The sequence below is a fragment of the Rhinatrema bivittatum genome, chromosome 1 (genome assembly GCF_901001135.1).
Source record: "Rhinatrema bivittatum chromosome 1, aRhiBiv1.1, whole genome shotgun sequence".
Classification (NCBI taxonomy): domain Eukaryota; kingdom Metazoa; phylum Chordata; class Amphibia; order Gymnophiona; family Rhinatrematidae; genus Rhinatrema; species Rhinatrema bivittatum.
Window position 1 is genome coordinate 63,491,764 of NC_042615.1, and position 576,716 is coordinate 64,068,479.

At 45.0% G+C, this 576,716-nt stretch overlaps 1 protein-coding gene and 2 long non-coding RNA genes across 6 annotated transcripts; 2 read left to right on the top strand and 1 right to left on the bottom strand.

The window, feature by feature from the left end:
• Window positions 1–39,071: 39,071 nt before the first annotated feature.
• Window positions 39,072–80,886, bottom strand: LOC115079922. The gene is made up of 4 exons (XR_003853445.1): window positions 80,578–80,886; window positions 67,764–67,975; window positions 39,617–39,768; window positions 39,072–39,179 (listed from the first exon to the last, which is right to left on the bottom strand). It is a non-coding gene; the product is annotated as an uncharacterized LOC115079922 (long non-coding RNA).
• Window positions 80,887–81,323: 437 nt separating this feature from the next.
• On the top strand, window positions 81,324–415,759 carry RBM46 (RNA binding motif protein 46). 2 transcript variants are annotated; one of them, XM_029613106.1, is made up of 6 exons: window positions 81,324–81,681; window positions 159,006–159,167; window positions 220,456–220,923; window positions 266,094–266,876; window positions 335,716–336,001; window positions 414,913–414,990. In XM_029613106.1, exons 2-5 carry the CDS (start codon window positions 159,017–159,019, stop codon window positions 335,790–335,792), a joined length of 1,479 nt encoding a protein of 492 aa, XP_029468966.1. In that variant the 5' UTR covers window positions 81,324–81,681; window positions 159,006–159,016; the 3' UTR covers window positions 335,793–336,001; window positions 414,913–414,990. The 2 variants fall into 2 exon arrangements, with proteins under 2 accessions (XP_029468966.1, XP_029468891.1); XM_029613031.1 differs by lacking the exon at window positions 335,716–336,001 and having other exon boundaries at window positions 81,326–81,681; window positions 414,913–415,759.
• A 111,297-nt stretch (window positions 415,760–527,056) lies between these two features.
• LOC115079934 lies at window positions 527,057–555,347 on the top strand. Of its 3 annotated transcripts, none has more exons than XR_003853457.1 (5): window positions 527,057–527,122; window positions 537,405–537,548; window positions 542,512–542,618; window positions 548,775–549,047; window positions 554,872–555,347. It is a non-coding gene; the product is annotated as an uncharacterized LOC115079934 (long non-coding RNA). The 3 variants fall into 3 exon arrangements; XR_003853454.1 differs by having other exon boundaries at window positions 548,778–549,047; XR_003853458.1 differs by lacking the exon at window positions 527,057–527,122 and adding an exon at window positions 528,335–528,620 and having other exon boundaries at window positions 548,778–549,047.
• The last annotated feature ends 21,369 nt before the right edge of the window (window positions 555,348–576,716 follow it).

Genomic DNA, 576,716 nt, shown 5'->3' on the forward strand with positions numbered 1-576,716 from the left:
CCCCCATGGTATACCACACCATACAGAAGGGTCCTCTTGCGTTCCCGCTTAATCAAGTGTTATTATTATCCTCCCCTTTTTATCCCGAGTCTCACCCATGTGAAAAGATACAACTGGACCGGTAGGCAGGGTTGGCCTGGGGGTCCATTGAATCTAAACCGCTGCCCTCTCCCTGGTGCTGCTTCAGCTCCGCTAAGAGGTCTGTGCTAACACTGGGGTCCACGCACACCTGGGGATCTGATTTCCTCCCAGTCTGTTGCTGGGGACCATGCCCTCCTGGAGGGACCTGACTCCATATCCTGGAATGCTGCTATGTCCATGCCCTGCCAGGGGACCGCTCAATCTGCCGCTGGGGTCCATGCCCTCCTGGGGAACCACTCAATCTGCCACTGGGGTCCACGCCTTTTTGGGGACCGCTTGATCTGCTGCTGGGGTCCATGCTCTCCTGGGGGACGACTCAATCTGCCACTGGGGTCCATGCCTTTTTGGGGACTGTTTGATCTGCCGCTGGGGTCCACATCTTCCTGGGAACCTCTCGATATGCTGCTGGGGTTCATACCTTCTTGGGGGACTACTTGATCTGCTGCTGGGGTCCCCTTGTTCAAGGGGGACTATTCCTCCTCCAGATCTGCCACTGGGGTACACACCCTCCTGGGGGACCACTCAAACTCTGGATCTGCTGCTGTCTTTCTGTTCCCCTCACTTGGTAGGATAGCTTTTCCTGACTTGGGTTTACAGCCCTACTAGGCACATGGCTTGTTTAGCATTCAGTGATTCAAGCCCTCTGCTGTCTCAGCTTTTAGTAATGTTAGCTCTATTAAGCTCAAGGCCAGTCATTTGCTGTTACCCAGCCTGGATGGGTCACCTTCTCTCAGCCAAAAGACCAAGACCCAGACAGGACCATAGAAAAATAATGCATGTACACCCTTTCATCCTGCCTGGCTTTTTGTTGTTGTTGCTGCTGTTGTTGCTGCTGCTGCTGCTGCTGCTGCTGCTGCTGCTGCTGCTGTCTGACCCTCGATGGGTCACCTTTTCTCAGCCAAAAAGCCAAGACCCAGACAGGACTATGGAAATAGCATGTGTGCACACCCCTTCATCTTGCCTGGCTTTTTTCCTGTTGTCTGAGAACAGGGTATCTAAGGGTCTGATTCCCCTTGTTAATCAGGGTAAGAATTTGCTTCCTAGGACTGTTATTCAGTACATTTTTCTCACAAATCCCTCTCTCGTTCAGAATTCTCCAATGCAGGACTTTTCCAGTCATAGTTCTGTATGATTTAAAGTGAGGTACCAACCATATTCTAGGGGGCTGTGACATGCAAATTCCCCTACCTGAGTCTCTGACTCATCTATTCAATGATCATTTAAGCAGCTTCACAGTAAGGGATCTAGCAACCTTTTGAATCTCATTCTGTGTTTCCTGGGCTGGTAGCTCATGTTACATAGCTGCACTGTCCCCTTTGTTTTCTCTGCTGCAGTTCACTTAAATGGTAGCATGCTCTTTTACCCTCTCTCCCTGTGGGGGGGGGGGGGATTCATATTATTTTTATGATCCGGCAACTTCTTACTTCTTATTTGCTGCCTTCGAGCTCTAATGTGTAAAAGTGTCAGGAACCTTCATGTGCAGCTTTTCAGGATTTATTTTTTCATCATTGTATTCCTCAACCCTAATCATCCCAGTGGTGATCCATGGCTGACAGAACTTGGGCTATAGCTCCCATTGCAAAATTGTACAAGTGATTTATTTTCTAATGCTGGCCATGGTAGGTGATGACTATGACTTCTTCCTAGGGGGCTATGAACAGTACCTCTGCAGCATCCCCAGTCCTAGACAGCCCCAACAGCAAGAGTCCAGTACAGGCATTGAATCTGTGCCCTCTACATATTGATACTGGGGTCAATCAAACTGGCTCAGCATGTACTCTTTAAAAGTGGCTTTCGAATGGGAAAATTTAGAATGAGATGTTGCTGCTTGCAATCCCTTGGTGGTAGGTGAAGTTTTCTTTTTCTTGACTGGTGGAGCGGTATCTTCTTTGGGTGAAGCCGATTTCCCCGTCCTTTTGAAGGGCGGTAGGAAGGTTGCTTAGTGTCTTCTCCCTGTGTTTATCTGAACGTTCTGGGATGCGAAAGGTTTCAAGATCTGGAGCATTGGAATCTTCTAGATCAGAGATTGTAAACACCTCTTAAGGCTGGTGTAGGTGTCCTGTTGGCAAAGCTTTCGATGCATGTTGTTTCTGCGTTGAATGCATCGATTTTTAGTTTTTAATAGACTTGACTCCTGCGTCGGATGCGTCAGCATTGAGGGCTGAAGCTGACTTCGTTGCATCTTTTGATGCATGTGTCAGTCATCACAGATCGTAGGTTCCTTTGCATCAGTCAGATTCATATGTTGGTCTCGATGGCTCAGCGCTACCCCAATTTTCTCGGGAAGCTTCGGGCAATGCATGCAATGCAATGGCACGTGACCGATTGCACTTTGGTGCAAATGGGCTGGAACGGCTATGCCTATGTTTTGTATGCCCCCCCCCCCACCAGATTTTGACTTACTGGCAGCCGGTTCTAAGGAAGATGCCTGTTCTTGCTTGTGTAATCTGCTGGGTTCTTGCATAAGAATCAGACGGGCCTTCTTCCAGTTTTTTGAGTCCAGCGATTGTTGTGGCTCTCTGCCGCTGGGCCCTTGGAGTCATCCTGCCACAATCCTGGCAGGATGCCTGATTGTGGTCTGGGCCAAGGCATAGATAACATTGCGTATGGCCATCCATGAGGGACATGATTTTGTCGCATTGGCAAAATTTGAATCCAGGAGCCCTGGGAGCCATCAGGGCACTGAAAAGTGCTGTTTGGGGATCAACTTAGTGATTAAAGAGAAGAGAGAAAAAAAGAAATTGAAGAGTGAGAAGAACCCGTGACTGTTACTGCGCGGGAAAGCTAAAAACTGAAGAGAGAGGGACTCAGTTGTGTGGGAAGCCACTGCACAGGAGCAAAGTTTTTCTCAGCATTCTAAGAGAAGTTCCTTCACCGGACCGCCAGGGTGTGCTTCTAGACAGCATGGCTAATTCAGCCTGCTTATCTGCAGGGAGGAAAACTAGGATTTGTTGAATAATTATGAATGTGAAAAATATTTTAATTTACTGTAAAATCAATATTTTAAAATGTAATAAAAGCTTCATGGAAAATCAGACTATGATTTGATAAACAGTATTGTTTATCTCTTGACATATGCTTTCAAGTCAAAGTTTGAATTAAGACTCATTCACCCAGTAATGCCTGCAGTGCTTTAAACTGTTCTGGACTAGGATTTTAAATTTGATGCCTTATTACTGTTAAAAAAAAGCAAAACACTGATCTTAGAGCCGTCATTTCTATATATATCAAGTACTTTAGTATTCTTCAACAGAGGTACTTGCTATATAAAGGGTTGGGCAAAAGTCCCAGAGCACTTTTTCATGTTGTAGTACATGAGCTTTTTGAGCCCCCACAGACTTCTTCGTATGAACAGGTTGTCTACTTCTGCTGTCTTGGCTACATTACATCTCAGGATATTCGTGAGATCCACTTCAATCTGGATTTCTTTCTCTATACTTTATGGAGACAGCACTTACCATGGTTTCCCATGATATCCTCATGACCAAAGCCAAAGGACTTTACTCTGTCCTTATCCTCCTTAATCTATCTGCTGCTTTTGATACTGTTGACCACCATATGAGAGTTTGAGGTTCCAAAATAAGTCAATTTATTTTTAGGACAGAGAATTATTTACAACAGTCCATCCACAAGTAATCATAGGCAGATGTAGGTATTACTTGAGCTAAAGCAAAAAATAGCTTCACTTTAACACCATAAAGCTCTTCTTTCTGGGAATGGCATGATAGTTTAATTTTACAGACTCACAAACACTTCCTGGGCTACTTCAGTTGGCTGCTGAGTCCCTTCTTACATGAGCTGACTGGTAGCAATAAAAGTTGACACAAATTCCAGAACTGGCCAGAAAAATCCTACCTTCAAGGTCATAAGAACTTAAGAAGTTGTCATACTGGGTCAGACCAAGGGTCCATCAAGCCCAGCATCCTGTTTCCAACAGTAGCCAATCTAGGTTAAAAGTACCTGGCAAGTACCCACAACATTAAGTAGATCCCATGCTCCTAATGCCAGTGATAGCAGTGACTAATCCCTAAGTCAACTTGATTAATAGCAGTTATTGGACTTCTCCAAGAACTTATCCAAACCTTTTTTAAACTCAGCTACACTAACTGCCCTAACCACATCCTCTGGCAACAAATTCCAGAGCTTAATTGTGCGTTGAGTGAAAAAGATTTTTCTCCAATTACTTGCTAACTTCATGGAGTGCCCCCTAGTCCTTCTATTATCTGAAAGATTAAATAACCGATTCACATTTACCCATTTTAGACCTCTCATGATTTTATAGACCTCTATCATATCTCTCTTAGCCGTCTCTTCTCCAAGCTGAATAGCCTTAACCTCTTTAGACTTTCCTTATAGGGGAGCCATTCCATCCTCTTTATGATTTTGGTTACTCTTCCCTGTACCTTCTCCAATGCACCTATACTTTTTTTGAGATGCGGCGATCAGAACTGTACACAGTACTCAAGGTGTGGTCCCCTCATGGAACAATATAGAGGCATTATGACATTCTCTGTTTTACTCACCATTCCCTTCCTAATAATTCCTATCATTCTATTTGCTTTTTGACTGCTGTAGCAGATTGTGAATCGATGATTTCAATGTATTATCCACTATGACGCCTATATCTTTTTCCTGGGTGGTAGCTCTTAATATGGAACCTAATACTGTGTAACTACAGCATGGGTAATTTTTCCCTATATGCATCACTTTGCACTTATGCACATTACATTTTAATCTTTCTACCATGTTACTCTCTGTTTCTACCATGTTACTAATGTTTCTACCATGTTACTCTCTGCAGTTATTCACATTGTTAATTGTAAACCGGGTTGATGTGATTCATATCATGAAACTCGGTATAATAAAAATAATAAATAAATAAATAAAATAAAATCTTCTAGACTTGCAAAGTCCTTCTGCAATTTATCACAATCTGCTTGTGATTTAATTAATCTGAATAATTTTGTATCATCTGAAAATTTGATTACCTCACTTTTCCTTTCCAGATTTCCTTTCCAGATTCCTTTCCAGATCATTTAAAAATATAATGAAAAGCACCAGTCCAAGTACAGATCCCTGAGGCACTCCACTGTTTACCTTTTTCCACTGACCCAATGGGAAAAAGAATTACAGTCACCAGATGCACAAAAGCAGAACAAACCCAACAGGCAAGGATATATAAAATGTCTAAATAAATAAAAATAAATAAATATTCTTAAAAACTGTTATGCATCTTTTTCTTACGGGTCATAGCACAGGCTAGCCTAAGAGATAGTTGGGCAACTGAAAACTTCTATTTTGTTACAGGAGATCCCCAGAAAAGATGTTAATTCCTGGGCTCCCTCCTACAGACTCCTTCAGGAAGTTAGAAAAAGAGACCCCTAGAGCAGGTTGTTAGTGTTCGTGATAGTTGTGGGTGGATCCTTGGGCCAGTGGTAGATGACCATGCCCCCGGGGGAAGATCCCGAGAGGGACCACCGGTCAGGCTCAGAGTATGGAGACAGACACACACTAGTTCTTCTATTAAACAGTATATTGAACCACCAGAGGTGGCAGTAGTGAGCTGGAAGTGCCCAGCTGGGCTGTAGTCCCTCAGATACTAGAACAGTGATCCTGGATAACTGAGCTGTAGAGAAACTGAATATAGTGAGTAGGCGGGGTATGCAGAGTTCAGGAACAGAACCTTGATGGTAACACTCACACAATAGTCTCTTAGAATAGCCCAGGAGCTGGAATGAATTAGGCCCTCGAGGAGCGAGTACCTGGTTCCAGGGAAATCTCTGAGAGAGAGATGGTAACTCACTGGTGTTGTAGGCAGCGATGACTTCCTGGCAGAAGTGGTATTCAGTAGTAAGTCAGGGAATGTAGGCCCTCGAGGAGCGAGTACCGGTTCCAGACTGTGATCTGAAAAGCAAAAGAGAAAGCGAGGCCCCTGAGGAGCAGGTACCCCTGGTAAGACTGAGGAGGCAGAGTAGCAAGGTATGCAGAGAGCGAATTCCATTTGCCGATACCTGGAGGCAAGCCCAGTAAGCATAACCTTTGCTAACTTGATTCGTTAGGGTTTTCAGAGACCTTAAATATCTGGTGAAGATGACGTCACCTCAGGGGGATGCCCCTGAGGCTCGCACCATTGCTGGTACTTGAGTCAGGGCCGCGCCGCGCACACGCCCTTAGGCTGCTGGGAAACATAGTGGAGTGCAGCATCTAGCCGATCCGGAACAGAACAATGACACCGCGGCAGCCAAACTTCCAACAGACAAAGAGGGAGTCGCCAAAGAGGTAAGGTGGGCGTAGTGGAGACGTCGGGCTGCGGCGGTCACAATACAGGTCTTCCCAAACCTGTCCTGGGGACCCCACAGTCAATCAGCTTTTCAGGATATTCACAATGAATATGCATGAGATAAATTTGTATAACATTTTACCTATCATGGAGACTCGGTATATGCAAATTTATCTCATGCATATTCATTGTGGATATCCTGAAAACCCGACTGGCGGTGGGATCCCCAGGACAGATTTGGAAAGCTCTGCCCTAGAGGGTTCTGAATACCACCTCAGAGGTTTCTCAGAATAATTTCTTACAGGGGCTTAACGGCACAGATACCTTTTCACAAGGCAGAGTTCCCCATTATTTAGGAGCTCCTGATGATATTGCACCAGTGCTACATTTGTAACAATCAGAATTAAATGTGAGGAGAGTAAGCCCCACTTCTAAGCTGGAACATAGGTTTATTTGTCTATGCATGCTAATGAGGAATGTGGGGTGGAGGAAGGCAGCCAGTAATCCAGCTTTACAAATGGCAGGATCTTTATATGCTCATAAAGTATATGAGAATGCTTACTGAGTCAATAAAAACACAAAGTCCTTTTGTCAATTCATGCCTTTTTCCATCTGGTATAACTCTTTAATAAGAGACACTGTGCCCTCTGTTGGCTTATTCATTTAATGAGAATTATTGTGATAAGTTTAGATGCTCTGTAAATCATATAAACTCTTACGGTGGAAAAGCATGATGATAAATAAACAACAATTATATGTTAATAGAAAGAATCAGATCACCTGTTTAGTTGCTACTTTTTAGGGTTGCATATAGAAGAAACATTTTCTGTTGGGTTTGTTCACTCAGTTTGTTTGGCTTGGAGATTCAGTTTGTTCTGTTTGGGACCAAAAATACTATTTATTTATTCATGTCCTTTGGTCATTTGTTTTACATTACGGTCAGTGGGGGAAGCAATGCACCCTATTTTGTGCTCTAAGGGGCGGATTGTTAAAGGGTTACGTGTGTAATATATGCGCGTAACCCTTTTAAAACCCGCTCCTGTGCGCGCCGAGCCTATTTTGCATAGGCCCAGCAATGTGCGCAAGCCCAGGGACGCGCGTATGTCCCGGGGCTTGAAAAAAGGGGCGGGGAGTGGGCAGGGTGGTCCTGGTGCGGGGTGGGGTGAGATCAAAGCCTCCGGCACAGCAGCCGTGCTGGACGATAGCGTGCCGGCACTTGGCCAGCACGTGCAACCTACGCCTGCCCAGAGGCAGGCGCAACTTATTTTACAAAGGTCGGGGGGGGGGGGGGGGTTAGATAGGGCTGGGAGGCGGGTTAGGGAGGGGAAGGGAGGGGAAGGTGGGGGGGGGGGGGGGCAGAAGGAATGTTCCCTCCGAGGCCGCTCCGATTTCGGAGCAGACTCGGAGGGAACAGAGGAAGGCTACGTGGCTCGGCGCGCGCAAGTTGCACAATTGTGCACCCCCTTTCGCGCGCTGACCCTGGATTTTATAACATGTGTGTGACTGCGTGCGCATGTTATAAAATCGGGCGTACATTTGAGCGCGCCGGGTTGCGTGCACAAATGTACGCCCACGTGTACCTCTTAAAATCCGGTCCTAAAATTAGTTTTCTATCCAAGTAGGCAGATATCAGCAGCAGAGGGAAAAGCAATCCAAGGCAACAAGAGTGGAGCAAGTAGCACCAAGAATGGCCTGAATAGTCCACAGCACTGTGAGAGGGGCAAAGCAGCATCAACAGTGGTAAGAATGCCGCAAGGCCCTAGAAGAGAGGCAAGGCAGAAACAACAGTGGCATGAGTACAGACCAAGGCACTAAAAGAGGGCCAGCAAGCACCAGCAACAGTGGTATGAAAACCCCAAGGTGCCAAAAGATGGACAAGGCCACCAACAATAGTGGCATAAACACAGTCCAAAGCACCAAAAGAGGAAGAAAGAAGCTCACACAGTGGCAGGAACACCCCATGGCATCAAAAAAAGGTGTAAAGGACACCAGCAAAAAATCCTAAAGCTCTGTGAGGGGAAAGTTCAAGTCACTCACAGTGACTTGAAGCCAGAGAAAACTATGAAGAAGGTCCCATAGTTGCCCTGAACATAATACTGTGTCAGACCAAGATCCACTGAGCCCCGCATCCAGTCTCTGCCAGCATCTAGTCCAAGTCACAAACACCCGGCAGATACCAAAATAGATCTATTTCCTGTTACTCAATCCCAGGGATAGCAATAGCTCTCTCTAGTCTACCTGGCTAATAATGTTTTATGGATTTTTCCTCCAGGAACTTGTGCAAAGTTCTTTTAAACAATACTATGCTAGTTTCCTTGAAAACATCCTTTGTCAACAGATTCCACAGCTTGATAAAACAAATCATAGAAAGTACTTTTTCTAACACTGGCAGTTGTTAGTTTCATGACTAGGGGCGGATTGGCCTGTCGGGGTATCGGCATCCCCCGGTGGGCCGATCGCTCCAGTCACGTGATCTGCCATGCGCGGCCGTGACAGAGCCGCGCTCGGCAGACCACATGATGTGTCCTGGGCCGGCCTGGGCAGCGAATACCCGGGCCGGTACGACATCATGAATCCACCGCTGTTCATGATGTATCTATCCCCTTGTTTTAGTATTATTTGAAAGGATAAATAGATAAATGTTCTTTATTTACTTGTTCCTCCTCACTCATGATTTATATACTTACGGCCCAGTTTCTCGCCTGCTCCCACCCCCCTTCCCCTGTTCATTGTAATTTCCTCCTTTTGAGTTACTTGTAAACGGGCGTGATGTGCCATACGAACGTCGGTATATTAAAAAGTTGTTAAATAAATAAATAAATAAATAAATAAATATACTTCTATTATATCCCCTCTCAGCTGTCTCTTTCCCAAGCTGAAGAGCCCTAATCATAGGGGAGTTATTTCATCCCCTTTATCATTTTTGTCACCCTCCTCCACAGCTTTTCTAGTTCCACCTTGTCTTTTTTGAGATGGGGAGAACAGAACTGCATACAGTGTTCAAGTGAAGTTGCATCTTGACTCAATACATAGGCAATATGATATTTTCTGTTTTATTTTCCATTCCTTTTCAGATCATTCATAACATTCTATTTGCTTTTTTGACTATTGCCACATGCCGAGCTGAGAATTTCAGTATATTGTCCACAAAGACTCCAAGGTCCTTTTTCTGGGTGCTGACTCCCAATACAGAACTCTGCATTGGTTACCTTTTCCCCTATGTGCACCACTGCACTTTTTGTACATTAGATTTCATCTGATTAGTCTCCTAATCTACAAAGTCCTTTTGCAGTTCCTTGTAATCCACTGCTGTTTAAATAATTTTGAATAATTTTGTATCATCTGAAAATTTGATCAGCTCACTCATCATTCCTTTTTCCAGGTCCTTTATGAATATGTTAAACAGCACAGGTCCCAGTACTAATCCCTGTGGTACTCAACTAATGATATTTCTCCATTTGGAAACTGACCATTTAGTCCTAACCTCTGCTCCCTGTCTTTTAACCAAGAGCGAAATCATTATTCTTAGTAAATCTGTGTTGTGTAATGTTCTGTCATCATTTGACTTTAACAATCACAGTATTCCAGTTAGTCAGCAAGCACATAATCTGGGAGTGATTTTTGACTCCAGTTTGTCATTAATATTTTTGATTAAAGGTGTTGTTAAATCCTCCTTCTTTAAGCTGCAGCATAATTAGGACATTGCAGCCTTTATTACAGCTGCATGATTTTCATTAGGTTTCACAGGCCTTGATTCTGATGGGATTGGATTTTTGTTATGTGGGCTCCTGGCAATTGCCTTGCTCCCTGTATAACTCGTCCAAAATGCCGAAGCAAGTCTTTTGACGGGTGTTCCACTGTGCAATCATATACCTCCAATATTATGCTCTCTGCATTGGCTACCAATCAAATGGAGAAACCAAGTTAGCATCCATAATTCACAAGATTATGGATGGGGACTCTGACTGTTGGGTTAACACAGCCTTGAGAGCTTATAAACTTTCCTGTTTGAGATTTGAGGGAATTGTTTGCTTGCGGTTCCCTCCATAATGCATGCACATTTAGATGTTACAAAGGACACAGCTTTCTCTGTGGCAGGACCACTGTTCTGGAACTCTCTACCAGACCAGGTTTGGACTATTCGTTTAAGCAAGCATATAGCCAAGCAATGTTTTCCTAAGCAATGTGCTAGTAATCAAGGCTTGAATGCAGCTACTGATTGTGTTTTGATCTAAATAGCAAAAGGCTTTTTGTATTCATGTCTGTATCTCTGATTTTATGTATGTTTATATCTTGTAATCCCCCTTGAACCTTTTTGTGACAAGGTGGGTAATAAATTTTAATAAATTCAAATTCAGTTACTAATCTACAATAAGTCACTGCCATCCATCCCATGACTTTTTTAATTTCCTGAGGATTCTGACATGGGGGACTTTGTCAAATGCCCTCTGAAAATCCAAACACACTGTATCAACTATCTCACCTTTATCTACAGGTTTATTTACACCTTTAAAAAAAGCCAATAGATTTGAAAAGCAAGGTTTCACTCTGCTAAAACCATGTTGACTCTTCCCCATTAAGCCATGTCTATCTATATGTTCAGTAATTTTGTTTTTAAATATAGTTTCTATTATTTTCCCTGGCACTGACATCAGACTCACTAGACTATAGTTTCCTGGATCACCCCAGAAACCTTTTTAAAGAATGGCACTGCACTGGCCACTTTAAGGAATAGCTTACTTGTTTCTTTGGCTGAAGCGTTGTTTTCACCAATCACTGCTCATGCTGCCCCATTTTATGTCAGGGCCCCTGGTCTGAGTGTGTGCGGGTGTGTGTGGTGCCGTCCTGAAGAGCAAGTCCGTACTGCAGATTTCCTGTAACTTCAAGGGGGATAGGAACTTCTCAGATCACGGCCCTCCTAGCCATTATAACTCTGCAGCTCATGAGACATAAAAAAATATGGTCCTCTGCAGGGGCAGATTGTGGGAAAATAGTGGCCCGGAGGATTTTTCTCCATACTGGCCCATGGGTACCCAACTACACATACAATTTGGTGAGTCACCAAATACAGAATAAAGGGACCATAAAATATACATAGAACTGCACAGACAAACTGAACTGGAAATCACAACAAGTTAGACTATATGTAATGCAGCAATGGAAAAATACAGGGGCAGATTTTAAATACTTGCGCAAGCGCGTACTTTTGCTCGCGCAGCAGGCGCGAACAAAAGTACGCTGGATTTTATAAGATACGCGCATAGCCGCGCGTATCTTATAAAATCCGGGGTCAGCGCGCGCAAGGGGGTGCACATTTGTGCAACCTGCACGCGCCGAGCCCAGCGCGGCCTGCCTGTTCCCTCCGAGGCCGCTCCGATTTCGGAGCGGCCTCGGAGGGAACTTTTCTTCGCCCTCCCCCCACCTTCCCCTACCTAAACCCCCCCCCTAACTTTGCGTGCATCGGCCGGCAGCCCCGCTCCGTCCTCCGGTCCCGGGGGCAGGTCCGGAGGCCTCGACCATGCCCCCGGGCCAGCGCCATGCCCCGGGCCTGCCCCCGAAACGCCACAGCACGCCCCCGAAACGCCAAGGCACGCCCCCGAAACGCTGTGTCGTTTCGGGAACGCCCACGGACATGCCCCCTCCCTCCCATTTTTGAAAGCCCCGGGACTTACGCGTGTCCTGGGGCTTTACACGTGCCGGCGGCCTATGCAAAATAGGTGCACCGGCGCGCGCAGGCCTTTTAAAATCCGCCCCAGAAAATACCATCATTCCTCATAAAACATCAAACAATAAAGTCAAGAACTATAAAACATCAATCACAATAGGAAAATCATACTAAAAATATATATTTCAAAACTGCTAATAAATAGAACCTCCAGTAATTTAACTCATATACAAATTTTTGAAAATTTCCCTAACACCAATAAAATACTTCAAAAACAGCAGACATCAAATAATCTATATAAATAAAAATGTTAAATAGTTTGGACAAAATCGCTAATCTCAGAAACCACTGAACCGATTGCTTTCAAATTTGGACACAACCTTCATTTCGCATACAGGAAGGGTCTTCTGTACTTACATTACAGATATGTCATACCTGTGACAGGTAAAATAGGTTTAAAGATTTTTTCCAGAAAACAGTGACATCTGCTGGACGTAAGCGCCATCTGTTACACTTTACACTAACACACGCTACACTAATCATTTCACCAGTCCAGGTCCACGTTTCACTTCCATTTTAACACATTAGCGCACTTTTTTCGCCGGAAGAGTTGCCTAATGAATGAAACCTGCCCCCGCCTCGTGATCCCTCCCCAAGATGTTTGCAATAAATTCATTACCACCCCCCCACCCTCCAGACCACCCGAGACCTGATAAAAATGTCAGTCGGTGGAGCGGGCATTCAGGAGTGGTCCGGGAACGATGTATTGGCGTTGGTCCGTCGGCTGCGAGCACTGAAATGCTCTGACATAGTAAGGGCAAAGGGCCACTGGTTGCCAGTCCTGAAAATGGCGCCGAGGGGCCCTCGCCCTTACTATGTCACATAGGCTACTGCCGCCATTGGTGTCCCCGAGTGGCATAGTAAGGGAAAGGGCAGTCGGCGCCATGTTGATTGCTGGCAGCCGACGGCCGTAGTGCAGGAGATGTGTCCCGGACTGGTCCTGGCCCCCCGCTGGAGCCTCCTGGACTTCTGTCAGGTTTTGTGTGTGTTGTGAGGGCCTGGGAAGTAAATAAATTTGACATGCAGGACTTAATACACAAGTGCAGGAACATAGCAGCACACTTCCACAGAAGTGTGAAGGCAGGTCAGGTTCTCTGACAAAAGCAGACTGATTTGGAGATGCCTCACAAACATCTCATTCAAGACATTGCCACCCAGTGGAATTCCACCTTATGATGCTGCAGAGGTTAGTGGAGCAGCAGACACCCCTTCATGAACTTTCTGCAGCAATGGACATAGGTGTGCATACTCTCCTAGGGCATCATGATTGGTTAGTCATGAGTCAGCTGGTAAAAATCTTGCAGCCCTTCAAGGATGCCACGGAGGAGCTGAGTTCCAGAAGTGCCACCTTGGCTGACATCATCCCTATAGTTAGTTTTCTGGAGGAAAATTTGGAGGGCTTTAAACAGGAAGGGGGCATGACAGCAGAGGTGCTGCATTGTCTGGACGTTTTGCTGAAGCAGATGGAAGAGAGATTAAGACCTTTAACAAAAGACCACACATACATGCTCGCTACAGTCTGTGATCCCCATGTGAAAGGGAAACTCGCCCTACAGTACGATTGTCTCCGATTGGTGAAGGACCTGCTGTTATTAAAAGTCCGTGAAAAGGAGCGCCATAGGCAGATACAGATTAGGCATGAAGCAGAGGAGGAAACAGTGGGCACTTCAGAGAGTAGTGCTAGCCCGAGCAAGAGCAGAACTCCTCCACTTCAGTACACCAAAGCCATGTTGCCCATAAAAAATCATCTATTCTGGAACGGGATAGAGAGAAAGCAGCTGGCATGAGTGACTCTCAGCCTACCCAAGCAAAGGACACACCAGCACAAATGTCAGTTCACAGTATCTCTCAGAGCCCACAGAGGACATGCAGACAGATCCGCTGACATATTGGGCACACAAGTCCACTGTCTGGCCACACCTAGCCAAAGTAGCTCAGCGATATCTGTCAGGTCCACCAACCAGTGTGCCCAGTGAACGTGTATTTTCAATGGCGGGGGATATCATGAGCCCTCACCACTCAAGGCTGGCACCAGAGTTGATGGAAATGCTAGTGTTTTTTAAAATAAACATGCCTTTGCTTGGATTTCCAAATTTTCCCTGTGAATGGCAAGATGAATAAAAGCAATTGAAAGCCTTGCAGCAGCTCCAACTGCTTCCTATGCCTGACCTCAAATGCTGTGCCTGTCCGTCCAGGCCGTACGTCCCTACAAGGGCCTGACCTCAAATGCTGTGCCTGTCTGTCCGGGCCATACATCCCTACAAGGGCCTGACCTCTAATGCTGTGCCTGTCTGTCCACTGTCCAGGCCTTATGTCCCTACAAGGGCCTGACCTCTAATGCTGTGTCTGTCTATCCAGGCCGTACGTCCCTACAAGGGCTTGACCTCTAATGCTGTGCCTGTCCGTCCAGGCCTTATGTCACTACAAGGGGTTGACCTCTAATGCTGTGCCTGTCCGTCCAGGCCGCACATCCCTACAAGGGCTTGACCTCTAACTCTGTGCCTGTCCATCCACTGTCCAGGCCTTACATCCCTACAAGGGCCTGAACTCAAACGCTGTGCCTGTCTGTCCAGCTTGGAGCTTGGATATTCCATATGCTCAATAGTTTTCATGACCTTCATAATATGGGCCATTTTCCCTAAATCTTTCTTAGGTGCCAACATTAATGTTTCTAGTACTATAGAAAACTGGTGGTAGTTGTACTCTAGTTCATCCTCTGTGTTCCCATAGTTTACAGAGGCACTGTGTAAACTATTATTTCTGAGAGCTCTTCAAGTTCCTTTGTCATCAGCTGAAGTGCATAAGTACAGTTAATAGCTTTTGGGCTTTCACTAGACGCCAACAGAACCACCACACTCTAGGGGCCAACCCATTTCAGGGAGCCCTTTCCTATGCAAAGGAAAGGGAACTCTCTCCAGATGTAGCTAGCCTATCTCTTAGTACCCTCTGACCCATGTTGAACCAGAACTGCTGTTCACATGGAAACCTCCTCCATGTCGACTCGCCATGCTTGAAGGCTCGTGCTCCACTCTAGGGGCCAACCCATTTCAGGGTTGCTCTTTCCTCACCAAGCAAGAGGGACAGTCTTCCACTGCTGCCATTGCTGCCCGGGCTATCAGCACGTTCAAGCCTGGATGGGAACGGCAGCAGTGTTAGTGGAGACTGACAACTGCAGCTGGGCCTTTTCTTCTTCCCGCACCTGACCCCCTGCCCCGGAACAGGAAGTGATGTGCAGTGTAGCCAGCCTATCTCTTAGCACCCTCTGACCCATGTTGAACCGCTGTTCACAAGGAAACCTCCTCCGCCTCGGCCTTGAAAATTCTCGTTTGTATATCTGCTATGTCCATCAGATTTTAAAAGACCAGCGAGAGCTCACTAGATGCCAACAGAAACACCCCACTCTAGGGGCAAACCCATTCTAGGGAGCCCTTTCCTGCGCAAAGGAAAGGGAACTCTGTCCGGGGCCAGTCTGTCTTGCCCCTATCAAAACCACAGGGACCTGACTACCTCAGCTCTGCCAGCCTGTCTTGCCCCTATCAAAACCACAGGGATCAGACTACCTCCGCTCTGTCAGCCTGTCTTGCCCCTATCAACTTTCTGCCACTCTGCCTTGCTGCCATACACCAGATGACTCACTCTACTCTTTGTAGTGTTCTTTCCACTATCATGGTTCCTCAGTGTGTTGGTGCTAGTCTTTCTGCTGCTTTGTCCCTTTATCGGTGCCTTGTGGTTTTTTCTGACACTCTTTCTGCTTGTTATGTTCCCCTTCATTGTGCTGTAGGATGTTGATGCCACTTGTCTTGCCACTTTGCCTGTCGTGCTGCCTTCGAGGATTCATGCAACTGTTAACGGTGCTCTCTTTTGAAGCTGTGGTGTGTTTTTGACACTCTCGCTGCTGCTTTGCACCTCTGTTAAAGTACTCTTGCAACTCCTAGTACCCCTTGGCCCCTTTACAGTGCATTACGCTATTCATGTCACTTTGCCACAGTCTAAGTACCTTGGAGCTCTTTTCTCATTCTGATGATTGCTCCACAGAAGTTTCAACAGAATTGATAAGAAACCCCCAATTCTGCAGCCAAAAATAGGCTGCAAATACTTCCCCCATTGACTTTAATGGGAAAACGGGCAATGAATGAAACTAATCAACGAATTGGTTTTCCCCCTATGATACTAATGCAATGAATTTGGGTCCCGGTAAAACGAAAACCGAATCAAAACAAAATTTTTCCTTCTGCACATCCCTAGCTATTATCCTCCCGATGCAGGAAATTGCCGGGCGCCCAATGCACACATTTTAACACAGCAAATTTAACTCCAGCCCTGGAGGTAGAGTAAAGTCAAGACACAAGTCAAGGGCTCATGAGAAATAAAAAACAATGGTCCTCTGTGTGTCCTCCTGCTTAGTATCATTGTGTTACTTAAATTTACTGCTTTCGGTATTGAAAAATAAATGTATATTGGCTTGATCTAAAAAAAAAAAAAAATTCTTATGGACCCACAATTTAGATGCCCATTGCAAGGGGCACTTAGCTATGGGTGTCTTCAGCAACCTCAGCAAGATAAAGAAATCGGCCTGAAGAAGTGGGGTAAAACAGATGCTCATATTGAATGGCCATTTTAATTGTGGGTGCCCAATGCATTTGAGCGCTACATAGGCACAATTCTCCCCTAGCACACCCTTTTTTACATAGCCCCCTCATTTAAATACAGTTTTGGGACACAGGGGATGTGGCTACGTGTGTGTTAGGAAAACAGGCACTCAGTATGAGCGCTTGTTTTCAGCATGGGTCTTATTGCATCAGCCCCACTATCTTTTAAATACTGGGCTGAAAAACTCATATCTCAACAATGAAACAGTTTAAACTCTTTCAAAGCCCACTGCCAAGCAATGCAGGGTTTCTCCCTGAAAAACAGTCAAGCAGCCTTAATTAATTATCAGGTACTGGGTTTAAAGGTTCTGCTCTCACCTGCATTACTACAGCCACTAGATTTATGTTAGGTTTATGTTGCATAATAGTCTGGGTTTAAACATCATATTTCTTAGGTTAACCTGCTTCAATGGACCTTAAACAAACTTAAACATATACCTGTGACAATCCAGTGGGAGCACTGAGAGGAGAGGATCACCTTGTACCTGAAGACTGGAGGATAGCTAATGTAACCCCAATATTTAAAAAGGGCTCCAGGGGCTATCCGGGAAAATACAGACTGGTTAGCCTGACTTCAGTGCCAGGATAAAAATAGTGAAAAGTATTCTAAACATCAAAATTACAGAACATATAGAAAGACATGGTTTAATGGAACGAAATCAGCATGGCTTTACCCAAGGCAAGTCTTGCCTCTCAAATCTGTTTCACTTTTTTGAAGGAGTTAATAAACATGTGGATAAAGGTGAACCAGCAGATGTAGTGTACGCGGATTTTCAGAAGGCGTTTGACAAAGTTCCTCATGAGAGGCTTCTAGGAAAAGTAAAAAGTCATGGGATAGGTGGCGATGTCCTTTCGTGGATTACAAACTGGTTAAAAGACAGGAAACAGAGAGTAGGATTAAATGGACAATTTTCTCAGTGGAAGGAAGTGGGCAGTGGAGTGCCTCAGGGAAGTCTTGCCTAACAAATCTGATTCATTTTTTTGAAGGGGTTAATAAACATGTGGATAAGGTGAACTGGTAGATGTAGTGTATTTGGATTTTCAGAAGGCGTTTGACAAAGTCCCTCATGAGAGGCTTCTACGAAAACTAAAAAGTCATGGGATAGGAGGCGATGTCCTTTCGTGGATTACAAGCTGGTTAAAAGATAGGAAACAGAGCGAAGGATTAAATGGTCAATTTTCTCAGTGGAAAAGGGTAAACAGTGGAGTGCCTCAGGGATCTGTACTTGGACCGGTGCTTTTCAATATATATATAAATGATCTGGAAAGGAATACAACGAGTGAGGTTATCAAATTTGCAGATGATACAAAATTATTCAGAGTAGTTAAATCACAAGCAGACTGTGATACATTGCAGGAGGACCTTGCAAGACTTGAAGATTGGGCATCCAAATGGCAGATGAAATTTAATGTGGACAAGTGCAAGGTGTTGCATATAGGGAAAAATAACCATTGCTGTAGTTACACGATGTTAGGTTCCATATTAGGAGCTACCACCCAGGAAAAAGATCTAGGCATCATAGTGGATAATACTTTAAAATCATCAGCTCAGTGTGCTGCAGCAGTCAAAAAAGCAAATAGAATGTTAGGAATTATTAGGAAGGGAATGGTTAATAGAACGGAAAATGTCATAATGCCTCTATATCGCTCCATGGTGAGACCACACCTTGAATACTGTGTACAATTCTGGTCGCCGCATCTCAAAAAAGATATAGTTGCGATGGAGAAGGTACAGAGAAGGGCAACCAAAATGATAAAGGGGATGGAACAGCTTCCCTATGAGGAAAGGCTGAAGAGGTTAGGGCTGTTCAGCTTGGAGAAGAGATGGCTGAGGGGGGATATGATAGAGGTCTTTAAGATCATGAGAGGTCTTGAACGAGTAGATGTGACTCGGTTATTTTCACTTTCGAATAATAGAAGGACTAGGGGGCATTCCATGAAGTTAGCAAGTATCACATTTAAGACTAATCGGAAAAAATTCTTTTTCACTCAACGCACAACAAAGCTCTGGAATTTGTTGCCAGAGGATGTGGTTAGTGCAGTTAGTGTAGCTGGGTTCAAAAAAGGTTTGGATAAGTTCTTGGAGGAGAAGTCCATTAATGGCTATTAATCAATTTTACTTAGGGAATAGCCACTGCTATTAATTGCATCAGTAGCATGGTATCTTCTTAGTGTTTGGGTAATTGCCAGGTTCTTGTGGCCTGGTTTTGGCCTCTGTTGGAAACAGGATGCTGGGATTGATGGACCCTTGGTCTGACCCAGCATGGCAATTTCTTATGTTCTTATGTTGGGACCCTTACTTTTCAATATATTTATAAATGATCTGGAAAGAAATATGACAAGTGAGGCAATACAATTTGCAGATGATACAAAATTGTTCAGAGTAGTTAAATCACAAGCAGATTGTGATAAATTGCAGGAAGACCTTGTGAGACTGGAAAATTAGGCATCAAAATGGCAGATGAAATTTAATGTGGATAAGTGCAAGGTGATGCATATAGGGAAAAATAACCCATGCTAAAGTTACACAATGTTAGGTTCCATATTAGGTGCTACCACCCAAGAAAGAGATTTAGGTGTCATAGTGGATAACACTTTGAAATTGTCGGTTCATTGTGCTGCGGCAGTCAAAAAAGCAAACAGAATGTTGGGAATTATTAGAAAGGGAATGGTGAATAAAACGGAAAATGTCATAATGCCTCTGTATCGCTCCATGGTGAGACCGCACCTTGAATACTGTGTACAATTATGGTCATCGCATCTCATAAAAGATATTATTGCGATAGAGAAGGTACAGAGAAGGGTGACCAAAATTACTAGGGGAATGGAACACCTCCCCTATGAGGAAAGAGTAAAGACGTTAGGACTTTTCAGCTTGGAGAATAGATGGCTGAGGGGGGATATGATAGAGGTGTTTAATATCATGAGAGGTCTAGAAGGGTAGATGTGAATCAGTTAATTACTCTTACAGATAATAGAAAGACTAGGGGGCACTCCATGAAGTTAGAATGTGGCACATTTAAAACTAATCTGAGAAAGTTCTTTTTCACTCAATGCACAATTAAACTCTGGAATTTGTTGCCAGAGGATGTGGTTAGTGAAGTTAGTATAGCTGTATTTAAAAAAGGATTGGATAAGTTCTTGGAGAAGTCCATTACATACTATTAATTAAGTTGACTTAGGAAATAGCCACTGCTATTACTAGCAACAATAACATGGAATAGACTTAGTTTTTGGGTATTTGCCAGGTTCTTATGGTCTGGCTTGGCCACTGTTGGAAACAGGAGGCTGGGCTTGATGGTCTGACCCAGTATGGTATGTTCTAAATCTAAATCTAGACTGACAACCTGTGCGCTGCTAAGAACTGCCCTCTTATTCACATAACTTACCCTAGTAGTATTTGCAATTCCTTCTAGATAACCTGAGCCCCTAATGCAAATTAAACCACCTACTCTGAACAAAGGGTTTTCTTCTTTTCCCTTCCACAGAATTGCTACCACAGCAACCCACTTTCAGCGGTGCCTGGGCTTTAAACTTTCCCTAATCCATAATCAACTAAATTTTCCCTAGTCCATAATCAAACATCTCCCTTACATATTCCTATTCTTTCATGACTTTGCTTAAAGTTTTCCCAAGGTTTCACTAAATATAGGTAAAGTCTCTCTTTACAGCAACTGTGCACATAAACTTAGTTTACTAAGGGGGGTTGAGAAGATCCTCAGACTCTGCATCTTTCTCAATTGTAGGAAAGACTGGACAGACGGATGGGCTGGCTAGATGCCTTCTCTCCACTCTTCCTCCTTCATGTCTTCCTCTCTTGCTAAAGCCACTTTATTTATTTCATCTGGCAGCCATCTTCTACCTGAGAACTGAACATACCCTGCCTTAGTTAGTCCCTATTGATTCTCCCAGAAACTACTTTGTGGAGGCTTTTGGGAAATGTAGTCCTAGCAGCAGCTTAACCTCACTCTTTTCCAGATCAAAGGAACCCTGACTAGGAAACTGTAATCCTTTACCTTTTTTTTTTTTTTTTACGCAAGAACTTAAGCAAATACCTAGTAACCATCACAGCTATGCTTCAGTCTTCAAGTATTGTGGCTGTTTTAAATGATAGATTACAGATTACTATCAACCCCTACAGAAAAAACAAGAAGCCCTGGTACACTCCTTCCCTCAGAAATCTCAAAACCCAACTCAGAGCCACGGAAAGGTCATGGCGCAAACTCCAATCCCCCGCTACCAAAACTCTCTACTATCAACATATGCATGATTATAGAAATGCTATCCAACATGCCAAACGGGAATACTACGCCAATAAAATAAACGGTCTGCAATACAACCCCAAGGCTCTTTTCACCATGGTTGCTAACTTGACTTCTCCCATACACACACAACAATCAGATATATCCTCCACAAATCGCTGCAACGAATTAGCACAATTTTTTAAAAACAAGGTATCTTCCATCACAGCACAATTTTCGCACAACAATCTCAATATTTCTCTTCCCATCATCAACTCCCCCAACTCCCTTTCATCATTTGAGTCCTCTTCCTCCCTCGAAGTAGAGAACATACTTAAGAAAATGAAACCCTCCACTCACCCCTCTGAAACTATCCCCTCTAAACTCCTACTTTCTATACACAATGTTATCACTAAACCCATTTCAAATATTCTTAATTGTTCCCTAGAGCATGGCATCGTCCCCACTCCTCTGAAACAAGCCATAGTGAAACCCATCCTCAAAAAAGCCAATCTTGAACCCACCACCCTGTCTAATTACAGACCGGTGTCCAACCTACCCCTCCTAGCTAAAGTTCTTGAAAAGCTAGTAAACACACGCCTATCCGATCACCTAGAACAGAATAACATCTTCCCTCCAACACAATATGGTTTCAGGAAGCATTTAAGCACTGAAACATTGCTCCTCTCCCTACACGATACCCTTATCAAAGGAATCGACTCAGGATCATCCTTCCTTATCGCATTACTTGATATCTCAGCCGCGTTTGACACTGTTAATCACGATGTCCTACTCAACATACTCAGAAATATTGGGATTGCTGGCAAGGCCATTGATTGGATTCAATCATATCTCCAAGATCGTACTTTCACTGTCTCTATCGACAACAATGAATCTGATCCCATCAGTCTCCCCCAAGGTGTTCCCCAAGGTTCCTCACTCTCATCTACTTTGTTTAACATATACATGCTGCCCCTCACTACACTACTCTCTAATCTACACATTAAGCATTTTATATATGCTGATGATGTACAAATCATCTTCCCCTTCTCAGACACCATCCAAACTGCTCTACACAGCTGGGAATCCTGTCTCTCCTCTATCAATCAGCTCCTTAAGGACATGCACCTAGCACTTAACACCAACAAAACCGAGCTGTTAGTCATATCGAATAAGCAACCGCTCCCAGACATCCCTCCTGCCTACTCTGCCACCAAATTCCCGTCACACACTCGTAACCTAGGAGTTATTATTGATAATCACCTCTCGTTCAAACCATTCATCAAATCCATCATAAAGGATTGCTACTATAAACTGCAAACAATAAAGAAGCTTAGACCCTTGCTTCATGTCAATGATTTCCGTACGGTCCTTCAAGCTATTATCTTGTCGAAGGTTGACTATTGTAATGCGCTCTTGCTTGGCATTCCTGCAATACACACCAGGCCACTCCAACTCCTTCAAAATGCCGCCGCTCGGATTTTGTCAAACACAAAGAAAAGAGAACACATCACCCCCACACTCATGCAACTACACTGGCTCCCCATACAGTCACGAATTCTTTATAAAACTCTATCGATCATACACAAGTGTCTATTAAATTCCAACCTCAACTGGCTTAACCCTCCCCTTTTACCCCGTACTTCCAAGAGACCTACCCGCCCAGCACTCCAAGGAACACTCCAAGCCCAATCTATCAAATCTTTTAAGCTCACATCCACAATGAACAGAGCCTTCTCCCTTGCCGGCCCCCACGCTATGGAACTCACTTCCCCATGATATTCGCACTGAGACCTACACCCCCGCTTTCAAAAAGAAGCTTAAAACCTGGCTTTTCCAGCAGGCTTACTCCACTACACCCCCCATTACATAATTCCCCACTAGGAATGTTACTCTATGAATGTTACACTGATATCCTGGTATGAACGCCTCTTGCTTATCGATTTTGTACTGCGCACCAACTGTGTATATAGTTATTGTTATAGTTCAAGTACTTATCATATACCCATGGCTTCTAACCGTGGTTGTGTGTTTTATGTAAGGGCTCCTCCCAAACATTTGTTATATGTTATCTAGCTCACTATATTCTGTTTTATGTAAGGGCTCCGCCCAATGGTTTGTGTTTGCTGTAAACCGACGCGATGTGCAAACGGTCATCGGTATAAAAGAAACGTTAAATAAATAAATAAATAAATAAATAAATAAATAACTAGTATCAGATTTGCAATTTCATTTTTGAATTCTTTCAGAACTCTGGGATGGATACTACCCAGTCCAGATGATTTGATACTCTTTAGTTTGTCCATTTGATTATTACATCCCCCATTATCACAGAGCATTAAGAGAAGTGTGAGAAGTCTTTTCAACTGAAAAGGAGAGTTGGAGAGTGTTTTTATTTTCCTATAGACAATCATGAGGTCCATATTCAAAAGCATTTAGCCAGCTAACTCAGAAGTTAGCCAGTTAAATGAATATTTGGGCACTTAGCTGGCTAATAAGATAAGCCGGCTAAGTTAAGGCATTCTGGGGGTGTAACTGGGAGGAATTGAGTTATCCAAATAAGCTCGCCGGCTAACTCTAGTTAGCCAGATAACTTAGCCAGCCAATGTCTGGACTCACTAAGCCACAATTTCTTTTCACAAGAGGGGCCCCAATATAGTGGAGGGGCATACCAGCAATATTGGTCACCCCCCCAAAAAAAATATCTATCACTGCATTGCTCTGTCTCAATTTATTTATTTATTTTATTTATTTATTTAAATTCTTTTAATATACCGATGCTCAAGACAATGTCTTATCATACCGGTTTACAATAGAACTAGGGGAAAACCAATTAACACGGAAGAGAAAGATAAAGTTACAAAGATAAAGTTAAAGTCCACTAATAATAATAATAAGAGTCCACTAGTCAAATCACCACAGCGTGGCCCTTTAACATGCAAAAGCGACCCCTGCTACCTAAAAAAAACAAAATGGCCAAAAGTGTAAAATGTTCCCAGGACTCAAACATAACCCCCCTTCACTCCAGAGCTGCCAATCGAGGTGATCCTGACAACAGAAGTGTAAAAAAAGCTGCCCATGTTCACGTAATGACAGCCATCCCCCCAACCAAGTCAATAATCATAAATTAAAGGCAATACAGTATCCCTTCAATCCCTCATTTCAGTAAAAACATTCCAGGCAGGTCCCCCATCCCCCAAATTTAAAAAAAGCTTTGTTGGAGCATAGTGTCCCCCCTTTCCTCACTGGACTGTCCAAGTCCACAAAAGAATTGGTGGAGTACAGTTGGGCCCCCCCCCACCCACACTACATTGCCACAAATTTCTGAAATTCTTCAAACAGAAGGGCCCAGAATGTCCCTTAGCCCCAGGCCTGGTTGGCACCATTTTCCAAAATGGCACCAATCTGACCTTGCCCCAGTCACCTGAGTGGGGCAAGGTCAGATATTTTTCTGTGTGAAACTCTACCCTACCGCAAAGTGTGGATTCATCAGAGGAGAGTATCAGTACTGAGAGAAGGGGGAAGCAGTGAGAAGGGGGTCACAGAAGGGAAACAGGTGCATTTAGATTTCCTTTTCCATCTTGGTATACATTGTTTTATGGGATCTGCCAGGTACTTGCAACCTGGATTGGCCACTGTCAGATATAGGATGCTGGGATTAATGGACCTTGATCTGACGTAGTGTGGCATTTCTTATATTCTTAGCCTTGCTGGAGATTTTGTAACAAGAGCAGCTGGGCAAAATTACAGTAGACAGTTGAGAAGGATTAGCTAGAACCAAATTCCAACTGGCAGGCAACAGTTTCAGATGTACCAGAGACCTGGGTGCAGAGGACCAGCCCAGCTGCAGCACTCACGTGTCCACAGAGAGAGAGGGGATCCCACAAGATATCAGGTTTGGCAGCACTTTAGGGCTGGGGATGACCAGCATTTTGCAGAATTCATTCACTGTCATAAGGCCATCAATAGAGGAAAGATATTGAGCCATCTTATAAACAATGGCATGCAGAGCCATTTGAATATCCACTAGAATTGTTTTCTAGTCTGCCAAGTGTGGGGACCCTGTCTTCTACTCAAAGAAGCAGCAGCAGCAGGGAAGACAGAGTAATGGGGGAAGCCTACCCCTGGTCTTTTCCCCCAGTGGGTACAGGGAAGCAGTCTACCTATTAATGTCAGTGGCAAGCCACAGAGAGCAAATAGGATGTTCTTACTACATTACTGTCCCAAAGTAAGAGGCAGGCAGCATCAAAGGTGGTGAAATAGTGTATCAGGGCATGGAGAATGTAGGATTTAATTGGCTGCCCTACCTCTTAGCCCCCAATTACAAATTGCCCTCTCAGACAACATTCAGTAGACAGATTATCCTTCCCCCTTTCCCTACCACACACTCAATGCTATACTTGCATGCAGGCACAGCTGGCCAAGGGGGACAGAAGTAGCATCCATTTCCTGAATGACATTTGGACCAACCAGAATGCTACACATGCTGCCTCTCCCTGATGGCATATTGGTGCTAGCTGGATGAGGCAGGAGCAGGTAGTAGATCTAGATCAGCACAGTACAGGTGGGCTTTGATGCATATCCAGATAATAGGCAAGAGTTATATCATGGTCAATATCTTAGCAGCAATAAGAAAGTTGAAGGAGGGCTGGCAGCTAAACCAAAAAGATGACTATTCCTGTTTTTATTTTTCTTATTAGCAGTGGCACTAACATGAAAAAGGCAATGGAAGATGGGGACTATGAGGGGATCTGTTGCTCTGCACACTTACTACATCTGACAACAAAACATATTCTAGGGCTAAGGAGGAATGTGACAGCTTAATCCTGAAGGAACTGATAGATAGTTACAGGAAAATAGTGGGCCATTTTTGTCAGAGTATAAAAGGTGGGCAGCAGATCCACAAGAAGTGGGAATCAGTGGGGGTGCCTCTGCACCAGCTCATTCAAGATGTTCTACCTATCCGATGCTGCAGAGGTTAGTGGAGTAACAGACAGCCAGCCCTTCATGAGCTATTTCTGAAAAATTAGTGTGGCTCACTCCCTGGGGCATTAGGATTAGCCCTACATGACACAGATGGTATGAGTCCTGAAGTCCTTCAAAGATGCCGTGGATCTCTTTTCCAAAAATGTCACCCTGAGCAAAATCATCCCCCATAGTTAATTCCTGGAGGAACAGGGATTGGCACCATAGGGTTGATATTCCTGGACTCCTCACAGCAGCAGGTGCAAGATAGGCTCAAACCCCTCATACAGCTGTTTACTTACATGCTAGCCGACCCACAGGTGAAAGGAAGTATCACACTCTGGTCTAACAATGTAATTTACTGGAATGAGACACTGGTGGCTAGGGGTGTGAATGGGAGTCACAGAAGCAGAAGGGTAATGAGGATGTAGCGCAGGAAAAGGTTGGCAACCCACTCAGTACTGTTAGCCTGAGCAACAACATGTCAATTACCACTTCCTCTCTTACCTTTATCTGCCAGCCCCTCTCCCCCAGTGGCCACCACAGAACAGGCTATTCCTAACAAAAGCCATATGTACAGCAATTATCTAGAGATTATTCCTCCCCCAGTACAGAAAACTCCAGTACAAATTTCTGTCACACTATTAGGCAGAGGCCATCGAGGATATTGCCACAGATCTGTTGGCATACTGGACACAAAAGGCTGTGGTTTGGCAAGTCCTGGCCAAAGTGGTCCGGCCTTTCCTTTTTTATCTACCAAACAGCATACCTAGTGAATGGGTATTCTCAATGGCAGGGGACAATGTGAGTCCATATCATTCACGCCTAGACCAAGGTTGGTAGATTGATTGATTTTCAGTAAATAAACCTCACCCCTTCCCCCCAGTTCAGTTTCTCTGAATTTCTATGTAATTGGCAAAAGGAATGTGTGCACAGCTACAGCGAACCAATGGCCACAGTTTTTGCCCTCAGTGCCATGCTATGTTATTTCCAGTTGCACACTTGCTGCTGCTGCTCGGTCTGCTGCTTGTGTCCTGCTTCTCTCTATTTAAGCTCCTTGCTGTCCAGTTCTACCACTGTTGCTGTCCTGCCTGCTTCTCCCACCTTACTCATTTATCTTTGTAGTTTTATGCCCTCTAGGATTCTATCTTTAAACATTTTTTCAAATTCCCTTATGGTACTTACTGACTGTTGGTCTCATCTGGTATTTAGCATCCAATGGATTATATTAGCCATTCTAGGATGCATACCCAAGCAAATCAACTAAAACAAGGCCTAATCCCTGTGAGTAATGAGCCATTATCACCTAACACCATCCAATGACTGAGCCTCAGTCTAAAGGGCTTGAATATCCAAATGGCATTGGGGAGGTATTCTTCTGTATGCCACATTTTCTCCACCACCAGATGAGAGGGTAATTGGTGATGGGCTGTTATTTTGCACTGGGGTGTTTTTACCTTGGCACAAGAACAGCAAAGAAAAAGTCAATCTCCAAAAAGACCTCTAGACCATTGATGTCATAGAAACATTACATCAGGACTGCCACAGACTTTCTCCAGAGATTTCCTCTGGTTTTGCCCTGCCCAGGGATAATAAAATCACCATCTCCTGGCTTCTAGATGGTTTGATTAGCATTTTGCCCTATACCCAGGTTTGAGGACTGATTTGCATGTCTGGTTGTGAGTCCTGATGGAGTGCTGATAGCAGAAGCTCTATTTGGTGGTAAATTGGAATTGCTGAGAAAGAATGCTTAAATATTAAAAAATAATTTTGTTGGATGGTTAAACTAGTACTGTCCATGTAAATTTGGTGTGCTAGTTTAAGGTTAACATTAAAAAGAAAATTATTCCTTACCTGCTAATTTTCGTTCCTGTAGTACCATGGATCAGTCCAGACGGTGGGTTATGTCCCCCGTCCAGCAGATGGAGTCAGAGCAGAGTTTGAGGGCTTCACCATATAGACCAGTGCACCCTCTGCTGGAGCTCAGTATAACGAATAGCAAAGCCCAAATAGAGCAAGCAACATTTTGGATCAAAAATCCGTAACCATAAAGAAACAGACAAAAATAGAACTAGAAACGGCCAACGAGGCCACAAAACAGCCAACTTGTGAGGAGCTGTGAACATCAATAAGAAAATGGAAAAGACAGGATGACAGCTACACGGAAGAACCCGAGCAGGAACTGAAAAACCCCGAGCGGTGGGCGTCTGGACTGATCCATTGTACTACAGGAACGAAAATTAGCAGGTAAGGAATAATTTTCTTTACCTGTACGTACCAGGATCAGTCCAGACGGTGGGATGTACCCAAGCTTCCCTAATTCGGGTGGGATCCTGAGAGGTCTGCTCGGAGTACCTGATCGCCAAAGTGACCCGTGGTCTGCGGCGCCAGGTGTAGCCGATAATGTCTGGAAAAGGTGTGCAATGACTTCCACGTCGCCGCACGACAAATTTCCTGTGAAGAGACGGAGCGAGTTTCCGCCCAGGACGCCGCTTGTGAGCGCGTGGAGTGAGCTGAAATGCCGCGAGGCGGGTCCCGCCCCGCTCCAATGTAAGCCGATGAAATGGCGTCCTTTATCCAGCACGCAATGGTTGTCTTTGATGCCGGAGATCCTCTTTTCGGGCCTTATCAGAGAACAAACAAATGATCGGATACCCGGAAGTCATTTGTAACCTTCAGGTAGCGGAGCAGGGCACGCTTGACGTCCAATTGATGAAGAGACCTTGGTTCCTCTGGAGCGAACGCTGGGATTTCCACAGTCTGATTCAAATGGAAGGACGACACCACCTTCAGGAGGAAGGAGGGCACCGTACGAAGGGAGACTCCCGAGTCGGAGAATCGAAGATATGGGTCCCTGCAGGACAAGGCTTGTAGCTCCGATATATGGCGAGCAGAACAGATGGCTACAAGAAAGACCGTCTTGAGGGTCAGGTCCTTGATGGTGGACCCGCGAAGTGGTTCAAACGGTGAGCCCGACAGAGTTCGCAGCACCAAGTTGAGGCTCCAGGAAGGGAAAGGGTCCCTGATCGGTGGCCGTAGGTGTTTGGCACCCTTCAGAAAACGTGCGATATCCAGCTGGAGAGGAAGAGAGCAGTCCTTCTGCACCAAGACGTTCAGAGCTGCCACCTGGACGCGGAGCGAATTATAGGCGAGACCCTTATCCAGACCATCCTGTAGGAATTGAAGAATCATCGGGACCGTCGCCTCCGTGGTTCGGGACCCTCGGTCGGAACACCAAGCTTCGAAGACCTTCCAGACTTGAACATAGGAAATGGAGGTGGAAGGCTTACGGGACCGCAGCATAGTTGAGATCACTGTCTCCGGGTAGCCTCTGCGGCAGAGGCGGCGCCGTTCAAAAGCCAAGCCGCAAGACAGAAGAGTTCTGCCTGCTCGAAAAATACCGGCCTTTGGTGTAGGAGACGCGGAAGATGAGCCAGGCAAAGCGGGCCGTCCACCGTCATCTGAAGCAGATCTGCGAACCATGGCCGACGGGGCCACTCCGGGGCAACGAGAATTACGGTCCCTCGATGATGTTCCAGTCTGCGGAGAACCTTTCCTACCAGAGGCCAAGGAGGAAAAACATAGAGCAGTTGATCTGACGGCCACGGAAGGGCTAGGGCATCCACCCCCTCCGCGCCGCGCTCTCTCCTGCGACTGAAAAAGCGTGGAGCCTTGGCGTTGAGGAAGGTCGCCATCAGGTCCAGGCGCGGAGTCCCCCAACGGCGGACGATGAGATGCATTGCCTCGTCGGAGAGAGCCCATTCTCCGGGGTCCAGCTGTTGACAACTCAGGTAGTCTGCCTGAATGTTGTCCACTCCGGCGATGTGAGATGCCGTGATCCGGACGAGATGGCTCTCCGCCCACTCCATCAGGGGCGTTGACTCGAGGGAGACATGTTTGCTTCTTGTCCCCCCTTGCCGATTGATGTAGGCTATGGTGGTGGCGTTGTCCGAGAGAATCCTTACCTCTCTGTGGCGAACCAAGGGGAGAAAACGCTGAAGAGCTAGGCGCACTGCCCTTGTTTCCAGTCGATTGATCGGCCACTTTGCCTCCGCTGGTGTCCAAGTCCCCTGCGTGGCGCTTCGTTCGCAGACGGCGCCCCATCCCACGAGGCTGGCATCGGTGGTCACCACCACCCAATTGGGGACCTCGAGCGAGACTCCGCGAGCCAGATGCGAGGGGACCAGCCACCAATCCAGACTTTTCCTGGCAGATGGGGGGAGAGACAGAATCACCTGATACTCCTGCGAGACTGGTTTCCAACGGGATAGAAGAGACGCCTGCAATGGCCGCAGGTGTGCAAATGCCCAGGGTACCATGTCGATGGTGGAGGCCATCACTTCCAGGAGCTGCAGATAATTCCAGGCGGTGGGTTCCGACAAAGCAGAAAACCGACGCACGTGCTCCCGCAAGGATTGGGCCTTGTCCGGGCGGAGAAACACCATGCCTAGCCGGGTATCGAAGCTCGCTCCCAAGAAGTCCAAGTGTTGCGAGGGCACGAGGGAACTCTTGCAGAGGTTCACCACCCAGCCCAGTGAACGTAGGACTTGTACGACCCTGGCCACTGAGGTCTGACCGTGTGTGAAGGACTTCGCACGAATCAGCCAGTCGTCCAGATAGGGATGCACTAAAATACCCTCCTTGCGGAGGGCCACCGCCACCACCACCATGATCTTTGTGAAGGTCCGAGGGGCGGTCGCCAAGCCGAAGGGTAGAGCCTTGAATTGGAAGTGCTGGCCGAGAATCTTGAAGCGGAGATACCGCCGGTGAGCCGGAAGGATGGGGATGTGCAAGTACGCTTCCAACAGGTCCAGGGAGGCAAGGAACTCTCCCTTGTGCACTGCGGCAATCACGGCCCGAAGGGTTTCCATGCGGAACCGGCTGACCCTCAGGGATTTGTTTACCTCCTTCAAATCTAGGATGGGCCGAAAGGAACCGTCCTTTTTGGGAACGACGAAGTAAATGGAATAATGGCCCAAGCCCACCTCGCTGAAGGGGACGGGGACTATGGCCCCTATTTCCTGCAGCCGGTCTAGCATTTGTTGAACCGCCATCCTCTTGAGATCCGAACCGCAGGGGGAGAAAATGAACCTGTCCCTCGGCGGGCGGACAAACTCCAAGGCGTAACCGTCCCTTATGGTGTCCAGCACCCACTGGTCTGTGGAAATATCTGCCCACTCCTCATAGAATTCCATGAGTCGTCCCCCGATGCGGGGAGGTGAGGAGTGGGCTCCTCTGGCATCATTGAGCTGACTTTGCGGGCGGATTACCCTGCCCTGAACCCTCTCGCGCGGGCCTCCGCCCACGAAAGGAACAAGACCAGGGCTGGGACCTGGCCGGTTGTGACCGAGGACCAGGCTGTCGGTAAGACCTGTAGCGCCGCTGCGCCCTGGCCCTGGTTCTACCTGAAGGAAAGGACCGGAAGGGGCGCTGTCTATCTTCAGGAAGCCGATGTACCGAATTTTCCCCCAATGACTTGATGATCTGATCCAGGTCCTCCCCAAAGAGAAACTTGCCTCGAAAGGGGAGGGAGCCAAGGCTCGACTTGGAGGAAGCATCCGCCGCCCAGTTCCGAAGCCACAAGAGCCGTCGGGCTGCTACCACCGACACCATGGACCTCACCATTACTCGAAAGAGATCATACAAGGCGTCCGCCTCGTACGCTATGGCAGATTCCAGGCGGTCCACCTGGACGGCCTCCTCGGGGGGCAAATCCTGGGATGTGAGGAGTTGTTGAACCCAGAGCAAACTGGCCCTCTGTGCAAGCGAACTGCACATTACGGCACGCATCCCTAGGACGGAGACTTCAAAAACTCGCTTGAGGAAAGTTTCCAGTTTACGATCCTGTGTATCCCGCAGGGCCGTCCCACCCGTGACCGGGATGGTCGTCCTCTTGGTGACCGCCGACACCGCTGAATCCACCTTGGGCACCTTGATGAGATCCAAGAAATCCTCCGGCAGCGGGTACAGTTTTTCCATGGCACGGGTGACCTTCAGGGACGCCTCGGGCATGTCCCACTCCCTGGTGAGGAGCTGAAGGAAAGACTCATGGATGGGGAAAGCCCTCGCCCTAGGTCAAAGCGCGGCAAGAACTGGGTCCCCTTTCCGAGAGGACGTAGTGACGGCCGGAGCCACAGGGACCGGAGGGTCCGGCGGTGGATCGAGGTCTAGCTCCTGAATGATATGGTGGATGAGCTCATCCAGCTCTTCCTTTTGAAAAATACGTAGGGCCCGAAGATCGTCCCCCTCCGTCTGTCCATCCGGGTGCGCTTCCAGGGGGTCCGGGGGGTCGCCTCCTGCTGGCGAAGACGCCCCCGTGGTACGTTGGGGTGGCACAGAGGAGGTTCCCGGGACAGACCCAAGCATATCCGGCAAACTAGTAGGAACACCAGCAATTCTGGGAGCCTTGGGGGGAGGGGGCCCCAAGGGAGACCCCCCCGGCTCTCCCATTCCCTGTAAATAAGCCCTGTGCATCAACAGTATAAATTCAGGGGAGAAGAACGAAGAGCTGACTGGAATCCCTGGGGAGGGACCTTCCTGAGACTCCCGGTCGGGCAGAGCCCCCTCTGGGGGCAAATTCTGGTGAGAGCCATCCCGAAACATCCTTTCCCCATCTGGGAACCTGTCCGCCTCACGCTGCCCATCTAAGATGGCCGCCGTTCCCGCCAATGGCGGCGACGTGGCCGGCCCGCGCCGCCTGGGCTGAGAAGGGAGGTCCGAAAGCATGCCGGAAGACTGCAGGGTGCCTTCCCCCTCGGGGAGGCACCGATCACATAGCCCCTCCCTCGTAAATTGGGTCCCCGGCTCGCCGCAGGCCTCACACCTTGACGGCCGCGGCATGGGAGCTCCAGGTAAGAATGCCTCGGGGGGGGCCTGAGCAACGGGCTGGTGCCGTGGGGGGGCCTGGAATGGCCTACACAACCCGCCGAAGGGGTCCAGAGACGCCGGGGGATTCCCCCGTGCAGCAGCGCAAACACCCGCGGGCAAAGCCTACGGGCCGCAGGACCCACCGACGACACGTGGAGCGGCCGGCACCACTGGCATCCACGGGGCACTGCAAGCAGAAGAAAGAAAATGCCTGTGGAGAGAAAAAGACAAAACCTTCCACTTACCCCAAACGGTAGAGGAGAGAGGCACAGTAGAGAGAAGGCAGAGCAAAAGAAACACGCCTCCTCAAAAATTGAAACTTTTTTTTTTTTTTTAAACTTTACAGATCCAAAATGCCTGAAGAAAAGACAGGGACATACTGAAGAAAGAGAGAGAAGAAATGGGAAACAAAAGCTAAAGCCCTGTCACTCTGGGGGAGCTACTGGTTCCCCCCACTCTCATCTGCTGGAGTCAGAAAGATACTGAGCTCCAGCAGAGGGTGCATTGGTCTATATGGTGATGCCCTCAAACTCTGCTCTGACTCCATCTGCTGGACGGGGGACATAACCCACTGTCTGAACTGATCCTGGTACGTACAGGGAATTCTAAGTTTATAATTTTGTATATGTGTTTGAGGGGGGAAATAGAATTTGAATCTGTGTATTAGTTTTAAGGCAAACATTTAGATCAAAGACCTAGATTTATCAAAATGTGGTAACTATCACATGTGATAGCAAAAGGGGTGTGGTTTATGCAAATATTTATTTTATCACAATTTGCACTAATTACCTATGTGAAGAGCTAAGTTAGTGTGAATTGTGATAGGAGCCAGACCTGTTGTATGTCCCACATATAAAGGGAGAGAGACAGAGAGAGGGAGAGAGACTGGCCATGATGTCATCTCCCTAGATAGGTATTTGTATCCCTATGGTAGGCCCACCTAGTAACTCGAGGTGAGGTTTAGGTATCAGTGTAGGGGGTTATAGGGGCCCCTTTGACATTCAATGTTAGACGTACAAACAGAACAGTGGTCTCTTGTGAACATTTGATGACCCTCGGAGTGAGGAAACTCACTCCAAGATGAGATTTGGGCAATGTTCTCTCAACCTAGCTTGATGGACTACATCAAGGCACTGTGGCCTGTGCCGGGGGATGCCGAGGCAGCGCTCGCAAGTTACGCCTGCCTCAAGGAGGCGTAACTCGCACAACAAAGGTAGGGGGGGATTTAGGTAGGGCTGGGGGGTGGGTTAGATAGGGGAAAGGAGGGGAAGGTGGGGGGGACGTGGAGGGAATGAAGGCAGGTTGCACGGCTTGGCGCGCGCAGGCCGCCGATTTTGTGCAGCCTTGCGCGTGCCAACCCCGGATTTTATAAGATACGCACGGCTACACGTGTATCTTATAAAATCCGGGGTACTTTCTTAAGATCTACCTCAAAGTGTTTTAGCATCATTTTCTCAAAGTATGTACACTTCCTTCCTTAAGCCTTGCTGTCATATCAGAAGAAGGGACTGATGTGGTCTCAAAAGCTCAGATATTGTTTTATTTTTGGGTAATTCACATTTTGGTTTAATAAAAGCTATAGCATAAGAAGTTAAGCAAAATTAGAGCCCATCTAATCTTACTACTGTAACATAATTTAATATGCATGCCCGCCTAAGTTGCAGTTTGTGATGGTGGTGTTGAGGAAGGGAGATGGAACACTATTTTCCAACATGGGAAACTCGATGAATCTCACTGGGATTGCCACAGGTATTTCGTCACCTCTTGTATGAAAGTTGAAAGGAGGCTTCATTAAACTGAGCATCTTCTTTGTGCTACCATGGATTTAGAGCCTATTTTGGCAACTGATCCATTTTTGAAAGGATGAGTGCCACTTAATAAACAATGCCCAAAGCATTTTGATATTCATTTTATCTGGGTGAACAAATACTCTTATTTCCTTGGCTGAACACTTGAAGTCTCAATCTTCAGTTAGATTTATCAGCCCCTACCCTTTCATATCATTTCAAAATCCAATTCTAAACTGTAAAAATAATAAAAGGAATGAATTGCTATGCACCGATGACAGTGTTTGAGGCTATGAAAACCAGTGCAGAAAATTAAACTGGAATGCCAAGAGCCACATTGGCAGTTTGTACCTTTATAATGATTCACCATTTTGTGATCTGACCGAATTCGTCTTATACCTTGGGGCTTCCAGTTGATTCACAACCCGCCCCTTACTCTGCTCACTGCCATTTAAATGCAAAGGTGGGAATAATGCAAAGTTGAGGCATTGGGGGCTTTTATTTGCAGTCACCTGGCTAGTTCATCCAATTTTTAATCCTTGTCCCCTTCCTAATCATCACCACAGAGGTTCTCTGTCTGAGGGCCATAAATCAAGGCTCCCATCAGAAGCCGGCACAGATGCAATCAAGAGTCAGCCAGTAGATGTAGGATGACTGTGAATTTTCTCTCTCTCTCTCTCTCTTTCTTCCCTAGGGAGAGCTATGAAGAACTATGAATGCTGCCATCAACATTAAAGCATCTCCACATTCTACCATCCCGAGGAGCAAGAATCAGGTCAGGAGCACAGGTGCACAGCACTTCCAGTGCGTAATTCTGTTTGCTCAACAGTAATCTTTAATATGACCTCTCTATGTAGCTATTAGAAACCTCTATGCCAGTGCTTCCCATCCTTTTTCGGGTTGCGACCCCCTTTTAGAACAGCCAAGTAACCTGCGACCCCCTGCCACAATTACATAAGAAGGCATTTTTTATACATCCTCACACACAGGTTCCCTCTCTCTAGTGCACATACACCCCTCCCCCCCCCCCCCCACCATACAGGCTCCCTCACTCTCTCACACACACATCCTCATACAGTGTCCCTCTCTTTCATACACACCCTCACAGGCTGCCTTTCTCTCTCACAAATACACCCTCACACAGGCTACCTATGTCTGTCTCTTACACACCCCTTCACACAGGCTCTCTCTCACACATAAACAATCCCTTTACACAGGCTCGCTCTTCACACAAACAAGCAAGCACCCTCACAAACACACAATCTCTTTTTCATACTCACCAGATCCCAATCTCTCACACACATACACATTCCTTCATAATCTCCCCACATAGGCTCCCTCTCTCTGGCACCACATTCAAGCACCCCCCTCTCTCTCCCCCCCCCCCTGCTCTCTCCCCCCCCATACTCTCCCCCCCCCCCCCCTGCTCTCTCTCAGTCCCTCTCTCACCCCCCTCTCTCTCCCCCAAGAAACATTTTCTCCCCTCCCTCTCTCCATCTCCTCACTCACCGATTGTATTGTCCTGGCCTTCATGCTGCTTGCTAACCTTGCCCATACCGTGCTGCCTCTGCCTCCTGCATGAACCTCGCCCATGCTGCGATGCCTCCGGGCAAACCTCACCCATGCTGCAATGCCAGCATGTGATTCCTGTGATTTTCCTCTTCCGGCAGGCGAGTATGCTAGCATAGAAGTCTTGGCGGCGGCAGCATAGCTGAAACTGCTATGTGATTCTCCCACAGGACTAAAGTTTAAATGATTAAAATGAACCCTCCCCCCGGAAAACAGTTTGCGATCCCCAAGGGATTCGCAACCCACAGATTGGGAAACACAGCTCTATACAGTATTATTATTCTTAAAGGACTGTTCTGTCTTATACACTATGGGGCGGATTTTCAGAGCCCTGCTCGCGTAAATCCGCCCAAAACCGGGCGGATTTACGCGAGCAGGGCCCTGCGCGCCGGGAAGCCTATTTTACATAGGCCTCCCGGCGCGCGCAGAGCCCCGGGACTCGCGTAAGTCCCGGGGTTCTCGGAGGGGGGCGTGTCGGGGGGGGGGGGCGTGCCCGGTCGTCGCGGCGTTTCGGGGGCGTGTCGGCAGCGTTTTGGGGGCGGGTACGGGGGCGTGTCCGCGCCCTCCGTACCCGCCCCCAGGTCGCGGCCCGGCGCGTAGGAGGCCCGCTGGCGCGCGGGGATTTACGCCTCCCTCTGGGAGGCGTAAATCCCCCGACAAAGGTAAGGGGGGGGGGTTAGACAGGGCCGGGCGGGTGGGTTAGGTAGGGGAAGGGAGGGGAAGGTGAGGGGAGGGCAAAGGAAAGTTCCCTCCGAGGCTGCTCCGATTTCGGAGCGGCCTTGGAGGGAACGGGGTAGGCTGCGCGGCTCGGCGCGCGCCGGCTATACAAAATTCATAGCCTTGCGCGCGCCGATCCAGGATTTTAGTGGATACGCGCGGCTCCGCGCGTATCTACTAAAATCCAGCGTACTTTTGTTTGCGCCTGGAGCGCAAACAAAAGTAGGCTATTCGCGCGCCTTTTAAAATCCGCCCCATTGAGTTTAGTCTAGTAGTATCACCGACAACTTATGTGCTGACCCTTATTTTTAAATGTTCAAGTCACTTTGATTATAATAGTATTATTTTTTGACAACCCAATAGGCTTTTCTAAACAATAAAAAAATAATATGATGCTAATAAAGCAACATCTCTATCTACACCTTACCATGATTGGAGACGGAGTGATTTGAATGCATAGATGATGATCCCAAGGATGGACAAAAAAGATACTCAGCCATAGATATTTCCAGTAAACTTATCTTACAGTTTATAGTTTGATTATTCATTGCAATATCCATGTTTATAAATTGCGACAATTGTTAATCGTGATCAGCCTACTGAACCTGTTATGGTTTAATGGTGTTTATTTGTAACATGCCTAATAAAAACTTTAATTAAAAAAAAAAAAAGGGAAAGCAAGCATATTGCTGCAGTGAGTCTAGGTTGTGAAGCAGAGCCCAAGAGAGTAGAAGATACAGAGTGTACTTAGTAGTTGGTTTTGATTGCTTTATTTAGTTGTTTTATTATTATTTGTATATTGTTTTTATTTTTACAGTTATATTTCATTTGTAAATTGCCTTGATTTCTGCTAAATGTGATCAAGAAAATTTAATAAATTTAACTAAACTGCAAGATGATATTAATACTTAGTCTTCCTTTATTTTTCTTCATTTTCCTTCTTTTTTTTTTTTTTTACTTTGTCTTTCACTCCCATACCTTTCCTGTTGTGCTAGCCTGCATGTCTCTACTTCTGATCTCACACAGCAAAGCCCAGCAATGTGCAGATCAAATGAATGGTTATACATGAAACATAATCTTTATCACATTGCAACGCATGAAGGAAACAGAAATATCAAAGGTGAAATGAGCATTCATTTGACTTTTAATTGCCAAAAGATTTTAAATTATCTCAGGTCCAAAGAGGTGGGGAATTGCAAACCTTCATCAGCTCATCCCCAAATCCTTCAACTAGAAAAAGCCAGGAAATGGAGGGATCTGTTATTGGGTATTTGTTAAATGCTAATCCGTTATGTAAATGTCTAAATCCCTGGAACAAAGCTCACAAAAGAGCAGCTCTGTCAAGTCAACAAAGCCCCCCATTTTGTGGCTCATAACTTTCAACAGTAGCCAAGCAAATGCTCTCGTAACCCTCAGGGTTCCTATTTCCCAAAGATTGCAAGTGATGATCGATGTGGGGACATCCATCTTACCTGAAAAATGAGAGCCATGGATGGAGTTTCTCTTTATCTAGTTGTATGGCAAGAGCTTTATTTTCCCTCAGCTGCTGCCATAATTGCAATGTCCCGGTCTCTTGCTGGGTTACTTTTGTTCCCTGAACAAGGGATTGCAGACAAATTCAGAGTTTGGTTTCAGTCTGATAAAGAAACCTCCCTCATTCCAGTAAAGATGAAGCCTAGAGATAATGAGAAAATGACAGCTTTTACATCCTTCTGAAGAACATCCTAATGATCTCCTTTCCTAGCGCTATATCAATAAGAACACAAGTAGTGGCATATATACTGTATTGCAAGTATTATTCTTTTCCCTTTTGTTTGTAACCTAAACACTATCATGAAGAAGCAAAACATTAAATCAGTTGAGGTGAAGACAAACTAATATTAACTAATTTCTTGATTTTAAAAAAGAGAGCACAGAGGTATGTATAACTATCTTCATTAAGAGTCTGATTCATATTACATGTTGACCCTTATACAGACACATGCACCCCAGCCTACCCTCTTCATCTCCCAGGCCCTCTCCTCACCCCCCAAATGATCCTCCACTCATCCCTCCTAATCTCCCCCAAATTATCCCTCTTTGCTGTCTGCTCAAAGCTTGCCCCCTCTCCTTCTGCAAGTACCTGTTATCTATTGAGTGAGATTGAGCTCAGCAGAAAGGCAGCAATTCTTCTCACTTGGGCTTTTTTTCACAGCACAGACTCACAGCACCAATACACTTGCTTTCCCATTTTTCTCACTTTGACATAGATAGATAAGATAGATAAGATAGATAGAGATGTTGCTTTATTAGCATTTTTGTTATTGTTTAAGAAAGTCTATTGGGTTGTCAGAAAAATAATACTATTATAACCAAAGTAACCTGAACATTTATAAATAAGGGTCAGCACATAACTTGTAGGTGATACCACTGGACTAAACTCAATACATCTGCCACTAGCTTTCCAGAGCTATATTCTCTTTAAGGAAACCTAATACTATTGTACATTTGTTTCCCTGAAAATGTAATCCAAAATAATAAGAAAACTGTTTGCTGTAAACATAATAAACTAACTTACTAGTTTTCACATTTTCATTGTTTTATCAATATCTATAACTAGGACGTGGATTAATAGTGTATAGGACAGAACAGTCCTTTAAGAATAAACAAACTGTATAGAGGTTCCTAATACCTACATGGAGAGGCTGTATTAAAGATGAATTGTTGAGCCACTCGAATGACCCACTGGTAGTCCTGTGTACCTGTGCTCCTGACCTTATTTGTGCTCCTCAGGATGGGAGAATGTGGAGATAATATGAAGGGAGCATTCATAGTTCTTCAAAGCTCCCTAGGGGAGGAAGAAAGAAAGAGAGAGAATCACAGTCATCCAACATCTACTGGCTGATTCCTGGTTGCATTTGTGCCGGTTTCTTAAGGGAGACTTCATTGACGGCCCTCAGACAGAGGACCTCTGGCATGATAATTAGGAAACAGGCAGGGATTAAAAATTGGATGTACTAGCCAGGTGACCACAAATAAAATCCCCCAATGCCTTAACTTTGCACAATGCCCACCTTTGCATTTAAATGGCAGTGAGCAGGATAAGGGTCAGATTGCGAATCAACTGGAAGCCCCAAGGTGTAAGAGGAATGCTGTCGGATCACAAAATGGTGAATCATCATGGTGTTGTAATGGTACAAACTAGTGACATAGCCAGAACTGATGTTTTAGGAGGGCACAAGGTTAACATGGGTGGGCTGTAGGCATGCAGGTCTGAAACCTAATAGTTGTATTCTTATTGATAAATAAGGCCATATACAGCACCCTACAATGGCTTTCTAAGTAGTCTGCAACAGCCATTATGCATGAAACTTTAAAATATATTATTTCAAGCACTTACAAGCATTAAAAATTTCTTATTAATCCAGTTTTAATTTATTTTATATTTATTGCAGTTTATAAATGCACAAGTATATCATGTAAAAAGCAAAGAAAACAATCAGATCCAATCAATCATGTAATAAAACAAAAATTAATGTATTCTTTCATAAATCCTCTTTGCAGAAACCCAGAAATCTTCATAACTACAATAAAATATCATTAATTGTCAGAACTGGTGCAGAGCAGAGCTAGGAAAATTCACATTACAATATGAAAAAAAAAAAATCAAATTCTGGTGTCACCTCAGCAAAAAATATCCCTTCACTGCTATTTTGTGAAGTTACACAAACTCCTACAAAGAAAGAGACATCTAGAACCTTGCCATACCATACAGTCATAGCCCTGACTCTCAGGATTCAAATAACAGCAACCTTATGAAAAAAACAGCAATGCAAATACTACAGAGGGCCTTAGAACATTTATTTATTTATTTTAAATCTTTTCTATACCGTCGTTAAGATGAATACCGTCACAACGGTTTACAGTAAAGCACATAAAATAATGATGCTAAAGTATATCAATTTACACAGGTGCCATAATGGTTCGGTACATAGTTTTTAAACAATAATAATTGGTTTGTGATAAATAATATCCAAATCTTTGTATCAGTTTTGAATACAATACTAGCTTTATAATTGTAACTTTATCCTATAGTGATGAACGAAAGAAATAAAAATAAAAATACAACTATTTATTTATTTTGAATTCTTATATACCGACATTCCTGTATGATATACAGATCACACCGGTTTACAGTACAACAGAACAGTCGCGGGTGGGTGTTACATTAAAACATTAAGGGGCGGATTTTCAGAGCCCTGCTCGCGTAAATCCGCCCAAAACCGAGCGGATTTACGCGAGCAGGGCCCTGCGCGCCGGGAAGCCTATTTTACATAGGCCTCCCGGCGCGCGCAGAGCCCCGGGACTCGCGTAAGTCCCGGGGTTCTCCGAGGGGGGCGTGCCGGGGGCGGGCCCGGTCGTCGCGGCGTTTCGGGGGCGTGTCGGCAGTGTTTTGGGGGCGGGTACGGGGGCGTGGCCGCGCCCTCCGTACCCGCCCCCAGGTCGCGGCCCGGCGCGCAGGAGGCCCGCTGGTGCGCGGGGATTTACGCCTCCCAGAGGGAGGCGTAAATCCCCCGACAAAGGTAAGGGGGGGGTTTAGACAGGGCCGGGTGGGTGGGTTAGGTAGGGGAAGGGAGGGGAAGGTGAGGGGAGGGCAAAGGAAAGTTCCCTCCGAGGCCGCTCCGATTTCGGAGCGGCCTTGGAGGGAACGGGGGTAGGCTGCGCGGCTCAGCGCGCGCCGGCTATACAAAATCCATAGCCTTGTGCGCGCCGATCCAGGTTTTTAGCAGATACGCGCGGCTCCGCACGTATCTACTAAAATCCAGCGTACTTTTGTTTGCGCCTGGAGCGCAAACAAAAGTAGGCTATTCGCGCGCCTTTTAAAATCCGCCCCTAAGTCTGAGAGAACTACCCACATATTGATTACGGTAGTGTGTATGGGTATTCAGTTGTTCGTACCTTGCACTTAGCAGGGTTTTATTCCCCCTTCTCTATTTGATAAGCTTGTTTAAAGAGCCAGGTTTTTAAGCTTTTTCTAAAGGTTGTGCTGTCTCTTTGTAATTTTAACTCCAAGGACATGGTGTTCCACAGTATGAGTCCTGCCAAGGATAGCGCCCTTTCTCTTGTTAGTCTTGCTGTTTTGATTGATGGAATAGTAAGTAGTGCTTTGTTTGCTGATCTCAGGTTTCTGTTAGGGACGTGTACATGACGGGCTGTGTTCAGCCATTCCGCTTTTTTGTTATGTATTAATTTGTGTATGGTGCATAGTGTTTTGTACTGTATTCTTTGCTTAATGGGTAGCCAGTGTAACTCAGCTAGGGTTTCGGTGATGTGGTCTCTTTTACTTTTACCGGTCAAAATTCTTGCAGCTGTGTTTTGTAAAATTTGTAGTGGTCTGAGTGATGTGTATGGTAGACCTAGTAGAAGGGTATTACAATAATCAGTGCTTGCAATAATCAACGCTTGTAGTACTGATCAAAAGTTGGTCGTTGTTAGAAGTGGTTTGAGTCTTCTGAGAACCATGAGTTTGCACTTAGGGCCTCATTTTCCAAAGCTATCGCAGGCTTGCGCTGTTAGCGCAAGCCTGCGATAGCTAGCGAAAGTAGCGCAGGTCTGCGCTACTGAAATCGGGGCGGAGTCGGCCCCGGAAGAGGAGGAGTCGGGGGCGTCACCGGGGTCGACTCCGTGAGGACAGTGCGCCAAGCGAAAAGGTAAGGCCCTTTTCGCTCTCTATTTCGCGCCCATTAACTACACCTTCTATGGTGTAGTTATTGGGCGCGATGCCGGCAGCGATCGCACCGCGGCGGTGCGATCGCTGCAGGACCGCCCCCCCGCTTCGGCCCCCGCCCCCCCGTTAGCGTGATTTTCTAAAGTATTGCAGGCCTGCGATACTTTAGAAAATGAGGCCCTTAGTGTAGCTGGATTTTAAAAAAGGTTTGGATAAGTTCTTGGAGAAGTCCGTTACCTGCTATTAATCAAGTTGACTTAGAAAATAGCCACTGCTATTACTAGCATGGGATATACTTAGTTTTTGGGTACTTGCCAAGGTACTTGTAGCCTGGATTGGCCACTGTTGGAAATGGAATGCTGGGCATGATGGACCCTTGTTCTGACCCGGTATGGTAATTTCTTATGTTCTTATGTGTGTGCGTATATAAGAAAGAGGAGAAGGTTTGTGCATCCATCTTCCATTAATCCATGACAATCTCAGGGTGAATGGAAATCAAAGTTCCCAGGTATGGAGAGCGTGAAATTTTAAAATCCTATTTAGTTTTATTTTTCAGGGGTTATTTGCTGTGTCTGCTGTTTTGAAATATTTTATTGGTGTTTGGGACATTTAAAAAAACTTGTAAATAAGTTTTTAAATATTTGATCTTTTATTCATCACCTTTTTTTTAAATATTATTAGTATGTTTTTATGATTATGTATTTATTTTATTTCTTGATTTTTTTGTTAGATGTTTGAGGAATGGTGATGGTTCTGTTTTTTTCATTGTCACACTGCTTAGAGTGTTGGGCGTCTTGTGGTTTTCAGTTCAGTTTTTGTCTGCTCATTTGTATTTCTACTTTATGGTTGCTCTATTCTGTATTTGGTGAGGGTCTGTTTATGTACTGCATGTGTGACTGAGGTGAGGCATTTCCCTAATAGGAAATGTATTAGTGTTTTAGCGCTTTCAGAGGGTCAAGTCCACACCCATACACATCACAATAGGCCTAATACTATATGGGTTAGAAGTTTCTTTTTTGCAGGGATTTCTGGTTGGTAGCACAGCAGTGCATGTAAATATAATGTAAGTGATATTCTTACCTCAGAATACTGTACTTTGATATTTTTCATGTAATATATAAATGCATAAATCTTAACTGTGTGTATAGAATGGGGTGGGGGTGTTTTGCAAGGCTGTAAGGTTTGCCTATGGCACCCAATAGCCTTGAACCAGCCATTTATTTATTTATTTATTTATTTATTTAACATTTTTCTATACCGAACTTCATGACAAGCTTCATATCAGGCCGGTTTACATCAAACTTAGGATGAGTTTGGTGGGGAGGATGGGGAGAATGGTGTCACTTTAAAAGTTTGTATCAATGAAGGGAGATGGGCATTTTTTTTGGTGGTCCTGGGGCAGAGAATGAATGGTAGTGTGTGTGTGTGTGTGTGGGGGGGGGGGGGGGGTGGGGGCAGCACAGTAATTGTTCGCATAGGGCATCAAAAAAGCTAGCACTGGCCCTGGATGGGGAGAAGTATCCAGCCAACAATTCAGTACTCAGAAAGGGACTCAATAAAGTGCATTTCACTTACAATAGTCTTGTAAAGTAGACCATTTAGCAGTACTTGCAACTTTGAAGGACCCATGGCTGTAACAGACAACTGATTGTAGTGTACATGCCATCAAATTCATTAGTAGCTGAAATCTTCTTGTTCCCCCCAAAGCCCTGTGCATCAGGGCCTTGCTGTGCCCCCCCCAGCTCCTCCTTCCCTTCCATATGTAATTGGTTCAGCTTATCAGAGGAAAGTGGGGGAAGGGGAAATGAAAGAGTGTACAGACGGAAGATGTGAGAACACATCTTAATTTGCTCAGTTCATTATCTCAATCTAGCAGATAAAATTTATTTATTTATTAGAAAAATTTCTAGACCTCCTTCCCAGCCTTTCTTTTCTGAGATTGTCCTCAGTATGGGTGATCACAGTGAACTGTTAAACCCAGGAAATCTTCTCAAAATGTTTTTTTTTAAACTTGCAAGGCGCTTATTAATTATCAGTCATGTTTATTTACATGTACTCAGGCACTTTGAAATCTCAAGCTGTACTAACCCGCTGTCATTTTGGTGTCAAACTCCGGTCATTTTAATGTGAAACAAGGGCCAGCACATGGAGCCTGCCACTACTAAAATCTTCCCATGTTAGTATATGCTTATTAAACTAAAGCTAATACTATGCAGTATGCATTACTCAATGCTGTGCTCCTTTTTAGAACTGTCAAGATGTCTACAGCAAAACCTACAAAGTCAATTACAGAACAATTTAAATGGGTTTTAAAATTGTGGCACCATTGCAGGAGGTCTGGGACTGTCCTTCACTTGTGATGCAACTCCAACATTGTTCACTGCTTCAACGGCAAGAAGTAAAGGGGAATTGGACTCAGACAGCAACCAACAAGGGCCCTGAATTTGATGGTTTGGGAAACTAAGTATGGGGGTAACTTGTATGGTACGACAGATGCTACCATAAGCTTGCTGGGCAGACTGGATGGACCATTTGGTCCTTTTCTGCCATCATTTCTATGTTTCTAAGTATAGTAATTTGGTATTTGTCTTCGTTAAACAGGGAACCACACGTGCTGGTTCTGGCTTTAGCCTAGAGACAGGAGTGCCACTTTTTCAGACAGTATCAGAAAATTGGGACAACTCCATGATTAGAGTGACCATGGGTTCACTTATATTTTTACTTCTGAAATTCAAAATATTTTAAGGGGATAAAATGTTCCCTATGGGCTAGATTTTAAAAGCCCTGCACGCGTAAATCCTCCTGGATTTACGCGCGCAGGGCACTCGCGCACCGGCGCACCTATTTTGCATAGGCCGCCGGCGCGCAAAGCCCCGGGATGCGCGTAAGTCCCGGGGCTTCGTAAAAGGGGCGGGAGGGGCGGGTCCGGGGCAGGTCCGGGATGGCAGTCCCGAGTCCCCCGGCGCTGCGGCCTGTGCCGGGGGATGCGAGGCGGCACGCGCATGTTACGCCTGCTTCAAGCAGGTAGAGGGGGGGATTTAGGTAGGGCCGGGGGGGTGGGTTAGGTAGGGGAAGGGAGGGGAAGGTGGGGGGACGCGGAAGGAAAGTTCCCTCTGAGGCCGCTCCAATTTCGGAGCGGCCTCGGAGGGAACGGAGGCAGCCTGCGTGGCTCGGCGCGCGCAGGCTGCCGATTTTGGGCAGCCTTGCGCGTGCCGACCCCGGATTTTATAAGATACGCGTGGCTACGCGTGTATCTTATAAACTCCGGCATACTTTTTAAAGATCTACCTCAAAGAGTATATGGGATTCAGAGATAGCACTATGCACTCTGAAAAGAAAAAGATAACTTTTTTATGTTAATGTCTTTATGGCTTTGAGCTTGTTTATGCCAGTCCCCTGAAAAGCTCCACAGGGCCCTGGAGTACTGCAAAGGAAAGAACAAAGGATGCCTTGATAGATGCCAAGGTCTGAATGATACAAAAATTCAAAAACCAAGAAATGGCTGAAACATAGAAACATAGAAATGACGGCAGAAGAAGACCAAACGGCCCATCCAGTCTGCCCAGCAAGCTTCACACATTTTTTCTCTCATACTTATCTGTTTCTCTTAGCTCTTGGTTCTATTTCCCTTCCACCCCCACCATTAATGTAGAGAGCAGTGATGGAGCTGCATCCAAGTGAAATATCTAGCTTGATTAGTTAGGGGTAGTAACCGCCGCAATAAGCAAGCCACACCCATGCCCACCTGCTCTACCCAGACTGTGTTATACAGCCCTTATTGGTTGTTTTTCTTCTCCCCTGCCGTTGAAGCAAGGAGCTATGCTGGATATGCGTGAAGTATCAGTTTTTTTTCTCCCCTGCCGTTGAAGCAGAGAGCTATGCTGGATATGCGTGAAGTATCAGTTTTTTTTTCTCCCCTGCCGTTGAAGCAGAGAGCTATGCTGGATATGTGTGAAGTATCAGTTTTTCTTCTCCCCTGCCATTGAAGCAGAGAGCTATGCTGGATATGCGTGAAGTATCAGTTTTTCTTCTTCTCCCCTGCTGTTGAAGCAGAGAGCTATGCTGGAAATGCATGATGTATCAGTCTTTCTCCCATGCCGTTGAAGGGAATTGCTGAGAATTGCTAAATATCAAAATACAAAGAATCTAGCTCAAAGAGAGAAGGAAAATGTTTGTTGAAGCTCTGGAGAAACCTCATATTGTGCCACTAGGGGCTAAAAGATTATATGTCCTTTTTTAGACACATTGACGTCACATCCGCCTGTCAATCCCCCAAATCAGTGGGATTTATTTCACTTCAATTGTCAGCGTCTTTCAGCGGGTCACTGTCAATGACAGACTCATTGGATGCAGTAGGTCTTCACCGCGCATGTAAAGTCCCTGATGTTAAAGTTTACTATGTTTATAGAACTTTGCAATTTCAACAAATCATGACCGATTAATTTTTACATTTCTTCAGCATGTTTGAAGTCTTTGTCTTACCGAAGCATTGACCGTCCTGCATTAGACCAAGTAGGTGTCCTAATATATCCAATTTCCGCCTATGTTAAACATGTTACACATCTCTGAAATAGTTGTTTGTTATATATTGCCTTAGGTTATCTACCAGTTAAAATTGCCAGCATCTAGCAAATCCTGTTTCCCTGAAGAAGGACCATCTTCCGAAACATTGCAATGTCGGACAGCATACAGACAGCATAAGATATTCTATACATGAAGCCTGGCACGATCTGATTGTGAACTACAAAAGACAAATGGTCCTAAATGGACTTTTTTCACCTATTCATATGATAGCTTCTAAGAAAGAATCATTAACTCTGGGTTACCAATGATTAAAAAGCCCTAGCGCCTTCTAGAGCTGCATATATATAAGCGTTTAGCCCCTAGTGGCACTATATGAGGTTTTCTCAGAGCTTCAACAAACATTTTCCTTCTCTCTTTGAGCTGGATTCTTTGTATTTTGAAGGTCTGAATGATAGCATCATCAGTTTTGTATAAATCTGAAGGTGTGTAGATGGTAAAATAAATGGAGATATCCAGCTTTCAGTAATTTATCTCTTGCTAAAAACAAGATATTCTGATCTGCTTAAAGGATATCCATCTCCAGTACATTAAGATTCACTCCTTCTACATGGTGGGAAATGTCCCAGCAGACACTCCATATATAAGAACATAAGAAATTGCCATGCTGGGTCAGACCAAGGGTCCATCAAGCCCAGCATCGTGTTTCCAACAGAGGCCAAACCAGAGGCCAAACAAGCATTTTTCCTGTCTCAGGAAGAAGTGAATTACCTCAGCTGTCCTTGGAACACACAACAATCTGTAAATCAGTGAATATCCCCCCTAGCAGACCAGTTATTTCTCTATATTTCCCTCTTCTCAAAACAAGTTCTCTCTTCCTTCCTTTTGTCTTTTCTATCTTTTTCCTAAAGTGCAGTTGTAATCTTTTATTTTACTTCTTTCATTAATACCGTTCCCTATGATATATCACCTGAATTGGCCTCCCATCTTCAGGGCCAATGCAAAGATATTAGGCACCCTAGGTGAAACTTCAGCCATGCGCCTGCCCCACCCCTCCCACCCCCACCCCGGCCTCTGCACCAGTGGCGTGGCCAGAACTGATTTTTTGGGTAGGCACAAGGTTAACATAGTTAACAAGGTTAACATATCAAGGTTAACATATCTTTGCAGTCCCCATGCTCCAGTTTCAAGCAGTGTTTCAGAATTTCGTTTGATTTACTAATCTGCAAACTGTGAATATTATAGAGCAGTGGTATAGCCAGAACAGATTTTTTGGGGGGACACAAGTTTAACATGGGTGGGCTGTTGGCATGCAAGTCTGAGATCTACTAGTTGTATTCTTATTGATAAATAATTTCATATACTGCACCCTACAATGGCTTTCTAAACAGTTTGCAACAGCTATTATGCATTATGCATGAAACTTTAAAACATTTTACCTCAATTATTTCAAGTACTTACTAGAATTAAAAATTCCTTATTAATCTGTATTAATTTATTTTATATTTATTGCAGTTTATAAATGTACAAGTATATCACATAAAAAGCAAAGAAACAGATCCAATCAATCATGTAATAAAACAAAAATGTATGTATTCTTTCATGAAATCTCTTCATAGAAAGCCAGAAATCATCATAACTACAATAAAATATTATTAATCATTAGAACAGGTGCAGAGCTGAGCTAGGACAATGAGAAATTACTACTAACCTGATAATTTTATTTTCTTTAGGACAGTCAGATGAATCCAGAACAAGAGGGTTATGCATCTCTACCAGCAGATGGAGACGGAGCAAACTGATGTCATAGTATACATAACCCTGAAGTGACATCAGCCTGCCAGTATTCTCTTCGAAAGCAACTGTGGACTAGAAAAACTTGATTAAATCATTTCAATATTCAGCCAACAGGCAACATTGAACTCAGTCAAGAATGTATTAACACTAGTATAGGGACTAGAGATGTGAATCGTGTCCTCGATCGTCTTAACGATCGATTTCGGCTGGGAGGGGGAGGGAATCGTATTGTTGCCGTTTGGGTGTGTAAACTATCGTGAAAAATCGTTAAAATCGTGAGCCGGCACACTAAACCCCCCTAAAACCCACCCCGACCCTTTAAATTAAATCCCCCACCCTCCCGAACCCCCCCCCCCAAATGCTTTAAATTACCTGGGGATCCGGCGGTGGTCCAGAACGGCGGCGGTCCGGAACGGCCCCTTCAATAGAATCGTGTTGTCTTCAGCCGGCGCCATTTTTCAAAATGGCCGCCGCAAAATGGCGGCGGCCATAGACAAAAACGATTCGACGGAGGAGGTCGTTCCGGACCCCCGCTGGACTTTTGGCAAGTCTTGTGGGGGTCAGGAGGCCCCCCCAAGCTGGCCAAAAGTTTCCTGGGAGTCCAGCGGGGTTCCGGGAGCGATTTCTTGCCGCGAATCGTTTTCGTACGGAAAATGGCGCCGGCAGGAGATCGAGTGCAGGTCGTTCAGCGGCGGTCTGGAACCCCCCGCTGAACGACCTCCTGCAGTTGATCTCCTGCCGGCGCCATTTTCCGTACGAAAACGATTCACGGCAAGAAATCGCTCCCAGAACCCCGCTGGACTCCCAGGAAACTTTTGGCCAGCTTGGGGGGGCCTCCTGACCCCCACAAGACTTGCCAAAAGTCCAGCGGGGGTCCAGAACGACCTCCTCTGTCGAATCGTTTTTGTCTATGGCCGCCGCCATTTTGTGGCGGCCATTTTGAAAAATGGCGCCGGCTGAAGACAACACGATTCTATTGAGGGGGCCGTTCCGGACCGCCGCCGTTCTGGACCACCGCCGGATCCCCAGGTAATTTAAAGCATTGGGGGGGGGGGTTCGGGAGGGTGGGGGATTTAATTTAAAGGGTCGGGGGTGGGTTTTAGGGGGTTTTAGTGTGCTGGTTTTCCTGCCCTCCCCCTTCCCCCGATTTACGATTTTTTAACGATAAATCGGGGGAATTGGTATTGTATCGTGTCCCTAACGATTTTTTGACGATTTAAAATATATCGGACGATATTTTAAATCGTCAAAAAACGATTCACATCCCTAATAGGGACTGGATGAACACTTATCAGTAATCCCTATAACATGTAGCCATAGAGGAGGACTATAATACAATCATTCGGCAGCCAAGGGAGGGAAGCTGGATTCATCTGACTGCCCTAAAGAAAAGGAAATTATCAGGTAAGTAGTAATTTCTCATTTCTTATCGTCCAGACAGATGAATCTAAACAAATGGGATGAAACCAAACTACTCCCAAACAGGGCAGGAGGCTGCCCACGGTCCAGTCAAAACCGCACAAGCAAAGGCTACGTCCTCCCAGGGCTTGCACATCCAGATGATAATACTTGGAAAAAATGTGTAACAAGGACCATGTCACAGCTTGTCATATGTCGACGGGAGACAAGTTTTCTTCCACCCATGACACTGCTTGTCATGGGTGGAAGAAAATGAGCCCTAACCTGAGTAGGTAACGTCTTCCCAGCATCAACATATATAGCTGTGACTACCTCCTTAATCCAGCGAGTATGGTAGCCCATGAGGCCAGCTCTCCCTGCCTAGTACTGCCATTAAGGACAAATAGGTGATCTGTATTCTGTAAATGCTTAGTAATTTCCAGATTCTGGACAATATGTTTCTTGATATCCAAGGGTCGCAACAGACGATACTCCTCTACAACTTTCTCTTTGACCAGAGAGGGCAGGAAGATGGACTGATTCAAGTGAAAGTCAGTGACCACCTTCAGTAGAAAAGAAGGAACAGTATGTAACTGTAACGCCCCTGGAGTCAATCAGAGGAATGGATCCCGGCAAGACAAGCCTGCAGTTCGGAAACCCTATGTGTAGAATAAATTGCCACAAGAAACTTCATTTTCAAGGTCAGTAACCGCAAGTTCATGTTGCGATCCCCCCTGCTGCTGCGCTACAGGAGGTCTCTTACCTTCCTCCAGAGGCCGCTCTGAAGCCAGGGCCTCGCCTACGTTCCATCCGGGACTTGCTCCAGGGCCTGAGAGGCCTAGCTGTGCCTGTGGCTTGCATGCCTCTGCGTTTGGACTTCCTGGTTTCCAGCCACGCCCGTTTCCCTAGGGGCTGGCCCACAGCTCTCTACCCCAGTTATAGGACCAGCAGTGGGCGGTCCTAGCAAGCTCCTCCCAGGGAGTTGCCTTCTACCTCCAGTATTTAAGGACTTTCTGTTCACTTGCAAAGGGCCTGCGGATCAAGCTCTACAGTTGTCTGTAACCTTGCCTGATCCAGGTCTACCGTGGTCTGTCTTGCCTAGATGGTACCTTGTCTCGATGTCTGTTTCTGACCTTGCCTAGATGTCTGTTCCTGTTCCTGCCAGCCGTAAGGGCTTCGGATGTCAGTATCCCAGCATCGGAGTTCCTGTTCGCCTGGGTCTTCCCCGCACCCTCCTTTCCTCAGCGTGGTCCGCGACCAGCCTTTCTGGGCTGAGTAGGGCGCGTCTGGGACGGGGTGGTCCGTGACCAGTCTAGCTGTGCTGGCTGAGTAGGGCGCCCTGATGGACAGTGCCATGTTTCCGTCCAGCCTTGTCTACAGTGTCTTGCTTCAGCCCTTGCCCGGATGTCTTTGTGTCTCTGCCTTGACCTACGTCCTCGTCTGGTTCCTGAGCCTTCTGTCCTGTTGGGCCCTGGAGTGGCCAACAGGAGGGATTCGTCCCACGGGCTCTTGAGCTTCTGCCAGCCGAAGGGGCTTCGGATGTCAGTATCCCAGCATCGGAGTTCCTGCTCGCCTGGATCTTTTCTATGTCTCGCTTCAGCCCTTGCCCTGATGTCTCCAACGTCTTGCTTCAGCCTCTCTTGGATGTCTGCTTCAGCCCTCGTCTCACGTCCTCAGTGTAAGGACTCTGTCTGCCCTCGCCTCTGTCCGGCCTGCTGCCCATTGCCGTTCCCAGCGGCAGGTCCGAAAGGGCCGGGAACAGTCGGAGGACCGTTCATCAGTCAACTTCCCCGTGTTGGCTACCATGGGCATGCAGGTCCGGCTGAGGGTCGGACTCCCTGCTTCTGTTCCTGCCTGCCTGGCTCACCATGCCTGCTCAGCTCACCTCCCACGGTGTGGCTTGGGGCTCCTCCTTGAGTCCTGCCGTGGCCCAAGGGCTCACCACCCGCTTACGACGACCGCGCCCGCGCGCGCTCGTAACAGTTCAGGTTAAGGATTGGTCTAAATGTAGGGCCCGATAAGTAATCCAATACCAAATTAAGACTTCATAAGTGTTACGTAGTGGGTGTTTTAGTGTGCCCTTGGGCCTCAGCCCAACCCCTGATGGATCCAGGGCCGAACCGAAGGTTGACGATGTGTTCCAGACCCTCTGCCAGGTCTGCAAGCTCCCAAGGCCAACAATATGATGTTGGGAGTTGAATGGTCCTCCGATCATTCCGAGCCCTTTCGGACCTGCTTAGATCGGCATGGAGCAGCAGGCCTGGCCTAAGGACGAGGGCAGACGGGCCTTGACATGAAGACATGACACCAAGGTTGATGCAACAGCATCACAGACAAGGGTTGAAGACATGATACCAGGGTTGTTGAAGACATGACGCCAAGGCTGATGCAGACGGCATCAGAGACGAGGGCTGGAACAAGACATGACAGCATGGTAGTTGAAGACATGACACCAAGGCTGATGCGAAGACATCACAGACCAGGGTCAATGCAACGGCATCCCGGACCAGGGTCGATGCTACGACATCAGAGATGAGGAACTTGACGAAGTCCAGACAAGACGAGAAATTGGGCGGAAGGACATTGGCACTGTCTCTCAGGGTGCCCTACACTGCCCACCTTCACGGGCAGGCCCAATGGGCTGGTTGCGGACCACCCTGTCCCACTGCGCGCCCTACACAGCCCGAGGAGGCTGGTCACGGATCACGCTGAGAACGGGATGAGCGCAGGGAAGAATCCAGTCGAGGTGGGACTCCGACGACGGAGCCAGATGTCGTCCGAAGCACCACGAAGGCTGGCAGGACATGACGGATCAGGAGCACAGGAACGAATTCCTCCTGCAGGCCACTCCACACTCAGGAAAGACATCATCCGAGGGAGCCTGGCCTGACAGGACCAGAAGGCTCGGTAGCGCTGAAGACACAGGAGCAAGACACCAAGGAACTTGGGACATCAGGAAGCAGAAGATCAAGACGAGACACCAGGACATCTGGACGGGGACCTCAGGCAATCAAGACATGACATGACATGAAGACGAAATGATGAGGAGCTCCACGAAGAAGACCTGACTGAGCTCTGGTAGGCAGGAGCCTCCAGAGTGAAGTAACACCGATGCAAGGCGAAGACAGCCCTTTTATAGGGCTAGGCAGGAAATGAGTCCAAAGGTCGAGCCAGCAACACTTCCTGTGTCTGGCCCTTTAAATACTGAAGAGAGGCACGGCCGCGTGCCTAGAGGAAGAGGAAACAGGAACTGTGCAGGACTGTGGACAGTGGCCTGCACAGTGTCGTGCGTATCAGCAGGGCTGGGCCTGGAGGGCAGGCCCCGACGACGGCAGCGGCTCCAGTCGCTACTCCAGCCTGGGGCTTGCGGCCTGCAGCCCCGGAGGATGAGATGACGTTGCCGCAAAGGGAGGCAGAAGTCCGCGGTTCCACTGCGATGGAGGGAGATCCGATGGGTGACCTCCAGGCCGCAGGAAAGTACAAGGTCCGCGGCTCCGGCCACGCGGGGGGGGCCGACATCGGTGGCATTGCGCCATGAAGAAAAAAGCAACAAAAGGTGAGCAGTGCCTGCTCGTGGGGGTTAGCTCCGCGGCATTTTCATAACAATAAGGGCACGGGAAACCACAAAGGAGGACAAAGATATTTCACTTCTTTCAGGAAAAGGGCCACCTCAGGATGAGTCGACAAGGATCCACCATTCACCTGACCTCTGAAACAGGTGAGAGCCACTACTTGTACCTTTAAGGAATTGCCAAGCCTTTATTCAAGCCATGCTGCAAAAATTCCAAAATGAGCAGGATCTTTACCAAACAAGGAAGAGTACCTTGATCATCACACCAGGCCTCAAACACTCATCAAACCCTCACATAGGCCAAGGAAGTGGAGAACTTTCTAGCTCTTAGCAAGGTGGAAATCACTGTAGCAGAGTATCTATGTTTCAGCAAGCAAGCCCTTTCAATGGCCATACCGTAAAATTGAGTTGGATCTTCATGAAGAATAGGACCCCGCTGCAACAGATCCCTGTGCGCTGGAAGACGAAGGGGAGATTCCACCAGGAGTCAACGCAGATCTGCATACCATAGTTTCCTGGGCCAATCTGGAGCAACCAAGAGCACCAACCCTCTGTGGTGCTTGATCCTTCAGACTAATCTGCCCAACATGGACCATGGAAGAAAGGCGTACAGCAGCTTGTCTTCTGGCCACTCCTGCACCAAAGCATCTATCCCCAACGACGTCAGATCTCCCCTGTGACTGAAGAATCACGGACCTTTTGCATTGCAAGAATTAGCCAGCAGGTCTAGGAATGGGAGACCCAGCAATCCAGAATCATCTGAAATGTCTCGTATGATAGTGTCCATTCTCCTGGGTCCAGACTTTCCCTGCTGAGAAAGTCTGCTCTTACATTGTCTTTTCCTGCTATATGTGAGGCTGAGATCAATTGGAGATGTAGTTCGGCCCATTCCATAAGTTAATCTATCTCCTGCGACACTTGTTGGCTTTTGGTTCCTCCCTGTTGATTTATGTAAGCCACAGTCGTTGCATTGTCCGACATTATCCCGACTGCTTGACCCTGCAGCTTGTTGCCGAACTGCAAACCTGCCAGCTGGACTGCCCTGGCTTCCAAACGATTGATGTTCCAGAGAAACTCTTCTGCATTCCAGCACCCTTGCACTGTCAGTTCCTGACAGTGAGCTCCCCAACCATGGAGGCTCACATCTGTCATCAGTACTAGCCAGTCCAGTGATGCTAAGGAAATTTCCTTCCTTAGATGATCCAGCTGTAGCCACCATTGCAGTCAGGAGGAGACCTTCATCAGCAGATGGAGCTGAATCGAATAATCCAGAGACTGTGGGTTCCACCGAGCAACAGGGAGCACGGAAGAGGATGCATATGCGCTCTCGCCCACGATACCACTTCCAGGGTTGGCGCCATTAAACCAAGTACCTGCAGATAGGAATATATGATCAGACGCAGCGTGTTCATCAATAGACATAGCTGTGCCATCAACTTCTGAATATGAGTTTCCAGCAGGAAAACTTTTCCCTGCTTCATGTCGAAGTGAACCCCAAGGTATTCCAATGACAGAGCAGACTGAAGACTGCTTTTTGCCAGGTTCACCACCCAACTGAGCTCCAGCAACAAGATCACCACCTTGCGGGTCACCAGGCGGCTCTCTTCCAATGACTTGGTTCGAATCAGCCAGTTGTCCAAATATGGGTGTACTAGGATCCCGTCCTTTCTCAATTCTGCCGCAACTAACACCATTAACTTGGAAAAGGTCCTGGAGAAGTGGCCAGACCAAAAGGCAGTGCCCGAAGCTGATAATGTCGTCCCAGAACTGTGAACTACAGAAGGCATTGATACTCTAGTTGAATGGGAATGAGAAGATACGCTTCGAACAGATCCAAAAAGTCAGAATTTCCCCCAACTGCATGGTCATTATCACCAAGTGGAAGGTCTCTGTTTTGTTGGCCGGCCACGGAATTCGCAACTGGCCTTTCTCACCTGCTATGCCACCGCGGCGGAGGTGGGCCCTGGCTCTCTGGTGGAGTGGAGGGGGCGCCTTCGGTGCGATTCGCCTCTTCGCAACCTGCTGTGCTTTGGGATGCAGCAGAGACGCTGCTGCTGTCTGCTTCCCCTCCCGCTGTTCCCTAGGTGCACACACGTGCCTTCCTTGCCAAATTAAAGGGCCTGTGGCAGGCAAAGGTTGCCAGCCCTTCTGCTGTTGTCAGCGACCTGGGACTTGGCAACAGGTCTCCATGTTTGTCGTGTGCTTAATTGCTACTCCTGTGCCTGTTCGTTCCGGTCCTGCGTTCCTGTTTCCGGTTCCTGAGTTCCAGTACCTGTTACCTGTTCCTGATTACCTTGGATGGACTCCTTTGACCCTTGCTTGCTCCTGACCATACTTTGGACAGATTCCTGGCTTTGACCCTTGCCTGCTTCTGACCTTTTCTCCAGCTGCCTGCCCTGACTTCAGTTTGCTTCTGTCCTTGTCTGCAGCCTGAGGATCAACCATGCGGAGGCCCGCCTAAGATCAGCTGGCTCCGGTACCCAAGGGCTCAACCTGCGGGGAACGAGGGCTGAAATTGGCGAAGCTCCAGTCTGCCTCTGCTTCCTGTTCAGCTCCGCCTCCCGATGGGGGACCCATGGGGGAAGCTACCCATGGGGGAAGCCCCCATGGGTAGCGCCAACTCCACCTCGGGCCAAGGGTCTACCTACGCAACAGTCTCCATGCGAAAATACATCACCAGCAGATGATAGTTGACAACTTTGAGATGGACCCAAAAAACAAAGCAGAAGCCGATCAAAATTTGCTGGTAAGCGAAGAGACAAAAAATGATCGGTGTGAAAGAAGCCTTTATTAGAACTAGCCCAATTCTGGCCAAGTTTCGCTCTCGCAGGAGCTGCCTCAGGGGCTGTTAAGGGCAAAATTAAAAAATTAAAATAAAGACACACATATACACGACACATAAATGTGTGTAAATCAATAAAAATTGGTGACATGCATAAATGATGAAATAAACTTAAATAGTGTATACATATTTTGACAACAAAACCATGAATGTTGATAAATGCATAAAAAATAGTGACATACATATATGGTAAAATGAAATGAACTAAAACAGTGTGCACCTATGAATGAGTGATCAAACCCATTCCGCTTGACCACTTGCAGATATTAAACAGTTTCAGAGCACTATCACTGCGGTTGCGCAACAACCGCATTGAACTGGTTAGTTTTTTGGCGGGCAAAAAAACCCGCTAAGAGCAGGCATTAAATACCCCTGACAGCACTGGTCTCAGTTTTATTTTCGGTATGTGCTGAAAGTAAGATCATTTTGGCAGTTTAAAAATGAGGCTCCTTAGTTTGATCGCTCATTCATGTAAGATACTCATTTAAGTTTTACATTCACAGTCTCCTACCTTTGTTCAGAATGACGATTTAAATACAGGAAAGCAGTTATCCCATAACAGTGAGTTAAGACACGTTTTTGTTGATTTACACCTTATACCATCTAGTAGAGTTGTTCTAATCGTCCACAATACGTTGCCAGTATTTTTTTAATTATATTTTCATTAAATCATACGGGAGGTAGAAAAACTGCTCTGTCTAGCCCCCTTACTGTCATTTATCTCAATAGAAAGGATTTTAGTTTGAATTTTTTTCACAGACAGATACATAATTATGCCTGAGTACCAGCTTGTGGCTCCATACACGCGGGGTTGACTATATCAACAGCACTGAGATAATCACCCATATGATTCATTTTGGGTCTTTTTTAAGGTGGTGAGTTCCTATTACCTTACAAGTAACATTTATATGTTTTCCTGTGATCCTAGGACACTTTTTAAATTATTTTTTTATTTTTTGCATTTTATAATTTTTAATTTTTTCCCTTTTTTTCTTTTAATTTAATTCAAGACTGTTGGCATACTTTGTTTTATCCATCTAATAGATTTCAACACCAAGTTGCTCTATCCAGATTGACAAACTGTGATGACTACCTACAGAATCTCTCACAATTGAAGAAACTCATTAAAAATAGGTATTTTGCTTTTTTCATTGCGACCACGACCTACTTCTAATGTGTATCTGTGTCCTTTGTGCTCAATATGTACAAATAATCAAAACTATTCACCACTTAATTTTCATTATATGTCTTTGTCCTTTGTGCCAAGCAGTACACATATACATACACTACTGCAATTAGATCAGTGAGGAACTTTCTCACATATATATAAAAAAGTCTTTAAAAAAAAAAAGGGTGCAATTGATTGCATTCATTCATACACATTTTATTCATTTTTGCATGGTGTTATAATAGGTGCACACTGTTTTAGTTCATTTAATTTTACTATATATGTATGACACTATTTTTTATGCATTTATCAACATTTATGGTTTTGTTGTCAAAATATGTGTACACTATTTAAGTTTATTTCATTTATGTATGTCACCAATTTTTATTGATTTACACACATTTATGTGTCATGTATACATGTATCTTTATCTTAATTTTTAAATTTTGCCCTTAACAGCCCCTGAGGCAGCTCCTGCGAGAGCGAAACTCGGCCAGAGTCGGGCTAGTTCTAACAAAGGCTTCTTTCGCACCGATCATTTTTTGTCTCTTCGCTTGACAACTTTGAGATCCAGGATGGGAAGAAAGGATCCCGCTTTCTTGGGAACAATGAATAAACTAAATATCGCCCCATATTTTCTTGAGACGTGAGCACTGGAATCACAGCCCTCAAACTGAGGAGCCTTGCCAATGTATCCTCCAATCCCTGCTTCTTCTGCAGGAAGTGGCAGGGAAAGACCATGAACCCATCCAGAGGAATACTGCGAAACTCCACTGTAAATCCTTCTCGTATCACCTCCAGGACCCAGTGATCCGATGTGATCTCGACCCACTTCTGATAGGAGAGAGAGAGAGGCGACCCCCTATCTCCTATTCCCGGGGGTAGGTTGTCAAAAATTCATTGGGGGGCTTGGAAGGATCCAGTACCCAAGCCCGCGCCCCTTCTGGGCTGTCTGGGATGAAAGGTCTGAGACCTACCAAAAGGTTGTCTTCTGAAAGGTCGCTCCTCTATAGGGTCGAAAACGCTTGGATCCCCTAGCTAAAGGAGCATGGCCATCTGCTTCTTATCCTCCGGTAATCGAGGAACTGGTGATTTGCCACACTTACTGGCCAGTTTCTCCAACTCGATCCCAAACAAGATCAAGACTTTAAAGGGCAATTTCATGAGACTAGCCTTGAGGTCACATCAACCAACCAATTTCTCAGCCATAACTGACGCTTGGCTGCCATTATCGAAGCCACCCCTCTGGCTGAGGTGCAGACCAAATCACAGCCTGCATCTGCCAAGAAGGTGGCCGCTGGTTCCATAACTGCCCTGGAATTTAGCCAAGAGTCATCAACCTCTTGAGAGAGAAGTAAACAAGAGCAAGCCACCAGGGAACAACAAGAAGCTATTTGCAAAGTCATTGCCAATGTTTCAAAAGCCTGCTTAAGGATAGTTTCAATCCTCCTATCGTGTACATCTTTCAAGGCCACTCCTCCCTCCATAGGGATAGTCATCCACTTGGAGACTGCACATACAAGTGCATCCACCTTGGGGAAAATGTAAATGCTCTCTCACCACTGGATCTAGAGGGTACAGGCCTTCCAAAACCCTACCTCCTTTAAAATTAGCCTCTGGGAAGTCCACCCAAGATCAATCAATTCTTGAATGGCCTCCATCACAGGAAAAAACAAGACGCTTTACACAGAGAAACCAAAATAGGGTTTTACTTTGGCTCAGACATGGAATCTGCCCCAGGTACTTCCAGCATTGTCAAGGTCTGGGAAATCAGGGCCGGAAGTTCATCTCTATGGACGAACTGTAGTATAGTCCTATATGGTTACAATCCTGGAGGAATTTCACCATCCTGAAGAGAGTCAGGATCAGAGTCATTATCTGTGCCACCTGGATCTGTATTGGGTAGTCCCACTCTAGGAGTACCCAGGTGCTGATCTGGGAACATTGAACGGGGCTGAGGACTGCTCCTGAAGGATTGCAATCCCTGCAAAAATTCTACCCACGAAAATGTAGAAGTATTCAGATCAGGAGGTACTTAAGACGTACTCACTGAGCTACCTTCCTCTGCTGAAGACCCAGTTAGGGAAGTTCCAAAATCAAGTGCCCCACCCGAAAAGTCTTTACCCAGACCTACAACTGGCTGGGAAGAACCAGGCTTAGTGAAATCAGAGGAAGATAATTCTGCCTGAGCCTCCAAACAGTGCTGGCACAAGTCAGCAGGCACTCCTGGTTGAGATGCCCGAATATGACAGGCAGTGCAAAGAGAAAGACGCTTAGGTTTCTTAGATATAGGCGTCATTGGATTGGCAGCTCGCTGATCGGCGGTTAGAAGCGTGCGTGTAACTTTTTTTTTTTTTAGGTGTCCAAAAAGTCTAGGCTTCCAAAAATTAAGCATCCAACACCTAGGAGTCTCACACTTAGGTATCCAAGACTTAGGAATCCCTGGGATAGGCGCCATAAAACTTTTAGCGCACAGCAACGCTCAACTTGTGCGCACAGGTAAGCGGACGGCCACTTAAGGTGCCGCTTAACTTGGATGCACAGACTACTATGTCTACCTAAGCATCCTAAAACTGGATGCACAGCTAGACACACATACCAAACTGACAATCCTGTAGAGGGCAGCCTAAAGAAAGCGCATGAAACACTATTGAGGCCCACCATGCAGCATGCAGCAAAAAAGCCTCAGAGCAGGGCCTAGACTACAGAGGCTGCTCAAACTGCCAGGCTGCCCACTTCCCTTGACTTCCCATGGAGCAGGACAAATGTCGGCACAGCATGCCGAGCATGAAAAGGAGGAAGCCCTACAGCAAAAATCCCTCCTTCTCTGCATCTGTATTTTTTTTTAAACTTACCTGAGCTCAGCCTTACCTGACTGAGTACAGAGTCAGTCTCTGGCTGCGAAGGGAGAGGGCATTTTCCGTCACCACTGTACTCGGCTTCCTGCACACACTGCTTTTCAGCAGCTTAACAGCTAAGTCCATGCCTGCTGAAAAACCAGCTACTAGAACAAGTCACTCATCTGAGGGATCATGGAAATCACCTCAGGAATTCTCAACTGGGGAGCGACCTTTTGGTATCACCACAGGAGAGCGGACCGAATTTATTTTTCTTATTTCTCCTTTTTTTAAATCAAAGCAATCCCCAGTAGGGAAATGCATGTCCACCATCTGCTGGAGAAGGAGAATGCTGTCAGGCTGCTGTCACTGCAGGGGTATATATACTGTGACATCAGTTTACTCCATCTCCATCTGCTGGTAGTTGTGCATAACTCACTTGTTCTGGATTCATTTGACTGGATGCTAAGAAATTCAAATTACAAACACCATGAAAAAAAAAAATTCAAATTCTGGTGTCACCTCAACGAAAAATATCCCTCCACTGTTATTTAACACAAACTCCTGCAAAGAAAGAGCCATCTAGAACCTTGCCATACCTTACAGTCACAGTACTAATTCTCAGGACTCAAATAACAGCAACCTTATGAAAAAGCTACAATGCAAATACTACACCAGGCCTTAGAACATTATTGCATCATCTATTGGAGTAACAGAACAAGCTGGACTGCTACAGAAAAACTACACACTAGCAGAAATACTGCACTTCAGTCACACATAGGCAAAACAGAGACTGAACCTTACCTAATATAGAATTAAGAGACTACAAATTAGAAACCGAAACACGCAAACAAAACTGAAATAGAAAGCCTGAGAAACTAGACTCTGAAGAGCAAAATACAAAAAAAGAAGAAATGAACATTCCCAAAGATGGCATATTCAAATTGCTAAAATCTCAAAATAATTTTTTTTTACCTTTGCTGTCTGATCTTTGTATTTTTCTAATCAGTTGGTCCCAGTCTCTTTTTTCCCATTTTTCCCTTGACGTTCATTTCCTAATTCCTTTTCAGTGTCTCTTTTCTCCTACTGTCTTTTTTCCTTCTTCCCTCACACATACACGCTTTCTCTCACAGACTCCCTCCTCACCCAAACAAGCTCTCCCTGCCCCAGATGGACTGTGTCGTGGGACCTTTCTGTGAGGAGAAGCTTCGCAGTCAAGAATTCAAAAGTGTAGTTTCACCAAGGGACAGAACCGGTGATCCTGGTGTGGTACAGAGGTACCTAGCCAGTTGGAAAGGATAACCTTTTTCCCCACAAGACTTGCTTTTTGAAGAAATTTCAATGTAGTGGGATCTTTGACCATCGAGGCAGATGTTGGAGTTCCAAACAGCCAAAGAGTTGGATCAACAGGTAAAGGTAGATTGAGGATCCGTCTGCAGCTATCACCAAGCTCCCATTCTTATACATACATTCAAGCTCTCATAATCACCCACACACACACATTCATGCTCCCATTCTCACTCACACACACACACACACACACACACACACACACACATTCAAGCTCCCATTCTCACCCACACACATGCAGGGCCTTTTTATTAGGCACAGCCAAAGTCCTACTTCTGCCGCTGCGGGGATGGGATCTCGAGGCGGCATTGCAGCTCTGTCCCTCCTCTTCGTCATCGCAGGGTGGGATGCTGTGGTTGCATCTTCCGAGGCTCTCCTCTGCACCATCACAGTGATGGGATCCCGTGGTGTCCTTGCTTCTTCTGAGGCCCTCCTCTTCACCATTGTGAGGATGGGATCCTGCGACAACCTTGCTTCTTCTAAGGCTCTCCTCTTCGCTGTCGTGGGGATGGGAGCCCGTGACGTCATTGCTCCAACAGGCCTCTTCTGGTTAGGTGGGCCTGACCCCAAAGTGAGTGGGCCATTACCCACCCAGGCTCACCCATGGCTATGCCACTGCTCCGCACACAGTTAACTTTGGAAAATTAACACATGCATTCGTATGAATAAAGAAATCTATATTTATAACAACAAATTTATTTTATATGAAAATGAGAATATAAGAATATAAAATAACAATTACTTTAACTTAATTTCCTACCTATCCGGTCTAGAGTGAGGCAGGATAAATATTCAACAAAACACAGTGAGAGAATGTAAGCCAAGACTATAATTTTTGCTCAATAACAACAAAATATTTATAATACAGAACAGTGAACAAGACAAAATAAAATATAAAATATTCAAACCAAACAATTTGTGCTACACTTTATACAGGATATGTATTAGAAAGTCTGCACATTAGAATTTTACTTTTCTTGCTTTCAGTTTAGCAAATGTAGAAACATCTTCAAGTGAAGGTTTTGTACAATTTCATTTTCTATTGACAAGGTGGCCAGCTCAACAAGTCTTTCTTACATCACTGAGGAAAGAATTTTATAGTCTGTATGTTCTCTCAAATTTTGTGAATGTTACATTTTTAACCTGCCCTGAACTTTGGAGGGCACGGGATAAAAGTAAATGAAATAAATAAACAAATATATGTTTTAAACAACTTTAGCTTGGGAAAGCTTCGCTTACCACTTGCCAAAGAAACAGGGAGGGTCAAGAGGATTCAGAGGGCAATAAATATGTTAGGGACACTATCTATCACTATATGTCTGCATATAAAGTTCAGTACATCTTGTGGTGATGAACTCTTTCAAATTTGTCCTGTGATAACTTGCAATTTATTACACATATCTGAAGCAACAATTTCTTTGGACTCCCCATGAGTAAAGCTTGATCCAATTTCAAGCAGTGTTTCAGAATTTCATCTGATTTGCTAATCTGCAAACTGTGAATATTATAGAGCAGTGGCATAGCCAGAACTGATTTTTTGGGTGGGCACAAGGTTAACATACATGAGCTACAGGCATGCAGGCCTGAGACCAGCTATTTGTATTCTTATTGATAAATAATGCCATATACTGCACCCTACAGTGACTTTCTAAGTAGTTTGCAACAGCATTATGCATCATGTGTGAAACTTTAAAACATTTTACCTCAATTATTTCAAGCACTTACCAGAATTAAAAATTCCTTATTAGTCTGTATAAAAAGCAACGAAAACAGATCCAGGCAATCATGTAATAAAACAAAAATGCATTATTTGATTCTTTCATGAATTCTCTTTGCAGAAAGCCAGAAATCATCATAACTACAATAAAATAGTATTAATCATCAGAACAGGTGCACAGCAGAGCTAAGAATTCACATTACAACCAATATGAAAAAAAAAAATTAAACTTTTGGTGTTACCTCAGCAAAAAATGTCCCTCCCCTGCTATTCTGTGAAGTAACAAACTCCTGCCAAGAAAGAGATGTCTAGAACCTTGCCATACCATACGTCACATCACGGACTCTCAAGACTCAAATAACAGCAACCTTATGAAAAAGCAGTAATGCACATACTACACCAGGCCTTAGAACATTAATACATCACTTACTGGAGTAACAGAACAAGCTGGACTGCTACAAAGAAACTACATGCTAGCAGAAATACTGCATGACAGTCACACACAGGCAAAACAGAGACTGACCACAATTAAAAACAAAAACACACAAACAAAACCGAAATAGAAAGCCAGAGAACCTAGACTGAACAGTGGAATACTGAAGAAAAAGCAAAATACAAAAATATAAAAAATGCACATTCCCAAAGATGGCATATTCAAATTGCTAAAATCTCAAAATTATTTTTTTTAACCTTTGTTGTGTGATCTTTGTATTTTTCTAATCAGTTGGTCCCAGTCTTTTTTTTTCCCATGTTCCCCTTCTTGGTCATTTCCTAATTTCTTTTCAGAGTCTCTCTTCTCCCACTGTCTTCTTCCCTTCCTCCCTCAAACACAGACACACACACAGAGGCTCATAATTTCTCTCAAAGACTCCGTCACACACACTCTCATATGTTCTTTCCCCCCCCCCCCCCACAAGCTCACATTTTCCACACACACACACAAGCTCTCACTATCTCATCCCCCCCTCCCCAGGCTCCCATTCTTATACACACACAGACGCACACCCAGGCTTCTATTCTTACACACTTACGCACTGAGGTTCCCATTCTTACCCACACCAGTTCCCATTCTCACTCACATGCACACACGCCTAGGCTCCAATTCTCACCCCTCCAAACACACCCACAGGCTCGCATTCTCACACCCCTCCACACCTCAAGGTATCCATTTTCACCCCCCAGGCTCCCATTCTAAAGCACACACACATCCAGACTCCCATTCTCACCCATACACACACATTCAAGCTCCCATTCTAATCCACACACACTCCCAGGCTCCCATTCTCACCCACACATACACATTCAAGCTGCCATTCTCACCCACAACCACACATTCAAGTTCCCATTCTGACCCACACACAGGTAGGGCCTTTCCATTAGGCTCAGACAAACTCCTACATCCACCGCCACGGGGATGGGATTCCGCGACAGCATTGCAGCTCTGGCCCTCCTCATCGCCAGCGTGGGGATGGGATCCCGTGATGGCCTTGCTTTTTCTGAGGCCCTCCTCTTTGCTGTCGCAGGGATGGGATCCTGTGATGGCCTTGCTTCTGAGGCCCTCCTTTTCGCCATCATGGGGATGAGATCCTGTGATGGCCTTGCTTCCAAGGCCCTCCTCTTCGCCGTTACGGGGATGGGATCCCACAGCATTACTCCAGCAGGCCTTGTTGGGTGGGCCTGAGCCCAAAGTGGGTGGGTCATGGCCCACCCAGATCCACCCATGGCTACGCCACTGTTATAGAGGAAGCCAAAGACAGAAATAATTTGACAGAATTTTTTTTCAACTGATAGTATTGTTTTTTCAAATAAAAGCTCACTTTGAATTTTTCTTCAGCACTCTGAATAGGCTCATCACTGGCTTCATTTATGAACTGCTTCTTCCTTCTCCTAATACGAACCAGATCTGGTTCAAAGCATGCAGGTATCTCCAAATCCTTAGCCAGTTCAAGTGCATCTACCAGTGTTTTCACAAATCCTTACTCAATCCTGTAGTCTAAAAGAAATGTCTTGGTTCCACTCAGTTGCAAAATGCCATTGTGTATATCAAATTCCTTCACTTTAAGTTGTTTTCTAGTCATATTGATCTAAAAAAGGATGCTATGCCACACAACAAGAGAAACCACAAAATTGAAGCTCAAAATACTTTTTGCAACAGCTTGTGCTTCTACTCGTGAGGTTTTTGGCAGATGATCTGTTAGGGTCGTGTCATCAGCAATTTTAATTAGTGCATCACAGATATTTTCTAGTTCAGGGGTGGGCAATTCCGGTCCTCGAGGGCTGCAAACCAGTCGGGTTTTCAGGATATCCTTAATGAATATGCATGAGAGAGACCTGCATACACACTGCATCAGTTGTATGCAAAACTATTTCATGCATATTCATTAGGGGTATCCTGAAAACCCGACTGGTTTGCAGCCCTCGAGGACCGGACTTGCCCACCCCTGATCTAGTTGATAGTGGTTTCAGTGTATTAATTCGACTTTCCTATCTTTTATCATTCAATGGTTTCACTGTAAGAGTAGGCACATGGCAAATTAGAACTTCCCAATGAAATGCTGAAGCTGAGACATATACATAAACATGTTGTACTAGGTTAAAGAAAGCTGTTGCTTCTAAGCAACACTTAACAGCATCACTAACAACCAAATTCAAAGAATGTGCACTGCAAGGAACAAATAAATTCGTGGATTAACATCCAAAATTCTTCCTTGCACACCATTTTCTTTCCCTTTCATATTGCTTCCATCATCATAGCCTTGACCATGTAAGTTTTCAATGGGCAATGACAAACCTTCCAACTGGCAAAAGATAGTGGGGCCAATGCAATAAATATGCGCAGAAAGCGGGTGCTGAACAGTCAGCACCCACTTTCTTAATGCGCCCCAGGCGCCCCCAAGGGGGGCGCATTAGTAAGGAGGCGCTAGGGTTGCTTGCGCGCACCTAGCACCTCCTTGCTAACGAGAACCCGATCAGTATCGGCGGTCCATTGGCTTTCCTAAGCGCCGCACAGCCGCACATTCAGGGGGGGTTCAGGAAACAGATGCTTGTCATTCGAGCATCTGTATCCTGCACCCGACTGCCAATGTTGTTTTTTCTATTTTTTAACTTTATTTAATTTTGTTTTTCCTCCTACTTAATATCGCAATGATATTAAGTAGGAGGCAGTACAGAAAAGCAGTTTTTTCTGCTTTTCTGTACTGGTTTAAGGAGCGCTCAGCAATTAACACCTGCTCCAGGCAGGCGTTAATTGCTGATCGCTAAATGTGTGTCCTAGACCCATTTTTGGTTTTGCATCTGGAGTGAATACTAATAGCCTCAATCACATGTATTTGCATGTGATTAGTGCTATTAGACTCATTCTGGGTTGGATGTGTGTTGAATAGGCGTTAATCCCCTTATTGCATTAGGGGATTCATTAGCGCCTATTCAACCCGCGTCTGACTGCCGGTTATACAGTGCGCTCGGCTGAGCGCACTGTATTGCATCGGCCCCAGTGTTTGTTATTCCAGCACCAGTTTTCTCCTGGAGTGGCACAAATTCAAAGAAATGTTTCTTTATACATACAGGCTGATCATTATTAGAGACTGAAACAATGTCCACAAAATGAAGGATCATGGTCATTTGTTCAACATGGCCTACATCTGTTGTACAGTCTAAAATGATTAAGAAGCACTTGGCAACATGAGCAGATGTTAGGATTTCCTCTTTGATGGCTTTGCATATAAGTTGAATCAATTTATTTTGTATATCTTTTCTAAGGTAGTGGACATGTGTCTCAGTGTTTCTTAACTCATGAAGATGCTCATCCATAAGTGGCTCAAACAAAGCTAGATATTCTACAAATTTCAGGCAGTTTTCCTTACTAGGAGTGTAAAGTCTTTCATGTGTTCCCCGAAAGGCCAGAGTTTGCTTACCAAGAATTCTCATCAAAGCGATCAGTCGTTCCAAGATTTGCTATCAAAACTTTTCTTGTTGTTTAATAAGGCTCACATTTTCTTCAACAATTGTTTTTTTTTTTCCAATCACAGTTCAGGTTCCTTCCAGTTCTGAAAATTCTCCAAATGTTCACTGCTTCTCTTGTGTGCTGCTAGAATTGCAAATATGTTGTTCTTCTATTCTTTGGAACCTTTATCAGAAAGAGATAATGCACGAATCGTGTTACTGGTAAACAGCAATCAATAGAAGCAAAACGCACAGTCCCTCGACACAGAGTACTGTAGCTACGGATGTTGCATTTCTTCCCAATGTAAAGACTTTTTGAGAATTTTCTTTGATCACTATTTTTAGGGAAATCAAATTGCTGAACTTGTTCTGGTCCATGTTCTACCAAGATTTGTTGCACATGACCATCACCACTGGGTAGCAAATTGAGCCAAGTAGCAGCAGGGGCGGCTCAAGACAATCTGCTGCCTGAGTCCAGGGATGCGACAGCACCCCTCTCCCCCTAAAAGGCACAGCACATTCTAATTACTGGAGAGGGCCAGGAGAGGGTTCCCCTTTAGAGTCTGGCCCTTTCAGCAATTTGATATACTGGGGAAGGCACATTTCCAAAAGTCAAAGAAGTGTACTTAATTTATAAATAGTCCATGAAGTAAAAAAATCCACAATCTTCAAGATTTCAATGCTTCTGTTAAAAAATTGTGAAAGCTCCAATATGTGGATTTTTCGACTCCTTGGAGTATATATTAAGTTAAATATATTTCTTTGTCTTTTTAATGGGAAATATGGGTTGTTAAGAAAAGAACTGCTAAACCTAGAGCTCCATCTTGTGGATTAACAAAAGATTTTTTTCTGTAGTTGATACACTTTCAAGGATGCTGCATTTTTTGGGTCTGTAAAAAATGTTTTCAAATGAATAATTGGTTGGAAGGAGGTTTTTCTGACTTATAATGACCTTTTTCTTGAATGAGAGCTTTGCTTTCCGAAATTGCTGAAGCTTTACCTCCTTATTTTTATAATTTTGAAAACTGTAATGTAATTCCATCCCGGGGAGCTGGCTGACTCCAATGGGGCCATAAAAGATTTTTAGTCTCTTGGGACTCGATACACTTACAAACTAGCTCTCTCAATTACTATCATACCTCCAGGGCTGGATTCTTTGTTGGTGGGAGGGAAAAAAAAACTCCTTTCAAGACCCAGAGAGACAGGAGTGACTTTACTTTTTGTTCCCTGGGAAAGATACATTTTCCCCCAATGCTGTGAATGTTGTAAGTACCAAAAAACAACTCAGAAGACTCTGGGTGTGTCCAAAATCAATCTTTATTGAAAGCGTTCTCTTAATGACAACTGGAAAAATGGCAAATAAACTCTTTTAATCCAAAGTGGCTGGTACAGTTCTTTCTCTCTCTCTCTCTGCCCAAGGGTCTCTTTATCTTGGTCTAGGGGCAAGGGAAACAACCACCATCCAGGGCTTGAATTAATGAGGTTCCCAAGTGGGCAAGGGCATCCTTATTGGGACAGAATACCCTTCCAGCTGGCCAGAAATATCTATTACACAGTCTCTGCATAGAATCCCAATTGTAACTTCCAGGGGTAAAGATTCCAAATGGGGTTCTCAGATATAGCTCAATTTAGTATTACTCACAGTTCTCCTTTGTCCTTTTTGATCTCACTCACTTTTCTTGAATCCTAAGTTAGATAGGGATCCTCTGGAACATGCAGCTCTCAATCGGGCCGATGCAGTAAAGTGCGTTCAGGCTGAGTGCACTGTTAGCTTCCATTTGGCCGTGTGTTTTCGATGCACTATTTTTACCACCCCATTCTCTACTCCCCTCCCAACAATTCCCAACACTCTGCCCGTTCTCCCGACTACCACAGACTGGGCTGACGACCCCAATGCACCATCCACCATGATGCCCAGATCACTCCCCCCCGAGTGGCAACTCCCAAGATAGAACCCAACATTGTGCAACCACAGCAAGGGCCACCCTTCCCCACCTGCACCACCCTGCACCTGTCCACTTCAAATTCCATTTGCCACTTGGAAGCCCAATCCTCCAGCCCCGCAAGATCCCCCTGCAATTCACCATAATCCACCCGAGATTCAACCACTCCACACAATTCCGTGTCAACCGCAAACTCGATCATCCCACTCGCCATACCGCCCTCCAGATCACCTACAAATACACCAAAGAGCACCAGTCCAAGCACAGATCCTTGAGGCACCCCACCGCCCACCCCCTCCACTGTGAGAACTGACTACCCAATCCCACTCTCTGCCTCCTGTCCTTCAACCAACCTGCAATCCACAAAAGGACATCACCCCCCCAACCCATGACCCCTCAATCTTCCTAGAAGCCTCCCACGCAGGACTCCGTCAAATGCCCTCAGAAAATCCAAACACACCACACCTCCCGGTCCACCCCCATCCACATGTCCATCCACCCCTTTAAAGAAATTGTAGGAGATCTGTGAGACAAGACTTCCCCTGGGCAAATCCATACCGGCTGCGTCCCATCAAACCACGTCCATCCAAATGTCCCACAACTCCACTCTTGAAAACAATCTCCACAATCTCTCCCAGCACCGATGTCAGGCCCACCGATCCATAGCCTCCCAGATCAATTCTGGATCCCCCTTCAAACATAGGGGTTACATTGGCCATCCTTCAATCCTCAGGCACATCTGACAATCCCAATGATAGGCCATAAATTTCCACCTATAGGTCTGAAATTTCATCTCTTAGCTCTTCCAGAACCCTAGAGTGTACACCATCAGGTTCAGGTGACCCACCACTCCTCAGCCTGCCAAACAGGCCCACCACATCTTCCAGGCTCACTGCGACCTGGTCCAGTTGACCCGCGCCATCACCCATGAAAACCCCCTCTGGAACGGGCATCTTTCCAACACCCTCCCCAGCAAAACTGAAGCAAAGAAATCACCCAATCCCCCTGTGATGGCCCTATCCTCCCCAGTGTCCCCCCAATCCCTCAATCATCCGGAGCTCTGCCTGCCTCTGGGGAACCCTTGCATGGAACAGGAAGAACACCAGAGAATGCTACCCTGGAGGTCCTGGACCCCAGCCCTCCATCTAAGAGCCCAAACCTGACCCCCCAGAACCTCCCTCTCACACCCTCCCACGTCGTCGGTACCCACATGCACCACATCCATTCCCTTCTCATGTCACTCCACCTAACGGCGTGGAGGTTTTGCGCCGTTAGGTGGAGTGGCATGAGAAGGGGATTGAGGAGGGTTCCGTTCTCTTAGTGAGGAGGCCCGGTTGGTTTCCCAGGGGTCTCAGTGGTTGTACTGAAAGTTGCACAAGATATGCGTACCTTGGTTGTCTCAGCCATACTGGAACTATGAGAATCATTTCTGCTCGATCTTGAATACACTTCTGTATTGTTCGAGTCAAGAGTGGAATTGGAGAAAACGTGTAGAGTAGACCTGTTGATCACAAATTAAGGAACACATCCTGAGCCTCCCGTTCAGGACACTGAAGAAGAGAGGAGTACCTTTGCAGCTTTGTATTGTAATGAGTTGCGAACAAGTCTATGCTGGGAGTGCCCCACTGGCGAAGATCTTGTCTGCTATGGTCTGGTCCAGAGCCCACTTGTGCGGATGAAACACTGCTGAGTCTGTCCGCCTGAATGTTTGCTATTCCCGGCAGGTACTTTGCTTGCAATATTATAGAGCACTGGGCTGCCCATTTCCTTTATCAGATTCGCTTCTGTGCACAGACTAAGAGAATCTGATCCTCCTTGCTTGTTTATGTAAAACATGGCTACCTGGTTGGCTGTGTGAACCATGATTGCCTTCCCTGTCGGGATATGTTCAAACAAAAGTAGGGCGTTTTGAAATGCTCCAAGTTCTAGGAGATTGATCTGACATGTTGCCTCCAAGGTTGACCACCGTCCGTTTTTGGTAATGGAAGAGATGAGCTCCCCACCCTGTGGTGGAGGCATCCATGATTATAATTAACTTGTGCGGAAGAAGTCCTAGGGGGGCCCCTTCTGTTAGCACTTTCAGTTTTAGCCACCAAGTTAAGTCCTTTTTCACTGAATACAGTGAATTCAGTGTATTCACTGAATACAGTTTTTGGTGGAAAGTGGTTGAGACATCTGAGACCATTGTCTCTTCAAGCACCACTTTAACCTGCATATGTGTAGGCAGGTCAGACACACTATATGAATGGCCGCTGCCATATGGCCTAATAGTACTAGTAATTTGCGTGCCATTGTCCTGGATTTGCTTTGTAAATGTAAAGGTAGGAGGTGTAGGTGTTTCATTCTGTTGACGGCCAGGAACGCCCCTTCTTACATAGAGTCTATCCTTACCCCTATGAACTGTAACACTCTTGTTGGTTAGAGGATTGACTTCTTGTAATTTATGAGGAGTGCTAGCCTTTCTAAGGATTGGATCATGATCCAAAGGTCCTTGTGTAGATCTGCGGGATTCAGGGAAACTATCAGCCAATCGTCCAGATAGGGGAAGATTTGTAACCCCTTTTGGTGAAGATGCGTCATTGCTAAGCATTTTGTGAAAACTCTCAGGCAGAGGAGAATCCAAAAGAGAGTACTTTGTACTGATAATGTGTATTGCCCGCTTGGAAGTAAAGGTATCACCAGCAAGAATGGGGAATTGGAATATGGGCATATGCATCTTTCAGATCGAGTGAACACATCTAATTGCCCGGCTGTATGAAGGGCAAAATGGACTTCAGAGTTGTCATCTTGAATTTTTCTCTTTTCAGTGTTTTGTTGAGAAAACAGAGATCTACAATTGGGCAAAGATCTACTGTACATTTGGGAATGAGGAAGTACTGGGAGTAGAATCCCTTGCTACTGTAAGAAGGTGGAATTCATTGAAAGGCTTTTTGCTTTAAAGCTTCTGTGCTTCCATGTTCAAGAAGGGAATCTGATCGAGGTGTTTCGTTGGTGGTGCTGCATCTGGCAACCTCGGTAAATTGGTGAACTGAAGGTGATAATCATGCTAAATTATCTTCAGAACTCATTCATCAGAAGTTATTTGGGCCCAAGCTAAAAAATGATTGGTGACCCTGTCCCCGACCAGAGCCTGTGGCTGAGGCCTGGACTTTTCAAAATCCTTGTTGGTTTTTTAAAGTTTGTCTGCTGTTGAGGTTTCTAGGGTCTAGAGTCCCATGGATGCCCCCTTTGCAAAGGTTGTTGGTAGATCAGCAACCCTATATTGGGTGTACTGTTTGTAGGGCTTACGCTGGTAGTAGGATTTCTTGTATTGTTTAATTGCTTAAATGAGGTAGGTTGGTTTATTTGCAGCGTCAGGGCCTGCACCACCACATTCTGCTCCTTTATCTGTGCCACTGTGTCACAGAGTTTGTCCCCAAACAAGCTGTCCCTTAATCAGGGGAGATCCGCAAGTCTTTCGTGAACATTGCCCCTAACTGCGCTTGCTCGTTACCAAGCGGTCCTAAGTACCGCTATAGAAGAAGCAGATGTCTTTTACTTTGTTTCAAATGCTTCATAAATCAAAAGTAGGAGATATCAAATTCCTTCTTCTTGGTGCTATAATGGCTAAGATGTTATTTGTTCACCAGCTTCAGAGCATACGAAGTGTTTGAGTTGTTGCAAGCACTCAAATACGTAATGCACCATGTAAAACTGATGCTGCTGAGATTAGCATGGAGCTCTGGAAGATTTTTCTCGCAAAGTCATCTAAAATCTTGTTGTCTCTACCTAGAGGGGAGTTCATGTGAAGTTTTGACTTTTTCATTGCCGATTTTACTTGACCAATGCGTGTGGTAGATTAACAGGGCCATAACATTGTGACTTTTTGAGGTAAAACTTCAAGTCTAACTTTCTGGCTACTGGCAGATTGGTCTGTGGGGATTCCCAAGATTTAAAGAGGACCATGTCTAAGCATGCAATGGAAGGGCTGCTGGTTCGGTCGGAATATCCAAAATCTTCAGTATCCCGAAGACTCTTTGCGGGGATCTGGGATTTTCCTAATTTCAACATTTAATCTTGTTCCCATCTTCTTCAACAATCTGGAGTATGTTAAACCCTCCAGGGGAGATGTATGTTCTGGAAGGTCCTCTGGTTTATCTGAAAGGAGACCTGTGGAAGAGGTTGGTGACTTAGGCAGAGAATTATACGAGAGGTGAGTTCTCTCTGTCTGGATCTTTTGCAGGAGAAATCTCTGTTTAATGAGGGCTCATCGGGCTGTCCGCTCTGGGTCGAGTACCCTCTCAATCCCATTCCTCAGTATTTAAGTCTGGTAAGGTATGTTGGAATCTTGGTGGGCTGCTGCTTGGATGCCAGGCTGAGAAAAAGCCCTTCAATATGGCTGAAATTTACTGCACTGCTTCAGCTGAACTCCGCCTCAGAGAAATTGGGGCAGGTTTTCCTTTCTGAAGCTTTCGTATTGGTGAAGAAGACTGCTGCTCTTAAGTGAATGTGACGGTGGTATGGCAGCTAGATATATATCTGAAGTCGGAGAGTGTAGAGGCCTATGGACCGCAGGCTCTTCAAAGTTTGTTTTGTTATGGTAGAATAATTATTCTTGAATTTGAGTATAATCTGTCTTCGTCTGGATGCTGTTGATAATCCAGAGTATACTTAAAGACCATTTTGTGATGAACTCGATGAAATAACTGAAGGAGATCTCACTGGGGACGACCATGGTCTGGGTGTATAAGTTTCTAGGATGGGTTCTACATCGACTGAGTCCTCTAGGTTTGGTGATGGTCTACCTTTCTGTAATTCCCGCAGAGCTGAAACTGTCTCGGAATGGTGGCGATCATGGGACCGAGAAGTGGGCCGTTGTCCCTTCTGCGTCATTTTTTTTCCCTGGCTGGTTTTAGGAACTTCGACTGCTCCGGGTGTAGTGGATCTGCGTTGCGTGTTCTCTTTACCAGTTTTGCTCAGCCTGCATTTGTGTCATGTGTCGACGCATGCTTTGTGAGTGGCTGCTCCGTCATACGGCTTTGCTGGCATTACGCCGTGCGTCAATGGCACCATCTGCGTTGGACAATGCATGTCATGGTGTTGTGCCCTGTGTGCGCCAAGTTGAGGCGCGCCGCATGTGGTTGTATCCACTGCATGGGATTCCAATGCTATTTTTGGGCATCTGCCCGACTCATGTCTCGCTTTCATTTGTGCCAACGCAGATTTATTTTGCGAGGATGTTTTTGGCCTCAAAGCACTACCCTGATCATTCTGGGGTTTGGCTTTGTTAGTCTTGGGGTGCTTGCTGTTTTTGCTTGTGCTGCATTGTTGATTTCAGGCCTTCTGAAGAAACTCTCTTTTGCTGGATTGGATGTTGTGGCTTGGGGCCTGGTAATGAATGAACTGAATGTCGAGGTGAAGGATCCTAGAGAAGATCCTGCCTCAGTCTCCTGCAGCCTTGCAATCTTTTCGGCCCTCTGTTTTCTAGCCAGTGGGTACATGCAGCCACAGTCCTTACATGTAGCCTGATAATGCTCCGGGCCCAGACATAAATAACAATAATTATGTCTGTTGGTTGTGGACATGTTGTGCCCACAAGAACAATATTTAAATCCTGTGGCTCTTTTTGACATTTTCAAGCAGTAAAAGTACTGTTTGGCTCTCAATGACGTGAGATGAGAAGACTGATGACTGAGGTAATCATGTGGGAACTCCGTGCATGAGCACAGCATCAAGCTCTGCTATACTGAGAAGGTTCTGAGCCTCACGGCACCAGATGACATCGAACTCAAGACAGCATGGCTGATTCACTCACTTATCGACGGAAAAACAGCCTTACACAGGGAGTGAAACATGATTTAATTTGCCTAAGAAAAAGAAATTATTTAGACAGAGAAATACAGAGTGACAGGGATAGGGAGCAGAGATAGAGAGTAGAGCCACAGAGAGAGTAGGAACAGGTAGGGACCGAGAGACAGCAACAGACAATAATCCCCTTTTTTTATGAAATTAAGTAACTCATTGCAGATACATAAATGGGACAGGAAATAGGTGTTTCCTGCCTTACTTGTTTAGAAACAAAGAAATAATGTATGTCTTGCCTTCTGATTTGATTTAAAAGATTGAATTAACCTTTTTTTAACGTGAGAATTTGTGTTACAGAAAGAAAGAAAATATATTGTTTCCGTGATTTTCCACAGAAGCTGCAGGACCGGAGAAGTTTATTTTTAATCCTTGTTTAAAGAAAGTATTGTATCCAAACTGGCCCAATAAAGGGTGTTTGAGGTCCTTGGGCAGTTTTTACCTGCCTGAATGTGAGACAAAATTTATTTTATTTATTTATTTAACATGTTTATATACCGAAATTCATGTAGCAAAAGTTACATATCAATTCGGTTTACATTATAACATTAAACAGGCAAGACAGAATGCAATTACATCGAACAGGTGGATAAACTTGGATCAAGTAACTGGGGATTAAAGAACAAAAGATATAATAAATAATGAAGTACTAGAAAGGACCTGGCTAAATATACAGGAGACACAGTACGAGGTGCACATATTTGGAAAGATTGAGTGGAAAATTATTGGTATGGATAGAAGGCTTGTTCGAATAGCCAAGTTTTGAATCTCTTTTTAAAGGCGATAGGGCAAAGTTCTCACACTCAGTAGCTTTGGTAAGCTTTCTTTATTTGGGACAGTTTGCTTGCATGTGCAAGGAGATCAGCAATTCAGACTAATCTGCACCAGCATCACAATCTGGGGTTTTTATAATGACCTGAGAACAAAGATGGCATTATGCCAAGCATAAACATCACGTAGCTTGCAGGTACACAGGGTGTAGCTTGTAGATGCTAAAAATCACTACACAACAGGCAAAGCGAGAGCCAGAGGTGGTGACCACAGGACTAGCTTATGAAGAAACCAAGACCTACATGTGAATGCTGGGTGCAAATACTTTCCCCATCTCTGATGCCTGTTACATGCTTGCTACATAAATAACATGTTCCATCTGTATATAGAGATATCAGCTCACCCAAGTGGAAGAAACCTTAGTGACATTTAGCTAACCACAGCTGCCATTTTCCAAGAAGCAATAGCATTATGGCCTATCAGCTACATCTGTATCTACAGCTACTAGCGGCCTGTCAAACGTATACATTTCCTGAGTTTCGTCTTAAGCTGTTCCAGATACCTGTGACCAATATTTCTCTGTCAGCCAGGTGTAGCATTTCTCTAAAATTCAAATGTCAGCTTGATCTTAAAGATCAAGGGGCAAGCATGGTCTAACACAAACATTATGCTGACTGATTCATGCCTCATTGCAATCACTGTTTTAGCTGAGATTCCTGAAGACTTAAATGTAAATTCCTCAAACAAGTAATATATTTCCCATCACATTTCTCTTAAGTATCTAATATATAGCACAAAGTTATTTTTTAAATTTATTTTGTATTTATATGCTGCTATATCCACGGTTCTATGCAACTTATATAAAAACATTCAACTTAAATAACCAAACAACCATAAATGAATAAAACACTGGTGAGCAGAGCATAATATCACACCGCTGTGACTAGTGTGAATGTCAATACAATCATGATAACTGTTAGTTTGAGTACTACCTGGAAGGTAGTAAATAGGAAAGCCTTCAATGATTTTTTAAAGGTCTTAATGCATGTTTCCTTCCACAGTATATTCAGGAGCTGGTTCCACCATGTTATTCCCATCATGTAAAGGATTCTTTCCAAGCCTGGTGCTACTAAGTGTGCAAACCGTGCAATTGCATGGGGCAGCACACCTGGGAGGGCAACAGCTGTGATGGAAGGGGGCCTAGTACAGGGAGCAGTGAGAGGCCTATGTAGCCGCCGATGGACACCATCTCACCAGCGGCAGAAGAATGAAGAGGCTCCTGCAGTCATCAGTAGCAGCAGAAGAAAACAGGAGCTCATTCTGCGATTCCTTCTTGTGTGCTGCCAGCCCCGCGGTATTCAATACTTGTGGTGCTAGCACTTCCTGTATGGTCATCTCGCGATGTACAAGTTGAACATACAAGTTGAGCTTGTGTTGAGTACCGTGGGCCGGCCAGCACACGAGGAGATGCCGCAGGAATGATGCTTACAGCTCTGCAACAAATCCTGTGCTCTTCCAAGGAACAAGGCACTGGCTGGCAGCGGTAGCAAGAGAGATCTGTACACCCTGCCTGCATAGAAGTTGTGTATGTATGTGAATGAAGCCTGCCTGGGGGGGGGGGGATGGGTGTGTATGTATGTGAATGAAGTTTGCCTGGGGGGGGATGGGTGTATATGTATGTGAATGAAGCCTGCCTGGGGGGGATGGATGTATATGTATGTGAATGAAGCCTGCACACTGAACTTGATAACCCTGAGATGAAGGCATCCTGCTGCCAGAAGGGGGTGCCACTTCCGCTTCCGGAGATGTGTCCTCCCTCTTCACTGTCCCTCCTATTCCCCTCTCCCCTCCCTTCCTCTTCCTCCTCCTGTCCCTGCACTGCAAACTCCCTTTTCCCCTGCCCTCTCTCTCTATCCCTAGCCTGCCATCATCCTTCCTCCGTCATCGCCTGCCTATCTCCTTCCCCCTCCCACCTCCTCCTATCCCTTCCCTTCTGCCTATCTCTACTCCTGTCCCTGGCCCTACTCCTACTCCTAGCACTCGTGCCCTCATCCTTCCACTTCCTCAGGCCTCTCCTCTTCTCTCTCCCCACACCTCTCACACTTCATCCTCCTCACCACAACCACCACTCCTCCACTACCACTCCTCCTCACAAAAAGATAGACAAACTGGACACAATCTCAAAGAGGCAGCTGCAGGAAGCCGGTATATATAAACTGCAAAAATAACATGCCATGCACTAATCAGTGCTAGCTGTGTAAAATGCAGTAGAAAGGAAATTATCCTAACCATGCCCTTTTTTATTGCAGGAACTATTTTCACTACATTAATAGCATTTTGATAAATCTTGGCTTAAGTGACGCTGAATATTGGGTTCCTTGTTTGCAAGCTCGTCCTGTCTAACTCCACAAAAATCAATGTTGTTTTTCTTTTTTTTTTTTTAGAAGAAAACTGTCAACAGAGAAGATGTCTCCAACACAGCCTGCTCTTTGATTTGCCATACTATGGGCATATTGCCAATGAATGGTATGAGAAAATGATATCAGTATTAATCCAGGCATACCATCTCCAGAGTCAGGTTATGGTTGAGAAATAAGAAACTAGTTATGTACTTTAAATGACCTCAATGACACCAGATTCAGAATAGTTAAATCACAAGCAGATTGTGATAAATTGCAGGAGGAACTTGCGAGACTGGAAGATTGGCATCGATATGGCAGATGCAAAATAATGTGGACAATTGCAAGGTGATGCATATAATGAAAAATAACTCATGCTGTAGCTGCACGATGTTAGGTTCCATTTTAGAAGTTACCACCCAGGAAACAGATCTGGGCGTCACAATTGATACTATATTGAAATTATCGGCTCAGTGTGCTGCGGCAGTCAAAAAAGCAAAAAGAATGTTAGCAATTATTAGAAAGGGAATGGCAAATAAATCAAAGGATATCTATGTATCGCTCAATGGTGAGACCATACCTTGATTACTGTGTGTAATTCTGGTTGCCACATCTAAAAAGCATATACTTGCACTGGAGAAAGTACAGAAAAGGGTGAGCAAAATGATAAAGGGCATGGAACGGCTTCCCTGTGAGGAAAGGATAAGGAGGTTAGGACTGTTCAGCTTTGAGAAGAGACGGTTGAGGGGGGATATGATAAAGGTCTACAAAATCATGAAAGGACAAATGGGTAAATGTGAAACGGATATTTACTCTTTTGGATAATACAAAGACTACGGGGAACTCCAAGAAGTTAGCAAGTAGTACATTTAAAACAAATCAGAGTAAATTGTTTTTTCACTCAATGCACAATTAAGCTCTGGTATTCATTGCCAGAGGATGTGGTTAACGCAGCTAATGTAGCTGGGTTTAAAAAAGGTTTGAATAAGTTCCTGGAGAAGAAGTCCATAAACTATTTATCAATAGGGAATAGCCACTGCTTGTTGCCGGCATTAGTAGCATGGGATCTATTTAATGTTTGGGTACTTGCCAGGTACTTGACTTGGATTGGCCACTGATGGAGACAGGATTATGGGCTTTATGGACCCTTGGTGTGACCCAATATGGCATATCTTATGTTCGCCATAGGTTAATCTAGAACAAGTGAACTGGTCATGTGTTTCACAACTCTGTGACTGCCATCATCATGGTTTTCCATGCACTGACATGTGTAACTGTTTTAATGTTGATAATGACAGCTGGAACTGAATGAATCAGGTATTAGAAGACATACAATTCAGATGCTGACAGCAGCAAACAATAAGTAATGCAATACATTTTTAGAAATTACTTATAGACATGTTTCTGTTGAGTTGGATTGTATTCATTTGCTATCCTTGAAGCACATAATGCAGGAGGTAATTTTAAAAGCAGTTATGCATGTAAATGTAACAAACTATTGTAGCAATTTTAAAAAGCCATATATGCAAGTAAAATGCACGTACATGTGAATATCCTATAGACAAGTCATTGGCATATATTGTAGCAATTTTCAAAAGCCCATGTTCACGAGTAAAGTGCATTTACAGGTGTAAAACCCAATTTTAAGCATGTAAATGCTTTTTAAAATCTGGCCCATAATATTTAAGTGCATCAACATATAGGAAAAATGTTTTTTCTTTTATATAGCACCTTAACATATTTCCTAAATCAATTTGCACCCTATGTAACCTTTAATTTGAACTACGAATTATTATTCTATGACCATTAATAGTGGAGATATAGAAAATTACCTGAACAAGCTTGTAGATCATTTTCATTCTCTCCACTTTCCTCCACAGAACTTGTGCACTTGGCATTAATTGAATTCCAACTCTTAGGGCAGAGATCTTCAAAAAAATCATTCCTCGATATTTTGCCACTAATTTTCCATGAAAAACCACTTGCTCCCCAACTTGAAACACTTCTGATTTTGCTAGTGACTAAGCTATGAAAGATATCTCGGGAACTAAAAATGATGTAGACCCCATCACAGTGTATACATATGGAATGAAAATGTTGTATATTCCAACCAAACACTGGAGATCTGATGAGTATGACAATGAAACTATAACACAGTGGTGATGTAAAAGGAGTATATGCAAAGATCAAGTTATAAATGAGGGAATCTTATCTAAGAAATGACCATAAAGTGGAAATTCTGCACCTAGTTCACTACTGAAAAACTGTGTATTGTTTTATCAAGAGACTATTCCTCAACAACTGTTTTGTGCCAGTTTGGAACTTATGCCACAAGAGGTCATGTCATACAGTTCACTGACAGATTAAAAAAAAACCCAAAACATAATTTTTCATTAATATTAGAGGTGACATTCCACATATGGGGCTGCCGAAAGCTGGACCTTTCCCATTCATTTGGAACCTCACTAATATCACAACCAGTTTATCTTAATTTCATTGACAAAAATTCGCAAAGCTCCTCACTCGAAACTGTGGCATTTCTGTGTTTGTGTTGTTAATGGCACATGTCCAGTAAATTTTCCACCCCAGCATTAGAGACAGTCGAAGTTAGCAGGTGTAGTCAGATTGTCTCATAAATTCCTCCCGCCTCCTCCTCTCAGAGGGAGTTTCTGGGTGGCTTGCCCTGTTTGTCTATCAGCTTACGTCAGGCCCGTGAAGAGCGCCTGATTGGTGCCTGTCAATAATCGCGTGCAGTCGAAAGCCTCTTGTCGCGTTTAGTCGTCGACTGTTTTATTGCACGCCGGTTGGAGGAGAACAAAAGGCCTGCGCAGCTCGTGGGACGCAAAGAAGCACGCGGGCACCGCGGGGGAGGGAGGCAACCTAGTGCCTCCTCACGGCTGCGCCCACAGTTTAGCTCACTGCTTCGTCCCCAGCGGGTGAGACGTTTACAAACATTTGTAAAAACATGGGAGGGAAGCGGAGAAGCGCGCGCGAGGCCTGCGAGCGCCGAGTCACCGCAGTGTTAACCGTCAACTGCCGAAAGACGGCCGTTGCTTTTCCCTCGAGATAGATCCCGGGACGAGAAGCGCTCCAAAGTTGAAATACTTTAAGGCGCGCTTCATTATTTTGGCGTTTTTCCCTTAAAATTAAGAAACGTCAGAAGAAGTGGAGCCGGTTTCCCCGCAGACGCTTGCCCTTTAGGTCGAGGTTTCCACCGGCCCAGGGGCCTCGCACAGCTGCGGTGGAAGGGGGTGACGTTGCGCAATATTCAAAATGCCTACAGTGAGCGAAGTGGCCGTCTTAGGCATTTATACCCGCGAAAGCCGTGAGGTCGTCAGACTCTAGGTTTCCGGCGGCTTTCTCACCCGCGTGCTGCACGCGCGAGCAGCGGAGCTCTTGTGTGACGTCACGGGGCCGCATTCGTCGCACCCAGTTTAGCTTTGTTTATTTTTGTTTATACTGTTAACATTGAAATATATGCGCTGCTTTTTGTTCTACTGTTTTGTGTTCACAAACATGGTCGTTGGACTCGGTTTAATAATAACGCACATTTGCCCAGTAACCTCTAAGAGAGAACAAATTAGCTAAAGCATGTATAAGTGCTTTTGAAATAAGCGTGTTTGCATAACGTTATTTCAGTGTAAAACCCAGCGTTTATACGACAGAACGTCGTGTTGTAGCCACTAAGAAAAAACTACATTTGTCAGTAAACATCTTTAAAATCGGAAATTTGGCTGCCATTTGGTTTGTATCAAGCTATGCCAGTTTGGGTCGTCAGAATGTTGATATTTTAGTTGTAAAATTAAATCGACATTACGAAGTTTGGCTAATGAATAAAAATCTCAAAATTTTAGATAGACATGGTTTAATGGGACACAGCCAGCATGGAGTTACCCAAGGGAAGTCTTGCCTCACACATCTACATTTTTTTTAAAGGGGTGAATAAATAAGTTGAGAAAAATGATCCGGTAGAGTATTTGGATTTTCAGAAGGCTTTTGACAAAAGTCCCTCATGAGAAGCTTCTAAGAAAACTAAAAAGTCATGGGAATAGGAGGCATTGTCCTTTTGTGGATTGCAAACTGATTAAAAGGAAACAGAGTAGGATTAAATGGTCTGTTTTCACAATGGACTTGGACCCGTGCTTTTTAATATATTTATGAATGATCTGGAAAGGGATTTGGCAAGTGAGGTGAAAATTTGCAGATGACACAAAATTGTGCAGCGTAGTTACATTTCAAGCTGATTGTGATAATTTCCAGGAGGAACTGCAGGAGAACGTTGTGAGACTGGAAGCTTGGGCATCCAAATGGCAGATGAAATTGAATGTGGTCAAATGGAAAGTGATGCATATAGGGAAAAATAACCCTTGCTGTAGATACACAATGGTAGGTTCTATTTTCGGAGTTACTACCCACAGGAAAAAGATCTAGGTGTCATAGTGGATAATACATTGAAATTGTCAGTTCAATGTGCTGTGGCGGTCAAAAAAGCAAACAGAATGTTAGGAATTATTAGGAAGGGAATGGCAATTAAAATGCTGGATGTCATAATAAGAACATAAGATATGCCATAATGGGTCAGATCAAGGGTCCATCAAGTTTAGCATCCTTTTTCCAACAGTGGCCAATCCAAGTCACAAGTACCTGGCAAGTATCCAAACATTAAATAAATCACAAGCTACTATTGCTTATTAATAGCAGTTTATCGATTTTTCCTCTAGGAACTTATCCAAACCTTTTTTTAAACCCAATTACATTAACTGCTGTAACTACATCCTCTGGCAGTGAATTCCAGAGCTTAACTATGTGTTGAGCGAAAAAGAGTTTTCTTTGATTTATTTTAAATGAGCTACTTGCTAACTTTATGGAGTGCCTCCTGGTCCTTCTATTATCTGAGAGAGTAAATAACTGATTTACATTAACTTGTTCAAGTCCTTTCATGATTTTGTAGACTTCTGTATCGCTCCATGTGAGACCACAGCATGAATGCTGTGTGCAATTCTGGTCACCACATCTCAAAAAAGATAGTGTTGCACTGGAGAACGTGCAGAGAAGGGTGACCAAAATAAGAGGCATGGAATGGCTCCTCTATGAGGAAAGACTAAAGAAGTTAGGGCTTTGTAGTTTGGAGAAGAAATATGATAGAGATTTGCAAAATCATGAAAGGACTTGAATAGTACTAGGAGCACGCCATGAAGTTAGCAAATAGCTCATTTAAAACAAATTGAAGAAAATTCTTTTTCACTCAGCGTATAGTTAAGCTTTGGAATTTATTGCCAGAGGATGTGGTTACGGCAGTTAGTGTAACTGGGTTTAATCAATAAGGAATAGTAACTTGAGATCTATTGAATGTTAGGATTCTTGCTAGGTACTTGTGACTTGGATTGGCTGCTGTTGGAAACAGGATGCTGGGCTTGAAGGACCCTTGCTCTGATCCAGTATGACATATCTTATGTTCTTATGTTATGCTCTTATGGCTTTAGCTGTTTTATTTTGGAAAATGTAAAGTTTAGCAAACTAACCCTACTTAAAGCTGAGATTCAGTGGTTAGATTTGAGTGATCTACTGCTGCTCAGATTATGAGAAATTTATACAATTTTAGTACTTTACTTTAGTATAGTATATATGAATTGATAACTCAGAGAAACACATTTTATTAACAACGTGATAGGTAGTCTAATTAAAATTGCTCGTCTTTTATTCCAATATATTAAAGCAATAATAAAATGCTTCCAGTCAAACAAGAGGAAAATAACAGAGGAAGGATTAGATATAAAATAAGGAAAGTTAATATTTGAGAAATATAGGTATTCTATTTTAAAGGTGATACCATATTGTTAATCTTTTTAAAATCAATGTGCTGATGTGTTTAACTTTTCCTTTAAGATAATTTTAAAAGTGTCAGCTATGTGAGTATACTATGCTTAAAAAAATCCATGAAACTAAGATTAAAGTGGAATGAATGCATTAATTGATACTGAAACTATTTAGTTTTAGCAGTTATCTGGCCACTAGAGCCATTTAAGTTAAAATCCTTCAGTTGGTGGAGTGCATTGTAACCCCCCTATTCCCCAAGAGAATATGCCACCTACTGCTTTAATCGTGCATTTTTAAACACATTTACTATCTGAATACAGTTTTGTTGTCTATCGCTGAAAATTAATCTTTATAGTGTTTTCATTTTTATTTCTCATTTCCAGATATATTTTGTTTAAATTTCAGTTTCTTTCATCTTTGCAACTTTTTAAGCGCAAGCTTTATCAGTAAACTCAGAATATTTAGTTTCTGTTTCTATATTGTAATCTTTCAAAACAGTAACCAAAACACTGCAAGTTAGACATATTGCCTTATCAAATTTATAGATGATGGTAGATAAAGACCAATTGGCCTGTCCAGCCCATGTATTCTGGTAATGCTAAACATATAGACTTGCTACCAGCTGTAGAAGCTTGACCACTTGTACGATATTGCTCCTTATCCGTTAGTGTTTTTTTGTCTTCCTCTTTGAGGAACATACAAGTTCCCATATTTAAATCTTAACAAACAGGTCTCCCTTCCCATATCTTATCATCAAGCTTTACATTAATCTAAATAGCTACCAAAATTAGTGAGGCTGTTGCTCAGACATTTGGCTGCATAAGTTTCTTGGCTTTACTGAATGGGGCCTGGCTACCATCAATCTGCTGGCATCTAGCTGTTTTTATTTATGTTAGTTTCCTTTCGACTACCTGCAAACTGTGGAGTTGCTAGGTTATGCTTCCTTTATTTGCCCCCATTTTCTTCTTATTAACTCTGGTCAAGGCTGGAAAAATTGTGGAGACCAGGTTGCCGAGGTGACTAAAATCTGGGACCTGACGCCTGACAGAAATGCCCCAGTATTTATTGGGTTAGTCCTTCATCAGGATATGCCAGAAGTGCAATTTCTAGGTGCCATAATAATTGCTACATTGATCAGCTGGTCCTAGATCTAGTACTCAGTGGAACACAGGATCTGGTGCAAGGGGTTACTGTGGTGGGGCTACATGGCAGTAGTGATCATAATGCAGTCAGATTTCACATTACTGGAGGGATGACATTAAGTAAAACTCAATTAGACCGACAGCACTGTCCCAGATTAATCTAATAGGGGTGGAAAATAAATTTCATACCTCAATACTGCACCTCACCGACAATATTAGACTATCATAATAGGCATAATCTGTTGAGTGTAATTAAACACATCAATAATGTTCAGCCTTTTATTTAATCATAGGTCTCTGGAAATGTCCCACTACTTTTTTCTTTTGTTATGCAGTCACATAATTATAATGCCATGACTTATCTTATATGAATAACGCCAACTTAGCCACCAATGGTCGATTCTCTCCAGGTTAATTACTCTATTCAAAATATCAGTCTATGAACAAAATATCATACTCCTATCTTTTTAAAGAAATCAACATGAAATTCATTGAAATACAGACCATCATTCAAGACACTCACTGGCATAGTGGCACAAAGTCGGATGTCAGACTTCATCTTCAAAGTAACCACTCATTTTTAAAGGTACAGTCTGTCACTCAAAACATGTCATTAATTACCTATAACATCACAGTAACGAGTACCAGTCGATCTCACTATTAAGGCCATTGGGTGATGCAGTATTAAGGTGGAAGATCCAGAACTGTTCCCTATAATTTAACTGGTATACCAGATTCCCCACCTCGTGGATTTTTTTGTACTTTTCAGTTATTCTCCATTTTAAATGTGAAAATTGCTAGTGAGTGTCTTGATTGATGGTCTGTATTTCAATGATTTTCATGTTGATTTCTTTAATAAGATAGAGTGTGATATTTTGTTCATAGACCGATATTTTGAATAGAGCACCCTGATGAAGAACGGTTGTTCGAAATATGGTCCCTTGTCGGGCTGAGAAGCGATGGGCGTTTCACGCTGAGAAGAACAAGCTGTGAAGAAAATTACCCTGGAGAGAATTGACCATTGGTGGCTAAGTTGGTGTTATTCATATAAGATAAGTCATGGTGTTATTATGTGACTGAACAATTTAACGCTTATTTGATAAAAACTTTTAAGTGCATAACAAAAGAAAAAAGTAGTGGAAAATTTCCAGAGACCTATGATTAAATATAAGGCTGAAGATTATTGATGTGTTTAATTACACTCTACTGATGATGCCTATTATGATGGTCTATATTAGAATATAGTAAAAAATTGTCGGTGAGGTTGAGTATTGAGATATTAAGTAAAACTACTACAGTAGCATATAACTTTAAAAAGAGAGACTGATAGAATGAGGAAATCAGTTAGAAAAAAACTAAAAGGAACAATTGCCAAGGTTAAAAATCTGCATGTGTCATGGACACTGTTTAAAAATACTTTCTTGGAATCCCAGATAATCTGTATTTCATGCAATTAAAAAGGTTGAAGGAAGACCAGATGACTGCCAGCATGGTTTTAATGGTGAGATGACAGAGGCACTTAAGTCCAAAAGAGCATCTTTCAAAAAATGGAAAGCAGACACAAGTGGGGAACATAAGCAAGAGTAGAAGCACAGGCCAGTTAGATGTAAAACAGTAATAAGAAAAGCCAAGAGAGATTTTGAGAAGCATACCAGAGAGTAAAAAGCTAATAGCGTTTTCAAGTGCATTCAAAGCAAAAAGCCTATGAGGGAGTTAGTGGGCTGCAAGATGACCAAGGAGTAAAAGGAGTGTTCAAGGAGGACAAGGAAATAGCATAACTGAATTAATTCTTTGCTTTGGTCTTTACTTAGGAGGATTTTGGGAGCATACGCACACTGGAAACATTCTTTGATGTCAATGATCCTGTGTAACAAAAGCAAATCTCAGCCCTCCGCTTACATACCCCCCACAGAAATCTAAGGTCAGCAAACAAAGCACTGCTAACTATTCCGTCAGTCAAAACAGCCAGATTAACACAAGTAAGGGACAGGGCCCTATCCCTAGCAGGACCGATAATATGGAACACCATGCCGGTAGAAATCAGATTGGAAAGAGACATCAAAACATTCAGAAAAAAATTAAAAACATGGCTGTTTAAGCAAGCATACCACAAAGAGAATCAAGAGTAGAACCCAGGGAACTGTTAGGTGCGGTCAAGCAAACGCCCACACAAACACACTCCTTCCTTCTTAAAGTGTGTCTTCTCTCCTCTCTCCTATATTCTAATTTCTTCCTTTATCTTAAACAACAAAGAACTAAAGATAAATAACACCAAACTTTTAGCAGAGTTAGAAAAACTAGACTTGACTTATAACACTCACCAAATAGTATTTATTATGATATAATGTTACAGTATTTTGGATGGCACCTGTTTAAGAGTTAGAATTCTAGACACTTTACTCAACATAGTTTTTGTGCCTTATTGTGAACCGTTTTGATGGCACCCGCTTAACGACGGTATAGAAAAGATTTTAAATAAATAAAATAAATAATGGAAGATGTGATAGACCAAACTGACAAACTAAAAAGTAATAAATTACCAGTCATAGATGCTAGCTCTATGGGTGCAGTGGGTGCTTGAGTATATCCAATATTAAGTAAACTCCTCTATTTCCATGGAGGGATAATTTGTATTGAGTTTAGTACTCCTGATCATTTTGAAAAGTTGGCTCCCATGTCACCAGGGTCCTAAAAGAGCTCAAACATGAAATTACAACCCTTTTACTAGTAATTTGTAATTTAACAATTAAAACAGCCACCACACCTAAAGACTGGAGAATGGCCAGTTTACTACCAGTTTTTAAAAAAGGCTCTGAGGTGAGCCCAACGTTGGTGCTGGTTGAATTGGTAGAAGATATTCTTAAAAACAAAATTACTGGTCGCATAGATAGATAGATATGGCTTAATGGGGGAGAGTCATCCTGGTTTTAGCAAGCAAGTCTCTTGCCTTACAAATTTATTATCATTTTTTGAAGGTATAAGCAAACATGTACAGTGTTCCCAAACCTGTTCCTGGAGGACCCACAGTCAGTCAGGTTTTCAGGTTATCCACAATGAATATGAATGAGAGAAAATTTGCATGCTATGGAATCAGTGCATGCAAAGTTTTGGAACCAGCGATATAGAAGTAAGGGAGCCAATTGATACAGTGTATTTGGCTTTTCAGAAGGCATTTGAATAAGTCCCCCATGTGAGATTCCTCAGGAATTTACAAAATCAGGCCATTCCTCCCTCTCCCTGATTTACCAATTTGTTTAAGTTGCTCCCAAGTTATCTCCTCCCTTGTTCTATGTAAGACAATTTTTGTTACTGTCAATTTTTTGGTTGCAATATAAACCGGATTGATAATTAACTCTGTTAATTGAACTTTGGTATAAAAAAGTTATAAATAAATAAATAAATAGAAGGCAGAGATTGGCAATTGGTTAAAAGACAGGATAACAGAGGGTAGACTAAATGGTCCTAAATGGAAAAAAGGTCATTAGTGGAGTTCCTCAGGGATTTTTACTGAGATCTTTGCCAACTGAGAGGACAAGCGAGGTTGTCAACTATGAGAGAATGTGCCTTTTCTGTGGCAGCACCTGTAATGTGGAATTCTATTCCTGTACCTTTAAGATTTATGGCGTGCAAAAAAACTTAAAAGCTGCACTAAAAACTTTTCTGGTTAAGCTAGCATTTACCTGAACTATGCATTTTTGAACCTGATTTATTCTGATTGTTGGTTACTGGACCATATATATGTGATATGTCATGTATTGTTTTATTGTTATATTGTGTTTTGTTTTTTTTTTAATCGTTTTGAGCTTTTGCATAAAAGTGATTAAGAAATTTTAATAAATTAAACTAAACTAAATGAGCTGGAAAAGGGAACAAGTGAGGTGATCAGATTTGCATATGGCACAAAATTATTCAAAGTTGTTAAAACAGTATTTATTTATTTATTTGTTGAGTTTTTTATACCGTCATTCGGTAAAGCCATCATAACGGTTTATAAAATGTAAATTGTAACTCTTAATTGTGGAAAAAGTATAACAATGTGCATATTAAACAGAGGTTAAATATTTCAAGTCCAGAAAGTATCATTGTGTGGAAGGAGGAGGGATTGTTTGTTCTGGTTGGAGAGAAGTTAGTTTGAGGTTTTTGGATGAAAATTCGATTGGGAGTTAGGATGTTCAGAAGTATGAAGGTCAGTATAGAATTTGCGAAACAGCAATGTTTTTAGGTCTTTTTGAACGTTTTGAGGCTCTTTCTCTTGTTGTTGTTAGATGCGCATCTCTGATGGGGGGGATGTTTAAGCATCCTGAGTTGTTTGAATGTAGGTTTCTTTGAGGATTCTGGGGGGTTATGTTTAAGCCATTTAGTCCTTGATGATCATTGTTTAGAATTTTATGAATGATGGTCATTGATTTGTGTTCGATGCATGCTTTAATTGGGAACCAATGAAGTGAGATCAATATGGGTGTTATGTGTTCATTTCTTTTTGTTCCTGTCAGAACTCTGGCTGCTGAGTTCTGCAGAATCTGGAGTGGTTTGAGGTTTGAATAAGATATTCCAATTAGTAAGGAGTTGCAGTAGTCGAAGATGGAGAAAATGAGTAGTTGTAAGACCGTTCTGAAATCATAAGGGTTAAGAAACGGTTTTAAGTGTCTTAGGGTTAGAAGTCTGAGATAATATCCTTCTTTAGTTTTATTTGATACGTGGTTCTTAAATGAAAGTTCTTTATCGATGATAATTCCAAGGTTCCTGGTGTGGGTGGTGGGGAGTATAGAGTTCATTTATTTGTCAAGTAAAGGCAGGGGTGGCGGAGTTGGATTGGGTTTTTTGTCCATGAGTATTATTTCAGTTTTGTCGATGTTGATTATGAGCTTCATAGAATTTAGGAGATGTTTAATTGAGATAAGTAGAGTCGAGATTTTCTTGTAGGTGTCTTCGATCAAATTTTGGATGGGAATTAGAAGTTGAATGTCGTCGGCATAGAGGAAGTGGGTGATTCCTTTATCTTTTTGTAATTGGCAGATGGGGAGAAGGTATATGTTAAATAGGGTGGCAGATAACGCTGATCCCTGGGGAACTCCAGTGGTGAGGTTGATTTTTTTGGATGGGTTGTTATTGATTAAAACTTGGTAGGTTCTGTCAGATAAATAGGAAGAGAACCATTGTAGGGTGGTGTCAGTTAAGCCAATTTGAGTCAGTCGTTCTAACAGTATATTGTGGTTTACTGTGTCGAAAGCAGCTGAGAGGTCAAGGAGGATGAGTAGGTATTTTTCACCTTTGTCGAAGCCTCTTAGTATTATGTCATTTAGTGAGAGAAGGAGAGATTCTGTGTTTAGGTTTTTTTTTTAATTCATATTGAGTTGGAGGTAGGATGTTGTTTGTTTCAAGATAGTCGTCAAGTTGGGTGTGTATGACTTTTTCAATGGTTTTGGCTATGAACGATAGGTTTGAGATGGGGCGATAGCGAGGATTTCAGGATCTAAGTTGTTCTTTTTTAGAATAGGTTTGATAACTGCAGATTTGGGGTAATTACCTTCAGTCAGGGATAAATTGACGATTTTGGTGATAGTTTTAGATATGGTGGGTTCAATTGTTTTGAGAGTTGTTATAGGGATTTTGTCTATTGGATGGCTGGCGGGGTTCATTTTATTTATAATAGATTGAATTTCGAGAGTGGAGGCAGTATCAAAATTTGACCATGATGAGGTTATCTTAGTGTTCAGTTTGATGTTTTGGTTGTTGTTGGTTATGTTGGTTTGGATTAGATGAGATATTTTGTTGTTGAAGTCAGCAAAGTCATCACTTCCATGTTTGGTACATGTAGAATCTTGGGTGGTTTTAGTAAGTTTCTGAACTATTGAGAATAACATTCTGAGGTTATGATGAAATTTGGAGATTTTGTTGGAGAAGAATTCCTTCTTTGTATTGTTGATGATATTTTTATATTGTGCCAAGTGATTCCGATAAATATTTAGTGTGGTTGTATTTTTGGTTTTTCTCCATTCTCTTTCTTTTTTCCTGTGTATAAGTTTGGCAGTTCTGATGTTATCATTATACCACTGGTTGTTGTGTTTGTGGATTATGAGGAATTATAGAAGGACCTTATGAGACTAGAAGATTAGGTATATGATTGGCAAATTAAATTTAATATGGAAATGTGCAAAATGACGTACCTAGGGAAAAATAATCCCAATTACAGGTACACAATGCTGGGTTCTCTATTAGGAGTCACCACCAAGGAAGAGGATCTTGTAATCTCTGTGGACAATACATTGACGTCCTCAGCTCAGTGTGCAACAGTGGTCAAGAAAGCAAATTGAATGTTAGGAATGATACGAAAAGGAATGTAGAATAAATTAGAAAAGAGCAAGTTTGCTTACTGTAAACGGTGTTGTCCGTAGATAGCAGATGAATTAGCCATGCTTTCTGGGATGACCTACATGCCACTAGGTGACGGAGCTCTCAAAGATCACTGAACTTTGTCAGTGAGGCATTCCTGCTTGTATCTTCCTGCATTTCCCCAAGTTTCCTCAGTCCATAACTAATCAAGATCAGGAAAGGGGATGCAGGACTTGGCAGAGGATGAGAGGAGAGTGAGAGATGGATGCTGAGCAGAACGAGAGAGGTAGATGTTGTGCTAGGTATGCGTTAAGGATAAGAATGTAAGATAATCCATAAGGGTCAATCAAGCCCAGTATGCTGTTTCCAACAGTGGCCAGTCCAAGTCACAAGTACTTGGCAAGTACCCCAACATTAAATAGATCCCTTGTTAGCAACAAAGAGTGACAATTTGCTATTAATCAAAGGGATTTATGGATATCTCCTCCAGGAACTTATCCAAACCTTTTTTTAACCAGCTACACTAAGTGCCTTAACCACATGCTCTGGAATTCACTGCCAGAGATTAATTGTGTATTGAGTGAAAAACAATTTTCTCTGATTTGTTTTAAATATCCTACTTGCAGACTTCATGGAGTGCCTTCTACTCCTTGTATTACCTGAAAGAGTAAATAACCGATTTCACATTTATCCATTTAAGTTCTTTCATGATTTTGAAGACTTCTATCATGTATGTAAATTTGATGGTTTGCCTAGAGCACCTAATACCCTTGCACTGAACCTGCTGAAGTGTGGTAATGGGCAGCATACAGGGCATGGATTGCTGGGTCCCACTTTGTGCAGCACACACATAGCACAAAGCAGCACTTCATCTTCCTTGTCCTGAGACTTCTTCTTTCAGTCCTTCCACTCTCTTTCTTATTCTTAGACAGAGTAAGATAGGGAGAATGTGCACTGAGCACCAGATGTTGCTCACTTTTGAGTGTTGGGAGCAGTAGCAGTGGAGGAACTCTGGTAAACACCAGCAGTAGCTACAGTAAGTAACAACTGAGCTGACTGTCCACACCACACCAACTTCTCCCTTTTCCTGCACGTATGTATAGAGAGAGTTGGTCCATTGTGACCAACTCAGGTGTTTCTCTGCCCCCTCTCCCTTTGTTTTAAAATTTGGACGAGAGACTGGAGGGGCTTTCACTGCTCACCAGCTTTTTCTTTGGCTGTTCTGTCATTTTCGTGTCCTCACTGCCTGCTCCTCGAAGACTGGTGTGCTACACTTTTTTCTTAATGTAGGTGTACCATGGACTAAAATGTGTAAAACCTCAGACTAGTAAGACCAATAAAGACCAGCTTTAAGAGTCAAAACAGTGAGAAGTTTATTATGGAGAAAGGCGTGGTTTCTCCAGAAGCAGCAGGCATTACAAAGCAAATGGTGCTTGCCCAAAACCTGCTCAGAGCTAATACTGCTAGTGCACAGCTTTAAAAGGGATTACCTACAGCCAATCAACAGGTGTCTATGTTTGCCCGCCCCTTACCTTATGACCAATTACTAAATGTATGCATGTGTATGTGCTTCGTTACTATGGAGAGCTGCATTTGCTGTAGTTTCCAGGAAATGAGTCTGCTGTTAGTTTCATTTTCTGAACTCTGACGTCATTTGTGCTGGCTATTCATACATCCCCCCTTTTGAAGGGTTTCTCCTAGGAATACTTCACACCTATCTGCATCGCACATCGCCTGTCTTAGGTTGTTCCGCCTGACCAAGGCTATTAGTGGCTAGAGACTTACCCGTTCTAGTACCAATGTACTCATTTTTCACAGATAGCTATTATAGGTGGTGGGGAATGGTGCGTTGACACCATTGGAATCCAGAAGCATCAGGTTCAAGGTTTCAGCTTGGTTTAGCATGATCCGGATGCTGGTCTGAGTTACCAATATTTCAGATACTTGATCGCGGCATCTTCGTAGGCAGATACAAAGGCATGGCAAGCAGAGGCAAACAACAAGTCCCAGTAAGGCAATCGTACACATGGAGCCAATTAGAATTTTGAATCCTAAACCTAAGCTAGAGAACCATGATCCAAGGGATCCAAATAGATCACTGACATCAGGCCTTTGTCGTCTTTTTGAAGACAACAATTACTGAGGTTAAACCAATATTGACTGGGTAAATGTATCATTGGGACACGCTAGAGAGATAACGTTCCTGGATAGAATAAATGATAGCTTTATGGAGCAATTGGTTCAGGAACAGACGAGAGAGGGAGCAATTTTAGATCTAATTCTCAGTGGAGCACAGGATTTGGTGAGAGAGGTAACGGTGGTGGGGCCGCTTGGCAATAGTGATCATAATATGATCAAATTTGAATTAATGACTGGAAGAGGAACAGTATGCAAATCCATGGCTCTCGTGCTAAACTTTCAAAAGGGAAACTTTGATAAAATGAGAAAAATTGTTAGAAAAAAACAGAAAGGAGCAGCTACAAAAGTAAAAATGTGCAAGAGGCGTGGTCATGTTAAAAATACCATTCTTGAAGCACAGTCCAGAGGTATTCCACACATTAAGAAAGGTGGAAAGAAGGCAAAATGATTACTGGCATGGTTAAAAGGGGAGGTGAAAGAAGCTATTTTAGCCAAAAGATCTTCATTCAAAAATTGGAAGAAGGATCCAACAGAAGAAAATAGGATAATGCATAAACGTTGGCAAGTTAAATGTAAGATATTGATAAGACAGGTTAAGAGAGAATTTGAAAAGAAGTTTGCCATAGAGGGAAAAACTCACAGTAAAAACTTTTTAAAATATATCCGAAGCAGAAAGCCTGTGAGGGAGTCAGTTGGACCGTTAGATGATCGAGGGGTTAAAGGGGCACTTAGAGAAGATAAGGCCATCGCGGAAAGATTAAATGATTTCTTTGCTTCGGTGTTTACTGAAGAGGATGTTGGGGAGGTACCCGTACTGGAGAAGGTTTTCATGGGTAATGATTCAGATGGACTGAATCAAATCACGGTGAACCTAGAAGATGTGGTAGACCTGATTGACAAACTGAAGAGTAATAAATCACCTGGACTGGATGGTATACACCCCAGAGTTCTGAAGGAACTAAAAAATGAAATTTCAGACCTATTAGTAAAAATTGGTAACCTATCATTAAAATCATCCATTGCACCAGAAGACTGGAGGATAGCAAATATAACCTCCATATTTAAAAAGGGCTCCAGGGGCGATCCGGGAAACTACAGGCCGGTTATCCTGACCTCAGAGCCAGGAAAAATAGTGGAAAGTGTTCTAAACATCAAAATTACAGAACATATAGAAAGACATGGTTTAATGGAACAAAGTCAGCATGGCTTTACCCAAGGCAAGTCTTGCTTCACAAATCTGCTTCACTTTTTTGAAGGAGTTAATAAACATGTGGATAAAGGTGAACCGGTAGATGTAGTATACTTGGATATTCAGAAGGCGTTTGACAAAGTTCCTCATGAGAGGCTTCTAGAAAAAGTAAAATGTCATGGGATAGGTGACGATATCCTTTCGTGGATTGCAAACTGGCTAAAAGACAGGAAACAGAGAGTAGGATTAAATGGACAATTTTCTCAGTGGAAGGGAGTGGGCAGTGGAGTGCCTCAGGGATCTGTATTAGGACCCTTACTTTTCAATATATTTATAAATGATCTGGAAAGAAATACGGGTGAGATAATCAAATTTGCAGATGACACAAAATTGTTCAGAGTAGTTAAATCACAAGCAGATTGTGATAAATTGCAGGAAGACCTTGTGAGACTGGAAAATTGAGCATCAAAATGGCAGATGAAATTTAATGTGGATAAGTGCAAGGTGATGCATATAGGGAAAAATAACCCATGCTATCGTTACAAAATGTTAGGTTCCATATTAGGTGCTACAACCAAAGAAAGAGATCTAGGCGTCATAGTGAATAACACATTGAAATCGTCGGTTCAGTGAGCTGCGGCAGTCAAAAAAGCAAACAGAATGTTGGGAATTATTAGAAAGGGAATGGTGAATAAAACGGAAAATGTCCATAATGCCTCTGTATCGCTCCATGGTGAGACCGCACCTTGAATATTGTGTACAATTCTGGTCGCCGCATCTCAAAAAAGATATAATTGCGATGGAGAAGGTACAGAGAAGGGCTACCAAAATGATAAAGGGAATGGAACAACTCCCCTATGAGGAAAGACTAAAGAGGTTACGACATTTCAGCTTGGAGAAGAGATGGCTGAGGGGGGATATAACAGAGATGTTTAAAATCATGAGAGGTCTAGAATGGGTAGATGTGAATTGGTTATTTACTCTTTCGGATAATAGAAAGACTAGGGGGCACTCCATGAAGTTAGCATGTGGCACATTTAAAACTAATCAGAGAAAGTTCTTTTTTACTCAACGCACAATTAAACTCTGGAATTTGTTGCCAGAGGATGTGGTTAGTGCAGTTAGTATAGCTGTGTTTAAAAAAGGATTGGATAAGTTCTTGGAGGAGAAGTCCATTACCTGCTATTAATTAAGTTGACTTAGAAAATAGCCACTGCTATTACTAGCAACGGTAAGATGGAATAGAATTAGTTTTTGGGTACTTGCCGGGTTCTTATGGCCTGGATTGGTCACTCTTTGAAACAGGATGCTGGGCTTAATGGATCCTTGGTCTGACCCAGTATGGCGTGTTTTATGTTCTTATGTTCTTAACTTTCCACATAGTCCTCCTTCTGAAGCTAGTATGTAATCTAATGCTAGACGGTTCTGGTAAATGGCATTCCGGAAACCCTTTTGCTGTGCAGCTAGTATTCTCAGTACTTTTACAGTTTCATTAGTAACTAGCTGTACCCAGCCACGCGTTGCTGTGGCTCAGTCTGCTTTAATTTTACAATGCGCATTAGCTCTGCTCCGGCCGTCCCAACTCCCTCCCTCCCTTCCCCGGCGGTGGACGGGCTGACTCGGTGACTCTTTTACCCTTTCCTCCTCCTGTGTGTAACTGTCTGGCAGTCCCTACTCCCTCCCCCCTTCCCCAGTGGCGGAGGAACAGGCTGAGCCATTTCTCGGAGCGCGTTGCTGTAGTTCAGTCTGGTTTAATTTCACAATGCGCATTAGCTCTGCTCTGTCTGTCCCAGCTCCCTCCCCCCTTCCCCGGCGGTGGACGGATTGACTCGGCGACTCTTTTACCCTTTCCTCCTCCTTGTGTGTAAGTGTCCGGCAGTCCCTACTCCCTCCCCCCTTCCCCAGCAGCGGAGGAACGGGCTGAGCCGTTTCTTGGAGCGCGTTGCCGTGGCTCAGTCTGGTTTAATTTCACAATGCGCATTAGCTCTGCTCCGGCCGTCCCAACTCCCTCCCCCCATTCCCTGGCGGTGGACGGACTGGCTCGGCGACTCTTCTACCCTTTCCTTCTCCTGTGTGTAACTGTTCGGCAGTCCCTACTCCCTCCCGCCTTCCCCAGCGGCTGTACCCAACCACCTGTTGCTGTGGCTCAGTCTGGTTAAATGGAAAAGAAAGAAAAGAGAAAGTGCACATTTCTGCATTTGCTCTGCTCCGGCCATCCCAACTCCCTCCCCCCTTTCTCCGGCGGTGGACGGACTGGCTCGGCGACTCTTCTACCCTTTCTTCCTCCTGTGTGTAACTGTCTGGCAGTCCCTACTCCCTCCCCCCTTCCCCAGCAGCGGAGGAACGGGCTGAGCTGTTTCTTGGAGCGGCGATTCGTCTGCCCTTTCCTCCTCCCCTCTGTGACACCCAGCACGTAGCGCAGAGCTCTATGGTCCGCACATGCGCGGTAGAGCAGCTCTCTACTGTGCATTTGCGGTCCGTCGGTCAGAGCCCATTTATATTGTAGGTAGCGTGTGTTGCTTTTACGTCCAACAGATGGCGCTGTTTTTGAAAAAAATCATGTTTTTACCTGTCATAGGTGTGACATCTATATAATATAGGTATATAAAAACGCGCAAAATCGAATGCAACGTTGTGTCAAAATTTCAAAGCAATTGGTGAAGAACTTTCGGAGATTTAAGATTTTGAATAAACGAACATTTACATTTTTATTTATATAGATTATTTCAACAACAGCTTGTAATCTTATAATACGATTTAACATGTATATTGGAGTTCTGTAACCCCAAGAGCCATCCTGAGCCCAGGAGGCAGGGTCATAATAGGCCATGATACTGGGCCAATAGGAAATTACCATTTGAGTTTTCGTGGCATAGTTGAGGAAAGATTGTGACAAGCAAGAGGAATTGCCTATAGCTATAGTGTGTAATACCGTGTAGGGTCTATGGATGCACTATGTTGCAACAATGGAGTGGGCCAATATCCACTGTGCTTTCCCACATCTGGGTGGTAACTGAATACTAGAAACATTATGAGGTGATTTCCAGTCCCGTTTTTTGCTTCCTAAGGCCAATTATCTCTCATATTGGTTCCCCCATAAACATGGGCATACACCATTTGCTTTGTAATGCCTGCTGTTTCTGGAGAAACCACGCCATTAGGCTTCAAACTGATCACAGACAAACCAACACACAAAGCTGGCCACTCGTTAGATCTTACATTCATTCACAGTAGCTTCCTAGAAAACATAAAAACCGAATACACACAAATCCCATGGTCCAACCACTTCCTCATTAACTCTCAGATCAAGCACACAAGACCAGTAGAAAAACAAAACTCAGAACCAGCTAAATTCTCATACTGTTCCCCTTTCAACACTGATACACTTAAAGACAGACTAATGGAAGAACTAACATACATCAACTACGATAATAGCCACAACGCAACAACCGACTGGTTAAACAAAACCAATACTTTGGCTAATGAATTAAACCCTCTGCAATTGGCCCGCTTAAAAGAACCAAAGTTAAATAATCCGTTGCATACCGAACAAATCAAAGAAATAAAACAAAGCCTTAGAAAGAAAGAAAAAGAGTGGAAAAATAACAAAACCTCTGAGAATTTAACAAAGTACAGAAAACATCTAGCATACTTCAAAAAAACAATTTTACACACCAAAAGAAAATACTATAGCTCTAAAATAGAAAAATTTTCAAATAACGCCAGAACCCTATTTAACATAGTAAAAAACCTAACTAACTGACAATACAAATAACCACTTAACCCTACAAGAGAACCAATGCAATGAGGTAGCTCAATTATTTAAAGAAAAACTTTAGAACCTGAGGAAAAAAATCCCTACCTCTACAAAACAAGAGATTAAAATGCCCACTAGAGATGTTAATAACTGGACAGAATTTGAAGAGGTATCACATGAGGAAGTCGAGAAAATGATAAATCAAATGAACCCTGCCACCCACATAATTGACAACATTCCCATTACAGAACTAAAAAAACTAGCTAATACAATTTCCCCAACTCTAACTAAGATCATCAACCTCTCACTAAATGAAGGAATAATGCCGGAAATTCTGAAAGGAGCTATAATCAAACCAATAATTAAGAAAAAAAACCTCGACCCCCTAAATCTCAATAACTATAGACCAGTCTCAAACTTACCCCTATTAGCCAAACTAATCGAAAAAACAGTACAAAAACAATTATCAAACCACATTGAAAGTAACAACATATACCCCACACAACATGGGTTTCGCAATCACTACAGTACCGAAACTCTGCTACTGGCCTTATCAGATAATATATTAAGAGGGTTTGATACAGGAACACACTACATTCTGGTTCTATTAGATCTCTCCGCAGCATTTGACACAGTAAACCACAAAATACTACTCAACAGACTTAAAGAAATAGGGCTCATTAATAAAACAATAAAATGGTTTTAGGATTACTTAAACAATAGATGTTTTCAAGTTCAAATAAAAAATACACTCTCAGACAAAGTCACACTGCTAACCAGTGTACCACAGGGATCAGCACTATCGGCAACACTTTTTAACATTTATCTCCTCCCGATATGTCACCTACTAGCAGGACATGGAATAATACATTACATATACGCAGATGATATACAGTTACTGCTACCCATTGTAAATACCATTGAAGAAACAATGAAACTTGCCAATATGTATCTTGAAATAATCAAACAGCTCCTAAATCAGATGGAACTAGTAATAAACATCGACAAAACGGAATTCTTACACCTAGAACGTAAAAACATTCATCACATACAACCAACACCCACACTCAAACATACTCAAGCTACTGTGCTAGCAACAAAAGTACGGAATCTAGGAGTAATAATTGACCCTGAGCTAAACATGAAACAACACATCTCATTGAAAATAGAAGAAGGATATGCGAAACTAATGATCCTGAGGAGACTAAAACCTCTACTAACACTAAACAATTTTCGCACAGTTATTTACTCTCTCAGATAATAGAAGGACCTGGGGGGGGGGCCCACTTCATGAAGTTAGCAAGTAGTTCATTTATGGTAAATCTGTTTTTATTTTGAAATAGAAACGAACAACACCCAAAAAGTGACATATGATACATAATGTGTCCTTTTATATATCATACATTCTTAGACCTTATGAACCAACATTTTTCCCCCAGAATTCCCCCTTCCCCCCTCCCACCCACCCCCATGCACCGAAGGGGACCCTAAAACCAAAAATGGAACAATCCGTCTAGTCCATAACCTCTGAAGTTATAATCATAGAAATCCACCATGAAATCCATAGCTCAAATATCTATACGATTGAGAAAGAGACTTTTCGAATCCTGTGGTAAGGTTAAGATGATCGGCATCAAAATTGCAGTAATAGCCCTTCTGATCCTGATCAACAAATGGCTAGAAGCCAATTCCATCATCAGCAAGTGTATGATCGACGATCGCTAGCTGGACAAAGATGGTCCCTCTGGTTTCCTCCATACCGTAAGAATAGCTTTACAAGCCAACAAGCAGACTTTTGTAATCCACAGACTTTGACTTTTCTTCCCTGGGAAATTACCAGGAAAAATCCCGAAGAGAGCCACCAATGGAGAAGGCTGCATCTTTAATCCCAAAGTATGATTAATAGAATGGAAGACCCTTTTCCAAAAGATTTGTAATTCTCGGCAGCTCCACAGAGCATGATCCAGGTGCACTCCCACTGAGCCACACCTAAGACAGGTGTCCATAGGGGTGAACCCCGCTCAATAGGCTTGATGTGGAGATATATACATTCCGATGTGCCTCAAGTTGATTGCATGGTTGTATAATTTTAAGTCTGGGAGTCCAAATCCTCCCAGGGACGTCGGTCTCAGTATTTGTAGAGCTATCCGTGGCTTCTTCCTGCGCCAAAGGAATTTAGTCACCATTCTGTGGAATGTGGCCAGGGTAGCTTGAGTAAGGAAAAGTGGGAGAACACTAAGAACATACAGCCATCGGGGAAGCACAGTCATTTTCAGTAGATGTATGCGTCCCACAAGGGAGAGAGGAAGATGCATCCATGCTGATACTGATCGCTCCGTGTTCTGCTGTAGCTGCGGCAATTTGAAAGCATACAAATTGTCCAAACAGTTAGGTACCCAAACCCCCAAATATTTAATACGGTCAACCGCCCATTTCAATGGAAACTCTCCATGCCAATCCACAGGCTGATATTTGGGTGTATGGGGAATTCTCATCGGTTTTCACTTTGGAAAGGGGTACTAGACAGGGATACCCTTTATCCCCTCTATTATTTGTACTTTCCTTGAATCCGTTGCTATGAATTCTGGAGGAAACCCAGGGAGTAACTGGGATACAGATGGGATGTGTGGAGTTCAAAGCAGCAGCATTTGCGGATGATCTTTTGCTGTACCTAACGAATCCCACACAGTCACTCCCAGTCACATTACAGATTATTTCAGAGTATGGCTTACACGCTGGCTTTAAATTAAACCTTGATAAATCAGAGGCCCTGGTGATTGGGGGGGGGGAGACGATATTTCATGGCATGGAGGGCGAAGGAAAGTTCCCTCCGAGGCCGCTCCGAAATCGGAGCGGCCTTGGAGGGAACATGCAGCGCGCGCTGGTCTCGGCGCACGCAGGTTGCACAAATGTGCACCCCCTTGCGCGCGCAAACCCCGGATTTTATAAGATACGCGCGGCTACGCACGTATCTTATAAAATCCAGTGTACTTTTGTTCGCGCCTGGTGCGCGAACAAAAGTACGCGATCGCGCAAATTTAGAAAATCTACCCCTCAAAGAGATACTGCATTACATAAAACTGATGGTGTTGTATCTTCGTGGCCAGCATGGAGGAGTGATATACCTTACGGCCAAAATCATCCAGGGATTTATGATCCTTCCCTGGTGGTGAATTTGCATGGAGTTTTGATCTTTTGGCCCGTAACAAAGGGACCTTGAAAACCGTAGTGACCCAGAGTTTTGAAAAGGATGTTCCAATTGACCCTATCAAAAGCCTTTTCGGCATTGAAGCTTACAAGAAGCGAGTCTAATCTCAAGGTTTGTGAAAAGGCTATGGAAGTTAGAACTCGCCGTACATTGGTTACAGCTTGCCGACCCCTGACAAATCCCACCTGAGCTGGGGAGAGCAATTTAGCTAGGAAGGCTGCCAGCCTATCTGCCATAACCTTGGCCAGTAACTTTAGGTCGCAATTGATAAGGGAAATAGGCCTGTAGGAGCCCGGGAGTTCAGGGTTCTGGCCCGGTTTTGGAAGAACCACTATGGTGGCTCTGTTTGCCGCCCAGCCTGGACAGTCCTCCGAGGACAGCCTGTTGTAAACACCCTGACGAGGAGGACTAACCAAATCAGACAGCATTCTGTATAGCTCATTTGTAATACCATCGGGTCCTGGGGATTTGCCTAGAGTAGAGCCCTTAATTGCCAATTCCAATTCTATTTTCCCCATAGGAGCATTAAGTTTAGCTAAATCCTCTGCTGATATCTGGGGTAAGTTGAGTTTATCAAGATAAGTTTGAAAAGCCATGTCATCACTGGGGTCAGCTGTAAAAATCTTTCCTATGTCCTTCGTGTCAAGTTGGAGTTGGCCCTTAGAATCTTTTAGCCCTTTAACATAGGATCTACCTTCCCAGGATTTAACCAGTCCCGCTAATAATTTCCCTGCCTTGTTTCCAAAATGAAAGAGCTTGTGTTTGTAATAGAGGAGACTTCTCTGCGTCCTTTGCTGAATATAATAGTGTAGTGCACTTTGCAGGGCATAAAGTTTGTTGCGATTCTCCAAGTTAGGATTGGAATTTAGATGTGCCTTGGCCTTATGCAGTCGCTTTTCCAATCGAATTATCTCAGCCCCAGCTCTTTATTTTTCCTGGCCGTATAGGCTATAACTTCTCCCCGGAGAACCGCTTTAGCAGCATCCCAATAGAGAATAGGGTTTCCCTGATGTTGTTGATTAAAGTGAGTGTATTCCTTCCACTTTTCCCTAATGAAGGATTTAAACCCTCATCATAGTATAGTTTGGTGGGAAATCTCCAACGTTTTTGCCCACCCGTGCTATGCAAGCCCTTAAAGTCAGCCCAAACAGGCGCATGGTCTGAGATTGCCAGGGGACCTATGTCCGATCCCGTAACCTTAGAGAAGGACAAAGCACTAGCCATCAGGTAGTCTATACGTGATTGTGACCCATGGGCATGGGAAATATGAGTAAAATTCCTGTCTGTGGGATGGAGTAGCCTCCAAACATCCGTAAGGTCTAAAAGTTTACATAAGAGGGGGAGACCCCGCATAGAATCTGCTCGAGGTGAGGGCCTCGACAGCTGCCTGTCCATGGAGGGATCCATGACCGCATTGAAGTCCCCCCCCCCCCCCCCAACTATGAGCGGGAGATGAGAATATTTCTGTAGATTATTGAGCACCTTGTCATAAAAGGCCTGGGAATAAGTGTTAGGTGCATAGACATTCCCCAAAAGCATGCGCGTCCCATCTATCTCTATATCCAAGAACAAATATCTTCCCTCTGGATCGACCACAGAGCTATACAAAGGGAAAGTAAGTGTTTATGTAATAGTATAGCCACCCCTGCCTTGTGAGACCCAGCAGATGCATAAAAGGATTTCCCCACGCATTATTTGGTCAGTTTCTCATGTTCTGAATCAGTAAGTCTGGTCTCCTGCAGCATGGCTATAAGCACTTTGTGTCTTCTGAGAGCCTGTAGGATCTTATAACGCTTTGTCACTGAGCCAATACCACAGACATTCCAAGTACAGTATCGTATATTATTCATCCGTTCACAAAATATGGGCTGACATTAACTGTTAGTATGATATGAAAACTGAGATGAGCAGTGGCCCCCCAGCATAGACCACCCCCCATCAGAATGTTAATCATGGTAACATTAAACATGCCAAGAATTATAAAAACTGCAATATGTAAAAGTCAAAAAGAAAAACAGTTTATAATCCCCAATCCCTCTCGGTGCAAAACCCTCTGCTTATTCCCTTTGTAGGTGTAAAAAGCCACAGTAAACCTCCTGTAGCCCTCAGCATACCTAAGAGTTCTGGATCGCTTGAACTGTGAGGACCCCCCTCTCTCATGAAACGGAGCAATCAAGAAGTCTCACCCAATTGTAATCCGCACTTAGAGCAATAAAGAGATATCATTTGAAATTCTCCACATAGAAACCCAGGCTTCCATTATGAATTCAGTATGAAGCAGCCATTTTAGTCCTTCGAGCCAGATGGTAGGCCTTGAATAAAGGCATTTGCTGCTGAGGCCTCCGTGAATACATGGGTCTTTCCGTTATGCTTAAGATGCAGTTTAGCTGGGAAGAGCAGGGTAGCACGTATTTTTAAGTTTGCTAACTGTGAGCAAGCTGGCGCGAAAGCCTTCCTTTGAGCAGCCACAGAGGCAGAGTAATCCTGAAATATCAGCACTTTTGTCCCTTCACATTGTAAATCTGCCGCCTGACGATAGGCCCTTAGAATATGCACTTTGTGTGCAAAATTGAGAACTTTGAGAATGACCACTCTGGGTCTGTGATTTGAGGATCCCCCTATGGGTGAAGGACGCAGCCTGTGAGCCCTTTCTATGTAGAATGCACCATGCTGGTCCCTCAGCTTAAGTGCCTGAGTTAACCAAGACTCCAGCCTAGTGCCCAGCTCTGAGTCTGGGAGATTTTCAGGTATTCCTATTAGCCTTAAGTTATTGCGGCATGACCTATTTTCTAGATCAGAGCTTTCCAAAGTGTGTGTCGGGACACATTAGTGTGTCGCCTGTAGTGTGGAGCTGTGTCGCCCGGTCCACAGGGCCGTCGGAAGCAGGGAACTATAGCAGGAAGATCGGCGGGCAGTGGTGGAGCTTACATCACCATGGCCCGAAGAAAAGGGTCACGTTCACTCCTCCTCCTTCCTGCCTGTGCAGCCCTGGAAGAAAAACGTTGCCGGAGCCGCGTGGGCAGGAAGGAGGAGGAGCATCTGCTGTGTACAGAAGAAGAGCAGCATTAATGGGCCGTTGCGGATCCCACGTCGTGACGGCCCGAGAAGAGGAGGAAACCCGATAGCAGGGCCGCTGCGGATCCCACGTCGCGGCAGCTCGAGAAGAGGAGAAAACCCGATAGCAGGGCCGCTGCAGATCCCATGTCATGGCCAGGGAAGATCAGGGCCTCTGAAGAGCCCATCCTTCGGCAACCCGTGCAGAGGGACAGCATGTGCCAGTGAGAGCCTGTGCTTGAGCAAGAGAGCATGTAGGAGTGAGAGAGCCTGTGTGTGTAGGAGTGAGAGAGCCTGTGTGTGTGAGAGTGAGACAGCATGTGCACGAGAGAGACAGTATGTATGTATGTATGAGAGAGAGGCATATGAGAGTGAGAGCTGTGGATGTGTGAGATTGCATGTGAGTGAGAGCCTGTGTGTGTGAGAATGCGTGAGATAGCGTGTGAGAATGAGAACCTGATTATGTGTTTGAGGGAAGACAGATGGAGAGAAAAGAAATAGAAAAAAAGACCCTGTAAAAAGAATTGGCAAAAAAACAAGAAAGGAAAGCTGGAAAAAAAAAGCCTGTGACCAACCGATTAGAAAACTAAGATCAGACAGCAAAGGTAAAAAAATAAATTACTTTTTAGTGATTGGCACATGTAATCTTTGGGAATGTGCAAGAGTAGCACTTTCTCTATGCCGATCTCACAATGTACAAGATCAGCATGGAGGACGTGGAAGCCTGCAAATATTTATTATGAGATAGGTTGTGTTGTGAAACATTTTATTTATGTATATATTTAAGGAAACATACATAAATTGTTGAAATACATTTTGTTCGTTTAACCTTTAACTTCTGGTTTGCTGGTAGACTGAATTACTGTGTCACGAAATTATGTTTGTCTAAAAAGTGTGTCACCAACATGAAAAGTTTGGAAAGCTCTGTTCTAGATCCTCCAGCTTACTCTGTAAAGCCTTGTGCGCTGCTGTGAGGCCCTACACCTCCCGATCCTGTGCTGCTAGTTTGTCTTCAGCCTCAGATATTCTGTGCTCTGCGGCTTGCATCTGCGTATGTATCTCAGCAAACTGTGTACTGACCCCAGCGATTTGAGAAGAAAGCTGTGTGAAACGACCCTCTAAGGCAGCAATGACTGTAGCTGCTATATCAGCGCCGGCGGGGTCTGTAAGGTCCGGTACCTGGTGCGGGTCTACCGCGTCGGCCATCTTGGTGTCTGGTCCCTTCAATTTTTCTTTTTCTTTTTTACTCAATTTTGCCGCCATAGCACGAAAGATTCGGCTCCCCAAGAGCCCGGGTAATGCCCAAGGAGGTAAGCCAGTCGGCGTTAGCGAAACTAGATTGATGCGAGACGGTAAAGCGTGTTTTCTGTGGATTTAATCGGAGGGGGGTCCCCGGAGAGCTCAGGCACACGTCCTAACCCTCGCGCAGCATCACGTGACCTCTCGCAAGTAGTTCATTTAAAACAAATCTAAGAAAACTTTTTTCACTTAGCGAATAGTTAAACTCTGGAATTCATTGCCAGGGGATGTGTTTTCAGCAGTTAATGCTACTGGGTTTAAAAAGGTTTGGATAAGTTCCTAGAGGTTAAAACCATAAACTGCTATTACAGTAATTAATAAGCTATAGAAGCTTGTGATCTGTGTAATGTTTGGGTACTTGCCAGGTACTTGTGTCTTGGATTGGCCACTGTTGGAAACAGGATACTGGGCTTGATGGACCCTTGGTCTGACCCAGTATGGCATTTCTTATGTTCTTATGAATTGCACCAGTGGTTCACTACCCACCTTATATGCAATTTTTCCATGATAAAGTGGCTCTCAGAATGCATCCCAAGATTTTGCCAAAAGTGTCTGCATTCCATTTAAATCAGTCAATAGTTCTTACTTTCTTTCCAAAAATCTCATGCTCATTAGGGTGACAAAACATTGCACACATTGGACTGCAAAAGTACTCTGGCTTACTATAAACACTTTGCGCTGTCCCACAGGACAACGTTGCAACTGTTTATCTTGTACGATCCCAAAAGACTTGGCACAGTATGTATTAGGGATGTGAATCGTTTTTTGACGATTTAAAATATCGTCCGATATATTTTAAATCGTCAAAAATCGTTAGGGCCACGATACAATACCAATTCCCCCGATTTATCGTCAAAAAATCGTAAATCGGGGGAAGGGGGAGGGCAGGAAAACCGGCACACTAAAACACCCTAAAACCCACCCCCGACCCTTTAAATTAAATCCCTCACCCTCCCAAACCCCCCCCCCCCAAATGCCTTAAATTACCTGGGGGTCCAGCGGCGGTCCGGAACGGCCTCCTGCAATTGAATCGTGTTGTCTTCAGCCGGCGCCATTCTGTGCCGCCATTTGGCAAAATGGCGGCGGCCATAGACCAACACGATTCGACTGCAGGAGGTCGTTCTGGACCCCCGCTGGACTTTTGGCAAGTCTTGTGGGGATCAGGAGGCCCCCCCAAGCTGGCCAAAAGTCCCTGGGGGTCCAGCGGGGGTCCGGGAGCGATCTCCTGCCGCGAATCGTTTTCCGTACGGAAAATGGCACCGCCATTTTGCAAAATGGCGGCGCAAAATGGCGGCGGCCATAGACCAACACGATTCAATTACAGGAGACCGTTCCGGACCGCTGCTGGACCCCCAGGTAATTTAAGGCATTTGGGGGGGGGTTCGGGAGGGTGGGGGATTTAATTTAAAGGGTCGGGGGTGGGTTTTAGGGTGTTTTAGTGTGCTGGTTTTCCTGCCCTCCCCCTTCCCCCGATTTAGCTACGGACCGCCGCTGGACCCCCATGTAATTTAAGGCATTTGGGGGAGTTCGGGAGGGTGGGGGATTTAATTTAAAGGGTCGGGGGTGGGTTTTAGGGTGTTTTAGTGTGCCGGTTTTCCTGCCCTCCCCCTTCCCCCGATTTAGCTACGGACCGCCGCTGGACCCCCAGGTAATTTAAGGGATTTGGGGGGGTTCGGGAGGGTGGGGGATTTAATTTAAAGGGTCGGGGTTGGGTTTTAGGGGGTTTTAGTGTGCCGGTTCACGATTTTAACGATTTTCACGATACTCTAAACACCCAAACGGCGACGATACGATTCCCTCCCCCTCCCAGCCGAAATCGATCGTTAAGACGATCGAGGACACGATTCACATCTCTAGTATGTATCCAAGGGAATGCTTTCCAGCTGGATTATAAATAGCATTCAACACTGCTATGCAACATCTGGACTTAATCTCATTAATCCAGTCAGAGCTCACCAGATTGGAGCAACAGCTTTCAGGGAGGTTCCCATTAAAGACATTTGACAACAGCTACCTGGTCATCGGTGCATTCATTTACTTCCCACAACTGCTTAAATGCCTTGGCTTCCAAAGATGGTGTGGTAGGACAGGGAGTATTGCAGCACTTGATACTTAAATAGTCTGTTCTCCTTGATGGAGTCTGGGTTGCTAATATGAAATTCTTTGCTGCAGCCCTCAGCTTGGGACTCCCCACAGATCATGGCTAATTTGGCCCTGCTTATCGATGGAAAAAATGCAGGTTTCTTTACCACAGACAGTGTTTTCCATAGAAAGCAGGATGTATTAGCTATAAGATGCCTGCCCTTCTCCCTGTTCAGCAGACTAGCTTGATGGCATACAAATAAATAAATAATAATAATAATAATAGCTTTGAAACAAACTAAGGAGACAGAGACCGTGCCCGTATGGGATCTCCTGCACATGCTCACTAGAGCTCAAAGCTCTACCAGCTTGGAGAGACAGTTCTGTTCAGTGCCGTCTGATGACACCCACAGATCTTGGCTAATTTTATCTACAGAAAACATTTAAGGTAAGCAAACGTGTTTTTTTGTTTTTTTTTTAACCACTGGCTACATTTTTCAGGCCTTTATATAAAATCTGTTAGCTTGGATATTTTTCTTACTATAATAATTCTTTGTTTCTCAATTGCTCGCTTGGGAGTAAGCATGGATGTATTTTAGCTTCTTCACCTTCTAAAATGTATTTGCTTGACGTTTTTTCAGATTGTTGTATTTTATCACTCAGGAGCTGATATTTTTATCATTTTTCTTCTTACTAAATAAGAGCACTCACTCTAAATGTTGCCTAGGAAGAAACTGACAAAGTGATTGTTTTGCAATAAATTCTATAAGTTTAAGCATGGTAAGTTGTATGAGCTTGTTGAGAGGTCATGGCATTCCATCCTTAAATACCACATTTGGATAAAAAAAACATTTAAAGGTAAGTAATTACTCTATAGCCAAATTGCTGTTGTAGCACAAAGAAATGACAAGATTTCATATGAGATATTGTCATGTTTATCTGTGAAAGATTTTTTTTGTTTGCTTGTTTTTATTATTTCCTTTAACATATTAAACTGATGTAAACAATATTTAAGTTGCTGTTAGGTCCTGCATTTATTTTTACATTAGCTGAAATCCAAAGTGAATTCAGGAGGATATGTCAGATTGGAGGTGCTGAGCACTCTCTCTCACCAGGCTGACCCCAGCACTCTCTTCTACCCTCCCCACCTGGTAAATAAAGACTTTGCAGTCGCTCCAGTCTTCTCAATCACATCTCCTGATGAACATTATAGTCCTTTCCACTCCCTCAGAGATACTGTGCTTATCCCATGTTTTCTTGAATTCTGATCCATCCTCTCCACAGGGAGGCTGTTTTATTTGTCCACCACCTCCCCCCCCCCCACATAAAGAAATTTTTCCTTAGATCACTTCTGATTCTATTTCCTTTCACCCTTATCCTGTGACCCCCCCTCCTCATTCTAGAATCTCCTTTCCATTGAAAGAGGTCTTTCTTGTGTACATTCATTTCTTGAAGGTACTTAAATGTCTGTCTTATATCCCTCTCTCTCCTTTCTTCCAGGGTGTACATGTTTAGTTCTTTAAATCTGCGCCCCCAAATGCTTTATGATGATTTTTCATGGCTTTAGTAGCTGCGCTCTGGCCCGATGCTATTCTGTTTCTATTCTTTTGAAGATGTAGTCTCCAGAATTTTACACAGTATGGTGGATCTTTTTTAAAAATAAGCCAGAGTAATACTTCACGTCCCTGGACTGCTTCCAGCAAGAGAACAGCTAATATTTAAAAGTATAAGAAAAGTATTTCACAACAGACTAGGACTACTGCTTTTTCAGTCTTTATTGTGAAAGGCTTTTCTAAAGCTGTTGTGCTTGTCAGACAATTAATCTTTAATATTTGTTTTCATTAAGCATTGAGAGTATACAGCTCCAATAATCAGCTTACATTTTGATTACGCATTTCCTTTGATTCTTTGGAAGATGGGGAAATTCCTCCGGGTTTGGAGCCGTATAGAACTATGTTGCCTTTCTTTCATAGAGATGAGTTACCGGCTCTGATTTCCTAGACATTGAAGATGGTGGGAGTTCGGGGGGCTGAATCTATGACTGAGCCAAAGATAGATCCCATTTTGATTTTTGTGTAAAGCCTCTTATTTCTTCCCTGTTATGGAGGTCATTCAAGAATTGATTGATCTTGAATGGGGCACCCCAGAAGCTAATTCTAAAGGGGGACGAGTCTTGGAAGGACTGTACACCCTGGATCCAGCTGTGAGAAAGCAATTGCACTTTCCGAAGGTAGATGCGCTTCTGCGTACCGTTACCAAGCGGACAACTATCCCTGTAGAAGAGGGAGCAGCCTTGAAGGATGCACAGGATAGGAGAATTGAGGCTATCTTTAAGCAGGCTTTTGAAGCAATAGCTATGAATTTAGCTTACTGTTGTTCCCTGGTGGCTCGCTCTTGTTTACTTCTCTCTCAGGAGGCCGATGTATCTGGTGTGAATTCCAGGGCAGTGATGGAACCAGCAGCCGCCTTTTTGGCAGATGCAGGCTGTGATTTGTCTGCACTTCGGCCAGAGGGGTGTCTTCCATAATAGCGGGAAATTGGTCAGCCAATAGAACCTCGATGTCTAACCTTACAAAGTTACCCTTTAAAGGCTCACTCTTGTTTGGGAGTGAGATGGAGAAAATGGCCAGTAATTGGGTGAGTCCCAGGTTCCTCGATTACCAGAGGATAAGAAACAGGTGCCATGCTCCTTTGGCCTGAGAAGTCATACTAGGAAGTTCAGACGTTTTCAACCCTAAAAGAGGAATGGCTTTTCAGAGGGCTTTTCAGAGGACTCGACCTTTGGGTCTCAGTCTATCATCCCAGGCAGCATAGATGTATTGGAGCACTGTGAGCCTTCCAATGAAGGTGTGCCGACCCACCCCTAGGAAAAGGAGAGAGGTTGCTTTTTTTTTTTTTAAATCTGAGGTGGGTTGAAATCATGTCAGACCAGTGGGTTCTGGAAGTGATAAGAGAATGCTATGTGCTGGAGTTTCGCAGTGTTCTTTGGGACGTATTCATGGTGTCGCTCTGCAACTGTCCGCAGAAGAGATAGGCAGTGGAGTATACGTTAACAAGACTCTTCAGCCTGCGGACTGTGGTTCTAGTGCTCACATCTCAAGAAAATATGGGACTATATTCCATTTATTTTATTGTGCCCAAGAAGAAAGGCTATTTTTGTCCCATCCTGGATCTTGAGGGGATCAACCGTCATTTGCATGTGACTCATTTTTGCATAGAAACTTTGCGCTCAGTGATAATGGCAATACAGTCAGGGGAGTTCCTGACGTCTCCGGATTTGTCAGAGGCGTACCTGCCTATTCCCATCCAGCTAGAACAGCAACAATTTCTGTATTTCACAGTTTTGGGGCATCATTGTCAGTTTTGAGCGGTACCTTTTGGTTTGGCCATCGCGCCCAGAACTTTTTGCAAGGTTATTGTGGTGGTAGAGTTGAGAAAGGATGGGATCCTGGTACTCCCATACTTGGATAACTGGCTGATTCGGGCCAATAGTTTAGAAGAGAGCTTCCGGGTCTTGCGCAAAGTGATCTCCTTGTTGCAGAAGCTAGGTTGGGTGGTGAACCTGGCTAGGAGCAATCTTCAGCCATCACGGTTGCTAGAGTATTTTGGTGTTCAGTTAGACACGAAACAGAGCCTGGTGTTCCTTCCAGAGGGCCGTATTCAGAAGCTGATGGCACAGGTGCATTTTTTGATGAACGCAGTATGCCCGACAGTGTGGTCCTATCTACAAGTGCTTGGATTGATGACGGCGACCCTGAAGGTAGTGCTGTGGGCGAGAGTGCATATGCGACCTCTTCAGTGTTTTCTGTGTCTCGGAGCCCACAATCTCAGGACTTTTCAATTTGGCTTCACCTGCCGCTGAAGCTATGCACGCAGTTGTGGTGGTGGTTAAAAGAGGATCATCTAAGAAAGGGGGTTTCCCTAAGGTTACGGATTGGCTAGTACTCACGACATATGAGCCTCCAGGTTTGGAGAGCTCACTTTCAGGAGCTGACAGTGCAAGGGCACTGGAGTGCAGAAGAGTCTCTTTGGAACATCAATCGGCTGGAAGCCTGTACTGGCTGTTTGGCATGCTTGTGGTTTGGTGACTGATTACAGAGTCGAGTGGTATGCATAATGTCAGACAATGCAACGACAGTGGCTTACATCAATTGGCAAGTAGGAACCAAGAGTTAGCAAATGTCCCAGGAAATAGCCTAACTTATGGAAAGGGCGGAAGTGCATCTTCAGGAGATGTCAGCCTCGTACATTGCAGGAAAAGAATGTAAGACTATTTTCTCAGCAGACAGAATCTGAACCCAGGAGAATGGGAATTGTCAAAGGAGGCATTTCAGCTAATAACGGCTCACTAAGGCCTTCTGTTTCTGGACCTGCTGGTGACTTCTTGCAGTGCGAAGGTTTCTCTTCTTCAGTTGCAGGAGAGATCCAAAGTCAGTGGGCATTGATGCCCTCATGCTGGAGTGGCCGGAGGGCAATCTGCTGTACGCTTTTCTCCCATGGCCCATGTTGGGCAGAATGATTCGGAAGATTGAAAGTCACAGGAGGATGGTGATTCTGGTGGCAGTAGTTTGGCCCAGTAGACTGTGGTATGCAGATTTGCGGAGATTCCCGTTGGATTCTTCCCTCTGGTTTCCGGCGCACAGGGATTTGCTGCGGCAGGAACCTGTTCTTTACAAAGATCTGATTCAATTTTGCCTTACAGTATGGCCCTTGAGAGGGCTCTGTTGCTGAAGCATGGATATTCTACTACGATGATTGCCACCTTGGTACGAGTGAGAAAGTTCTCTACTTCTTTAGCCTATGTGCAGGTTTGGCGTGTGTTTGAGGCTTGGTATGAAGACTGAGGGGGTTCTTCCTCATTTGGTTTTATTTGCAGGATGCATTGAGTAAAGGGTTAGCTCTTAATTTATTAAAGGTACAGGTGGCAGCTCTTGCTTGGCTCCGAGTCAGGTGAATGGTGGAACCTTGTCGGGTCATCCAAATGTAACCCATTTCTTGAAAGGAGTGAAGCATCTTCATCCTCCCTTGTGAAGACTTAATCTAATTTTGGATTTTTTAGTGGGCCCTACTTTTTGGTTGATGTGTAACCTTTACTTGAGGTTACTGACCTTGAAAGCAGTATTTCTTTAACTTTAATTGAATTTATTAATCACGCATATCCTGGGTGATGTACACAAAAAGCGGGCACAGCAATAAACACCAAGTTGAAATCAGCAAGCCAAAAGATCACATAAAAAAAACCCAAAACAAAAACCAGAGACCATCTGTGAACTTAGTAAAAAGCTTGTTTTAAACAGTCAAGTTTTTACCTGGGTCTTAAATGTCTTGACACTGTCTGCTGTGCTTAGGGGTTCTGGGAGAGATCCAGATGATCAGAGCGGCCACAGAGAAAGCACAGCCTCTGGTTATGCTCAGCCTGGCATGCACAGGAGAGGGTACATCTAGTAAGCCTCATAGTGGACAGTAAAGCCATAAAAGAGCATTGCTCCAGGGTGAGGCATCAGAGGAAATAAGACTAAAGGTGATCATTGCAATCTGTATTTAATACGTTCTGTTGGAAGCCAGTGTAAGTCGATGAGTACTGGGGAAATGTGCTTGTGCTTGTTGGTACCAGTAATGAGTCAAGCTGTGGCATTAAGCAGTAATTGGAGAAGTCAAAGTGTGACTGCAGGGAGGCCTAAGAGTGTGGAGTTGCAGTAGTCTATGAATGATAGTATAGAAGTCTGTACCATGGTTCAAAAATCTGCCTTTTCCAACAAATGTTTAAGGCCACAAAGCACCTAACGTTTATAAACACCTGACCTAAGTCTATTTTTTACAAAAGGACGGAAGGATAAAGCGTAATCAAATAGAATACCCAAATTAAGAATACAGGCATTCAAAGAGAAGGGGACTTGGTTAAATAAGATGGAGTCATGAGGAGATTTGGACAGAGAATGATAAATTAGTAAACATTGAGTTTTGGATAGATTTAGTGACAACTTATTCAAAGAACCAGCGTTTAATTTACGAGATCGACTGTATCGGACCATGAGGTGCGCACTCAAACAAAAAACTGAATGTCAACCTCAAATAATTTGTATCCATCGTATAACCCAGCTAACACTTTACACAAAGGGGAAAGATAGATGCTAAATAACAGATGATAGTGCTGAGCCTTGTGGCAGGCCGGTGGTGATTTCGGTCCATGGGGAAGACCGATTGTTGAATTCAACATGCTGGGATTTCTGGGAAACAAATGAGGTGAACCACTGTAGTATGGTTCCAGAAATACCGCAATCGCAAAGGCGATGTAGTAAGATTGAGTGATCTACAGTTTCAAAAGCCGCAGTGAAGTCTAACGATACCAAAATGAGACTATGGTCTGCGTCAAGACCTCTTCTGAATGAGTCAAGGGACAAGATTAATAGTTCTGTACTTAAGGATTTCCTAAATTCAAACTGGTGAGGATCTTAGACTTGATGAGACTCAGTGAAGTCAGTCAATTGATAGAGAATGCTACATTTTATTAATTTGGCCAGAAATGAAAGAAAAGATGGGTCTGAAATTGTTCAGGTTTGTTGGGTCTAAATTGCTCTTTTTCAAGAGTGGCTTGACAGCTGCTTTCTTCAAGGAAACAGGGAGGGAACCTGCAGATAAGGATAGATTGACTAAGATACTTAAAGATGGTAATAGTGTCTTTTATCCCCTTCAGTATCATGGTATTACAGGGATTCAGGGAACAGTGGGATAGATTTAGCTTTGAAATGATCTGTCCTATTTCTAACGAGGAAACAGGATCAAACTCGCTCCATATGGGTTCAGACAAAGACGTATCTGAATGGGGCCGGTCAGAGACAGAAGAGAAAGAAGCAAACAAAGTGGATATCTTGTTAACAAAGTGTCAAGAAAACGGTACAATTAAAAACATACAAAGGAATTGAGGAGGCATAAAGGGCACTGGTAGCTGTGTTAGTAAGGGATTTAGCTATCCTAAGCAATTCCTCGGGGTTGAAACAGATATTGTGAATGCGTTTAGAATAGAAAAAGCGTTTTACGTCCTGGATTGCCGTGCAGTATGAATCTAATAGGGAGTGAAACTTTGTTAGAGAATCAATAGAATGAGTTCTACACCATCAACATTCGCTGCTGCGTCTTAGCTGTGCCTTCAAAGATATAACCTCAGTGTTGAGCCATGGGGAACATTTTTTCTCGATTTGTGTTTCAGAACTAGTGGACCTACCTTACCAAGCTCTGTCCAACTAGACACCTTCCTCAATATTGGAGGGGGAAAAAATACAGAAGTTAGCTTCAATGATGTCATTCAGTTCCATGATGTTGAATCCTCTAGAGGTAAATGGAGCATTGGGAACATTCTCAAATATCGTATGTTCGATGGAACAGCGCACGGTAACGAGAAGTTGATCAAAAGATGGTCAGACCAGGGTACTGGAGTCAGTGTGACCAATTTGCAACAGGTGTCCAATAACGTTGTTAATGAAAACAAGATCTAAGATGTTGCCTGACTTATGGGTTGGGTTGTGGCAATTTGTTCTGTGTGTCGAGTATCCAAACTGCAGGCCTTGTCTAGCCAGGAGCCGTTTCTAGCAGTGACTCTGGGAGCGATACAACTGCGTACTGTTCTTTCCTTTTTGCCAAAAGTGGTCTCGGATTTTCAGTCCATTTCCCTGCCATCTCTGGACAGGGGAAGAGATGCAGAGGAATATCGCCTGTTATGGCTTTGGATGTCAAGAGGCATATCTTGAGGTATTTGGAGGTTTCTAAACCGCTCATGAATATGGATCTCCTGTTAGTCTCCATGGTGGAAATAAACAGAACGAGCCGGCGTTGTGGGCTACAATGGCCCACTGGATTAAGGAGGTAGTCATGGCCGTGAATGTGGATGCTGAGCAGCCGTTACCTAGTCAGGTTAGGGTTCATTCCACTAGGGCTCAGGCAGTGCCATGGACAGAGGTTAGATTGTTGTCTGCAGTCAATGTTTGCCAAGCTGCAATGTGGTCCTCTTTATACACTGTTTTCAGGCATTATTGCCTGGATGTGCAGGCCTGGAAGGACACAGCCTTCGGACTTAACTGCTTCCTTTTCGGGAGTAGCTTTGGTACGTCCCACTTGTTCTGAATCTACCTGTCTCAAAATTAAGAAAGGAGAAATTACTACTTACCTGATAATCTCCTTTTCCTTAGTATAGACAGGTGAATCCACCTTCCCGCCCTTGGCTGCCGAATGATTGGTCTATGGTGCTACTGCATGGCTGCGTGTTCCAGGGAGTACTGGTATGTATCAATCCACTCCCTAGCCTAGTGTTATTGCACTCCTTGTCTGAGCTCAGTGATTTCCTGTTAGCTGAATGCTGGAGTGTTTGTCTATTAATAATCAAGTTTTTGTTAGTTTGTTCACACAGTTGGCTTTTGCAGAGAATACTGGTGGGCTGATGTCACTGCAGGGGTATATATACCCCTGCAGTGACAGCTTTGCTCCATCTTCTGGAAGAGTTACATAATCCACTGGTTCTGTATTCATCTGTTTGTACTAAAGAAAAGGAAATTATCATATAAGTAGTAATTTTTCCTTATAATGCAAAAGCATACCCTCCTATATGCCAGCTTAGCCTAAGTACCCTTTTATATATACCTCCATCTTAGCAAAAACATCCTAACTTGTAAACATGTTTTTCTCCTTTAAAAGAGAAATCTTTGCTGCTTAGCTATTTATAAGAGTCATATGTTAATTAAAAATAACCCTTGATTTCAGACAGTACCCTTGATTTCCCAATCATATCATAACACTTTTAGAAATATGTAGAAAACAATTAAATGCTGAACTAAGCTATATTTGTTCCACTGTCTCACTTCACCTGAGCTGGCCTAAAACAGACGTGCAAGACTACTAAATAGGGCCTAATTCTAACTCATATTCCCCAAGTACTCCAAATAGGGTCTCACCATCGACTTAACAGGAAAAAGGTGGAATTGCCTTGGGTGAATAGAAGAATAGACACACAAAGTATTCTTACAGCTTTTTCTATTGCCTTATCAACCTGTTTGTCTACCTTGAGACCATCAGATATCACTTTTCATGTTTTGTGTACAGAACTTCACCACATAGATTGTGCTGCTCCCTTTGGTTTTTTCAACCCAGATGAATGACTCTGCATTTTTTTTTAGTATTAAATCTTAGTTGGCAGACTGTAGACCAGCGTTGCCACAGCACGCCAGTTGGGAAATCTTTCACTTTCCCCTACAACAGCTGGCCTGCAGGAGGAGTCAGAGCAGCGGTTATGTGCTGCTGCTTCTGCTTTCCTCTTTGCCGGCTCTCCTCTCCTCCACAATTGAAACTGCTCTGGGCTGGGGAGGAGGCATGACCTTCATGTAAGGTGGCTGCTTGACTCTGAGTTCCGGCGAACCCAGAACTAATATCGTTACAATCCCTGTACATCTTTTCAAATTTGGGCAATTTTGGGGACCAGATCGCTTTAGCGTGTGTTGCTTATGGCTGCTAGAAAAAAGACAAGATTTCAGGCAATTTTCTTATGTAAAAGTGACTTTGGAGACGCAGAAACTGATAGGCCCCAACGAGTCCGTGGATTCATGCTCCCTGGCTATGGAGGATCTTACTGATAGTGGCGGCTCGGAGGTACAACTCCCATATCTCCCGACCCGGGATGAATTCCATCAATGGTTCTGTGAACTGCGAAAAGATATATGTGCGATTCTAAATGGGACCTCAAGGCCATGATTTCAGACCTGAAGGAAGAAATGGTGGACATCGATTGCTGGGTGGACAAAAGCGATGTGCGATTGGAGGAACACGTGGATAAACTGAAGAATCTGCAAAATAACTATGAGCATTTAACTATAGATTTTGCAGATCTCCATGCCAAACTGGAAAATCTTGAGAATAGAAATCGCCATTGTAATTTGCAATTTCGTGGTATTCCAGAGTCAGAGGAATACAAAGATTGTTGTGAAGTAGTGCAAAAACTGTGCTTTTTTTCTTGAGCCAGAATAAGGGTTCAGAGTCTTCCATCTCTTTGGCACCAGTGGAAATTGAGAGAGCACATCGGCCCTTGGGTCCAAAAGTGGGGAATAGCCCATGGGATATTGTGGCCTGTTAACACCCTTTGGTTCCCTAATAAAGAACAAATTTTGATGGTGGTCAGGAAACAAAATGGCTGTGGGAATCGCACTCTATTGCGGTATTTGCAGATCTTTCTCCGTTTACTATAAAGAAGAGGATGGAGTTCAGATAAGTGACTTCTGCCTTGCGTAAGGAGGGATTTTGTTATCGGTGGCTGTTTCCTATGGGCTTGGCCATAATGATACATGGAACTACATCTAAAGCTAAGACAGCAGCGGAAGCAGAGTCCATTTTAGCTGCAGCAGGAGTTGTGGTCAGGTCATCGTCTGTGCCAAAAAACATTGGCTACCTCTTCTAAAGATGATCCCCATTGGCAAAGGGGGGGGGGGGGGGGGGAGACGCAGGCTAAGGAGGAATTCTGGTGGCTTTTTATCCTTGAAAGACCGTGGGAAAGGCTGATGAACAGGCCCTAAGTTATGCTGGCCCTTTTCTTTCAGTTGCAGGTTTCACTGATGAAACTGCTCTGGGCCTTGTAGGCCCCATGCAGTTCCTATTACAGAGGAAAACAGGCAAAGGAGAAAGAAGCAGCACCAGGTAAGTACTGCTGGAAGAGGCAGCTGAATTTGCTAGGAAGCTGGGGGTGATGGAGAGGGAAGGTGATGGGGTAGGGGGTAAGAGGGAGGGAAGGAAAGAGAGTGCTGATGCCAAGGAGGGGAGAGGGAAGCTAAGGAAAGGTGATGGAAGGGGGTGGTAGAATGAGAGGGTAGGAGAGAGAATTCCCATGGGGGGATGAAGAAAAGAGGATTTATTGTCAGACAACAACCAACAAGGACTGAATTGCACAGTCTGGGTAAGCAAATAAGCGTGGGAGTAGCTTGCTTAACACGGCGGTTACTACCCCTAACCAATTATTTATTTGTTTGTTTTTATATACAGACGTTCAAAAATATATCACATCAGTTTACATAACAAGATAAATATAAAAAATAAAACAAATGTAATAAAACAGTACAGAGATCAAAACATCAATGTAAGGCAATATAAAATAATAAAACATAATATAATTCTAGTGCAAGCATTAATAACAACATAAGAGGAGGGCCTGCGCGATCGGCGCCACAGACCCATCGGGGTAAAGCCCCGATGGGTCTGTGGCACGATCTGTGGCGCCACAGACCCCGATGGGTCTGTGGCGCGATCGGCGCCACAGACCCATCGGGGTAAGGCCTTAAAAATCTCCTCTTACCCTCGGTGGGGTCCGCGGCCGACCGCGTGGCCTACGGAGCCGTCTTGCCGCTGCCGCCGTGAAACTCCTCCCTTAATCAGCTACTGGGGAACAGCCTAGCACGGCTGCCCCCAGCAACCAATCAGGAAGCGCGGAGAGGCCCTTTAAATCGAACAGACGCGACGGCCTTCCTCCTTTTCGGCAACGCGGCGATCCTACCTTCAAGCGGTCTTCGGCGCGAGGAGGGCCTGCGCGATCGGCGCCACAGACCCATCGGGGTAAGGCCTTACAAATCTCCTCTTACCCTCGGTGGGTCCGCGGCCGACCGCGTGGCCTACGGAGCTGTCTTGCCGCTACCGCCGCTGCCGCCATGAAACTCCTCCCTTAATCAGCTACTGGGGAACAGCCTAGCATGGCTGCCCCCAGCAACCAATCAGGAAGCGCGGAGAGGCCCTTTAAATCGAACAGACACTCCGGCGCCGCGCGCCGTGCGCCAAAGGAGCGCAACAAAGGGGCCCGCCCCTTTGTGCGCCCCTTCGGGCAGCCCCTTCAGACAGCACCGGACTTTCTCCACTACCCTGCTACTCTACGTCCCCTCGCAAAACGCAGATACAACTAAAGAAACCTAAACAACCTGCAGTGGATTATACCTACTCCTTCCTCCCGCGAAGCAACTACAACCTTGGCAACCATAGCAAGGCCAAACGCAAACGGCGCCAACCACCCACCAGGAATATACGTTATAGACTCCAGTTCCAGATCCAAATCCACAAGCAAACTCACGAGCTCGACGGCGTCGCGCAACCTAAGGAGCCAGCCTCTAAGGGCTCCCCGGGGTGACCCCAGGTTTATTAACTCCACATGCACCTGGCATCGCGAGTCCTCACATCCGGGCACCCTCAAGCTTATGGAAGGACCTTTTCAGCGGAAACAACAATCATCCTTCGCAGCATTCATCCCTCCAGCACTCAACCAGCGGAAACAGCCACCATCCTTCGCAGCAGTCATCCCTCCAGCACGCAACTCAACCAGCAGAAGCTGCAATCATCCTCACAGCACTCATCCATCCAGCACTCAACTCAATCAGCAGAAGCAGCAATCATCCTCACAGCGCTCATCCATCCAGCACTCAACTCAATCAGCAGAAGCAGCAATCATATTCACAGCGTTCATCCCTCCAGCACTCAACTCAAGTGCCTCCAGCGCTCACTCAACTAACACCCATCCAGCGCTTATCCAGCACTCAACTCAACAGCAGAAGCAGCAATCATCCTCACAGTGCTCATCCATCCAGCACTCAACTCAAGTGCCTCCAGCGCTCACTCAACTAACACCCATCCAGCGCTTATCCAGCACTCAACTCAACAGCAGAAGCAGCAATCATCCTTCACAGCAATCATCCCTCCAGCACTCAACTCAAGTGCATCCAGCACTCACTCAACCATCACTCATCCAGCGCTTATCCAGCAATCTATCACCCAGCACTCATCCAGTCCTCAGCCCCTAAAACAGTCCAACGTCTATAACTAGAGACTTTCAAAATTCCTCCAGTACAGAAACAATTCCAGCATCCGGACAGACAACCCACTCCACTCTCGCTGAGGTCAGAGCACTCATACAGTTGAACCCAACATCCATACAAACACCTTATAGCAACCATCCAGACCTCTCCTTTTTCGGACAGACAACTCCAACGCCCTCTCAGATATCTCTAGCATTCTCCCAGACCCACACCAGCTGGCACACAGACCCTACCAATCGTCATTCAGACTACACCTCTTCCAGAACACCTATCATCATGCTCACTTACAGTATCCCAATCATTCACAACCAAAGGAGGAACTCCATAACTTACTTCTCCAACGTCATACAAAAAAGAATTATTCCAATCATGACCTCTCCATTGAACCAACTGCTAGGCCTCACGCTACTCTCAGTAAGCCTTTTCAATGCGCAATCCCTAACTAAAAAGACACACATCCTCAACGACTACCTCCTAGACAACAACCCAGACATCTGTGCAATCACAGAAACCTGGTTAAAAAACTCGGACATTGCTCTAATCAACCAACTACCAACTCATATATATGACATCTTCACCTTTCATAGACACAAAAAAAGAGGAGGCGGTCTTCTTGTAGCTACCAAGAAAGAACTCAGGCTAACTGCACATTCAATCAAGACTGAGTCCAAATTGGAATTGGGTCTAGTCAAATCAAAACAACTACAATTATTGTTAGTCTACGCGCCGCCTGGAATTCTTGAAACAGACCCCTCGCCCCTCATAGAATCCATTGTGAAACATATCAACTCAGACATCCCAATTATGATCATGGGTGACTTTAACATCCATACTGATGCTATACCTCGCTCCTCGAATTGTGAAGCCCTCCTCACCACTCTCAATGCAATGGGATTCACTCAGACCATCAACAGCCCTACTCATAAAGCGAGTCACACTCTGGATCTAATATTCATCAATTCTTCCTTCTCGGCAACAATAGAACCCTCTTGTACCCCAATCCTCTGGTCAGACCATTTTCTGATAGAATCCTCCTTCTCCACATACAAACAGACACACACCTCACCTCACCTTTCTAACATTCAATTCAGGAAATCATGCCCATCTGATATACTTAGAGATCAACTCTCCAAGGAACTCAGTAACCTAGACCTATCCAATCCTGACTCAGCCCTTTCCTCCTGGCATAAGATTACGGAAGCAGTTGCAAACAAATTGTGCCCAATTGCCTCCAAAACAATTAATCCCACAAAAATAGGTAACCAAACCTGGTTCACACCTGAACTAAAACAAATGAAACAGGACCTACGTCACAAGGAAAATAGATGGCGCAAAACCCCCAACACAGCTACCCTTTCAGCCTACAAAGGATCTCTCCATCGCTACAGGACTTCTATTCTGCTAACAAAAAGGGAATTCTATTCCAACAAAATACACCATCTCCAATATAATGCCCAAGCACTGTTCTCATACGTAATACAAATCACTAAATCAATCCCTCCGCCTATTCCAGACGAACAAGCTCTATCCAAGGCTAATGAACTTGCTACATTTTTTCAACAGAAGATCTCAAATACGCTTGCCCTCCTACCTCCAACTACGACACCTCTGACTTCAGGCAAGAATCCTCATTCCCCTTTGAGAGCCAAGCTTGTCAATTTCGACTCAATCTCCACCAAAGAGATCGAATCCCTCCTAAAAAGACAGAAACCATCCAGCCACCCAGCAGATAATATCCTGTCAAAACTCTTGCTTCTCATCCCAGACACGATCACAGGACCTCTGACAAGTATCATAAATTGCTTTCTAACTCAAGGGACATATCCAGACAGACTAAAAACCGCTTCTCTCAAACCCCTCCTTAAGAAACACAATCTAGACCCTAATGATCCAGCCAATTTCAGACCCATCTCTAATCTCCCATTCTTAGCCAAACTAATGGAGAAACTGGTAAACACCCAGCTTTCAGAGTATCTAGAAGATCACAATATCCTATACCCTTCGCAATATGGTTTCCGCAAATCACGCAACACGGAAACCCTCCTCATTTCTCTTACAGACCATATTATAATGGGTTTAGACAAGGGCTACTCCTTTTTATTAGTCCTGCTAGACATCTCGGCGGCATTTGACACCGTCAACCATTCCATCCTTCTGGATCGCCTAATGGATATCGGTATCACTGGATCAGCCCACAGTTGGTTCAAGTCCTTCCTCAGCAATAGAACCTTTAAAGTCAAAATCAACAATAAAGAGTCACCTTTAACGAAGTCCACTCTTGGTGTACCACAAGGATCCTCCTTATCCCCAACCCTCTTTAACATCTACCTCCTCCCCCTATGCCAATTACTAACCGATCTCAATCTAATTCATTATCTGTATGCAGACGACGTACAGATTCTAATCCCTATAACAGGTTCTTTCTCAAAAGCTCTCTCTCATTAGAATAACTGCCTCCTATCTATCACGTCTTCTCAACAGTCTAAACTTGGTCCTCAATGCCTCAAAAACAGAGCTCCTCCTCATCTCTTCAAAGGAAGAAAACCTCCCCATTCCATCCCCACACAACGCCTACATCACCAATACGCATGTCAGAGACCTTGGGGTAATTCTGGATAATCGACTAAACCTAAAGAAAATGGTCAACACGACATCCAAAGACTGCTTTTACAGACTACAGATTCTAAAACGTCTCAAACCACTCCTATTCTTCTATGACTTCAGGACAGTCCTCCAAGCGTTGCTATTCGCGAAGATCGACTACTGCAGTGCCCTCTTCCTAGGCCTCCCCAAATCTACCACCAAACCACTGCAGATGATACAAAATGCCGCAGCGAGATTGCTGACCAACACTAGCCGTGGTGAACACATCTCTCCCATTCTTAGAAACCTACATTGGTTACCAGTGTATTATAGAATATTATACAAATCAATCACCTTAATTCACAAAATCATTCACCATCAACTTCAACTCGATCTTGAACTCCCCTTCAATCTTCACTCCTCCAACAGACCAACTAGAGATATTCACAAAGGAACTCTGAAATTTCCCCCGACTAAAGCCACACGCCTCTCATCGACCAAAGACCGAGCGTTTTCGATCGCAGGCCCATCTATCTGGAATAATATCCCTTCAGACCTCAGATTGGAACCCTGCCTTTTAAGTTTCAGAAAAAAGCTTAAGACGTGGCTCTTTCACCAAGCCTTCAGGGATCCTCCAGACAATCACTAGTTGCCCTTCTTTTACTTGGACGATGGCCTCTGATCTTCATGAACGATGGACTATGGCACCTCTAGGCTAAAGCACGTTTAAGCTTTAACCCGTATCCGCTATTGTATTTCTTAATTATTTCTACCTTACTTCCTTCCAGCTACATAAGCTTCCAAGTTCATTATCCTTGTTGAATGTAACTTTGGCTTATTCATTTCTTTTGTTTAATTCTCTTTAGTTACGCTACAGTTATACCCTTGTTAAATGTAAACCGATCCGATATGGTTATGACTATGAAGGTCGGTATAAAAAAGTGTTAAATAAAATAAATAAATAAATAAGAGGATACTTCACTTTGAATGCATATCCAGCCCAGCTCCCTGTTTCAACTGCAGGGGGGAATGAAGAAATAGGATTTACATTCAGACAACAACCAACACGGATTGAATTGCACAGTCGGATTAAACAAATAAACTTGGGAGTAGCTTGCTTGTTGAGGCAGTTACTACCCTAAACCAATCAAGCCTGATACTTCACCTTGAATGCATATCCAGCGTGGCTCTCTGCTTCAGCAGCAGGAGGGGAATGAGGAAAAGAGGATTTACATCCAGACAACTAACAAGGCATTGATCTGAGCAGTATGAGTATACAAACATCGAGATAACTTCTCGTTACGAAGGTTACTACCCTTAAACATTAAGCCTTATACTTCACTTTGATGCAGCTCCAACACTGCTCTCTGCATCAGTGGCGGGGATGGAAGGAAATTGGAATAAAAAAGTTACAAATAAGGGCCCTGAACTTAGCAGTTGGGGTAACAGAAAGGTGTGGGAAAATAAGTGTGAGAGCTTGCTGGGCAGACTGGATGGGCCTGTTGGTCTTCTTCTGCCGTCATTTCTATGTTAGGTGGTAGAGATAATGCCAGGGGTGGAGGGAGAGAGTATGTATTTATTTATTATTTTTTATATACTGACATTTGATCTGAGATATCACATTGGTTTACATTCAGGTACTCTAGGTATTTCCCTGTCCCCAGAGGACTTATAATCTAAGTTTGTACCTGAGACAATGGAGGGTAAAGTGACTTGCCCAACATCACAAGGAGCGACAGTGGGACTTGAACACTGGTCTCCTGATTTGTAGCCCACTGCTCTAACCACTAGGCTATTTCTCCTCCCACGTAGGAAGGTAATGATGCCGGGAGGGGAAGGTGATGATGCGGGGGGGGGGGGGGGGAGAGGGGAAGTGAAAGGGGGGGGGGTGATAATACCAGGGAATGAGGGAAGAGAAGGTGATGATGCAGGGGGTAGATGGGAGGAGAAGGTGATGATACCAGGGGTGGTTGAAGGAGAGGGAAGAGAGAGTAATGATGCCAAGGGTGGTGGAGAGAAGACGAGGACTGCAGTGGAGTGAAAGGAGAGGGAAGAGAGGGGAAAAGATGGTGATTGTGTGAGAGGTGGGAGATGGAGGGAGAGAATAGGTTGTGATGTGGGGGGGGGGGGAGTGAAGGAAAGGCGATGATGCCAGGGGTTGGGGGAGGAAAAGAAAGAAAGAACAATGATGCCAGGGAAACGGGGGATAGAGAAGGTGATGGTGTGCCATGATGAAGTGAGCCCAATGCAGAGTGTGCTACAACACAATAAAAGTTGGGAACCACTGCTCTAGACCATTCTTTAAGCTTCACTAGATCCCTCATATTTTCCATACTTTCTAGGGTGTTGACCTTGTTGCAGATTTTTATATCTATGGAAAGGCAAAACTTCTACCATAATCGCTTATAAAATTGTAACACAGAACTAGACTAAAGACCAAATCTTGCAGCACACCATTGGTAACCCTCCTTTTCTTGGAGTGAACTCCATTTACCACTACTTTGTTGCCTTCTACTCAATCAATTTCTAATCCAGTGTTGCGACCGTTGGTCTCAGACAGCTTCGACCTCTGTGCCTCACCTTTCTTCCTTCTCTCTCCTCAAGCCTTGGGAAGATGGCTGCTGCCGCGTCTTCATGCCGCATTCTCCGGTGTCCCCAGATCGGCAATGGCCATAGTGTTCACCATGATTTTCCTGCGGGCCTCCTAGGGTGCGTGCATGCATGCCACCCACGTCTATTTTAAAATTTTATCTTTATTAATTTAAACACAATTTACAAAGGATAATCACTTTGTACAGAAACAAGAAAAAAATATCAGCTTTATCTCACAACTTTCACAGTTATATTACAAAAGAATAACAATATCAATTAATTTGACCCCAAACATGAAGAGAGGAGGGTTTACTGACAGGACATATGAGGAGATAATCTTTTACAGAAAATTCTAAAAAGAATACTTTAGTGTTTAACAACTATTCTTTTCTTTATGACTCCACAATAGAAGCATCCTGGACTGAAGGATTGGGGAGTAATCTTTTTCTATTTACCAGCAAAAACATTTGTTCAGATACGTAGGTAATATTATCTAGCTTTAGTATACATCGACACGGGTACCTGAATATAAAGCTCGCCCCCACTGCACGGGCTTCCTGTCGCATTGACAGGAATCCCCTCCTTCTTTCCTGAGTAGCTTGGGCCAAATCAGGGAAGAACTGCACAGTTTTACCAATGAATTCTGCTCTCATACTTAAGAAATAATTCCTCATTATTAGACTGAGATCTTGCATTCGCAACACTGGATTAGAAAATAAAAGAAACCAAGAGAGTAGACCTCTCTATTATTTCAGAAGTTGAAGTCTCTAGAAAAGTTGTTAAATTTGCCAGATCAAGTACTGGAGCAGCTTCTTCTCCTCTAGGCCTTGCATGAGGCATGAAATACACTTTATTCAAAGTGGGAATATTCTCAGGAGCTATCTTTAGAATATCCACCATGTATTTCCTCAAAGTTGTTCTCAGTTGTTCGCCCATAACTTTCGGGAAATTTATAAACCTAAGGTTTAAATTCCTTGATTTATTTTCCAGCTGTTCCAGTTTCCTATTAGTGGATATACCATCTTTCTTCAAAACTGCTTGCACATCTTGAGACTACTTGTTCTTCCAATCTCTGAATCTTTTGTTGTTGTTCCAAGTATTTTGTATTATATTCATGTGTAAAACTTCCAGTTTTTGAGAACACATTTGCCTGCTGTTGTGCAAATTTAAATAATGCCATCCCCATTCTGGTCATCAGCTCCCAGAGAGTGTCCATGGACACAACCTCAGGTTTAGGGAATAAGGCATTCCCTGCTTCAGGCTCAAACTTAAAGAAATCTTCGCCATTGAAGGCATTCAAAGTAGAAACAAAGTCCAAGTTTAAATTTGCTGTCGGCAGCCCTGCCATCCCTTCTCTTGTCCCCTCCAGGCCTGCGATTTCTCTCCCATTTCCCGCGGTGGTTCCTGCAGCTGCACCCAACGACCCTGCTGGGACCGATACAGCACTCACCGGACTCGAGGAATCTCTGGTGACCGGCACTGGAGGCATCCTGGAGTCTGGAGGGCTCAAGCTGGTTTCTCAAGGGTCTACCATGGCTCCTCCCATGGTCATCTGCGCGGAGCGCGTCACCTCCACTCTCGAATAGTTTGCAGCCAACTCCGTTATCGTACGCTGACCGGTTGGAAGGGATGGCGCTGCAGGATAAACGCGGACCCAACCTTTCCTTTTTGGGGGCATAATTCAGCGGCTCTCACAGCCTGAAGAAACAATCGCAGTTAGGAAACGGACAGCGTCCGAGCAGTGCTGCTACACTGCCGCCATCTTGGCTCAGCCCTTCCACCACCCATGTCTTTATCCACGTCATGGTGGGAACCTCGGGGGTGTCCCTTCCGAGTGACATCATCACATCCTGGTATTTAGCTTGCCCTTCGTTTGCTAATAAACTGAGTTATCAAGGATTGGATTGCCTCTGGTCTAAGCTGCTCTGCTGGTTCTCAGCTGCCGCAGGCAGCTCTCTCTGCCCTTTGGGGTAATTCTTCTCTAACCTGGGTACCCGCTTCTCGGGGCCCTTCTGCTCTATTTCAGGTACCTATCGTGGGATACCGGGTACTCGCTCCTCGAGGGCCTGCTCTCTCTAATCTGGTGCTTGCCTGCCAGGACCTTCAACTATACAGCTTCTGCTTCAGTGAGTACTAACCTTTTCAGTCTGTCTCAGCTTCAGTGCTCTGTGTCTACATCCGGGACCTGTTCCTCCTACGCCGTGCTGCCTATCGCCTGTTCGAGTGTGAGACTGGTCTCCTCTGCTGAGGACCCCTGGACTACTACTGTGTTACCTTCACTGCTGTCCACTCCCCGGGCAGTACCATCGAGCTGTACAATAAATACAACTTCTCTGTGTCTGCATGTATAGAGTCTAGCCTAGTATTGCGGTTCCTTACGGGGCTCCTCCCTTTGGGAGTGGCCATCACCGCAGTACCCAAGAATCCACTCCAACACCTCATAACCATAACAGATTTCTAAATCCATGGATTCTGGCCCAGAGAATCTCCGAACAACAGAATTCATTAGACAACTTGACTGTTGCCTTTAATCAGCTACACGCACAGATGAATGCACCAGCTGCCGCAGGTAAAGAAGTTACACCACTAGAAGTGACGGTCAAGTCTACAGTGCCTCAATCTGCTCAGAAACACTTTGCAGGTAAAGTTTGGAAGTGTAGAGGATTTATTAATCAATGTTGCATGCACTTCTCTCTGCAACCTAACCATTTCCGTACAGCGTATGCCAAGACCACCTATATCCTTTTGTATCTGGACGGAAGAGCGCTGGCTTCGGCCTCACCACTGTGGGAGCGCAGTGACCCTATCCTGAATAATCTTGCCGGGTTTCTTGAACTGTTTAAGTCAGTATTTGATGACCTTGCCCGGTACTTGATAGCAGGATCAGCTTTGGTTCATCTAAAACAAGGTAACAAACCTTTACCAGACTTCGCCATTGAATTGAAGATGTTGGCTTCTGAATTATTTTGGGACCCTAGGTGCCTGAAAACCCTATTTTTTGAAGGTCTGAACTCCTGGTTGAAAGATGAATTGTGACTCGTGAGATGCCCAAGACCTTAGCGGAACTTATGCAGTTGGCAGCAAAGATTGATCGCCAAATTCACGACAAAATTTAAGAGGTTAAGAGTCCCAGAAGACCACCCCAGGGAGAGATTCATGTCAAGTCTGTACCCAGGCCTACACTCCCAGGGCCTGCTGCTGGTGAAGAAGAACCAATGCAATTGGGCCGTAGTCATTTAACTTCTAAAGAGAGATGAGTCCGAAAGAGGTTGGGACTATGCATGTATTGTGGACAAGCAGGTCATGCTGTACAAACATGCCCTATATGTCTGGGAAACTGGCAGACCTAAGTCCTGTGGGAGGACTCTTCTTAGGTCTAACTGCACCCTCTCCTCCACTCTCTTCCAGTATCTTTAATCTGCGGGCCTTTGTAATATCAGACCCTTGCCTTAGTACACTCTGGGGCAGGGGGAAATTTCATTTTGAAACGTCTAGTGGAACATTTGCGGATCCCTACCACTACTATGACGTCTCCATTACTATTGTCCTCTATTCATGGAGAGCCCTTACCGAGTGAAGTAACTCTGCTCACAGAACCAGTGAGCTTGCGTACCGGTGCTCTTACAGAGACTATTTTTTTCTTTGTGCTAGAGAAGGCCATGCACCCTTTGGTACTTGGGCTACCGTGGCTGCAGAATAGCATGCCACAATTCAACTGGACCATTTTGGAGCTATCACGTTTGGGTCCAGACTGTCATGGCAAATGCTTAATGGAAGTCTCTCCAATACCATGCATTCCAGCTATCCCGTTGTTGCCTGGGTTGCCGCCTCAATATGCATCTTACCAAGATGTATTCTCAAAAGAAGCTGCTGATGTGTTCCCTCCACACAGATCATACAACTGCACAATTTGAAGCCGAATACGGAACCACCCAAAGGAAGGGTCTAACCCCTCTCCGTAGTGGAGAATAAGGCGATGTCTGAGTACATCCAGGAGAATCTCCAGAAAGGCTTCATAAGACCTTCTAAGTCTCCTGCCGGCGCAGGATTTTTCTTCGTGGGGAAAAAGGACGGAACGTTACCTCCGTGCATTGACTACAGAGGTCTGAATGAGATCACCATAAAGGACCGCTACCCTTTACCACTCATCTCGGAGCTATTTGATAGGTTACAGGAGCCAAGATAGTCTCCAAGCTTGACCTCAAAGGAGCATATAATTTAGTTTGCATCCGCTCTGGCGATGAATGGAAGACGGCTTTTAATACCCGGGATGGACACTTTGAATACCTGGTGATGCCCTTTGGCTTGTGCAACGCCCCGGCTGTCTTCCAAAACATGATGAACGATATTCTGCGTGATTTACTCTACCAATGTGTCATTGTCTATTTAGGCGACATCTTGATATTTTCTCAGAACCTGCAATCCCATCAGGAAGATGTCAAAAGAGTTCTGCAGAGACTTTGCGAGAACCGCTTTTACGCCAAATTGTCTAAATGTGAATTTCATAAAAAATACGTGCCCTTCTTAGGTTACATTGTCTCAAACAATGGTTTACAAATCGACCCACAGAAGCTTGAGAGTATTCAAAAATGGCCACAGCTCCCGGGCGTAAAAGGTCTAAGACGATTTTTGGGATTTACCAATTACTACCAAACCTTTATTAAAAATTACTCTTCATTGACTGTTCCATTAATAGTAATGACTAAGAAGGGAGCCAATGCTGCTGCTTGGTCTATGGAAGCTGTGACTGCGTTCCAGAAGTTAAAAGACGCCTTTCAAAGCAAACCATGTCTCCGCCATCCGGACCCTACTCGACCCTTCATTGTGGAAGTCGATGCCTCTGATGTAGGTGTAGGGGCCGTGCTAAGCCAGACCAGTGATTCAAAGATCTTGCACCCCTGTTCATTCTTTTCCCAACGCTTCTCGCCAGCGGAGAAAAACTACGGCATTGGAGATAAAGAACTGTTGGCAATAAAAATGGCATTTAAAGAATGGTGCCCCTGGCTTGAGGGTGCACAACATCAGATTACTGTTTACACTGATCACAAAAATCTGGAGTACCTCCGTCACGCTCAACGCCTCAACCATAGACAGGCGAGGTGGTCCCTGTTCTTCAACAGATTTGACTTTTTGCTGAAATATCGCCCTGGTGACAAGAATGTCAGAGCAGATGCATTATCTCGTTCTTTCCTTTCAGAAGATGTACCTGATGAACTCCAGCATATTATTGACCCGATGAGAGTGGTTCTCACAGCTACACATCCGGTACCCCCGGGCAAGACCATTGTACCCTGCAATCTAAGAAAGAAATTGCTAAGATGGGCTCATGATTCGAAACTGGCCGGACACCCTGGCGAACACTGGCCAATCTGCAAAAGTACTATTGGTGGCCCACCATGAAAGAAGACACTTTAGCTTACATAGCCTCCTGTTCCAATTGTGCGAGACAGAAATCTCCGCCCGGACGACCTTGGGGCCTGCTTCAACCCTTGCCAGCACCGGATGAGCCCTGGACCCATATTGCAACAGATTTTGTGGTGCACCTGCCACTATCCGGAGGTAACAATACCATTTGGGTTACAGTGGACCAATTTTCGAAGATAGCTCACTTTGTGGCTTTCCCTGGCTTGCCATCAGCCATGGAACTTGCTAAGTTATTCATCAGTCACAACTTTCGCCTGCATGGCATGCCTAAACATATTGCTTCTGACAGAGAGCTCAATTTACAGCAAAGTTCTGGAAATCCTTGTGTAAGAAATTCGACATCACACTTAACTTCATCTCTGCGTATCATTCTCAGTCGAATGGCCAAACTGAGAGAATGAATAGAACTCTCAAACAGTTCCTCTGCGACAGAATGACAGGGATGAACTATTGCCCTGGGCTGAATTTGCCATCAATTCGCATCCAGAGTCATCTACTGGATCTACTCCTTTTGAAGTGGTCTACGGATGACAACCTTTACCACTTCCACTTTCTGTGTCGTCCCTGGCAGCTCAATCTACTGCCCAAAATATACAGCAGCTCTGGAGAAAGACTAAAGAGATGCTCCAAAAAGCAGGACAAAGAGTAAAGAAAGGCTATGACGCTCACTGAAGCAAGGCTCCTGAATTCCAGCCTGGAGATAAAGTTTGGCTTTCTACCAAACATCTGAGACTTAAGCTTCCATCTGCTCGATTTGCTCCACGCTTTGTCGGACCCTTTTCTATTCTCCTTCGGTTGGGCTCACTCACCTGTAGTCTGAGACTCCCTCCAGCTATGCGGATTCACAATGCATTCCATGTTTCGTTGTTGAAACCACTTGTTCTTAGTGAGTTTTCTACCAAGACACCTGAACCTACCCCAGCTAATGCAGAAGAAGACCGGCGAACATAACAGCACCCCCTCCTTTAAGCCCCCTTCCTGAGGGTTTAGGTTTCCTGGTGTGATCTGCGTGGAACTGTCTAATTATTCCCTTATCAAGGATGTTGGAGTAGGGTTCCCAGGAATTTTCTTCTGGGCTGAACCCTTCCCAGGACAATAAGTATTCCCATCTCCGACCTTGTCTCCTAACATCTAGAATCTCCTGGACTTGATATGTCGTCTCATCTTCTGCATAGAGTTGTGGAGGCTCAGGTGTTCTCCGGAAGGGCCAGGAGAGTACCAGAGGTTTTAGGAGCAAGGCGTGGAAGGAATTGTGTATCTTCAGAGTGGCTGGAAGGCAGAGCTGTTACGTTACAGACCCCAGTTGCCAGAGTATAGGAAAGGGCCCGATGTAGCGAGGGCCAAGTGCGTGGATGGTTGATGCCATCCTTGATGTAAGGAAGAGAGGCAGAGTTTGGGAATACCTCCTTTCATGGGAGGGATAAGGACTGGAAGAAAACTCTTGGGAACCATTGGCTGATATCATGGACAAAGAGATGCTTCGTTAATTTAATCGATCGCATCCTCAAAAACCTAGACCAGGTAGGGGGTCTGGAGGGGGCCCTTTGGGGGGGTACTGTTGCGTCCGTCGGTCTCAGACGGCTTTGACTTCTGTGACTCACCTTTCTTCCTTCTCTCTCCTCAAGTATTGGGAAGATGGCTGCTGCCGCGTCTTCATGCTGCTCTCTCTGGTGTCCCCGGATTGGCAATGGCGACGGTGTTCGCCATAGTTTTCCTGAGGGCCTCCTAGGGTGTGCGCGTGCACGCCTCCCACATCTTTATCCACGTCATGGTGGCAACCTTGGGGACGTCCCCTCCGAGTTACGTCATCACATCCTGGTATTTAGCCTGCTCTTCGTTTGCTATCAAACTGAGTTAGCAAGGATTGGATTGCCTACGGTCTAAGTTGCTCTGCCGCTTCCCAGCTGCCGCAGGAAGCTCTTTCTGCCGTGCGGGGTAATTCTTCTCTAACCTGGGTACCCGCTCCTCAGGGGCCCTTCTGCTGTATTTCAGGTACCTATCGTGGAATACCGGGTACTCGCTCCTCGAGGGCCTGCTCTCCCTAATCTGGTGCTTGCCACTGAACAACTTCTGCCTGCCAGGACCTTCAGCTATACAGCTTCTGCTTCAGTGAGTACTAACCCTTTCAGTCTGTCTCATCTTCTGCTTCAGCGCTCTGTTTCTACATCTGGGACCTGTTCCTGCTACGCTGCACTGCCTATCGCCTACTCGAGTTTGAGACTGGTCTCCTCTGCTGAGGACCTCTGGACTACTTCTACTGGGTTATCTTCACTGCTGTCCTCTCCCCGGGCAGTACCATCGAGCTGTAGAATAAATACAACTTCTCTGGGTCTGCGTTTATAGATTCTAGCCTAGTTCTGCGGTTCCTCACGGGGCTCCTCCCCTTGGGAGTGGCCATCACTGCAGTACCCAAGAATCCACTCCAACACCTCATAACCATAACATCCAGTTAGTTACTTTAGAGCATTCCTAGGGCGCTCAGTTATAAGTTGCCTGTGTGGAACCTGACCTGCAGGCCGATGCAGAAAAATGCACGGGAGAGGTGGCGAGCGCCCGCTCTCCTGGCGCGCGCACAGTCCACTCTCCTGGGCACACGATTCAGGAGGGTGGCCTATGCAAATGAGGGCCCGGGTAAAAAGAGGTGCTAGGGACACTAGCGCCTCCCTAGCGCCTCATTTTTGACAGGAGTGGCGGCTGTTAGCGGGTTTGACAGCTGACGCTCATTTTTGCCGGCGTCGGTTCTCAAACCAGCTGGCAGCCACAGGTTCAGAAAACGGACGCCGGCATAATTGAGCGTCCGTCTTCCGACCCGCGGGCCACGGGCCGATTTTTAATTTTTTTTAAATTTTAACTTTTTTTTTACTTTTGGGGCCTCCGACTTAATATTGCTATGATATTAAGTCGGAGGGTGTGCAGAAGAGCAGTTTTTTCTACTTTTCTGTACACTTCCCTGGTGCCTGCCGAAATTAAAGCCAGCCTTTGGGCAGGCATTAATTTTTGAAAGTAAAATGTGCGGCTTGGCTGCACATTTTACTTTCTGTATCGCGCGGGAATAACTAATAGGGCCATCAACATGCATTTGCATGTTGCGTGCACTATTAGTTTCAGGGGGGTTGGATGTGCATTTTCGACGCGCTATTAACCCTTACTGAATAAGGGATAAAGCTAGCGTGACAAAAACACGCGTCCAAACTTGGGCTGTATCGGCCTGAAAGGCAAGCCAAAATCCAAATATGCTGCATCTACTGCTTTCCCGTGATTGAACTCTCTGGTCACCCAGTCAAAGAAACTGATTAGATTCATCTGGCAAAACCATATTGCTTTGGATCCTGTAGTCCATTAGATTCCAGAAACTGCATTCCATTAATTTACTCACCGCTGAGGTAAGACTAACTGGCTTGTAGTTATTAAACTCCTTACTTCCATGTTTGGGAAAAGGAACCAAATCTAGTCTCTAATCTTTTGGAACCACTCCTAACTACAACATTCTTGTTCCTCTTCCTAGCCCGACCCCATGCTTTTCTTTTCCCCTTATCAATTCCCAATCGCAAACCCAGCACTCTCAGCTTTCCCTCTCCCCTCCTGCATGACCTGACTTTGTGCAAGTTATCTTGCTTTTTCCCACCTTATTACCCATTTTTGCTTTCCTTTGGTCCTGCAGTCGTTTTTCCACTCTGATTCCCTTTTGTAGCACAGTTATCTGCGTATCTGCAGCTCTACTCATAATCCCCTTTCTGCTGGGGTTAAGCAGTGGAATGTATGTGTATACACTGAGCTACCTATGTAGTTCAGCATAGATGTGCATAGGTTCTGAGCTATGCGCAGAAACTGCTCAGTGGCTGGCATGGTGTGCATCTGCACTGGCACACATATCCACACCTGATCAATAGACACTATTTCTAGAGACTAAGTATAAGCAAGTTTGCTTACCGTAAATAGTGTTTTCTGTAGATAGCAGGATGATTTAGCCATACTGTCTGAGTGATGTCATCCTGGGACGCTGTTTTCTCTCTAAGCTCAAAACGTCTTTTGTCTGCACCTGCCCGGCTCCTTCATACGCATATTGAGCATTCAGTTGATTAAGCACATATGCAACGGTAGTCTATGGCTGTCCAGGAAGGTGGGAGGGGATGCATGGCTAAATCATCCTGCAATATACGGAAAACACAATTTACTGTAAGCAAACTTGCTTTTTCCCACCCATCGATAAGCAGGCTTCTTTTGCCATGCTGTCTTGGAGTCCCAAGCTGAAGATTGCTTGCTATAGTGTAACATTTGTGGATGTTAAGCAACCTAAGGTTTATTTCTGTTGGATGAGATTCAACCCTCTGCACTGTCTGCTGGTGATTGTTGGTTGAGACAGTAATGGGAAATGAACGTATGGACTGATTAGGTCGCTGCTTTGCATATTTCTTGAACTGGAACATTATGTAGATGAGCTAATGAAGTTGCTGTTTCTCTAACTTGATGTCCTTTAATTGGATCCTTGAGCACTAGGGAATGAGAGACATAGCAGAATTGGATGCATTGTGTTATCCAGTTCAACAGCGTACTTTTCTTTACTGCTTTCCCTGGGGCATTTAGGTCGAAAGGGACGAAGAGTTGTGAGGTGTGTCTGGTTGAGTTCTCTGTAATATGCTAGGGCTGTCTTGCAGTCTGACATTTGTAGCTCTTTTCCTTTTACTCGCGTGAGGTTTAGGGAAAAAAGGTTGGTAATGAAATCGTTTGGTTTAAGTGAAAAGTTGAACCATTTCTTTCGGCAAAAGTGACGAGGTGTATGTAGTAGGATCTTGTTGTGATGAAATTGAAGGTATGGATAATTACCAGAGTCTGGTGTTCACTTACTCTCCTGGCCGACATGACTGCTACTAGGAAAAGTACTTTCCAAATGATGTGCTTCAAAGATGAGGACTCTGGGTTCAAAGGGGACCCTCATTAGGCTATCTAGGACAGCATTCACGTCCCATGGAACCAGAGGTTTCTGTATTGGGGGTGAATATGCAGAAATCCTCTCATAAACTGAAATTAATGGATGAGAAGAGATTGAGGAACCTTTATCTGTGAAGTGTGAAGTGATACTGTTGCAGGTCGTGGATCCCTGGGCAGAGGGGGAGTTGGCGCCACCTATGGGGAGGAGCCCCACAGGACCCCTACGTCAGCTGGCGAGGCTGGAAAGGAGCAGAGCCCCCATGGGGCTTCAGCACTGCCAGCCCACGTTCCCCTCAGGTTGAGCCTCTGGCTGGCGGTGAATCTCGTGGTCAGTTGCACCAGCAAGGGTTGTGGTAGGCGGCAAATCTTGTGGTCCATAGTACAGGCTAGGGTTGGGTAGGCGACGAATCTTGTGGTCTGTAGCACAGGCTAGGGTTGTGGCAGGCGGTGAATCTTGTGGTCTGAAGTACATGCTTGGGTCGAAGTCCAGGTGAAGGTCAAGGTCTGAAGAAACGCAGGAACAGGAACCTTCTGGGAAGCAGAAGCAGGAACCAAGAAGCCAAGGCAAGGTCTGCAGGCCAGGCCTTGCCTTAAGTAGGCTGGGACATCACCTTAAGAGGGAGGGGCCACGGTAGTTTCCTGCCGTGGTCCCTTTACATTTCAGGGGACAGTGTGTGAGAGGAGTCCAGGAGAGTGTTCAGCTGCATCCCGACTGGAAGGCAGCATGAATCTGGTGGGGAGCCTGTGTGAAGGAGCCGCGTCTGCAATGGCTCCCCACCGCCACTAGGTTCCCGGGGCTGGCCTGGACCTCTCTGCGGCACGGGTAATTAGAGGGAGCCGGTCATGGGCCTCTGCAACTGGCGAACATAACAGCACCCCCTCCTTTAAGCCCCCTTCCTGAGGGTTTAGGTTCCCTGGTGTGATCTGCGTGGAACTGTCAAATTATTCCCTTATCAAGGATGTTGGAGTAGGGTTCCCAGGAATTTTCTTCTGGGCTGAACCCTTCCCAGGACAATAAGTATTCCCATCTCCGACCTCGTCTCCTAACATCTAGAATCTCCTGGACTTGATATGTCGTCTCATCTTCTGCGTAGAGTTGTGGAGGCTCAGGTGTTCTCCAGAAGGGCCAGGAGAGTACCAGAGGTTTTAGGAGCAAGGCGTGGAAGGAATTGTGTATCTTCAGAGTGGCTGGAAGGCAGAGCTGTTACGTTACAGACCCCAGTTGCCAGAGTATAGGAAAGGGCCCGATGTAGCGAGGGGCCAAGTGCGTGGATGGAACCCTCAGGCGAATGTGGTGGGTACTAAGTCACACCTTTTCTCCCTGCTGGAATCGAGGTGCTGGTCTTCGATGGCAGTCGGCAAATTTCTTAGCCAACAGAGCCGCCTCCCGGATCATTTGTTGGGTGTGGATCCATAGTGTCTTCAACCTCTCGGCCGTTATCTGGGCCGCCGGAGATGGGACGGACAAGGTGAGAGGTAAGGGCGGAAGAGGCCATTTCCTGTAGACAATTTGGAAGGGTGAAGCCCTCGTCGCTGTACAGGGGTGTGAGTTAGGAGAGAACTCAGCCCAGGGAAGCAGGTTAGCCCAATCGTCGTGACGAGCATTGACGTAAGTTCTCAGGAATTGTTTTATTTATTTATTTATTATTTATTTTTTATTTTTATATACCGATGTTCCTGTATAGAATACATATCGCACTGGTTTACACAGAACTGAACTGTCGCCCCAGGAGGCGGATACATGGAACAAGGTTGATACGAACTTAGGTTGATACGAACTTACAGTGAACAAATGGGATGCAATTAAAACACGAATGCTAACATGATTGGTACAATTAAAACATATTTACAATGACATATTTGCAGTGGAAAAAGTGGAAGAACGGCTGTGAAGCACCATTCATCGGACCTTAACCCTCCGGGAATGCCTGGCTGAATAGCCATGTTTTTAGTTTCTTTTTGAAAACCAGAGGGCAGGGTTCTTGGCGGAGGTCCGGTGGTAGCGAGTTCCAAAGGGGAGGACCCGCTGTGGAGAGGGCGCGTTTCCTTAGTGAGGTTTTGGCCGGCTGGGTGTGCAGCATGTCCTTGTACGCTCTTCTGATGGGTCTATTAGAAGTGTGTGGCTGCAGTTGGAAGGTTAGGTTGAGGGGGGAGATGTTGTGTAGAGCCTTGTGGATCATCATGAGGGCTTTAAAAAGTATCCTGAATTTAATTTTAAGGTCCAATTAGTCCAGTCCGCTTGGCCGTTTGCTTGGGGATGATCGGTGGTGGTGAAATCCAGGGCAACATGAAATATTTTGCAGAGGTTCTGCCAGTATTTAGTGGTGAACTGAGGGGCTTCAATCTGTGATGATATATGGTGGCAGCCCATGAAGCTGGAAAACGTGTTGAATGAATAATTGTGGCAGTTGGGACACCGAAGGAATACTGGGCAAGGCCATAAAGTGTGACACTTTAGAAAAGCGGTCAACTACCACCCAAATGACTGTGTTGCCCTCCGAGGCGGGTAGGTCCACAATGAAATCCGTGGATATGTGCATCCAAGGTTCTCTCGGGGCTGGTAGTGGGTACAACAGGCCCCAGGGTTTACCCACTTGGGACTTTTGGTGGGCGCAGATGGGGCAAGAGTCTACATATGCCCGGGCATCTTTGTGCATCTCTGGTCACCAGTAGAACTGTTGGAGTAGGGCCAATGTCTAGGCCCGTCCAGGGTGGCTGGCAACATGGGATTCATGGCCCCATCTGTAGACCTTGTTACGAAGTCTTCAGGGAACGACCGTCTTACCTAGCTGCACGGTCTGGGTGGCAGTGACGATTCGGGCAGGATCTGTGATATGCTGTGTCAGCTCCACGTGGTCTTCCGGAGAGAATGAGCAGGAGAGTGCGTCCGCTCGAAGGTTCCTGTCCTCAGGGCAGTAATGGAGCTCAAAATCATAACGAGTGAAGAAAAGGGCCCAACGGGCTTGGCAGGGGTTGAGATACTGGGCCTGCTGGAGGTGTTCGAGGTTTTTATGGCCTGTGTAGACCGTAATCCGATGTTGCACCTCCTCCAGCAACTGGCACCATTAGAACGCGAGTTTTATGGCCAAGAATTTCTTGTCGCCGATGGTATAGTTTCACTGGGTAGGGGAAAATTTCCTAGAGAAGAAGGAGCAGGGATGCAGGGTTCCTGATGAGTCATGTTGACTGAGCACTGCCCCTACTCCTTCGGAGGAGGCATCCACTTCCACCGTAAATGGGAGGAGTCTGGGATCCGGGTACCGGAGACACGGTTTGTGCAGAAAGGCCTCTTTGAGGGCTTGAAAGGCTTCCACTGCTTCAACAGGCCAGTCTTTGACTTGGCCCCCTTGCGTGTTAGAGCCGTGAGTGGTGTGGCCAGCTTGGAGTAATTCCTGATGAAACTGGATAGTAGTTCGCAAAACCAAGGAATCTTTGAAGGGACCGCAAGCCACTAGGCTGCGGCCAATCCTGGATGCACTTAAGTTTAGCTGGATCCATTTGGAAGCCGCGGTTGGAGAATATGTAACCCAAAAATGGAAGGGAGTCCTTTTCAAATATGCACTTCTCTGGTTTCACATACAGGTGATTCTCCCTTAGATGTTGTAGGACTCTGGCTACATCCTGGCGATGAGCTTGCAAGGTAAGATGTCTTCAAGGTACACGACCACACAATCGTAGAGGAGATCACGGAACACCTCATTCGTGTGGTTTTGGAAGACGGCGAGGGCATTGCTAAGTTTATAGTTTATTCGTTTTTATATACCGACATATCGGGTTGCCATCATATCGGTTTACAATAAATTAAAAATACAGTAAAATCATCTCAAAATACAGCTAAAATGTTAAAATAAAAAACGATAAAACTAACTGTGAGTAAGTACTAAAATTCAATGCTAAAATTACATTAAATACATACTAAAATAATTGCTTACATTAATCTGTACTAAAATCAGCATTAAATAACATATCACCTCATAAGATAAATCAAAGCATTGAAATTCTAGGTACTTTCAGCGTAAGCACATTTGAAAAGCCAGGTTTTTAATTCTGCCTTAAATTTTTTTATATCAGCCTGGTCCGAACGGCATGATCAAATATTCATAATGGCCATCCTGGGTATTGAACACAGTCTTCCATTTGTCACCCTCCCGAATCCGAACTAGATTATAGGCCCCTCGGATATCCAATTTAGAGAAGACCCTTGCCCCTTGTCAAACAGCTTGGCTATGAGAGGAAGCGGGTAACGATCCTTCACTGTGATGGCGTTTAGGCCACAAAATCAGTACATGGGCGAGGGGTCCCTGTTATAGCCAGGATAATCCAAGCACCATTGGGTGGATGGCCTTCTGAATGATGTAGAAGGAAAGGCATTCCAGGTGGTGCGGTTCAATGCGGCATTTCAACAGGATGGTAAGACACTTAATTCTCCCTGGAAGGGGGTCTCCGTGGGTGGAGGGAAGAGTCAGCTGGACTGGAAATGGACACGTGGAAATTAGTTGTTGCTCTACTATGTCATAATTTCCTCCCGCTCCGGAGTCCACTAAGGCTAGTGTCGGAAAATCACGGCCTCCCACAGAGAATGTCACAGGCACGGTTAATGGGGAAGCTGGCATGGTCAGGCTTGGAGTCACCCCCCCCGTGAGACCTAGGCCCGGGAGTTTACCGGGCGGACAGGACACTGGGCTTCACAGTAGAGACAGAGGCCAGCCCGTCGATGCCTCTGGCGTTCTTCAGGAGACAAGGGTCCTCGGCCCAGTTGCATAAGTTCTTCAGTTGAGCCTACTGAAGAGGAGTTGGGCCGCGAAGTGGGCAAGGAAAGTCTGGGGAGGCTGAGAGCAGCTGTATGCCTCCTAGATCCATGTAGCTCAAGCGCCCTCTCCTATAGTCGGCAGTCATTTCTACCCGCCATCTCAATAAGAGTGTCCAGGGATGCGGGGAGCTCACGGGCCACCAATTCATCCGTAATTTTCTGGGATAGCCCATCCAGAAAAATGGACCTAAGGCAGGACTCTTCCCAATGGAGTTTCGTGGCCAGCTTTCTGAACTCAATGGTGTAATCCGTCAGATAGGGTCCTCCCTGACGGATATGCAAAAGCTTGGTGCCTGCAGCTGCTAGTCGTTCAGGATATTCAAATACGGTTCAGAACCGGTCCAGGAACCTGAGGAGATCTTAGAGAATAGGGTCTAAGCGCTCCCACAAGGGGGACACACAGACCAGGGCCTAACCCTCGAGCAAGAACAGGATAAACGTAGTCTTGGTAAGGCTGTCAGGAAACAGTGCGGACTGGAGACAGTCGTGCATATTGCACTGATTAAGGAATCCCCGACACTGCTGGGGGTCGCCTGCATAGCGAGGTGGAGCAGGCAGTGAAATGACCGGGCGAGAAGATGTTGCTGCCATTGGAGGGCTCGATGTAGATTGGGTAGCAATACTTGCTGAGGCCACCGAGTCTTAAGCGAGCGTTGAGGCGTTCCATAGACACCGCCAGTGACTCCAGAACTCTCTGCTGTTCCAAGATCTTCTGTGCCAATTCAGGAATGGCTTGTAGGGCGGAGGCCTCCGCCGGATCCATGGCCTTGGCTTGCTGTTACGGGTCGTGGATCCCTGAACTGAGAGGGAGCTGGCGCCACCTATGGGGAGGAGCCCCACAGGCCCCCTTCGTCGGCTGGAAAGGAGCAGAGACCCCACTGGGGCTTCACCACTACGAAGCCCACGTTCCCCTCAGGTTGAGCCCTTGGGTACTGGGGCCAGCTGGACTAACATGGGGTCTCTGGCACGGGCTGAGGCTGGCGGTGAATCTCATGGTCCAAAGTACAGGCTTGGGTCGTGGCAGGCGGAGAATCTCATGGTCCAAAGTACAGGCTTGGGGCGAAGTCCAGATGAAGGTCAAGATCCGAAGAAACGTGAGACGCAGGAACAGGAACCTCCTGGGAAGCAGAAGCAGGAATCAAGAAGCCAAGGCAAGGTCTGGAGGCCAGGCCTTGCCCTAAGTAGGCTGGGACATTGCCTCAGGAGGGAGGGGCTGCAGCAATTTCCCGCCCTTTAAATTTTGTAGGATGGTGCACGCCTAGGGCGCTGGAGGAGTCCAGGAGAGTGTTCGGCTGCGTCCCGACCGGAAGGAGTGTCGGTGGCGTGAGTCTGGCGGGGAGGCTGCGCGAGGGAGCCGTGTCTGCAGCGGCTCCCTACTGCCACTAGGTTTCTGGGGCTGGTCTGGACCGCGCTGCAGCACGGGTAAGTAGAGGGAGCCAGTTGCGGACCTCTGCAATTGGCGAACGTAACACTTACTCTGTTATAGTGCTTAGGTGAACTCTGATTGAAGTCACCGTTAAACCTGATGTAGAAAGAGTGTAGGAACGTCAGTAAAGTTTTTGGGAGTGTTATTGTTTGGGATAGTTGTGGGTGGATCCTTGGACCGGTGGCAGATGACCACGCCCCCGGGGGAAGATCCCGAGAGGGACCACCGGTCAGGCTCAGAGTTTGGAGACAGATACACACTAGTTCTGTTATTAAACAGTATATTGAACCACCAGAGGTGGCAGTAGTGAGCTGGAAGCGCCCGGCTGGGCTGTAGTCCCTCAGATACTGGAACAGCGATCCCAGGATGGCAGAGCTGTAGAGAAACTAAGTATAGTGAGTAGGCAGAGTATGCAGAGTTCAGGAATAGAACCTTGATGGTAACACTCACACAATAGTCTCTTGAAGCAGCCCAGGAGCTGGAATGGATTAGGCCCTCGAGGAGCGAATACCTGGTTCCAGGGAAAGCTCTGAGAGAAGGATGGTAACTCACTGGTGTTGTAGGCAGCGATGACTTCCTGGCAGAAGTGGTATTCAGAAGCAGGTCCGAGAACGTGGGCCCTCGAGGAGTGAGTACTGGTTCCAGACTGACCTGAAAGGCAAAAGAGAAACGAGGGCCCCGAGGAGCGGGTACCTCTGGTAAGTCCAAGGAGGCAGAGTAGCTAGGAGTGTAAGAAAATCTTTCCTTGCTAATTGGATTAGTTAGCGAATTCAGAGACCTTAAATATCCGGTGCGGATGACGTCATCTCAGTGGGACGCCCCTGAGGTTCACGCCACTGCTCGTACTTGAGTCGGGGCCGCGCACGCGCCCTTAGGCTTCTGTGAAACATGGCGGAGTACAGCGTCATGCCGGTCCGTGGACGGCGAAGGAGGGTGGCAAGATGACACTGCAGCAGCCAAACATCCAACAAGCAAAGAGGGAGTTGCCACAGAGGTAAGGTGGGCGGGGTGGAGACGGGCAGCGACGATCGCAACAGTACCCTCCTTCAAAGGGCGATTTCCTCTTGGGGTACCAGGCTTGGGTTTTGAAGGATGCGTGATGTGGAACTGACGAAGCATCTCTTTGTCCAGGATATTTGTCAACTCCCCAAGCGCTTCTCAATTCGCTAAAACAGTAATCAACCTCACCCCGTCTGTCAGAGATTTAGGGGTTCGGCTCGACAACCAATTCAACTTTAAATCTTTTGTCCACAACACTACCAAAGAATGCTTCTTTAAACTACAAGTACTCAAAAAACTAAAACCTCTCCTGCATTTTAGAGACTTCCGTCTGGTGCTTCAATCTATTATCCTTTCTAAATTAGACTACTGCAATTCACTACTACTCGGCCTCCCAGCCATAACCATCAAACCCCTGCAGATGGTCCAGAATGCTGCCGCCAGGATTCTCACCAACTCCAATAAAAGAGACCATATCACTCCCATACTTCAGTCACTTCACTGGCTACCCGTCAAATTCAGGATCTCCTTCAAAGTTCTCATTATGATCCACAAGGACATCCACAATATCGCCCCTCTCAAGCTCAGTAATCAATTCCGTCCACACACTTCAGACAGACCAGTCAGGAGTGCTTACAAAGGCTCCCTGTATGCCCCCCCGGCCAAATCATCGCTTAGAAAACGTGCACTATCAACCGCAGGGCCTACTCTTTGGAATACTCTTCCACCAGATCTACGGCAAGAACCTAGTCACCAAACCTTCAAGAAATACCTAAAGACGTGGCTCTTCATGCAAGCTTTCCCCGAAGCTCAAGCTCACCTTGACGCCTCTCGAACGACATGGTCCAAGGAGCGAGGATAAAGTGATCACACCTCACTCTCGACACAGCCCACTAGCCCTCATCAGGGCACCTTTTTCTTCTGCTACTGCCACCCGTTCATTCCCACCTTTTGATTCTTGCCGCCCGACTTATCCCTCCCGCTACTTTCTCTTCCCTTCTCTCCCCCCCCCTCACTCCCCTGAATCCAATCATTAATCCTAATGTCTTATACAATATTTTACGGCATGGACGTCTTATAGTTTTTCTCGCATTCAGGTTATAACGTTTTTCAACTGTTCCAAAATGTCCTAATGTTCTGACTTGCTACGTTCAATGTGTTCTGATTTGCTAATGTTTTATGTTCCTTGTAATCGCCCCGCCGCGACAGTTCTGTTACACTGTAAACCGGTATGATCTGTATACTTTACAGGAATGTCGGTATATAAGAATTCAAAATAAATATAAATAAATAAATATTGGTCTGAGGCTCCCAAGAGTTTTCTTCGGGGCCAAAACCTTCCCATTTCAGAAGGTATTCAAAAGTATTGCCTCTTTTACGAACATCCAGAATCTCTTCAACTTTGAATTCTAAGTCGTCGTCTCCATTGATGACAGGTGAGTCTTAAGATTTGGAAGAGAATTCGCTGAGAATGAGCGGTTTCAGAAGTGAAACGTGGAAAGCATTATGGATGTGGAGACCAGATGGTAGCTTCAGACGATAGGTGACTTTGCCAATACGTTGAAGGACTGGGAATGGTCCTATGTAGCGAGGAGCAAACCGAGAGGAGGGTAGTTTCAGTCTGAGGTGCTTGGTTGACAACCAGACCTTGTCTCCTGGCTTGAAGACTGGAGCTTGCGAATGGTGCGCATCATAGTTCTTCTTAGCACGGCCACTCGCTTTGATTAGCATGTCCTTTGTCTGAACCTACAGTTATGGATATCATCAGCAGTGGATTGTGCTGCTGGGGATGTCACTGAGAGCTTCAGTGGAAGTGGTGGTGTTGGGGAACGTCCATAAACCACTTCAAATGGTGACAGTCCAGTAGATGTTGCTTGCTGGATGAGAGTTGATGGCGAATTAGCCCATGGAAGCAATTCGGCCCAGTTGTTCTGTCGTAATGTGACATAGGCTCCAATGAACTGCTTCAGAGTATGATTCATCCGTTCCGTTTGGCCATTCGACTGCGGATGGTAGGCTGAAGTATAGTCTAGAGTAATGTCGAATAATTTGCACAAGGCCTTCCAAAACCGTGTCGTTAATTGGGACCCACGGTCGGATACGATGTGTGAAGGTAGGCCGTGGAGGCGGAATATGTGCGTTATGAAGAGCTTTGCAAGCTCCAAGGTTGAGGCTATGCCAGGGAGTGCCACGAAGTGTGCCATCTTGTTAAATCGATCCATAGTCACCCAGATGGTGTTCATTCCTCCGGAAGTAGGTAAATCAACTACAAAGTCAGTAGCAATGTGCGACCAGGGCTGATCCGGAACTGGCAATGGTTGCATCTGACCCCACGGTTGTCCAGAAGCAGGTTTGTTCTTAGCACAATTGGTGCAGGATGCCACGTAGAAATAGGTATCCTTTTTGATAGTAGGCCACCAATACAGCTTCTGTATCTTGAGCAAGGTACGGCGTTGACCAGGATGGCCAGCCAGCTTGGAATCGTGCGCCCAAAAGAACACTTTCTTCCTGAGTTTCTTTGGAACGATAGTTTTTCCAGTGGGCACAGACTGTGAATGCCAAGAGGATTTTCTTCAGGTCAGTTATGTGCTGTGGCTCATCTGGCACATCCTCTGAATGGAAGGAGCGTGACAGAGCATCTGCTCTGGTGTTTCAATCTCCAGGGCGAAACTTGAGCACAAAATCAAAACGATTAAAGAATAAAGACCACCTGGCCTGTCTGTCATTCAGTCGTTGAGCGTGGCGGAGATACTCTAGGTTTTTATGATCTGTGAATACGGTTATTTGATGTTGAGCGCCTTCGAGCCAAGGCCGCCATTCCTCGAATGCAAGCTTTATTGCCAAGAGCTGTTTATCACCGATCCCATAGTTTTTCTCGGCTGGAGAGAATCTTCGTGAGAAGAATAAACTGGGACGTAAGGCTTTCGAGTCTCCAGATTGGCTCAACACAGCCCCTACCCCCACATCTGAAGCATCAACTTCTACTATGAAGGGCTTATTGGGGTCTGGATGCCGCAAGCACGGTTCTGTGGAGAAGGCAGTGTACAGTTCTCAACTGTACAGCATTTCACTGTACAACTTTTTTACTGTTTTGCTTCACAGAAACTTTCCAAGTTCCCTCATTCAAAGCAGCTAACGTTCCACCCAATCAGTCCTCACACAAAGATCTTTAAGTTTGAAATCTTCATTGTAAAGCTAATTTATAACTACTTACAAGAGTTTGTTTCAAACGTCTGTGCCACTGGCAGAGATCCTTGTAGCTGGATGAAGGCAGGGGAAGGAAGGTGAAGATTCTTGGGGCGCAGGGAAAGAAAACGTGGGGTTGAGGCTGATTAGTCTTATAAATAAGCGGTAGGAGGAACGTAAAAAGCTGTTCTGTAACAACGGTTACAGGCATGTAAGTCTGCTGCTGGCTTGGCTGGGACTAACCCACCGTCATGGCAATGAATACCGGAGAAACTCTCCTCAGGCTGAGGTAAGGGCGAGAACCAATAGCAGAGAGCCCAGGACCCAGTGACTCAGGAGGGAACCTGAAGGGGAGGGGGCTTTTGTTAAAGGCATACTCCCTTTTAAAGGCAGGGCTTTCAGACTTCTCTGCTGGGTTACTGAAAGTGTCACAATTACTAGTAAGGAGGGGCTGTGGTAAACACAGGTGGGCTGCACTATCTACAAACACAAACATGTACCCATTAATGGGGACAGAACAGGCAGTCTTTAATTTCTTGAATGCGGAAATTGCCTCTGCTGACCATTTTGAAGCTTTGGCACCCTTACGAGTCATCGCAGTAAAGGGTACGGTTAAAGAAGAATAATTCTTTATAAAGCTTCGATAGTAATTGATGAACCCCAGGCATCTCCTTAAAGCCTTCAGGCTGGTGGGTTGAGACCAATTCTTGATACATACAAGTTTGTGAGGGTCCATTTGGAAGCCTTCCTTTGACAGTATGTAGCCTAGAAAAGGCACAGAGTCTTTGTGAAATTCACACTTAGAGTTTGGCGTACAGCCGGTGTTCGCGGAGACGGTAGAGAACTTTAACGTCTGCAATGTAGGTGTCCAAATCCTGGGAGAAGATGAGTATATCGTCCAGGTAGACCACAACGTTCTTGTACAGCAGATCCCGCAAGATGTCGTTCATCATATTTTGGAAAATGGCAGGTGCATTGCATAACCAGAACGGCATTATTGAAGGCTGTTTTCCATTCGTCGCCGCTCTGACTGCGAATGAGGTTGTAGGCCCCCCTTCAGGTCAGGCTTTGAAAATATCTTGGCCCCTTGCAGCCTGTCAAACAGCTCCGAGATTAACGGCAAGGGGTAACGGTCTTTGATCGTGATTTCATTTAGACCTCGGTAATCGATACATGGATGTAGGGTACCGTCCTTCTTCCCCACAAAGAAAAAGCCTGCGCCGGCCGGCGACTTTGATGGTCAGATAAAGCCCTTCTGGAGATTTTCTTCAATGTATTCCGACATTGCTTTATTCTCAAGAGCTGAGAATAACGCAGTGGCTCAGTGTTGGGCTTCAGTCTTATGGCACAGTCATAGGGCCTATGTGGAGGAAGAATATCAGCCGCTTCTTTGGCGAATACATCCCTGAAGGATGCGTATTGGGGCGGCAGCCCTGGCATCACTGGAGTCGTAGGCATGCACTAGGCAAAATTTCCTGAAGACACTTCCCATGACATTCTGGGCCCCAGCGGGAGAGATCCACGGATGCCCAGTCAAATTGGGGTTGGTGCACTTGTAACCAGGGTAACCCCAGGACGATAGAGTGCATGGCCTTTTCCAGTACAAAGAAGGAGAACGATTCCGTATGGAGAGCTCCAATGCGGAGAGTAACTGGTACGGTTTGGCAAGTCATGTCGCCCGGTAAGGGCTCTCCATGAATGGAGGATAACAGTAGTGGATCTTTCAACTTGAGGGGAATCCTCAAGTATTCCACTAGACGTCTGAGAATGAAGTTGCTTCCTGCCCCAGAGTCCACTAGGGCAGGAGTCTGAACTGTGACCGGTCCGTAGGTCAAGGAGATTGGGAGAGAGAGCGGAGGAGAGGGCGCAGTATGGCCTAAGAACAGTCCTCCTGCAGGACTTAGGCCCGTCCATTTTCCGGACAAATGGAGCATATAGAGACATCATGGCCGGGCTGACCACAGTACATGCAAAGGCCGCAAATCTTCCGAAGTCGTCTTTCTTTGGAAGTTAAATGTCCATGACCAAGTTGCATCGGTTCATCTTTATCAGCAACAAGGATTCCTGGAACCATCCGAGGTGCAGATGCAGCACTAGCCTGTTTCGACCCAGGTAACACCTTAGGCCGGAGTTCCTTCACCTTGTCCCGGAGCTGGTGATCAATCCGAGTGGCCAAGGCTACTAATTCGTCCAGCGAGTCAGGTGTTTCGCAAGCAGCCAGCTTGTCCTTTAAACGGGTATCCAGGCCTCTACAAAAGAGAGTCTTGAGACATTTGGGGTCCCAGCAGAGTTCCACTGCAAGAGTTTTGAACTGTATGGCAAATTCAGCCAAAGATCTGTTGCCTTGTTTCAATTCAACCAATTCAGAACCGATTACAGAAGTTCGAGCAGGGTCTTCGAAAACGGATTTAAACAAGTCCATAAATCCTTCTATGTCCTGCAAAATGGGGTCCTTGCGTTCCCACAAGGTGGATGCCCAAGACAAGGCCCTACCATCCAGGTATGAAAGGATGTAGGTAGTCTTGGAGAGAGCCGTAGGAAACAATGATGGCTGTAAAGCAAAATGCATGCAGCACTGGTTTAAAAAGCCCCGGGTCTTCTGGATTTCTCCGGAAAAGCAGATTGGAGCAGCCAGTGGTACAGCAGTCTTTAAGGTTACCTCCTGTAACTGACCTTCATGGTTGGAAGCTGTACCTTGAACATTCTGTATGTGTAGCTGATGAAACGCTGAAGTTAGTTTCTCCAAGGCGTCTTGCTGCTCCACAATCCGCTGGGCCAGGCCCGGTATGGCCTGCAAGGCATTGAGTTGTGCCGGATCCATGGAGTTAGCAATCTGTTATTATTTGGGATAGTTGTGGGTGGATCCTTGGGCCGGTGGCAGATGACCACGCCCCCAGATCCAGAGTGGGACCAACGGTCAGGCTCAGAGTTTGGAGACAGACACACACTAGTTCTTTTATTAAACAGTATATTGAACCACCAGAGGTGGCAGTAGTGAGCTGGAAGTGCTCGGCTGGGCTGTAGTCTCTCAGATACTGGAACAGCAATCCCAGGATGGTAGAGCTGTAGAGAAACTAAGTATAGTGAGTAGGCAGGGTATGCAGAGTTCAGCAATAGAACCTTGATGGTAACACTCACACAATACATAGAAACATAGAAACATAGAAGTGACGGCAGAAGAAGACCAACGGCCCATCCAGTCTGCCCAGCAAGCTACGCAGTTTATCCATTCCCCCCCCCCCCCCCCTTTTTCTCCCTCCCACCCGTCTCTATTGGCTTCCAGCACCCTCCGGCCCCAATTCCCTTCCACCCCTCCACCAATGCAGAGAGCAGCGCCATCCTAGTGAACATCCAACTCAATCAGGGGTAGCAGCCGCCGCAACCAGCAGGCCACACCCCTGCCCCTTACCCACCCCTGTTTTGTTTGCTTGTTTGTTTGTTTTGTTTTTTTTTGAGATGGCAGCCCTCCTTCCTTCCGCTCCGTGAAGGTGGAACACCAACCACTGGCACTGGCATCCCGCTCCGTGAATGCCACTGTGGCTACTGCCGCTCCGTGCAGTGTTTTGTTGCATGAAAGTGGAACACCAACTACTGGCCCCTGGCATCCCGCTCCGTGAATGCCTCAGTGGCTACTGCCGCTCCGTGCAGTGTTTTGCTGCCTGAAGGTGGAACACCAACTACTGGCCACTGGCATCCCGCTCCGTGAATGCCTCAGTGGCTACTGCCGCTCCGTGCAGTGTTTGCTGCCTCCTCTCTATTTATGCCCACTAGACTTGATGGATCCACAGGGTTTATCCCACGCCCCTTTGAAGTCCTTCACAGTTTTAGACTTCACCACTTCCTCCGGAAGGGCATTCCAGGCATCCACCACCCTTTCCGTGAAGAAATACTTCCTGACATTGGTTCTTAGTCTTCCTCCCCGGAGCCTCAGCTTGTGACCTCTGGTTCTGCTGATTTTTTTCCTACTGAAAAGGTTTGTTGTTGTCTTTGGATCATTAAAGTTTTTCAAGTATCTGAGAGTCTGAATCATATCACCCCTGCTCCTCCTTTCCTCCAGGGTGTACATATTTAGATTCTTCAATCTCTCCTTGTACGTCATCCGATGAAGATCCTCCACCTTCCTGGTCGCCCTTCTCTGAACCGCTTCCATCTTGTCTTTGTCTCTTTGTAGATACGGTCTCCAGAACTGAACACAGTACTCCAGGTGAGGCCTCACCAAGGACCTGTACAAGGGGATAATCACTTCCCTTTTCTTACTCGATATTCCTCTCTCTATGCAGCCCAGCATTCTTCTGGCTTTTGCTATCGCCTTGTCGCATTGTTTCGTAGACTTCATATCATTAGACACTATCACCCCAAGGTCCCTCTCCTGCTCCGTGCACATCAGCCTTCCCCCCCCCATCAAATACAGTTCATTCGGATTTCCACTCCCCATATGCATGACTTTGCACTTCTTGGCATTGAATCTCAGCTGCCATATCTTCGACCACTCTTCCAGTTTCTTTAAATCCCGTCTCATCCTCTCTACTCCTTCCGGCGTGTCCACTCTGTTGCAGATCTTAGTGTCATCCGCAAAAAGACAAACCTTACCTTCTATCCCGTCCGCAATGTCGCTCACAAAGATATTGAACAGGACTGGTCCCAACACCGATCCTTGCGGTACACCACTTAAAACCGCTCTCTCTTCAGAGAAAGTACCATTTACCATCACACATTGTCTTCTGTCCGTCAACCAATTTGCAATCCAGGTCACCTCTTCGGCACTCACTCCTAAGCTTCTTGTTTTATTCACCAGTCTCCTGTGCGGAACCGTATCAAATGCTTTGCTGAAATCCAAGTAGATGACATCGAGTGCTCTTCCTTGATCCAATTCCTTGGATACCCAGTCAAAAAAGTCAATCAGATTTATCTGACAGGATCTTCCCCTGGTGAATCCATGTTGCCTCTGGTCCGTCAATTCTCCGGACTGTAGATATTTCACTATTCTCTCTTTCAGCAGTGACTCCATTACTTTTCCCACCACTGAAGTGAGGCTAACTGGTCTGTAGTTGCCAGCCTCCTCTCTGTTCCCACTCTTGTGAAGCGGGACCACCACCGCTTTTCTCCAATCTCTCGGTACCACTCCCGTTTCTAGGGATCTATTGAACAGGTCACACAGTGGACCCGCCAGAACATCTCTGAGCTCCCTCAGTATCCTTGGATGAATCCCATCAGGCCCCATGGCTTTGTCCACTTTCAGATTCTTTAGCTCTTCCCATACATTTTCTACTGTAAACGGATTTTCATCTATTCCACTTCCCTCCAGTTTCTTGTTGTGTAGAGATGGTCCTTCTTGGTCTTCTTTAGTGAACACAGAACTGAAGTATTCGTTTAATATTTCTGCTATTTCTTCGTCTCTCTCCACACATTGATCATTACCACCTTTCAATTTCACAATACCACTATGGACTTTTCTCTTTTCGCTGATGTATCTGAAAAATGTTTTGTCACCATTTTTTATCTCCTTGGCAATCCTCTCTTCCGCTTGACTTTTTGCCAACTTGATTAATTTCTTCGTCTCCCTCAGTTGAATCAAATATTCTTCTTTGTGTTCCTCCCTTTGGGATCTTTTATATTTCTTGAATGCTGTTCTTTTAGCTTTAGTTTTGTCAGCTACCGCCTTTGAGAACCAGATAGGTTTCAATTTTCTTTTGCTTTTCTTTACATTTCTAACATATAGAGTAGTTGCCTTGGTGATTGCTCCTTTTAGATTGGTCCACTGCTGTTCCACATCTCTCTCGTTCTCCCATCCTTTAGTTCTTCCACCAGGTACTTCCCCATTTCCTCAAAGTCCGTGTTTTTGAACTGTAAAACTCGGGTCTTTGTGGTTCTTTTCCCTATTCTTTTAGTGATATTAAACCATACCGTTTGATGATCACTGGTGATGAGGTGGGCGCCCACCTGGACATCGGAGACATTATCTCCATTAGTGAGCACTAAGTCGAGTATAGTTCCTTCTCTCGTGGGTTCTAATACCATTTGTTTGAACAAAGATACTTGCATGGCATCCACTATCGCTCTACTATTTTTAGTTTCTGCAGATGGGATTTTCCAGTCTACATCTGTCCCTTGAAGCAGCCCAGGAGCTGGAATGGATTAAGCCCTCGAGGAGCGAGTACCTGGTTCCAGGGAAAGCTCTGAGAGAAGGATGGTAACTCACTGATGTTGTAGGCAGCGATGACTTCCTGGCAGAAGTGGTACTCAGAAGCAGGTCCGAGAACGTGGGCCCTCGAGGAGCGAGTACCGGTTCCAGACTGTGACCTGAAAGGCAAATCAGAAACGAGGCCCCCGAGGAGCGGGTACCCCTGGTAAGTCCGAGGAGGCAGAGTAGCTAGGAGCGTAAGAAAATCTTTCCTTGCTAACTCGATTAGTTAGCGAATTCAGAGACCTTAAATATCTGTTGTGGATGATGTCATCTCAGGGGGACGCCCCTGAGGTTCGCGCCACTGCTCGTACTTGAGTCGGGGCCGCGCCGTGCACGCGCCCTTAGGCTTCTGGGAACTTGGCGGAGTGCAGCGTCTTGCCGGTCCGGGACGCCGGGCAGCGACAGTCGCAACAGGGAGCAAGTGAAAGGGATCAATGCTCCATTGGACATACCAATTAGAGTATCTCTTCAATTGAAAGAGTAGTTCCTTCTTGTGGACAATTTCCTGGCTGCTATTAACATTTCCGTGATTTGTGGTGGCAGTTGGAGATAACCTAATACCTCCCGCTCAATTTCCATGCTGTGAGTTGAAGAGAAGAGTGCATCAGGTGAATGAACGTCCCCCCCACCTTCATGGGTTAGAATTCTTGCGCTGTTTCCTAGAAACAGAGGCGTTTGAGTCAAGAGTTGTATTAGATAGGCAAAGCATGGTTCTCTCTGTCACGCTGGAGCTATAAAGTATAATTTCTGCCTTGTCTGATATACATTTCAGTTTTGTTCGAGATATGAGTGGAATTGGAGAGTAGGCATAGAATAGGCTTTCTGTCCAAGATATTAGAAACGCATCCTGGGATATTCTATGATTGCTGGGGAGAATCAAATAAATGGCTTTCACCTTTTGTGTTGAGATCTGTTGTGAAAATATCCACGCAAAGTGTTCCCCATTGATCAAATAGATAGTCCACTGTTCTTTGGTCCAGATACTATTTGTATGGATGAAAAAATCCTGCTGAGTTTGTCCACTTCATTGTTTGTCAATCCCGGTAGGTATGATTCTTGGAGAAATATTTTGTTTTGTTCTGACCATTTGTATATCTGGATTGCCTCTTTGCAGAGTCCTGGAACCTGACCCTCCTTTGTTTATGTAGAACATAGCTAATTGATTGTTCGTGCAGATCAGTATAGATATTCTCTGAATTGTTGACTGGAATGTCTGAAGTACATGTTTTATGGCTCTTAGTTCCAAGAGATTTATCTGCAGGTGGCTTTCTGCCAGCGACCATAAGCCTTGGGTTTTCCATTGAAGTAGGTGGGCTCACCATCCTTTCTTTGACGCATCTGTTGTAATGATCAATTGATGGGGAGGATTTCTGAATGGTGCTCCTTTGGATAATACTGAAGGCTATCTTTCTTCGTTGAGATTGTGAGCCAAATTCTTTTTACATCATCTGGTGTCGCTGATTCCATTGAAACTTTAATCCCCATTGAAGTCGTTTCATGTGGAGTTGAGTGTGAGGGACGACATGAATCCCTGCTGCCGTGTACCCCAATAAAGCAAGAACTCGGCGTACTGTCATTGCATTCAGATTGAAGAGAACTTTACATTGAGTGCGCAGGGTTTGAACTCTGTCCTGAGGTAGGAAAGCCCTGCATAGTGGGGTGTGAATTTTTGCCCCTATAGATTGAATAGTTTGGAGTCGGGTGAAGCTGGGATTTTCTCGTAATTTATAATCCAACCCAAGTCTAAGCATTGACTTGTCCCTTTTAGGTGATCCCCTAATGTGTCTGGATTTGGAGATATAGTTAGCCAGTTGTCAAGGTATGGGAATATACGGATCCTCTGTTTCCATAAGTGAACCACAACTACCGCAAGACATTTTGTGAACACTCTCGGGGCAGATTAGAGTCCAAAAGGGACCACATTGTATTGATAATGATGGTTCCCAGTTTGGAAGCAAAGGTACTGCCAGTAGGCTCTGTGGATAGGAATGTGAGTGTTGGCATCCTTTAGCTCCAAAGATCGCATCCAGTTGTTGGGTTGCAGGAAAGGGAGAATTACCTTCAAAGAGGTCATTTTGAATTTCTGTTTTTGACAAACGTGAGAGAATGTGAGTCTAGGATTGGATGGAGACATCCCAATTTCTTGGTAATGAGAAAGTACTGGGAGACGTAGCCCTTGGGTATCTGGGAAGGTGGAACAGGGCGGATCACTTGTTGGTCCAACAGAGTTCTTACTTCCTGTTGAAATAGTAGTATGTGAGATTGTCTGCTGGTGCAGGCTACTGAGTGTGGTAATGGGGTACCTGAATGAACTGTAGCCAGTAACCTTGGGAAATTCTCCAGAACTCACTGAATGGTTGTTATCTTGGATCAAGCATGGAATAAGGATGAAATTCTGTCTCTGACATGCCATGGGTGTTGTGGCTGGCTGTCCCTTAAATTCTGTTGCTTCTGGACTCTGATTGTTGCACCTTCTGGGGTCATTGACTCCTTGAGGTTTCTTCTGTTGCTGCTGCTGACCTTGTCATCTTGGCTGCTGATAGGAGGGAGATTAGTAGTAGATGGTAATTTTGGTAACCCCTGTATGAGCTAGAAGTTTTTCATGTAGTTTAAAAAATATTTTCTATTAGAAGATGGTGTTTCAATTGGAGATGTTAAAGATTGTACCACTATATTTTGCTCTTTGATTTGAGAGATTTTCCCTATGTTTCTCAAAGAGGTTGTCTCCCTTGCACGGTAAGTTTGCTAATTTATTGTGCACATCATTTCTTATTGCACTAGAATGGAGGCATGCTAGAAGTCTGGCTGCTATAGAAGCTGCTGAGGATCTGGCTGAAGTATCAAACCCCTCATAGGTTGTTCTTAGAAGGTGATGTAAGCCCTCTTGTAAGTCTGCAAGTGGGTAAGGTGTTCCCATATCTCCTTGTTGCTGTGAGAAAATGTGTTCAAAACCCGATACCCTTTCATACAAATATTGCATTATATAAAGTTGATGTTGGTGAATTTGAACATTGAGCATGGAATTCTTAAAAATCCTCTTGCCAAATTCATCTAACAACTTGCCATCTTTTCCAGGTGTATTGGAATGCACCCTCGTTTTCTTTGCCTTTTTCATCGCAGACTCTACCACAGCTGAAGCATGCGGAATTTGAACCATGCTGCAGTGGGTGGATTTTTGCATTTTATATTTGAGATCCAATTTCCTGGATGTTATGACCAGAAAATTAGGGGACTCCCATGCCCTTTCCATGACTTAGTCCAGTAACGAATGAGAAGGAAGAGCGGTAGGCTCTGACAGCACCTCCAAAATTTTTAAGATGCCCATTGTCTCAGCCCTAGGATCAGGTACTTTCCTAGTTTCAGTTTTAGTACAATCCCCACTTTTTCTAAAAACTTGGAATAAGTTAGGTCCTCTGGAGATGATGATGGTTGAACCAGTTCTTCTAGAGGATATAAAGGGATGCCCGTTGAGCCCTCCCGGTGAGGAAGGTGGAGACTCAGGGTGGTGAGACAATATTGGCGAGACTGGAGGGCTGTTTGAGTCCTGCAGGCTAATGCTTAGCTTTGAAGGTGAAGGAGCATGGTCAGAGTGATAAGAATGACCTGCCTCGGATTGAAGTAGGGAATGCGGGGTCCCCGTCTCCTGCTGAGTAGGTAGACTATCAAAAAAGGACTTCAAAATGGAAGTTTTGTGTCCGTATTTCATCTGCTGCTGATCTGTATTTATGACCATGAGAGTTGATAGGCGGCTTTATACGAGACCTTACAAATGAGGACGCAGAGCTAGTAGATTGATGAGATGTGGATCTGTGTCACCGAGACAATGGTATTGCTGCTTTTAAGATATTTTACCTTGCTGCAGCAGGTCTAGGTGCCAGAGGTTCTGATAGTTGTAGTTTTGGCTTGTCCCATAAGGATTCTTGAAAAGAGGGGGAGCAGCGGTGTTGGGTCAGTCAGAGTTCCCCTTTGGATTGACTAGATTCTGGCGAGATCCGCTCCATTGGCAATTCCTCTTCTACTTTCTGATCAAACCACTGTAATAAGGGATTGCGAGATGGTGATTTCACCATGTCTCCCAATGGTGACAGATCTGGTTGTACAATAAACTTTGAAAGCAAGTCTGATATGGGACTAGGTGAAATCTTTGTGTGTTTGGAAGATTTAATTGGCATTGGTAAGTTAGATTTTGCCCACTGTGTTTGCCGAGTCAGCTTGTTGGTCCGCTTCATTGTAGTGCTCTGCGCAGATTTCTTCGGTGGTCCAATGTGCTTTGATGTCCTTGGAGCGGTGTGCGCCAATATCATTGAGGCGCTGCTGTGCTGTTAATAGGCAGTTGGATCCAAGTGAGGTAGAGTGTCTTGCTCGATCTGGATGTGAAGTCTTTGGTCCTGGAGAAGACTGCGTGGGATCTTCCATCTGCTGGAGACTGAGCATAAAATCCTGACTTTTCTTCTTTTAGTCTTTTAAGATCCTAGCCACTTGATGGCGCTGAGCTCACAGGTCGCTTGATCATGATTGGGACTGAGGCACAAATTTGCGCCCGGTCACAGACATGATTTTTCCACATTCACAGAATTTAAATCCCAATTTGGACATTCATTGATGTTCTTCTCTTTTTTTTTTTTTTTACTGAAGAGAAAGAGAGAATGGCCCCACATGTCTGTGCAGAGGTGCGAAAAAAATAAAGCTGAGGAGAATGCTCGATCCTACAGAGAAAAGAGCCGCACACAAAAGATTTTGAGCTTAGAAAGAAAGCTCCGCCTTGTGATGACTGGATGATGTCATCCAGACAGCATGGCTAAATAAGCCTGCTTATCGACATAAAAATTATTATATATGCATTGCCATTTTTTTCTGGCCATGAACAGTATATCTTTTTCTATCTGGATTACTTTTACAAACATGGCAGTCAAGAATATGAAACTAGAAGGCTAGATTTTTTTTTTAGCTTTTAAGTTAGTAATATTTTATTTTAGTTTTAGATCATTTTTGGACCTATTTATAAGCAGTGATAATGCAGTAATGCATGTTAAAAGTCGAATTTGGTGTTTAATGCATATCAAATCTGCTTCATCACTGATATTGTAAAGGAAAGTTGGCCCAACATAAGTAAAATATTTGTTTAATAAATCCTGCAGGCGCTAACTTGCATTAAAGCAAATTGTTTTAACATGGCTTAGAAAAAAGATCCTTTTTATTAGTGAAAAGCTTTACTTTAATTCTGTTTTTTAGTTAAAGCACTTTCTCTGTTATTTTAAAATTCTGTTTTCTATTATTTTAAAGCTACTGCAAGTATGAATGATGAAAATTCAGATATAACAAATGGATGCAGCAAAGCACGAACTGGGACACAGAATGAAGCGGCTTTACTGGCTCTAATGGAAAAGACTGGGTACAATATGGTACAAGAAAATGGACAAAGGAAATTTGGTGGTCCTCCACCAGGTGAGCATTGTATTGTATTTTGTATGTTTTTGGCAGTGCTAATAAAATACTGATGGTGGCCCAATCCAATTAAGAACCAAATCTTAGGGATATTAATCTTTGGTACAGAATAGGCTAGGATTTTAATTTATTGTTGGACATTCTAGCTAGTTTATTCTAACAATTTGTAAGGTAGCATATCAGAATAAATGTGTTAAGGCCAAAATCTTAGAGGTTGATATACAAAAAGCATTTAGACAGATAACTAACTGAAAAGTTATATAAAAAGTTGTCTAAATGGCAAAACGATCTACTAAAAGACTTATGCGCCTAAATTTACCTGGTTAACTAGTTATGCAGCTGGAATGTAGGTACATAAATTGGGATCATTCTCGGGGCAGTCGGAAGGCGTTTTGGGGAGCAGTGGAGTTCGCTGCATAAGTTAAGCGGCAAACTTAGATATTCAGAATTAATGAGTAACTTATGCGGCTAAGTCTAGTCATAACTCTGACCTGTCGTAAAGTTAGTTGCATAAACATATGCTTCTAATGTTACGGCTGTGGATGCTTGGACCAAGGTAGAGTTGACACAGCCTGCAGGTTGGAGCCCTGCAGTTCCTTACTGTCAGCAGGCGGAGTTGGAAGAGGCAGAGGCCCAACTGGAGCTTCACTTATACCAGCCCAGTCTTAGGTGGGAGCCTCTGCTGATCCAAAAATCATGTTGAGTAGGCTGGGTCGTACAGGTGATGTGGAAGCAGGCTCGGGTCAGAGGTAGGCGGCAGGCCAAGGTCAATACTGGATATCCATCCGGGGAAAGGTGGGACAGATAGGCAGGGCAAGGAGGTGAGGAGCAGAACAGTTGAGCAACGAGGAGATGAGGAACACAGAAGACCTGAGGAACAGACCATGAGGACTGAAGATTAAAGGTTGATGAAGACGACTGGAGCAGGAACCGAAGATGAAGACCCCCTGGAACTGAAGACATGAATTCAGGAACTTAGTATTGCTGAGGCAACTCACACTACAAAGACTGGAGGGAGACCTGTTGCCGAGGCGAGGAGGAGATGCATCAGGGGCCTTTAATAGGCCCTATGAGGTCATCACAGAGTGCCGCTGGTCTTTTCCACCGCAGGCCCTTTAAATGTGGAGTCGTTGGGTGTGCACATGCCTTAGGAGGGCCTAGGGCAGTGGTTCTCAACCCTGTCCTGGGGACCCCCCCAGCCAGTCGGGTTTTCAGGATATCCACAATGAATATGCATGAGAGAAAATTTGCATACACTGCCTCCATAACATGCAAATTTTCTCTCATGCATATTCACTGTGGATATCCTGAAAACCCGACTGGCTGGGGGGGTCCCCAGGACAGAGTGAGAACCACTGGCCTAGGGAGAACATTGGCTGCGTCCTGCAGCGCGGGAACGGAATGTGGTCTGGCAACTCAGAATGCGGCTGCTGGGACCTGGCCCGATGGGTGAGTGCACCGGTTTTGTGGGAGGAATCCTTGACCGCCAATTGCAACAGCTAACTTTAAGATAGAAGGGAATATTCAGCAGTGCAAACTGCTAGATAGTTTAATCCAGCTAACTAGACCAAAAACCCTACATCAGCTGAATATTGCCACCGTGCATGTATATGTACAGGCGATGCCTGCTTGCGTCCAGAGACGCGTCTGTTTTATAACATGCGCACGTCTATGCATGTATGTTATAAAACCTGCAATATGCGTGTACGTGTACGCACAATTTTATATGGGCTTGCGCATGTGCGCGAAAATACTGGCTCTACTTGTAAATGGAGTGATTTTAGTAAACGCAACCGACGCAATTACCAGACTGTTCCCAGTCTGCCCAGGTAGAGGGACTTTATAATCCTCAAATTTAACCTGCCTCTTCTACCTTTTAGCTCTAACCCTTCAAATCTTGCTAAATAGCCTCTTTTTTTTTTTTATCATACTAGTTACATTCCATCCCATAGCCAGAAGTAAAGTTACATGGATAGGGATCCCGGCATGGCAACTTGTGCGCAAATAGTTAGTTCTGTTTTAATGCTAAAATCTGGGAATTCTCACGCCCAGACCATACCCACATTGCCCTTTTTCCCCAAAAATTGTGTGCATTCATGCCAGGAGGTACGTGCACACTCGCGCTTTTTAAAAATCCGTGCGGTGTGGGCTGGCTTGTATCTCCTGGCTTTGGAGGACTGAGCTCTTAATTACCCCTTACTGTTTAAATGTAGTTTAAATGTAGTTGATTTGAGTTAGTTCGGTAGGTCTAAAGTCATCCGGCCATCTGTGGCTGGTTTGCTACTTAACTGGATGTCTTCAGAGATATGTGGTTAATCACACTGTATAGTTAAAAGAGGTTCTGGAAGTGTAAACTGTGGGTAGCTTATGCTTCCAGCACTGCTTCTGACAGAGCAGTGATAGAAACACCGGGAGCAGATGAGTACTTTCCTTGCTCCCAGCTGAAGTTTTAGGGTAGGGGTGGCCCAGAGCATAGGGGATTTTGGGTGAAAAATGAGTGGGGGTTTGGCAGCCTAATTTCAATTTAAAAATGGAACTGGGGACCTTATTTTTTCCAGATTTAGGAAGGCTTCGAGGGGGGGGAGGTGGGGGGCGGCACAGCAGAGCCTTTTATGAAATTTGGGAGAGGAGGCAATTGGATCACAAACAATTACTTTTTTTTTTTTACTGTAAAGTGCTGTTTTACCAGATAACTTGCTTCTTAACAAGGTATCTTGAAAGATATCTGGCCACACAAGCTGGATAACTTAAAAACCTAATGATGTTTTCAAACATAGCTGGTTAGGTTTCTTAGTTATCTGGTTAGAGGGGACTTAATAACTTTAAGTGAATTTATTCAGCGGGATGTTTATCCTGTTGAATATCCAAGATAAGCTATCTGGCTAACTTGTCTGCTTATTTGGAAACAGTCTAAACAATCATTTATCTGTATAAAAACAACCAAAATAATCTGCCTTTAAAAAGGACATATGCCTAGCCTGGGGAGTTTTATCCTCAAAAGTTTCAAGATTAGAAGGGTCTAAGATGACAGCTTTTTCCCCTGAAGTCCCACAACACATTTGCAAGGAAATTTTAAATAAAGTGAGGCACCTAGAGAGAGGTCTTTAGGTTTTATATGGAGCAACGCCTTCCTCCTCATCTATTTCTCTCTAGCTACATCTGGGAAGACCTGTATTCTTTTAAACTGCCTTTGTATCTAAAATACTGTTGGAAAAATCTCTTATCTATATCACACACAAAAGACAACAAAAGTTGTTCTAGGAAGACTGAAGAATTTGAGATAAGTCAGAGCTTGAGAAGGGCACCAATACATTGGTAGCGCCTTCCTCTACACTCACAACTTGTCTCTTATTAGGTAAGTAAAACCTTTCAGAAAAGTGAAACACTATTAGGAGAGAATTGCAATGTTTCTGTTACATATTTCCTAAATAGTTAAATCCTTGAAATATAATGGGCCTTCCAGAAATTTAACAGACCGACTTTTAGAGCATAACTTATTCTCTAATATTTCACATTTATGATGGATTGACAAATTATCTTTAATACCAGCCGACAGGTAATTTTGGATATTAGAAATAGTACTAGCCCAATCTAGAGAATTAGTTTCAAATAAATCAATCTGCGAGTCCAAATCAAGCCATTTATCTGAGGCTACTGTGAAATATGCACATAGCTGATTAACTGTACTAGAAAGATTGTCTATGTGAGATACAATCCTCCAAATAGCTTTTAAATGTTACATTCTCTGGTTCCACAGACATCACATCACTAATACCAAAAGACTGGGATGGTATAACTGGAGCTGGAACGCCTGGAATTCCATTCTGACCCAGCAAATTTGCTGGTGCTAATGTTAAAGCCTCAATTCCCTCCCTGTTAAAACTTCTCAAAGGTGAGCAAGTCCCAGCCAAATTACCCTGAGTAGCACCCAAGGACTCCATCAAGGAAGAACCAGTAGAACCAGGGGGGATAAAGCTTAAAATCTCTGGATGTCCTCTGCATAGGTTGAGGCATAGGTGTGGGAGAATGCTCTTCCGTGGCGTCAGCTACCTTGGTAATCAGAATTACCTGCAATAGTGAAGTAGCTCATAAAACATGGGAGTCCATAGGCTCATGAATCGCTGTGGAGACTGAAGGGGATGCCAGAGTTTTTCCTTTCCTTTTCCCCATCCTCCGAGTAAAAATATGGTTGTAAAGGGTGAACCCCTTTTGGTGCGCCAGCAGCAGTTACCTGCACAGCACTGCCTTATAAGAGCTCCCATGCCTAGATGAACCCAGCAGTGAGGTGTCCAAGATGTTGCCAGCAGCGACTCATCTCTCAGGAAGATCTTGAGCAGAAGGTAGGAGGTTGTCCCTCATTTGATATTTTTAATTGTAATCCACACTGAATAATTTTTATTGCATATTGAAGTATATAAATGGTGTAATAAAATAAATCAGGTGGTATCCTACCTCAGAATAGTAGACGTTGCGGTTGAGGAGACCCCTGTATTGGATCCCATCATTAAGGGGGTTTATAAGTCTTCAAAAACTTTTGTCTTCATTCTGAAGTAGAGTAGATGGTCTGGGAGGCTCCTGAGTTGGGTTCAAAGGGGAGCAGATGTTGCAAAGGTGTATCCTCTCCTCTCAGATATGGTTAAATGCTTGTTTCAGATACCCTGTGTGGATGCTCTTGTCACGGCAATTACTAGGCGAACCACAACCCAGTAGAGGGTAGCACTTCTCTTAAGGTCCTTCATGATAGAAAATCCTTTGAAACACTTATTTACTACTTTTGCTTTGGCGGTTCACATTTCTATCTGTGGGGGTTTTGTGGTCAGGGTGCTCTAGCGGTGGTTGCAACAGCTGCCAGTGAGGAGGTGGCTAGGATGGAGTCTCCTGCAACCTTTTTGGCTTATACCTTGTATGATCTTCTCTTGGTTTTTTTCTTGCTCAGTAGCTGTGGACACTTAGTCAAAGACTTGGTTAGGTAAACTTTCCTTTAAAGGGAGGTTATTTGGAGAGGATCTAGAGCAGGTGGTGAAGAACCTAGGAGATCTGAAGCCTCAAAGGCTGCCATGAATGCCATACACTTCTCCTGTACCTCCAGAGGTCTAGGGCAGTTTCATGATACTAGGTGTTATAGTCTTGGTAAACAGGCATCTTTTTTCAAGGGTTCTCAGGCTTCAAGGGGCAGGGGTCACTCCTTTCTGGGTTTCTGGAAGTCAGAAACTGATTCTGTCATACCTCAGTCTCACACATGGGTGGCGTCATCCAGTGGAGCCTGGCATGGAAAACGTATGTTAAAATTGCTAGAACTCTGAGCCTCTGAACATGCCTGAGCGTTCATTATACCACTCAGCCATGTGGGGTCCATTCAGTCTTTGCCTTTCTGTGGATCCCGGTGGTTTGCAGTGATTGAGTGTGTCACATTTTTCCTACTTTTAGGATTTTTTCTGAGTGATTATTGCATTTCAGTACTGTGGGGATTACACTAGATGCAGGGTCCCTCATATTTCCCTTCTAAACATTCATAGACAGGTTTTTTTTTTGACATTTTTCTGTAAGTTTCCTTTCGTGTTCGTACTCCTGGGGCAGTGTGCACTCAGTGCCTTCTGGCTGAGAACCGAGTACTATGGAATCCATCCCCTGTCGATGATACTGAGGAGGGCTCCCTTTATCCCTGGTTACGGGCATCTCTAATCTCTGTCAAATGAGGGAATGACTTGCCGACATGCCTTTCACAGGAGAGAATCACTTCGGAGATCATGTGAAGGATGCGATAGCGCAGATCCATAATAATTGGGCAGCACTTCACCAGCTCTTTGCGAACACTCAGGACCCAGCCTCCTCATCTAGGACACTATCCTGCACTGTCTCAGTCTTTGCACCAGCAGGCCCCTCATAGCCACCTCAGGCAACAGAGGGCCCCTAAGCCCCAGACAGCACCGTAGACTTCTCCTGGGATGAGATTTTGACTGGATCAGAGAGAGAGTGTAGCCAAAAACTTGGTACCCTTGTCAAAGGCCTCTCTAGTTGAGGGCAGGCTGCTGTTATATGCATTTCAGTGGCCCATTGTAACTGGTTTGATATTGGTGGTAAATAAATGTTTTTAAATAAATAAATTGTAACCTCAGACTAGTGGGTCCTTGGCATCATTCGCAGAGAAAACAAATTAAACTTATGTATGTCCTGGTCAATCATCCTCCGAGTCCATTTAGGGACCCGTAGTTCATCAGGAGGTGCTACTTTCAGGCTCTTCTCCCTGTTAATGGCTGAACGGGTTTGAAGCCTTATTCCACCAGGGTAGAGATTAGTAGGGAATCTACTCCCGTTACTACTTCCCAATTCCAAAGAAAACTTGGAGGGGGGGAGGGGGGAATGACACCATCCTATCTAGACCTAAAGGCCTTGAACAAATTTCTGAAAAGAGAGAAGTTCATGATGCTTTCCCTGAGCACCTTGATCCTTTTTTTTTTTTTAATTTGAACTTATTATTTCCTTCAGTAGTTAACCATGAAAATACAAGAAAAATGTGGGTACAAATCATCAACCTTCTCTCAAATAATTACAAACCATATTCACATTGTTTGTATCACATTTCATAAAATGGGGGAAGACAAGAATACAATGTATGAAATAAATTGATCCTTTTCTTCTGCAAAAAAGGGGACTAGCTATGCTCTCCTCGATCTCAAAGACTAACATCAAAATTTTCCACAGCCACAGGAAGTATCTTAGATTTGTGGTGGGAACTGGCATTTCTAGTATCAGGTTCTGCTGTTTGGACTAGCATCCACCCTGCAAGTCTTCACAAAATGCTTAGTCGTGGTGATGGAACATATTTGCAGACTGGGATTGCAACATTTTTCCCTACCTGGATGATTGGCTGATCAAGAGCATCTCTCTGGCAGGGGGCCGAGGCATCCATGCACTCTAACGTCTGGGTGCTGGAGTCACTAGAGTTCATAATAAACTATTCCAAGTCACATTTCGGCCTGCCACCTCAATTGGATTTCATCAAAGGCCTGCTAGACATGGCTCAGGCCAAAGCCTTCCTGCCATGCCATCTCAGCAAAGATTCAAAGGAGCTAGCAGGCATCAGATTGGCTCATTAAGACTGTTGGGCTAATATGGCCGCAACTATGCATTTTCCTCCCCTGTCACACCTGCACATGAAAAGAGCCCAATGGACCCTAGATCCCAGTGGCTTCAGGTCATTCAGGATCTTCAGGAATGCATCCAGGTCACTCTACTCCAGGACTCGTCTTCATGGCAGGAAATTTCCCATAGGGAGTATCCTTCCAAATTCCACAGGTACAAGTTATCTAAACAACGTATATGTCCACCCTGGGATGGGGGTGTGCATACCAATGGGCTCCGTACTCAGGGGTTTGATCCACCCAGGAACGTGCTTCAAATCAACTTCCTTGAGCTCCGGTATGTGTTGTGGGCTTTCAGAGATCAGCTTTCCAACAAAATCGTGTTGATCCAGACAGACAACCAAATGGCACTGTACAACGTAAACAAGTAGGAAGGTATTGGTTCTTACCTCCTTTGTCAAGAGGCAGTCTAGATATGGTCATGAGTCCTATCGCATGGGATAATGCTCAGAGCCACACATCTGGCTGGTCTGGAGAATGGGGTAGTGGTTTCAGACTGAGTTGATAGTTCTGACCCCACAAGTTGTCCCTGAAACCAAGGGCAACACTTCCTTCTCTGGGTATGCTGTAGATGAACCTGTTGTAGCCCCTTGGAACAGGAAGGTTTCTTCTGCTCTTTATACAGGGCACAAGCAAGCTAGCCTCAGACGCCTTCGCCCTCCATTTGGGCCAGGGTCTCTTGCACAAATATCCTCCAGTTCTGCTGGTAGCGAAGACTTTGTTGAAGGTCAGGGAGGACAAGAGGCATAGCTTTCCTATTGGCTGAGGCAAGTCTGGTTTTCACTACTTCAGGAGTTATCCAACCTGAAACTGAACAGACTGGGGTACTTCCTCAGATTTCATCACTCACGATTGAGGGCAGGGTAGCGACATCACAAACTTCCAGGCCCTATACCTCACAGCTTGGATGTTGAGAGGTTGAACCTGCAACCCCTTAGTCACTCAGAGGATGTGTCTCGTGTCCTCATAGCTTCCAGAAAGCCCTATGGACTGAAATGGAGGTTATCTATATAATGTGAGCAAAAAGCCCTAGACACTTTCTCCTATTCAACACAAAAACTGCTTGACTACTTTCAACAGCTTTCTGAAGCTGGTCTCAAGACCAACTCAGTTAGGGCTCATCTAAGAGTGATTGGCCATATCATTTGGTAGAAGGTAAACTCATCTCTGTACAGCCTATAGTTGTAATTTTCAGGTGGGGTCTCCTTCAATTGATGTCGCCCCTAAGTCCTTCTTTGGTATCCTGGGACTTCAGTGTGGTTTTAGCTCTACTGCTGAAAGCTCCTTTCGAGCCACTGTGTTCCTGTGGCCTGAAGTACCTGACCTGAAAAGTCATATTTTTGGTAGTGGTTGCTTCAGCATGCAGGATCAGTGTGCTCCAGGCTTTAGTGACGTATGTTTTTTCACGATAGAGTGGTCTTGCGTATGCACCCTAAATTCCTGCTTATGGTGGTGTCAGACTTCCATCTTAACCAGTCAGTCATTCTGCCAACATTTTTTCCCAGGCTTTATGCTCACCAAGGTGACCAAGCCCTGCACAGTTTGGACTGCAAGAGAGCCTTAGCTTTCTGTCTGGAGCAGACAGAAGTCCATAGACATTCTACACAGCTTCTCTTCTTTTGACCAGAACAGGCTGGGAATCACTGTTGTCAAACAGCCGTTATCCAATTGGCTAGAAGACTGTATCTTCTGTTATGGCCCAGGAGGGATTGCATTTTGTGGGTCATGTCAAGGCTCATTCTATCCAAGCCATGGCAGCATCGGTGGCCCACTTGCTAGCATTCCCCACGGAGGAGATCTTCAGAGCTGCAACGGAGTTCAGTCCTCTCATTCACATCACATTACTGTTTGGACAGGGATGGCTGATGCAACAGCAAGCGTGCCCAATCTGTCCTTCAGAACTTGTTTGGAGGTTTAGAACTCATCTCTGTTCCACCTAGGGCCTGTTTTTGTTCAGGTGGGCCCCCTCTTAGGCTATGTGCATATACAAAAAAAGGCCTGTTGCTGACAAATGTTGGTGCCTGTTGGCACTTATTGTTCCTCCGTTTTTGTTGGGGGCTTCCTGCAGCTAGATATTCACCCATGTGTGAGGACATTCGTCCTGCTTGTCCTCGGAGAAAGCAGAATTGCTTACCTGTAACAGGTGTTCTCCATGAACAGCAGGATGTCAGCCCTGCCTCCCTATAGAGTTGGGCCTCCACTTTGTGGGTTTTTTCTAGAATTCTGTGTGGTATAATGCATGCTTGGACATGCTCAGAGAGGCTCAAAGTTCTAGAAAATTTGACATAAGTTTTCTGTGCCGGGCTCCATTGGATGATGTCACTTATGTGTGAGGATTCATGTGAAGACAGGTATCCTGCTGTCTTTGGAGCATACCTGTTTCAGGTAAGCAGCTCTGCTCTCCTTGGCAACCAGTCAGCATTTTTAGGTGAAGTGCGGTGGTCTACTCTTTGGTTCTCTCTGTGGGCAGCCACCTTCAGTTTTTTTCAGGAGTGGACCCGCGTAACCTTGGATTAGAGGTTTTTGGAGCTGGTCCATCATGGTTATTCTTTGAGCTTCATTCGCCAGTTAGCTACACCTTTAGTTTATTTTAGTTTGTTAAATTTGATGAAATCTCCCTGTTCGTCACCCATAACGTGAAAGGCAGTAGCCGAGACCCTGTTGTGTTTCCAGTTGTAGAGGGCTATGTTATAGTGCCCTTTCCAGAGAGATTGAATGGTTGTTAATTTATTTGATAGTGCCCAAGGAGGACAGGTCATGCTATCCAATTCTGGACCGCAATGGAATAATCTCCAGCCTCAAGAGTTCCTCGTTTCACATGGAGATACTTATTTCTGTGCTAATGGTGGCACGCCTGGGCAAGTTTCTTTCTCTGGATCTGTTGGAGGCCTATTTCCATATCCTCACTTCTCAGGAGGATCAGAGGTCTCTCCCTTTGTATTCCTTGGAGAACATTTTCAGTTCAGGGCTCTTCCCTTTGCTTTGGCCATGCCTCCATGAGTCTTCACTAAGATAGCGGCAGAGTCATTGCCATTGAGGAAAGAAGGGATCAGGGTTCACCCTTTTCTGGATGATTAGCTAATCAGGTCCAATTCATATCAAGAAATGATTCCGACCTCTCGCAGATTGGTCCAAGTTTTAAAAGGTTTGGGCTAGGTGATCAATTTCACAAAGAGCAACCTAGACCTTCTCAATCCCTAGGACATCTGGGAGCTTGATTATATTCCCAGAAAGCCGGGCCTGACAGTAGAAAATGTGGACAAGTTGATTCCCAAATACTCAGGTTTCTGGCTCTTATTTCAATTTATTTTTTATTTTATTTAGAAATTTTTTATATACCGCGGCACGTTAAGAACATCACCTCGGTTTACAATAAACAATAATTCAGCAACAAGTTTTACAATCTATTGACAATAGAAAAAAACATGTATCAAAATAAATCAATGTAAGATAGAAGAAACATATAATACAATTGAAATAAGCCTAACATGGGAAGTTATATAAAAGTTAAGTATAAATAACTAGGTACTTTCAAACATGAGTAGTAAGGTGGGGTAGAAGATTGAAATCTATTTAGAGAAAGGTAATGTATTGTAAGGGAAGCCTATAAAGATTAAAAGGTGTTGCCAGAGGGAATGATTATTGAGGTATTGTGGATAACAGGAGGGGAGGGTGTTTTTGGCAGTTCAGATGAGGAATTTTCCTGTTATGGGTAAGCTTGTTTGAATAGCCAGGTTTTAAGGTTTTGTTTAAACTTCTTATGGCAGGGCTCCTGGCGCAGGTCAGTGGCATTTATTCCAAATGTTGGTTCCTGCAATAGTAAATGAGCGTTCTCTCGTCGAAACATGCTTGATATGTTTGAGGGTGGGAAATTGGGATTATCTTTAGTTCTTGAGTTCTATAGCAGCCACTCTAGACTTACTTCTCTGGGCAAGGAGCCATGTGAGACTTCTTCAAAATTCCCATTTCAGTGGTCACTTTAGTCCCAGGATTTTGATCTGCATCTGGCCATGCTGGCATCAGAGAGGTGGAATCTCAAGTGGTAGATGGTTCTGCAGAATCTGTTGAGGGATGTTAGTCTGACGGCTCTGTCTTGGGTTCTGGTCACAACAGATGCGAGCCTGCCCATGTGGGGGTCTCATTATCTGGATGAGGTGTCACAGGGAGTTTGATCTGCAGAGAAAGCAGCTTGGCCGACCAACAGATTGGAGACCAGGGCCGGTTGTCTCTTCATTTTCTTCCCCTGGTTTGGGGGAAGGCAGCCTGAATCCTATTCGACCTTGCAGTGGCCAGTAGCATATGTGAACAGGCAGAGTGGCATCAGGAGTCGGGGAGTGTCGGCAGAAATGAATCTTCTTTCCTTGGGTAGAGCAGAATCTGCAGCTCATTGGCGGCTCACATTTCCAGTCACACAAATGTGCAAGCAGACTTTTTTTAAGCAGAGCCTGTTTGATCCCAGAGTGGGAGCTCAGTCAGGTGGGTTTTCAGATCATTATTTTTTGTTGGGATTGGCCTCACATGGATCTGATGGCAACCCGCAAGAATACTAAGGTCTCATGGTACTTCATTTGTTGCCAGGAGTTCAGCTCCCACGATATAGAGGCCTTGATGCAGCTCTTCACTTGTTTCCCCCATGGCATCTGGTCAATCAAGTTCTGCATCAGACAGAGTTGGAGAGCAGTTGTATGAGTCTGTAAGCCATGGAGACCATGGTATATGGATCTGATGAGGCATCAGGACAAACTTACTTTGCGGCTTCTGAATGCCAGAGGTCGCCTGGTTCAGGGGCCAGTTCTCATGGACAATCCTGTTTTCTTTTATGCTTTAGCTCTGGAAAGGGCACACTTAAGAAAGGTTTGTAAGAATTCCACCTCCTTGGTTTACTTTCAGGTATGGCATATGCTTGAGGATTTCTGCAGGGTCTGCTCTGTCTCTTTCATGTTTTGATATCCCTGGCATTTTGAGCTTTCTGCCAATGTTGGAAAGAGCCTCGAGTTCCCTAAAGGTTCAGACTTCAGCTATCTCTTGTTTCAGGGGTAAGATTCATGGCATGTTGGTGGCTGCTCATCCAAACGTCATTTTTTTATTTGATTTATTTTCCACTTTTCAGGCACTTCATAGAGGATTTTCACGTAGATAAGCAGCTGAATTAGCCATGCTGTCTGGGTATGTCTTCTGTGCCACTAGGTGGTGGAGCTCTTTAAGTCTAGTGAAGTCTTTCAGCTAGGTGCCCCCTCTTATATCTTCCCGGGCTTGCCTGAGGCTCCTCAGTCAGTTTTTTTCCACGTGACGGTTAGCATACGGAGCTTTTCTCTCTTGAGAGAAAAAACAGTTTCTATGAGAAAAAAAAAAAATCATTAGCAGGATAACATCCAGCGACATGCCTCATCCAGGATTCAAGGTTTATAGTTTATTGATTTTCTAGACCGTCACATCAGCCGTAGCCATCACAATGGTGTACAATTTATAATTAAAATAAGAAATACAATAAATTTATAAAAGATAGCAGCTAAAAATACTAGAAGATGAAGCACGGAAATAAATTAGCTGTTAAAAAGTACTTCAAAATAGTAAAATATCTAAGATAAACACAAAATTCATAAACAAAGTAAATGCGGTAAGATAATGTCGGCCACCAATGGCCACATTTCTTGCTATATATGCTTAGGTCCACTCCATGACCAGGCAAATTGTGTGGACTGCGGACGCATGTCTCCATGAGCGCAGCGTCAACGGGCTGCCAAACTTCAAGAATTAAAGTCAAGAACATCGGGCTCCTATGCCCCTTCGGAGGCTTCCATGAGATCCTCCCCAGGCCCAAAAAGGAGAAAAAAGTCTCCTTCGAGAAGGGCTTCTTCGGTCGACCCCTGCCCCCCCGGTCTGAACATGTACAGTTGCTGCTTGCCAAAACATCGGTGCACGGCGCGGGGGATGCATTGGTAGCATCGCGGCCGCATGCTACACCGATGCAGTCGACGCACCGGCACTCCGAAGATCAATGCGCTGGCTCGGATCCGAAGCATCGATGCGCCATCTAAGAAGCGAAGCACTGACACATCGACTCATCGACGCAAGGAGAGCGGTGCGTCGCAGCCTTACCCGACCGCACCACCGACGCATTCGGCGCAGATATCGCCTGACTGACGCAAATCAAGCCCAAAAAACACCATACAGGTAATAAAAGACCCAGAGCGGTATCACCCCTTCTATTTATCGAATCTGATCCAGTCATCTCTCCACCTCGACTATCAGGCACTGATTCATCATCAGCTGGTGCGCTATCAAATGTTTCTATAACCTCCAAGGGCACCCTTGCCCCTGACCGTCCTCAGACAGTGCCACCGGTTACTCCACCTCCGGAGAAGGTTCCCTACAAAAAATGTATGTAGGCAGACATACTCAGGTCCTCTTTACCACCCATTGCAGACCCACCGCCTACGCCGTCTAATTCTGGACTGATTAATCATGCTATGTTACAGATAACCTCTACTTTGAGCCAATTCCTTCAATCTGTAGAACAATCTCATTGGCCACCTCAGCACTCTCCTCCCATATCACCAACAGTTCCAGAGGACCCCGCACTCCCTGATCCAGCACCGAAAGACTTACCGACAGCACTTTCCTCGCTAGTTGAAGATATTCCACACTCAGATTCTTCATCAAATTCATCGACGGGTTATCTGTCTGATCCGTCAGAGGTTCCCCCTGAGCCTTTCTCTCCACCAGAGGATCTTACTTATTCTCAGTTTATAGAAAAGGTGGGTCAGATGCTCAATGTGGAGACAAGGAGAGTCCCTGATCCACATCAAGAGATGTTAGGCATTCTCAATTTTTGATGCTCAGAATGAACCGGTGGCGCTACTGCAACATTCGGTATTGACTGCGCTGATGGAGATGTCATGGGATACTCCGCTATCCATTCCTCCAACATCACGCAAATAGACCTGAAATATTGAATGAAGGACTCCCCCTTCAATTCAACAGTCCAGCTCCCACATCAATCAGTAGTGGTAGAGTCGGCAATGCAGAAGGCTCGTAAATCATGACTTCATTCAAATGCATCGCCAACCAGAGATAATAAAACACTTGACTACTTTGCTAAAAAGTCTTTTCAATCTGGCATGCTGAACACCTGTATACAAAACCACCAATTTTATGTAGCGCAATATCTTTTCAAGAATTTACAAGCGCTGAAGCCACATCTCCAACAGGGAACCCAGGACACAGGTTTGCCTGTACAGTATCACAACCTAGAGGAAGGTTTAAGACACCTGCTGCGGTCCATTTACAAAGGATTTGATGTCTCTTCCAAAACTTCAGCTAATACCATAGCAGCAAGACGCCTGGCATGGCTCCGTTCCAGTGCAATAAGGGACGATGTTCATGATAAATTAGCAAATCTGCCATGCCGTCCAGATAGCTTACTTGGGGATAAGTTCATTTCACAGTGACGAAGCTTAAAGACCTGAAAATAGCAGTTCTTTCACTCACGTCCCCTCACTCACCATTCACATCTCGGCGTCAATATTCTTTTTCTGTTCCATATAGAAGAACCAACTTCAAGGCCTATAAACCTTACCCATACTACAAGCCTCAATCCTATCAAACATTGAGGTAACATCCATATCACCATGCCGAGGACCTATCCTACAGAACATAAGAACATAAGAAATTGCCATGCTGGGTCAGACCAAGGGTCCATCAAGCCCAGCATCTTGTTTCCAACAGAGGCCAAACCAGGCCACAAGAACCTGGCAATTACCCAAACAATAAGAAGATCCCATGCTACTGAATGTAATTAATAGCAGTGGCTAATCCCTAAGTAAACTTGATTAATAGCAGTTAATGGACTTCTCCTCCAAGAACTTATCCAAACCTTTTTTGAACCCAGCTACACTAACTGCACTAACCACATCCTCTGGCAACAAATTCCAGAGCTTTATTGTGCATTGAGTGAAAAGTAATTTTCTCTGATTAGTCTTAAATGTGCTACTTGCTAACTTCATGGAATGCCCCCTAGTCCTTCTATTATTCGAAAGTGTAAATAATCAATTCACATCTACTCGTTCAAGAACTCTCATGATCTTAATGACCTCTATCATATCCCCCCTCAGCCGTCTCTTCTCCAAGCTGACAGCCCTAACCTCTTCAGCCTTTCCTCATAGGAGAGCTGTTCCATCCCCTTTATTATTTTGGTTGCCCTTCTCTACGTTCTCCATCGCAACTATATTTTTTTGAGATGCGGTGACCAGAATTGTACACAGAATTCAAGGTGCGGTCTCACCATGGAGCGATTATAGAGGCATTATGACATTTTCCGTTTTATTAACCATTCCCTTCCTAATAATTCCTAACATTCTGTTTGCTTTTTTGACTGCTGCAGCACACTGAGCCGATGATTTTAAAGTATTATCCACTATGATGTCTAGATCTTTTTCCTGGGTGGTAGCGCCTAATATGGAACGTAACATCGTGTAACTACAGCAAGGGTTAGTTTTCCCTATATGCAACACCTTGCACTTGTCCATGTTAAATTTTCCAAATCCTTCTCCAGAACAAGTGCATTCAGAAATTGCCTTACCCGCAATTTCATCAAGGGTTCTACTCAAAATACTTCCTTATTCCCAAGAAGTCAGGAGGACTGTGCCCCATCTTGGACCTACGTTCACTCAACAAACACCTCCACAAGGAGAAGTTCAAAATGACTTCTCTCAAATCCATTCTTCCATTTCTACGACCCATGGATTGGATGTGTTCACTGGATTTGAAGGATGCATTTGCTCACATACCAATGCATCCCAACTCCTGGTGTTACCTCTGTTTCCAGACGGACAACCAACACTTCCAATACAAGGTTCTTCCATTTGGCCTTTCCTATGCCCCCAGAGTCTTCACCAAATGTCTGGCAATAGCGGTGGCACACCTCCGTCATCAGGGGGTGCAAATATTTCCTTATCTGGACGATTGGCTTCTAGTAGCACCCAATCAAACTCTCTTAAAAGACAGTCTGCTTCAAACTATCTCTTGCCTGGACAATCTAGGTCTCTTAATCATGTACGAAAAGTCAAATCTAGAACCCACTCAATCCTGACAATTCATAGGAACCTACATCAACACAATTCAAGTCAAGGCCTTCCTACCACACCCGCGAGCATTAGCTCTCTCCACACTGTCTACAGTTCTACTTCACAGTGCAACGGTTCCAGCTTGCCAAATCCTAACCATTCTAGGACACATGGCAGCATCCATTTACGTAGACCCACATGCATTTCTACATATGCGTCGCTTACAACGGGAGTCTAAAAAACCAATGGACACAATTTCTCCATCCATTGTCCACTCCCATCTCCTTAACTAACAGCAAGAAGACAGACCTGCAGTGGTGGCTACTGCCATCGACACTACTAACGGGTTCACCTCTGCGACCCCCTTCGACATCAGATAATACCACAGATGCATCTCCCAAGGGATGGGGAGCTCACCTGGACCAGCTACAAACACAAGGTCTATGGATCACATATGAATGCAAACTATACATAAATTTTCTGGAACTCAGAGCGGTCAGAAACGCGCTTCGAGCCTTCGAAAACTCCCTACGGGGAAAAGCAGTGATGATTCACACAGATAACCAGGTTACAATGTTCTACATAAACAAAGAAGAAGGGTCCGGTTCTTGGAACCTCTGCAAGGAAGCAGTTCAGATACTTGAGTGGGCTCATGACAGATCCATTTCTCTCCAAGCAACTTATCTGCTCGGAATCAGCAATTCCAGAGCAGACAAACTCAGCAGAATATTTCATCCCCATGAATGGGAAATGCATCAAGAGATCTCACAGCACATATGCCTGTATGTAAGTGAGAGAATGTATTTGATTGAGAGCATGTGTGTGACTGAGAGAAACTGGTCAGAGAGCTGATGTGTGTGTATATGTGAGAGACAGTGAAAGTGACTGCTCAGGGAGATGACTGATGTGTATGTGAGAGTGTGAGACATTGGTCAGGGAGGTGACTGATGTATGTGTGTGTGTGTGTGGGTGTGAGAGAGAAAAAGCATGGAAGTGAGAAATCTGGGTATGTGAGAAAGCATGGGAGTAAGAAGCCTGGTGTTGTGGGGGTGTGTGTGAAAGAAAGCATGGGAGTGAGAAGCCTGATTATGTGAGAGAGAGCATGGGAGTGGGAAGCCTGTGTGTGTGTGCTTGCATGAGAGAGAGACTGGTTGGTAAGGTGACGGTGTGTGTGAGAGAAAGAGGCTGGAGTCTGTGAATGTGAGAGAAAGAATGTGATTCAGGGAATGAGAAGCCTGTGCACGTGGAAAGCAAGTGTGGAAATGAGAGAGACTGGTGTGTGTGTGCGTGTGTGTGTGTGTAACAGAGAGAAAGTGATTATGGGAATGAGACGCCTGTGCATGTGAAGTGAATGAGCATGGGAGTGAGAAACCTGGGTGTGTGTGAGACACAGCATGGGAGTGAGAAGCCTGTATATCTGAAAGAGAACATGGGAGTGGGAAACCTGTGTGTGTGTGTGTATGTGTGTATGCATGAGAGAGATCAGGTAACTGGTGTGTGTTTGTGTGTGTGTGTGTGAGTGAGAGAGAGAGAAAGAAAGTGATTATGGGAATGAGAACCCTGTGCATGTGGAGAGAACAAACATGGGGGTGAGAGACTGGTGAGTGTGTGTGTGAGACAGAGAAAGTGATTATGAGAGTGAGAAGCCCGTATATGTAAGTAGAACACGGGAGTGGGAAGCCTGTGTGTGTGTATGGCATGAGAGAAACTGTTCAGGAAGGTGACTGGTGTGTGTGTCAAAGACTGGGAAATGATTGGTATGTGAGAGACAGAAACTGGTCATGAGGGCATGACTGGTATGGTGTGTATGTGAGAGACATGGGCCCTAAGGAAGAGGACCATGAGTATAGAGCTTAGCCACTACTGCTGCTTCTGGTGTGTGCCACGGCCTGCATGGAAGGGGAGTAGGAGAGCTGCTGGAGGGGGTAAGAAAAGGTGGCTTTTTAAGTTTAGTTTTCTTGATTGACTGCCATTTAAATTATTTAATATTATGTGATGTCTGCTTTTTTGAAATATTTTATTGGTGTTTGGAGAATGTTTAATAGTTTTTATGAGTTTTTAATTGTTGGATGTTATTCTGTTCATAGCTGTTTTGAAACATTTATTGTTTATTAGTATAGTTTTACAATTATTTCTGTGTGGGGATCTATAGCTGCTTGCTAGTTCTGTTTTCCTAATAAGAGGTGTATTGGATTTTAGGACCTGATTTAATATTTGTAGTGTTGCCTTTTCATAGATAGGGTTGCTCCTGTTTGAGTGTATTCCATAATACAGGTGTAACTGTGTGCGGATTAGTTTATGTTCAATACTACAGATCCTGGGAGAGTGTTAGGTCGGTTCTGTGGCTATTACCGAGATGAAATATTTTACTAGCATGTAAGTGTTTGTATCAGTCTTATTTGTTGTGTTTTCTCAAGAGGACATGCATTGGTGGTAAACTGCTGTCTTTTCATAAGTAGGACTATTGAGCCTGGAAGTAGAAGGCGTTTGAGTTGCTGTTACTGAGATGACACCAGAACAAGAATATCTTTTTTGTGGGGTGAGTTATATGGGGAATGTCATAATACTGCTTTACATCCATTATTGTGGGTCGGGGGGTTCCCATGGATGCAAACTGTACTTTTACATCTAGCCCCGTGACGATCATGGGTCAGTGTGTCATGCATGTGAGAACCATCTGTCAGGTGTGTCCCGACAGAAAAAAGGTTGAGAACCACTGTGCTAGAGGGTTGCCCACAGGACAGCAGTTCGTCCGACCAGGGGCAAAACACTGAAACAGAAATGGTGGCTTGTTAGGTAGAGAGGCTGTTAGTACAGCAAAGCGGCAGCCTTGGTCTGCAGGATGTGGTGAGGCAGGAAGCACAGGGCCTTGATGACACTATCCAGGAGGAAGTGCAAGGCCTCTCTGAGACTATCAGGGAGGAAGCGCAGGGGATTCAGCAGGCGGTATGTGCTCTTTGCCAGTCGACAGAGGACCAAACTACAGTGTAGAAGGAGATGCTGCAGAGGATGCCCCCCTTCCGGCCACAGTCACTAGTGGCTCCATGGCATTTCATGGGGCCCTGGATGCAGTACTCTCCACCTTACGGTGCACCATTCCCATGGATCGGTCATTCCCATGCTGAACATTCTCCTGTGCCTCAGCTGCCTGCACCACCTTTTGCCTGGATGCCACCACCCAGGCACCTGCACAAGCTGACTTTCTGCTATCACCACCACCACAGCCAGTGCTGCCTCCAGCTTGAACCTTCCTGCAGACATCAACTTGAACTGCCACAAGTTCGGTTGTCCTCTGTGGGCAGCGTGAACAGTGACAGAACTCTACTGTGTAGGAGCTCCAGGTTAGGGCAGCCTAAGTTTTCTGAAGCAAAAAGAAGAGGCTGACCAAGGAAGCCATAGTTTATTTTGTTATCACTTATTTTGGTGCAACTTTTTTGTCAAAATCGCATTTATCTTCTGAAATGTCTTTCAATCAGAGTGCTCCTTTGTTGTATAGCCTGCCTTTGACTCATTAGATGTATCTCCTGCAGTTGTACCTGAGTCAGATCCTCTTCCTCCGCCTTCTCTTCATCTTGATTCTCTTGCTGGCCCTCGGGAGGAGGAGATATGTGACTCTTTTGTGCAAGGTTATGTAGCATACAGCAGCCTAGAAAGATCTCACATACTTTAGGTGGCCTGTAAAGAAGGCATCCTCCTGATGTGTCCAGACAGCAGAAACTTATTTTAAGTAAGCCAAAGGTTCTCTCTGTGACCCCCCTGGTCTTGCAGTGTGCCCTGTTGTAGTAACACTCAGCTGGGGTAGCTATGGCAATCATGAGCCAGGTTCTGAGTGGATAGCCTCTCACCTGTAGGGGGAGAAGCCACAGAAAAACTGGGTTAGATATACCTTTTAGATTTGAGAGTGGGACAGCTCACATGGCTAGTTTAGAGCAGCCCTGCGGTGCCAACACTCAGTCAACCTAAATATAAGGGAGACAAAAGGAAGCTGTGAAATTGGTTTGTGGTAGAAGTGATTGGTGCCTTCGTATCTAGAAGTCATCCCCCAGTCCTTGCTGGAAGCGGTCATGAATTCTTGATTGTGAGAGAACGTAGTCATCATGAGTGGATCCTGTAAACTGGGGCACGATTTCCATGATGATGCCCTTGACGTTGCAGGCCTCTTGCATGTTTAGGGAGAGGAAGCCCTTGTAGTTGCGGTAGGTTGCCTCATCTCCCCCTAGTGCCCTTATGGGGATGTGAGTGCAACCGATAGCTTCCAAGACAGAGGGGAAACATTTGAGTTGATAGAAATCATCATTCATAATTTGGTGGGGCTTCCTGTCTTCTGCAAGGGAAGCATATAAAATGTTGTGTATTACTGAGCAAGGCAGCCAGGACCTGCTCCATACACCTAGAGATGGCAGACTGAATGATTCCAGATGTGACCCCTGGAGTTGTTTGGAAGGTGCTGGTAGTGAGATAGGTTGGGGTGGTAGTGACCTTGACATGTCCTGCAAGGCCCCTTGGGATGGTAGGTTGTAGTTCCAGCTCTAACAGTTGGCATAGGTACTATATAGTTTCCTTGTTTGAATCTGAACCTGTGCATTACTTCCTCTGACAGATCCAGAAACTGTGTCCAAGTCCTGTAAACTCAGTGTAAGGGGCGCCTCTTCCTGCTCATTCTTCTCCTCCTCTCTCTCCTCAGCTGTATTGATCTGAGTACCCTTGCAGCTATTAAAATCATATCTTGAAAAGGGACTCCCAAGAATGAGTATCCCCCCTCACTAGCTATAGTTAGCCTCCCCCTGTTCTTGTCTTATCCATTAACTCACAGTACCTAAGGAAACACACCTTAGTTTATTTCACTCTGTATATTTATTGATACAAAATCCTTTTTATAAACCATACATTATTATCACATAAATATCACTTTACCCCACATAAAATACATACATATCCCGTCTATATAATATCAGCCTCACATCATTCACACCATACACACTACAAATATTGTCATAAAAATCCAACAAAACAGGATCCTTTTTGTTTCGCCTCAACGAGGCTTCCTCAGGGCATTTCTCTTAAAAAACATTTACATTTTTAATTTTACAATGATATGGTACAGGCAAATTGATGAATATGCTTTTTAATTGGTGTAGACATCCCTCGGACATTAAGAGTGGCCACTTTTAGCAATGCACTCATTTATATAGCACCAAGAGGATGAATGTCAAAAGCATGTATGTGCAACTGGTATAAAAAAGCAAGCTCAATATACACACTAAATCTCTCATCGATGAGGAATGACAAAATAGTAAACAGAAGAGCAATAAAGAACTTAATAGGGCAAAAAACTACTCTGCTAACGAGAAGTTTAGTACACCTTTCATTCCATCTCAACATTAACTGAAGAACAAACTCCACTCCCCCCTCCAGATAAAATCTAATCTTTCCTGTCTAAACCCAGCTACCACCAATCTCACCCCTTCCGAATACCATCTCCCTCCCAAAAAAAAGGAAAAACCTGTACTCCCTCGGATGCGACATCCATCTGGAACTTTATTTTTTAAGCAAACACATTGGAAATAAACACTGGCTAAGGAGACTGGCTTTCTTTATTTTAATTCTTAGCCCTAGAAAACAGACAAAATGGCCCTCTTTCAGGTTTTAATTTCAAATCTGCCCCTTTCTAACAGACAAGGCACAGACATATACACAATTATAATATTAGTACTCTCACAGTAAAGAATAATATAAAACTAATACAAATCTGCACTGATGACCCTAAGGCTCCATATACAAACAAAAACTAAATATGAATGTTTTGACCGTCGGTCGCAGACAGCTGCGACCGTTTCTACTCACGTCCTGCACCATCCTATTTCCCTCTCCGGGCCTGCTCGTGGAGCGGGCTAGTCTCCACCGCCGCGTTCTCCATGGGGCCAGCGTGCGCACCCTACGGGGACTTGGTCTCCTGGCCTTCCCCGCTCCTCGGGCTGGCCCTGCGCCCTCCTGAAGTCCTACCTTGCTGGCTCCCCACTCCTTGGGGCCGCCCCCTGGAACACCTTTACCACTTGGGAGTCCTATCTCAGTGCTTCCCCGATCCTCGGGGTTGTGCCTACTTCCTATACAGAGACTGTCAGCGCTTCCCCGCTCCTCGGGGCTGCGCCTACGTGCTATTATAGAGATTGTCAGCACCTCCACGCTCCTCAGGGCAGTGCTTCCGTGCTATACAGAGGCTGTCAGCGCTTCCCCGCTCCTCGGGGCTGCGCCTACGTGCTATACAGAGGCTGTCAGTGCTTCCCGCTCCTCGGGTTGACCTACATCATTGCATCAGCACCTCCTTCGCTCGCAGCTCTGCCCCTCGGGGTTGCCTCTCTGGAATACCTCCTGCATGTCCAGTCTCGCGCTGCTTGCTCTGCGGGCCTGCCTAGCGCCTACCCCTTCGGGGGTCTCTGCCCAGGTACTGATCATCAGCCTGTCTACTTACTGTGGGAGTCTCTCCTGGCTGAGTCCATAACCCTGCTCCTCGGGACCTCTCCACAGTTTCACCCAGAGCTCTCTGTTGTGCCTGATCTCGCCTCCCCACATGGCTCCTCACCTCTCCACAGTTTCACCCAGAGCTCTCTGTTGTGCCTGATCTCGCCTCCCCACATGGCTCCCCACATGGGGCTCCTCCCCACAGGTGGTAACAACTCTCATCTCGGGCCAATGGTCCACAAACCTTAACAATGAATAAGAATGATGGTTGAAAGCTATTGTGTCTCTCAAGGCAAGGTTGCAATATCAACTAGTTCATACAAAATTATTTCTCCATAGCAAATGGAAACCATGTCTCACAGTCTTAGCATCATGAGTAGTATTACATTGTGACAAAGCAGTAACTAATATAGCCACATGAAATCATACACATTTGATACAATGCAAGGATAACAACCAAAGTTTTGTGATAAATTAAATATATTACAGTGGTATATAAACAGATTTAAATGTTTCTATTGAAAATAGTATTGCAAAAACCCTCTGTTTACATGAAAATAAACAAAACTAGACGCCTTTTGATGAATCAGAATTACCAAATTATTGCTGCACTCAATACTATTTATTACTGGTATACTAACAAAAAGTACTTTTTAAGGGAGGTGTTCCTGTAGGGTATGATGTTATAAGGTCCTGACAAGATCCTTGTTTTGCCAAACTGGCTTCCTCAGGGGCTAACCTTAACAAATTGGATACCCCTAAATGCTTATCAACTCCACCCATGCCACAGCTGGGGGAGCTGCAGTTAGAACTAGGTCTAAAAAAGCCACATCGGCTTAACAAACCAGTTAAGAGTTAACTATGGCGTTTAACAGGTGTATGGGTTGCACTTGCAAAGATAGCTGCACTGTCCTTATGGGGGGAATTCCTCAAACTACTAATGGGTTTATAAGGAAGAACTTGTGCCAACAACTGTGGTATGGAATTTTAAAAGCAAGAGAAACAGCACTGTAACTTCTTGCACTGTTTCAATCCCATGCTTAATTGGTCAATCCTCAGTAATGTTTCGAATGTGTGTACCCAGATGCCTTCTTCCCGCAACTGCCTGACTCTTCGGGAACTCCTCAGGAACTGAAAATGATTTAGTTACCCAGCTAGAATTTATCCATATAAGAAGGGGGCATTCCGGGGGTGGCCCAGAATTAGCCGCATACGTAATTGAAATAAATGACTGCTTCATGGAGCAGCTGGTACAAGAACCAACAAAAGGGGAAACTATTTTAGACTTAGCCCTTAGTGGAACACAGGATTTGATGCGAGAAGTAACAATGTTGGAACCACTTGACAATAGTGATCACAGCATTATTAAATTTGACTTAACTGAAGGGAGAGCAAAAATTAAATCTACTATCACAGAATTTAACTTTCAGAAAGGTGACTATGATAAAATGAAGAAAATGATTAGGAAAAAATTGAAAGGAGCAATTGCGGCACGCGCACATGGATGTGCCAATTTTATAACATGCAGCACACGCATGTTATAAAATCCGTGGGCCATGCACATGTGCGGGTGGGGGGGGGGCTTTTTTTTTTTTAAAATATATAAAAGTATGCGTGGCAATGAGATCAGGCCTCTCCCAATTCCCACCCAGTCTGCACCAATTAAGGAGCAAACTGGGAGGGAACTTTCTAACCCACCTAACTGACCTCCCTCCCTTTTCCCCTCTCCTCTCCTCTCCTCCCTACCTCCTATTCCTATCCTAGCTAACCCCCAATTTTTTTATTTTACCTTTTGCTCCCTTCAGGAGCCTGCTGGTGCGCGCTTCCCCGGCACAGTGGCAAATGGCTGCTGTACCGGCTGCCTCCAGCCCTGCCTCTCCCTGCCCCCGGACCACCTTTTTCTCTGGGCCTGGCACTTCTGCTCGTAAAAGGGGTTACGCACGTGGCCGGGCCCCTTTGAAAATGCGCAGAGTGCGTGCAATGCCTGGCCATACGCATAACCCCCGTTTTTACGCATGTGGCCGATTTAAAATTCGGCCTTAAGATTTAGCTCCAACATGGATATTGTATAAAAATACCATCTTGGAAGCCCAGAACAGATGTATTCCACTCATTAGAAAAGGTGGAAAGAAGGCTAAATGACTACTGACATGGTGAAAACGTGAGGTGAGAGAAGCTATAATATCTAAAAACATCTTTCAAGAAATGGAGAAGGGATCTGAATGAAGAAAACAGGAAACAGCATAAACACTGGCAAGTCAGATGCAAAGCATTAATAAGGATGGCAAAGAGAATTTGCAAAGAAGTTTGCAGTGGAAGCAAAAACTTATAAAAACTTCTTCAGGTACATTTGAGGTTAAAAGCCTGCGAGAGAGTTAGTTGGACTATTAGATGATCAAGGAGTAAAAGGAGCACTTAGAGATGCCAAAGCCATAGCAGAGAGACTAAATTAATTCTTTGCTTCAGTTTTCACTGAAGAAAATGTAAGAGAGACCCATCTCAAATATCAAAAGAACAAGGATCCATCCAGAAAATTAATATAGGAAATTAGTATCCGATTTTATTGAGAGCGGGTCCGCTATCTTTTTGGGCAGTTTTGTGAGCTGATTTTGGAGATTCTTGTATTTCCCCTGAAGAAGGCACAAAGGTGCCGAAACATATTTTCAATGTCGGGACAGCGGGAGAACGTTTTGAGCACATGAATAATATTGCGGGTGTTACGACTGTTGCTGCCCGACGTCTCCACTCCGCCCTCCTTACCTCTTTGGTGACTCCTCCCGCAGTTGTTGGACGTCTGGCTGCCGCGGCGTCTGACTGCCGTCCTCTACGGCGTCCCCGGTCCGGCTTGGGCACTGCATCCCGCCATGTTGTTCAGCTTCCATAGGGTGCGTGCGCCGCGCGGCCCTGCTTCTTATTCCTTCTTTGGCGTGAACCTCAGGGGCGTCCCCCTGTGATGACGTCACGCATCCCGGATACAAATGCCTACTCTGTTTGCTAGCTATTCGAGTTAGCAAGGGACTCCTTACGGATGGGATTCGCTCTCCGTACCTAGCTTCTCTGCCTCTCCTTAATTGGACTTACTCTATCGCTGTACCCGCTCCTCAGGGGCCTCTCTCTTTTCTTTCAGGTCGCAGTCTGGAACCGGTACTCGCTCCTCGAGGGCCCACGTCTCGGACTTGCTCCTGAATCCACTTCTGCTAGAAGTCATCGCTGCTTACAACATTGTGAGTTTCCATCTATCTCTCAGAGCTTTCCCTGGGTCCAGGTACTCACTCCTCGAGGGCCTAATGTATCCCATCTCCTGGGCTGCCTTAAGAGACTATTGTGTGAGTGTTACCACCAAGGACTTGTTCCAGAACTCTGCATATATTGCCTACTCACTGTCTTAGTTTCAGCTCAGCCATCCTAGGATCGCTGTTCCAACACCTGAGGGACTACTGCCCAGCCAGGCACTTCCAGGTCACTACTGCCACCTCTGGTGGTTTACCATATTGTCTAATAAAAGAACTAGTGTGTGTCTCCTACACTAAGCCTGACCAGTGGTCCCTCTTGGGATTTCCCCTGAGGGCGTGGTCACCTGCCACTGGTCCAAGGATCCACCCACAACTACTGTAAATAACTACAGATTGCTAAATACCAGCTTTAACAACAGAGCTTTCTGACAGTACCCGCTCATTCCCGCTCCTCAACGCCGAAGCACTCGGATCATGGGAGACCAAGATGGAGCGACCATAAGACGCATGGCGCATCGACGCACGGCGCATCGAATCATGGCGCAGCCCACGGCGCATCGAAGCCTCAGCCAAGGCATGACGCATCGGCGCATGGTGCTTTGGAACACGATGCATAGACGCAGGATGCATCGGATGGTACTTCTGGAAGAGCTGCTTCACTATCTGGGTCATCTCATCATGATATTTGCAAAAGGAAACATGCTAGACATCACCGCCATTGTGATGCAAAGTGTACAAAACATCATGACCCACCTACAGCTCCACCATTTACCTCTCCCCAGGATCCACCACAACGTGAACACCATTCTAAACAAAAGGCTAAGAGAAAACATCTCCAAATGCCGGAATCTCCACGGACGAATACTGATGTAGAAGTAGTCCACCTCTCTACTAATGCTTCTTCAGAGGGGGAGAGTTCTCATTCGGGTTGGTCTTCTTCTCAAAGATGTCATTCAATCCACCATCCGGAACCACACCATCCTTCTCAAGACTTGTCTCTGGGAGCACTGCCCCCACCTTCAGAACCATTTCCTACGCCTTCACAACATACCCTAGCATCAAAGGCGATATCACAAATTTCTCTGGCATTGAATACATTCTTCCATGATCTGGAAGCCGGTCATCTCCAGATTCCAGGTCCATGTTCTCCAACCTCTCCTCGACGTCTACCAACGGTTTCGTCACCAAAGCAAAGAGAAAAATCAATTCCAGTTCCGGATCGACCAGATTCTCCACATTCACAATGGTCTACGTCGTCCCCTTCCTCATCTACAGTATTTCCGTCAGATCCCCCTGAGGGCCTTCCTGAACCTTATTCTCCTCCTGAGGATTTATCCTACGCTAAATTCATAGAAAAAGTAGTATCTCTCCTAAACATTGAAACAGGAAAGGTTCCCGACCCTCGGGCCGAGGTTCTAGGAATCCTAAAGATATTTGAAATGCCGCCAGAACCAACAGCTCTACCACCACATGCTGGGCTAGACGCGGTTCTACATAAAATGTGGGAAAAAACTTTTACTACCTCAGCGGCCTCAAGGAAGACGGACTTAAAATACCGAATGAGAAATTCCACGCTCTATGAGTCCACTCAATTACCCCATAACTCGGTAGTAGTGGAATCTGCACTATTACGTGCTAAAAGATCAAAACTTCATGCGAACTCACCACCAGGAAAAGATCATAAATCCCTGGATGATTTTGGCTATAAGGTATATCATTCCTCCATGCTGGCCACAAAGATACAACACCATCAATTTTACGTAATCCAATACCTCTTTGAATGTCTACAGAGATTACGTCCAGGATGTGTGGCTTCTGATAACTCCTTACCACAACCATTCACAGACATGGAGGAAGGTCTCTGACATTTACTCCGTTCTGTTTATGAGTCATTTGAATCATTGGCTAGATCCTCAGCGACAGCAATAGCTGCACGGTGCATGGCATGGTTAAGGGCTAGTTCCATAAGGGACGATGTCATGACAAGTTGGTGGATATTCCTTGTCTGGGAGACAATCTGTTTGGTAACAAATTTGGTGAAACAGTTACCCTTCTAAAGGAGCAAAATACTGCAGTTCAATCTTTGACATCATCAGACCCTCATCCTTCTTCTAAAAGATTTTACCCTTCGATCAGAAGAAGACCTTATGCAAGGGCACCTTTCAGGCCATATAATACTTATAGATCACAGTATTACCCCTATCAGCGTTACCAACAACAAACTCGACCTTCATGTGGATGTCCTCACCAACCACGATCTCCAAAACCAACTCCAGCAGCACCTCCAAAACAAACTCAGTCTTTTTGAGTTACCCAGAGCCACCCCCACCGCACTACATAGGAGGCCACCTTCAGCACTTTTATGCCAGCTGGGAGGCGATTACTTCAGATCGCTGGGTACTAAACATCATAAAAAAAGGTTACAGATTGAATTTTCTAACTCTTCCCACACTTCCTCAAGTTTCCCCTCTCAAGAACACATCACAACATTCAACAAACCTACAGGGAACAGTTAGTCACTCTACAGTTGCAGAATTCAATTCGAGTAATCCCAACCTCATTAAAAAAACGAGGGTTTTACTCCCCATATTTTCTCATTCCAAAAAAATCGGGAGGTCTTCAGTCAATCTTAGATTTGCGAAACCTCAACAAACACATTCAAAAAGAAAAGTTCAAGATGACATCTCTCAAGAGCATTCTACCCCTTCTGCAACCCAACGACTGGCTATGCTCCATAGACCTGAAGGATGCTTATTCCCATATACCCTTGCACCCTTCCTCCTGGCATTACCTTTGTTTCCAAGTTCAGAACAATCATTATCAATTCAAAGTCCTACCCTTTGGCCTTTCCTCAGCCCCGAGGTTGTTCACAAAATGCTTAGCGGTGGTGATGGCTCATCTCCGACAGCTCTCGATACAGATTTTTCCCTATCTCGACGACTGGCTGTTGCTAGCCTTGGAGCCGACTACATTAAAGACTCATGCATTCCAAGCAATCAATTGTCTTCAGAAGCTGGGATTCATAATCAATTACGAAAAATCCCATCTACAACCAACTTGAGTTCTACAGTTCATTGGGGCGCTCATCAATACTGTGCATCAGAGGGCGTACCTACCACAGGCTAGGATACAAACGCAGTCTTCTCTAGCTCAGTGTCTATTCAATCAATCGCATGCATCGGCACGACAAATTCTTCAACTGCTAGGTCATATGGCAGCAGCCAACCATGTAGTCCCATATATAGGACTCCACATGCGTTGTCTACAAGAACCAATGGACACAGTTCTGGCAACCACTCTCAACCAGAGTACGCTTCAACAGACAAATGCGTACAGACAACTCGGGAGCACCGTTTCAGTGGCCTCCTCATCAAATCACTCTCACCACGGATGCCTCCCGGAAAGGCTGGGGAGCCTATCTAAACAACTTAAAAACTCAGGGACGTTGGTCTCTTCGGGGAGTCCAATTTTCAAATCAATCTCCTCGAACTTCGAGCCATTTGGAGGGCACTTCAAACCTACTCGGCCCAACTTCAAGGAAAACATATCATGGTGTACACAGACAATCAGGTAGCCATGTTCTACGTAAACAAAGAAGGAGGGTCAGGTTCCTGGATTCTCTGTCGAGAAGTGCTTCGCATACTGACTTGGGCAATATCCAACCAAGTGTCGATACAAGCCACTTACCTTCTTGGTCTAGACAATGTAACAGCGGACCGCCTCAGCAGAATTTTACATCCACACGAATGGACCTTGAAACCGGGAGGTAGTGTCCAACATATTCCAACAGTGGGGTTTTCCAACTATGGACCTGTTTGCCACAGAGAGCAACCGGCAAACTCAGGCATTTTGCTCCATCTACCCAAGCAAACTTCGTTACGCTCCAGATGCTTTCCTCATTCCAGGGACGGAGGGCCTACTCTATGCTTACACTCCCATTCCACTCATATAAAAAACGATACAAAAATGCATCAGAGATGCAGCGGACATGATATGCATACCATGGCTGCCTTGGCCAGGATGGGGCTATAAGTATCTCAAACGTCTATCCATTTGCTCACCAATTCTACTGGAAAACCATCCCCAACTTCTAACTCAGGAGGGGGGATCCCTTCTTCATCCAATGCATCCATCCCTCCATCTGATAGCATGGAGATTGAAAGGCAGGTACTAAATTACTTAGGACTCTCATCTCAACTTGAGGACGTTCTCATGGAATCCAGAAAACCGCCTACCAGGCGTAACTATGCCGGAAAATGGCGTCGTTACTCAGAATGGTGCAGACCAAAGAATCTAGACCCCCTTCTCTACAAAGATAACACATCTTCTGGAATACCTCCATACTCTTTTCACAGCGGGTCTAGCATACGCCTCCGTTCGAGTGCATGTTAGTGCAATTGCAGCTTTCCATTGTACTCACAACGGACTACCCATTTCCAACCACCCTTTAATCTCCAGATTCATGCGTGGCATTCTGCATCTGAGACCACTGGTCTCAAAACCGCCGGTACCATGGAATCTCAATATCGTACTGGAACAGTTAATGTTACCTCCCTTTGAACCTCTAGACACCTGTCATGTTGAATACCTTACTTGGAAAACTATTTTCTTGGTGGTGGTAACATCAGCACGGAGAGTAAATGAACTGCAAGCCTTAGTTCACTACTCCCCGTACTTACAATTTTTTCTTCTTGTGCTTCGCACCCTTGCTTCCTGGTTCCTGTCTGTCTCAGTGATTAAGAACATAAGAACATAAGAAAATGCCATACTGGGTCAGACCAAGGGTCCATCAAGCCCAGCATCCTGTTTCCAACAGGGGCCAATCCAGGCCATAAGAACCTGGCAAGTACCCAAAAACTAAGTCTATTCCATGTTACCATTGCTAATGGCAGTGGCTATTCTCTAAGTGAACTTAATAGCAGGTAATGGACTTCTCCTCCAAGAACTTATCCAGTCTTTTTTTAAACACAGCTATACTAACTGCACTAACCACATCCTCTGGCAACAAATTCCAGAGTTTAATTGTACGTTGAGTAAAAAAGAACTTTCTCCGATTAGTTTTAAATGTGCCCCATGCTAACTTCATGGAGTGCCCCCTAGTCTTTCTACTATCCGAAAGAGTAAATAACCGATTCACATCTACCCGTTCTAGACCTCTCATGATTTTAAACACCTCTATCATATCCCCCCTTAGTCATCTCTTCTCCAAGCTGAAAAGTCCTAACCTCTTTAGTCTTTCCTCAAAGGGGAGTTGTTCCATTCCCCTTATCATTTTGGTAGCCCTTCTCTGTACCTTCTCCATCGCAATTATATCTTTTGGATGCCCAATTTTCCAGTCTCACAAGGTCTTCCTGCAATTTATCACAATCTGCTTGTGATTTAACTACTCTGAACAATTTTGTGTCATCTGCAAATTTGATTATCTCATTCGTCGTATTTCTTTCCAGATCATTTATAAATATATTGAAAAGTAAGGGTCCCAATACAGATCCCTGAGGCACTCCACTGTCCACTCCCTTCCACTGAGAAAATTGCCCATTTAATCCTACTCTCTGTTTCCTGTCTTTTAGCCAGTTTGCAATCCACGAAAGGACATCGCCACTTATCCCATGACTTTTTACTTTTCCTAGAAGCCTCTCATGAGGAACTTTGTCAAATGCCTTCTGAAAATCCAAGTATACTATATCTACCGGTTCACCTTTATCCACATGTTTATTAACTCCTTCAAAAAAGTGAAGCAGATTTGTGAGGCAAAACTTGCCCTGGGTAAAGCCATGCTGACTTTGTTCCATTAAACCATGTCTTTCTATATGTTCTGTGATTTTGATGTTTAGAACACTTTCCACTATTTTTCCTGGCACTGAAGTCAGGCTAACCGGTCTGTAGTTTCCTGGATCTCCCCTGGAGCCCTTTTTAAATATTGGGGTTACATTTGCTATCCTCCAGTCTTCAGGTACAATGGATGATTTTAATGATAAGTTACAAATTTTTACTAATAGGTCTGAAATTTCATTTTTTAGTTCCTTCAGAACTCTGGGCTGTATACCATCCGGTCCGGGTGATTTACTACTCTTCAGTTTGTCAATTAGGCCTATCACATCTTCTAGGTTCACCGTGATTTGATTCAGTCCATCTGAATCATTGCCCATGAAAACCTTCTCCATTACGGGTACCTCCCCAACATCCTCTTCAGTAAACACCGAAGCAAAGAAATCATTTAATCTTTCCACGATGGCCTTATCTTCTCTAAGTGCCCCTTTAACCCCTCGATCATCTAACGGTCCAACTGACTCCCTCACAGGCTTTCTGCTTCGGATATATTTTAAAAAGTTTTTACTGTGAGTTTTTGCCTCTACAGCCAACTTCTTTTCAAATTCTCTCTTAGCCTGTCTTATCAATGTCTTACATTTAACTTGCCAATGTTTATGCTTTATCCTATTTTCTCCTCTTGGATTCTTGGTTCCTGTTGGATTCTTGGTTCTGTTGGGTTCTTGGTTCCTGTCTTCGGATTGGCAAGCGGATTACCTGGTGTGTGACTTCGGACTGGCAAGTGGTGATTCCTGGTGTGTGACCTCGGACTGGTAAGTGATGACCCTCTGGCACTTGACCTCGGACTTGTTCTGGACCATCGTCTCCAAGGGCCCACCTAAGTCCCAGCGGCCCGGGTCCTTACGGGCTCCTCCCGGGGGGACCGCGGGCTTCCAGTGGCGAAGACACAATTGGCTTCTTTGACGTCACGACTCTTCCTCTGCCTCCACGGTCACCTCAGTCTCCAGTGCCGAGGGTCAGCCGGTCACATCTTCTGTTCTGCCTCGCCACCCGACGGGAGAACCTAAGATCTACCTCCTATGGTGTACCATCCTCCCTTCAGCCCAAGGGTTCACAAGCCTGAGTATAACAGATTACCAAGTCCATGAACCCAGCGGAGGCATCCGCCTGTCAGGCCATTCCGGGAATGGCCCAGCGTTTGATGGAGGTCCTGAACCAACGCTTCGAGGCATTAGGGCCCATGAACCCCACTCTGCCGTCCCCGCCTGTGGCTTCCAGGGGCCGCTCAATAATCCGCCTGCCTACACTGCCATGTTTCTCTGGGGAACCCCGGGCCTGCAGGGGTTTCATTAACCATTGCAATATGCACTTCCACCTGCAGTTGGTCCTTTTTCCCAACGACGCTACCAAGACCACCTTCATTCTCGCTCTCCTCGAAGGGAAGGCCCTAGAGTGGGCTTCCCCCCCTGTGGGAACGGGATGATCCCGTTCTAAGTAATTTGAGAGACTTCTGGGAGCTTTTCCGGATGAGCTTCGGTGATCCCACTCAGGAAATTTCCGCCGGGCCTAAGCTGCTTCAACTACGCCAAGGTTCAAGGACGTTGGCTGAATTCGCCATTGATTTCTGGACCCTTTCTTTGGAGCTCAGCTGGAGCCCCGAATGCCTTCGTACCATCTTCCTTCAAGGGCTTAGCCCCCGAATCAAGGACGAGCTCGCTGGCCGGGAACTACCTAGGTCCTTGAACGCCCTTATAGAACTGGCAGGGCATATCAATAGGCGCCATCAAGAATGCCACCAAGAGGCCCAGACCACCACAAAAGCCTCGACCCCTTCGAGACGCCCTCGACGATCACCTTCTCCCAAGGGTGAATCGGGAGCCTCTCGAACACCGGCTGAAGAGCCCATGCAATTGGGTCGTGGGAGACTTTCCACACAAGAGCGCCGGTGGCGAATCTGAGGACTCTGTTTTTACTGCTGTGCGGCGGGCCATCAAATAGCCGCATGCCCGGCAAGGCCGGGAAACTCCCGGGCCTAGGACCTGAAAGAGGTCTCTTCCTGGGCCTAACCTCACCCGCACCTCCACTAACCCTACCAGTGGCGCTAACGTCTGCGGACGATGAGTTCCACACGTTAGCTCTGGTAGACTCCGGTGCCGGTGGCAATTTCATTATGAAGAGTCTGGTGGAGCACTTGAAGATTCCACAGGTCCGTGTTCCAGCTCCATTGGTCATCTCATCGATCCAAGGTAAACCCCTCCCGAGACGTATGACACACATCACGGAACCCGTCCAGTTGAGGGTTGGACTTCTTCATCGTGAGCGGTTGCCCTTCCATGTCTTGGAGCATTCCATACATCCTGTCGTCCTGGGTCTTCCTCGGCTTCAGGAACACGGTCCCCACTGGGGGGCCGAATTGTCACGACAATTGCCTCCAACTGGTGACTCCAGTCTCATGCTCCACCGCCCTCACCAGGCTTCAGGGCCTGCCGGCCTCCTATGCCTCGTATGCGGATGTCTTCTCCAAGCAAAAGGCCGAGATCCTTCCGCCTCACAGGCCATTCGACTGCGCCATCAACCTCCTCCCTGGCTCTGAGCCCCCGTTGGGGCGCACCTATGCCCTTTCGCCTGCGGAGACGCAATCCATGACTAAGTACATCAAAGCGAATCTGGAAAGGGGCTTCATTCGCAAGTCATCGTCCCCAGCGGGGGCTGGGTTCTTCTTCGTTGGGAAGAAGGACGGAACCCTTCACCCTTGCATAGACTATCGGGGCCTGAATGCAATAACGGTCAAGGACCGGTACCCCTTGCTCCTCATCTCCAAGCTCTTCAATCATCTGCAAGATGTGAGAGTCTTCACCAAGTTTGATCTCTGAGCGGCCTATCATCTGATTCGCATCAAGGAGGGAGACGAATGGAAAACGGCCTTCAACACCAGAGTTGGCCACTATGAATACCTAATGATGCCGTTCGGGCTCTGTAATGCCCCAGCGGTGTTTCAGAACACCATGAACGAGATACTCTGCGATCTCTTGTATCGTTGTGTGGTCGTGTACCTTGACGACATTTTGATTTTCTCGGATTCCCTGACCACTCACCATCAGCACGTTGTCCAGGTATTACAACGTTTAAGAGAAAACAGATTTTATGCGAAACTAGAAAAGTGCCTTTTTGAGCGGGAGTCCCTTCCCTTCCTGGGGGGTATATTGTCTCCACTGAGGGATTCCATATGGACCCCCAGAAACTAAAAGCCATTCGGGAATGCCTCCCATTCGGGAGTGCCTCCAGTCCAGACTGGAGGCACTCCAACGGTTTTTGGATTTCGCCAATTATTACCGGTCCTTTATTCCCCATTATGCATCCATTGTTTTCCCGATGACAGCTTTGACCCCGAAAGGCGCAGACCCCAAGAACTGGCCTCCGGGAGCGGAGGCCGCCTTCCTCCAACTCAAAGAAGCATTCCTGCAACAGCCGTGCCTTCACCATCTGGATCCGCAACGGCCGTTCGTCATTGAAGTGGATGCATCCTCAGAAGGCGTGGGGGCCGTTCTGGGCCAAGCTTCGAAACAGCACAAGCTCCACCCTTGTGCCTTCCTCTCTTGTCAGTTCTCCCCGGCAGAGCGGAACTACGCCATTGACGATAAAGAGCTCCTAGCCATTAAGGTGGCCTTAGAAGAATGGCGTCCTTGGTTGGAGGGGGCACAACATCAGTTTACGTTCTACACGGACGATAAAAATCTTGAGTACCTGCATTGGGCACAGCGACTCAATCCTCGACAGGCATGTTGGGTGTTATTCTTCACCCGCTTCAACTTCGTCCTACGCTATAGATCGGCCGGGAAGAATCTCAAGGCCAACGCCTTGTCTCATGTCTTCGAGACTGCAGAGACTTCTGTTGACCTTCCCAGTTTATCATCGAGCCATCCCGGGTCCTGCTGTCCGCCACCACGACCATTCCTCCCGGGAAAACCCTTGTTCCGCCACATCTGCGGAAGCAAGTTCTGGCGTGGGCTTATGAGTCTCGTTGCTCCGGTCATCCGGGACAACATCGGACCTTACAGACCCTTTGCCATTACTATTGGTAGCCTAAGTTCAACAAGGATGTCCGGTCCTATGTAGAGTCCTGCCAGTCATGTGCCCATCATAAGAGGATTCCAGGTTCGACCCAAGGCTTGCTTCAGCCATTACCAGCTCCCTCAGAACCCAGGACCCATCTTGCAACGGACTTTGTGGTCAATCTGCCTCCATCCAGTGGGAACAGTGTCATATGGGTGGTCATCGATCGATTTAGTAAAATGGCACACTTTGTGCCCCTTCCAGGGTTGCCGTCCGCACCACAGTCGGCCCAGCTCTTCGTCCAGCACATTTTTAGGCTACATGATCTACCAAGAAGCATTCTCTCGGACCGAGGCCCCCAGTTCACTGCCAGATTCTGGAGGGCCCTCTGCCAGAAGTTCAACGTCACTCTGGACTATACATCTGCTTACCACCCTCAGACCAACGATCTAGCAGTGAGAACGAACCAAACCCTAAAGCAGTTTCTTTACATCTACGTGAATGAGAAACAGGACAACTGGGCAAGTCTGCTTCCATGGGCGGAATTTGCACTCAATTCTCACCTTTCTACAACTACCGGATCCTCTCCATTCCAGATAGTCTATGGGAAGTAGCCACGTCCGCCGCTGCCAGTTCCCATTTCCATCACGTCTCCGGTAGCCAACTCTCAGTGGACGAATTGCATCGCCTTTGGGTCTCTACATGGCGTGCACTGATTCAAGCCAGTCAGGTGGCAAAAAGGTATGCCGATCAGCGACGGAGGCCGTATCCGCCTCTGAGACCTGGTCAGAAGGTGTGGCTGAGCACCCAGTTTATTCGCTTGAAGCTGCCATCAATGTGACCGGCCCCTTGATTTATTGGACCATTTCCCATCCTGCGTCGGATTGGTGCAGTATCGTATCAGCTTCAATTACCGCCTTCGCTCAAAATCCACAACCCGTTCCACGCCTCCCTTTTGAAGTCCCTGGTGTTGTCTTGGCCTTCCAGTACGCCTTGCCTCCGAAGCCAACCTCACCTATCAGGTCCGAGAGGTGTTGGACATGTGGATGCATAGAAAGAAATGGGAGTATCTACTAGCCTGGGAGGGGTTTGGCCCCGAAGAAAACACCTGGGAGCCATTGGCCAACATCCTAGACCGGGGCTTGCTTGATCAATTCCATAAAGACCATCCGTCTAAACCCAGGCCTCCAGGGAGGCGCCCTAAAGAGGGGGTTACTGTTGTGTTCTGCGTTTGCGGACGGCCGCTCCTACCTGAACCCTGACGGTGGGCCGCCACGGCAGCGTCGGGGGAAGCTGCTAGTTCAGGTGCCCGTCGTTTACCACGCTGGCGCGGGTCTCCAGGGTGGCCGCCGAGTTGGGAGCCGTCCCTACCTGCTCCTCCCTTGCGGCGTCGGGCAGCTTTTCCTCCGCGGCCGAAATCCAAGATGGCCTCCGCCATCTTAAGCGCGAGGCCGCGCCTCCTTACTAGATTTAAAGGGACCTCATTCCTTTAATTGCCTACAGCTGTTTCCTATGCACCGGACCAGAGGAAGTATAAAAGGAGACTTCCTCTGCTCATTCCTTGACTTGGCAAAAGCTTCCAGTGTTGTTCGAGTCTGCTTGCTTCAGTGAGTCTTCTTGTGCTTCGGATCCTTGCTTCCTGTTTCCTGTCTCGTCTCAGTGATTCTTGGTTCCTCACTTCGGATTGGCAAGCGGTGATTCCTGGTGTGTGACTTCGGACTGGCAAGTGGTGATTCCTGGTGTGTGACTTCGGATTGGCAAGCAGCGATCCCTTGGTGTGTGACCTCGGACTGGTAAGCGACGACCCTCTGGCACTTGACCTTGGACTTCTTCTGGACCATCGTCTCCAAGGGCCCACCTAAGTCCCAGCGGCCCGGGTCCCTACGAGCTCCTTCCGAGGGACCGTGGGCTTCCAGGGGTGAAGCTCCAGTTGGCCCTTGCACCGACCTCATGACTCCTTGACCTCTCAAAGGTCCACCTAAGTCCCAGCGGCCCGGGTCCCTATGGGCTCCTCCCGGGGGGACCGCGGGCTTCCAGTGGCGAAGACATAATTGGCTTCTTCGATGTCACGACTCTTCCTCTGCCTCCACGGTCACCTCAGTCTCCAGTGCCGAGGTTCAGCCAGTCACATCTTCTGTTCCGCCTCGCCACCAGACGGGAGAACCTAAGGATCCACCTCCTAAGGTATTCCATCCTCCCGTCGGCCCAAGGGTTCACAAGCCTGAGCATAACATGAATACCATATGGGTAACAGTTGATCGCTTCAGCAAAATGGCCCATTTCGTGGTGCTGCCTGGCTTACCTTCAGCCTTGGAGCTTGCGAAGCTCTTCATATCGCACATTTTTCGCCTTCACGGCCTACCAAGACACATTGTTTCATCTGAGGATCTCAATTCATGGCAAGATTCTGTTAGGGCCTTGTGCAAGTTATTCGACATCTCTCTAGACTATACTTCAGCCTATCATCTGCAATCAAATGGCCAAACAGAACGGATGAATAGAACCTTAAAACAGTTCATTCGAGCCTATGTGAGTTGCCATCAGAATAACTGGGCTGAACTGTTACCTTGGGCTGAATTCACCATCAATTCTCATCCAGCAACATCAACTGGATCAACACCTTTTGAAGTGGTATATGGACGCTCTCCAACACATCTACTTCCACTGAAGCTCTCAGTGACGTCCCCAGCAGCTCAATCTACTGCTGATGAAATCCATAACCTGTGGACTCAGATGAAAAACATGCTAGTTAAAGCGAGTGACAGTGCTAAGAAGTTTCATGACGCTCACCATTCTCAAGCTCCTGTCTTCAAACCCGGTGACAAAGCCTGGTTATCTACCAAGCATCTCAGACTGAAGTTACCCTCCACTCGTTTTGCTCCTTGCTACGTTGGACCATTTCCAATCCTCCGACGTCTTAGCAACATCACTTACAGTATGAAGCTACCACCCAGACTAAACATCCACAACGCTTTTCACGTTTCACTCTTGAAACCTCTTATACTCAGTGAATTCTCTTCCAAGACTCAGGAACCACCTGCCATCAACGCAGAAGATGACCTACAATTTAAGGTCGAGAGATTCTTGATGTCCGAAAACAAGGCAAAACACTTGAATACCTTCTTTCTTGGGAAGGTTTCGGCCCCGAAGAAAACTCTTGGGAGCCTCAGGCTAACATACTTGATAAACTGATGCTCCGTCAATTTCATCTTGTGCATCCTTTGAAGCCTAAACCGGGTACCCGCAGAGGAGACCGCCCTTTGAAGGGGGGGTACTGTTACGACTGTTGCTGCCCGACGTCTCCACTCCGCCCTCCTTACCTCTTTGGTGACTCCTCCCGCGGTTGATGGACGTCTGGCTGCCGCGGCGTCTGCCTGCAGTCCTCTCCGGCGTCCCCGGTCCAGCTTGGGCGCTGCATCCCGCCATGTTGTTCAGCTGCCATAGGGCGCATGTGCCGCGCGGCCCTGCTTCTTATTCCTTCTTTGGCGCGAACCTCAGGAGCGTCCCCCTGTGATGACGTCACGCATCCCGGATACAAATGCCTACTCTGTTTGCTAGCTATTCGAGTTAGCAAGGGACTCCTTACGGATGGGATTCGCTCTCCGTACCTAGCTACTCTGTCTCTCCTTAATTGGACTTACTCTATCGCGATATCCGCTCCTCGGGGGCCTCTCTCTTTTCCTTCAGGACGCTTTCTGGAACTGGTACTCGCTCCTCAAGGGCCCATGTTCCCGGACTCGCTGCCTAAACTAACTTCTGCTTGGAAGAAACCACTGCCTACACCATCAGTGAGTAGTTACCATCTATATTCTCTCAGAGCTGTTCCCTGGAACCAGGTACTCGCTCCTCGAGGGCCTGCCTCTATTCCAGCTTCTGTGTTACCTTCCGGGAGAAACCGCTGTGAGTAATCAACCAATGAGGCTGTGTATGCTCCACTGTACTCACTATCTCAGTTTCTCTCCACTACAGCACAGCTATTGAGGGATTGCTGTTCCAGTGTCCTGAGGGACTACAAGCCCAGCCGGGCTTCATCTCTACTCATTACTGCCACCTCTAGTGGCTTCTCAACTCTGTTTAATAAAAGATAATTCTGTGTTGTGTTTCCTAAAGCTGAGCCTGACCTGTGGCCCCTCACGGGACTTCCCCCCGTGGGCGTGGTCATCTGCCACAGTTTCCAAGGGTCCACCCAAAACCTTTCAAACAATAACAGCAGGAAATATGAGTGGAACACTTGCAGATAAGTGAATCGATCTATGACAAATTTTATGATTTGAAAAAAAGCAGTGAAACAATTTTAGATCATAGAAACAGAGAAATGATGGCAGAAGAAGACCAAACGGTCAATCCAGTCTGCCCAGCAAGCTTTCACTTTTTTTTTCCCATACTTATTTGTTTCTCTTGTCCTTGTAAATGACTTTTTGTTCTATTTCCCTGCCACTCCGCCATCCCTTCCACCCCTGTCATAGATGTAGTTAGCAGTGCTGGAGCTGCATCTAAGTGAAGTATCTAGTTAATTGTTTAGGGGTAGTAACTGCCTTCATAGCAAACTACTCCCACGCATATTTATCCAACCTGTGCAACTCAGTCCTTGTTGGTTGTTGTCCAAATATAAATCATCTTTACATCATTCCCCCTGCAGTTGAAGCAGAGATCTTTTCATCATTCCCCCTGCCGTTGAAGCAGAGAACTATGCTGGATACCATTGAAAGTGAAGTATCAGGCTAATTTGGTTTTGGGTAATAACTGCCTTATCAAGCAAGCTACTCCCCTGCTTTTTTGTGGATGCAAATCCTTTTTTTTTTTTCCATTTCCTCTTGCCATTGAAGCATAGAGCAATGTTGGAGTCGCATTAACCGTGTGTATGTTTATTTAATTAGGATATTAATCTCCTGGTAGTAGCCGTCATTCCTGCAAGCCGTCCCCATGCCTCTTCACTTCATTCACATCCTCTATACTTTATGGATCCACAGTGTTTATTCCATGCGTCTTTGAAATCCTTCACAGTTTTGGTCTTCACCACCTCGTCCGGAAGGGCGTTCTAGGCATCCACCACCCTCTCCGTGAAGAAATACTTCCTGACATTGGTTCTGAGTCTTCCTCCCTGGAGTTTTAAATCGTGACCCCTGGTTCTGCTGATTTTTTTTGCAACGGAAAAGGTTTGTTGTCTTTGGATCATTAAAAGCTTCCAAGTATCTGAAAGTCTATATCATATCACCTCAGCTCCTCCTTTCATCCAAGGTGTACATATTTAGATTTTTCAATATCCCCTCATAAGTCATTTGATGAAGACCCTCCACCTTTTTGGTCACCCTTCTCTGTACCGCCTCCATCCTGTCTCTGTCCCTTCGGAGATACGGTCTCCAGAACTGAACACAGTACTCCAGGTGAGGCCTCACCAAGGACCTGTACAAGGGGATAATCACTTCCCTTTTCTTACTCTATATTCCTCTCTCTATGCAGCCCAGCATTCTTCTGGCTTTAGCTATCGCCTTGTCACATTGTTTCACCGACTTCAGTTCGGTTTAATAAATAAAATGAAGGCCTTTCCTAACTCCAACATTATGTAACTCCTCATCAATCAACACGCTCCGTTAGTAATAGCGTTAATAGCCACCTCTTACAATGTTATTTATACATATATATAATTATCTGATCTTCATTTTCCTTCTCACTCCAAGTTATTGATTTCCTTGTTATATGTAACTGCTTTTCTGCACTATTGTTCAAATTGTAAAGTTTGTTATAATTGCACCCCTGTTTCTTGTGAACCAGCATGATGGGACTACCGTCTTGAATGTTGGTATATAAAAAAACTTAAATAAATAAAAATAAATAAATAAGTAATAAAAAAGGTAATCATATAGGTGGAAGTTTTAGGTATCAAATAATGGGATTAAAGTAAAGGGATTTAAAATAATGGGAAAAAGTATATGAGGTTAATTATGGTGCTCATTCTTATGATATTGGTTGTAGCCCATTGCAGGCAAGAGCTTGTAGATTACATTTGAGAGAGCACTATAAATTCTGATACTATTTCCTGTAATAAATACTGGTTGGTTCCTTGTTCTTTTTATATTTGACATTGTCTAGAGGACTGTTTGCTCATTATTTTCTGAAGAGATATACCCATGCCAGAAATGATATTCAAAGGTGAAGATTCAGAGGAACTGAAACAAATCTCAGTGAGCCTGGAAGATGTACTAGGGCAAATTGACAAACTAAAGAGTAAACAATCACATGGATCTGATGATATACATCCCAGAGTGCTGAAAGAAGTGAGAAATGAAATTGTGGATCTGCTTTTGGAAGTTTGTAAACTATTAATGACATCTATGGTACCTGAAGACTGGAGAATTGCCAATGTAATTCCAGTTTTTAAAAAGGGGTCAAGGGGTGATCCAGGAAATTACAGACCAGTCTGACTGTGCCAGGAAAAATGGTAGCAACTATCATAAAGAGCAAAATTGCTGAACAATGTAGATATGCATAGTTTAATGGGGCAAAGCCAACATGGATTAAATCAAGGGAAGTCTTGCCTCACAAATTTGCTACATTTTTTTTGAGGGCATAAATAAACATATGGATAAAGGTGAGCCAGTTGATATATCTGGATTTCCAGACAGCATCTGATAAAGTCCCTCAAAAGAGACTTCTTAGGAAATTAGAAAGTCATGGGATAGGTGGTAGTGTCCTATTGTGGATTGCCAACAGGTTAAAAGAAAACAGTATGGCCAAATGGCAAATAGTAGAGTGCCCCAGGGATCTGTTCTGGGACAGAAGCTTTTAAATATATTTTTAGATCTGGAAATGAGAACAAGTGAGGTGACCAAATTTGGCTAGGACACAATTATTCTGAGTTGTCAAATCACAAGAGGACTGTGAGAAATTGCAAGAGGACATTGTAAAACTGGGAGACTGGACATGCAAATGGCAAATTAAATTTAATGTAGACAAGTGTAAAGTGATGCACTTAGGGAAGAGTAACCCAAATTAAAGCCACAAAATACAAGGTTCCACATTAGGATCTAGATATCACTGTTTAAAATGTTTAAATATTCTGTTCAGTGTGCAGCAGCAGCCAAGAAAGCAAATAGAATGCTAGGGATTTTTAGGAAAGATATGGAGAATAAAACAGGGAATATTTTAATGCCTCTATCATTCCATGGTGCGATCTCATCTTGAGTATAGTGTTCAGTTCTAGTGAGCATATCTCGAGAAAGCTATAGCAGAATTAGAAAAGGTACAGAGAAGGGTGACCAAGATGATAAAGAGGGATAGAACAATTCCCCTATGAAGAAAGGCTAAAGAGGTTAGGACTCTTCAGCTTAGAGAAGAGACTGCTGAGGGGAGATATTGAGATCTATAAAATGAGTGGAATGGAACAAGTAAACAATCAATTGTTTTCTTATCAAAGTACAAAGACCAGGGGACACACAAGATACTGGGTAATACATTTAAAACTAATAAGAGAAAATATTTTTTTTACTCAATGCATAATTAAGCTCTGGAATTCATTGCCAGAGGATGTGGTGAAAGCTATTAGTATAGCTGTGTTTAGACAAGTTCCTGGAGGAAGAGTCCATTAACAATTAAGGTAGGGTTGCAGAAATCCACTGTTTATTCTTGGGATAAGCAGCTTGGACTCTATCTACCCCTTGGGATCCTGCTGGATACTTGTGACCTGCCTTGGCCACTGTTGGAAACAGTGGCCAAGGCTGGTCACAAGGCCAAGGATCCGCCAAGGCTTGATGGATCCTTGGTCTAACCTAGTATGGCAAGTCTTTTATGTTCTTAACTCCCGATATGCGGTGTTGCTTAACCCATGCAGTTAACTTTGGTTAGCCCATAGGGATGTCCTAAAGTTAGCTGGTTAGACATTATTGGCTAGCTTTAGGATAGCTGGGTATATTCAGTGGTGCGAGGGTGCTGCTAAATATATTCTGTTAGTTCGTTTATCCAACTAACTAGCTGAACTACACAGCGGCTGAAAATGGAGCTTGTAGTTTATGCCGAAACATGATAGAACTTCACATAATGGAGAGAGGTAAAGATTGAATAAGGTAGCAGACAGGGATGAGTGCAGTGGAACTTTGGTCACAGCATAACAGTTGGAAACATTACTGCTGTGTCTAATCTGCAGAAAACAATGTGACAAGTATGAGGAAAACCAATTATAAACCATACCTGAAATGCAAGATGATTTTAAATGTGCTATTAGGATTTCATGATCAAGGGCGACCAAAATGATAAAGAGGATGAAACAGCTCCCCTATGAGGAAAGACTAAAGAGGTTAGGACTTTTAAGCTTGGAGAAGAGACGGCTGCGGGGGGGACATGATAGTGGTGTTTAAAATCATGAGAAGTCTAGAACGGGCAAATATGAATCGGTTATTTACTCTTTTGGATAATAGAAACACTAGGGGGCACTCTATGAAGTTAGCATGTGGCACATTTAAAACTAATCGGAGAAAGTTACTTTTCACTTAACACACAATTAAATTTTTGAATTTGTTGCCAGAGGATGTGGTTAGTGCAGTTAGTGTAGCTGTGTTTAAAAAAGGATTGGATAAGTTTTTGGAGGAAAAGTCCATTACCTGCTATTAAATAAGTTGACTTAGAAAATAGCCACTGCTATTACTAGCAATAGTAACATGGAATAAACTTAGTTCTTGGGTACTTGCCAGGTTCTTATGGCCTGAACTGGCCACTGTTGGAAACAGGATGCTGGGCTTGATGGACCCTTGGTCTGACCCAGTATGGCATGTTCTGATGGGTGTCGAATGCAGCAGAGATATCTAGTAGAACCACAACATATTCCACGCAGCCATTGAAACCCATGAAAGTGGTGTCGAAGCTTGAAAGGAGGGTGGATGAGACGATGGTGCAGGGAAGAGGGATTCAGTTTTTTAAGGAACTGAGGAAACTTTTGGGGAAGGGGGCGACTTTTCCGAAAGGATGGGCTCCACCTTAACCAGAGTGGACCCAAGCTGCTGGCACTAACTCTTAAAAAAAGGAGATAGAGCAGCTTTAAACTAGAACAAGGGGGAAAGCCGACAGTCACTCAGCAGTGCATGGTTTGGAGCAATGTATCCTTGAAGATACTAATGAAACAGGAGAGTTAGGGCATCCCAACAGAGAGGTTCCAATAAAAGAAAGCGTAGCCCATGTGCCTATATGTAAAAAATCACTGAAGCTAATGATTTCCAAATTATCCCTAACAACTGAAAAGCAGGTTATTAATACAAACAAAAAACACACTTTGAAATGTCTGTATGCCAATGCCAGAAGTCTAAGATGTAAGATGGGAGAGTTAGAGTGTATAGCAGTAAATGATGAGATTGACATAATTGGGATCACAGAGACTTGGTGGAAGGAAGATAACCAATGTGACAGTGCTATATCAGGGTACAAATTATATCACAATGATAGGGAGGATCAACTTGGTGGGGGTGTGGCACTTTATGTCCGGGAGGGTATACAGTCCAACAGGATACAGATCATACACAAAACTAAGGGCCGGATTTTAAATGCCCTGCGCGCGTAAATCCGGCCGGATTTACGCATGCAGAGCCCTCGTGCGCCGGCGCGCCTATTTTGCATAGGCCACCGGCGCGCGCACAGCCCCGGGACGCGCGTATGTCCCGGGGCTTCATAAAAGGGGCGGGGAGGGAGCGTGTCCGGGGTCAGGGGGAGGTTCGGGGCGAGACCGGGGGCGTGGCGCCGGCCGTGGCGCGTGGTCGAGGCCTCCGGACCAGTCCCCGGGTCGGGTGAAGGCGCACCAGCAGCCCGCTGGCGCGCGCAGATTTACATCTGCTTTCAGCAGGCGTAAATCTGCCAACAAAAGGTAGGGGGGGGGGTTAGGGAGGGGAAGGTGCGGGGGGGGGGGGTGGAAAGAAAGTTCCCTCTGAGGCCGCTCCGATTTCGGAGCGGCCTTGGAGGGAACAGGCAGCGCGCGCCGGGCTCAGCGCGCGCAGGTTGCACAAATGTGCACCCCCTTGCGCGCGCCAACCCCAGATTTTATAAGATACGCGCGGCTACACGCGTATCTTATAAAATCCAGCGTACTTTTGTTCGCGCCTGGTGCGTGAACAAAAGTACGCGCGCAAAATTATAAAATGTACCCCTCAATGCTCAGTAGAATCTATATGGATAGAAACCCTGGGCCGGATTTTAAATGCCCTGCGCGAGCCGGCGCGCCTATTTTGCATAGGCCACCGGCACGCGCGTAAATCCCAGGGCTTCGTAAAAGGGGCAGGGGGCGTGTCCGGGGCGGGGCCAGGGTCAGGGGGCGGGACCGGGGGCGTGGCACCAGGGGCGTGGTCGAGGCCTCCTGACCAGCCCCCGGGTCGGGTGATGGCGCGCAAGCAGCCCGCTGGCGCGCGCAGATTTACGCCTGCTTTCAGTAGGCGTAAATCTGGCAACAAAGGTGGGGGGGGTTTAGATAGGGCCGGGGGGGTGGGTTAGGTAGGGGAAGGGGAGGGGAAGGTGGGGGGAGGGCGAAGGAAAGATCCCTCTGAGGCCACTCCGATTTTGGAGCGGCCTCGGAGGGAACAGGCAACGTGCGCCGGGCTCGGCGCACGCAGGTTGCACAAATGTGCACCCCCTTGCGCGCGCCGACTCTGGATTTTATAAGATACGCGCGGCTACGCGCGTATCTTATAAAATCCAGCGTACTTTTGTTCGCGCCTGGTGTGTGAACAAAAGTACGCCCTCGCGCATATTTATAAAATCTATCCCCCCATGTGTATTGGGTAAGAGTATAGTGATAGGAGTATACTACTGTCCACCTGGACAAAATGGTCAGACAGATGATGAAATGCTAAGAGAAATCAGGGAAGCTAACCAATTTGGCAGTGCAATAATAATGGGAGATTTCAATTACCCCAATAATAAATGACTGCGTCATGGAGCAATTGGTTCAGGAACCAACAAGAGAGGGAGCTATTTTAGATTTAATTCTTAATGGAACACAGGATTTCGTGAGCGAGGTAATGGTGGTGGGGCCATTTGGCAATAGTGATCATAACATGATCAAATTTAAACTAGTAACTGGAAGGGGGACAATAAATAAATCTACAGCTCTAACACTAAACTTTCAAAAGGGAAAATTTGATAAAATGAGGAAAATAGAAAAAATCTGAAAGGTGCAGCTGCAAAGGTTAAAAGTGTTCAACAAGCATGGACATTGTTTAAAAATACAATCCTAGAGGCACAGTCTAGATGTATTCCAAGCATTAAGAAAGATGGAAGGAAGGCAAAATGATTACCGTCATGGTTAAAAGGTGAGGTGAAAGAGACTATTTTAGCCCAAAAAAAAATCCTTCAAAAATTGGAAGAAGGATCAATTTGAAGAAAATAGGATAAAACATAAGCATTGTCAAGTTAAGTGTAAAACATTGATAAGACAGGCGAAGAGAGAATTTGAAATGAAGTTGGCCATAGAGGCAAAAACTCCTAATAAAAACTTTTTAAAATATATCTGAAGCAAGAAACCTGTGAGGGAGTCGGTTGGACCATTAGATGACTGAGGGGTTAAAGGGGCTCTTAGGGAAGAAAAGGCCATTGCAGAAAGACTAAATGAATTCTTTGCTTCCGTGTTTACTAATGAGGATGTTGGGGAGATACCAGTTCTGGAGATGGTTTTCAAGGGTGATGAGTCAGACGAACTAAACCAAATCACTGTGAACCGGGAAGATGTCGTAGGCCAGATTGACAAACTAAAGAGTAGCAAATCACCTAGACCGGATGGTATGCATCCTAGGGTACTGAAGGAACTCAAAAATGAAATTTCTGATTTATTAGTTAAAATTTGTAACCTATCATTAAAATCATCCATTTACCTGAAGACTGGAGGGTGGCGAATGTAACCCCAATATTTAAAAAGGGCTCCAGGAGTGATCCGGGTAACTATAGACCAGTGGGCCTGACTTCAGTGCTGGGAAAAATAGTGGAAACTATTCTCAAGATCAAAATTGTAGAGCATATAGACAGACATGATTTAATGGAACACAGTCAACATGGATTTACCCAAGGGAAGTCTTGCCTAACAAATCAGCTTCATTTTTTTGAAGGGGATAATAAACATGTGGATAAAGGTGAACTGGTAGATGATGTGCATTTGGATTTTCAGAATACGTTTGACAAAGTCCCTCATGAGAGGCTTCTAAGAAAACTAAAAGGTCATGGGATAGGTGGTGATGTCCTTTCTTGGATTCCAAACTGGTTAAAAGACAGGAAACAGAATGTTATGAACCCTCCTGTAGCGGTGCCTCGGGAGGCTCCTTACCTCTTCCTGGAGGCTGCGAACTGTCCAGGATTTGCTCCAGGGCTTGGGAGGCCTCGATGTCCTTGGGGCCTGCCTGAGGCAGCTTGTGTTTGCATGGACTTCCTGGTTTGAGCCACGCCCTTCTCCCTAGGGGCCGGCCCGCAGCACTTCTCCGTCGTTATAGGGCCAGCTAGGTGTGGGCCTGCCAAACTCCTCCCAGGGAGTCGCTGGTCTGCAGCCCTATAAAAGTACTTCAACTTCATTCTGTCTTTGCCTTGCATCTAAGCGACATCCCTCTGGAGGCTCCTGCCTGCCAGAGCCTTGTAAGGTCTTTTGTTCTTCGTGGAGCTCCTCGTCTCGTCTGCCTTCGTGTCACGTCTTGATGTCTTGCCTGAGGTCCCTGACCATGTCCTGATGTTCCGTCATGATCTTCCACGTCCTGATGTGCCTCCTTGTCCAGGATGTTCTTCCCTGCGTCTTCGTCTGGTGCTCCTGAGCGTTCTGTTCCTGTAGAGCTGTGGTTCTCGGATGGTGTGTGCTGAGATGAGCCTCTGTTCCCGCCAGCCATGGGTGGAACTTCGGATGACACCGGCTTCGTCATTGGAGTTCCTCCTTGCCTGGGTGTTCCCTGCGCTTGTCCCGCTCTCCTCGTGGTCCGTGACCAGCCTCTTAGGGCTGAGTAGGGCGCGCAGTGGGACAGGGTGGTCTGCGACTCAGTCCCGCGGTTGGGCTGAGTAGGGCGCCCTGAGAGTGCCAACGTCCTCCAGCGCTGTCTAGTCTGCTTGCTTCGGTGAGTTCCTTGAGCTTCGGATCCTTGTTCCTGTTACGTCTTGGTCTTCCCGGTTCCTGAGTTCGGATTGGGCTTACGGTGATTCTCTGGTGTGACTTCGGACTGGCAAGTGGTGATCCCTCGGTGTGTGACCTCGGACTGGTAAGCGACGACTCTCTGGTACTTGATTTTGGACCCCTCCTGGACTCAGTCTCCAAGGGCCCGCCTAAGTCCCTGCGGTCCGGGTCCCTATGGGCTCCTCCCGGGGGGACCGCGGACTTCCAGGGCGAAGCTCCAGTCAGCTCTTGCACCGATACTGCGAGCCCTCTGGGTCCACCTAACTCCCAGCGGTCTGGGTCCCTACGGGCTCCTCCTGGGGGGACCAGAGACTTCCAGGGGTGAAGACACAGCTCCTCTTCTAGCCTCTTTATCTGCCTGCAGTCGCCTCAGTCTCCAGTGCCGAGGGTCAGCTGCTCTCCTCTTCTGTTCTGCCTTGCCACCCGACGAGAGAACCTACGGATCCTCCACAAGGTATACCATCCTCTCGTCGGCCCAAGGGTCCACAAGCCTGAGCATAACACAGAATAGGATTAAATGGTAAATTTTCTCAGTAGAAAAGGGTAAACAGTGGAGTACCTCAGAGATCTGGTCTTGGACCGGTGCTTTTCAATATATATATAAATGATCTGGAAAGGAATACGACGAGTGAGGTTATCAAATTTGCGGACGATACAAAATTATTCAGAGTAGTTAAATCACAAGAGGATTGTGATAACATGGCAGGAGGACCTTGCAAGTCTGGAAGATTGGGCATCCAAATGGCAGATAAAATTTAATGTGGACAAGTGCAAGGTGTTGCACATAGGGAAAAGCAAACCTTGCTGTTGTTCTGGCTCAGTTTTTCATTTCTTTATTTGTTAGTTCTTGTTGCCCTGTCTTTGCAGCTTAAGGGCTTTACTTCACTGGTTTTTTATTAGTTTTCACTATTTTCCTGTTTTGTCTTGGGTTTTTACTGTTCTGGCTCAGTTAAAAGATCCGTGTTTTATCATCCAGGCAGCTAAACTTTCCTTCCAATCAGTCCTCAAGACAAAGATTTTGTAAGTTTGAAATTATTTATTGTACAGGTAAATTATACTTATAATTGTTGCACTTCAAACACAAGCCCCAGGCAAGAATCTTTGGTAACTGGAGACAAGGTAGAAGAAGGGAGAAGGGAGTCTTTTGTGTTGCAGGAGTTGGTTTATGGTAGAGTTAAGAAGGATGAAGAATATGAGGCTGATTTAGTTCTTAGAAGGCAATTAAAGAAAGGTAGATCCGTTTCAGGAGGTATCACAGAGTGATGCTATTCGGAAGCAGGCATGGAGCAAACTGAACTTTCGTCGAGAGCTGCTAAAGGAAACGCCTCCACAAGCTGGAGGCAGGGGGCAGGGTCCAATGGCAGCGAGCCTAAGAACCATGTAACACCGGGGGAGCATGAAGGGCAGTCCATTGAGTACCTTAGAAAACTTAAATTAGATTGAGTGGGATTCAAGTTCTCCCAATGGTGAGAGAAAGTGGAGGGGGGAGGGAGCTTCTTTTAAAGGCAAAGGCTCACATATTTTTATCATAGATTACAAACAGTGTTTCAGTATTAAGAATCCTCAGAAGGGAGGACTGCACTAAGCACAATTAAACTACAATATATACAGATACAAACATGTACCCACTGCTGGGGACAGAACAGCTGTAGTTACACGATGTTAGGTTCCATATTAGGAACTACCACCCAGGAAAACGATCTAGGCATCATAGTGGATAATACTTTAAAATCATTGGCTCAGTGTGCTGCAGAAGTCAAAAAAGCAAACAGAGTCAGGCCTATCCTGTAAAGTGCGGCCGCGTTTACCCTGCTCCTAAGCCGTTTTTAACTTTGTTTTCGGCCGCGTTAGCCCTTCCTGCGATCCCGAATCCCCTTTAACCTAATCCAACCGCGTCCTAAATTCCCTGGGCAACCCCTTCCGCCCGCGGCATGCATATTGCATGCAAACGAGCAAATTAGCGCGATATTGCATGCAAACGAGCGAATTAGCTATTCACCTGCAATCCCGTAACCCGCGCCCCGACTATTGCTACCTTTCCCTGCCGTTTTGTCGCGCGTTTAACCTGGAAACTTACCCGCCTACCCTGACCCAGGCGGTAGAGGCATGGGTAAGGGTAGGTGGAAAGCTTTCCCCCAGCCCCCGCTCGCCTGCCCCGGCCGCGATCATGGGTACCGGTCTCCGTGGCAGCCCTCAGGTCCTCTCCCCTGCTCCCGAAGGCAAAAAAAAAAAAGAAAAGTGTAAAAAACGTTGCAGCCCCCCTCCGATGTCCGGACTGGGGCTGCCACGGAGACTGCAACGGCAAAGCGACTTTTCAGTGTCCCCCCTCCTCTCGGAGCAGGGCGCGAAAAGCCGCCTTGCTCCGAGAGGAGGGGGGGACACTGACAGCGGCGAAGCAACGACGAAGACAGCGGCGAAGCGACTTTTCAGTGTCCCCCCTCCTCTCGGAGCAGGGCGCGAAAAGCCGCCTTGCTCCGAGAGGAGGGGGGACACTGACAGCGGCGAAGCAACGACGAAGACAGCGGCGAAGCGACTTTTCAGTGTCCCCCCTCCTCTCGGAGCAGGGCGCGAAAAGCCGCCTTGCTCCGAGAGGAGGGGGGGACACTGACAGCGGCGAAGCAACGACGAAGACAGCGGCGAAGCGACTTTTCAGTGTCCCCCCTCCTCTCGGAGCAGGGCGCGAACAGCCGCCTTCCTCCGGGAGGAGGGGGGACACTGACAACGGCGAAGACAGCGGCGAAGCGACTTTTCAGTGTCCCCCCTCCTCTCGGAGCAGGGCGCGAAAAGCCGCCTTGCTCCGAGAGGAGGGGGGACACTGACGGCGGCGAAGCAACGACGAAGACAGCGGTGAAGCGACTTTTCAGTGTCCCCCCTCCTCTCGGAGCAGGGCGCGAAAAGCCGCCTGCACGGGGAAAGCGTGCAATTGGCCGCTGAAGACGTGACGTCACGACATCACGTCTTCAGCGGCCAATTGCACGCTTTCCCCGTGCAGGCGGCCATCTTTGTCTTCATCGGGAGGAGCTACGATCGCATGTGTTCCTGATGATGGCTTCAGAAAAGTAAGTTGCTTCGCCGCTGTCAGTGTCCCCCCTCCTCTCGGAGCAAGGCGGCTTTTCGCGCCCTGCTCCGAGAGGAGGGGGGACACTGAAAAGTCGCTTCGCCGCTGTCTTCGCCATTGTCAGTGTCCCCCCCTCCTCCCGGAGCAAGGCGGCTTTTCCGCCCTGCTCCGAGAGGAGGGGGGACACTGAAAAGTCGTTTCGCCGTTTCTTCCGCCGCTGTCTTCTGGCTTCACCGGTGTCCGGGCTGGGGGAAAGCTTCGTCACTGTCAGTGTCCCCCCTCCTCCCAGAGCAAGGCGGCTTTTCGCGCCCTGCTCCGAGAGGAGGGGGGACACTGACAAGTCGTTTCGCCGTTGCTTTCTGCGCTGTCGCCGCCGTTGCTTCCTGGTATCTGTCATTTCAAATGACATTTGAAATGACAGATACCAGCGTGGCGTGAAGCCTTAGGCCCGCGCACCCAGGATCCTGTATAGGCCGCTCTATCCAGTATCCTGGGTTGCGCGGGCCTAAGGCTTTTCGGCGCGGCTTACATTTACATATAATTAGGCTTCAGGATCGAGCGGTAGGTGAGCTGCACTGTGCGGGCGGTAACCGCGGGTGCCGTAGGCACTAACGCAGCTCTTCCTACCGCTCGGTACTGGATAGGCCTGAGTGTTAGGAATTATTAGGAAGGGAATGGCTAATAAAACAGAAAATGTCATAATGCCTCTGTATCGCTCCATGGTGAGACCGCACCTTGAATACTGTGTACAGTTCTGGTCGCCGCATCTCAAGAAAGATATAGTTGCAATGGAGAAGATACAGAGAAGGGCAACCAAAATGATAAAGGGGATGAAAAAGCTCCCCTATGAGGAAAGGCTGAAGAGGTTAGGGCTGTTCAGCTTGGAGAAGAGACGGCTGAGGGGGGATATGATAGAGGTCTTTAAGATCATGAGAGGTCTTGAAAGAGTAGATGTGAATCGGTTATTTACACTTTCGAATAATAGAAGGACTAGGGGGCATTCCATGAAGTTAGCAAGTAGCACATTTAAGACTAATCGGAGAAAATTATTTTTCACTCAGCGCACAATAAAGCTGTGGAATTTGTTGCCAGAGGATGTGGTTAGTGCAGTTAGTGTAGCTGGGTTCAAAAAAGGTTTGGATAAGTTCTTAGAGGAGAAGTCCATTAACGGCTATAATCAAGTTTACTTAGCGAATAGCCACTGCTATTAATTGCATCAGTAGCATGGGATCTTCTTAGTGTTTGGATACTTGCCAGGTTCTTGTGGCCTGTTTTGCCAGCTGTTGGAAACAGGATGCTGGGCTTGATGGACCCTTGGTCTGACCCAGCATGGCAGTTTCTTATGTTCTTATGAGTAATATTTTGGTAAACATATTAAGAACATCATAGATTAGGATAAAACTACTAGTCATCAATTGGAGAAATACTGATTTGGTACTAGGAAGGGGAGGGATAGCAAAAGGTCATCTGCAAATAAAATAAAATAAAATTTTCTCGTAGATAAGCAGCTGAATTAGCCGTGCTGTCTGGGTACGTCCTCCATGCCACTAGGTGGTTGAGCTCTCAAAGTCTATCAAAGTCTTTAGCCAGGTACTCCCCTCTCCCTGTATCATGACAGGATCACCTCAGGCTCCTCAGTCAAAATTTTTCTGCTCAACAGATTGTGCGGAGCTCTCTTCTCTCCTCACACTTTTACTTCAAATATGTAAAATAAGAGATTAAAAGAAAAGGAAACAAAGATAGTAGAAAGATAACTTTAAAAAAATTATTAAACTAAAAAAAGAACTCTGCTTCAGAGGACCTGCCCTCACGGGACCGTTCTAAACATCCCGGGGCAACACCCTCCCAACCAGATCCAATGCTGGCACTTCATTCTCCTCAGCCTCCCGGTTTTCCCTGGGACAGTACCGAGAGGAGCCCGGGGGAGGGGCAACATATCGACGGTTGGACAACTCACCGGCGCAGTAGTCATGACCAAGCATGTCTTCAGGGACCCATTAGGGCCTTTGCCCTTGTTTTTATCTTCTTCCTCGGTAGCCTCCCGTTTCAACTGGTCAGGCACCTAGTTGAGCCCCTGGACCGCCGAGAAAAAAAGCAGGAAGTGCTCCACAGCGCCGAAGGAGCGTCTGTCAGGACGCAGACGCAGGACTTCCACCTACCATTGGAGCGGCGCCGGGTTGCATCGTCCTTCCGAGCAGAGCGCCAGGCGTGCCAACCATCCGAGCAGGCGCCAGGCGCGCCGACCTTCCGAGCATGTGTCGGTGCGCCGAGCCCATCGACGCATGAGTTGGACTCGCTGAGCCCACTGACGCATGCATCGACACTCCTACAACATCGACACACACGCCAGATTCATCGACGAAGGTGCCGACGCAACAAATCATCGACGCGAGCGCCAGCCCAAACCATCAACGCAGGCGCTGGCGCACTGAGTCTCGACTCGCCGTAAAATAAGGCGCACGCGCTGGTACGTGCGACTCAACGAACATATACGTATCTCAACTGGAAGAAAGCCCAAGACATGGGCACGACCGAAAAAAAAAATCTCTAGGAATGGTAGCACAGTCTCCATGCAACCATGAGCATTTCCGAAAACTTCAGGACGCGCTTACATGCTCACCAACACGTCCACCTAAATAGTGCGACGCAACCAAGAGCACCGCCACCGCACTTGCATGCCTGCCTACCAATCCAATTGGGGTGCACCGGCATGTCATTGTGCGACGTCGACAGATCAGACCTGCATGGTAATGCCCAGCCCACGTGTACTCATGTAGTCAAGAACCTTGCCACCTCAGCAGCTGCATCCAGTGCGATATATCTACGCCGCCGGAGATCATGGTACTGACCTTCAGTGCCGTCGATCCTTCTCTTTAAAAAAAAAAAAAATATATATATCTATATACATCTATATATCTATATATATCTATATATCTATATAAATAATAAAATAAATGGGCGACTTATGTATTTAAGGACAGCATGCATGGCTTTAGAAGACTTCTCATGCACCAAAAGACTCCATTTCCTTCCGCTGTTGGTCCATACAGAAATCTTCTTCAAGTACTCCTGTTCGGAGTACTACTTCCTCTCGGACTACTTCTCACACCATACTGCAGCGAAGTGAGGGTCTTGCGGACCCGCACCAAGCATAAAAAAAAAACAAACCAACCAAGAAAGAGGAATTTCCCGTCTACGGGCGTCTAACTTCCTCGCATATAGACCTTACAAAAAAAAAAAAGGTCTCACTTTCTTCAAAGCCCCTGCCTAGCGAGCATTGCATGTCTTAACTTTTCGCTAAACGATACTCCAATGGGCACTGCTATCTACATCACTGGAGAAAGGGATGTTTGGTTATGGAATGTAGTCTTCAATTCAGTACTCCAGCCTCTACAGTTTCTCTCCCAGAACTTGGGAGACTTCACAATACCTTCTTTATTTTCTATGCAGATCACAAAAAAAAAAAAAAAATAAAAAAATAAACCATAGTGAGCATCCCGCCATTTCTTGCCAGAGACAAGCATAGTCTTCCCGCATTCTAGCTGTACCACACCGGCGGAAACGATCAAACTTTCCTTAAATTATCCTCTCGCCGACTGCTAATTCACTAGCAAGTCATGTGCAGGGAACATCCTTCTTTCACCTATGAACACTGTTTATCGAACAATTTTTATCTATATCGTTCTACTGACCAGGTTAAATGTCCTGGACCCTACCTGTGTCGACTTCAAATTTAGATTTTTGCAAGGAAAGCGGGGACATTCTCGAACTTCTGCCAGCTTTCACCAGCATTGGGGGATTTGTTAAACTCCCTATCTCCCACCATCTTTTTGTGCAAAGCAGTCTTTTTTACTTGTTCTGTTTCATTGTTCATTTCACCGCACTTGGACTGCCTTCCCCCACTCTAACCTTCATTAACACTGCTTCCGCTTGACATGCATGACTATAGCCCTCCTTCAACTGGAATAGGAATTCTCATAGAGAGTCCCTACTACCTAAGATTCCTCGCCAAGCAAGGTGGGGTGGTACTCCCCCTTCGACAAACATACCATCAGGATCATTTTCCTACCTGGCTGGACACCTGTCTGTGACAGTTAGCCAAAGCACCCTTGCAATCAAATTTCATTTTTCTGCCTGGATCCTTACCAGCTTTCCAAATCCTAGCCGTCCTAGGCCACAGGACAAGATTCATTTAAGTGATCCCGCATATACACCTGCATATGCGTCGTCTGTAATGCAACCTAAAGAACCAATGGATTCAATGTCCCTATTCATTCTCTACCCCGTTATTTTCACCAATAGCATGAACAACGATCTTCAATAGGGGCTACTCCCGACAACTTACAACGAAATCACTCCTAATACCCTTACGACATCAAAACATATCACCATGGACGCATTTCCCAGAGACTGGGAAATTCAACTACACTAATTATCGACACAGGTTCTATGGGCCACATACAACTGTGCGCAGCACATAAACCTACTTGAACTCAGAGCACTGGGAAAGAACGCCCTTCGAGCCTTGCGAGACTCCCTATGAGGGAGGATAGTAATCATTCATCCAGATAACCCGATTGCGATATTCTACATCGCAAAATAGAAGGTTCAGGTTTTTGGAACATCTACAAGCAGATGGTCCATACTGGACGGGCTCGTCAAGGATCAACTTCTCTGCAGACAACTTATCTGCTGGGATTCACAATCCAGAGCAGACAAACTCATCAGAATATTTCATCTCCACGACTGGGAAATACTCCAGAAAGTGTCTCAGCACTTACTCTTAAAAAGAAAGAAAGGGGAAAAACCTTCTGCTCAGTTTACCCAAGCCCACAGGGAAATTCTCTAGATGCTTTCTCGGCAATTGGTCTCACAGCCTACAGTAGGCGTTCCCTCTGATACCACTCATCTCTCGAACGCTTCAGAGATGCACCGAAAACCAAGCAAATTTGTTCTTGATTGCGCCAGTGTAGCCCGCGTAACTATGGGGCAGCTACTTCCTATACCCTTCAATCTGTGCCCCTTTTTTTCCACTGGGCAGCAGCCCACAAATACTCACCTTGGACAAGGAATCTCTCCTACATCCTCTTCGCTTCTCCCTACACCTCACGGCATGGGGATTGAACGGGTCATATGCCAAGACGTAAACATTTCTCCAGATCTCAAAACATGTTGCATTCCTCGAGACACCAATAAAATAGACTCACTTACAACAGAACGTGGTCACCTACACTTCTTAATATTCAACAACGGGTATGGACCCATTAACTTGCCCTCCTGAATGGCTTCTCAGCCACATTCATCTCATGGGAGAACCTATTTCATGTCATAATATAATATTCAGTTCGTGGAAGGACTATTATGCCCACGTCCATCTTAACAAAATCCACCGGTGCCGTGGGACATAAACATTATCATTGCATACCTAATACTTCCATCCTTTCAGCAAATAGGCAACTGTCGCCTTCTCTCATAGGTAGTGCAGCCATGGATGGGTGATTTTCAGTTTTCCACATCAACCAAATAATCATCTTACCCACTTTCCATGCAAATCTTCATGTAAATGAGAATGACAGTAACTCCATACTTTGCACTGTAAACGTACGCTACACTACTACAACAGTGCACTCATTCACCTGAGAAACCACAACTCTTCTATCGTTCAACCTGGACGCTCAAGGGTGTCCAGTGACAAAAAGAACTTTATCCACATGGATATCCAACTGTATCTAGTTTTGTTATAAGCAAAGATCGCAAACTCTAACTGCAACCCCTAAGGCACATCACGTGCATGCCATGGCAGCCTCGATCGCCTCTCTACTTCAACTACTTACCATAGACTTCTGTACAGCGGCGACATGGTCATCGCTGCACACCTTCACATCCCACTGTTGTTTAGACAAACAAACGGCGAACCATCCTACTAAAGAGCACAGATTCCATATAATTACAGCCTTCATGGGAACTGTCTGCTATGTTTATCGTATTCAGCATACAAAAAACAAAAGACATTTACACACATTACCTGCTCAATACATCAGCTGGGGACTCCCAGACAGCATGGTTAATTCAGCTGCTTATCTACGAGAAAAGAGCAAGTTTGCTTACCGTAAACGGTGTTTTCCGTAGATAGCAGATGAATTAGCCATGCTGACCCACCTGCCTCCCCGGACAGTTCTAGCACACCTATCTTGCTTTGATACTGACTGAGGAGCCTGAGGTGATCCTATCATGATACAGGGGAGAAGGGAGTACCTGGCTAAAAGACTTTGATAGACTTTGAGAGCTCTGCCACCTAGTGGCACGGAGGACGTACCAAGACAGCATGGCTAATTCATCTGCTACCTACGGAAAACACCCTTTAAGGTAAGCAAACTTGCTCTTCTTTTGAGTTTGATTGGTAGTAACATTTGATCTTTGTTGTAATAATTTCTAGCTGCTGTGGTTTACTTTTATATCCTCAGCCACAAGATTCTACAAACATAAAACTACATACTTTATAGATTTATAACTACATTTTGTAGTTTGAAAGAATAAGACAAGACACTTCATACTTTCAAGCATCAAGTAGGCAAGTAAACAGGACTTCAGTTGGATTCAGCCCTGACTGTCTAATTTTATTTCAGTTACTATTCAGAAATACTTTTCTGCATTGAAGAACATTAGGAAAATTTGTTCATTACAAGAAGAATAGGACTTAAAAACTTTAGTACATGCTTTTGCCATTTCAAAATTAGACTTTTAATTCATTGTTACTAGGTATTCCAAATACTTAATTGAAGCATTTGTAGTTGCTGCAGAATACAGCTCATAGGGTGATTTTTGGCCTTCGGAAATATGATCACATTTCTCCAGCTTTGAAGCAGTTACACTGGCTTCCGGTTAGTTACAGAATTTGATTTAAAATTGTTTTTTGCACTCTCTCAACTGGTTTTCCTGTATTTATTTAAACTGATAGTGCCTTATGTTCCTTCTCGTTCTTTACACTCATCTCAAGCAGGGCTTCTTTCAGTTCCACTACCATCAGTAATTCGGCTGTACTCTACTATAGAAACCCCTTTTGCTTATCAGGCATCTTTAGTTTGGAATTTACTTCGATTTGACATTTTGTTCTGTTTCAAATTTAAACTTTTAGGAAGGTAGTGAAGACCTGGTTCTTTATTAAAATATTTGAGAATACTTAAATAGTCCATATGGAGATGTTACCCAGCTTGTAAAAACAGCAGGTTAGATTATTATAATGTTGTGATGTATTGTTAATTTAGTGTTATGTATGGATATCAAGTAGGACCTGGAAGTAGACAAGACAAGGGTGAGATAAGGCAAAGGGTGGACTCTGAAACAGGCAAACTGGATACTGGAACAATATAGGGCAAGTCCAACAAGGCAGACAAGTATAGAACCTAGACGAGGCAGAGAAGGGAAATGAACACCGAAGCCCGAAGGCAACAAGGCTTGGAACAGACATAGGCCCAAAGGCAGGATATAAGAAAATAGGCCAGAAGCCTCAAGACAGGGAACAAGGCAAGATAGGCTTGAGGGCCTCAAGGCAAAGCTAGAAGGCTGGTAAACCACAAAGCAAGGCAAGAACAAGGGTCAGGTCTCGGAGCCAAAAGTGACGCCATGAGAAGACAAGGAACTTCTGGCAAGGCAGAGTTACATAGGGCTGGGATTTGGGTGTGGCAAGGGCATTGAGAAAGAACTTGACAAGACTAATGATGAGGCATACTGAAGGCCTCTGCTGGTGTGGAGGCGAAATAAAGATAGGATGAGGCTGCATAGCAGGCGCAAACCTAACACTTACTAGACCAGAACAGGTACCCTTCCTATGGTTTTTTTTTTCTGCCAGCACCCTGCAGAAGAGTTTCTTTGATTTGATTCGTTAGTTGTTTCTAGGTCCTACTTTATAGTCTTTTATCAAGGTCCATTTGTGACTCTCCTGTCTGTGGGGAAGGAGTCTTATTGGAACTTTTCTTGCTTTGATACAGACACACTGAGCTGCTGCAAGCTTCACAGTGCCTTACATAGGCTAATGTCAGCAAAATCGTGGTTCTCTGGTTCTATCTGCTGGTAGAGGGAATAAAACTCTTCCAAGCTGGACTGGACTGGTAGGACTGTAGGAAAGAAAATCATCAGATAAGAAATCAAAATTTTCCTTAGAAAAAGTTGCTGTCAGGTAAGATTTTCTGACAGCAACATTAGTAGCATATATTTCTAACATTGCTGCTAGAGCAACACAGGATGCTACCGAGACAGCAGGTAGACTCTGCTATACTCCCAGAGATTTCTTTGTTTCAAGAGTTCCAGATAGGTTGGGAAGATAGGGAAAGGAATTGCCAGTATGTGGAGAGAGTTGGTTTGTGGTCAGAAGGTGGCCCGAAACAAGGATTTTAATTTTAATATTTGGGGGCAAGGCCTATGACGTTTTCTAATTATTTTGGAGTGGGGGGTGAGGTTTAGAATTGGGTGCTGTGCCCACACATTTCTACATTATTTTGGGGATAGAGGGGGATCAAACTGCTGCTAACCTCCAGTGGGTTTTTTTTTTTTTTCAATACTTAATCTGTATATGCTTAATATAGCTGGGTATATCTAAAGTTATTTGGTACCTGGATAACTTTAGACCTGCTCTCCACCATGAACAGGCTTGCCCGACTAAACTGAGCTAAGGAGCACTGATATTCAGCGCTAGCTGGATAAATTTAAGCCCCATCTTGGGATGCCTTCGCACCACCTCCCTTTTTTTTTTGTCCGACTAAGATTTAGCTGGGTGCTTTGGTGGTGGGGGGGGAGGATTGGGGCAGGGGAGATAGTTGATCCCCAGGTTTGTTCTGCTAAGTCCCAAACTTTGGGCCTTATTTTCTAAGGCTATCGCAGGCTTGCGCTAACAGCGCAAGCCTGCGATAGCCTTAGAAAATAAGGCCCTGCGGAGTCGGCCCCGGAAGAGGAGGATTCGGGGCGTCACTGGGGCCGACTCTGCAAGGACGGCGCGGACAGCGAAAAGGTAAGGAGCCTTTTCGCTGCCTATTTCGCGCCCAATAACTACACCTTCTATGGTGTAGTTATTGGGCGCGATGCCGGCAGCGGAGGACCGGCCCCCCGCCCCTCATTACCGCATTTTTCTAAAGTACTGCAGGACTGCGATACTTTAGAAAATGAGGCCCTTTATTGGAAAAGCCCTTTTTAATATAGACATATTAGTGATTATTTTTGTCCTAAAAGCAATGCCTCCTTAAGGATTTTTTATCATTCTCATAATGAGCCGATTTAACCAAAGATTTTTACATTTTATATAGAAAATACAGACTCTTAAAGATTTGTTTTATAAATTATAGAAAGTATATACAAACTTTAGAAGTGAATTAATGTTCATGAAATTCTCATTTTCTATTTCTTAGGATGGGAAGGCCCTCCACCACCTCGAGGTTGTGAGGTTTTTGTGGGAAAGATTCCTCGTGATATGTATGAAGATGAATTAGTCCCTGTATTTGAGAGAGCTGGGAAAATATATGAATTCAGACTCATGATGGAATTCAGTGGTGAGAATCGAGGTTATGCATTTGTGATGTACACAACTAAAGAGGAAGCACAACTTGCAATTAGAATGCTTAATAATTATGAAATTCGACCTGGGAAATTTATTGGTGTCTGTGTGAGTTTGGATAACTGCAGATTATTTATTGGTGCCATTCCAAAAGAAAAGAAAAAAGAAGAAATCTTGGATGAAATGAAGAAGGTTACAGAAGGGGTTGTGGATGTTATCGTGTATCCAAGTGCGACCGACAAAACTAAAAATAGAGGCTTTGCCTTTGTCGAGTATGAGTCTCACAGAGCTGCTGCTATGGCTAGAAGAAAACTAATTCCAGGTAAATATTATGCAGTCTAGATTTTTGTAATTGACATCAATAATCGCTTTAGAAGACGTATTCTGTTTCATTACATCCCAATCTGAACCAGTAGGGTACAACACCGCCTGTTGGGGATTTACAGACAGCTTTTCAATCTATTCATAACTTAGACTCGGCAGCTTTTCCCTTGATGCCTACAGCCAATGTCCCACTCTGTACTTCTCATCAGTCCTGTCATTGGTCTGATTGGGCAGTAAGTGTTGCAGGCCTGCACTTTTATGAGGAAGTCTCCAATTGACAGCATGGTTGGAAATTAATGGTAAAATTGGGGATCAGACAGATTCTCACAGAACGGCTGGAAAAGGGTTGTCTATCTGAGGCTTTGGATAGGGTGACATCATCAGGATGGAGCCCAATTGCAGGATCATCAGCAATCAGTAACAAGCTATGGGGCTTAAATTCCAAGTCTAGTATGGGAGCAGGTGCCTAGTAGCATAGGCGACCTCCTCCAGCAGATTGCACACTGTGGAAACATCTGGAAGCTTCCTATAGCTTCTGATGGCCAAGAAGCCTGAGCAGTTTGGAAGGCACTGCTGCTGCTCAAGTTGCAAGGTTTGAATGTGTCCCTCTTTGATTGGTATTTTATGTTTGGTGTATGAGGGTTCAGACCAGAAGGATAGACCTTAGGACTTTCCTGTGATCCTGGAGAAGCAAGCAAGTATGGAGATTTCATCAGAGATGCTTCAGAACATATTGGATCCTGCATTTGTAGACTGGTTAAATAAGTACTTCAGAGCCAACTCAGTTCTTATGCGGATGATCCTCCATGGATTAGAGCCTCCAGGAAATCTAAGAGAACCAAGGCTAGGGTTCTAATCTATTATTCTGAGGGAGATTCCAGTCTCAGGAGGGGTCCCCAGATTCCTTCTGAGAGCTGACTTCTGAATCAGATAAAGAGGAAGAACAGCCTGGAAGGCCCATGCTGTGTAATGAGACAGAGATTGGTTTGTTTTCAAATAATTATATTTTCTTCATCATGCAGTCATACCAGTCCATGACAAACAGGTTATATATACCTACCAACCAGCAGATGGAGACAGAGAATAACAGGCTCGCTGTCCTTAGCTTTGTAGTTTTCTTTGTCTCCAGCAGATGGAAGATGTGCATCTTGTGCTCTGGACTAAGGCCTGGTTAGATTGATCAGGAAAAGGGATCGTGGTAGCTCCTGAGGTGAAAGACTTGCTCACTGTCTTTCAGTTGAGCAGATTCCTGACATAGCAAATTAAAAAAAAGAAAAGAAAGGAAGAAAGGCAGCTTCTGCCGTGAAAACTTACTGCTCCCTCCTTCATTTAAGCAGTGCCTTGCCCTTGGGACTTCCAGAAATTTTTCCTTCTGGCTATGTTGGGGATAGAGGATTTCTGATCCTTCCTGCCCTATCATCCTCCCTCCCCCTCTCCTTTTTTCCTCCCTTCTCAGAGTTCTCCATTTGAAGGCTGCACTGCCCTATGACTTTGTTTAAACAAAAAAAAAGAATAGGAGCTGCCGGGCAAAGTCAGCTGCTATTCCTGCAGCAGAAGGGTACCAGTGCCGGCAGTGAATAGGTGATTGGTAAAATGCAGCACTTTTTCTCCAGGGGTGGTGGAACTCTGGTCCTAGCAGCAAGGAGTGTGTTGATGGGGTGGCATGAGTCCTGAGGGAATTCTGTGCTACTGTGGAGTACAGAATTTGTGCATAATTCCCCTTCCTGCAGAATTTAGTTTTGCACAGAATTTCAGAGAGAGGTCTTCTGCGAGCAAGCGGAATCTGGCTTGGGGCAGCAGCTGGCCATGAGTGGAGTCCGCCTCACTCGCAGCAAAGATCAAGCCCGGGGCAGCTGGTGGCCATGAGTGGAGTCCGTAACTTGCAGCGAAGATCAGATCCAAGGATCAGCTGGCCGCAAGTGGAACGGCGACTACAGCAGGTCTAGCAAAGAGCAAAGCTCATGAGCCTGTGTGAGAGAGGCAGTGTGCTTATCAGGGTGCCTATGTGGGTGTGCGACCTAGAGTAAGAGACTGGAATTCTGTATATGTTAGTGAAAGATTGTGTGTGAGAGAGAAGGGGGGGGGGAGAGCCTATGAGGATAATCCTCCATGGAGAGAGGGTGCTTTTGTGAAGGAGTGTGTATGTGCAGGAGAGAGAAGGAGCCTGGATGATGGGGTGTTTGTGTATGCGAAAGAAAGAGGGAGCTTGTGTGAGGCTGTGTATATGAGTGGGATAGAAAACATCTGTGAGGGTGTGTGCTTGTGCAAGAGAGAGGGAGCTTGTGTGAGAGAGGTACAGAGGGAGCCTATGTGAGGGTGTGTGTGTTCATGAGAGGGACAGAGGAAGCCTGTATGAGGGCTTGAATGAAAAAGGGGTCAAACCGTGGGAGTAGAGGGGAGGGTGGAAGAGGATAGTGGAGAGCGGAGGAATTGGGGCCTAAAAGGGCAAAGTGAAAGAGGTCTAGCCAGGGGAGTAGGGAGAGATGGAAGGGATATTCTTCAGTGTACTTCTACTCTGCTTCCCTGAGTAATAACTTTTCGCACAGGACAAGCAAGATGGCAATCCTCACATATGGGTGAAATCATCAGGATGGAGCCCAATCAGGGAACACTTTTGTCAAAGTTTCTAGAACTTTGACTGGCACCTACTGGGCATGCCCAGCATTGCACCAACCCTGCATCCAGCAGGGGTCTCCCATCAGTCTCTTTTTTTCCATGCAGCTGTAGCCACACGGATTTTTGGAGCTCTTCACAGATTCCTGACAGGAATTTCTCCTCAGGAAATGTTTCAAAATTTGCAAAAGTTTATACCCCCTAGGGGGTCTCCCTTCTCCGCCGTCGATTGCCGAGTCCGTACAGTAAGTTTGCCCTGTTTTTCGGTCGGTTCCCGGTGGGGACTACTGTGGGCCTTATCGGCACCAACCGTGACCGGTCTAAATTTTTTGACAGCCAAAATTGCGACAGGTTTTCGTCGGTGCCCTGACTGACCGAGGACTATATCAATCACGAACCCTCATTTGGTCTGTGTATTATGTCTCGGACCGTCGAACGACGTGGAGACGTGTACCAATTGTGCCCAGATGACCCCAAAGGGCCGTCGGGCAAGTTTGGAGAAAATGGCGTTTTTATTTCAGCGTCCGTCTCCATAGACGCCATCAACTCCGTTCCCGGCGAAGCAATGCCATTGCTCCGATGCCGAGGAGTCCCAATCGGTGTCTCAGTCTTCAGCATCTCCATCATCGATGCCGGACTCTGGAAAAGCTGAGCACTGTGAGAAGCACCGGCACAAACATCGGAGGCCGGTGCCTTCGACTTCCGGAGCACCGGTGGTGTCCTCGTCAAGTCTCGAGCCACCGAAGAAGAAGACCCGAGCTGAGGAGCATAAATTGTCCTCTAAGCCGGATGCACCGAGGTGTCCCTCGCCTTCGGTGGGCGCAGCCGCCAAGACTCCACCGGGACCGGTGGACCCTCCGGCGCTGCCCGCCTTGCCTTCCACTCTGGACCTGGGACTCACCACCCCAGCGCTCCGAGAGGAATTGCACCAGATGGTGCAAGAGGCAGTGGTCCAGGCTGTCCAAAGCCTCCCGAGACCACCGACACCAGAACCGGTGCCCGTGCCGGAACCAGCACCGATGCACCTCCCTCTCCTCGATAGGCTTGATCTGCTTATCCGTGCCCTGCCGGGGGCACCGAGGAAATCACCGATCCCCAAGGCTCCATCAACGCCAATTCCGCTCTCGGAGGAAGAGGACGCGTCGAGGCCGGAGCCCATTCCGGGGCCTTCGGGAGTGCCTGCACCGAGGAGACCGGCGAAGTCCCCTCTGCCATCGGTGCCACTTCGCCCGGCACCGATACTGGATCTCGATTTTTCGGTGCCAAGGCCAGGACCATCGATGCTGGCACCGATACCTTCGATTCCAAGACTTCCTCCAGCTGGAGGGGGTCCATGTCTTCCACTACAAAGACATGGACATAATGCAGGGGATCAGCCATATGATCCGTGGACAGATGATACATCTGATTCCCAAGACTCAGCTGAGGTCCCGTCGGAGCCATAACCTCCGAAGGAAAGGCGCAAATCTCCGCCGGAAGACCTCTCCTTTATTAGCTTCATCAAGGAGATGGCGGAGACTATCCCCTTCATGCTGCAAACGGAGGAGGACTCCAGACATAAAATGCTGGAGGTACTTTAGTTCCTGGATCCTCCAAAAGAGACCATGTCCGTCCCCGTCCATGAAATTCTGCAGGATTTGATGCAGCAGAACTGGGAGCATCCTGGGACGGTTCCTCCCATGAATCGCAAGACGGATGTGATCTATCTAGTGCAGCCATCCCCGGGCTTCCAAAAGACACAATTGACACATCAGTCTGTGGTCGTGGAGTCCGCCCAGAAGAGGGCCAAGCATCCAAAGCCTCATTCTTCAGCGCCACCTGGGAAGGAGCAGAAGTTCCTCGACGCTTTAGGGCGCAGAGTGTTTCACGGAGCTATGCTCATCTCATGTATTACGTCGTATCAATTATATACCTCTTTAAACAACTACAGGACTTTGTTGAGTCCCTCCCAGAGCAGCTTCAAGATCAGCTGAACTCTATCATCAAAAAAGGCTTTGACGCTGGAAAACATGAGGTCAGATTGGCGTATGATGTCTTCTATATGGCCTCACGATTGTCAGCGGCCAGCATCAGCGCTCAACGTTGGGCTTGGCTGAAGTCCTCGGATCTCCGCCCGGAGGTGCAAGATCGTTTGGCTGACCTCCCCTGCACAGGGGATAACCTCTTTGGTGAAAAGATCCAGGAAATGGTGTCCCAGCTGAAGGATCACAACGAAACACTCCGTCAGCTCTCGGCTGCTCATGCTGAGTTTTTGACTTCCTCCAAACGGCCGATTAGATGGGAGACGAAATGACCAGCATATAAAGCCCAGAGATATTATCCCCCATCGGCACGAGCTTGTTCATCCCGCCCATTCCAAAAGCTTGCACCACGCCAGCCACAGACTCAGAAAGCTCAACCTCCTGCCCAGCCTAGTCTTTCTGCGGGATTTTGACTTCCAGCTCGGGAGCGAAGATCATCCCCCTCTGCCATTTCTGCCTGTCGGCAGCCGGTTATGCCACTTCACCACCAAGTGGCTAAAAATCACCACAGACCGGTGGGTACAGTCAGTCATAGCTCAAGGTTACCATCTAAACTTCCTCTCCATCCCGTCGGACACTCACCTCGGCCAGGGTGGACCTCCTCCGACCACTCTCATCATCTGCAACAGGAAGTCATTTCCCTTCTGCAAGCGAATACCATAGAACCGGTTCCTCTTTCCCAGAGGGGACACAGATTCTATTCCCGATACTTTTTGATTCCAAAAAAGACGTGAGGCATTCGCCTGATATTAGACCTTCGGGCTCTAAACAAACATCTTCGGAAAGAGAGTTTCGGATGGTAAACTTGGTCTCCTTATTCCCACTTCTCTGCTCCTTATTCCCACTTCTTTGCTCTCTGGACCTGAAAGACGCGTACCGCACATCGCAATTACCCCGTCTCAAAGAAAGCACCTCCGATTCCTTGTCGGAGACCAACATTTCCAGTACCAGGTACTTCCATTCGGCCTTGCATCAGCCCCTCGTGTCTTCACAAAATGCCTGACAGTCGTAGCCGCATACTTAAGAAGACTGGGCCCTCACATTTATCCTTATCTGGACGACTGGTTGCTGAGAGCTCAGTCAATGGAAGGAGTTCTTCTCTCCCTCCATCTTACAGTGCAGCTACTACTATCATCAGGATTTCTAATCAATTATCAGAAGTCTCACCTAATTCCGTCTCAGTTCCTCTCCTTTATCGGAGCGGATCTCTACACGATCCAAGCAAAGGCTTTTCTTCCCAGGGACCGAGCTCACAAGCGTTGCTAGCACGTGCTATACAGTCTCACCGAACCATGAAGGCTCGTCATGTACTCATCTTGCTGGGGCATATGGCGTCCTCGGTCCATGTTACCCCAATGGCTTGTCTGGCCATGAGAGTAACGCAGTAGACGTTAAAGTCCCAGTGGTCCCAGGCACATCATTCAATGTCCAACATTGTCCACATCACCAGGCAACTCTGCCTTTCACTGGCGTGGTGGATCCAGGAGTCCCACCTGCTTCGGGGTCTACCATTTCAAGCTCCAGAACCTCAAATAATCTTAACGACCGATGCTTCTACTCTAGGTTGGGGAGCACATGTCAACCACCTGCAGACTCAGGGAACCTGGTCTGCAGAGGAGTTGCAACATCAAATAAATTTTCTGGAGCTCCGAGCGATCAGATATGCTCTCTCCGCTTTTCGGGATTGTTTGTCCAACAAAACAATCCTGATCCAAACGGACAACCAGGTAGCCATATGGTACGTCAACAAGCTGTGAGGAACCGTATCCTACCTCCTATGTCAGGAAGTAGCACAAATTTGGGCTTTTGCTCTATCTCAGGCCATGCTTCTGAGAGCGACCTACCTGGCGGGTGTGGACAATGTTCTAGCTGACAATCTCAGCCGAGAGTTTCAGCCCCACGAGTGGTTCCTCAACCCTGTAGTGGCGGTCTGGATATTTCGGAAGTGGGGATATCCGACCATCGACCTCTTTGCGTCATCTCACAATCACAAGGTGGACAACTTCTGCTCCCTACATAGCAGTCGCCAAGTTCCACCACGGGATGCGTTCGCCCTATCCTGGGTGAAGGGCCTACTTTATGCCTACCCACCACTTCCTCTCATCAGCAAGACTCTCGTGAAGCTACGCACAGATAAGGGCCTAATGATTCTCATTGCCCCCTACTGGCCGCAACAGGCATGGTTTCCCATCCTTTGGGACCTCTCAGTGCATCCGCAGATTCACTTAGGCACGGATCCATCCCTGATATCACAGAGGAACGGACAATTACACCATCCCAACCTTCAAGCATTGTCACTGACAGCTTGGATGTTGAAAGGTTAATTCTGCAGCCGCTCAACCTCTTGGACTCTGTGTCCCAGGTCCTAGTAGCTTCACGAAAGTCTTCCACTAGAAGATCTTATCATTCTAAATGGAAAATATTTTCTATGTGGTGCACTTCAAAGGCGTTAGACCCTTTTACCTTTCCCACGTCTCAGATTTTAGACTACCTATGGTATCTCTCGGAGTCGGGTTTACAAACCTCCTCCATCAGGGTACATGTCAGTGCGGTAGTCGCCTTCCATAGGGGTACAGGGGATGTCTCTATTTCAACACAGCCCCTGGTAGTGCGCTTTATGAAGGGCTTGCTTCACCTCAAGCCTCCTCTCCGTCCCCCAGCCCCTGCTTGGGACCTTAATGTGGTATTAGTGCAACTCATGAAACCCTCCGTTTGAGCCTCTGCATTCCTGTGAGTTGCGACATCTTACTTGGAAGGTCCTATTCCTTCTCACACTAACATCTGCTCGCAGGATCAGTGAGCCACAGGCGCTGGTTACATACCCCCCTTACATAAAATTTCTTCATGATTGGGTGGTACTTTGCACTTATCCTAAATTTCTACCAAAAGTGGTATCTGAGTTTCATTTAAATCAATCCATAGTTCTACCTACTTTCTTTCCGAAACCTCACTCACTCCCTGGTGAGCAGGCTCTGCATTCCTTGGAATGCAAACGTGCACTGGCCTTTTATTTGGAATGCACTGCAAGCCATAGGAAGTCCACCCAGCTCTTTGTTTCCTTTGACAAACTTAAGCTGGGAATCCCGATAAGAAAGCAGATCCTATCCTCCTGGCTGGCAGACTGTATTTCCTTCTGCTAACAACAAGCAGGCCTTCCTCTCCAGGGACGTATTAAAGCACACTCTATTAGAGCAATGGCAACGTCACTAGCACACCTTCGTGCTGTACCTCTTACTGATATCTGCAAAGCTGCAACGTAGATTTCTCTCCATACCTTTGCAGCCCATTATTGCCTGGACAAAGCTGGCACTCAAGATTCTATCTTTGGCCAGTCTGTTCTGCGCAATCTGTTATCAGCTTAATACCCAACTTGCTTCCTACAACCGTTGGGTTTTTTCAGGCTGCCTGTTATCCAAAGAACCACCCCTGTTGTTGTGCCTGTTGCACGTATTTGGGTGTTTTTGGTACATGCGCGGGCATCCTCAGCTTGTTATTCACCCATATGTGAGGACTACCATCCTGCTTGTCCTGTGAGAAAGCAGAGTTGCTTACCTGTAACAGGTGTTCTCACAGGACAGCAGGATGTTAGTCCTCACGAAACCCACCCGCCACCCCGCGGAGTTGTGTACGCTTGTGATTTATTATTTTATTTTTCGCATGTTCTTTTACTATACATAAGATTGAAGGGAGACCCCTGCTGGATGCAGGGTTGGTGCCATGCTGGGCATGCCCAGTAGGTGCCAGTCAAAGTTTTAGAAACTTTGACAAAATAATTCCGTGATTGGGCTATATCCTGATGATGTCACCCCATTTGTGAGGACTAACATCCTGCTGTCCTGTGAGAACACCTGTTACAGGTAAGCAACTCTGCTTTGTCTGTATTGCATTTTAAATTAATTACTTAAAATGACACAATACATATCACAATTTTTAACTAATATAAAGTAAGCAAAATTTTGCAGAATTTTACATTTTTGTGTGCAGACTTTTTAATTGTTTTGCGCAGAGCTCCCCCAGGAGTAGGCAGCATGTCAGCTATAGCAGAGCATGGGAAAAGTAAGTTTGCTTACTGTAAACTGTTTTCTGTAGATAGCAGGATGAAAATAGCCATGCTCTCTGGGTGTTATGATTCTGCTTGTGGGATAGGCCCACAAGTAGCCTCTCACCTCTTCGCTGCCGACAACCGCCGCTCTCCTCGCGGCCTGGAGGCTGCTGACATTGCCTGCCTTCTTCCGCGGTCAGGAGGCCGCCGCTGAAGCTACCACTCGCGGCAGATAGAACCGCCGCTGTTGGATCTCCCCGCGGCAGGGAGCTGCCGCTATTGACCCTCCTCTTTGCGGCCTGGAGACCGCCGCTGTCCTCCGGTGGCCCGGAGGCCACCATCGTGGGACTTCCCGTGGCAGGGAGCTGCCATCTTCCGTGCCTGTCTTCGCGGCTGGAAGCCGCCATCATCGGGGCCTTGTTTTGCGGTCTTGTGCCGCTCCTATGCGATCCTCTTCGCGGCGTGGATGCCGCCTTCGCTGTCTGAAGTCCTGCCCCTTCCTAGGTGCGCGGCTGCCCCTCTTCTGTTTATTTAAAGGGCCCACGCTGGGCAGGGCTCTGAGACTCCTCCTGATGACGTTCCTAGGCGTCTCCTTCAGCCCTATAAAGAGGGCATCCTTCAGTCTCTTGTCGCCTTTGCAAGGAGTTGGTTAACTTCTAGAGTTCTTTTGGTTCCAGCTCTTCGTTCCAGGAGACTTCTCTGCTTCACCTCGCTTCTTCAAGGCACTCCGTTCTTCATGGGACTTCCCTTGTCTTCATCTGTGGTTCCTGATCCTTCGTCTTCACCTTTGTTCCATGTCCTGGTATCTCGTCAGATCCCATTTCTTCATCCATCTCGTCTTCAAGATGTTCCTGTCGTCAGATGCTCCTCCCTCCGGATACTACTAGTTCCGATGCTCCTGCTCCAGATGTACCTGACACCTTGTCGCAGACATCCCAGATGTCCTTGTCTCCAGAGGTCCCCGTCGTCTATTGATTCCGATGTCTTGATGTTATGGTGTACCACATGTCCTTCATTTCTCTCTTGATCCTGATGTTTCCTTTGTCAGGTCTTCACCCAGCTTCCAGGTTCCTTTCATCCACTGTTCACCTTGCAACGCAAGTCTCCGATGGACCCTTGCTTTTAATGTTCCTGAATCCGAGTTCCAATTTCAGAGTCTTGAATCCTGAGTCTTGTATCCTGTCCCCGGTTGTCAGAGCCCTTGCCAGCTTCCGTCCATGCCTAAGACTCTGCCAGAACCTGCTCCGCTTCAGCGTGGTCCGCGACCAGCCATGGGCAGCTGTGTAGGCCGAGTCCTGAAACCTTGTCTGAGACCTTCGTGCAACCAGAATCCTTGTCCAAGCCTTCTAAATAACCTGAGTCTTCGTCCGAGTCTTCTGAGTAACCTGAATCCTTGTCTGAGTCTTCTGAGTAACCTGAGTCTCCGTCTGAGTCTTTTGTGTAACCTGTTTGTCTATCTGAATCCTCTAAGCATCCTGAATCTCCATCTTTATCTGAGCATCCAGCATCCTTGTCCACGTCTGAGCATCCTGTATCTTTATCCATGTTTGAGCATCCTGAACCTTCATCCACGTCTGAATCCTTGCCTGAGTTCCAAGTTTCCTCGCCTTGTCCAAGTCTTCACTTTTCTTGTCTCGTCCAAGTCTCCAAGGTCCTCATCTTGTTCCTGTTCCAGTACCATCTCTTGTCCTCGACCATTGTCCATCACATCGCATCTTTCATTCCTAAGCGAGAGGTCCGAAAGGGCTATCGAATGGCCGGAGGGCTACCCCAGAGACCAGCATTGCGTTGTTGGGTCTCTTCTGGTGCGATGGGTTCAGCAGGGGTCAGGCTCCCTGGTTTTCTGCCTGTCCGCCTGTGCTTGAATACATCTTGCCCCGTGGTGCTTCCCTGGAGTCTTCTGGGGTTGTACCTTGGTCTGGGCACACTAAATCTTCCCGGAATCGGGATCGCTGCCTAGCGCTCCCCCAACAGCGGGTGATGTCCTCTGGGCAGCACAGAGCGGAGCTTTCTCTTAGAATACAGAGCTTTGCTCTGTGTGCTTATGCGGTCATTTCCCGCGCAATCACCTCTTCTCCTCAGTTCATAATCAAACCTCTATAGTGCAGTAATGTGAAGGTAGGCTGTCCCAAGGAGGAGGGCAGGGTCGCATGTCTAATTCATCTTGCTATCTATGGAAAACACTGTTTACGTTAAGCAAACTTGCTTTTTTTCTCATTGATAAGCAGGCTGAATTAGCCATGCTCTCTGAGATTCTTCAGCTTAGGGTTGCCTTGAGTGAATTCAGTCACCTGATTGTTGAGGTTGACTTGTTTCTGGGAGGATATTACTACTTATTCATACTGTGTGCAACCCGCCAATTTCATGGAGAGCCTTGACCTCCTATGTATGATGTAACACTGATGAGCCCACCGAGCTGTCTGAGGTTGACTGTTGGTTGAGACAATAATGAAATGTGAAAGTATTGATAGACGACCATGTTGCTGCCCTACAAATATCCAGCAAGGTTACTTTATATAGAAATGCAATAGAACTTGATATACTTTTAACAGAGCCCTTTATCTTAGAGAAATAGGATAAATGGCAGAATTGAATGCACTGAGTTATCCAATCCGCTAAAGTTCTCTTTGTCACTGGTGCACCTGGCGTATTTGGGTAAAACGACACAGTTGGGATGCACGCTTGGTTGTCTGGGTTTTTTTTTTTTGTAGTAAGCTAAAGTGCTCTTGCAGTCCAAGGGGTGCAATAATATTTTCCTGTTATTGTTATGCGGCCTTGAAAAGAATGTATGCAGTGTGATGTTCTGGTGAAAAACCAATATGCTTTTTGGCAAAAAGGATGGGTGCGTCCGCAAACTAACCTTGTCATGGTAAAACTGTAAGTATGGGGGGATAGTGAACCAGCGCTTGAAGCTTACTTACCCATCGTGCTGAAGTCACAGCGACTTGAAACACTACCTTCCAAGTTAGAAATTTCTTAGAGACTTGTCTCCAGGGGCTTTAAAGGTGGGAGCATAAGCTTTTCCAGGACTACATTCAAATCCCAAGGAATTGGAGGCTTGGAAACTGTTGGTCTAATTCATATAAGTCCCCTCAGAATCTAGATATCGATGGATGGGTGGAAATGGAGATGTGGTCCCCCGGGGAGTGATATGCCAGTATCTCACTTGGGAACTCTAATAGAAGAAGCTGCTAGTCCTGCCACTGAATAACGTATGCAAATAGTCCAATAGTCGTGCAGGTTGAACAGATCAATGTCATTTACTTGACACCAATGAGAATATCTTTGCCACTTGCCTGAGTAATTCTTTCTTGTTGATGGCTTCCTAGCCAAAACAAGAATGTCCTAGATCCCTTGCGGTAAATGGAGGTGTTCTAGTACCCTTCTTTCAGTCTCCACATCATTAATTGAAGGGAGGTATACATGAGATTTAGCAGAGTCCCCCTTCTTGTGTCAGTAGGTCTACACTATTCCCTAAAGACATTGGTGGAAGGATGGAAAGTTGAACTAGATAAGTGTACCTTGGCCAAGCTGGAGCAAGGAGAATTCATCTGTTATGCACTTTTGCACCACAGGGACCATTTGTGGGGTTGGAAGATGCTGCTGAATCTATTGGCTTCCATGTTCGTTACTCCCAGTAGGTAGGTGACTTGTAGTGTTATCAAGCGTGCCTCTACCCACTCCAGAATCTGCACGGCTTCCCTGCACAACATTTTTTAACTGTACTGCCACCTTTGTTTATGTAAAACATTGCCACTTGGTTGTCCATATGTATCATGACATACTTTCCTTGAAGCTGAGATGCAAATGTGTGGTCTGCATTCTTTATCTCACTCAACTCTAGGAAGTTGATTTGAAAGTTGCTCTCTTTAGTACTTCCAGTTCAGGCCCTTCCTTTTGGTTTGACTACGGTGCTTCAAACTTTCTCAAAGGTAATGGTTGTCATCAGTGGCTCTGCAAAAGGAAGGCATTTTGGTGCACCCTTATCTGGATGATTGGTTGATACAGGCAAAGTTGAAACAGGAAAGTGCCTTGGCCACCAGAAGAGTGGTTCGGTTTCTTCAGGACTTGCGTTATAGTCAGCTTTTCCAACAGCAGTTTAATCCCTTCCCAGACCCTGGAATATTTGGGGGCCCTGTTCTACACTAGAGAGGGGCAAGTTCATCTGATGGAGCAAAGAATTCAGAAGCTAATTTGACAGTTTGTTTGTTGCTGTCAGACAGGTTCTCACAGGACAAGCAGGATGGTTGTCCTCACAAATGGGTGACATCGAGGATGAAGCCCAACCACGGAAAACTTCTGTCAAAGTTTCTGGAACTTTGACTGGCCCCTACTGGGCATGCCCAGCACGGCACTAACCCTGCAGCCAGCAGGGGTCCCCCTTCAGTCTTCTTTTTTCCGCGCAGCAGTAGCCCCGCGGTTAAGGAGCTCTTACCACATTCCTGACAGGAAACTCTTCTTGAACTTCTTTGAAGTAAAATTTGCCCCACAGGGGTCCCTCCTCTATCTAAGTTTAGCCCGCGGTGTTTCGGTAAGTTTTTTGCCGCTTTTCGCCGATTACCGTCGAGTTTGGCCTTCGCGGCCTACTGGCCGTCGACCGTCCCGCGGCTAAATTTTGGTCAATGGCCATGGCGTCGGGGTTCCGTCGGTGCCCAGATTGTACGCGCACCATGTCTATCACAGACCCTCACAGAGTCTGTGTATTATGTTTAGGGAGTGAGCATGATGTCCTGACTTGCACCAAATGTGCCCTTATGACACCAAAAGGTCGCAAAGCCAGAATGGAGAAGATGGGACTCCTTTTCCATGCTCACACTCCGACGCCGGGCCTACTTCATTCCAGCCCAGGAGCTGGAATGAAGAAGGCCCTCATGGAGCGAGTACCTGGTTCCAGGGAAAGCTCTGAGAGAGAGATGGTAACTCACTGGTGTTGTAGGCAGCGGTGACTTCCTGGCAGAAGTTGTATTCGGTAGCAGGTCCCGGAATGTGGGCCCTCGAGGAGCGAGTACTGGTTCCAGACTGCGACCTGAAAAGTAAGAGAGAGAGAGTGAGGCCCCCAAGGAGCGGGTATCCCCGGTAAAGTCCGAGGAGGCAGGGTAGCAAGGTATGCGGAGAGCGAATCCCATCCGCAGCGATACCTGGAGGAAGCTAGGAAAACCTACCATAACCTTTGCTAACTCGAATAGCTAGCAAAATGAAAGACCTTAAGTATTCGGTGAAGATGACGTCATCTCAGGGGGACGCCTCTGAGGTTCGCGCCACAGCTGGTACTTGAGTCGGGGCTGCGCCACGCGCACGCCCTTAAGCTTCAGGAGAATATGGCGGAAGGCAGCGTCTAGCCGGTCCGGGGACGCCAGAGGAGAACGGTAAGATGATGCTGCGGCAGCCAAACTTCCATCAACCAAAGAGGGAGTCGCAAAAGAGGTAAGGTGGGCGGAGTGGAGATGTCGGGCAGCGACGATCGCAACAGTTACTTCCTTCTGAAGAACATTTGGGAACTGGTGATGACCCTTATAATCCTTGGACCGACGATTCGTCCCAGGATTTTGATGATCTACCTTCACAGCCCTCCCCCCCTGATGAAAAGAGCGTTCTCCTCCAGAGGACCTGTCCTTTATTAATTTTGTAATGGAGATGTCTGAAACAGTCCCATTCTAGCTTCAGACAGAACAGGATTCTAGACACCAGATGCTAGAGCTTCTACAATTTCTTGATGCTCCAAAGGAAATCATGTCCATCCCTATTCATGACATCCTTTTGGACCTTTTGAAGAGAAACTGGGAGCACCCTGGCTCGGTGGCACCTGTTCTGCCACCTACTTAGTTCACTCAACCCCTGGCTTCCAAAAACTCAGTTGGATCATCACTCGGTGGTTGTAGAGTCAGCCCAAAAGAGGGCCAGACGCGCCAAACCTCATACATCCATTCCTCCAGGGAAAGATCAGAAGTTCCTGGATGCATTTGGAAGACGAGTATTCCATGGATCAATGCTCATCTCTTGCATTGCATCCTACCAACTCTACATGACATAATATAATAGGGCCTTGTTCACGAAGATTCAAGACTTTGCTGAAGCCTTACCTCTGCAGTTCCAGGACCAACTTCATGCTCTAGCACAAAAGGGCTTAGATGCTGGCAAGCATGAAGTACGATCAGCATATGACATCTTTGACACCGCTTCCAGGGTGTCGGCAGCCGGTATCAGTGCAAGGAGATGGGCCTGGCTGAAATCTTCAGACCTCAGACCAGAGGTACAAGACAGATTGGCTGATTTGCCCTGTGCAGGGGATAATCTTTTCGGTGAAAAGATTCAAGAAGCAGTGGCGCAGCTCAAGGACCACCAAGAGACTCTGCGCCAGCTCTCCTTACTGCCTTCTGATCCCTCTTCTTCATCCAAAAGATCTTTTAAGAGGATTTCTAAGAGACAATTCTACTGGCAGAGGAGATATTATCCCCCAGCATCCAGGGGTCTGCCTTCTAAGCCTTACCAAAAAGGCCAATCTCGGCAGCCTAGAGGGCAGAAGTCGCAGCCAACCAATCAAACCAGGTCCAGCGGCAGGCTTTTGACTCCTTTCCAGAGAGCAGTACCCAGCTTCCACTTCCAAGCATTCCGGTCGGCGGCCGGTTGTGCCACTTTTCCAGCCTATGGCTCACAGTCACCACAGATCAGTGGGTACTTGCAATAGTATCCAAAGGTTACCACCTCAACTTTCTCTCTGTCCCACCAGATTCCTTGCCTCGGCTGGCGTGGGGAACATCCGACCATTCACCACTCTTGGAGCAGGAGGTTTCCCTTCTCCTCCAGTCCCGAGCAATAGAACCAGTGCCTCTCTCAGAACCGGGGCAAGGGTTCTATTCCAGGTATTTCCTGATACCAAAAAAGTCAGGTGGGGTGTGCCCAATATTGGATCTTCGCACTCTAATCAAATACCTACAAAGAGAAAAGTTCAAGATGGTGACCTTGGCTTCTCTACTTCCCCTTCTTCAAAGGGGAGACTGGCTCTGCTCTCTAGACCTTCAGAACGCCTACATGCACATTTCAATTACTCCGTCACATCGCAGATTCCTGCGATTCCTAGTAGGCCCAAAACGCTTCCAATATTGAGTGTTACCTTTTGGCCTAGCATCTGCCCCATGCGTCTTCACTAAGTGCCTTGTGGTGGTAGCAGCCTACCTCAGGAGTCAGAGTGTCCACGTCTACCCCTATCTGGACGATTGGTTGATCAGGGCTCCCTTTCGGCAAGGCGCACTGACGTCCCTTCGCCTCACTTTGCGTTCCCTGATCTCCCTGGGTTTTCTCATAAACTATCAAAAATCCAAACTAGTTCCTTCGCAAACTCTATCGTTCATAGGGGCCGACTTGGACACTCTTAAGAGTGAAAACTTTCCTACCTCAGAATTGAGCTCTCACTCTCGCTTCTCTGGCCTTTCGACTGCAGTCTCGACAACATTCAACTGCACGTCATTTCCTGATAGTATTGGGTCATATGGCCTCCACAGTGCATGTCACTCCCATGGCTTGCCTCGCCATGAGAGTAATGCAGTGGACTCTTAAGATCGCAGTGGATTCAGTCTTCTCAGCCGATGTCCTCCACAATCTGCATCACCAAACAGCTCCATCTATCGCTAGCTTGGTGGGCAAACCAATCCAATCTGGTACAAGGCCTCCCATTTCAGATTCCAGAATCTCAAATAACCTTAACAACAAATGCCTCCAACCTCGGCTGGGGTGCACACATTGCACACCTGCAGACTCAGGGCATCTGGTCTCCAGAGGAAGCCAAACACCAGATAAATTTCCTGGAGCTTCGTGCAATCAGATATGCTCTCAGGGCTTTTCAGGATCACCTCTCCAACCAGGTCATCCTGATTCAAACCGACAACCAGGTGGCCATGTGGTACATCAACAAGCAAGGGGGATTGGGCTCCTACCTCCTGTGTCAGGAAGCTGCACAGATATGGGCGGAGACCCTTTCCTACTCGATGTGCCTCAGAGCCACCTACTTGCCGGGAGTAGACAATGTGTTGGCAGACAAGCTGAGTCGCACTTTTCAACCGCACGAGTGGTCCCTCAAACCCACTGTAGTGGACTCAATATTCCAACGTTGGGGTTATCCTCACATAGACCTCTTTAGGTCAATTCACAACTGTAAAGTAGGGAACTTCTGCTCTCTCACTCGCAACCATCACCGCCAGCCCAGAGATGCTCTCTCTCTCTCGTGGGCCAGCGGTCTCCTTTATGCGTATCCTCCACTTCCACTCATTTCAAAGACTCGTGAAGTTGCGAAGGGACAGGGGTCTAATGATTCTCATAGCCCCTCATTGGCCACGCCAGGTCTGGTTTCCAATTCTCCACGACCTATCGGTATACCGGCACATTCCTCTAGGGAAGGACCCACTTCTGATCATGCAGAACAACGGCTGCCTTCGCCACCCCAACCTCCAGGCCCTCTCCCTGACTGCCTGGATGTTGAAAGGTTAATACTGCAACCTCTTAACCTTTCAGAACCGGTTTCCCGTGTCCTAGTAGCTTCATGAAAGCCTTCCACAGGGCAGTCTTATCGTTATAAATGGAACAGGTTTATGGGATGGTGTACTTCCATGTTCATCAATCCCTTCACTTGTCCCACTCCGAAGTTTCTGGACTATCTCTGGCACCTGTCAGTCAGGCCCCAAAACGTCTTCTTTCAGGGTACATGTCAATGCGGTAGCCACTTTCCATAAAGGTGTGGGGGATGTACTCATTTCAATACAACCCCTTGTCACACGCTTTTTGAAGGGCTTGCTTCAACTTAAACCTCCACTGCACCCTCCAGCCCCTTCTTGGGACCTCAACATGGTTTTGGGAAGGCTCATGAAACCGCCGTTTGAGCCTCTCCAATCCTGTGATCTTCGCTATCTCACTTGGAAAGTGATTTTTCTTTTAGCGGTCACATCGGCTTGCAGAGTTAGTGAGTTACAGGCCTTAGTCACCTACCCACCTTATACTAAACTCCTGCATGACAGGGTAGTACTCCGCACTCACCCTAAATTTTTGCCCAAGGTAGTATCAGAGTTTTATATCAATCAATCCATTATACTACACACTTTCTTTCCCAGGCCCCACTCAAACCCAGGAGAATGGGCTCTGCATACCCTTGACTGTAAACGTGCTCTAGCATTTTATCTAGACCGTACAGCTGCCCACAGGAAGGGCACTCAATTGTTTGTTTTTTTTGATCCCATCAAACTGGGCAAACCTGTGGGTAAGCAGACTCTCTCCTCCTAGTTAGCAAACTGTATTTCCTTTTGTTACCAACAGGCAGGCATTCCGCTTCAAGACCGTGTTAAAGCACACTCTGTCAGGGCCATGGCAACATCATTAGCGCACCTATGCTCGGTGCCACTTGCTGACATCTGTAAGGCTGCTACCTGGAGCTCTCTCCATACCTTCGCAGCCCATTATTGTTTAGACAGGGCTGGCAGACAAGATTCCATCTTCATCCAGTCTGTGCTACGCAACTTATTTGCGAACTGAGTTACCAACATCCTTCCGCCAACCCATTAGGGTTCAGGTTGCCATCTACCAAATTCGGCCCCAGTTCTTGTGCCTGTTGCACGTCTTTGGGTACATTTGGTGCATTGCTCGGGCATCCTCAGCTCGATACTCACCATATGTGAGGACTACCATCCTGCTTGTCCTGTGAGAAAGCAGAGTTGCTTTCCTGTAACAGGTGTTCTCACAGGACAGCAGGATGTTAGTCCTCATGAAACCCGCCCGCCATCCCGCGGAGTTGGGTTCGCTTACGATTTATTATTTCATTTTTCACATGTACTTTTACTGTAAGACGAGACTGAAGGGGGATCCCTGCTGGCTGGAGGGTTGGTGCTATGCTGGGCATGCCCAGTAGGTGCCAGTCAAAGTTCTGGAAACTTGACAAAAGTGTTCCGTGATTGGGCTCCATCCTGATGATGTAACCGATATGTGAGGACTAACATCCTGCTGTCCTGTGAGAACATCTGTTACAGGTAAGCAACTCTGCTTTCTGTTTGGCCTGTCAGCACCCAGAGTGTTCACAAAATGCCTAGCTGTAGCTGTGGCCCACCAATGTAGGAAAGGAATAAGTGTTTCCCTATCTAGACGATTCGCTTCTATTGTCCTCAAAATCCAAAACAATCTCTGCACACCTGATTCAGAACATAACCTGCCTAGAGAATCTAGGATTCATAATCAGCTATGAGAAGTCCAATTTACATCCCACTCAATTCCTTCAGTTTATAGGAACGGTGATAAACTCGAAACTGCAAGGGTCTTCTTCTATCAGAAAGAAACAACTTTTTGCAAACTAGCTCATGTCTTGCGGAACCAGGCTCACCCCTCAGCTTATCAAATACCATTCTAGGCCACATGGCAGCGGCCATTTCCTGTACATATCCAGATCAGTCGAAACCAATGGGTTATGCACTCCCACCAGCAGATGGAGTCAGAGAGCACAGCTTCGAGGCACTGGTATCCCAAGTCTGCCACTTGCAGCTCATCAGTATTTCTCTGACTCCAGCAGATGGTGGTCGTGTATACCTGCAGCTCTGTGTGAGATGGATTTTTCTTGCTCCCTGAGGTGCTAGGTTCAGTATCTGGGCAATCCCTCCAGTAGAGCCGGGCGAATGGGTGGGTGGTTACCCCTGGTGGTGCTAGTCCGTCTGGTTCCGGGACCCCTGATAGCCAGAGGACTGGTTCCCTAGGCGACCCGAAAGTTCCCCCTCAGTGTCTGCGCTACAGGGAAGTAGCTCCTTTGGGGACTTTTTTCCATTATTCTTAGCTTAGGCTTTATTTTTGTCTATTACTAGAAGTTAAAGTTTTTGTGTATAAATCCAGCTCCAAGTTCCCTGTTCACTGTGGCTGCCGGGGTAAATCAGTCTTGCCCGGTGGAGCAGAGCCAGGCAGACCCCTGAAGAGGAGGGGAGAGTGTTTCAGCCCTGGTGAGAACCTCCAAAGACGTTTTTAGGCTCCTTGCCTCATTTTTACCGCCGGCTCCGGAGCTATTTTTAACACGGCGGCCATTTCTTTTTCTTTTTCGACCTCTCACGCGGCTCCCCATTGTTCCTGGGGCCGATTTTTGCTGAGTTTTTGGTGGGAGTCACCAGGGCTGGTTGTTCTTTTTTGCTGGAGGAGCATGGCAGAAAATCCTCTGGTGTAATCCTGTAAGGCTTGCGGGGTATGGTCAGTTTATTTAGACATCCTGTCACTGTGCACTGGGTGGGGAAGGGGCCTCAGACAAGAGGACAAAACCTAAAACGTCTGCACGCAGGTCAGGCTCGGCAGCTAGGTCTAACGGAAGGAGCTCAACCCCCACTGCACACCCAGTGGAAAAGGTCTCCCAGGATGACCCTCCCCCATTATCCTCCACTGCATGGATTCCAAGACCGGAGGAATCGAGTGACTCGGTCACTGATTCTAGCAGTGACGAGATGGGACCGGGGGGGGGGGGGGGGGGGGGGGGTGTTTCACCAGAATTTGTGCTGCTCGTGCATGAAGCATTTTTGGCTCGGGAGCTCGCGAAGCGCAGAGCCCAGGATGGGAGCGTTGGAGTTCCCAAGCGTCCCCATCTGCGAACTGACGGTCATCCGTCTCGGGCAACTTTGGCTCGGGAGGATCTAGCGGATGCAGTCAACCAGCAGGATAACAACTCCACCTCGCCCCTGTGGGACACTGCTGCAGATCAGGGTGAGTTCCCTCCAGACGTAGATATGGGCAACGACGATCAGGATCCGGTAGAACCTAGTGCGGATGCTTCCTCCAAGTTGATGAAATCTCTGGGGGATTCCAAGGGCAATAAACTGCCAGAAGATAGAAAGCCCTACAGGAAATCATTTGGTTTCTCGATCGGATTTCCAAAAAAGCAGGTTGGGGAGGAATGTTCCACCCTCTGCTTCCAGACAGACCTCTTCCCGTGCAGTCCTTTAGCAGCTCCAGTCGTCCTGCCAGAGGTGGTTTCGTTCAGGGAACCAGAATTGGGAAGCCTGCCCAATGAAATCAGGCCCGACCACTCCTCGGAGAGGATGATCGAGGGCAGGTTGACCCAATTTTACAAGGAGTGGGCCAGGTTCACCTCCAATCGCTGGGTGTTGGAGGTGGTAAAAGAAGGTTACGCCTTAGAATTTTCTACGCCTCTCATGCCGGCCTTTGTGGAATCGCGATGTGTTTCCCGCAACAAGCGAGCTGAGGTAGAAGACACTCTACAAAGATTACTGGCCCTGAAGGCGATCGTCCCCATGCCGTCTGAGGAATGGGAGGGGACGGTACTCCATTTATTTCGTGGTTCCCAAAAAGGAGGGCACTTTCCGACCAATCCTGGACCTACAGAAGGTGAATCGCTGCTTGAAGGTGCCCCATTTTCGAATGGAAACACTTCGAACAGTCATCGAAGCGGTTCGAAAGGAAGAGTTCCTCTCCTCCTTGGATCTCACCAAGGCTTATCTACATATCCCAATTTGCAGCGCTCACCAGAGATTCCTACGATTCAATATCCTGAGTCAGCATTTTCAGTTCTGGGCGCTGCCATTCGGACTGGTGACGGCCCCGCGCACCTTTACCAAGGTGATGGTCGTGGTTGCGGCGACTCTCCGGAAGGAAGGAATAATGGGCCATCCTTACCTCGACAATTGGCTGCTTCAAGCCAAGTCGGAAGAGGAAGGCGAGCGGATGGTTCTTCGTGTGATCCATTGTCTCCAGTCCCTAGGCTGGGTAATCAATGAAGCGAAAAGTCATTTGACTCCGTCACAGTTTCTGGAGCATTTGGGAACTCGTTTCGACACCCTCCAGGGCAGGGTGTTTCTCACAAATGACAGGATGTACAAATTGCAGCAACAAGTGTGTCTCTTGTTACAGCTTCCAATCCCCAGAGTGTGGGATTACCTACAAGTTCTGGGGTTCATGGCTTTGACGTTGGAATTGGTGCCTTGGGCCTTCGCTCACCTGAGACAGTTGTAGAGAGATCTACTTTTGCGGTGGGACCCAGTGTCGGAGCAATACCAGTTGCCCCAGCCTTTGTCGCAGCAAATCAGGTCCAGTCTGCAGTGGTGGCTGTTGGAAGACAACTTACAGAAGGGGGTGCCTCTTGAAGTCCCAGATTGGATGGTCGTGACAACGGTTGCGAGCCTTCAAGGCTGGGGAGCAGTGTACCTCGGTCAAGCAGCACAGGGAACTTGGTCCTTACTCGAACAGTCGTGGTCTATCAATCGCCTAGAGACAAGGGGAGTCCGCAAAGCATTGTTGGCATTCTAGTCCCTGGTGCAGGGGAGACTGTTTTGAGTCTTATCGGACAACGCCACCACTGTGGCATATCTCAATCGCCAGGGAGGAACCAGGAGTCCAGCAGTGGCACAGGAAGCACACCTCCTCTTCTCTTGGGCCGAGCTTCATCTGGAAGGCATCGCAGCCTCTCACGTGGCATGGGTGGACAACGTTGTAAGTGGACTTCCTCCGTCGTCAACACTTGGATCCTGGGGATTGGGAACTATCCCGGGAGGGTTTGAATCACATTTGTGCCCGATGGGGATTTCCCCAACTGGACCTCATGGTGACCCATGTCAAGGCAAAGACGGACTGGTTCTTCAGCCGAAAGAAGGAAATCGGGGTGGTAGGAGTAGACGCCCTAGTCTGCAAGTGGCCAACCGGAATCCTCCTGTATGCCTTTCCTCCATGGCCCGTGATCGGGCATGTTCTCCGGTGCATAGAGGACCATCCCAGTTCGGTAATTCTGGTGGCACCGGAGTGGCCGCAGCGGCTGTGGTTTGCGGACCTGGTACAGTTGGCGACAGACGACCTGCCATGCCTAGCTCAACTGCCGAACCTCCTGCGACAAGGACCCATTTTTTCGGATCGGGAGGATCACTTCTCTCTCGCAGCCTGGTGTTTGAGAGGCGGCGGTTACGGATGAAAGGTTATTCGGAACAGGTGATTTCCACCCTGCTTCAGTCCAGGCGGCCCTCAACGTCTATGGCATACGCTCGAGTGTGGAAGGTATTTGAAGTCTGGCGTGACCAGCAAGGTATAGTGCCGTTGTCAGTGACCATTCCTCAGGTCTTGGGAGTTTTTGCAGCAGGGATTTATTATTATTTAATTATTTTATTTTAACTTTTTTCTATACCGTCGTTCAGTGGATACCGTCACAACGGTTTACAGTAAGGCACATAAAAATGATGCTAAAATATATCAAGTTACACAGGTGCCATTAAGGTTCGGTAACATAGTTTGTAAACAATATTAATTGGTAAGTGTAATAAATCATGTCCATTTCTCATTATATCAGTTTTGGATACGAGATTAGTTTTATCATTTTACTTTTATCCTTTATTGATGAACGAAAAAAAATGAAGCTTAAACTAAAATAACAAATAAAAATTACACACACATTGATTTTGGTTATGTGTATGATTGTTCAGTTTTGTACCTTGCATTCCCCTGGGTACTATTCTCCTGTCTCTTTTTGATAAACTTGTTTAAAGAGCCAGGTTTTAAAAATTTTTTCTAAAGGTTTTGCTGTCACTTTGTAATCTTAACTCGAAGGGCATGGTGTTCCATAGTATGGTTCCTGCCAAGGATAGTGCTCTTTCTCTTACTTGTGTTAGTCTTGCCGTTTTGATTGATGGAATAGTAAGAAGTGCTTTGTTGGCTGATCTCAGGTTTCTGTTCGGGACGTGTACGTGAAGAAGGGATTATCTAAAGGTTTGGCTTATAGTTCCCTGCGTGCTCAGGTTTCGGCCCTGGGATGTCTCCTAGGGTGGGTAGGTGGCAGGCCTCTAGCTAGCCACTTGGACATTGTCCATTTCCTGAAAGGCGTGAAGCACCTTCATCCTCCTCTTCGTAAGTTATGTCCAGACTGGAATCTCAATCTGGTGTTGAGGGCGCTTCGTGATCCCCCTTTTGAGCCTCTGGGACACGCTTCCTTAAAGGACATCCCCTTGAAGACGGTGTTCTTGGTGACCATCTGTTCCGCGAGGCGTATTTTAGAACTGCATGCTCTTTCCTGTAGGAATCCCTCCCTTCGCATCTCGGCTGATAGGGTGTCCCTGCGCATGGTCCCTTCCTTTTTGCCAAAAGTCGTGTCTGCCTTTCATGTTAATCAGTCTGGGAGTTACCCGGATTCCCTGATTGGGCTCGTGACCCCGCTATGGGAAGAGATCTTCATCTGTTAGATGTCCGCCGGGTTCTCCTTCAGTATTTGCAGGTCACTAACTCTTTTCAAAAATTGGATCACCTTTTTGTGCTCTTTGGAGGTCCGAAGAAGGGTGAAAAAATGCATCTAAGGCATCCTTGGCTCGCTGGCTGGAGGAAACAATTTCCTTGGCCTACATCGGGAAGGGTCGCCCCGTCCCAACTGGTTTGATAGCTCACTTGTCAAGAGCGCAGTCGGCTTCTTGGGCTTGGTGTCAGTTGTTGTCGCCTGAGGAGATTTGTAGAGCCACAGTCTGGTCTTCCCTGCATACCTGTCTTACGAGCGGGTCTTTCGGGTTCCTGCCCAGTGTAATGTGGCTTTGGTACATCCCACTGGTCTGGAATGATCTGGGTATGTACAGGAAAGGAAAATTGGTTCTTACCTGCTAATTTTCGTTCCTGTAATACCACAGGTCAGTCCAGGATCCCACCCGGGTGCTACTGCCAAAAGACTGGTTTACCTAATGGTTAGCTGCTGTACGTAGGGAATCTATCAGAATGATTCTATAATATTTTGGTTTTTGTTATGAACCGTGCTTCAAACCTAATTTTCAGATTTTGGGGTCGTTTGTTTCAGACCCTTGAGGGAGTTTTAGATGTTATTTTGTCAATTATACTTTGCTTGGGTATCGAAAAATACTGTTGAGCTGCAGGTGGCATACTTGGGATACCAGTGCCTCAAAGCTTTGCTCTCTGACTCTATCTGCAGGTTGGACTGCATAACCCACTGGTCTGGACTGATCTGTGGTATTACAGGAATGAAAATTAGCAGATAAGAACCAATTTTCCTATATGTTCTACACACCTATCTTCACGTACAAAGACTGCAATGGGGACTCAAGGCACAGTGGTCTCAGTACGATCACCCAGTGTCACTACATGTGATCATGACTCAGTCTATGATTACAGACATAGACTGGTGGCTATCTCCTCGGGTTCTAGAATCAGGAGCACCATTTCTTACCCCGGCGCATCAGATTGTCCTGACGACAGACGCATCCACAAGGGGCTGGGGAGTGCATTTTCCACATCTGAAAACACAAGGCATTTGGTGTCCACAGGAGAGAATTCTCTAAGTCAACCTTTTGGAGTTAAGTGCCATAAGGAACTTCATTTACACCTCTCATTTTCTAAGAGGAAAGAGGATAACAATATATATGGACAAGCAAGTGGCCATTTTTTACTTATATGAAGAAGGCGTATCTGGTTCCAGGGTACTTTGCAAAGAAACGGTGCTGATCCTAGAATGGGCAGTAGACCATTCCATCCATTCGCAGGCAACCTATCTTACAGGTATCAGGAACACAGTGGCTGACAGGCTCAGCAGATTGTTTCTTCCCCATGAGTGGGCTATGCATCAGAAAGTGGTGAACACTTTCAGAAGGTGGGGAATACCCTGCATGGACCTCTTCGCAACAGAAGACAACACAAAGCTGCCAAGTTTTTGCTCTCTGTACCCGAGCAGATGCAGGATTACTCAGGATGCATTCCTAATTCCCTGGTTGGGAGACCTGTTTTACGCATACCCACCGATACTTCTAAGTCGTGTGATCAAAAAATGCATCGCAGAGAAATCAGATCTCATCCTCATTGCTCCAGCTTGGCCCGATCAACCATAGCCTATCTCGTACAACTCTTGACTCAACCACCAGTCTCAGGGACCAGGGCGGACCTACTGTCATAAGAGGAGGGCACATTCCTTCACCCAGTGTACTCCTTCTTTCACCTGATGGCTTGGAAGTTGAATGGGAGATGTTAAGTCATCTCCCTCTGCATGCTGATATTTAGCATATACTAATATCTGCCAAAAACTGTCAACAAGGAAAAATTATGCAATGGTGTCTTCAGTGGTGTGCAACAGTGGATGTAGACCCATTGGGCTGGTCCCCAGAGCAACTGTTGCAATGTCTGCATCTGTTATACTCCTCCGGCCTGGCGGTGTCATCCATCAGAGTGCCCTCATTGCCACAGCAGTGTATCATCCTTCCACACAGGGAAATTATATCGCCATGCACCTGCTGGTGCCTCATTTCATGAGAAGGGATTTAAGACTCCGTCTCTGCGGTTCCTTGGGATATCAACCTGGAGTTGGAAAAACTTATGCTTCTGCCCTTTGAACTGATGCAAACCACCTCCAGTTGCTGAAGTTATCCTGAGATAACATACTTTTGAATTTCAAAAGTATGGACTTTGTCGAAATGGGCTCGTACCTGGAGGTAGAACTAGAAGACTGGGAGAAAATGAGAGAGGTGGAACAACAGTGGGCTAAACTAAAAGGAGCAATTACAAAGGCAACAAATCTATATATTAGAAAGTAAACAAAAGTAAGAAAAATAAGAAACAAATCTGGTATTCAAATGAGGTGGCAGATAAAATAAAAGCAAAAAGAACAGTGTTCAAGAAATATAAAGGATCCCAAAAAGAGGAACACAGAAGAATATCTGGTGAAACTGAGGGAGACTAAGAAAGAAATCAAGAAAGCAAAAATCAGGCGGAAGAAAGGATTGCCAAAGAGGTAAAGTGAGGTGATAAAACATTTTTCAGATATATCTGAGAAGGGGGAAAGGTCCGAAGTGGTATAGTGAAATTGAAAGGTAACAAAGATCAACGTGTGGAGAGAGATGAAGAAATGGCCAAAATGTTAAATACTTCAGTTCGGTATTCACTAAAGAAGACCCTAGAGAAGGACTGTCACTAGTTGACAAGACTGTGGATGGGGGTATAGTAGACAAAACTCCATTTACAGAAGAGAATATATGGGAAGAGCTAGGAAAGCTGAAAGTGGACAAAGCCATGGGGCTGGATGACATACATCCAAGGATACTGAGGTTGCTCGGAGATGTGCTGGTGGGTCCGCTGAAGGACCTGTTCAATAAATTCCTGGAAACGGGAGTGGTGCCGCAAGATTGGAGAAGAGCAGTGTTAGTCCTGCTTCACAAGAGAGGGAATAGAGAGGAGGCTGGAAACTACAGGCCTGTTAGCCTCACCTCAATGGTGGTAAAATTATTGGAGACTGCTGAAGGAAAAAGTTAGTGAACTATCTACAATCCGATGGGTTGCTTGATCAGAAGCAGCATGGTGTTATGGTTAAGCAGTGTTTGGGTGGATCCTTGGGTACTGTGACAAATGACGACGCCCACGGGGAGGAGCCCCGTGAGGAGCCTCAGTACTGGGCTAGACTCAGAACGCACAAACACAGTAGTTCTTTATTATACAGCTTGATGAGTACCACCAGAGGTGGCAGTAGTAAGGCAATCTGGTAGTTGCAGTCTCAGGGACCTCGGCAGAGGGAGCCCTTCTCACCCCGTTGGTATAGGGAGGTTCCAAAGCAGGTTTCCCAGCAACGTAGAACTGTGGATGAGATAGACTGAGAGTTAGAGTACTCAATAGGGGTTTGCTGTAGGTATGCGATTCCACCAGGTTGAAGAAGATAGTGCAGGCACCTAGGCAGGGAGAGCAGGCCCTCGAAGAGTGAGAATCTGTTCCCTGTAAGACACCTGAAATAAAGCAGAGGGCCCCTGAGGAGCGGGTACCCAGGTTAGTAGTTACCCCTAAGGGCAAAGAGAGAGAGCTTCCAGCGGCAGCACGGAAAGGGCAGAGTAGCGTAGACAGGAACGGATTTGAGTCCTTGCTAACTCGACGAGCTAACAAATTAGAATAGGTTATATACCCGGATGGCATGATGTCAGCAAGGGGGAACGCCCCTGAGGTTCGTGCCAAGGTTGGAATAAAGACGTGGGTGACGCGCGCGCATCCTAGTAGGTACCTGGGAGGAGCATGGTGGGAGGCTGCACCATAGCTGTTCCGGGGATGCCGGAGAGATCGGCTTGTACATGCAGTGGTAGCCATCTTTCCTAGGTAAGCAGGAGGAGCCGTGAACAAGGTGAGGCAAATGGGGCGAAGCAATCTAACACTGACGGACGCAACACATGGATTCACCAGGGGAAGATCCTATCAGACAAATCTGATTTTTTTTTTGATTGGGTGACTACAGAATTGGATCAGGGAAGAGCGCTCAATGTGATTTACTTGGATTTTAGTAAAGATTTTCATACAGTCCCACATAGACTCGTGAAGAAAGTGAGAAGCTTGGGAGTGGGTGCCAAGGTAATAGCATGGATTGTAAACTGGTTCACTGACAGGATCCAGCGTGTAATGATAAATGGAACCTACTCTGAAAAACAAACGTTGTTAAGTGGAATGCCACATGGATCGGTTTTGGGATCGGTTCTGTTCAATATCTTTGCCAGTGTCCTGGCGGAAGGGATAGAAGGTAAAGTTTGTCTATTTGTGGATGATACTAAGATCTGCAACAGAGTGGACATGCCTGACGGAGTAGAGAGAGAATTAAAATTGATTTAAGAAAGCTTGAAGAGTGGTCAAAAATTTGGCAGCTGGGATTCAATGCCAAGAAGTGCAGAGTCATGCATCGGGGGTGTGGCAATCCAAAAGAGCTTTATCTGATGGGCGGCGAAAGACTAATGCACACAGACTGGGAGAGGGACCTTGGTGTGATTAGTATCTGATGATCTGAAGGTAGCGAAGCAATGTGACAAGGCGATAGCTAAAACCAGAAGAATGCTGGGCTGCATAGAGAGAGGAATAACCAGTAAGAAAAAAGAGGTGATAATGCCCTTGTACAGGTCCTTGGTGAGGCCTCACCTGGAGTACTGTGTTCAGTTCTGGAGACCGTATCTCGACAGGGACAGGATGGAGGCAGTCCAGAGAAGGGCAACCAAAATGGTGGGGGTCTCCATCAAATGACTTACGAGGAGAGGTTGAAGGATCTAAATATGTATACCCTGGAGGAGAGGAGATGCAGAGGGAGATATGATACAGACCTTCAGATACCTGAAAGGTTTTAATGTGCACAATTGACAAACCTTTTTTGTTGGAAAGAAATCAGTAGAACTAGGGGTCACAAAATGAAACTCCAGGGAGGCGACTCAGAACCAATGTCTGGCAGTTTCTAAATCTTTCTGGAAGACGGATCGCCTGTTTGTCTTCCATGGTGGAAATAAACAGGGCAAACCGGCTTTGCAAGCTATAATAGCTGCTGGATTATGGAGGTAGTCACGGCCGCGTATGTGGTTGCTGAGCAGCCATTGCCTAGTCAGGTTAGGGCTCATTCCACTGGGCTCAGGCAGTGTCATGGATAGAAGTTAGGTTGTCTTCCGTAGACATTTGCCGAGCTGTAACGTGGTCCTCTATACACACCTTTTCCAAGTATTATCATCTGGATGTGCAGGCCCGGGAGGACACAGCCTTTGCACATGTGGTTTTGACTGGTCCATTGGCAGCCTGTTTGGGAGTAGCTTATGTACATACCAGTTGTTCTGGATCCACCTGTCTAAACGCTAAGAAATGAGAACTTACTACTTACCTGCTAATTTCCTTTTCTTTAGTATAAACAGGTGGATCCACCTTCCTGCCCTTGGCTGCTGGCGGGTTGTGCTATTGTCCTCTTGCATGGCTGCGTGTTTCCAGGGGGTCACTGGTAAGTGTTAATTCAGTCCCTAGACTAGTTTTAATACATTTTGTTTAAGCTCAGTGTTTCTTGTTGGCTGAGTGCTGGAATGGTTATCTGTTATTAATCGAGTTTTGTTAGTCTACAGTTGGCTTTTGCAGAGAATACTGGTGGGCTGATGTCAATACAGGGGTATATATATACTGTGATGTTAGCTTTGCTCTCTCTATCTGCTGGTAGAGGTGCATAACACACTTATTCTGGATCCACCTGTCTATACTAAAGAAAAGGAAATTATTGGATAAGTAGTACTTCTCATTTATTTGCATTTTTTGTAAAATTAAATTAAAATCTGCTTGCATAAGTATTCAACCCCTGTGCTGTGGAAGCTCCAAGTTTATAGGTAGAGGCTTACAATTGGCATCTACCTGTGACTCATTAAAATAGGCCAGCTTTTCTGGATAAAAGACCCCCTAATTCCAGTACCAATGGTCAGACTGTGAATTTGAAAGAAAGCTGTAACAATGAAGACCAAAGAGCATTCTACAGAAATTTAAGATAAAATTATAGACATGCACAAGAAAGGAAAATGGACCAAAATTATATCCAATTGCTTGATTATCCTAGTGAGCACTGTTGGATCAATTGCGTGGAAATGGAAGTTGCATCATAACACCCAGACACTGCTTAAACAAGGGGATCCCTCAAAATTCAGCATCAGAGCAAGGAGGAGACTTGTAAGGGAAACCAGTGAGGCCAACAATCACTTTGAAGGAGCTGAAGAGTTCAGTGGCTGAGACTGGAGTGGACGTGATCAGTCAACCATATCAAGAACTCTGTTTACAATGGGCCTGCATGGGAGGGGGGTTAGAAAGAAGCCATTCTTCGACATTCAGGCAGGCCAGTCCCCACCAGTAGGTTATGCAGCTCTTCTAGCACATGGAGACTGAGTTAAAGCTGACATCACAATATATATAGCCCTGTGCTGACATTAGCCTACCAATATTCTCAGCCTCCAGCAGATGTTGGACATGCATTTCCCTATAACAGACAGTTTCTAGAGAAGATGAGCAACTGGATTGTGCCACTTGCCTCCTGAGGTGATACCGTGGTGTCCCTCCTTCAGCTGAGTGCCTGGAGTCCAGTACCCTTTTTCAGATATGGACTTTAAAAAAAAAGGTGTTGCAGGCTGAGAAAGACTTGGTGGTGAAGGCTTTTGCCCTCTCCCTCCGCGGTAGGAGACCTGTTCATACTTTCAGCCAAGGAAGGCTGAGCTCGGATAAAAAAAAAAATAAATAAAAGAGATAAAACTGAAGATTGTGGTAATGAGGTTCTCCTTCCCTCTTTCATCTTAACCGGGTCTTTCTCCTTGGCATTGGTGTTTGGCGTCTTCCTGCTCGCGTCTCTGGGGAATTCAGTGAAATGTGGAAGCAGCAAAGGCTTGGCGGGTTGAGCAGCCTTAAGGCCAGGCTCTGCTCTTCAGGCTTAGTGTCTTAGCCGCATGGTAGGCCGCAGTGTTTGCGTAGTTTTTTTTTTGTAGGTGACATTGGCACGCCTACATGTGCGCCTAGTTCTGTGATTCTCTCGGGTGGGTCCAGATCACGTCAGGCCAGTAGATCCTTAAAGTAATTTGGAATGGCTATGCTCTACAGTTTCTTTGTATTCCTCCCGATGTCTTTATAATTTTTCTGTGCCACTCTTCTAAGAGGAGGATGGCAGTGGAAACTACCTTATGGAATCAGTTAGTTTTGGAGGTCATAATTCCAGTTCCTGAATTGCAAGCAAATGCAGGCTGTTAGAAATCCGGAATGGGTTGAAAGATCCCTCATTTTATAAGTTGTCCATCTTGGTGTGAAACTCATTTCTGAATGGAGACTGTAAACTCTGCAATAACGGTCGTAAAGTCATATGACCCTGGCTCTGGCACAGGCATATCAGCATCTTAGTTTACCCAAATGTGAACGACTGGTTGATTCATGCCCAGAGCGTGGAAGGGAGTCACCCTACTTCTTGCAAGCTGGTCGGTGAACCTGGCCGAGAACAGCTACAGCTGACTCCGCTGCTGGAGTATCTCTGCATTCGTTTCGATATCAAACAGGGCAGAGCTTTTCTGCTAGAGTCGCATTTCAAAGTTGATTGATCATGTTCTTTAAGAAGTACTATTCACATGACATTGTGGTCTTAGCTTCAGGTCCTTGGTTTGATGGTGGGGGCATTGGAGGTTGTTCTCTGGACAGTGACACATATGCACCCTTTCTTGCACATGTGGCCACTTTCCCGATGGGGTCCATGGTCACAGGGCTGTGCAACGAGGTCTCATTTTTTTTTAAGGTACTGGTTATGAGCAGATCATCTTAGGCAGAGAATTTCCTTGGATATGCCAGCTTGGTTAGTGCTTACTGTCAGGAGTTATTGGTGCAAGATCACTACAAAGCCAAGGAACAGCAATGAAGCATTCATAGTTTGGAAGCATGGGCAGTATGGCTAACATGTTTGCAGTTTGCCGAGTTTGTAGAGGCTCAGGCAGTCCAGCTAATGTCGGACAATGCAACAACGGCGCCCTACATCAATCAGCAAGGCGGACCCAAGAGCCAACAGGTGTTGGTGGCAATGATTACATTCACGGTATGAGCACATCTGCTACATGTATTCGCCTTCCATGTTGCCAGAAAGAACAATGTTGGGGCCGACCTTCTCAGTAGGAACAGCTTGGTTGTATGATTCTTTGCCAAAGCTGGCTGCCTGTCAGCATGGTGTCCTCAGCTTGTGCAAGTGGACATAAGGGATCCTCAGGTAGTTCTGGAAGTATGTCTGTTGGGATACAATGGCATACAGCGATATTATGGAATGCATAGCAGAGCAGCAGTATCTCAGCAACTCTGGGTGGGGGCATACATTAAAGCTCCCTTAGTTTTGTTCAGACAGCATAATCTACTTTTGAGAACTCAGAAGTTGCATTCTATTTCACAGCGAGTAGAACATAGAGCCTCGTTGTACCTTGTCTCTGCTGGTGTATTGAGCATAGTAACGGGGAAGAGAATCCAGTTCCTGCAACCTTTTCCCAAATCTCCTGTGGCAAAGAGAGAATGGCTGCATCACTCACATCATGGTGATGTGATATCTGTGCTAACCCACAGCATGCTATAATGCAGTAGAAGTTAAGCTCTAGCTTAGCATGAGCCTTAAAAGGCTCTTTCCCAACTCAAAGTCCATGTTGCCTTTTTCTGTGACACTGCTTATGCTGTGTCAGATCTTCCAGAATGGGAAAATGCATCTGGGGTTCCTAAAAAATGCATGCATGTTACAACCAAGCTAGCGCTACCCGTTTTGAGCACTGCTCTAACACTGAAGCAGTTTATCACGGCTGACACATGTCATAGCAGAAAAACATCAACCTTGTGGTATGATTGTGCATGGCCCTGGCTGTTCTTCAGTATGTCCTCCAAAGATACACATTTGTCTGACCTGACAACAGTGAATATTCTAGGGCTAACATGCGCAGCTCCCAGCCTCTGTTTTATCTGTGTGATGGTCAAGACAAACTGTGGCTGACATCTTGGTTGACTAATCAGTAAAAGAGCACACCTGATCTGGGAGTCCCTGCAGCTTGGAAACTAAAGATTATGAATAGTAAGTGAGATTTCAACTGCTCCAAATGGGAGGATTTGAAAAGGCAATTGTTTAAAGTGAGCCCATAGAAAGTATGCAGTGGCTGGGTTTTCTGGCAATTGCATTGTTTGGGCATGCAACATTAGCAGGCCTCTCCAGCATGGAAAGAGAGCTCAATGGCTTGTAGACCTACCTGTGCAAACTACTTGTCATGTAACCAATAACCAATGCTGTCAATTCCGTGACAGCCCCCCCGTGTAAGCACTGTTGGCTGAAAAACACATAACTGATTAGGGAATAGAGAAAAACCCTTTGCTCTTACCTACAAGCCAACCATAACTGTAGAGGCTTTCTTCAAAATGTCAAACAGGGCCAATTGCCTAAGTATAAAGGAATTGTGTGCGGCTCCTGTTGTGGTAGATCTCCTCCATGCCACGGGGTGGGATGATGGTTACATGAGTGCCATCAATAGCTCCCAGAGCATTTGGAAAGTTGGCAATGGCATAACATCCTTGCTTCAATTCCATCAAGTCCTGCCTGTCACAAGGGAATGCTATGTAGCAATTAATGCAGTCACGTACAGCTGTTGTGACCTGGCCCAAACAGCGGAAAAAGAGGTTTGGAACATTCACCTGAAGACCTCAGCTGTCATCTGGAAGGAGCCAGATGCCATGAAATGCAGGGTGGACAATGGTTTGGCGAGGCCCGGTGTAGCGTGGGACCTTTCCTTGACTGGATCCAGATACCCTCTGAGTGCTTCATATAATTCCATGATAGCCTGTGGTTACATGTTCCTCTGGCATGCCCAGCAGTGTGCTCCCTGTATTAGCGCTATGCCCTCCTACGAGGCAAGCACTGCTGTGGCCTCAACGCTCTCCTAACGGGCCAGTGGCTGTAGCTCCAGTGCAGGTACTTTCTAGGAGGATTTTGAACTTCTCTTGCCTGTTGTTGGGGTTGTTGTTCTTGTTGTTGTTAGCGCCAAACATCCTGAAGCAGCCAATATCACACTATAAGTAAACTTGCCCCTTACATTGTAGCTTTAGGAAGACAGGACAGGTAAGAAAGGTGTTTTTGTTGACCCAGGAGGGTTTGGTAAGTGTCTCTGATAGAAGAACTCATTTTATTTCTCACGATAATAGCTGCGGTAATAGTCCATCACTGACCCTCACACGGTCTGTGTGATGTGTTTGGGGTCCGACCAAGATGTTCTTACTTACACCAAATGTGCCCAAATGACACCAAAGGGTCACAAGGCTAGGCTGGATAAGATGGAACTTCTCTTTCAGACAAAAACCCCGACTCCCATCGATAGCTTTGACGTCGTCTGAACCAGTACCGACGACTTTGCGCCAGCACTGGGAAACCGCTGCTGCCCGACCGGCTTCGACGACTCTGCAGGTGTCGACCCCTTCTGTTCCTCCTCAGGAAAAAGACCGAGGAGAACATCGAGAAAAACATAGACACCGCCATCGGAAAGCACAGGCCACCGATACAGGCAAGCCCTCAGCATCGACGTCGTCTGAGCCACCAACAAAGAAGTTCCGTACAGAAAAGGCCCCATCCTCTTCTGTTTCTGGGTCACCGAGGCTTTCCCCACCTGGACAGGTGCCGAGAGCCGTGACTCCACTTTCACTGGTGGACCCTCTGGCTACGCCAGTGCTGCCTCCTACTCCGGAACCAGGTATCCATGCCCCAGGTTTCCGTAAGGAATTGGATCGGATAATCCAAGAGGCCATCGGTAAAGCACTCCAGGGGTTCAAACCTCCATCGGTGCCGGTTCCCAAGTCGGCCACCGATCCGATACCCAGGGCACTTGCACCTCTATTGGCAAGAATGGATGCGTTAATCGGTGCCCTTCCACTGGTGGATCCAAGGGAACCGATGGCCCCGATTCCTTCCTCACTGATACCCTTACATAGAAACAGAGAAATGACGGCAGAAGAAGACCAAATGGCCCATCCAATCTGCCTAGCAAGCTTTCACACTTTTTCAAAAAAAAATTTCTCATACTTATCTGTTACTCTTGGCCTTTAGTAACCTTTTGGTTCTATTTCCCTTCCACCCCCGCCATTAATGTAACCTTTTGATTCTATTTCCCATCCACCCCCGCCAATTATGTAGAGAGCAGTGCTGGAACTGCTTCGAACATTGGGGTTACCCTTACATAGACCTCTTTGCGTCAAATCACAACCGCAAAGTAGGGAACTTCTGCTCTCTCACTCGCAGCGAACAAACGCATCCAAGACACGCTTTCTTTCTCTCGTGGGCCAGCGGTCTCCTTTATGCGTACCCTCCACTTCCACTCATTTCAAAAACTCTCGTAAAGTTGCGAAGGGACAAGGGGCTAATGATTCTCATAGCCCCTCATTGGCCACGCCAGGTCTGGTTTCCAATTCTCCACGACCTATCAGTACACCGGCACATTCCTCTGGGGAAGGACCCGCTTCTGATCACTCAGAACAACGGTTGCCTTCATCACCTTAACCTCCAGGCCCTCTCCCTGACTGCCTGGATGTTGAAAGATTAATACTTCAACCTCTTAACCTTTCAGAGCTGGTTTCTGTGTCCTAGTAACTTCACGAAAGCCTTCCACAAGGCAGTCTGATCGTTACAAGTGGAACAGGTTTACGGTATAGTGTACTTCCATGTCCATCGATCCCTTCACTTGTTCCACACCGATGTTTCTGGACTATCTCTGGCACCTGTCAGAGTCAGGCCTGAAAACTTCGTCTATCAGGGTACATGTCAGTGCGGTAGCCGCCTTCCATAAAAGTGTCGGGGATGTACCTATTTCAGTACATCTCCTTGTAATACGCTTTTTGAAGGGCTTGCTCCACCTTAACCCTCCACTGCGCCCTCCGGCCCCTTCCTGGGACCGCAACATGGTTTTGGGGCGGCTCATGAAACCGCCGTTTGAGCCTTTCCAATCCTGTGATCTCTGCTGTCTAATTTGGAAAGTGATATTTCTTTTGGCGATCACATCAGCTCGCAGAGTTAGTGAGTTACAGGCCTTAGTCACCTACCCGCCTTACACTAAACTTCTGCATGATAGGGTAGTTCTCCGCACGCACCCTACATTTTTGCCTAAGGTAGTATCGGAGTTTCATATCAATTAATCCATTATACTACCCACCTTCTTTCCCAGGCCCCTTTCAAATCCAGAACGGGCTCTGCATACCCTCGATTGTAAACGTGCTCTAGCATTCTATCTAGACAGTATAGCTGGCCACAGGAAATCCACTCAATCATTTGTTTCCTTCGATTCCATCAAATTGGGTAAACCTGTGGGTAAGCAGACTCTCTCCTCCTGGTTAGTGGACTGTATTTCCTTTTGCGGCATTCCGCTTCAAGACCGTGTCAAGGCACACTCTATCAGGGCCATGGCAACATCAGTAGTGCACCTATGCTCGGTGCCGCTTGCTGATGTCTGTAAGGCTGCTACCTGGAGCTCTCTCCATACCTTCGCAGCCCATTATTGTTTAGACAAGGCTGGCAGACAAGATTCCATCTTCGACCAATCTGTGCTATGCAACTTATTTGCGAACTAAGGTACCAGCATCCTTCCCGCCAACCTGTTAGGGTTCAGGATGCTCTCTACCAAATTCCACCCCAGTTCTTGTGCCTGTTGCACGTCTTTGGGTACATTTGGTGCATTGCTCGGGCATTCTCAGCTCGGTACTCACCCATATGTGAGGACTACCATCTTGCTTGTCGTGTGAGAAAGCAGAGTTGCTTACCTGTAACAAATGTTCTCACAGGACAGCAGGATGTTAGTCCTCATGAAACCCGCCCGCCACCCCGCGGTGTTGGGTTCGTTTAAGTTTTCTTATTTTATTTTTGCATGAACTTTTTACTATAAGACGAGACTGAAGGGGGACCCCAGCTGGATGCAGGGTAGGTGCTATGCTGGGCATGCCCAGTAGGTGCCAGTCAAAGTTCTAGAAACTTTAACAAAAGTGTTCCGTGATTGGGCTCCATCCTGATGATGTCACCCATATGTGAGGACTAACATCCTGCTGTCCTGTGAGAACACCTGTTACAGATAAGCAGCTCTGCTTTAATTTAGTCCTGTAACACAAGAATTGTGTCAGTGGAATTTGAGCCATTACTAAGGATCTGCCAAAGGAGTTGCAACCTTGGCAGGATCTTAAAAGATATGTGTTCTTTTTATAAATTATTCCATACTTGGTCAGGTATCTTACAGAAAACTCTGCACCCAAATACATATTGCTGAAAATTGGCAGACCTCCTCCTGTGAGTCTGCATGGCTCTTGAGACATCTGGATGAACACAAACTCATTGATCAAGAAATTGATTACATCTATTTTGTAAAGCTAGCATGGGTTCTAATAGAAACATGACTATTAAGGTGAACTTATGTACGTGCTGTAAATCTGAAGAAATATCCATTTTCCTTGGTTTCCACACTTGTATTTCCTATGTATATTATAAGGCTTTTTGGGCAGGGTGCCATTTCTTTATTTCATATGTCTGATGTAGTTTCAGCAAAAATAATTTTATTTAGGTACTTAAGCCAGGAAGTTAATTCAGGTTTTTAAGAGAATATTATTGTGTGATAGCTTTTTTCATGTTTGTGAATAGGGAACCATGTTGTTACATGCTCCATGGTCTGTCCTGCATTGCCATGGTCAAACACTGAAGTGTCTTTAATTTTCTTTTTGTGTATCCAGTATCTGTATCTGCCATGAGTGACTCAAATAATCAAAGACAAGTACTTTCTTTTTTTTAATTTTCTTTTTATTTAGACAAGTATTGTCTGTCCTTATTCTATCACAAAATGTTTGGGAGTTCTTGTGAACTTTATTTTGTTTTCCAAACCTCATCATGGTTAAAACCTCATTGTCCAAGGTTAAGTATGAAAGTCCAGAAGGACTTGAGTGATTTTAAACAGTGGTGAGAGTCATTGTTGAGGTTATGGGGAGTGGGGAGTGGGGAGTTACTTGCTTTCCTTAATACAGTGGAATTCCTGAGGGTTGCTGCTTAATGTTGAATGGGTGGATGGGTAATTGCAGCAGTATGGGCAATCAGAGTGTTGGGCAACTTAAGGATTCCAGTCACTGGAGTGTTAAATTGGATGTCAGGAGGAATAGCCTAGTGGTTAGAGCAGTGGGCTGCGAACCAAGAGACCAGGCTTTGAGTCCTGCTGTCGCTCCTTGTGACCTTGGGCAAGTCACTTCACTCTCCATTGCCTCAGGTACAAAACTTAGATTGTAAGCCCTGTGGGGATAGGGAAATACCTCCAGTACCTGAATGTGAACTGATGTGATATCTCAGATTGAATATCGGAATAAAATAAAATAAATAAATTGCTTCCAGCAACCATGAAAGGTTAACTTGCCGTTCAGTCTCAAACCAAGGTAGGTCAGAGTGATGTTATGCCATACAGTACTGCCACAAAAATTTACTATCAGGGTGCACTTAGTGCTCCTGTTTATCAAGATGGAATGCCTTAACTATTGTTTTGTGGGGATTGGATTTATATCTCCATTTCTGAAAATATTCTTCTATGATATTAATTTCTTATTCAGGGGGCCTTGATGACTTTGAAAATAGTTGCTTGTTTTCTCCTAGGACAAGCAGGATAGTAGTCCTCACATATGGGTGACATCATCAGATGGAACCCAGCATGAAAAACTTATCTCAAAGTTTCTGGAACTTTGTGCACACTGAGCATGCCAAGCATGCCCTATACTACACGTTCACATAGGGTCCCTCTTCAGTCTCTTTATTCCATGGAGCTTTCTCCTTGCAGTTAAGTGAGCTCTTGACTTTTCTTCAGAAAAAGGCCTTGGAAAACTTCTCACTGATTGGTTTTCTGATTTTTGCGTGTTCCATCGATGCTGGGTCCCTCTCAGTTCCCTCAGACTCCTCAGTCAATTTTTTGGTGGTTCAGTAAGATTATTTTCGCTTCCGTTCCCCTGTGGCAGCGGTGCCTCAGTCCCAGCCATCTTCGACAGCACCGCATCACTGTTCTTGTTTTTTCTCTTCGTTTTGTTTGTCATGGCCTCGTCTGGTTTTCGTCAATGCTCCCAGTATCCAAGGACCATATCCCTCACAGACCCCCACGAGGTGTGTGTCCTCTGCCTGGGGGGATTGCACGACGTCCGTGGTTGCTGCTTGTGCATCCAGATGAACCCCGAGAGACATCACATTCACTCCGTGCAGTGTTTGAATGCCACAGCGGCATTCAAACACTGCACGGAGCGGCAGTAGCCACAGCGGCATTCAAACACTGGACGGAGCGGCAGTAGCCACAGAGGCATTCACGGAGCGGGATGCCAGTGGCCAGTAGTTGGTGTTCCACCTTCACGGAGCGGAAGGATGGAGGGCTGCTATTTCCAAAAAAAATAAAAATAAAACCAAGGGTGGGTAAGAGTATGGGGCAAGGGGGTGGCCTGCTTGTTGCAGCGGTTGCTACCCCCAATTGAGCTGGATGTCACTTGGATGCAGATTCAAAGCTGCTCTCTGAATTGGGTGGAGGGGAATTAGGGCTGGAGGGTACTGGAAGCCAATAGTAACAGGTGGGAGAGAGAAAAAGGGAAAAAAAAAAGGATAAAGTGCGTAGCTTGCTGGGCAGACTTGATGGGCCATTTGGTCTTCTTCTGCCGTCATTTCTATGTTTCTATGTTTCTATGGAGAAACTCTTTGGGTCGAGGAAGTCCGACACAGTGGCATTGGTGGCATCTGCACCGATGGACCTTGGAGCCGCACCAATGGAGCCGCCGACAGATAGGGGCAACAGAGTCCCATGTCAGTCTCTTTCAGGTCGAGGACTTCGGGTTCATTGTCATCGACCTCAGCACTGGGGAAAGACTGGGCCAAGCACTGGGAGAAACCGAGGAAGCATCGGCACTAGTCACCTTCAATGCACAGTGTCTGGATCGAGAAGGCACCAGCTCATGCCGTGATGCCCCTGAAATGATCCCTCAGTGAGGAGTGCCCATACTCAATTGATGCTGGGGGTCTGCGACAGTCTCCACCGGTCCTGATGCCAATTGCCGATCTACCTCTGGGAAAGATCTGGCCAACCCTTCTGCCTCCCAGTCAGTGTTGGCATTGGCAACTTTCAAGGAGGAGATAGAGCGCAGGGTCCAGCTAGCAGTGGAGTGGGTACTGCAGGGCATCGTGCCAGTAACACTGACGGTACCAATGCTCGCACTTCCCTGCTGGAATCGCTGCTGGAATGGTTCAGTGTGTTTATTGTGTGTTACCAACCCAGTTGGTGTTGGTTCCTGGGATATTGTTCTCGTTGCTGGTTCCTCGAGGAGGGACACTGAGGCCTGCAGCCCCTTGTTCAGCTTTGCTGGTGCCGGTGCCACCGGTACCCATGCCTCTGGACAAAGGCTGAGCACCTAGGGCCCCATCCCCTGTGGATTACAGTAAGGATGAGGCTCCGTATAACCCCTGGGAAGATGTCACTGCAGAATCCTCCTCTGAGGACTTGTAGGGTCTCCCTTCAAAGCCGTCTCCTCCAGAGAAACGAAGGGGTGTCTCCATCAGAGGACTTGACTTTCACAGGTTTTGTGTGGACAATGACCAAGGCCAACCCTTTTCAGTTGATGACAGAGGAGGATGCCAGGCACAAGATGCTGGTAATCCTCCATTTCATGGAGGCTCCTACAGAGATTGTGGTGGTCCCTGTACACGAGATCTTTAAGGAGTTGCTGCTGAGGATCTGGGAACATCCCCTCACAGTGCTATGTTTTCGAGGTGTTTGAGTGGATTCTTGGGTACTGTGGAAGATGACCACGCCCATGGGGAGGAGCCCCGTGGGGAGCCACAATACTGGGCTAGACTCAGGACGCACAAACACAGAGTTTTGTCTTTTATTGTACAGCTGATGTATACCACCAGAGGTGGCAGTAGTGAGGTGATCCAGAGGTAGCAGTCCAGGGATCCTTGGCAGAGGGAACCCGTCTAACCAAGATGGTATAGGGATATCCAAGTGTAGGTTTCCCAGCACGGCAGAGCTGAAGATGAGACAGACTGAGAATTAGATTACTCACTAGATGGTAGCTGTAAGGTTGATGATTCCACCAGGCAGAAGTAGATGGTAACAGGCACCGAGGCAGGGAGAGCAGGCCCCCAAGGAGCGAGTACCTGATCCCAGTAAGGCACCTGAAAGAAAGCAAAGGGCCCCCGAGGAGCAGGTACCCAGGTTAGAGAATACCCTGAAGGGCAGAGAGAGCTTACAGCAGCAGCACGGAAGCGGCAGAGTAGCTTAGACCGGACGAGTCCAATTCTTGCTAACTCAACGAGCTAGCAAGCAAACGTAGGCTAAATACCCAGGTGGCGTCACGTCACTCGAGGGGGACGCCCCCGAGGTTCTCGCCATGATGGATAAAGACGGTGGCGTGCGCGCGTGCACCCTAGGAGGCCCTTAGGAGAACATGGCTTGAGGCTTTGCCATAGCCGTTCCGGGGACGCCGGAGAACGCGGCTTGGAGACGCGGCGGTAGCCATCTTCCCAAGGCTAGCGGGGAGAGCAGAGAAAAAGGTGAGGCACAAGGGTCGAAGCCGTCTGAGACCGATGGACGCAACACACAGTACCTCCTGTAAGCAGGAAGGCAGATGGGGTTTACCTCATCCAGCAGGCTATTGGATTTGGGAAGCATCAGCTAACACACCATTCGGTGGTGGTCGAATCCGCTCTGAAGTGGGCCAAACGACCTCGGACAGATGCCTCGGTGCCCCTGGGGAAGGATCACAGTGTGATGGACGCTCTTGGGAGGAACATATTAAAGGGGGCCATGCTCATTGCCCGCATCATTTCTTACCATCTCTACATGAGCCAATATTCGCACAACCTCTGGAAGCAGGGGCAGGAGGCAGCTGAGTGGCTGCCTGAACAGCAGCAAAACACCTTGTTATCACTTGTGCGTCAGGGCCTGGAGTGTGGAAATCATGAGGTTCATTTAACCTACGATGTTTTCGAGATGGTATCGAGATTCTCTGCAGTGGGAATTGAGGCCCGCAGAATGGCGTGGCTGCGGGCTTTGGATCTCTGACCAGAGGTACAGGAGATCAGGTATGCACTGTGGGCTTTCAGAGATCTGGTGTCTAACAAAATTGTCATGATCCAAACAGACAACCCAGTAGTGATGTGGTATATCAACAAGCAGGGAGGCACAGGGTCGTACCTCCTATGTCAGGAAGCAGTCCAGACGTGGGCCTGGGACCTGTCCCATGGGATGGTACTCAGGGCCAGGTATCAGGGTGGAACAGAGAACGTGATAGCGGACAGATTAAGTCATGCCTTCAGACACTATGAGTGGTCTCTGGACCAGGGGTTGGCGAAGCAGATCTTCTGTCTCTGGGCAGATGAAATTTAATGTGGACAAGTGCAAGGTGATGCATATAGGGAAAAATAACCCATGCTATAATTACACAATGTTAGGTTCCATATTAGGTGCTACTACCCAAGAAAGAGATCTAGGCATCATAGTGGATAACACATTGAAATCGTCGGTTCAGTGTGCTGCGGCAGTCAAGAAAGCAAACAGAATGTTGGGAATTATTAGAAAGGGAATGGTGAATAAAACAGAAAATGTCATAATGTCTCTGTATCGCTCCATGGTGAGACCGCACCTTGAATACTGTGTACAATTCTGGTCGTCGCATCTCAAAAAAGATATAATTGCGATGGAGAAGGTACAGAAAAGGGTGAACAAAATGATAAAGGGAATGGAACAGCTCCCCTATGAGGAAAGACTAAAGAGGTTAGGACTTTTCAGCTTGGAGAAGAGACAGCTGAGGGGGGATATGATAGAGATGTTTAAAATCATGAGAGGTCTAGAACGGGTAGATGTGAATCGGTTTTTTACTCTTTCGGATAATAGAAAGACTAGGGGGCACTCCATGAAGTTAGCATGTGGCACATTTAAAACTAATCGGAGAAAGTTCTTTTTCACTCAACGCACAATTAAACTCTGGAATTTGTTGCCAGAAGATGTGGTTAGTACAGTTAGTATAGCTGTGTTTAAAAAAGGATTGGAAAAGTTCTTGGAGGAGAAGTCCATTCCCTGCTATTAATTAAGTTGACTTAGATAATAACCACCGCTATTACTAGCAACGGTAACATGGAATAGACTTAGTTTTTGGGTACTTGCCAGGTTCTTATGGCCTGGATTGGCCACTGTTGGAAACAGGATGCTGGGCTTGATGGACCCTTGGTCTGACCCAGTATGGCATGTTCTTATGTTCTTATGTAATCCAGATGTGGACTTGTTCACGTCCCCCTGCAACAGGAAGGTTGCTCATTTCTGCTCCCTGTACAGGTCAGATGGCAAAACAGCCTCGGAGGCCTTTGCCCGCTATTGGGGTAAGGGTCTTTGTATGGATATCCTCCAATTCCTCTGGTGACAAAGACTCTCTTGAAGCTTCACAAGGACTGAGGGACTATGATCTTCATAGCCCCTCATTGGCTGAGATAGATCTGGTTTCCACTCCTTCGGGATTTATCCATCTGGAGCTCGATCAGTCTAGGGACTTACCTAGATCTCATCACACAAGATCAGGGCAGGCTGAGGCATCCCAACCTTCAGGCCCTGTCACTCTCCATGGTTGAGAGGTTAATTCTGCAGCTGCTTGATCTCTCTGAGGATGTGTTTCAGGTCCTGGTGGCTTCCAGAAAAGCCTTCTACTAGAAAGTCCTATGGACTGAAGTGGAGGAGGTTTTTTGTGTGGTATGAGCAGAAGACCCTAGATCTGTTCTCCTGCCCCACACAAAAACTGCTTAACTACCTCGTATACCTATTGGAAGCTGGCTTAAAGACCAACTCCGTTAGAGTTCATCTCATACCACCAAGGTGTAGATGGTACGCCTATCTCTGTACAGCTGATACTGTATGATTCATGCAGGGCCTGCTTCAATTGAAGCCTCCCTTAAGGTTTCCCGCTGTGTCTTGGGACCTCAACATGGTGCTAGCTCAGCTGATGAAAGCTCCTTTTGAGCCGCTGTGCTCCTGTGACATGAAGTACCTGACTTGGAAGGTCAGCACAAACAGGGTCAGCAAGCTCCAGGTCTTAGTGACTTGTTCACCTTATACCAAGTTTTATCATAACAGGGTGGTCTTGGTTAAGTTCCTTCCTAAGGTGGTGACGGATTTCCATCTTAACCAGTCAAATGTCCTGCCAACATTCTTTCCCAGGCCCCATTCGCACCAAGGCAAACGAGCACTACACAGTTTGGATTGCAAGAGAGCCTTAGCCTTCTTTCTGGAGTGGACAGAAGCCCATAAAAAGTCCACCCAGCTTTTTATTTCTTTTGACATCTCCTGCTGTTATACCCATGCGGGACTCCATCTTGGGGGCTATGTCAAGGCTCATTTTGTCAGAGCCATGGCAACATCGGTGGTCCACTTGCGAGCAATTCCCATGGAGGAGATCTGCAAGGCTCTGACATGGAATTCTTTCCACACATTCACATATCACTACTGTCTGGATAGGGATAGCCATTGTGACAGTGGGTTTAGCCTATCTGTCCTTGGAAATCTCTTTGAGATGTAGAACCCAACTCTCCCCGCCTAAGTTCCATTGTTTGGGTTCAGGCTGTCTCCCCCTCTGTGGTTGTTGTGCTTGTTGGTCCCCTTTTGTGTTGGAGAGCAGCCTGTAACTAAGGATTCACCCATGTGTGAGGACTACCATCCTGCTTGTTCTAGGAGAAAGCAGCGTTGCTTACCTGCAACAGGTGTTCTCCTAGAACAGCAGGATGTTAGTCCTCACAAAACCTGCCTGCCACCCTGCAGAATTGGGTTTCTCCTATTTTTATTTTAATCGTAATTCTATGTTACAAGACTGAAGAGGGACCTTGCTTGGTATAGGGGACCTTGCTTGGTATAGGGCATATTGGGCATGCTTAGTGTGTAAGGTCAAAGTTCCAGAAACTTTGACATAAGTTTGCCGCGCCGGGCTCCATCCGATGATGTCATACATGTATGAAGACTAGCATCCTGCTGTCCTAGGAGAACACTTGTTACAGGTAAGCAACTCTGCTTTCCAGGGGCAAAGTCATTTACATATACAAATTTGTGTGACTTTGTTATGCCATTTACCAACGATACATAAATATGCAATATCTGAATAGATACGTTCTCTGTACTTGTTCTCTTGTGAGATGGCAGGAGAAAGCATAATATCCAAAAATACAGCACATAAAACATTTCTACAATAATGCAAGCCTAATGTTGTTTTTTGTTGCAGGAACATTCCAACTTTGGGGTCACACTATTCAGGTAGACTGGGCTGACCCAGAAAAAGAAGTTGATGAGGAAACAATGCAGAGAGTTAAAGTACTTTATGTAAGGAATTTAATGATTTCGACTACAGAAGACACAATTAAAGCAGAATTTAATAAATTCAAATCTGGATCAGTTGAACGTGTGAAGAAATTGAGAGACTATGCTTTTGTGCACTTTTTTAATCGAGAAGATGCAGTTGCTGCTATGTCCATAATGAATGGGAAATGCATCGATGGGGCAAGCATTGAAGTAACTTTGGCAAAACCTGTAAATAAGGAGGGTACTTGGAGACAGCATCTGAATGGTCAAATTAGCCCCAACTCTGAAAATCTTCTAACATTTGTAAATAAAGAAGATGGGAACCAAAAATCTCTAGGAAGGCCTCCAAGTCTTCCAGCTCGTCTTAATGGTCAGTCAAGTCCAAGCTCACCTGAACTTGAAAGATGCACTTACCCATTTTATCCGGGTACAAAGCTCACTCCAATTAGTATGTATTCTTTAAAATCCAACCATTTTCATTCTGCAGTTATGCATTTAGATTATTACTGCAACAAAAATAATTGGGCGCCACCAGAATATTATTTGTATTCAACCACAAATCAAGATGGAAAAGTACTGTTGGTTTATAAAGTAGTCATTCCAACTATTGCAAATAACACCCATAGTTATTTCATGCCAGACAAATTGTGTACAGCGTTAGAAGATGCAAAGGAATTGGCAGCACAGTTTACACTCCTACATTTAGGTATGTTTTTAAACATTTATTTCTATTAGATTATTGTACCAAACAATGTTAATTTTGCTGCTTAGTTTAGTTTTTATTATAGTTTAATGTTGTATTTTGTTATTATATTGAGTTACAGAATTGAGAGCTTTGACTGCTTTGAGATAAATTTTACAAAAATGCTCAGTGCTTTGTTGGACACTTAAGTTTTAGGTACCTAAATTTAGGATATTCTCAGCAGAATCTAGGATCTTAAGTTTTTAGCAGACTGTTCAAATAAATGAAGGTACCTAAAACTTAAGGACCTAAATTTAGGTCTACAATTCATTTGCCTAGAATTAAGGACCAAAGGGCCTGTTTCTTAGCATCTAGATAGATGATTCCAGAACCAGTGGGTTACGCACCTTTACCAGCAGATGAGATGGAGCTAAACTGATATCTCAGTATATATACTCCTGCAGTGACATCAGCCTGCCAGTATTTTCTCCTAGGACAAGCAGGATGGTAGTCCTCCCATGTGGGTGACATCATCAGATGGAGCCCAGCACGGAAAACTTTTGTCAAAGTTTCTAGAACTTTGACTAGGCACACTGAGCATGCCCAACATGCCACTATCCATGCGTCCATGCGGGGACCTTTTTCAGTTTCTTCTTTTCCACGGAGTTAGTGCCTCGCGGTTGTAGAGCTTGCACTCTTTTATCCTTTGGGAAATCTTAAATTTGAGTTTTCTTATGTCTCCCCCGCCAGGTCCCTCAATCTCTCCTGGCCCTAGTTAGAGGCATTGCAGTAAGTAAATCGCATTCTTTACAGTCAATTATTGAGGGTGCCATCCCCCAGTGGCTGCTGGCCATTGACTGCTTGGTGGTTATTTTTCCCTATGGCTTCCTCCGGGTTCCATTGCTGCCACCAGTGCACTTGGACCATGTCCATCACATACCCCTACGAGGTCTGTGTCTTGTGCCTGGGGGTGTCACAAGATGTACGTGGCTGTTCTTTTTGTGCTTAGATGACCCCCAAGGGTCGTCGAGCATGCCTGGATAAAATGGACAAGTTATTTGGCACCAGGAAGTCTTATCCCTCAGCTTCATTGTCAGGGGCATCAACACCTCACGGCAAGGAAGACCCTGGAGATATCAGATCCGTCTTGTCCTCTCCTTAACCAATTCACCAGCTAGAGCTAGGTGCTGGGGATGTGCCATATCAAGTTCTTCCCTCTCTAGGTCTGGATCATGTCCATCATCCTCAGAACCAGGGGAAACCCAGGAAGCACCAGCATCGGTCACCTTCCTCTTATGGCTCCAAGCTCTGGAAGGCGCGCTGGCTTTGTCCACAATGCCCCCAAAGCTTCCCTGTACAATGAGCCATCAATGCCCGTCAACACTGAGGGCCCAAGGTGAACCCCACTGATATCGTTGCCAGGTACCGGTTCCCATCACAGCTCCGAGGGGAACCAGGTTACGCCTCTTCCTCCTCAAGCTGTACTGTCATCGACAACATTTGAGGAGGAGTTGGAATGCAGGGTGCGCCTAGCGGTGGGACAAGCTCTCCAGGATATCGAGCCGCCGGCCCCCTCAGTGCCTCCACTGGCACCAGAGCTGGCACTGTCCATGCTAGCACCATTGCTGGAGTGCTTGGAACTGCTCCTCTTTGCTCTGCCGACACAACCCATGCTGATGCCCTGGGAATACTCACTGCTGTGAGATGTACCATTGAGGCTGTGGTTGGAGACCATCTCCATTGCAGATTCCTCCAATGAGAAAGGGCCGTTGGCCCTGGTGGTGCATCCCCCCGACTGGTCCTGCGGTCACCAGGCCTCAGATTACCATGGCCCTTGACGCCGTCAAAACCCCCAGTGCCTTCAGTGCCCCTAGTGCCGTGATACCATCTGTGCCTGCGGGGCTATCGGTGCCTCTGGTGCCCTGGCCCAGGATCATGCCTCAGGCTCCCCCGCCAGTGTCACTGGGGAGCGAGGTTGATGCTCCTTATGACCCTTGGGAAGAGGAGCCTTCTGTCTCTTCCTCTGAGGACTCTGAGGAACTGCTTTCGGAACCCTCTCCTCCAGAGGAGAGGCGCCGCTCCCCTCCAGAGGTCCTGACATTTTCAGATTTTGTGAGGGTGATGGCCGAGTTGGTCCCTTACCAGCTTCTCACTGAGGAAGACTCCAGGCTCAAGATACTGGAGATCCTTCAGTTTGTGGATGCTCCTAAGGAAGTAGTTACTGTTCCCAGTCCACAATATCTTGAAGGATTTTGTCAGCAGGCTCTGAGAACATGCCATCTCAGTCCCTCCGGTAAACAGGAAGACAGATGCGGTATACCTAGTTCAAACATCTACAGGTTTCGACAGACACCAGCTTCCACACCAGTTTGTGGTGGCAGAATCTGCTCTTAGAAAAGCAAAAAAGTCTTGCACCCATTCCTCTGCTCCCCGAGGCCATGCGCGGAAGGCCCTGGATGCCCTGGGCCGTAAGGTCTTCCAGGAATCTATGTTGGCAGCCCACATTGCTTGTTACCAACTAGATATGGGCCAATATTCCAGGAACCTCTGGAACCAGGTGCAGGAGTTGGTGGACCGCCTCCCTCAACAATTCCAGGTGGACTTCCTGAAAGTTGTGCAGCAGGGATTGGAATGCAATAAGCATAAAGCTTGGTCCACATATGTCTTTGAGACAGCGGCAAGAATGGCCGTAGCGGGCATTGGGGCGCATTGTATGGCATGGTGGGCATCCGATCTTCAGCCCAAAGTACAAGACCATATTGCGGACCTGCCTTGTACTGGAGAGAATATCTTCGGCGTCAAAATCAAGGAGGCAGTAGCACAAGGCCATCATGAGACCTTGCAGCATTTCTCGGCTAGCACCTCGGACCTCCAGTCCTCAGGCAAAAGTCCTCGAGGCAGGGACCTCGATGACCATTTTACCAACCGAGGAAGTACAATCCTCCGGCAAGGAGGGCTTGGCCTCAAAGGGCCGCTCGAGGTCCCGACCTAAGCAACAGTGTATTCCCAGAACTCAACCTTCCGCCGCAACAGACCCCTGCTATGGGTTTTTGACTAGCTGCGAGGGGGTTTAAGCCAGTCGACAATACAGCCAGCGGGGGACCCTCTGTTCGGAGGTCGACTCATATCCTTCGTGGACCGTTGGAGAGTCATCACCTCGAACTAGTTTGTCCTCTCCATCATCCGCCAGGGATACAGGTTGCGCTTCCAGGAGATTCCACCAGACTCTCCTCCATGCCCCTTTTGGAGTTCTTCCAGGGATTGGGAAAAACTTCTCAAAGAGCTCTCTGCCCTCACAATGGCCAGAGAGGTCAAACCTGTTCCTCCCGTTCAACGGGGAAGCAGCTTCTATTCAAGGTATTTCCTCATCCCAATGAGAACAGGAGGCCTTCGCCCAGTTTTGGACTTGGTCTTTGAACAAATTCATTAATGCGAGAAAAGTTCAAGATGGTCTCAGTGGGTGCCCTTATTCCCCTCCTATGCAGAGGAGACTAGCTTTGTTCCCATGGTCTACAGGATGCCTGTGCTCACATAGGGTTTCCCCACACCCACTTGCAGTACCTCCAGTTTGTAGTGGGCGACATAATTTTTAGTACAGGGTACTGCCCTTCGGGCTAGCGTCCACGCCCTGTGTTTTCACAAAATGCCTTGCGGCGGTGGCTGTGCATCTGCGAAGGCAGCGAGTGCAGGTGTTTCCCTATTTGGATGACTGGCTCGTTGAGAGCCCCTCCAGGTAGGGAGCGCTGCAGTTCTTGCACACTACCATGCGGATCTTTCAGACCTTGGGGTGTTAATCAATTACCCCAAGACCCAGCTTATAGCATCCCCACCCCTGAGCTTTATATAGGTGTCAGGTTCAACACAGCTCAAGCCCAGGCGTTTTTGCCCAGGGATCGAGCGATCAGCTTGGCTTCTGTGGTAGGGATACTCTCACAGAGTCGTCAGGTCTCAGTACACACCATGTTACTCTTGCTGGGACACATGACAGCCACCGTCCATGTAACACCCTTTGATCGCCTTCATATGTGCAGGGCACAGTAGACCCTATGGTCTCATTGGCGCCTGGCCACGCAAGACCTTTGGGCACGCATTCAGGTCACCACACCACTCTGAATCTGTCAATGTGGGTGTCCCTACCCATTCTGGAGATAGGGGTTCCTTTCCAGGGTTCCCCCAATCAAGTTGTGCTCACCATAGATGCCTCCCACTTGGGTGGGAGGCATGTATGGGGAACTTGCATATCCAGGGTTACTGGTCGTCTTAGGAGCTGAGGTGCCAGATCAATTTCCTTGAGTTACGGGTGATCCGCTATGCCCTATGGGTGTTTTGGGAACAACTGGACGGCAAGGTTGTGCTAGTCCAGACCAACAATCAGGTAGCCATGTGGTACCTCAGCAAGCAGGGAGGGACGGGATCGTTCCTCCATTGTCAGGAGGCAATCTAGATTTGGTCGTGTGCATTATCCCGGAACATCCTTCTCTGAACCCGGTATCTGCTGGGACAGGAGAATGTGCTGGCGGATGGCCTAAGTCATTCCTTCTGATCGCACGAGTGGTCTCTGAAGCAGGAGGTAGCGGACTGCCTCTTCTGCCTTTGGGGAACTCCAGATGTGGCCCTCTTCACTTCTCATAGTAGGAAGGTAGACCAGTTCTGCTCCTGACTGGGGGAAGGGCAGGCCAACGTCAGATGCCTTTGCCTGACACTGGGGCAGTGGCCTTGTGTACGCCTATCCTCCACTCCCTCTAATCTCCAAGATGATCCTGAAGCTCCAGCAGGATCGGGGGCCCATGATTCTCATCGCGCCTTATTGGCCCGGCAGATCTGTTTCCATTTGTGCAGCATCTTTCCTTGTGAGACCTGATCCATCTGGGAATGTCCCTCAAAATGCAGGTTCAGGGAAGGCTGCGCCATCCCAACCTCCAAGCCGTATCCCTCATGGCTTGGATGTTGAAAGGGTGACCTTACAGCCTCTAAATCTCTCAGAGGGTGAATCTTGGGTCCTACTGGAGTACAGGAAACTTTCCACTAGGAACATTTATGGCCTAAAGTGGAAGAGATTTTCGGTGTGTATGACAGCCAGGGGTCGAATCCGTTCTCGAGCTCTACCTCCAAGCTGTTAGATTACCTGCTGCACCTTTCGGACGCTGGCTTAAAGACCTCCTCCTTGAGAGTGCATCTCAGTGCGATTGGAGCCTACCATTAAGGAGTGAATGGATTGCCTATCTCAGTGCAGCTTGTAGTGGGTCATTTCATGTGGGTCATGCTCCAGCTGAAACCTCCCCTCAGGCCCCATGCGGTTTCTTGGGACCTCAGCGTGGACTTGATGAAAGGCTCCCTTTGAGCCCTTGTGCTCCTGTGACTTGAAGTACATGACTTGGAAGGTCATTTTCTTGGAGTGGTGTTGTGTCCGTCGGTGCCCGACGCCCTCTCTCCGCCCTCCTTACCTCCTTGTCGCTTCCCTCTCAGTCCGCGGGAAGATTGGCTGCCGCGGCGTCCATTTGCCGAGGACCCTCGGGCGTTCCCGGACCAGCCCGAGGCTGCAATCGCCATGTTTCCTGGAGGCCTAGGGGCGTGCGCGCGGCGCGGTCCCAATTGAAGTACTGGCATTGGCACGAACCGCGGGGGCGTCCCCCGAAGATGACGTCACCCGTGACGGATATTTAAGGTCTTGGAATTTGCTAACACATCGAGTTAGCAAGGGTTTCGCTACCTAAGCTACTCTGCCTCCTCGGACTTACCAGAGGTACCCGCTCCTCGGGGGCCTCGCTCTCTCCTTGTTTTTTCAGGTGAGTCTGGAACCGGTACTCGCTCCTCGAGGGCCCTGATCCCAGACTTGCTTCGTATACTCCTCTGCCTGGAAGTCTTCACTACCAACTATATCAGCTACATCAGTGAGTTACCATCATTCTCTCTGAGTTTTCCCTGGAACCAGGTACTCGCTCCTCGAGGGCCTATACTTTCCAGCTCATGGGCTTCATTGGGACATTGTGTGAGTGTTACCATCTGCATACCCTGCCTACTCACTATATCTCAGTCTCTTTTCAGCTCAGCCTCCAGGGATCGCTGTTCCAGTTTTTGAGGGACTATAGCCCAGCCAGGCTTACCAAATCACTACTGCCATCTCCGGTGTTTCAGTATACTGTCTAATAAAGAACTAGTGTGTGTTTGTCTCCTAACTCTGAGCCTGACCGGTGGTCTCTCTCGGGATCATTCCCCGGGGGCGTGGTCATCTGCCACTGGTCCAAGGACCCACCCTCAACTCTCATAGATATCTACAAATCCCGAACGGATTGCTAACTACTATCTGATTGCTCCTCCCATCAAGCATCATATTACTAGCATCAGATTGCTAGCTCCCTAGCAAATCCAGAACAGATTGCTAACTCCATGGATCCGGCTCAACTCAGTGCTTTGCAGGTCATACCGGGCCTGGCCCAACGCATTGTGGAGCAGCAAGACGCTTTGGAGAAGCTTACTTCAGCATTTCATCAACTACACACACAGAAGGTTCATGGCACAACCTCCAACCAAGAAGGTCAGTCACCGGAGGTAACTTTGAAGACTGCTGTACCACTAGCAGCTCCAGTCCACTTTTCCGGAGAAATCCAGAAGACTTAGGGCTTTTTGAACCAGTGCTGCATGCACTTTGTCTTACAGCCGTCTCTATTTCCTACAGCTTTCTCCAAGACTACCTACATCCTTTCATACCTGGATGGTAGGGCTTTGTCATGGGCATCTACCTTGTGGGAACGCAAGGACTCTATTTTGCAGGACATAGTAGGATTTATGGACTTGTTTAAATCCGTTTTCGATGTCCCTGCTCGAATGTCTGTAGCCGGTTCTGCTTTAGTGGATTTGAAGCAAGGCAGCAGATCATTGGCTGAATTCGCCATAGAGTTCACAACTCTTGCGGCAGAACTTTGCTGGGACCCCAAATGTCTCAAGACTCTCTTCTGCAGAGGCCTGGATAACCGTTTGAAGGGCGAGCTGGCCGCTCGCCAAACACCTGACTCGCTGGACGAATTAATAGCCTTAGCTACTCGGATTGATCTATGACTCCGGGACAAGGTGAAGGAACTCTGGCCTAGGTTGGTACCCGGGTTGAAACAGGCCAGTGTTGTCTCTAAACCTCGGATGGTTCCAGTAATCTCTGCTGCTGATACAGATGAACCTATGCAACTGGGTCACGGTCGTTTGACCTCCAAAGAGAGAAGATTTCGGAGGCGTGGCCTTTGCATGTACTGTGGTCAGCCGGGCCACAATGTCTTTACATGCTCCACTCGTCTGAAAGCATGGACGGGCCAAAGTCCTACAGGAGGACTATTCCTAGGCCTTACTGCATCCTCTCATACTCTCTTTCTCTCCCAGTCTCTTTGACTTACGGACCAGTCACGGTTCAGACTCCTGCCCTGGTGGACTCTGGAGCAGGAGGCAACTTTATTCTTAGAAGTCTAGTGGAATATTTGAGGATCCCCCTCATCAAGTTGAAAAATCCACTACGATTATCTTCTATTCATGGAGAGCCCTTACCGGGAGATGTGGCTTGCCAAACCGAATCAGTTACTCTCCGCACTGGAGCTCTTCATATGGAATCGCTCTCCTTCTTCGTACTGGAAAAGGCTGCACCCCAACGTCCTGGGGTTACCCTGGTTGCAAGTACACCAACCCCAATTCGACTGGGCATCTCTGGAGCTCTCCCACTGGGGCCCAGAATGTCATGGGAAATGCCTTAAGGAGATATCACCTATTATTGCCAGACCTGCGACTCCAGCAGTACCGGGCCTGCCGCTGCAATGCACCCCCTTCGGGGATGTCTTCTCCTAGGGAGTAGTTGATATTCTTCGTCCACTGGAGCCCTATGATTGTACCCTTCAACAGAAGTCTAAGACTGATTCTCCGAAGGGACGGGTGTACTCTCTCTCAACATTCGAGAATAAAGCAACATCGGAAGAAAATCTCAAGAGGCGCTTTACTCAACCATCAGAGTTGCCAGCTGGTGTGGACATTTGCCTTGGGGGAAAAGAAGACAATGCAATAACCAGCGAATGTTCTTCAGTACCTCAAGACGAAGACAATGCACTAACCAGTGAATGTTCTTCAATACCTCAAGATGAGGACAATGCACTAACCAGTGACTGTTCTTCTATACCTCGAGACGAAGACAATGCACTAACCAGTGAATGTTCTTCAATACATCAAGAGGGCCTATACTTTCCAGCTCATGGGCTTCATTGGGACATTGTGTGAGTGTTACCATCTGCATACCCTGCCTACTCACTATATCTCAGTCTCTCTTCAGCTCAGCCTCCAGGGATCGCTGTTCCAGTTTCTGAGGGACTATAGCCCAGCCGGGCTTACCAGCTCACTACTGCCATCTCTGGTGGTTCAGTATGCTGTCTAATAAAGAACTAGTGTGTGTTTGTCTCCTAACTCTGAACCTGACCGGTGATCCCTCTCGGGATCATTCTTCGGGAGCGTGGTCATCTGCCACTGGTCCATGGATCCACCCTCAACTCTCATAGATAACTACAAATCCTGAACAGATTGCTAACTACTATCTGAATGCTCCTTCCATCAAGCATCAGATTCAGAACAGATTGCTAGCTCCCTAGCAAATCCAGAACAAGTGGTGACCTTGGCACGCAGGGTCAGTGAATTTCAGACTCTGGTGTTGTATCCACCCTACACAAAGTTTTTTCACGATCAGGTGGTTCTCCGCACACACCCCTAAGTTCCTACTGAAGGTGGTGACTGATTTCCACCTGAACCAGTCTATCGTCTTGCCAACCTTCTTTCCTAGGCCTCACTCGCACCGGGCGGAGTGAACTCTGCACAGCCTAGATTACAAAAGGGCCTTAGCGTTCTACCTGGAATGTACAGCAGGCCACAGACTCTCCACACCTCTTCATTTTCTTCAATAAAAATAAATTTGGAGTTGCTGTATCCAAGCAGACCTTGTCTAACTGACTCGCAGACTGCATCTCTTTCTGCTGTGTGCAGGCGGGTCTACATCTGGGGAGCCAAGTCAAGGCTCATTCCATTTGAGCCATGGTGACTTTGGTGGCCCACTTATGTGCGGTCCCCTGTAGACGAAATTTGCATAGAGGCAACCTGAAGTTCCCTCCACACCTTTGCTTTACACTACTGCTTGGATAGAGAAGGTCGATGTGACAGCTAATTCAGTCAATTGGTCTTGCAGAACCTTTTCAGTAATTGAACCCAACTCTTCCAACCTGTTCGGGTTTAGGCTGCAGAGTTGCTTACCTGTAACAGGTGTTCTTCTAGGACAGCAGGATGTTAGTCCTCAGGAAATCCGCCCGCCACCCCATGGAGTTGGGTTTCTAATACTTTGTTTTATTTTTTCGTTAATTCTATGTTATGAGACTGAAGAGGGACCCAGTGTGGACGTGTGGATAGTGGCATGCTGGGCATGCTCAGTGTGCCTAGTCAAAGTTCTAGAAACTTTGACAGAAGTTTTCTGTGCCGGGCCCCATCTAATGATGTCAACCACATGTGAGGACTAATATCCTGCTGTCCTAGGAGAACACCTGTTACAGGTAGGCAACTCTGCTTTTCATCTCCAGCAGATGTGGACGTTCATCTCCCTAATGGGGTTTGCTTCAAGTTTTAGAAGGAGAAATAAAGAAAGGAAATTTAATTCGCCTCACTCTCCTGTGGTGATACCAAATGGTCCTTCCCCCTGTTGAGAATTCCTGAGGTGATTTCCCTCAATTGAGTGCCTTGATCTGGCAGCTGGTTTTGTCAGCTGACATGGACTTAGCTGTTAAAACGGTATATGCCCTCTCCCCCCGCAGCTGGAGACCATCTCTGTATTCAGCCGGGACGGGCTGAGCTCAGGTAAAGCTCAGTGCTCGGTGCGCCATTCTGATGTTCGTTCTCGCCCCTGAGGAAGATTAAGGGACATGGGCAGCCTGGCGAGTTGAGGAGCCCTTTTTCTGCTAGGCCCCTCTCTTAGGCTTTTCACTGTGTGGTAGATTGCGGCGGCATTTTCGTGTGCCTTTTTCTGTGCGATATGCTGCCCTCTTCAGGACTGTCATTTCGTACAAGTGTGTCTGGCTGTGTGTCCAGGTTGCATGCCCAGTTTTTGGATGCTTAATCGGATGCCTGCTTGGGCGTCCAGGTTATAGTGGCGTCTGTTTTAGGAGTGCGCTTACCTGTCCACACAATTTAGGCAGCATTGGCTCTGTGCTTAAGTTTGGGACGCCTGAATTTTGGATGCCTAAGTTTGGGATGCCTAAATTTTGGATGCATATATTTTACAGCGTGAATTCAGCTGGACTCACACCTTTCAGTCACCTGGTAAGTGTACAGACAGTTTGATGGTGCCTATAGTTAAGAAATCTAAGCACCTTTCCCTCTGTTCTTCCTGTCATATTCAGGCAACTCAGCCTGGCATGCCCTCTAACTTGTGCCAGCTCTGCTTAGAGGCTCAGGGAGAATTATCTTCTGATTTTACTAAGTCTGGTTCTTCCCAGTTTGATGAGGGCCTGGGTAAAGACATGTCAGTAGGAGTACCTAACCTTGGAACTCCCTTAACTGGTTAGTCAGCAGGGGAAGATAGCTCAGTGGGCATAGCACAAGTACCTTCTGGTTTTGGCATGAATCCGTCTGCCTTTTCCTGGGTAGAATTTTTTCAAGGATTGCAATTCTTTCTTCAGGCGCAGTCCTCAGCCCCGACCAATACTGCCAGGTCAGAGTCGCAGGTGGTGACTTCTAACTCGACCAATACTAGTGTTAAGCAGCAGGTCTTTCCGACAGGGATCTGGATGGCACGGATGATGAGGTCAATCCTCACTCACTGGAAGATGGGGAAATTCTTCCAGGATTGGAACCGTATAGGACTATGTTGCTGTTCTTTCATATAGATGAGTTTCCAGCTCTGATTTCCCAGACATTAAAGATGTTGGGAGTACCTGGGCCTGATTCCATGTCTGAGCCAAAGAAAAAATCCCATTTTGGTTTCTTTGCTTAAAGCCTTTTATTTTTTTCCCTGTTTGGAGGCCATTCAAGTATTGATTGATCTTGAGTGGGGCACCCTGGAGACTAATTTCAAAGTGAAAGGAGTTTTGGAATGCCTGTAACCCCTGGATCCAGTGGCGAGAGAGCGTTTGCGTTTTCTGAAAGTGGATGCGCTTGTCTGTGCGATCTCCAAACGGACGACCATCCCCATGGAGGGAGGTGCGGCCTTGAAGGATGTGCATGGTAGAAGGATTGAGGCCATCCTTAAGCAAGCATTTGAAGCAGTGATGATGACCTTACAGATACATTCTTGTTGTTCCCTGGTGACTCGCTTTTGTTTACATTTCTCACAGGAGGTCGATGAATCTTGAGTGAATTCCAGGGCAGTTATGGTGCCAGCATCCGCCTTTTTTGCAAATGCAGGCTGCGATTTAGTCAAAACCTCAGCTAGGTGTCGGTTATAGCTGAGAAATTGGTCGGTGATATGACCTCCAAGACTAACCTTATGAAATTGCCCTTTAAAAGCTTGCTCTTGTTTGGGAGTGAGTTAGAGAAACTGGCCAATAAATGGGGTGAATTCCTGGTTCCTCGGTTGCCAGAGGATTAGAAGCAGACACCACGCTCCTTTGGCATGAGAGGTCGTGCTAGGTGATCCAAGTGTTTTCGACCCTACAGAGGAGCGACCTTTCAGAGGACTCGACCTTTCATCCCAGACAGCCCAGATGGGGTGCAGGCTCGGATAGCAGAACCTCCTGAGCCTCCCAATGAAAGCTTGCCTACCCACCACCAGGAAAAAGAGATAGGGAGTGCCTCTCTCTTATCAGAGGTGGGTCAACATTACATCGGACCAGTGGGTCCTGAAAATGATACGAGAGGGATATGCACTGGAGGTTTGCAGTGTTCCTTTGGACATGTTCATGGTATCTCCCTGCCACTCTCAGTTGAAGAAGCAGGCAGTGTAGTGTAAATTGTCAAGACTCCTCAATCTGAGGGCTGTGGTTCCAGTGCCTATGTCTCAAGAAAATATGGGTCGATATTCCATTTATTATATTGTGCCCAAGAAGGAGGGCTCCTTTCATCCCATCCTAGATCTCAAAGGGGTCAACCGTCTTTTGTGGGTGACTCATTTTCGCATGGAAATATTATGCTCGGTGATAATGGCCGTGCAGTTGGAGTAATTTCTGTCCTTGGATCTGTCCGAGGCATACCTGCATATTCCCATCCGAGTAGAGCACCAGTGTGTTCTGCGATTTGCGGTTTTGGGACACCATTATCAGTTTCAGGTGCTACATTTTGGTTTGGCCACCACACCCAGAACTTTTTCCAAGGTTATATGGTGATGGCGGCAGAGTTGAGAAGGGATGGGATCCTGGTACACCCATACTTGGAAGACTGGCTGATTCGGGCTAAGTCTCTCTAAGAAAGCCACCTGTTGACCTGCAAGGTGATCTCCCTGTTGCAGGAGCTCAGTTAGGTGGTGACCCTGGCCAAGAGCAGTTTCTGCCATCTCAGTCACTAGGGTATCTTGGTGTTCAGTTTGACATGAATTAAGGCAGGGTTTTCCTGCCAGAAGGTCGTATTCAGGTGCTTCTATTGATGAACACAATTCGCCCGACAGTGTGGTCCTATCTATAAGTGCTCAGACTGATAGCAGCGACCCTGGAAGTGGTGCCATGGGTGAGGGCATATATGCCTACTCTTCAGTTCTCCTTGCTGTCTCGTTGGAGCCCTCAGTCTCAGGTCTATTTGATTTGGCTCCACCTGCCGATGGAGGTCTGCTCTCAAGTACAGTGGTGGTTATAAGCGGATCATCTAAGGAAGAGAGTTTCCCTGAAATCATTGGACTGGTTAGTACTCATGACTAATGCAAGCCTCCAAGGTTGGGGAGCTCACTGTCAGGAACTGACAGAACAAGGTGGAAAGTAGATGAGGCTTTCTGGAACATCAATCGGCTGGAAGCCGGTTGGTATGCTTACAGTTAAGCAGTAGGCTGCAGGGTTGTGTAGTCCGGATAATGTTGGACAATGCAGTCACAGTGGCTTACATCATTTGGCGGGGAGAAACCAAAAACCAGCAAGTGTCGCAGGAGATAGACCAACTTATGGAATGGGCACAAGTGCATCTTCAGGAGATCTCAGTCTTGCACATTGCAGGAAAAGACAATTTAAGAGCAGACTTTCTGAACAGATAGAGTCTGGACCCAGGAGAATGGGTATTGTCAGACTAGGCGTTTCAGCTGATAGTGGATCGCTGGGGCCTTCTGTTTCAAGTCCTGCTGGTGACTTCTCACATTGTGAAGATTCTTCGATTCTTCAGTCGCAGGAAAGATCCGAAGTAATTGGATATCAATGCACTCGTGCAGGAATGGCTGGAGGACAGGCTGCTGTATGCCTTTACCCTGTAGCCCATGTTGGGCAAAATGGTTCAGAGGGTCAAGAATCACAGAGAGATGGTGCGACTGGTGGCACCAGATTGGCCCAGGAGACCATGGTATGTGGATCTGCGAAGACTCCCCCTCCGGTTTTCAGCACACAGGAATCTGTTGCGGCAGGGTCCTGTTCTTCAGGAAGATCCAATTCAATTTTGTCTTACGGTATGGCCCTTGAGAGGGCTTGCTTGCTGAAGCATGATTATTCTACTGCGGTGATTACCACCTTGCTACGAGCAAGAAAGTTCTCCACTTCCTTAGCCTATGTGCGTGTTTGGCAAGTGTTTGAGGCTTGGTATGAAGATCGAGGTATTCTTCCTCGTTTGGTTAAGATCCCACTCATTTTGGAATTTTTGCAGGATGGATTGAATAAAGGGTTGGCCCTTAATTCCTTAAAGGTGAAAGTGGTGGCTATTGCCTGTTTCAGGGGTCAGGTGCATGATAGTCCCTTGTCAGCTTATCCAGATGTGGCCCGTTTCTTGAAAGGAGTGAAACATCTTCTTCCTCCCTTGCGGTTACCGGTGCCTTGTGGAATCTTAATCTGGTTTTGGATTTGTTAGTGGGCCCTACGTTCAGACCAATGCGTAACCTTTCCTTGCAGGTACTGATCTTGAAAATGGTGTTTCTTTTGACGATTTTTTCTGTGCTTCGAATTTCTGAGCTGCAGGCCTTGTCATGCTGGGAGCTGTTCCTTCGAGTGTCTTCGGGTCGATACAGCTGTGTACTGTTTCTTCCTTTTTGCCAAAAGTGGTCTCAGATTTTCACTTGAATCAGTCCATTTCCCTGCCATCTCTGGATAGGGAAAGAGATGCGGAGGAATATTACCTATTGCGGCCCTTGGATGTTAAGAGACATATCGTGAGGTATCTGGGGTTTCTAGACTAGAGTTGATGTATTCTTTGTCTGAGCTCAGTGTTTCCAGAATACTAAAATGTTTATCTTTTATCAGTCGAGTTTTTGCTAGTCTGTCCACAGTTAGCTTTTGAAGACAATACTAGCAGGCTGATTTCACTGCAGTAGTATATATACTGTGATGTCAGCTTTGGTCCATCTCCATCTGCTGGTAGAGGTGCGTAACCTACTGGTTCTGGATTCATCTGTCTATTTTAAAGAAAAGGAAATTATTAGGTAAGTAGTAATTTCTCAGTTTACTATGGCTTTTCTCCCACTCTGTGCCTATGGGAAAAATGCTTAGTAATTGAGGCTGTAAGTTATTTGCCTAATGCTGAAAAATGGTGCAAAGCACCTAACATTTTTCTCCGTGGACAAGCAGGACATGAATCAACCACAGAAGTGGGTGACATCATCTGATGGTGCTGAGAGAAAACAACTCTCTCAGAGCTCAGAAAAACCAAGAAGGCTTTTCTTAGCATGTGTGGCGCTTACCACGCATTCACCACTGCATGAGTCTTCTCAATCTTTTTTTTCTTCTCTTGTGAAAAACGCAATTTTGCTTTCTCTCCTTCAGCTGCTTGTCATATGTTTTGCCTTCAGTTTTGTTCACTTGTTTTTCTTTTTAGTGTTTTTCATTTCCTTTTTTTGAAATGTACGACTAATTATTATTATTTCCTTTCAAAAACGGAATTCAACCTAGCCTCAGCTCTAACCCAAATGGTGATAGTAAGCCGGGTTTCAAACAATGCCTCCATTGCTCTTACAAAAGGACTATGTTGGACTCTAATGCCTAGAACCATCTCACAACATACGTAACTGAGTTGCTTATTCCCATATGTCACCCAGGGCCAGGAGATCAAGAAGCTATATGCTCAGAGAATTTTAAAATTTTCTTCTGGCCTCTTCCATGGCAATAAAGAGGAAATTACAGCTAAGGGAGCAGTGCCTAATCAAAAAAGGCAAAGTTTTCTTATGCTAGGTGCCATGGCTCAGGAAACTCTATTTATTTAGTTATTTGATTTATATTCTGCTTTTTGGTACTTCAAAGTGGGGTATGGATGCCATTGCCCTTCAGCAAAGAGAGAGGTAAATTGCACACCTCGATGCTAGGGCATGCAAGATCTAAAAAGGCCCTGCTGGCACAGACAACAGGTCTGTGCATAAATGTCGTCTTCATTAACATCGCTTCTCAGCACTCAAAATTCACTAGCGCCGTCAACAAGCGGAAGCACTGCATCCTTAGTGCCATCAGTTTGTTGGCGCTGAGAAATAAATGTTGGCCTTGTAGAAACAATAAAAACAGTTAATTCTGAATCCACTCCTATAATACAGCCTATACCTTATCTTGTCCAGAATTGGATTGTTGTTCTGTTGCTATTCTTCCTTCCATAAAAGAACATCATCCTTTTGTGAGGAAAATGTAGCTTGAATTCATCAAAAATTAATTTACTAATGTACCAGATTCTCTACCTTCTCCTTTGCAACTGGAACATATTTCTCCCATTTTGGAGGCTATGGCCCCATGAAACTTAATTGACTATTTTGCCATAGTAATACAAAAAAGAAATGATAAAAACTGGATCATAGACCTAGTTTCATGGTTCACCTTCCTTAAAGGATAGATCAATCCTAGAAATCCCTCTTATATTATTATTTGATTCACAAGAATTGTCATAATCATCATACACATCTCTGTCATATCATTGTGATAGTGATGAGTCCATCAGTCTTCCACTGGATCACTCTCCACAACCTCCCACAAATACGTCTCCTCCTGAGGATGCGTCATTGTGAAGGAGTGTTTAGGATAGAACGCTAGAACACCTTAAAGGACTGGGTCTAGCTATCTACTAGCCCGGTCTATCTTAAGAGATATCCAAGATAGGAAACTAAGTCAGAGGGTGGTTCCCTTGCAAGGGAAATAAAATACCAGGCCCATGAAGGAGCATAGACACAGACTTGGAGGAGGAAGCTCCAGCGAATACACTAAGACCCTATATGTGTGAGTACACCTATCTTTTTGTTGTTTAAGCAGCTGAGGCACGCTTGCTCTGTATTTTTGTTCTGTAAATAATAAAAGTTGATTTTGCCAGAAGCTGGAGTCCAGATTGTTTTCTGCTCTCTGGCCCTTCCCAGCCACTGAATCCTGCTATCAAAGTCATAATTTGCCTTTTGTCCAAAAGAGGGCCTAAAGCAGTTCCTTTTGCTTTACAAGAAGAATCAGAAACTTGAGAAGATGCATTTGGTATGCTAAAATTTACTTTCTTATTTGACAATCTTATATACTGCATAATTAGTGTAAATTATAAAAGTGATTTACAATAAAACATACATAAAATTCCTAATAATCTAAAATATAATAAAAATATAACAATAAAAAACAGTACTACTACTAAGACTTCTTATCACTTCTATAGTGCTATTTGATATACACGGTGCTGCGCATAAAGATATGAGACAGTCCCTTCTCAGTAGAGCTTACAGTCTAATATGGACAAATATACAGGGCAAAAGAGACTTTGGGAATTTCATTTATTAAAAAAATGGTTAAAATCAATAAGGCTGTAAATGGGATAATCAGGGGTTAAGTTTTAAAAGACGCCTCAAGAAGGTGGGTTTTTAGACCAAGTTTGAAAAAGGCAAGAGAAGGAACAGTACACACCAACTCAGAAAGTCTATTCTAAGCATATAGTGCAGCCAGGTAAAAGCATGGAATTAGGAGTTGTCTGTATAGTAGAAGAGCATAGACAGGATTGGCTTGCCTGATGAGTGGAGTTTACAAGAAATGGTGTTGGGAGAGATAAGAGAGGAGAGGTAATGAGTAATTGCTAGTGAAAGCTCTTATAGATGAATAAAAAGAGCTTGAACGGATAAGGAGCCAATGTAGTGAATTGGGAAGAGGGATGTAGTGACTTTGGTGAATGAAAAGTCACACAGCAGAATTTTGCATAGATTTTAGTGGAGAGAGTTGGTTCACTGGGAGACCTGTGAGGAGCAGGTTTCAGTAGTTTAAGTGGGAGGTGATGAGAGAATGTATAAGGGTTCTGGTAGTGTGTTTTTAAGAGAGAAAGGGACAGATTTTGGTGATGTTAAAGAGAAAGTAACAATATAACAAAGGCGGTAGTCCATATCACACTCAATTGGAAATAGATAATGTAAACAATTCACTATATAATAGTCAAACTCTTACGTGTCAGCAAGCCAGGTATACGTGTAAGACCTTCTTTAATAGAGGTTACTCGGGCTTCTTAATCATTCACCCTCTGCCCAGCAAGGGTGCTGACATATAGCAAAAATTTTTAAGTCAATTTTTAATGCAAATTCTTGATTGCAAATAAAAACGCCTATAGACAATAGCATAAGAGAACCAAACCCCGACGTCAGCTGGAGTTTCGTATCTCCTGCCTCAGGGGAACTTATTTAAAGTGAAGTTTATTCTTGTCAGTTGCTTTGACTGGATCAGCAGATCTCCTTGATGTTGAAGTTAAGCATCCCGAAGCGGCCATGAAAAGCTATTATTGAAGGTTCAATTCAGGAAATGACATGGTCAGCCTTTGATATAGAGCTATCTTAAACAGAAGAAACTTTATTAGCACAGGCCAACTTATACAGTCAAATATCAAATTATAAAACTAGTAGCAACAAATGTTAGCATGCAAATTTGGTTCAAATGTGAATCATAAAAATACAGTAAGATCCATTTCTGAGTTCAAACCATCAGGTGTCAAAGTATCAAAACGATGAATCCACATTGTTCTATTTGTTGGAGATGGTGGGAAAAATCCCCACTGCGTCAATTACAGCAGGGCACATCAACCACACAGAAACAAAGGTCTTCGAAACTATGTCCAGACTCCAAACAGTGTGACACCAATGAAGCCTACAAACGGCCCTTGTTCATACAACTATGGTGTTCAATCATGCAAGAACACACAGCTCAGATAGTCTTGCCAACATAAAATTTAGTGCAAGGGCACTTATTCACATAGGTCACACCTTTAGTTTGACAGGTAGAAAATGGCGAAGATGAAATTGAAAACCCCCAGGTGTAATGTCCACAACATCTGTATGCATAGAAACTGAACAAACAGAACAATGTCCACAAGGAGAATGACCCAGAGATGAAGGAGGGCTTGCTGTAGTCTCTCGTTCGCTACAGTCTCCCATTGAAAATCTGAGTTTTCTTAGCGTCCAGTTAGATGAAGCCAGAACAAGAGCACCTCTACCAGCAGATGGAAATGGAGCAAACTGATTTCATGGTATTTATACCCTTGCAATGACATCAGCCTGCCAGTATTCTCCATCTCCAGCAGATGGTGGACATACATCTCCCTAGTGGGGATTGCTTCATTTAAAGAAAAGAAGAATTAAGGAATTAAATTTGCCCCGCTCTCCTGCAGTGATACCAGATGGTCCCTCCCACAGTTGAGAATTCCTGAAGTGATTTCCATGGTCCCTCAGACGAGTGCTTTGGTCCAGTAACTGATTTCAGCCAGTGTGGACTTAGCTGCTTGAGCAGTTGAAAGACAGTGGATGCAGGAAACCAAGAGCAGTAGTGACAGCACATGCCCTCTCCTTCCCGCAGCCGGAGACCATCTTTGTACTCAGCCAACTAAAGCTGAGCTCCGGTAAGCTTTGAAAAAAAAAAAAGGATTATACGGAGACCTTGAAGGAGTTTTGGATGTGTATGGCTTCCTCCTTCCCCCAGTCTCTGTGCTTTGTGCGCCGGTCCCACGTTCATCCTGCTTCATGGGAGGTTGAGAGACGTGGGCAGCCTAGCGGATTGAGCAGCCTCCTTAGGCTAGGCCCCTCTTTGAGACTTCGCTGCACTGGATAGTAAGCTGCATCGGCATTTTGTGCGCTTTCTAAGGCTGCTCTGTACAGAATTGTCGGTCCGGCATGTGCATCTAGATGTGCGCCCAGGTTGTGCACCCAGTTTTTGGATGTACAGTCAGGCTTTGAAGTCGGTGCATCCATGTTAATGACGCTGTAGTGGCCGCATGTCTTCCTCTGCACACAAGTAGTTCTGTATGCTTAAGTTTTTTTTGTGTGCTTATTTTTGGGCGCCTAGTTAGGCACCTAGGTGTGTGACCCCTAAGTGTTGGATGCATAATTTTTGGGCGTAGTAAAAAAATGTATTTTGCAGAAATGGTTGCCTTCTGATCCACCTATTTTAACACAAATGAGAAATCTTATATATCAAACTGTATTTTGGATAAATATACTGAAAAAATTGAATGGTTCAAGCAGAAATGGGATTTTGTGCATTGGTGGGATATGTATCTGGGATCTTTGTCTCCTTTTGTGAGAGGTTTGATTGTTAATGATTTGTCTACTTGACTATCTACATTTTCTACTAGTCTTTTACTGATGAAATAGCCAGAGTGGCTTTTCCCTTTAGGTGAAGATGGTTCAGGATCTGAGAAGGGGGTTGGGGTGGGGGGTTGGGGATGCTGCTCGTTTCTTTGTTATGAATTTTCTAATTTGTGATCTCACCTGGTGGTTTGAAGAAATCCCTTCCATCAGGTTGCTTCTGGTTAATATTACCAGCCTTGAGATGATATTGTTTATAAACTGTTGTATCATGCCTGGGTTGTGGCATTGATAAATACCAGGTAATAATTTCATGTAAGTTTTTATTGCTGATTCAATAAACAGAATAAAACATAATTTTCTGGGCATCTAGGTTAAGTGCATATATATAAAAAAAAAAAAGCAGCTAGATGCATGCCTCTGGCTGCTGCTCAGTGCACCATTGGCCATAATGGTGCCTGTACCTAAAAAGCCTAATCGTCTTTCTCTTTTCACTGCTTGTCATATTGGGGCATCTCAGCTGCGCTGTCATATTGGGGCATCTCAGCAGCGCTGTTTGGAGGCTCATCCCTGAGCCTCCAAACAGCGCTGCTAATTTGTGCCAGCGCTGTTTGGAGGCTCAGGGAGAACTGTCTTCCTCTGATTTCACTATGCCTGGTTCTTCCCAGCTGGATGTGGGTCTGGGTAAAGATGGCTCAGGTGGGGTGCCTGATTTTGGAACTCCTCTATCTGGTTCCTCAGCAGGGGAAGGTTGCTCAGAGAGTACACCTCAGGTACCTCCTGGTCTGGATACTTCTACTTTTTCATGAGTAGAATTTTTCCAGGGTTTGCAATCCTTTCTTCAGGCACGGTCCTCAGCTTTGTCCAATTCTCCCAAAGCAGAGGTGCAGGTAGGATCCTCCTAGAGAGGCAGCGTGGTCGACCCCCAGATAGAGATCTAATTGGCATGGATGATGATGCCAATCTTGACTGTCTTGAGGATTGTGAAATTCCCCCCAGATTAGAACCGTATAGAACTCTTATGGTTCTTTCATAGAGATGAACTGCTAGCTCTGATTTCCCAGACCTTGAAAATGATTGGAATTCCTGGGGCAGATTCAGTGTCTGAACCAAAGAGAAGCCATTCAAGAATTTATTGATCTTGAGTTAGGCACCCCAGAGGCTAATTTCAAAGAGGGTCGGGTTTTGGAATCTGTACTCTCTGGATCCAGTGGTAAGAGAGTGCTTACATTTTCTGAAGCTGGATGAACTTGTGTGTGCAGTCTCCAAGTGGATCAATATTCTCATGGAAGAAGGAGCGGCCTTGAAGGATGCTTATGATAAGAATATTGAGACTATCCTTAAGCAAGCCATTGAAGTGGTGGCAATGACCTTGCAGATTGCTTCTGTTGTTCCTTGGTGGCTCACTCTTGTTTGCTTCTCTCCCAGGAGGTTGATGACTCTGGGGTAAGCTCCAGGGCAGTTATGGAACCAGCCGCTGTCTTCTTGGCAGATGCTGGCTATGATTTGGTTCGTACTTTAGCCAGAAGGGTGGCTTCAATAGGTGTCAGTTATGGTTGAGAAATTGGTTGGCTGATGCAACCTCCAAGGCTAATTTCAACAAATTGCCCTTTAACAGCTCACTTTAGTTTGACAGCGAGTTGGAGAAACTGGCCAGTAAGTGGCATGAATCTCCGGATCCTCGTTTGCTGGAGAATAAGAAGCAGGCACAGTGCTCCTTTAACATGAGAGGTCGTGCTAGAGGATCCAAGCATTTTTGACCCTATACAGGAGTGACCTTTCAGAGGAATCGAACCTTCAGTAGGTCTCAGTGCTTTCATCCCCAGCAATCCAGAAGGAGATGCAGGCTTGAGTAGAGGAACCTCCCGAGCCTCCCAATGAAGGTTTGCCAGCAAACCCCTGGGAACAGGAGGTAGGGGGACACCTCTTCACCTCTTTCTCTTTTATCAGAGGTGGGTCGAGATCACATCAGATCAGTGGGTCCTGGAGGGAATACGAGAAGGATATGCGATAGAGTTTCTCATTGTTCATCGGGACATGTTCATGGAGTTTCCCTGCCACTCCCCACAGACGAATCAGGTAGTGAAGGGTACATTGCAAGTCTCCTCCATCTGAGGGCTGTGGTCCCAGTGCTCACGTCTCAAGAAAATACGGGTCGATATTCCATTTATTTTGTTGTGCCAAAGAAGGAGGGCTCTTTCCATCCCATTTTGGATCTCAGAGGCGTCAACTGTCATCTGTGAGTGAAGGATTTTCACATGGAAACATTGTGTTCAGTGAAAATGACCTCTCTGAATCTGTCCAAGGTATATCTCCACATTCCCATCTGACTAAAACATCAACGCTTCCTGCGGTTTGCAGTTCTGGGATGCCACTCTCAGTTTCAGGTGTTGCCCTTTGGTCTGGCCACTGCTCCCAGAACCTTTTCCAAGGTAATGGCAGAAGTTGTGGCAGAGTTGAGAAAGGATGGATTCCTAGTACACCCGTATTTGGATGACTGGCTGATTCACGCCAAATAGTTGGAAGAGAACCACCTGATTAATCGCAAGGTGATTTCCCTGTTGTGGGAGCTCGGCTGGGTAGAGAACCTGGCGAAGAGCAGTCTTCAGCCTACTCAGTTGTTGGACTTCCTCTGGGTTTGGTTCGAGACAAAGCTGTTCAAGGGTTTCCTGCCGGAAGATTGAATTCAGAAGTTGCTGGTGCAGCTCCTTCTATTGATGAACATTCTACTTGGCTTAATGGTGGCAACCCTGGAAGTGGTACCGTGGGCAAGGGCGCATATGTGTCCTCTGCTTTGCTTTCTGCTGTCTCGGTGGAACCCTCAGTCTTAGGACTATTTGATTCGGCTCCACTTGCTGATTTAGGTCTCCTTCCAAATGCAGTGCTGGCTGCAGGTGGATCATCTAAGGAGGGGAGTCTCTCTACCCCCACCGGACTGGCTAATACTGACAATGGATGCGAGCCTCCATGGGAGCTCACTGTCAGGAGCTGATAGTGCAAGGGCACTGGAATGCTGAAGAGTCTCTGTGGAACATCAATCAGCTGAAAGCCAGGTCGGTCTAGTTAACATGTTTACAGTTCAGTGAAAGGCTATAAGGTTGATCGGTCTGAATAATGTCGGAAAATGCAATGACTGTGGCTTACATAAATTGGCAGGGAGGTACCCAGAGCCAAAAAGTGTCACTGGAAATAGATCAACTTATGGAATGGGCAGAAGTGCATCTCCAGATGATCTCAGCCTCTCACATAGCAGGATAAGACAACGTAAGGACAGACTTTCTCGGCAGGGAGAGTCTGGATCCAGGAGAGTGGGCATTGCAGTTGAGGCGTTTCAGTTGATTTTGGACTGCTGAGGTATTCTATTCCTAGACCTCCTGGTGACTTTGCAGAATGCAAAAGTTCAGTGATTCTTCAGCCGCAGGAGAGATCTGAAGTCATTGGGGATCGATGCCTTAGTGCAGATGTGGCCAGAAGACAAGTTATTGTATGCCTTTCCTCCATGGCCCATGTTGGACAGATTAGTTTGGAGGATCGAGTGCCACAGAGGGATGGTGCTCTTGGTAGCTCCAGACTGGCCCAGGAGACCATGGTATTCGGATCTGTGGAGGCTCCTGTTGCAGCAGGGACATGTTCTTAACTAAGATCCGATTCGATTTTTTTCTTATGGTATGGCTCTTGAAAGGGCTTGCTTGCTGAAGTGGGGATACTCTGTGGTGGTGATCTCCCCATTCTGAGAGCTAGAGAGTTCTCCATTTCCTTGGCCTATGTGCGGGTTTGAAGAGTGTTTAAGGCCTGGAGTGAGGATCAAGGTACTCTTCCTTCCTAAGTCAAGATTCCGCTCATTTTGGAATTTTTGCAGAATGGTTGAATAAAGGCTTGGCTCACTGTTCCCCGAAGGTGCACGTAGCGGCTCTCACCTGTTTCAGGGATCAGGTAAATGGTGGATCCTTGTTGCCTCATCCAGATGTGGCCCATTTTCTGAAAGGAGTGAACCATTTTTGTCCTTCCTTGCAGTTTCCAGTGCTCCTTTTGAGTCGTAATTTGGTATTGGATTTCCTGGCAGGTCCTAAGTTTAGACCACTGCATAGCCTATCCTTGAGGTTGCTGACTTTGAAAATGGTGTTCCTTGTGGCAATTTGCTCTGCACATAGGGTTTCAGAATGCCAAGCCTTGTCATGCCATGAGCCAATCTTCAGGTGACTCCAGGAATGGAACAGCTGCGTACTGTTTTTTCCTTTTTACCAAAAGTGGTCACTGAGTTTCACTTGAATCAGTCCATCTCCCTTCCGTCTCTGGTAGAGAGAGAGCTGCAGAGGAGTATTGTCTGAAGAGACCCTTGGATGTCATGAGACATATTGTCAGGTATCTGGAGGTTTCGAAGCTTTTCTGGAAGTCAGATCACCTGTTTGTTCTTCACGGTGGTACTAGACAGGGGGAGCTGGCCTTGTGGGCTACGATAGCTCGCTGCATTAAGGAGGTAGTCATGGCTGCATATGTGGATGCAGGGAAGCCATTACCTAGTCAGATTAGGGCTCATTCCATTAGGGCTCAAGCAGTGTCACGGGCAGAAGTTAGATTGTTGTTCCCAGTCGAAATTTGCTGAGCTGCGATGTGGTCCTTCTTACACATCTTTTCCAGGTATTAATGTCTGGATATGCAGCCTTTGCATGTGCAGTTTTGACTGGACCGCAGGCAGACTCCTGCCCTATTCGGGAGTAGCTTGGGTACATTCCACTTATTTTGGATTCATCTGACTGAATGCTAAGAAATGAGAAATTACTACTTACCTGATAATTTCCTTTTCTTTAGGACAGTCAGATGAATCCCGTGGCTACTGAATGATTTCATTATGTTCCTTTTGTGTGACTATGTGTTACAGGGATGCATTTTTGAGACTGCATTAACACTTACCAGTATTAATGCAGTCTGAGCTCAGTGCTGTCTCAGTGCAGTCTGAGCTCAGTGCTGCAGCTCAGTGCTGTCTCAGTGCTGTCTGAGCTCAGTGTTGTCTCTTGGTCGAGTATTGAAATGGTTACTTGTTTTTAATCAAGAATTTTGCTAGTCTGTGTAAGTTAGCTTTTGAAGATGTAACGATGCTCGCGGGCCTAGCCGCGAGCAGCCTTTCACCTCTCTCACAGCCGCACCTCTCTTCAACATTTAAAGGGCCCACGTCGGGAAAAGCCCCGCGTCCTGCCTGATGGATGTTTCCCAGTGTTGCATCTTCAGTCCTATAAAAGGGCTCCTCGTCAGTCCCTCATGACCTTCGAAAGGAGCCAGTCCGCTCTTGGATTCTTCGTCTGTTCCAGCTCTTCATTCCAGCAGGCTCCAAGGTGCATCTTCGCTTCTTCAAGGTCCTCTGTTCTTCGTGGGAGCTCCCTTGTCTTCGTCCATGGTTCCTGATCTCTCGACGGATCCTGCGCCCTCGTTCGTCCTGTCTCCAGATGTTCCTGACTCCAGATGTTTCTGATATTTCGGATGTTCCGCGTCCCAGACCTGATGCTGATGTACTCGTCTCGGGCTCTTCATCCTGCTTCCAGGTTTCCTACTTGTTCACCTTTCCTGGTATGCCACTGTGGTGGTCCGTGACCAGCCCATGGGGGGCTGTGTAGGGCACTTCGTGGCACAAGGCCTATCTTCACGTCTGGAGCTCAAGTCTCTGTAAGGCTCCTGTTTTTAATGCCGAGGTCCGTTCCTGAATCCGAGTTCCGAGTCTTGAATCCTGTTCCCAGTCTTCGGAGTATCTTGTGCCTGCTTCCGTCCATGCCGAAGACTCAAGCCAGAACTTGCTCCGCTTCAGCGTGGTCTGCGGCTGTGTAGGGCGCACCTCATTGAGGGCCTCTCCTGAATCTTCAACATGTTTCCTGTTCCAAGTCGTCACTTCCTCGCCTGGAGCGTGCTTTGCTTCCGGCGTGGTCTGTGACCAGCCAAAGGCAGCTGTATAGGGTGCACTCGGGTGCAGTACTCAACCTGTACTAGTGCCTGTATCCTGAAACCTTGTCCGAGTCTTCCCAGTATCTTGAAACCTTTGTCTAAGTCTCCGAGTATCCTGAAACCTTGTCTAAGTCTCCAAGCACCTTGTCTCATCCTAGTCTCCAAGCGCCATGTCTCGTCCAAGATTCCAAGTGCCTATGTCTCGTCCTTGTTTCCAAGTGCCATCACCTGTCCTTGACCTCTGTCCGTCCTGTCGCACCTGCCGTTCCCAGCGGCAGGTCCGAAAGGACTATCGAGTGGCCGGAGGGCTATCCCAGAGATCAGTATTGCGTTGTTGGGTTTCTTCTGGTGCGTTCGGGTTCGTCAGAGGTCAGGTCCCCAAATCTTCAGCCTGCCGCCCGTGCTCGGATACATCTCGCCTGCCTCAGTGCTTTTCTGGAGCTCTCTCTGGGGTCGTGCCGTGGCTCAAGTCACATTCTCTCTTCCGGATTGGGCCCACTTGCCAGTGCTCCCGTAACAGATTGGGAAGGCCATGTGTCCGGTGAGCGTGATTCTGTGACGGGCTCATGTTTTGATTTCCAAAGTTCCTGATTCAAGACATTTTTTCCTAAGATTTTTTATCCAAGTCTTTCCAAAAATCCCTCGACCTGCTGGAGGTGCCAGCCATTGCTTGGGATTTTTTCTTTTGTTTCTTCAACCCACAGGAGGCGCTAGCATCTGCTTGATTACTAAGAACCTTTCTTGGGAAACGCCTGTGTGGCCTGGGTATATTTTTGCTTTACAACCTGCAGGAGGCGCCTGCACCCAGGTTCATTGGCTCCTACAAGCTGCCTTCGCTTTTGGTTCCTTCTCCCTGTTTCTGCCTCGCCAAGATTTTTATTGTTGCCACCTTCCGATTGAGGCTTGGACTGCTTCCTCTTCCACTCGTGTGTTGAACCTCCAATTTATCTTCACTTGTTACGCTCAGCATTTTCAGATGCAACCGGTTTCCATGCTTCAGTCTTGCTTCACCACCTCTCAGTATTGTGGAAGTCCTCAAACTCTTCTGTTGTGTCATCCTTTCCAACATCTGAACAAACGATCTTGTTGGCATTCCCCTTGGATGTGTCCTGGTCTCTACAATCCTGATGAGAGGATGCCACTCTACCTACTATTCCATCAGCCTTAATCTGTCTGGCCTTTTCTGCCAAGGTCTTGGCTTGCTAAGTGGCACCTGGCAAATTCTACCATCAGTCAAGAACAACTCAAGTGTGAGTATCAACTTTAAACCAAGAAACCTTGAGTTCTAGCCTCACCTAAGGGTTGGCTCCTTTAGGGAAAATACAAGGAAATCTGGGCCTACAATAGTTCCTGTTCTACTTCTAAGTATACTTCATCCTCGTGGAAATATATTTGTGACCTGGTTTGGCCACTGTGGAAACAGGATACTGGGCTTGATGGACCTTCAGTCTGACCTAGTATGGCAAGTTCTTATGTTCTAATATACCTTCAGCCAGAGTGAGTTTTAACCAACACCTATGCTACTGCTGAATGAAGACCAAATACTAGCAAAGAAGATTTCATGTTAAGTCTGTTGCTGAGAGTAAATCCACTCTGTGACCACCTGGAAGTAGCTACCTTAGTTTGCCTACTGCCTTTGGAATACCACAAGTAAAGGAGTTCATGCTTGTCCTAACACTTTTATCATTTAAGAGACATTGCCTTGTTACCTGGCTACTGGAACCTCTAAAGCCTTGCTCTTGAACCATCGGCTAGTGTCAAATGCTATATAGCCACTCCATGCTCAGTTGGGAGTCGGATAACCCTTGGAATATGCCCAGTATTGGTACTTCCTAGCTTGTCATCCAGACTCCTTGTCTACAACTACATCCGCAGTAGAATCATTGGAGTACTAGTCTTTCCTAGGATCCTTCAACTCAGCTTCAATTTTGCGGTTCAGTTCCTCATCTTTCAACAACAGCTTCAGCCTTCAAGTCGGTATGTGAGCCATAAGCTTTCCATGACGTTGTTTGCAAGAACCCAAGATGCAGCCTAGCTGTCCTGCAACCCAGTAAGATGTATAACCTGCGCCATCAGTGATGTTCTGTGTATGTCCTTGTCTAAATCGTTGATTACCTCCACTCCATGTTTTCAGTCTTGTATAGTTCATCGCTTCAGTCCCTCACTAAGGAATTCCAGCTTCAGTTCTTGAACCCTCGATCTCCCCCTGATGGTATGGATGTGATAGCTTCCACCCTTCCAAGCTGCTGAAAGGAGACTTGAGGAGGGGGTGCTGTTACGAGGCCTAGCTGCGAGCAGCCTCTCACCTCTCTTGCGGCCCTGAGGCTGCCGACGGCGTTGCCTTGCGCGGCCCAGTGCCGCCACCATCCGAAAGCCAATGATCTGGCGCTCTTCTTCCAGAACAAAATCTCCAATACTCTATCTAGACTACCTTCCAGTCCTAATACTCCACCTCTGGACTCCTCCCTCCTCCCGATCTCGGATGCGGTGTTGGATTCTTTCGAACCTACCCACACCATAGAGATTGAATCCATCCTAAGAAGAATGAAACCTTCCACTCACCCCCTGGACGAAATACCATCTAAATCACTACTTCTAATACCGGATTCTATCTCTAAATATCTAGCAGATATTATAAACTACTCACTCTCATATGGAATCTACCCAGACGCTCTCAAACTGGCTACTCTCAAACCCATACTTAAGAAACCGAACCTGGATCCGGACGACCCTAACAATTATCGCCCTATTTCTAACCTACCTTTTGTAGCCAAGATTATCGAGAAAGTGGTAAATAATCAATTAGCAAACTATCTGGAAGAACACAATATTCTCCATCCGTCACAATACGGATTCCGGAAATCACACAGCACTGAAACCCTCCACATTTCACTCTTAGATCATATTTACTTGGGCCTCGACAAAGGACACTCCTTTCTGCTTGCACTCCTTGATATCTCCGCAGCGTTCGATACTGTAATCACTCCACCTTATTAAATCGGCTATGAGATATAGGAATCATGGGATCTGCTCTCAAATGGTTTAACTCATTCCTTAACAACAGAGGCTACAAGGTTAAAATCAATAACAAGGAATCACCACGCACCAACTCTCCACTCGGAGTCCCCCAGGGCTCCTCCCTATCTCCCACTTTGTTCAATATCTACCTCCTCCCTCTCTGCCACCTGCTCACCACTCTAAAACTGAAATTCTATATATATGCCGACGATGTACAAATTTTGATCCCCGTAGTTGACTCGTTGGCAACAGCTATCAAGCAATGGGACACTCACCTGCAAACAATCAATCTTCACCTTACAGGCCTTAACTTGGTTCTCAACACCGCCAAGACAGAATTACTACTTATCACCCCAGAAGACGGTCTTCACCAACAACAACCATCCAACATCATCCAAATTTCTCAAGCCAGAGAACTTGGAGTCATAATTAATAGTAACCTGAACTTAAAGAAGTTTATAAACAACACGACCAAGGAGTGCTTCTACAAATTACAGGTGCTCAAAAAACTCAAGCCTTTACTATTCCACCACGATTTCAGATCGGTTCTCCAAGCTATCCTGTTCTCCAAGGTTGACTACTGTAATTCCATCCTACAAGGCCTCCCAACATCTACGACAAAACCCCTCCTGATGCTTCAAAATGCGGCGGCAAGAATCCTAACAAATACTAATCGGAGAGAACACATTACACCCATACTAAAGGATCTTCATTGGCTCCCAGTTAATTTTAGAATACTTCACAAATCACTTACGATCATTCACAAAAGCATCCACCACAGACCCCCCTCGACCTTCTCCACCCGCTATAACTACACCATTCGGCTAGGCCAACAAGGGAAGCTTACAAGGGATCCCTACACGCCCCCCCAAGCAAAACAGTGCGCCGATCTACCATCAGAAATCGGGCATTCTCAACGGCATCCCCCTCCATCTGGAACACCATTCCTCCAGACCTTCGGCTGGAAACTTGTCTCCTAACTTTCAAAAAGAAACTCAAGACATGGCTGTTCAGTCAAGCCTTTTCCTGTGCTTAAATTCAGCTTCAGTTTTACCACCCAGAATCTAATCCAACACTTCATCTTCAACCCCTAAACCAGCACTTAATTTCTCATAATATGCCATAGTACAGAGATAGACTATACAAGCATCTCCACAAGTATTTAGGTATTTACGTACTAGTACCTACTGTTTTATACCCCCACTTTCTTTTCCAACTCCCAGTTGTACTCCCTTGTTTTATTGTAACTTTCCTCTCTTCCTCTATTTATTACCTCTTGTTAATTGTTACCGATATTGTTAAGATCTTTGTTCTCTGTAAACCGAGTTGATTTGATTTGTATCAAGAAAGTTGGTATATAAAAGCTATAAATAAATAAATAAATGTTGGACCTTAGTTGCAAGAGGTGCTGGAAGAAGACGGTTGTGGTGGTCTGGGGTGATGAAGAAGAGTTCTGTTTTGGATGTGTTGAGGGCTAGGTATGGTTTGTGAGGAGGAGGTTAATTGAGGAGAGACAGCTGTCCCAGATCTTGAGGGATTTGGGAATAGATTCTGTGACGGGGATGATGATTTGGATATCGTCTGCGTAGATATGAGTAAGACCTAGGTCAGCTAGGAGTTTGCAGAGGGGGAGGAGGTAGATATTGAATAGAAAGGGAGAGAAGGATGAGCCTTGGGGACCTCCTCGAGTAAGGTTGATGGGGTTAGATTCTTTGTTGCCGATTCTGACATTGTAGATGCGGTTGTGGAGGTAGGATTTGAACCAGCTCAAGGCTGTTCCCGTGATGCCAATTTCTGAGAGTCTATCTAGTAAGATATTGTGGTTGATGGTGTCGAATGCTGATGAGATGTCAAGTAGAGCCAGGATAAAAGATTGGCCCTTGTCTAATCCTTTGAGGAGGGTGTCAGTGAGTGAAATAAGTAAGGTTTCGGTATTGAAAAATTTACGAAAGCTGAATTGGGAAGGGAATAGGAGGTTGTTTCTCTCAAGGTGATCCGTGAGTTGGAGATTCACTACTCTTTCCATGAGTTTAGCTACAAAAGGGAGGTTGGAGATTGGCCTAAAATTAGCTGGGTTTGAGGGGTCGAAGTTGGGTTTCTTCAGGATGGGTTTGAGGGTGGCTTGCTTCAGAGCATCAGGGATGATTCCATGAGTGAGGGAGCAATTGATGATATTTGCTAGGGGATGGGAGATTATATTGGGGATGGTTAGTAGAGATTTTGTGGGAATGGTGACTAAGGGGTGGGAGGAAGGCTTCATTTTCTTAAGTAGGGATTAGATTTCAGAGGGGGCAGTGATTTCAAAGGACTCGAGACTGAATTCGGGGGTGGATAAGAGTTAGGAGCGGTGGTGTTGGGGAGCTGAGATCGAGGTGGGAATATGAGGAGAAGCTTGGTGATTTTGTCCTGAAAAAAAGAGGGCTAATTCGTCGCTTTTGCTTTTGGCTTCGTTGTCCGGGATGGGAGGGGGGCTGTTTTCGTGAGGCTGGAGACTAGAGCAAAGAGGACTTTTACATTGAATTGAAAATTATGTATTTTTTGTGCGTAGAAGTCTCTTTTTGTATTTTGTATGGTTGTTCTATAGGTGTGGAAGATTGATTTGTAGGCGGCTAGGAGAGGGGCAGACGGGTTTTTGCGCCATTTCTTTTCCTTTGATCTTAATTCCTGTTTGAGTTTTTTTTAGTACAGCAGTGAATCATGGGTTGTTTTTTTTGTATTGAGGGTGGGGTTTAGCTCAAGGGACTTTAAGGGGCAGATATTATTAGCAATATTGTTGGTTATGTTATTCCAGGAGGAGAGGTGCTGAGTCTGGACTGGAAAGGACAAGGTTATCAGTGACCTCTGTGAGGGAAAGAATTAGATCTTCCTTATTGCAGGGTTTTCAGACGAGTATCCTACCGGTAGCACTGCTACCGGAGAAAACACTGTTCCAGCGCCCTGGGGAATACTAGCCCAGCCGGGCTACAACATCTACTCACTATTGCCACCTCTGGTGGTTTCTCAAACTGTCTACATAAAGAACTATCTGTGTTTGTGGGTCCAGAGCTGAGCCTGACCTGTGGCCCCTCACAGGACTTCCCCCCATGGGTGTGGTCAGCTGCCACAGTGTCCAAGGGTCCACCCAAACCTCACTAACTATAACATAGTGCCCTGGCTTCTCACATCTGTGACACACACCAGAATGCTTAGTATTTCTTCCTGATGCAAGTGTATTATTTCTGTATTGTCTGTGCAGTTCTTCCCCCCATCCAGTTCCTCTGGAGGGGAGGAGCCCTCATTGGAGATTTGAATCTGGTCTGAAGGGCTTCCAACCTTGACTCCAACTCATGGATTCTAGCCTGGTACTCGGGTTCATGGTGCCCTCCCCCACTCCTTTGTTCCTGTGGATTTTGAACCATAGCAGGTGTTTTGGGATGATCCTGGAGGGCCTTAACCTCTGGTACTATTCTCTCTTCCAATTTAAGCTGGGGGTCCCTCTCTGTTGGGGTGACATAGAGAACTCCTCATAGCCTCTTGGTCTTCCTCTTTCCTGATCCCCCTCATTACAGTAGCAAAGGGAGGAGGGACCCTCCTTTTTTCTGCTAAGCCAATTCTCACAGGACAAGCAGGATGGTAGTCCTCACATATGGGTGCCATCACAGGACGGAGCCCTGTACGGAAAACCTTTCTGTCAAAGTTTCTACAAAGCTTTGACTGGCACTGGCACACTGAGTGCACTGAGCATGCTCAGCCTGCCATTATCCCTGTGAACCACAGGTGTCTCCCCTTCTTTTTTCCGCTCTGCAGTAAGCATAGTAGTTAGAAGCTCTGTGAGAAATTCTAACACTTTTTCCACATGGAAACACAAACTTTTACTTCACAAACACTTTTCCCTGCACGGGTCTCCCTTCGTGTACTTTTATTCGACGCTCGGTGAGTACTACGCCCTGTTTTTTCGGTCAGTTCCTGTCACCTCCCTGGCCTGCCAACCGACTGCGGCCTTCCCTCACCCTGTGTTTTCAGTTAGCCACACATAGCCTGCGAGTGACCCTCTGTGACACTCTGCCTGGTTATTAGCGCTAATGGGACAGGGACTTCCACGGTTTCCGTTGCCGCCAGGCCCCTGTCGATTTCAGGTCCTTCGATTTCCTCGGTACCCTCACGCAGTCGATGCCCCCTTCGCTACCGATGGTACCCCCTTCAGACTATCCTGGATTCTTAGATGCCATCGGTACCCCTCCCGCCCCCCCCCCCCCCCCCCCCCGCTGTACACTGATGTCATTGGTCCCTGCATCGTTTCTATCAGTGCCATCCATGTTTTTTATCCATGGCACTGATTTTTCCTTCGGTTTCATCGGTGCCATCATTGCCTGGATGGAAGCCATCGACGCATACCTTTGTTTCATCAGTGCCATCCATGCTGGGTCGATGCCACCATCGCCCAGGGCACTTCCATCGATGCCAGGGTCATTTCCATCGATGCCATCCTTTATTTTATCGATGTCATTGATGCCCAGGACATTTCCATCGATGCCATTGTCCATGACATCGATGCTCAGGTCAATTCCATCGATGGCATCCATGCCAGGATTGATTCCACCGATGGCATCGATGCCAAGATCTATTCCATCGATGGATTCAATGCCCAGGGTTGATGGCATCGATGCCCAGGTCAGTGGCATCAATGCCTGGGTCGATTCCATTGGTGGCATTGATGCCAGGTTCGATTCCATCGATGCCATCGATACCAATGTCGATTCCATCGATGGCACCCATGCCAACATTGATTCCATCAGTGCCCATGTCAGTGCCGTCGATGCCCATGTCGGTGGCATTGATGCCATCGACGCCATTGGTGCCCGAGTCGATCCAATCGATACCGTCGACGCCCGTACCCATGCCGTCGATGCTGTCGGCGCCCGCCTCCATACATCGATGCCCTCAACGCCTACATCGTTTCCATCGGTGTCTTCGACGTTCCTATCGATGCGTTCATCGATTCCGTCGATGCTGGTATCATTTTTCCGATGCCAAAGATGCTTTTTCGATTATTCGATGCCACATCGTTTCCATAGATTCCTACGCCGATGCTGTCAATGCGTCCGTCACTGTCATCATTGCTCTGCCCGGGTCATCGCTAGCTTAAATGCTGTTGCTCATACTCACACATGCTCTTGCTCACAGACACACACACAAGTTCTAACTCATGCTATTGCTCACACTCAAGCTCTCACACATGCTGTTACACACATACACACACATGCAATTCACTCAGACACATGAGATCTCATATATGCTATTATACACACATTAAGCTCTCATATTTGCTGTTGCAACACATAGCTCTCGAACATGCTATTGCATGTACACACACATGCTATTTCTCACTCACACACAAGCTCTCATATATGCTATTGCTCACACACACAAACATGCTGTTCCTCACAGACACACACACACATGCTCTCAATCTCTCTCTTTGTCCCTGGATTGTGCATGGTACAAGCAGCAGCATGTGTCCTTTCTTCAGCAGCTCTAACTTCAGTAGGTCTAACTTACAGCTAGATTCATCAAAAAGTGTTCCTAACTCATTGATAACAAAAAGGGGTGTGCTTATGGAAAATTTTGAATTACTGCATCATGCAGTAACGTATTGCTTTGCATTAGTATTACTGCCTAGTGTGATAAATTTAGCATATCAATCCCTATTTTTGCAGTGAGAAAGAGAGTGAGCACCTATCTACAAGGGCCACCCTAGTTAAGTATTGTTTAAAAGTCTACTTCAGAGGTAAAATAGTTTATAAAAACAACTCTGATTCTACTTTTAATTTATATTCTTTATTGGAAATCATATGCTATTCATACACAAAACAGATCAATACTCAGGAAGCAAACAGTACACAGGAAGCAAATATAGCAAATATATACTTACATAATAAAGAGCTCAGCGCTGGGCTCTGCAACAGAAACAAAATCCTCGCCAGCCCTACTACGTACCAGCTTTGCTTATATAGGTGAAAAATCCAAAGTCAGCTAATTATCTGATTTCTGCTTGCATGCTTCACACCACTATATTGTTACGCTGTCTGCCTACAGGCAGCTGTTATTTGTCTCCCCTTATCTTTCTCCCCCCTGCATTCTTTCCCACAGACTATTTGCGTACCCTCTGCGATATCTCCTGCCCCATCCTGTTGTGTCTCTGGTGTCTGTGAATTCCTGCAAAAACAGTTTTATAGCTTTCTTCTTTGGCATCTGGCCTTCAAGGTCCCAGGTTTGTGTTCTGGGGCCTGCTGGTATTTTTCCATACCAGCAGTATGTTCAGCAATGGTGGAAAGGGCCGGGGATTGAACCCGGGTGGTATAATCAACAATCCTCCCTTGAACCGGAGGGGCCTCCGGTTCACATTGGTATTCCGGTCTTCACACAGGGGTCTAGCAGAGAGACGAGGGCCGTTCTTCTCAGTCTGGGGACGATGCTTTCCTTAACACCTCCCTTTTAACTACTCTCACTTTCCTCAGCCCTTCTATCTCCAGCCTGAGTCGTGGTATGTATCATGCGAGCAGTACTCAGATTCATATTGCTATAGGCTATCATATTTGCCCTTACAGATTCTGGTCGTTTCTACATTTTACAAGTCAAATCACAATTCCACAATTTTAATGCAATGCTACTGAATAGAGTTATCAGTAATGGATGAGTAAGCCACTTTACATATTTGCAGCTGAGGGTGATTTTTATCAGTGAGAATATCCCACCAATGATGGGTTAGGTCGTCTTTTCCCAGGCCAAATCTCAGTGCTGCAGCTGATGCTGCCGTTTCCCTATCATCCCAACTCTGAATAATCAGGTCCTGCAATCCACAGTAGTGGAAGAGGCTATAAACATAATGGGTCAACACAGGAGACAATTACAAATGACAAGTATGATAGGGTGTCGGAGTCAATTTACCATAGCGGAACGACCGGACATCAAAGAATTCGTGACTTAAGGAATGAAGATGTTCAGCTACAAATAACATGTGCTGTAATTAATGAGAGGCAGTGTGCTAATCTATATTTACATAGGTCAAAACAATATGTACTTGAACATGCATGAAACGCTGGTCCTCTCAGGACTAGCAAACAGAAAAACAAGATAGGCGAGAAAATGCTCCTTCTGAGTAATGGGTCAGAATATCCTTATCAATACCTAAACCCCATCTAAACTGCATGGCCCTGGAGTTTAACTGACACAGAGATCTGCCCAATTTAAAACGGTAGCAAGGCGTGCCTGTGGCCTGCCAGGAGTGTCCACAGTGATTGGTCTCAGTATCTTGAATCTTCTGTCATCCATTGCGATCTCCATTCTTCCTGTTGTATGTGGTTGGCCTCTCTGACTTCTGGGGGACAACCAGCTCATCAGGATAGATATATAGGCCACCTTTCATTGATGATCCAGCATCAGGCCTACTGCGCCCAGTATAGCCTGCATAGTGATCTGGGTGCCTTTCCACCCCTCGATGAAGTATGGTCTTAGGTCCTTGCTCAACAGCATCTCCCACTGGCAGTATGCAGCCTGCTAATCTCATTATCTCTAGGTATCTGGAACAGTTAAACTCAGGTGTAGTACATAGTCCCCCACCCCCTGGTGGTGCCAAAAAAGAAAACAACAAAAATTACTGTTTCAAAAATCTAGTCTAGGTCTTTCTTATAAAAATCTGAATCATTAACACAGAGAAGAGCAACTACAGAGCAATAAAACTGCATCAATTCAGTATCATGAACGTGAGAATCAAAATAGTAACAATTGCAAGTAACAGTGTGACTAGGTATTACTGAGTGTATCATAATCATATTTCGTCATAGTTATCAGTTATTACATTTCAAAGAGATATACATATTACTTAAAAACATTGTCTAAGTAAGGCCACCCCCATGGAACAAGGAAATTCTGAGCACTTCAGTCCATAAAATTCAAGGTATCTTCTGTGGCAAAGGTTGGGAAGACTTCAAGTTATGAGGTCAATGACAAATGAAGTATATATGTCTTGCAGCACAGCACTCTGGAAGCTGTCCTCGAAGTACAGCTGCTGCACTCCCAGCACTAATTCAGATGTTTGTGTGTATGGATTAATACCTGATAGAAAATGAATAAAATCAAAATTAAGTAAACAAGAAACTTCTATAATAAACATCAATAAATTCTCGTATGCAATAATCCCTATATACACTATTCATATGGATATCCAATATAATTTTATCATAAGTCAAAGAAACAGCTACTTAATATCTAATCCCTTCTTTGTTTCCCACTTTTCTATAAATTAACACAATATTCAGACAAAAACAACCCAGGTGTTGAGACATCCTGTCATTCAAACTGTCACACATCTATTCATTGCACAAAAGACAAAAGAACACTTAACACATATTGTGAGCTCAAAAATCAAACCAAAAAGTAAGGTCAGACCAAAAATAAAAACTGGAAAATGCTTGAATTGGCCAGGGTAAAACAAAAATCAGAATTCTGTTTAAAAGAAATAACCTGGAAAAATCTGGAAAACTTAATGATATCAGTTTCACGTCTTTCATGGCAGGAAGGCTGTCGACCTGGAAAACACAATCTGGCATACAACAAGATGATTACAGTCAAATTATTTCATATTTCTGTTAAGCTACAAGGCACTCTAACTTGGCCTCGGTCTTAGCAGGGACAGCTTTCTTCTTCGCCTTCGGAGCCACTGTGGAATAATATAAATTTTAGTTTTTAACCTTGGAGCATAAAGTCAGTTAGCAGAAAATCTGAGCTACAATGATATCTCTGCCCTCGGTGCGGAGGAAAGGAAAAAACAAAACCTGTACTTTTGTGAAGCATAATAAAAGCAATTGGCATTTGCAAGGAAAAGCTTATGGGGTTGTCGCACTGGCTAGACCCCCCCCTCAAGCCTGCTCAGCTTTGTTATAATAAACATTTTCCTGACAGTGTCTACGGGGACAGGCCCCCCTTCTCGGAGTGGAGAATTACTAACAGCAACACTTGACCCCTTACCGAAAGTAATGATAGAAAAGTACCGTAATCTTGGTACGCTAGGCCTTGGGCTGGAGACAGCTCCATGTTTTCGTAGTAGGAAAGACAAATACATTCCGTTCCCTTGGGTAAAACTGTACTGATAAGTAATCTAAAAGTCACCCCTTAGCATAATATACTCTAAAACATTATTAAAACATTTTGTCCATAAAACTTTAGCAGTGACTGCTTCATTTAAATGACATCAGAAGCTATTGTGTATTCAGTGCACTTTTCTAGTCAGTAAACTCTGTCTACATCTACACACAATGACACACAAACAGAACATATAATGACAGAGAACCACAGACAGAAGACAAGTATCGAACATTAAGGTTCAAAACGTAGGCCTTTTAAAAGTAAAAAACAAAAAATCTTTGGATCCTAAATTAAGCAAAAATCAGAATTTTAAAACAGATCTGTTCAAAGAAACACAAACCAAAATCTAGGAGAAAGAAAATTCCTCAGCTTCCTGTACGGCAGCTTTTATTCTTGTAAATCTGTAAAAGAACAATCTCACACACAAAGAGAGAATAATAGTAATCTTTGAAATCACATTTACAAAGTATTAAATGGCTAGCTATAAGGAACTGAGCAGCACCGTTAAAGTTAAAAATCACTACTTTGATTATCTTCTAACTAAAAGAATCTAATTGCCTTACTCACTGAAACCAAAATTGTTTACATTCCTTCAAGTTTAGTCATGTGGGATAGATGGGAGAAAGAAAAGAAGTTTAGTCTCTCCTTGCTTCAGTAAAATCTTTTAGCTAATTTTTCCTGTATGTCCTTTTCTCAATAACAAGTGCCACAAAACTTCTAACTAAATATAAGCCTCCCTTCAACATCCTGTTACAGATGTATGCAATGGCGGATTTTCACTTCCCCCTCTTCTGGATCATGTGCTCCTCTGTTCGCAGTGGTGTTTATATTAATCAGAGGAGGATTTGGTTTTATCTTGCTCCCAAAGGATTCTAAATCTCACTTAAATCAGTCTTACACTGCTCATAGCGTTGTATATCTTTTGCCAAATGGGCAGGACAAAATATTTGTTTACTCCAGGTTTTGGCCAATCTTAACAATAGTCATATCAAAACTGTGCTCATGTTTATGAGCATTGTGGCATGGATATACCTAAAATCTTATTTTCTATATTACCAAAAGAATTTGTCTGCTAAGGCATTAGAATGCCATGGATTCTTCCCACATACTACTCAGTTGCTGCTTCGAATTCTAATTAAGCGTCCTAACTAACGCCACCCTTCTGTTGTCACAGTTAAGTACACACAGAATATTCTATACCGATAGAATTTTATTATGCACTATGCTGCTTTCTGCAAATTACAAAAACAATTCTGAACACAGGCCAGACGTTCCCAGTATAAACAAATCAGCCCTTCACAGTAAAAGATCAAGGAACACAGACACAAATGAAAGGCTCATATAAAACTTTCACCATTGATTTTCAGTAGTCCTATAGCATTTTATATGATTTATTCTCCCATCCCGGGATATCCAGGAAGTCACTATACTAATTTGCTTTCATTTTCTACAGCTCGCTGCACTCTCTGCCACCACTGGTTATATATCCCCATTATCTTTATAAAGCTGCAACTGACATTGCCGCCTTAATATCTCTAGTTCTCCTCGGGCCGCGGCTAGTTGCTACTGCAACTCCTTAACCCTTAAGTCAGCCTTCCTATGTCTAGTAAGAAATATCTATCCCCGCCGGACGATGCATGCTAGCTCTTTCCCTGCAACTATAGGAACTCGTTGGGGGAAGGGAATAACAAATCAAAACAATTATATCTATCCTCTTGTGGGGTCTTATGCCCAGTTTCCTATCACAATGTTCACATAACTCCGTATTACACCCCACTCATTGACCAGCAGTGAGTAAGTTACATCTTCCCAGATGGGAATTACTGCTAGGGCTTTCTCCTCTGCCCCTTCAAATTCTTTTCTGCCCGTCTTCTGTTCTTTCTGAGGCAGACTTCACACAGTACTAAACACACATACTATGATACAAGATAAGTGATATACAATTATGAAAATATAGCTTTATGTACAATACACATACTTCATTTCCCGTAGCGATCAACGGAAAAATCCTGCACCACACATCAGTGCACAGTGAGGCTCCAAGTTCTCACCGGAGAACCCTGAACCTTTAATTACTGGGACCTTGTAGCTTCGTTACAATATCTACAGCACAGAGTAGGGAGTTTTTTTCATCCTGGGATTTTAACATCCACAGGAGTAACAGGTTCGGATGGCTGTTTTGCTTGCTTTTTAAATAGAGCCTTAGGAGTGAGGTAGGTTAGGAGTGAGGTAGGTGAGAATACGGTAAGAGTAAACTAATATACTATCCTACTAATTCTAAGTATTAAAGGTAGACAGTGTTAAGTACCCCATAATATATATATTATATATTATACAATTCTAAGCATATACAGTTCTAAGCACTAAAGTAAACAGTCCTCAGTATTAAAAGGTACAGTTCTTACAGTTCTAAAGCATCAAAAACAATTCTAAGCATATGCATCTATATCGGATTGTTTCTCCACAGTTGGCTTTTTAAATACAACACACGTAGTCACATATGGAGGAGGTTCCCCAATTATTGTCTGACCTCCTGGTATGGTCACTTTTAATCTCAGTAATAATTTTATTTCGTGCTTTTATTTCCACATCTGCATGGTAAAGATCTCCAGTAACAGAGAACAGATTCCACACATGTAAGTGTTTATTCAGACTGTCCCTCTTTTATTCTATCGTTTAGAAATTTAAGTAATGGAGCTAACTGAGTTACTTCCAATGACCCTTTCCTCGGCCATGAGAGAAAGGAGTCTTTCAATGAATATTTCAGCCATTTTTCGTTAATCTTATTTATCAAATCTTTATCGAATGGAAATAAATTAATAACATGTTGGACAGCTGTGCATGCATCAGCACTATCAACATATAAGGTATGTAGCGTGCTAGATTGTCCTATTTGGTCATCCGAAACCCGGTCTGCCATAACGGAATCCTGCCTACGTTTCCTACGCACTAGTAACTGGATATAGTAACAAATACAAAATAGACACAAAAAATATATACACGCTAATAGCAAACCACACAATAAGTACAAGAAAAATATCACTGCAATCTTTTCTGCAGTATTTTAACCCTGGGTACCCACAAGAAAAACAACAATTGCTGCAGCGTTAAAACCTTTGTTGAATTCACGATTCACACAGGACTCGGCCTCCTCTGCTGAGAACGTGAATCTAAACTATCACCAAGAATCACTCAGGACCCAGCCTCTGCTGGGAACGTGAATCTAAACCTCTTAGGTGCACCGTCCAGCAAGATTCACACAGGACCTTGGCTTTAAACTGATTACTCCCGGCCACGGCTGATCAGTCCGAGCCCTGGGGAATCACCAAAGAACGTGAATCTTCTACACTTCACTAGAAACAATCAGAGTTGCTCCCACAAACATATGCGTAATCTCCCCGGCATCTCCACCAATTGTTTAAAAGTCTACTTCAGAGGTAAAATAGTTTATAAGAACAACTCTGATTCTACTTTTAATTTATATTCTTTATTGGAAATCATATGCTATTCATACACAAAACAGATCAATACTCAGGAAGCAAACAGTACACAGGAAGCAAATATAGCAAATATATACTTACATAATAAAGAGCTCAGCGCTGGGCTCTGCAACAGAAACAAAATCCTCGCCAGCCCTACTACATACCAGCTTTGCTTATATAGGTGAAAAATCCAAAGTCAGCTAATTATCTGATTTCTGCTTGCATGCTTCACACCACTATATTGTTACGCTGTCTGCCTACAGGCAGCTGTTATTTGTCTCCCCTTATCTTTCTCCCCCCTGCATTCTTTCCCACAGACTATTTGCGTACCCTCTGCGATATCTCCTGCCCCATCCTGTTGTGTCTCTGGTGTCTGTGAATTCCTGCAAAAACAGTTTTATAGCTTTCTTCTTTGGCATCTGGCCTTCAAGGTCCCAGGTTTGTGTTCTGGGGCTTGCTGGTATTTTTCCATACCAGCAGTATGTTCGGCAATGGTGGAAAGGGCCGGGGATTGAACCCGGGTGGTATAATCAACAGTATTTATATCTCTATAGGAGGATCATCTAATAGGTCGAGGTGAGGTGTTAGTGGTGGTTTAGGGTTTAGGGGCCAGTTTCGCATGTAGAGTGAGACGTACAAACAACACAGTACACCTTGGTGATTTTTCATCATTTAGAGGCAGGAAAGTCTCAAAAAGATGAAATTTCTACTATGTTCTCTGACCCTAGCTTGATGGACTCTATAACAAGGTACCATCAAGCTAGGGTGAGATAACATAGTACAAAATTTAATCTTTTTGAGACTTTCCTCACCCCAAATTACATCAAATCTTCACCAAGGAGTACTGTGCTATTCATAGTCTCACTTTACATGTGAAACTGGCCCCTAAACCCTAAACCACCACTAACACCTCACCTCGACTTATAAGATGATCCTCCTATAGAGATAAATAGGTGCACAGAGTGAGGCCCTCCCCAGAGGTGCTCTCTCTCTCCCTCCCCCCCCTCCCTCCTCCACTCCCCCTTCTCCCTCCCTATGCTCAGAAATGGCCAATTCCAAAAATTTATCACAAATTGTGTTATGGCCATTTCAGGCATATCACACAGCCTAACGCCAGGAAAAAATGTGAAGTTATTTCTGGCATTAAAGCCATGTGATAGCATGCATTATGCTATCACACAGTGCGATAACATCCCACCCCTCCCAAAAATGTCCATTCATGCCATGTGTTACAGTTTATTTTGCGTGCATTAATGCCATAATGCATTTTGATGAATGACCCGGTCAGCTGGATATGACTTATCCGGCTAAGTAGCTCTTCTATGCTGATGTTCAGCGTCATAGCTGAGCCGCTCTATATCCCTTGTAACAGCCGGATAAGTTATTTCTGGCTAAGTTACATATGTGGATAGCTTTTAATATTGACCAACCCATCTTTTTAAAGCTAGTGTACAAGACCCCATTTTCCCCAGGGTCAATGTACTTTGGTTTGAGGTTCTCTGTGATTAATATTATCTCAATCAAATTGTACCCCATTATAGCACAGGTTATATATAAAAAAGAATCCAAACACAAATATCTTCTTTTGCCTCATAATTTGTCCTAATAATTGGGTCATCTTTTCTCTTATAGGTCTGTTACAGAAGTCCTTGATATCATACGCTTGCCCAGTCTCTTAGCAGCTGAATTGTCTTGGGTGTTGTTGCATATATTGGTTCTGTTTTCATTTTTTCTCAAAACAAAGTATCGTCTGTTCCACTTGAACATGAGATTTAGTATATATGCCGTCATAAATAGACATAAGACTCATTCTGTGTATTTAATATTTTCTCGTGATGTAATATGTTATAAGATCAGTTGTTAACTCTGCCTCCCTAAAACACTGAAGTATTTTCATTTTTACATAGTGCTTGTTAAATCACTGAGTCCCACATAAACTTCATAGGCAGTTCCACACATGCAAGCAAACTACTAAAATCCGTAAATGTCTCATAGATGATAGCTAGTAGGCATCCACATTTACTGGTCAAACACTGCAGGATGAACTTGCTTAATGCTCTGTTCACCTCCTCATGAAATGAAATGACATCCATGCCATGTCATCATAACGATTTTGAGGGAGTAAAGGTATGATAGAAGGGTTAAGATAGGATTGACAGGTATGGGGAGGGTGGGTTTATAAGGCAGAACTTCACTTAATTTATGCTAGGACTTTTGGAGGGGAGAGAAGGAAGATTTACAGACTTATAAGCTTGCAGTATTTTTGTATACATTTTGGGGGGCTTGGAGGGAGAAGGGGTTGACTGGCAGAGCTGGCATTGGTTTCACTGAGGTGGAGAAAGGAGGATCAGACTGTGAAGCCTGCTTAGAATCTTTTTTTCTTCTTACTGGCAGCTCTTCTTAACCAGTAGTATTCTTTGAATATTGCCAGTTAAATTAAAGTTATCCATGTACATGTTCCTGGTTAACTTTATACCTTCTTAAGCCTATGTCTAAACATAGCTGAATTACTTATTTTTGGATTTAACCAGTGCCCCTATGTCTAAACATAGCTGAATTACTTATTTTTGGATTTAACTGTGCCCCAGATTGCTCCTGAAATGCTCTTACATTATTCAGCTTAATTTTTTCTATTGATAAGCAGGCTGAATTTGCCCTTACATGTGGGTGACATATGGTGGCACTAAATGGACTTGTCTCTCCAAGTTGCAGAGCTTTTAGCTTTACAGAACATGTGCAGGAGTTCCCGCATAGGCATTGCCTCATGAGCCTCAGTCATTTTTTGGTCCAAGCTAAAGCATGGATGTGTACTTCGTCTCTCCACTTTTTTTTTTTTCACTTCAAACTTACCTTTTTGGTCAGTAAACTTTTTCTGCCTTGCCTTGCTGCTTCTGCAGCCCCACAAAAGCACTTTTAAGTGCTGCCAAAAAAAAAAAAAGGAAAGTGAAAGATTTTTTCTTCACACAAAATGTTGGGCCAGAAGAAAAAGCTACTATGGTGAGTGATTTTAAGAACTGCCTGTGTAGAAAAATTATGTCCCTCATTGAAGGCCAGAAACTATCCTATCACTGCCTGGGACTAGATCATGACCTGAAAAAATGAAACCTACAGATGTTTGTCCCTGCACTACAATATTTTAGAGCCTTGCACATAGAAGAACTGCATATATTACATTGGATACAACCTCTTTGGATACAACCTCTTTCAAGACACAACAACAAGGAGCCATCCGCATACACATACGACATCTCCAGCCACAATGCAACTCCGTACAATTCCCATTATCCATAAACACATGTGGAGAGCACCTAAGCCCCCTCCCCCACCTCCCATCCGACAACAGAGGCTCAGGCCCATCTTACTGACACCCGTTACACAACTACTGGGCATGTCTTTGATTTCGCTTACCCTATTCAATGCACAATCCATCTCCAAGAAAACCCATATCCTCAATGACTTCCTATCAGATTCAAAACCAGACATCTGTGCCATCACAGAAACCTGGCTAAAAACCTCAGACACTGTCCTAATAAACCAGCTACCCACTCAGGTCTACGACTTCCTATCTATCCCTAGACTCAAAAAAAGAGGAGGAGGTCTTCTCCTCGCAGCTAGAAAAGGCCTAGGTCTAACCTTGCAGACTTCCAACAACCTAGGAAATATAGAATTTGCCCTATTCAATTCAAAACACCTGACAATCGGACTAATTTACGCTCCTCCTGGAGCACTAGAAGCAGACCCATCACCGATCATAGAATATGCAGCAAAACACCTTAACACCGGTAAACCAGCAATACTGATGGGAGACTTCAACCTTCACGTCGATGTACAACCACACTCTTCTAATTGCAAAACACTAATCTCCTCCCTCAGCCATATGGGCTTTAGACAAATTGTGAAAGAGCCCACTCACAAAGCAGGTCATACCTTAGACCTTATCTTCATTAACGAAGGAATACTACCCCACACCACTCCCTCCTGCTTACCGGTTCCGTGGACAGACCACCAAATCATCTCCTCCGTACTAGAGATCAAGGAGCACCCTCCACAAACAACTCAAACAATTACTATCTCCAGCAGGAAACCGTGCACCGGAGATCGCCTCAGTGAATACCTCTCCAAAGAACTAGAGCATCTGGACCTATCGGACGCCAACACGGCCACGTCATCTTGGATCAACATCACCAACAAAACTGCAGATCAAGCGTGCCCCTTGATGACAAAATCACATAATCCAGAAAAAGACAACAGGAAGCCATGGTTCACTCAGGAACTGAAAGCACGCAAACAGGAACTCAGAAGCAAGGAAAACAAATGGCGGAAAAACCCCTCTAAGACAGCCCTACTTACATTCAAAGAGTGCCTAAATGCTTATAGAAAAGACATCAACAAAACCAAGAAAGAATTCTTCTCCAAAAAGATACATCACTTCATTTTCGACTCAAGAGCACTTTTCTCCTACGTATCAGCCCTCACCAAACCATCCACACCCATTATACCAGATGATCAAGCGCTCAACAAAGCCAACGAACTGGCTGTCTTCTTTGACAAAAAAATCTCCACTCTGGTCGCCCCCCTCAAGGTTCCTAATCACTCTAATCACTCAGCTTCCTACAGTACCCAACCATCGGACCCATCCAACCAACAACCTAATACTACCCAAGTCACACTCGATACATTCGAACACACTTCCACCATAGAAATAGAAAACATACTCAAGAAGATCAAGCCTTCATCCCATCCTTTGGATCACATCCCCTCCAATCTGCTGAGCTCCATCCCCAACATCATTGCCAAACCATTGGCAGACATCATCAACTGCTCCCTCACTGAAGGCCATGTCCCTAATCAACTCAAGCTGGCAATGCTCAAGCCTCTCCTCAAAAAACCTAACCTTCCCACTACTAACCCAGCCAACTTCAGACCTATAGCAAACCTACCAATGATTGCCAAAATTATGGAGAAAATTGTAAATAGACAACTTTCAGAATTCCTCGATGATAACAACATCCTCACCACAAACCAATTCGGTTTTCGTAAAACCCGGAACACCGAATCCCTACTAGCTTCACTATCAGACACCATTATATTCAATCTGGAGAAAGGTCAACCCTGCCTCCTCGCTCTACTGGATCTATCCGCAGCGTTTGATACAGTGAGCCACCCATGCCTACTTCAGCGTCTCTCAGATATAGGCATTACAGGATCAGCGTTCAAATGGTTCAAATCATTTCTAGACAACAGGTTCTACAAGGTCAAAGTGAACAACAAAGAGTCTCACCCCATAGAATCCAAGATGGGAGTACCGCAAGGATCCTCATTGTCACCCACACTTTTCAATATCTATCTTCTCCCACTCTGTCACCTACTTACCAATCTCAAGCTAACACATTTCCTTTATGCGGATGACATTCAAATACTCATTCCTATAGCTGAATCTCTTCACATAACTATGGCGTACTGGAATAAATGCCTCACAGCAATCAATAACCTACTCGCCAGCCTCAACCTGGTACTAAACACGAACAAAACAGAAATCCTACTCATAGCTCCTGAAAATCACTCTCTACCCATCGCTCCAACGGCTAGCCAAGGTCCAGTCACTTCTTCCGCCCCACAAGTAAGAGACCTGGGTGTACTGCTGGACAACAGATTCAACCTCAACAAATTCGTAAATAACACCACGAAAGAATGCTTCTTTAAATTGCAGACACTAAAGAAACTAAAACCACTACTAAACTACAGAGACTTCCGCCTGGTCCTACAGGCCATCATACTCCCAAAACTGGACTACTGCAATTCTCTCCTTCTGGGACTTCCCGCCTGCACCACCAAACCACTCCAGATGGTAATGAACGCCACAGCTAGAATTCTCTCAAACACCAAAAAAAGGGAACATATCACCCCCATCCTTCAGCAGCTCCATTGGCTACCGATTAAATATAGGATTCACTTCAAAACCATTATGATGATACACAAAGCCCTTCACAACATCGCGCCTCTCAACTTAACTTACCAACTCCAACTACATACTTCCAAGAAACCGACCAGAAGCGCATACAAGAACCTGCTAACCACCCAGCCGGCAAAAACCGCTCTAAGGAAACGCGCAATATCCACAGCGGGCCCCACACTCTGGAATTCACTCCCTACAGACCTTCGCCTTGAATCCTGCCATAATACATTCAAAAAGAAACTAAAGACTTGGTTCTTCACACAAGCTTTCCCGGAGAACTAAGAGCAGGATGAGCTAATACTATTTCAGTTTAGCCTTTGACCAGACTCACTTGTTGCCCATAGTCCTTGAAGAGCATCATTGAATCTTAATCAACCCCGATGGTTTACTGTAACCTCTCCTCTAATCTTTATGTTATCTGTTAAAAATGTTAAATGTATTTATAATATTTATAATGTTATTTAAATGTTAATTGTTATTTGTTATAATGTAAGCCGCCCACGTGGCGACAGTTTTTTACTTCACTGTACACCGGTGTGATATGTATTTTATACAGGAACGTCGGTTTATAAAAACTAAAAATAAATAAATAAATAAATATATCTCTCAGGAGTTGCAGTAGATCTTCCTCCTGCAGTGCAGTGTCATCTGCTTCCTTGTGAAAGCCATTGCATCGAAGTTGTTCAAAACTCCCCCATCCACTCAGGCTGAGTCCATGGGGTCGAGATCAGCTGGATGTTTAGCTCTGAAGTAAAAATATTATCATTCCCTAGAGCTAGCACTACCTGTGTTGAAGAAGCATTACCATTCCAAGTGAGGTGCATTGGCACCAGTGCCTTTGGAGCAACCCTCTTCAGTGCCGCCAGCACAGGCATTGATTCCTCCAAATCATGGTGCATTGAAGCACCAGAAGTCTGATACATCAGAGCATTCATGCCTCAGTGCATAGACGAACCAGAAGCAAGGTGCATCGACTGCATTCAAAGCATATGTACGGTGAACCGTCGCACTCAACACAAGGTGCATTGACGCACCATTCAGTGATGCATCCCTCAGCTCACGCTCAGCCTTTATACCACCTCCCTGTCCTCCCCCTCTCCTTCCCACCACCCCTCCTGCTTCCTTCCCTTGCACTCCTAGCCCCCCAATACCCCTCCCTCTCACCCCCTAGCAACCCCTCCCTCAAAGTACCCGTGCCTTAATGTACCCCTTTTCACTCTACCCCACCCGCCCCTCTCCCCCTGCTCCCTCCCTCCTTTCTCCCCCCCCACTAGCTTTTAACTATACATATGTGCACTTGCCTCCTCATACTATAAATAAGCCCTCATATGCTAATTTCTCAAGTGTACATGCCTCGTTTAATTTGTTTATAAGTTCTTTTGCATATTTAACCCTAACTTGAATGCAAAAAGTTGTAATTCTGCTGTTGACTCTCTTCCTTTGTATTTTGCATATTACCCAGTTAGCCCCTCCCTTGTTCATTGTAATTTCCTTTCTCAGTTACTTGTAAACCGACATGATGTGTCCTACGAATGCCGGTATAAAAAAGTGTTAAATAAATAAAGTGTTAAATAAATCCCTGATACCTGATGTACCGATGCAAGCTGTACCAATGCGCTTGATGTTCATCACTACTATACATCACGTCTCTGCTGATGCAGTGACACTTTCTCAACACATGCATCAGTGCACCCAAAACAAGCCACGATACACTTGATGCATATTTTACTCCAAGATGTGCCTCGACCATCCTTGAACTTACAAACAGAGCAACATATCAAAAAGAGCTAACGGTCCTCTAAAACACCCAAGCCTTCCACCTCTCCTTCCTCAAGTCCAGCAGAGTGGCCTACTCAACAATATACTAATCATCTGAGATTTGTGGGAGAATGCATCAGGTTACCCTTACCTCATCCAATAATTAGAATGCTAACGCTCCTAAGCTGGTAGCAGAAGGCCTTTGCCTAAAAACAGTGGATCCTATTTGTTCATTATTTCCGCTTCCTCGAATAAACCTCTGATAAGAACCTGTACTGGTCTCAGAAGAAGTTGTCATTCCACTTATCCCTGGCCAGAGGACACAGCATCTTATGACTAAATTGCGAAGCTTGTGAGGAGTTTCTTTAACTCTCTTGTGAAAAAGGCAGAACACTCCAGCTTCTGTTTTCAACTCTCACTTCGGCAGTTCCACAGATAGGAATCCCAAACTCACTTCCAGATGTGCTTTCCTCATCAGAACCCCAAATGAGGGGCTCTTCATCGACACACTTTACTGCAACAGAGTCTAGTCAGAGGAAATGGATCTGGTCTTTGCACTGAAACCTCAATCAAAGAAATCTCCTTTTTCTCCTTCATCAATGGAACCCTGGTTGAGTGAGCCCATTTTCCTAGGATCATATGAAGAATCCACTGGAATACTTTTGGATCCTCTGCCAGATCTCCTGGAGCACTCTCCTCTTCCAGATCTCACCTATTCCAAATTTATTGAAAAATTGGGAGCAGCACTGGGTATTCATATACTTTTTGTAAGGCTAAAGACCCACATACAGAATATCTTAGTTTATTCAAGATTCTGTATACACTGTCTGAACCTGTTTACTTACCAGTTCATGACATTCTCAAAGTACTGCTTATTAAATTGTGGAAATGCCAAAATCATGTCTGCCTACGTCCAACAGTGTCCAGGCTTTGGTGCAGTTCACCTACTGTACCGTTCTGTCATAGTGTATTTTGATATGAAAAAAAAACAAACAAAAAAGATCCCTATTCATTCCAATTCTTGTTCTAATATGGGGCCTAATCTCACTGGGGTCTACTCTAGGAGTTACCTGAGGGGCTTGTCACCTGCATGCACACAGGTCTGCCTCGGGGGCTTACCCAATGTAAACACATACAAAATTACTGGGATTATGCTTGGGTCCTTGAACCTAGGAGCTTATTCCCCACACAAATAGTCATATACACACTCTGACTCAGGATATCATGGTTCCAGATATTTAGGAAAGTAGATTTATTTGAGCATTAAGTGGAGAGAATTGAAAATAAATACAATCAGATAATGCAGAAGAGTTAGTTGCAGAGAATAACAATTAGTATATACACATATATATAAAGCTTACATTTTCCCAAGGGATCAGTCTGCTGTTAGGTTCAGGAAGTGCTCTTTCCCTCTCTCTCTAGCTGTTATTTCTTCTTATACACTAGCAAATGTTTGGGAGAGAAGCAATATCTTCTCCCTCGCTGCATATTCTTATCAGTTTCAAGCATAGCTATGTGGCATTCACTCTCTCAGACTAAGTTAATTATTTACTTTCTCACCATAGAACTACTGGCATAAATACAGTTCCCAGATTGTTGCCTGTTTATATGTATTTCACAGTGCAAACAGTAAATATGAATTCACTTAGAGGTTGGCCTGTGGCTTTCAAACTAATCTGTGTCTTGGTGAGAATTTGGAATTCATTACAGCTGAACCTCTAAATATATCCTCAGCCAGAGTAATCAGAAGTAATTCCATTACATATCCTCACCAGACCAGGTAAAGATCACAAACTTGTAGACAATTTCAGCAAAATGATATTCCAGAGCACAATGCTTTCCGACCGCATTGCTATGTATCAGTTCTAAATGGTGCACAACATCGATTATTGTCTTCAGAAACTGAAGCCATACCTATCATCCTCTGATCAGACTACCTTCACTCAACCACTCTGGGATGCGGAATAAGTTGGTTGACATCTCCTTTGCTCTGTATATGAATCATTTGATTCTGCTTCATGTGCCTCTGTACCCTCTATTAAAGCATGACGAGCTTGTTCCATTTAAGAGGATGTCCATGGAAAATTAGCAGACCTCTCATGTGTGAGAGACAACCTCTTTGGAGAGTAGCTGAGAGAAACAGTCTTCCATATAAAGGACTAAAATGTGTCAGTACAATCGCTCTTCTTGGCACCTGAGAAATCCATCCTGGCGTGGTGCCTATACTGTCCATACAAATGACCCTGTTTTCACAAATGGCACTTTCGACCTTTTCAACAGTACGGTTTCCACCTCTTCTGGCACAGTGTCAACAGCAATTTCTGGCCAGTACTACATCAGCCAAAAACCGTATTAAGAACATAAGAAATTGCCATGCTGGGTCAGACCAAGGGTCCATTAAGCCCAGCATCCTGTTTCCAACAGAGGCCAAACCAGGCAACAATAACCTGGCAATTACCCAAACACCAAGAAGATCCCATGCTACTGATGCAATTAATAGCAGTGGCTATTCCCTAAGTAAACTTGATTAATAGCAGTTAATGGACTTCTCCTCCAATAACTTATCCAAACCTTTTTTGAACCCAGCTACACCAACTGCACTAACCACATCCTCTGGCAATAAATTCCAGAGCTTAATTGTGCGTTGAGTGAAAAATAATTTTCTCCGATTAGTCTTAAATGTGCTACTTGCTAACTTCATGGAATGCCCCCTAGTCCTTCTATTATCTGAAAGTGTAAATAAGCGATTCACATCTACTTGTTCAAGACCTCTCATGATCTTAAAGACTTCTATCATATCCCCCCTCAGCTGTCTCTTCTCCAAGATAAACAGCCCTAACCTCTTCAGCCTTTCCTCATAGGGGAGCTGTTCCATCCCCTTTATCATTTTGGTTGCCCTTCTCTGTATCTTCTCCATCGCAACTATATCTTTGTATGTCTATTCTGTGTCAACAAGAAGAGAATAACAGGATCATTGCATTTCTGCTGGGAAGCCCTGAAAATCTGGAACTGGGAACAAAGACATAAAGCGACCCTGCAGGTAACTTTCATTCCAGGTCCTTTCAACATTCCAGTCGATCATCTCAGCAGAATTTCAGCCTAACGAGTGGTCTGGGGTTTACCGACAGTGGTCCTGTTTGCATTACAGCAAAACACAAATCTAAATTTTGTTCCATTATACCAAGCTATCATAGACAAGCCAAGATACTTTTTGTCTTAACTGGGGCTAAAGCCTTTTCTGCTGATACCTCTCATTGCCAAAAAGTACAGAGTATTCTTCATGATTGTGCCTGCCTGATCCTCATAGTGCAAACATGGCCAGAAAAATTTGGTATGCGTATCTTATTAAGCTTTCCAGCTGTCTTTCCATACCTCTGGGGTCAGACCCTGCACTGCTAACTCAAGTTGATGGGATGCTGTCATCCCAATCTTTCAGCCTTCAACCTCACAGCTTGGATGCTGAGCTCTCACTGATTGTAAATCTCCATTTACCATCGGAGACCAAAGACATATTGTTTAGTCTAGAAAGCCTTCATCCAGAAAAAACTATGCTTTCAAATTGAAAAAATTCTCCATCTGATACCAATAGAATGCTTCTGATCTCTTTCCAAGTGATTCTCTGGAACTTTTACAATATTTGCTTTACCTTTCTAACTCATGCCTTGCTACTGCCTCAGTGAGAGTTCATCTGAACAGCATTGTGGCATACGACACCTTGGTGGACAATAAACAATCTCCATGCATCCAGTCATTTCTCATTTTATGAAAGGACTCTGGCACGTCAAACCCCAATTACTGAAGCCTCCTGTTTCATGGGATCTCAGAGTGGTCCTGTCTTAATTGTTGAAGTCTCCTTTTGAGCTATTGGAATCTGCTTCTTTAAAGTTTTTGACTTGGAAAGTGCTTTTGCTCATTGCATTTACCTCAGCAAGAAGAGTTAGTGAACTCCAGGCTCTTGTCCATTATGCTCCATTTCTTCAGTTCTATTACAAGAGGGTGGTTCTTCTAACCCGCCCAGAATTTCTACTGAAAATAGTCTTAGCTTTCCATATGAATCAATTTGTTGTACTACTACGTTCTTCCCAAGGTCCCATGCGCATGAGGGAGAAAAAGCTCTCCATATTTTGGACTGCAAATGGGCCTTGGTATATTGCAAAAGACATACTCGGCCTCATAGTCAAACTACCAACATTTCATCTCATACGACCTTAACCACTTTGGAATAGTGGTCGCCAAACAAACTTTATCCAGTTGGATAGCTGATTGCATCCATCACTGCTATGACTTAGCAGGACTTTAACTTTCAGACTCAGTCAAGACTCATCAGATTTGAGCTATGGCTTTTTCTGTTGCTCATCTCCATGAAGATATCAGTAAAGCAGTAATGTGATCTTTAGTCCACAAATTCACGTCCCCTTTCTGTCTTGATAGCATTTCAAAGACTGACAGTAGATTTAGATAAGCAGTTTTGTGAAGTCTGTTCTCACCATAGTCCACTCTCCACAGTGGAGTCTGGGTTACTTACTAAGTAATTGCTCCGCTACAATCCTCAGCTTGGGACTCCCCACATGTAATGGCTAATTCAGCCTGCTTATCAATGAAAAAAGCAAGTTTGTTTATCATAATTGGTGGGGTTTTTTTTTTATAGATAACAGGATGAATTATCCAGGGAATATCTGCCCACTTCCCTGGAGAAGTCAACTACACTGTTAAATTCACCTCTGTTACTGAATGAAGAGGCTCACAGCAACGCTCTCATGGGAACTCCTGCACATGCTATGGAAAACACCATTTATGATAAACAAGCATGCTTTATCCACCGATATCCAAAAGTCAGTATTTGTCCTGATAACTCTGTGGTTATCCAAATAAATGTATTTGAATATTGGCCCCTATGCTTTTTATGGAGGCGTTTTGAACATCAGATTAATGTTAGAATTGGCTGGTACAGGTTTCCTGATGTACTTTGAATCTCACACTGGTATTTTTATGTATGATGATACCTTATCCTAAGTTACTATTTTTTGAGGTGTCAGGGACATGATGTGACCATTTGATTGCTGCTGTTATAATTGTGAATTACATTGTTTATGATGTGTGTTTTGTCGGACAGAGTTTTATTATGTATGAAATTTGTAGTATGTCTAGAATTGTAACTAGAGCAGGTTGTAAATTGTAAAAATAATAAATAAATACAATAAATAGATGTTTCTCACAGGACAAGCAGGATGGTAGTCCTCACAAATGGGTGACATCGAGGATGGAGCCCTGTACGGAAAACTTTTCTGTCAAAGTTTCAACAAGCTTTGACTGACACTGGCACACTGGGTGCACTGAGCATGCCCAGCCTGCAATTATCCCTGTGAGCCACAGGTGTCTCCCTCAGTCTTCTTTTTTCCGCTCTGCAGTCAGCATAGCGGTTGGAGCTCTGTGAGGATTTTTTAACTAATTACCTCATGGAAACACTTAACTTTTCACTTCAAAAAACACTTTTCCCTGCACAGGTCTCCCTCCGCGTACGTTTTTACGACGCTCGGTGAGTACTAATTCTTATTTTTCGGTCGGTTCCTGTCACTATCTTAAGGCTGTTAACTGACTGAAGCCTTCCCTTCCCCCATTTTTCAGTTAGCTTTAAACAGCTTGCGAGTATCTCTGTGACACTCTGCTTGCTTATGCTAGTGGGGTAGGGATTTTTTCCTTAACTTTAGGACCTCTGTAGCTTCAAGTCCTTCGTTCCCTGGTACCCTCACGCAGTCGATACCCTATCGCTACACCGGGACCCTCCTAAACCGCCCTGGGCTTTTATATGTCATCAGCGCCCCTCCCCCCACGGTGCCCTGATGCCTTTATCCATGTTTTTTGCTTTTCAGTGCTACCAGGCTTTTTCCTCCTACGCACTGTTTTTTTCCTTGGGCTTCCTCGGTGCCGTCCCTACCCGGATGCATGCCATTGACGCACACGCTGTTAGTCACTGCCATGCATACTCGGGTCGCCGCCACCGCTGCCCAAGACACTTTTTAACGATCCCAGGGTCACTTCATCGATGCCACCCCCCCTTTTGGGGATGCCATCGATGCCCCATCCTCCCCACCGATGTCCAGCCCTTTTCCATCGGTGGGCATCGGTGCCACATCTATTCGTCGGTGGGCATCGATGCCGGATGGTCCCCATCGGTGGACATTGGTGCCGGATGGTCCCCATCGATGGACATCGGTGCCGGATGGCTTGTCCGTCGATGGCATTGGTGCCGGATGGCCGTCCGTCGATGGCATTGGTGCCAGGTCCTTTTGCATCGATGGACACCGATGCCCAGGTGTTTCATCCATGGGCATCTATGTTAGAATGCATCCATCGAGGGCAGTCGATGCCAGGCTGCTCCCATCGGTGAAATTCGATGCCAGGTGGGTCCCATCGGTGGGTATCCATGCCGGCTCGATTCCGTGGATGGGCGTTGATGCCAATGCCAGCCTTATGGCTGGCATCGATGCCCATGCCGATTCCAGGACTGGCGTTGATGCCGGGATGGAATTCATCGACTGGGAGATCCATGCCATCGATTCCATACGTGTCCATATCGATGCCACCGACACACGTGTCTGGGGCACCAATGCCATGTACACTTGGAAATCTGAGTCTGTCCAAATCGATACCGTCAACGTCTGTGGCCCTATAGTTGATGCCCGTGGCCATGCCACAAACGGCATAAATGCCCGCCTCCATGCATCGATGCCCTCGACACCTCCGTTTTCCTTCGGTGTCCTTGACGCCCTATTGATTCGACTTCGACTCAGTCGATGCCGGTATCTTTTTCAATAACGGCAATGTTTTTCGATTATTCGATTCCACATCGTTTCAAAGATACCTATGCCACTGCTGTCAGTGCCCGTCACTGTCATCATTCTCCTGGCCAGTCATCGACGATTTTTCATACCCATTTTGATGATATCCTCGAAGCCCCTTAGGTTGCCTTCAATATCGTCAATACCGACATAGCACCGCCACATAATACCCCCGCCTCCTCACATTGCTCCACGCTTGGGTTCTTTTTTAAGCCCCGTATTAGCTTAAGACACTCCATTGTGTCAGGAGCAGAGCAGGCGTGCTGACAGTTCGTCATCGATCGCCTTCCAGGACGACGAGGGCTTCCATCTCGGCGCTGGGGAAAGACCGGGCCGAGCACCGTGGCACCCATCATCGCCGACATCGTGATCGTCCGCCGCTGACGCCATCCAGCACATCGGTGCCATCCTTCTCCAGGCTGGACAACGCTCGGGCAGAGCGACATCACCACTGCCATCAGCACTGTTCCTACAGTTTTGGCAGTCCTTGGTGATCCAGAACTTCCGGATCCAGGTCCGACAGCTTCTGCATTGGCGTCACGACACCTCGAGCCGCTGGGACGAGGGAAGGGAACATGAGTTCCGTTAGGGCTCCTCTGTTCCTGGCGTGCCCCACCGTCAAGTGGTGTGGGACTATGGCCATCTGTTACACTTAGCAGTCTAAACGCCACTCACGCCTGGCCTGTCTCCTCTGTACCTGTGCCACCATACCGGGTTTCAGAGCGAGATGGACGTTTACGTCCCCGGCCTTACCCTCGAGGACTCCGGAGACCGTCGGAGTCAACAATCTTCACCGGCTCGTCTTGCGGCGATCCACGTCGGATGGTAAGTACCCGCTTCGGCGGCATTCCCATAGAGTTGTGTTCTCCCATTCGGACCGTGGTTCGAAAAGTTCTGGGTCATGTGCATTTTAGAACTGTATTAGTGTCACATATCGCTATGTTAGCTATGTTAGCCACAATATCAGGAGAACCCCTCTATCTTCTTGGGATTGCAGCAGGGCTTCTTCTCTTGTCAGTAACAAGTCCCTGTGCCGACCAATGCTCTGACTCTTGGTTCCCTCCCAACCAAGGTCCAGCTGCATTGGCTGATCTGCTAAACATGAGATTCAGCAACCATTGCCCCATGTACAAGTCCACCTTGAGGCCTGGCCACAGGTCTCAGTGTCTCCTTGTACAGCATACAGAAATGCGGGTACCACTTACCGCTCACACACCTGCAGGAGCCTACATGATATCCTCCATTGGGACACCTCCTGGTCTCCCATCTGGTCAGATATCAGAGCGGCCACCCCACCTTGTACCAAAGTCCCGGTACACTCCCCCAGGCGCTACGAAGTGCAGAGGGGAGAAGGGAGGGGGGTTGGGGAGTTTTAATTGCACTATTCTTTCTTTTAACAGAAAATAGTTACTCTCCGCACATCCTGCACCTAAGAAAATCCAACTTTCTTTAGACGTCACAGGTACAATGGTATCTTTGGTTACCATCACTCCATACTGCAGTAAGTACATTATTTTAATGTTTCTATGTGCTTTATGGTGAGTCAACATTACAACCCCAAGCTCTGCCGCTGGCACCAGCTTCGGTAAGTGAACTGTCTCTTGCATCACTGTTGGTGAATGCTGTTTTCTCTGCGGAGTGTAACATCATTCACTTTCCTTGCATAGACTACTGCTAACCACTTTCAGTACATGCAAGGAGCTCTCACTTTTTTCAGGACTCACTATACATTTACTAACTGGGATTACTGTCACTGCCATAAATCCCTTCTGTAACACTTCTGGACACCACAGTCTTAAGACCCTCTTGTCCAGCATGCGCACAGACATTCTGATACATTGTTATATGTCCCTGCGCATATTTTCCATAACCTCAGCCTTTCAACTTTTCATGGTTGGGCTATGGGGTTTCTTCCCACTATGCATTTTTCTCATAATTCAAAACTGCTATGGGTTATATTCAGTGACATTCTATACTCAATGGACCTAAGTGGTTTCATTGCTTTCGTCCCTGATTCTTATCCCAGTTCGAACTAGGACCTAGTCTCCTTCGACTCATGCTCGCAATTCCTTAGGGTTATAAAGTTTCTCCTGAAAGCTGTCAACCCATTATGCATCTATTGCACTCCAGCATAGTTTCTCATAAACTTCCTGGACGTTGCACCCATGAGTTATGCCCTTATGCCTTCCAATACTGCTTTTGCAACAATTCTTTGTGCATACAGACAGACAGCATAGGGACAATGTGCTTTCCAACTCATAAGCACGCATTACCTCTTAGCTGCTCTGCTAGACAGCTGCGCAGCTCTACCCTTGGCCCTTGTTCACTTCATGCGTCCTTGGGCCACATATCTAAGAGATTTAATGAACGCTCTATCAGACCTTCTCAACGTAGGTTCTATCCTCTCGAATGGTCTCAATTAACATGTGTACAGGGCAAATCTTTTAACGCTGAGTTTAACTAAACTTTCCTCGGCGTCTGCATCATTCCATACGATGCACAGGTTCTGCTCCCTGCACATGTTTCCTATGCGTTCCCTTAGATGCCTTTTCTTCCATCAAAGGCCTCTTCAATATATCTCTTCTGCTGCCTCTCGTAGCCAGCATTCTTCTAATGTTGAACTGGGATGGGGTTCAGTATTTTTTTCCCCACTCCCTGACTGAGATCAGTATGCTTTCCCATACTTCTCAATCCATCATATCAGTAACCTTTTATTCTCTCACCAGTCAGTCCCAAATCATAGACTTACTGATGTTCTTAGGTTCTGGTAGCGTCACAAAACCTTCTAAACATAAATCTTGCCGTTTAATATGGCAGGCTTTACCTCCTGACGCTAAAAAAAAAAAAAAAAAAAAAAAAGAGGTATTACCCCTTTTACTTTTCCACCATTTTTCTTACTCCCTCGGATTCTGTTCTCCAGACATCCTCCACATAGATACACCTTTCTCTTAGGAGGTGTATCGTTTTGGGAGTTGGGTTCCCGTTTTCGGTAATCCTCTCTGAGTCGGCTTACCATGGATTATCCACTGATCAAGCCGCCTCTATTTCTCTAATCACGGAATGAACATATATATTCTCCTTATAAGTCTCATACATTCTACGTTTGAGCCTTTCCATTCCTCTCTTCCACAGTTTGGCAAGGGAACTTCTTTCCCTCTTAATGTCATTCCTGCCAGCAGGGTCCGTGAGTTATGCACTCTTTCCATACTCACCTGACTCCGTTCCTCTGCCACTGAGTAGTTCTACGCATTCAACTTTCTATCCTTTTCAGGTAGATGTTGTATCTCCTTTCCTCAGGAAATACTCTATTAATTTTTCCTAACCTCTCTCTCTCGGCCTAGGGAGAGAGTGGGTTTTCCACATTCCTGGACAGTAATGCTGCGCTTACATTCTATCTACATTGCACTGCATTCCATGTGAATTCCACTTGACTCTTTCCTTCATGCAAGGGTCAAGCTGCTACTTCCAGTGGCCACACAGACCTAATCCTTCTGATTAAGTGGTCTATATTTCCTTTCCTACCAACAAGCAGACATTTCACTACAACACTGTGGGTATCCACATACTGTTGTGTCCGTCTTAGCCTTAACAGCTTCCCTTTGGTTACTGCTGCTTGTACTTTTTTATCAGGTTGCAGCCTGGAGTCCTCTCCATACCTTCGCAGCCTATTATTGCTTACATTTGACTAGCCGGCATGCTCCATGTTTGGCCAGTCCGCCTACTCTTACTTTTTTCAATTCACTACCCAACATCCTTCCACGAACCCATTATGGTGTTGCGGATGCCCTCCGTTCCCATTTCCACCTCAGTCGTTACGCCTTTGCGCATCTGCGGTGTATCTGGTGCATTCCCGGGCATCCTCAGCTCGGTACTCACCCATTTGTGAGGACTACCATCCTGCTTGTCCTGTGAGAAAGCAAATGTTGCTTACCTGATGTAACAGGTGTTCTCACAGGACAGCAGGATGTTAGTCCTCACGAAACCCGCCCGCCACCCCGCGGAGTTGGGTCTGTATACTTTTATTTTAGTTTCGCTTGCGCTTTTTAGCTATAAGACGAGACTGAGGGAGACACCTGTGGCTCACAGGGATAATTGCAGGCTGGGCATGCTCAGTGCACCCAGTGTGCCAGTGTCAGTCAAAGCTTGTTGAAACTTTGACAGAAAAGTTTCCGTACAGGGCTCCATCCTCGATGTCACCCATTTGTGAGGACTAACATCCTGCTGTCCTGTGAGAACACCTGTTACATCAGGTAAGCAACATTTGCTATATTCTACCTGGGGGAAGACCATGATATCAAGGCTGTATTTAGCATGCAGGAAGATGACTCTTACAGGAAGTAATTCCCGCCTGGAGGTAGAGAATCTCTCGGAGAAGTCTAAATGTGGCTCATCGGCATCATAGGCATTGACTTTGGCATTGAAGAGCCCAGAGCTGCTTGGAATGCTGGAGGTGCATCAATGTTGAGGAAGAAATGATCTCCCTCAACATCAATCACCTATAGAGGCCAGGGAAAAGGACCATCATATAGTTCCTCCATTCAATGAAAGTGAAAGATTCTACTATATGGGAAATGATATGAAGGGGTACTGATGCTGGGCATCCAGTAAACGCTAAGAAGCAATAGCATCAATCCCCATTGGTGTATAGTGAGGAAGCAGGGAAATTCTGGCTGCATCACTAAATGCCCCAAAGTGTTTCCATAGAGAAGCAAGTTCCCCTCACATCACACTTAAGAGTCAGAACAGCCTTCAAGTGTTCCGATGCCACACAGTGATCTTACTCAAGTGATCCAGGAAGATATGTCCACTTTTGCTTCCCATGCTGTATTGGTATTAGCAATTTTGAGGAGGATTTGGAGAAGAAGATCCAAGCAGCATTTGATTACAGAGCTGCAGATACCAGTGTATTGGTATGGACATTATCAGTAGCCTTAAAAATGGAGGTCTAGTCATTGCTTGAGATTTCATAGCATCTGCTAGATGGGCTCCGATACTGATTCTTGGAGATGCATTGGCATTGAGAACCATTATACCAGTATGAATCTCCAGAGAATCTGGGGGAATGGGTGGCAGGAAGCCTCTTCTAGGTGCATACATTCATCAGGGTTTAGATGCCAGCAAAAAAGGAATACTGTGGCCGTCTTATTTAGCTAGATGCAAACCCAGACAGAGCCAGTGACCTGTGATGCTGGCTTAGAATCTGAGTACACCTCGGAGTACCTCTATGGATCTGAGGTCATCATCTTCATTGAAATCTTGAAGTATCCCTTTACCTCTTGATTCAGAAGAAGAGTCTGTTGGAATCCCCTCTGACCCCTTACTTGATCTGGCAAAGCATTAATTTCCACTAGATGCCTTTTCAAACCCAAATTCCTGGATAATCTAGGCAAGGTGATTGGAGACAACATTCATAGGAACACATATCCCTGTGCTGCGGTCTTCAGGATACTTCAGATCCTGGAAACACCTTCTGAAAGTGCAGTAATCCTGATCCATTCAATCTTATGTAAATTGCAATTGAGAATATGGGATAATCCACCCTCCTGGCTCTACTAGCCACAAAACAGGACCTTAAATACACAGTTCATTAGTCTCCTGGGTTTGGGGAAATTCAGCTGCGATACAAGTTTGTGGTTGTTGAGCCAGGGTAGAAATGGGCTAAAAAGACCAGAATTTTTCCATTACCTCCCCCTCATCCCGGGTAAGGACCCTAAGCTGTTAGACAGCTTTAGAAAGAAAGTCTTCCAGACTCGAAGCTCAACAACCGCATTACAGCTCACTAAACTATACATGGTACAATACTTAACATGATTACATTGATAAGCAGGCCCTTCTGAATGCCAAGAGTGCAAACACCACCTCCTCCAGTCAGTGTATGAATCATTTGACTCCACGGCAAGATCTTTTGGGGCAGCAATTAAAGCACGCTGGATGATCTGGCTGAGAGCCAGCAGCCTGTGTGGGGACGTTTATGACAAGTTGGCTGATGTCCCATTTTTGGGTGATAAAATCTTTGGGATTAAGGTCAGAGGAACCATTGCCCAGAACAAGGAGCAACATGTGGCCATTCAGTCTTTATTGGTGGGAGCTGAGCAGCCTTAAGAACATAACAAGTTACCATATTGGGTCAGACTGAGAGTCCATCAAGCCCAGAATCCTGTTTCCAACAGTGGCCAACCCAGGTTACAAGTACCTGGTAAGTACTCAAACATTAAATAGAACCCATGCTACTAATTCCACTAATAGCGGTGGCCATTCCCTAAATCAACTTGATTAATAGCAGTTTATGGACTTTTCTTCTTGGAACTCATCCAAACCTTTTTAAACCCAGCTACACTAACTGCCCTAACCACATCCTTCCGCAATTAATTCCAGAACTTAATTGTGCGTTGAGTGAATATGTGAAGTGTTTCTAGGCGTAACCCTTCAAGAGGGGGATGTATGTATGCACTGTCTTTCTGACACCTCTTTCTGCTGTATTCCTGTATACTAGTTTTAGACAAAGGAAGCAGAGGACCCTGGCTGCATGCTGGAATGCAGCAATCCAACACCCCAGACCCATTAGCTGATTGGTCTAATACATTCTCAAATTAAATGTACTGCACTTATCTAAAAACAATACTCTGAATATGCTCTGATTGGTTAGTATGAAGGATATATATTGTTATGCACACCTCTGTACAAATTGGGTAACTGGGTGTTTTTACAATTGTATAGACCTATGTTACTCCCTGGAACAAACTATTTCCTTGTGCTTTGTTCCGGTCCCTGTCCCTGTCCCCTTTGATTCTGTCTTTCTCTAATTAAAGCTGCTGATTATATACTGTTGCAGAAGCTTCTCTAGAATACACAGAATTTTCTCAGATTTGTTCTAATAGTGCTACTTGCTAACTTCATGGAGTGCTACTTGCTAACTTCATAACCGATTCACATTTACCAGTTCTAGTCCTCTTATGATTTTATAGACCTCTATCATGTCCCCACTCAGCCATTTCTTTTCCAAGATGAACAGCCCTAACCTCTTTAGCCTTTCCTTATAGGGGAGCCATTCCGTCCCTTTTATCATTTTGGTCACTATTCTCTGTACCTTCTCCAGTGCTACTAAATCTTTTTTGAGATGTGGCGACCAGAATTGCACATAGTACTCAAGGTTCGGTCTCACCATGGAGCAATATAGAAACATTATGACATTTTCTGTTTTATTCACTATTCCCTTCCTAATAATTCCTAACATTTTGTTTACCTTTTTGACTGCTGCATCACACTGAGCTGACAATTTCAATGTATTATCCACTATGACAGCTAGATCTTTTTTATGAGTGGTATCTCCTAATATGGAACCTAACATTGTGTAAATACAGCATGGGTTATTTTTTCCTATATGCATCACCTTGCACTTGTCTACATTAAATTTCATCGGCCATTTGGATGCTCAATCTTCCAGTCTCGGAAGGTCCACCTGTGAATTTATTACAATCCACAAATGATTTAACTGTACTGAATAATTTTTTATCATCTGCAAATTTGATCACTTCACTCGTCGTATTCCTTTCCTAATTATTTATAAATATATTGAAAAGCACTGGTCCAAGTACAGATCCCTGAGGCATTCCACTGTTTACTTTTTTCCACTGACAAAACTGTTTAATCCTACTCTCTGTTTCCTGTCTTTTAACCAATTTGCAGTCCACGAAAGGACATTGCCTCCTATCCCATGACTTAAATTTTTTTAGAAGCCTCTCATGAAGTATTTCGTCAAATGCCTTCTGAAAAACCAAATACACCATATCTATCAGTTTATCTTTAGCCACATGTATATTATCCCCTTAAAAAAAAATAGCAGATTTGTGAGGCAAGACTTTCCTTGGGTAAATCCATGCTGGTTGTGTTCCATTATGTCATGTCTTTCTATATATTCTGTGATTTTGCTTTTTAGAATAGTTTCCAATATTTTTCCCAACACTGAAGTTGGGATTCCTGGTCTATAGTTTCCCAGATCACCCCTGGAGCGATTTTTAAATATCGGGATAATATCGGGATAGTACAAGCCTTATTCAGCTAAATGCCCTTTCTTCAACTTTTAAGCATTCTTTCTTCCAGAGAAGCTCCTGTCACCAATAATAGCAGTGTTGTGCCCTATCTGCACTACCACAACAGCAGCTTTCAGAAAGTGGATGCCCGCATGAGAGACATCAGCTTAAGATGCGAGAACAGGCCCACTCTAAGCCTGGATGTAGTTTTTGTCAAGACGCAACCCTCAGGCTGCAACTCCTCCAATATTTACCTGTACCTCATCTAGAGTGGTGGAAGATCACCAAGGATCATTGAGTTCTCAAAATTATGGTGTTTAATTACTCTTTGTGCATTTCTTGTCCAAAATCTACATCTGTCTCACTCAAGCCAGCTCTGGTTAAGGTGGAGTCATTTCTCAGTCAACAGGTGATAGATCTTGTCGCTCCCAAAGACCATAGCAAGGGCTTTACTGCTATTTCCATATCCCGAAGAAGTTGGGATAGAGACCAATCCCGGATTTATGAAGACTGAACAAGAGCCTGTTATGAGAGAATTTCAAAATTAACTCCCTCCACACCATCCTGCCCTTCATCCAAGCGGTGGAATAAATTTGCACCCTAGATATGAAAGATGTGTATGATTATATGCCCATCCATTAGGCTCATTGGAGATACCTTAGGTTTGTGATGGATTCTTCCTACTACCAATAATAAGATTTTTCCCTTCAGGCTGTTGGCATCCCTGAGGGACTTCATGAAATATCTAGCAGTAGTGGTGGAACATTTTTACTACCAGAGGATTTGTCTCTTTTTTTACATTCACGACTGGCTGGTGATGGGCCCGACCCAAGCAGCTCCCTGCAGAAGATAATTCAGCTCCTGCAGTTGCTAGGTTTCATAATCAACTTTGCCAAGTTGAACCTTATTCCTACTCCAGAATCTAGTTCATTGGGGATGGCTGGATTCACTGGAGGAAGAAACATTCCTCCCATTAGATTGAGCATTCTGTCTTTGAACACTGGTTCAGAACTTACTTCAGTGGGATCAAGTCCCAGCCCAAGCCATCCTGGTTGTCCTTGGACACGTTGCAGCAGCAGTGCATGTGGTCCTCATGACACACTTCAATTCAACATGAGAGTTCTTCTGTGGGGCCTTCTCAGAGATGAAAATGTCTCTTCTTTGGTGGCTAGATCCAAAGATCCTGGAAGCTCCTCTTTGAATTCTACCTCATTGGGTAACACTGACAACGTATGTGTCCATTAGGGAGTGGGGCACACACATGGGCTCTTTCTGAACTCAGAGGATCTGTTAATGATTGAACATCTTTTTCAGATCAACCTCTTAGAGCTATAGACCATTCAACATGTGTTGAGAGTTTTCTTAATATTTCCTTCAGTGAAAGAGAATGCAGATCCAAACCAACAATCAAGGGGCAATATCCTATGTGAACAAACAAGGGTGAGCAGTGTTTTGGATCCTTTGCCAGGAATCTCTAAGAATCTGGGAGTGGTCTTACAGTCACGGAGCTTTTCTCCAAATAACCTTTCAATGATCTCAGACACACTGCCGGATCACCTCAGCAGGGTTATTTGCTCTCACAAGTAATCCCTGGACCAGGGTATGGAAGACAAGGTATTTGGCTTCTGGGGTCACTTTCACTCTGTCTGCTTTCCACCAAATCTCCTGGTGTGTCTTGGGATCTCATTGTGGTACTCACCCAGATGATGAAAGCTCCCTTTGAGCTATTAGAATCCTATGAGCTGAAGTCCTGACATGGAAGATCATATTTTTGGTGGTGATCATTTTGGCATGCAGGGTCAGTGAACTCCAGGCCCTAATGACTTATCTGCCTTAGAAGTTTTTTAACAGGGTGATTCTGTGCACCATCCTAAGTTCCTACCTAAGATAGTGTTGGACTTCCACCTTAACCAATCAGTCATCTTTCAAGCATTTTTCCCCAGGCCACTTTTCCTCAAAGGAGGAAACACTTTTCACATTTTAGATTACAAACGATTTTTAGCCTTTCATCAGTGGCAAACTGAAGTCCTTAGAGAGTCCACCCAACTTTTTATTTCTTTTGACTCTAACAAACCCGAATTACCATTGCAAAGCACACCCTTTCTAATTGGATAGCAGATTGCATCTCTTTCTATTATATGCAGTCACATTTGACTCTGAATGAGCATGTCAAGACTTACAGTGTTAGAGCATGGTAATGTCAGTGGCCTACCTAAGATTAGCCTCCATAGAAAGATTTGCAAGACTGGATATGGAGATTAATTAACACATTTACATCCCATTACTGTGTAGTTAACATTTTTTTGCATGAAAGTAGGTTTGGTTACTCTGTCCTTAGGAGCCTATTTGAAGTTCAGAATCCAACTCCATCCCTACTGCTAATACTACTTATCACTCCTATAGCTATACTTGACATACACAGTGCATTACAAAGAACATATAAGAAGGCTTACAGTCTAATGAAGACAAATTTACAGGGCAAAAGAGACTTGGGAATTTCTTTCATTAAGAAATGGTTAAAATTAATATGGCTGTAAGTGGGATAATCAGGGGTGAAGATTTAAACGCAGCCTCAAAAAATGGGTTTTTAGACTGAAATTATATAAGACAAGAAAGGAAGTATAACTCATCAACTTAGAAGGTCTATTCCAAGCATACGGTGCAGCTAGATGGAAAGCACGGAGTCAGGAATTGGTGAAGGAGAAGAGCATAGATAGGAGTGACTTGCTGATGAATTCTCAAGAAAGGATCTAGGGAGAAATAAGAGAGGAGAGTTAGTGAAGAGCTGAAGAGTGAAGACTTTTGTAAGCGAGTAAGCGGAGCTTGAACTGTATGTTGGAACAGATATGGAGCCAATGCAGTGACTTGTGAAGAGGAGTAATATGAGTGTAGCAACTTTGGTGAAAGCCACACAGCTGAACTATGGCTAGATTGTAGTGGATAGAGGTGTGGGAAATTTGTAAGGAGCAGGGTGCAGTAGTCTTAAGCAGGAGGTGAGAGAGTGAATAAGGATTCTGGTAATGTGTTCAGAAAGGAAGGGACAGATATTAGTGATGTTAATGTCACAACTGAGGGTCCAGCTAAAGGTGGGGAACCCCCACGGGCAGCACAGGACTTCAAGACAGGGCAGAGAGGATCTTCAGCCTTTACCAGCCACATCCCCCACAGGTTGAGCTCTTGGGGTCTGGTGGCTGGCTGAACTTAAGCTGGACCAAGGTGCAGGCTGAAACTTGGAGACACAGGTTGGAGACAAGGACTTGATATTTAGGCAGTGCAGGATGGATACAAGATCCGGATACCAAGGCAGTACAGGGATGGAGGCAAAGGCTGGACATCTAGGCAATACAGGGCTGGAGGTAAAGGCTGGATGCTAAGGCAATACAGGGAACAGAAACCAGGAACAGGACTAGGTAGGGTAAGACAAGATTAGTCAAGACAACCAAGGGCAGAACAGGACAAGGACAAGACAAAACAAAATAAAGAACACAGAGCCCCGAAGGCAGCAGTTCAGAAAGCCCACAGACCACTAAGCATAAGGCCTGGAAGGGAGATATTAGGAGGCCCGGAGGTCATAGTCTAGGCAAGACAGAGCTGGAAGGCCCAGAAGCCACAAGGCAAGGCTGGAAGGCCCCGAAGGCCACAGAACTAGGCAAAACTGAGCTGGAAGGCCCGGAGGCTACAGAGCAAGACAAGGTAGAACAGGGCCAAGCAGAGAGCAGAATAGACTCAATGACAAGGCCTCAGGTATTGCAAGAGTCAGGGCTAAATAGACCAAGCCATGATGAGTCATGAGCCCATGGAAACTGTGGCTGGAGCGAGAGCAAGTGTAGCTCCATGGGAACCTTGGTGTCAGGGAGGTTGCATAGCAGGCTGGATCCTAACAGTTAAGGAGAAAGAAACAACACATTTTAGCAGTTCTTTGGATGGGTGTAGAAGAGGAGAGAAAAGAGTTGAAGATGACCTTAAGGTTGTGGGCTGAGGGGAATGGGAGGATTACAGTGTAAAGAGGTAAATCTGGGAATCATCAGCATAAAATTAGAATTGAAAAGCAATGAGAAGAGAGCAGAGCAGCAAAGCAATTAGTATACAGAAAGAAGAGAAGAAGGCCCAGGACAGAATCCTGAGGCACGTCAATTGATAGAGGGATGGCAGTAGAGGAGAATCCACCAGAGGACATAATAAAAGAGGAATGGGAGAGGAGAAAGAGAACTAAGAAAGGACAGAGTCCCGAAATATAAGTGAGGACAAAGTATCAAGGAGTAGATGGTGATCAAAAGGTAGGTCAAGGAGAATAAGGTTTGAGTAAAAATCTTTTAACCATAAACAAAGTATTGGAGACTTTAGCAAGGATTGGTTGTATTACTATTTCCAGACTGCCCCAGAATTAAAATGAGAAAAATTACAAAATTGGTTCGTTGCTGCCAAAAGAATGTTTGTCATTTAGCAATTTTTTTTTCTGTTTGTATTTTCCTTGCGGGTTATGCCTTCTAGAAAGTACAGTGTAGTCATATCGTTGTTTTGGGCTGGAACTGCTGCTCTGAGCAAGTTACACCAGTGTTTCATTACCATTCTTTTGCCTGTAGGAATACTTTGTGTTTATCTCATGTTTTCTTGAATTTCTTTATTGTTTTTGTCTCCACCGGCATTCAAGGTATCTATCAACCTGTCTGTGAAAAAATATTTCATGACTTTGTTCCTGAGTTTTCCCGCTTGGAGCTTCATATTATGACCCTAGTTCTACAACTTCTTTCCCATTGAGAAAGTTTTGCTTCTTGTGCATAAATTCCTTTGAGGTATTTAAATATTTATATAGTATGCCAAAACCTTTGTAGTAAACTTCACTGCCTTGCCTCCATTGGATGACTTCACCCACCTGTGAAAACTTCTATCCTGCTGTCCTTGGAGAACACCTGTTACAGGTAAGCTAATTTTGCTAACTTGACCAGGTGTTCCTCTGTTGAAATTCCCAGTTTTTTAGGCAACCAACACTCACACAACTGCATTAGATCTGACTTTATTTCCGGGATACTAATTATTCTAATATTATTTCTTTGCCCTCTAATCTCTTGGTCCACGATTCTTTCTTGTAAAATCACATTCTTTTTCTCCAGGGCACTTCCTTGGATTTGCAGTGTTCGTGCAAGGTCTTCCTGCACGAAGATTCTGTTTTCAGCTTCTGCCAGCCTAGCTGTATGAGATTTGATGCCATCTTTCACCTCATCAGTGGAGAAATGTAGTTTGGAAGTTTGTTTTCTAATGCTATTGTGACACATTTTGAAACTTTTCAATTTCTTCAGACATGATTAACATTGATGGCTTCAGCTCCAGCACCATTTTGCCATCTGACTGTTTTGCTTTTTTTTCCTGGACCTCTCTGCTTTTTGGAAGACATCTCTGGTGAGCCCTTTAGAACAAATGTATCCAATCACACCTTCCTTAGTCCTGTTTTAATGGATTTCAGAATATAGTTTGTAAAATATATCTGTAAATTTTGGGGGTTTGAAAAGTTATATGAGAGTCATTAAATTTTATGCTCACCTGCCATAACTTGTACTTGCATGCTGCAAAACTAAGTGAATTTAAATATTTTTTTTTTACTTTTAGAATTGCTGTTACTAATATTGATTTCAGTTTTATTTAAGAGAATTGTACTAGCTTTCCCATTCCTAGATAACATCCCTTTTCATTTTGTTTTCAGTAGTTTGGCTTTATAGTGGTATATACTTTATCTATGTATTTATTTATTTATTTATTTATTTATTTATTTATATCAATGTCAAATTATAATCAATAGGATAGCCTACTATAGAAACATAGATCAAGGGCAGAACAGAAAAGAACAACAGAGGCAACATAATTAGAAATCAATCCCATGCCCATCATTTTAATATTAGACCCCCAAAATAAGTGGGGAAGGAAAAGGAAATCATAGAAGAGTAAAGAGAAAAAAAAAGAAATAGCAAAAATACAGCCATGCTGGTGTTATTGTATTACAGACCAGTTTAAAAAATACTGTCTTCTTCTCTAAAGGGGTTAATTAAAACAGATGTCTTACAGTCTAAGAAGTATTTAAGTTGATCAGAGAGATAGAATATCACATTTAAGAGCATAGCTCATGGTGCATTTGAAGAAATCTTTTTCTGTGTTCCTGAGTAACTCTAGTTACATCTTGAAAACCTGTATTATCTATCTGAGAAACATAGTCTAAACCTTGCTAAAATAGATCTGCATAGTCCTGGCCAAGTTCTGTTCGCAAACAAAGAAGACCAGGAGCTTGGCCCTCTCATGTTTTTCCAGTGAAGACTTCTCCAAATTGAAGTCAAGTCCAGACTGTTCATTGAAATCAAGACTTTTTCAAACTCTCTACCCTGGCTCAACACAAACTTCCCATCAGGAAGATAAAAAATGTTATTCACACCTTAATAATGGTTTATGGACTTTTCTTCCAGGAACTTGTCTAACCTTTTTTAAACCCAAACACACTAACAGCTTTCACCAGCTTCTCTGGCAAAGAATTCAAGAGTTTAATTTGCACTGAGTAAAAAAATATTTCTCCTATTTTTCAAAACTATATCACCTAGTAAATTAATTGAATGTCCCTGTTGCGTTTGTGGATCCATAGGCTGAGGCAGGTTTGGTACAGCCTCTGAGGAGGAGCCCTGCAGGTTCCCACCGTTAGCAGACGCACACAGACGAAGCAGACCCAGCTGAAACTTTGCCTGTACCAGCCCTCATTCCCCTTGGGCTGAGCCTTTGGGTGTCGGGGGCCGGCAGGTCTTAGGTGGGGCTACTGCTGAGAGAAGGTCCTTGAATGGCAGGGTTATAGGTGGGTGGCAATTAGGCCTGTCGAGAAACAGGCAAAGGTCAGTGGCAGGCAGTGGTTAAGCATGTCGAGAAGCAGGCAGAGGTCAGTGGCAGGCAGCAGTCAAGGCGAGGTTCTAGGTCAGGCCGAGGTTAATCCAGATATCTGTCCGAAGGGAAGAAGGGACAGATAAACAGGGAGGTCAGGCAAGGAGAAACACAGAAGTCAAGGAACACTGAAGACAAGCTGGTCTGAAGACAGACGCTGAAGACAAAGCTGGGATGAAGACATGCTGTACCCAAGGGTAATGGGACCTGTTGCTGAGGCGTGTTGCAACCGGAGTATTTCCCTTAGATAGGGCTCTGCTGCTAATGTCATCAAGAGGGCTGCAGGGGATTTCCCGCCACAGTCCCTTGAAATGCAGAAGAGTGATGCGTGTGTGCGAGCCTAACGTGGACGCATTGCTCATGTGTTTGTCGGCAGCATCCCTGCTGCATGTGCTGGCAGCGAGCTGCCTCTTTCAGGACCATTGCATCGTGCCAGCCTGGATGTGAAATTGGCAGTTTGTGGGGATAGGTCGCGGATTGCCGAAAGCAACAGTATACCCCCCCCCCTCGTAAGCCCCCTCCTCGAGGCTTTGGATTTCCTGGGGTACCATTGTGGAAATTTTCTCAGAAGATTCTTGTCCAAGATATTGGAAGCTGGTTCCCAGGAATTTTCTTCCAGTCCATAGTTCTTCCATGAGAGGAGGTACTCAATCCTCTTACCCCTTTGACAGGAGTCTAATACTTCCTCAACTTCATATACAGTGTCCCCATCGATAGGTACATTCTGAGGTTCATATTATGGCCTGGAGTACCATGAGAGTACCACTGGAAGGCATTGTGGATTTTTAATGTTGATGGTAATTTTAGTTGATAGGTGACTGGTCCCAGTTGCTGGAGTATAGGAAAATGTCCAATATAGCACGGGGCCAGGTGCATTGAAGGAAGTCTCAAGCATAAATGCTGCATGCTTAACCAGACCTTCTCTCCAATTTTGAAATGAGTGGTGTTACACCCCTCATCTCTGATCCGAAACAACTCTGTCATAGCCTCCAGCAGCATGCTGTTCCAAGGACCTGGGATAGAATTTTCTTCAACTCTGGACTGCCTTTATAGGTCCCCTTGTCAGAAATTCCTGTGGCGCTGGCACTTTCTCCAGGAGTATTTATTTTATTTATTTAAAAACTTTTCTATACCGTCATTAAGTTAGATAACCATCACAATGGTTTACATAAGGGCACAACAATGAAACATATGGGTGGTATAGATTACAAATTGGTTATGTGCCATCATAGTACGGTAACAATTCATAATTATAAACTAAGTGTGTATGTTAAGCTTGTTTGTTGGGAATATATTAGGCGGTTTGGTTTTACCATTTCTATGCATAGGTAGGTTAAAAATAACAGCTTCTAACTTAGTGCATCTTTATTCATCGTCTGTTTTTCTCCTTCTCTTTATCTTTATAAAAAGCTTGTTTAAAAAGCCAGGTTTTCCGATTGGTTTTGAAAATTTTCAAATTTCTCTGCAGTCTTATTTCAAATGGCATGGTGTTCCATAGTACGGGACCAGCCAGTGACAGTGCTCTTTCCCTTACTTGCGTGAGACATGCTGATTTGACAGAGGGAATGGTTAGAAGAGCCTTATTAGCAGATCTCAGGTTTCTCTGTGGAACATGGAAGCGTAGTGCTGTGTTAAGCCAGTCGGCTTTTTCATCGTGGATTAGTTTATGAATTATACATAATGCCTTATATTGTATTCTTTGTTCAATTGGAAGCCAGTGAAGTTCAGCAAGTGTTCCTGTAATGTGGTCATTTCTTTTTTTGCCAGTCAAAATTCTAGCAGCGGAATTTTGCAGTATTTCGTAGATTGAGGAAGTCCTAATAGCAGGGAATTACAGTAATCTGTGCTTGCGAATATCATTGCTTGTAGAACTGTGCGAAAATTGTTTGTCGTTAAAAGAGGTTTTAGTCTCCTCAGGATCATAAGTTTTGCGTATCCTTCCTTTATTTTCTGTGATATGTGTTGTTTCATGTTTAGTTCAGGGTCAACTATTACTCCTAGATTTCTTGTTTTTATTGCAAACTCAATGTCTTGAATTTTTTTGGTTGTAAGTGTTGGTTATATATGGTGAGTGTTTTTTCGTTCAAGGTGTAAGAACTCGGTTTTGTCAATGTTAATTACCAGTTCCATCTGGTTTAGGAGTTGTCTGATTATTTCAAGATATATATTGACTAGTTTCATTGTTTCTTCAATGGTGTTTACAATGGGTAATAATAGTTGTATATCGTCAGCGTATATGTAGTGAATGAGTATATAAGGAAGTCTCGTGTCACCAGACAGCGCCTCAACTACAGGTCTCCTGGTGCCCTTGCATTCCAGTGTGTGTTGCTATCTTTGGCTTGTTCCTGCCTTGTGAAATAACCAACAAAATAAAGGGATATAACTAGTATACAATCAAACAAGAAAAATAACTAGCTATGCAAATAATGTAAGCTGCAAGAAGATTAATGCTAAAACTGTGTTGTGTTATTTAAACATGAAGATTAATATAGAGATAAGACCTCAGTATTGGCAAGAGATCTGAATTAACAGAAACTTCTAATGGCCAATTGGTCCATTCATCGGTCTTATAATCTCTAGTTTTGATTTTATTAATTTTTTTATTAAATATTATTGTATTAACAAACTTACATATTATTTTATTAATTTAAACTTTTTTTATGATTTGAACTTTTTTATAAAATTAATGTCTATTGGCACTGGTGAAGCAACATTGTGAATTTCAATGGATTAATTATTCTGATTCTGCTTGATATCTAGCTTAATTCACATTGGGGTAGATTTTCAAAAAACGCGAATAGGCGTACTTTTGCTGGCGCATCAGGCGCAAGCAAAAGTACGCTGGATTTTAGTAGATATGCGCGGAGCCGCGCGTATCCACTAAAATCCTGGATCGGCGCACGCAAGGCTATGAATTCTGTATAGCCGGCACGCGCCGAGCCGCGCAGCCTACCCCCGTTCCCTCCAAGGCCGCTCCGAAATCGGAGCGGCCTTGGAGGGAATCCTCTAACGCCCTCCCCTCACCTTCCCCTCCCTTCCTCTACCTAACCCACCCGCCCGGCCCTGTCTACACCCCCCCTTACCTTTCTCTGGGGATTTACGCCTCCCGGAGGGAGAAGTAAATCCCCGCGCGCCAGCAGGCCTGTTGCGCGCCGGGACGCGACCTGGGGGCGGGTACGGAGGGCGCGGCCACGCTCCCGGACCGCCCCGGGCCGTAGCCTCGCCCCCGTACCCGCCCCCAAAACGCCGACACGCCCCCTAAATGCCGCGACGACCGGGCCCGCCCCCGACATGCCCCCCTCGGAGAACCCCGGGACTTACGCGAGTCCCGGGGCTCTGCGCGCGCTGGTAGGCCTATGTAAAATAGGCTCACCGGCGCGCAGGGCCCTGCTCGCCTAAATCTGCCCGGTTTTGGGCGGATTTAGGCGAGCAGGGCTCTGAAAATCCGCCCCATTGTGTTATTCTAGAAAAATACTTGAACACTGTTTCCTGAATGTTGATGACATTTGTGTTTGTCACTCTTAATTAGTATCTTTGTGCTTTGTTGCCTCTTGATCAATGTCCTTGTTACGTTGTTATAACGGATTTTAATGAAATAAAGTGACAAATCACTCACTCCGCTGAACAAACAGCTAAGTTATGCTGATTAATTGGACTGGCACTTCTCAAAAAAGTAACAAGTGTTACTGTTCAGCAGCTTTATAGCATAGATGAAATAAAGTGACAAATCGTTCACTCAGCCGAGCAATTAGCTATATTGTGCTGATGGACTTGATCGTCTCAAAAGGGTAACATAATGTTACTATTCAGCAACTTGATAGCATTTTGTTGAACTCTAGATATCTTTGTGTGAATGAACCACAATGTTGACTTGTAGAACTGTGTAAAACTAGTCCAATGGAATTTTATCTAAAAAATTAATATAAAATTCTCTGCAGCCAATTATATAATGCTGAATTAAGCAATCAAATTTCAGTCTTGCAATTGAGTATGGGACGGACGGTATAATTCACTCCGTCTCTCATATGATTTTGTATCCCGACAATATTTGTAAACGGCAGAACACTTATCTTGAATATGGTGAATTAGATGATCACAAATGTTACGAATTGTTCTTTCACTCTGTTCTGCCGTAACTGGGACCCAGAAGGGTCTGATAACCGCCGCCAACGCGGCCGGCGTTTCGCAAAACACGCTGCTTCAGGGCGGACTCTAGGTTTAAACAACACATAAATAAAGGAATTACATGTCTTTTTGAAACCAGTTGTTGCGTTGAAACAAACTTAAATTTACTTACAATTTTTGGAGAGAAACTTCTTCTACTGCAGTCGGGCTCGGACTGAAATTGTTTTCAAAAAATGGCCGCGCTAGATTTAAACTGTTGATTGGCTTAAAAAATCACCAATAGGTGCTCTCAGATGGAAGCTGCCAACGTGCTGACGTTGTGCTATGCTATCAATGCCATACATATTGTTGCAATGTAATGCTTACCACTTGTCAATAAAGATCTTTGATGTTAAATTCAAATACAGGCCGTCATACTTCTACTACTTGAATATAGATGGATTAACATACTTAGCGATGATTTTGTAAATAAAAATAATTCAATGAATGAGGCTATTCCATTCGATTTTGGAATTCAAACCATCAGGTTCTTCGGATTTTAATTTAAAAATCCATTCTTGCTCTTTTTTGTATAATAATCTCTCTCTATCACCTCCTCTTCTGTCGCGTTTGATGTGTTCTAAAACAAACCATCTCAGCTCTTTGACGTCATGGTTTTTCTGCATACAATGCATCACTATTGGAGCAGATGTTTTTTAATTCTTCAAACAGCTTTTGTGTTCACCTATCCTTAATTTGAATGATCTCATTGTCTGTCCCACGTAGATTTTGTTACATGGACATCTTATGATATATATCACATGATCTGTCTGACATGTAGTAAAGTTATTCATTTTGTATTTGTATTGTGTGTGTGTGCATGTATATTCCTTCATTTCTAATGTTTGGTCACAGATTTTACAGTGGCCACATTTAAAATGACCCAATGGTATGGTGCCATCAATTGTTTGAGAATGTTCAATGTCTTTCAACGTGGACGGACTTAGAATTTCCCTCAAATTTTGTGATCTTGAATAAGCTGCTCGGAATTCCATATTTTGCATGCCTGGTATCATTTTAATCAAAAACCAGTGATGACGCATGGCTTGTATAATTTTGCGTGACCAAGGTGAGTATTTCTTCATATTTCAAGGCAAATATTATCAGCAAATTTCCGGAACAGCCATGGGCGCCATCATGGCTCCCACCATTGCTAATCTTTTCATGACAGAATTTGAACAAGAATGGATTTACAATTCACCGTTTGTTTCTAAGATCTTTTTTTACAAACGTTATATAGACGACATTTTTATTTTGTGGAGTGGTACTGAACAAGAACTACATTCATTTGAGAAGTGGATTAATACTTGCAATGACAATATACAATTTGTATTAAATTACAATTTTGTTGAAATTTCTTTATTGGACGTTCTATTAAGAAAAATGGAAGATGGTGAAATCATTACTAGTGTATTTTAAAAATCCACTGATCGCAACTCCATGTTGCACTTTGATAGTGCACATCCTATGCCATTGAAAAACAGTCTTCCTTTTTCACAATTTTTGAGATACAAACGGAACTGTTCCAATACTGCATTATACAGACAACAATCAGAAAAGCTCAAGTTGGATTTGAAGAACAGAAGCTATCCTAACAAATGCATTAAAACAGGATTCAAACGTGCATTGTATTATGATCGGGATGCGTTACTCATACCACAATCAAAATCTCAAGATGAGAACATGATCACGTGCGTAACCCAATACTCACCTTGGTCACGCAAAATTATACAAGCCATGCGTCATCACTGGTTTTTGATTAAAATGATACCAGGCATGCAAAATATGGAATTCCGAGCAGCTTATTCAAGATCACAAAATTTGAGGGAAATTCTAAGTCCGTCCACGTTGAAAGACATTGAACATTCTCAAACAATTGATGGCACCATACCATTGGGTCATTTTAAATGTGGCCACTGTAAAATCTGTGACCAAACATTAGAAATGAAGGAATATACATGCACACACACACAATACAAATACAAAATGAATAACTTTACTACATGTCAGACAGATCATGTGATATATATCATAAGATGTCCATGTAACAAAATCTACGTGGGACAGACAATGAGATCATTCAAATTAAGGATAGGTGAACACAAAAGCTGTTTGAAGAATAAAAAAACATCTGCTCCAATAGTGATGCATTGTATGCAGAAAAACCATGACGTCAAAGAGCTGAGATGGTTTGTTTTAGAACACATCAAACGCGACATAAGAGGAGGTGATAGAGAGAGATTATTATACAAAAAAGAGCAAGAATGGATTTTTAAATTAAAATCCGAAGAACCTGATGGTTTGAATTCCAAAATCGAATGGAATAGCCTCATTCATTGAATTATTTTTATTTACAAAATCATCGCTAAGTATGTTAATCCATCTATATTCAAGTAGTAGAAGTATGACGGTCTGTATTTGAATTTAACATCAAAGATCTTTATTGACAAGTGGTAAGCGTTACATTGCAACAATATGTATGGCATTGATAGCATAGCACAACGTCAGCACGTTGGCAGCTTGCATCTGAGAGCACCTATTGGTGATTTTTTAAGCCAATCAACAGTTTAAATCTAGCGCGGCCATTTTTTGAAAACAATTTCAGTCCGAGCCCGACTGCAGTAGAAGAAGTTTCTCTCCAAAAATTGTAAGTAAATTTAAGTTTGTTTCAACACAACAACTGGTTTCAAAAAGACATGTAATTCCTTTATTTATGTGTTGTTTAAACCTAGAGTCCGCCCTGAAGCAGCGTGTTTTGCGAAACGCCGGCCGCGTTGGCGGCAGTTATCAGACCCTTCTGGGTCCCAGTTACGGCAGAACAGAGTGAAAGAACAATTCGTAACGTTTGTGATCATCTAATTCACCATATTCAAGATAAGTGTTCTGCCGTTTACAAATATTGTCGGGATACAAAATCATATGAGAGACGGAGTGAATTATACCGTCCGTCCCATACTCAATTGCAAGACTGAAATTTGATTGCTTAATTCAGCATTATATAATTGGCTGCAGAGAATTTTATATTAATTTTTGAGATAAAATGCCATTGGACTAGTTTTACACAGTACTACAAGTCAACATTGTGGTTCATTCACACAAAGATATCTAGAGTTCAACAAAATGCTATCAAGTTGCTGAATAGTAACATTATGTTACCCTTTTGAGACGATCGAGTCCATCAGCACAATATAGCTAATTGCTCGGCTGAGTGAACGATTTGTCACTTTATTTCATCTATGCTATAAAGCTGCTGAACAATAACACTTGTTACTTTTTTGAGAAGTGCCAGTCCAATTAATCAGCATAACTTAGCTGTTTGTTCAGCGGAGTGAGTGATTTGTCACTTTATTTCATTAAAATCAGTTATAACAACGTAACAAGGACATTGATCAAGAGGCAACAAAGCACAAAGATACTAATTAAGAGTGACAAACACAAATTTCATCAACATTCAGGAAACAGTGTTCAAGTATTTTTCTAGAATAACACAATGTGAATTAAGCTAGATATCAAGCAGAATCAGAATAATTAATCCATTGAAATTCACAATGTTGCTTCACCAGTGCCAATAGACATTAATTTTATAAAAAAGTTCAAATCATAAAAAAAGTTTAAATTAATAAAATAATATGTAAGTTTGTTAATACAATAATATTTAATTAAAAAATTAATAAAATCAAAACTAGAGATTATAAGACCGATGATTGGACCAATTGGCCATTAGAAGTTTCTGTTAATTCAGATCTCTTGCCAATACTGAGGTCTTATCTCTATATTAATCTTCATGTTTAAATAACACAACACAGTTTTAGCATTCATCTTCTTGCAGCTTACATTATTTGCATAGCTAGTTATTTTTCTTGTTCCTGCCTTGTACTTTGTTCTGTGTTCTTTGTCTTTGTTCCTTGCTTTGTCTCTTGCTCTTCTGTGCTCTGTTTCATGTCCAGTTCCTTGCATGTCTGTTCTTATTCCAGTTCCTGTTTGTTCCTTTCCATGCTTGTCCCTTTCCATGCTTGTCCTACTGGTCCTGTTTATCTCGTCTGTTCTATTTGTCTCAGACTGACTTCCGGGATCCTGACCCTAACTGGCCCCCGTCTTTCTGCTGTCTTCTTCTTGCCTTGACCTCTGGCTTGTTACCCATTCTATTGTCTGCTGCCTGCCTCGACCCATGCTTGCCTGGACTCTTTTCTTGGATTTCCTGGGGACCTACCTAAGTCCTGCTGGCCCCTGGAACCCAAGGGCTCAACCTGTGGGGAACAGGCTTGTATAGATGAAGCACCAGTTGGGCCCGCCACAGGGTTTCTCCACCAGCTGACAGGGTGGGCCTAGTGGGCTTGCTCACTATGCAGCATCAACCATCTTTTGCCACTAGGGTTCCAATTCTCCAACAGGCATTACAAGGGGCTGGTCTCTTAAGGGCTTCTGCATTCTTTTTTGCTTGATCAGCACCTCTTCCAGTGAGGTGAATGGTACGATCCTATAGTTTATGCAATTCCTGGGCGGAAAGTTGAGCCACTTGCGACAGCACTGTCACAAGCAATAATAGTGGAGGCAGGAGTTGCTTCCCATAGACCAGTTGAAATGGAGAAGATCCGATGGCTGCAATGATATGGGAATTGTGAGAAAATTCAGCCCATAGCAGAAGAGTGGACCAGCTATTCTGGTGCTTGTTAACATATGAGCGGAGAAAGGTTTTGTGGGTGTGATTGGTACGCTCTGCTTGCTCAATCCCTTGTGAGTGATAGGCGGTGGTGTAATCAAGCCAAATTTCCTGCAGAGAGAGTGCCAATATGACGCACTGAACTGGACTCCTCTGTCAGCCAGTATGTGCTTAGGTAAGCTATGCAGACGAAAGACATGGAGGGTAAAGAGGCATGCCAGTTCTGGTTCGGATGGAAGACCCAGTAGGGGAACAAAGTGTGCCATCTTAGAGAATCAGTCTACCACCATCCAAATCATTTGAGAATGGTAGGTCCACAATGAAATCCGTGGACAGATGGGTCTAGGGTTCCCACTGGGGTTGGCATCGCTGTAACAGCCCCCAGGGTCAGCCATGCAGGGCTTTTTGCTGTGTGCAAGTAGGGCATGACTCAATGTAGGCCTTGATGTCTTGCTTCATCTTGGGCCACCAATAGTGTTGCTGAAGAATTTCAAGGGTTTGTGCCTGCCCAGGGTGACCTGTGGTACATGAGTCATGGGTCTCATGGAGTCTGGATGGTACAACCCACTTCCTTTGAGGGAGGTTCGCTGAAGTAGCGAACAGTATCCTGGCGAGGTTGATGATAGGAGATTTAGGAACATCCTCCATCTGAAAGAAGTGAGAGAGGGCATCTGCCCGCAGATTCTTGAGAGCAAGTTGGTACTGCAATTCATAGTCAAAGCAGGTGAAAAACAAGGATCAACAGGTTTGTCTTCCATTGAGCTGCTGAGCTTTATGTAAGTGTTCACCTTTTTTGTGGTTTGTATGTATTGTAATTCAGTGTTGAGCTCCCTCGAGTAGGTGACACCATTCCTCGTGTGCTAGTTTGACAGCCAGAAGCTCTCGGTCTCTGATACTATAATTATGTTCTGGAGAGAATTTTCTAGAAAAGAAGTAACATGGCAGGAGGATTCCCTTTAGCGAGTGTTGACTAAGGAGAGACCCTGCTACCAGTGATGAGGCATTGTCCTCTTGAACAAAGGGTTGAGTAGGATCCGGATGACGCAGACATTTATTTATTTATTTATTTATTTATTTATTTATTTATTTATTTAACACTTTTAATATATCGACCTTCGTGAAGCACATCAGGCCGGTTATAGGAACTCTAATTGAACGAAGAGGTAACAATGATAAAATATCGCAAGATAGTTTACAGCATTTACAAGGGTTCTTTACAGGGGGAGCGGGGGAGAAGGGGCTGGAGGAAACTGTGAGAGTAAAGGGCAGGGGGGAGGACAGGGGAGGGTGGGGGGAGGTGAAAAGGGGGGAGGGGAGGGGTCAGTAGGAGAAAGTTCCAAGAGTGGAGGATGGGGGGGGGGGGGGGGAGAGGGGGAACAAAGCTATGTCTGGTTGAAATCCGGGTAGGCTTGCCTGAAGAGCCATGTCTTGATGCCTTTTTTGAAGGTTTGCAAGGAGGGTTCAAGACGTAGATGGGGGGAAGTGAGTTCTAGAGTGTAGGGCCGGCAATGGTGAAAGCCCTTTCTCTGGTGTTGGAGAGGTGCGCAGTTCTAAGGGGTGGAGTGTACATGGTGCCTGCGAGGGCGGTTCTGGTGGGGCGGTTAGAGGTATGGAAGCTTGGTATGTTGTTGAACCATGCTGCCTTATGTTTGTGGAGGGCATTGTGCAGGATGGTGAGGGTTTTGTATTGGATGCGGTAGGGGATCGGTAGCCAGTGTAGCTCCTTAAGTATGGGGGTTATGTGTTCAGATTTACGGGTGTTAGTTATGATTCTTGCCATGGAATTCTGTAGGATTTGTAGGGGTTTAATGGTGGAGTAGGGGAGGCCTAATAGGAGTGTGTTGCAGTAGTCTAGTTTAGCAAGTAGGGTTGTCTGCAGGACCAGTCGGAAATCTTGGGCATGGAGGAGTGGCTTAAGTTTTTTAAGGATGTGGAGTTTGTGGAAACCCCCTTTTAGCAGGGACTTAATGTGTGGTTTAAAGTTGAGGTGTTGGTCTAGTGCGACTCCAAGATCTCTTACAGAGGGTAGGGGTGCGTGGGTTAAGGTGGGGACGGTGGCAGTGGGGAGGGTCGCATATTCCGGTTGATTGGAGATGATGAGGATCTCAGTTTTCGTGGCATTAAGTGCAAGGTGTAGATTGGCTAAGAGGGAGTTGATGGTGACGTGCCTCGTTGGTGAAGGCATTCTTTAACTTCTGAAAGGCATCTAGAGTTTCAGGTGGCTAATGTTTGGTATTGGCATCCTTGTGGGTAAGAGCAGTGAGCGGTGCGGCCATGGAGGAGTAGTTTGGGAAAAATTGATGATAATGATTTGCACATCCAAAGACTCTTTGTAGAGCTCTGAACCCTTCGGGGTGGGGCTAGTCCCTGTTTTTATTTTGGCAGGGTCACTGCGGAATCCATCATGAGACACTATGTCTGCTAAGAAGGGGAGTTCTTCTTGCTCAAAAAGACACTTTTCCAATTTGACGTAGAGGTTGTTCTCTCACAGTCATTGGAGAACAAGGCAGGTGTTTCAGAGGTGGAACTTCAGTGTTTTTGAAAAGATTAAGATGTCATCTAACTATACGATCATACAGGAGTAAAGAAGGAAACGAATGGCATGACTAAATATTTAAACAAACACAAAAACAAGGAGAGGGAAAAATATTCCCAAACAAAAATGTTAATAACATATTTTCTCAAATGTTATGTATATAAGGAGAATGGTATCATAGAACCAAAGTGCCTGTCAGTGTCAATCCACTGTCTCCCGCCCACATAGGGACCCAGACAGTATCAGCTTTTATGGCACCATAAATTGTAATCACGTACCATCTCCCTTACATAATTTTATTACATTTCTATTTTATTTTCAGTTTTTACTTTATTATTAAATATCTAAAATGCAGTAATACTTTATTATAATTGTAACCTCTAATTACTTAATTTCAAAAAGATACTTAGCTCTTATATATGGCATACGGATGCACTATTTTGACACTGTATCAATCTGATCAATCCAATTATTCATAAATTGTTCCCAACACAGACCATGTTTTGGCTAAATTAGCCTTTCATCAGGTGATATTTTTTAATCGAACACTGTTATTACCCAAAAACTCTTCGTGTCTCCATACCCTTCTACAGAACCAGATAGTTCTCAAAGCAGAGCACCCTTGCAAACGTAAATTTAACAATGGCGCCTTAGCCATTGACTAAATATTTGTAATGTCCATCACGGGTGCTAAATGCTGATTTACATTGTCTCCAGCCTTGATACATATGAGGTTATATGCTCCCCTGAAGTCCAGCTTGGTGAATATCTTGGCTCCTTGTAGGCAATCAAAAAGTTCTGTTATTAGAGGTAATGGATGCCGGTGCTTCTTGGTGATAGCATTCAGGCTGTGATAGTCGATGCACAGTCTGAGGGAGCCATTCTTTTTTGCAACAAAGAAGAACCTGGCGCCTGCCGGAGAAGAAGACGGACAAAGAAATCTGCATTCCAGATTCTCCCGGATATAGTCAGACATAGCCTGAATCTCGGGAAGAGAAAGTGGGTAAACCCTACCACGTGGAGATTTGTTCCCTGGGAAGAGTTCAATACCGCAGTCATAAGGACGGTGTCGTGGCAGGATTTTGACTTTCTTCTTGGAAAATACGTCTTGGAAATCCATATACTGCAGAGGGAGCCCAGGACATATCATAGTTATTTCACGAGGAGGTTCAGTGAATTCCAAGTAGGAGTCTGAAAAATCATGGCCCTCAACAGCAAGTTGCAGGGTACCCACTCAAATTGCGGTTGATGCCCTGGAGCCATGGTAGGCCCAGAATAACAGGATGAATGGCCCTGGAGATTACGTGCAGGCTTTCTCCAGATGTAGGAGGCTAGCACCTAAGAACACCCACCCCAGGAAGGGGGTCTCCGTAAATGTTCGAGATGACTAATGGAGAAGTTATACTGACCGTTGGAATCAAAAGTTGCTCAATGAGTTCTTTAAGAATGAAATTACCCCCAAGCCTGAATCCACAAACGCTTGGGTGGTGAAGTGTATGGAATCTATCTCCAGAGTAACGGGGTCCAGTAGTTGAAGAACAGGAACAGTGAGGCCTAGGGACATCTCCCCACAGGACCCTAGACATGGAAGTTTCTCAACCTCAGTGATCATTGAGCCAAGTGTCCCTGAACAACACAATATAGGCAAAGGCCCAGCTGCCTGCATCAGCGACCCTGCCTCAGCTGCATGGGTTCTTCTGAAGTTGGTGGAGGAGCGGTCAAGGTTGAAAGAGGATTCTGGAATCTTGCTGTCAAGACCATGCTTCTCCTTGCGGGACGGTTCTCACCAGCTCTTTATTGTAGCTGGATATCTCTTTTCCCAGTTAGGGCTATGAGTTCCTCCATGAGGTGGGAAGGTCTCGGATGGTAGGCTCATCCTTTATTCTGGATGAGATACCTTCAAGGAAAATAGCGATCAGTGAGTCTTCATGCCAGTTCAATTCAGTCGATAAGGTCCAAAACTATGGCATATTCTGCCAATGTTTTGAAGCCTTATTGTAAGTGGAGTAATTCAGAAGCCATTTTTGCTGCATGGCCTGCTTCCTCAAAGACACGCTTGAATTGCTCCAAAAATTGTTTCATATTAAACAGAAGCAGGTCTCCCCTCTCCCAGAAGGGAGTTGCCCAAGCTAGGGCAGAGCCATCTAGAAGAGACAGTATATAAGTGGTTTTTGCCTGGGAATAGGGTAACATGCAGTTGGAAGTGCATGTGACACTTATTCAGAAACCCTCAACAACATTTGGGGTCCCTGGCATACCAGGATGGAACTGGTAACTGTGGGATCAACTGGTGGAAGTGCTGGTGAGGGTGGAGACAGCACCATCATATTGGTTAAAATATTCAGCCAGGTGGCTAACTGATCCATGGACGTGGTCAGGGGCTGCAAGGTTTGCTACTCACTTCCTCACTGGAGATCGAATCTATAATCAAGAAAATGAAGCCTTCGTCACATCCAACAGACCAAATACCTACCAAACTCTTACTTACCATCCCTAACACCATAGCCAAACCCCTGACCAACATCATAAATTGCTCCCTCACGCAAGGATCGGTCCCGGACTCATTAAAAACCGCTTCATTAAAACCCTTACTAAAAAAACCAAACTTGGATCCAGCCATCCCGGCAAACTTCCGCCCCCATTGCCAACTTACCATTTATCGCCAAGGTAATGGAAAAACTGGTCAACAACCGACTCATAGATTACCTTGACTCCCATAACATTCTTTACCCCTCTCAATTCGGCTTCCGGAAATGCTTAAACACGGAATCACTCTTACACTCGTTAACAGACAAAATTCTGATGGGTCTCGACAAAGGCCAATCCTACCTTCTGGCTCTTCTTGACATTTCAGCAGCATTCGACACAGTAAATCATTCAATCCTCATCAATCGTCTGGTGGAAATCGGCATCACAGGACCTGCTCTCAACTGGTTCAAATCCTTCCTCAACAACAGGCACTACAAAGTTAGAATAAATGATAAAGAATCCCACCCTGTCCACTCCTATCAAGGAGTTCCCCAAGGTTCCTCTCTATCCCCCTACTCTGTTTAATATTTATCTGCGACCCCTATGCCAGCTACTAGAAAGTCTCAACCTCACCCACTTTATCTACGCTGACGATGTGCAGATTTTAATCCCCATCAAGGACCCACTCTCCAGCACCCTAAACTTCTGGAACAGCTGCCTTCACTCCATCAACCTCCTGCTCTCTAGCCTCAATCTGGTTCTTAATACGTCCAAAACCGAACTCCTTGTCATATCTCCTAATGATAATAACCCCCTCGCCTGGCTTTCCCATCCATTATAGAATAATGTTCAAGACCTTGACCATCATCCACAAAACCATCTACCATCACTCCTCACTCCAACTCACATTCCCCCTCGAATTCCATTCTTCCACTAGGCCGATTAGATCAGCATACAAAGGTACTCTCCAGGTGCCTCCGCACAAATCCTTTATCCACAATTCCTTTCAAAAACGAACTCTGTCTTCCGCCGGACCACATCTATGGAATACACTACCCCAGGATCTACGCCAGGAACAATGTCTTCTTGCCTTCAGAAAGAAACTGAAAACTTGACTGTTTTCTCAAGCCTTCCCCGGATGAGACAATCCTCCATTAGCAATGACTTTTACCCCCCTCCATAACCTTCCCTCCCCGTCTAACTCCTTACCTCCTCGCCTCGAACCTATAACCTCCGCTTGCCATGGCCCCTCTAGCCCTAGTCGTCTCCCCGGTTTGTTGCCTCCTCTACCACCTATCTAAAGGAACCGTTAAGACCGAACCACTTAGTTAATTTAGCCGATAAATTAGCTTTCCATGCTAATCAATTGTTATTGTTGCCTGTTCGCATTTCTATTAGAAGACTTATGTTAAACTAATTCTTTTCTTTCAATTGTCCTGAATTGTACTCCCTGTTCATTGTAACTTTCTTTCTTCTAATTATGGTTTCCCCTGTTTTGCTGTAAACCGTTACGATAAGACCTGGTCTTGAGCATTGGTATATTAAAAAGAATTTAAATAAATAAATTTAAAAATAAATAAATAAATAACATATCTTTGCGGTTACTGACCTTGAAAACAGTGTTTCTTGTAGTGATTTGTTCTGTGTATAGAATATCTGAGCTACAGGCCTTGTCTTGCTGGGAGCCGTTTCTTCGAGTGACTCTGGGGGCAATACAGTTGTGTGTACTGTTCCTTCCTTTTTGCCAAAAGTGGTCTCGGATTTTCACTTGAATAAGTCCATTTCTCTGCTGGGAGAGAGATGCGGAAGAATATCGCCTGTTGCAACCCTTGGATGTTAGGAGACACATTTGGAGGTTTCTAAACCTCTCAGGAAGATGGATCACCTGTTTGTCCTCTACAGTGTGGGTAAACAGGATCACCTGTTTGTCCTCTACAGTGTGGGTAAACAGGGTGAACTGGCTTCGTAGGCTACATCAGCTCTCTGGATTAAGGAAGTAGTCACAGCTACATATGTGGATGCTGGACAACCATTACCTAGTCAGGTTAGGGCTCATTCCACTGTGACTCAAGCAGTGTAATGGGCGGAGGTCAGATTATCTGTTATCGACATTTGTCGAGCTGCAACATGGTCCTCCTTACACACCTTTTCCAGGTATTACCATCTGGATGTGCAGGCCCTGGAGGACGCAGCCTTTGCACGTGAGATTTTGACTGGCCCACTTGCAGCCTCCTGCCCTATTCGGGAGTAGCTTGAGTACATCTCACTGATTGTGAATTAATCTGTCTAGATGCTAAGAAATGAGAAATTACTACTTACCTGATAATTTCCTTTTCTTTAGGATAGACAGATGAATCCAGCTTCCCGCTTTTGGCTGCCGAATAATTGTGCCATGGTCCTCCTGCATGGCTACATGTTCCAGGGGTTACTGGTAAGTATTAATCCAATCCCTAGACTAGTATCTGAGCTCAGTGTTTCCTGTTGACTGAGTATTGGAATGGTTATCTGGTGTTAATCAAGTTTTGTTAGTTTGTCCACAGTTGGCTTTTTTATGAGAATACTGTCATTGCAGGGGAATATATAGTGTGATGTCAGCTTTGCTCCGTCTCCAACTGCCAGTAGAGGGACATAACCCACTGGTTCTGGATTCATCTGTCTATCCTAAAGAAAAGAAAATTATCAGCTAAGTAGTAATTTCTCATTTGGGAACTTAAAAATAATTTATATGAGTTTTAAATTATTGGATGTTCTGTATGTCTTGTTTTGAAATATTCTTTTTATTAGTATGATTTTATTGTTATTATTTTATATTTCTTGATTGTATTATTTGATGATTTATGAGGAACAGCAATGTTTCTGGTTTTCCATTGTTGCAATGCATAAAGAGTCTGTCTTCCTGCGGTTTCCAGTTCAGTTTTTGTCTGCACGTTTATATTTATACTTTTGGTCTTTGTAGTCTGCATTTGGCACGGGTCTGTCTGTGTTCTGCATGTGCGACTTAGGTGAGGTATTCTGCTGGCATGTAGTTTCTATATAGGGATCTATAGCAGCCTGACTTGTTCTGTTTTCCTAATAGGAGGTGTATTGGTGTTTTAGGACCTGGTATATAATATTTGCATTGTTGCCTTTTCATAGGTAAGATAGTTACAGTTTTGAGTCTGATAGTTTATTACACAATGTTCCCGGTAGTGGAGGCAGTGGCGTAGCCACGGGTGGGCCTGGGTGGGCAGGTGCCCACCCAACTTAGACCCAGGCCCACCCAACTGGCACCGGAACTGCAAGGCTGTCGCGGGATCCCATCCCCGCGACAGCGAACAAGAGAACCCACGCCTCGCGCGCCATCATGGCACACATGGGGAAGCGCTTCTGCGGCCGTATGGCCAACCGGTCTTCCTGTTCGGGGGGGGGGAGCGGAAGCGCCGTGCGCAGCTTCCGCTTCCTCCCCCCAATGCAGGAAGATCAGCTGGCCTCTCCTGCTGCCACCCGTTCTCCTGCTATCTTCGGGCCAAACGGCCCGCCGAACTTCCTGTTTGGGGGTGGGGGAGCGGAAGCGCCGCGCACAGCTTCCGCTTTCTCCCCCAAAGCAGGATGATCAGCTGCCTCTCCTGCTGCCACCGGCCTTCTATCTTCGGGCGTCGGGCCGTATGGCCCGCCGATCTTCCTGCTTGGGGGGGGAGGGAGGAAGCGGACGTTGTGCGCTGCGCTTCCGCTCCCCCCCCCCCCGACAGGAAGTTCGGCGGGCCGTACGGCCCAACGCCTGAAGATAGCAGGAGTCCGGTGGCAGCAGGAGAGGCAGCTGATCTTCCTGCTCTGGGGGAGAAAGCGGAAGCTGTGCACGTGCTTGAATGTGTATGTGTGGATGAGAATGGGAGTGTGTGTGGGTGAAAACTGGAGCCTGGGTGTGTATGTGGGTGAGAATGGAAGCTTGAATATGTGGGTGAATGGAAGCTCGAATGTGTGTATGTGTGGTTGAGAATGGGAGCCTGGGTTTGTGGGTGGGTGAGAATGGGAGCTTGAATGTGTGTATATATGGGTGAGAATGAGAGCCTGGGTTTGTGTGGGTGGGTGAGAATGGAAGCTTGAATATGTGGATAAGAATGGGTGCTTGAATGTGTGTATGTGTGGGTGAGAATAGGACCTTAAATGTGTATATGTATGGATGAGAATGGGAGCTTGAATATGTGTGGGTGAGACTGGGAGCATGGGTTTGTGGGTGAGAATGGGAGTCTGGGTTTATGTGTGTGGGTGAGAATGGGTGCCTGGATGTACGTCTGTGTGTGCATAAGAATATAAGCCTGGGGAGGGGTGAGAAAGTGAGAACTTGTATGTGTGTCTGCAGAGAATGTGAGCTTGTGGGGGGGGGGAGAGCATATGAGAGTGAGAGCTTTAGTGTGTGAGAGGGAGTCTGTGAGAGAAAGCGTGTATGTGTGTGTGTGTGTGTGTGTGGAAGGGAAGAAGACAGTAATAGAAGAAAAACACTGAAAAGGAATTAGGAAATGAGCTATAAGGGAAAAAATGGGAAAAAGAGACCAGGACCAACTGATTAGAAAAATACAAAGATCAGACAACAAAGGTAAAAATATATATCTATATTTTGAGATGTTAGCAATTTAAATATAAGCAACACAACCGCTCTCTCAAAATTTATGGACAGGTAGGAACCGTGTATACAATCGTAATAATAAGAAGGCTAAAGTACCACAAATCACCGTGAATTATGTTTGTATCATTAAGTAAACCTCATACTTAGGCGTAGATGTGAATGCTATGCTGCATAATTTGGCATTATTTATCAGTAAAAAAACAACTAGTAGACCTGCATGCCTACAGCCCACCCATGTTAACCTTGTGCCCACCCAAAAAATCAATTCTGGCTACGCCACTGAGTGGAGGGAGTTTCTTTTACTGTTACTGAGATGACAATAGAATTAGAATATTATTTTTTAAGGTGAGCGGTAAGAAGAATTTTCCTTGTTCTGCTCTGCACCCTTTGTTGGGGGAGATTCTGTGAACACAGGGTATTGTAGAATGTGGAGTGCAGGTTTTATATTGGAATTTGTCCATCTCCTATAACGAAGAATTTTTGATTGATGCTCTTGAATAATTTTAGTGGTAGTATTACTTAATTGTTGAAACTGGCCAGGGGTTTTTTTTGTTATTTAGAAGGTTCTTCCTTCTAGAGATGCCACTGACATGCATGCCCAGCACTTTGCGATAATGGTTCAAAATGTTTGCAGCAGTGTCTCTTCCTTTATGAGCAGGGGTGTCCTGTCTCTGCATATATGGAATTTAGTAACAGGTAGATGTGGAGAGAGTCATTGGACCCCTGCCAAGATCAAACTAATAGGGTGGTTTCCCTGTCAAAGATGATTTTCTTTAATAATAGTAATAATTTTCAAAAAATGCCATGTTGGGGGTGGGAGCTGGGAGGGAAATATATACAGCAAACCTCTCTCCACATCTCCCTTTTAGTGATGTGGGCCTATCTCAAACACCCCTCCTTCCCCCTTTCCTATCAGTCTCTCAATCTCTGTCTTTACTCCACAATTCATCCCAACTAGTCCCCCTCTCTCCCTCCACCACACCAGTGCATCCCTGCCAGTCACTCGTTTCTCATTTTCTATCAGTCCAGCCCTGTCAGTTGCTCTCTCTTCACAGTCCATCCCTGCCAGTTTCTTTGTCTTTCTTCACCAGCCCATTCAAGCCAATCATGATCTCTCTCCACCAGCCCATTCCCGCCAGTCTGTCTCTCTCCTTCCACCAGTCCATCCCTGCCAGTCTGTGTCTCTCTCTTCCTCCGCCAATCCATCTCCACTAATCTCTCTCCCTCCAGCAGTCCCCCGCCAATCTCTCTTTCTCCTTCCACTAATCCATCTCCATCAGTCTGTCACTTTTTCCTTCCTCCAGTCCATGTCTGCTTGCTAGTCTCTCTCTATATCCCCTTATACAAGTCCATTCCCCCCAGTCACTCCAAATTCAGCTCTGTGTTTACTTGTAGTTACACTACATAAGATACTGAATATGAGTACATTCTTCCAAATTTACTGTTGTGCTTTGCAATTATATGTATTCCATTTATATCAGTAAGCATTATTTAATAAGTTTTATATATTATGAATGAGTCTGGTGTGCATATATTTATTTATTTAGTATTGTATTAATAACTTTTCTACATATGGCATATAACTGCAGGTAAAAATGAAAGAGAAGCATGTGGGGGTCCATGAACATTTTTGAAGTTGAAAAGGGGTCTGCACTCCCAAAAAGGTTGGGAACCCCAGATCTAGAGCAACTGTGGCTATACCTTACTCTATCTTTTGCTTCTTGGACAGGAGTCTGAGGAAGCCTGCAGTCTGAGTGTTCTGATGAAATCTTTTGAATTTCTCTTGCTGGTATTGCCCAGTTGGTTTAAACTATGTATTTTCTTTTGTTTATATTGTGCTAATGAGTAGTTGCTTAGCTAGTTTAAACTATATAGGGTCTATATTTAAACACTACTTAACCAGATAAGTTGGACTTGGCTCGCTAAGTGGCTGCTGCTGAATATCCAGCTACATTACTTATCTCACTACACCACTTAGCCTCCTGATTTTTAAATTGTAATAGTATGCAGGCTGCTAGCCAATTTAAACCTTCTATATATATATTTTTTTTCATTTTGTTGAGTGAATCTATAGTGGCTGGATAGAATCCACCAATGAGAATTTTAAACTTAGTCTTATTTTCCCCATCTGCCTGTTGGGCGCAGAGAGTCTCCCAGAGAGGTAGCGGAGAGGTGTGTCCACCAAGAGCAAGGGTGCGCGGCTTGTGGAGAACAGGTGAGCTAGACCGGAACAAAGTATACCGGAGACCACTGGAAGGGAACAGGAACTGAAGGTCCACCGGGCAGGATACGCAGTGCCTAGTGGTCTAGCTTGTAGAAGGCCACGGTCAATGTCAGAGCAGGCAGGCCTGGTGGTTTGGGAGCACAAAGAGAAATTCTGAGTGAAGCTCAAGGGTCATAGCCAGGTTATCCGTCCGAGGGTGGTCAGCCAAAGCAAGGGTCAGTTCCGGGTATCAGTCCGAGCGAGGTCAGTAGCAGGCAGTGGTCAGTTCCAGGTATCAGTCCGAGCGTGGTCAGTGTCAAGCAGAGGTCAGCTCCAGGTATCAGTCCGAGCATGGTCAGTGTCAAGCAGTTTGGACCACTGCCAGTTCCAGGCAGTGGTCCAAACATAGTCAGAGGCAAGCTGAGGTCAGTACCATGTATCAGTCCGAGAAGGTACAACCTGGGTAGCTGAACGTGGAACAGGAATCAGGAACAGACGCTGGGACACAGGAGGACCATGGGAACACTGGAATAAGCACAGGAACGAGGAACGCAGGAACAAGCACAGGAGCAGGAACACTGGAACAAGCACAGGAGCAGGAACATTGGAAAAAGCACAGGAACAAGGAAAGCAGCAGCAGAAGTGGCAGAGCAGCTTCAGACCGGAACGAATCCAGTCCGTTGCTAACTCAGCGAGAGTCAGCAAATGGGCAACCTTTTGTAGTCGGAAGAAGTGACGTCACTCAAGGGGGACGCCCCCGAAGTTCGCGCCAACACTGCTACAAGACGTTGAGATGTGCGCGCGCACGTGCCCTAGGAGGCCTCAGGTCAACATGGCAGGACGCCACGCCAAAGCCACTCCGGGGACGCCGGAGGGTGCAGCAAGGAGACGCTACGGACGCCATTTTCCCGAGGCTGGTGGAGAAGGCTGAAATAGAGGTGAGGCATGTCGGGCGAAGCCGTCTGAGACCAACGGACACAACAGCTTCACAGTATGTGACGACCTGTTTGCCAAGGCGAGGAACTGGGGGAAGGCCCTCGCTTTATATAGGAGGCTCATGTGATGTCATCAGGATGTGTCCAGCCCGAGGTTCCCGCCCTGGGACCTTTAAAAGGGGGAGTGCCGGCCGTGCCCGATCGCGGCACCAGCGGGGCCGGGCCGTGCAACACTGTCCCCTGCTATTTTTATCATGTATGTACTTTTTAAATTTTGGTGTGGGTGGGCTTTCCTTTCCTGTAAAGATCCGTATTGACATAAAGTTACACCATTGCATAATTTCTCCCCAATCTCTATTTTTTTGTTGCAAATTTAGATTTTTTTATACAGAAAACAAATATAAATTGGAAATGTTTCACATCTTTCTGTAAAAATATAGAAATACATAACCTGCTCAAAGAACATATCAAGAGCATAGTGAAAACCCAAGTCCATAAGAAACAACCCCTTCATTTTCAGATCCTAAAAATCTCATCACCCTGAACATAGGGTTTCCCCTGAAGAAATTCCTTTAAATGTTCAGGATCAGCATGCTGTCAGTGTGCTACCTCCATACTTAAGAATACACCTGTAGGGAATTAGTGCATGTGGATCAATGTGAATTTGTAAATGGAAGAGCTTCAGCTGCTAACACTAGGGAGTCAATATTAAAAAAAAAAAGCTGAGACCCTAAATGTAGACCCCTAAACATGCCTAAGTTAGGAACTATATTCAGCCAAATGTATGAGCCTAATTTTTCAGCTGAAAAGTCACATACATTTACAAGCCTAGAAGTTATGCTTCTTAATTTAGGTCTGCTTTTCATTTCCTAAATATATGCCCCTAAATTAGGTATCTAGTTCTGAAAATCAGTACTAAACTTCTAATTTTGTTTCCCTGCCCTAACTTCACCCCTGTAGCCACCTACTTTTAGGCCCCTAAATTTTGGAGCTGAAGAAAACTAAGTTCCTTGATTTAATACTAGTCTCTAGTAAATTTTCAAAAAGGCCAATTTAAGAACTTAACTCCAAAATTTAGGATTCTAAACCTATTGAAAATTTACCCTAGATTTATTTATTTATTATTTATTTTATTTATTTAGCATTTCTTATACTCCATGACTTTCTAGAATGTGTTCAATGCAGTAAGAGTAAGCATCCATAATTCAGTACAATAAAACAATATAAAACAAAAGATCCACAAAAATAAAACCGCATGACAATCTAAAATAAAAAAAATGAATAAACACTTTAAAAAAACAAAATTACCAGTACATACTATCTAAAATGCTTCTATAAAATAAAATAAAAAGCCTTTGCGTGTTTCCAGAAGACTTTATATCTTTTTCAGCATGCAGAATATTCCATACAATAGGAGCTGTTGCGGCGCCTGGCCGCGACCGGCCAATCCCCCCTACCTCCGGTGTTCCTTCGGCGCGACGACCCTTCCTCCACGGCAGGCCATGAACGCCGGACCACACGGCCCAAGCAGAGTTCTCCCAGCCAGCATTGGGGCCTCCCCTGATGCGCGCGCGGAAGGCCCCGCCTCTTAAAGGGGCCATGGCGGGAGAGACTGCCCGGCCCTGGAAGATGACGTCGGCCCAGAGGGGTATTTAAACCCCACAGCTGCACTCCCTCAGTGCCTTCGCAACAGAATTCCTTGTTGTGTTTGTGGCATTGTGGACCATTGGTCACAATGGAGATGATTCCACCCACGGGGAGGGGCCCCATGGGGAACGACTGCGATAGGCTGAACTCAGCAGACACAGTAGGGATAGTCTTTATTGTACTGCTGTAGGTAGATGGTGAAGCAGGAAGGTAAGGCACTGATCCACGATGTGCCAGTACGTTCAACAGGCTCAGTAGTGTAGTCTCAGCCAGATGTCACGATAAGCGGGAGCCCGCAGTGCGGGTAATGCCGCGGCTGGTGGGTGGAGCTGGAGCACTGGATCTTAGAGGTACTCACGGAATGAAGGCATCTTCCTGATGGTAGGATGATGGGACCGAAGGTCCATGGTGCAAGATATGATGGCTGGTAGGCCCTCGAGGAGTGAGTACCGATAGTCCAATATCCTGAAGTGTACAGAGAGAGAAAGACCCCCGAGAAGCGGTTGTCTTTAGTTAGTGAGGGCCCCGAAGGGAAGTTGGAAGCGAGAGACCCCCGAGGAGCAGGTGTCTAGAATTTCTGCTGGAGCGAGGCCCTTGGAGTGATAGCAGCGTCTAAGTGTGCAGCTTAGAGTGGTCAGAGTAGCAAAACCAAATTCCTTGCTAACTCAAGGTGGTAGAGGAAGCGGAGGCTTGTTATACCCGGAGGTACTGACGTCATGCGGTGGGGCCGCCCCCGAGGTTCCCGCCATGACGTGTATTTGAGCGTCAGAGATGTGCGCGCTCTCGCCCTAGGAGGCCACGGGAGTGGGCATGGTGGACTGGGACGCCCATGCTTGTTTGGAAACGCCGAGGCACTCGGCACTGGAGGCAGCCATCTTGCCCAAGGAGAGTGAAAGAGAAAAAGAGGTAAGGCAGAGCGGTCGCGGCCATCTGCGACCGGAAGCAGCATTCCTCTGTTGCTCTCAGGCTGTGCTGCTGTCGTGCCTTAGTGCAGTGTTCCTTTGCCTCTGTGTTCCTTTGCCTCTGTGTTCCTGCCTTGCCTCCCAAGTTCCTGCCTTTGTCCCTGGACTCATTCCTCGGCTTGATCTCCTGGTCTGACCTCGGCTCATCTCCTCGTCTCCACTTGTCTGCTGCCCGTCCTGACCTTTGGCCTGTATCTTCGTTCTGCATCTTTGCTGTCTGCCTTGGATCTTCTGTCTGGACTTCGTTTCACCTCTTCGCTGCCTGTCCCGGATCTTCTGCATGGACTTCATTTCGCTTCTTCACTGCCTGCCCCGGATCTTCTGCCTGGACTCCATTCCGTCTCTTCGTGAAGATCTGTTCCTATCTCGCTGGGTGAACGCTCTGAGTACCAGCTCCTTGGGGCTCTCCCGCGTTCATAGACCCTCCGCTCCTCGGAGGGCCGCCCTGCCTGATTCCCTGGAACCAGTCCTTGTGAGTCGTCCTCTTCGCCTACACCACCTCCCGGAGACGAGTTCTATTGGGGGTTGCCCCTCGGCGGTCATCACCTCTCGCTCCGGCTCAAGGGTCCACATCCTCAATAGGAGCTACATAAAAAAATGCTCTAGCATGTTTGGTTTGCAGTTTATAATCTTGCACATAGGGTACAGTCAACAGATGAGCATCAGATTATCTTAATGAATACCTAGGCGTATTACCTACTAACAAGGTCATTAATCAAAATGCATTAGGGCATTCTCCCAGGACAAGCAGGATGGTAGACATCACAAGGGTGACATCATCAGATGGAGCCCTGTCATGGAACACTTTTGTCAAAGTTTCTAGAACTTTGACTGGCAGTGCTTCCCATCGTCGCCCATACTGGGCAAACAAACTCTCTCCAATTGGCTAGCAGACTGTATTGCATTCTGCTATGACAAAGCAGGCCTTCCTCTTCAGGGATGAGTAAAGGCGCACTCAGTGAGAGCCATGGCAACTTCAGTAGCACACTACCGTTCAGTGCCGATTGCTGACATCTGCAAAGCTGTAACATGGAGCTCTCTTCACACATTTGCTGCCCATTACTGCTTGGACAAGGAAGGACGACAAGATTCAGCCTTCGGACAATCTGTCTTAAAGAACTTATTTCCAGTATAATCCCAACTCCTTCCACATCCAACTTGCTGTGATTTCAGGCTGCCTCATTTTTTCCAACAGTACACCAGTTGTTGTGCCTTTTGCACGAGTTGTACGCTGTTGGACCAAAACAAATATGACTCAGCCTGTAGCTTGCTAATCACCCTTATGTGAGGACTATCATCTTGCTTGTCCTGGGATAAAGTAGAGTTGCTTACCTGTAACAGCTGTTATCCCAGGACAGCAGCCACCACCCGCCACCAAAACGTTTTATTATTTTATTTTCGCATGCACTTATTGCTACAAATGAGACTGAAGGGAGACCGCTGAGGCTCGAGGGATAATGGCATGCCTGGCATGCTCAGTAAGCTCAGTGTGCCAGTCAAAAGTTTCTAGAAACTTTGACAGAAAGTTTTCCGTGATAGGGCTCCGTCCAGTGACGTCACCCATATGTGAGGACTACATCCTGCTGCCCTGGAATAACACTTATTATAGGTAAGCAACTCTGCTTTCTGATTATAAGGGTCAGTGAGGAGACTTGAGTAGTGTTATATTAATTAACTAGCAACTGTATCTGTTCTACGCCCGGGCGGCGAGCCTTTTTATTGTCACATCTGCTCTTGTTTTGAGCAGAATTTCCCTAGAAATTTACTTTAAGAGTGTCCTTTCCACATACACACACCCTCATACAGGCTCCCTCACTCACTGGCACACACACGCATCCCCTCATATAGGTTCCCTCTCTCTGAAATCCACACTCAAGCATCCCCCCACCCACCCTCTCTTACCTCCCATGCTCTCTCTCATAGCCTCCCCACCCCCCTCTCACCAACCATGCTATCACCCCCCCTCTCTCACACACACATTCTCTCTCACCGGCATCCTCCCCCCCCCCATGCTCTCTCTCTCACCCTCCTGCTCTCTCTCACCCTCCCCTCCCCGACACACATTCTCTCTCTCCGGCATGCCGCGGGACCAAAAGAAATATAATAAAGACATGAAAAACAAAAGAAAATTGAAAACAAATGTTGGGCTACCCCCATTGCAACTCCCCCTCCCCCCCCCCCCAAAAAAAAATAAACTCCACAAACCTCAGACTCCTCCAGGGCCAAGTATTCTTTCCTCATAGGGTAGGAGCGATCCCTGGCTGCTCCTGCTCTGCCAGTGTTCCAGATGTAAATGGAAAAAATAAAACGAGGCTGCTGTCATTATCATCATTATCAATTTCTTCCAAGCAAGGAAATGGCGCTGGCCCATGAAGAAAGAAGAGATGGGGTAAGAAGATCCAGGGAGGTTGGCCGGGAGGAGGGGAGGGGGTATCAGCGGAGGTCCAGGAGGAGTTGGGGGTTGTTTTGGCTGCAGGGTGCCCTTTTTATTTTCAAACACAATTTTGGTTTTCTTTCATTATGTTTTAAAAACGAAAATGTTATTAAAACCTCCTGTTTCATTTCCAGCAAATGCACACCCCCTAAACCCCATCAAGTCTATACCAAAACCAAGTGGTAATAAGTAATAATGATCACAGTGCTACAGCCAATTTCCCCAGCCTGCATCACAGCGATTGGATTCATTTTCTACCACTGAATTTTAACACTCAGTTTAAACTGCTATGTGATATAGAAAAATACACTGTGATAGCTTAGCAAGATTGCAAGGTTTACTTAGTCTACCCCATTTCCCCTGCCTGCTGACAAATCGCAAACCCTACTTCATCTGCAGCTTCACCCTTTGCCACTCTGTCGACAGGGATCCCCCTCCCCAACCATGCTCTCTGTCACCCCCCCCCCCCCCCCCCCCCCCCCCCCCCGCTCTCACACACACATTCTCTCTCACCGGCATCCCCCCCCCCCCATGCTCTCTCTCACACCATCCTGCTCTCTCTCACCATCCCCTCCCCGACACACATTCTCTCTCACCGGCATGCTGCGGGACCCGCGCCGTTCGTGGCGAAGATGAAGGCCTGGTGCGCCGTTCACGGCAAAGATGAAGGCCCGGTGCGCCATTCGTGGCACACAGGGGCCTTCCATTTTCGCCTTGAGCAGAAAATAGCAGCGGAAACCCCGGCATGCTGCGAACGGAGTGTGTCCCATGGCACTCGCTCTGTTCGCAGCGAGGATGAAGAGCCGGGTGCGCCGATCACGGCACACGGGGGCCTTCCCTTTTTGCAGCAAACAGCGCGCCGGACCTTCATCCTCGCCGCGAATGGAGTGTGTGCCGTGGGACGCGCTCCGTTCGCAGCTTGCCAGGGTCTCCTCTGCTATATTCTGCCTGTCCCGCGATGGCCGCTGTCCTTCGTACCGGTGGCGTGTTTGAGTCTCCAAGGCAGCCAGGGAGCTGCCTGCGCCATCTATCGGCGGGCTGGGGAACATGCGCGAGCACTGACGGACACACTACCAAGCCCAATATATTATAGCGCCATCTTATCGGCGGGCTGCGGAACATGCACGAGCACTGACGGACACACTACCAAGCCCGATATATTATGGATATGCAGGTTGTTGGATTGTTACTTAGGTCACTAATTATTTACTTAACCTAAGTCCTTGGAAGAACTATTTAACAAGAAAACACCCTGTGGGTGGGTGGGTGAGTGAGAGAGGGAGGACAGTATAAATAACTTAAAGGTAGAAGCTCTTACTATTTTCCTTTTGAAAAAGTAAATGTGATATAAGGACTAGCCAAAATATACTCTCTTTACAGGTATGTAAAAGAAATTTTTCAGTTGGCAAGGCCTATTGCAAACAATGTAGCACAGAGAGCTATTAATAAATATCAGCTGGAAAGTTTTGGTCTATAAGCAAGTTCACTGTGAAAATATACAGATGGGATAGTCCAGGTTAATAAACTCAGATGCAGGAGAAAGGATTAAACAGCAGCAGAAAAAAATCCCACCTTCTAAAAGTGCAAAGAAAGGGAAATATATTAAAAACTATGCAGGAGAAAAGGATTGGAGGAAAATATTTAACAACAAAACACAAAAACTTCTAAAGTGCACACTAACCCATAGATTCATCAAAATGTGTTAATAAAAAGAGGTGTGTTTATCATGTGGTGCAGTAAACTTACCACACCTGTGATAATCCCTATTTTCATATGAGAGAGAGAGTGTGTGTGTGTGTGAGAGAGAGAGAGAGAGAGAACCTATATACAAGGCCTTCATATTAGTCAAGTATTTATATCTCTATAGAAGGGCCAATTAAGAGGTCAAGGTGATGTGTTGGTGGTGGTTTATAGTTTAGCAGCCAGTTTCTCATGCAGAGTGAGATGTACAAACAGCACAGTAAACCTTGGTGAAGATTTGACATCATTTGGAGTGAGGAAAGTCTCACAAAGATGACATTTATACTATGTTCTCTCACCCTAGCTTGATGGACTCTATAAATTAGTACCATCAAGTTAGGGTGAGAGAACATAGTACAAAATTTCATTTTTGTGAGTCTTTCCTCACTCCACATGATGTCAAATCTTCGCCAAGGTGTACTGTGCTGTTCGTACATCTCACTCTACATGAGAAATTGGCCCCTAAACCACCACCACCTCACCTGGACCTATTAGATGACCTTCCTATAGAGATATAAATAGTTGCACACTGTGAGGCCGTCCCCCGAGTCTCTTTCTCTCTCTCTCTCTCTCTCTCTCTCTCCCCCCCCCCCCCCCCCCCCCCCCACACACACACAAACATATCCAGTCCCAAGCCCAGAAAAATGCAATTAAAAAAATTTAACATGAATTGTGTATGGCAATTTCGGGCATAGGGCCAGATCTTAAAAAATACGCGTGGGCATAGATTTGTTCGCGCAACCCGGCGCGAACAGATCTACGCCCGATTTTATAACATGCGCCCACCTTCCCCTCCCTTCCCCTATTTAGCCCAACCCCAAGCTCTACCCAAATCCCCCCCCCCCACCTTGTTTCGGCGAGTTACGCCTGCCGGCCGGCTGCCAGCACACAAACCTCCGGCATGGCTGCTGTGCCGGAGGACTCAGGAACACCCTCGGCCACGCCCCCAGCTACGCCCCGGACCGCCCATTTTGGAAAGCACCGGGACATACGCACGTCTCGGGGCTTGCGCGCGCCACCGAGCCTATGCAAGATAGGCTCAGCGCGTGCAGGGGCTGCTTTTCGGGGGTTACACACGTATGTTACGCGCGTAACCCTTTGAAAATCTGCGCCATATTGCACAGCTTAACGCCTGAAAAAAAGGTTTAGTTATTTCCAGCATTAAAACCGTGCAATACTGCCCCTCATTTTACTAAATCCCACCCAAACTCTTCCCTTATCCTGTCCCCTCCAAAAAATTAGCATTCATGCTGATGTTATTGTTCTTAAGGCATGCGTTATGGCGTTAACGCACGCGTTAATGTGTTATCGCGTGCGTTAACGCCATAATGCATTTTGATGAATGACCCTATAAGATAGAGAGGAAGATGTATAAATACATTGAAACAAAATCACTTAGCAGATTGAAGTGCTGTATGCTTTTGAATCAGGCTGCACACTGAAAGTGTACCTTGATGTGATTAAATCCAGTCTTACTTTTTTTTTCTTTTCTAGTACTAATAGTACACTGGCTCTACCCCTATAGAGAAAGGTTTGTATAATGGACTAGATAGGACAGGTAAATTTAAACTTTGAACCCCACAACAGATTCACCAAGCTAAGTTCCTCTTAGATTATAGAGCTGCCGTTATATATTTCTTATTGGAAATGACTTATTCTACATGCAAGCAAAAGAAAAAGTAAAATAATTCCAATAGGTCAAGAAATCAAAAATACAGACAGATTTAACAGCCAGGCTATAAGCAACAGCTTTTATAAAGGAATATTAAAAATCAATAAAAGGAAACCCATTTCTCTGCAATTCTTAGTTGTGTGATTTATGTGGGTCTTGCTTCATTTGAAGCCTCTCATCAAGCCACCTGCTATGTCATAGGACCTCAGCACAGTTTTAGCTGATGAAAGCCTATTTTTTGCCTCTGGTCTCCTACTGGCTGAAGTACCTGACATGGCAATCACTTCAAAAAACAGAGTTAGGGAGCTTCAGGCACTAGTGACTTATACACTCTAAGTTTCATTATAATACTGTGCAACTTTGCACGTACCCAAAGGTTCTGTCCAAGGTAGTGTCACACTTCAACCTTAAGCAGTCATTTGTCTTACAAATATTTTTCCTAAGATCTCATAAGAGCATAAGAATTACCCTACTGAGTCAGACGGAGGGTCCATCAAGCCCAGTGTCTTGTTTCTAACAGTGGCCAATCAAGGTCAGAAGTACTTGGCAAGATCCTAAATAGTAAATAAATCCCAATCTGCAATTGCACAATGATAAGTAGAGGCTATTCCCTGAGTCTACTTGGTTAATAACAGTTTATGGACTTTGGGAATTTGCCCAAACCTTTTTTAAACCCAGATATGCTAACTTCCTTATTCACATCCTCTGGCAGTGAATTTCAGAGCTTAAGTGTGCCTTGAAAATTCCTCAAAAGAACTTTTCATCTGTAAAGAAAAAAAATTAAAAAAATACTCAGAAGATAGAAAAAAAAAAAGGAGAAGAAACCTATGGTCAGTGGGTTCAAGGCCTGCAGGTGTGAGCACCATACATCCATCATGGACACCAACAAAGTATGTTATGGCTGCCTGGGCCCTGACTACTCCGAATTGCCCTAATTGCAGCCGGATGTCTCCACGGGCCCTTCAGACCCATGCATAGAAGATCTGTGGAAGTCGTCCTTGGGTAAAGCCCTGAAGCCTTGGCATAAGGCAGGCAGCATAATCGCTCTTGCCTTTCAGAGTGAGGCTTCTTTGGAGCACAAAAGCATTGATCATGCAGAGAGTTGGCCTCCTCTTTATCCTGAAAATCAGCTGGAAAAGCTCCCTTGCCCTATTGATGCCAGGCTCCAGAACCATGACAAGTAAAGGTGCAGGTATGCCATGGAAGTCCAATGTGCCAGAGGAGGTGTCAATATAATTTGTACTCTGATACCACAGTGTCCCATTGGTTATCTTCCTTCCCCCAGATTTCCGAGATGCCTTTTATGTCTATATCTTTCTTTAGCTTGATACATTCTAATTCTCCAGTCTTATTTTTCAGACTTCTGGCATTCACATACAGACATTTTATTTATTTTCTTTATATATATCCATAACTTGGTTCTTATCAGAGTCATTTTATGTGGGTGCTCTGTATTTAATATATTTGCATTTTGTAAGCTTTTACAGCCAGCTCTCTATTGGGACATTCTAGCTTACTGATAGTAAATTCATCATTCTGCCATATTTATAGCAGTTGTGGGCAGGCCGCACACTTTCACACCCATAACGCCATGGGAAAAGGTGTAGTTATTTCCAGCAGTGCTGCCACCGTTAATGTGGAAAACATTATTGCCCACAGCACTGCTGGGCCATAACCATGCCCACACTCCTCCCCTTCCCCTCATTTAAATAATACCAGCCATTATCGCATGCGGTAGAACGTTATTGCACGCGATAATTACCCTGTTGGTTTGCCAGTATCCTTTGAAGAAACCTCCCTCTGAACCATGCATTGCTGAGTGACTGTTGGCTACTTTAAAAGCTGGTTAGCTTAGAGCCTGACAAAGATTCATGTTTTGAGGAAAGGCTCTGCATCACAAGTATGCTTGTGGAACAATGTACCACAAGCATACTTTGGTGTATTCCAGGGCCGCCATCAGGGCAGTATTCTTGGGCCTGCAGTATGGGGCCCCAGGATCTACTGCCACATATGGGGGCCCGCAGGCGGCAGGTGCGCTTGGGGGATGTATTAGTTCATGGCAAAGAGGCCCACTGAGGCTCTCTCCGACAGTCTGTCGCCCAGGGGCCTACTGAAACCTGGAGCCGGCCCTGGGTGCGGGCCCCAGAGAAGGGAGAGAATCAATGCTATGCGTGTCTTTTAGACACGCATAGCATTGATTTACAGAGCACCGCAGACAGAGACTCGTCCTCGCGCTCTGTCCTGCCAGCGTTCACTGTCTGACGCGGCTGTAACGTCACCGCCGCGTCAGACAGTATGCGCCGGCAAAGCTGTATGGGGCCTCAAAATTCCTGATGGCGGCCCTGGTGTATTCATTCAAAGTATAATTCAGGAGAGCCTTGTGTATCTTTTCTCAGTCTCCCGAAGTACTTGAATGATCTAAAGTGATGTTGCTTGCCCACTCTTTTCTTGTTGTTGTAGCAAGGCTATGGGAACATTGCCTGTTGTTGCAATTCATGAATAGAAAAGCAGATATAGTAATCTGCATAGTCAACTTCAAGATTTTACATCAATAGCTTCCCCATCAGAGAGCAAGTTAGTTACGTTGACTTCCAAGAAAATCAAGAAACACAGATTTTCATATACAAAAGGCTTGTACAGCTAAGTTGGACAAACCTGGGGATTTAAATATCTCCCTACTGCCACTAACTAGATGTGCTGTGGGCTGGGTAAGTTAATACCCATAAGAATCATAAGAAATGCCTTACTGGATCAGACCATAGATCCATCATGCCCAGCATCCTGTCTCCAGCAGTGGCCAGTCTAGGTTACAAGTATCTTGGCAGGATCTCAAAAAATAGATCCAGTTCTTCTTGCTTATAACTAGGGATATGCCATGACTTTTCTAAGCTTACATGATTAGTAATGGTTTATAGATTTTTCCTAAGAATACGAGGAAACAAATGTAGATATAGACAAACATATAAGGCGGCAACAGAATATAAGGCTATTTATTTACCTTTCCATAAGCAAATGCCTGTTATAATCATAGAGGGTCATATTCAGACACAGTCCAGATAGCAGTGTTAGGTGGATAAATTTATCTGTCTAACTTTGGAGATATATTCAATAATATAACTGCACTATTGAATTTAGCCAGCTATCTTAAAGTTAACTGGCTAACTTTAGGACAGCTCTTTGGCCCGACCAGACTTAGCCGGTTAAGTCATCCAGCTAACTCTGATTTATTTATTTTTTATTTATTTAACATTTTTCTATACCGAACTTCATGACAAGCTTGATATCAGGCCGGTTTACATCAAACATAGGGATTAACTGAACATAACCATATAACAGGAAGGCCGAAGCGCAGGTACAAATAACAGGGAGAATGAACTTGGGGGCTAGAGTAGCCAGGAAATAAAGGACAGTGAAAACTGGAGAATGCGAACATATGAATGTACAGTGGCTTGGTCGGTCATTTAGTCGGTTGGGCTAAATGAAAGCACTGTTGCAATGTTGGGCTTAAGGGAAGGCTTGGATGAAAAGCCAAGTCTTGAGTTTTTTTCAGAAGGTAATCAGGCAGGGTTCCAGTCTTAGATCAGTCGGCAGGTTGTTCCAGATGATGGGGCCAGCAGTGGAGAATGCCCGTTCTTTCATGGAGGTTAGACAGGAGGATTTAATTGGGGGGACTTGAAGGGTTCCTTTGTGTGCCGCTCTGATGGGTCTTGCAGATGTGTATAGTTTGAGTGGGATCTGAAGGTCTAGAGGTAGTTGGTTGTGTATGGATTTGTGGATGATGGTGAGTGCTTTGTGTAGAATTCTGTATTTAATAGGAAGCCAGTGTAAGTTTCTGAGTATAGGAGTGATATGAGTTCTCCGGTTGGTGTTGGTTAATATCCTGGCTGCTGAGTTCTGGAGCATCTGTAGTGGTCTGGTGGCAGAGATCGGGAGTCCTAAGAGGAGAGTGTTACAATAGTCCGTTTTGGAGAATATTGTTGACTGAAGGACAGTTCTGAAGTCCTGGAGATGGAGGAGGGGTTTGAGTCTTTTCAAGACTTGGAGCTTGAAGAAGCAATCCTTCATAATATTGTTGATTGATTTTTTTAGGTTCAAATGGTTATCGATGGTGACTCCTAAATCTCTAACTTGAGTGGTCTGAGGAATACAGGTTGTCTGATCATGGCTGGTAGATAGGTCGGTGGAAATGTGAAGGATTTCTGTTTTGGCTGCATTGAGGACTAGGTTCAGGCTGGTGAGTAAGTGGTTGATGGACTTAAGGCAGTTTTCCCAGAAGGAGAGCGTTTTAGGAAGGGATTCTTTTATTGGATCAGGATCTGAACGTCGTCGGCATATAAGTAGTGAATTAGGTTAAGGTTTGTGAGCAGCTGGCAAAGGTTATCATGATTATCGGAGTTAGCTGGTTAACTTAGCCAGCTAACTTCACTACTCCCATTTATGCCCCCAGAATGCCTCTAACTTATCCATCTAAAATTCTAGCCTCTTAACCCTTTAGCCAGCTAGACTTTAGCTAGATACATGTCCAAATATTCATTTAGCCAGCTAACTTCTGAGTATGGACCTCACTATCTATATAAATTGAAAATGTGTAAAAAATCAAAACAAAACATGAAATATCCACTTAAAAATAATCATAAAAAACTTAGCTCATGTATCCCAGAGACTTTTTAAAGTAATCCAAGGATTTGGTTTGAATTATCCACTCTTTCTGCCAGACACAGCTGTGTGTAGGTATAGTCCTGCCGCCTGCTTCAGGTACTCCAATTCCAAGACGCAACCTTATATTTCAACATAGAACACAGATGTTTTTTCTGTTGCACTTAAAACTATACACAGTCCTGTTTTAAATTCAAGTCAAGCTAGCGATCACGAGAGTCATATCAACCAATTAAAATTATTATAGATCCTCACGTAAGCATCACATGGTCAGAAAGGATAATAGAAGAGTATAATTAAATATAACAGCATAAATATCATAGCAAGCTTGAATAATTCAAATAATGGATTCCCTTCCCATGTCCATATTGAGACCATGTGCATGCAAATTATTCAACTTATTAATCTATCTCAATGATTTTTCAGATAAGAGATCATAAAATATCACTGCCCCAACAATACTGCTGAATTTGGTGAATGATAAACCATCAAAAATGGCCCATGTCTTGATATGTGCCATTAACAGAGCAGACAGTTTACCAGTTGAGATGTAGCTGTGGTGCTCTATAAGACAAGTTTTCACTGCTTGTTTCATTTTGCCTATATAGAGCAAATCAGAAGGGCAGTGGATTGCATAAATCACCAAAAGTGGATATTTTGCATTTTGTTTTGAGTTGTTCATCATTTTCACTTTCTGTTAACTATGATTATAACAGGCATTTGCTTATAGAAGAGAAGATGAATTGCCCTATATTCTTTTTCTGCCCTCTATGATTGCCCATATCTACACATTTTTGTACTTAATATTCACTGTGCTTTTTGGATTATAAAATAGGTGGATAATCAGGGTTTTTAAAATATATTTTGGTTTATAGATTTTTCCTCCAGGAATTTCTCTAATCCCTTTTTAACCCAACCACGCATGCCCATAAAGGTGTGTATAGGGGGCGCATGGATAGTTGCTACAGTATTTCATAACCTGCATGCATACGATAAGAATAGTAGTTAGGATCTATTTAATGTTTGGGTACTTGCCAGGTACTAATGATTTGGATTAGCCACTGTTGGACATAGGATGATGGGCTTGATGGAACCTTGTTCTGACCCACTATGGCATATCTTATGTTCTTATAATATGAGAACATATGTGTGCAAACATGCTTGCATATGTAAAAACTATGCACTGCTCAAGTTGGGACTTATCTGTATAAGTAGCACCACTTATCCAGGTAAGTTCCAATTTATCCGGCTAAGTAGCGGCACTTAGCTGCTTAACATACCTGAATAAGTTTGAAAAAGTATTACCTACACGGATAAGTCTTAAAATGCTACTTTACTTCCGGTTATAGCATATGTCTGATTGGACTTTGGGGGGGAAGAGTTCCAGAACACCTCCTCAAATAATACTAAAATCTTAATTCTGCTTATTAAAATACCAGATCAAAGTGGGGAAACGTCCCAGATGTATCCGGGAGACCAGCGCTCTGAACTGTGAAATGTCTCATATGGGTATGAGCACAAAAATGGCCCGATACAGGAGAAAGAAGAAAGCCACAGAACCCAAAATGGAAGTTCCTGGCAAGGGTAACAAAACACTTGCATCTATATTAGAAAAGGTGCTTCTGCAAATCTCAAAAAGTGTTTCATCTGCGCTGAATGAGCATCTAATTAAAATACAGGCTGCTAATGAAGAAATAAAACATGACTTAGAGGGACAAACAAAACGTTTGAGTCATGCAGAGCAATGCATTTTGATGCAGGACAACTAACTATTGGAGGCTGAATGTCACATTATCGAGCTCAGTGCAAAGAATGCTGCATTATTAGATCACATTGAAGACTAAGAGAACAGGAATAGGCGCAATAATATCAATATCGTGGGGTTGCCGGAAATGATGCAAGAAGATGAATTATGCAGTTTCGTGGAAAAATGGTTCCAGAATATATGGGCCTGACCTTACTGGAGGACCATCAGTGGTGCAAATGGGTTCATGGTGTCAGGCCGCTGTGGGAAAAAGAAAGCAAACCCCGGCCGGTTATGGCGTGGATATTAAACTGGTCACACAAAGCCAAGCTTCTTTGTGCATATAGGCAACAAGAGAAAGTGGAATATATGGGAAGCAAAGTTCTTCTCTTTAATGATTTCTCTGCTCACGTGGAGGCCTAAAGGAGGGAGATGACGCCAGCATGCTCGGAGTTGTAATATAGAGGGATCAGATTTTCATTATTGTGCCTAGCTAAATTGCAAGTACATCATAATAACAAAATACTGTTCTTTTTAACAAAATTTAACAGTATTTTTGGCCTTGGATACAGTGGGGGTAATTCCAGCAAGCACAGAGTGGCCATTAGCTGAAAGGAAGATGCATAGAAAGAAGAGAAACATTTCAAATGGTATTAAATTGGCTGTGTTCCATATGGTGCAGTCATTATAGAGTTATATTTATAGACATGGAAAGGTGGACGTGATTATGCATATCCTTACACCCTGAACTACAGCAAATTACAGTAAATTACTTTAGGCTATTCGCAAAAATTATATCTTAAAATTTCTTCTCTCGCTCAGATGAGCTTACAGGCTTTCCTATTTAAACGGAAAGCCATGCAGGCAAAGATGTCTGATACAGGGCGCTCGATGACAGTAGTATTGTCCAGATTGCGGAAGAGGGGTTAAGTTCTGCTAAGTCTGAGAGACTTTGTTGTGTTGGTAAATGTGAACCTGAGTACAGCATATTTGTTTAAGATTATAATGTTTGTGCAATGTTTTAGTCTTTAGGCAAATGGATAATATTAAGGCATTTCTTTTTGGTGAGAGGAGATGTTTTTGGACACACTCCAGTGGGAGAGGAGAGAATCTGGGGGGAGAGGTCCGTTGGAGCATGGGTGAAAGTGGGGGAGTGAGAATGTGAGTGTGATTGATGTTGTGGATGTGGATGCATATGGTTACAAAGGATGGAATAGTGGTACATCTCAGGTAATGAGAAGTAACCAACAATGCTTGGGTTGAGATATGTAGCAGAGAGAAGATCATAGGTGTCTGAAGGTCTAGACTGGGGGTCCTCTGGACTTTATTGCTTAGAGTTACATGCTTTGAATGGAGCTGATACTGGTTAGGGTTGGTATCAGAGAGACGTGGAGAAGGTTAAGATAACAAGCTTAAATGTGGATGAGATCCATTCGCCAGTAAAACGCAAAAAGCTGTTGAACATGTTTAAACGTTTAAAATCCCAGATTGTATTTTTACAGGAGACAAACTTGATGGACGAGGAACACGTGAAATTGAAACATGAAAGGGTTGGGCAGTGTCTGTACGCTTCCTTTCCAGTCGTAAGAGGGGAGTGGCTATCCTTATACAAAAACAGTTACCCTTTCAGGTCGAGCGCCATCTTCAGGAAGCAGAGGGAAGGTATGTTATTGTGGTAGGTACACTGTATCATCAGAAGATAGTTCTCTGCAACTTATATGCCCCCCAAAACTTATTCACATAGTTTTTTCATGAACATGACAGCTCAATTAACATAGCAGAACGTAGGAATGAGTAAACCTGCAAAAGAGATCAATTGGGGGGATGAGGGACTAGGAGTATATTTCCTTTGTAAGCAATTGGGACTGTAGGACGTGTAGAGAACCCTTCACCTTGGGGTACAGGACTTTACTTTTTTTTTTAATCCACATAAATCATATTCTAAGTTGGATTATTTTCTGTTATCAGAGGTATTGTTCCCTAGAGTCTGGGAGGCCACGATAGGAACTATCTCTATCTCTGATTATGCACCAGTCTCAGTTGGATTGAACCTGGGGAAATCTTGTCACTTGTCCTTCTCTTGGTAAATGAGCCCTGAGTTATATTTCGACAGAGCCTTCCACTTGTATTTGAAAGATAAATGTCAGAGACCTCCGTGCTCTGGGAGGCTGGAAATGCAGTTACACATGACCATATTATAGAATATGTGTCGTGGATAATTTGAGTTAGAAATGCTGAGATCTTAAAATTTACCAAGGCACTGAAGTGTACTCAAGCCCATCACATGGCAAATATGACAGAGCAGAATAAAAACATGGTAGTTCAAGCTAGAACTGCCCTAAACCACTTGCTGATTCAAAGGGCTGCAGAATCTTTCCAATTTTTTCAGTACCAGCTTTATAGTTATAAGCCAAACAAGCTTCTAGCAAATTTAATTTGGATTCATGTATCTCTGGAATTAGAGATAGTGGAGGCGGGTATAAACATTCTCAGGCAGACATTATAAAATGTTTTTAGAATACTGTCAGAAGTTATATAAACTCAGAGATACAAAAATTTTTTTTTACGGAATTCCGGTGGCCCAAACTTTCCTAGGAGCAAGTAGAGTGACTAAATTTGATGATTCATGACGGGGCAAATCTTCAAACAATACAAGATCTAAATTTGGGGAAGGCAGCAAGAATAGACGGTTTGGGGATAGAATTAGTTAAGATATTAAAATTCCCAGTGCTTCCTATGTTAGCCAAATTTTAATGATGTCTCATGGTATTATTCCATTGGATATGAACCAATCTGTAATCGTTGTCCTACCAAAAAAAAAGAAAGGAGCCCCTTGATGTGGGTTCATATTGCCCTATTTCATTGATAAATATTGATATGAAAATCCTGGCCACAGTGCTGGCAAATAGAATTAATGTAATATTGCCCCTGATAATAAAGGCGAATCAAACAGGCTTCGTAAAGGGATGCCATGGGGTTAAGAATGTCCGACGCCTGATTGGTGCTTTACTCCAGCAAGCAAAAATAGAAGTGCTGTTACTCAGCCTAGATGCTGAAAAAGCTTTTGATTCTCTAATGTGGGACTTTATATTCTGGGCACTCTCACAATACATCTTTAATGGTAATATGCTCCAATAGCTTACCATGATGTATAGCAACCCAAGCATGTGCATCCTTATATTGATGCCTTTCAACCTGAGATGTGGGGTAAGATAAAGATGGCCACGTTTTCCCTTGCTATTTGTTTTAACGATTGAACCATGGCAATAAAACTAAGAGCAGATACAAAATTTAGGGGTCTGATAGTTGAAGACATTTGTTGAAAGTGACTATGTTCACTGGCAATTTTCTGTTGTTTGTTGATCAGCCCAAATTAAGTATACCCAAGATTGTAAAAATGTTTTCGCAATTTCAAAAGATAGTGGGATTAAAAATTTACTTCAGTAAATCTGAAACTTTACCGATTGGCCCAGATTATGCTGATTCCTGGAGGTGTCTGAATCCCTAGGATCTCCACACTTTATATGCTTTGAATATTATGAAGTTAACTGCTACTGTTAAATCACAGTTGCAGGCATGACAGACACTCCATCTAACCCTTATGGGAAGATAAATGCTCCTGAAGATGGTGATTATACCTAAATTCTTGTACCACTTACAGATGCTCCATTGCTGGCTTACTCTGGGAACTAAATTTTCTGAAGTCTGCTTTTTTTCCCTTTATTTGGAATGGTAAAGGTGCACAGATTAGTTATGCTAATTTAATGTGCAACAAAAGATGGGAAGACTTGATTTTTCCGATCTGCAATATTATAATTTAGCTTGCCAGTTGAGTTTTATAGGTGAATGGTTTTCAAGCCGATATGTATATTGCGAGGAGAGCTTACTAGACAACATGCTGTTGCCATAGTCTCCAATGTATCTGATACATACTAATGACAAGGAATTACAAAATATTATATAAAAAAATGTTCTATTACAGCCATGCCTGTGTGTGTGGCACTGGCTCCGAAAATGATGGGGCCTATTTCTTAACAGCTTTACTTTTACCACTGATTGAAAATAAAGACTTTCCATCAAGTGTAGCATATGGGGCTATTATTTATGGCTGGAGAACTTAAAGCACATCCTAGACCTGCATGAGGAGGGTAAACCTATTTATCTTTCATTTGATATGCTCCATGTCCACCATGTTCCTACAACACAGTTTTTTGCTTACCTTCAACTTAGATACTATTTGACATCATTGAAATGGTCGGATATAGTTTTCAAGGTATTCTTTTGTCCAAGAGATTCAAGACATATTAGCAAAGAGAAATTTCATCTCTAAAGGGCATCAGATGTGCAAACAACAATTTCAGTCCCAATACCTAAGTTCTCTTAGTAGCTATTGTAGCAGAATGTTAGAGGTGGAGATCACTGCAGGAATTATAAAAAAAATACTTCAAGCTACTATATACGATCATTAAAGACTCAAACCTGAGGGAAATAAGGTGCAAGTTGCTTCATCATGCTTTCATCGATGACATCAGGAAGTATTGGATGAAGCTGGCATCATCTCCGCTGTGCATAAAATGTCATGTGTAAAAGAGTCCTTTCTGCATTGCTTTTTGACCTGTGCAAAAATAGCCATTTTCTGGGACAATTTACTGCCAACGGTTCAGCAATGTACAGGAGTTGCGCTTCCCAAAGCAGGAAAGACATTTCTACTTGGGGATTTATCGGATCTTCTTAACAATCTTTAGGATGTTGAGAAATGTATATAGTTGGCCTTACTAATAGCAAGCAAGAGCATCCTTCTTTTCTGGATGTAAGATGCAATACCCACTTTAGATATCTGGCAGCGTAAAATGTCTCAAGTGATCAGATGGAATGACTAGATGCTAAAGTATGAAAACGCAGAATTTCCGAACCCTATGTGGAGGCATGGAAGATCTTCTTTGAGCAACTTCAGACAGAGACCAAGAGTAGAATACTGGCTTTGGGCTACTCTATAAAATGGAGGGATGTCTAAGAGCAAGGAGTTTTAATCCTTCTGCTGTAATAAGTTTTTATAAGTTCATCTTTATAATAGTTTACCTTTATAAGTTACCCAGTTGGTTGTTCGCTTTTAACTAATAAAATTATGTTTTAGAAGCACAATGCCTTGAACTTTCAGTTGCTTAGAGTTGATAGAAGGGGAAGGACATTTTGTATGGCTAGGGAAAGATGGTGGGAGGGGTTAGGGAAATTGGGGATTTAGGGAATGCAATAGCGAGTGAGTGTAGTGTGTGTGGTGAATATGGATGAGAGTAAAATGAATGAGGGGACAGTTAAGTTTACAGTTTTAAAAATATAGAAAATTTAGTAGCAGGACTGATAAGTATTCAAATGTTTGGAATATACAATCTTCAACAGTAAATGTAAAGAGATGGTTTATTGTTTAGTTGTGTTTGGAATATGTTTTCCCGATTTCTTCATCCTGTTGAAATAGTGTTGTATTACTACATTACTGTTTTCAATAAAAATTACTTTAAAAAAAAAATGGTAGTGTCCGGCTAAGTCAGATAGCCAGATAAACCTAAAAAGCACTACTTTTTTGGCTAAATAAGATAGCCAACTCAGTAGCACTTTTTAGACTTATCTGGCTATCTGACTTTGCTGGATAAGTCTGGAAAGTGCTTCTAAGATAGACAAGTAACACTTTTTAGATGTATCCAGCTATGTAGTGCCTAAAGTATCTGAATGTAATCCACTTTGAAGTGCCAAAAAGTGATATATGAATAAAATAAATAAATAACTAGATAAGTCTGAACCTATCTGGATATGTGCCGCTGCGTAGCCAATAAGTTCGAACTTGTCTAAGTAGCAGCAAACACACTACTTAGCCAGATAAATCAATTTTAGCTGGATAAATGTGTGCAAATGATATTCATGCATTTCTTTACTTCAGAGTTTAAAGAGATACGCAAGTAGATTTTGCACAGTAATTTAGACGCATTTACTCCTGTAGGTTGGCTTTTACATGTAAATTGGGGGATTCTCTAACATGCACATGGAAATGAAATAATCGGGTTTCCTAATTAGACTACCAATTCATCCAGTCCATCTGCAGCTCATGAAGATCCTACAGGCTCTTTAGCCTGAAGTTCCCCAATTACACCTAGGCCCCCCCCCCAGTTTGTTTTTTTTTCATTTTTATGTTGAAACTCTTTATTAAAAGAAGATAACAAATGTCTGACATACATTGGTTCCTTATGCACATCAAACAAACAGGGTCATTTCTCATTTCGCGTTAGGTTCTTAATGCTAACTAACTAGTAGAGAGTGCATTGTACAAATCAACTCCTCTTGTATCTTTCATCAACTTCAGTGATACGAACTTTGCTGTTCATACTTCCTACTGTGTATGTAAAACCAGCCCCCAAACCCCACTCTGAGTTACAAGTGCCCCCTCTTACAGTGGTATAAATAGGAGAATGACATATTGTTCTCTACAAAGGTTCTCTCTCTCACTCTCTCTCTCTGTCTCCTTTTCCCAGTAACACACCCTGCAGTGTATTAATCAGCGCATGAAGTGAAAAACAGCGCAGGTGTGATAAATATATTGCACCTTGTGGAAATTACCTATGCGATGCAGGACAGGGTAATTAGCCTAACCACGCTCCCTTTTTTCTTGCAGGCGCTATTTTCACTATATTTATAGCATTTTGATAAATCTAGGCCAAAGTTAGAAACAATTACAACACTTCAGATATTGAGCAGGAGTAAATATACACGAGTAAGGGGCGGATTTTAAGAGCCCTGCTCGCCGGTGAGCCTATTTTACATAGGCCTACCGGCGCGCGCAGAGCCCCGGGACTCGCGTAAGTCCCGGGGTTTTCTGAGGGGGGCGTGTCGGGGGCGGGCCCGAAGCGCGCGGCGTTTTCGGGGCATGTCGGGAGCGTTCCGGGGGCGTGGCCGCGCCCTCCGGACCCGCCCCCAGGTTGCGTCCCGGCGCGCTAGCGGCCTGCTGGCGCGCGGGGATTTACGTCTCCCTCCGGGAGGCGTAAATCCCCCGACAAAGGTAAGGGGGGGGGGGTTTAGACAGGGCCGGGCGGGTGGGTTAGGTAGGGGAAGGGAGGGGAAGGTGAGGGGAGGGAACGGGGGTAGGCTGCGCGGCTCGGCACGCGCCGGCTATACGTAATCGATAGCCTTGCGCGCGCCGATCCAAGATTTTAGCGGATACGTGCGACTACGCGCGTATCTACTAAAATCCCGCGTACTTTTGCTTGCGCCTGATGCGCCAGCAAAAGTACACGAATGCGCCGTGTTTGAAAATCTACCCCATAGGTTCCATATTTACATGCATAAGTTGCTTATAAAATAGCAACTTACTCATTTAAATGTTCACCCCTCCCAAAAATGCCTTACCCCGCCCTCTTTTACACTTGTAAATTTATTTACGGATTCTGATTTATGTACATATATTGAGGTTTCTAAAATAGCATATTTGTTTGGTGTGAAGATAGGAAAAATAAAATACACAACAAACAACTCCTGCCCACACTTTTCTTATGTGTATTCAAGCATTCCACACCTTTTTTACATTGTGCCACAAATTGCTGAACAGTCTGAATCATATAGCAGTGGGTCCCAAACCTGTCCTGGAGGACCCCCAGACAGGTTTTCAGGATATCCACAATTAATATGCATGAGATCAAATATGCATGCACTGAAGGCACTTATAGTGTGAAATGAGATATCCTTTAGCGTGGTAACTGTTGTTACAATGGCACTTGTGTTAGTGTGTTTTTATGTACCACATATTAAAGTGAATCTGAAACCAATCACAGAATCACACGTTATATGCTAAGATCTATGCAACTTTATTAATGCACAGCAACATAGTTAATTTGAAGCATAAAAAATATGAGTCACTGGTTCATGTGAATCTGCAACCTGCCTCTAATGAGAAAGTCCTCTGGCAGGATACTGGAATGCTGGCCATGCTCGCCACAATCCAGTAAAAACTCTCTCCCAAGTCTTAACTGGGATACTGCCAGCAAGAACAATTCTGGATATACACCTTGAACACAGTACAACCCATTGGTCTCAGTCTAGAAAGAGATTGATATTTTTTGATATGACTCATACATTTTATGCTTCAAGCAAACTATGTAACACATGAAGTCATGCTAATATAAGTACCATTATAACAATGGTTGCCATCCTGAAAGACGTCATATTTTGCATTGTAAGAAGTTATGGGATCAATCTGAGGATGCTTTCATTGAGGAGTTACTAATATTGATTGACATCTGTCCATCTGAAACAAGAAGTATCGTCTTCTGAAACACGGACTGTATTGGATTTCTGGATAATATTTCACAGGTTTTCTGTACAATAGTTTATAGGATATGATCCAGCACTTCTGATATGAGACATAGTGAATCCAGCACTGCTGATAACAGAGATAAGTGAATTTTTATTTCCAAATTGAAAATTGTAAAAAATGTGGATGGTATTTAAAGCAGGACCCCTATTATATATAATTGGCATTGCAATAATTTGTTGCTTTATGAACCATTTGCGAAGCAACAAGCCCTCAGAATGAAGATCCTATGCTATAGGATTTAAACTGTTCAGCAATTTGTGGCACAGTGTAAAAAAAGTGAGGTATGCTTTAACACACATAAGAAAAGTGTGGGCAGGAGTTTGTTGTGTTTTGAGATTTCTTAAATAGTATATACTCATGTATATGCTATTTTACACACATACGAGCTATTTACGTGCAAAACTTTTGAAAATTCACAATTCAATTCAATTGTGCACTGAGCGAAAAAAAATACTTTCTCCAATTTCTTTTAAATGTGCTATTAGCTTCATGGAGTAATCCTAATCCTGGTACTATTTGAAAGAATAAACCATTGTTCCCTGTTTACCCATTCCACCCCACTCAGTATTTTAAAGACCTTAATGATAACTCCTCTCAGATTTCTTCTCTAAGCTGAAAAGCCCCAGCCTGATTAGCCTTTCCTTATAAGGAAAGTGTTCCATCCCCTATATTATTTTGGTCACCATTCTCTATTTTTTATAGTTACGCTATATATTTTTTAAAATGAAGTGACCAGAACTGCACAAAATATTCAAGTTGTGGTCACACCATGGATCGATAGAGGCATTGTGATATTCTCTGTTTTCTCCATGGACTAGCAGAATGGCATCCCCAGAAATGGTTAAAATCATCCGATGGAGCCTAGCCTAGAAAACTTATATAAACGTTTCTAGAACTTTGACTGCGCCTCACTGAGCATGCCCACACATGTTATTATGCCATGTGGGGGCCCCTTAAGTCTTCCTTTGCCATGAAGCCCTCAGCTCACATTTTTTTTTACCTCATTTCTCCTGCTTCCAGACTTTCGCGAGGGTTTTCTAGCAGCAGGATCATTCATTATGGGTCCCTGTGGTTGTCTTCCTGAGCATTTTGTAAGTTTTTGTTATTGTCTTGGTTTTGCGGCAGTGCGCCTTTGGTGTCAGCCATCATCGAGTTTGATTTTGGTTTGGTTCTTTTTCAGCTAAACATGTCTAGTGGATTCCATCAGTGATCCCATTGTGCCTCGACTATGTCTATCACAGATCTCCATGATAGATGTATCCTGTCCATGGATGTCATAAATGTAAAACTATGACCTAGAAGGGCTGCCAGTCCTGATTGGAACTGATAGAGATAGAGAAACACTTTGGGCACTGGAAGACCGATCCACTAGCTGCATTGGTGGAGATAGTATCATCGGCATCAGGGGCAACTTCGGTTCTCTCAATGCCAGTGGCTGTCAGGGAAGCCAGGTCTTCCCACTCGAAGAAAGCGAGAGGTTCTGCCTCTTCAAAATTTGCATCAAGGAGTTCCAGTGCTGAGCATCGAGGGAAGCCGAAGAACGGCATCAGTCTCTGTTGATGTCCAATGCTGGGAGTGGGAACATTCCAGCACCTTCCGAGAACCCCCCTAAGCGGTCCCATGGCAAGGATTGCTCGTCCTTTCAAAAATCTCAGGACTCGCAACAGCTTCCAGTAGTCCTGGAGTCAGCCACCGATAAATCTGTCAGTTTCTAGGAGGATGTGGCAACCCCTCCTGCCTCCCAGTTGTGTTGCCACTGGCTTTCTTTGAGAAGGATTTGGATATGAAACTCCAGCAGGCCTTGGAAAATGCGCTGTAGGGCCTCGGTGCTGGGGCTTCAAAGGCACTGGGGTCAGTGCCCACTGCCCCGTTGTTGATCTTCTCGGGGAGGAAGCTTCCCTAGGCCATTGAGACTCCTCGGGATCCAGGCACAAACAGCCAAGAACACCTCCACTGGGGATATTGATTGAGGATCGGGCACCCCAAGAGACCTAACCTCCGGCAGGCCAAGACGAATGAGACTCAGAGTACTCATGGGGGTACAGCTATGGTTCTGATAACCCCTCTTAAGAAGAGGAGTTGATGGGTCTCCACGCTGAACCCCTCTCCTCCACCAGAGAGAAAGAAGTCCCTCCTGAGGACCTCCCCTTCACAGGTTTTGTCAGGATAACAGCAAAAAAGCCAAAACAAGATGCTGAACATCCTTCAGTTCATGGATCCCTTTTAGGAGGTCATGGAAGTCCCAATCCATGAAATCCTTCAGGAGATAGAGATTAGGATGTGGGAGAACCTCCTCTCTATGATTTCCATCAGTAAGAAGGCGGACACAATTTATCTCGTCTAGAAGGCATCCAAAGTCAACAAGAGACAGCTGCCACACCAATCTGTGGTAATCAAATCCACTCTCAAAACAACCATGAGGACCAGGACTCATTCCTCGGTGCCCCCAGACCCTGGGCAATTTTGGGTGGAAGGAATTCCAGGGAGCTATGCCCAATGCCTACTTAGCTAGAGCTACTGAAGCAGATGCAGGGGATAGCCGATCAGCTCCTTTAAAAGCAACAAAACCCCTCCAATCACTGGTGGACAAGGGTCTGGTGTGTGGTAAACACATGGTCCACTTGACCTTTGATGTTTTTGAGATGGCTTTAAGAATCTCTGTCCTGGGGATTGGTGCTTTCAGACTCTCCTGGTGTGGGCCTCAGACCTCTGAACAGAAATCCAGGACTGACTTGCTGATGTGCCATGTACAGGAGAGAATATCTTCAGAAATAGAGTGAAGGAAGCGGTCGCACAGATCTGTGAAAACTGTGCGACTCTCCAACAGCTCTTTGCTGGCACACTGGATCCAGTGTACTCATTTAAGAGGTACCCGAGAGCCCATCTTCCAACTAAGTAGGCAGTATCATCTGCTCCCTTCAGTCCCATCAACAGCATGTCCCACGTGCACATCCATGGCAACAGTGAGCCTCTATGCTCCAGCAATAATTCAGTCAATATCTGGGAGATGGTTTTGACTGGATCGTGGAGAGCATGGCCTGCATCCCAGTATCCTGCCAGAGGGCCTTCTCGTCAGATGCAGGCTGCGGTTTTACGTGAACCAGTGGCCCAATATAAGTTCAGATGCATGAGTCCTTAGCATTGTCATAAGTAGATATTGATTATTAGGGGTCTGGCCAAATCGACCACTTAGCTCTGGTTGGGGTCACTTATCTCATCAGGAACTGCTACAGAAGGAGCACTCCTTCTCCTTACAGGCCAGGGCAATCAAGCCTATTCCACCAGGGGAAGAGAGTGGGGATTCTACTCCAAGAAATTCCTGATTCCAAAGAAAACAAGCAAATTCCAGCTTTTTCTTGACTTAAGGGCCTTGAACAAGTTTATCAAGACAAAAAAGTTCAAAATGGTTTCACTAGGCATCTTAATCCCCTTTCTACAAAAAGTAGACTCACTTTGCTCTCTCAGTCTAAAGGATGTTTACTCCCACAAAGAGATATTTCACGGTCACAGGAAATTGTTCCGGTTTTTTGTGGGAGGACATTACCTCTAGTATTGCGTACTGCTGTTTGGCCTAACGTCAGCCTCACATGTCTTCACCAAATGCCTTGCCATGATGGCAGCAAACTAGGAGTATACATTTATCTTTATCTGGATGAGTGGTTGCTCAAGAGCACATCTTAGGCAGGAGCAGCAGAATTAATGTGTAAGGAGGCCAGCCCTTACTATTGTCAGGGGGTAGCCCTCTGACCACTCCATAAGCCTTTTGGACTGATTATAGGCAGTGTGGACTCGTGTGTGTGTGGTAAGAAAGCAGTAATACTGCATGGGAATAACTGATTATCTACCTTGATCACAGACAGAGGTGCTCCAGATCACATGCTGAATGGAACAGGCAGCGAGCAGCTGAATCCAACAGAAGATCCAGGATCCTGGCAGAAAACAGGCAAGCGAAATCCAACACCATTCAGGGTCAAGGCAGACAACAAGCAGGCAGAATCCAGAATAGTCCAAGGTCGAGGCAAGCAGTGAGCAGCCAGAGTTCAGAACGGTCACAGGTTAAGGCAAGTAGCGAGCAACCAGAGTCCAGAACAGTTGGTACAAGGTCAAGGTGGGCAGGCAGAAGCAGCATCCAGAACCAGGCACACAGTGAGAAAGGCAGGGGCAACGAACAGGCCAAAGAATCTGATGCCGAAGCAAGACGGGTCCAGGCAGGCTAAGTAGTCTTGAGCATGTGACACCATCATCAGGGCGACTACCAGACTCTTCCGCCACACAGGCCTATACAGAAAAAATCCCGGCGCGCGCACAGGCCACTCTCCTGGGCGCGCAATTCAGGAGGGTGGCCTATGCAAATTAGGGCCCGCGGTAAAAAGAGGCGCTAGAGACACTAGCGCGTCCCTAGCGCTTCTTTTTGGACAGGAGCAGCGGCTGTCAGCAAGTTTGACAGCCAACGCTCAATTTTGCCGGTGTCGGTTCTCAAACCCGCTGACAGCCACGGGTTCGGAAACCGGACGCCAGCAAACTTGAGCGTCCAGTTTTCAAGCCGCGGGCTGATTTTAAATTTTTTATTTTTATTTTTTTTGACTATTTTTAACTTTTGGGACCTCCGACTTAATATCGCCATGATATTAAGTCGGAGGGTGCACAGAAAAGCAGTTTTTACTGCTTTTCTGTGCACTTTCCTGGTGCCGGCAGAAATTAGCGCCTACCATTGGTTAGGCGCTGATTTCTGAAAGTAAAATGTGCAGCTTGGCTCGGCATAGAAAATCCCGTATTAACTGAGGAGCCTCTAGCCTAGATGTAGGCTTCCAGGAGCTCTCCCCGAGTCCACAGCCTCTCCAGGCTAAGAGATACTGATGTTTCTTTCATATCCTTCGGATCCCTATGGGTCTGTTAACTCAGGAGGTAGTTCCTGCAACCAAATGATTGGTTTTGCCCCCTAGTTTGTGCAATTCTGGGGGCCAAAACTGAGCTGTAGATGAAGGGATGGTCTCCTCTGAAATGCTTGGGCCAAGGGCCTGCCCTAAGAACAAAAGAACATAAGAAATTGCCATGCTGGGTCAGACCAAGGGTCCATCAAGCCCAGCATCCTGTTTCCAACAGAGGCCAAACCAGGCCACAAGAACCTGGCAATTACCCAAACACCAAGAAGATTCCATGCTACTGATGCAATTAATAGCAGTGGCTATTCCCTACGTAAACTTAGGCCCTAATATAGGTGTATAATTAGTTTCCCTTTTTTCAGGACCCAGACTGGCAGGAACAGACAGAATAAGAGGCTTTTTATCCTTCTCTTGCCAAAGAAGGGTATGCAGGGCTCGTATTTCTTCATCCTGCCTGGTAACCATAGATTCAAACCTTTTCATGGCGCGGTTGTTTTCTTTTTCCAGGCTTTCACATTGAGCCCTTCCTTGTCCCAACTGTTCTTTTAATTATCCAAAGACTATTTTAAGAGTATTCTCCCAGAGGTACTGTGGGGATGTTTGAGTTCTTCGGAATTCCCTACCAGAGGCTGGAAGTGTCAGGAGAGAGGAGGCAACCATTACTGAGTGAGCCATGTCATTGGAGGCAATACAGGAATCACTGCATCCAGGGCCCCAGTGGAGAAGTTCTGATGTGGTCCAGTGATTCTCTGGCTGATGTTGCCAGAGCCAGGGCAGCCCCAGGACAATCAGGCTCATGGCTCGGGACAGTACATGGAAACTGATGACCTCTGAATGTGAGGATCCTACCCATAGACTTAGTGGCACAGTGGATCGAGTCACCAGTCCTGAGAGAGTTTCCCCAGATATGGAGGAAAGTGCCAGTAAAGAAGTCATCAGGACCATGGGAGTATGGAATTGCTCCACTAGCTCTTGCCGAATAACATTCCACCCAGAGCCAGAATCCACCAGGGCTCTAGTGGAGAAATGTATGGTGGAATGTTCTATGGAGGCTGGTAAAAGGAATTGTGAAGTTGAAGTAGTCAGGCCTAGAGTTAACTGCCCAGGTGACTCGGGGCATGAAGAAGCATTCCTTCTCTCTGGCCACTGGGCTAATAGATGGTCAGGAGCTACGCAATATAAACAAAGTCCTGACTGTTGATGTCAAACTTTTTCCTCAGGAGAAAGATGAGTTTGCTTTAACTGCATGGGCTCTTCTGGTGATAACATTACAGGATGGGTGCTTCAAGCGGACAGGTTTGAAAAATTCATACCGAGGACCTGTCTCTTTTTTGCTTCATGATCCTCATGGGCCCTCATCAATCTTCCCTGTGAGGGCAATAAGATCTTCCAAGGAAGATGGCAACTCCCAGGCACACTCATGGAAGTGAAGGTCTAACCAAATGGCTTAACAAATGAGCTCCTCCAGTGTCTCATGTGTTTTTCGCCCTGCTAGCTCATCCTTGATGATGGCCGATAGACTCTGCCAAAAAATAGTTACCAGGCTGTCATCGTACCACTGTAGTTCTGAAACCAGTGTCTGAAAGTGATCTGCATACTTCCCCATGGTTTGGGAACCCTGGAAAATCTGTAAAAGATTAGCTGCAGCCGAAGATGTTCATCCTGGTTCAACAAAAATGAGGCAAAAGTCATGGAAGAACTGATCTAGGTTTTCCATAATCGGATCTTCCCGCTCCCACAGCGGGGGAGGTCCAAGCAAGAGCTAATATTTATTTATTTAAGGGTTTTTTTTTTAAATAAATATATAGATTTTATAAATATAAAATTTTTTATAAATATATAATTTTATAAATATAAAAAATATATAAATATATATATATATATTTTATAAATATATAAATATTTTATAAAATATAAAGTTTACCCGGGCTTTGTCAGTAAGGAAGAGGGCCACCTGCAGGGTGAAATACATATGGAGCTGATTAATGAAGCCTCAACATTCTCATGGATCATCGTGATACCCTGGTGGAGGAGGTAACCACAGAAATATCAAAGTAGGGGCTGCTAGAGCCGGTAATGGAGGTGCTATGGTTGGTGCCGCCAAAGAGAAAAGTGTGTTCATCAGGGCTGCCAGCCTTTCCAAAACCCTCATGATCTGGTCCAGAACATTCTGTTTCTGCTAGATTTGTTTCGCCATTCCAGGAATGGCTTGGAGCATGGCCAGCTCTGCTGGGTCCGTGGCCTCAGTAAACTGTATGGAGGGCAGCTCTTGCTGGTGTCAGGGGCTAGCCCTCCGGCCATTCTGTAAGCCCTTTCGGACTAACTATAGGCGGTGTGGACCCCTATGTGGTAAGGTAGCAGTAGTGCCATAAGGGAAGAACTGAGTATCTACCTTGACCACAGGCAGAGAGACTCCAGGTCCATGCACTAAATAGAGCAGGCAGTGAGCAGCAGAATCCGACAGAAGACCCAGGATCTGGGCAGAAAACAGGCAAGCAAAATCCAACACTGTCAAGGGTCAAGGCGGGCAACAAGCAGGCAGAATCCAGAACAGTCCAAGGCCAAGGCAGGCAACGAGCAGGCAGAGTCCAGAACACTCAGTCCAAGGTCAAGGCGGGCAGGCAGAAGCATTGTCCAGAACCAGGCACATAGCAAGCTAGGCAGGAACCAGGAACAGCCCAAGAAAGTTGATACTGAGGCAAGGAGTCCAGATCCAGGCAGGCTAAGTAGTCTTGAGTGTGACATGATCATCGAGGTGACTACCCGACTCTCCCACCAGAGTGTGCAGAATCATGCACACCAAAGCACAAGCATGCCCTATGCATCTCTTCGCTGGGTCCTAGTAACATGCACATAGAGCATGCAATGCCGTGCAATGAGTGTCCGAAGCCGAGGAATCTGGGAAGGTGGTTGAATTCTAACATAATGTGCATGCCCATCTGAGTGTTGAAGTTACTAGGGTTTGTTATCAACTATCCCAGGTCTCATTTGAGCCCGTCACCTCAATTGAATGTTATCAGAGCTCTACTAGACACGACTCAGACGATAGCCTTCCTTCCACAACACTGGGCTGTCACTCTGATGTTCGCAGTGGAGGGGATCCAAATGAGTCAGCAGATTTTGGCAAGAGATATGTTGAGGCTGTTGGGCCTCAGTGCATCAACTGTTCATGTCAGTCCCTTGGCTCGCCTCTATATGGGGAGAGTCCAGTTGACTATCAGGTTACAGTGGTCGCAGGATACTCAGGATCTACTGGACAGCATCCTTGTAATGCAATTGCTGAAGGACTCCCTGTCCTGGTGGCGTGACAGTTCCAATCTGGTCTGGGGTACCCCCTTCCAAAATTTTTCGATACACATTGTCCTGACAATGGATGTGTCCACACTGGTCTGGGGGGTGGTCATGTACAGGAGCTCTGCACTCAGGGCCTTTGGTCTGCCCCGGAGAAATTCTATTAGATATAAGCCCTAGAGCTAAGGGTGGTCCGGTACTCTTTAAGACTTTCAGAGTTCGTTTGTCCAAAAAGGTCATCGTGGTTCAAATGGACAAACAGGTGGCAGTGTACTATATCAAAAAGCAGGGAGGCACAGAGTCGTACATCCTGTGTCAGAAGGCTGTCCAGATATGGGACTGGACCATATATCATGGGGTGGTTTTCAGGGCCGCATTCCTGGTTGTTGTGGAGAATTTCCTGACAGGAAGACTGCATCAGTTCTTACAACCCCACAAATGGTCCCTGAACAGGAAGTAGCAAACCACATTTGGGGCATATTTGGTGAATCTGTTTGCATTTCCTCAGAACAGGAAGGAGACAGAGCAAACTAGTCTCAAATGCCTTTGCCCTCGATTGGGGCAGAGTCTGCTGTACATGTAGCCTTTAATTCCGCTAATAATGAAAATGTTGTGTAAGCTCAGAGAACACAGAGAAACTATGATACTCATAAGAGCTGGGTTGCAACTTATAGACCAACTAATTTATTGAGGCATGAGCTTTAAAGAACAGAGTTCATTAAGTCAAAATTTATCCAGATAAATGGTGGGTATTTGCCATGCATACATATCTAAATAAAATAAATAAATAATATCTGTGCTCCTACTTTTGATCATTTACACAAAGAAATTTTATAACATACACACTGAAGAAAATTAGCAGTTTTACCAATTAGTTCACCAGTTTCCCCAGTATATTTCTAAGTCATCAAGACTCCCCTGGTTAATCAGTCTACACTTCGTCCAGTTTACCCAGACCCCTCACCCAGTCAGTATTTGGCTATAAAGAATTATATTCTGACTTACACCAGATAATTAGTGGGTGAAAATATATACAGGAAACAGCCCTATGTGCATTGTTTTCGCAGGTTATAAAATACCACTTTATATAGATAAATGTTGACCCTGCCTCTGGTCTGCCCCAATCTACCCATTCTTTTATAGAAGCTAATTTATTTGCACACCATTACTTGCACGTGTATGTTTGAGGATTGTAAAATAGCACTTGCGTGAATATGCACTATTTGTGCGCACATGTGCTTATTTTTACGCTTGCAACTCTTTTAAAATTCATCTTTGAGTGTCTTTTAAAATAGCAACTTATGCACATAAATGTTTATCCCAGGACAAGCAGGATGATAGTCCTCACATATGGGTGACATCATCATATGAAGCTCTGACACGGAAAACTTCTGTCAAAAGTTTCTAGAAACTTTTGGCTGGCACACTGAGCCCACTGAGCATGCCCAGCATGCCATGATATTCTCAGCCACAGGGGTCTCCCTTCAGTCTCTTTTTTTCTGCTTTGCTGTAAGCATAGCGTATTAGGAGCTCTGTGAGATTTCCCTCACTTTTTTCCTCACGGAAAAGATAATATTTTCAGTCAGAAAAAATTGTCATCAAGTCTCCCTTCGACATAGTAATCGGTGAGTACTTTTTTGAGTCAAATTTCGGTCGATTCCTGTCACCTTCACTCGGTATCCGCAGGTCATCGACCGTTATTCGGCCTAAATTTTCTAATATGGCCTCCGGATTCAAAAAATGTCCAGATTGTAACAGAACTATGTCGATTACCGACCCGCACAATGTTTGTGTTTTGTGCCTGGGATCAGGCCACGATGTCCGGGCTTGTAGAACTTGCGCCCAGATGACACCAAAGGGTAGGCATGCCCAATTGGACAAAATGGAGGAGCTGTTTAAGAAACTCACTCCCGTCGCCATCGTCAACGTCGTCTCCAAGGAAACATTGAGGAAAAAATAGGACAGATGACTGTCCATCACCGACTCCATCAGGGTCCTCCATAGCATCTTCTTCGATATCTAAAGAACATCAAGAAAAAAGATGCCATCGATACTGTTCCGTCACCAATCCATCGGATGGAACGGCACCCGCATCGACATCGAAGGACATCGAGCTGATGCCCAAGCGAGTCCGGGTACTAGAACCAACACGCCTTTCTGTACCCAAGGAACCTGAGGCGCTCTCCACCGGGATCGGTGTTAAAGACTGTGCCACCACGTTCAGGTTCAGTCGTGGAAGTGCCAGTAGCGCCAGTCTTACCTTCTCCTGTGACAGTGGACCCAGTCCCAGTCTCCAGGGAAGAAGTGACTTCCATGGTCCAGCAGGCCATCATCGAGGCTTTTCGAAAATTTCAGCCTCCCTCCATGCCACCATCGGTACCGACACCGGCATCGACATCTGATCCGTCGATTTTTCAGCCTTTGCTGAATAGAATCGACACATTGATTGGAGTTTTTCCTCCACTGGCATCGACAACACAGACTCTTCCAGTGTGGCCATCGACTCCATCGATGCCAAAATATCCACTGATGGTTCCTTCGATTCCAATACCAGGCTCATCGGAGGATGATGACAGGGACTCGGATTCCGACCCGGGACCATCGGGCCTTCAACATCACCGAACACCGGCAAGACCTTCGATGCCATTAAAGGACCCCCTCAATGCCATTGCGTCCCGGTCCATCGGGTGACACCTGACATCGATTGCCATTGATGCCATCGAGACCCATCGATTCCCCATTGATGTCCTACAATTTAGAAGTCCTACAATTTGTTGACACACCAAAGGAGGTAATGGCAATACCTATTCCTGAAGTCCTGCTGGAACTTCAGCATAGGTTATGGGAGCATCCTTGCTCTTACAGGCTGTAAATGGAAGAACAGATGACACATACCTGGTGCAACATACCCCAGGTTTCCAAAAACCTCAATTGCCTCAGCACTCTGTGGTCGTCGAATCGGCTCAGAAAAAAGCCAGGAAACAAAAACCACACTCTTCTACCCCACCAGGAAAAGAACAGAAGTTCTTAGATACCTTAGGGAGAAAGGTTTTTCAGGGGTCCATGCTGGTATATCGCATTGCGGCATACCAGCTTTATATGACACAGTACCAAAGAAACTTGTGGAAGCAAGTTCAAGATATTGCCGATGATCTCCCTCAGCAACAACAACTGGCTTTGAACACACTAATTGCAAAAGGACTTGAATCTGGCAAACATGAGGTAAGGGCAGCTTACGACTCATTTGAGACACCTGCCCACCTATCATTATCGGGAATTAATGCAAGGAGGTGAGCTTGGCTCAAGGCCTCGGACCTCAGACAAGAAGTCCAAGAGAGACTGGCAGATCTTCCTTGTACTGGAGAGAATCTCTTTGGAGAAAAAATTCAGGCTACTGTCTCCCAGTTGAAAGATCACCACGAGACACTATGTCAACTCTCTAGACTACCATCGGATCAGCCACCCTCAATAAGAAAATCGACCAGAAGGGAAACCAGAAGACCCTTCTATAGGCCTAGAAGATATAACCCACCTGCTTCTTCAGCGCGTTCCTACTGTCCACCACAAAGGGGATGTGCATGCCAACCAAAACAGACAAAACCCAGCCACCACCACAAACTGGACCAGCAGCTGGTTTTTGAAATGAATCAAGAGAACAGAAGCCTCTCCATCAACCCTATGCCCCACTTACCAGTAGGAGGTCGACTCCATCATTTCAAGCACCATTGGAGTCTCAATACAAAAGACCAATGGGTGTTAGCCATACTAAATCGGGGATACCGTCTAAAATTCAAAACAATATCCCCGCATTCACCACTCATTCCACTTTGGACAAGCATGGTCATCACACCTCAACTTCAAGTAGAACTCTATACTTTGTTGACTGCCAGGGCTATCAAACCAGTTCTCCGGTCTCAAAAAGGCAAAGGGTTCTATTCCCGCTATTTCCTAATTCCAAAGAAAACAGGCGGCCTTCGCCCTATCTTGGACCTCCGCAATCTCAACATATTTCTTCAGAAAGAAAAATTTCAGATGGTATCTCTGGAAACCATCCTTCCATTGCTTCAGCGGGGAGATTGGCTCTGTTCTCTAGATCTTCAAGACGCTTATGCACACATACCCATTTCCACACAACATCACAAGTATCTGCGATTCGTCGTGGGAAGAAATCATTACCAGTATCGAGTCCTACCATTCAGACTAGCCTCTGCTCCTCGAGTATTCACAAAATATCTAGCAGTGGCTGCTGCACATCTAAGAAAAAACAGCATTCGTGTTTTTCCATACCTAGACAAAGCCCATCCAGGCAGGGAGCTCTGTCTGCCTTGAAGAGTACAATAATACTATTACACTCCCTGGGATTTCTACTCAACTATCAAAAATCCCACATAGAGCCGTCTCAACTCCTCACGTTCATCGGAGCAGACCTCAACACCACAGTGGCGAAAGCTTTTCTTCCAAACGACCGTGCCAACAATTTAGCACGTTTGGCGAACTCTATAACCCAATACCAGTTCGCCCCTGCCCATCAACTTCTAATGCTGTTAGGACACATGGCCTCGACAGTACATGTTACCCCTATGGCGAAGTTAGCCATGAGAAGAACTCAATGGACTTTAAAATCTCAATGGCTACAAGCTTTCCAACCACTGTCGTACACAATTCAGATCACCCACCAATTACGCCTATCGCTCCACTGGTGGACAAATCAAACTGCCTTGAAAGCTGGTCTCCCATTCCAACGGTCAACTCCGCAAGTCATCTTGACCACAGATGCCTCCAACTTGGGATGGGGAGCTCACGTCAACAACCTTCAAACACAAGGGACGTGGACTATGCTCGAAATGAAGTGTCAAATAAACTTCTTAGAACTTCAAGCGATGCGATATGCCCTTTATGACTTCAAAGACTGCCTCTCAATCAAGACTGTGCTGATACAGATGGATAACACAGTAGCAGTGTGGTACATAAACAAACAGGGAGGCACCGGCTCTTACCTGCTCTGCCAGGAAGCGGTGCAGATTTGGGCTTGGGCTCTAGAGCACTCCATGCATCTCCGAGCAACTTATCTGGCAGGCATACAAAACGTCCTAGCTGACGATCTCAGTCAACATTTCCATCCCCACGAATGGTCTCTGAATCCACGTGTAGTAAGCAAAATCTTTCAACGCTGGGGTCGCCCAACCATAGACCTCTTTGCGTCCAAACTGAATCACAAAGTAGAAAGGTTCTGCTCCCTCCATGGCCATCGACAAACGTTCCTCAGGGACGCCTTTGCTAGCCCCTGGATCACAGGACTTCTATGTGCGTAACCTCCGATTCCGCTCATATCCAAAACTCTCGTGAAGCTACAAAAGGACAGAGGAACAATGATCCTCATAGCCCCGTACTGGCCTCGACACGTTTGGTTTCCCATACTTCTCGACCTCTCGATCAGAGAACCAATTCGCCTGGGCACAGCGCCCACTCTCATAATTCCAGAATCAGGGCAAGATGCAGCATCCCAACCTGACAACTCTTGCCCTGACAGCTTGGATGTTGAAAGCTTAGTTCTGCAACCACTTAATCATTCAACTCAAGTCTCTAAAGTTCTCGTAGCTTCACGAAAGCCTTCCACACGTAAATCTTACCACTTTAAATGGACTAGATTTACCAAGTGGTGCAACAAAAAGGTTTTGACCCTTTCTCTTGCCCTACTCCTTCTTTACTGGATTACCTTTCGGATTCTGGTCTCCAGACATCCTCTGTAAGGGTACACCTAAGTGCCATAGTGGCATACCACAAGGGAATAGGGGATGCGCCAATAACAACGCAACCCCTAGTGAGTCGGTTTATGAGGCTTACTCCACCTAAAGCCTCCCATTCGACCACTGGTCACTGAATGGGACCTTAATTTAGTACTAACGAGACTCATGCGGTCACCGTTTGAGCCTCTACACTCCTGCGATGAAAAATTTCTTACATGGAAAGTATTTTTCCTAGTAGCCATTGCATCTGCTAGGAGGGTCAGTGAGTTACAAGCTCTCGTCACATACTCATCCTGCACAAGGTTCCTGCATGACCGAGTAGTCCTTTGCACTCACCCCAAATTCCTATTAGTAACGGATTTTCACCTCATTCAATCCATAGTCTTGCCTACTTTCTTTCCAACACCACACTCTCACCAGGGCGATAGAGTTTTCTCACCTTAGATTGTAAACATGCTCTAGCTTTTTACCTGAACCGCACGGCAGTCCATAGGAAATCCACCCAACTCTTTGTTTCTTTTGACAAAAATAAACCAGGAGTTGCGGTAGGGAAACAAACTCTCTCCAACTGGCTATCAGACTGTATAGAATTCTGTTATGAAAAAGCAAAAATTTCTCTCCAGGGGCAAGTAAAAGCACACTCAGTAAGAGCTATGTCTTCATCAGTAGCACACTATTGTTCAGTGCCTATTATTGATATCTGTAAAGCTGCAACTTGGAGTTCACTTCACGTTTTGCAGCACATTACTGTTTGGACAAGGAAGGACGACAAGATTCAGCCTTTGGACAATCTGTCTTAAAGAACTTATTTCCAGTATAATACCAACTCCTTCTACATCCATCCTACTGTGATTTCAGGCTGCCTCATTCTTTCCAGCAGTGCACCAGTACAGCAGTACACCAGTACTGACCCAGCCTGTAGCTTGCTAATCACCCATATGTGAGGACTATTATCCTGCTTGTCCTGGGATAAAGCAAAATTGCTTACTTTGTAATAGGTGTTATCCCAGGACAGCAGGATGTAGTCCTCACAGAACCCACCTGCCACCCCGTGGAGTTGGGGCCGATAAGTTTTATTATTTTATTTTTTAGCTCACGCTTACTGCTACAAACGAGACTGAAGGGAGACCCCTGTGGCTGAGAATATCATGGCATGCTGGGCATGCTCAGTGGGCTCAGTATGCCAGCCAAAAGTTTCTAGAAACTTATGACAGAAGTTTTCCATGTCAGGGCTCCATCTGCTGATGTCACCCATATGTGAGGACTACATCCTGCTGACCTGGGATAACACCTATTACAAGGTAAGCAAGTTTGCTTTACCCTGCCCCTAGGCAGTCCCCTTTTTATACATGTATATCTGCATGCAAAACAAAAATATATGCATATGATTGAGATTTATAAAATAGCATGTACGCAATTTTTACATGTGTAAGATTGTATGTCCTCTAGGGACAGAAATATACCTACAGAATGTGAATGTAATCTGCTTTGAAGTGCTTGAAAGTGGAATAGACATAAAAAGGTTCATATTCAGACACAATCCAGCTAGCAAACAGTACATAAATAGGTCCATATTCAGACACTGTCCAGCTAGCAAAGTTATCCAGATAAACTTATCCAGCTAACTTGGGAGGTATATTCAATAGTGAAATTGCACTATTGAATATAGCCGGCTATCTTAAAGTTAGTTGCCTAACTTTAGGACAACTCTTTGGCCCGACCAGACTTAGGCCTAGATTTATCATTTAGCTATAAATTTCGCATGAATAGCGCCCAGGATTTTAAAAAAAGGGTAAATTTTTAGTTACTGCAACACACTATTTTATTGCTTAGCATAGATATTTTACCACAACTTTTGGCTGGCACACTGAGCCCACTGAGCATGCCCAGCATGCCATGATATTCTCAGCCACAGGGGTCTCCCTTCAGTCTCTTTTTTCTGCTTTGCTGTAAGCATAGCGTATTAGGAGCTCTGTGAGATTTCCCTCACTTTTTTCCTCACAGAAAAGATAATATTTTCAGTCAGAAAAAATTGTCATCAGGTCTCCCTTCGACATAGTAATCGGTGAGTACTTTTTTGAGTCAAATTTCGGTCGATTCCTGTCACCTTCACTCGGTATCACACCTATGATATTTTCACTTTTCAAAGTGCCCAGACAGGCATTTCCTTGTTTTGGGCTGCTTCTGGAGAGAGAGAGAGGTCTAGAGTTTGGGGGCCAGTATTACATGCACAGTCAGGTACAAACAGCACATTACACATCAGTGAACATTTGATGTGATTTGCAATGAGGAAAGGAATACAAAGATGAGATTTCTTCAATGTATTCTCGCCCTAGCTTGATAGCACCTTTCCTCATTCCAAATCACATCAAATGTTCACTGATGTGTAATGTGCTGTTTGTACCTGACTGTGCATGTAATACTGGCCCCCAAACTCTAGACCTTTCTCTCTCTCCAGAAGCAGCCCAAAACAAGGAAATTCATTAAGGGACTTACTAACCATTAAGAAGCTTCATTCCTTGCAGCATCACTCAGTTATACCTTCCTCAGTTATTCTTATCTATAATTCACTTAGTTCTTTCCCAGTCAGATTCCCTGTTAATTTACAACTTCTTAATTGGTTGCGTTTTTTTGTCTCTGTCTCTTATCTGTCCGTCTTGACCAGACTATAAGCCCCAAAGAACAGGGACTATATTTTATGTGTCTCTATACAGTGCTGCATACATCTGGTATGCACCATGCAAATGCTAGTGCTAATAATATTGTAAGCACAATGGTAGATTTCACAGCTCACTTTGGCTCTACCTCTGTTGAGGAAACACTATATGTAAAGTTTCTACATGGCATTCAGTACATACATTTACCTCTCACTACTGGCAGTTCTGTCATTAGATAGGGGGAAATGACCGCTGCAGGCATTAAAATTTTTCAGGCGACAAAAAGTGCCCCATCTTGCACAAGACATATTTAATGACATACCCATGGGGTCCCCACTCCCCATCAGCCAAGTGGATCCTCACGGTAGCACAAAGAAACTACATGTCCATGGGTTCCCACCCCCCATGGGCCAGAAGAGGAACCTAGTAATGGCCCAAGGAAATGAAACATTGAAGAGATTCCCAGTCTCTGCAGGCCAGGAGAGGAACCTTGAGGCGCTGTCAGAAATATAATATAGAAACATAGAAATGACAGCAGAAAAGGACCAAATGATCCATCCAGTCTCCCCAGCAAGCTTATGGTAGTATCTTCTGTGCCTATAGGTTATCTCCATGCTTATTAGATTCCCAGACCATAAAAGTCAAGGCCCTCAGTTGCTGTTTGAATCCAATATACTTCAATCACTCATCTTTTCTGGGCTTGACTACTGTAATTCTCTTTATATAGGTCTCCCAGATAACACACTTCACTCACTTCAACTGATCCAAAACGCAGCAGCACGTATCTTAACAAACTCTTCCATAAAAAATCACATCACTCTGATACTTCAATCATTACATTGGTTACCAATTAAATACAGAATACAATTCAAGATCCTGTCCATTATACACTCTCTCATCTACACTCCTAATTCAATTACCTTATGTTCCATTCTCCGGATTTACAAACCCACCAGACATCTAAGATCACTGGACAAAAACCTCTTAGACATCCCATCACCACGACAGGCCCGTCTTGACATCACCAGAAAAAGATCATTCTCTGTCATTGGACCAATCTTATGGAATGCATTACCAGACTCTTTAAGATCCATATCCAACTCCAAACACTTCAAAAAATCCCTAAAAACACATTTATTTCAATCTGCTTTCCATATATCACACACTAAATAACATAACTACTTCTCCATCACACAGGGCACAACATTATTATATATTGATTTATTTTTTATGTAAACTATTCATTGTTTTAGATTTTTATTATATACTTTTGTAATTTTGAGCTTTTATAATTTGATAATCTTTATGTTCTTTTAAATTTAAATCTTTATTTACATTTGTTTTTTATTTAGTTATGTAAACCGTTTTGTTTAAACACTGTTTGTAAAGACAGTATACAAACACTTTTAAATAAATAAATAAATAAATTCTCATTTGCCTTGCCATAGAAGCAGAGAGCAATGTTGGAGTTGCATCAAAGTATCAAGCTTATTGGTTAAGAGTAGTAACCGCTGCATCAGCAAGTTACCCCCATACATGTTTCCCCAGACGGTAAAAGTCGAGGCCCTCTTTGGTTGCTGTTCAAATCCAATTCCCCTTTTCCCCCTGCCATTGAAGCAGAGAGCCATGATGGAATTGCATCAAGAGTATGAAGGCTTATTGGTTAAGGTAATAACAGCCGCACCAGCAAGTTGCCCTCATGCATTCTTTTCTTCATTTCCATCTTCTAGCCTGTAGGGATCCACAGTGTTTATCCCATGCCCTTTTTAATTATTTCAGTTTTCGACTTCACCCCCTCCTCCGGAAGGGCATTCCAGGCATCCACCACCCTCTCCGTGAAGAAATATTTCCTAATGTTGGTTCTGAGTCATCCTCCTTGGAGTTTCATTTCATGACCCCTGTCAATTACATTGTGCTGGTAGGGTTTCCACAGTCACCGACAGGAAGAAAAGGAAGACCCATTGAAGGGAAGAAATAGAAGGGGGCTAAGTGAGAAAAAGGGAAGGAAAGAAGATCAGTGAAAGGGTAGAGTCTTAGGGAGAAAGAATTGAAGGGGTGTGAGTGAGCAGGAGGCGTGAGTGAGTGTGTAAGTACATAGGGGAAAGTTTAGTAGCAGACCTGAAGAAGTTGAGGCAGACAGAGAGCTATTTAGAGGAGACCTTTACCGAGTCTTCAGTCTGGCAACCCTGGTGCTGTCTTGGAGGAGAAACCTTATCTAGTTGGAGAGCATCGCCTTGAGTAGCAGAAGTGATCCTGTAGCAAGGACCTCTCCAGATTATGCATTATCCTCTTGCACCAAGGACGAGTCTTCCAGGGCTATTACCCAGGAGGGAAGGGTTAGGTTGGCTGTGATAGTTGGTGATTCGATTATTAGGAATGTAGATAAGTTGGGTGACTGGTGAATGTGAGGATTGCTTGGTAACTTGCCTGCCTCATGCGAAGGTGGCAGACCTCACACATCACCTAGATAGGATTTTATACAGTGCTGGGGAGGAGCCAGCTATCATAGTACTTTTGGGCAACAATTTCATAGGATAGTATGAGAGACAGTTCTGGAAGCCACATTTAAGCTTTTAGATAGAAAGTTGATATGTAAAACCTCCTGGGTAGCATTCTCTGAAATGTTCCCTACTCCATGCTCAAGATCCCAGAGGCAGGCAGAGCTCCAGAGTCTCAGTGTGTGGATGATACAACGGTGCAGGGAAGAGGAATTCAGTTTTGTAAGGAATTGGACACCCTTTTGGGAACGGAGAAGTCTTTTTCCAAAAGGACTGGTTCCACCTTAACTAGGGTGGAACCAGGCTGCTGGCACTAACCTTTAAAAAGGAGATAGAGCATCTTTTAAACTAGAACATAGGGGAAAGCCAACAATCGCCCAGCAACACATGATACAGAGGGAGATATCTTCGAAAGATACTAATGAAACAGGAGAGTTAGGGCATCTCACAGAGAGGTCCAATAAAAGTTAAAGTAGTCCATGTGCCTATAGTGAAGAACTACCTGAGTTAAAAGATTCTAAATGATCCATGTTGATTGATAGGCAAGTTGTTAATACAAGCAAAAAACATACTTTGAAATGTTTGTATGCCAATGCAAGAAGTCTTAAGAAGTAAGATGGAAGAGTTAGAGTGTATAGCACTGAATGAAAATGTAGACATAATTGGCATCTCAGAGACCTGGTGGAAGGAGGATAACCAATAGAACAGTGCTGTACCAGGGTACAAAATATATCACAATGATAGGGTGGATCAACTTGGTCAGGGAGTGGAACTTTATGCTCAGTATGACATAGAATCCAATATAGGTAGAAATCCCATGTGTGTTGAGGAAAGGTATAGTGATGGGGGTATACTGCTATCCATCTGACCAAAATGATCAGATGGACAATGAAATGCTAAGAGAAATTAGGGAAGCTAATAAATTTGGCAGCACAGTAATATGGGAGCCGCGATTCCACCGGTGACGGTGGTCCCTCCGGCTCAGCCTCAGCCTCCCTCTCCCGTAGAGCCGGGTCTTGTTACCCCAGGTCTCCGGGTAGAACTGGACCGGCTGGTCCAGGAGGCCATCGATAAGGCGATGCTACGGTTCCAGACTCCTTCGGCACCGACCCCGGCACCGAGAGTGGAACCGGTCACCAACCCGATTCCAGCAGCACTGGCACCGCTGCTTGCTTGGATGGAAGCGCTTATGAATGCCCTTCCACCGGCAACACCCGGGTCACCGACAGCCTTCTCATCAGGTGGAGAAACACCGTACCAAATTCCTCCTTCGGGGGTAGTTCCATCGGTGCCTTGTCGTCCCTCGCCACCGATACATTCCTCGGGGGCGATACGCACATCAGCTCCACCGAGATTTTCGATGACGGCACCGATTCCTTCGATGCCGACACCGATTCCTTCGATGCCGGCACCGATTCCATCGAGAAAATTCTCGATGCCCCCGGTAATTCCTTCGAACCTCTCGGAGCCTCAACCGGGGCCTTCAGGTATACAGCCCCCTCATGGTCCTACAGGTCAGCAGCCTGATCCTTATGACACCTGGGGTGATGATACCTCTACTGACATCGATGATTTGCCTTCACCACCCTCTCCTGCGGAGAGTAGAAAGCGTTCTCCCCCTGAGGACCTCTCTTTCATAAATTTTGTGAAGGACATGTCGGAGTTGGTCCCTTTTCAGCTTCAATCAGAACAAGATGACAGGCACCAGATGATGGAGTTGCTCCAATTCTTGGATGCCCCCAAAGTCATCACCTCTATTCCAATTCATCAGGTTTTTCTGGACCTTCTAAAAAAGAATTGGGAATCTCCTGGTTCTGTTGCTCCAGTGAACAAAAAAGCTGACTCTACTTATCTTGTACAGTCAGCACCTGGCTTTCAGAAACCACAATTAGATCATCACTCTGTTGTGGTAGAATCAGCTCAAAAGAAAGCTAAAAGACTAAAGCCACATTCTTCCATACCTCCTACTAAGGAAAATAAATTCCTAGATAGCATAGGTAGGAAAGTATACGAAGGAGCTATGCTAATTTCCAGAATAGCTTCTTATCAATTGTATATGACCCAATACAATAGGGTCATCCTGAAACAGATGCAGGAGTATTCAGATGCCTTACCAGAGCAGTTCCAGCCACAGCTTCAGTCCCTACTAAATAAAGGGTTTGAAGCTGGGAAGCATGAAATAAGAACAGCTTATGACATCTTTGATGCTTCCACTAGACTTTCTGCTACGGCCATCTCTGCCAGACGCTGGGCTTGGCTTAAGTCGTCTGACCTTCGCCCGGAAGTTCAGGACAGGCTCTCTGATTTGCCCTGCCTAGGGGATAATTTATTTGGTGAGCAAATTCAGCAAATTGTTGCAGAACTGAAGGATCATCATGAGACACTTCAACAGCTCACATCTATTCCTTCTGACTTGCCTTCTAAACAACCATTTAAGAAGGACTCAAAAAAGTCATTCTTCCGTCCACGGAAGTATTATCCCCCACTAGCCAAGTCTAGGCCTGCGAGGCCTTACCATAAAACTCAGCCTCGTCAGTCTCGAAAACAAAAACCCGCAGCAGCTCCACAACCTGGCCCTGCATCGGGTTTTTGACTTTCAATTAGAGAGCAGATGCCAAATCCCTCTTCCAACTATACCAGTAGGAGGTCGGTTAAGCCACTTTCTAGAAAAATGGCAGCATATCACCACAGATCAATGGGTGATAGCGATAATTGCACAGGGTTACCACCTCAACTTCCTGACTCTCCCTTCGGACTCCCCACCCCTGCAGGCGTGGAGACTCACCGATCACTCTATTATTCTAGAGCAGGAGGTTTCCCTTCTCCTCCAGTCAAACGCTATAGAACCCGTTCCTCCCTCACAACAAGGACTAGGGTTCTACTCCAGGTACTTTCTGATCCCAAAAAAGTCAGGAGGACTTCGACCAATCCTGGACTTACGAGCTCTCAACAAGTACCTTCACAAAGAGAAGTTCAAGATGGTAACCCTGGGCTCGCTTCTCCCTCTGCTGCAAAGAGGGGACTGGCTATGCTCTCTAGACCTAAAAGATGCCTATACTCACATTGCGATAGCTCAGTCTCATCGCAAATACCTCCGTTTTTTAGTAGGCCGAAATCACTACCAATACCGAGTGCTCCCTTTCGGCCTGGCATCCGCACCACGAGTTTTCACCAAATGCCTTGTGGTGGTTGCAGCTTTTCTCAGGAAGGAAGGTGTCCACGTCTACCCCTACCTGGACGATTGGTTAATCAGGGCCCCAACCCAGCAAATTGCTCGGTCCTCCCTGACCCTAACAATTCAAACTCTGCTTTCTCTAGGGTTTCTTGTCAATTACGAGAAATCCTACTTAGTCCCATCTCAGACCTTATCCTTCATTGGGGCAGACTTGGACACCTTACAAGCAAAAGCCTTCCTTCCTCAACCACGGGTTCAAACCCTTGTGTCCCTAGCTCGCCAGCTGCAGTCTCAACCTACAGCTACAGCTCGCCACTTCCTCATTCTACTAGGACACATGGCCTCCTCAGTTTATGTGACTCCCATGGCCCGTCTGGCCATGAGAGTCACACAATGGACTCTGAGATTGCAATGGACCCAAGCTGTTCAGCCTCTGTCCTCCATTGTTCGCATCACCGATGCACTCCGTCTGTCTCTTGCCTGGTGGACAAATCAATTCAACCTCCTACAGGGCTTGCCTTTTCTTCCACCAGACCCTCAGGTAATCCTCACCACCAACGCTTCCAACATCGGTTGGGGAGCCCATGTAAACAATCTACAAACTCAAGGATTCTGGTCACTAGAGGAAGCCAAACACCAGATAAATTTCCTGGAGCTGCGAGCAATTCGCTATGCTCTCAGGACCTTTCAGGATTGCCTATCGAACCACGCAATCTTAATTCAGACGGACAACCAGGTGGCCATGTGGTACATAAACAAGCAAGGAGGCACAGGCTCCTTCCTTCTGTGTCAGGAAGCTGCGCAGATTTGGGCAGAAGCCCTCTCCCACTCCATGTACCTCAGGGCCACCTACCTGCCGGGAGTAGACAATGTATTGGCAGACCAGCTCAGCCGTGTCTTCCAACCACACGAGTGGTCACTCAATCCCTTGGTAGCGACCTCTCTGTTTCACAAATGGGGTTATCCCCACATAGACCTCTTTGCGTCCCCTCAAAACCACAAAGTAGACAATTACTGCTCTCTCATTCGGAGCCAGCACTCTCGGCCGAGGGATGCATTCTCCTTCACGTGGACAACCGGTCTGCTCTATGCATTCCCTCCACTTCCTCTTCTGTCGAAGACTCTCGTGAAGCTGCGTCAGGACAGGGGAACTATGATCCTGATAGCACCGCACTGGCCACGCCAAGTGTGGTTTCCCATACTCCAGGATATCTCCATCCGCAGGCACATTCCTCTAGGAAAGGACCCGCATCTGATCACTCAAAACAACGGATGCCTCCCAACCTCCAAGCCTTGTCCCTGACGGCATGGATGTTGAAAGGTTAGTCCTTCAGCCATTTAACCTTTCAGATTCAGTTTCTCGTGTCCTGATCGCTTCACGAAAGCCTTCCACAAGGAAATCTTGACTGTAAACGTGCTCTAGCTTTCTATCTAGACCGTACAGTAGCCCACAGGAAGAGCACTCAATTATTCGTCTCTTTCCATCCTAACAAGTTAGGCCAACCTGTGGGTAAGCAGGCTCTTTCCTCCTGGTTGGCGGATTGAATCTCCTTCTGCTATCAGCAAGCTGGCATTCCTTTCAAGACCGTGTTAAAGCACACTCTGTGAGGGCCATGGCGACTTCAGTAGCACACCTTCGATCGGTGCCGCTTCCTGACATCTGCAAGGCTGCAACCTGGAGTTCCCTCCATACATTTGCAGCCCACTATTGTTTGGACAAAGCTGGAAGACAGGATTCCATCTTCGGCCAATCTGTCTTGCGTAACCTTTTTCCAACATGATGTACCAACACCCTTCCACCTTCCCGGTAGGGTGCGGATGCCCTCTCCCAAATTCCACCCCAGTTGTTGTGCCTGTTGCACGCCGTTGGGGACATTTGGTGCATGTTAGGACATCCTCAGCTCGGTACTCACCCATTTGTGAGGACAACGATCCTGCTTGTCCTGTGAGAAAGCAAATGTTGCTTACCTGATGTAACAGGTGTTCTCACAGGACAGCAGGATGTTAGTCCTCACGAAACCCGCCCGCCACCCCGCGGTGTTGGGTTCGTTTTTATTTTATTTTTCGGCACTGCCTGTAGCTTTGAAACAAGACTGAAGGGAGACCCCTGCTGGCTGCAGGGTTAGTGCCATGCTGGGCATGCCCAGTAGGGGCCAGTCAAAGTTCCTGAAACTTTGACATAAGTTTTCCGTGGTTGGGCTCCATCCTCGATGTCACCCATTTGTGAGGACTAACATCCTGCTGTCCTGTGAGAACACCTGTTACATCAGGTAAGCAACCTGTTTCTTTTTTCCATTTTTGCACTGCATACAGATTCTTTTTGTGGTTTCCAGTTCATTTTTTATCTGCATGTTTCTGTTTAATCATTATGGTCATTTTATTCTATATTTGGAGAGAGTCTGTCTGTATTCTGGTCAAAGACTTTGCAGCTGGGATTAAATGCCAGGAAATACAGAGTCATGCATCTTTTTTATTTTTTATTTAGCATCTGAGATGCAGTGATCCAAAAGAGCTGTATGTGATGGGGGGTGAAAGACTGATGTGCAAGGACCAAGAGAGGGATCTTGGAGTGATAGTGTCTAGCGATCCGAAGTCGGCAAAGCAATGTGACAAAGTTCCTCATGAGAGGCTTCTAGGAAAAGTAAAAAGTCATGGGATAGGTGGCGATGTCCTTTCGTGGATTGCAAACTGGCTAAAAGACAGGAAACAGAGAGTAGGATTAAATGGGCAATTTTCTCAGTGGAAGGGAGTGGACAGTGGAGTGCCTCAGGGATCTGTATTGGGACCCTTACTTTTCAATATATTTATAAATGATCTGGAAAGAAATACGACGAGTGAGATAATCAAATTTGCAGATGACACAAAATTGTTCAGAGTAGTTAAATCACAAGCAGATTGTGATAAATTGCAGGAAGACCTTGTGAGACTGGAAAATTGGGCATCCAAATGGCAGATGAAGTTTAATGTGGATAAGTGCAAGGTGATGCATATAGGGAAAAATAACCCATGCTATAATTACACGATGTTGGGTTCCATATTAGGTGCTACAACCCAAGAAAGAGATCTAGGTGTCATAGTGGATAACACATTGAAATCGTCGGTTCAGTGTGCTGCGGCAGTCAAAAAAGCAAACAGAATGTTGGGAATTATTAGAAAAGGAATGATGAATAAAACGGAAAATGTCATAATGCCTCTGTATCGCTCCATGGTGAGACCGCACCTTGAATACTGTGTACAATTCTGGTCGCCGCATCTCAAAAAAGATATAATTGCGATGGAGAAGGTACAGAGAAGGGCTACCAAAATGATAAGGGGAATGGAACAACTCCCCTATGAGGAAAGACTAAAGAGGTTAGGACTTTTCAGCTTGGAGAAGAGACGACTGAGGGGGGATATGATAGAAGTGTTTAAAATCATGAGAGGTCTAGAACGGGTAGATGTGAATCGGTTATTTACGCTTTCGGATAGTAGAAAGACTAGGGGACACTCCATGAAGTTAGCATGGGGCACATTTAAAACTAATCGGAGAAAGTTCTTTTTTACTCAACGCACAATTAAACTCTGGAATTTGTTGCCAGAGAATGTGGTTCGTGCAGTTAGTATAGCTGTGTTTAAAAAAGGATTGGATAAGTTCTTGGAGGAGAAGTCCATTACCTGCTATTAAGTTCACTTAGAGAATAGCCACTGCCATTAGCAATGGTTACATAGAATAGACTTAGTTTTTGGGTACTTGCCAGGTTCTTATGGCCTGGATTGGCCACTGTTGGAAACAGGATGCTGGGCTTGATGGACCCTTGGTCTGACCCAGTATGGCATTTTCTTATGTTCTTATGATAGCCGAAGCTAGAAGAATGCTGGGCTGCATTGAGAGAGAAATAACCAATAAGAAAAAGGAGCTGATAATGCCCTTGTACAGGTCCTTGATGAGGCCTCACCTGGAGTATTGTGTTAAGTTCTGGAGGCCATATCTCAAAAAGGGTAGAGACAGAATGGAGGTGGTTCAGAGAAGGGTGATCAAAATGTTATGGGGTCAGTATTGGAAGACTTATGAGGAGAGTCTGAAGAATCTAAACATGTATACCCTGGTACAGGGTGATATGATACCAGCCTTCAGATGCCTGAAAGGGTTTAATAATGCATGAAATGAAACTCCAGGGGGCATGACTCATAACCATCACCAGGAAATATTTCTTCATGGAGAGGGTGATATATGCCTTTCTGGAGGAGGTAGTGAAGATGAAAACAGTCAAAGAATTCAAAAGCACATAGGATAAACACTGTGGATCCCTAAAGGCTAGAGGATGGAAATAAAGAAAAGGGTGCATGGGGATAACTTGCTGGTGTGGTAGTTATTACTCTTAACAGAAGATATGGGGATTACTGTCCTTTACTAATAAAAGTGAATTGGATTCAGACAACAATCAAGGGCAATGACTTTTACGGTGTATGGAACTGATATGCATGGGGATACCCAGCACAGCGTGGCAGTTACTATCCTTAACATAAAGCATGAGATTACTACCCTTAACCAATAAGCCTTGATGCCTTTGACACAATTGCAACAAGACTGCTTTGATGGCATGGGGTGGGGAAGAAGAATTGGCTTCAGATGACAACCAACACAGGTCCTGACTTTTACGGTCTGGGGTATTGATACGCAGACATAAGAGCAAAAGTACAGTACTGCTTCTACCGCCTAGTCTATAAGCAAAGCATGTCAAACAGCACTGTCTGAACTTTCAAGAAGGCTTATCACCCAATAAAAGAGAAACATGAGGTAACTTGCCCAGTGTGGCAGATACTACCATAAGAAGCTTGCTGGACAGACTGAATGGACCATTTGGTCCTTTTCTGCTGTCATTACTATGTTACTATGAAACACTTTCTAAGTCCCAAAGCTTTCTCTGAGGTGAAAAGTCAGTGCAACCCCTCATTTTCAGGGTTAGGTGCACATAGATCTTCCAGTCTCTGGATCCAGGACTTGTCTCTCACCAGACTCACTACAGGCAAAACTCTAAAAAAACATACCCAAACTCACAAAATTATTTTTCCACAGAACTGAAGGCAGATCCTAACAGGTAACGGGTGCACTGTAGGAGTCTCCTCTCAAATCAACCAGCTCCCAGAACAGCTCCTTACTTTCCAGAAGCCAAACCAAAATGACCAAACTCTCTAGACCACTACCCCACAACTACCACCACCACCTTGTGATGCTGTGAAGGAATGGTATTTCCCACTAAGCTGGATTACTAAGGGCAGGGACCTGGAGCTACCTAGTGGAGAGCAGGGGGTGTCTACATCAATAAGAACCAATTTTCATCACCTCCCTAACCAGAAGGTCCACCTCCCAGGGCTGAAAGTTTGGCTTCTTCAGCAGAGGTCCTTTTCTGGCAGGTATGATACTGTTGGGAGTATAGGCAAAGAAAACTGAGTTAAATACCCTCATAACACTCGTAATGGATAAGTAATTGCACATTGATGGGGATATAAATTGTGTATAAAACATTTATGCATGTATTTTTATAAAATAGTTCAAAATATTTCGCTCGGTACCTATATATATGTGCTCTTTTTCCAGAAGTACACATGTATATGGCCTTTTTTTTTTTTTTTTTGCATGAATAATACCTTCTTTTATGTGCATATAGATTTGTCCTATGTCCAAGATAATTTGTGTGAGGATGTCAAGACATGTGCACATGATTATCGCATTATCTGAAGCCTGATCCAATATTACATAGGCCCTAGCTTTCCACATCTATAGGAGGTAGTTTTGCAGAATTTGTGTGGCCCTTTAAGCTGTATCAATCACTCATCTATATTGTCTTATGGCGGATATGTATTAGAAACATTCTGGGTGTTGTTTCTTGAATGTTTCTGTTGTTCTGTTTTCTACATCCACCATTGGTATTGTATATGTCTGCATGGTAACCTTGTATAGGCGCAGCCACTTCAGACCTTCCTTCAGGTGATTTCACTTGGATTAGAAAAGGCTGCTGTGGGTTCCTCTCCATTATAGGGGGGTCAGGTGTGTGAGTTGATAAAGTAATGGTAAACTCTAAGAGAAGGGTTGCCAACTGGTTCCAGATTTTCAAGACAGGTTGATCCAGTTCTTGTTTACCCCATTGCATGCTGGGAATTATTTCCCTATTGCATTTCCTATGAGAAGCAAGACTTTTAAGTACCTGTGTGCAAGGGAGTAAAAAGCAGGACTGAATCAACCTATCCTGAAAATCTGGAGCCAGCTGACAACCCTATCTAAGAATCCCAGATAGTTCACTACTGTATAGGGATGTGAATCGTTTTTTGACGATTTAAAATATCGTCCGATATATTTTAAATCGTCAAAAATCGTTAGGGCCACGATACAATACCAATTCCCCCGATTTATCGTCAAAAAATCGTAAATCGGAGGAAGGGGGAGGGCAGGAAAACCGGCACACTAAAACCCCCTAAAACCCACCCCCGACCCTTTAAATTAAATCCCCCACCCTCCCGAACCCCCCCCAAATGCTTTAAATTACCTGGGGGTCCAGCGGCGGTCCGGAATGGCAGCGGTCCGGAATGGCCTCCTGCAATTGAATCGTGTTGTCTTCAGCCGGCGCCATTTTTCAAAATGGCGGCACAAAATGGCGGCGGCCATAGACCAACACGATTCGACTGCAGGAGGTCGTTCCGGACCCCCGCTGGACTTTTGGCAAGTCTTGTGGGGGTCAGGAGGCCCCCCCAAGCTGGCCAAAAGTCCCTGGGGGTCCAGCGGGGGTCCGGAAAACGATCTCCTGCCGCGAATCGTTTTCCGTACGTAAAATGGCGCCGGCAGGAGATCGACTGCAGGAGGTCGTTCAGCGGGGGTGAGTTTTCTTCGGAGGAGGAGGGAGATAGAGCTAGCAGTTTAGCCTGGTGGGAAAGAGCAAGAACTGAGGGTGATGCTGATGGTGGTGGGGTTCAGTTTAGATAAGTGAGAGGCAGCTAGCAAAGATTTGAACCCCCGCTGAACGACCTCCTGCAGTCGATCTCCTGCCGGCGCCATTTTACGTACGGAAAATGATTCGCGGCAGGAGATCGTTTTCCGGACCCCCGCTGGACCCCCAGGGACTTCTGGCCAGCTTGGGGGGGCCTCCTGACCCCCACAAGACTTGCCAAAAGTCCAGCGGGGGTCCGGAACGACCTCCTGCAGTCGAATTGTGTTGGTCTATGGCCGCCGCCGTTTTGTGCCGCCATTTTGAAAAATGGCGCCGGCTGAAGACAACACGATTCAATTGCAGGAGGCCGTTCCGGACCGCTGCCGTTCCGGACCGCCGCTGGACCCCCAGGTAATTTAAGGCATTTGGGGGGGGTTCGGGAGGGTGGGGAATTTAATTTAAAGGGTCGGGGGTGGGTTTTAGTGTGCCGGCTCACGATTTTCACGATACTTTAAACACCCAAACGGCAACAATACGATTCCCTCCCCCTCCCAGCCGAAATCGATCGTTAAGACGATCGAGGACACGATTCACATCTCTACTACTGTATGCTTTTCTAAGGATGCTTTCAGGGAGTCGATTTGCCTACATGTCAGATTGAAGACAGGAGCTCTTGAGGAGACCCAGTGAAGGACAGTAGACTTCCACTGGGATGTGGAATTTCTTGTAACTAATGTGTTAGAAAAGTGGTAAAAGGCATCTTAATTGTAGTAATTGCTATGTTACTATGTGTGATCATGGCGAGGTTTCTATGTAATTTCTGTGTATACATCTATAGCAGTTTAGCTTATTTTGTTTTCCTAATGGGAGGTATATTGGCGTTTTAGGGTCTGGTGTAATATTGCCTTTAAATAGATAGGGTTGTTACTGTTTTAGGCTGGCAGTTAGTGCTGTTTTGGTAAGGTAAGTTTTCTATATTGTAATTGAATTTACTCATGGCTTTCTGAGATCCAAGCCCACATCCAACACACTTTACAGTAAGCCTAATACCATATGGATTCCTAGTGTCTTTTGTGCAGGTTTTTTTGGTTGGCACCAAAGTAGTGCATGTAAAAATAATGAAAGACTATGATTTGAAGGTCCTTTTTCATGTAAAAATGTAAACTTATACATTTTAATTGTGTGTGTGGTGGGGGGCAGGGGTAAAAAGCTGTAAGTTTCGCCTAGGGCATCCAATACTCTTGCACCAGAGCGGAGAGAATGTGCCACATACAGAACCCCCATTATTCACCCATCTTCCATTTCTCCAGTGGGCAAATGCTAGGGAAGAGGTGGCAGGCAGGTTGTAGGGTTCCTGGGAGGGTGGCAGGGTTGCCAGCTTCCTAGAAATATTACCACTGATACTCTATCTGCCACTCCTGAGAACTCTGATCCCTGCTTTCCCCCCTTCTGCAACATTTGAAATCATTGAAAGAGAAGACCCCACCCCCTGGCGCTTTCAATTATTTCTCCTGGGCTTTGCTTGGGGAGAGGGGAAGAGCACCATCTTATCCATTGCCGCAGGCAGCAGATTGTCTTGAGACAATCTGACCCATGCCATGATAAGTAAGTTTGACCAGTCAGTTCTAAGAAATTGGTTTAAAAATGTATTTAAAATTGTGCCCAAATCCTTCTTCCCAAATACCCATTTGTGTGGGTTGTCTTAAGAAACATGTATTTAAGGAATTTTAAGACAAATCTGAACTTGGGAGGCCTCACATGTGGAACTGATTTAGTCTTGCTTGTTCATGGAGAAAGCAAAGTTGTCGACCTATAACTGGTGTTCTCCTTGGATAAAAGGATAAATCAATCACACATAACCTCTCACTTCCTCTGGGAATTAAAAATTGTTCTTTTAAGCAATGATATATGACTGAGAGGGTATAGGGCTGTATGGTTTTGGCCTTCTTGGCTGTTCTCGGTTTAGCATACATTTTGTAGTCTTTGTCATCGGATGACATCACCCACATGTGCAAATGATTATCCTGCTGTCCACAGGAAACACCATATTACAGGTAAGCAACTTTGCTTTATTTTTCTCTGTCATTTGTGTGCTGCTCTTTTTTTTATGTTTCCCAATTTTTCTTTTGAAGTGAAGCCTTTACTAGATAGAACTGTTGAGTCTATATATTCTGAGAGAAAATAAAATTACATACATGTAATTGTCTTTTATACTAGCAGCTCAGTCATAAAATGATCCTGCTTTTTCTTTTGGAACATGTTCTTTCCACCTATTTTTCTTTATTTCTAATTATTATACTGACTGGAATTTGGACGTTCATGCACAAAAACTTATTCTAGAAATTACCATAAATATTCTTCCAGTTGTACATATGTCATGGTCTCTTGATCCACATGGTGGTTTTGTATTTATTTATTGTATATTCATGGCTTTTCATTAGTAACTTAAGGTGAGTTACATTGAAGTACAGTAAATATTTTGTGAGACTCCATTATGCTGCTATTTTAACCGAAAGATAAGTACAGATAACTAATTTTATTTTATAAAACAGTGAATAAATATTGTTAATTGGCTGGAAATGCCTCTTCAAAAGTTAATAGTCTCCGTGTAATGTACTGTACTTTTAGAGTTCACTATTCAGTGCCATTTAGCTGGTTAAGTTCCGACTTAGGCCTAGATTTACTAACGTACCGCAGCGTCATGAATCGCGCGGTACAGGGGGGCAAAGCAGGGGGCGGGCCTGCGATAGCCAGCAGCGATCGCACCTCCGCGGTGCGATTGCTACCGCTTTCGCACCCAATAGCGCCATCGTAAAAAGTGGTGCTATTGGGCGCAAAATTGGAAGCGAAAAGGCTTCTTACCTTTTTGCCATCCACGCTGTCTTCTCAGCATCCGCCCCGACTCCTCTTCCGGGGCAGACATCGCCCCGACTCCTTTTCCGGGGCAGACGCCCCGACTCCGCCCCTTTTTAGCTATTGCACACGAAAAGGGACTTTTCGCGTGTGAAACATCCCTTTTTGCGTGAGATAGCTTTAGAAAATGACCCCCTTAGCCAGCTAAGTGGCACTATATGAATATTTGGCTATGCTGAACACCAGTCACTTAACCAACTGTTTATACAGCCAAATAAATGAGGAATGGAATGGGGGCATTCTGGGGCGGAGCTATTTATTTTGTTAACTTAGCTGGAGCTTCTTATTTTGTTAACTTAGCTGGATAAGTGCTGATTTTCAGACTTACCATACTTAATTATAAGACAGCTATAAATTATAGGATAGCAATTTGGCTGTCTTATATTTAGCCATATACAATAAACTTATCTGGCTAACTAAGATATCCTAATCTATTTATCTGACTAACTTGCTTAGCTGATAGTCAGTGTCTAAATATTGGCCTCTCACTTTTTAATATTATAGAATTTATATAAATGCATGCAAAGTAACTTATTTTATATTTATTTTCAGACTACAATTTTCGTCGCAGCCCGGTGAATAATATGTCCCCAGTTAATACCACCTTGTCCTCTGGGACACCCAACGTACTACCATACACATCAAGGCCTTATTCATATCCAGGCTACCCCTTGTCACCAACAATTCCACTAACTAATGGCAGTCATGTTGGACAGCGACTATATATTTCCAATCAGGCCTCTTTCTTTTAAAAAAGCTTAACAAAGTGAAAATTTATTTACAGATTGAAAACAAAAAGAATGTAATTTTACTTTTTGATTGAACTTGTGGATATGATTTTGATGAACAGTATGTATTTATTCAGAACAGTGACCTTTTCTTTTGAGTTAAGAATGCTTGAGTTTTTTGAGTTTCTGAAATAATAAAAGTTTAACAAGTTATTAAATGTTTTCTCAGTAGGTTGTTTGAATAATTTAACTTAGCATAAAACGGATATTTACACTTTGTAAACAATGTGGGTATAGTAGAACCCAGTGTTTTGTGTTAAATGTTTTAAGTTATTACTTTTTTTGTAGTCTTTTATTATTAAGATGCAGACAAGTTGTGTTTCAACGACAGTGAATTAGCCAGTTAACAGGGATGGCTTTTATGTTAAAAATTAGAATAATTTGGCCACAATGTATTTCTAGCTATTATGTGTTCAAAGATGGTGAAAAAAAAGATATATATTTTTTATTTTATTTGACAGCCAAAACATAACAATTTCCTAGCAGACCATATCCTAGCATAAAAAGAATAGGACATATTATCTTTGTATATTTTAGTTAAACAACCAATATAGTTTATATTTTTGAAATAAAATGTAATATTTTTTGTCGTTAACTTATTCACAGTTAAAACTCTTAGGCTTCATTTGTTATATTAACAGTAACAATGTTATTTTTGATAAGGAAAGTTGTGATATGTTTAATGTTGAAATCATGTGTTGTTAATTATTCTTCTAATTAAAAACTTTGTCATTAAATTTCTACTGTCCTTTCAACTGAGTAGTTGCATTCTTTTTTTATATATTTCATTATATTCATAGATGTAAGACTCTGGATATATATTAGCTAATTAGAAGAGTGAATCCAAACTATTAACAAACAGTTAACCTTGGAGTCTTTGTTCTCTTATTACTTATCTTTATTTCCAGCATAGTGTACTGTTGTTAGCTTGTTTCAAGAGCACAGTCAAGAATAATCTGACTTGCCTTCCTGTGACCTTTTAACTATGCAAAATCAATAAGATATCTATTTGTATGTGCTGTGTGCACAGAAATATTGAAATTAAAGTTAACTTTTAAGTAGTATCATTAACATTTTTTTTGCTAATTCAGGAAGTAATTTTATAACATCCTTCATAAATTTGAAATCATATGCATTTATAGTAAGTTATCCCAAATTTCAAAGTGAAAATATGTGCATCCTTTCCCTTTGAAAATGATCCCACCAAAACTACCCGCATACAATTGCACCTGCTAAATTGTGCACAGATTATTTTCAGGAAAATGTATGCACATAGTTTTAAAAATACAAAATTTTATATCGTGTAGACAGATGATTGTGATCCCCTGCCAGATGGAGACGGAGCAAGCTGACATCACAGTACATATGCTCCTGCAGTGACACCAGCCTGCCAGTATTTTTCGTCTCCAACAGATGGTGGATGTGCATCTCCCTGTAGGGATTGCTTCAGATTTTGAAGGAGAATTTAACATAGAAAAAGAAAAGCCCCGCTCTCCTGCGGTGATACCAAATGTTCTCTCCCCAGTTGAGAATTCCTGAGGAGATTTCCATGTCCCTCAGATGTGTGCCTTGGTCCAGTAGCTGGGTTTCAAGGTGTGGGCTTAGCTGATTGGACAGCTTAAAGGCAGCAGGTGCAAGAAGCCGAGTACAGCAGTGATATGCCCTCTCCCCCCGCAGCTAGAGACCATCTCTGTACTCTGCCGGTAAGGGCTAAGCTCGGGTAAGTTTAAAAAAAAAAAGTTTGTAAAGACAGACAGTATAGAGGGGTTTGCAGGTCTTCCTCTAGTCTCTGTGCTTGGTGCGCCATTCTGACGTTCGTTCCCGCTCCTGTGGGGGGATGAGCGGCCCCGATGGGCTAAGCCCCGCAGTTAGGCTTTTTGCCTGCTAACAGCATTGTAGGCTGTGGCAGCATTTTCGTGCGCATCTGTGCGTGCTTTACTGCCCGCTATAGGACGTCGGTGTGCGCAGTGCGTTGACTTTGCACACAGTGTGCTCAGCTTTAGGCACGCCTTTTGTGCGCACAAATTTCAAAGCGTTGGTAGTGCGCCCATGCCTTGATGCACAATTTGTGCATGTGTTTTTGCAGCGCTTACTTTGGGGCGCTAGTTTTTGTGTGCATAAATTTTGTGCACTTGAAATTTCAGCGCGAGCTTGCTGAATGCACATTCTCTGTCGCCTGTGCACTGATGGCGCCAGTGAGCAAGAAACCTAAGCATCTTTCTCTCTGTGTTGCCTGTCGTAGTCGGGCATCTCAGCCTGATGTGTCCTCTAACCTGTGTCAGTGCTGCTTAGAGGCTCAGGGAGAGTAGACTTCTTCTGATTTTGCTAAGCCTGGAAAAATAGCCGGGAAAAATAGTAGAAACTATTCTCAAGATCAAAATTGTAGAGCATATAGAAAGACATGGTTTAATGGAACACAGTCAACATGGATTTACCCAAGGGAAGTCTTGCCTTACAAATCTTCATTTTTTTGAAGGGGTTAATAAACATGTGGATAAAGGTGAACCGGTAGATGTAGTGTATTTGGATTTTCAGAAGGCGTTTGACAAAGTCCCTCATGAGAGGCTTCTACGAAAACTAAAAAGTCATGGGATAGGAGGTGATGTCCTTTCGTGGATTACAAACTGGTTGAAAGACAGGAAACAGAGATTAGGATTAAATGGTCAATTTTCTCAGTGGAAAAGGGTAAACAGTGGAGTGCCTCAGGGATTTGTACTTGGACCGGTGCTTTTCAATATATATATATATATACCTGATCTGGAAAAGAATATGATGAGTGAGGTTATCAAAATTGTGGATGACATAAAATTATTCAGAATAGTTAAATCACAAGCGGACTGTGATACATTACAGGAGGACCTTGCAAGACTGGAAGATTGGGCATCCAAATGGCAGATGAAATTTAATGTGGACACGTGCAAGGTGTTGCATATAGGGAAAAATAACTCTTGCTGTAGTTACACAATGTTAGGTTCCATATTAGGAGCTACCACCCAGGAAAAAGATCTAGGCATCATAGTGGATAATACTTTAAAATCGTCGGCTCAGTGTGCTGCAGCAGTCAAAAAAGCAAACAGAATGTTAGGAATTATTAGGAAGGGAATGGCTAATAAAACGGAAAATGTCATAATGCCTCTATATCGCTCCATGGTGAGACCTCACCTTGAATACTGTGTACAATTCTGGTCGCCGCATCTCAAAAAAGATATAGTTGCGATGGAGAAGGTACAGAGAAGGGCAACCAAAATGATAAAGGGGATGGAACAGCTCCCCTATGAGGAAAGGCTGAAGAGGTTAGGGCTGTTCAGCTTGGAGAAGAGACGGCTGAGGGGTGATATGATAGAGGACTTTAAGATCATGAGAGGTCTTGAACGAGTAGATGTGACTCAGTAATTTACACTTACGAATAATAGAAAGTCTAGGGGGCAATCCATGAAGTTAGCAAGTAGCACATTTAAGACTAATCGGAGAAAATTCTTTTTCACTCAACGCACAATAAAGCTCTGGAATTTGTTGCCAGAGGATATTGTTAGTGCAGTTAGTGTAGCTGGGTTCAAAAAAGGTTTGGATAAGTTCTTGGAGGAGAAGTCCATTAACGGCTATTAATCAAGTTCCAAGTCTCAGGAAGAGAGCCGCCTGGTGATCTGCAAGGTGATCTCCTTGTTGCAGGAGCTCAGTTGGTCTATTTAGGGAATAGCCACTGCTACTAATTGCATCAGTAGCATGGGATCTTCTTAGTGTTTGCGTAATTGCCAGGTTCTTGTGGCCTGGTTTGGCCTCTGTTGGAAACAGGATGCTGGGCTTGATGGACCCTTGTTCTGACCCAGTATGGCAATTTCTTATGTTCTTATGTTCTTATTTAGTTAAGGATCTATCTGGAGGTACACCAGATCTTGGAACTTCCTGGATTGGTTTCTCCACAGGAGATGGCAGTTCAGTGGGCCCCACTCCTGATCCTTCTGAGTTTGGCCTGGATCCAGCTGCATTTTCTTGGATAGAATTTTTCCAAGATTTGCAATCCTTTCTTCAGGCACAGTCCTTTGCTTCGCCCACTCCTGTCAGGTTGGACCCTCAGCCAGTGGCCCCTCCCTCTTCCAGTCCTATGTTTAGCTGGCAGAGCATGCCTCGGTTCGCTGTGGGTATTCGCGACAGGAACCCGGATGGCACTGATGATGGAAATTCCTCCAGGATTGGAACTGTATTGAACCATGTTGTGGTTCTTTCATAGAGATGAACTGCCGGCCCTGATTTCCCAGACCTTGAAGATGCTGGGTGTGCCTGGTGCAGGTTCCATGTCTGAACTGAAGAATCCCATTTTGGTTTCCTTGCATAAAGCCTCTTGTTTTTTCCCTGATATGGACGCCATGCAGGAATTGATTGATCTTGAATGGGGAGCCCCAGAGGCAAGTTTCAAAGGGGGTTGGAAGCGTTTACATTTTCCAAAAGTGGATGCGCTGGTCTGTGCCATCTCTAAGCAGACGACTATCCCTGTAGAGGGAGGAGCGGCCCCTGAAGGATGTGCATGATAGTCGAATTGAGGCTATCCTTAACCAAGCCTTTGAAGCAGTGGTGATGACTTTACAGATAGCTTCTTGTTGCATCCTAGTGGCACAATCTTATCTGCTTCTCTCTCAGGAAACTGATGATTCTGGAGTGACTTCCAGAGCGGTTATGGAACCCACTGCCGCTTTTTTAACTGATACGGGCTGCGATTTGGTTCGTACTTAGGACAGACGAGTGGCTTCGATGGTAGCAGCCAAATGTCAACTATGGTTGCAACATTGGTCAGCTGATGCAGTCTTCAAGGCTAATCTTACAAAAATTCTGGTTAAAGGCTCACTCTTGTTTGGAAGCAGGTTGGAGAAATTGGCCAGGAGGTGAGGCCAACCTCTAGTCCCTCGGTTGCTGGAGGATAAGAAGCAGTTGCAGTGCCCCTCTGGTATGAGGGGTCATCTCTGGGGTTCCCAGCGTTTTCGTCCCTATAGAGGGTCGACCTTTCAGAGGAATCGGCCTTTCAGTAGGTCTCAGTCTTTTTGTCACAGACAGCCCAAGAGAGGAATGGGCTCGGGGGGGGGGGGGGGCTGTCATACCAAGCTTCCCAATGAAGGTTTGCTGACCTACCTTCAGGAACAAGAGATAGGGGGACGCCTCTCTCTCTTATCAGAAGTGGGTCGAGATCACATCGGATCAGTGGGTCCTGGAGGTGATATGAGAAGGATTTGCACTGGAATTTCGCAGTATTTCTCGGGACATGTTCATGGTATCTCCTTGCCACTCCCTGCAGAAGAAACAGGCAGTGGAATCTATGCTTCTAAGGCTCCTCCAGTTGATGGCTGTGGTTCCAGTGCCTACGTCTCAAGAAAATAAGGGGTGATATTCCATTTATTTTGTTGTGCCCAAGAAGGAGGGCTCCTTTCTGTCCCATCCTGGATCTCAAAAGTATCAACCGTCATTTGAGAGGGACTCATTTTCGCGTGGAAACCTTATGCTCAGTGATAATGGTCATGCAGTCAGGGGGAATATCTGACATCCCTGGATTTGTCCAAGGCCTACGTTCATGTTCCCATCCATTTGGAGCATCAACATTTTCTGCGTTTTGCGGTGCTGGGGCACCATTTTCCATTTCAGGCGCTGCCTTTGTTCTAGCCACTACTCCCAGAACTTTTTCCAAGGTCATGGTGGTAGTATTATTTATTAAATCCATCATCAAGGAATGCTATGTTAAGCTCCAAACCATAAAAAAACTTAGACCTATGCTACACTTTTCTGATTTCCGCACTGTACTCCAGTCTATCATTTTATCTAAGGTAGACTATTGTAATGCACTCTTGCTAGGCATTCCCGTTACTCATACTAAACCCTTACAACTATTACAAAATGCTGCCGCTAGGATTCTAACTAATTAAAAAAAAAGAGATCATATCACCCCCACACTTATCGAACTTCACTGGCTCCCCATACATTTCCGAATTCGCTATAAAGCTCTTTCTATCATCCACAAAAGTCTGCTGAACTCTAACCTTAACTGGATTAACCCCCCACTCCTCCCCCGTACTTCGAATAGACCAACACGTACAGCCCTCCAAGGAACCCTACGCGCCCAACCTATCAAATCTTTTAAATTATCCTCCACCATAAGCAGAGCTTTCTCTCTTGCTGGCCCATCTATTTGGAACTCCCTGCCCTCTGATATACGCCTGGAAACATACACTCCTACCTTCAAAAAAAAACTGAAAACATGGCTCTTCCAGCAAGCTTACCAGATTTCACCAGCCATTACTTAAACCCCCCTGTTCTACTAAAACTCTTTTTAACTAATAATCCTACTATATGACTAAGGAATTCGACTCTATGGAATCTGTCTTATGCCCTTCGATTTGGTACTTTTGAATCGGCTATTTATGTCATTATCTATTGTATATAGTTTTGTTCTTATATGTATATAGTGATTATGCTGTATCTATTTATTGACTACATGGACTCTGCCCAGTATAGTCAGCTCTATACCCTTCCAAGTTTTAGCCTCCTTTTTATCAGTTACATGTAAGGGCCCTGCCCAAAAGTTACGCTGTTTTACAATGTTATATGTAAGGGTTTCCGCCCATCTGTTACTGTTTAATTGTAAACCGATGCGATGTGTGAACGGTCATCGGTATAAAAGAGACTTTAAATAAATAAATAAATAAATAAATAGTAGCGGCAGCATTGAGAAGAGATGGGATCCTGGTACACCCATATTTGGATGACTGGCTGATTCGAGCCAAGTCTCAGGAAGAGAGCCGCTTGGTGATCTGCAAGGTGATCTCCTTGTTGCAGGAGCTTAGTTGAGTGGTGAACCTGGCCAAGAGCAATCTTCAGCCTTCTCAGTCACTGAAATATCTGGGTGTTCGGTCTGACATGAGGCAGGACAAGGTTTTCCTGCCAGAATTCAGAAATTGATGTCACAAGTGCATCAGTTGGTGAGCACTATACACCCGACAGTGTGGCCCTATCTACAAGTGCTTGGTTTGATGGCGGCAACCCTGTAAGTGGTGCGGTGAACAGGGGAACTATATGTGTCCTCTTCAGCACTCACTGCTGTCTCATTACAACCTGCAGTCTCAGGACTATTCGGTTTGGCTCTACTTGCCGAAGGAAATCTGCTCTCGCCTCCAGTGGTGGTTGCAGGAGGCTCATCTGAGAAAGGGTATTTCCTTGACCTCCCCGACCTAGTTGATACGACAGATGTGAATCTCCAGGGTTGGGGAGCTCACTATCAGGAGCTGATGACTCACGGGCTTGGAATGCTGAAGAGTCCCTTTGGAACATCAATCGCCTGGAAGCCCGGGTAGTCTGGTTCGCATAGCCTACATCAATCAATAGGAAGGAATGAAGAGCCAGCATGTGTTGCAAGAAATAGACCAACTTATGGAATGGGCAGGAGGACATCTACAGATGATCTAGGCCTCTCACATTGCAGGAAAAGACAATGTAAGAGCAGACTTTCTCAGCAGGGAGAGTCTGGACCCAGGAGAATGGGTGTTGTCGGGCGAGGCATTTCAGCTGATAGTGGATTGCTGGGGCCTTCTGTTCTTAGACCTGCTGGCGACTTTTCACATTGCGAAGGTTCCTCGATTTTCAGTCACAGGAGAGATCCATGGTCCCTGGGCATCAATGCTGTTGATCAGATCTGGACAGAAGACAAGTTGCTTTAATGCTTTTTCTCTGTGGCCCTTGTTGAACAGGATGGTCACAGGATTGAAGGCCTCAGGAGGATGGTTCTCCTGGTGGCACCAGATTGGCCTCGACAAGCGTGGTATTCAGATCTGCGAAGACTACTGGTGGAGACACCCCCCCCCCCCCTCTTTGTCTTCCGCCGAGTAAGAATCTGTTGCAGCAGGGACCTGTCCTTTCCGAAGATCAGGCTCAATTTTGTCTTACAATTTGGCCCTAGAGAGGGCTAGCTTGTTAAAGCGGGGATATTCTTCTGCAGTGATTGCTACCTTGCCCGGAAGTTCTCCACTTCCTTGGCCTATGTGTCGGTTTGGAGAGTGTTTGAGGTCTGGTGTAAGATTCGGGCAGTTCTTCCTCGTTCAGTCAAGATCCCGCTCATTCTGGAATTTTTGCAGGATGGATTAAACAAAGGATTGGCCCTTAATTCCTTGAAGATACAGGTTGTGGCTCTTGCCTGTTTTCGGGATCCGGTGAATGGTGATTCCTTATCTCATCCTGATATGGAGTGATGCATCTTTGGCCTCCCTTGAGGTCCCTTTGTGGAGTCTTAATTTGGTGTTGGACTTCTTTGCAGGCCCTACGTTCCGACCACTGTGTAGCCTTTCCTTGCAGTTATTGAATTTGTAGACAGTGTTCCTGATGGCTATCTGTTCTGTGCGTCAAGTTTCTGAGCTGCAGACCTTGTATTGCCGGGAGCCTTAACTTCAGGTGTATCCAGGGGCATTACAGCTGCATGCTGTTCCATCCTTCTTGCCCAAAGTGGTGTCGGAATTTCATTTGAATCAGTCAGTTTCCTTGCCGTCCCGGGATAAGGTCAGGGACGTGGAGGAGTATTGCCTCCTGCATCCCTTGGGTGTCAAGAGGTTTCTGAATCTTTCCGAAAGATGGATTCCCTGTTTGTCCTTCATGGTGGAAGGAAGCAAGGTGAACCAGCTTCGTGGGCAACTATAGCTCACTGGATTAAGGAGGTAGTCATAGCCACATACGTGGATGCTGAAAAGCTGTTGCCTACTCAGTTTAAGACTCATTCCACTAGGGCTCAGGCAGTGTTATGAGCGGAGGTTAGATCATTGTCTCCTGTCAACATTTGCCGAGCTGCGACATGGTTCTCCTTACACACTTTTTCCAGGTTTTAACATCTGGATGTGCAGGCCGAGGAGGAAGCAGCCTTTGCACGTGCGGTGTTGATTGGACCACAGGCAGCCTCCCACCCTACTCGGGAATAGCTTTGGTACATCTCACAGGTCCTGAATCCATCTGTCTATATGCTAGAAAATGGAGAAATGACTACTTACCTGATAATTTTGTTTTCCTTACTGTAGACAGATGGACTCAGCTTCCCGCCCTTGGCTGCCTAATGATTGTGTCAATGGTCCTCCTGTGGGGCTATGTGTTCCAGGAAATTACTGGTAAGTGTTCATCCAGTACCTAGACTGGGGAACATACATTCCTTGCTTGAGTTTAGTGTTTCTTGTTCATTGAACACAGTAATGGTTGACTGTTTTTAATCAAGTTTTTTGCTAGTCTGTCCACAGTTGCTTTTGAAGAGAATATTGGCAGATTGGTGTCACTGCAAGCGTATATATATATACTGTGATGTTAGTTTTCTCCATCTCCATCTGCTGGCAGGGAGCACAATCCACTGGTTCTGAGTCCATCTGTCTACACTAAGGAAAACAAAATTATCAAGTAAGTAGTAATTTCTCCATTTCTTAGCATACGAACAGGTGGATCCAGAACAGGTGGGTTATGCACCTCTACCATATGGAGACAGAGCAAAGATGACATCACGGTATATATAACCCTGCAGTGACATCAGCCCACCAGTATTCTCTGTCTCCAGCAGATGGTGGACATGCATCTCCCTACTGGGGATTATGTTAAAAAAAACATTTTTCAAAGGAGAAAAGAAGGATTATTTGCCCTGCTGTCCTGTGGGTACCTCCTTCAGCTAATAATTCCTGAGGTGATTTCTTTGGATCTTTCCCTCAGATGAGCTAGTTTTTCAGCGGGCGTGGACTTAGCTGTAAAAAACAGCAGAAAGGCAAGCGGGTACAGGAGGCCGAGCATGGCGGTGAAGTTCCTTGCCCTCTCCCCCCGCAGCCGGAGACCAATCTTATACTCAGCCGGGATGGACCGAGTTCAGGTAAAGAGTAATTTAAAAAAGAGAAAAGAAGGGGAGTTAAGTAGGGATTCTTCTTCCTCTCGGTCTCCTTACTCAGTGCACCGATTCGACAGTTGTTCCCGCCTTTGCGCGCACTGTATGAGCATCCTGGTGGGAGCTCAGTTTTTGTGCTTTTCAAGGCACAGTGTTGAGCACCTAGTTTGTGGATGCCTAAATTTTGGGCGTCTAGTTTTTGCAGTGCGAACACAGCTGGGTTCACTATTATCAGATGCCTGTTAGGGCATATTGACAGACCGAAGGCACCCATAGTAAAGAAAGCTAAGTGCCTTGCCCTGTGTTGCTTGGCTGTTTGGAGGCTCAGGGAGAATTGCCTCTGCCTGATTTTACTAAGCCCAGTTCTTTTCAGCCTGGTGTAAGAATGGAAAAAAAGCTGCCACAGGTGTCGTCTGATTTTGGCACCCCCCCTCCACTGGTTCGTTAGCGGGGGAAAGGTAGTTCAGTGGGCGCAGGTCTGATCTCCCCTGGTTTTGGCATGGATCCCTCTGCTTTTTCTTGGGTAGAATTATTTCAAGACTGTAGTCCTTTCTTCAGGCGCAGTCCCCGGCCCTGGCCACTCTTGAGATGTCAGGTTGTGGATTCCCGCATGCTTGGTGCTGTGGGTAAACATCAGAGTAAGCCTAGATTTGCTGCGGGTCTCCCCGATCAGGACCCAGATGGCACGAATGATGAAGCTGATTCTTCCTCCCTGGAAGATAGGGAAATTCCTCCAGGATTGTAGCCATATAGAAATACATTGCTTTTCTTTCATAGAGATGAGTTACTGGCTCTGATTTCCCAGACATTGAAGATACTGGGAGTTCCAGGGGCTGAATCCATGTCTGACATCATTTGCGTGTAACTGATTTTCGCATGGAAACCTTGCCCTCAGTGATAATGGCAGAACAGTCTGGGGAGTTTCTGACATCGCTGGACTTTTCCAAGGTGTACCTTCTTATTCCCATCCAGCTAGAGCACCGATTGCTGCTTTTCGAGGTTTTGGGGCATCGTTATCAGTTTTGAGTGCTACCTTTTGGTTTGGCCACCGCGCCCAGAACTTTTTCTAAGGTTATGGTGGTGCTGGCGGTAGAACTGAAAATGGGGGGGATTCTGGTACACCTGTACTTAGATAATTGACTGATTCAGCCAAGAGTCTGGAATAGAGTCTTTGGGTCTCGTGCAAGGTGATTTCCTTGTTGCTGGAACTAGGTTGGGTGGTGAACCTGGCTAAGAACAATCTTCAGCCATCACAGTCACTGGAGTATCCTTGTGTTCAGTTTGACAAGAAGCAGGGGAGAGTATTCCTGCCAGAGGGACGCATTCAGAAGCTGATGGCGCAGGTGCGTCTATTGACAAACACATTACGTCTGACAGTATGGTGTTATCTACAGGTACTCGGATTGATGGTGGCAGCCCTGGAATTGGTGTCGTGGGCGAGGGCTCATATCATCCTCTTCAGCGCACTCTGCTGTCTCATTGGAATCCACAGTCTCAGAACTATTTGTTTCAGCTCTACCACCAAAGGAGAACTGCTTACACCTGTAGTAGTGGTTGCAAGCAGATTATCTAAGAAAGGGTTTTCCCTAACCTCACCAGATTGGCTAGCACTCACGACAGATGTGAGCCTCCAGGGCTGGGGAGCTCACTTTCAGGATCTGACAGCCCAAGGGTGCTGGAGTACAGAAGAGCCTCTATGGAGCATCAATCAGCTAGAAGCCCTTGCCATCCGGTTGGCATGCTTGCGAGTTGGCAACCAATTGCAGGGTCGAATGGTCCAGATAATGTCAGACAATGCAATGACAGTGGCTTACATCAATTGGCAGAGAGGAACCAAGAACCAGCAAGTGTCTCAGGAAATAGCCCAACTTATGGAATGGGAGGAAGTGCATCTTCAGGAGATCTCAGACATTGTAAGAGCTGACTTTCTCAGTAGACAGAGTCTGGATCCAGAAGAATTGGAGTTGTCAAATGAGGCTTTCCAACTCATGATGAATCGCTGGACCTTCCATTTCTGGACCTGCTGGTGACTTCTCGAAGGTTCCTCGTTTCTTCAGTCAGAGGAGAGACCAAACATCATTTGCATTCATGGCCTCATGCAGGAGTGACCAGAGGGCAAACTACTGTATGCCTTTCCCCCATGGCACATGTTGAGCAGAATGATTCGGAGGATCAAGAGTCACACGGGGATGGTGCTTCTGGTGGCACCAGATTGGCCCAGAAGATCGTGGTAATCAGATTTACGAATGCTGCTAATGGACCTTCCTCTCTGGTTTCTGGTTCACAGGGATTTACTTCAACAGGGGCCGTTTTTTCACGAAGATCCAACTCAATTTTGTCTTATGGTATGGCCCTTGAGAGGGCACGGTTGCTGAAACATGGATAATCTGCTGCAGTGATTACCACCTTGCTATGAGCGAGAAAGTTCTCCACTTCCTTAGCCTATGTGCAGGTTTGGTGAGTGTTTGAGGCTCAGTGTGAAGATCGAGAGGCTCTGCATCATTCAGTTAAGATCCCGCTCATTTTGGAATTTTTGCAGGATGGATTGAGTAAAGGTTTGGCCCTTAATTCTTTAAAAGTACAGGTGGCAGCTCTTGCCTGTTTTAGAGGTCAGGTAATGGTGGATCCTTGTCAGCTCATCCAGATGTGGCCTGTTTCTTAAAAGGAGTGAATCATCTTTGTCCCCTCTTGTGGTTGCCAGTGCCTTTATGGAGTTTTAATTTAGTTTTGGATTTTTTCGTGGGTGCTACTTTTTGACCGGATGCGTAACCTTTCCATGAGATTACTGACCTTGAAAAATGGTGTTTCTTGTGGCAATTTGTTTGGCATGTAGGGTTTCCAAACTGCAGGCCTTGTGTTGCTGGGGGCCCTTTCTACAATTATCTCTGGGGGCGATACAGCTGTGTACTGTTCCTTCGTTTTTGCCAAAAGTGGTCTCTGATTTTCCCTTGAATCAGTCAATTTCCCTGCCATCTCTAGACAGGGAAAGAGATAAGGAGGAATATCGCCTGTAATGGCCATTGGATGTCAAGAGACATATCTTGAGGTATTTAGAGGTTTCTAAACCTCTCAGGAAGATGGATCGCCTGTCTGTTCTCCATGGGGGATAGTAAACAAAGCGAGACGGTTTCACAGGCTATGATAGCCTGCTGTATTAAGGAGGTAGTCACAGCCATGTTTGTGGATGCTGAGCAGCCGTTGTCTAGTCAGGTTAGGGCTCATTCCACTAGGGCTCATGCTGTGTCGTGGGCAGAAGTTAGATTGTTGTCTCCCATCAACATTTGCTGAGCTGTGATGTGGTCCTCCTTACACACCTTTTCCAGGCATTACCGCCTAGATGTGCAGGCCCGGGAAGACACAACCTTTGCGCATGCCGTCTTGATTGGACCGCGGGTAGCTTTGATACCTCCCACTGGTTCTGGATCCACCTGGCAGTATGCTAAGAAAGCAGAAATTACTACTTATGTAATAATTTTGTTTTCTTTAATAAGGACAGGAGGATCCACCTTCCCACCCTTGGCTGCTGGATGGTTGTGCTATTGTCCTGCTGCATGGCCTTGTGTTTCAGGGATTACTGGTAAGTGCCAATCCTGTCCCTAGACTAATGTTATTACACTCTTTGTCTGAGCTCAGTGTTTTCCTGTTGGCCACATATTGGAATGGTTATGTGTTAGTAATCAATTTTTGTTAGTTTTCCACAGTTGGCTGATGTCACTGCAGGGATATATATACCATGAATTCAGCTTTGCTCCATCATGGTATATATACCCCTTGCTGGTAGAGGTGCATAACCCACTGTTTCTGGATCCTCCTGTCCTTATTAAAGAAAAGGAAATTATCAGGTAAGTAGTAGTTTCTCCATATGTATGTAAGTGCAAATCCCTCCACAGCTCCACTTCTGGGAATTCCTCTGCTCACTGCGGGTAAACTTATAGGCATATCAGGTGGGAAGTTTTATAACAAGCCATTTCCTTGGATAAAAGCATTGTTTTACCTGTTAAAATGCCTTTGAAAATTATTTTTTGTTGACAGTTCAAACAAAAATATCAAAATATCTTTTCATTTTGATTTAGTGTTTACAGTTTTTAGGGAGCCCTACCATAAAATACATTTATCCATTAATAATTTGGCAGATATTAATTATATTTGGCAGATCACTTCAAATGTATAATTTATGTTTCACAAAACTAGAGCCTGCATATTTACACATGGCTTCTTCATATTTACATATCTAAGAAGCAACATAGTTTCAACATTAAAAATTGAGAAGTTATTTTATTAGGAAAAACCATGGAAATGCTTGTTAGTGTTTTAGTATCTTGTGTCTTGATGGTACTCCTCTTCAGTTTGGCATGCCTGGTAGCTATAACCCCTAAGGTGTATTTTCAAAAGGCTGGTTATTTATAGGATAATTTTCAGCTGAACCTAACTGGCTAGTTTTTCAGCTGAAAATTTCAGATTTAGGGTGCTCAATCATGGCTGCTTAAACTTAACCTGCTCGCACTGAAAAATCTTTGCTGGTTGGCTAAGTCAGCTCCAAGAACCCTTCCTTGCTGCCTGGATCTCTCTCCCACTCTCTATAAAACCCTTTGCCCATATTAAAACCAAGCTGGGACTACCTGTCTTCCCTCCACTATCCCTCCCATCTTGTCCCAATATTTGAAGAAGTTGCCCCTGCCAAATCTCCACTCTCCTGTGCCTCCCTCACTGTCCCAATATTCTTGAATTAGGTGCTTCTGATCAGTCTCCCATCACCCCTTTCTCCCTGACTTGATGAAAACATGACTATCCTGATATCTCTCTTACTCCATCCCCTCCCCCAAGTCCTGATATAACAACTACATAGTGAAATTTAGGGAGCTAAATGTAGTCAATTTGCTTGGTCAGTTTTCAGAGGCTTGATCTAGCAGGTTAATCTTTTAGCTGGCTAGATCTATTTGAATATTGATCTCTAAACCTATAAGGCAAGTTGTAGGTTTTAGCAATGGATTTGTTTTCTATAGTTTTCCAAAAAGACAGGGTAATTCTTAAAACTAATGAGCCGTACATTCAGCCACTGACTGGCTAGCAAAGTAAGCCTGATAAACTGATCCGAATATCTCCGGCTGTCGTAAAGTTAGCCAGATAAAGTTAATCTGGCTAACTTTAGGGTAACTCTTCAGTGTGAAAAATGCCATTTTTCCAACTAAACAGGTGATTCATCAAGCCGTATTAGGGCTCTAACACACATTATATCGTGTATATCACACGATATTCGCTATATTTTACATCTCCCTGCACCTCCACTATTACAATGACCTTCTTTGCATGCAATTTACATGCATGAATAATGTAAATGCATGCAAAGAAGTACATTACTAGTCAATTTAATGGAAATATTTTTTCACGGCCAACCGAGAAGGTGGTCAGCCGTGATAAAATATATTTTTTCAGTGCATTAGATGTGTGGAGAGAGACCTGGGAAGTGCATATTTAAAGTGGCAGAAACTTTTTAAAAATGTGGCCAAACGGGGAGGTTGAGCAGGGGTCAGTGCTGACCCCTGGCTCAGTCCGGGGCTGTCTCAACCAGTGGCCCCAACTCACCCAAAATGTGAAAAAGTTAAAAAAAAAAAAAACTGTGTGGTGATGGCCTTGGCCCCCTCCTTCCCCAAATCACACAATAAAATGTAGCCAGGGCCATGATACCACTACCCTCCACCTCCCAAAGTACCAACATTAAACCCCACCCCCTCCAAAGTACCTCACTCAAATCCCCCAACCCCACTAAGGTAACAATATTCAAACCCTCCCCCCCCCTCCAAAAAAAAGTGCAGGACACCCACCTCCAGAACTCCCCCCCCCCCCCCCCCCCCGGTACCTTAAATTGGATCCCATGTTAGGTTTGGGGGCACCGTAGCACCCGGCCCAGTCAGCACCAATTTCCAAAAAAGCATTAACCCATTTTTGCTCCAGCCTTGTGACTAGCGTAAGGTCTAGGGATCAGACCAGGCCACGTGCACCAACCAGGCCAAGTGTGAGGGTGCATCCGGCCTTGACGTATTCAATTTAAGGTATTGGGGGTGGTTCTGGAGGGGGGTCGGAGTGGGGGAAGGGTGTTGGTAGGTGGGAGTCCTGTAACTTATTTTTTGGGGGGTGGAGGTTTGAATGTTATTTCGGGGGGACGGAGTGGGGGGTTTGAGTGAGGTACTTCAGAGGGCTGGGGAGTTTGAATGTGGTACATTGGCGGGGCTGGAGAGATGAGGGATTTGAATGTTGTTACTTCGGGGGTGGGTGGTTGGGGGGTTTGATTGTGGTACTTTGGGGGGGGGGGGGCATGGGATGCAGGGTTTGCATGAGGTACTTCGGGGGGGGGGCGGGGATAGTGGTATCAGGGCCCGGAGCCACATGTATGCTGGAGGAAGGGGGGCCAGGGATGTCACTGCGTGATTCTTTTTAACTTTTTATTATTTTGGGGGAGTCGGGGCCACTTCAACTGGCAGGCTTGGTTGAGATGGGGGTGAGCACTGACTTTTTTCGGGCCAGCAGCCCTTTAAGGCGATGGCAGTCCTGTGAGATTGGGACTGCCATCATGTTAAAGGGATGCTCTCCGTGTTCTTTTCTGCCGTGGTGTTTGGCTGCAACACCAAATGAATGCACTATATAGCTGTAATGCTTTTTGCAGGGAGGTGTCCCACTCGCAGCATCATCCTCCCCACCCCCGCGATAGTGGGACACCTGTGAGAAAACATGGCTTGGTACATCTAGGGCTAAGTTAGCTGGATAACCAAATTTGCCTCACAACAGCTCTGTCCTGGCCTTATCTGTCAAACATTTTTGCTGGATGATAAGTTAGCTAAGTCTGGGATCGTGAGCATGGCCAAATATTTAAATGCTGCCATTTGTCCAGCTCTAAACTTACCCAGATAAATGCTGTTGAATATTGGGCTATAGTCATTTAGAGTGCTAAGGATATTGACGTCTTGTTTTAATAAGAAGCGCAGTAGAAATTCCAGATTATTCTCTGGAAACTCGCACTGGGGTCCACTCACCCATTTTCCTGCCAGAAAATAGCCAGAAGCAAAAAGCTGTTTGGACTGGCCTGAGAACTAAAATGTTTGCTATTCAAACCTGGAGCAGGAACTGTGAAAGAGTCCAAATAGATGTGAAAAAAAGCAAAAAGGGAAATTTCTAGTAGCATTTCAGGTCTGCCCTACTTCCCATCATAGAATGTATTTGCTGCATCATTTTCCTACACTTGAACTTCATTATCCTTTGTCAGGCCAAGCTGCTGTGTTTACATCTGTCCCCTCATCAGTTGATGAGGAACTGCTGGCATGCACAGTTTTTACACTGCATCCTGTCACAACTGCAGGAAGGGACATTTACTGGAAACTTACACACCTTTCCCATACACACACCATGCAGTTCTCCACCCCTGCATTACTTTATGGCCTCACTGTCCCTCAATCCTGTTCCACACAGGCCATCACAATTGTAGGAACTGACCTCTGGATCCTTATCAGCCTCACTCAAGAGTTCCATCATTGTTTCACCTACCTGGCGTCCCTAGACCATGTGCATGAATAGAGGGGTTGCTGCCATCATCCCACTCTGCAAGCACCATACCATCAGCCATTGTACTTCTGGCTTACACAGTATTCCCTGCATACCACTTGTTCTCACTGCTCTGAATAGAGATGCAGTGCAGTACTCAAGAAGGGAGCCATGTCATGCACCAACCAATGAACACGTGGAGACTGAAGAGTGACTTTTGCCACTATCTCTCCCTGATCTTTCTTTAAAGCCTGATGTTTAGCAATTCAAAAGAGTATTATAGTATGCTTGTCAGACATGACTAGACAGCACAAAGAGCAATGACCTCTTGATTATATGGCACCCTGGTGGTGGTGCGGAGCCAGGATAAAACGGTTGCCATCATGTGTTCATACTGATTGCCTAAGAGTCTAGAATGGCAGCTATAAGGAGTACCTCAGCTGCCATCCACTGGTCCTTCTGCTGCTGGTCTTCCAAGACCAATATTAAGCCAAGAAATACTACTGGTTAGTCCTCCTGCCAGTTCTGGTAAGTGTGGAATATCTTTTCATCTAACTTATGCATGCTTGTGATAGTAATGAAAAAGACATATGAATGGAGGGGTTTGGGTAGGATAATGTGTAGATAGGGTGTTGAAACACTTGTGCAGTGGCCAAAAATGACTTGAAATGGGTATTTTTAAAATCTCTTTTTAGATCCTTTTTTTGAAATTCTAATCTGAGAGAATTGTATAGACTAAAGAAAATAGTGTGGAAGAGGCTGGCTCCCATGATTTTCAATGCAAAGAAAAGAAAAGAAAAATTTATATTTTCTTCTCATAGGATATCATGCTGTAAGGGTGCTTCGAGAGGTTTTTGTGAAGATATATACCTGTTGGTGGAGATGTAGAGGCAGAAAGACAATGGCAGTATAATAAAACTGAAATGGATCAGACGTGTAGGCATTGTGAAATGCTGAAATGTACCAAAGGTCAGTATTTGCATCATCCCTGTTCTACAGCTCAACTTACAAGAAGGTAATATTTAGCATATCAGAGATAAGACACAAGTACTAACCAGTTGGAAAATATTATGTTAACAAAGTAACTAACTCATTGGTGTGATAAGTTTAGAGGACATGATGACTCTAACCCACTGTAAAACCTCAAGAACTCTGAATTCTGCAATTGCCTTACCTTGCTAAGGTGATCTACAGTTGTCCTAAGATATCTTACTAATAAAGATGTTTCTCTTTTGCTGGCTTCTCAGTGTTAAGCATTTCTTTCAGCCCACAACAATGGGAGATACTCAAGCAAGTCAAATGTTGGTAGGAATTATGTCCACCCTAAGTTGGGGTAGAGGCATCTAGTCAATTGAAACTGTATATCTATAGAGGTGAATCACTAGTTGTGGCCAAGCTAGGGGGCAGAGAGAAGCCTGAGAATATTACAAATATTTCTATCCAGGACCTTGTGAATATGTTTTGGAGAATTTGATATCTGCCCAAATAATAGTCAAATATCCCCATTAGATATTCTGGAAAGGATGCCTTTCATCTGCTGTTGACCTCCTGAAGGTCAAAAATGCTAGGGATGAATTGAACTGACTGTAGTTAGGGAAGGCAGTTTTAAAAATCATTTCCACGGGTAAAGCAGTGCTTTTTACTGTGGAAATGGGCTTTTCTAAAATTGTCTGCCCAATATGTGGGTAAACTTATTCACATATGACCTCTATGAACATAAATTTACCTGGACTAAGCAGAAGCATTCCCAGGGACAGAATAGGGGAAGGGTTGAACTTGCGCATATTTTTGCATTTTCAAAAGTATGTACATAATTTGGGGGGAAATTTTCCATGTACATAATAGCAAGTATAATTGTATAATAACTCTGTTTTCAAAATTTGTGCAACTTGCATGAATATTTGCCACCTAATTTAGACAGGCTGTTAGAAAATTTTTCCATAAAGCATAAACATAGGAAATTTAGATACAGGGATTAAAAAATCCACTTATCTGGAGTGAACATATTTTCTCAGTGTCATAGGTTGAGGTTAATGAGTCCTTGGACCATTGTTAAGTTTATACAGCCTAGCTTGTGCAAGCATAAGATAGGCCTTAACAGGTGGTAGCTGATACACAATGAGGCTAGATCTTCTACCTGATCAGCCAGCTGTCCTTTGTGTTGGGCCCACATATTCTGGCAGCTGGCAGGACTTCCCAGGCAGGGTTTGAGGAAAAAGCAAGGTCAGTGTCTAGGCAGAGGTCGAAGCAGGCAGAGAACAAAGCCAAGTCAACGTCCAGGTTGAGGTCGTGTCAGGCAAAGAGAAAGCGAAGTCAAAGTCCAGGCTGAGGTCAGCAACAAGAAGTCAGTCCAGGGGGAAGAAATACAGCAGGACAGACAGGAGCAGGCAAGGCAGGCTAGGGAAACGGGAGGCAGACTGGAAGGGCAAGGCAGGGCTGGAACAAGGCAAGACAGGAACAACCAGGAACAAAGCAGGAACACAGGAACAAAGACAGGAGCATGCTGTAGAAACTAGTAATGCTGAACGAACAGGAAACCGGTTGCAGAGGCACTGGGTGGTAATTCTGAGCTTCTTTTATACTAGGCAGGATAATATATAATCAGTGCATGTCACAGGAAGTCAAGGCAGAAGTATCTATAAAAGCGCTAAGGAGCTGCAGGAAGTTTAACCAGGGTCCTTGGATGTAGCATAATGCCGGAGTCGCTTCAGACTAGAGGGGAGGGGCATTACCTTCAACCTGTGTGATAGTCCTGTGAGAAGGAGGTCTATTCATTCCTAGTCAGGGCCTAGAAAGTGGCTTTGTCATTTGCTCCGATTGGGGCCAGGGAGAAGCAGCCTGGGCCTGGGTAGAGAAGGAAACTTCTTTAGCACTTGATCAGAACCACAGTGGAACGACGGTGCATCTTTGGCCCCAGTCTGGACTGTGGAGGAAAGAGAGGGCTGCAGCAGGAATAGGGAAGAATTTATTTATTTTATTTATTTAAAAACTTTTCTATACCGTCCCTAAGTTATATACCATCGCAACGGTTTACAAATAGGCACATAGACTAAGATATGTAATGTAGGTTATCGTACATTCTAACAGGTGCCAATAAAGTTTGGTTACAATTTCATAAATAAAATCAATATTTGAGCAAGGTTGGTATAGTCCAGGTATATTATTGAGGTACTATCTCTTTGAGATATTACTTCTTAAATGTAGGATTGAATAAAATCATTCTCATCTGAGTTTCCGTGTACTTTCATTCTCTACCCTCCAGACTCTTTAGTGAAGGCTTTTTTAAAGAGCCATGTTTTTAAATTTTTCTTAAAAGTTTTGAGATTATTCTGTAATCTGAGTTCAGGGGGCATTTTGTTCCATAGTATGGGCCCAGCCAATGATAAAGCCCTTTCTCTCATTTGGGTTAGTTTTGCTGACTTTACTGAAGGGATTGTTAGTAGTGCTTTGTTTGCTGAGCGGAGGTTTCTTTGTGGGACGTGTACTCGTAAGGCTGTGTTTAGCCAGTCTGCTTCTTTATCATATATTAATTTGTGTATGGTACATAAAGTCTTGTATTTTATCCTGTATTCGATGGGCAACCAATGTAAGTCTGCTAGAGTTTCAGTTATATGGTCTCTCCTCTTTTTTCCCATCAGTATTCTGGCTGCAGTATTTTGAAGTATCTGGAGTGGTCTTATTGATGTGCTTGGGAGTCCTAGTAAGAGTGCATTGCAGTAGTCAGTGCTGGAAAAGATAAGTGTTTGTAATACTGTTCTGAAGTGTGCAGGTGTGAGTAATGGTTTCAATCTTCTGAGGATCATAAGTTTTGCATAGCCTTCTCTTACTTTTATAGATATGTGTTGCTTCAGGTTGATTTCTGGGTCCATTATTACTCCCAGATTCCTTACTTTTTCGGCTAGCTCAATTGTCTGGTTATTTCTTAGAGTTATCTGTTGCGACCCCAGTCGCTTACGCAGCGACCAGGGCTCTTACCTTCCCCGCGGGTCTCCTCCCTGCGCCGCGAGCCGCGCGATTCCGGGCCGGCCTGGCCGCATGGCAGCGGCGTCCTCCTCGTGGGGACGCCGGCAAGCCCGAGGATAGCTCCGCCCCCTGCGGGGGAATGCGCGCGCGCGAGGGCTGTCCTTTTGAGCTCCCAGCACCCGGATGTGCCGATCCGCCCTCCTTCTGACGTCAGACCCGGAGGGGGATTTAAACCCGCAGCTTTCTTCTTTGCTTTGCCTTGCAACGTGGTCACTCCTTGGAGAGAGTTAGTTGCTGCTATCCTGCGTTTCTTGATCCTGGTTTGTCTCACGATTCTGCCTGCCTGCTGCCTGTCTTGATCCTGGTTTGTCTCACGATTCTGCCTGCCTGCTGCCTGTCTTGATCCTGGTTTGTCTCACGATTCTGCCTGCCTGCTGCCTGTCTTGATCCTGGTTTGTCTCACGTTTCTGCCTGCCTGCTGCCTGCCTCGACTCTGGCTCGCTTCTTGGATCCACTACTTGCTGCATACCCAGACTCCGGTACACCTCCTCGTTCCTGTCTTCAGCTACCAGTCCAGACTTCTGTCCGCCCTCGGTTTCCCTTCACGCCTGTGACTCTCCTAAGTCCCAGCGGTCCGGGTCCCTACGGGCTCCTCCTGGGGGGACCTCGGACTTCCAGGGCGAAGCCACCTAAGTCCTAGCAACCCGGGCCCTAACAGCTCCTCTGGTGGGGTCACGGGTTTCCAGGTGAAGATCCATCCCGCACTGTGTGTGTCTGCCTTCCGACCGTCCCATATTGCCGGTCGGCCCAAGGATCCACACCCGGAGCACAACATTATCGGTGTTTGAATTATTTCTGTATGTTTTCTCTCAAGGTGAAGGAATTCAGTTTTGTCAGTGTTGATAACCAGTTCCATTTGGTTTAGTAGTTGTTTAATTATGTCTAGGTACATGTTAGCTAGACTTAATGTTTTTTCAATTGTGTCATCTATTGGTAGAATTAATTGAATGTCGTCTGAGTAAATGTAATGTATTATCCCTAGGCCTGCCAGCAGATGACATAAGCAGAGGAGATTAAGAGGGCTGGGGAGAGTGATAGGGAAAGATTAGGAAGGAAGGGAGAGAAGAGAGTGAGAGGGCTGCAGAGACAGGAAGAATGGAGGAGAAGGAAGTGGTTGCACTGGAGTGGAGAGTGAGGAAGAAGAGAGAGGGCTGCATCAGGTGAAGTAGGTAAGGAGGAGAGGGAAGGGGTAAGATGGGAGGATATGCATTTGCCTTGGAAGAAATATACTCCCATCACTACCACCTACCTCCCATGGATAATAGAAAATATATGGGGAGGGTGAGAATAAATGACTAGTTCATTTTGTTCCTGCCAAATAATTTGTGGAGGAGTTTTTAAATCCCTACATAAAATTTGCCAAAAGAAGTCAAACATAACTCAATTTAGCCTAGCATCTTGTCTTCAGCAGCAGGAACATAGAAGAAGTGCATAAGAAAGAGTACATTACAGAGTTGTCTGCTCTTACAACCTTTCAGTTTCTAGCAGTCATGATTTAAAGATACATTTAACTCAGAAAGATATCTTTGATTGTTGTTTTGGAAGGATGTTAACCAACAGGTGACTGTGATATAGGGGTATAAATTATATCAACATGATAAGGCAGATCGAATTGGTGGAGGAATAGCACAATATGTAAAAGATAGCATAGAATCAAGCATGATAAAAATCATGCAAGAAACAAAATTTACTGTGGAAGCCTTTTGGATAGAAATTCAACGTGTGACAGGTAAGTGTATAGCAGTAGATAAATACTACTTGGCCTGACTCCAGAGGCAAGCCAAGCTCCAGAGTTTCAGTGCACGGATGAGGTGATAGTGTATGGAAGAGGATTTTAGGTTTGTTAGGAAATGGGGAACATTCTGGGAAAGGGGTAGCCAATTCTAACAGAATGGGCTCCACCTTAATCTGTGGAGCCAGGTTGCTGGCACTAATGTTTAAAAAGAGATAGAGCAGCTTTTAAACTAGATGATGGGGAAAAGATGACAGTCGTTCAGAAGTGCATGGTTTAGAATGATGTATCTTTGAAGGATACTAACAAAACAAGTTCATGCATCCATAAGAACATAAGAAATTGCCATGCTGGTTCAGACCAAGGGTCCATCAAGCCGAGCATCCTGTTTCCAACAGAGGCCAAACCAGGCCACAAGAACCTGACAATTACCCAAACACTAAGAAGATCCCATGCTACTGATGCAATTAATAGCACTGGCTATTCCCTAAGTAAACTTGATTAATAGCTGTTAATGGACTTCTCCTCCAAAAACTTATCCAAACCTTTTTTGAACCCAGCTACACTAACTGCACTAACCACATCCCCTGGCAACAAATTCCAGAGCTTTATTGTGCGTTGAGTGAAAAATAATTTTCTCCGATTAGTCTTAAATGTGCTACAAATGCTAGAAGTCTAAAAGATAAAATGGAAGAGTTAGAATGTATAGCACTGAATGAAGAGATAGATACAATTGGCATCTCAGTGTTACAACGCGCTTCTGTACCTCGAGGCCGGGAACCACCCCCCACCCCGACTTTGCGCAGCTCTCTCCTGCTGTTGGCACGGCCGTGCGCTGCAACATGCTGCCCAAAATAACCTGGCCAGGTTGCGCCCCCCCCCATGCTGGTGTTCTTGATTTTTTACCGGAGCATGGTAAAAATGTGTACTTAAAACAGCTCCTTGGCACAGCAAGTGCCTCGGCTTCAGGCTTGCTTGTGCTGGTGCGTTTCGTTGGTTGCGGTTTCTCCTCGACTCGGATTGCTAATTGGATTTGCTGTCTCGCTGCCTGCTCTGAACCTGGACTGGCTCTTGGGTTCATCTCTCGCTGCTTGTCCTGGACCTAGCCATCTCTCACAGCAACTCTGCTCAAGGTAGGCTATTACTCTACCACTGGGGTCCACATCACTGCCAGGAGGTAACACTCAGAGATCTGGTGAAAGGAGTATTACCAATAGGAAACTGATACCAGGGTACAAATTATATCACAATGATAGGATGGATCAAATTGGTGGACGAGTGGCTCTATATGTTAAAGAGGGGGCATAGAATCAAACAGGATAAAAGTTCTGCAGGAAACTAAATGCATTATGGAAATATGTGAGAAGGGGAATAGAATATCAGTGGGCGTGTTTTATTATCCATCTGGCCAGAATGTCTAGATAGACAATGAAAGGCTAACCAGAAATTAGGGAAACTAACAAAATTAGCAACATGCTAATAATGGGTGATTTCAGTTACCCAAGTATTGGCTGGGTAAATGTCATATCAGGACTTGCTAAGGAGATGAAGTTTGTAGATGAAATAAATGACTGCTTCATGGAGCAGCTGGTACAAGAACCAACAAGAGTGGGAACTATTTTAAACCTAATCTTTAATGGAACTCATGATTTGGTAAAGAGGTAACGGTGTTGGTGCCACTTTACAATAGTGATCATAACATGATCAAATTTGACTTGATAATTAGAGGGAGGATACTAAGGAAATCTACTGAAATAGCATTTAACTTTCAAAAGGGAAATTATGATAAAATGAAAAAAATAGGAAAAAACTGACTGGCATGGACATTGTTTAAAAATACCATTTTAGAAGCCCAGACCAGATGTATTGCACACATTAAAAAAGGTAGAAGGAAGGCCAAACAACTGCTGGAATAGCTAAAAGATGAGGTGAGAGAGGCTATTCTAGCCAAAAGAACATACTTCAAAAAATGGAAAAGGGATCCAAATGAAAAAAAAACTCAGGAAATAACATAAGCATTGGCAAGTTAGATGCAAAGTATTGATACGGAAGGAAAAGACAGAATTTAAAAAGAAGCTTACTGTGGAAGCAAAAACTGATAGTCTTTTTCAAGTACATTTGAAGAAAAAGCTCGGGGTCTGTTGAACCATTAGATGGTCGACGGGTAAAAGGGGCAGTAAGGGAGGATAAGGTCATAGCAGAGAGATAAAATGAATTCTTTGCTTTTGACTTTATTGAAGAAGATGTAAGGCAGATATCCATGCCACAAGAGATATTTACAGATGATGATTCAAAGGAACTGAAACAAATCTCAATGAACAAGGAAGATATTAATAGAGCAAATTGACATACTAAAGATTAGCAAATCACCTGAACCAGATGGTGTACATCCCAGAGTGCTGAAGAAACTGAAATTGCAGACTTACTATTAATAATCTCTAAAGTATCATTAAAATCACCCTCCTGGAGATTGGAGGGTGGCCAATGTTACACCAGTTTTTAAAAAGGATTCCAGGGGTGATCTAGAAAATTATAGACCAGTGAGCCTGATGTCAGAGCCAAGAAAAATAGTTGAAACTATAATAAAGAACAAACATACTGAACATACAGGTAGTCATAGTTTAATGGGACAATGCCAACATGGATTTAGCCAAGGGAAGTCCTAACTCACCAACCTGCTACATTTTTTTGAAGGCATGAATAAACGTGGATAAAGATGATCAAGTTGATATAGTCTACCTGGATTTTCAGAATGTCTTTGATGAAGTAGCTCATGAGAAACAAGGAAATTAAACACTCATGGGATATGTGGTAGTGTTCTATTTTGGTTTGAGTAGGCCTAAATGGTAAATTTTTTTGTAGAGAAAAATGACTAGTGGAATGCCCCAGGACTCTGTACTGGGACCACTGCTTTTTTTTTACCATCTTTATAAATGATCTAGATGGGAATAACGAGTGAGATGATCAAGTTTGCTGATGATACAAAATGATTCTAAATTGTTAAATCACAAGAGGATTGTGAGAAATTGCAAGAGGACCTTGCGAGACTGGGCATCCAAATAGCAGATGACATTTAGTGTGGACAAGTGCAAAGTGATGCATGTAGGGAAGACCAAGCCAAATCATAGCTACAAAATACAAGGTTCCCCATTGGGAATCACCACCCAGGAAAAAGATCTAAGTGTCATCATGGATAAAATGTTGAAATCCTCTGCTCAGTGTGTGGTAGTGGCCAAGAAAGCAAACAGAATGCTAGTAATTATTAGGAATGGAAAGTAAAATAAAACAGAATATCATAAAGCCTCTATATTACTCCATGGCGCACCTTGAGTATTGGGTGCAAGTCTAGTCACCACATCTCAAAGAAGATATAGCAGAATTAAAAAAGTTACAGAGAAGGGTGATCAAAATGATGAAAGGGATGGAATGATTCCCTTTTAAGGAAAGGCTAAAGATGTTAGGGCTCTTCAGCATGGGAGAAGAGTATATCCACTCAGTAGTTCTCAGCCTACCCTGGCTCCAGCAGCACTCGCCCCAATTCAAATGGACTACTTTGCAATTGTCTGAATGGAGTGCTTACTGTCGCAACTCTTGTATGAAAAGGGTTCAACCACCCTCATCTCTGCCGATTGCAGTCACCGTTCCTGACCTTCCAGCACCTTATGCCAACTACGAAGATGTATTTTCTAAACAGAAGGCTGACGTCCTTCTGCCTCACCAGGAGTTTGACTGTCCGATTGATCTCATGCCAAGGACTATGCCCCCTAGGGGCAGGACTTACCTGCTTTCCATCCCAGAAACCAAATCCATGACAGAGTATATACAAGAAAATTTAGCAAAAAGATTTATCTGTCCCTCCACATCTCCCGCAGGCATGGGTTTCTTTTTTGTCGCTAAGAAGGATGGATCATTACGGCCTTGCGTAGATTACCTGGGCCTAAATGCCGTCACTCACAAAGATAAATATCATCTACCTCTGTTGAGCGAGCTGTTGGATCGCCTCCAAGGTGCTACTATATTCACTAAATTAGACCTGAGAGGAGCGTATAATCTTAATCACATCTGTCCTGAAGATATCTGGAAGACTGCGTTTAACACCAGAGACGGGCCTGACAAATATCTCGTCATGCCCTTCGGCCTTTGTAATGCTCCAGCAGACCTCCTCTATACAAAAGAGGTAGCTTATTTGGACGACATCCTTGTTTTTTTTCTAAGGACTTGTCTACTCATCGCCAGGATGTTCGTCTAATGCTCCAACTTTAAGGAACAATCACTTGTATGCCAAGCTAGATAAATGCTTGTTTGAAAAGGAAATCTTTTCCTTCCTAGGGTACATTGTCTCTCGTCGTGGTTTCGCCATGGACCCCAGTAAACTCCCAAGCATTCGCGATTAGCCCCAGCCAGTAGGCCTGTCATCTCCAATGATTTTTAGGCTTTGTGAACTACTATCGCAATTTTATCGCAAACTACTCAGTCATTGCCACACCCTTCACAGCTCTCACACACAAGGGGGTGAAAATCAGAAACTGGACTCCTGAAACCATCTCTGCTTTTCAAGCTTTGAAAAACACTTTCCTACATGGACCCTGCCTAAGACATCCGGACCCGACTCACCCTTTTGTCGTAGAGGTGGATGCCTCCTGTCGGAGTAGGGGCGGTTTTAAGCCAACACTCCTCTAAGGGTGCTATACACCCTTGCTCCTTCTTTTCCCATAAATTCTCCACTGCAGAGCGCAACTACGCTATAGGTGATCGTGAACTCCTTGCTATTAAGCTCACCTTGGAAGAGTGGCACCCTTGGCTAGAGGGTGCACAACATCGCTTCACGATATTCACAGATTACAAGAATCTCGAACATCTTCGACATGCTCATTGTCTCATGCCCAGCAAGCCCGCTGGGCTCTCTTTTTCACTCGGTTCAACTTTCATCTGAGGTATTAGCCCACGGAAAAGAACCAACGGGCCAATGCATTGTCCCGTTCTTTCGACTTGAGGACTCTCCGGAAGAACCCCAACCCAGGCGTGCGCTGAGGAGTTCTACCGCTGATGCCAGTGTCTCCAAGGCCTTCTGTTGCTCTTGTAATTTTTGAGCCAGGCCAGGAAAAGCCTGCAAAGCAGAGACCCGTGCCATGTCCATGGACTTGGCTATCTGTTATGGCCTCTATGGAAATGTGGACCCTTGGCCTGTGTTGGGATTGATACTACCTGAGAGGAAGGCCTGCCGCAGGTTCCCAACGACAGGAGGCGAACCTGCGGCAGGCTTCACCAATACCAATCCCTTTCCCTGCGGGTTGAGCCTTTGGGTGCCGGACCGGCTGGACTTAGGTGGGCCCCTGGGAGGATGGCAGGTGAAGAGGAGATGATGCAAGCGGTCCGAGGTCAGGAAGCCAGAAGAATGCACAATAGCCGGTCTGAGGTCAGGAAGTCAGAAGATCAGTCCGAAGGGAGAAGGACAGGAAGAGGAGCAGGCAGGCAGGATCCGGAACAGGAAGGCTGGAACAGGAGCGGAGCAAGGAGCGGGAAAAGGAACTGGAATGCACTGATGCAGGAGCCCAAGGCAGAACACCGAGGATGCAGACCTGTAGCCAAGTCGTCTGCTGCAGGAGGAAGCTGGGTTTAAATGCTAGCAGGTTCTGACGTGTGGAGAAGGAGCTGTTGGTGATTTCCTGCCATGGGCCCTATAAGGCCCCACAGGTGGCGCATGCTAGGAGGAAGCCGAGGAGGGGCAGAGTCGACAATGAGCCGTGGCAGGAAGGCCCGAGACAGCCCCAGCAGGGTGGAGGGCCCAGAGGGTGCGTTGGGGAGCCCGGGAGGCGCAGTTAGTGCCGGGAGTGAGCCGACACACTGGAGAGCCATCCGGGGCGGCCATGGCCGCAGCCGGTAAGTGTAACTCCTCTACTGCAGAGGCCCTCACCTAAGTCCTGCCAGCCCTGGCACCCGAGGGCTCAACCTAAGGGGAAAGAGGGCTGGTACAGGTGAAGCTCTAATTGGGCCTCTTCCACAGCCAGCTTTACCAGCCGCCAATGGGGACCTGCAGGGCTCTTCCTTGCAGGTTGTGTCCACCTCAATCCAAGGGTCCACATCCGCAAAAGAAAGCTGGGGGGTGTCTGGGAAGGAAGCTCTGAAGGATGGGAGAAAGCCCAGGGGAAGTGGAGGCTTTTTTGTAATCAGGCAGCACAAGCTATGGTTTAGTGAGCGTTGCCAATAGCATAATTCAAACCTTTAGTTTGCACTATTCTAAGTTAGCATACACTAAAACCAAAATAAAACTTTTAAAAAACCCAATTAAATGAAACAAAAAATGGGTGCACACCCCTAGTAACAACTGGGAAAACAAAACTAGCAGCAGTTATTTGCAAGTTATGTGTGAGCATGATTGTCTGTGATACCATACCTGCTTAAAACTGGTAGTGTGGTGGATCCCTCAGAGTCACTCCCATGATACAGGTGCATCAGACCCACTGAAAGTCTGCTCCAGTGTGTCGGGTTCAGGTATGTTTCCATTCCCTTTATTCTTTTGTTTTAACTTTGGAAAAATGACTTATGGGGCTTTTAGTGCATCTGTAACTCTTCTTTTGGTCATATAGGTGTTCTCAATGTCGGCACTGTCCACTCTGCAGAGGCTAGTACATCACATGACATTTTTGTTAACATAGTTGGGCCTTGGGCTTGTAAAGGTTGGGAAATGCTTTAAATACTAAATCACTATACATAGCACATACCTGAAATGATTGTCCCTTAGAACATACTCTGACAGACTCACAAAAAATCACACCTATACAAACTGAGATTCAGAGGAAAAGGCACACTAAATGCAGAAAAGAAGAAGACAAAACAAAAATCCCCACCTCTGTATCACTCCATGGTGAGAGCACACCTTGAGTATTGTGTGCAATTCTGATTGCCGCATCTCAAAAAGATATACCGGTAGTTGCACTGGAAAAGTTACAGAGAGGGGAGATCAAAATGACGAAGGAGATGGAACAGCTCCCCTATGAGGAAAGACTAAAAAGGTTAGGGCTGTATTGCTTAGAGAAGAGACAGCTGAGGGGACATGCTAGAGGTCTAAAAAATCATGACATGACTATAATGAGTGGATGTGAATCCATTATTTACTCTTTCAGATAATATAAGGACTAGGGCAGTGATGGCGAACTCCAGTCCTAGAGTGCCACAACAGGCCAGGTTTTCAGGATGTCCACAATGAATACGCATGAGATAGATTTGCATACAATGGTGGCAGTGCATGCAAATCTTTCTCATGCATATTCATTGTGGATATCCTGAAAACCTGGCCTGTTTGTGGTACTTGAGGACTGGAGTTTGCCATCACTGGACTAGGGGGTACTCCATGAAGTTGGCAAGTAGCACATTTAAAACTTTGGTGATTTTGCTTTAATTTCTAGTTAAATTATGTTGGTTATGATGCTAACAACTGCCATCTACAAAGAAGAACTTTAGATAGATAGAGCAAACTTGAGCAAGAACCAAAGTGATGTGAGTGAGAATTGCTATAAGTACTAGGAAAAAACAAGGTAATCTAAGAATTGATAGACAAGTTGTTTACTGCTTTTAGATTGACCACTGTAGCATGTGATGTATCACACATGCAAAGCCTGCTATAGGAGACATAGATACAAGGTTTTGATTTGTTAAAAATGTTTTGTATCATTTTCTGTTGGATAAGTGGATTAGATAAATAATGTACTCATAACTATAAGATGTAATTTCTGCTGTGACACAGAACCTTCGTTTCTCAATTTTTTGGGCTGATAGCCTGATTTGTTTAGCTTGCTATCTGAAATATAGGAAGAGTAATTGCAAAACTGCCTTTTCAATTTATTTCCTAGCAGATGTTTTATTTCCTGCAGTATAATTCAAAGCTGAGTGTTAAGGCACTTTATCTACATTTTTATCTCCGTCCAAACAGGAAAATTCTCGACAAAACAAATCGGAGAAAATTCTTTGCCACTCAACGCACAATTAAGCTCTGGAATTCAATTCCAGAGGATGAGGTTAAGGCATTTAGTGTAGCTGGGTTTAAAAAAGGTTTGCACAAGTCCCTGGAGGAGAGGTCTATAAACTGCTATTTATCAGGTTGACTTAGGGGTAAATTTTCAAAGACTCGCCAATTTTATAACATGCACATGTCACTGCGCGCATGTTATAAAATACGATACTTGCGCGCACATACATGCCTGATTTTATATTGGCTTGCGAGCAGATCACGACTCGTGTGCGTAAGGGTTTTTTTCTAAAACGTGCAGCACCGTGATCGGGCCATTCCCAGTTCCCTCCCAGTTCGCTCCAATTAAGGAGCGGACTGGGAGGGAACCTTCCTATCCCCCTACGTACTCTTCCTCCTTTTTCCCTTCTCCTCCCCAACCCCTAAACCTCGCCCCCCCCCCCCCCCCCCCCCCAACTATTCAAATTTCTTTTATTTTAAAACTTACTTCCTCTTTGGAGGTGAAGTAAGTTCCATGTGCCAGCCCGCTGCTGGCGTGCACTTCCCTGGGACAGGGCCTAATGGCCGCTGTCCTGGCCGGCCTCTGCCCAGAACTCGCCCTTGCCCACCCCTTTCACAGACCCCGGCAACTTCCACACATATGAGGAGATACGTATGTGGCTGGGCCATTTCAAAAATATCTCCTGGTATTTGCATGCACCAGGCTTTAAAAATTTACCCTTTAGAGAATACCACTACTTATTACCAGCATTAGTAGCATGGGATTTATTTACTATTTGGGTACTTGCTAGGTACTTATAACCTGGATTGACCACTGATAGAAACAGAATGCTGGGTTTGATGGACCTTTGGTCTGACCCAGTATGGCAATTTCTCATGTTCTTATGATCTTACTAATAACTTGAATTTTGAGCAATAACTAAACTGTGTCTCCTTATCCCAGCTCAACAGTCTACATTTAGCTACTCTAATTCTAAGTGGACCAGGGGCAGGTTAGGGAAAGGAAAGATAGGTAATTTAACGCTGATTTTAAGTGCTAGCTCCCTAATTTGACTGGCCAAATCTGGGCACTGCAATAGTAGGCCTAAATCTGGCCAGTATTAGCATGGAATCTGCTTGGCCCAGCAATAAAAATAAACTTGGAGCTAATACTTCCAACAGACATGTTTATTCATATTGGGGCAGATTTTTAAAAAATACGCGAGCGCGTACTTTTGTTCGCACACCAGGCGCGAACAAAAGTACGCTGGATTTTATAAGATACGTGCGTAGCCACGCGTATCTTATAAAATCCGGGGTCGGCGCGCGCAAGGGGGTGCACATTTGTGCAACCTGCGCGCGCCGAGCCCAGCACGAGTTGCATGTTCCCTCCGAGGCCGCTCCGATTTCGGAGCGGCCTCGGAGGGAACTTTTCTTCGCCCTCCCTTCCCCTACCTAACCCACCCCCCCCGGCCCTATCTAAACCCCCCCCCCTTACCTTTGTTGGCATATATGGTCCCAAAAATACACAAAGGCTGTTGTAATCCGTCGGGACGTCCGATAGTTACAACGATTGGTTCCTTATTGTCACCTTTGTCTAATTTTATTGAAGCAGTGATCCATCCTTTGGTGGCAGAGGCTCAGTCATATTGCAAAGACACAAAACACATGTTAAATATAGTTCAAACAATTTCCAATGTGGGTAGTGCGTTCTTGGTCACATTAGACATTCAAACACTGTATACAAATATCCCGCAGCAAGCTACTCTGGAGATATTGTCACAATGTTTGGAGAGACGCATTAGACCTCATCGTATTCCGACCGATTTTCTTATGTCTATAGCTGAATTGGCGTTATGTGAAAACTATTTTATTTTTCAAGATGTCTGGTATAGACAGATCTGGGGCACTGCAATGGGGGCCACTATGGCCCCCAGTCTTGCTAATTTATATGTTGCAGCCTTCGAAGAAGAAAAATTGAATACAGCTTTACAGTTTGAAAATGTCACCAATTGGATTAGATATATTGATGACGTTTTTTTTCTGTGGCATTCCACTGAGAGCAGTTTAATTAGTTTCCATCAATGGCTGAACACGTTAGATAGCAACTTGCGGTTCACAATGATGTACCATTATGATACCATTAATGTTTTGGATTTACAAATTACGAAACAGCATGGGAGCTTGCAGACATTGCTTTATAGAAAACCATGTGAAGGTAATTCTCTGCTACATTATACCAGTTTTCATCCGTATCATTTGCGGAAGAATCTTCCAGTGGGACAATTTTTACATTTGCGGTGGATTTGCCAATCGAAACATGATTTTATTCAGCAAGCTGAACATCTTCAACGACGGTTATTATTTCGGGGATATCCATTGAAACATATTAAAAAAGCTTTTAAAAGAGCATATAATGCTGAAAGACAGTGGTTATTGCTGGATCAGTCGATGGAACAAGAGGATTGTCCTATAGTTTGCACTTTACCTTATTCAGACAAAGCTCACATTATAGCGTCACTCATTCGTCAACATTGGTCTGTTTTGAAGACTCATCAAGTGTTTTAACAATCACCAATTGTAACGTTCAGTAGAGGTAAAAATATTGGTGATATTCTGATACATTCTTTTTTAAGACCAAATATATCTCCTGATAGTAACCTGTCGTTAGGCCATTGGAATTGTCATCATTGTTCATTTTGTAGTCAGGCAATTGTGGGTACCCAATGGACAGATATACGGGGGAATCACACACATAGCTCGATATAGTACAGATTGTTCATCTGCTCGGGTAATTTATATAATTGTTTGTGCATGTCAATTATACTACATTGGGTGTACAAAACGCCCAGTTCGGGTAAGACTTACAGAACATCGTAGCTATATAGTTACAGGTAAAGTTCTAGCTCCTATGGTTGTCCATTGTTTAGAAAAACAACACTTTTCAACATCTACAATGGCAAATTTTGGAACAAGTACCGATATCCCAGAGGAGGTGATCCCAATATTCTGTTAAATGAACGGGAACTACAATGGATTTTTAATATGAATATGGTGGCACCGACAGGCTTAAATGCTGCAATTGACTGGAATTCCCTGATTTAGCAATATTGGGGTGGATCATGTGACCTTTGATGTCATTGACCCTATTTGGACACAGTGAAACTTAAGTGCAGCGTGACGTATGTAGATCAGTTAGATTTAATAGAGTTCCGGGCAAGACCAGAAGAGAAGCATTATAAAAAACGCCGATAAACGCCATGAAGTTATATGCCGGTTGTAAGAGTAAGTTGTACCTGTTTGTTTTTGAATATTTATGGGTTAAAATTGAGATGTACTAACAGAATATGTATATTTGTTTGACGCAGAAACAAGCCCTTGAAAAAGGACCTGCTTGTCCAAAACACGGCCCCGTGTTGGGCATTTGGCACCAGCTTAAATGGGCATTTGGCACCAGCTTAAATTGGGCATTGGCATCAGCAAGTATCTGTATGGGTGAAGAAATAATTTAAGATAAGTTAAGATTAATAACGTTTTAAACAAACTATGGTGGTTGTTGACACATGTAAAGAAATTTTTTTTAAAAATTACCATACTGACTGACCGATGATTATAGATAAGGCTGAGCAATAAAGAGATCCTTTATTGAACTATGATGCCTATTATGATGGTCAATTGATGTGTCTTGGATTAGTATAAAATATAAAGGGAATACAGTTGGTATTTATTCAGGTTATTCATATTATATAAAATAAATCTGTTTTCATCAAGGCTTGCAGCACTCTGCCTAGCCACCCCTAACTTTCTTGCACATGCAGAACTGTTACACTCTGACATCAGAGAGGAGTACATTCTTAACCTCATGAATGTCAGTTTGCAAGCTGTATAACCCCCTTCTACTCTCCTCCATTAACAAATTTCAGTAGGTCTTGGAGTAGGGTACCTAATTTTCTTGGTGACTGCCCTGAATAGAAAGACTTGGGCATCTCTGCTTCCACAATCGCCTGTGCCATCCCCTTCAAATATGAGAAAATATCAGAACAAAATGAAACTTGAGTCAACAACAAGCAAAGAATCCATAGTTCTGGAATCAAACAAACCTCACATTTTCTCTCTTCAACTGCAGGTGGCAGCATAATTTGTGTATTTATTATTAATGTCCTGTTTTGTGCTTTTTATATAGTTCTCCCCTCTTCGAGCACTTTGTTTGAAATGGGTAAAAATGTAAATAAATGAATAAATAAATAGCCAACAAAATTAAATTGGGATAATTTTCAGCTTCAAATCTAGTCAACTAGGTTCAGCTGAAAGTTATCTTAACTTTAGCCATCTAAAATATAACTGGCTGAGTCACCACTGAGTGGCTTACAGAAAATTGACCCCTTTATTTCTATCAGCCCTAATATTCTAATATTTTGTTTGAAAACCAACTTTTTAGGTTAACATTAATAATAGAAATGTTATTTGAGCCCTGTTCCTTTCATCTTGCTGTTTTATGCCACTTCATACAAGCACTAGAATGTGAGCTAGCATAACATTTTGCTTTTGTAGGTCAAATTAGTTCTAAAAGTGTTGCGCTGGAGGTGGACCCTTTGCCTGGTACAGGATTGGTATGGCCCTCTGAGAGATCCCAGAGGGCGCCTGCCGCCAGGAGGCGGAGCACATGAGGAGACAGAGGCTGACAGGAACTTCACCAATAACGGTCCGGGGGCTCCGCGGGTTGAGCCCTTGGATTCCCGGACTGCCTGGACTTAGGTGGGCTTCTGGGGGTCTCCCGGAGAGATGATGGAGAGGTGTGCCCACCAAGAGAAGAGGTGCGCGGCTGTTGGCAAACAGGCGAGCTAGACCGGAACCGAGAATACCGGAGACCATGAGAACAAGACAGGAACTGAGGGTCCTCGGGTAGGATTGGCGGCGCCTAGTGGTCCAGCTCGAAGAAGGCCGCGGGTTGTGTCAAAGCAGGCGGGCCTGGTGGTCACAGGAGAAGCAAAGAGATTGTCCGAATTGAGCGCAAGGGTCAAAGCCAGGGTATCTGTCCAAGAATGGTCAGCCAAAGTGAGGGTCGGTTCCAGGTATCAGTCCAAGCGTGGTCAAAGGCAAGCAGAGGTCAGTTCCAGGTATCAGTCCGAGCGTAGTCAAAAGGTGAGCAAGGTCAGTTCCAGGTATCAGTCCGAGCGTAGTCAAAGGCAAGCAGAGGTCAGTTACAGGTATCAGTCCAAGCGTGGTCAAAGGCAAGCCGAGGTCAGTACCGAGTATCAGTCTGAGAGGGTACAACCTGGGTAGCGAGACGAGGACAAGACTTGGGAACGATGGAACTCAGGAACAGACACTGGAACACAGGAAGGACCATGGGAACTCAGGAGCAACACAGGAACACTGGAACAGGCACTGGAACGCAGGAACACGAACAAGCATGGAACGAGGAACACTGGAACAAGCACAGGAACAAGGAATGCAGGAACACTGGAACAAGCACAGGAACAAGGACGGCAATTTGCTTCAAACAGAGGTGACGATCCGATTGCCAAAGCGAGGTTCTGGGGAAAGGGCCTCGCCTTATATAGGGAGATCAGGTGACATCATCAGGTGGCGCCGCGGAGCAGTTTCTGCCGAGAGCCCTTTAAGAGAGTGCGGGATCCGCGCGCGCGCACCTAGGGGCACAGGCCCGGCCAGGGAGGACGCCGAGCCTTGGCGTGAGGCAGGTAGGCCAGCCAGCGAGGTGGAAGGCCCTGGAGACGCCAACGTGGAATGCCAAGGTCAGCACCAGCTAGCTGCTACTGCAGTGGAGGCTGTACTGAGGCCCTTTGGCACATGAGTGAGGTGAGCAGGGCTGCCCGCAGCCGACTGCGGACGGAGTGCGCAACAAAAAGTTCCCATTCAGTTGTAACTGGCGCATGTAATATATTTTAATGAAATTTAATACTGACAGAAGCAACTGAGCAACTTTGATTTTACACTTTTAAACAGATTGTAAAGGTAAAAATGCTATTGATTAACAGTCAGAAAAGTGAAAAAAATAAGATATTTAACACACTCTTTACCCTCGGACATATTTGCGAAAACGCTATTGATTAACAGTCTGAAAAGTGGGAAAAATAAGATATTCAGCATTTTATTCTAGAAATGGGGAGATGTTGCTGAACAGGGACTTTGATAAGAATGTTTTTCAAGAGGCCATTGGCAGTAGAAGCCCCCGAGGAAAAAAGTCGCACTTCTGAAACATGGATTGTGTAGGATGTTTTAGTGGGCTAAAAGAGAGTGTGGAGCGAGAAGCAGTCAGTGACAATTTGTGACACCAGTTCAGAGAGTCTACAACATAAGATAAGTTTTTTTAAAGTTCTCATAGAAGTTTTAAGTGGATAAAAAATATAGAGAGAGCATTTTGGACCAATGATTAATCATTCACTGGCAGGCAACAGCAATGTAGCTTAACAAGCTAAAGCGATGCATTAGCCAGATGTATGAAGGTCCTTAATCATTTATGATAAAATTTCTAAAGCTGAGTGCAACATTTATTAGAAGATATTTTTCAGGTAATAGAAATCATAAAGAGAGAGTGGTGGAAATTAACTCAATTTGTTAAAGTTTAAAATGCTACATAAGCCTAGCGAGAGATTATTAATCGGACATATGTTTTCATATTTTCAGGGGTGGCTCCATAGGGGTGGCTCCATAGGGGAGCAAGGGGGTCAGGGTCCCCCTGACAAGTTGCAGGCCATTTCCAGCTGACCCCTCCCCCAATTACCTGGACCACTTTGATTGGTTGAGGGGCAAAGGCACTTGATGTTTGTCCACCCAGAAACTCACTGTGAACCCTCTATGGCCCCCCATACAAACTTTTCTGGAGCCACCACTGTGCACTTGATAAGTCACTGAATAAGGGAGACTGATATGGACATATAATTTTTTTTCAGTTTTACTAGACTTTGTTAATTGAATGCAAAATTAATAGCATATGTTAACTTCTATAAACTTGTTAATGTTTAATAATTCAACCTTATTGAATTCTTGAAAATGTTATTTCTGAATTGTTCAAAATATCAGTTGGCTTCCTTCTTGCCTGTATAATTTCATCTTTAAATCATATTCATAAATCGTATTTGTTTTTGGCACTTGCAGAGGAAATAAAATATGCAAACGCTCCAAGTATCTGCAAATGAAGGCCATGGCACCTTAACCCAATTAATACAAGTTCCCTGGAAATCCAAATATACAAGAGAAAGCTGGTGAAAGAAAATTGTTCCTGCAATTACTTACAATTGTGTGCAGTTTTTGCACGAATTTTGACCAATGCTGAAATATATCCCTTCATTTTTTTAAAGACTGTTTCAAATATGGTGCAATAAACCAGCAGATGGTGCTGTTTTTTAACAAGAGAACTCCTCAAATGTACCTATCTGTTCTGCACAATCTATTCAACAGTTCCAAAAAGTTAACATTTTAAACATCATATTTTAAGGTTAATTAATACAAAAATAGATTCACGCCTCAGAAATCTGTCATTTGCACTTCAGTATTCAGATTAAAACTTAGAATTAAAATTATGATCCTCTGTAAAACAATAGTTGAGAAATTGGAAAATTAGGCATATGAAGCCCAATTTTATTAAAAATAAATATAGCCAGATAATCAATTTTGAAGATTTACTGTTTATTGTCCCACCACAAAATCTAACAATAATAGCAATACTAGGCAGCAAGCTAACCAGACTTTCTGGCCAGGATGTAATTCAGGGGCCATGCGTCGGTGACTGTCAGCAGTTCTCTTGGCCTGGGAAGCGGCTTGATGTAAGCGAAGATTCATCTGTTCCCATAAAGTCTTGAGGGTATCTGCAGTAGCCTGCACCACAGGGGAAGGTACTGACAAAGGTATGGGCAGCGGTGGTAGTGGTTGTTTTCCATAGACGATGGAGAATGGTGACGTGCCTGTAGCAGTGGCAATATGGGAGGTGTGAGAAAACTCCGCCCAAGGGAGAAGTTCAGACCAATTGTCTTGGCAGTCGTTGATGTAAGCACGCAGGAAGGTCTTCAAAGAGCAATTCATTTGCTCGGCTTGTCCGTTGGCTTGGGAGTGATAAGCAGTTGTTAAACTGATGTTAATACTGAATTTTCAGCAAAGAGCGCACCAATATCTAGCAACGAACTGTGAACCTCTATCAGAGACAACGTCCTTGGGTAGGCCATGCAATCTGAAGATGTGGTGGAAGCATAGGCGTGCCAATTCTAGAGCAGATGGTAGGCCCGGTAGAGGGATGAAATGGGCCATTTTTGAAAATCGGTCTATGGTTACCCATATAACTTAGATGGAGGCAAATCCACGATGAAATATGTAGACAGATGGGTCCACAGTTCCTTGGGAGCTGGACGTGGTTGCAGGAGACCCCATGGTCGACCGACCGGGGGCTTTTGCTGTGCACAAGTGTTACAGGATTCGACGTATACTTTAGCATCAAAGACCATAGTAGGCCACCAGAAGAACCGCTGGAGCAGTGCCAAGTTTCGTGCTCGCCCTTGGTGACCAGCAAACTTAGAATCATACACCCAGCGGAGGACTCTTTCTCGGAGTTGTCGGGGCACAACAGTCTTCCCAGCAAGGACTGGGTGAGTAGCAGACAGACAAATACAAGCTGGGTCTATTATATGACTGCATTCTTCCGGAGTGTCTTCAGGTTCGAAAGAGCGTGATAGGGCATCTGCCCAGAGGTTTATATCAGCTGGACGGTAACGAAGCTCAAAATTGAACCTGGAAAAGAACAGGGCCCATCGGGCCTGACGGGCATTGAGACGCTGGGCATGGCTCATATGTTCCAGGTTCTTATGGTCAGTGAACAGGATGAACTTATGTTACGTGCCCTCTAGCCACGGGCACCATTCTTCAAGAGCTAATTCTATGGCAAGTAACTCACGATCTCCAATACTGTTCTGTTCCACAGATGAGAACTTGCGGAAGTAGAACGAACATGGGACTGTAGTACCGGAAGCAGTGCATTGACTCAGGACTGCCCCAGCTCCAATCGCGGAGGCGTCCACTTCCACTTGAAAAGGACAGTTCGGATCTGTGTGATGTAGACAAAACACCACCTGGAAGGCCTCTTTGAGGCGATGGAAGGCTGCGATGGCTTCCAGAGTCCAATTTCAAGAGTTTTGGCCCTTACGAGTTAATGATGTCAGAGGAGCAGCCAAAGTGGAATAGTGTGGGATGAAATGGCAAGAGTAATTTATAAATCCCAGGAAGCGATGGAGGGCTTTAAGACCCATGGGTTGTGGCCAATCCCGGATTCCTTTCAACTTGTCAGGGTCCATAGAAAATCCTCTTTGGGAGATAATGTATCCAAGGAAAGGCAGACTGGATTTCTCGAATAAGCACTTATCCAATTTTGCAAATAAGTGATTCTCGCGAAGGCATTGGAGGACGGTACGTACGGACATCAGTGCGGTGTGCGGCCAAATCCTTAGAAAAGACAAGGATATCATCCAAGTATGCCACAACCTTGGTATACAGCAAATCTCTGAAAATTTTGTTCATCATTCGTTGGAAAACTGCAGACGCATTACAGAGGCCGAAAGCCATCACCAGGTATTCGTAATGCCAGTCCCGAGTGTTAAAGGCAGTCTTCCAAATGTCATCAGGATGGATCCGTACCAAGTTATACACTCCAAGTAAGTCCAATTTCATGAATATAGATGCTCCATGCAAGCGATCTAATAATTCTGAGATCAGTGGCAGAGGATACTTGTCTTTGCGGGTGATGGAGTTTAGGCTGCGATAGTCAATACACGGCCTGAGAGACCCATCCTTCTTGGTCACAAAAGTTGAGAGGCAGATGAATCCCTTCGCAAGATTTTCTTGGATGTACTCCGTTATAGCCTTTGTCTCTAGCAGAGACAGGGTAGGTGCGTTCTCGGGGAGGCGTGGTCCCAGGAAGGAGGTCAATGGGACAATCGAACCTCCGAAGAGGCGGAAGATCTGCTTTTTGCTTGGAAAACACATCTGCGAAATCCGTGTAAGGAGCGGGTAGACCTGAAGAGGTGGTAGCCAGAGGAACCACGGGTGGCAGTACCACTTTCTGAAGACAGGACTGATGGCAGGCAGGGCCCCACTCCACCAGTTGCAACGAACCCCAATTAAATTGGGGAGAGTGCCTTTGAAGCCAGTGGAGTCCTAGGACTACCGGATGGATGAATTTCTCCAATACTAACAGTTCAAGTTCTTCTGTATGCAGGACGCCAGTGCGCAGTTGGACTGGTTCCATGGTAAGAAAGATTTGACCGGGTAACGGTTCTCCATAAATAGATGCTATACACAAGGAGGTCTCTAGAGGACAGGTCTTTTTACCCAGGTGCTGGACTAGATCCTTGAGAATGAAATTACCTCCTGCTCCGGAATCCACCAGAGCAAGAACTGGGAAGGACCGAGAGTCCCAGATCAAGGTGACCGGTACAGACAATTGAGAGGCCGGAGAAGTTGCGCCCAAGTTCAGGACCCCTACTGAACTTAGGCCGTGAAGTTTCCTGGACAGACAGGACAGGTCTGTAGATGGTGGCCAGGTGTTCCGCAATACAGACACAGACCGGTTTGTCTCCGCCGGAGGTGCTCTTCTGGTGTCACCCGCCCACGGCCCAACTGCATGGGCTCTTCCTTCTTGGCCACAGTAGTGACCCTGCTCGGGGCAGGGCTGGTGGTTGGTGGCGAACGGGATCGAACCCGAGAGGGCTTCTTGGGTATCCGACTATCCCGATGATGCTCTTGGAGACAGTGGTCGATTCAGCCCATCAAGTCTATAAGGTCCTCGAGAGAGGAAGGGAGCTCCCTTGCAGCCAGCTCATCCTTCAGCTATGAGGAAAGTCCATCCAGGTAAATAGCTTGTAGGCAGTCTTCCTGCCAGGCGAGCTCGGAAGCCAAAGTTCGAACTCAATGGTATAGTCGAAGAGACTTTTTTGACCTTGACGAAGATGTAACAAGCTGGTGCTTGCCACGGCATGCCGCCTAGAATCATCAAAAGTCCATACAAACACAGCCATGAACTGAGATAATTCCCTTAGGAGGGAGTCCGACCGTTCCCATAGGGGCGAAGCCCAAGCCAGCGCCTTCCCTTTGAGACGAGATAGGATGAAGGTGACTTTGATCAGTTCGTCCTGGAAGACGGTGGGCTGCAGAGCGAATTGCCTATAGCATTGGTTGATAAACACTCTGCAGAGTCGGGAGTCACCATTGAAGCGTGGGGGTGCTGGTAGGGCCAGCAGGACTCGAAGCACCGATGGTGATGCCTATGGAGGAGGAGGAGCCAGTGTAGGAAACAGATTGCTGGTGCGGTCATTAAGCCGGGTGTGGAGACTTCCAATGGAGGAGGCCAGTGCCTCAAGAAATTGCTGCTGTTCTTGTACCTTAGATGCCAGGTTTGATATGGCCTGGAAGGCACACGGCTCCGCCATGTCCATGGCCTTTGCAACCTGTTGCATTGAAGGTGGACCCTTGGGCCGAGGTGGGGTTGATGCAACCCGTAGGTAAGGGCCGACGGGTCCCCACCGTTGGAAGGCAGAGTGGGCTGATAGGCAGAGGCCACTGGAGCTTCAGCTATAGCAGCCCTTGTTCCCTGCGAGTTGAGCCTTTGGGTGCCAGGACCAGCAGGAATTAGGTGGGCCTCTGTGTGTAGTTGCAGTAGGAGTTGGTTCAGCCCAGAGACAGCAGGTGAGAGATGGTACAGTCTTACTCTGGACTGGGTAATGTCCTGGAAACTCGGGCGCCAATGGAACGGAGGCAGACAGAGGGTGCTCGAGGAAAAGCAGGCCGAAGCCTGAAGAAACCACGTCCAGGGAGTAAGCTGGAGATGCGTCCAAGGGCAGGCTTGAGTCAGGACTGGCAGCAATCCGAAGGCAGTGGCTAGCAAGGCAGAGATCTGATCACAGAGATGGTCAAAAGCTTAGTCGGGCAAAGTGAAGGTATGGGTCTGGAAATAGGCAATAGCGTAGTCGGACGAAGCAGAGGTCCGGGTCTAGAGATATGCAGTAGCGTAGTCAGGCGAAGCAGAGGTCCAGGTCTGGAGATAGGCAATAGCGTAGTCAGGCGAAAGAGGTCTGGGTCTGGAGATAGGCAGTGGCATAGTCTGGCGAAGCAGAGGTCTGAGTCTGGAGAAAGGCAATAGCGTAGTCAGGCAAAGCAGAGGTCTGGATCTGGAAATAAGCAATAGCATAGTCAGGCGAAGCAGAGGTCTGGGTCTGGAGATAGGCAATAGCGTAGCCAGGCGAAGCAGAAGTCTGGGTCTGGAGATAGGTCTATAGCGTAGTCAGGCGAATTGGAGGTCCGGGCTTGGAGAGAATCAATGGCAAAGTCAGGCAAAGAAAAGTCAAAGTCCGTATAGTCAATCCGAAGTATGAAGCAGGGTAGGAACAAAGACAGGAACCAGGAACTGTTGTGAAGCACTATGAGAGCGGTTCCGCTTACCAGGGGATGTGTGTTCTTGGACCACGGCTCGACCCCAGAGGAACTCCGAAGAGGTGCCGCAGCAGGCGAGGCATGCCCGAGCATGGGCTGGACAGGAGCGAGGCTGGACTGAAGACAGATGACTGGAGATACTGACCCTTCTCCAGACCTGCACGCTTCGGAAGACCAGCAACGCAATGGTGGTCTTATGAACAGTCCTCCGAACGTTCCAAGCCCTTTCGGACCTGCCGCAGGGTACGGCAAGAAGTGGCAGGTTGGATGGAGGCCAGGGCAGCGAAGACCGGAACATGGAGATTCAGACAAAGACTCAGAAACAAGGTCTTGGAAGCACAGACGAAGACTCAGGAACAAGGTACTTGGAAGCACAGACGAAGACTCAGGAACGAGGTACAAGGCATTCAGAGGACTCAAGCAAGTACTGGGTTTAGACTGCAATGCAGCGCGCCCTTCACAGTCCACCCGCGGGACTGACACGGACCACGCTGGACTCGAAGAGCCTCTAGACGGAATGTGGAGCAATGAAAAGGAACATGTCTCAAAAGCTGTAGAGGCCTGCACCGAGGCGCGCCCTACTCAGCCGCCAATGGCTGGACGCGGACCATGCTGATGGTACAGGTTCTGGCAGAGTCTTTGGCATGGACGGAGCAAGCACAAGGGACTCCGTAGACCAGGGACAAGTACAGAAGCGGAAGTCTCCCAGAGGCTAGTGCTGCAGAGGTGAGGAAGGCATTGCACCATGAAGCGCCCTACACATCCCGCCCATGGGGCTGGTCGCGGACCACGACATGGCACACCAGGAAGAGTGGCACGAGGAACCAGGGGTTCAGGACAACTGGACAAGATCACAGACATCAAGATCAGGAGAAACAACATCTGGACTGGATCACGGACATCAGGTACGGAGAACAAACATCTGGACTGGAACATAGAGTACAGGATCAGGAGACAGACCTCAGGACTGGATCACGGACATCAAGAACAGCAGGCAGACATCTGGACTGGAACATGGACAACAGGAACTGGATCACGGACATCTGGACGAGACATGGAGCTCCAACGAAGAACAGGGAACACAGGATCTTGAAGAAGTGCTGGAACAAGGGCGACTCCTAGAGCGAAGGACAGCAGGATCCCAGGAGTGTCTAACTCCTTGCGAAGCCAAAGCTGGTATGGACACTGAGCCCTTTTGTAGGGCTGAAGAGGACAACGCCCAGGGAGGGATCAGCAGAGGGCCACACCTGGCTGGCCCTTGAAAAGGAGGAGAGAGGCGCGCGCCCGCGCTTAAGGAGAGCTGGAAGAAGAGAGGACAGGCTGGTGGCGTCCCCAGCCACGTGGAGGGCCAGAGGAGAAGCAGACAGGCAGCAGGAGCAGCCCTGCCCAGAAGCTGGATGAAAGGCAGGCCGCGCGTCGGGGAAAGCAAGAGCGGCAGCGGTGGTCCCGGCCACAAGGGAGAGCCCTCGTCGGCCCGTCCCTGCCGCGCAGGAGCGGAGGCAGCCAGGGGGGGAGCCCGGCAACGGTGGCACACCTGCCGCGAAGAAGGCAGCGCCAGCGGCCCGACTGGCTGCGGCAAGGTAGGGGACCTGCCCACGCTCCTCACGGCCAGGTTCACAACAGGAACGACAAGGAACAGGAATGCAGGGATGAAACGAATCTCTAGGAGGTAACGAGTACTTGACCAGCGAGGATACCTGTTGCAAAGGTAACGCTAGGGAATGGTGCATGAGCTTAAATACTGTAGTTACATTGACGGCATCAACCAGGGCTGCGGCTAGGTTTCCACCGCGGTCCCTACTTAAGAATCAATGGGATGCCTAGGGGGGGGTGCAGGGCGAGTAGCAGTGTCTCTCCGCGGGCCACCGGAAAGGCCCGACGAGAAGTGGTAGCAGGACCAGGAACTCCGGGGATTGTGGCACAGCCAGAGGCACCAGGGGAGGTCCGAGGACAGAGCTAACGGCCCACCGCCACCAGCGAGGAGGAACCAGAAGCTGGAGTTACTGTAGAAAGGTAAGGAGGCCGAGCCGCGGGTCTGCCGCAAACGGCACGCATAACTAGAGATGAGCTACGTTTTTCTGTGTCGGGTCGGGTTTCAGTTAGGTGCTTCGTGGGAAAAATTCGTTTTCCCGTGGGTCGTTTTTCAGCGAAACGAAGCGGAAAAACAAATCGAAAAAAAAACCACCACAACCCTTCAAATTTACTTTATTACAAACCCCCCCCCCCCACCATCCCAACCCTTCCCCAAGATTTACTAAAAACCCTGGTAGTCCAGCGGGGTCCCGCGAGCGATGTCTCCCTCTCGGGCTGTCGGGCCTGCCAGGAATCAAAATGGCGCCGGCCGTCCATTGCTCCTACCATGTGACAGGGGCGTACCAATGGCACCAGTAGCCCCTGTCACATCGTAAGGGCAAAGGTCCACCGGCGCCCTTTTGATTCCTGGCAGGCCCGACAGACGGCTCGAGAGGGAGAGATCGCTCACGGGATCCCACTGGACCACCAGGGCTTTTAGTAAGACTTGGGGAGGGATTGGGATGGTGGTGGGGGGGGGGGTTTGTTGTAATAAAGTAAATTTGAAGAGTTGGGGTGTTTTGTTTTGTTTTTTAAGAAATGTGCCCCTCCCCCCGCACTAACCCGAAAAAATTTTCTCGAAGTTCGGGGAAAATCTATTTTGGGGTTCAGGTCCCCCAAACCAGGACGAATTAGGCAATTTCGTTGAAATTTCGTTGAAATTGCCTAATTCATGATAAACAAATGCACATCTCTACGCGTAACAACTGTGCACAATGTGGAAAGACTTTTATGCTTACATGAATGCTAATATATCACTTTAAGTCTGTCCCCTCAATATTATTTTTAAACTATATTTTCAGAAAACACATACTTGGATCCTATATTGAGAGTTTGTTTTTCCCATTTGTACTTATCTTTTTGGTGGTCTACACATGAAAACACATGAAAACCAAGGCATAAAAAGGAACATATACTAAAGCTTGATAATTTTGTTATCATAAGTAACTTACCAAAATTATAGCATAATAAATAGTATAAATGAGGAATTTTGTGCTATGTAAAACATTAATGTTATGCAGAAATATTGTGCAATATCAGTTACGACACTATATATATATATATATATATATATATATATATATATATATAAATATATATATATATACTATATATATACCCCCTTCGTGCTAACTTTCGTGCTGTGTGTAAAATAAGTTTAGTTAAGTTTGTTATTTAAGTAACCTCTATTAAGCTGTCTAATAACTTTGCTTTTACATTTTTAATTCTAGATGTTCTATGTATTCGACTAAGGAATTATATTTCCTGCTTGTTCAGATTTCAGTGTAAACCGGCCTGATTTGCATTTTATGCAAGAAGGTCGGTATATAAAAATTAAAAATAAATAAATAAATAAATAAGATGAAATAAAGCAATGTTGCTAACCAGGGTTCTCCATAGAGAGCAGGATAAAACAGTCATAAACAGTGGGTGACATTATCCAACAGCACAGTCATGAATCCAGTTCTCAGAGCTCAGAAGTCTTTCTGAACATGTTTGGGAGTTCCCACACATGATTGCTGCCTTGTGAGCTCCTCATTCTCTTCTAGAACTTTAAGTTTAAATTGAGTAGTCAAATGTCCAGGGAGGTCGTCTGATAATAAATGTATAGCTGATTTTTCTTGCTGTCTATGGAAACCTTGGTTTCAGGCAAGCAACTTTGCTTTCTTCATTGACAAACAGGATGAAATCAGCTTTAACTAGTGGGGAGTTTCAAGCTGAGGGTTGCCTTGTGAAGCAACTACTAACAGACAACCCAAATCCCATCCACTGGAAACTGGACTACTAGGTTAATAGACTGTGCAGAGCTGCTTGTCCCAAAGTACTGTCTTTTCTGGACATGGAGTCCAGACAATCGTAGCGCATGCAGGTGTGAATTGACAACTAAATAGCAGCTTATGTCTCCAATAGAAGTGGCCCTCCAATGAGCCATTGAAGTTGCCATGAACCTTGTTTGATGAGCCTTAACAGAATCTATAATCTGTAAACCAACCAGCATTTAGCAGTGTGCTATACAGACCACTAGCCAATTAGGAAGAATCATTTTGGCAACTGCCCTTTCCAACCTATTGGGATCAAAGAACACGAACAGTTGAGAAACTAAACAGTGAGATTGAGTCCTCTGCAAGTAATACATTAGGGCTATCTTGCAGTCCATGGAATGAAGAGCCTGGTCTCCTCTGTGTGCATATGGTTTCAGAAAGAGTGTTGGTAGAACAATCATTTGGTTGATATGGAATGCAGATATTTTTAGAAGATACTTAATGTTAGTACATAGAACAACTCTGTTGTGAAAAAAACAAAGGTATGGCAAATAAGAGACCCAATCCTGTAATTCGCTCCCTTTTTGTGCCGAAGTAATGGCTACAGTGAAGAGCACCTTCCAAGTGAAAAAATTCAGGTCTACTAACTCGAAAGGTTCAAAGAGAAGTTTCATAAGTGGAGTAGGACAACATTGAGATCCCACTGCATTGGTGGTCTACTGACTGGAGGCTTTGTATGCTACAGTCCTTTTGTGAACTTTGACACTAAAGAGTAGAGAGATAAAAGCTCTATGCATGCACTGGTGATAAGCTGCAGTGGCATTGTGATATACCTTGACTGAGGAAGTTCAGAGGCCTGGTGACAAGAGGAAGAAGAAATATTGCAGGTCTTTCTGATCACAAGAGAAGGGGTCCAGATGATTGGACTCACATTATTCAGAGAACCTCTTCCATTTGAAACTTTAGTACTTCCTGATGGAAGTTTTTCTGGCTGATTTGAGAATGTCCTCCACGGTTTTGAGGAGGATCATTGAGGATACTACCATGCCCTCAATATCCATGCTGTGAAGGTCAAGGATGGAAGATTCAGGTGGCAAAGTTTTATTTATTTATTTATTTATTTATTTATATATTTGACATTCAGCTTATTCCAAGAAAGTCTCAAATTGGATTACAGTCAGATTACAGTTAAATTCTATTACAATAATGACCAGTTTACAATCCTCATAACCTAGATAGAGAAAGATAAAGGAGAACATGACAAGATATAATTGGAAGTTTAAAGGATTAAATAGGTAATTAAGGATAGTAGAGAAATAGGATGGCATGAGAGTCAGAATAAGTGAAAGATACAATAGTGTGATTGAAAAGCACCAGTCCAAGTACAGATCCCTGAGGCACACCACTATTTACCCTTTTCCACTGAGAAAATTGACCATTTAATCCTACTCTCTGTTTCCTGTCTTTTAACTAGTTTGTTATCCACGAAATGACATTACCTCCTATTAGTTTTCTTAGAAACCTCTCATGAGGGATTTTGTCAAATGCCGTCTGAAAATACAAATACACTACATCTACCGGCTCACCTTTATCCACGTTTATTAATCCATTCATAAAATGAATCAGATTTGTGAGGCAAGACTTCCCTTGGATAAATCCATGTTGACTGTGTTCCATTAAACCATGTCTTTCTATATGCTCTATGATTTTGATCTTTAGAATAGTTTCCACTATTTTTACCAGGACTGAAGTCAGGCTCACTGGTCTATAGTTTCCCGGATCGCCCCTGGAGCCCTTTTTAAATATTGAGGTTACATTGGCCATCCTCCAGTCTTCAGGAACAATGGATGATTTTAATAATAGGTTACAAATTTTAACTAGTAGATTTAAATTTCATTTTTTAGTTCCTTCAGAACCCTGGGAATCATACCATCCAGTCCAGGCAATTTGTTGCTCTTTAGTTTGTCAGTCTGGCCTACTACATCTTCCAGGTTCACAGTGATTTGGTTCTGTTCATCTGACTCGTCACCCCTGAAAACCATCTCCAGAACTGGTATCTCCCCAACATCCTCATTAGTAAACACAGAAGCAAAGAATTCATTTAGTCTTTCTGCAATGGCCTTATCTTTCCTAAGAGCCCCTTTAACCCCTCGGTCATCTAACGGTCCAACCAATTCCCTCACAGATTTCTTGCTTTGGAAATATTTTAAAAAGTTTTTATTAAGAGTTTGTGCCTCTATGGCCAACTTAATTTCAAATTCTCTCTTCACCTGTCTTATCAATGTGTTACACTTAACGTGACAATGCTTATGCTTTTTCCTATTTTCTTAGATGGATCCTTCCAATTTTTGAAGGATTGTTTTTGGCTAAAATAGCCTCTTTCACCTCACCTCTTATCCATGCTGGTAATCATTTTGCCTTCCTTCCACCTTTCTTAATGCATGGAATACATCTGGACTGCGTGTCTTAAGTTTGTATTTTTAAACAATGACCATGCCTGTTGAACACTTTTAACCTTTGCAGCTTCACCTTTCAGTTTTTTCTATTTCCATCATTTTATCAAAGTTTCCCTTTTGAAAATTTAGTGTTAGAGCTGTAGATTTAATTATTGTCCCCGTCCAGTTATTAGTTCAAATTTGATCATGTTATGATCACTATTGCCAAGTGGCCCCACCACCGTTACTTCTCTCACCAAATCTAAAATAGATCCCTCTCTCTTTGGTTCCTGAACCAATTGCTTCATGAAGCAGTTGTTTATTACATTCAGGAACTTTATGTCTCTAGCATGTCCTGATATTACATTTACCCAGTCAATCCTGGGGTAATTGAAATCTCCCATTATTACTGCACTGCCCATCCTTCCCTGATTTCTCTTAGCATTTCATCATCTGTCTGACCATTTTGTCCAGGTGGACAGTAGTATACTCCTATCACTATACTCTTACCCAACACACATGTGATTTCTACCCATATAGATTCTACTGAGCATTTAGTCTCTTTATGATCTTTATCCTGTTGGACTCTATAACTTCCTGGACATAAAGTGCCACACCCCCACCAAGTTGACCCTCCCTATCATTGCGATATAATTTGTACCCTGATATAGCATTGTCCCATTGGTTATCCTCCTTTCAACAGGTCTCTGAGATGCCAATTATGTAAATCTCGTCATTTACTGCTATACACTCTAACTCTCCTATCTTACTTCTTAGACTTCTGGAATTGGCATACAGACATTTCAAAGTGTGTTTTTTGTTTGTATTAATAACCTGCTTTTCAATTGATAGGGATAATTTTTCATTAGTTTCCTTCAAGGATACATTCCTTCGAATCATGCAATGCTGAGTGACTGTCGGCTTTACCCCTTGTTCTAGTTTAAAAGCTGCTCTATCTTCTATTTAAAAGTTAGTGCCAGCAACCTGGTTCCACTCTGGTTAAGATGGAGCCCATCCTTTTGGAAAAGTCTCCTCTTGCCCAAAAAGATTCCCCGGTTCCTTACAAAACTGAATCCCTCTTCCCTGCACTATCGTCTCATCCCCTTCCAGTCCTCTTGTACTGCAAAGGGTGTGGGGCCTCTGGAAGCTGGGGCTGTGGAGTTCAAACCCTGGATCGCTCGCTGTGACTTCTGGAGTCTTCTCCCGGGGGAAGCTGGGAGCAGTATGCAGATGAGCCTTCCGGTCCTCTTCTACTATCTCTTTTTGCCAATCAGTTTGCTTGCCATTATTTCAAAATTCTTAAGGTAGTCTCTGTTGTCGGGGGTATGCATAACAAAGGGTGCAATGTACTTCGCGGTTGCCACGTCAAGGCTCACAATGGCATAGAGCTGATCATTTGCTATTCTGCCAATGCCCATAATTCTGATTCTCCTTTCCTATTCCAGTCCAAAAGCACCCATAATTGGGCTGCTACATAGTACCATCAGAAGTTTGGGACCCCCAGTCCTCCACTCAGTTTAGAGCAAAGCATGATGCTTCGTGCTACATGAGGGGGCCTATGTTTCCATATAAAAGCAAAAATATGCTTTTGTCAGTGCTTCAAGATAGCTGCAGATATATAAATTGGGAGCGACTGAAAAAAATAACAAAATCTGGATAAAATATTCATTTTAACTGCTGCTATCCAGGCCATGACAGGGAGAATTCGGACCACTTGTCCAAGTCTTTAAAAATTGTCTCTGCTAACGGGAATAAATTTAATTTATATAGGTCTTCCAACTGGTTACTTAGAAAAATTCCTAAATATTTAATTTTCTTGGTTGCCCATTTGAAGGGGTAGAGAGATCTTAGTTTATGAACCTTAGCTATGGATACTGTCACATTCAAGATTTTAGACTTATCTAGATTTAGTTTAAATCCTGAAATATCACTAAACTCCATTAAATATTGGACAGTACCTTCCAATGAATGCTCAGGCTAGGTCAAGGTAAATAGGATATCGTCGGCAAAAAGGGATAATTTGTAGTTAGTTTCCCCCACCTACACTCCATGGATTTCCCTAGTCTTATGGACCTTGATAGCCAATGGTTCCAAAAATAACACGAATAAAAGGGGTGAAAGTGGACAGCCCTGTCGGATCCCTCTTTGAATATTGAAGGGGTCCAAGTAAGTGTCTTTATCCTTAACCTAGCCTTCAGATCAGAGTACAATTGTTTCACCCAGTTAAGGAATAGGGAGCCAAAATTCATCCGCTCCATTGTGTGAAACAAAAAAGGCCAGTGAACCAATTCAAAGGCCTTCTCAGCAACTACCGTTAGTAGGACAGCCGGAGTCTATTCTTTTTTCACCCACCAGATAAGCTTGATAATCTTGCGTACGTTATTCGCCGCTATCCTCCCCGATATGAAGCCCGCCTAATCTGGGTGAACCAATTTCGTCATAATCCCATTAAGGTAGTTGGCTAAGATTTTAGCCAAGATCTTTAGGTCTACATTAATTAAAGAAATGGGCCTATACGACCCACAATGTTATGGCCCATCCTGGTTTTGCTATAAATGAAATGCCCATCACATTAGACCCATAGAAGATAGGGTTGCCCCTCCGAACAGAATTAAAGAAAGCCTTTAAGGGGCTACTGTATCATTTGAAAATATCTTGTAGAATTGAGAAGTGAACCCATCAAGGCCAGGAGCCTTATTACTCTTTAAATCTTTTATCAACCTGTTGGATTTCCAAGATTGAAATCTCTCGTTCTAGGAGGTCTTTTTCTCCTTCAGTAAGGCAGGGAAGCGATATAGCCACTAAATAGTGATCAGTTTGGTTCTCTGTTATAGCGGGATTAGCGGAATGCAATGTTTCGTAAAAGCATTGAAATCTATTCCTAATTGCATCCAAGGAAGTTAACATTGTGCCATTTGCTTCCCTAATCCTAAGTATCTGATTTTGAGCAATTTCTTTTTTTAAACATCTGGCTAGTAACGTACTGGCCTTATTGCCCCATTCAAAGAACTCCTGTTTGATTACATTAAGATGGAGTACAGTCTTTTCAAGCTCTAGTGCTTGCAACGCTTCCTTAGCTCTTTTAAGTTTTACATAGATCTTTTTAGATGAAGTTTTTTTATGAAGTATGGCTAGCTTAGTGATTTCATCCTGTAGGTGCAGCTTGGATTGTAATTTAACCTTCTTTTGATAAGCAGCCCTGAAGATTAACTGGCCTCGAAGTACAGATTTTAAGCATTCCCACGTCAAGGGGGGGATCAATCATGTCAGAGTGATTCTCGTTTAAATAAAAAAGAATCTCTTGACAGTTTTTTACGAAAATCTGCATCTTCTAACAAAGTATTGTTTAGTTTCAAGAATTTTCTCCCATTATCACTTCCTTCAAGCCGTAGGACAATCCAGGTGGGAGCATGGTCTAACCATGTAATATTTCCAATAGCAACCTGAGTTATCTTTTCCAGGATCGTCTTATCCACTAGAAAGAATTCGATCCTGGAGTAAGATGCATGAGGATTGGAATAAAAAGTGTAGTCCTGGGCTGATGGAAATTGCAATTTCCATACATCTATAATCTCCCACTTTTTCATTAGACGCTTTAAGTTCCCTCGATGGGGTGCACTGGCTGCACTACTCCCATGAGAATTAACTAGAGATGAGGTTAAAGTAAGGTTAAAGCCTCCAGTACATATTAGATTCCTTGTCAATAAGTTTTTTAAATTAATTGTTTATTAGATTATATCATTTATTCTCACAGGACAAGCAGGATGGTAGTCCTCACATATGGGTGACATCACAGGATGGAGCCCAATCATAGAACACTTCTGTCAAAGTTTCCAGAACTTTGACTGGCCCCTACTGGGCATGCCCAGCAGTCTTCTTTTTTCCGCGCAGCAGTAGCCACACTGTTAAGGAGCTCTGCAGAGATTTCTGACAGGAATTTTCCTCACGAAATTACTAAAATTTAATTTACCCCACAGGGGTCCCTCCTTCAACTTTTTCAAGCCGCAGTACTCCGGTAAGTTTTTTACCCATTTTCCATCAATTACCGTCGAGTTTGGCCCTCGTGGCCTACTGGCTGTCGACCGTACCACGGCTCAATTTTTTCATGGCCATGGCGTCGGGGTTCCGTCGGTGCCCGGACTATAATCGCACCATGTCCATCACAGACCCTCACAAAGTCTGTGTAATGTGTCTCGGATGTGAGCACGATGTCCTAACCTGCACCAAATGCTTGGGCGCTACTGTTACTGGCCCCCCAATTATTACTCCCTGTGTCCCTCTTCAGGGAATCACGCTCCTTTGCCACCACCGCACTTGTGGACACTGGGGCGTGTGGCAACTTTATTCTGGACGACATTGTCACGTTACTTCAGATTCTGCTTCAACCTCTGGAGGTACCTCTCCATATCGCATCAATCCAGGGAAAGCATCTTCCTGGACTCATCACTCATTGCACCGTAGCCTTCTGCCTCTCCGTGGGAACCCTCTATGAAGAAGAGATATCTCTGTATGTCCTGGAGTATTCTACGCATCCAGTAATCCGAGGACTTCCTTGGCTCCAGGAACATGGACCTCAATTTGACTGGCAATCCCTGCAGTTAATCCAGTGGGGGTCCCAGTGTCAGAACTGCTGTCTGCAACAAGCACCTCCAACGGTCATCATTTTGAGAGGAGAGGATCACCTTGCTGGTGGCTGAAAGGAATCAGTAACATTTTGCTTGGGAAATTGCCTTTTTTAAAAGTATTGGGGCAAAGTTAACTATTTGGGAATATTATTTAGTGTGTTTGTGCTTTTTTAATAGTCAGTAAGACGGCGAATAAACAGAAGTTAGACTGTATTTTTAAATAGTCAGTCAGTAAGGCACCTAGTAAGCAGTAGTTAGTGTGTTTATTTTTAATAGTCTGTAAAGTAGCTAGTAAGCAGAAGTTAGAGTGTTTGTATTTTAAAAAAGTAGCCAGAAGCTAGAAATAAGCTAGGAACAGTGTATACCTAAGTAAAAAGGTTGAAAAGTTCAGTTCAGTTACTCACCTTGGAAAGGTGTTGAGGTAGTGGGATTTGGTTTGATTAGATACCAACATTTGTTAATCAAGAGAGCAGTGAGTCACTCTGGCTCACTAACTGAAGTTAGACTGTTTGTATTTCCTAACCCTCCCATCCCTCACCCACCCACCCCTAGCCCATCCTTTAATTTATAGGCAGGTGCCACTTAAAAAAAAAAAAGCCATCCTTTGAACTTCACTTCACAAATTCCCCACACCTGATTGAGAGTTTGATCATTCCCCTGTAGGCCACTACAAGACATATAGTGAATTCACTTATACACTTAAAGAACATTAATTAGACACAATCCTACTCCCATGCAAACTAAAACTTAAGTAGGAACTGAACAAATTTGAGATGAAGGCAGCAGTCCAGCAGCAAGAGGGGGCTTCCCAGTCTTTTGCATCAAGTGTCACATGTATGATTTTTTACCCACCGGTGAGAAATTGTATATATGCATGCAATGCAAAGAGCTCCTGCCACTCAGAGAACGAGTCCGATCTCTGGAGGCTAGAGTGGCAGACCTGGAGGAGCTGAGGCAGACAGGTATATAGATGAGACCTTCAGGGACATAGTAGCCAAGTCCCAACTTCAGACTGGCAGCCATGGTGCTGCCTTGGAGGAAGAAGGTCTCATGATTGGAGAGAATCAACCTGGTGCAGCAGGAAAGGATCCTGTAGCAAGGACCTGCTCTCCAGCTGATGCATTGTCCTTTCGCACCGAGGATATCTCCCAAGACCTACTGCCCAGGAGGGAAGGGTTAGGTTGGCCATCATAGTTGGTGATTCGATTATTAGGAATGTAGACAGCTGGGTGGCTGGTGGGCGTGAGGATCACCTAGTAACATGCCTACCTGGTGTGAAGGTGGCGTACCCCATGCGTCACCTAGATAGGATTTTAGACAGTGCTGGGGAGGAGCCGTCTGTCGTGGTACATGTGAGCACCAACGACATAGGAAAATGTGGGAGGGAGGTTCTGGAAGCCAAATTTAGGGTCTTAGGTAGAAAGCTTAAATCCAGAACCTCCAGGGTAGCATTCTCTGAAATGCTCCCTGATCCACGAGCAGGTCACCAGAGGCAGGCAGAGCTCTGGAGTCTCAATGCATGGATGAGACGATGGTGCAAGGAAGAGGGATTCAGTTTTGTTAGGAACTGGGGAACGTTTTGGGGAAGGGGGAGTCTTTTCCGAAGGGATGGGCTCCACCTTAACCTTAACCAGGTTGGAACCAGACTGCTGGCGCTAACCTTTAAAAAGGAGAAAGAGCAGCTTTTATACTAGAACAAAGGGGAAAGCCGACAGTCGCTCAGCAGCGCATGGTTCGGAGGGAGGTATCTTCAAAGGATACTAATGATGCATTACAATTAGGGCATCCTGACAGTGAGGTTCCAATTATAAGAAAAGTAGTCCAAGTGCTTGTAACTAAAAAGTCACCTGAGCCAAAAAATTCTAACTTATTCCTATCAATTAAAAAGCAGAATGAAAATACAAACAAAAAACAAACTTTGAAATGTTTGTATGCTAATGCCAGAAGTCTAAGAAGTAAGATGGGAGAATTAGAATGTATAGCAGTGAATGATGATATAGACTTAATTGGCATCTCAGAGACATGGTGGAATGAGGACAACCAATGGGACAGTGCTATACCTGGGTACAAATTATATCGCAATGACAGAGAGGAGCACCCGGGAGGCAGTGTGGCGCTTTATGTCCGGGATGGCATAGAGTCCAACAGGATAAATATCTGCATGAGACTAAATGCACAATTGAATATTTATGGGTAGAAATCCCTTGTGTGTTGGGGAAGACTATAGAGATAGGAGTATACTACCGTCCACCTGGTCAAGATGGTGAGACTGACAGTGAAATGCTAAGAGAAATTAGGGAAGCTAACCAAATTGGTAGTGCGATAATAATGGGAGACTTCAATTGCCCAAATATTGACTGGGTAAATGTATCATCGGTACATGCTAGAGATATAAAGTTCCTGGATGGAATAAATGTCATTTTTATGGAGCAATTGGTTCAGGAACCGACAAGACAGGAGGCAATTTTAGATCTAATTCTCAGTGGAGCACAGGATTTGGTGAGAGAGGTAACGGTGGTGGGGCTGCTTGGCAATAGTGATCATAATATGATAAAATTTGAATTAATGACTGGAAGTGGGCAGTAAGCAAATCCACGGCTCTCGTGCTAAACTTTAAAAAGGGAAACTTTGATAAAATGAGAAAAATTGTTTAAAAAACTGAAAGGAGCAGCTACAAAGGTAAAAAGTGTGCAAGAGGCATGGTCCTTGTTAAAAAATACCATCCTAGAAGCACAGTCCAGATGTATTCCACACATTAAAAAAGGTGGAAAGAAGGCAAAACGATTACCGTCATTGTTAAAAGGGGAGGTAAAAGAAGCTATTTTAGCCAAAAGATCTTTATTCAAAAATTGGAAGAAGGATCCAACAGAAGAAAATAGGATAATGCATAAGCGTTGACAAGTTAAATGTAAGACATTGATGAAGTAGGCTAAGAGAGATTTTGAAAAGAAGTTGGCCGTAGAGGCAAAAACTCACAGTAAAAACGTTTTTAAATATATCCGAAGCAGAAAGACTGTGAGGGAGTCAGTTGGACTGTTAGATGATCGAGGGGTTAAAGGGGTACTTAGAGATTGTCAAAAAAAACGCCGGCCTTGTGGCCGGTAAGATGTACGATAGTTGCCTCTTCCCCTATATTGGTTCTGATTATGATCATATTGTGGAACATTATTTCTATGTGAGGAATCTTCATCAGATTCTGAAGATGAGGTATCTTCCGACGAACCTGCAAAGGCTACTTTCTTAGGCGGATGATTGCTTTTCCATTGCCACGTGTATATTTGCCCAGTCCCATAATCTTTTTCGTCTCGTTTAAATTTTGAGATTTTATTTTGTATTAAATTGAAATGAAATTTATCCAGAGTCTGTTTGATTTCATGTATGATCATAATCAGAACCAATATAGGGGAAGAGGCAACTATCGTACATCTTACCGGCCACAAGGCCGGCGTTTTTTCCGACAATCACGGCAGCCCATAGCTCCAGATATAGAACAGAGACCGTGGACAAGATCTCAAACTAAGAATCAAATGTGATTAATTTGTCACAAATACAGTTATCAAAGGCTCAACAACAAGTGTTAGACAGAGGTTTATCCTTTGTCCCATATCATGCATACAATGCGTTTACTTGTCGGCGATATCTGTATAAGTTTTTTAGAAAATTGCAACTCGGGTTGTTTTTTTCTAAATATGAACATGACATAGATATGTCCATAGTACATCCTAAATCAAATTGGTTACCTCCCGGCACAGTTGACGCTTCAATAAAAACCTATATTGATCTAGTGCTATGGGATTTAGTAACTAGAGGAAAGCTAAAGGAAGAGCAACGAACCTCCGCTCCGGCTCCCCTCTTCCATTGCGGGGGTGATGTCATAAATCTGCGCGGGTCCATGAGGAGGTGCGACAGGCACTGGAATCGGCAGTGGTCAATAATCCAGGGGACTTAGAGTGATCTCCCCAGGCGGCTTCGTTGCTCCCTCATTAGTCGCCACAACAGGGACAAGTCTACCCAGAGCCAGATGCGTACGAAGTAATCACTCTCTGCTCTGAAGGTAAAGCTGTGTCCGGAGGGTAAACACAAACTTTTCCCTTCCTTTTTGGAGGCATCTTTCACAGGCAACGCGTCTGATCATGCCGCCATCTTGGGACCGTCGTTCCATTTTAAATGGTGAGTAATGTCCGACCACATGAGGCGTGTACTGGGGAACAAGGACATTAACTCACTTAAATCTATCTTAATATGGCGGATTAACTGTATACAAGTCGCGAACCCGATGTCATTGCCACCCAGGTGTAATACAATGACACTGGGCTTAGCCATTGGGTCCTTCTTGAACTGTGCCAGTGGAAGGAATTGATCCCAAGACATGCCTCCGTTGCCCATCCATATGACGCGGATATTACATAAGAAAATGCCATACTGGGTCAGACCAAGAGTTCATCAAGCCCAGCATCCTGTTTCCAACAGTGGCCAATCCAGGCCATAAGAACCTGGCAAGTACCCAAAAACGAAGTCTATTCCATGTTACCGTTGCTAGTAATAGCAGTGGTTATTATCTAAGTAAACTTAATTAATAGCAGGTAATGGACTTCTCCTCCAAGAACTTATCCAATTCTTTTTTAAACACAGCTATACTAACTGCACTAACCACATCTTCTGGCAACAAATTCCAGAGTTTAATTGTGCATTGAGTGAAAAAGAACTTTCTCCGATTAGTTTTAAATGTGCCACACGCTAACTTCATGGAGTGCCCCCTAGTCTTTCTATTATCTGAAAGAGTAAATAACCGATTCACATCTACCCGTTCTAGACCTCTCATGATTTTAAACACCTCTATCATATCCCCCTCAGCCGTCTCTTTTCCAAGCTGAAAAGCCCTAACCTCTTTAGTCTTTCTTCATAGGGGAGCTGTTCCATTCCCCTTATCATTTTGGTAGCCCTTCTCTGTACCTTCTCCATCGCAATTATATCTTTTTTGAGATGCGGCGACCAGAATTGTACACAGTATTCAAGGTGTGGTCTCACCATGGAGCGATACAGATGCATTATGACATTTTCCGTTTTATTCACCATTCCCTTTCTAATAATTCCCAACATTTTGTTTGCTTTTTTGACTGCCGCAGCACACTGAACCGACGATTTCAATGTGTTATCCACTATGATGCCTAGATCTCTTTCTTGGTTTGTAGCACCTTATATGGAACCTAACATTGTGTAACTATAGCATGGGTTATTTTTCCCTATATGCATCACCTTGCACTTATCCAAATTAAATCTGCCATTTTGATGCCCAATTTTCCAGCCTCACAAGTCTTCCTGCAATTTATCACATTCTGCTTGTGATTTAACTACTCTGAACAATTTTGTGTCATCTGCAAATTTGATTATCTCACTCGTCATATTTCTTTCCAGATCATTTAGAAATATGTTGAAAAGTAAGGGTCCCAATACAGATCCCTGAGGCACTCCACTGCCCACTCTACTGCCCACTCCCTTCCACTGAGAAAATTGTCCATTTAATCCTACTCTCTGTTTCCTGTCTTTTAGACAGTTTGTAATCCACGAAAGGACATCACCACCTATCCCATGACTTTTTACTTTTTCTAGAAGCCTCTCATGAGGAACTTTGTCAAATGCCTTCTGAAAATGCAAGTACACTACATCTATCGGTTCACCTTTATCCACATGTTTATTAACTCCTTCAAAAAAGTGAAGCAGATTTGTGAGGCAAGACTTGCCTTGGGTGAAGCCATGCTGACTTTGTTCCATTAAACCATGTTCTGTGATTTTGATGTTTAGAACATTTTCCTCTATTTTCCTGGCACTGAAGTCAGGCTAACCAGTCTGTAGTTTCCCGGATCGCCCCGGAGCCCTTTTTAAATATTGGGGTTACATTAGCTATCCTCCAGACTTCAAGTACAATGGATGATTTTAATGATAGGTTACAAATTTTTACTAATAGGTCTGAAATTTCATTTTTTAGTTCCTTCAGAATTCTGGGGTGTATACCACCCGGTCCAGGTGATTTACTACTCTTCAGTTTGTCAATCAGGTCTACCACATCTTCTAGGTTCACCGTGATTTGGTTCAGTCCATCTGAATCATTACCCCAAGTGTGCCCCATATGACCGATCATGAGCCCTTTTCTCTTCCCAGTGAACAAAGGAATGACCGATCATCCAGTGAACAAAGGAATGACCGATCATCGGGACAACTCTGTATGAAGATATTGGAAAGAAATGTAAGCAAGTTATACATTTATGCCTGTTCAGTCTTGATTTATGTGTGCATGGCACCGGACTTCCACTCTCCAATTCTTTGAATGACATCAGTGTTCAACCCAGCCTGCGCCACGCTGGTGGCCGCTCCTATTCTAAATGAGTGGGTTCCGAATTCATTGGCGTTATGCCCTACGGTAGTCAATGCCCTGTTTAGGACGGCCGAAATTGATTGTTGTATATCAAGAGAAACTTGCTGCCAGGGGGTCGCAAGGCCAGAAATTCCTGCAAGTTCTATATCGGACAGGTGACCAGTGACAACATGTGTTTCAAGAGTAATTTGCAACCCCAGGCTCTTTGATCTGTTTTTGATCTTTGTATGATTAACTGAATCAAATCAACAGATAATTTGGTATTTTGCATCAATAAGTTCTTAAAACCCGTGCCTTTTTTTTAAACGGCCACCAGTTCAGTAATGCGCAGTGTGCCGAAAAAGGCCAGGGAGAATGCGGATCGGAAAGTTTGACTTTGTATTCTGAGTCACAGATGGACAGTAATACCTGCCACAATTGAATAAGCAGGTTATGTGTGATTGGACGTCTGGCATTGCTCGCTGGTTCTAACTTTCTGGCCCACCCAGCCAACATTTTCTTAGCTAAAAAACCCTTTGTGGAGTCGCCCCAACCCTGGGCCTTAGAGAATAAGGAAAAACCAGCTATCTACTTCACCACTGCCCCTCTAGATTTTCACTGTCTTTAGCCCAAGCTATATATTCCACGATCAACCCCTCACTTATGGGCCCATAGGCCCAACCGCATTCGTTCAGAAACTCGGAAACGTCCATGTAAGCTCTACAATAAGCCTTCCATATAGCCGGGGCTACCGAATTGCTGTAAAAGGTCTCGTGTGGTCGTACTCCAATGTTCCACAAATGCTCTGGCATTGGGATTCCTTCCTTGTCCATTCCAGGTACTTGTTTATAAAACAGATTCCAATTAGCTCTTGATAATGGATCGGTGATGCTGTTGTGTATTCCAGGAACGTGGCGTGTGCGTAGGACTGCATTAATATAAAGACTAGTGAGTACCACCTCCCGTAGTAACTCTGCTACTTTATGACACCTGGAAGACAGTTGGTTTATGACCTAGACTACTGCCATATTGTCACACCAAAATATTATATGTCTATTGCGGAGCTTATCCCCCCATATAACCAAGGTGATAAGTATGGGAAATAGCTCTAAGAAAGTGATGTTGCGAGTTAGACCCGATTCGACCCAGGATACTGGCCACGGCTCTGCTGACCCTGAGCCCTGCCAACACACACCAAAACCTCGGCCTCCGGATCATAGCTGGATATGGGGGGGTCTGGCCATACCGATATCCCATTGAAACTGTTCAAGAAGATGACCATATTGCCAAGTCCTCTTTCATAAGCCTTGTGATTCTGATATAGTGCTTCGAACGGCTTGCTTTCATTGTACTGGCAGTGAGCCTCCTCAAGAACGCCCTCCCCATTGGTATGACCAGACATGCAAAATTAAGGGTGCCAATGAGTGATTGAACCTCAACTAAAGACAATTTTTTAACCCCCAGGGCGTGTGCGAGCATATCTTTCATGGAATGTAGTTTGTCTTGCGGCAATCTAGATATCTAGATATTATTGCCACAGAGTCAAGCAGGCATGTGCATGTTGTTGAATTGGATGGGCCCATGAAAAAGAAGTCATCTAAATAGTGGACTATGTTCGTCGTACCAGCTTTCTGAGCGGTGACCCAGTGAAGAAATGAGCTGAAAAATTCAATGTATACGCATGCTACGGAGTACCCCATTGGCAAACACTTATCGAAATAGTACTCATTTTTAAAACAGAAGCCCAATAAAGGAAAACTGTCAGGATTGATAAGAAGCAAGCCAGAATGCGGACTCGATGTCAGTCTTTGCCATAAGAACCCCTTTTCCACATTGTCGAAGAATGTAGATGGCACTACCGAAGGAAGCATACTGTACCGTACACTCTTCTTCGGGCAGATGGTCATTCACTGAGGCACCACGTGGGAAGGACAAGTTTTGAATTAGAAGATACTTGCCTGGCTCCTTCTTTGGGATGATGGCTAGTGGGGAGATCATCATTTTGCAAAATGGGGGAAAGGTAAATGGTCCGGCGATTCTGCCCATGGCCAGTTCTGAATCGATCTTCTGTTGTACCAGTTCTTCGTGCTTCACTGTGTGGTAACTGTTTCCAGTTTGCATTCCTTCCATATTACCTTGGAATGGTATGGGGAAATCGTGCTGAAAACCGTTCAGTAATTTTCTTGCTGCTTTTTTCTTTGGATATATCCTGAGCCATGGCCGCATAGAATCCAAACATATGGGAGTTGGCGCTAAATTGAGAAGATTATGTTTGTTTGGCTCTACCATTACTCCCTCCATTGTTCTTTGGGCATTTTGTAGCTGGGTGAAGGGCAAGGCAGATGGAGCAGGCGTGTTTGAACTTACAGTCTTGGAAAGCATACATCGACTTGTTATACTGCCAACAAATGCCGTTGCTGGGGACACTGATGACGGCATGACCGAGTGACATTGTCTCATGCCCTGACTTGGCTGGCTGTCGACCATTAGCGCCTGCATCTGTGGCTTTACTTTTCATTTGTATAAGCCAAAGTCCGACGCTTGTGTTCCCCATGACATATGACGATTTTCCTCCATTTTTTCTCGGAACAACTCGTCATAATTTAACCAGGCCCAGCCTTCGTACTCGCAGTAAGCTTCCAGTATGGTATCTGCGTAGCTCAGCATGGGTCCCTATTGCGAAGGATCCTCCTGTCCGAGCGTGCTCATCATCTGCAGGAATGCCCTCATCCAGTTGGTGATGTTTTGGGGTACAGGCTTGTTCATGCTGGGTGCCTGGTCACGCTTGTTTGCCTTCCTGCCTCCTCCTTGTCTTTGTCCCTCCATAATTCGGAAGATATCAATATATGTCTGTTTTTTTATTTTCTTCCGAAGAGATCTGGGGACACTCTCCCATAGCTGTGACAAGGATGTCAGTGTCGGGGGCCCGTGCGATGTATCTGCTGCGTTCTCTGTCTCTTTTTGGTTTTTGTCAGATGATGTTTCTGCCAATGAGGACTCTGATGATGAACTGCCAGAGTCTGACCCTGCCCGGGCCTTATGCCTGCACTTATTCCTTCGCTTGCCCCCTTTACTAGTGCTCTCACCCTTATCTGCACCTGATTTTTCTCGCGTGACACCAGCTGTTTTACCCACAATAGTGCCCCCGGATTCACCTATTCCAACTCCGGTGTCAGAAGATGTTGCAGATGTTGCGCTTGAACATTCAGCATTGAGGGAACATTCAGTGCGTGAGGGAACTGCTGCTGTAGTATTCTGCGTTTCCTGCGTATTTGTATCTGTGACCCTTGTGTGGTTATGTGGTCGTGGAGTGCCAACAGGAGAATTGCACATGCCTATGCCCTGTTCTGGTGATTTCTGTGTGCGTTGTCCAGGGAGGCAAGGTTGAAAAGGCCAAGTTCCCCATTGCTGAGGCACCATGCCGTATGGCGCGCTGACGAGATATGGGTTTGGGCACCATGCGTTTTGTTGTGTGAGCGTCACCTGCGTGCCCGAGTAATTTGGCATCATCATAGGGTATTGCGGTGCCCAAGATTGCATGGGGGGCCAATAGACGCTATGCGGAGAAGAGCTAATTGCTGGTCCAGTCCATGTGGCGTTCCATCCTGCGGGTGTTGGCTGCGAGGTTAATGCCGTGGAGCTGGCTCTTGTGAAAGGGGGACCCCATTTGCTGGATCCCAGCCCATTGACTGTCTGTCCATTTGTCGTCTCAGCCGGAGACATAGCGATGGATTCTTCAGGAATAACTGGTGCTTCGGCGATGGGGTTTGGCTGAGGCCGTGCAACGTGCGCGTTGTGGCCCACAGAGGGTGACGGAATCTTGAGCGGTATGGGAATAGCATTCTCTAGGGTGGGCAGGGGCATTATCAGGGCCTCTGCCTCCCTAGCTAAGTAGTCTGTGGAGGCTGATGACTGGGTGCTGGCTGGGGCACCCTCGTTCGTCTTTTGGGGGCCCTTTTGTTTCGGCCATATTGTGGTCAGCTGTAGCGGACATGTCAGTGTTGCAAGTGCCCACACTATTCCTCCAGGCAGGATCAGACCACAGTCACGAAAACCAGCTGGTTCTTTTTTTTTTGTTTTTTTTAATCACTACTCTATGCCGCCGCAGGCAAATACTAGACTGAAATTACCCAGCTCATATCATTATGAGGAGGCCTAGCGGAGCATGCACAATGACGTTGGTTTAATTATCTTGAGCCCCTTTAAAGAACCTTTGGCACTGCTCCCCTCCCTCGACCATAAACATGTGAATTCTCCGCCTGTGATCGGGTGCGACCGTATACTTGCGTTTTTTTGTGTCGTCGGAGTGCGCTCGTGCTGGCCAGGGAGGGAAAAAGGGCCTTCGGACGCGTGCCAGCTGCTTAAATGGAGCCGGCCGCATCATCACCACCCGCCCGTCCCTGGCCGATGACGCTGCCCCGCGGACGTGCTGACGTCCGGGGGTGGGGAGGGGCCAAATGCAAGCGTGCATCGTCCCTTCCCTCCCCTGGCGGCGCACCTAAATCAGCCAGCCGAGGAAGAGGATGGGGAGCCAGGAAGTGGGATGGCCTCGCTATCACTACGGGCTGTCGTGCACGTTGGCGCAACGCTACTTATATGTTGTTTTCCTATTCTAATCAGAGTTGACCACACATTAAAAGGGCAATCAAAAAAGTGTTTTAAGGTAATGAGCTACCAAAAACTACCTTATGGCTCAGTGATAGGCCTGAGTTAGACTGGGGTCAGTGAGATTATAGACAAGTGATAGGCCTTGGTCAATCAGTGATAGGTTTGAGTCAGAATGGGGTCATTGAGATTGTCATAATGATATCTGGTGATATATCTTGTTTGCTATTATGAAATATATTTTGTTTATTATCAAGAAGCTTTGTTAATAAACCTGGGTGACTTCTTATCTATTTATGCATATTAGTGTGGTTTATTTTTTGTTGTATTAGGTTTAAAAGGTGGAGGACACTAGGGTCAATCTTAAACCAAATTGAAAATAAATTTTTGGGGGTGAATTAGGACAGTATGCCAGGGTTTCTTCCTAAGAAGTTTACAAGTCTGTAGCCTGAAACTGCAACAAGAGTCTGTGGCCTATATTCACTGCATAGAAAAAAAAAAAACCCTTTGCATCAAAACGGCAGGCACTACAAAAAATCTCCAGAATACTCTTTCCCAAAGGGAATAAATGTTACAAAGTTCAGCCTGTCTTTTGCTGGAACATTACTTTTAGTAAACAAATGATTCCCTGCTGTAGAAGACAATAGCTTCCAGAGAAAATATCGAGTATATATATATATATATATATATATCTCAAATAATCTCTTTGGCTTCCTATATTAGTAGTATTTCTCTGGTTTGCTTCCTACTTTGACTTTTCTTACAGCCAAAGGCTATTCTTTAACTTTCACCCTCATTCTCAAATAGATTCTAAAATGGAGCAGAGTTTACTTCCCGTGTTCTTCTCTAGTTCACTTTATCTTCTCTACACAATTTGATAGAGGCCACATTCCACGTGTATTCGTCCATACATTTAAACCCAAACTTTGAAATAACATACAATTCTTTTTCACCAGAAAATCTAAATAGCACTTTTTCACTAACCCGCTTAACAGACAATTTCTTTCAAACCTGGGGAACTCTAGGCTCTGTACAGCTAAAAACTGGACATACTTTTTCTCTTGCTTGAGCCAACTCCCAACAACCTGCACTGCACAAAAGCTAAAAGGATCTTCTGAATACAAACTCAGCTGCTATGACAACCTTGGTTTCAGTTAGATAAGCTATGTGGTATAGATAAGCTATGTGCTGGACTATAGATAAGCTATGTACTATAGATAGGCCTGATTGACAAACTGAAGAGTAGTAAATCACCTGGACCGGATGGTATACACCCCAGAGTTCTGAAGGAACTAAAAAATGAAATTTCAGACCTATTAGTAAAAATTTGTAACTTATCATTAAAATCATCCATTGTACCTGAAGACTGGAGGATAGCAAATGTAACCCCAATATTTAAAAAGGGCTCCAGGGGCGATCCGGGAAACTACAGACCGGTTAGCCTGACTTCAGTGCCAGGAAAAATAGTGGAAAGTGTTCTAAACATCAAAATCACAGAACATATAGAAAGACATGGTTTAATGGAACAAAGTCAGCATGGCTTTACCCAGGGCAAGTCTTGCCTCACAAATCTGCTTCACTTTTTTGAAGGAGTTAATAAACATGTGGATAAAGGTGAACCGGTAGATATAGTATACTTGGATTTTCAGAAGGCGTTTGACAAAGTTCCTCATGAGAGGCTTCTAGGAAAAGTAAAAAGTCATGGGATAGGTGGCGATGTCCTTTCGTGGATTGCAAACTGGCTAAAAGACAGGAAACAGAGAGTAGGATTAAATGGGCAATTTTCTCAGTGGAAGGGAGTGGACAGTGGAGTGCCTCAGGGATCTGTATTGGGACCCTTACTGTTCAATATATTTATAAATGATCTGGAAAGAAATACGACGAGTGAGATAATCAAATTTGCAGATGACACAAAATTGTGCAGAGTAGTTAAATCACAAGCAGATTGTGATAAATTGCAGGAAGACCTTGTGAGACTGGAAAATTGGGCATCCAAATGGCAGATGAAATTTAATGTGGATAAGTGCAAGGTGATGCATATAGGGAAAAATAACCCATGCTATAATTACACGATGTTGGGTTCCATATTAGGTGCTACAACCCAAGAAGAGATCTAGGTGTCATAGTGGATAACACATTGAAATCGTCGGTTCAGTGTGCGGCGGCAGTCAAAAAAGCAAACAGAATGTTGGGAATTATTAGAAAAGGAATGATGAATAAAACGGAAAATGTCATAATGCCTCTGTATCGCTCCATGGTGAGACCGCACCTTGAATACTGTGTACAATTCTGGTCGCCGCATCTCAAAAAAGATATAATTGCGATGGAGAAGGTACAGAGAAGGGCTACCAAAATGATAAGGGGAATGGAACAACTCCCCTATGAGGAAAGACTAAAGAGGTTAGGACTTTTCAGCTTGGAGAAGAGACGACTGAGGGGGGATATGATAGAGGTGTTTAAAATCATGAGAGGTCTAGAACGGGTAGATGTGAATCGGTTATTTACTCTTTCGGATAGTAGAAGGACTAGGGGACACTCCATGAAGTTAGCATGGGGCACATTTAAAACTAATCGGAGAAAGTTCTTTTTTACTCAACGCACAATTAAACTCTGGAATTTGTTGCCAGAGAATGTGGTTCGTGCAGTTAGTATAGCTGTGTTTAAAAAAGGATTGGATAAGTTCTTGGAGGAGACGTCCATTACCTGCTATTAAGTTCACTTAGAGAATAGCCACTAACATTAGCAATGGTTACATGGAATAGACTTAGTTTTTGGGTACTTGCCAGGTTCTTATGGCCTGGATTGGCCACTGTTGGAAACAGGATGCTGGGCTTGATGGACCCTTGGTCTGACCCAGTATGGCATTTTCTTATGTTCTTATGTGCTGGACTCCTGCTTTCTTATTCTCTGTGTGGTGAACACCACCCCCAAACTTTACAAATTTTTAATAGGCTATAAAAAACTTTTAAACAGGTGCACAGGCGCACATGTGCACACATTTGCTAGCTTGGGTCCATTTTATAACATATGCATGGATATGTGTGCATGTTATAAAATAGCCTGGATGCACGTACATGTGCGCACGATTTTAAATGGATGCGCGCACATGCGCGCAAATGTCGCTTCTACCGCAAAAGTGGAGGACTTATATAAGGGATGCATGTTGACTCCATTTGCCATTTTCTCAGTTCACCCACTTAAGGGATAGGAATTCCAGACCCCCCTAATTTAATAGGGATGTGCAGAGGGACCGCATACGTTACATTCGGTATTTGTATTTGTGGGGGGGCAGATACGTTGCATTCAGCAAGGGGGGCCCCGATCCATTTATGCATTCCATTCTTATTCGTTTCCCAGCTAAAATTGAATTAACTACAAACCCCCCCCCCCCCCCCCAAGACTTACCAAAACTCCCTGGTGGTCCAGCGGGGCTCCGGGAGCCATCTACTGCACTCACGTCTTCGGCTGCCAGTATTCAAAATGGCGCTGATAGCCTTTGTCCTTACTATGTCACAGGGGCTACCGGTGCCATTGGTCGGCCCGAGTGCAGGAGATGGCTCCTGGACCCCCGCTGGACTACCAGGGACTTTTGGCAAGTCTTGTGAGGGTCAGGAGAGTCCCCAAGACTTGTGGGGGGCAGGAGGGGCCCCAAGACTTGCCAAAAGTCCCTGGTGGTCCAGCTGGGGTCCGGGAGTGATCTCCTGCACTCGGGCCATCGGCTGACAGTAATTGAAATGGCACCGATAGTCTTTGCCCTTTCTATGTCACAGGGGCTATCGGCGCCATTTTGAATTCCGGCAGACGATGGCCTGAGTGCAGGAGATCCCTCCCAGACCCCCGCTGGACCACCAGGGAGTTTTGGTAAGTCTTGGGCGGGGGTCAGGAGGGTGGGGTATTTAGTTTAAATTCGCTCCTTTAGACGGCCGACTAATTTGGTGAAGATTCATTGTATTCGTGGGAATCGCGATATGTTTCGCTTCCCCACGAATACAACGAATATGGCCCTATACATTAAGGATTGCCAATACGTTGCAAACGAATGCACACCCCTATAATTTAATAACCACCCTTCCCCACTGTTAGCCTGACCTTTAAAACCTTACTGACTAGCCTAGAATTTTTTGTTTTACTTACAAGTCATCTTTAGCAGTAGTTGCACAGCAGGGGACCCTGGCATGTGCCTGTGCAAGTATTTATGTGCACATATCTTTGGCTTCCGCTGACACCCCCATGCCCTGCCCAGACCGTGCCCATTCCCCACCCCTTTTTAGAATCTTTTCACTTGTGCGAGCAGTCGGAGATACGCACATCCATGGACAGCTTATATTATCCACTTGACATGCGCTGGCCCAACTTGTGAGTGTATCTCCCAGTTTTTAAAATTCACCCTTAATACTTTAAAGAGTATTAAAATCTATTCAGAGCATACAACTTTTATTTGAGTCCATTTCTTTTATTTTTCAAAAACACAACCATTTTGTCTAAGGTGCTCAAACTCCTCCAGGGCTTCAAACAATACTTTTTTTTTAACTCAGTTCTTTTTGTTCAAGAATTTTGTAGTTGTTTTCAGTAACCTGGTTACATTAATTTAAGAAATCAGAATAGAGAAATAAGGGTGAGAAGGAACTCCATGAGGACAGAGTAGCAGAATGTACCATCCACCAAGCCAAAGATGAGAAGTAGAAGAGTCTAGCCTACCCTAAAGATACAGCGGAAGGCAGCATCAGTGAACTAGAAGAGCAACTGCACTGATAGGTAAAGTGGAGCCAAGAGTTAGAAAAGATCCAGTGGGAGTCAAGTGGAACCTTCACCAATCCCAGCAATGAGATTGCTGAACTTCAAAGACAGCTAGGCCTGAAGGAGGGAGAATGACAGATTGCCTTGATTTGACTGGAGGAGGAGACATGCAAGATAACATAGCCCAGACTAAGACTGGTGGATTTCTTCATGTAGCCAAACCCTAGTATTCTTTAACTGGGATTCCAAAGTAAAAAAGATCTGGAAGACTTGATGAGGGATTCGAATCATCAATGTCAGACCATTTCAGACTTAGAAAGGAAGCAGAAGGACTCTCTCTGAAGACCCTGCTCTGGTTCGTGTCTCTCCTGTTCAGCGAGTATACTGTGGGTTCTCCCTGAACTGTGTCTCTCACACCGCTCCTCAGGATCCCCCACAGTACTCCCTTTACTGTACCTATGATTACGTGGCTGTGACGCAGGACGCTACATTCCTCTACACTACTGAATATCCTACCACAGCTGACCTCGCCTCCCGACGGTGGGGACCTGTGGGGCTCCTCCCCACAGGTGGTACCAACCTTCACCTCGGGACAAGGGCCCACGAACACACAAATCCTAACATCTCCATAGACATCAGGATGAATCAGCCATAATATGTGATGATGTCATCTGACGGTGACAACATGGGCCCAGCTGCCTCATTAACATCTCACTTTATTCCTATTGGGTGTGTGGACCCTTGAGCCAGGACAAGGATTGGAACCACCACTGAGGGACTGCCCCCAGTGGTCCTCGTCCCCGGGAGGCTGCACTGGTGGAGAAGACCCAGCTGGAGCTTCACCTATACCTGCCCTCGTTCCCCGCGGGTTAAGCCCTTGGGTGCCAAGACTGGCAGGACTTAGGTGCGGGTTTTCGAGAGGAGAGGAATGCAAGGAGAAGATGAGGCAGCATCAGGAAGTCTGGGTCGAGGCAGGCAGAGTTCAGGGTAAGCCGTGGGCAGACCAGGAGTCAGTGCTGGCGGCACGGTGAAATAGGCCAGAGGTCGGGGCAGGCAGTGAGCAAGCAGAGACGAGAAGACAAGCCAAAGGTCAGGATGGGCAGCGTAGAAGCGGAGTCAGGAAGCCAAGCCGAGGTCAGAATCAGGAGGACAGTCCGAGGAGCAGGGGCTCAGGATCAGGAACAGGCAGGAACTCAGAGTCAGGAACAAGCAGGAACTCTGGAACACAGCAACGACACACTCTCATGAGCAGGACCTGTTGCCAAGGTGAAGTGCAGGAAACTGAACCGGCCTGAAGTAGCCCGGAGCCGTGATGTCATCTTTGGGGGCCAGGCCAAAGTTTCCTGTCGCAGCCTCTTTAAGTATCGGCATGTCCAGCAATGGTCTTATCTTCCCTATGTGCCCCTTTAATTCCTTAATCATCTAACGGTCCAACCAACTCCCTCACAGGCTTTCTGCTTCAGATATATTTTTTAAATTTTTAATTATGAATTTTAGCGAGGAGCGCGAGACAGGAACTTCTGGAGGTCCTCAGTGGAGAGAGACCCAAGGGGTGGGGCTGCACAGCAAGAGAGGCTCTGGCGTGGTGACGTAGGCTAACCCGCCGAGTGGAGAAACCCGGGTGAATCTCTGCAGTAGTAACGAAAGCAACCCCAGGGAGCGGGGCTGCGTACAATGGAATCTCTGGCAGAGAAGCGAGGCACTACCCCAAGGATCAGGGATGCCGAGTAGAATCACTGAACCAGAACTAAGGCGCTGCCCTGTGGAGCGGGGAAGCGCAGGCACAGTCTCTGTGTAGAACGTAGGTGCTACCCGAGGAGCAGGGAAGCGGAGGTATAGTCTCTGCTATAGAATGAAGGCACTTCTCCGAGGAGCAGGAGAGTGCAGGTGCAGTCTTGTTGAGGACGTAGGCACTGCCCCGAGGAGCAGGAGAGTGCAGGAACAGTCTTGTTGAGAATGTAGGCACTGCCCCGAGGAGCAGGGGAGTGCAGGAACAGTCTCTGATGTAGAACATAGGCGCTGCCCCGGGGAGCGGGGGAGTGCAGGAACAGTCTTTGTTGTAGAACGTAGGCGCTGCCCTGAGGAGCAGGGACGCGCGGGTCCAGACTCCAAGCAGGAGGTGGTTCCAAGGGGCGACCATGAGGAGCAGGGAGACCGGTAGACCGGAGCTCTGGGAGGTGCAGGGCTAGCCCGAGGAGCGGGGGAAGCCAAGAGACGAGGTCTCTCACAAGAGCGCGGCAGGGCCCCCGAGGAGCAGGTACCTGAGCAGAGTCCAGAGGCAGGTAGAACCGATACATGAGCAGGTATCAGTAGCGAAGGAACTTATTGCCAAGTCAGCTTACAAGGGGTGAAGGCAGTGCTTAAGAATCCCGGCCTGGTGACGTCATCAGCCGGGGATGCCCCTGAGGTTCCTGCCCTTGGGTCTTCAAAGGACAAGCCAGTGGCACGTGCTTAGGAAGGTCCGGAGTCAGCGTGGGTGATGGCTGCGTCCCAGACGCCATGAGAAGTCCTGGGAACCCAGAGGAAGGTGGCGGTAGCGGCTAGCCTCAGCTGCAAGTAGGCCCGGTGACGAGAGCAGAGCAGTACATGAAGTGAGTTGCTTCGGTCGCAGCCGTCTGCGACCGACGGTCATAACATAATATTTGTGTCCGTATCCTTCTCTATTTCTCTTGTCTCTCCCACTACCGTCAGCTCATTCAGCTTTCCTGTCCTCATTTCCCAGTTTTCTTTCCTCTTTACTTATCATTCCCTTCACTCCCACCGCTGACACTTCTATCTCCTCTTCCCTTCCAGTTCCTCCAGTTTCCCTGCCTTCAAATTTGTTTAGTTTTCCCTCCCTCAAGTTCTTCCATTTCTCCCTCTTCTCTAGCTTTTCCTCCCCTCCAGTTTTCTCACCCTCAAGTTCCCTCTCCCTTCCAGCTCCCCCAGTCTCCCCTTTCCAGTCACCCCTTCAGCACTGCCTAACCCCAATTTGACCTAACGAATAAGTATGCGCTTGTTAATTATAGCCCCAGCTCTCTACCTTGTATACTTTCTGTGTAGACTAGAAGCATGTGTCAGTATAGTATGAGATGACTGTGGGGACTGTAAACAGTAAGCACACATTCACTTGCAACTGCCTCTGAAGGAATCGTTTCCACTCTTGCTTAATTTTCCTGTTTCTGAGATACTGCAGCCCAGTTTTATTTTGTTTTTTGAGGGCTGGAGACTGGGGAGAAAGACCTAGGGAATGACTGAGGGGGCTTGGATCCCTTTAAAAGGTCTAGCTACATCTCTGCTTTTTAGCCTTAGTTCTAGCTAACATGACAGCATAAGCATGCTCAGTGTGTTTCATCTACTCCATTCCAGATGTTGATGACATCAGAAGAATGATTCTGCAGATCAGAAAAGTGATCATGAGGATCATGAATATTAATTCCGAGTTGTAAAAGGGGTTTCTATGACATATCTGAAATATACGGGTACTTTGAACCATATGTTTTAAAATAAAATGCCATTTTTCTTTCCCAAAGTTGGGGAATAGCTTTCTGATAGAAATTTTTCTAAAAGAACTGAATTTTGATGAATCAATCCCATAGCCATTAGTTAACATTTCATATTAGCTGTTCTTTCTATTTTATATGCCATTATTTTGTTTTTTTAATTGTCAGAAGTTATTGAAATTTATATATATGCTCTGTAACCCAATTAGAATGGTTGTTACTCTGGTGGTTGGGAGGCTGCACAACAGGCAGAATCACAACAGATAAGTGGGATATAAGAAATTTAAATAAATAAAAATAGTCTGGAACAAATAACAATAACTCTGGAGGATGGATATTATGTGATATTGACTGAATTCCATAATCCAGTACTCTAAATACTGCATTTCAAATCATGTTCTTGTTCCATTCAAGAATTTGTTGTTGTACTCCCTAAGTCAATTTTAGTCCCTTGTTTAATCTCTAATTTAGTATTTTCCCCATTGTTACTAGGGACGGAATTGTTACGGTCGTGGACCCTTGAGCCGGCTGAGACAGTTGGAATGCTGTGGGGACCCACAGAAAGCGTCACAGCTGGGAGGCGACACGGAAGAGACTCGGAAGAGGCTTCACCACTGGAAATCCGAGGTCCCACCAGGAGGAGCCCGTAGGGACCCAGACCTCTTGAACTTAGGTGGGACCCTATGCGACCAAGGATCCAGACTGAGGCCGAAGAGATGGACGAAGGATAGCTGGGCACAGGTAGCTGAAGAGTCTTCACCCTCGGAAGCCCACAGCTCCCCCGGGAGGAGCCCGTGAGAGCCCGAGCCGCTGGGACTTAGGAGAATCCTCTGGGCCAGCAAGTACTGGATACCTGAGGTGGTGGAAGAAACCAAGTCGAAGTCCAAGAGCGAAGCCAGGTCAAAAGCCAGAAGTCAGAGATCCAAACCAAAGCCAGAGACGACAGCTGAAGACGGAGTCATGGGACGGAGCCGGGTCGAAAGCCAGAAGTGGGAGATCCAAAACAAAGCCAAGGACGACAGCTGAAGACGGAGTCGTGGGATGGAGCCGGGTCGAAAGCCAGAAGTCAGAGGACGAACCAAGCCAGGAGCGGAAGCTGAAGACGAAGTCAGGGGTGAAGCAGGGTCAGAAGCCAGGAGTCAATAATCAGCAGAGGCGAACCAGAGTCCAACGCAGCAACCTGAGACACAGAACTGTGGAACCTCGTTGCAAGGCCCTGTCTAGGTGAAGCTGCAGGGTTAAAATACCCTGCAGCGTCTGACGTCATCCAAGGTGTCCTCTATAGTTTTCCCGCACTGGCCCCTTTAAGAAGGGCTCCTCCTCGCGCGCACGCATCTAGGGGGCTGGGCCAGCCGCTGTGGATCATCAGCGTCTCTCCCGAGGTGGGAGAGACGCGCTGGAGGCCATGCAGGCCCGAGAAGGCCGTGAATCAGCCCAGGCCGTCCCCGAGGTAGGTGGAGGGACCGGGGCAAGGCCCGGGACCGCAACAGGAATCCTCATTTGGTTTACAAAAACATTTTCTTTTTCGGTAATAAAAGATGACAGACTATCTTTTCCTGAATTTCTAGAATCATCTAGCAATTTGTTTTCCTTGTCAACAAAAAAACATAATCATCACTTCAGAGATGCAAGGATGGTAGATTTATATACTCAGAAATAACATTTAATCTTATTAAGAAAAAGGAGTGAATCCCAGAATTGACGCCTAGGGAGCACTTGTTTTTACCTCTATTACTTCAAATATCATTCCATTTAGTAGATGGTATTTGAAATAATAGTAATAGTTTGGAGCTAAGCACTGGAACAGAAAAATAACAGCAAATTCCTTACCATCATTAATCTAATTCAGTAAACTGGTGAAAAATGCATATTAGTTTTGGATACCATTATTTTAATTAGAAAAATATAGCTGTAGAGCTGCACTCTCAACACTGAATCACTATTTTTGGCACTTCAACCATTTTGTTCATACCTGCACACTTCTGTTAGTGATGTGCTGTGGGACCAATTCAGAATGAGGGGCTGTGACACTAATGTTCTTAAATTTCCAGCATTATTTAAAATAGATGCCTGACAGATTTGTTTTTAAATTTATTTTTATTATGGTTCAACAGTTCCCTTTTCAATTGGATTTAGTCTGTATTAGGCTACATTACAGCACTATGAATCATCACTTCCAACTATTTATTTATAAGCTGCTTTTCAGCACTTCAAAATGGATTACATTCAGGTACTGTAGTTATTTCTCTGTCCCCAGTCTGCTCCCAATCTAAGTTTTGACCTGAGGCAACAGAGGATAAAGTGACTTACCCAACGTCACAAGGAGCAGCAGTGGGATTTGAACCCTGGTCTAAAGCCCACTGCTCTACCACTAGGCTACTCCTCCGCTAGCCAGGATTCTTCCCTCTATTGCATAATTTGATACACAGCCCACCCTCCCCTTGCTATCCAAGCTGTAGCATGTCTGGGGAGTTTGATTTCTTATGTATTTATTTATTTTTTATTTGTTTATTTATTATTTTTATATACCGACATTCGATCTCAATCGAGATATCACATCGGTTTATATTTACATTTATTTATTGCTATGTGCAGGTGATTTCCATTTCCTATCTCAGTGTCCCGGTAGAGTGAGAACTGTGACCCCCACCCACCTCTGACACCATTGGATGCAAGGGATAATGCAAGAGACACTGTGCGCCAGAAGCATCAGGCACTCTTTGAAGTGCAAAGTGGCTTACTCCTTTGTGCAAACTGGTATTAAGGTCCTCCTGGAAAACGATTCTTGTGGGGGAGGGTTTGGCAGGTTGGGGATTAAAGTAGGTTGGGTTTTTATGTCTTGCTGATGGCTGATAGGTGGGGGATTGAGGGGATTTTGGTAGTTAGGGGAAGGGGTATGGGGAGCTTTTCACAGTAGGTTTTAGGAAGGAGAAGATTAGAGGTTGGCGGTTTTGAGTGGCAAATTGTGTTCAGGATAACTTTTTAAGACGGGGTCTGTGGTACCGAGCGGTGATTCCCACAGGCCTGGAGGCTAAAATTCAGTAAATAGGGGCATACTAGGGGCACTACTTCACATACTCCTCCCCTCAGCTTGGAACCATAAGGCCGTGTCCCTACTCCTTCCTGGATCCTATCCAAGAGAGTCAAAGTCCTGCTAATCCCCTTCCTCTGGCTTCCCACCAGCTACACTTGGGAACGGGGACCTTGTGACATGCTCACCCATCTCTTAGGATTACCCTTGACAGAGTCATGACCACTACCCAGTGGCTGTTCTTGCAGTGCACATCCCCAGTCCTTTAATTAAGTCCTTTGCTTGCTCCAGGAATGAATTCCATCCCGATGGAACTTTATGAACCGACTGGGGAACCACCAGTGCTGGTTCCTCAATAACCAGCTGCACCTACTTCCTGGCATCTGGTATCTTGATGTAAAGCCTCTTCTTGGCTCTTCTCTAGCCTCAGTTACTGGAGTCACCTCAGCGCCATCCCTTGTGCTCTCCATGGACTCTTCCTCTAGGTTCTCTGCAGCACCTCCCTCTGGGCTGTCCGCAGTTTCCTCCTCTTCACTCTGCAGCACCTATCCTTGGGCTGTATGCAGTTTCCTTGTCTGTAATCTCTGCAGCGCCTCCTCTGGGCTCTTTGTAGTTTCCACCTCTGTACACTCTGGCCACTCACCCATGCCGGTCCTTGGCTCCTCCATAGCCTCACTCCCTGGGGTCTCCGAAGTGCCACCCTCTGGGCTCTCCATGGCATCTCTCGCCTTTCCATGCCCCCTCTCTCTCTAGGCTTCTAACAGGAGTTGCCTCTGGGTCCTGGTAGTGTTTGGGCACCTTACAGGATCTTCCTTGGTTCTTCCTGTAGTGCTGACTTACTCCTTTTCAATACTGCCTCCTTCTGAGCAGTCTGTGTTGCCTTCTCCAGGGCTTTCTGTGAACCCTCTCTCAGGATTTTTCACTGCCCCTTTCTCAGGGCTTCTCACAGAAGCAATCTCTGGACTCCTGGTACTGTTTGGGTATCCTCTGGTCAGTCGGTATTGCAGCCTGCTGGCCATTCTGTAGTGCCCCCTCCTGGGTACTCTGTGCCACCACTCTTTGACAAGGCCATGAGGCTCCACTCCAAATAGAAATTGGCCATGGCCTGGTGTATTTCCTGGGTCTGTTTTTGCTCAGCCCGAGCCCGCCGACTCCTTACAAGGTTCTCTTGTAACCTTCTATCTCCCTCCTGGTGATTCTGGATCAAGGCTTGCCAGCTTCCTTCAGCTCTCAAACTGCTGCATTCTGGTGCTCCACTCCAGGTTTTCTTGTGGCTGTACACTTTCCTGGCAGAGTGGCTTGCTTACTTGAAGAGGGCCACACCTTGTTCAGCACAGCCCTCTTGCACCAGTGTTCTGTCCTCTTTTCTTTTTTTCAAGGCAAAAAAAAAGATTTAAAAAGCCTGCATAACCAGCTATAACTACATCACTTTTAATCCTTATCTACGTTAGCCAGTACAAACGTACCATTTTCTGGCTGTTCCTGCAACCAGGCCTGCTCACAGTTTCCTCTCTACCTGAAACTTTTAAACTTTGGGTTTTTTCATCAATGCAGCTTTTGAGCCACACCTTTTCACACAATCTACCATACTCTGTGCACCCCTGCGCTCTGTACTTTGTTTTAGAACCACAGAACCCCTGTGTTCTGTACTATGTTTAGAAACACAGGTCCTCTTTACAACTAAATGGTCAATTTTCTCAGTGGAAAAGGGTAAACAGTGGAGTGCCTCAGGGATCTGTACTTGGACTGGTGCTTTTCAATATATATATAAATGATCTGGAAAGGAATACGACGAGTGAGGTTATCAAATTTGCGGATGATACAAAATTATTCAGAGTAGTTAAATCACAAGCAGACTGTGATATATTACAGGAGGACCTTGCAAGACTGGAAGATTGGGCATCCAAATGGCAGATGAAATATAATGTGGATAAGTGCAAGGTGTTGCATATAGGGAAAAATAACCCTTGCTGTAGTTACACGATGTTAGGTTCCATATTAGGAGCTACCACCCAGGAAAAAGATCTAGGAATCATAGTGGATAATACTTTAAAATCGTCGGCTCAGGGTGCTGCAGCAGTCAAAAAAACAAATAGAATGTTAAGAATTATTAGGAAGGGAATGGTTAATAGAACGGAAAATGTCATAATGCCTCTGTATCGCTCCATGGTGAGACCGCACCTTGAATACTGTGTACAATTCTGGTCGCCGCATTTCAAAAAAGATATAGTTGCGATGGAGAAGGTACAGAGAAAGGCAACCAAAATGATAAAGGGGATGGAACAGCTCCCCTATGAGGAAAGGCTGAAGAGGTTAGGGCTGTTCAGCTTGGAGAAGAGACGGCTGAGGGGGGATATGATAGAGGTCTTTAAGATCATGAGAGGTCTTGAACGAGTAGATGTGACTCGGTTATTTACATTTTTGAATAATAGAAGGACTAGGGGCATTCCATGAAGTTAGCAAGTAACACATTTAAGACTAATCGGAGAAAATTCTTTTTCACTCAATGCACAATAAAGCTCTGGAATTTGTTGCCAGAGGATGTGGTTAGTGCAGTTAGTGTAGCTGGGTTCATAAAAGGTTTGGATAAGTTCTTGGAGGAGAAGTCCATTAATGGCTATTAATCAATTTTACTTAGGGAATAGCCACTGCTATTAATTGCATCAGTAGCATGGGATCTTCTTAGTGTTTGGGTAATTGCCAGGTTCTTGTGGCCTGGTTTTGGCCTCTGTTGGAAACAGGATGCTGGGCTTGATGGACCCTTGGTCTGACCCAGCATGGCAATTTCTTATGTTCTTATGTTCTTATGATTAGAACAACCGGCATGAAAATATGGGAAAGGGAGCATCCGGCTGGAGGTGAAGGGGAGGTCCCTGCAGAACAAATATATCCCATCCGGAACCCAGGATGGATCCATAATGAGCCAGTAGATAGAGGTCATATGAGCAATCTGCAAAACCTAATTGTAAGGGGGATTAAGAAGGCAGTGCCTAGGAGTCAGAACATAGCAAAGGCTTTTGAAATACAACAGGAGTGTGAAAAAACCCCTTTGGCATTTCTAGAACCCTTTCGAGCTAGCTTGCCACTAGATGACCCCATAAGCCAGGGATTGTTAAAAATCAATTTTGTTACTAAATTGTGGCCAGACATTCAAAAAAGGTTACAGAAAATAGAAGGGTGGAATGAGAAACCAATTGAGGACTTATTAAAAGAAGCTCTGAAAGTGTTCATAAGGAGGGAGGAAGAGAAATAGAAACAGAAGGCCAAAATTATGATGAATACAGTAAACGAAATTATTTAAAGGGAAACACAAGAAAGAGAAAAAGAATGTGGAAGGGGAAAAACTAGGGGAAGCTGGCAGAGAGGGAGAGGTCGAGGTCAGAGAGGTAGAGGCTTCAGTGGGAGTCCGGGGGTCTGAGGGGGGATGTTTTCATTGCGGCCAAATAGGACATTTCAAAAGGGAGTGCCATCAGACTTTGAGAGAAGAGAGAGTCTTTTCAATGGTAGAGAATGACAATGAATAGGGAGGTCAGGGGTTACTAACTTTAAGGTCCTACCAAGAGCCCTTGATAAATTTAAAGGTAGGACCAACGAAGGAGGAAATAATTTTTTTAGTAGACACAGAAGCTGCCTGATCTTCAGTTATAAATTTACCAATAAGGGTCGTAATAATGCCTCAGAAGTTAACAGTCTCAGGGATAAAAGGGGAACAGTTTTCAGTTCCTATTTTAGAAGAAACTAATATAGGAAATCAGGATAGAGAAGTCATGGGGAGCCTTCTGTATATACCAGAAGCAGGATGTAATTTACTGGGTAGAGATCTCCTAGTCCGGTTATGAGTACAAATACAAGTGATAGGGGATCAATTGACTGTCCATATGAATCCCCTTAGACCCCAAGTTGAGGAAGAAATAGATTCAGAGGTTTGGGTACGGGATGGCAGTAGGGGAGAATTAGATATTGTACCTTTAGGAATTAAGTTGAAACAAGGGGAAAGGATAGTATGCCAAAGACAGTATCCTATTTCCCTTGAGGGGAGGAAAGATCTTCAGCCAGTAATAAATGAGCTATTACAGGACAGGCTGATTGAACCCTGCATGTCACCATATAATACCCCACTCCTCCCAGTAAGAAAACCAAACGGTACTTACAGATTAGTACAAGACTTGAGGGAGTTAAACAAGATAGTGCAAGTTAGACACCCAGTAGTCCCAAATCCGTACACTCTGTTAAGTAAAATTCCCCGAGAGCATAAGTGTTCAGTGTAATAGACCTGAAGGACGCCTTTTGGGCATGCCGCTTAGCCGAAGAAAGCTGAGATTTATTTGCATTTGAATGGGAGGACCCTTATACCGGGAGGAAACAACAGTACTGGTGGAAGTTTCTTCCCCATGGGTTTACAGAATCCCTGAACCTGTTTGGACAGGTCCTGGAACAAGTTTTGGGAAAATTTGTATTGCCCCCAGGGCCACACTTGTACAATGTGTAGATGATCTATTAATATCAGGGAAAAAGCAAGAGTGGGTAAGAAAAGCTACTAATCAATTGTTGAATTTCTTAGGGGAATAAGGTCTGAGAGAATCTAAGGCTAAATTACAGTATGTGGAAAGGGAAATAAAGTATTTAGGACATATAATCAAAGAAAACAGGCGGCCTCTGCCCTATCTTAGACCTCCGCAATCTCAACAAATTTCTTCAAAAAGAAAAATTTCGGATGGTATCCCTGGGAACCATCCTTCCATTGCTTCAGCGGGAAGATTGGCTCTGTTCTCTAGATTTTCAAGACGCTTATGCACACATACCCATTTCCAGACAACATCACAAGTACTTTTGATTTGTCGTGGGGAAACATCATTACCAATATCGAGTCCTGCCATTCGGACTCGCCTCTGCACCTCGAGTATTCACAAAATGTCTAGCAGTAGCTCATGCACATCTAAGAAAAAACAGCATTCATGTTTTTCCCTACCTAGACGACTGGTTAATCAGAAGTCCATCCAGGCAGGGAGCTCTGTCTGCCTTAAAAAGTACAAAAGCACTGTTGCACTACCTGGGATTTCTAATCAACTATCAAAAATCCCACATCGAGCCGTCTCAGCTCCTCACTTTCATCGGAGCAGACCTCGACACCACAGTGGTGAAAACCTTTCTTCCAAACGACCATGCCAACAATCTAGCATGCTTGGCGAACTCAATAATCCACAGCCAGTTCGCCTCTGCCCATCAACTTCTAATACTACTAGGACACATGGCCTGTACAGTGCATGTTACCTCATGGCGAAGTTAGCCATGAGAAGAACTCAATGGACTTTGAAATCTCAATGGTTCCAAGCTTTCCAGCCACTGTCATACACAGTTCAAATCACCCACCAATTACGCCTTTCACTCCACTGGTGGACGAATCAAGCTGCCTTAAAAGCAGGCCTCCCTTTCCAGCAATTAATTCCACAAGTCATCTTAACGACAGATGACTCCAATTTGGGACGGGGAGCACATGTCAACAGCCTCCAAACACAAGGGACGTGGACTATGCTCGAAATGAAGTGTTAGATAAACTTCTTGGAACTTCGAGCAATGCGTTATGCCCTATATGCCTTCAAAGACTGCCTCTCCAACAAGACTGTGCTGATACAAATGGACCTATGTGTTACATAAACAAACAGGGAGGCACGGGCTCTTATCCGCTCTGTCAAGAAGCAGTGCAGATTTGGGCCTGGGCTCTCCAACACTCTATGCATCTCCGAGCAACTTATCTGGCAGGCATACAAAACATCCTAGCAGACGATCTCAGTTGGCGTTTCCATCCCCATGAATGGTCTCTGGTCCCGAGTGTAGCGAGCAAAATCTTTCAATGCTGGAGTCGCCCATTCATAGACCTCTTTGCGTCCAAACTGAATCACAAAGTGGAAAGATTCTGCTCCCTCCACGGCCATCGACAAACATTCCCCAGGGACACCTTTGCTCGCCCCTGGAACACAGGACTTCTATATGCATATCCTCCGATTCCGCTAATATCCAAAACTCTCGTGAAGCTACAACAGGACAGAGGATCAATGATCCTCATAGCCCCATATTAGCCTTGACAAGTATGGTTTCCCATACTCCTCGACCTCTCGATCAGAGAACTAATTCGCCTGGGCACAGTGCCCACTCATAACTCAGAATCAGGGCAAGTTGCATCATCCCAACCTGCCAACTCTTGCCCTGACAGCTTGGATGTTGAAAGCTTAATTCTGCAACCATTTAATCTTTCAACTCAAGTCTCTAAAGTTCTCGTAGTTTCACTTAAGCCTTCCACACGTAAATCTTACCACTTTAAGTGGACAAGATTTACCAAGTGGTGCACACAAAAAGGTTTTGACCCTTTCTCTTGCCCCACTCCTTCTTTATGGGATTACCTGTGCCACCTTTTGGTTTCTGGTCTACAGACATCCTCTGTAAGGGTACACCTAAGTGCCATAATGGCATACCACAAGGGAATAGGGAATGCGCCAATAACAGCGCAACCCCTAGTGAGTCGGTTTATGAGAGGCTTACTCCACCTTAAACCTCCCATTTGACCACCGGTTACTGAATGGGATCTTAATTTAGTGCTAACGGGACTCATGCGATCCCAGCTTGAGCCTCTGCACTCCTGCGATGATAAATTTCTTACATGGAAAGTATTTTTCCTAGTAGCCATTACATCTGCTAGGAGGGTCAGTGAGTTGCAAGCTCTTGTCACATACTCACCCTACACAAGGTTCTTACATAACCAGGTAGTCCTTCACACTCACCCCAAATTCCTACCAAAAGTGGTAACGGATTTTCACCTCAATCAATCTATAGTCTTGCCTATTTTCTTTCCAAGGCCACACTCTCACCAGGGAGAAAGCGTTTTACACACCTTAGATTGTAAACGTGCACTAGCTTTTTACCTGAACCGCACGGCAATCCATAGAAAATCCATCCAATTCTTTCTTTTGACAAAAATAAACGAGGTGTTGCAGTGGGAAAACAAACTCTCTCCAACTGGCTAGCAGACTGTATCGAATTCTGCTATAAAAAAGCAGGCATTCCTCTCCAGGGGTGAGTAAAAGCGCACTCAGTAAGGGCTATGTCTACTTCAGTAGCACACTACCGTTCTGTGCCTATTGCCGATATCTGTAAAGCTGCAACTTGGAGTTCACTTCACACCTTTGCAGCACATTACTGTTTGGACAAGGAAGGATGACACAATTCAGCCTTTGGACAATCTGTCTTAAAGAACTTATTTCCAGTATAATACCAACTCCTTCTACATCCATCCTACTGTGATTTCAGGCTGCCTCATTTTTTCCAACAGTACACCAGTTGTGCTTGTTGCACAAGTTGTATGCTGTTGGTCCGATACAAGAATGACTCAGCCTGTAGCTCGCTAATCACCCATATGTGAGGACTATCAGCCTGATGTCCTGGGATAAAGCAAAATTGCTTACCTTGTAATGGGTGTTATCCCAGGACAGCAGGATGTAGTCCTCATGAAACCCACCCACCACCCCGTGGAGTTGGGACCGATATGTTTTATTATTTTATTTTTTCGCTCCCGCTTACTGCTACAAACGAGACTGAGGGGAGACCCCTGTGGCTGAGAAAATCATGGTATGCTGGGCATGCTCAGTGGCTTCACTGTGCCAGTCAAAAGTTTCTAGAAACTTTGACAGAAGTTTTCCGTATCAGAGCTCCATCTGATGATGTCACCCATATGTGAGGACTACATCCTGCTGTCCTGGGATAACATCCATTACAAGGTAAGCAATATTGCTTTCTCACAGGACAGCAGGATGTTAGTCCTCACAAAACCCACCTGCCACCCCGTGGAGTTGGGTTCACTTGTGATTTGTTATTTTATTTTTCGCACTTACTTTTACTATACACAAGACTGAAGGAGGACCCCTGCTGGTTGCAGGGTTGGTGCTATGCTGGGCATGCCCAGTAGGTGCCAGTCAAAGTTCTAGAAACTTTGACAAGAGTGTTCCGTGATTGGGCTCTATCTTGATGATGTCACCCATGAGTGAGGACTAACATCCTGCTGTCCTGTGAGAACACCTGTTACAGGTAAGCAACTCTGCTTTCTTAAAAAAAAAAAGAAGTAACATATGCAGTAAATATAATAGTTTAGGTATCAGAATCATTTTAACTAATACCATGCGGCCCTGTAAGGATAAAGGAAAATATTTCCAACTGTACATTTTTTTTTAATTCCTGAAGAAGAGGTGAAACATTGCACTAGTACCAAAGAGCTGGATGCTTGTGTATTTTAACCCCTAAATACTTGACAGGATCATTTGCCCATGCAAGCAGGAAATTAACCCAAACAACATGGAGATGGCCAACAATATCCATTGCTTCAGATTTAGTGAGATTCAATTTTAAACCCAAGAAAGTACCAAAATTATGAATATGCTCCAACAATAGCAGAAGAGTAACTCGGGCATTAGTCAATACCATCAACATGTCATCCACAAAAAGCAGGAGTTTCAGTTCACGATACCCTATAAATACTCCCAAAATAGCTAAATCCTATTTAATTTTGCACACCAGTGGTTCTAAGGATAAAACAAAAGAGGGGACAAGGGGCATCCCTGCCGAGTTCCCCTCCCAAGACTAAATAAAGGGGGATGTGGTGCCATTAATGCAGATAAAAGCTTTGGGATCATGATAAAGAATTTGGATGACAGATTAAAAAGAACTCTCAAAGCCTAAAATCCTCAAAGACTCAAATAAAAAGTCCCACGTCACGCTATCAAAGTCTTTTTCTACATCAAAACTAATCAGAGGAGGGTCTACTACATTCTGGGTATGACAAGATTCCAAAGTAAATAACAACCGCCTAATATTAGTAAAAGGTTTTCTGCCATAAACAAAGCCAGTTTGTTCAGGGGAAATCAAATCAGGTAAAATATACTTTAATCGGTTAGCCAATGTGTTAGCATAAATTGTTATGTCTTGATTCAATAAGGAAATGGGTCTATACGAATCAAGGTCAGTTAAATCTCTCCCAGACTTAGGTAGAATGGTAATGGCTGCAACTGACATGGAGTCTGGTATAGCTCAACTTTGAATCATATAATTAAATAAAGCACAAAGGTCTGGAATATTAGAAGAATGAAACAATTTGTAAAACAAAGAATTCAAGCCATCCGGCCCCAGCAGTTTGTGCAGTTTCAATTCTTTAATCAAGAAAGAGACTGCTAGGGAAGAAATTGGCTTATTCAGGTTATCTACCTGTTCAGAAGATAAATGAGGGATCCGTAAGTGTTCAAAAAATGCATTCTGATTTTCTAAGGGATCATTTATCAAAGGCTTATCGCATGCGATACGGCCATATCGCGCGCGCTAAGCCTCTATCGCATGTGAAAAGGGCCTTTACTAACATTATCGCATGTGAAAAGGGCCTTTACTAACATTATCGTCGGCAGTAGCACGCCGAATAGCGCCACCTTTCATGGTGGCGCTATTCAGTGCGAAAGCCAGCAGCCAGCGCACCGCCATGGTGCGAAGGCTGCGGGCTTTCGCAGGCCCGTCCCACCTTTGCCCCCCTGCCCATTTTCCCAGGATTCGTCATTTAGTGAGGAATGATGAATCCAGGCCTAAGTTAGGGATTTCCTTATTGTACAAAGCATGATAAAAATCCCAGAACACCTCCCCTATGTCCAAGGTAGAAGTAGCAAACGAACCACTTGGATTTTTGATGTTACTAATAAATTTAGATTGGGAATGGGATTTGGTAAGATTAGCTATCAGTTGTCCTGGTTTACTGCCATATTGAAATATTTTATGCTTATAAATAAAAAGAGTGCCAGTTGCCTTCTGGTGAAGGAGATCATTAAGATCTGCTAGAACCTTTTGGAAGCTGAGTCTCCATTCTTCATAATTATTTTTATTCCATGGATTCTTATAGTATATCAGTATTTTACCCAGTTCCAAAATATGTTTATTTCTCTGCTTCCTTTTCAGGATGACTTATTGAATAATCTCTCTCCCCATCACTGCTTTTTGTGTCTCCCAAAACAAAATGGAGGTATCTCTGTGCTGCTGATTGGCCTCCAAGAAATATTGTCTCCTCTCCTGCAAGAAATGTGAAAAATCTCTTTTCTTACAAAGCCATTCAAGAATCAAACCCAATATTTCCCACCAAACAATAGAGCATGGGGTAATGGTCCAAAACCACCAAATGCCCTTTATGAAACAGCATTGAAAAGAGATTTGGAGATTAAAATATAGTCAATCCTAGACTTGGTGGGGTGCGCTCAAGCATAATGAGTGAAGTCTCTTTCCGGTGTATTATGGCCATTTTGGACATATTGCACAGCTTAACGCCAGGGAAAAAAGGTATAGTTATTTCCGGTGTTAAAAGCGTGCAATAGGGTAATGCACGGTGTGATAATGCCCATCATTTTCATTAATCCCGCCCAAACCCCTCCCCATCCTGCCCCTTTGAATAAATTTGACAACGTGCATTCGCGCTGTGTTAACTATTGCATGCGTTATGGCATTAATGGCGTTAATGAATGACTCTGTAAGTCAGATAAACATACCTGGCTAACTTTGGAGGGATATACAGTGATGTAGCTGCATAATTGAAGATAGCCAGATAAGTTTATACAGCTAAATTTAGGACTGCTCTATGGCTGGACCAGTTAGCCAGGTTTGTTATCTGGCTAACTCTGAATATCAAAGTTAGCTGGATAACTTATCTGGCTATCCAAACTCTGCCCAGAAATTCCTCCTGGAATGCTCTAAGTTATCTGGTTAAATTTTAGCCAGCTAAAGAAATATCTCGCTAAAGTTTAGCCAGATAAGAGCCAAAAATATTCAGTTTGAAACTTAGCTGGATAACTGGTGAGTTATCCAGCTAAATGACTCTGAATATGGACTTCTAAAAGTTAAATCTTAAACAGACCCATCAAATAATCCCAAAAACTGATCCAACAAAGCAGGCCCAGTCCAAAGTAATTACAAACCAGCCTCCTTCGAATTTCCCAGAGCAACTGAATGAAAAGCTTCCTACTTTTCCAGCCCCATCACGCCCCAATCACTCCATAAGGCTGTGTTTCCTCATGGCTCAAAGCAGCAATCAGGCCTTGGCAGCAGAAGAAGATATCATGGCTTGACATGCTGCCACTGCTTTCTTCCTCCTGTCCTCTCCCCTCCCAATCTTGGGGGGAGGGGATGCGAAACTCTGCTTATTATATTGTCCGAAGGGGTTTTACTGATAGGGTTCCGTGCATGTTGGCTAAGGATGTGCCTTTTCTTTTACAGCCCCACAACCACATTCTGTGATTGGAGAGCAAAGCCAAGGGCATGGGGACTGAGGAGAGATCAGAGGAAGGGAGTGGAGAAAAGCAAAAGGCGGAAGAGAAAGGAGATATAGTGCTGAGGAAGGGGCAGAGAAGGGGAATTGGATATTATTTACCAAAAATATTTAAAAAATGAAAATTTGAATGGTATCAGACAGACTAGTGTTCTGAAAGAAATAATTGTAGATTTCTTTTTTGGAAAGGTCACTAGAACACAGTAGCAGCTAGTATTAAAAAAAACCCAGAAAAGTTCATTCAGATTTTGAAATCTTGAAATAATAATAAATGAATGTCGCGCAGCTTGAAGCTGACAAATGACAGATTTGTGCAATGTCTTATAGTGTTATGCATTGTGATACACACTGTAAATGCCATTAAAGTTCCTGATATTAAACAGGCTGTACTCCTAAGTGGCACTTTTAAATGCCTAATTTAATGGAAATAGATGTGATAGAACAAATTGTATGCCCTTTTGATAGATTTAATTTTTGAAAAAAAGACTCTTTTAAACTAACAGCTGAGATGTGTAGGTTACCAGCAAATAGTGCCAATGAAAAAAATATTGTATTCTTCGAATAGAAAAAACATATTAGCAGTTGTGTGAGCAACCCTGAAACTGGCACATGCCTAGGATGAAAACACTACTATAATACACATCTTGTGGAATGTATGAATTATTGGCAGAGTAAATCCATGGGCCTAGATCGGCATGAAGTGTTGCAGCTCTTACAGCCAGTTTTCTCACATACATGGGAAAAACACTTCAATGTATCTGGCACTTAAGAGTCGATGATCTGCAAAGTTAGAGCTCATTGACAAAGTGTGGGACATATCCCATCTGCATGAGAACTTGAACATGGGAACTTGAATTTGATGATGAAAAAGAAGCTAAAGGGAGAGTTAGTTGGGTGGGTAACAATTATGGGATGTACATTTGGATGATGCAAATGTGAAAACGGATCTGATTGAGATGATTTTCAGTTTGGGTCACCAAACCAAATGAATGCAATCCAATGAAAAACCCAGATTGTTTTGGGGTTCATTCACTTCATTCCCATTAAAGTCTATTTGGGAAGCAAGCAATGCATGTATTTTTACTTCAGGCCAAACAAAGCAGAGATAGTGTAAAATTTAATGACAACAGTTGAAATTGATAATCCCTCTCAAAGGAATTTAAGTAAAATTTATTTATTTAGTTATTTATTTATTTAAACATTTTTCTATACCATCATTAAGTTAAATACCATCACAACAGTTTACAGAAGGGCACGATAAAGAGAAATATGGGTGGTATAGATTACAAATTACTCGTGTGCCATCATAGTATGGTAACAATTTAAATTAATAAACTAGGTGTGTAAGTTAAACCACATTCCCAGACTTCTTGGTGGTGGATGTTCACCGTGCAGCAGGGAGCCGTCATTAGACGCTCTGATTCATATGATTCTAGGACCCGGCAGAGAGACGCTTAGGGCATGCGTGCGCATCGGTGCTCACGATTCAGTGCATATTGGTGAGAGAGTCAGGTACCTGCCCTGAAGATGTTGTCACACACTCAAAATTACTTAACCTGGCTGGACTAGAATTTGTGGCCTCAGCAAGAAAGTCTCCTTAACTGTGTTGTCCTCCTGCCAAAGAACCTTAGCCTGTTGATCAGGACCAGTCTCAGTCCTTGACCAAGCTTTTAATCTTTTCTTCAGTTAAGTCTTCTATTTTGAATGGTTTTTCAGTCTACTCTCAAAACCAAAGAATCTCTGGATCCTGGGTGTGGACCCTCAAGCCCCCAGTTGGTAAAATAGTATCTTTGTCTCCTCAGAAGCTGAGAAGAAGGGACTTGAGAAGGGGGTAGTTAGAATCCAGCTGCCTTCCCCAAACCCCTTTGCAGTGGATGTTCATCGTACAGCAGGGAGCCACCATTGGACACTCTTGATTCATGTGATATTAGGATCCAGCAAAAAAGAAGCTTAGGATGTGCGTGCACATTGGTGCACACAATTTGGTACACGTTGGCGGGAGAGTTGGGTACCCACCCCGATGATAATGTTACATGTTCAAGACTACTTAGCCTGCCTGGACTTGGATTTGTGACATTAGCAGGAAGGTCTTCTGGTTCCTGCACCTTCTGGTTCCAGTCTTCTGTCTTGCTCAAGCTCATCAGCCTTGTTCCTGCGTTCAGCTTCTGCCTGGTTCTGTCTTTTGATGATGCCCCAAAAAAATCAGGTGAAATATCAGGCATCCGCTTTAGAGACACATAATCTTTCCATCATAGTAAAGAGAGGGATACAGTCTCCATTTAAAGGCCCTTGATTGTTTTACATTCAGTCTTAGGTCTACTGAAACAGGAGCGTGATCTGATAAGGGAGCAAGTCCAATTTCTGCTGTTACTTCTTGAGAGAAAAAAGAGGGAGAAACAAATAAAAAGTGTATCCTTGAGTAACTGTTATGAGGTTTCAAATAATAAGTAAAATCATATTTTGAAAGGTAAATTTTAAGACACACATGCAGGTGCAAATGCGCTTGTGTTTTAGAATCAGCTATTTGGTCATACATGTGCACATGATTTCATATTGATATATGTGCGAGCAAATGCTAGCATAAATGGGGGGAATTTTACTAAATATGCAAGCTAACGCAAATACATCTTTTCCCAATTCGTTCCCAGTTTATCCCAGTAAAGGAGAGGATTTCCTAACCCCCTTAGCTAACTTGCCTCCCTGTTAGTTCTGACTCTTAAAACCGACTACCCTATTTTTTTATTTGATAACTTACACACCATCCATAGCAGAAGTAAGGTTACGTGGTAGGGGACTCCGATGCGCACTTGTGTGCGTAAAGACTTATGCACAGACTTCATGGTACAGACCTGGCCCGTCCATGTCCCACCCAGACCACGCCCATTCTCTGCCTCTTTCTCTAAAAACATTTTTTGTGCACTTACTGCTAGATATGCATGTTGTCGAGTGGTTTTTAAATCCATGAGGTGTGCACTGGGACGAGTCACTCGCGTATCTCCCGGCACATAGAACTTTTAAAATCAACCAGTGAGGGAAATTGTACATGCCATATATCTATTAATTGTAGCTCTTTCATTAGGAAAGGGATGCCTTCATTTGGTTTGGTCAGTCTCATTAATCTAACTGGTTTAGAATCCATTTGAGGCTCTACTATCAAATTAAAATCTCCCCTATCACCAGTTGATATGTGAGAAATTGTCCCACTTCCACAATTATTTTCACAAAAAAGGAATGAGTATATACATTTGGGGGTAGATTTACAAAAAATGCGCGTTCGCATACTTTTGTTGGCGCACCAGTCGCAAACAAAAGTACGCTGGATTTTAGTAGATACGCGCGTAGCCGTGTGTATCTGCTAAAATCCAGGATCGGCGCGCGCAAGGCTGCCGATTTTGTGCAGCCGGCGCGCACCAAGCCGCGCAGCCTGCCTCCATTCCCTCCAAGGCCGCTCCGAAATCGGAGCAGCCTCGGAGGGAACTCGCTTTCGCCCTCCCCTCACCTTCCCCTCCCTTCCTCTATCTAACCCACCCCCCCGGCCCTATCTAAACCCCCCCCCCTACCTTTGTCAGGGATTTACGCCTCCCGGAGGGAGAAGTAAATCCCCGCGCGCCAGCGGGCCGCTAACGCGCCGAGACGCGACCCGGGGGCGGTTCCGGAGGGCGCGGCCAGGCCCCCGTACCGTCCCGGGCTGAAACCACGCCCCCGGGCCCACCCTCGAAACGCCGCCCCGCCCCCAAAACGCCGCGTCGATTGGCCCCGCCCCCGACACGCCCCCGACAAAAAACCCCGGGACTTATGCGAGTCCCGGGGCTCTGCGCGTGCCGGCAGGCCTATGGAAAATAGGCGTGCCGGCGCGCAAGGCCCTGCACGCGTAAATCCGGGCGGATTTACGCGTGCAGGGCTTTTAAAATCCGCCCCACGGAGCATACACATTGCAGAATACATATTTTTGTTGATAGAGAGTATTAGTAATAATTATAACCCTAACATCCTTATCAGTTATTTTCTTGTCTAATATGAAGGGAAAGTCTTTATGAATCAAAATAGCTGTACCCCCTCTGTCTACTAGAATATGAATAAAAAATAATAACATTGAGCAACTCAGTCATGCTTGAACCTTTTATGTTCCACATTTGTGAGATGGGTTTCTTGAACAAATACCATCTGAGCTTTACTATGTTTAAACATAGATAATCATTTTTTTTATTTTAATGGGGAAATGTATACCATCTACATTTTGAGAAACAATTTTTACATTAGCCATCGAAATACCAGGAGTTTACCAAATTTTGTAAAATTACATTGTGAGTGGGACTAAATGACCCCCAAAATACATATGCAAATATCTTGACATTTCCCATGTTCCAGTGATTGCATATATACTCTCAATTTCTATTAAAATGATTATCCAGCTATATAAATCTTCATTCACACAAATACACCAGACATTCATATCCACTTTGGAAAGCATTCTGTTTACTCATACAAACCACCTACTACTCTTCGCACATTGAAAGAAGAATACAAACATACAAAACATTACCCACACGACAGAACGTGAATCCAAGGCCGAAGAATGAGTGAACCACCATGTACAATTCTTCTAGTCCACTGTCTTAGCTCACTACATCTTCAGGAATCAATAGATAAAAAATTATACCAAAGTACAGCTCTCGATATTGCTGCAATAGTTCATCAAAAGAGAAAGAGAATCTCAAAAGTAGTCTCTGGCAGTCTTAATTGAAGTCAAATTAAGTGTTCAAGATATAGTTTGCCCCTGATTACACAGAGCAAAAAAAACCACCAAAATCTTTTCTTAGATGTATTGTCAAATCTCAAATAAGTATTCTGCAATCTGCCACAGATAAAATAAAATGGTGATATAAATCCAAATGTGCAGTTTTGAATTCAATATGTGGGAGTAATGATAATAGTAATAAGGTAGCCAATGTATTATAAATAAAACATTATCTTCTTATCAAAGCAGACTGCTCAACAAATGAAGGTCAGTAAAAGAAACCAAAAGAAACTAAATAAATAAATAACTGCATTCCTCAGCAGATTAAATGTTCATTCTGTGAAATTTGTAAGAACACTTCCATCTACTTTTAGAATTGTAAAGAAGGGCTGCCTTCTTCATTGAACCCAATGAGACAATCTGAAAATGAAAGTATAACTCTGTCTCTTTTAAGTCAGAAATGAGCGTATAGACTCAAGCAGTATTCTATCAAACACCATTTATCTGTATAGTCAAGAATACCATTATACAGTTGAAAAATGAAGAGCTACCCAGAACTAAAGCCAAAGCATGCTTCCAATCAGAAGTGAAGGGCAGTCAGCATAGTTCCTAAGTTTTAAAAGAGAATCCCAGCCCATGAGCCCGCCATGAGACCTGCAGAAAGATGATTCAGATCCATATATGCATTCTAGAGTAGGGAAATGAGGAAACGAGAAAAGAAGGAAGTCAGCTAGTGGAGAACAAATCATTATCCATTGCAGATAGGTAAGAAAGCAATTTGGTCTGTTCCCTGACAAAGTTCCAATTCTGCTACCTCTCCTCTCAACCATTCTACTGGTGGTACCTGAAGGGAATTAGGTTTAATCCTCTTCTCTCATTATCTCCTTGAGATGATAGTGGATGTATCTTGGTGGTGCCACTGGTCTTCCTTTCTATTCTTCTCTGGGAATGACTATGAGATCATTCCTCCCTGCGGACACTAATGGTCTTTCGGTTCTCTCTCTGTGAGAGACATCACTTCCTCTGATGTTAAGGACAAACAAGTCTCCGGGCTCTAGGGTACTCAGGAAAACTCAAATAGTTCTTAAAGAAAAAAGAAAAATCCGAACTGAGGCTGGTAGGATGGCTAAAACTTATCCCTCATAAATAGAAAAAAAGTTTCTGAAACTCATGGTTCAAAATTAGAGGAAGATACTCTGTTTCCTTTCTTTACCCAGGTCTCAGCCATAGAGATCCCAGAGAGCTTTTCCAGGAAATTAATCAAAAGGGAACAGTAAACCAGTTATGCTGCCTCCAGAAGGGTCAACTAAAAAATCCACAGCTTAAAATAGCGACAGGGGTTTTTAAACCCTAATGGGCAAATTTTGAAAGGGCCGCGTGCGTAAAAATCGGGACTTATTTTATTTATTTAGCATTTTTTATATACCGAGGAATAGCATAGTTGCCTTCACTCCGGTTTACATTTAGAGCAACTTGTTACATTGAAAGATTTTTGAACTTTAAATTTAACAATAATGAGAAATGGCATAAAATAGAAGTATGAACAGAAACAGGATATACACAGGGTAGGTACACTGAATAGATAAACAGAGTTATCTGAGTTCTTCATAAAAAGGAGGCACCAGAAGCTTGAATCAGGAGAGATTGTCCAAGGGGAATAGTGAAAGTTGGCAGGCTATGGGATTAAAATTTAAAGTCATTGAGAGCTGTTCTTAAGAGTTTGGCTGAGAAGCCAGGATTTTAGGTCTTTTTTAAAGGATTTTAAGTTTTCTTGCGCGGTAAGGAAGTGAGGTAACGAATTCCATAACTTTGGTCCAATGATGGAGAAGGCTCTGTTTCTGTGCGCATTTTCAAACGGGCCCAGCCACGTGCATAAGTCCTAATACGTGCACAAGTGCCAGGCCCTGAAAAAGGGGGCATGGTCTGGGTGGGGAGAGGTGGGGCAGGGCAGCATGGAGGCCATTAGCCGCTGTTCCGAGGAAGCGCATGCTGGCAGCTTGCCGGCACGCGTAACTTGCATCTGCTCCGGAGGAGCAGTAAGTAGTAAAATAAAACTTTAGGGAAATATAGGTTAGGTTTAGGGTGTGGGGAGGAGAGAGGAAGAGGGAGGATGTGTAGGTAGGGGAGTAGGGAACTGGGGAAGGCCCAATTGCATTGCCATGCGTATTTTATGAAAATCCCCCCCCCCCCCCCCCCCATGCACACAGCCCACACATGGGCACACAGCCATCCGATTTTATAACCTGGGCACACTGGCGCGGTCATGTTATAAAATCGGTGTGCTGCTTTGAAAATCTACCCTTAAGAGCATACCATTCTAGACTCCCACATGGGGGAGGTAAAAACTCACACTAGCTATTCTGTTTCCTCCCATCTAGTAAATGAATCATTTCTTCAGGTAGAAATTTTGTTCTGGTAGCGATTTGGGAGGATTTCTACATGCAGCATGGTTAAGTGGAAAGGGAAGATTAGAGGAGGTCCTCCAGCTTCCTTGGGAGAAGGTTTTACTTGACAGGTGAAGTTGAATGGTTTTCTGTTTCAAACAGAGATGAGGAATAGCCTAGTGGTTAGTGCAGAGGGCTACGAACCAGGAGACCAGGCTTCGAGCCCTGCTGTCACTCCTTGTGACCTTGGGCAAGTCACTGTACCCTCCATTGCCTCAGGTATAAATTTAGATTGCAAGCCCTCTCGGGATAGGGAAATACCAACAGTACCTGAATGTAAACCAATGTGATATCTCAGATTGAATGTCAGTATATAAAAATAATAAATAAAGAGTGGAAGGTACAGTGCCTGGTTAAAGTTGATGGCTGAGGCTATCCAAAATGAGTCACAGTCTGACTTGGATGTATCGTTGAATCCGGTGTGTTGGTGGTTCCTGTCCCTCAAGCAAGTAGCAGCAAATTGTCATTGTTCCTGGTGATGCTGGAAGAGGCACGAGTTGGAGCAGTTGCTGGAGGGAATCTTCTTCTTTCTTCTGTGGGAGGCTGCCATGGTGAGTTATCGAATGTCATGGACAGGCCAGGGAAGTAAGAGTTTGAAAGATCAGAGTTCCAATTTGATCAGGGGAATGTGAGAGAAAGTGGTTCCTCTTCTGCCATCAACATTTCAATGGTGTTGGGCTGAACTCTTCAAGACTTCCTTAGAGTAAGCCACCAGTGATTATGATGGACTCCCTGTAGGAGGTTTTGGCCCCTCTGGAGTAGGCAGTTACTTCGTTAGTAATTTTAACTGTAGACATACATAACAGAGTGAAGTCCAATGATGTTATCCTTAATACGCAGAGAGAATAATTTACTTCTTTGTAACGGTGTGTAGAAGAAGTAGAATGGAAACAGAATAAAATGATGTAAGGCAATATGGTTTTCTCTTGTAAGACTGAAAATCTTGAAAATCATGCTAGACATCTGATGAAGTGGACTCTGCCCTCGAAAGCTCATGACTCAATAAATTGGTTAGTCTATAAGGTGCCTCCCACGTCATTTCATTTTTGTTATACCAGACTAACATGACTATCCCTCTGAATAGCTAGACATCTGAATATTTGAGCATTTCATTTTCCTTAAATTCCTTTCAATTCACCCTTGACTATGTTTAAGGAATATTTGTGGCGTCATTGCATGTCCCATCTGAAGCCTTTCCTCCTATTAGTAAAGTCTTTTCCTGCCATTGGGTGGGAAAGGTGCTGGTTCAGCCCAGGCCCCGCAGGATGAGGGGCATCTCACTGTGCACTGTTTGGATATTGCTTCTGTAATTGAGGAACCTAGTGATGATGAAGTAACTAATAGAGGGACACTTTTGGCTCCTTTAGCTCTATGTCATGGCCAGAAAGTCTGCTTGTTTCCATTTCTAAATTAACTCAGGAACATGAGAAGAAAGTTTGGGCAATGTGCCAGAAAGCTGTGGCACTTGGCGCACAGTATACACTACGGTTACCTTGTAAATGAATATTATTGCTTAACAATGTTAAATTTGGGGTTTTTTTGAGCCATCAGAATTACATTTCTTCTTGGATTTAAAAAAACTGCAGGAGGCCATAATTTATGCATTAACTGATGGTTTACCATTTGACAAGTAGATATATCCTGCTGCTTCTCTTATGTTATTTTTTTTCTGTCTAATTGCATTTTGGATAAGCTTAATTCTTATTTGGATCTCCCCTTTTTTTGTGGCCTTTCAAATGTAGTTAATAGTTTTTCTTTTTTCCTCTTTATATTTATATTGGAGTTCTGGTACAAGTCAATGCTTGTGTTAAAATCTTAAATTTAATAAATAAAAAGTAAAAAAAAAAAGAACCAAAATACCTAAAGAAACATTACCTCAAATAAATCTCAGTTTATTATCACTCTTCGGCATTCATATATAAAAATATCTGACTAAACACAGTCTTACCATCTATAACTAACTCATCACATATTTTGGCAACAAATAGAATCCCCCCATACATGATAAGTGAGGTATAGATAGCAAGTCTGTGTCTAGTCAGATATTATTGCCACCCTTTCCTTTCTCTGTAAGACCTCTCCCATTTCTGCCTCAGAAGCGTGGCGAGGAAGGTCCTCTGAGCCTTTACATTTTCAGCTTACTACATAGTGAGAGATCAGCACCTGGTCAGCTCTAAAGTACTCCTCTTCAAAGCCTGGCTTTGATACAGTTGAAGGGTCTGTTAAGGGGAAGATCCTCCAGCAACTGCAGAGCATGCAGGAGGATACATGGGGCCTGCTGGCAGAGAGGCAGACTTGACAGCCATCTGAACTGGATACCTCCACTCAAGAACAAATGACATGGTCGTCAGTGCCTGCACTGCCAGTCCCTCAAGGGCCAGGCCCCTTGTGAGATGGCAGAATGGGCGCTTGGTGAAGAGGTTTCATAGAAACATGGAAACACGACAGCAGAAAAAGACTATTCCCCATCCATCTGCCCATCTGCTTCGAGGATATCGAGCCTAACTTGCATAGGGTTTTTTTACATTCAAGGTCAAGCAGATTGTATAGTAGACCAGCAGACTGAATCTTTCACTGCACAGGAATATCCATGCCCTTCTGTGGACAGTAATAGTTGCTATTTAAAACACAGAATGGAAATTTATTTTTGAGGCCTTCTAAAGAACAAAAGTCCATTTCTTTACAGCAGTAAGGGTAAATACAGAATCAAATCCTCAAGATAATATACAGTGAACAATATGATGCAGTAACACTCCTCTAACAATACATCTTTACAACATATTTCTGGGTGATTTGGAAATATGTAATAGTCTGATTCTTAGCAGATTTAGGGATAATTACAGCAGCGTTGACTGAATTCCTTCTTTCCATTAGCTGATGAGTGTTGCTCCCTTGAATTTCTGCAAAATCTCAGTCACTAGATTATATCTACAGTTCACCCAGTTCCCAGCAATATATTATTCAAAGTTCTTAAGGGGAATAGTATCAGAATCTTTAAAGAAGGAAGGTTTACTGCATGATCCTCCTAGGGGCTTAAACAGGCCCAGCCTAGGAGTATGCTGGAAAACTGGAATCTTCCATACTGCATCGACGCTTACATGATTTGCTTCTTACTCCGTCACTGCCTAGCAGAACTCCCCTGGATCTTTTACAAAGAGTTCTAGAGGGAATTACTCAACATAGCTAAGGCAATCCTTAAGCTAACTGACATGGGCTTAAAATCACAGCATGACAATATTAAAGCAGGACCCCCAAAATACACTGGGGTACCTGGCAATACTGCATCAGGGCTACACAGGCCTCAACGCAATCACCAAATCGGAAGCTCATCGTGGCAATGTTATAATCTAGGGAGATTATGGTTGACATTATCTGTTGTACAGGCCTCCTATGGTCCCTGTTTTCCATTTATGTCCTTAGTTTTCAATGTAAATAGTTTTGAAAAAAATGCACTTTTTAGATTTATACCCAGTCTATAATCTATTTCCACATGAGGGCAATGTGCAGATTTAAAAGGACAACATGCAACTTGAGGACATTTCTCCAAGTGACTTCTGCAGGTAAAAAGAACTTTGAGTAAATTGACAGTCTGAAAATCACTTACCCTATATTTGGGTATAACTTTGGGCTGAGTAGTTCTGCATAGGGACCCATGGGCCACATCTTGAGTTCAAATATTCAATGCTCAGTTCTTAAAAAAAAAAGAATGTCAAATTACTCTGAGTGTCCACAATTCTGTGAGTGGGGGGATGATTAGCTTCTAGGCCCTGACGTTGCTTAGATCTCAGCCTCTTTTAGTTCATGGTAAACAGCACTAATGATATCCCAAGGTAGACAGCAACAATAATCACTCTGGAAGCTGATATGTTTTCCAACTCAATTTTACTGATAATTGACAGAAATGAATGACAAAAAGTTCTTTACAGCTCTTGATGTTACTGTCCAATTGATCTACATGTGAAATCCTCAATAAATTTATACCTGAAACTTCCAGCAAATCTCTTGACATGAAAAAGTCAATTTTTTTTTTAGTAATTTATCTCCTTCTCCTGTCGAACAGGAAAGTTATGTGTAAAGTTATTTCTTCCCATTGTGAAACAGTTAGAAATGTAGTCCCAGTTACTTAAATGAATCTCCAATTCCCGTTTCTTATACTTCTTCAGCAGTCTTCCCTAGTCTCCTTCCTTCTCCTTGTAGTATCTAGTTGGCACTGTCGTGCTCCTCTCCTCTTAACCAACTTCCTTCTGTCTGGTCATAGATGTGTATCCATTCCTCTTTGATGATATGGATGGTCTTAGGGTTTCTTCTAGATAAGTCACCACTTTCTTCAGTTGATAACAAATCTGAGTCCCTGGGCCCTAGGGCACTGGGCAAATGGAAAAAAAACCCCCAGGAAAATTGTTAACAAAAAGGGAACTAAAACAAGAGACAGGAAGGAAGGAAAACACTTTCTCCTTTTACAACAAAAAGTTTCCAAAACCATGGACATAAATAGGGGATAAAACACTCAGATTCCATTTCTTTACCCAGGTCTTAATCCAAAAGACACCAGAATCCTGTCCTACAAAAATAACTAAAAGTTGGGGCAGCAAAGGACATGCTGCCCCTAAAAGCGACAACGAAGGAAATCCACACCGAAAGATGGTGGCAGGTGTTTCTAAACTGTTAGATCACGCCATCGGATTCTCACACATGGGGGAGCCAGTTCCCCTACATTATCACTAACTACTCGTTCTGTTCCCCTCCCTAAGAATTGGATTAGTCCTTCTAGCAGAGAATCCTTTAGGTTCACTACATGGGTAAAAAATATGAGCATTGTACCTCAGCCTGTGTACTTTTACCTGCACTGAGTTGCAAACATTCCCAGGGCAGGGTTAAGTCAGGGGAGAAAAATACCTGCATAGTTTGGGATTTTTAAAACTCATACAGTGATCTGCACTGAACTTAAGTAATTTGGGAAGCTGAGGAATATAAGACATGTAATAAATAAATACTTTTGGTCAGAAAAAGTAATGACAGAAAAAGCAGATCCAGATCTCTGTGGATGATTTTTCCCTGGGGCAATTTGCAAAGTGAAAGCACGCACATACTTTTCCCTTTGAAAATGAGTGCAAAGACTGCAGTTAAAAAACTACCCACAGACTGTGCAGCAATGCAAGCATTTTGAAAATTGCCTTCTATATAGTACAACTGCACATCATAATATGAAATCACACCAAAACACAGAAAGCAGGCAGGAAGCACGGGGTGGGTACTAGCCATTATTAAGTACAGCTATAAGGTTTGCCCCAGAGGAAGACTGCCAGAAGGAAGGATCTGGGGACCTAGGAGTCAGAGGGACAAGAACATTCACACGTTTTCTAGACAGTGTTATTGCAATTGAAAGTTGGTCTTCAAGCAGAACAGGCCAGATATACCAGGCTGCTTCCCCATAGAAATGGGAGCAAAGCCTGTAAGATATCTAGTCCTATATACAGAGTCAGGTCTGTGATGTGTTACAACTAGTACAGATCATGGATGGGTGGGAAACAACCAGGTCTGGATTTCTAATTAGGCAGAATAGGCACCTGCCAAAGGGCATTGTGGTGAAAGAGGTGTCCCTGCCTCTGTCCCTGCAGTCCTTTCTCTCAAGCACTGCTCAGCCTGTATGACAACATCCCAGCAGATCTGCCTCCTTAAAGGCTTAGGAACTTATGTTCCAGCCGCATTCAGAGTAATGAATCATTGCTAGGCCGAGCCTGTGACTTTAAGAGGGCGGGTCTGTTGTAATGCCTCAGGCTGAATGGTGCTTGGGAGAGAGGGCCACAGGGATGGCAGAGGATTCACACCTTTTATCATGGCAGATCTTTGGAGGGGTATACTCCACTCCCACGTCTAGGTGGGCCTAGAGGTAAATCTGGCCCTGGAAACAACAAAGTGCTAATTCTCCCAGCCTCAGTCATCCTTGCCCATCCATAGTGGTACAAACTAGGGTTTCAGAGGATTCACTGAAGCTTTGTTAGGTGCCTTTCCCAGATGTAGCAGGCAGGGATGAGAGGGAGAATCTTGAATGTAGGAGAAGGAAGAGAAATGGTTGGAACGGAGGTAAGACAAGCAGGAAACAGTAAGTAGAGGGCAGGAAGAGGATAGGAAAAAGATAAATCTTTACAAAGTTTGCTAGGTTGAGAGAACATTGTACAAATCTCATCTTTGGGTGAGTTTCCTCACTCTGAAGGTCATCAAATCTTCACAAGAGAGCACTGTTCTGTTCTGTTCGTATATCTCACTCTGAATGTCAAAGTGGCCCCTAACCCCTACTACTTAAACCTCACCTCGAGTTACTAGGTGGGCCTCATATAGAGGTATAAATACCTAACTACTACTACTCTCTCTCTCTCTCCCTCCCTCCTCATAAAATGGTATTTGTGAAAAGATTGCAAAAGGTGTAGTTAAAACTGTGCAATATAAATTTGCAAAGCCAGCCCACTTGGACAGAAATCCTCCCCCTTTTCCAAATTGTTTATTTATGTGTGTTTTTATATACCGCTGTTTGGTACTGGCCTTCACAATGGTTTACAAGTGAAACAACAATGCATATAACGTTTAACATGTGCAGTGAGCGAACATATAGATGATTACAATTTGTGATCAATACAGTGGTTTACAGTTAGGAGGCATTGGAAGTTTACAAAGTGAGGACTCTGTAAGTACTTGTTTTTGCATTATGAGGGTTATTTTCCAAATTACATTGGAAAATAACCCTCATAATGCAAAAACAAGTACTTACAGAGGCTTGCAGGAGTACTTTCCAGGGTACATCTGTGGAGTCTGGACAATGACCCAAACATCAACTATAATCCTAGAGGTAGCCTTGATCTGTCATATCGCAGAAGTTACCATTCTGCCGTAGATCAGTCAGCCAATGGAGAAAATCACACAATGTGTCCAGTATGAGAGACCCAAGCACGAACACAAGGCTGGTATTTCTGATATGATACATTATTTTAATAATTGATTGCTAAAATGAGAAGATTAGAATGTGTGATATGACCAAGAGTATACCCATTCAATAGGGGGGGAGGGGGGGAAGGCAGGGGTAGTGCTTTGAATAAATAACATCATCATAGGTTAAAAGTGGATGGATTGTTATAGTTCTACAATAGTTATAATTTCAAGCAAATCACCATAGAAAGCAGTGCTCATTATCTTAAAAGGTCAGAGTAAAAGGAAGTAATAATTTAGCCTGGAAAAATGACTGCTGACAAAATGTATTTTTATTTTACAGTAAATGTTGTAGCTAGTTTTCTGTACCCTTGTTAAAATATTGCTTCTATTGGAGTTATTCAATAATAATGTTACTGTGTGAACCGCATGACAGTTATTCTAATTGTTCAGAATGTCTTGCATTGGTAGAACTTCTCCTTTGCCTTACAATCTATAAAAAAAAGCCTTAGCAATTAGATGCACTACACCACACTGTAAATGGTGCTTTTCACATCAAAGCAGATTACTTGGCCTTTACCATTAAGACTTCGTATTTGATTTGCTAAGGGCCCAATTCATCTGTATTTGGGACTTAGGAAAATCTGTGGTTGGAAGATAATTAGCTTTAGTGACTGAAAACAGTCACACTGGGTGAGCCATCCAGCAACACGGCCATTTAGTTGTGAATCTTTTCCTCTGCCTTACTATTTTACTGATGTTTTATGTCCCCTAAAAATGTGAAAGGTTATTTGGAGGAGAACCAATCCACAAACTATCTTCTGGCTGTTCATTGATGAATACACAGCAGAGCTATATGGCTGGACTCTTCACATTTAGAAGAAACCACTAAGGTCAGCCAACAAGAAGCAAAGAATAAAGGCAAGCAGAAAGTCATCACTGCCTAATTCATAGCTTTCATGTGAAACAGCGACTGCTGTTAAGTGGAAGAGAGGCCAGAAATATTTGGATTTAAAGGATGATAAAATGCTGCAGGTTTGCCTAAACTTATTCCTATATGCTATAGCAGTGGTCCCCAAATTTTCTCTCATGCATATTCATTGTGGATATCCTGAAAACCCGACTGGCTAGTGGGCTCCCAGGACAGGGTTGGGGATCACTGTGCTATAGGACAGAGGGCTAGGGGGACAGAAGGCTCTGCACTGACGGGGCTTACCATTTACTGTACAAACTATCTCATTACTGAGTTGAAAAAATTACCTGTATGCTGTGAAGGAACTGGGAGGAAAATCTGGAACAATGACAAATCTGACTGGGAGGGTCAAGGGACGTTTGCTACAGAGCTATAGAAGGTTGTCTGAATGCAATACATGAGAATTGATTCATCAGGATAGATAAAAAATTAAGGAGAATGGAGTAGAGCTACTGCTTTAAGATCCAGATTTTGCTTAACAGAGACTTTCTGGGAGCCTGGGATTCCTCTCAGCCCCCAAGTGTGACCTGTGATTCTGCATAGTCAGGTAAAGGTGAAAACATGGCAGAGTGACATTTTGGCCTTTAGGATATGTGCATGATAAATAGGACCAGATGCCATATGGAAAAGGTGAACAGTAGATCTGCAAATGCTTGTGACCGCATCAGAGGTTGTTGACAGGGGATCTGAATTAGATATGCTGTATAGTTAGGGACCTTTATTTTCAGTTTTTATTATTCTTTATTTTTCCCAGGAATTATCAGGGTTTATTATGACAAGAACAAAAACAGGAGAAAATCATTTGAAAAAAAAAAATGACTGCTTATTTTTCCAGATAAATATCAGAGTTTATTTTGGTGAACAGAAGCCAGGACAATAAAATATTTTACCAGCTACCCACTCAGCAGCACCTCCATCACTACCCCCATTTCCTACCTAGCATCTCCCTCTCTCTTCCCCCCCCCCCCCTCCCCACCCTGTCGAATATCTCCCCCCTTCCCTGCACTGTAACAGCATTCATCCTTACTGGTAGTGGCTCCAAGCTTCTCATCTCTCCGTCGGCAGCATGCTTACTGAGGCTCCCATGCTCTGCAGCACTGCACTTCTGCTTGTCTGCAGGAGCCTGCCAGGAAGCGCTTCCGGTGGACAGGGCCGGAAACCAAATAGCAGGCACTTAGCCTGCTTAGGGGGGCGAGGACGTAGGACTTGAAGCATGGCATAGGCGGCACTGGAAGGTGAGTGCTTTCACTGGTGGGGAAAGGGACTTGAAAGACAGCATGGCGCTTTGGCCCACACTGGAGGCCTTGAAACACTGCATCTGCTGCTCTGAAGCAACCTTTTTAATCATCGTAAAATTAGGGTGAATATCAGTTTAAACTGATTGTCACCTTTGGAATAATCTGGAAATTTATGGGTGAAAACAGGTTTAAGCTGAAAACGAAGGACCCTATGTATAGTGTGGGGCAGCCCTTGGTTTCCATGTGTGTATTATATCAAAATAATTTTCTACTGTCTTTTTTTGTTATAACATTGAAAATCCCAGGCAAAATAAAAACTGAAAACACAGGTCCCTATAAATGCCTGATCCTACTCTTTAAGATATCCCGGGGATTAGAGTGTACACTCCTTTGCATACCCTCCCCCTTAGCTTGACTCTCCTGGATTGAGCACCTGCCTCCACCAGGGACACCTCTCTGGAAAGAGTGTCTACATTTGTAATATCTTTCTCGGCCATGTGTTGTACCTTGAAGGTGAAGGACAGGATGCCCAAAATCCATCTCCTCACCCTGCTGCTACTCTCGTGTCTGTCACAAGTGTGAACTGGAGGCCCTACCGATAGTAATGGAAGGCCTCTAAAATCCACTTGACTGCTAAGACCTCTTTTTTTTTGATCATGGAGTAGCATTTTTCCTTGGGCATTAGCTTTTTGCTAATGAAGGCCACCAGATGTTCCTGGCCTTCGTTTTCTTGGATTAAGACTGCTCCCAAGCCCACTCTGAGGGCCTGTTGAAGTTCAGCCTCATCAGAACTGGTTTTGAGCATAGGGCCTTCTTTAAACTGTGTAAAGCTTCTTCTGCCTCCTCAAACCTTTTCTAGGGCCTTTTTTTTTTGCTGAGTGTAGCACATGTGTGCATGCATGTATCTTGGGGATGGATGTGTGAGCAGTGTGTGTGTGTTTTTGATGTGTTGGGTGATGTGTGGGTGGAAGGGGTTTGTGGAGAGATTGTATGTGTATGGGGATGTGAGATGCTTTTTTTTGGGGGGGGGGAGGGGAGTGACTGTGCATTTGTAAGTAGCAAATTTGCATGTAAGACAGTTGTGTGAGGGTGTTTGTGGGTGAGGATTATAATGTGTGTGTGGAGAGTTTGTGTGAAGTTGAATACGTGTGGAGTGATTGTGTGCATGGGGGTGTGGTTGGGACAAGTATATATGCAGGGGTGTATGTGTGTGGCAGGTATACGAATGTGGTAGTGATGTGGGTGTGTGTGTGTGTGTGTAGGATTTGTGTTTGTGATGGGTGTATTCGGTGTGTGTCTGAGAGGTGTCCGTATGTAGTGTGTAGGTGTGAGGTACGTGTGTCTTGTTTGTGAGAGCTGCCTGCGTTGCTCTGTCCTAAGATAGAAAAATAACTGCAACAATTGGCAAAGGACCACACAAAAAGTTGCCTCCGCAGACATGCATACCTCACACCACCATACACTGCCCTCCCACACATCCTCACACCGTGTGTGCCTAGGTGTGAGGATGTGTGGGAGGGCAGTGTATGGTGGTGTGAGGTATGCATGTCTGCGGAGGCAACTTTTTGTGTGGTCCTTTGCCAATTGTTGCAGTTATTTTTCTATCTATCTATCTATAACTTTTTTCTATCTATCTATCTATAACTTTTGGGCTCCTCCTAAAAGTTAATTGTATTATTCTAACTATCTGTTATCTGTAAGGGCCCCGCCCAAAAGTTTTTGTTTTTTTGTGAACCGATGCGATGTGCGAACAGATATCGGTATAAAAGAGACGTTAAATAAATAAATAAATAAAATAAATATATCTTTCTCTCGCTGCCTGCGTTGCTCTGTCCTAAGACTCTGGAAGGTTGGGGCTGGGTTGGGGAGGCATTTGGGCAGCATTCTGTCTGAACAGCTTGTAACAGTTTCCCATAGAAAGCAATGGGGACTTTTGTTGGAGCCTTGGTTCTCTGAAAATACTGACCCAGTATTTCTGGATTTCAAACTCACATTTCCTTTCTTCATGCCAAAATTGGTGAATTTCTATCCTTTTTTTTATGAGAGTTGTTGCGCCTACAGAGAGCAGGGCATCAATCCCTTTTATATAATTCTTTCCATAGAGAGATTCTTGTCATAAGCATATGTCAAGAGAAACTATTTTTAAAATAAGACACAGAAAAGTTGTCTTACACTTAATTGTATGTCTATCATTTGAGCATTTGTTTTCATCAGTGTGAATTTTATAGGAATATTTCAATGGTGGGGAAAAAATAGAAAATTACCTTGGGGCAGGCCCAATCTCTTTTTGCATATCATTGAAAAATAAATAAATAAACATTTGATTGACCTTTTTAAAAGTTTGCAGTCTCCATGGGAACCAGTTCTATTCTGGAAAGTGAAACATTTTGAAAATAAATAGTACATTAGAGAATATAAATGTTAGCTTCTCGTTATTTAACGTTTAGCGTATGAAAGGCACATTACAGGTTATGAAGCTTTAAAGATTAGATGTCAAAATGAAATGGTGATTTCCTGTCTGGAGAGTGACAAATCAACATCCATGGGATAGCTTTTCACTCTAGGCTTTATTCTATCAAACTCCTGAACCATGTAATTGGCTAAATATTTGGCCCATGGCTTTTTTCTTCTTGCTGCCTGAAAAAGACATTTGGATCAGCTCATGGGATGATGTTGCTCTATCCCATAGAGGTTTACTACCTGTCATTTACACAATAAAACTTGTGCTAGAAAAGTTTTACCCTGCCAACTTATTAAAATTTTCCTGTGCCCGTTAAATTGGGACTTAATATGCTATACAAAAGATTTTGCTGAGGGCGTGGTAAAACTTGCCCTCAGTAGCATGGCTGCCGAACTGACATGGGCATTTAACAGAAAAAGTTTAATATCCACATTAGCCCGTGACATGAAATCCCCCATGCAAACCAGCCTGAAATGAAAGAACTAGTTGGCAGGGGGAATTTCATCTACTCCTACCCACAGAGAGAAAAAGAGAAATGGACCCAATGACCAGCAAGAAATTCTGCTTCTCCCCCTCTCACCTCACACAAAAGAGGACCTGATGACTCACTGGAGATCCCCCTTTCCTCCATGAATGAGAAAGGATCTAATGGAAAAATGCAAAACATGACTAAAATTAGGGCTTCACAGTTTAACATCTGACCTGAATGACAATAGATATTGGGGTAGATTTTAATACCTTTGTGCGGGTGTCCATGTGCGCGAGCTACCTGGCGCACACACATGGACACCTGATTTTATAACATGATCACGCACAGGTGCGTGATCATGTTATAAAATCAAGGGTCAGCGTGCGCAAGGGGGTGCACACTAGTGCATCTTGCATGCCGACGCCCTCGACCTTCCCCTGCTCCCTCACAGGAGGCTCCGAATTCAGAGCAGCCTTGGAGGGAACTTCCTAACCCCCTAACTTAACCTCCCTTCCCCTTCCCCTAACCCTCCCACCTTGCAACTGGGCATAGCTGCCCAGTTGCAAGAAGTAAAACAAGCCCTTGCGGACATCAACCCTAGAATAGAACAGGCTGAGGGAAGAATCTTGGCACTCGAGGACAACATGACGGATCAAGAGACTAAGATGGTGGCACTAGAGCAAACTCTTGCTTCGTGTGAGGATAAATTGGATGACCTGGAGAATAGATCCAGACGGTCTAATTTGCGGTTCTTGGGGCTCTCAGAAACCATCAAGGATAAATATCTGGGTACTTTTCTAGAATCTTGGCTCCTGGAAAGTTTAAACCTACCTGACCTGCGCCAGTCTTTCGTGATTGAAAGAGCACACAGACTCAGACCTCACATAGAAAAAGAGATGAGACTGAGAATAGTGATTGCAAAAATCTTAAACTTTGCTCATAAGCAAGCCATTATGCAGGCTTACTGAAAACACCCAGACCTAAACTACAATCAACAGAAAGTCCGCATATTCCAGGACTACTCAGCCTGAGTCATGGCCCTGTGGAAAAACTTTACTCCAATTTGCGATCAGCTATTCAAAGGGCAGGTCAAATTTGCCTTCCTCTTCCCTGCGAAACTGAAAATATGGACGGACAGACAGGCTAAGGTGTTTGACTCTGTTCAGGAGGCGCAAATCTACATGGAAGATACCCACACCTAAACCGCGAAGCACATGCAAGTACCGCAGGTCTGTAGCAAGAAATTGGATTCTTCATCGATGCAGACAATCGACTTTCTGAAGAAACTCTTTTTCAGGCCAAGAATATACCACAGTATCCGCCTCCGTGACTTATAGCACTTCTTGGAGCAAGGAGGGCCCAGGACACTGGATCGTTGAGTAGGACCAGATGGGCTACATGGACAAAGTTCCCCTTTTCAGGACTTGGCTCAACTAGGCCCATTTCGAAAATGACTGAGCGGTAGGGTAATTGAAAAGGGAGGCACAGGCCTAACATTGCTGGTGCAGTGAAGGACATACTCCCCTGTTACGATAGCTTAACTAATGAGTGGCCCCTACCTAATAGTTTCCATGGCCGGCAGGAACAGTCTACATCGTGGCCCTGGATACATCCCGGTTCTACATGTGAAAAGCAAAGATGCCCGAATTTCAATTTTGGCGGATGCAAATTCTGGTCTATTGGATACACACAGTGAATTATGTTGGTGATAGAATCTGTGGCATATAATAATCGCTGCATGCAACGCACTATATCGGAGATTTACTTTGCCAGTACTTCACAATCCTTTTATTAGACCAGAATTCACATCCACTAAAACTGAAATACTGACGCAGCCATTGTGCAAAACTCGTCCAGAGTTGGGCTCTTTTATCATGTTATATGTACGAATAAATATCCTCAATCTATGGCAACTGGTGTGTCTTGCTCTCGTTTTGCCTTCTGGCTTTGACAGACTGTCTTCCGGTCTGTTTCTTGGGACCCTCCCTTTTACAGGTGACTTATGTGCATAACTCCTTATTTTTCATTTATGGAAGTCCTAACAAAGCTTTTGAAAATTTACCCTATGATTCCCACATTTAAGCACCTTTGCAATTTTCAAGATGTTAGATGCTTAGATATAATGCCATTTATGTGGCTAATTCCATACCATAGTTTAAGCATGAAGGTCTATTGTGTGGGATAATTGTATTGCATTTTTTAAAAATAGATTTCTAATTATCAATTTACATTCACTTTGCATAAAACATATTTCTGTTGTTTGATTGCATCAGATTTAAGGGTATCATTTGAATTCTACAAGTATTGTATTAATTCCCACAAAGCCTTTGCTATGTCCATTTGGATAGTTAAAAGTATTACATTTAGTGATATATTGTCTTTTGACAATTTTCCATATTTCTTGATTTAGATTATAATTATAAGTTTGTCATGCCCATATAATCCACGCTTAAAAGATATATACTTCATGCTAAGATTAGAATTAAATAAAGAATTGTTTTTGCTTGCTATGGTTATCTGGGTGGGGGACATTTTGAAACCCCCCATGCAGCTTGCAGGCCTTGGTGCCCATGGGCAGCAAGCATATTTTCAAAGGATGAGTCTCCGTGGGGTTTCCCTTTGAAAATTTTAGGTCGCGTAGAACAGTTACTTTTGCATTTAATAAAAGCACTCCCTATGTGCAATTCTCCCTCTCCTGAGCTAACTCCGCCTATGTTTTTATGAAGATTAAAATGTGAGTCCCATGAATGCGGGCAGATATTTTTACCCATATATGGTGGGGGGTGGAGGGCAATTTTCTAAACCTGTGTAAAACCTTTTGACTAGTGCCCTTTTATGTATATGCATTTACATACTTCAGATTTGATTAAATCTCTTTTTGTGAAAGTTCCCCATTATTCTTCTGTACAGCTCTGCCCCCCACGCCCTCCTAAAAAAACATAGATAACTCATTTTTTTGTAAATTCTTCTTTCTGGATGCATAAAATATGCTAATTAGAGGGCATAGAGGCATAAGTTAATTCTTCCTGGATGCCTAGCAAAATACACTTCTAACTCTGAAAATTAATTTCTCTGGAATGTGCCTGATTGGTGGAATTTCAGCAGCAAGATCAAGTGCCTGGAGATTTTTTAAAACTGTCTCCACGTTTTAGGCACCTAATGTTATGTGCATACCAGACTAGATGTCAGACATCAGCTCTTTGAGACATTTGGCCTTGTATATTGAATGATAAGTAATAAAACAATCTCTACCTGTGATTTCTATTTTTCCTGTTGTATGCACCATTATGAGATGGCAAAAAGGTTTGTGGAATTTATGCCTGGAAGCTACTTTGCAGCACCATTAACTGAGCATTTATTGATGCAGAAACTTAATTTTGGTATACAGAGAGTGAAAAAAAATGACAACCAAGTCACAGCAGGAAAGGTTTCTGATGTAAAAGAAATTAAACTTTTCCCCAGAATGAGAGCTGTGCGTGACCAGCTATGATTATGGTTATGTGTTGTTATTCCGATGTCCATTTAAGCAGCATCCACCAATCCATTTGATATTTGTCATTCTCCCATTAGAAGTGGCTACAGAAATAATTGCAAGGGGAATCTGAATTAATGGCAGATCTTTAAATCACTTGTTAGATGCATTACAAGTGATTCTTGAAATAAAGCAGGTGCAAATTTATAATTAAAACATGTCGTAGCTGTAGTGAAACTTTCTGCAGACACCGCCCTAAGCAAGGCCTTCTTTAAGCCAGTGGAAATGGTGCGACTGAACTGGGCCCCAAGATCTAGAACATTTGCATCGGCACAGGTATAAAAACAAGCCAGTTAGAGCAGTGTTATTGCTGACTCCCATGCAGGGCTGCTGGCAGAAAGAAGTGGAGCAGCACAGGCTCCCGTACAATATTGCTGGCAGTCAGAGTACTGCTCCATCCATTTTTTATATGGGGCTGGCAGGAGGAGCCAGGGGCGTTACCCCTTCCCCACCCCAGCACAGCTGACCCTTTCCTTCAGACAGTATGACCCCAGTAGATGTGGGAGCAGGGGGAAGCACTTCCCAGCAGCTGCCACTTTCTCACCTTCCACAGTTGATTCATTCTTTTGAGTACAATGAATCATTCAGCCACCAGAATAGGCAGCAGCAGCAGCTCAGAAATGCTTCCTGCTGGCTCCCTCCTGACGGCGCTGCTACAAAAAAAGAAGAAAGCAAAATCAGGAAGAGAGCAAGGGGTGAGAAAGGTAAGAACGTGAGGTGAGGAGGGGTAGCGACAGAGGGTAGGAGTAATGAACAGAGGGAGATAAGGTGTGAGAAAGCAGTGAAGAGGGGAACCGATGGTCCGAGTGCAGGAGGTCACTCCCGGACCCCCGCTGGACTTTTGGCAAGTCTTGTGGGGGTCAGGAGGGTCCCCCAAGACTTGCCAAAAGCCCCTGGTGGTCCAGCGGGGGTCCGGGAGTGATCTCTTGCACTCGGGCCATCGGCTGCCAGTAATCAAAATGGCGCCGATAGCCTTTGCCCTTACTATGTCACAGGGGCTACCGGTGCCATTGGTAAGCCCCTGTCACATGGTAGGAGCACAAGATGGCGCCGGCCATCCAGTGCTCCTACCATGTGACAGGGTCTGGCCAATGGCACAGATACCCTGTCACATGGTAAGGGTAAAGGGCCATTGGCGCCATTTTGATTAGTGGTAGCCGACGGCCCAGGAGCGGGAGGACGGCCCAGAGCAGGAGATTGCTCCCGGGACCCCCACTGGACCACCAGGTACCTGTAAAAGATTTTAGGGGGGCATCAGGAGGGTGGGGGAAGCTAAGGGGTTCATTTTAAAGGGTTGGGGTGGGTTTAGGGGTTATTTTTGTGTGCCATTTTTCCCGCCCTCCCCCAAAACAATAAGGGAACCCCCACGATCAATATCGTGGGGTTTTCCTATCATTTTGGGGGAGCCCCCAATTTCTGACGATTTTGAAAATATCGACAATATTTTCAATCGTCCGAAGCCCGATTCACATCCCTACAATTTCATGGTAGCTTCAGAGAACTAAATTACTTTATGAGGGACACAAAGCACTCACACTGTTTCTGTCAGGCATTGTTGGAGTTTTCTCTATAAGAAATTGAGTCAGTTGGGGGGGCTCAAAAAATATATACATATTATTAGCATGTTTAACTATGCATTTGCAAGGAAATTTGAGTAAAAATACTCCCCCAACTGACAACACTTGCGGTTTCAAAAGAGGGAAGGCTTTCCTCCTTCTTTGAGTATCTTAGAGACATCAGGGAAAACTCTTACCCTACAGCCTAAAAATACAACATTTCTGTTTCTTAGACATATCTTAAGTAGCCACTCTTTATCTGGCTCTAACGCCAGGGTCACTATTAGAGTTGCAGGTAGTGCTTGTTCTCTATTGGATGTCTCTAAATTGCCAAAATATCTAATGGTAGTTCCCTTCAGGGGATCTCTGAGACATGAGCCTCTCTCTGATCAGTTGAACTCCTCGCTCGCGGCAAATAAAAAATCTTTGATAAAGGTGGCATAGCTGACGCATCAATTTTCAAAACCTCGGGAGGATATTTCTTGAACATCTCTCTGGGGGAATTCAAAGGCACTTGCGGAAGGTTTATAAATCTTAAATTCCGACTCTTCATTTGGTTCTCCATATTCTCTGTTTTCACTGCCATGTTCTTTTTATCTTTTACCATTAAAGTGTGCGCCTGTTGAAGTCCCTTTATTTGATCTGTGTTTGATATAATTTGCTATTCCAAATTACTATTGGTTTGAGTCAATATTTCAACTTTTTCTTCCAATTCTTTCAAATTTGTACTCATAGGCTGTAGTAACTGCATTAAGGAAGTCTTCCTCTCAACAATTGATTCCCATATAGTCTCTAACGAAAAGACAGTGGGTCTTACCACAGTCAATGAAACAGTCTGAGGGGAAACTTCCAAACGAGCGCCCGTCTCTCCCAGTGTAATGCTTCTTCCTTCACTAGGCTGCCCCGATGGGACTGGGCTCTCTGCTAGCATTGCACTTCCCGTGGTCCCTGCCAGGCTCCCTGCCGTGGCACTTTGGTCCGTCAGCGTTCATTCCGCCCCGGAAGTTCTCCTCTCTACAGCAGGATTTCTTGGTGGAGTTCCCTCTGCGGGGCTAAGAGGAGATAGTGAGCCAAGGAGAGAGGGGAGCTCCTCTTCCCTTCCTCCACTCTCCAGCGGCTGGCCTCCCACTTCTCGTTCTCCGTGCAGGACATAACCGTCCATGGGTCTGGTAAGAGGTGTCATCGGGGGGGCCGCAGGGTATGGTTCCCCCCTTGGTTTGCGCTTCCTTCCCATCAAGGCAATCTCTTTCGCAGGAGACAATAATTTTCAAATCAACCACGGAGCAGACACCGAGCAACACTACCGTGCAGCCATCTTGGATCCGCCCCAGTCCTCTGTATCTTTAATCTTTGCCATTTTCACATACACCTTTGGACAATAACAATATTTTACTTTATTTTGAATTAGCATAACATTTTAAATTACAATTACAATTGCATATTGTGTGTAATCATGGAAGAAAAGAAGAAAATGTTTTTATAACCTTCTTGCACACTATAACTTATGTAATAGATGCTTTATTTAAGGACGCATATGGACTTATTAATGAAGCACTGGACTTTATGGCTGGTTTTCACTAAGGAACTGAGAGTCAAATCAGGGACCAATCTACAGTGCCTGAATTGTAACTCACCTTCAGCATAGGCTCGAAAAGGCAAGTAATTAAATCCAAATCCAGATCCAAATTAAATTTAATAGCAATTACATGAAAAACTAGTGATTTTCTGTTGCTGGAAAAAAGCTGAATGGAAAAAATGAAGAAAATCAATCTAAAAACTACTATTATACATAGACGGTAACTTTCAAACCAGCACGGGAGTAGACTTTGCCGCATGTGTGTCGGCACGCGCTCAGATACACAGCCATTTTATAACTTGTGTGCACATATGCACGCACGTTATAGAATAGCCTGGCCATGCACACATGTGCGCCCAATTTTAAGAGGATGCATGTCTAGTTAGGCGCAAATCCTGATTCTACCATGTAAATCAGGGTATTTTATAATGAGCATGCATCCACACCATTGCCAGTTTCATCAGCTTGTCTGCCAGTGTGCCCAGTTAAGAGCTAGGTCCTCCAAACCTCCTTGGTTTCTTAGCCTGCATACCCCCAGTTTCCCCAGACCCTTTAAACCTGGCAGGAATGGCTAATTAATTTTTTAAGTTCCACCTCCACAGCAGAAATAAAGTAACAAGGCAATGGACCTGGCTGTGTAAGTTTTTACGCATACATCTCTCGGCCATGCCCCAAAACTCATTGTCCCATCCAGATCGTGCCCCTTTTTGAATTCAAATGAGATGTGTGCGCAACGGGAGATATGAGCACATCTCGGTGTCCTTTTAAATTCGGTGGGTGCATGGAAGTCCGGCTTGTGCACCCATCTCCCGATTTTGACACGCACTGGGCTTTTAAAATTCACTTTGTGATTTCTAAAGCACTACTGGTCATGCGTAGTCCTATAGCGATATACAGTAGATAAGCTCCATGGAGCTTGCAATTTAGTTAAGGCAAACATACCTGACAAACAGTCTATAGGAAGTGTAATTATTGTAGAGAAGTGATTAAGATTTAAAGCAGCCTCAAAAAGTTGAATCTAGACTAGATTTGAATACGGCCAGAGAGGGAGATGAAGTACTGACTCAGGAAGTCTATTGCAAGCATGCAACGCAGCAAGGTGGAAAGCACTGAGTCAGGAAATTGGCAGTGGAATAGCAGGGCACAAATACTTTAAGAGCGACTTGCCTAGTGAGCAGAATTTCAAAGGGAGGGATGTTGGGAGGGAGAAGAAAAGAGAAGATAGGTAATGTGGAGCTGAAGAGTGAATGTATTTATAGGTGAATAAGAGAAGCTTGCATTGCATGCAGAGGTGGATGGGGAGCCAATGTTATGACTTGAGAAGAATTATGGCAACATTCAAGGAAGGTTTAAATTGCACAGCTGAATTTTTAATTAATTGCAGGGGAGATAGGAAGTAAATGTGAATATCTCAGACAAATTCAATAACCAGAAACATCAGAACACCAATTTTAGAAAACAGCCTCCAAAAATAATCCCCATTTCCCGTCGATAGCAGGCTGAATTAACCATGCTGTCTGGGAGATGTCCACGGTGATCTTTAGGTGGAGCTTCCTCAGGAAAAACCAGAGTTTTAACTCTATGCGGTTGCGTGGTCATCTTCCCACGCGAATCAGAACCCCATCCTCAGTCTGTCATTTTCCATGCACCATCCTCAGCGATAAGATTTTTTACTTTTTCAGCTTTTGCCGCCATCATGGCTTCGAAACCCTCTGGCTTCAAATATTGCCACTGGCCCCATGTTATTTATGCCAGGACTGTGGTCGTATGTCCCCCCGGGCCCAGAGACAGCGCGCCGAGAAGATTGCGTGCCTCGGACTGATTCGGGCTCCTATGCCCCAAACCCGGATCATTCGATCCACTCTTCGCCTGGGCTGGGCAAGGTCAGAGCAAAATCAAAAACAAAAAGGGCATCCTCCCTGGGTCCCCATGAAAAATCCCAGGCTAATGTCGCTACCCCGATGTTGCCCATCACCTCTGAGGCACTCACTCCATCGGCGTCAGGAGATGTGGCCCAGAGAGACACCATGAAGGGGCTTGCGTCGACAGGAGAGGGATGGAGCAAGTCCTCCCACACCAAAGGAGCCATATCCGGCACAGACCGCTCCAGTGCGTCGGATTAACCAATGCGTGCCGCCCAGCTCATGGCGCTGACGCAGCCTTAGGACAGAGAACCAATGCGCTTGGAGCACAAGGCAAACTCGATGCACACTGCGCATTTGAAGCCCCCGAAGCACTCCAAGCAACTGGTGCACTCCAAATATTCGATGCACCCGGAACCGCTGACGTCATCGACGCACTCACGTCGATCCACGCACTCGACACATTCAAAATGCTCCACTCACTCGGTGCACTCCAGGGATTCATGCATTCACACACTTCAAGGTCTCCAGTGCCTACAATGGAACTCCGCAGTAAGGGATTCACTGAGATTCCAACACCCCTCAGCTCTTCCCCATTCAGAAACTCATCAGGGGGTTTGGACACAGTTTACTTAGGCATATCCCAACTGCAGGAGCCTCTGATAAAAAGGCTCAGGCCTTCCCCCATTCTGCCACCATCTAACCAATGGGGGCAGATGGCCCAAGATGACATCTTACGGGCAGCACTACCTCCAAGACTCAGACCAGTTAGCCTCCAGGGGCCCAAAGCTCACCAGGCTAGAAGCCTCGCCTCTCAAGCTATGCTACATATCTCAGAGGCCCTATCTACCTTCTTTACCGATCTCAAATCTAAGGTGTCCGGAATGGTGCCTCCTGCCCCCTCCCCTCTGACTTCTCCTCCCACCGCTTCCCTGGCTCAACCCTGGGACTTCATAGACGAAACATCTCCAGCCTCTCCACGAAACAGAGCTCGGACTCGCCTATGCTTCCACCTTCCTCCCCAGGATCCTCCACGGGCATGCCATCGAACCCCCCGAAGGAGCCTCCAGAACCCTGCTCACTGCCTGTAGACCTCTTATATGCAAAATTTATTGAGAAGGTGGGCACCCTACTAAAGGTAGAAATGGGAAAAGTTCCAGACCCTAGATCAGAAGTCCTAGGGATCTTAAACATTTTTTTACATCCCTCCTGAACCGACTGCACTTCTGCCACACTCAGTACTGGATACAGTGCTGCACAAGATGTGGGAGTCTCCCTTCTCTAACCTACCTGCCTCCCGCAAAATGGATTTAAAATTTTGTATGAGAAATTCTACAGTATATTCCATGGTCCTGCTACCACACATGCCCATAGTTGTTGAGTCAGCTATGAAGAAAGCGAAAAAAATCCCGCCTGCATTCCAAAGTGCCTCCGGGTAAGGACAACCGATACTTAGATGATTTCGGATGGAAAACCTACCACTTTGTGATGTTATCCTTAAAAATTCAACACCATCAATTCTATATTACACAGTACCTCTACGAAGGTCTGCAAGCCTTAAAGCCCACTTGCCACTTGGCTTCTGCACCTTGCTCCAACCATTCCTTGACATGGAGGAAGTCTTACGCCATTTACTCAGAACAATCTATGAGGCCTTTGAGACATCTGCTCGCACTTCGGCCGTGGCCATCGGAATATGTCGCTTGGCATGGTTGAGATCGATTTCACCCATGAATCAGCAATCCGCGTCCAGGAGATTCTATCCCTCGTACCGCAGACCACCATTCCACAGGAAACAGTACCGACCATACATTCCCTACTGATCCTAACCTTATACACAACCAAGGCCTCAGACTCAGCCGCAACGTCCTTGTACCAGACCATGTCAACAATGGCAACCAAGGCAGCCCCCAGCTACCCCTCAGAAACCAACCCTGAATTTTTGAAGATTGCCGAGCCACTTCCACCACAGTACATAGGGGCCAGCTGACACAGTTTTTCAATGCTTGGGAACTGATCACGACCAATCGCTGGCACACTACCAATACATAGCACTCCCTTTTGGTCTCTCTTCAGCCCTGAGAGTTTTCACCAAATGCTTAGCGGTGGCAGTGGCTCAATTTCGACAACTGGGTGTCCAGCTCTTCCCCTACTTGGATGATAGGCTTCTGGTGGCCTCGGGTGTGGAAACTCTGATTGCACATACTCACCACACCATCGATTGCCTGAGGAACCTGGGGTTTCTGATCAATTATGAAAAATCCCACCTCCAGTCCACCCAATTACTCTAATTCATCGGGGCCAAGATCAATACAGTGGAGGGCCGAACCTACCTTCCACAGGACAGAGCCCACACCATCCTCTCTCTAGGGAAAAATGTTTGCACCATTCATCACCTCTCTGCAAGACAGGTCCTCACCCTCCTGGGCCATATGGCAGCTGGTACCCCACACCAAACTACACATGTGCCATTTGCAATGGGGACTCAAGCACCAGTGGTCTCAATTTCTGCAGCCGCTGACAACCAAGGTGTCACTAACTGCAGCCATGGCCCAGGATATTAGTTGGTGTCTTTCCCTATAGAATCTCACCAGAGGGACACTCTTTCAATCATCTCCACATGAACTAATATTCATGACAGACGCCTCCAGGAAGGGCTGGGGACCCCACCTAGGTGATCTCAAAACTCAAGGCCTGAGGTCCATGGAGGATAAACTTGCTGGAGCTCCAGGTGATCTGGAACGCTCTACAGACCTTCTCCCCCCAGATCACAGGAAAATGTCTCATGGTACACACTGACAACCAAGTGGCCATGTTTTACATAAACAAAGAAGGAGGGTCAGGTTCCTGGATACTCTGTCGGGAAGCAATACTGATTCTCCGATGGGCAGAGGTGTCCAATGTCTCCCTTCAGGTCACATACCTCCCGGGCTTGGAAAACATCACAGTGGATCGTCTGAGCAGAGTGTTCCACCTGCATGAATGGTCCCTAAACTTGGATGTAGCCCTCACCATTTTTCATCAGTGGGGCTTCCCAATGATGGACCTCTTTACTATGGAGAGCAACCGCCAAGATCCAAACTTCTGCTCCATTTACCCCAGCACAGAGAGGTACGCACCGGATGCGTTCCTAATTCCGTGGAGAAACAGCGTGTTCTATCTTATCTGTCAATTCCCCTCGTCTCAAGGACCGTTCAGAAATCTATCCAGGATGTAGCAGACTTGATACTCATAGCTTCGGCATGGCCGAGACAACCCTGATACGCTTATCTCATATGACTGTCTGTAGCCCTGCTCGTCCCCCTGGGGGACAGCCTAACACTTCTGACTAAGGAACATGGAATGCTCCTCCACCCGATGCACCTCTCCCTTTACCTCACAGCATGGAGATTGAGAGGGCTGTATTGACCCACCTCAGTCTTCCTTCAAGTGAGGAAGATATTATCATTTCTTCTAGAAAGCCTTCCACCAGAATCAATTACAAAGGAAAATGGCTTTGCTACTCCGAGTGGTGCAGGTTTCGAGAAGTTGACCTGTTCTCCTGCTCTCCTGCACTCCTGTTGGATTATCTTCACACTCTCTACCAGACTGGGCTGGCTACGGCATTGGTCAGAGTGCACATCAGGGCCATTGCTGCCTTTCATCATCCTCAAAATGGACTGCCTATTTCCAACCATTCCCTAGTTTCCCATTTCATGTGAGGCATGCTTCAGCTACGTCCATTGGTTGCCAAGCTGCCAGTGCCTTGGGACCTTAATCTCATTTTATAACAGCTCATGGAACCTCCTTTTGAGCTTTTGAACACCTGCCATGTAAAATACTTCACATGGAAGGTAGTGTTCCTGGTAGCGGTAACTTCTGCCAGGTGAATTAGTGAACTGCAAGTACTGGTTCACCATTCACCCTACTTAGAATTCTTCCATGATAAAGTTACCCTACATCCACACCCCGCCTTCCTACCTAAGGTGGTGTCAGCCTTTCATCTCAATCAAACAATCACCTTGCCGACTTTTTTTTTTGTCCCAAAACCCCACCACAATGACAGGGAGCAGCTTCTTCATACTCTGCACGGTAAGAGAGCTTTGGTGTACTACAGAGAACTCAAACTCCGTCCAGACCTTCGCAGCTCTTTCTCTCTTTTAATCCCAATGCTCCTGGCCAACCAGTCTCTAAGAGGACCACAGCCAGCTGGCTGTCGCAGTATATATACTTCTGTCACACAAAGAGATCGACAACACTAAAGAGCAAAGCCCATGCGTACCAAGTTAGAGCTGTAGCAACCTCTGTGGCCCATCTCAGGAAGGTGCCATTATTAGATATTTGCAAGGCAGCCAGCTGGTCCTCTCTTCACACTTTCACTTCCCACTACTGCCGGGACCAGCATGCGTCCGAAGAAGCAGCAGTGGGTTCCGCAGTATTGTCTACCTCCTTTGGAAAATAAGACTGTCTACTTCTAGTACTGTGTTGTGTCCCTGGACTTCCAAGAAAGGATCCTAAAATCCCACAACCCAGGGGCTTGGGATGCCCAGACAGCATAACTAATTCAGCCTGCTATCGACGGGAAAGAGCAAGTTTGCATACCGTAAATGAAGTTTCCGTAGACAGCAGGATGAATGAGCCATGTGAACCTGCCCTCCTTCCTAGACAATCTTCCAATTAACCACTCACGGTGACAGCTTGGAGATTAACAAACTGAGAAGGGAGTTCTAATTCTCATGAGAAGATGACCGTGCAGCCTCACAGAGTTAAAATTCTGTGGTTTTTCCTGAGGAAACTCTGCCTAGAGGTCGCCGTGGCGGTCTCCCAGACAGCATGGCTAATTCATCCTGCTATCTACGGAAACACTGTTTAGGGTAAGCAAACTTGCTCTTACTTTCAACGGGAAAACAAATCCCCATTACGATCTATGGGAAACTATTAGAAGCTGTTCAAACTGTTAAAATGCTGACCAATGCTCCATTCCAGACACCCCCTTCTCCCACGAATACTTTGGCACAGTACAACACAGGCAAAGAGAGACAGAAACAGGGGAAATAATTGAAGCTATCTGCAAAGGATGGCACAAAAGGATTTTTCCAAAGCACACACACTGGCTCCAGATTCATCCAACAGTGTTGATCCAGTCCAGAGTTTACCCCGTTGTATGCAGGACTTGTAGTTTCCCTCTTCTAAGGGAATGTGATAGGAAAAGCAGAACTACAAGTTCTTATATGCAAGAACTACAAGCCACTGGACTGGATCAGCCCTGTATGGTGAATCTGGAACCAGTTGGCAATCCTATACACACACTCACACACACACCCCTACACAAAGTCCCTCACAACTCTAGATATATCCACAGTCTAACACGCACCCTCACATTTACCCACCACACACACAGACTCTTCCCACACACAAACACTCCCCATCCCCACACTCCCTCACACATCCCATATATTCCTATACCTCCCACAATTCACCATACACATGCATCTCCTCTCCATACACAACACACATATATAGAGTTGCAGAGTGGCTCCAGATTTGCCTGACAGGATTGATCCCCCATTGTATATAGAGACTTGGAGTCATACTTTTCTCAGAAACTGCAATAAAAAATCAGAAGTACAAGACCTTGCATGTAATGAAGTAAATCCAAGAATGAATCAACCCTGACAGCATGAATACATAAATAAATAGTAGGCGTGTTGCCACTTTGATGCTCATGCTCTTATCCAAGGCTACAATGATGCTCTGAAGCAGCTCTTTGTGAAAAACATGGGCCATGTCAGATCTGGATTTTATGTTTTCTGGCACATTACAAGTTCAATAGGCACTGAAATTGAATATAAAAAAGATGACTGAAAAACTTTTGAATATTTTTGAACATTTACTACACCTTAAGTGGGTGAATTTCTGTATGAATTGCCACATTTAAATAATCTGGGATCATTTTCAGTAGATCATTATAGCATATATATTTACTGAAAAATTAAGGAGGTTTATTTTTGGATTACTTCTCCAACCTCTTATTTTATGTTGACTTTTAGTAAGGTATAGGAGGCAACACTAAATTTCTATCTTGCAAACGTCTTTTAAAAAAAATCAAAACTAGTTTATTGGATCCCATGAATTGGGGCATGGTCATTTAAAGTGGTCCAGGAAGAGATTTAAGGTAGGGGAGCCCAGGATTTCTTGAGTGTTTAATGGAAAATTAATATGTATACGGTGCATGTGAACTGCCACTAAATAACATAGGGAATGGTCCATAGAGCCTGTTGTATATTATTTAATGGGAAGTTTCTAAATGGGGTTACTATTAGGTTCAGAATGGTATATTTCTTTACGAAAACAAGGAAATAAGATCCCCTGCGGGGAGTTGTTTGGGAGTATATAATGTCTGGTTGAAGGTTTGGCAGGAAGAGATTGGAGGCAGCCAGCAGAAGGCTGGGGAGCCTGGGGACTTCTCCTTATTTGCAGGGGCTTTACCCTTAATCAGAATGGCCTGAAGCTGAACTGGCGTTTCTTTCCATCAGAAAACAACCAAGGGATCCCTGCCTGGGCCAGAGAAAGAGGAAACCTGGAGAGGAGTGAGCCGAGGATGCTTGGGAAGTCCCTTGGATACTACCTGCAGAAGAATTATGGAGTTAAGACTGCAGAGTTACTGGACCGAAGTAAAAGTGAGCACATTACATAAATGAGCATTGAGAAGGACGGAGGCGCACCCAGAGTCTCCGGAGCCCAGGGGCCAATGTGTTTGTGTTGCATCCCTTTTACTCCCCCCCACCCATCCTCCTTGTAGAACTGCTGAAGGGGAATACAAACCCCAGAAAAGAAATGAACTGACAAGACTGCTGTGAACCTCCTATGGGGCAAAAGCTTCCCTGCCTGCAGACAGGCTGCCAACATTGCCCCTTTCCTCTATGGTACTGCAAGCAAACAAAAACAAGACCAGGAGTCAAGGACTGTGATGTAAAATTTATAAATTTTTCCAAAATTTCCAGTTTTTCCACTTCTGACCATCAGGAGAAACTAAACGGAAAAAAACATTCCAATTTTGTCCTTTTTTTCCAGACCTGCACAAACCACTGTCCCCTCATCAAATACAGAATAATTGCCAACAAACTAGAAAGAGAAACATGGAGACAAAAGCTGAAGTGGAAACCCCAAAAAGCCAGACTCTGCCTGCAATTTAACACCAGAGAAATAAAAACAACTGCATTTTCCCTATACTGTAAAAATATAGAAATATTCAGATATGCATTTTCCAAAAATGACACAGAGAAAATCAAATTCTCCTACTTCCCATCTCAGAGAAGCAGAAGCAATAGTAATCTCACTCTCATACCCTCCCAGGCTCCAGCAGTCTTCTCCCCAGCCCCCTCTTCCCTCCCAGACTTCCCAGTGCTCAGCACTCTTATTTATTTAAAATCACTTATTGCCCGCTCCCTTCCATGTTCAGGGCAGAGTACTCTTGCTGCCCCACCCATTTTCCCCTCTCAGCCCTCCTCCCAGATCTCAGCCCCTTTTCCCCTCCCAAATCCCCCTGTCACCTGAAGTCATGATCCCTACCCTCTCCCCCTTCCTAACCAGACTCCTATGCAGTTCAATAATGCAAAACCAGAAACATCACCAGTTTTCATAAAACAAAATCAAGAAATATAAATCCATCATAATAGTAAACCATACTAATAAAAAACAATATTTCAAAACAGATGACAAATAGAGCATCAAATAAATAATAAAGATAAAACATACTATATTATAAACACTAATCTTCTCAAACCTGGACTACTGTAATTCCTTACTACTAGGTCTTCCAGCAAGCCACTTAAAACTTCTACAACTATTTCAAAATGTTGCTGCACAAATATTATTAGAGACCAGAAAATATGACCACATTACACCCTCACTGATGTCACTACACTTGTTACCAGTACAATACAGAATCTACTATAAAAGAATAAATGCTAATATACAACAACATTCATTCCAATAATACTGGCATGTTAGGAGTGACACTGCAACCTTACAATCTGCAGCGAACACTAAGATCTCAAAATAAAGGACTTCTGACTATTCCCACAATATGGAGCATACATCTGAAGCAAATAAGAGATTGACCAATAGCAGGTCCAAAGCTCTGGAATTCACTGCCTGAGAGTTTACGCATTATACCAGATAGAAAGAGATTTAAATGTGAATTAAAAATGTGGCTATTCAAGAACGTATATAATTTAACTTAAAAACATTAGAATATACAGAACCACAAAGACAAGAAGGAAAAAGGATAATAATAATAAAAGCAGATGAGAGAAAGGGAGATTCTCAAAACAATCTACTGGCTAAGATGTGAAATCTATCATTTTGTTTTTAATTATACATTCTCTTAGTCATATGTACTAGATCAGTGGTTCTCAACAGGTGTATCGGCAGCTGCTGCTGCCGCCTCATCTTCCTCTCCTCAATGCTTCTTGCCCTCATCTGCTGCTGATAAAAAGGGAGGGAGATTCTGGATTGGACTGAAGTCTTTTCTGCTGGCTGGGAGCCAGGAGGGAGGGGGAAATGTACTGGGCAGGAAGGCGTGGGAAAATAGGAGTTCAAACATTTGCTGGGCAGGAAGGTATGGGGAGATAGGGAGTAAGGAGTCTGCTGGATAGGAAGGGCTGGGAGAAAAGAGGTTGGGGCTGCTGGGTAGGGAAGAGAAATGGAAGTGGAGAGAGAGATGGAGGTGTGGGGCTGCTGGGTTGGGGGAGTGGGGAGTGGGGGATGCTGAGAAGGAAGGGGTAGGAAAGGTGATCAGAGGTATGCTGGGTAGGGAAGGGCAGAAAGAGAGCATGGGGAAGAGGATCTAGGGGTGGTGGGGTGTCAGGAATGTTGGACAGGGATATGAGGATGTGAAGGGATGATTGAGTAGTTGGGAGAAGTGAGGGGTGACGGGGGCATGGAGGGGAGTAATTGTTACAAGGGTCATACTATGTCAGTTTTGAGAATATGCATTTCTTCTCTCTTTGAAATGTGTTTAGTGTAGGAGGAAATATATTTTTGTTTCTAGTCTCCAGTTTTGTCCTGCATTCAGAAGGTGGTCTTGGGGTTTCCATTCCCGATTTGTTTCCACATTTGTAATTTGTGGTCTTTTAGTCTATATTTGGTGAAGGCAGGCCTGTCTGTGTTCTGTGTGTGTGTGACTGAGATGAGGTACTTTACTAGAGGTTTGTATCAACCTTATTTGTTGTATTCTCTCAATATTATATTGCACTGGTGGTCAACTGCTGCCTTTTCATGGGTAGGGCTATTGCTGTTTCATTTATTGGAGTTAGTGCTGCTGAGGTATGGCAGGTTTGACAAACATATACAGTGTGGGATTTTTTTTGTATTATTTTACAATGCACCTAGTAGTAGAGGGAGTTTGTGATGCTGTTATTAAGGTGATACCAGAATCAGAATATCTTTTTTTGTATGGTGAGTTGTACAGGGAAATGTCTTAGTTCTGCTCTGCACCCATTGTTATGAAGCGAGGGACTCCTGGGTATGCAGAACATATGCTTATATTACTCCCATGATGGTCATGTGTTCAGTGTGCCATGCATGTGAGCATCATCTCTCAGGTGTGTCCTGATAGAAAAAAAGGTGGAGAAGCACTGTACTAGAATGTATAGCAGGAAATTTAACTTGATAGATATCAATGCCTGCCTATGATTACCAGTTACCACCTCTGTAACCAATCTTGCCCCTAGATTCATCAAAATGCTATAATTTTGCATGGAGAATGCCCCTGATAAGAAAAAGGGGGATGTCTATGATAATTCTAGAATTACTGCACCACATGCTATTTTATTTATTTATTTATTTTTAATTTTTATATACCGATGTTCCTGTAAAGAATACATATCGCACCGGTTTACAAGGAACTGAACAGTCACCTCCAGGGCGGAAATACATTAAAACAGTCGCCTCAAGGCAGAATACATTAACACAAGTATACAGGAAAACTATTAAAGAGAACTTTCATAAACTCAATTAAATGTAACTGGGAACCATAAATCAGGAACATATGTACAGAGGTAGGTATATCGTCTGTCGCTTATGTTAGTGCTTTGCATAGGGAGTGAGAGAGAGACTCTTTATAAAGTTGTCATAGTAGTCAACTATCTATATCACTAAAGGAGGGCCAGCTAATAACTCGAGGTGAGGTTTTGGTGGTGGTTTAGGGTTTTGGGGCCGGTTTTACATGCAGAGTGAGACAGGCAAACAGCACAGTGCACCTCAGTTAGAGTTGACGTCATTTGGAGTGAGGAAAATCTCACAAAGACGAAATTTCTTCAACGTTCTCTTGTCCTAGTTTGATAGTACCCTGGTATAGAGCCCATCAAGCTAGGGCGAGAGACCATTGTAGAAATTTCAGCTTTGTGAGACTTTCCTCACTCCAAATGATGTCAAATCTTCACTGAGGGATACTGTGCTGTTTGTACATCTCACTCTTCATGTAAAACTGGCCCCAAAACCCTAAACCTCACCTTGAGTTATTAGCTGGTCCTCTCATAGTGATATAAATAGTTGAATACTATAATAGCCTCCCCAGAGGCTCACACTCTCTCTCTTGCTCTCACTTTCTCCACAAATTGCATTCAAGGCATTTTGTACAGCTTAACCCCAGGAAAAAAGATTGCTCAGGGTACAAAAATGCCCTTCATTTTCATTAATCCTCCCTGATCCTACCTCTATGAAAAATGTGCATTCGCGCAATGTGATATCATTAGTATCGCATGCATTATCATGGGTGTTACTGCCATAATGCATGAATGATCCTGTTTGTTTGTTGAGCTAAAACTGTGAATGTCACTTTGTAAACCATAGTGATCATTACATGAAATGATGGTATATAAAATGTCGAATTAAATAAATAAACGTTAAACATTTCCCAAAAATCAATTAAATATTTCAGAACAGCAGACAAATCAAATAACACCCAATAGTTAAAATTAATAAGGAAAAAAATGTTTGCCTCTCCATGCCTGGGAACGTTTGATTTCCAGTAACCCTGAGATTATCCTGGATTAGTGGAGGGGAGGTGGTTGTAGTGGCCGGGGGCAGGAGAAGATGAAACACACAATCCTTCTCCTCTCTCTCATATACATATACATTCATTCACACATATACACCCTTCTACCCTTTCCTCAATCCCCTCTTCCACTTCCTCACTCTCCCTCCCCCTTTCCTTCCCTCTTACTTACCTCCCAGTCACTCACCCTCCTGCCCTCCCAGTCTATTTCCCTCATTCTCACTCTCACCTCCCTTCCCTTCCAGTCACTTATCCCGTCACTTCCACTCAGCCTCTCCTTCTCACTCACCCCTTCCCTCTCAGTCACTCGCCCCCCTCCTTCCCGCCCCCACTAGATGAGGTCCATGGTGGCCTCGATGGGCTTTTCCTTCTTTGCGGCCCAATAGTCACCAGATGCCTGGTGCACACAGAGCTAAGGATGCCCCTGCTCCATCTCCTTAGTCATGTGACCTGCTGACATACTCCTTTGTCACCCTTCTGGTGCGCAGGGCCCAGCTGATGTTTCTGGGCCCTGCTGCTTCTGCAGCAGGGCCCAGAGTTTACAGGAGAGTTCCTAATGTTCTGAAAATGTTTTTTTACAGAAAAAGGCTCCTTACAGACTACCGCCTGAAGGCTTTGGCCTTCCAGCTCCCAGCTCCTCGTTGCACCACCGGTGAATCGATGTTCCCATGTTGATGATAGAGTTGAGGTGATGTAATTCCAGGATTTGGGAATCACAAAAGTATTGTAATCAACATATTTATTAAGGAAAACGACTGAGGCGTATTTGAGTGTATTGTGGAGACACAGTATTACTTTTTTGACTTTTGTATTAATGGTTTGAAATTGTTAACGTGGTATCTTTAAAACTACATTTTGGCTGGGAAAACCTGTGAACCCTGTTTAAATCAGTAATTTCTTTCTATCCTTTATTATCTTGTAAAATTTGCTAGCCAGTAACCCCAGAAATAAAAGTTAATCTGTTTGTACTATCCAGTGGCATGGGCATTATTTTGTGCTTTAGCTGATGCCAGCATAAACCATTTGGGTTATAAAGAACAGGGGTTCACAGAGGGGATATCCAAGTGGTGGCTTTCCTTCTTCCAACTCAGAAAAATTCTCTGTCCATCCTGATTCTGGGCTCAGGTCCATTACAGCATCTGGTTGACCCGTTTCCACACAGTTGGCATAATTTCTCATATTTTATGTGCCCTGTCTGGGAGGGGGGTTACATACCGAGTGCACCGGTCTATGAAAACAAGATGACTGGATGTTTTGCAGTCCACGAGCATTCTTATGGTCTACTGATTTATGAGCCTAATATCTTATCATGACGTGACTGATAATAAAAGAGCAGGCAATGCATTTTCTGGAGTGGGTTTTTCTAATGAAATATTTAATGACAACAAAAGTCTGGTTCAGAGACTTAGCTTTGACTGCAAAACTATAATAAGACCCAGTGCTACATTTCAACATCCTAGTACAACATAAAATTATGAATTATCAAATTGGATGGGAGGGAGAGCAATTTGTCAGCAGGCAACATATAGAATATTTCCAGCAGATTATTTTTCAGGAACACATATGCACACAACTTTCCCATCAAAATGTTTCTCTGTTAAAATGAGTGAAAATTTATATGTGAAATATTTCCCTTGACATCTCTTTTTAGCCTTTTTCCAAAAAGAGAAAACTTAGACTTATGAGATTTCAATGTCTGTGTATCCCTACAGATTTTTGTGCTAGTGTCCTATCTGCACCAAATTTTCATGACACATCAGGGGATCCAAGAGGATCATGATGAAAATATTTTGGGGGGAGGAGATTCACACATGTGTGTGGATATTAGGGGTGTGCAGTAAAATAATTTTTGTATTTTTGTTATTTTTTTCCCAGTTTTGCTCTTTTTGTTTTATTTTTACTGCATGCTAATTTTGAGTTTTTGAGTGTAGCTGGGTTTATAAAAGGTTTGGATAAGTTCTTGGAGGAGAAGTCCATTAACTGCTGTTAATCAAGTTGACTTAGAGAATAGCCACTGCTATTACTGGCATCAGTAGCATGGGATCTACTTAATGTTTGGGTACTTGCCAGGTACTTGTAACCTGGATTGGCCACTGTTGAAAACAGGATGCTGGGCTTGATGGACCCGTGGTCTGACCCAGTATGGCAACTTCTTATGTTCTTATGTGCGCACTAACTCACATTAATGCTCATTAACTCGCATTCGTGCATACTTAAGATTAGTCTGCACTAAAAACAAAATTTAAAAAAAACCCCAAACACTGCACATTCCTGGTGGACATGCACATATGCCACGGAAAGAAGGCTCCATTAGTTTTGCATGGAAATTCTTGTTTTCAATTTGTAAATGTCATGTCAATTTGATCAAAAGCCTTAAAGAGTTATACAAATCATAAAAGATGCAAACTGATTATAAGTTTGAACCTTTTATGATTTTTGACGACAGAACTTCTAATCTCTATCCTCTTACCGCGGGTGTGCCTCAAGGTTATTCTCTGTATGCCACTTTATTCAATATCTGATACGGCCTTCCTCATCTTCTGTCATTGCTCTCGTGGCGTGGGGGGGAGTGCCTTTGATGCGGCCCTTCCCTCGTCGGTCCTGCCTACAGCACCTGATCTTGTGGTGCAATGGAGAAGCCGTCGCTACCGCCCCATCATGGGCCTTCATTGCGGCAGAGGCGCCGCCGTCAATCTCTCCACCTTCCTGGGGTTCCCCAGGCGAGTGTGCTCTTCTTCTTAATTTAAAGGGCTCATGGCACCCTAAGGCTGCTGGCCCTTCTGGATGACATCACTCGCCTGGCCTTCTTAAGGCAAACTCTGGCAGTCAGAGCTTGCCTTTGCAATAAGGTTCCTTCGTTCCCTTTTGCCTCCAAATGACTTCTAAGTTCCTGAACCCTTCTGCTTCGGATTGACTTCACAGAATTCGACCTCTGCCTGCCTGACCACGTTGCCTTTCTATTTGCCTGACTTTTGCCATGCTTTGACTTAAATTGCCTTCTCCGTGCATTGACCATTGCTATGCCTGACCACACCTGTCTTCTCCGCACCCAGACCTAAACTACATTTGACTTCGTTTTAGACTCTGATACTTTCCGAGTTCCACGCTGCCTGCTACAGTTCCCTTGGCTGCCAGCCTCAGCTCAAATCCTTCTCCCATCTCATGGACTCTATCCTTGGGACATGGACTCTTAGAGCTTCGGCTCCTCTGTGCTCAAGCACCCTCAGTCGCTCTTAGCTCCACGGTACTTGGGTTCCTGTTCTGCAATCCGTCCTGGGTAGAACTATGCCATCTGCTGGCTGCTGTCTCTAGGCTGAACTATCTATTGACCTTGTTCTATTAGAGGCCCACCTAAGTCCAGGCAGCCTGGGAATCCAAGGGCTCAACCCGCAGAGCCCCCGGGTCATTATTGGTGAAGCTCCAGTGGCCTCTAGCTTCAGCCTACTCCACCTGCTGACAGTGGGGACCCATGGGCCCTTGCCTATGGGTTGCGCCAACTCCGCCTCAGCCCAAGAATCCACCTCCAGCGCAACAATATCTACTTGACCCCTCTTTGCTCGGTTCTGAGAAACCTTGGTGTATTTTTTAAAAATGTATGCAAATGACATACAATTCCTTCTTATACTATTAACAAACTGCTTAATATGATGTAACCAATTAATACTTGATATTGAAAAACATCATATAAATGGAAACTGTTGTATATAATATTATTTATGTAATGAGTAGAGACCTCATATATTATTATCATTCTTACCTAATGTCCTACAGGGGACATTAGGTAAGAACTGTCTCCATTTTAATGTGAGTAAAACAGCAAGTTGCCTCCACTAAATAATATATGAGGTCTCTACTCACCACATAAATAATATTATATACAACAGTTTCCATTTATATGATGTTGTTCAATATCAAATACAATTCCTTCTGCCAATAACCTCGATATTGCAATTAACATTTGGGAAGCTTTCTAATTGCATGACTGAAGAAAAAAAGTGGCTTACATTAAATAAGCTGGCCACCTAAATCTGAAGAAGACCGAAATACCCTGTATGGGTCGTACTGAGATGCCTGAGATGCCCGCCTCCTTTACCTTTACTGGTTGATCCATTCTTATTTCCAAACAAGTTTGTGATTTGGGTGTTCTTACAGATTCTGCGCTCTCAGTGCACTCACAGATTAATTCCATTCTTCATTCTTCATATCACAAAATGTGGATGTGAAGCATTGTTTATGTCTCACAGATTTTCGTACTATCCCTCAAGCACTAATCCTGTCTCCCCTTGATTACTGTAAATCCTTATATCTTGGCCTGTCATCTTCTACACTTAATTCCATGCAGTTAGGTTAGTTCAAAATTCTGTGGCACATCTGCGAATCTGTGTCACATTCCGAAAGCATATAACTCCTTTGCTAGCTAAGGCCTAGATTCACTAATACCGCCGGGCTCTTTGAATCGCGCGGTACAGGGGGGCGGGCCTGCGAAAGCCGGCAGCAATTGCACCTCTGTGGTGCGATCGCTTCCAGCTTTTGCACCCAATAGCGCCATCATAACGGGTGGTACTATTGGGTGCGAAATGGGCAGCAAAAAGGCTGTCCACGATGTCCTCGCGGTGTCCGCCCTGGTGCCGTCCCCGACTCCTCCTGTTCCAGTCTTGACGCCGCCCCCATTTACTGATCGCATGCGAAAAGGGAAAATGACCCCCTTAAACTTCATTGGCTGCCTGTTGCCTGGTGAATTTTAATGCATGATACATTGCTTAGTATTTAAGACTCTGCATAATCTTGCTTCCCAATATTTTGCCTCTCTGCTTAAAAAATACCATCCAAGCAGATCCTTGCACTCATCAACTAGAAACCTGCTTGAGATACCACCTCCTAGATTGCATTATATAGGAAGACAATGTTAAGTACAGCTGCTCTTTTATTGAGGAATGAGCTACCTGATGAGATAAAGGTGGAGAATGATCTGCTCCATTTTAAGAAGCTGTTAAAAACTTACCTCTTCGCACTAGCATTCAGCCAGTTAGGCAACTAGGCAGCAAAATGTATCATTGATAAGGGGGTTTGAATTCTGTGTGCTGTTACATGTATTGTTCTCTGGATCATTTGCTGAGTGTTTGTGACCTGTTTTAATTGAAGATGTATGCGCTGTTTATGTGCTGTGCTGTATTTTATATCTTGATTGTTAGTATAATGATGTCATACACTGAGATTTTTGGATCAGTGGAATAGAAATGTTAAAAGTAAATAAATAAATAAATAAATCAGTCTTAGCTCAGAGGTTGAATCCCATATCAGTTTTTTTTTCTGTGGGACGAGTACATATTTGCTCCCATGGATACCTTCTGTGGGTTCAGATAGTGAAACATTTATTCAGTTTGTTTACAGATTTTCTATCTGAATAGCACACATTAAAGTAAAGGCAGATAAACAATTTATATTAATAAAAAGCAGACACACACGCAGTTGAACACTAATTTATTTGCTTCCCATTAACCTAATTTTAATTTCCTGCTTGTAAGAGACAAGCCACTAATTTACTGAAATTGAAAATCCCATGTTATCTATGATTCAAATTTTGTCTGCATTCAGAAACAAACATTATCCAGATAAGAAAGAGAAATGAAAGTATCTTGTGAATTAAAATTAATTGTCCATATATTACAAAGATCCTGCATGTGGAAATTATTGGCTGATCTCATTGATATTTACTATTTCAAATTACATATCTTGTTAAATATTTAGCATAAATTAAAAAAACATTTTGAAATGTGATGCATACTGTAGCATAGTTTTAAGTTATTGGGCAAAATCTAAAATTCATTTAAATGACTAAAGGGAAAGAACATTCAAGTGCATTCTTTTATAAAAGCTAAATCATATTTGCGCCACATACCGGACTCATGTCTATTGCTAGATTTGCTAATGTATCAATATTACCGAAGTGACTTTCAGTTAATAAAAGTTATTGGTTAAAATTCAATAGCTCATTTTACACAATTTGAAGCTAGAAAGGAGGCTGTGGTAAATAGCTATTTGGGAAAATGATGAATAGAAATGTAATCCGGGCATCTTTATGGGTTACCATTAAACCCTGGGAATAGACCAGTTAGTGAATTTAGAGAAATATCATTAGGGGGAGGATCCATGGTGGGGCTGTAATGGATATCTCCCGCAGAAGGTTTTATAGCAGAGCTTCGCAAAGGGCTCTGGAGGCAGTCTAAGTTGGAAGTGAGAGAGGAAGATTGGAGATTTTCCTTAGTTACTTTTTGGGCCTATCTGGAGCCTTGGAAGTAGGGTTACCAACTTTTCCATGGAGCAGGGCCAGACACTTGGGAAGGGGGTTGTGGGGGGGGGGGGGGGGGGAGGGCTGGCCGCAGACTCCCCTCCCCCCCTTTTTCCCTTTCAAATTGAGCTTTGTTGTTTCCCTAGGCAGATTCTGTCTGTCTTTGGGGCTCGGGCTGGACTCTCCTCTTCCTCTGTGACTCCCAGGAGGACAGCGTGAAGCAGCAGCAAGTGGGGCACAGCTGTGGGAGAGGCAGAGGAGGAGCAGAGTCAAACCGAGCCCTAAAAACAAGCAGGTGATTGGAGCGTTGCCAGGCTGCCACCACTGATTGGCCCCTGCCCTTGTCTGATGGGGTTTTACAGTGTCCAGTTACCGGACATTGTACAACAGGCTGGAAAACCGGGCTGTTTGGTCCGAAACCGGGCAGTTGGTCACCCTACTTGGAAGCCATTTGAGATTCGTCCAGTGCAGGTCAGGGTTCCACTGCTGTTCTCGCCACACACGGTGAAGGGTGATTGCTCAGGGACTGATTTGGATTTTTGGACTTTTGATTAGTAGGAGCTTTGCTGAAGGCCTGGCCCTTTCCGAGACTCAGGGACTGGGAAACCCTGAGTTGAAGACATCCAGTTTAGGGAAGACCTGCCCCAAATGTGGCGGTGACCCGTTGCAGAGAACATCCGGTGTTATCTATTTTGGGGAACAAAGAAGTTATTTTCAAGACCTGGGCGGAAGGGATTTTCTGCCCCTTTTCCTACCCATCAGTGGACCTGCGGTTCCATCCAAGATCTCTCCCACCGGGATCCTCATCCAGAGAACGGACAATTAACTGTGAGTAAATATCAGATCTCATGGGAGGACACCCATCTAGAGTCTCTGAAACCCTAGGGAAATAGAGACATGACAGATTTTTGTTGCCACCTGGGAGGGGTTCCTGCCCGCTACAAGGACCACTGCTCAACCTAAGCCAGGAGGGTGGTCGGATTCCTGGCCTTAACAGAGATTCTTTCACAGTTAGAGGACACAGGGGGGCCAATGTGATACCAAGAGTGAAAAAAATGTGTGTCCAAACTAGGCGCACATTTTTTCAATGTGCGCACATCCCCTCTCCTGGGCACCTGATGCAATAGGTAAATGAGCCTCTGCACTAAAAAGGATGTGCTAGTGATAAATCGTGCGCCCCTAGCGCATCCATGGCATCAGGCGCCCAGGAGATATGGCTGTGAGTGGGGTAGGAAAACGGACACTCAATTAATGAGTGCCCATTTTCCTATCCTGCGCACAGCCACAGATTAGGAAAATGGACACTTGTAAATTGAGCATCCATTTTCCTAACCTGACTGCCATCAAGAATTTTTTTTTCATGCTGCTTCCTGTGGTTCCTCATACTTTGTATCACGACGATATTAGGAAAGAGAAACCATAGAAAAGCACTATTTTTCGCTTTTTTATGTAGCTTTGGGGGGCTTCAGTACTTAATGCCAGCTCCGGAGCTGGCATTAATTTTTACATGTTAAAACGTGCATGCCCGGCGCACGGTGATGTTTTTGCATGGGGGGGGGGGTAATAGCTAATAGCCTCATCTACATGGCATTTACATGTGATGAGCATTAGTAGCTACTCACTAGTTTGGACGCACTAATCCCATTTTTGCATCGGGAGTTATTCTAGCGAGTCCGAAATGTACATCCAAGTGTGCATCAGGCTATGCATTGGGCTGAGTGCCCTATATTGCATCGGCCCCAGGATTTGTAAAATAAAGGATAAGGAAGAGAAAGAGCCATTACTGTAGAGCTGGAAAGATCACATTTATTGGTGCCACTAAACCAAACTGTTTTCAGTAAAGCATTATTTTGGACTCTAACCCAGTTGTCCCTGTGTCTCCTTTGGCACCCAGCACCCAACACACTAAGAAAATTCACCTAACCCAGGAGATTCAGCCTAGGAAGTTAGTCATCCTGCACTAGGACCTGCGAGGACCCCTAGTCAAAGAACCCACACCCAGGAAAGTGAGGGAGAATCGAAGAGCTGGTCAGGGTTCCTGCCCCGAAGAATATAAATAACTTTATGGCCTCACCTGTGCTGGACCTGCACATGGGTGGGGTTACAGAAAAAAAAAATTATCCAAAGCTGCAACAAACGCTATGCAGGAGCCGACTAGCAGCAAACTGGGTGGAAATGAGTGTATAATAAAACATTTCAGGTATGCCCTGTTACTAGCTATGGCATGCTTTAATTGCCTCATTTACCTATGCATCAGCCTAATTAATAAGAGCTTGCTTATCTCTATCTCCGATTACATCCTAAAAAGCCTTGACAAAGGTCTCTCACATATCTTGATACTCCTTGATATTTCATCTGCTTTTGACACGGTCAACCACAAAATATTATTAGAACGCCTCACTGACATTGGCATTACAGGCTCAGCCCTCCAATGGTTCCAATCCTACTTGCATGATAGACAATACAGTGTCCAAATTGGCAACTGTATATCCAAACCTATCGCCCTCTCTCAAGGTGTTCCGCAAGGCTCCTCCCTCTCCTCCACTCTTTTCAATATTTACCTCCTCCCACTCTGCGACCTACTATCCAAACTAGGCCTACCACATTTCATATATGCGGTTGATGTGCAAATCCTTATACCCGTAACTGACACACTACACAAAGCTATCAAGACCTGGAATTCCACCCTCTCGGTCCACCCTCTCGGTCCACCCTCCTGACAAACAATTTCCTCGCACTCAACACTGCCAAAACAGAGCTCCTCTTTATCTCATCCCAAAGCATTTTCACACCCCTACAGGCAGTCAACACACCCCACTCCAACACTACCCCCCCCCCCCCCAACATGTGCGCAGTCTCGGCATTAAAATTGATAATCACTTTACCCTCAAAAAAATTCATTAACAACACACTTAAAGACTGTTACTTCAAATGGCACACCCTAAAAAAACTAAAACCCCTACTACACCTCAGGGACTTTCGCACCATACTACAAGCCTTCATTCTATCGAAAATTGATTACTGTAATACCTTGCTCTTGGGCTTACCCAAAAGCTCATTGCAACCACTTCAATTACTCCAAAATGCTGCTGCCCGGATCCTCAGTAACACCCATAAAAACGACCACATCACCCCTGTCCTCAAACACCTGCATTGGTTACCATTTACTTCAAGAATCACATACAAATCCCTCACTCTCATCCACAAAGCCCTCCACAACCAAAACATGCACTGGTTCAAAGAACATCTCACGTTTCACAACACAAACAGACCCACCAGACAGCAACACCGAGCAACACTGCATATTCCATCACCTAAACATACTAAGCTTTGCTCCACTAAAGCCCAGGCCTTCTCTTTAGCCGGGCCCGCCCTATGGAACAAGCTCCCATTCTCCCTACGTCAAGAATCATGTCCAAAAAAATTCAAAAGGAGCCTGAAAACCTGGCTCTTCAAACAAGCATACACTTAACGGCACACCCTCCCCTCTGCTAGCCTTTTGCCCCTCCTTGCCCCCTGACCCCCTCCTTCTACCTTACAACCCCTTTAGTTTAGCCCTCACGCTTTAATTTTTCGCCCTCCTTCCTCCTTTCAACCCGTCCAGTTCGTCCTCTACCCCCATATATTCCAACCTTCTTATTGTAATATATCATGTAATATAATATGTTAATAGTTGATTCTTAATTTTATGCCCTGTTATCTTATTGTTGCTTAATGTTATGCTCCTAGTTATGCTCCTGCGCTCCCCCCAGATCTACGACTTGAACCTAGCCACCCGGTGTTTAAAAAAAAGCTAAAAACTTGGCTCTTCACCCAAGCTTTCCCAGACACTTAAGCAAAATCCAATTGGATATCAGTAGCCCTCAGTTCGGAACTTACTTAGTCCAGTTATCCTCTCTAATGCCAGTTATATTTTTTGTCCTACTTACGCTCTTGTCACATGCTATCTTCACTACCACATTGTTCATTCTTTTACGTAAAACCGTTTCATTTTTCTGTATAAGATGATTTAATTTGTTCAATTCGTTTCTAATGTATCTTATTCATAGTTTCTAATGTATTTTATTTATAGCCCCTAGGCATGTTTCTATATCTAGGGGAGATTGAATTACTGTTCAAACTGTAGTATGGAGTGTTCCTGTTCCATTGTTTTAGGTATAACCTAGGGCCTCTTCTTAGGCCTTGGGCATGTTTATTTCTGTTCCATGTAAACCGGATTGATTTGTATTTCTTACAAGAACTTCGGTATATAAAATTCCTAAATAAATAAATAAATAAATAAATAGTTCCGTGTTTCATTGTAAAGCCTGTTTGCTGCATTTCGTTTATTGTGAACCGATGAAATGTTCCCAATGTACTTTGGTATATAAAAACTACTAAATAAATAAATAAATAAAATTATCTCTGGACATGTGAAAATGCTGGGATAATAACACTGGTCCTTTATGGGAAAAGGTAGGGAAACCATACTGACCATTAGGGATGTGAATCGTTTTAGGACGATTAAAATTATCGTCCGATAATTTTAATATCGTCTTAAACCGTTATGGAACACAATACAATAGAGATTCTAACGATTTATCGTTATAAATCGTTAGAATCGTGAGCCGGCACACTAAAACCCCCTAAAACCCACCCCCGACCCTTTAAATTAAATCCCCCACCCTCCCGAACCCCCCCAAATGAGTTAAATAACCTGCGGGTCCAGCGGCGGTCCGGAACGGCAGCGGTCCGGAACGGGCTCCTGCTCCTGAATCTTGTTGTCTTCAGCCGGCGCCATTTTCCAAAATGGCGCCGAAAAATGGCGGCGGCCATAGACGAACACGATTGGACGGCAGGAGGTCCTTCCGGACCCCCGCTGGACTTTTGGCAAGTCTCGTGGGGGTCAGGAGGCCCCCCACAAGCTGGCCAAAAGTTCCTGGAGGTCCAGCGGGGGTCAGGGAGCGATTTCCCGCCGCGAATCGTTTTCGTACGGAAAATGGCGCCGGCAGGAGATCGACTGCAGGAGGTCGTTCAGCGAGGCGCCGGAACCCTCGCTGAACGACCTCCTGCAGTCGATCTCCTGCCGGCGCCATTTTCCGTACGAAAACGATTCGCGGCGGGAAATCGCTCCCTGACCCCCGCTGGACCTCCAGGAACTTTTGGCCAGCTTGTGGGGGGCCTCCTGACCCCCACGAGACTTGCCAAAAGTCCAGCGGGGGTCCGGAAGGACCTCCTGCCGTCCAATCGTGTTCGTCTATGGCCGCCGCCATTTTTCGGCGCCATTTTGGAAAATGGCGCCGGCTGAAGACAACAAGATTCAGGAGCAGGAGCCCGTTCCGGACCGCTGCCGTTCCGGACCGCCGCTGGACCCGCAGGTTATTTAACTCATTTGGGGGGGGGTTCGGGAGGGTGGGGGATTTAATTTAAAGGGTCGGGGGTGGGTTTTAGGGGGTTTTAATGTGCCGGTTTTGCGATTTTTAAATTTTTAGATTTTTCACGATTTTTCACGATTTTTCACGATTTTTCACGATATTTTACCCCCCCAAACGGCAACAATACGATTCCCTCCCCCTCCCAGCCGAAATCGATCGTTAAGACGATCGAGGACACGATTCACATCCCTACTGACCATGCTGTGATGGCAGCGTGAATTCCGAGGAATAAACCATAAATGCCCACCAAAACTTCTATTGCTACCCACTACCTTCATTTGCTTACTCTGAAATACTTAATCTGGCTCCATCGGCTTCAATGGGGATAGCCCCAACACTCATATACACAGAAAAATAATACATAATACAGGGTAAACATTGCAATCTGTAACTTTGGAAGAAACAAAGCGTAATGCCCTACAGTCTTTATAAACAAACATGCACACAAACCCATTTCTACCATTACTGTATATTATGAAGAACTGTCCTGGTTATAAAGGGGGTAAACAAACACACCATCTCATTTGGTCAATCACACCATTCTACGAACTAAGGAAGCACCCTGCCACTTTTCAATGCTGGAGTGTCTTGACTGCTCAGATACTCTTAAACTAAGACAAGGTAGCATTGGGCATGTAGGCGCAGGGCGAAAGGGTGTCCTGTCTCACTTTTATAGCATGGATTTAGACACCTTCAAAAGAGAAGCTCATGAAAAAGAACACAACAAGCCACTGCCATATCAGGGCAACAACAGAAAGGAGTTTGGTTTTCAAAAGGTTTGGGTGCCTAATTTTGGGGTTTAGATACCTAAACTGGACCTTTTGAAAATTGACTGGGGCCACCAAATTTAGTGGTCCAAAATGTGGGCAGCTATGAGCAGGGCCAGCGGCTACCTATGGTGCCGAAATGGGGCAGGGTGCTATAGGTGAATGCGAGGGCACCATGTTTGAACAGGGAATGAGTCCACGTGGTGTGACGCGGAGGTAAGTGAGATCTCTGATAGTGCGATTTGTGGGGGGTCGGGGAGAGAATGAGATCACCGCCTAGGGTGGCAGGACATCTTTGTACCAGCACTAGCTATGAGGATAGAGTTATGGTTCGGAAAAAAGATGAAGGGTGGATATAGTAGCAGTAGAACAGAAAGAGTTAACTGGCTAACTTTAAATGTGTAACTTTGTCTGGATATTCAAACACTCACTTAACCTATCTGAAACCTTTTTTTTGTTTGTTTTGTTTAGGGATCCTTTGCTGTGCACATCCAGACAAATAATGCAATGGTTGGTGTGCCATTCCCACTTTGTTTCTCTGAAGAATCTAGGTGAACGGAGTTTAAATCTGCAGTTTTGTAGCTACCTCTAAAACTTTCTGTGGCAAGTACTGAGAGTCTTGAAATCATAGCATTTGTAGATTGAAGTTGTAATCTTTGTTGAGAGCCATGATTAGAAAATTGTTGTCTGTGAGTTTTAACCTGACATTGCATTCTGCTATTAAAACCCTGACTGCTGTTGTAGCCTGTGGATTCCAGTCTGATCTGAGGATGGGAGTAATAGCTTCAGAAAGATAGTCAATAAATGTATTAGTTCAATAAAAAGACATCACCTTATCTATCTATCTATCTATATATGTTTTTATTTGTTAATGTTTATTTTTTGTGCATTGTAGCGTGGGACTTGCTCAGGATGTCTCTGTGAAATTAATGCAGCATTAAACCTATCTTGTGAGACCTTGGGACTCATTGTTTTATTGCACTGCTGGAAAGAATTTGAATCAGTATTCAGCGATGGTGGAACCATTGAAGCCACAAGCAGATCTACAAGCTGAGCAAAATGATACATCTTTCCACAAGAGAGATATTATTGTCCTTCAACAGCACATGTGGCATTATGAGGATAAGAATTCCCACAATAATTTCAGATCCTCCTGAAATGAAATGTTGGTAAGGCAGCAGGTTTCCTTCGGATCTGACAGCACAAGTGCATGTCAGGTTGGGAGTTGGTGACATTGGACACCACAGGTGATACATTTACAGCTGTATGATAAGGCTGAGCCCCAGAAAACTGCATGTCACAAGGAGTGATGTTAGCAATGTTATTACACATTTCTGTTTGGCTTGTACTAGTTTCTACATCATGTGCTTGTGCTTCTGAGCTCTCAGTGCTTCTAGCATCTTTAATCATTTCACTTACAGGTGAATTTTAAAAGCCCGGCGCATGCATTAATTAGGGGATGCATGAAGAAGTCTGGCAGATCGTAAACCCACTGAGATAAACGCCCATCTCCTGCAGCACACACATCCCAAACGTTTTCAAAAAGAGACAGGGCATGGGCGTGGTCTGGGCAGGCTATGGGCATTTTAGGGCATGAATCTAAGATGAGCGCATAAGTGATGCGACTCGGCCCCCTGCCTCATAACTTTTCTTCATGTCATGTCATTTAACATTTAAAGAAAACTAGGCAGATCTGCAGGGTTTTAAGGGTCGGGGCTAACTGGAGAGAGTGAAGACTCTTAAACTAGGGGGTTTTGGAGGATCTACCCCTTAACTGGGCGAACTGGGGGTGAACTGGTTTAACTGGCAATGGGATCAGTAGGTGCCACATTTAAAATCCTCCAGCATAAGCGGTAAAAGTGGGATTCGGGTATTCCCACTTAAAATTTGGCACACACATGCACAGCCAGGCTATTTTATAACATGCGCGCATGTATTATAAAATGGCCATGTATCTGGGCACAGGCCGATGTGTGTGTGCAAATGTGTGCCCATGCGCCAGTTATAACGTTTCTGTCTTAGTCATCTCAGTGTGAAGAGCCTTTCTTCTGAGATATGATGGTGAGCAACCAAGTGTAATCTATGGGGCAGCTATTCAGGTAACGTGGCTGAATATCCTCAGCTATTTTATTTTTAACTGGATATGTTTACCCAGCTAAGTGTAGGACAGCTGAAGAATATCAGCTTTTCAGATTTATCTGGCTAACTTTGCTAGATAACGCTGAATATCAGCACTAGTCTGGCCAAGTTAATGGCACAAGTATCCCCACCCCAGAGCATTCCCATCTGGTCTCTCATTTAGCCAGCTAACTTTCTAGGTGGATGAAAATTTAGCCAGCTAAGTGGCACTGCTGACCATGCCCGGAGAGTCAGATGGTGCCACTTAGCCTGCTAGGTCTGAACTTGCCTGGCTGGGTGGCCCTGTTTTTTTTTTTTTAATTTCTGAATCAACATCAGTGAAGCTGCAGGTACAAGCTAACATGCATACTTTGGTTACACAGGCATCTATAGATTCAGAGCTGCTTTGTTTTGCTAATGCAAAAATGAACTGTGCAAGTATGGCATTTGTTCCTATTGAAAAATGCCTCTTTACTGTCAAGGGTAAGCTAGGCCTGGAAGGGGCCAAGTCAAAGTGACCTTTCCACACAATATGCCCACCCCACACCCCTTTAAATTAGCTGTAAAAGACATTGCAAGAAAAAATCCCAAGGGCTTTCTATGCATCAAGAAACCCCAGTCAGTTTCAGTCCCCCAGTAAACCTACCATTGTAATTATTTGATAGCTTCATTCAACCAACTGTTCTATATGGGAGTGAAGTCTGGAGTCTACATAGAGTGGGAGAGAATCTCAATTTAAACCCTGCACCTCCTATTCTGTAACACACACCACATCCACAGAGATTCCCTCAACAATAGAGGTAGAACATTTCCCATTACTATTTATCAGACAACAAAACATATACTCAAATTGCAGTGTTGCCTCAGGAACAGCAACAAACACTCCCTTCCACTGCCACTTTATCAAGTAGCATAAAGCCATGCGAAAAAGGCACTCAGAACCTATAAAGTAAACTTACTAAATATCATAACACAAACTCCCAGGACTCAAACAGCAACAACCCTAACTGCGAAAAGGTGACGCGCGTAAAGCCCCGGGACGCATGTAAGTCCCGGGGCTTTACAAAAGGGGCGGTCCGGGCGCGGGGCTTGGCCAGAGGCCTCTGCACCGCCGCTGGGCCGGGGATCGTGCGCCGGCAGTTGGCCGGCGCGCGCAACTTACTTCAGCCCCAGGGCTGAAGTAAGTTTTAAAACAAAAAAAAGAAAGTGGGAAAAGGGCGGGGGAGGTAGGGGAAGGGAAGGTAGGGGAAGGGAAGGTGGTGTGGGGGGGGTAAGGAAGTTCCCTACGAGGCCACTCTGCGCACGTATGTTTTAAAATCCGGCCCTATGTGTATATCTGTGTGAGAAGTTCTATGTGTGTCTGTGTGAGAACCTGTGTGCCTGTGAATGTGTCTGTGTGAGAGCTTGTACGTTTGTGTATGATTTGTGCCTGTGAGAGCCTATGAGTCACATATAGATTCTCAAAGCACAAAGAGCAAGCGGAGTAGAAAGCACACACATTTAGGTAATTAGCAACAAAATAATGAGCGGCAAATAATTATACTGGGCAATTACAGTTTGACGAACAAAATAGTTTTTTTATTCCGTTTGTGCACACATCAATTGTGCACACATCAATTGTGCACAAGTATTCAATGCCACAATAAACCAATGCTCATAAATGGAAAACCCCGACACGGCCGTGTTTCGCTTCAGGCTGCGTCGGGGGACCAGAGTTTTCAAAATTCAAGATTAAAGAGAGCGGACGGATGTCAGCTGATTACTTAATGGTGGGTGTGCAGCTCAACTCACCGCAGTGTCAGGGTTTTCCATTTATGAGCATTGATTTATTGTGGCATTGAATACGTGTGCATAATTGATATGTGCACAAACAGAATAAAAGAACTATTTTTTTCGTCAAACTGTTATTGCCCAGTATAATTATTTGCCACATATAGATTCTCAACAGTCACACACACACACACACACACACACACACACATAATGTATCTGTGTGGGTGAGGGAGAGGCAGCCTGTGTATGTTAGAGAGAGGGAGGGTGTGAGAGAATGAATGTGTTACTGTGCAAGTGTGTGTGAGAGAGAAGATAAAATGTGTGCAGCCCTAACTCCCCCAATCCATGACAATCTCAGGGTGATGGGAAAGCAGATCCCAGGTATGGAGAGCAGATTTTTAAATCCTTATTAGTTTTAATTATTGGATGTAATTTGATGATTCTGCTCTTTTGAAATATTTTTTTTTTGGAGGGGGGAATAGAACATTTTTTAATTAGATTTTTTATTCATCAGGTTTTTTAAATTGTTGGTGTTTGGGAAATTGTCGATATTCTATTCATTAATTGGTTTGAAATATTCTTTTTATGAATATGACGTTACTATTATGATTAATGTTTTACACTTCTTGATTTATTATTTAATGTTTTTTGAAGAATGGTAATGTTTCTATTTTTGCATTTTTGCTCTGCATATTGAGGTTGGCTTGTTGTGGGTTCCAGTTCAGTTCTTCTCAGCACATTTCTGTTTATACTTTTTGATCTCTTTATTCTGTATTTGGTCCGGGTCTCTCTGTGTTCTGCATGTGTGACCGAGGGGAGGTATTTTGCTAGCATATAATTTCAGGAGATCTATAGCAACCTGGTTTCCTAATAAGAGTTTTTATTGGTGTTCTAGGGCCTGGCGTAATATGTGTAGTGTTGCCTTTTCATTGATAAGGTTGTTAGGGTTGATTTGGTATGGGAGGTTTACTATATTGTAATGGTAATTCTGTTTGTTCAAGATTTTCTGAGGTCTAAGCTCACATCCAATATGTATTACAAAAAGTCTAATTCCATAGGAGCTCCAAGTGTCTTTGTTGCAGTTTTCTGGATGGCACCACAGGAGTGTAACTATAATATGCGTGTTGTAAGTGATATTTTTACCTCAGAAGACTGTATTCTTGGATGTTCTTTTTCAGGTAAAATTTGTTGTAAATGCATCATTTCATTGTGTGTGCCTGTAAAGGGTGTATTGGTGTGTGTGGGAGTGTGTATCTGTGTGTGTGTGTGTGCAAGGCTGTAAGGTTTGCCTAGGGTACCTATTACACTTCCTTATCCATGGGTTCTGGTCAGCGGGGGGGGGGGGGGGGCGGTGTCAGTTTCTAAAAATATAGATTGAAGGACAGAGCTGGGCTTCATTTGATGGGCTCAGGACAGTCACTAAATGAATGGGGGGAGGGGGTGGAGCACTGTAATTGTTCGCACTGTTTAGCAAAAAAACTAGCACCGGCCCTGTCCAGAAGCTCTCACCCCCAGACTCAGGCTTTTCCCCCCTTCTCATCCACCTCTTTCCTCATGCTCTAACCCCTACCCTTAGACTTTTCTCTTCTCATCCCCTCCTCCTATATGCTTTCTACCCTCACTCTCTTTTTCTTTCTCACAACCCCTTCCCTTCTTCTTGATGCACCCCAGCCTGGCTCATTTCCCTTCTCACAGCCCCTTCCCTCCCCCAGATGTATCATCAGTGACTCTTTCTCTGTGGCAACCCTCTTCTCGATCCTCCCCAGGGCCGGCAGCAGGAGCAGCGTTTAATCGGGCCTCGTCTCCTATTGCTGCGGGGCCAGTTGCACAGCTCATACCGCGAGACTGGCCCCGTGGCAGCAGGAGATGAGGCTCAATCAATCGCTGGGCCTGCTGCCGGCCCGGGGGCGAGGATCAGCAGGAGAGCTGCAGGATTTCGTGCCATCGGATAGGGCAGACTTCTGTTTAGCCGAGCCCGATCCGATGTTTTTCAAGCTGGGGTGTGGGGCAAGTCATGCGGGCTGAGGCTGCTTCTAATCGAGCCCCTGTTCCTCTGTCTTATTTCTGCCTTGCAGGCCCGACCCCTCACAGCCTCCTGCACCTTCCAGCCCGACACGGCACGGCCTTTTGCACCTCCGCTCTTCTTCAGCCCTGCGTCCCCGGTGCTGCTCCACAGCTGCTGCAGCCGCCTCCTACCTGGCAATGGCATCGTCTTCATCCTGCCGGCGCGGCCTGCAACACTTTTTTTGTTTCTGTTTCGCTCGGGCAGGATGAAGGGAGTGCTGCTCCTGCAGCCAATGCTGATGCCTCTTGTCTCTTCTGTCTCGCACGAAGCAAACATTAGCCATTTGAACCGCGTGGGGCTTTTATCAGTGGAGCACTCAGTGGTACAAATAGCTCTGCAGAAAGGAGAGATGAGGCACCGGTGCTGGGTGGGAGGAGGAGGACGCTGGGTAGATCCCCCTCTAGCTGCACCTAGAGGGCTAAAATGCAGACAATTTCCAGACATTTTAGTTCCCCTCCTGCCTTCCAGACACTAGCCTTAATTTCCATATATTCCGGAGAAAATCCAGACAGTTGGCAACCCTAGACAGGACAGACAAGACAAGGTAATGAGAATCAGGGCAAGGAGGATGGAAGAGAGAGGCATGAGGAGCAGGGCAAGGAACAAACCAGACAAGGCAGGACAGAAGGAACACAGACAGGGACTGGAAAAATCTATGAAGCCCAGGAACTATGGCGATGAGGCATGGGAGAAGCAGATGGACCTTTTGCTGAGCCAAGGCAGGAGAGTGCAGCTGAGGCTTATATAGTCAGGCTGCTGACATCATCATGGAGCATCAGTACTGCAAAGCCTGTGACTAGGAGCGTGCCATCCACATCTGCACCTAGGCAAGCCCCATGTGCATCAGTTTACACTTGTCCACTTTTAATTTAATCTGCCATTTAAATGGCCACTTTTCCAGTCTTGCAAGGTCTTCCTGCAGTTTTTCACAATTTGTTTGTGATTTAACAACTCAGAATAATTGTTATGACCGTTGGTTGCAGACGGCTGTGACCGCGTCTACTCACATCTTGTACTAACCTGCTTCCCTCTCTGGGCCTGCTCGCGGCAGGGGCAAGCCTCTACCATCGCGTATCTCATGGTTCCTGGTGGCAGCCGGGGCGTCGCTGCCTCCCACACCAACTCTGGGCCTTCCTAGGCGTGCGCGTGCGCCACCGGGCCCTCTTTTGAAGTTGCTACGGCAGGAACCTCAGGGGCGTCCCTGACTGATGACATCATTTGGTCAGGGTTCTTAAGCACCGCCTTTGCCCCCTGCTAGCCAACTTGGCAACGAGTTCCATCGCTACTCTACTAGCTCCTGTGTCCTCGGACCTGTGGTGACTTCTCGGACCCTTCTTGGACTCTGGACCCTGGCTCAGGTACCCGCTCCTCGGGGTCCTACTTGTGCTTTCTCCAGAGATCTGGTCTCCTAGCTTCCCCCGCTCCTCGGGCTAGCCCTGAGCCTTCCAGGAGTCCTGCCCGCCGGCTTCCTGCTCTTCAGGGTTACCTCTGGGAATGCTCTCACCACTCGGGAGACTTATCACTGTGCTTCCCCGTTCCACGGGGCAGTGCCTACATTCTACACCCGAGAATGCCAGTGCTTCCCCTCTCCTCGGGGCAGTGCCTACATTCAAACACCAGTGATTGCCGGTACTACCCCGCTTCTCGGAGTTGTCTATGTCATTACCCGGAGACCCGACTTAGGCTTCTCCACTCCACGGGTTAGCCTCGTCATTGCACCAGTGCCTTCCTCGCTATGCAGCTCCGCCCTTCGGGGTTGCCTCTGCAGTGTACCTCTTACGCTTCCTGCCTCGCGCTTCCCGCTCCTCGCGCCTGCCTAGCGCCATTCTCTCGGAGGTCTCTGCTCAGGTACTGCTCTCCAGCCCAACCTGCTTACTGTGGGGGTTCTTCATTGCTGTGTCTCTCACCCCGCTCCTTGGGACCTCACCACAGATTCTCTCCTAGAGTTCCTGCTGTTCCTGACCTCGTCTCCCGACGGTATAGACCTGTGGGGCTCCTCCCCACAGGTGGTAACAACTCCCACCTCGGGCCAAGGGTCCACGAGACCCACAAACCTGAACAATTATTTTGTGTCATCTGTAAATTTGATTACTCTGCTTGTTATTCTCCTTTCCAGGTCATTTATCAATATATTAGAAAACACCAGTCCCAGTACAGATGCCTGAGGCACTCCACTGTTTACTCTTCCCCACTGAGAAAAGCAACTGTTTAGCCCTACTCTCTGTTTCCTAACTTTTAACCAGTTTGCAATCCATAATAGGACATTGCCTCTTATCCCATGACTTTGTAATTTTCTCAGGAGTCTGTCCTGGGCTCTTTGTCAAACAACTTTTGAAAATCCAAATACACTACATCCACTGGCTCACCATTATCCACATGTTTATTAACCCCTTCAAAAAAAATGAAGCAGATTTGTAAGACACAATTTCCCTTGTGTAAATCCTTGCTGGCAGTGTCCCATTAAACCATATCTTTCTATTTGTTCTGTCATTTTGTTCTTTAGAATAGTTTCCATGATTTTCCCCAGCACTGAAGTCAGACTCACCGGTCTGTAGTTTGCCAGATCATCCTTGTAGTCCTTTTTAATATCGGGGTTACATTGGCCACCTTCCATTCTTCAGACATGACAGATGATCCCAACGATAAGTTACAAATGACCAATAACAGATCTGCAATTTCATTTTTTTAGTTCCTTCAGAAATCTGGTGTGCATATCATTCATTCATGTCCAGAATGCAAGCTTCTCTGCTTTTGCTTTTAGTCTTGTTTGGGAGAATTCAGAAGGAAACCATTGTGCGCTTACCTTTTTCATCCTCTCTTCCAGAGCCATGACATCATTTTTTATATGTTCCAGAGGACACCTAACAGTATCATTCATGTTTACATGGATGATCAGCATCAGATAACAGTCAGTAGGCTTGTAAGTTATTTGATGCTCATTTGTGAGATTGTGTATTTGAGTTGTAATCAGGCAAGATTCAAAGATCAGTAAAATATAAATTGGTTACATAAATAAATAAAATAGATGTAAAAGGATAAAAGAGAGCAGTATGATTTTCAAAAGAGGTGACTGAAACGGCAAACACAAAAAGATTAGCTTTCGAAAATTTAGTAATTATAATGTATCAAGAGACTTATTCAGATACGTCCATGAAAGAAGCAGTGCAGAGTAGGGATTTTAGGATTAAGAAGTGAAAGGGAGAATTTGTAAAGGGTGAAAAAGAAAAAAACCCCAAAATATTAAACATATACTTTTTGTTCATTGGTCACATAGAAAGGGATTGGAGAAGGATCACTGAGAGTTAGCAAAAAATGATATTTCTGCATTCACAGAAGAGAGGGTTTTGGTAGAACTAGCAAAATTAAAAATGGATGAGGCAAGGAGGCCAGATGGGATACTCACCTGGAAATTAAAGGAGTGTAGAGAGGTTTTCTAGCAGCCCCAGTAACAAATTCTGTTTATCAGTCTTTGAAAACATGAATGCTTCCTAAGGACCGGAGAAGGGCAGATGTCATCCTTGTTCACAAAACTGAAAGGAAGGATTAGGCTGGTAGCTACAGGCCAGTTAGTTTCATGTTAGATAAGGAGCCCAAGGTCCGTCTAGTCTGCCCAAATTCATTCCTGTGCAATGCTATAAACCCCAGTTAATTACTGGCTTTCTCCTCACACATTTGCAACTAAGGATGCTTTCTGCTTATCAGATCCTTTCTACTTACTGCATTTCATTACTGTTTTGGTCTCCACCATCACCGTTGAGAGGCCATTCCATGTGCCCATCATGTTCTCTCTCTTTCACTCTGTCACACTTATTGAATCACACCTGTTTTCAACACACATTCAGTATGGATACATCTTCATAATCATATAGCCTCTCCTCTACTCAGATATACAGCACAATCCCATGGGCCTAAGTATCCACTCTAGGTGCAGAATAATTTTTCTGATGCTTTGCTTATTTGTGTTAAAATGTTTCCTTTCTTAGACGGTCAATTGTTCACTGGAGGTGGACCCTTGGCCTGGTGCAGGATTGGTACAGCCCTCTGGTCGGACCCAGAGAGCACCTGCCACCAGGAGGCGGAGCACACGAGGAGACAGAGGCTAACTGGAGCTTCACCAATAACAGTCCGGGGTTTCTGCAAGTTGAGCCCTTGGGTACCCGGACCGCCTGGACTTAGGTGGGCCTCAAAGGGTCTCCTGGAGAGGTAGTGGAGAGGTGTGCCCACCACGAGTAAGGATGCCCGGCTGATGCAGAAAGGATGGACCAGACCTGAACTGGAGACTCCGGAGGCCTCAGGGAGGTAACAGTCCAGGAAGGCTCTCCGGGTGGAACAGGTCAGGTGGAGGCCGCGGTCAGAGTCCAAGTAGGTTGGTCTGAAGGTCACAGAAAGCAAGAAGAGAGTGTCCGAGTGAAGTGCAAGGGTCAAAGCCAGGGTATCCATCCAGAAGTGGTCAGCCAAAGTGGGGGTCAAATCCAAGGTCAGACCGAGCATAGTCAAGGCAAGCAAGGCTCAGTTCCAGGTGGTGGTCAACATGGTCAGTTCCAGGCAGCGATCAACATGGTCAGTAGGCAGGCAAAGGTCAGGTCCAGGCAGCGGTCAGTCGTAGTCAGGCAAGCAGGGGTCAGTACCAAGAATCAGTCCGAAGAGTACTACCAGGGAACGTGGAGCAGGAACAAGACAGACGCTGAAGACACACAGGACCACGGGGACGCTGAAACAAGGAGACACTGGAACAAGGAGACGCTGGAACAAGGAGACACTGGAACACAGCATCAGGCACAAAAGCAAGGAACAAGCAAACTCGAAACACCGAGGTGTTGACTCGATTGCCAAAGCGAGGTTCTGAGGACAGAGCCTCACCTTATATACTGTGGCCGTGTGATGTCATTGGGGTGCGTCTGCTCTGGGTTTCCTGCGCTTGGCCCTTTAAAAGAGCAGACGTCGGCCACGTGAGCGCCAAGGGACGGAGCCGAGGCGGCCGAGGACGCAGAGCCCTGACGGGAGCTCCACTGTGAGGCCTACGGCGTGGAAGAGGCCGTGGACGCCTGGGGAGAGCGTTGGGGACGTAGGGAGCTGGCGTCTGCGGCAAGGCTGGAACTGGTTGAGGGCAGCACGAGGTGAGCAGGCCAGACTGCGGCACCAACGCGGCCGGGACGCACAACATCAATAATGATATTTTAATATAGTACTGATATAACCTTTTATATTTTATCTCCCCCCCACTAAATATCTCTTTTGTTAACCTGTTATATTTGTTCGATGTAAAGCGCTATCCCAGGCGTCTGTTTGCGTTACACTGTGAACCGATGTGATATCATTGATGAATGTCGGTATATAAAAATTTTAAATAAATAAATAAATAAATAAATAAGACCAGTTTGAAATATACTTCATTTGAGTTTCAAATATATTTCATATTTCAGACTCACTTGAGGGAATGTTAAATGGGGTCTGCTATAGTTCATAATAAAGAAAAGTATTTAATAAGATAAGCATATCTAAGTAAGCTGGGTGTTTTCAAATAGAACCTCCCACAGAGAAGCATAGTAAAGTGTTATGTTGATGAAGTTGACTAGAAGTTAATTTATTTCAGTTTTAGCTAAATGGAATAATTATACATTTGCCTTGATACAGCAGTGCCACAGTAGGAGGATTAAATGTTTCTATAATGAAATATACTAGTTCATTTTAGTGTTGGGAATTCAACCAGATGACACCTTGCCAGTCCTTATTTTAAACTTGATAAGCATGATTACATTGCACATAATGTGCAGCTGAAACACTGCACAAAGTGGCACACATTTATCATGTGCAGCCCTCCAGTCTAGTAGGAGAGCACACTGACAAATCTGAAGGATGAAAAGATTAGCTTTCTTCATAATCTTACCTCTTTCTGGTTGAAGGTCCACCTGAGAAATCTTTCTATTTTGATTTAATACCCTCCTCCTTCTTTTTTTTTGGGTTCCCAGCTTAATTAGAACTGGCGTGTCCTTAGGCTACAGTGTCATGAGCCTTCATGTATATCTACCTAGGGTTTTCGCTCCATTTTTAACTCCCTTGCATCTAGTTCAGCAATCACAGTGAGAATTCTCTCGTGGAGAAGAACAGACTATGCTCGTAGCCGGTTCGTCAGTGTTCCTTTGCATAGGATGACTGGGACTGCCTTCCCCAGGAGAGCTGTGCCCGCAGCATCAGGCATCCCCAGAGGAGCGGAAGTTGGACTTGAGAATTTACCCTGGGGTTGCCTTCCAGCAGCACACCACACTGCAGCTGAGTTATCTAGCCGTCCCCATCTGAGTCACCTTAAAGCAGTATGACTGCAAAACTCATTCATAATAATTAAAAAGCAGAATGCTGGTCTGTTGTCTCTATTAGCCTGACCTACAATCATACTGTAACATCTAAAGCATGAGTTATTGCAGCTAAACATCTAGAAATGATTGAGTTCTGTGGATTAGATTTCTGTAAAAAAAAAAAAAAAAAAAAAGGGGGGCTTGGTTATAATGAAAAGGTGTATGCTTTTTAATTCAGGAAACATAAAATACAAAAAAACCAAAGTATCTTTTGAGAAAAAAAGAAAGATATAAGACATATAGAAGTATGAACAAACTAAAAAAAAGAAAGGAAGCATGTTGGTATTTTGAGCACGTCAGTTGACACTCTTAATGACTAGTTGTGATCAAGAATAACTCCCAAACTTTTGACCTGTGTTACAATGTTAATTTTAATAAACAAAATCGTGCTGGGGGTACCATTTTTATTATATCAGCAGTGGGTCAGAAGCGACTGGGATTAGCTACGGCTTTATGAAGAACACGTAAAAGGGTTATTTATTTATTTGTTTGGCAGCATACTTTTTTTTTTTTTTTAAAAGAAAATAACATTGAATGACACTTTGTTTGTACTGCTTTAAAAATGAATTGAAATGAAACGGGAAACGTTGTTAAAATGACCAGTTTCTTTTTAAATTAATGCACATCCTTAGTAAACTGTGGTTGCAGAAAGACTTGAATGTTAAGAATGCTTATGACTGATATATTGCTTTCTAGCTGCTTGGAGGAAACAATTCTACATGAGTGCAAGCATGGCAATAACATAGTTCCCTAATGTCATCAGGGTTACTACTTATTACTAACAGGTGTCATTTTTATAGCACCAATAAACATTGGCAGTGCTATCTTATCACAGCTCCTCTGACTTCCTTCTCTCCTGTTCAGTACAGAAATACTGGATATAGTCAGACATATATTACTATTATTATTATTATTATTATACTTGAAATTCCAGCTGGATCCATACCTCACTAGGCAATGTACAACTGACACTTATATGTGATGAAACCCATCCACTCTCACCCATTCACTCCCACTTCTTAACACTAAAATAATCATTAACCCATAAAAATCCACCCATTCCTAAAACATTATACACATGTTCAATTGAGCACTTATAGGTTAAATTAAAACATTCTGTCACCCCCAGCCTTCAACCCTTATCAATAGCCCTTTCCCATTTCTATTCTCCCTCTGACTAATTAACCATTTACCATTTATTTATCACAGAGACTTACAAAATTATCTAATATGCCTATTGAGCTCTATCAATTAACCCTTCTACCCTTCTTAAGCATCCATAAAACCAAAAGCTTCTGTATATATATAACTGTTACAGATGTTAACTTACAGACTGATGTCACCTTATGGCTGGTTGTTAAATTTTACTATTTTTCTACTTCCTGCCACCTTGTGTGTTGTTTGCTGGGTAATACAAATTGGTAGCTGTTCACTAGCAGCTTTCAGTTGTCTTTATTTCTACATATGAATCAACAACCACAAATTAATACATTTACGGAGCTTAAAATATTTCCCTTCCCATCGAAGCTCTAGTGGAACATTATTCCATAAGGCCAGTGCAGCACAATTTACATAGACTTCTTTGTTGCTACCAATCTAACATGTGACGGAGCTGGAATCTTCAACAAATAATGATCCAGAGATTTTAGCCCTTTAGAAGGCATAGATGGAACCAAGTAATTGTCAAAAATTCTGAACTCTGGTTATGGATACTTTTAAATACAATACACAGAAGTTTCAACTTCACATGCTGAGAAATTGGCAGCCCTCCAGAATTTTTCTTATGGTTGATAGAATATTGCACGAGATACGATGCTATCCATCATCTGAGTATGCAGAGCAGCCCTCTTGCTCTCTGATGCTCAGTCCCTGCAAGAGCTGCTCCTGCCTCTACCTTAGTCAGTTCTTTCTAGTGTACCATCATGGAGAAATAAGCATGTGTAGCATTCATGCTGATCCCAATATTGCTGGTGAAATGCACTCTACTGCCTTCTGCCTTAGCCAGCTGTGCCTGGATGTGACTAGGTTGGGGATAACCTGCCTAGCTAATTTAGTTCTGGAGGGTACTTTGTAATTAGGAGTTAATAGGGGCAGCATATGTTTAAATCCCACATTCTCTACTATCTGTAAGGACTGGTCACCCAGGGCATTCATTTCCCTGATGCATCTTGTTAATACTTTCGATACTACCTGCCTTTTGCACTAGGATAGTGATTTTGCACACCATCCCATTTCTTCTATGGTATGTTGCTGCTGCCATCTGACTGCTGGAGGGGCTGTGGGATAACCTTGGAGAAATGTCTTCTCCTTTTCAACTCCTTTTCTCTAACTTTTGTTTTGAGTGGCAGAAGAGGTCTGGGAGCTAGATATTTCACTTAGATGCAGCTCCAACACTGCTCTCTACATTAACGGTGGGAATGGAAGGGAAATAGAACCAAAAGGTTACTAAGAGCCAAAAGTAACAGATAAGTATGAGAAAACAAAAAGTGTGAAACTTGCTGGGCAGACTGGATGGGCCATTTGGTCTTTTCTGCTGTCATTTCTATGTTTCTATGTTTCTATGTTTGCTGGTTTTGGCTGGGCATTTCTGCTGTTCTTATCCAAGCCCTTGCCCTGTTAATGCTGGCCTTGGATGGCTTTCCTACATTTTTCCCCTGCTCCAAAACAAAAGGGTGAGGAGCAGATGGCAGTGGCACATCCTCTCCAAATTTTAATTTTTTTCTGCCTTGAACTGGCTTCCATTCTTGGCATTCTGTAGCTAAAAAAGTATCTTTTAAGTTTAAGAGCAGGACTGTCTTTTTCTGTCACTGTTGCACTCGCTGCTCATGGGTCGCAACTGCAATCAGCCTCACTCACCCTCTGGCCTGATGCCACTGGTCTCCTGCTCCCGATGCGATTTGGACACTGCCATTGCTACTGCCGCTACTCTCGGCTGCTCCTGTGTGGCCTGGACACTGCCAACATCCCTAGGTCCTTTTCTGTGGCCTGGCGCTGCTGCTGCCTGCTGGCCCTGGGTTCTTGTGCGGCAGGGGTGCCAAACATTCCATCTTTATAGCCCAGATGCTGCTGTTACTGCTGTCAGCTGTATGGCTTATAGCTGCCACTGTCATCATCTCCTATGCAGCTGAGTGCCGCTGCTGACTTCTTCATCTTCGCGTCAGGGATGTGAGCAACACTGCTGTCTCAGTCCTGCATCGGACTCCTTAGGCGTGCACGGCAGCCTCTGCACTTTATTTAAAGGGCCAGTGGCAGGAATTACCCCACAGCTCCAACAGATGATGTCTTCAGTCTGTGCCATTTCCAGCCCTATAAAAGGGCTCTCCTCTACTTCCTTGGGGCCTTCTCATCGGATCTTCACAGGTGCCTGTGGTCTCTTCTTTAGTCAAGGTCCTCCGTGGTCTTTTTGTGTCCAGATAGTTCTTCATTGAATGGTGTTGATGTTCCTGGTCTCCTGTGGATGTTTCTGGTCTTGTTCCTCATTGGAGCTCCTTTGTTGCCCGTTCCATGTTCCTGATGTTCCATGTTCCTGATGTTCCAGTCTGGGTCCTGATATTCCAGCCTCTGGCTCTTCATCCTGCTTCCAGGTTTCCTTCTCATCCATCTTTCCTGGTGTGCCACCATCATGGTCTGTGTAGGGCACCTTATGGCACAAGGCCAGTCTTCATGTCTGCAGTGCAAGTCTCTAGAAGGCCCCTGTTTTTAACGCCGAGGTCTATTCCTGAATTTCAGTTCTGAATCCTGAGTCTTGAGTCCTTGAATCCTGATTCTTGAATCCTTGAATCCTGTTCCTGGTCTTCAGAGCTCCTTGTTCCTGCATCCGTCCATGCCCAAGACTCAAGCCCAGAGCCTGCTCCACTTCAGTGTGGTCTGTGACCAGCCTCGGGCGGCTGTGTAGGGTGTATTACAGTGCAGGTCTCTCCTGAATCTTCATCATGTTTCCAGCTCCTAGTCTTCATCATCTCACCTGGAGGCTGCTTCGCGTCTGGTGTGGTCCATGACCAGCCACATGTGGCTGTGTAGGGTGTGCTGCAATGCAGTACTCACCCTGTACTAGCGCCTGTATCCTGAATCTGAACCTGAGTCTTCCCAAGTTCCTCGAGTCCTCATTTGAGTTTTCCAAGTTCCTTGAGTCTTTGTCTGAGTCTTCCAAGTTCCTCGAGTCATCGTTCTGTTCCTCATCTTGACATGTTCCTGCCTTCAGCTTTTGTCTGGCCTCACACACTCGTTGTTCCCAAGCGTTGTGTCCAGAAGGGCTACTGAGTGGCTGGAGGACTACTCTTGAGACCAGCATTGCGTTGCTGGGTCTCACTTGTGCATGTAAGTCCAGTGGAGGTCTGAGCCTGCCTTGTATATATCCTGTGATGTTCCTCGCTCAGCCTTGTTCCAGCTCTAGCCTGTGCTTGGACACATCACCACCCATGGTGCGTGCCTTGGGGCTCCTCCCTGAGCTGTGCCTTGGCTCAAGGGCTTACATCTCTCCAGAGCAAGCAACCACACCCCCACGTTCGCAACACTCACTGCTGCTGGTACTGTGGTATCTCTCACAAGTTGGGCTAGCTCTGCAGCAAATTCTCTACCCTTGATGTATCCTCATCTGTTCTTTCCTCGCAATGGCACGATGGAGTTTGAAGTGCCTATTGGAGGCATAGATATCACAACAGAACTTATTGATACTGTACCACCACTCACAGTACTACTCTAGTGTGTGCAAGAATGTTTGTCACACACATATATACATGCACACACACAGACACAATGTATATTCATACTCTACTGACTAACTTTATTTGCACTAATAAAAAGAACTGTTAGAAACAGAACAAGGAAGTTGACAGCTTGGGAAATCTCTTCTTAATTTCAAACTGTCTGCTAACCTCACCACACTGTCTGCACTGCTGCACTGCACTGTACTATAAGAGATAAAAAAAAATCACTGGCACTGCTTCAGTCTCACTCCACTCCTACCCTGCTCCCAATGAACACAGAAAGCAGTGCAATTGCCTTTGTCTTTCTTCTGTCACAGTGAATGAGAGAGTCCAGACCACTCACTATATTTATTTTTATTTATTTATTTATTTATTTATTTATTTATTTACGGATTTTTATATACCGGGGCACGTAAGTAACATCACCTCGGTTTACATTCAAACATTAATTCAGCATAGCGCTGTTGTGAATGGCTTTATGTATAAGCGTCATGGATTTATATATTATCCTGGAATTCTGGCGGCTGTGTTCTATAGGATTTGGAGAGGATGGATAGTAGTGAATAGTAGGCCAAGGAGTTGTGCATTTTAGTAGTCTAGGTTGGAGAAGATGAGTAGTTGCAGGACTGCTCTGAAATCTTCTTGTGCAAGGAAGGGTTTAAGACGTCTGAGTGTCAGCAGTTTGTGATATCCTTCCTTTATCTTGTTGGTTATGTGGTGATTCCTAGATTTCGCGTATGGGTGACGGGAGATTAATGTTTTGGGGTTTTCAGTTTTGAGTGGCTTCATGGGGGCGGTGCTGTTTTTTTGTAGAGGATGATTAGCTCAGTTTTATCTATGTTTATTATGAGTTTCAGGTCAGTTAGATGCTGTTTGATTTCTGAGAGATAAATAGCTGTTCTATTGATGTTTCTTCCAGCGTATTCTATATAGGGACCAGTACTTGTATATCATCAGCATATAGGAAGTGGGTCAGACCAAGGCGTTCTAGTGTATGACACATTGGGAGAAGGTATATGTTGAAGAGTGTAGCTGATAGGGCAGATCCTTGCGGCACTCCTGTGTTGAGGTTTATTTTGTTCGAGAGGTTGTTGTTGAACATTACTTGGAAATTTCTATGTGATAGGTAGGAGGAGAACCATTTCAATGTGTTACCCATGAGTCCTATTTCAGATAGTCTGTCGACTAGCATGGAATGGTTGACTGTGTCGAAAGCAGCTGATAGATCCAGGATGATTAATAGGTAACTTTGTTCTTTGTCAAATCCTCCGAGTACTGTGTTATTTAGTGAGAGAAGTAGAGATTCTGTGCTTAAGTTTTTCCTGAATCCAAATTGAGAGGGGTGAAGTATGTTGTTCATGTCGAGGTAGTCGGAGAGTTGGGATTGGGCGATTTTCTCTATGATTTTTGCAATGAAAGATAAGTTTGATATAGGTCGGTAGTTTTGAATATTCTCCGAGTCTAGGTTGTTCTTTTTTATTAATGGTTTTATGATTGCAGATTTTAAGCATTCAGGATATTTCCCTTTGGTGAAGGAAAGGTTGACTATATCTGTTGTTTTATTTATTGAGTTTTCAATCAGTTTAATTGTCTGAATGGGGATACTATTGATGAGGTGATTTGCTGGATTCATTTTTTTGATTATATTTTGGATTTCCAGCGAGGAGGCGGGGTCAGAGTTAGACCATGTTGATGTCATTTTCAAATCAGTTGATAGATCCCTCTTCGCCTCATCTAAACAGAAGAAGGGAGTAGGTATCCTCTTGGCGAAAAGCTTTTTCTTTGTTGTACATAAAGTTATAAAGGACCCGAATGGTACATATTGGCTTCTGTATATGCTCCTAATGTCCATCAGTTTAAATTTGTTATTTCTTTGATAACAGTTTTGCTCTCTTCGGCAGAAGGTGAGATTATTGTGGGAGGAGATTTCAGTATGGCTGTGTCTCCGGAACTGAACAAGACAGGCAGCTCCTCTTTGCAGTCCAATTCTTCTATGAATTGTTTTTCCTAGCAGATAGAGGTTGGGAGTTTATATGATCTCTGAAGGCATGCTCACCCTTGTGCCAAGGGGTATTTTTTTCTCTGCCCAAACCCCCCCCCCCCCCCCCATGATACTTACTTTAGGATTGATTATGTTTAGGGAAATAGAGGATTACTTTGTGACATTGTTAGTGCTAAAACTGAATCCATCTCCTGGCCTAATCATGCCCCCATCTTTATTACCCTTCTCTTGAACCATAATATATCTTCATAGAGGAGGTGGTCTTTTGATGACACATTATTAAAGACAAGGATAATCATTTTTCCATTTTAAAATGTTTAAGAATATATTTTGAGCTAAATGATACCAATGGGACCTACACAAACACAGTCTGGGACATGTGTAAGGCTGTGATCAGGGGCCATGTAATTGCCTTAAAGAGTGCACTCAACAAGAAAACATAAGGAATCCAAGCTAAGAGGTGAGGTGGGGTTTCTAGATGCATGAAATGCACAGAGTTCATTTAGGGGGATCACAGCCATACTAGTCTACAAATGAGGCCTTCCTATTACCTTGCTGGAATGAAAATACCCTTAGAAAATGTCAGCATAAACTCTATGCACAAAGCAACAGAATGGGCAGATTCTTGGCCTGCTATTTAAATGCAACTCAGGTAAATAGATACATCTCTTCTATTGTGGGCAAGGATGGCCAAATAGTCACTACTATCGGTGATGTTAAAGGAGGTTTTGCCATTTACTATTGTTGGTTATATTCTCAAGAGTCCTTGGGTTTAGCAACTAAAATATGAGCCTTTTTTGGATGGATTGACCTTGCCTTCTTTGACTGTGCAGCAGGCTGAAGCTTTAGAGAAGGATATCACACAACTCAAGGTTGAATACGCTATCAAGTCCTTTGCTCTGGGAAAGCACCAGGTGAAGATGGCTTTACCTTAAATTATTATAAGCGTTTTCCCCCTATTCTTATCGCTAGACTTACCGAACTCTTTAATAGGGATGTGAATCGTTTTTTGACGATTTAAAATATCGTCCGATATATTTTAAATCGTCAAAAATCGTTAGGGCCACGATACAATACCAATTCCCCCGATTTATCGTCAAAAAATTGTAAATCGGGGGAAGGGGGAGGGCAGGAAAACCGGCACACTAAAACACTTTAAAACCCACCCCCAACCCTTTAAATTAAATCCCCCACCCTCCCGAACCCCCCCAAATACCTTAAATTACCTGGGGGTCCAGCGGCACACTAAAACACGGCACACTAAAACCCCCTAAAACCCACCCCGACCCTTTAAATTAAATCCCCCACCCTCCCGAACCCCCCCCAAATGCCTTAAATTACCTGTGGGCCTGTAGCCTTAAATTTCCTCCGTAGCGGCGGTCCGTAGCTAAATCGGGGGAAGGGGGAGAGCAGGAAAAGCGGCACACTAAATCGTGTAGTCTTCAGCCGGCGCCATTTTGCAAAATGGCCGCCGCAAAATGGCGGCGGCCATAGACCAAAACGATTCGACGCAGGAGGTCATTCCGGACCCCCGCTGGACTTTTGGCAAGTCTTGTGGGGGTCAGGAGGCCCCCCCAAGCTGGCCAAAAGTTCCTGGGGGTCCAGCGGGGGTCCGGGAGCGATTTCCTGCCGCGAATCGTTTTCCGTACGGAAAATGACGCCGGCAAGAAATCGCTCCCGGACCCCCGCTGGACCCCCAGGAACTTTTGGCCAGCTTGGGAGGGCCTCCTGACCCCCACAAGACTTGCCAAAAGTCCAGAGGGGGTCCAGAACGACCTCCTGCGTCGAATCGTTTTGGTCTATGGCTGCCGCCATTTTGCGGCGGCCATTTTGCAAAATGGCGCCGGCTGAAGACTACACGATTTAGTGTGCCGCTTTTCCTGCTCTCCCCCTTCCCCTGATTTAGCTACGGACCGCCGCTACGGAGGTAATTTAAGGCTACGGACCCCCAGGTAATTTAAGGCATTTGGGGGGGGTTCAGGAGGGTGGGGGATTTAATTTAAAGGGTCGGTATGGGTTTTAGGGGGTTTTAGTGTGCCGTGTTTTAGTGTGCCGCTGGACCCCCAGGTAATTTAAGGCATTTGGGGGGGGGTTCGGGAGGGTGGGGGATTTAATTTAAAGGGTCGGGGTGGGTTTTAGGGGGTTTTAGTGTGCCGGCTCACAATTTTAATGATTTTCACGATACTTTACACACCCAAACGGCAACAATACGATTCCCTCCCCCTCCCAGCCGAAATCGATCGTTAAGACGATCAAGGACACGATTCACATCTCTACTCTTTAATAATATTCTGAAGGGACCCTGCCTCTATGTTACTAGCTTCTATATCGGTGAATCCTAAGGAATCCTAAGGAAGAGAATGATTGAACTGCAGCTCTTAACGTTCAATCTTACTTCTTAACTATGATGTGAAGATTTTTGCTAAGGTCCTTGCTGGACACATAGTTGGATTGCTTCCCTTGATGATTCACTGAGACCAAACAGATTTTGAGCTTGGCCGACAGAGAGCTGACAACATTTGTCATGCCGCTAATTTGATCTACAGGGCAGATATCTGTAATCTGAAATCTGTCCTGCTCTCATTAGTTGCAAAGAACGCATTTGATCAGATAGAGTGGCTCTCCTTGTTTGCGACCCTCACCATGATTAATTTTAGCCCTCATATCTTACGATGGTAGCTTAGGAGCTTATATTTAGCTACTAATGCCCAAGGAAGGGTCAATGATATCTCCTCTGCTCCATGCTGCCTTGAAAGGGGAACTAGACAAGGGTGTCTTCTATTGCCTTTGCCCTTTGTTTCTTTTTAGAACCTTTAGCTTGTGTGATTAGATCTTACCCCAACAACCATGGACTGATAAGAGCAGAAGGTGTAAAGTACATAAGATAGCATTCTTCGCCAATGATATTATTCTTTTCATTAGAGAACCTCTTCTGTCATTGCAGACTCTTACTGATTTGATTACTGTCTGTAGCCAGATATCTGAAGATAAAATTAACATGAATAAGTCAGATATATGGAACCTGAGTTTGTTTTGAATCCATTGTTCCCAGATCTCAGACATTTTTCCAATGGGCTTTCACCTCTTTGAAGTACTTAGGGGTGCAGTTGGCCACTAATTTAGATCAACCTTTTTTACTGAATTACTTACCTTTGTTGCGTAACATTAATCAAAACCTAAAGAGGTAGTTGCCCTTCTCATTATCCTGATTTGGTAGAATTTCAGCAATAAAGATGAATATTTGACCCTGTGTTCTAATCTTATTTGAGATATTACCTATTAAGTTCTCCCCCTCCTTT

What these genes read in the sequence shown, in the direction of transcription:
- RBM46 (XM_029613031.1), top strand. Translation starts at nt 159,017, where the DNA reads ATGAATGATGAAAATTCAGATATAACAAATGGATGCAGCAAAGCACGA. An exon ending in ATTTGGTGGTCCTCCACCAG is followed by an intron (nt 159,168 to 220,455) that starts GTGAGCATTGTA and finishes TCTATTTCTTAG; the next exon opens with GATGGGAAGGCCCTCCACCA. An exon ending in GTTTACACTCCTACATTTAG is followed by an intron (nt 266,877 to 414,912) that starts GTATGTTTTTAA and finishes ATTTATTTTCAG; the next exon opens with ACTACAATTTTCGTCGCAGC.